The sequence below is a fragment of the Apteryx mantelli genome, chromosome 3, assembly GCF_036417845.1.
Source record: "Apteryx mantelli isolate bAptMan1 chromosome 3, bAptMan1.hap1, whole genome shotgun sequence".
Classification (NCBI taxonomy): Eukaryota; Metazoa; Chordata; class Aves; order Apterygiformes; family Apterygidae; genus Apteryx; species Apteryx mantelli.
In genome coordinates, this window is record NC_089980.1 from 42,453,736 (window position 1) to 42,978,288 (window position 524,553).

Genomic DNA, 524,553 nt, shown 5'->3' on the forward strand with positions numbered 1-524,553 from the left:
TGTTTTCTGTGTGTATTTTTAAGTGGTATCCAGATAAAATATATCTTCTGGCTGCTCTAGTATTTACAGGAGGAGATTACACACCAACATTGAAAGCTGATTACAGAGCCATGATTTGCTGCTCTGGGTTTTGGGGCTGCTAAGTGTTTCATGACATTATGGTGAACAATGCCTCATCTATGTCTAGATCAAGTTCCAAAGAGCCGATGCTCTGAGTGAGACAGGTACTGACTATGAGGGTCTGAAGAGAAACTGTTACCTAGAAACAGCCACTGTGCCTGTATGGTCAGCGTATGCTTTTTGCCAACAGCAGTATGTTGCACAGAGTACTGTAAAAGGACTGGGGGGACGGCGGGAAAGCCCTAGAATACCCAAATTGATGGTTTTCCCTAAAAAGTGATGCATATCCTCAGACTGTGTGGTCTACAGCATACAGTACATGAGTGTGTGGTGCCTGTGCATGTCATGCCAATTGCTACCAACTTTATTGTACTGCTTTATCCAGCTTGCCAATTGTAAGTTCTTCCCTATTTTCACAGCAAGAGGCCATGTCTGCATCAAGACTCTTTACTGTTCATGATTAAGAAAATTTTAAGTACTGAAATATATTTAGGGAAGATTTCCTAGAGCTCTAACTGATCAACACCCTCTTCTTCCCGAAGGATGGGCCATTTGCTTACATGCATGATCTGATATCCAAAGAAAACTGCAGAGAAGCTGCACACAGTGGATATTTGTACAGTCATCTCTGGGCTCCTAAGTACCTACAACAAGTCAGTAGCCTGCCCAAATACATGGCAAGTTCTTTCAGCTTCTGAGCCCAAGCTACTTGCATCTTTTTGACAAAGAAAGTACAGTCCAAAGAAAACCAGATTGCAGGAAAAAATTCCCATAGCACCACAGCTGCACACTAGAAGAAAAACCACAGCTTCTAAACAGCCAACTTGACTTGGGTACGCAGTCCTTAGATGTTATTTGAAAAGAAGGCCCATTGTATACAACTAGAAGAGAACTCTACCTCACTTAGAGAAGGAGCATCTTCTTTATCCTCTTTAGGGCTGCAAACATTTTACTATATCCAGTAACACATGACTTTGCAGTGCACGTACCAGTATCACTGCTTGTTGCCTCTAGTTCTGTACAGCACTGTATTATTTCATATTTATCCAACTCATCACCTGCTTCAGTTTGTTCCATCTCACCCTTTAGGATTTTTTTTTTTAAGTACTTACCTCATTCAGTAGCTTTTCTTGCATCTTAAATATTACATTTATGGATGGAATACATACAAGCAAAGACAACACATTACAATATGTTCAGGTCTTGGCTTCTCTGCTGACATGGCCAGGTAGGTACCGTAAGGAAGACTGAAATTGCTGTTATTTCCAATTTCTATTTGCTGTAGGGAAGACACAACCAATCTGTATCACAATCTTTCCACTGACAAAAAGTTGCAGCATCATTTGATTCCCCCTCTGCCTAGAAACCCTTCTGAAGAACAAAGCAGTCTTGATTTTTCACATGGCACTTTGCACCTATCTCCCAGCAAAATCAGTAGAAACTGCAAGATGTCAGGAGCACTGAAAAAATCAAAACTTACTATGTATTTAGACTGGATGGCAAATCCAAACAGAAATACATTATATGCAACCCAATAAATTGCATGCAAGCTGCCAGTCTACCACTAAATCATAACTTTTGGTTGCAGGACCAATAAATGAGATGGAAAGACCGTACCAAATCCTCATGTTTCACTTTTCTCATAGTCATGTATACTACAAGCAAAGGGTCCACTACATCACAGGAGTGCCTGGCAATACTTACAACAACAAAAACAGTATGGAGAAGTGGCTCTATCTCCATATCCCTGAAAAGAAGATAAAACAGCAGATGGATAATGCAAACACTGAGCTCACACCACTGAGATGCTCTTGAGAGCAACCTCTTCCCTAGTGCTTGTTCTTTCCATACCCCATCATCAGTCAAATGCAGTCTGTAAGAAGTGTGGCTACTGCCCAGGAAATGTTGAGTGCTAGGTTTACGCTGCTATTGGCTATTAATAACACAAAGCTCCAATGGAATAACCTCCACAGAATTAAACAGTTCAGATCAAGCAATACAAGTCTAGAGAGGGGAGTCAATGCAGGGAAGTAGTTTTAAGGAATGTTCTTTTGTTTCCAAGAGGAAAAGGTTCTTTAGACAGGAACGAGTCTGTTGGCTCTTAGAATATTCTCTTCATGTTGGGATTCCACATATAGGCAAAGATTTTCTACATTTTTAAGAGGTCATGCATGATAAGGAAACAATTCATCTCCTGTAGGGCCTACGAATAACAGCACTAACTCTCCTTAATCCCCAGGGCATATTTCATAACCATATCAACATCACAGGATACATTTTCAGCATGTACTAGAATACTCCTACAGTAACAGTTTCTCCCTGTTTGAACTGTAACAGTACAACTACATGACCAACAGATCTCAATCATCAAATCCCAGCATGATTACCACAAGGTCACCTGCTTCCCAAAAAGCTGCTCATAGTAAAAGCGTGAAGGAAGGTATTTTCACAGCAGCCCAGAAACCTCTGTGTAACAGAGGGTGAAACATAACATTGCCCAGGTGAAACAAAAATAATAAGCTCTAGTACTGGGACTGGATCCACCTTAAGAAGTAGTTTTGACACTTTCATTTAATAGCAGAGAAACCAATACTGACAATATCTTAGAAATGAGATCTCTCTGCCTCTCCTAACCAATCACTCCTGACCAAAGAAAGCATTTCTCTAAGTTGGAAGGAGTGTCTCTAAGGACCAAAGTTTGAGCTTGAGTTACTAAATAACTGAATAGAGGGAAACCATTTATCACAAGAAATGGAACAAAGGGCAAGAGGAAAGATCAGTTTTCTGGCCGGAAGGGAGTATTCTGGCTGTGGAAGTATTGTAGCAAGTCTTGTGCTGTGGAAGGACCCTGGTGCGGACGTAATGCCGGTGGGTCAACCAGTTCAGTCAAGAAAATGAGCTCATGCCCTTGTATTCAGTTCTTCAAATATTTAGGCTGAGGACTCCAGTGGAAATGTCTGTCTTTCTTATCAGAAACTAAGTGTCTTATAGGATGCAAAAGGAATGATTTCAGGCCTTGGCTAGAGAATACCATTTTATCCTTCTTTTCAGAAAGATACTGGAGGTGATGCTCAAAAATCTGTTCCCCTTATCAAGGCAGTAATTTCAGCATGAACACACTAATGGAATTAGGTTACAGAGACTCTGAAAAAGCCTTTCATTCCTCAGATGAGTAAACAAAATACATTTCCTATGTAGTTTCCTCTCCACGGGTATAAGACTCCTATTAATTCTGGTGGAAACACACATGTGGTAGAACAAGACATTTACTCTTCCAAACAAGAACTTCTACATAGTTCATTCTCATGAAATTTCCCCTCTATAGAATTGTGCCAGGTGGGCATCTGAGATAAATTTTTTAATCCCACAAAATATTTCATTTTCTGCAGAGGCCTCTCCAGTATTTTTGAGCTGACTTTGGGACAGTCAAAGTAGAGGACTCAAACCATCATTTACTGACTGCTGGGGAATACCTTCCCAGGCATCCACAAATTTCAGTATGAGCTGGTATAACAGCTTCTTTTTAACTGCATTCACTCGCATTGTTTCCACATTTAAAGAGGAAAAGGAAATCTGATGGTGCTAAGAGTAGAGTTGATAAAGGATCTTCCTTCAATAGCTGACATTTAAAAGAATTGGTTAGACTGAAGAAAAATCACCTTATAATTTGGGTTGTAGAATTTTTCCTGACTTCACTTCAAGAGAGTCCAGAATGTAGTGAAGGAGAAACCCAAATCCAAATTGGAGATAGTCCCTCACACTGGAACAAGGAGGTGTACATGTGCTTGGTGAGGGCTGCACAGACCTCTTGCCAGGCTGGATGTACTCAAAAAATGTTTAGTCCCTGACTACCAAAGTTAGAAAAGCAAAATATGCCATACCTGGGTGTTAATTATATATTTCAGCTGTCCTTAGACCCTTCTCCTTAAACCATCCTTGTCCAAGGATACTCTCCATGCTGCTTGTAGGAACTCAACAAATTTGCCTTAAATCAGAAAAAGAGCCCAGAGAGTCATTGTTGCTTCGACACCATTCAGCAGAGGTTGCTCTCAAGCTGCACACAGGGTCAAAGCCTCCCCTTCTCTCTGAACCATGAGGAGAACTTCTGCACTTTTGCCAGTCACCATCTGAACATCCAGTGCCAGAGCACAGAGTTGTATATCACAGACTGCACTGCAACAACCTTCACCTCTTTCCATCCTGCATCCCTGGAAAAGAGCTAGATGTAGTTTGCTTACTGTTCTCCTTCACCCATAGATTTTCAGTGTTTTACAATACAGCAGTAGGCAAGCAGCACTCACACTGGAGAGGATACTAATGCCAAACACACAGGGAAAGGTGGCTGCAGATGCAGACTTTTTCCTTCCCTACCTGAAGAGCTTATTGGAACACACCAAGGTTCTGCATGTGTCTTACCTGGTTTTAAAGGAACATTTTATGTTCTTTTCTTACCTCTATTTGTGGATCTCTTCATCAGCAATAGCTTTGGAGCCCATCAAATTAAACACCTCTCTCCTGACTACCACTTCCTAGACAGCCCTGTGAAAATAAGCTAATGCCAACAGTGTGGCTTTCAGGAACTGCTCAACAACCACCACATACGCTTTTCAGTATCAGCCATCCACCCATAATACACCTGCATTCACAACCCACAGCACTGTCAGGCAGACAGTCAATAACAAAACAACGTCCTCCTGTTCTGCTGGTCAGTAAAGCTCCCACAAAACATTCATGAGTAAACACTTTTAAAAATAGACAATGGTTTTGGCTGGTAGAACACATACCTTAAGCTCAAATATGGAAATACCAGTCAAAATTATAAGCTTCTTTTACTGCTTTGGTCACATATCCCCTGGCTTTCAGTGCAAGGTGTTTCCACACAGTAAATGTTGGCAGGCCCCAAAAACAAACAAACAAAAAGAACAAAAAGAACAACAACAAAAAAACCCACCCAGACTGCAGTTCTAAAAGAGAAAGACAAACAAAAACAACTTTCATGCAATTCTTCCTTCCCTCCCATCTAAAAATAATAAAACAGCCTCAGTCCAATTGACTGCCTCTCTTTCTTTCAAACTCCACTGCCTGCCAGAGGAGCACTGTAGCAAATACTCCACTTTGGTTCAAGCTACCTGTCCCCTCTAGATGAAGCAAAAGTAAAAAGATTTGCAAGCCATCTCAGAAATAATCTGGCTAAAAGGAATCCCCTTCCACATGCTTTATTAGAATATTCAAAGCATGCATTTTTGCAACACCTATCTCCTTCCAACCAAAGAATTACTCTAGTAAGGAGATTTAAAAGCAGAAGGCCTAAAAAAAAAACTTTACTATGGTTCCCATACATATCATTCCCTTGTCCTCATTACTACAATCAGACCCAAAATATTTTGACAAACACACCAAAAGTAGCTAGGCAGATATGTATGAAAACATACATAGCAATGCTAGCTTACTTTATGGCTCACCTCCAACTGTTTGGATGTACAGCCCCATTAAGGTGACAGTGCCAAAAATTTTCCTTAAGCAAGCCCCACTCAAAGATCCAGACCTCTGCTTCACCATCTGTACCACCTGTATTACAACACTCCTGAGAGAAATGGAATTTCTTCAGTGCAGAAAAGAATAATGATGTGTATGTATCTCCCACTGCAGTGGGTCCTCCCCTGGCCTGGTCTGCACTATGCCACACCTTTCTTACTCGATGCAGTTTCCCCAAATACTGTGTGGGGAGGCGTGATGGTGTGCTCCTTCCCCCGCACTGATGTGCTCTCTCCCCCTCAACCCGACCTCCCTGTAAACAGCACGTATGTAGGGGCTGGTTGAGCATGCACCAACTAAGGCCCGTCTAGCATGCAAATATGACTATGAGTCAATCATCTCCCCCCCATAAACAGGGGGCAGCCCAGAGCCCACTGAGCTCTCCTGCACGGCAGCAGGCTGCACTGCAGAACCTCCCCTTGAGCAGGGACGCCTCTCAAGGTTACTCCTCGAGGTTGAGAGATTCCTTACCCGCGACAGATCCTCGGTAAGTGATTAATAGCATGCTGAACTTTTGCGAACTTCACAAAACTTTGCTGAGTTATATCTCTGACTAACTGCGCACATAATCCCTTAGACACAAACCATTGACCAAGCCTGAGACTAGGATCGGATCCAGACGCACCAAGGCTCCTGTCCGAAGGAGTTTAGAAATCAAGGGGGTCCAGTCTGAACCTCGTGACTCAACGGGAGGGTCCCCGTTGCACATGCATCTGACCCTGTCCTTCATGCAGTAAATAACTGAGTGAACCTTGCCAATCGAACCTTGTTAAATCGTTCTTATTTATGACTGAACTTTGTTAAGTTGCTGTCTTACTGAAATAAATGCAGTGCTGCTTCCCTCTTACGAGTGAAGTGCATTACTCCTTTCATGACAGGAGGGGATCTGTACAAAGCTGAAAAGGTGACTAATTGCTTTGGCTCATCAAATCCAAAGGCTTGTGAGGATGAAACTTGGGAGTTCTGAAACAAACTCAGATGAATAGCTAGAGCATCTTGGTCCCCTCAAAACCTGAGCGAGACAAGACAAAGGCCAAGGTCCCTCAAGTATTACATTCTACAACAGATTTACACACAACAAAACCCCATTTCACAAGGCTCTGATGCCCCATCTTATGCTTCGCAGAATCACAGAATTGCTGAGGTTGGAAGGGACCTCTGGAGATCATCTAGTCCAACCCCCCTGCTCAAGCAGGGTCACCTAGAGCACATTGCACAGAACTGCATCCAGGCGTGTTCTGAATATCTCCAGAGAAGGAGACTCCACAATCTCCTGGGCAACCTGTTCCAGTGCTCTGTCACCCTCACAGTGAAAAAGTTTTTCCTCATGTTCAGATGGAATTGTCTGTGTTTCAGTTTGTGCCTGTTGCCTTGCGTCCTGTCACTGGGCACCACTGAAAAGAGTCTGGTCCCATCCTCTCAACACCCTCCCTTCAGATACTTGTACACATTGATAAGATCTCCTCTCAGCCTTCTCTTCTCCAGGCTAAACAGGCCAAGCTCTCTCAGCCTTTCCTCATAAGAGAGATGCTCCAGTCCCCTAAGCATCTTTGTGGCCCTTCGCTGCACTTGCTCCAGTAGTGCCACATCCCTCTTGTACTGGGGAGCCCAGAACTGGACGCAGTACTCCAGATGGGGCCTCACCAGGGCTGAGTAGAGGGGGAGAATCACCTCCCTCGACCTGCTGGCAACACTCTTCCTGATGCACCCCAGGATACCATTGGCCTTCTTGGCCACAAGGGCACATTGCTGCCTCATGCTTAACTTGGTGTCCACCAGCACTCCCAGGTCCTTCTCCGCAGAGCTGCTTTCCAGCAGGTCAGCCCCCAACCTGTACTGGTGCATGGGGTTATTCCTCCCCAGGTGCAGGACCCTGCACTTGCCTTTGTTGAACTTCATGAGGTTCCTCTCCACCCACCTCTCCAGCCTGTCCAAGTCTCTCTGAATGGCAGCACAGCCCTCTGGTGTATCAGCCACTCCTCACAGTTTTGTATCGTCAGCAAACTTGCTGGGGGTGCGCTCTGTCCCTTCATCCAGGTCATTGACAAAGAAGTTGAACAAGACTGGACCCAGGACTGACCCCTGGGGGACACCGCTAGCTACAGGCCTCCAACTAGACTCTGCGCCGCTGATCACAACCCTCTGAGCTCTGCCATTCAGCCACTTCTCAATCCACCTCACTGTCCACTCATCTAGCCCACACTTCCTGAGCTTCTCTATGAGGATGTTATGGGAGACAGTGTCAAAAGCCTTGCTGAAGTCAAGGTAGACAACAGCCACTGCTCTCCCCTCATCTACCCAGCCAGTCATTCCATCATAGAAGGCTATCAGATTGGTTAAGCATGATTTCCCCTTGGTGAAGCCATGCTGACTACTCCTGATCACCTTCTTGTCCTCCACATGCTTGGAGATGGCCTTCAGGATGAGCTGCTCCATCACCTTTCCAGGGATGGAGGTGAGGCTGACTGGCCTGTAGTTCCCTGGGTCCTCCTTCTTGCCCTTTTTGAAGACTGGGGTGACATTGGCTTTCTTCCAGTCCTCAGGCACCTCTCCTGTTCTCCATGTCCTTTCAAAGATGATGGAGAGTGGCTTAGCAATAACATCTGCCAGCTCCCTCAGCACTCGTGAGCGCATCCCATTGGGGCCCATGGATTTGTGGGTGTCAAGTTTGCTTAAATGATCTCTAACCCGATCCTCCTCCACCAAGGGAAAGTCTTCCTCTCTCCAGACTTTCTCTCTTGCCTCCAGGGTCTGGGGCTCCTGAGGGCTGGCCTGAGCAGTAAAGACTGAAGCAGAGGCGGCATTCAGTAACTCTGCCTTCTCTGCATCCTTCGTCACCAGGGCTCCCACCCCATTCAGCAAAGGGCCCACATTTTCCCTAGTCTTCCTCTTGCTGCTGATGTATTTGAAGAAGCCCTTCTTGCTGTCCTTGACATCTCTAGCCAGATTTAATTCCAAATGGGCCTTAGCCTTCCTCGTCACATCCCTGCATACTCTGACAATGTTCCTATATTCCTCCCAAGTGGCCTGTCCCCCTTTCCACTTTCTGTATACTTCCTTCTTCTGTTTGAGTTTTGCCAGGAGCTCCTTGCTCATCCATGCAGGTCTCCTACCTCCTTTGCTTGACTTCCTACTCATAGGGATGCACCGCTCTTGAGCCTGGAGGAGGTGATGTTTGAATATTAACCAGCTCTCTTGAACACCCCTTCCTTCTAGGGCCCTAACCCATGGGATTCCTCCAAGTAGGTCCCTGAAGAGGCCAAAGTTTGCTCTCCTGAAGTCCAGGGTTGCGATCCTACTTAGTGCCCTGCTGCCTCCTCGCAGGATCCTGAACTCCACCATCTCATGGTCACTGCAGCCAAGGCTGCCCCTGACCTTCACATCTTCCACCAGTCCTTCTCTGTTTGTTAGTACGAGGTCCAGCAGCACACCTCTCCTTGTTGGCTCCTCCACCACCTGTGTCAAGAAGTTGTCACCAATGCTCTGCAGGAAGCTCTGGGACTCTTTGCGCCTAGCTGTGTTGTCTTTCCAGCAGATATCAGGGTGGTTGAAGTCCCCCATGAGAACCAGGGCCTGGGATCGTGAGGCTACTTCCAGCTGTCTGTAGAAGGCCTCATCGACTTCCTCTTCCTCATCAGGTGGCCTGTAGTAAACACCCACAACAGTGTCACCCATGCTAGCCTGCCCTTTAATCCTTACCCATAAGCTCTCGACTCGCTCTTCATCCACCCCTAGGCACAGCTCCATACATTCCAGTTGCTCTCTCACATAAAGAGCAACTCCACCACCTCGCTTGCCTGGCCTGTCTTTCCTAAAAAGTACATAACCATCCATGACAGCAGTCCAGTCATGCGAGCTATCCCACCATGTCTCTGAAATGGCAATGAGATCATGGCCCTGCGACTGCACAGATCTCTAGTTCTTCCTGTTTGTTCCCCATGCTGCGTGCACTGGTGTACAGGCATTTCAGAGAGGTGATCGAGCATGCAGGTTTCCCAGGAGGGGTACAAGAGGATCCTCCATAGCCACATCCCATGCGCACTTCCCTGGCTGCATTCACTTGCTGGAGGCGTCCTGACTTGAGCTGTCTTTTGCCAGCTACCCTGGCACTATAACTCTCCCCTTCCCCCGTCTTTCCCAGTTTAAAGCCCTCCTTACCAGGCTGGCCAACCTGTTGGCAAAGACACGTGTGCCCCGCTTAGTGAGGCGGATCCCATCTCTCGCCATCAGTTGTCGATCTTCAAACAGGGTCCCATGGTCGTAGAAACCAAAACCCTGTTGCCAACACCAGTGGCGCAGCCAGTCGTCAACTTGGAAAGTCCGTCTCCTCCTCCTCTCATCCACCCCTCTCACTAGCAGGATTGAGGAGAAGATGACCTGGGCTCCCAGACCCTTGACCACCATACCCAGAGCTCTGAAATCCTGCTTGACGATCTCCAGTTTGCCCTTGGTGTCATTAGCACCCACATGGAAGAGCAGCAGTGGGTAATAGTCCGAAGGGTGGACAAGCCTTGGCAGTCTTTCCATCACATCTCATACGCGAGCCCCTGGCAGGCAACAAACCTCTCTAGACACGAGGTCAGGTCGGCAGATAATACATTCAATACAGTCTTGTCTATTGAGAGGACACTAGAATTCCAAATCACACATGCCAGTGTTGCACATTTTATTAGGCCCGTATTTGCAAGCCAGAAACAGTCACAAGTCTACATTATGTTGCCAGACAGCAGAGGCTAACATATATGAAATATACAAAGAACAAAACGGTTGGAGGGAAGAATATTGCCTTTAGCCTCACTGAAAAAAATATGTATTTCTCAGGGAGCAGTGCCTCTTTCACACACTCATAAAGAGATTTTTCTTTCTTGGTAAACACTGCAGTGTAAAACTAAAAGCAAACAATCCCCAGATTAATATAAAAGAGCTGACAGGTTTTCTTTAAGAGGCAGAGCGAACAGGTTTTGGAGCGGCTGGCAGAAGGTTGAGCCACGACCCACCTTTCATTCAGAAGCTGATAAACAAGTTCTGAGCAGCTGGTAGACGAAGAGAAAAGAGAGAAGGAAAAGTGTGAAAATAACAGCTCTCTCTAACTACATCCTTGAGCAAAACTGGAACACAGTTTTGGTCTGAAAGGGAGATTAAAAAAGGAGATTCAGAGGCAATGTTTGCTATCAGTCATCTATTCCAGAGATGGCCCAACTTCCTGGCCCCAGAAGCCACGTGCCCAAATCTTTCACATGGTCAAGAGCCAAAGATACGCACCACACACATTGCAGAGCCAAGGAAATGGAAAGCTCCAGAAAGCAGTTCACAGGCTGGGCTTAAAAATGAATCTTTGTGACTCCCGCTGCTGCATTTGAGACGAGGCTGGGCCAGACAGATACCTGGTTCTTAAGGAAACCCTGCAATACTGATCTCAGCACTCCCTGAACAACTCACATCTTCCTCAAGCAAGGACTCAAATTCTTCAAAAGTCCTCGGGCCAGCAGGCCCTGTTCTATGTAAGTGCTTAGGGAACTTACTTCTGGGTACAGATCTAGATTGGCTGTGTGATGAATGAATACTGCACAAAGTTTCTCTTGAGCTTACCTCTGCTAATGGCAGAGAAGAGCAAGCTGCAGAACTAAGATCCATCTTGGTATTGATGACATAAGTTAGAAATAAAAAGAGGTTTGTTAGAAATAAGAGGTATTGAAGAGGTATTTTAGAAATAAGAAAAGCCAGCACATTTTCCCACAAATCAAACTCATTATACGCTTTTGGGTCACAAGAATTCATAGATAGGTTGTCCATTAGCCAAAAAAAGACTCTTCATATATGTAAAAGGTCAGTGTTCGCAGACTGTTACTCCACTGCATCAGGCGTCTGCCCCATCCTTTCTCAAAGCCTTATTACAAAACTGTCATTAACATTAAAAGCTGTGATTCCCCAGAGGATTTAACAGACACAGAAGTAGTCTTAAAGGAAAAGCTCTTGACTGGCAATGCTTACTGAATGAACATTTCCAGTTCTAGTACCATCCACACATTGTCCCTAAATTAACACAGGCCCACACTGACACAGTGGGCTTGTACAGCTGCTAGTTCCCATATGAGGAAAGGTGGGACTGTTGCAAATGCATTGGCTTGCTCCAAGACCTTCCCTACACATGCCAGTCTCCAGTCATTTCTTCACTTTTTGGGAAGAGGTCTTTGTCACTGGAGATGGTTTTTGACTGGAATTCTCCAGAAGTACAGGGTTTTTCAGAATTGGTCCCTTCATATGCTTCAGCTGCTTCAGCTGATTTTGCTGGGAACAGGACGGGATTTTAGCCACAGCAGGACATCTAACCACTATCATCTAGTATTTGTCCTTAGGAAACTTTTCAGGCCAAATGCTTAGAAAGTAGTTGAATTTGTATGCAAAACCCAGCAAAACCCTTTCCCAGAGGTCAAGCCCTGTTCCCTAAGGCCTGGGAGCAAGTTTTCTGGCTGGACTGTTCCTGAGCCTGTTGTGTGGAAGATAAGGAATGTGAATGATTTCCTGCTCAGCAGCATGTAGCTCCCCAAACATCTGACAGTTTATGTACTGGAGACTGTCTCCACAGAAACATGGCTAGAGAAACCACGATGCTAAAAAATGACAACTTTCCAGCAGCAAGAAGCTGATCTTCACTCCCTCACACTCTCCATCCTCTTCTACTTTCTAACTTTATTCTCTGGTGGCTTTTTGACACACCCAAACATGTGATTCCTCCTCCCAGCCAGGTCTGAAAGAAATGGTATTAACTCCCACACCAATGCTGCAGATAATGCTGCTCCCTATGGGATGCTGGAATCGAAGATACTCTCCTGTTCACCAAAACAGCATGTGCCAACTGCATGTACACTTGGCCCTGGCTTGCCACCCTCCCGCACTACATACATTATCTTTCAGATAAGCCTTAGATAGAGCCCTTGGGCAATGTCTTTTTTTGTAACTGTTTCAGAATCAGAAGTATTTCCCCTCCAGGCAGCTTGATTTTTATCTCCTAAGACTTAAAAGACAGAGAAAAACAAAAGCAAACCCTGACATTTCAAGTTATCCCTAAAATGGGGATGCATGCAGCCTTAAGCCAGAAAAATAAAGTAGGCCCCCAAGGACTGAAAGTCATGGGTGTGATCTCTTTAAGCAATCCTTCACCATGCTGCTGCTTGGTCTCTTCAGGGTACTTACCTACCAGACTATACTCAGGGGATGCTGTGAGTAAGATTCCTTCCAATGAAGTCTCCCAAGATCCCTTGTGGACATGGTCTATCATATACAGTAACTGGGCTTACACAGCCACTTCTGAGTTGTTCTAGCCTAATGGAATTAGTCCCTGACAAATAAGAAGGATTGGGCACAACACAGTTCTAAAGGCTTACCTAAAATGATGCCTGCAACGATGTAACAACTAACCAGTTGTCTCCAAGTTACACTTTGGCCTTCAGGGCATTTGTTCAAAATGAGGATTAATTGAAGGGAACATCTCAATTAGTGGATGCTTTTTCTGTTCAACTGTATTCCATAAAAGGAACATTTTACTATTTAGAGAAACTGCAGGAAATCCTTTCTCTAAATGCACTGATCTTATCAGACAGTTCTGCAGCCTTTCCTTCTTCTCCACTGTCACTTATACAAACAGGCTTCCACATATAATTTGCAACCTTCACATGACATGCTTGTACGAGGCATACCTGAAATTCAATAATTAGAATAAAACTTTAAAGCGCGCCGGCCCTCACCAGCTAGGGTAGGTCTTCACAAAATTGTCCAGCTTCCATTCCGGCACAAAACAGGAGGCAGATTTCCAAGAAGAGTGCAGCTGATTGAACAGAGCTGGTCAAAAGTAGAAAGAACTGTCTAGATTTTTTTTTTTTTTTTTGGGGGGGGGAGGAATCTACTTTAATCTTGGGAATTCTTTAAATGTTTTTGGCGACTTTTTCTAAAAAAAAAAAAAAATCCCCTTTCTTTTCCCCTTCTACTGAACTCAACAGAGATAAATAAAGAATTTAGAAAAAGCTATCAATATTCATTTTATTGCATTCAGCAGTGTAAAAAAAAATGGAAGAAGGAAATAGTTACAAGTACACTTCTCTGGTGTGATTTAACACAAATTTTGAAATATCCAGCCTTCATAAGAATGTGGAAACATTTGGGAAACTCAATGCTCTCTTCAAAATTTGCCAATTTTCTGAGAACAGACTTTCACATGGGAAAATCTCAAAGGAAAATTTTGAGCGAGACATACTGAGCTCTTTCAAAAGTCTAACCACCAGTGTCAGTAAGGGAGATGAATATTTATGAAGATCTTGTCCATCTTAGAATAATTACTCAAACAGCAGAGTGATTATTCTCTCCAACCTGCATGGCAATTGCAACACCTGTCACCTATCACCAGCTGCAGTCTTTTGGCAACAGCAATCATTTAACTGCTAGTTTAGCCAGGAATACGGAGTTCTACCTTACCCCTGAGCTGCCTCATCCTCTCTGAGCAGGCAGCGTAGTGCAACAGTGGGGCCAGAATAACCAGGGCTGGTTACCTTGTGCCACAGTCTGAAGGGGGAAAGGTAACAGAGACTCTCCATCTGACTTGCTGGACATGTGTGTGAAGCATGAATAGTAACTCAGCAATAAGGGATCCCTTCTTTTGCCAAGTAATTCTGAATGGGATAGTATTTGGGGGGGGGAGGGGAAGACAAAACATAAACACAAATACACATACACACCCTGTATCAATCATTGCCAGAGGGACAATGGAGCAGCAAAGTCCAGCTGTCTCTACAATCTGATATGCTTCCTTTTAGATCTCTTCAAACTCTCTCCCCTTTCAATTCACAGTACGCAAAAAAATTCAAAACAAAACAAAAAAATCCCACAATTTACAGGCACATGTGGTAAGCAATGCAGACAGGAACAAATCAAGCTGAGTGACACCATGCAGTGATAAGAAGATAAAAGAAATGCAGTAGAACATTCCACATGTTATTTGGGTAACAACTTGGGTAACAGGCTGGAAGCATAAAGGATGTGAAAGAAGGCAGTATAAAATCTTCACTTCAAGTTTATTTGACTCCCATTGGCCTCAGTGAGACTTACCCTCACAAATCTGAGGATGATCTTATGACCTTTAAAGCTGAAAGGGTTGTAGCAACCAGCTAGTTTGATGTCACACATAGCACAGGCCACCAGATCACCATGAAGTAATTCCTGCCTAAAGTAGAATGTAACTTTGCAATAGACATCCCATTTGATTTAAAGATTTTCAGCAGTAGAAAATCTACCACAACCCTTAGTAAACTGTCCCTCACTATAAAAACTTGTGCTTCATCTGCCAAATTTCAATTTCCAGAGCCCAGTTCCTGAATACCTTTTCTGGATCAAAGAATGCTAGCACCAAATATTCTCTGTATAGGTAATTATAAATGGTGATCAACAAGTCACCTCTTAAGCACCTCTTTAAATAATTAAAGGATAAGCTTTGAGTCTGATCCATCAACACCAGAGATTAATCAATGTTAAATTCTGTAACCTTCCGCTTACTAACCTCTGCAACAGTCTGTCACATGGACAATTGTTTGAAAATAGCTAGCTCTTGGATGGAAAATGTTACTCAAATCCTAAAACAAATGAAATTATGTCTCATGGCAATCTGGCAAGGCACAAGAATATTACAACACAGGTATGAAGAGAATGATGGTCTGCTCAAGATCATACACCAAGTCAGCCCAGGGTAATACCAATTACTTCTGATTTTAAATTCTAGTCCTTGTGCACAATGCCATCTTCCTGCCCTATACAAGACAGAAGAACAAAACAAAAGAACACATCCTGCAATCCCTCCGGCTTTTATAAGCCATTTGCCTGCAACTGAAAGTAATACAGAAAAAAAATGTACATCTGCATATGTAGTAACCTTCCTGATTATTTTGAGGCATAAAAGATATACCAAACAAATGAAATCCTTAGGTCAGCACCAACAACAGGCCCACTCACAGATTCTTGTTCTTCCGCAACTTCAGAGGGGCCTAACAATGCCAGACTCAGCAGACTACTGAGGCTTTACTATCTATTTGATTTCTAAAAACTAAGTCAACAAATAAATTCTATTAATTGCGGTTTCTAAGTCTGCCCCACAAATTCCAGTTTTCCTTAAAAAAAAATTAAAAACCAAAATATTTGAAAGTCAGTTTCCCTTTTTTATTAGCTGCCAAGAGCAGAGTTCAGGGCTTTGTGTTTCTTGAGTTGATGAAACCATTAACTCCTACAGCAGTGTGAGGAACGTAACGCATCCCTCAGGGCTTGGTAAGTAATCAGAAACCTGTGTCAGTTTCACCTTAAGAAAATAGTTTCAAGTAATAAATTTCCTATTTCAGGTCCGGATGGAAACCCAGCCCAAACAGCACAGAAGAGTCACAATTCAGAGGACATTGTTCAAAAGGTATCAACACTGGCAACTATGCTAGCAAGACCCTTGTAAAAAACAAGCAGAAGGTGCCTACCATAGTACTGTGGCTTGCTGCATGCCACACATCCATCAGTGTGTGGGGGAGTTACTACAACAAACAGTGCACAACCCTCGCTACACAGAAAACTTAATTCATTTTCTCTTTAGCCAGTATAGTCCACACTGCTTTCCTTGCTACAGACGTCAGATCAGGACTTAGGGAGACCTTGTGTGGCAACATTAGGCAGCAGCCAGCCAGTCTGGAAGCTAGAGAGCCCGTGTGAATTACAGGGTCTGTATGCACTTAGCAACCTCAATAAAGGACTTCCTTTATATTCATTACAACACAGTCCTGTCTTTGCTACTACAAGGGGTGCTACAGAGCAGGGATTAGCAGCTGTTGCTTGGAAGAGCTGGGGTCTTCTAATCAGACTGAAGTGGGGTGCCACCCTGCTTCCAGCAACATGGGCCTCAAGTGCCCCACACCATGTGGTGGTCTCTTCACCCTGGCTCATCTCCTTCTTCCACAAACACAGCACAGACGACACCATCCTATGCACGTTATACAAGCCCCTTTCCTTTCCAGGGGGGAGGGAGCCAAGACTGGAAGTCCAATACTATCTTTACACCATTAAACCAACACTTCCCGACTGTGCTGCTTCTAACTACCCACGTCTTCTGGGTTTTTAGGGCTGGAGCAAGAGCTCTGTCCCTCTCTCTGCTGCTTTCATGTTCCTCAGCTGAATTCACTCCTCTGCATTGTAAAGCATATGGGAAGATAAATGCCACAGTGATACGCTGTCATTTATTCTGTACACATTTCAAGCTAAAGGTAAGATCTCCCTTCATCTCCCATCCTGTAAACAGTGCTCAGAGCACCCTAACATGCTGAATACCCTGCAAGTTGCTATGTATATTGATAACTTCATCTGACGTGGCGCTATGGATTCCTCCTCACAAGTACACGTCAGATACCCTTCTTGAAAACAGCCGTGGTCTGCCACAACACGTGCTCCAACCTGCTGTTGGTACTGTATGCCAATCCTCCTGTGAAATTCACTTCCTGTGTCTTACCAATGGCCCAAGAGTTCAGCATTCTCAGTCGTTTCCTGCTCCTTGCATTAGCATCCCACGATGTCCTGTTTACATTTCAGAGCTGTGGTGGAAATAAACACCATCATGTCAGGACATTCCAGCAGCAGGATTCCAACACAGCCATGCTGTGGTGAGAGCAGGATGCTGAACAAAGTATGGTCTTCATTTTTATTTTATCTTCTTTCCTCTTCCTTATATTTCCATTACCTAACTGAAATACCAAAGGGTGACCTCTAACAAGTCAGTCCATGCAAGGAATTAACACAGTGGAAGGATCTTTACAATTGCGAAATTACTAAATCAAAGGAATTAGCAAGTAAGCAAATAAACACAACAAACAAGGAAAGGATACTGCGTCACAGAATAGATTTAATTTCTTTAGTAAACATAATTTCAAAGGAATATCATAATCTCCCACTGGGCAGATGATGAAGCTGAGGCATAGACAAGGCAAAGCCATTTCCTGGCTTAAGATGCTAGTTGGTAAGGACTAATTCTGCTGTCAACTACCGTAATGGTAAGACCAAAGATAGGTCAAAAATTAGTTTAAATTATTCTCAGTGATACACCTACTTCATTAAATAGCAATACCTGAATAATCAGAGGAGACATCACAACTGCATCTGCTATTAAATCTCTGCCAAGAGGGATTTATTTTTTTAAGTAGGTTATAAAATTTTCAGACTAGTAAAGAGCCTATTAGCAAAGCTGTCCTGTGATACAATTAAAAATTCTCTATTTCTCATCTCAGCAATGTACAAACAAATGCTGGCTTCTCCATTCCAGTCAGAATATTAAATATAAATATTATGAAGAAGGCTCTCTTAAGACACACAAACTGGATGGCTACCAAGGACAGAATGCTCAGAAAGTGAAATTTTGTGATGCACTGGTTCTCTCACAATCAGGGAAATCATAAAAGGGAGAGACATACAAAGCTTGTACGCTCTATCCAAATACAAAAATAGTGTTCCCTACAGTATTTTGTGTAGCGGTTTTTTCAAGTGTTCCCATATTAGGCATGGTAGAGCTATAGTACAGGTATTAATCCCTGATGGAATGTAACTGGAAACCAGAAGATTGTGCTGTTGGAATGAATTGCTCTTTGAGATTGGTGGCATGGAAATGGGTCCATGGCACTTGAATGAGATTCTCATCTCCAAGTTGCAACCCAGGCTAGAGCTAGGTTCAACCTAGTTTTGTAATATGCTTCAGATCCCACCAATGACTCGTAAAAGTCAAACTGTCTTAGAATAGCCCTGAAGACTAGCTGGAAACTCTAGTGAATGTGATGAGGACTGCATTCTACCCCATAAATGAAGCAAGGAAGATAAGATCTGTGCACCAGGCTTGCAGTGGTCTCCTTCCCCACTTCTACATGTCAGTTACCAGCCACAGTTCACCAAGTGGACTAGCCTTGCCAGAATACCTTGATGTGACAAGGGCAGCTTTGGGAGTCTGCCTCAAGTGCCACAGTGCCATACAGACCATTTGCTGTTCTGTGAAATTTGTTCCATCAGAAACATATGCAAGCCTAAACCTCACCACATTTAGACCATGATGTAAGACTCACCTCTTTGTCTAAAACTTAGCACTAACTGCAGGCTCAGAACCCCCGGCATTCTTCCAAGAGCTGTATTTTTCTTTCTCCCTGTCCCTGAAGTTTACAAGCATATTGTTAGAGGTAGGTAGGGAGTACGGTGCTTTTGCTCCCTCTATTTGGGAAACCGTTGATTTAAACCATGTGCACACAGTGAAGTCTCAACAAGGACATTGTAAATGCATATAATGATGTGATGGCTGCTGGTGATCAGTGAGGAAAAAAGAAAAGAAAAATAAGGAGTTTACAGCGTCTTGGGCCAGTTCCTAATGGACAAGCTTCCACAACACAAAACCAAACACTACAGCTGTCACTAATCACATCAGCCAGTCAGCTCCCTAGAACAGCCAAAAACCAAAAGGACAGACACTGAGCAAGCTGCTCTCTCTCAGCAATGTGTTTCCATAGGACTCCGGAGTACACTGGTAAGGCAGAGCGTGAGGAAATTTGATGTATATTGCCTGCACTTTGCCTGCCACTCTAGCATCTTCAGCAAATACTACACTAATTTTAAAAATAATCAGTGGGCTCAAGTTAAAAATAAAATGCAAGTTGTCTTCCATGAGAAAGCAACAGAGCCAATGCCATTTATAGTAATTCGACGTGTCGCTGAATAGCATCATTTTTAAAAATACACTGAAAGCCGGACATGAAATAACTGGTTAACAGCTCCCTAATCACAAGGGCTTCCTCTGCTACACATTTTTCCTATTTATCCAGTGGCTTCTGTTTTATATCTAGTTTGCTAATGGAAAGAGGGGAAGGGGGAGGGGGAGAAATTGGCTTAAACTGATCCAGCAGATGCACAGAGCTGGGGCCTCAAACACTGGCTTCTTTTCTGCAGCCACCAAAGGAGGGGGGGGGGGGAGAAACATTTCAGCAAAATTCTTTCTCTACAGCAACTACCACAGAAACACATTTCCCTCTGTTTGGAGCCACTCAAAATAACTGCAGCTCAAATGCCAGAAGAATATTTTGTGCTTCCTGCATTCAGAAAGGGAAAGAGATAGGAAAATACTGAAGAAAGTTCCTAGTATGGTGGTCCCAAAACAGCAGTAGCAGACTTCAAAAAAAAATAAAAAATAAATAAAATAACCTGCACTCTCATAAAGAAAGTAAAACAAAACTAGCCTGAAAATATTTGTCCTTTAATGATCCCAAAGTGTTTTGCAAGCATGTGGAGGAAATGCATGATTTTATGAGACAGCCCATCAGACCACGGCCATGCAGACCATTCAGATTTTTAGAATAATTCTTTAGACCCAATTTCTCACAGTTGTCATGAATCCATATTGCAAGTACGACTGCCTGCACTATAAGTGGCTATCATCATTGCTATGTGCACTAAAATAAGTAAACAGAACTTCCTCAAGTATGTTGACTTCTGTGTCTGCACTGCTTAGCAGGTAGGATGCCAAAACACACTAGGGATAGGGAGAAAAAGATATTGCGAAAGCCCCCTCCCCCCCCCCCACCATTAGGCTGTATCCCCATCCATCCTGCCTTCCTGCACTTCTCACAGTCCCAGTGCGTTGCTTCAGCTTCTCCCTGATCCCCCAGAGTCAGGAAGCTGGCTACCAGCCAGAGAGCCATGCCGCTGCACAGGAATATGGGCACTTCCATGGTTGACATCCTGCCCCGAATCGCCCAACAGAAGGAGGCAGAGGATGGAAGGAGGCTTCACTCTGTCACAAGACCACACATCAGGGAAAAGGTGAGGGGATTCGGCACCTACTCAGGGCTGCATCCACCTTGGCTCTGTTTCTCACTTCAAGCTGCTCAATAAATACTCAATGTTTTTAATCTACTGAGGTGGGGTGGCACAGTACATGCAAGCAGAATGTGATTAAGAGAGTTGTCCAAACTCAAGTCAATAGTAGAGGCAAGAAGCAAACACCCTGTCTTGTCTTCTTTGGTCCACCAGGCCTTTAGTACACATGAATAAGATTTTGCTGTCACCCATGTTTCTGTACTGCAATAGAGAGGCATGTAAATCTACTATGCTAACCAAGCTGTAAGCATCTGCACATCAAAACTGTGCCTACGTTACTAAGCCCTCACAGTCCACCATCTGTGTGTAGGGCAACAGAGTCTTCTGTGTTGCAATGACTTTTATTAATTTCTCAGTTGATTGTGGAAAATCCTGTCTATCCAGAAGGGAAGAAAAGAATTGTGACAAACATGGGAGTGCTAGTGGCACTGAAACAATTTTACCTCTGTAATCACTGCAATGTGGGCAGGTTCTAGCCTCTAACCTATACCTCTAGCTGCTTAGGGTAATCCAGGCTTAAAGCACCTTCAAACCTGGGTCAAAGGGATCTCTTTTCATGTACGGTATGAGCAGATTTGGCAAAAACTTGGATATGTGTCTAGACTAACTGGGCTCTGAATATCACTTCAGACTTAAACCAAGAAAAAAAAGTGTATTCACCTAATAGCTTTGCCCTGCTTTATGAAAGAGACTAGGTTCTGCATCTCCCCCATAAGGAAGCATGACCCATCATGAGACAGTTAAACTCATCACAGATTCAGGGATGAGTCACTACAGTGCCTTTGCTGCCAATGAGTAGACTAAGGATTAAAGAAAAAAAAAAAAGCCAATTTCACTGGAACTACACACACATGCAAGCCAGGGATACCATAAGATCTGTTGCTTCCCCTCTTCCCCATCTGTCTCTCCAACTCCTTTCATGACTTGCAGTGAGGGAAAAAAAGTTAGAATATAGTGTTCACAGAAACAACACAACATTTTTTTTTTTTGTATAATAAATAATGCAATACTTCATAGAGCAGTTTCTCTCTTCTTGCTAAACAATGAGAAAAAAACACTACCCAAAGGGGTTAGTATAGCTAGTCCAAATGCACATGCTTTGCGTTATGCTGCAGGAAGTCAGAGAAGCAAGATGATGGCTCAGCAAGAAATGCCTTGGTGTGCTGAGTGGGGTTATAAACCAGGGCCTGTACTTTGTATGGAAAAGCAGGAAGCAGACAGCCGAGACCCTTTTCTAAATACATTTCAAAGTGGGTTATTGTGAGGAGTGTGAGCACTATGATCTCAGCTGCCAACAAGTAGTTCTGTGGGAAGCAGTCTGCGAGGGGGAACTCATTCTCCCAACAATCCAGGCTTTGACCCATATTCGTGCTGTGCAGTTAATCTAAGTGGAATTAGTGCTGGTGAAACAGGCCATATGGGCAGTCCTTGAGATAGAAACCTTACTGACCCATAGAAAGTCCTCTGGGGCCAGCAGAATTATAAGATACAAACTATATGCATGTGCCAAAGATTGCAAGGACAGATTTTGTGATTCCTAAATTCATGCAAAGTAATTAGCACAATGATTCAAAGGCATTTTTACACAGAACACCTATCAGCCTTTTTGATCAGTGCCAAATTTGTCTGAGTATGAAAACAGGAGATCTGAGAACATGTCTTGTGGTGTTCTGGTCAAATCACAAAATAAACACATTTTATTATAACCAAAATGCCTGCTGCCATACCTGCTGAATACTAGTTTCCTTTCTCTCTTCTCAGGCTATTAAATGGCTCCTGTAGATCCACCCCAGAAATGCTTATTAATTACACATCAAAATTTCTATTTAACATCCCCTTTACATACCACAAGGATGAAAGCCACAAGAATGTAAAGCAAACAAGGCAGAAGTTAACCCTGGACTTAGATCCTACTCTTCCTGGAAAGTGGGGCTTATAACATAATTCACCTGTGTCTTCACAGAGCACATGGACTGTGTCTACTCAAACTTTGGAGGACTCCAGGCATATTCCTCACATGCAAGACAGCAGCATATCACACAGCTGTCAGGGAAGCATCCCTTGTTAACATTCTTTAGTTTGTTTTATGGACTAAGATTTTGCAGAGAAAATAATAGCTAATAGAACGTGCTGTCCAAAACCAGTGCTAGCTTCATGGTATATGAGTAGAGACGAGGGCAAAGATACGTGTACCAGAGGTCCGTGCACTGACTGAGTAAAACAGAACATTTTTTTTCCTCAGTTAGACTTTGACTCAGTTAGACAGTTTGAATCACTACAGTTGCCCAGGGCCCATTCATTTCTGTAAATGCAATGGCAGCCAGCATTATGTAAACTGCATTTGGTTTCACTGTTGTTCAGCAAGTACCAACAGAAGCAACATTTGGCTCCCTTGTTTGTATTTAAGTTTTCAAATTGAGATATTGCCTTATTTAATAATTTTCTAACCACTGTACACAAGCCATCCCATATACATTCCTCTGGCAGATTTTACTACAGGAGTGCAGACTGAAGCATTACAGTCATTCATCACCTTTTGATATCATAAAGTCACTGTCAGAATTCTACATGACTAACATGGTCTGCTTCCTGTTCCTCCATTCTCAACTTAAATCCTCCATCCTTCCAGGCTAATCATGGAAATTCTGGACCACCCACCACTGATAGGTATTGAGACATGTCCAAAAGCTCATTGCTGCAGATACCCTAAAACTACCAGGCAAGCACGAAGCAAGTACACAAAGTCACTGGCAGAACAGCAATTGCTTCAACTAGAAGCAGAAAGCCTCACCACTCCCCTGTATCCTATCCTCCCTGACCATCATCTCCGCCTGATGAGAGGACGTTAGTCTTTCCAAAGAGTCTGAGGAGAGAACAGAGACAATATTATACCTTGGAGTCTGTCACTGGATGAAGATATGCTTATGTTTGCATGCTGCTCCCTGTTGCACATTCCAGAACCAGACTGTCCAGGTTTCATTTGGTCCGAGCCATATATTAGGGGAGGAAAGGAGGGTATTCACTTTTGGCAAGTCTGCCTCAGCCCTGGGAAGCAAGACTGGCACAATATTTACTTACACCTACCTACCTAGGGGCAAACTACAGTTCAGTGATGAACCAAAAATATTTTCCCCAGGAAACTGTAAGCCAACAAGTGGTTACCTCAGAGCTGAGCCCTCTGTTCCAGCAAAGCAGTGTGAGGAACTCACTATAATGCCTTATCCAGCCTGAAATTCCACTTGGCCAAGGCTCATGAAAAAATAATCCTTCCCCTCCCCTCCCAGCAGTAAAGTGGTGTTAAGATACCTTCTATAAAAGATGACCCCAGTACTGCTTTTAATTTTTGAGCTAGTACTGTTCCCACAAGTTCTCCTGTATCAGATCCCTAGCTTGTTTATACTGCAAGTGCCTTGGAGCAGTGGTAGCTTCTCCTTTTGCTTCTCATTGGACCTTAGTTCCAAAGAATAATAGTCAAATCTGCATTGGCAACATCTTCTATGGCTGGGCAACAAGCCCAGAGAAAGCGTCAGAAATTCTCTGACCTTGAATATATTCTCCTATGCTCATTCTGTGTTCTCAGTTACAGCTGTTATTGATCTCAGAGGGATGAGTTTGCCTTTGAACTCATTGATTATGATCCCACAGTCATAGCAATGCCTTCCCAAAACTCTATCAATACTGGACCACCCAGAATGGTATCACAGTGAACAAGCAGACAATCGGATGAACAAATTCAATTAATATGAAACACTAGGCACCAAGTTCACCAAATCAGACTACCACTGCAACTTATTGATTGCAATACCTGCACACATAAGGATTTATGCTGCGAAGCCCCTCTTCCCAAGAATCTAAACACCGGAATACACATGGCAGAGGAAAGCCAAGCACAGGGAAAGGGCTATGCCTCCTCCTCCTTGCAGAAGGCCATTCTCCCTACTCTAGTCTAGTTTAAAGAGCTACTGAAGTGCTGTTCTGATTAAAAGTTCAGGAGATGCTTTGTTTCATGTGTCAACTCAGTTCTAATACGAACTTCACACTTTATGGATACACTGTAAATGCACAGCCCATGTTCACCACCACATGATGGAAAGATCTTCTGAGATGAAGGTCAGAATGGACCACTCTTATCATCAAACCTGACCTACTGCAAAGCACAAACTGTAGGATCTCACCCAATAACTTCTGCATCAATCTTGTAACTTATGTTTCAACTTCACTATCTCTCATAGAGGTGGGAAAAGAAGTGTCACTTCACGGTACAATTTCAACTATTCTTTCTTTCTCCCATCTACAGGAGCCTAAGAGACATATCTTAACACCCAAAAGATACTCTTCATCAAACTATGTTTGATAAGCAGTCAAATTTGGGATCAAGTTTTCCACTTGACCCTCCTTACGCAGGGATCAATAAGTGCTTTACTAATATCAGTGAATTTGGCCTTGAATTTGGCCATGAATTTTGGTCATGGCTTAAAGGGATCCTCTTTACCCTATTTTACAGATAAACAAAAAGAATCAAAAAGCAGAAAACCACAAACATACAGAAGATTTCTAGAGCTACAAACAGAGCACAGATTTTCTGCTTTCAAGATCAGCCTGATTTTGAGACATCGGTTTCCTTTAAACTAACCAGATAACACAGAAAACAAATCATTATTTTTCACTGTTTTTCATAGGAAAGGTCAGAAGGGAAAATAATAATCCTACTATGACCTCCACTACACTACACACCAGCAATGCAATGCTGGGGACTAGATCCCACTCAGTTTCACCTTGCCCTTGGGAATGCTAATCAGTCTGCAAGCCAAAGTGAGGATACTGCTACTTGTGGATAGAGGGAGGTGCTGACTCGCATTAAGGTTTATTAGGTCAAGTATGATGCTGTGCAAATATCAGTATGTAAGTTGCCCTCCCACCCCCGCCAAATATCTGATAGGGAATTCAAATGCTTTCTTCTGCCTCTCCCCTCCCTTCTGAACCCAGAATTTGGCCATTCCTGAAACAGGTTGTAGAATTTCACCCAGTAATATATATAACATCATGGTAGGACCACTCAGTTATAGAGGAAAATAGCTAGTATTTTAGCATGAGGCACTACGGCCTCTAAATGTGAGAAGAGAAACAAAATCGAAGCAGTCAGTCAGGGCTTTTTTTTTTCCAGAGACAGGGGACTGGGGTGAGGCAGTGAGCTGAAAGCAATGAAACAAACTACAACAAATTTCACTGTACTGGTTCTAAAATATCTCCTGCCTTTGGGTAAATGTAACACAACCTTGAATCTGCAAGGATATGGGCTTCATCATAAGACTTCTTTTAACAGCTTAGCAAACATCCCCTCCCAGTTCACTGTTAGATTACTAAATTGCAGATGATCAAGTCTAGATAGCTGTGATTCTGCAATGCTGCAGGGGAAACATTTAAGGGTCCTGCTTAAGTACAATTTTCCTTCCAATCTATCAAGTATTTGTGACTGAAACAAATGGAAAACATCTACACTGCCACGAAGCTACAAAGCTAAGCAACAGCTACAAGTTTGAGGCCTCTGGCCAAATTCTTTGCTCGGTCACAGAACAAACAAGTCTGACTTCAGCAGGATTTTTTTAGTATTTCAAAGGTGCCTTTGGCCTCCAATGGGATGCAAAGCGTAAACGAGCCAATAATTTGATTCAAAAATCACCTACAGTCATTTAGACCCAACTACTAGGCACAATTCCCACCAATTTTAATGGTGCCATTATTTTGCTCCCATCAACGCTACTTGAACTCAGTGGCTTTCCTTTTGACCTGATAAGAGATACTTCTGGTTTTCCAGGCTGATCATAATCCCTATTTAATGTTCTTAGAATGACACAGTCTCTTCCTTCACTTCTCTTTTGAGCAAATCTCAGCACCCTGATGCAAAGCTTTCTGAATCCCATTAAGTTCCACTTGTTTTTGATTAATTTTCTTCTCTCAGAAACAGCTAATAGGCTCTTCCCGCGTGCCTGACAAACACGTCCATGCAATCTCCCTCACAGACAAATACTTCCACGGCCAAATAAACCTTGTACGCAAAAAAAAGTGCAAAAGAATACCTAGAGATATGAGATAGTAAGACACAGCAGCTAACATGAAAAACTGTATTTGTAATGTTCAGGATATAAGCCTATCTCTCACTGACAAGAGTCAGGAAGAATATCTCCCTTCAGCACCCTTCCTTCCTTGAAAAAAAAAAAAAAAAAAAAAGAGGTTTTCCTTGGACCATCCCCTGGAACTATCTTTAATGGCTCCAGGATACAAGACAAGAAACATTACTTCTGTGAATAAATACGGAGTATGGGAATCTTAAGCTGTGATTTGTACATAATAGAGAGGATGAAACACCACAAAGTTCAGCTCATCCTTTCTTCAGCACAATGCTTTTCTGTTTGCCTTGCCAAAATCATTATTCTTGAAGATGTAAGCTGATCAGAAGTTGAGAGTGGGGACAGTTTCCTTTGTAACTGGCAAGCTACTTGTGTGAGGAACGCAGAGGAGTATGCATTGGCTTCCATTAGAGACAAGATTCCAGCTGAAATGATTATTTGGTCCCTTTTGGCATGACAGTTGTTATACTGCTACATTTTGCTACTGTAGCAGGAGTTCCTAACCTTGATGTTTCTGTACCAATTTCACATTGATTCCTGTTGAAGTTGCTGCCAGTGCAATGTCCTGAAATGCCGAGCCCCACCACAGTCAGAAAGGAAAGAAGGTACAGTGGAACCAGGAAGGGGTTAAAGAAAACACAGTGAAGAACATTGTACTTGGCTGTACAAGTAACCTGTGAATATGTCTCAAGAAATATCCTGGATTATCAACTGTAATAAAAATCTCTCAATGAGGAAAACAGGGATGTCCTAGAAAACTTCGAGTTCTGGTTTTCTGTGTTCACTTTATGCACGATTTGAAAAGATCTCTTTATAAAAATTAAAAAAGAAAATGCAGACATAGAAAGCTTAATTTTCCAGGTAGCTAAACATAGATTTAAGCACTGCTCCACTCAGGAGCAAAACAGCAAAAGAGCATTTGGGGCAGGGAAGGGAGAACAAGAATACAGAAACAAAGAAGGTTTTTACTTAATTCTTACTGACAGTCAGCTTTATTGATAAGTTGGAGACTGAGAGCCCAGCTGTTAGTTCAAGGGGCAGCTGTTCCTCCATGGAGAATGTATTTGAAAGAAGAAGGGTAAAATGAGGCTGAAATAATGATCAAAGAACAAAACAGTCCCCAAATTACACATGCGTAGGTTTGAGGTGGGCAGCTGGTTGTCAGGCAAGACGACTTCAGAAGCAGTGGCAAAGATCTCCCAGATTTTATCCTCTCAAAATTCTTATGGCATGCCCCTCTCCATATCATCTCCTATGGAGTAGTCCTTTTTCCTAATCTTTAAATAACAGTTGGTGATATCTGTAAGACGTGGTCCAGAAAGAGCCTTTCACGCAATTTGAGCACTAATTACTTCCTCTGAGTTTGAGGAAAACTATCCAAGTTTCCACATAAGATTCCCATTTCCTATTGAAACATAATGGTTTAGCACGTGAACATTTCTCTCCTTCCAGCACCTGGATTCTTTTGGGTAGGAGCAAGTGACTAGCCAAGATACTACTTTATCTAAAGCAATAGAAGCCTGTAATTTTCATGTTGATATCCTGATGTTTCTGCATGCCAGAAACACAGGACAAGTATCTGCATGCACTTGGATAGGAGGCTACTTGTTTTTTTTATATTTGCTTTAGCCCCTTCTTGATACAGCTGAAAATTATTTCAGTCTCCAGCTCCCTACTTGTTGAGGTTAGGCTGGTATGTTTGCTATTAATTAATTTTTCCACAATAGCCAAGAGCGAAAAGCTTGTCTTCCTAAATGGGGACCCACCTCAAGCAATCTAGCATTCTGTTGCAAATGCTGGTTAAGGGGTTTAGCTCTGCTTTATCTCAGGCATGCCTTTGGGATGCCTTAGCTACGTGCAGGGACAAAACACCATAAAAGTTTTAAGTACGGAAAAAGAACAAGCAACAAGCTTTATCTTCCTATCTTCATCATAAAAATGCAAAGCTACCCATATGGCCCACTGCAAAAGAATGCATTTCCTGGAGGCACTGTGCTGTCTCGCTAATGCACATATACAAGATGTACTGTACAGATATCAGTTGGAGGTCACAAAATCCCACTGTTGCCCAGCAAGGAAAAAATCCTCATATTTCACTGCTAGGAGATTCTCACAGTGCCACATTTCACAAGGGAGCAGCACAGCTAAGTAAGGGCTTTTCAAAAAGGCAAAAATGTCAAAGTATGTTTAAGGTCTCAGATACACAATTTCTGCTTAAAATAAAAAAAGTCTGTTTCCGCTGCTCAGAAAAGAGAGTTGAATGTTGTTGTGGGTTTGTACAATGATGTGCATGCAGAGCATCATGCCAGAAAGCTTGCAGATCTCTGATGAAGAGCATGAACATGTGTTCATATATCCCAGGACAAAAGCATGTGACCACATGCCTATTTGCATACTCAAGTGTACACATGTTGATCAGTTGGCAGGATGAGGGCAGAAACACAAGCATGCACGCAACTCTTACCTCTTTGCTGTATACAAAACAGATTTAGAGCCTGAGAGCTGTAACTTGGCAGTCAGAAAAGAAATGCTGATGTTCCTCATGTAGCAAATACCACCCAAGCTGCAAAAGCCATCTTTCTTGTTACTCTTCCATTCCACGCGCATGTTGGCACCTCATGCCGACATGAAGTCATAGTATATTCCAGGAACAGCTCTAGCTCACAACAGCAGCAAGCTCACCAAAATTGACTTAAATCATAAAGACAGAGACCCTGAAAGACATGCACATGCTTTAATAGTGGGGCAAGCATCCTCCAAAAGAAATCTTGGGAATCTGTACTCCTGTGAACTCCAGCAGAGAGTCAAAACCACAGTGAGGTCATTTGATGACTGTGGAAGAAGACAGAGGCTTCCGTAGGCTCTTATCCAGTTTGCCTGCACTGTATTAATAATCTGGGACTTCTGACATTCATAATGCAATCCAGTCATTTCTGATAAAAACAGCGGAGGATTATGTACATTTCAGTATATATGACAGCATCAACTGAGGCTTTGAAGCAACGTTGTGGGTCTTGGATGGCTTTTCTATGTTTTTAAGCCACTGGCTGCTTCAGTTGGAACCCAAACAGCCCTCTTCTGTGATGAGTCTTCCTTCACAGACATTAATTATTTTCTAGAGCATTCTAGGCCATCTAATAAAAAAAAAGATTGGAAATGTGAACAATTACTCTGCCTGCCCAAGGCTGCTACCACTCCAAGTCTCTCAAGGACCCGGAAACCACAGAACCTATCTCCTCCGCTTTCCCAAAGCTGTACCACAGGATTCATATCCTGTCCCTCTGATTTCTAACCCACCAACAGAACAGTAGGAGCCTCAGGCATTAAAGCAATATTCAGCAGGCGCCACTGGAATTCCAGGGAGAGAGTTAAAAGTTGGTTTTGCTTTTCAGTGACAAGAAGTTTTTCCAGCTAATAAATGCTCTGCAGCATAAAGAGACAATGACTTTGTCATCTTTATCAATTCTGAACAGACAAGAAAAACATAGCAGAAATCTAATGTTAGAGAAACATACCACTGACAAGTACTGATACTGCAGTGGCAAGGAAAATTCTTAACAGCAAAGTTGATGACCCTAAACTGAGATGCTCAGAGGAAGCTGGAAAGGAAGGGTTCCCCTGAAACTATGACTCCTCATTGATAAACCAATTAAAGGAAGATAAATAGATACCCCTCAATCACCACTGTTTCCAGTTGCACAATATTTGGGGGGCGGGGGGGGGAAGAAGAGGAAGGTGGAGGAACAGAACTTAGACCAGAGGGGAAAAAGAAATGCTTTCCATTGCTTTAAACACTGAGAAACACAATGCACCAAAAGGTTATCTATGCTAACCTTGTAGGTCTGCCATTAGAAACTCCTGCTTCATTATGAGGATTAAAATGACACCAAAATCCTTAGATAAAAGTGCAACCTAATGGCAGATAGTCTCTCTTAAATACGCTTAGCCACATGTACAGCAAGGAAAAGAATACATTAGAAAGGGATTGAAAGCAACTCCAAATACAGGAACATTTTTTATCAGATTCCTTCAACTTGCTGCATTGATCTCAATCACAAAAGTAGCATTTTCATTTGCCTTGTCCTCTAAGCAAAGCTCAGTTAAAGAACACAACCCCCATTTATTCTGAAGCTTGTGGACTGCAAGGAATCCAGCCAATTTTTCAAACTCAGATGCCACAGGAGAAGAAGGGGGAATGATCCCCGGGTCATGCTATTTTTAATGTCTGTCTCCCTGTCATGTCATCACTTCTATGCCACTTCTACAGAGGATGGCAGCTTGGAACAGCTTCAGTGGAGAAGATATGAAAGCCATATAAGAAACAGTAATTAGTGGGTTCCTACTGTGAAAAGTGTAAAACCTCCCTTCCTTAAGAGCTTTGCTTTTAGAAGCCCAGTATAACGGTGAAGGTCAAAGTGTTCACCATTAGTGGTCAGTGCTGCAAAAATTATGGACTAACGACATAACAAACCATTCAAGAATTTAAAGTCCTGTATAAAGGCATCAAATTTCAGGTTCAAGGGAATGTCTGCAGACCAGTCAGTCCCAAATGTTCCATCCACTGTTTAGGGAAGACAGATGTGCACTACTGAAACTGTTCCACTTTCATTCAGTTCAGTTATTACTGTTCCTGATCTTTGCAACCATGGACTAGAGAGGCTGGGAGGAAAGAAGGGAGAGCGAGGGCAGGGGCGGGGGGCTGAGGGGGAGGGAAGCCAGCTTCTGACCATCCAGGAGTTTGGTAGAGCCTTAAGGAAGTTTTTGTCTTTTGAAGGGAAAAGCGGTGAGGAGAAAACGCTCAGGCATAAAGCTTTACTCTGTTCCTTGAGTTGCTGGACAAGATCTTAGCTCTGGGAGACGAAAGGACAAGAATCTACATAGGAATACAGATATTCAGAATAGGAAAAAAAAAAAATGTTTAGAGGCCCATTTGGAATCCTAAAAGTTAATGAGAATCTAAAGCTAAATAAAACTGAAGACCACTCAACTGTTCCCTTACCAATTTTAGGTTTACCCTCTTGCTGAATATAATCTAGTTTATTTTTTCTGAAGAGACACCTATATGGAATAATATTACCAAAAAAACCCAAAGTTGACTTTTAGCCATTATTAGGATTTCAGCATGATATTTGTTCAGTAAGAACACCAAAGTCATTTCACAGTGATCACCGGATTGGTTGGGTGTTTTGGCCTGTGCTCATGTCCATGCTGCTTCAGTTTTATCACTATTGGCTTTGAGTTCTCTATCTGCAGGGAAATAGTATCCATATTTTTATGATTTTTAATTGTACTAATGAAGTTGAATAAGGAAACTGGTTATTTCACCATTTGGTTTCCAGTGCCAGTCTTTAAGTCCAGACTCTTGAAGTTTATATAGAACATTCCCTTGTGCTGTCAAGCTCGTGCTTTTAACTGTTTAGCTAGTGACTTATGCCTAACACTCCTCCATGCACTTCCTGCCTTGTCAGTAGAGAAGCTCAGGCAGCTGGAGGCATTAGATGAAGGGGTCAGTGCTGGTGAATGTTAACGAGGCTAATGCAAAGTATTTATGCCACAGTTGACCATAGCCTTTGATGTCTCTGAAGCTTCAAGGTACAAAGAGGTGCTCAGAGAATATGGTTAAATATAGGAATTGGGGTACAGGAATAACCAGAGAATCTTCATGCAGAATAGAAGCAAGCCAAGATGAAGACAGGCCCCCAAAACGGACAACGAGGCATTTTTTAACCCACTTTCTTTATGAGGAACTATGGACCTTTCCAGCTTTAATCAAAAGTATGACAGTGGCACAGGAAGCTATGTCCTGGCTAACGTTAACCCAGCTTGCTTGGGTAAAACAGTACTGAGATATCACAGCAGAGCCTTCTGTAGTGGCTGCCTAAGCCTGCTTAGAAATCAGGTTACTTATACACGTGACTAACATGTTTTCAAGTCCATGGTGCCACAACTTCACTGCTGTCAGTGTCTAAGCTATCTAACCTAAAGTTAGCTCAGGTCTGTTTCCAAACATCATGCATTTCCCATCCTAACAATGGTGCAAAATCTTACACTGAAACTGCTATTGCTTTCCATAGCTTCATTTCAGTGTTAGCTGACATGCAGGCTCATGGTTAGAGATGGAAGGGAAGAAAAGGAGACTGTAAGGTATTCAGCACTGTATCTGTCACAGCACAGAACCAATTTGTGTCATCTCTGTACAGTGGCAGTAAGATCACTTTACTTCGCAGAGGAGAACTGTAGCACCAATTTGACTGGTTGTTTGTAAAGCACTTCAAAATGAAAACTTCATGGCTAAGAGTAAGATCATTGTGTACGTCACAAAGATGTTGGCTAGAACAAGTACCTTTCTTAATTATTAAGCCTTTTAAAGTCATCTAGTGAAGTGACACTTTCAGAAACCGTTATTCAAACTCATTCTTGGTGGGACATGAAAGGAGTGATGTTTCTTTACTATTGTATCCCAAACCACCTCAGAATTAAGCACTCACACAAAGAGAGAAGAAAGCCTTAAAATGTGATATGTGGAAGGTTATTTTCTTCCTATGGGAGAATGATCTGATGAAAACACTATACTATTCGCTACATGAAAGGATGGGGATAGTAGGCCTGAATGCACAAACATATAAGCCCAAGCTGGGACAAAGGTCAAGAGGGGAAATCCAAGTGAGGAAAAAAAGGAATAAAGGTGAGAACAGAAGACTAACCAGAGTCAAAAATTCCAGGAGGAGAAGTATTTCAAGAGGACCCAGTCGGAAGACTGAATGTGGATAAGCAAAATCAGGAGCTATTCAAGTTCAGATGAAAATGACAGCCCTAGGAGAAGAACAGACAGCTGAAAGTAGAGGATCAGAGCAAAGACAAAAGACAAACCATAAGGTCATGACAGGCAGAGTCCGTAAGGAGCAGACAAAAATGGAACTCAAGAGTTCCAGGATATTAAAAAAAAAAAAAAAAAAAAAAAAAAAAGACCATGAGATGAATACAACCATTAAGGCTGTAAAATTTAGATAAGTACAGTTATCTGAGAGGGCTGTGCTACTGATCAGAATTAGAGCTCTCAAAGAGCCTTCTCCCACTGTATAGGAGGGAATTTGATGTCTGTGAAACTTCAGCAGAGAATAGCTCAAAATAAAAATGACACAGAGGCAAGACAATCACTGTTAGGTGACAGCGTAAAATCTAGCTAAGATTTTTAGAAGCAACAGAGGGTGAGGACACCTTAAATGAAACTACAGTCCACAGAAATGGGTATACATGAAGTCAGTGGAGAAGGACCTTGGTCATTGCTACATACTCTGTGTATCAATTCTACCAACCTGGCAGCAGATAAAAAATAAAAAACAAAGCAGCAAAAAGTAACACCGAGACACAGGGGTTTTGGAAGCTCTTCTGGATTTATTTATTTTTTTTAAACAAAAACAAGAAGTATATTTTAGAGCACTCTGAAAGTTTCATTTTGGGCAATTCAGCAGCTTAGGTTATAGCTAAAGGGGTAGTGAAAAGTAGGAGAAACACATTCCTGTACAGTATAATTTGGAGTGGTTAGCTAATTGTATGTGAGCTGCAAGGGAGGGAGAGCTTATATATCTGTGTATGTATTTGCACATGCGCATGTGTGTATCCATCCACGGGAAGGGAGGAAGAGAGAGAATTTTCCGCAATATGACTTAAATCTCCTAACCTAAACACGCAAACTTACAGTCACATAAAAAAATGGCAGAGATGAATTTCATAATTTTTGATTAGGAAAGGAGCTTTCAAATTCATTTGCTGCTTCTTTGTTTGTCTTCTACTCCTTTCATGTTAGGGATTCTGCATAATTCAATGAATTAAGTCCCCAGTTTAAGTCTACCCACTCTTGCAAGGAGAGAAAGAGGAGATAGAGAAGCAAATGTTAACAGACTGTTAAGTTTTGTAAAATACCACATGCATTTGTGACATGTAGGGCCAAGATGACTTACTTCCTTTGATAAAAATCTAGCCCCAAAACAGATGATTGCATAGAAATCAATCCCATTGACTGAGAAAACTCCCTTAGAGGAGCCAAAATAAGGGTGTTGGCACCAACTCCAGTGAGGTCTGGATCCCACCCAGTCTGCAGAATCACACACCACTCTTCAATACCACACAGAGGTGCATATCCATATAGAGGTATATGGTGTATATATCCATACAGAGGATATACTTAACAACTCAGAAATCCAAGTCACCAGTTCTCTTCTCTAATTGGTAAACTATACTTTCTACCTTGCCCCACAGCCAGAAATACAGTCAATTATCTGCATTCCCAGGTCCCTCCGCTATCCTCTTGGCAAACAACTAGAGAGTGCAGTAAGACATACTTTCTTCTGCAAGTTGCCTCAGAAAGGTAACACAGGACTATCATCTGTTACTCATCATGATCTCTGTCTGCATAAGAGAATGTGTTCATAATTAAATTATGATTATGCATGAAGTTAAAACAAGAAGGGAAGGAAAAAAGAACTGCTTTGGGGCTGTTCAAAGGGATTGGGATAAGACAGATCTTTTTTTCAGATTGGGTCCAGAGAGGTTCCTAAGAGGGACATTTATTTATTTGTAGAAAGGGTAAAGTACTGTACACTTTCACTTCCCTGGTTACAGAACACACCCAGAACTGGACTATGTTCAGACAGGTTGGGCAGAGTATAGCTCGTGTTGATAAAGACCCAGTAAACATTGCCTAGAAAGAGGTACTGCAGCCTGCCTTGTGAAAGCAGAATTCCATTTAAAAGCATTTGAAAAAGGAAATTATCTACAAATTAAGACTCGATAATTAGCAAAAAAAAAGACTAGAAGCAGAAGTACATGCCAATTATGAGAGAATTTAATTAAGGAAACGGTACCCATCCACACAACGTTGAAATGGCAACATGTTCATTATCTAAAATTACTAATATTTCTACTTCACAAGAAAAATCAAAATAATGCCCAGGCTAGGACCAATTTAGGACTCCACCCTCTGATTAGCTACTCTAACATTAAATGTGCAGAGCACTGATATTTGCATCTTTCAAGCAAGGAGAACTTGCTATACTTATTTATATTACAGTGATCAGGACCTTAACATCTTGCAAAGTTAAAGAAATATAAATAACTGGCTATAGAGACTTTTCTTTCCTCCCACTATCCAATAGCAGGTCAACAGGTCAAGTCTTTTATTTCCTCTCTGGTCTTCCCTCAAATATTGGTTTTGAGACTTCATTTGCCTGATAACGGGAGACTTCATCTTATATTTAAAACCTCAGTTCTACTGCCTTCATAACCTATCAGTGCTGTGTATGTATATCATGGATCTTGGTCTTATCTATTGAGCTCATATAGCAAGTTCTGTGTTGAGATATTTTCAAGCAAAAGCAAGGCCTGAATGCCAGACTCGCACAACAAATTAAGAAGATAATCATCTTGAAACAGCTAAACTTAAATCTTGCATAATGAATAGTCAGAGCAAAGTGAGTGACAAAGCTCTAAAGCATATCAGCAGAACCAGATTTTGTCCAGCTTTGTTTGACTGACAGTTCTTTCCTCACCCACCATGAATAGATTCAGTCCATTTCCCATCTAACAGTGAAATTCAATTGCATTTCAGAGGAATAATCTCTATACAGCACATGTTAAAGAAGGTCTTTTATAAGATCCACCAAGAGTTTCCCTCCCTCCACACTTGATAACAGCTATGCCTGACTCCACCTGCCTCCAGACTTAGCATTAACAGCTGTACCAGAAAGGGCAATCTTGCCTCCTACATTACAGATGCATTAAATGTCTTTGTATTGTTACCAGGAAGCGCATCAGAATGGACCAAGCAGTCAGCTACGCACAAAACTCCCCTGAATGAATCTCAAGCACACAAAGGGGTGCCTGCTAATATCGCACAGCCAAATAAGCCAATCTAAGAACAGCACTGTTAGAAACATCATTGTAACTGAAAGCCTCTGTAACAATGAAACTTTCATAACACACAGTTCTGACTATTTAACTAGCCTTTTAATTTAAACCACTAAATCTTGATTTGGTGAATGGGGATGCTGCTCTTTTAAAAACAAACCACTAGGTTCTTGTTCAGGTTACATCACGGCAACACACAAAGAACTAGACAGTCCAAAGGAATTTCATTATACAGGGATCTCTTCAATTAAAACATCTTTGCCTTCTGCTCAGACCAGACTACCCTTCCTACACATGTCATTGCTTAAATCACCTACCACATTGCTTTGAGTCTCCCCTTTCCTCCAGCATTGGGGTTACCATATACCCAGGTGATTTCAGGCATGTCTTTTCTTCTTAAAGCGTTGATGTATTGGAAAATGACAACTTTGGTCATTTGCCTTGGCCTTCTGGACAAATGAAAAACATGATCCACGGACAAAGAACCGAACTGCATGCACCAGTCAGCCCTACAGTGCCATGTGCAGTGAGCTCAGTGTATCACAGATGTATGCAATCTACTGAGAAAGCAAACACAGGAGGAATACCCAGCAACAGGCCCTCAAAGCTTGACTCTCTTAAATGTGCTCAATATCGTATTTGCCTGGGGGGCGGAAGGTAATAGCAAAGCAAGGAATTTTCTGGTTCCAGGAAATTGGATCCAGCAATTTGTTTCCTTCTATGGACATCACATTGCCTTCTAAAAGTACATTTATTTCTGGCCCTGCCTGTCCTGCACGAACCCGCTTCCCAGGATTCTGGAGGGAGAAAGTACAACTAATCCTGACTCAGTAACTCCAACAATCTCAAGCAGGAATCAAAGAGCAATCTTTACTTGTCATGACCCTCTTTAGTTTCCATGCAACAAGTAAGGAGCCAAAAAGAGACAACAAAGCAAGGGACTGTTTATTGATGCTTGATTAGAGCCCCCAGGAAGCCACATTTGGGTGGGCAGTTTAACTCCAGCCTCCTAAGGTACTGCAAGTATTGCCCAAGCACCAACAGTATAGGGACCCTCCTCTTTTTTAATGTCCCTGAGAACTCCTTCAGCAACTATTGCCTGCACAAAGCATCCAAGAGTCCACACTATGCCTCCCAGACTGAATCACACACACAGATAAGACCATGGGAGCTGTACGAAACTTTCACTACCTCCAAGGGAGGAGTTTCTGGGCAACACAGGAAGCCCAGTCTAGCATCCTTTTCCTGATTCTGTCACACATTTCCGATGAAGGAACAGAGGTATGGGAATAGTACAATAGTACAACTAATGTCACTTCTCCTCCATCTTTGGAGACCATCATAAAATATAATCAGAGTATAAATACATCCTCTGAGTCAAAAAATTTGAAAGATTTCCAGCTGGCCTATTTCCATACATAGGTAGAGGCTAACCTTTACCATTCATATTTTATAAATAAACAAAGAACCAACAACTGACCACAAGGGCATGTAATCAGCCAACAGAAGAGTATGCTGGGTTCCAAAACATCCACTAGGCACAGGCACCTCCAACTAGCTCTACTCAGTCTAGGTTGGCACTGAGTAAAGACATACCTGTGAGCTTAGACTCTTCCTGCTTGAGATCCTTAGGATGGAAAAGAGACTGATTCTGCTTCTTCACATACATTCAAACAAAGCCAATTTAAAATGTACTTATTTAATGTCATCAAGGCATCAGCACCTCAAGCAATGAAGGATAAGACTGTTAAAGATGTCTATTGGAAAAGAGAAATGACAATTATTTTGAATTACTCATCAGTGAACAAGTCCCAAATATTCTTTTGCAACAGTCCTGGCCAACTCCATATCAGGAGGATTCCAGAGCTATTTTACTTGGTAAACTTCTGCCAGAGAGGGAATACAAGTAGCCCACAATGCAACAAGCTGCCATAGCTGTTGTGTGCATACCTCTTAACTGCAGAAGTAGCAGAGATAATAAAACAGGGCATAAAGGGAAATGTCTTGGGTAGAGCTACCCTAGTTACAGTTCTACTGAATTTTAAAAATATCATCACAACTCCTTTCTTCTGGAATGCGATTGCTCTACATAGAACTGGGCGAGAAATGTTTTTCCTGCCTTTGCATCAGGAAAAAAAAAGTGTTTTTAAAATTTCTTTGTTAATCAAAAATAACTCAGCACAGAAAGAAACACATCAAATTCAGAGGGGCTCATAACCAGCATATTCACCTGAATGTGACAGATCCAGCAAGATGTCCTACTATTCTCACACTTATCTAGCATGTGCCATAATCTGAGAGTCAGATATTTTGTTTTGTCTCTCACTCCTCTCCACCTTTTGTCTTGCTGCCCCAAAATTCCATCCTGGACCTCAGAAAGTTTGACTGAAACTGGCACAATCCTGAAAAAAATCCTGGTTTTGATATACATTCTTTTCCTTGTTAAATAAAAAGCAGTTTCATAAGAGACATCCAGCCCTAATCCTATGATTTTAAGATCAGTAATACAGAAGCATGCTGGATGAACCATATAAACTTTTTTCTATGGATTTTTAGGGAGTTTGAGGAATCTTGTAAAAGATGCCATGGATCAAGACTAACTGCCCAGTGCCCAGAGAGGGAAGCTGCACAGGAACATATCAAGGTCACAGCAAACCATACTCAGCTCTCTTTCCGCTCCACGCCTATCCCTCATCTGCAGCATAGAATGGGATCCTGACAGCAGGAGGTTCCCACTACGGGCCTTTGGCTTCAGCTCTCCATCAGCCCCAGCACTCCCTGCTCTTCTCAGAGACTCTCCATGTGCTCCAAAGGAGAAAGATTCCAGGCATTCATCTGGGGCTCTGGGAGTGACTTGCCTCGTTCCTTCTGAGGAAATGGCTGGAAGGTTGCCCTCAAAGTCTCATTTGCGATCTGCATTCCCTCCAAAAGTTTTATCAGCTGCTTCATTTCAGACAGATTTTTACAGCGGGATAGGAGAGCTGGAAAGGATGAAAGAACTGGATCAATGCCTTTGCCTATCCCAAACACAAGATCCTCAGATTCAAGTTTTTCTTCACAAAATCCCCAGTGAAAGCTCTTTTTAAAGAGGCAAAAGCATGTAGGTCACTCTCTTCTTCTCCCCATCTCATCTTCCTGACCCCAGAGTTACCAGAAGGTTAGACATATTCTCTATCTGGTAAAGTGTGAATGGTCATCTTTTCCTGCTTCTGTCTGTTTAAGAACTGGAAAGACCAAAAAGCTCCCACAACTAAAGAATTTAACAACTCAAGGCACAGTGACACTGATAATAAAGAACATTGCAAGGAGAAGCACTATTTTAATTACGTTCCCTTCTTAGGAAGAGCAGAGATGGAGAGAAAAGTCAAGGATGTTCTCTGATCACAGGAGGACTGTAAGAGAGGGGAAGAACTATTAAAGCTGGAGGCCAATACTGGCACAAAACCGAATGGGCATGAACGGGCCATGAACAAATTTAGTTTGGAAATTAGAAGCAGATTTCTAAACATCAGAGGAGTGAGGTTCTTGAATGGCTTCCCAATAGGAAACAACAGAAGCAAAAGCCATTTAATTTTGAGATGGAGATTGATAAATTTATGAAAGGAATCCTGCAACATAATTGCCTGCAATTACAGAGAGGCTGTGCTCAGTGACTCAGGGGTCTCTTCCAGTCTTGTATACCTCATCCTCAACTGAGCCAAAACAGAAAAAAAATCCAGAAATGAGGTGCAACAGAACCCAAATATTAGCAAGGCAGTTAGTACAAGGGTAAGTCTGCTTTCTTTATTAAAAGAAATCAGTGTTTTCTGGAGCAGAATTTATTAACCTCCAGGGAGTTCAGTATTTTCAGGTAAAAAAATCTGGATCATAAAGAAAGACTGAATCAGAAATAAAGTTCTATATATCTGTGACCACCTGCAAAGAACAGTGTAGAGGTGAGCCCCCCCGTCCCCCATCATGCAATTGTTAGACTAAACTGTGAAAGGTAATCTTCATAGACTTGCATCTAGGTTACAGCTATGAAAGGAACTGTAAAAGGGAGTAGATAAGTGAGAAACTTAAAACCACAAGTCATTTAGGAAGAATCTGAGTTAAACAAAGAAATCTTATAACTGTGAAATCTGCAGATGGGTATAGAAACAATCAACTGTCTTATTCCAGACTTGTCTGAAACTTTACTGGAAAGAAGTCTCTGAAACCATTAAGAAGAGTCAGCAGGGAGAAATCCTTTCACACTTTATTCTCTATATTGAAAAACCCAGCGTAATACCACCCTAGTCTACACACAGAAGAAAAAGCAAAACACACGAAGCTGAAAACGCATGAAAAATATAGCACTGTAACATAAGAAGTCATCTGTGAACTCTCCCGTAGCACATCAAACATGAGGTATTCATTCATTCCCACAAATGGAGTCAGTGTTGATCTATAAGCTGCAGCTCTGCATTACACATTTCAGTTTCATGCATTTAAGCCAGACAAACATTCCCAGGGGATTGAAAGAACCCGCTACAGTGAGTTGTGGTTCTATTTTGGATCATATCACAGCATAACAAATCACAGTTTCAGACACTGGGATAAGGAGCTCAATAAACCAAGTAGCATGATAACTTCACGTATATCCCTTCCACACGCACAGCCATGTGCATAATCAAATCCACATAAGGCCCTCCAAAACGATCAGCCTCATAGCTACATATATATATACACCATTATTTATCCAAATATAATCTTACATACGCAGTGTTTACCACATGTTGTTGTCTAGCTGAGTATGGCAGGCTATCTAACTCTGCCCCCAGACACCAAAACTGCTTATCAGATATGATGCCTTGCACTTGAGGAAGCAGAAAAGAACAGAAGTTTTTAAATGCAGAAAGTTCTTCTGGTGCTGCCTGTTTGTTTCAGTGTTTTTTCAGCTGGAGTCCATATGAAGTGGTCTTCAGAAACAGAGTCAACAGAATTATTTAGTAACTCAACAGTTCCATGTGACTGCTGTCCCGCAAAAAATTTTAAGTGCTGAGAATAATGCATTGGTCCACTGTTGGTCTAGCATATTTTTAGAATCATAGTGGTTTGCAAATTAAGTAAAAGAGGGAAAAGCAAGTAGAGAGGAAGAGTATTTCCAACAGATAAATAAGATATATGGAATAAATGCTGAGAATATATACACTTTAGAAAAAAAAATCAGTGACTTAAAGGTTGGATCAAAAAGCCAGCTATGTTGCAAGTAGCCTGTAATGGAACTCCAGCACTGCTGATTTTTGCTCTGGTTCCCCAAAAAATAAGGTGGCGACATGTAATGGCATAAAAATTGGTTTCTCTTAATAAAGCATTTCACAGCACCCTGTGCAGATTAAGCTAGTTATATCTCAGCACACCTTTCGGAATTATGGAAGGATTCCTTTTAACCACCAAGTAAGAAGAAAGACAAGACTTTCAAGAGAGTTCAGGTATTGCCTAGGTATGAGTAGCTACATTTTCATAAAGACTTTTGCACACTAGAAGCCTGATTATTCATGTCATTTGGACTTCTCTCACTATAAAGGCTGAGAACATGAAAATGTAACTCTGAGCTATTTTGACTGTCTGGGCCTTGGGATATGAAGAAGGTCAAAGTGGCAAGCAGCAGCGTAAGTCTCCAAATCCTGACAGTCACCTTCTGTACTCTCTACATATTGTTCTACTCCAAGTTAAAGCTCTGCAGTAGTTGTCTTCTTTCCAGGTAATTAAGGTGGCTTGAAAAGATAAACGAAACAGACAAAAAGTTCTTGGCTACAGTACATTCTGATTTTCCCATTTATTTTAATTTCACCTACCAGGAATACACAAAGCAACCACCTTAAGCATGACACCGGATAGCTGGCAAAAGAACGACACTATTGACTAAAACCTAGCATCACTAGAAATTATTTGTTTTGGGTATTTTCTTAAGTAAAAGAAAAAAAAAATAGTTCAATATAAATAAATCCCTGAGGAGCTTCCAACCCAAACACTGTACAGTATTAGACTTTGAAAGAACTGTTAGCGAAATGAACAAGAAACAGGAAGTTGGAACTACCTGGCCAAATTTCACTCCATAAACTGAGCAAAGTATAATTTAAAAATAACCAGGACAAAGAGTGAAAAACAGATTCCAGTACAAATATATATTTTTATTATCAAGTGCTCTATAGGCAGAAACCAAAGATTTTTTTCCAGCATAATGATTAAAGGACAATTATTGTTCAAAGCTCAGGAAAAAAAGGAACAAGACATACATACATATGAAAATGCAAAGTCTGCATAATGTTTAAAAATAGAATTTTTATTTAATACAACATCTTGACAAGAAGTTTAGTCTGTGCTAAAGCTATTACTCATCCTTCTAGGTTCTACCACAACTCCTACTGTCATACATAATCCCTCTATCCCACCTTCAAGCCTGAAAGAAAAAAGCTAAAGTTCATCATCTTTGACTTATAGATGAGCTTAATGCAAAAGCCCACATATGACTTTCTTGAGGGCATCTGGTTTCTTTTTTGGTCCAGGCAAAGAATGCAGACCCTAAGAACATAGGATCTACATAATGCAAAGGGAGTTCCAAGAAACCACATGAGGAAATTGAATGATTCAGAAGTCTGATAATGTGATACAGTGTCTCCTTCCAGCAGGTCACTAGGCTGAATCCATTCTGGGTAACAAATAAAAAACATGCCCATTTGATGGCTCCTCACATGAAATGAATTGATCAAGTCTGTCCTGATAACTAAGCGAATATGCCATACTATTATTTATCACCTGAAACAAAAAGACCACAAGGACCGCAGCTGGCACATCTTGATCTAAACAGGTTACTGAAGAAGCCATCCCAGTTCTGAGTAGTCAGCCCCTTGCTGACTATCTGACGATGCTGGCCAGAAAATGAAACTGAACAGAAAGAGGCTGAAGTTCATTTTTGATCATCTGACTGGATCAAAATACACAGCTAGTGAGCAACAATGAGGAAGCTGCCTCAACCACTGTCCAAAGCATCACTAGCTTTGTGGTTAAACAAAGAGACTGTGATCTCTTCCAGGGTTGTCAGTTTAGCACCTTTCACCAGAACTAAATTAATTGTGCCTTCTTAAAATGAAAGCAAAATCAATCCAGCTGACTGGTGAAGCTGTCTGCAATTACTGAAAGATAATAATCCTTCAGCTTACTGGGATCCGTGCTTAACAGATCAATGTGTGTGCCAAGAAAGGTAGTTCAGCCCCAGCTCCACTTCACCCTTTTATTCAAGCAAACTCAGCTTCCCGCCTTTTAGCACACACAAATTTGGCATGTTTAATCAAGTCACTGTTCATTTTATTAAAGTATCAAATTGCTAGAAAAATGTTTTGTTTGCCTACCAGTAGATAAAATTGAGCCTTTAGAATATTTTCTTCCTTTCTCCCCTCAAATCACCATTTTGATGCAAACACTGAGAGTTGTTACTCTATTTTGGGGCTGTTTTGGCTATAGTAAGATGCACTTCAAAAACCAGCCAACCAACGAAAAAATTCTCCAACATTTCTCTGCAGAGTCCTGTACCTGAAAGTGTATGATAATGCCCAGACTGCTGTCAAAGGAATAAGCAATCAATACAAAAGTGAAGTACTAGTGTATGCACACACGTGCATGCACACATACGGTATTTATAAAACTGCCTCTGTAAGGGATTTGGGGTTTATTTTTTTAATCAACTGAAAATGATAACACAAGAGCTTTTCATCTGGCATGAGCTTGGGTTTCATCAGCTGTTGGAAAAGATTCTCTTAGAGCACTGAAATTACAGTGTTTCTCCATGTACTTTCAGTGGATTTCAAAATAAACACAGCTACATGATCATGCCTGTTAATAGACAGAAGTAGGTGAAGTTACAGGTCCTGATACATCTAGAAAGAGGCTGCAGAACTAGACACACAATCTGATTTACCTATCATATTGGCTAAACCACAGAATGCCCAGTTAAAAGAAGTGAGAAGAACTGAGAAGGGCAGGGGCAAAGAGTGCTGTCCTTAGCCTACCTGCTGCACATGGATATTGCATTATACACCACACAGCACAAGGGACAAGTCATTATTTCATGGTCCTTCTGTCTCACCCTACCAAGAATCTCAAGGACAGCAATGCTTGAGAATTAAGTATCTCCATTTGAAACATCTTCTGCAGACTCTGCACCTCTATTTTCATCACTGTTTTGCTGTGGCTCTATGCTCCACTTCAAAAGTCACCAGTTCTGCTGCAAATCACTTAAAAACAACAAAAAAAAAGGACAATTTGACAAGATGGTAAGCTAAAGCGTGCAAGTATAAAACCCACCCTTCACAATGAAGACACTGGGAAGTGCAGCACATACTAAATAACAGTACTGCCAGATGCCACTTCATCTTTTCTTCTCAGGTGGAACCTTTATAATCCATGGTCTCTTGAAATTATCAGATTATGAAAAAGGAAGGGGGCTCTCAGCAGGGCCTTTTTTGGTCCTCAGGGGTCTAGGAATTCCTCCCTCACTCACCTATTTCATGCTCCAAAACACATCAACTTGATACATACTTCTGCTAAGTATGCAGAAGACTATTTGATTGCTTTCATGGAGCAGCAAAGAGGACAAAAGAAATTTCACCATGACTTTGATTTACTGGCTGGCAAGGTCACTGCAGTATTTAAATGTGATTATTTAATGATACATTAGGTCACTATCATGTTTTTGTGAGTATAATTAACTGGTAGAGAGCCTAAAATTTTTTGAAAGGCTTTGTTCATTATTTTTGACATTTAAGAAATAATATTCTCAATAAGGGACACACAGATTGAAGTTTTCCAAGGATTCTAAGGAATCATATTAAGAAGAAAAGAACTTTGGAACTACAGATAAAACAAAGGAACAGCTTAGTCATCAACTGCCTCAGCCACAAGGTAACAGCTATGCATATGTGAAGAGGGAAATAAATGAATTCCTTAGAGGATGCTCATGCACACAAGCATCGGCAGATCTGATGTAGTCTGTCTGGAAGAGTCAGGACTAGCTGCATACAGGTATCCACTCTACTGAAATTATCCTTTGGGGAACACATTCCTGCAATAATTCCTTTCCATCTCCATCATCAGACCCATTAAATCTTATTTCCTTCCCTTCACCTTCTCTGCAGGTCAACATTTTTTGATGCTGCACAGGACAAAGACTTGAGAGGTCTCCACTTATAGTCATAAAAATATCCCATGTGACTGAAAAGGCAGCATTCCAAACAAATATTAAAAGACAGCCAAATAAATCCCACAGAAAACTCCCTCTAGTACTGTTCAGTTTAAAAAACTGTTTATGAAATCTGCTGTCAAAGAATAAGGCAGGCTAGTATGCTATCAGCACAGTGAGTCTTCCAAATGAAATTGAGATTTTGAATGGGGAGCCTGCTTCTGGTATATAAAACAAAAAGAGATTTTACTAACAACAGAGAGCAAGACCCAATGCAACTCAGCTCCACGAGCATCACACCACCAACAACAACAACAACCACCTGTGGTAACATACTACACTACCTAAAGCTAGAAGAGTTCTTGGAGAAGGGATTTTACTATAAGCTTCATTAAGTAGGCTCTGATAAGATGCTTGATTCTGAGTTAAGAACAAGAACCTAAAGATCTGCAAAACAATGACCAAATCTAGTAATGTTAGGTACTGATCTGTCAGTAATTTGATGAGTAATCATGAGTCTTGCTCTGGTTAGACTCACCCAGCAGAGTTGCTGTCAACATAAGCATGTAGTAGCCAAGCATTCCAGCAGCAGGCACAGAACGCCTACCACTGCCAAAGTCGGAAGGATCTACTGAAGAGAAAAAAGAGCACCCTCTCTGTAATGAAAAATGCTACTCAAGGAATTGCTGTTTCTTTAATTGAGCATAGATACAGGTGAGAGATTTCTTCACATTTTAAATATCACACACATATGCCGTATTAAGCTAATGTGTTGGAGACTCTGCAGGAGTTAAACTGTATTACCCCAGCGTCAGCCACTGACAGACTCACAGTGTGGAGTCTCAGATGAAAAGTAACCCCAAAAAATGCGCAGGAGTAAAATAAAACACATCCTAAAGTGGATCTCCCAGGAGAACAGTAAAAAGAGGATCAGCCATATGAAACTGCATCTCTTCTGTGTATAACACAAATGTTTTAATTTAAAATATAGGCAAGTAGGAAAACTGTACTTCAGTTGAACTGAAACCGCTTTGGGTACCATATTAGACAAGTTATAGAATAGATGAGGAGATGCAACTGGTAACAGCTTAACTGAACATCAGTGACCATGGAAGAAATTCACTTTTAATGAAGAAATTATCCTCCTACCAAAAGAAGCATCTGCTAGGGGCAAATGTGTCTCAGGATGTCTGACACCTCTATCTGCATTCTCAATGAACTTGCTCCACTGCCTAGGAGTTTGGCATGTCCTACACAACACAAGAGGGACAGCTGAGTAAACCCATCAAGTAGCCTGCTTGAAGGAAAGTGAAGAAGAAAAAACTTCCTCAGTAAGGTACTGAAGCTACAATTAGACATCTGACTAATGCCTGCTCCACCCAAAGAAGTGGCAAATCAGTATAATCTATAATAGACTAAAACGACAGAGATGAACTGAAGAGGGAAATCCTGCCTTGATCCAGCACATCATTTCAAAGGGCCATTCACACCTGGATCTCTAATGAACCATAAGAGTACAAAGAACTTGCTTCTTTTCCTGAAAAATCTACTAATGTCTCAAGGACTGACTGCCTCACAATAACTTTTAACAGCCTCCTGCAGGTAAGAAAGTTTATTCCTGCTCATACACTCCACTGATTCAGCAGATGTAGTAGCAGTCTAAACTTTTCAATGAGGTGTAATAATTGGGAGTCTGAACAACTGGATTCCATATGGTCATTCAGTTCTAATCTGCTTTGCCCAGCACGCCTCACATTAAGGATGCAAAACCTGCAAATCTTTCCACTCCACTGCAAGTGATTTTTAAGTAACAGAAACAAGGCAGAAAGAAACATCTTGTTGAAGACACAACCAAAGCCATAGGTTGTAGTAGAAACATTTAATTCTAATAGTTGTTGTAGCAGACAGGAACTTAACAGCTCTGATTTTCTCTACTCATACTAATATTGTATTAGTTAAAATAACACCTTCATTCCTTTAACGTCTTTCACTCAAGGATCCCCAAATTCTTACTCCAAAAAGCAGCAGAATATTATTATATATACACCTGGGTATACGTACACACACATAGGTAAGAATAGTCTATTATTGTATTCTCCAATTCTTTTTTTTAATAAATGAGTAGAACACAGCACAATTACCAAGCCTCTTGTCCCAGCAGCAGAATAGGGATTTCTACCAAGAAATCTGTATCCCTGCATGAACGCATCCTTCTCCCTTCCCCCAACTGCTTGACAATAAGCAGTTCAACGATTAGGGTTTACAGGTCCCCTTATTATTCAGCTTATAGGTCTCCAACCTCTGCACCACATCTATGCTGGATACAAAGGATATATTTCCATATCAGATGTCTAATTCCAGCCTGCAAACTGATTAACATTGAGTGAGAGCTCTTCCTTATCTCCCACACCATTACTGAAGTAATGTTTCTGTCATGCGATTTTGCACTTTCCCTCCCCTCCTTTCTCCAGGCTGACCCACAACACATTCCAGAAAAGATAACAGGATCATAACTGAGCTCCGATTTCTAATTAGAGTCTGAGCCGATCAACAGAATTTATATTTTTCTTTATAATTCAGACCAATCTACTTTTTGTTCCCTTAAGTTAAAAAAAAAAAACAACACACACACAAAATATGCATCGGCTGCTCTGCCTGGATGCTATACACTGTATTTTTCTGCACATGTGAATAATTTCTGCTTTAATTGTTTAAAACAGCTTATCTCTACTTGATTTTTCACTTAAATGAATTTTACCAGCGTCCCTGGCTGTTTTAGCGTGGATTATGCCAGATGCAGCAACATCGCCCTCTGTCTAACGCAGAGAAAATTGCATTTCATGCCTTCCCTTTCCCAGATCTGCCAATGTGTTTTAGTTAAATTTAAACATACATACACTACTTGCTCACAAAGATTTAGGCATCTAGATTTCCATTGATAACACGGCTTTAAAAAGCTACCTAGTCCTACTGCACACATCTGACTGCATTTTAAAACTGTGCAACAAGGGAGTTGCTTTTGCTCTGCAAAAGTAAATGACAAGTCATTTCAAGCTTCATGAAAGTCTTTTTTTTTTAAATCTCCCTCTTGAATCATCTTCACTAGAAAAGCCAATTACAACTCTTACCAGCTTTCTTTCCCTCCACATGGAAAAACACTTGCTGGTTTCCCCTTCCCAACTATTGCAGCAAAACGTCAATGTGGAAAAAGGACTTTAAAATAGGAGCACGGACGCTGACAAACACTCGAGTTTTTTTTACACTTTTATTTTGCCTCCATGTTTTCCCAGCTGCTCTGCTTAGAAGACAATAAAAAACTGCCTGCAAAAAACATTACCAATTAAGAGACTGGAAAACTGCAGCCCAAAGGAGGAGGATGTGACTTTAGTTTGACTTACCAATTTTATCCAGCTGTGTATTTTCCTACTTGCTTTTCCGAGCAGCTGAGCTCAGCGCTCAGGAACGTCCATCCTGTGTCAGGGCGCCAGGCAGGAGCACTGCTCTCCACGCTGGATGCTGCCGAGCGAGCGGGACCGCGGCGGCTGCTGCGCGCGCTCCTAGAGACCCGGCTCGGGAGCTGTTTCCCATTCCCCAGCCCGGCTCCAGTGCTCCGGGCTTCAGGAGGCAGGGCCTGCCCCTGCTACCGGGCTACACTTTCTTAAAGGGGCCAGCTCCGGCCTGGCAGGCAGCGCCGCGGCCCCGGCGGCCAGCGCACGGCTGCGCGGCGGGCGGCAGAGGTGCGAGTGGGCCTGGGCCCCCGCCCTGCGGGGCAGGTGCCCGCACGCCGCCCGAGCCCGGCGCCGCACAGCCGCTCCCGCGGCGCCCCGCTCGCGTTTTCACCCTCCGCGCCGTAGCTACTCACCGCGACGCGGCCCCAGAGCGGTGCGAGCGCGGCGGCGGCGCCTCTCCGCGCCCCGGGGCCCCGGGTCACGGCTGCGGCGGGGCGCCCGCCGGCCTCCCCCGGCCCCCGGCACCGCGGCGTCCCCGATTCGGATCTGCTCACTCCCCAGCCAGTCGGATCATTCTGACATTAAGAGTTTGTATTCCTTGTAATAGAGAGGATGTGACTTAACCAAATAAAAAGCTGTAATTTCCCAGTTCTTCCTCCTCAGTCATTCTCCAGATAGCTTTAATCCTGCGTAAACCACTGTTTCTAGCATGTTTTCTACCTTCCGACTTCACTTTCAACTATATCTGATATTAATAGCTAGATTAGCATGGGGGAGTTGTCTGCCTCATGTGTGTTGCTGTCTACAGTGTAAGAAACCACATTCTCTGTTCGACAGTAATGCTGAAATTCAGAGATAGTAACACCATCTGCAAACTCTCTCTCGCACTCTTTTTTTTAACTCATAGAAATGTATGGTTTGCTCTTTGTATGTCTAAGCCATTTGTTCTCATTACAATAACTGAACTCTCATGATGACAGCACCAATCAACATATATCACAAAGCAAAGTCATATATATACAAATATGTGTATATATATAGTGGCACTGCCAGTGAAAGCAAGTTACATGGGAAAAATATCACCTTCAAACCAGTGGGCCAAACCAAACAAGATGAAGCCAAGTCACCACTGTCATGCTCTCTCTGCCTTCATTTATACCAGTGCACAATAAGCACAGAATGGGTACATGTTACTAGCAATCTAATGTGGTATCTTTCTATCTCTTTGGTCCTGTGGTAAAAGATTATATGGGTAAAAATCAAAAGGTGAATCCACCTCATTTAATGCTAATGGTCCTCCACAAACAAGCTCAATAGGTACCCACTAACTACCAACATATATATGGTCTACCCTGTAAGTAAAGAAGCCATTTAGACATGCTACTAAATTATAATTTTCAGCATTAATAGCTTTGTACTAAACCACGGGGACCCATCAACGTTCCTCTAGCATGAGCTGTACTATGCTCCTGTCTTTCTCAGCATAAAGCCTGGGAAAGTTTTATATGATTTACACATGCAAATTACATACATGATGCACAGTAGACAAGATCTTCTAATTCCATCAGTGCCCCATCAGTCCACATCTTTCCATTGGTCTATTAATCCTCACTTTCCACTCACATCTCTGCCCACTGCTTTTTTCAATTCCTTCTCCAGGTCTCTCTCCTTTTGCTCTCTGTTTCCCCCACCTGCATGCCAGATCCTTCTGCAGCTGGTCTCCTTTTCCCTTCCCTTGCTAGCTCTGCCAAACTAGCTTGGTTCCCCCTTCTCCCCTCTGTCCCCTCAGTTTCTCTTTGAAAGAGGAAAGAACAGCTGAGAGAGGAGGAAATGATTAACTGATCCCTCCTCCTGCTCTCCCCCTACCCTCTGCTTCCCCCAGCCAAGGTCCTGGAGCCACAGAGTTGTATGCAGCCCTGGAAATTAACCTGCAGCTCCAGGCCAAAGGTGAGGTAGGCTCACATGTTACCAGTGTGACCTCCCTTCTCACATTAGCACACTGAACCATTTATTATGATATAGTGTAACAAAGATACATGGCCTTTGTCTTGCTCATTAGTTAAAAGTTAACAAAACACTCATCTTAGAGCAAAGCTGGTCATCCAGTTGACCCCTCAGCTAAGGTTATGCTGATACGTTCAAAACAGGCAGAGTTTGCCTAGGACACCACAGTGGCCAGGTATTTGGATGGGAAGGACACTGAAGATGGAAGGAAACTGGGACTTGGGGGAAGTTAAAGTGGTACTCTATTTCTCTACACACACATAAAACAAGTACAGGCAAAACACCAGAAAGTGCCCAGCACGAAACAGGCTTGGGCCACTGGACTGGGATGATCAAACTGCCATAAATGTTAAGATAAAAAAAAGAGTATCTCTCGCTCCTTACATATGTTGTTTCTTACACTCCTTATAACCTCATGTGAGAGCTGCCACCCCTCCCACCGCAGCATCTGGATGTTCCATTGACAGCGCATTGTCTAATGGTTACAGCACAACTCCTGGTTTCTATTACTGGCTGCAGGAGAAACGAGTGGTTTATTAAATTTAGGATTTAAATAAGGATTTGTATTCTGCTGCCTGCTTCAGTATTGACTCAGTACATGAAACTGTATAAATCACTGATTCTTTTTGTGACTCTGTTTCCCCTAGATAGAAAAAAGTACGCTATGCTGGGGTGTTATATAATTCAGTACTTGTATTAATAACAACCGGTGCGAAGGCTGCCAGAGGAGCCAGCTTTTTATTATTATACACTAAGAGCTGCAGATACCTCAGTGAAAACTGTAAAGTACGGCAGTTTGCAAAAATAAGTTTGATTCTGCAGAGTAATCCCCTTGCACAAGAGGTGACAATAGGAACAATTTTGCTATCTTAGTTTATAGGGGACAACAAAACCAGGAGAAGTCATCCCAAAACTCCGGAGAAAGAAAAAAGGTATCTTTTTTCCTTTTGAACAGTGTATCACATAAGGTCTATGTCCCAAGATAGCACAGATGTCCTTATACATGGCAACCACTTTAGAATTTAGGAATAAGGCCATCAGAGAAATCTTCTGTCTACTTCTATAAGCATTTGTGGTGTATAATCATGCATTTTTAGGCTCTGGCTGCCAAGGATATAAATAAAAGCTATACCATTATATACGTATTTGTAGGGTGACAGACTCCATGGATGAAAATTTGGCCCCACTGACAACAACAAGCTCAAGACTTCCCCCCTATTTCTTTCTTTCTCACAATTTTTTGTTGCTCCCTCACGTGAAAGAAATCTCAATATCAAACTTCACACTTTACTATCATTCCCTCAACAAGTCGTATCTGATGGCCCTAAAAAAAGCAACTGGGTCAAATTTCTTTAAAAAAAAAAACAACAAAAAAAAAGATGATGTGCTGCTCAAAAAACAGATTCCTGATAGAATGCAAAAGCTTCTGTGAGATATTGCTCCACCTCTGGAGATCTAAACTGTTTGTTAGATCTGTTGTCAAAACAAAAGGAGATGGGTATATTAATCTAAGAACAAAAGTGCCCGCTGTGACTGGAGACCCAGTACCAGGCTGCCTGCTCCATCTGACAATGAGATTAAACACTGTGGCTCTTTGGACTCAGCTGCATGCCATGCCTGACACCACCACCCTGTGCAGCTATAGGGTTAGAGACTTCTCCTGCTCTGTCACCACAGGCTACAGAATTAGCAAGACCTAAAGCCCCTCCCTGCAGAGATGTTTCTGCTTGTCTCCCACTCTCTGAAATACCACACAATGTTTTCAGCATCTCTCGAGGGTGACATGTAGGGCAATACTGTACTATGTACTGACATCCGACGTCGCTTGGGTGATGGGACCACCATTGTCCTTATCACACAGCCACAGGAAATTCTGTCCCCTGTCTCTGAGGGGCTGAAATGAGGCATATATAGTTAATACAATACAGGCATGCATACACATTATTTTAGTTAATATATTCTTCTAAGATTATTTTTATCTTTGGGATCAAATCAGACCACCAAATCTGAGTGGCTGAGTTGGCTGGTGAACACGGGTAGAACTACGCTCCAATTCAGGAATACATAAGTTTCAGATTCAAGCTTTTCAACCCTGACTCGTATCTTTAACATGTTTATCCAGAAGTTTGAGGACTGGCCTGGAACTTAAAAAAAAGTAGGGATCTGGATTATGCTCATCTGAAATCATGCTCACTTCAGATACATCCTAAGAAGATGAAGAATTAAAAATACTAAGGCCATAAGATTGTCTTCCATTTCATGAATCATAATGTGTATACATACTTGTGTGTGTGTACATGTATGTGTGTGTTTATACAAGTACACACACGCAGATGTTTGAGTAAAACTGTGACAGATCACATTCCTATTAGGGTTAGCTTGCCTCTGACATGTATTGTTGGTTTAATTCTTTTTCTGCAGCATTCTCAACACAATGGAAAACTATTGTTAGGTACCACTGAAAACCCAGCAGAAACATTTAATTTTGGTGGGTTTATTTTCTCAATGGAAAACAAACAGAGGGATGAAAAGTAAATAAATTGGTTCCTAGAACCTGAGCTTCATCAAGATACGTAAAAGTTGTACAGTTAATGAAAGTTCTGGCCTTCAATATGTAGATAATGTTCCTTGACAATGGCTTAAATCAATGTACCAGATATTTAATTACTTCTAGCACTTGTTCTTATATATAAAGGCTTGTTTTCCATATTAAAAACTGGCCCACACCACAGAATTTAGATCCAGACTAAAATGTTCCCCAAAACTAAGGATGTTTAGATACAGTACTTTGGATTAGCCAGTTACAAAGATCTGAGCTAGCAACTACATTCACTATCCATCATACTAAAATATAAGATGCTGGCTTGGACCCTTCTGGGGATGGTTCATTTCAGTTCCACCCTATTTCCTGTCCTTTTCCTCTTCACAGATTTTTCTCTTTCATTTACTTCTCAAGCCCATTATAACCTTCTCTCCTGTATGTTTAGTTTTAGTGAGTGGTCTGCACGAATTGCATGTAGGCAAGGGAGACACCCAAGCCCAAAGGAAAAGCAGTCAGTATTTGTTGCAACTCAGCTAACAGATGTGGAAAGAGGGAAAAGACATTCATTTTTTTCTTTAGATAGGAAAAAATATTTACAGGATCTTAGAAAGTGAAAGTCAGGGATGACCCAATTGAAGGAAAAAAGAAAAAATGTGCTTAATTTTTACAAGAATTGTCTCACTAGTTTCTCTCCTTAGCTTTGCCTGGTATTTCTCAAACATTTTGAAAGCACAACTCTCTTTTCAGATAATAGCCCAATTCAGACTCAGATCCTTCAAGGCAAAGGAGACAGAATCATCTAGAGTGAGATTAAATTTCCTTCCACCAAAACATTGATCAGCTGCCAGCCATAAAGGTCGTTAGCAGGTCCCTGACTACTGTAAACATTTGTAGCCAGCAAGTCCACTCTCATTTCACTCCATTACCTTGAAGAAACTGGGGTTCTGTTCACATCTAACATCTCATGATCATTTTGAACCTGTCTGTGATGCTTTCATAGTGATCACAGACCAATTTTAGAAAAAACAATTCAGCTGAACTTCAGATACTTTCACTTTCTTTCTGCTTCTAAGTTAGCAAAATAGAGCCCACTGATCTGTAAAATGAAGTATTCCTTTGCTTACCTCATCATTTCTGAATGCTTCCTTCTGTTCTGTATTTATCTTCCCACCTCCCAAAGAAATAAAATGAAGAAAATCTATATGCTAGCAAATGGTCACCTCACAGAAAGGTGTAGTATGCAGACAGGTGAGCTGTATCACAATCATTAGTAACCACATGTTGTTGGCTAGATCTACTAAATATCTGAACTAAAGAGGGCTGGAGTGGACTCCCCTCCTTTTGTGTGCATGGATTTGTTTAGCTTTGGAGGTGGGAGGAAAAGGAGGGCTGTTTTAAATTTTGCAAGTGTTAATCAAACACCTTCTGATGTTGTACTGACCATCATTGAATCAGCAATAAACTAGATCAACATGTCTTGTTTTGACCAAGAACAGGAGATTAAATCAGTCAGAAACTAAGGCAGTCTCTAGCTATGAATACAAAAATCCCAGTGACTTCCACAAAAATCAAAGCAATGTCTATGCAAAGGAACAGGAAGCTAAAAATGTACAGAACATGACAAACCAATGAAGTGTCCAAGTGCACATTCCTGCCCCTCCCCCCCCCCAAAAAAAAACCAATCTAATTCCATTTCTCATTCTGATACAGGGTCTAGGCCAGATCTCTTACTGTGGTTCACTTTTGATTAGCACAGGACCAGAATAAAGAAGCAAAGTCTGTCTTTAGACTGCCTTAGTGACTCTGGTCTAAAAACTTTTGGGCTATTGTAAATGATATTTAGCTATTCATGTTCTTGAAACAGCTGCTTAGCAGGCAGAGAGCTTCAGATGGACATTCTCTTCTTTACAGTACTGGGGATGGAGCTATTACACTGCTCCCATTCCACCTAGGAAACCCACTTCTTTCAAGGCTGACTACCAGGTTACCATTCCGTAAGCTTCTGACTGCTTTGTAGCATCTCAGTGGAAAAAAGCAGCTGGAGCAGCAAGTCCTGGTTCCATCTGTGATGCTGGGCAGGGGACAACATTCGCTTACTGTGTATTCCTTGCAGAAGAGCTAGAAGAATTAGTTATGTTTGGTGTGGCTTGCTAAATTCTGATTATTCATGTCCTCTGAAGTTTACATGCAAACTAACTGGCAGCGCTGATCCTTTAGTAAGAAGCTGAAATCAATTAGGAAGGCAGCTGACCTTATTATAGCAATTAACTGCAAATGACATTTAGTCTCTGTACACTATTGCCAAGGTCTTTATTCTGGCTTTTTAGGGTTTGGGTGGTTTTTTTTTTCCCCCTATTGCACCACTGATTTTCCAGGACATAACATAACTTCCATCACATAGAATCTACCCTATTTTGTGACACACACTTTCCTGGAGAATACTTGGCTCTCCTCACAGGAATTCCTGTATAGTGAGGAGTCCTGGAAATCGGACAAAGTTCCTACAGAAAGGTGGCTCCTTGCTCTTAGGCAAAGGATGCCGAATTGCTCTCTTGGAAAGCTGCTTGATTGTGGGGGTGAGAATGAGACTGAGGGAAGGAGAGAAGAAGGGTATAAAGCATCTTTGCTGTACTTGGCAAGATGGTTCAGTTCACTAGGAATCTAGAGCACCCATACTGCAGTGGGGTGCTGAGTGGTACATATGTGATTAACAGTAAGACTGAGTTACTCTGCAGAAAAAAATACATCGGTGTCTATGTGAAATGGTTGACTGGGATATAAAGACAGACACACCCAGCTGCTGCAAGGCATAATTCCATCAGTGATAGTCTGAGCCAGAAGGAGACTTAGTGTATGCCAAGAGAGCAGTACATATTTAACAAGGCAGGGGCCCTGACTCTTTGCAAGAGGTACACACACAGAGACTGGGCACCTAGAATCATTGTTTGCTTATTAACTACTGCATGTGCCAGAGAAGAAACTGGTCATTTAAGGGATGTTGCTAATCAAGAATGAATCAGTCAGTCTTCTAGAAAACTTTAAAGATGTAAAATGCTAATGTTCTGAGGAGTAAACATGTTCCTCTTCAATACATAGTCATACGCAGCAAGGAAAGTGGAGCTGTAAGCAAAACATCATACTTTATTTCAGGAAACAGAATCTAAAGTTTGGGGTTTGTATTTTTTCTATCAGCTGTCTGTGAGGTTCTAAGCCATTTAGGATATTGACAGAACATAGGGGCAGGATCTTGCTTCTGAAGGCACCTGCAGAAACCTTAGTGCTCAATTCAGCAGAAGTAGGACTGAGCATGGGCTCTGACATCTAATTCACCATTGCCTTGTCACTTGGTTCACTCATTTACCTCAGTGCAAAGCATCCACCATCCTAATTCAATGACATTTTACAGTTATATTGTGCTCATGTAAATACTGCTGCAGAGTGTGTGGCCATAGAGAACTAAGTCACACGACCTCATAGCAGTTTGGATCCACACAGTGAGATACCATGGGAAGAAAAGGGTTCATGCTATTTTGTCTCTGTGATTACTGCAAGAAACATAATTACTACAGAAACAAAAAGGACACTACAAATGATGAGGCATTAACAGTAATTAGGCTTCATGCACAACTTGAATGCACAAGCTCTTCCTAAGAGACTAAAGCCCTGAAGGATTCTAAATTGCACTAAGGAAGAAGATGGTGGCACTAAGTTTTCTTCTAATTGGTGACCATTCTAGAAGAATAAAGGACAGAATAAGGAAGGAGGGAGCAAAAATACAGCATAAAATCAAGAAAATCACTAAGCTATCATTTCCAATAAGCTTATTTCCTAACTTACAAGAAATGCCTCCAGTTTGCACTGTAATTATAATCAAAACCAAGTTACTGTGCTGGCCCTCAGACTGAATGACAGCATGAGTAGCACTTGTAGCATAGCCTGGATACAAGTTCTGTTCCACTTTGTTTAAACCCTTATGGAGTAAAGAGAACAAAAGGGGTAGGAGCTTACATTTTTGATACCGTTAGCAGATACATTGCCTCTAAATATACCTAGTTAAGTTAATCTGAATGGGGGACTGTAAGGCCCTGATTACTGCAACCTTTTAAGGGCTCTAAGTTGAAAAGCACGGTGCAATGAGGTGGAAAACTCCTCTTGCCTCATGAAGGTAGGTAACATCATGCAAACTGAAGAGAACAAAAAGTGATACCCTCAGTCCTGTTCCCTGAGATTCCTTTCCTCCTCCAGTTCCCACACGCAAATCAAAACTAACCTGGATGATCTTTGTAGTTTCTAATTAGCTCTTCTCTCTCTCTGTTAGAGTCTTCTGCGTTAAATTCAGATCCTCACCACGCAGGAAGAGCCCACCTTCTGATGATTTAGTACAGCTGTTGTAGCAGTAGAGATGGTCTTCTGGAAAAACAATTGCAAATAAATAGTTGGTTTAGCTTTCCATCAATATAGAAGGCATCCTCAATGTTTCAGTTACTTTCAAAAGAAACTACAGAAGAAATCTGTACAGAGGCTGCTGTATAGCCTATTACTTCAACACGGGGTTGGTCTTCCAGTGTTTTGATGGAATCACTTTGTCTTGAATCACAATGATTCCAAATACATGCTTGACACTAAGCATGAGAGAAATCCCACTATTTGTAGTGGGTACTATTTTTGCATGTAAAGGCATGAAAACACTTAAATGCTTCTTTATTGAAACACTCAACAGTGTACTCAACACACTGTAGAATCAAACCCATTATGGTTATCTCACACATACCATTGTATCTTCAACATTCATTGCATCTGCATTGTAGACAAACTGTTGATCAGTTACTCTACTCATTAACTCTGAGTCCAGGGAAATGACCACAAGTGATCACTGATGGAGGAAAAGAAACAAATCTGCACAGAGTGTGATTAACATATACAAAAATGTTTTTCAGTTAATAGAGAACTATTGGCTCTGGCTTCTTTGTATGGACTGTTCTAGAGAGATGACTTCCAGGATTTAAGAGAGGAGATCTGTTATAAATTATTTACTTTTATCAGTCAGCTAATTTTCTTGTTGTTGGGTTTTTTTCCATTACTTTTTATTAAAGCCAAATGATTGTGCTCCAGGACATTCCACAAATGCTGCTGTACTGTCATTTTAGGAAATATCATTAAAGCAACCTTCTCTTTGTTTGCTTCTCATCTAATTTCACAAAACTGTTTTAAAAAAACCATCATTAAAATTGTAGGAGTCAGTTCCTCCTGGGTGCCTTAAGATTATTCATGGAAACTGTAATCTTTTGGGGACAACAGAAGCATAAAGCCTTGTTTTCACTTCATCACCTCCATTTTCCACTGGAGTAACAATATTGATTTTAACAGAGATCTATCAACATAAGGGAAATTCAGGCCTAACTTTTTTTTTCTATGAGAATTTGATATTAATGAAAGATGCCACATTACAAATGTTAGGGAGTGAACTCCTCTGCTCAACCTCAAATTATATATAGCACAGGAAGCAAGTCTACCCCCCCTAAACCTCCCACCACAATTCCTGACTTTTGACCTGGAACAACCTTTTTATAGAGGCTGTGGGACAGCACAACCCATTTACCACTTGGCACCTATGTTCTCTGTTTCCCCCTCTACTGCCAGCTGTTATTTCAATTCTTGAGATGTTTTGACTCAGTCATGAGAAAAAGCAGAATCACAGAATGGCTGAGGTCAGAAGGGACCTCTAGAGATGACCTAGTTCAGCCCCCATGCTCAAAGTAGGGGCAACTACAGCGGGTTGCTCAGGGTCGGGTCCAGTCAGGTTCTGAATATCTCCAAGGAAGGAGATCCCACAAACTTCTCCAGGCAACCTGTTCAAGTGTTTGACCACCCTCACAGTGAAAAAGTTTTTTTCTGATGTTTAAATGGGATTTCCTGGATTTCAGTTTGTGCCCATTGTCTCTCGTCCTTTCACCGGCCACCACTGAGAAGACTCTGCTTCTGGCTTCTTTACCCCCACCCCCATCAGGTATTTCTACACATTGATAAGATCCCCCTCAGCCTGCTCTTCTCCAGGCTCAACAGTCCCAGCTCTCGCAGCCTCTCCTCATGTGTCACACGCTCCAGTCCCTTAATCATCTTTGTGGCCCTTTGCTGCACTTGCTCCAGTATGGCCATGTCTCTCCTGTACTGGGGAGGCCAGAACTGGACACAGCACTTCAGAGGTGGTCTCACCAGTGCGGAGCAGAGGGGAAGGATCACCTCCCTCAACCTTCTGGCAACAGTCTGCCTAATGCAGTCTGGGATATCATTGGCCTTCTTTGCTATGAGAGCTCATTGCTGGCTCGTGTTCAACTTGTCCACTAGAACCTCCAAAGCAGCAAAGCTGGGCTGGTCAGCCCATCTGTACTGGTGCATAGGGTTATTCCTCCCCAGGGGCAGGACTCGGCACTTCCCTTTGTTGCACTTCAGATGTTTCTCTCTGCTCCTTTCTCCAGCTCGTCGAGTCCCTCTGAACGGCAGCACGACCACTATTTTGATACCGTGTGAAGTACCAGCCACTCCTCCCAGGTTTGTATCATCTGTAAACTTGCTGAGGGTGCACTCTTCCCCATCATCCAGGTCATTAATGAAGATGTTAAACAGTTTTGGACCCCAGTATTGTCTACGCTACCAGTGACTGGCCTCTACCTGGACTTCGTGCTGCTGTTCGTAACACTCTGAACTCGGCAGTTCAGCCATTTTTCAGTCCAACTCATTGTCCGCTTATCTAGCCCATATTGCATCAGTTTATCTATGAGGACTTGATGGGAGGCAGTGCCAAAAGCCCTACCAAAGTTGAGATGAACAACATCCACTGCTCTCCCTTTATCCACTAAGCCAGTCATCTCCTTGTAGAGGGCTATCAGGTCAGATAAGCGTGATTTCCCCTTCATAAATCCAACTCCCAATCACCTTCTTGTCCGTCACATACTTGGAAATCATTGCCAGGACTATTTGCCCCACCACCTTCCCAGGGATCGAGGTGAGGCTGACCAGCCTGTAGTTCCCTCAATCCTCCTTCTTGCCCTTCTGGAACAGAGGGGTGACATTTGCTTTCTTCCAGTCCTCAGCAACCTCCCCCAGTCACCGTGACCTTGCAGAGATAAGGGACTGTGGCCTCGCAATGACACTGGCCAGCTCCCTCAGCACTTGGCGGTGTATCCCACCAGCTCATGGGCACTTTCTTGAACAAACTGCTCCCATTTGCTTAAAGGTTCCCTAACCTCACCCGCCTCCACCAAGGGCTACTCTGCCTTGCTCTGGACTTTCCCACTGGTCTCAGAGGCCTGTGTCTCCCAAAGGAAAGTCTTACCTATAAAGACCACAGCAAAGAAGGCCTTTTCTGTGTCCTTTCTCACCAGGTCCCCTGCCCCATTCAGCTGTAGGCCCACATTTTCCTTTACCTTCCTTTTGCTGCTCATATCCCTTTAGAAGCCCTTCTTGTTGCCTGGCACATCCCTCACCAGATTCAACGCTAGGTGCGTTTTTGGCTTTCCTAACCCCATCCCAGCATGCTCGCAAAGGGCATTTCTATTCCTCCTGGGCCACCTGACCCTGCTTCCACCTCCTCGCTGCTTCCTTTTCATGTCTGAGTTTAGCCAGCAGCTCCTTGTTCATCCATGCAAGCCTCCTGACACCTTTGCTTGACTTCCTGCTCACCAGGATGGACCGTTCTTGAGCTCAAGGAGATGCTCTTTGAATATCAACCAGCTTTCCGGGACCCTTCTTCTCTCCAGGATCATATTCCATGAGATTATTCCAAACAGGTGTCTTAACCAGCAGTTAAGTCAGCTCTCCTGAAGTGCAGGGTTGTGATCCTACTTTTTGCCTTGTTCCCTCCTCTTAGGACCCTGAATTCCACCATCTCAACGATCACTGCAGCAAAGGCTGTCCCCAGCTGTCACATTCTTGATCAGTTCTTCCTCGTTTGCAAGAATGTGGCCCAGCACAGCATCACCCCTCATTGGCTCCTTATTCACATGTCAGGAAGTTATCATCAGCGCACTCCAGACACCTCCTGGATTGCTTGTGTCCTGCTCTGTTGCTCTTCCAGCAGATATCAGGGTCATTAAAGTTCCCTATAAGGACCAGGGCCTGAACATGAGGCTTCTTCCAGTTGTCAGAAGAAGGCCTCACCTACTTCTTCTGATCAAGCAGTCTTTCTCAAACACCCACCACAACATTGCCCATGTTGTTCTGCCTGGTAATCCTGACACCCAACCTCTCAACTGGATATCATCAATCCCTGTGATGATGTACACTCAGTACTGTCAGGCAGTTGCTAACACACACTGGAGAACCATTCCACACCAACATCAGGCTCCTCCTTTGCTGCAGTTTGTCCTTCCTGTGGGTTGCAGGGAACGTTCAAAAATTCAGTGATATCCCCTTTGGGGAGGGCTTATGTTCATCAAAACAACAGCACAGTTCAGGGTCAACTTAAATCAATCAGTTTTCCTGGAGGCTACTGTTCCTTCTGAATTTGCTGGTGTTGCTATTTCTTTCCCAGCTATTAGGCCACATTTTAAGACTTCTGACCTCTGTCTTCACAGAAAGTACTTTCAGCCAGACCTTTCCATCTGATTAACCCTTGCATGATTCTGTTTACCATAGGTCTCTCTGCTGAAGGTTACCTCCATTCATTCCCTACATTACCACTTCATGATTCAATCTGTCCTTATATTCCCTTGACCTATCCTTAGTCATGCAAATAACACAGCTTTACATCTTCTCATCCCTGAGTATGAACTTAGCTAGCATAACCTATGACACTTGCAACTGTAACAATTTTTCATTCTGATCAACTGAAATTGAATGTGAACAGCTGACCAAATCTCTGTTCTGCCACATGGAATAACCGTGAGTTCATTTATTAAGCAAGCCTGTTTATTTCTTTAGCACTGCTTGTACTATGGCGCACTGGCTGTTTGATTCTGCTTTCCCATTTGTATCTGTCAGTGTCGCAGAATCTCACCACCCAGCCATATGATCCTTCTACATTTTTCAACACCCCCACCCCCCACCCCATGCACATTTTAGCCATGTCACTATGTGGCCACAAACACTTCACATTTAGATATCCTATAACTAAACCTTGTCTTGAGTAGTGACCTTGTTTCCTAACAGCTGATGTCTTCCAAAAGAAGGAAAAGTAAGGCAGAAATTAATAAATACATGAATCAACAAAGTAAAGTAGGACAAATAAAAATCTTTGATGATATCAAATAGGCATACATCTTCTTTATTGGGAAGAACTGAGTAACTCACTCATGGCTTAAACACTTACAAGTAACGTGGTCATCTCAAATACACAGAAATAAAAACTTTACAGCACCTTACAGCTGTTTTCATTCATTCATTCACTCACTCTTCCTCTGTCTCACAGATCTATAAAATCCACTCCCCATTTTAACAGAGAGTCAAAATACTCTGTTTAGATTTTCAGCCAGTGAAACAGCCACTGGTATTTCTATTAATTAATCTGGATGACTGGAAAATACACTAACTTTCCTTTTTTATAAGCCATTCAATACATAATGAGACATTTCATTTGAGACCAAACTCTGTAGGAAGAGGCTAGATTTAATGCTAGGGAGAGAACACTTGATGCCTAAATTCTCTATCCACATGTCTCCTTGACTCCTTGATGCTGCTGAAAAAATTAAAATGTGATAATTTTTCAAAAATACAAGAAGAGTTTGCCTTGAAAAGTGTGTTAGCATTTGTCTGCCCCCAGCTGAATTGTGTAGTGAATTTGAGAAGTTTTGATTCTAGATGTTACACTGTGAGAGAAAACTGTGCACTAAAATAGAGCCATGAAAATAACTGCACTGCACTACACTGCACAGTGTCTTTTGTCAACAGCATGTGTATTCAAGTTGTCTCTGCTCCTCAAAAGTAAGGAAACCTAGTGCCCATCCTTTTCATATTGCAGCCCAGTTCTTTCTCTTGCCTTATTTCTCAGTTAGTTAAATGGGGCCAATAATTAATTCTCTTTGATGTCTTCAGGCAGGCCTTGTTGTGTAGATGGAAACAAACACCACTTTCTCTCTAGTTACACTCTTGTATTGGGCTGCACTTTCTGTGTTTCCCAGACTTGGCTTTCCTTTGTTACTGAAACACTTGCATGAAAACAATAATTTTGTTTTTTATTTTAATTTCACCAGCTTCTGTCTTTTTTGTTCTTGAAGTCAGAATCCTTTGCTGCTCTGCATCACTCCTTCTTCTTGATGCCAGAGGGAGAAGATACTGATACCATTCAGTTCAGTTCAGTTCAGGCAATAGGAACAGCAAGGTTTATTCATAAAAGAGAGTTGAAATAAAGCCTCGTATTTGACCTTTCCCAGTCACTCCCTGAATGTCCAGATCTAACACATCCCAGGAGTTCTGCAGAGCTGTTATCTGAATCTTGCATAAAAGCAGCACACGATGGAAGAAACAGTGGCAGCGGATAATCTTTTGAAGTTTCCAACTTTAACAATGGCCAAAATCTTGCAAGATAAACCTATTTCACAACATTTTTATCTTTTGTTATTAGAAAAAAAGAACAGTTTAGAAAAAGCTCTTGCTATGGGCACATTAAACCTAGCTCTTCATACAAGGGCTGCCTCTTTGGATTGTCTTCACTAACTTTAACTTTTTCCACATACCACACCAGTCATAGGAATATAAGAACCTTAAATTAAGATGTTTTTTGTTGCCACAACCAAATTGTTAAGCTGATCCTCCATCTTATCCTCCGCTTCAATGCCAGTAGAACCCTGTCGCTATTCCTTTCCCATTTGCTGCAGCAAAGAATTTGTCTTTGGATGGCCAGTCTGCTCTCAAAAACTGTTCCTGGAATACAAGTATATTGCAGAATGTTTCTTCTTTCAGCTTTTACTATTGGTATGGTTCCCAGAAAACAGATGTACTGTCAATCTAGATACTCTCTATTTCACCACTTAATGCAAGTCATGGGTTTCTTCTGGTTGGAGAGCCTCCTCCTTCAATGAAACTCCTCTCATTCCATCCCATATGTCTAAAACCTTATTTGGTCTTCCATTCAGCCTGTCCTTCAAGTTGTGTCTGATAAATGAATGTTCAAGGCTGGAGAAAAGGCATGAAGAGCATTCCCATTACTCCTGCATCTCTTCAAAGGAGCAAGTTACAGCCCTAATCCCAACTGAACGGGAAAGGGAAAAAACCCTGGCACCAGGTCGCCATCTTCCTAACACAGCAACATTTAACAGAGCCAGGATGTAACATCTGACAAGTAGAAACAAGAGGCATCTTCTGTGTAGTCCTCATTCATCTCAAAGATATTTGTACTTGCCTCAGTTGACACTGGGGCAGTGAGTCTCTGGGCCTTATGAAGCATTGCCTGGCACATTATCCATATGCAGTCCTAAGTGATTTTCTCAAAAGAGGTGGTGGAGAGGAAGAAGGGGAGGAGAGGTTTAATGCCAAATTTCTTCACTTGATGCAAATATCAACCCCCTTGAGTACTAATTTGACATTTCTTAGCACAGACACACTCTGCTTTTGAAATATTTACCTTTCCTTTATTTCTTATAACCTTACAAAAATTTCGGAGGAATGTGAACTGTTTTGTTTTCTGTCTTCCTATGACGGCAGAGATGTATTTATAGCCAGGAACTGGAGGACAGCTCTCACGTGGCTGCTGAAAATTAAAACAGCATGTAGGGTTTTGTTTTGTTTTGCTTTTATGCCTTTGCCGCTACAATCTCTCCCTGCGTTCCCTAAACCCTTGTTATTGTAACCAGAGCCACATTTTGCATTGCTACAATTGCAGGGTTATGTAAATTCCAAAGGCTTTAAAGAAAAGGGCCTGCAGATTCTGCTCTGAGCCTTGGGGAAGTTGACACAAACAGATATGCCCAGCATCTAGGAGAGGCAAAGGCATTCATAAACTATTAACAGACAGAAAACATAAGTCTCAACCTCAGCATCTATCTGAACTTTTCTAAATCTTGAGAACTTACTGGTTTCATTTAAATTGATTGTCCCCTCATTGTCAGTTTCTGCTTTGTTATAGCAAGAAAAAATTTCCCTCAGCCACTTCTGGAACTCTTCATAGTCCTCTCTTGCTTTCCACTGGTCTGTACTGGTTTTCACAGGAGATCTAATAGCAGAAAGCCATACAGATACACACTTTTTCACACTTAATGAGCCGTATATTTACAGTGATCATGAAACTGAACACACTGAACAGGATTACTTTACTCATGAAGATATTTAAATTAAAAAGAAAATTACACCCCAAGAGAACCACCTTATTCATGAAAGACAGCAAGAGAACACAAGAACACAGAATATGCATCTGATTACTTGTGAGAAGTCTTTATAGCAAGTGGGGACAGGAAGAAGTGCAATACATGTTGCACATCTGTGTGCTTCTGAGTAACCAAGTTGTAATGCTGACTCTAGCTGTGCATTTCTGTGCAGGCATGGGCAAGCCAATTCGTGTTTCTGACTACATATTCTCTAAAAGAGGCATAATAATGCCTGACACAGAGCCATGTTAAAAGGCTCTGTGTAAGCTCGTCTTAGTCCCCAGTGCTTAGACAATTCAGCTAAATAAGAAAAACGTTTAACCGACTTCTCAAGCCTTGCCTCTACTCCAGCTCTGAATCACCATTGGTCAAATTACGCTTAGACCTAAGACAAAAATCTAGACTACATTATTTCTGAAGCACACTGAGATTTTGCATAGCATGGTGCACCCCTATCACTGGAGTGTGCTAATGAGAGCTTGAGGGAATTACTAGATTTGTGAAAAGGTGCAGCCAGAACTCCCTAGCAATTTTAGCATACATTACACATAAGGAGGGATGAGGTTGTGGCTCCACTCCAACATGCTGTTTTCTACAGCTGTTGAGTTTTCCAGGCAACCTTAACCTTGGTGTAGCTGATATGAAGAAGTAAAGCTTCCTGCATTCTTTACCCATCTCTCATACCACTAGAACCAATTGTGGTAAGTCATCAGAGAAGTAAACCAAGAGGCACTGCCTTAAAGTCACTCTACAACCAAGTAGGTCAGTGCTGAGCCAAGGCATGAAGGGACATTCCAACCAATTCCCAAGCCGTGGTATTTTAAAAACAATCACTACAATGGAAGGGATGATCTCAATAGTGGACAATAGTTCCTACTCAGCTGGTAGTTACTGTTGCTACATAGATGGTGATAACTGTTATTATTATGAAAGTGTAGCAGTTTAAATTTTATTTGTTTAAGAAAAACATGACCCATTTCTAGAACTGCAGCTATACGGGATCCCTGCACAGTTCAGGAGATTCGATCAGTTTGTCATGTGTGTTTATTTACTCAGAACCAGGAACTGTTCCATGGAGTTCTGATTCTGACTGTCGTTGTGACCTTGCGCAAGTGACTGAACGCCTCTGCGCCACCCACAACTCCTTTTGAAGTCAACTGGTGATGTGGATGCTCAGTAATTCCAAAAAATTAAGCCCTAGAGGTCAAAGCCAACCTCTGCTAAAGTGGAGGTGTTCTGGGTCACATCATAAATTGTATAAATTATGAACATAAAAGCTGTAACATCCACAACTAACAAATATTTTTGAAAATATGGTCTTATAATTGTCCCCCTGTAACCTAATTCAGGCACACAGAGGGGTACAGTCCAAGAAACCATTTATGTTAACATTTCTGGAAGCGGATGGCTTGTTAAGGGTCTGTGGGAAATCAGAAACAAGCAGCCAGAAGACAAACAGAAACCAGAAATCATAGGCACCTATATTAGACTGTGTCCCATTCTTAGTGCACATACATAAATGTGGCTAATCATAAGTCTCAGAGAACCTACACATTTGAATTAACCAGGTAAAGTACTGACTGAAACTGCCAATTTATTCTACAAGTTATGTTTCCTAATAGTCTAAGCTCTTGAATACTGTCCTCAAAGATGACTGGTTTAGTGCTCAAAAGCATTGTGGAACACAGGAAAGAAACTTTGATATCCTCTAATATCAAATTCCTCAGATTTCAGTCTCGAACCTGACACAAAGTTCATATCTGCCTCTAAATCATCAATACTGCTTCCTATAGACTTTGGTCTCTTATTCAAGTATTGAGCAAGGTGAAGGTTGCTTAGCTTTTGGAATTTGAGAAGCCTGCAGCCTGTAATTGTTGGCCAAAGTATAGCTCCCATCTATAACTCACTTGTTTCCCTGAGTTGACAAAACCCTTCCATGCTTGCATATCCTGTGATAGATAATACTTGGCCCAGCTAGCAAAGCAGGCAGGACAAGGAGACACTTAGTCAGCTCTGTGACACAATTTGCCAGCAGGAGACCTCCAATAGCTGACACAGTTGAAGCAAGGCAAAAAATCATAAAATACTAATGAACATAACCACACAAACTTTTCTATACATCAGACAGGCCTGATGAAACAGGAGTATAATGAAATCCTCCTACTGATACCAGATGGCAATAAGAAAACAAAAGGCCTCCATTGGCCCAGTGGTTCATTGTGGCGAGGTCTGGTTAGACCCATATTAGATTCTCAGGACTATCATGTTCCACTGCTGGGTAAAGGAAGGAGGGTGAAAAGAACAAACAGCTATGACTGTATGGATGGGAGCTATATAGCAAAAAATACAATGCAAAACAAACAAACAACAGAGGCAGGAATGTTTCAATGCCCTCTAATGATGTATTAACTCAGGTGAGCTGCATATCATCCTCCAAAAGGCAGACTTCTGTTATCCTTTCTCCCTGCTGCAATCAGCTACGCCCAAAAATATCTGGAGGCAGAATGACATCTTCTGACACAGCCATGCTAAAAATGACCCAAACTAAGAAGCAACTCTGAGGGTGTGGGAAAGTCTGCAAACAAATAACTGGGTGTGTCAGATATGCAGACGCTAACATAATGCAGTGATTACTATATCTCTGCTCAGTGAATAAGTAAAAATGAGCTTGGTGTTTTAAAAAACATGCGTGGTGACCACTGAACAAACTCCTCAAGCCTGTGTGCTTTTGCCTAGGACTAGTGCAACATTCACTGTGACCCCAAAGCTTCACGAGACACTCAAACTAACACTACATAACTGAAATCCAGAGATGCTAAACAAATATGGCGTGCCATCTTATTTTACATGGTGACTTTTAAAATTGTTCCTAGGTATCACAGAAGTGGGAACTGCTTTCTGTGACACCTATCAGTGAATTTGTTGGGGAGAAGCCTCGCTGTGGCTACAGGACCTAATATTCCCTACCCTGTTAGCATCACAAGATGTAGCATGCATGATCCACAACAAACGGCTAAATCAGTCCCTAAAAACAAGCGTCCAAAATGTAGATGAAAACTTTGGCTTTAAAAGTCCGAGCACAACAGCTATAGGAACCTAGAGAGCTCACATCCCTGAGGTCACAGAGTGAAAGGGGAAACCTAGTAAAGAGGAAACCTAGAAAATACACCTTACATAGTCAAGAAGCCTGAGCTGTTCCATTACCATTGAATACATCAACAAACACACAAATCAAAAATATATTGGAAAGCATATACCCCAACTCACACAGACATTTGTAGTTAATGGCAGTAGCTAGCCAGCAGAAGCAAGCCCAAAATTAACAACAGGATGATTCTTAGCAGAAATCAAGGAGTATTTACCATTTCTCCAGAGGTGCTGCCCCCCAATTTGGCACCAAATTGCCAAACTCCCTCTAGCTTCTTTGCGAATTAAGTTTATTTTCCTGAAAGACTTAAAGAATCCCAAGAGAATATGACTAATGAGTGCTCAAAGGGAAAAATAAAGTTTACCTACCTCTCCCCATTACTGAGTATCCGCTTAGTATGGAGTACTCAGAATTGAACACAGCGTTCCTAATGCTGTTTCATCATAGCTTAGGGACATACTTCCTCAGCAGGCTATTCGGATCAAAGACTTAAGGCAATATCCATGAAAGAAAAGACAAGACAAAACATAGAGGGGACTTTCTCACCATCTGCTTCCATTTTGATTTGCTGCACTCACATGTCACTACAGCCTGTAGAATGCTTTCTGGTCAGTTGGATTTCGTATCATGTGTTTTCATGGGAATATAGGACTGCAAGGTCATCATGTCCTTGTTTACTACAATCAAAGAACACTGCATAACAGATATTTAGTCCAGCAGACTTCACAGAACATTTATTCCAATACTGTCACACTTTAACATAAGACTTCTCAAATGACCAGTGGGAGGTAGACTCAAATAAGCTTTCTGACCTGAAGTGATACAGCCATTTTCACTCTTAGTTTAAAGCAGCTGACAATGACAAATTAGGCATTTCATTGTACAGAGGCATAGTATCATCTCCCTGATCTCTGACATTGGATTCTAGAGATCATGATTTAGTCCATTCTTATTTGAATATTCATGCTCTGTGGTTAGAAAATATTTACAGCTAGAGATAGTATCATTTTTTGTCTAAAAGTGAGAAAACCCCAAATATAGATATGTATGTAACCTGAACTCTAAGTGCAGGCTCAAGGCCTGTTTCTTTGGTTATCTCTGTTGACATCTCTTGCAAAAATTGAGGCCAGTAATTGAAAAATTAACCCTCAAATCTGATAAAGCTGCACTCTTAAACTACTTCTTTATTAAAAGTACAGCGATATTGTATGAAAATGTTAACGTATAATGTCAGGTCACCTCCAGTTTTTATTTACAGTAACTATTTTCTTAGATAAGGCTCTCACTTCACAGTAGCTTAGCTACATTAACAGATGTGTAAATCAGGAAGAGTATGAGCCTCTGGAGATGTCCCATTAGATGTGAACATACTAAACATCACTATCATAAGTAAGCAGGAGATGAGGCAGTGAGGAGTTGCTTGCTAAATTCTGCCTCTGTTTAAACATAAAATATGTCATGAAGGGCACAGTTGGACATTTATAGCTTAACACATGTCCCCCAGTAGGTACATGAAGCTGTTCTAGATAAGCCCAGACACAGCTGGAAAACAATTCATGGGTCCCCCAAGGAAAATTTCACCTAGTCAGAAAATGCATCTGTTTTTTCTCCCTATAACTTAGTAATGGTGACTGCCAAAGACTTTGTAACATTTGCACAGACTAACTGCCTGAATCCTGCTGACGATGAAAGGCTAAGGTCAAGCTTTGTACTTCTGTCATTTGCAACAAATTTTGGGGCCTCTACAATAGAGCCAGAGAGATTCACTCATTGGGATGTCTGATCCTCAGGGCAGTAAAAGTATGAAACAAGCAATAAGGCCAAGTTCATATCTCAGTAGGGCACAGTTGGAAGACAGTCCATATTGGCAGGGTCCTAGCATGGTTATTACTCTATTCCTGCATAACAGTGCAGGAGGATGCTGACAGATCAGAACACAGGCGAGAACAAAACCCACCAACTGTCTCTCCGTGCATTCAGCTCTTAGAAACATAGTTTAATTGGTTCCCACTGTATACAAGGCTCTAAAAGTAGCAAAAGACTGAAGTCTCCCCGTGTTTGGTCCAGATCTTGCTTTCTGTCATCTGTTGTGCAGATGCTGATGGAGTCGCCTGCCTGGAGGGGGTCAGGACTCCACCAAATGGATTTAAACAGGGTACTCACAGTCCAGGCATCCCAGCTTAATGGTCAGAAGTGACTCAGTGAGAAACCAAGACCGCCTGCACTAACAGATGGCCCCATTCCTGGCAACATTTGTAAAGAAGAACAATATCCTGGCATACCCTCTCTACAGATGTATGCTGTTTAATCTAACAGATGATAAACCCATTGTACCTAGTTAGGGCAGATATCTTACAATCATTATCAGCAGTACCTAAGTTTCATGTTCTCAGTGTAGGTGAAAACCTACATAAAGGGTGGAGAGGATGAAGAAGAACTGGGGAATATAACTAGATGCTCTGGGTAGCTAGAACAGAGATATGGGGGAGGGGACAGGAAAGGAAAGAGGAGGAGAATACACTCTCTGCAGCAGGGTGATATGCTTGCATTCTGGGAGAAGTATAATTTTGGTGAATATGTGGTTTGTCTAAATATGTGGTTTGTCCACTGGGCAAGAGTAAACTACATCATGATAATGATGTTACAATATCTTTGATTGATTATTATGGCTTTGTCAAACTAACACTTCAGAGGATGTAAAGATAACTGAACAAAGTGCAATAAGTTTATTTAAATGCAAGTACAGACTCCCTGTCAGGCTGCAGGCAACTGAGTAAGCAGTGCCTCAGTTTCCCACAATTCTAAATCCATTAATATTTGTAAAGTGCTTGGAAATTTTCCAAAGGTAAGCACTGAATACAGAGAGTAAATTGCTTAATTTATAAAATCCCTTCCCCTTATCCTCACATATTTGTACTGCAGAAGACTGCAGACAAGAAAATATTCTCATGGTTTAACTTCTAATGGTTAAATGGGAACAGTCCACTAAGACTGCGATGGCTCCATCAGAGATAATCTGGCTAATGAGCATACAATATGCAAAGCATTCAGGACTTGATCTTAGATCACTGGAAAGAACAGAACCTACTGTATTTGTAGGCTGATGATTTATTGACTACACGTCCGGGACTGGATTGTCGTAACATTGTTGGGGAATAAAATAACTTCATGCTAGAGGGAAACCATGTTATATCTCTACAAGAGTCCAGGAAACTTCTACACACTAATCACAAGAGTCAAGGATGCTAACTTATACAGCTCCACAGTAGTTTCATTTCTTCTTGAGAAGGTTGTTCCCTTTGACCTGAGAAGAAAAGGAGCAGAACTGGCAGGGTGATGCAGTGCCACATGGAATTCTCACACATTTCTCTTACAGCCTTCTGGAAGATTTGAAGGAAAACAGATGACAGTGCAGGACCAACAGCATGCAAACAGATTAATGATTTTTCAAGACCAGCCTAAAAATAACCTTAATTTTTTTTAAAAGCACAGAGTTTTCTTGGAAAATGGAAGCACACAAAATATTTGTTATTCATGAAAATCTCAGCAACAATCTCACTATCTATGAGTAAGCCTGCTTGAAAACATTTAGAGAAATATTTAAATTCTCAAGAAAATGCAAAACATTTCTAAACATATCTGTGGAGTTTTTTAGCAAATGAAATCCTTTCTGCAAAAAAATTGTCAGTGTTTGTAATCTACTTTTGAACTGGGGAACAGGGAGAACTGCTGGTCGCTTAATTTCACTGACAAAAAGATACAGATGGTGCTAAAAATGAAGGTGTAGGTTCTTGTGCATATTCTTGACACTTAAAGGACTCTTTAAAATTTGAATAAATTTGTGGAGGCTTACAATGTATCTGGTCAGGCCCTGCAGTCTACATCTTAGGGATGTAACTGTTTCTCTCTTGTACAACAGCTGAAATATCAGAGGATTTTCACAGTGTTTTCTCTCTCAAAGACCACAGGAATATAAAACTACACAGTTTTATACACAGGTTCAGATCAGAAGTCCATCTAGTCCAGCATCCTATCTTCAATAATGGTCAGCTGCAGATGGTTAGGGAAAGCATATAAAAAATACCATATATAGTGTGATATTACCCCTGCTTGATCCTTTTAGCTGTTTAGGACTTGGCAATGGGAGCACAGCCAGATTATCATGTTTAATAGCTACCAGTGGACCCATCCTCCAAGATTTTTCATGTCTTCCCACAGCTTTGTCTCAGAAGAGAATCTTGCCATATGATGTTAAAGCCTTGAAATGAAGCCTTGCATGAATTTTTCACAATGAAACACAACCTTGATTGGGCTAGTTGGCAGAAATGTTCCTTCTTCCAGCAATGTATGTGTTTATGTTTGTGTATTTAATTTATGAAAATTTCCTGGAAACACATCTTCAGACCAGATTTTAAAAAGTGAAACTGGACCTGACCACTTGTTTCAAAGATAAACACTTTCCTACAAGGTACTGAGTCAATTTCAGTCTGTCAAGACATCATGGCTCATGAATTCAATTGTTTAAGCAGATAAAAAGCATTTCCCCTCTCAGCTGCAAACAAAATAAAAGGCTCCCAAATCAGGCTCGTTCACTGCCTTGAATAATAAAAAGAATCCGAGTAAAAATGAGTGCTTTTTGTCTCCTTAAAAAAAAATGTATGAAGGAGACAGAAGAGATGTAAGTTGTTGGTGTCAGGGCCCTGAGGGCATTAACAGGCCTTACTGGCCCCGCCCAGCCTCACCTGGGGCCTTCAGCCACACAATCTGCCCATGGGCCCAGGAGCCCATTTCAGCTCAGCCCTGGGCCTCCAGGCCCTGCCTGAGCTCCCTTGGAGGGGTACCAGTCTCCAGCTCAGCGACAGTCATGCCCATCCCTGGCCATGGACTCCTTTGATCTGGACCCTGACCCACAGGCTGACTTCCCAGCCTGACCGTGGACCTGCCTTGTCACTGTGGACTTGCCTGGCAATCACTGGACCGGATCCTGAGCCTGACCTGTGGATTGACCTTCCCAGCTTGACCTTGGCCCTGCCTCATCACCACAAACTTGCTTGGAGATCTAAATTCTCAGTTGAATCTGGCCAAAATCTCTGGGTCTGCCCTGATTGCCTTGACCAGCTACTGCGGGACTCAGCCCTGGCTGGCAAGGCCCCTGCCCTGCTGGCCATGTTATCCCCATGAGTTCTCAGCTCCACGTCCGTTAGGGAGTAGCCGGCCCTTGCTGTTCCCTGAAAGTTGGGTCCCACAGATCAGCTTTACACCCGATTCAGTGAAGAGCTGGGCTGGCATATGTGTTACCTGCATTTAAGTCGTCTTGCGACACTGTGAAGAGAAAGATACTCTGAACAAAAACAAATGTGAACTTCAAAGCTCTTGAGTAGAAATACCAACTTCAGTAATTGCTGCTTTGAAGCCAGCAAAACTGGGAAGTGAGCAAGTACTTGTTATTCAGGGAGAGAATCTATTCCTTCCTTGTTGCCAAAGTTTTTCCCAGTTCCTCAAGACTACCTCTCTTTCCATTTTCCTGTACTCTAAACACATCCTTCTGATATCCAGCACCCACTCCTTGAATTCCAGCAAGCCATCTGATCTCCTCCCTTTCTTATCTACTTTCCTCTTTCTACCTTAAGTTTCCTAATTCCTAACTCCAGAGAAACAAGATCTCTGGTATAAAAGTCTGCAATACACTCAGAATAACTTTTTGGCTAAATCCAAAGTCCACATGAGCTTCTCTTTGTAGGCTTGTTACTGCATACTGTCCCAACTCTAGGAAACTCCTAATATCGGAAGACATTATCTGACCCCATAGAGATCATCAGACAAGCCAAAATCTCAGTGTTGAAATACCATGTGAAAAACACTTTGAAAATCTAAGTCTACCATGGCACGTATAAACTGGACATAAAGCCTAATGGAAATACTCTGTAGGGAAAAGCCTGTTTGACCATTATCAGGCACAGATTTATTAACACACAGCACTAAGAAAGTTTGAGGCTACACTGCCAATAGCACTGCTCAGCGTGTTATATGTTCATGGTTATGTGGCTGCATGGTTCTCAGCAAATCAAAGCTGGACACATCCTGGACATTTCAAGAAAAACAGAATATGAGTACAGGACTGGAATTCCAAAGCTCATGGGAGCTTCTGGCAACATAGGACACAATTCCTCTGTGACTTCTACTGCTGTAAGTAAGGAGTAACTCCACTGACTTTCACAGAGTTACACTGCTGTAAAAAGCACGTGAGAAGAATCAAACCCATTGTGTAGATTTGTCCAAGTCAGTTGACCAACATTTCAAAAGCAGCTTATAATTTTGGCCATCTCAGTTTTCAAGTATCTTGGTACTTTAACAAGACACTAAAAATAAAGAGCCAAAATTACAGATCACTTTCCGCAGCTTGGGCCTCAGTTTCTCCGGACCAAATTCTGACATGACTTGAATTTACTTATAACTGAAGTCTGGAAAAAGTTTCTTGAACAAAAGACTTTTGCTACTATGAATGAGAGCAGACTTGGGCTGTCTGTGCCTCGGGTCACTCTTTACCAGTGTGAAGACCCTGGGCCAAATCTGAAGACACTGGGCCAAATCCTTAGCTGGAATACATTTGTTATAGCTACACGGGAAGCCTCACACCTATTTACACTGGCTGGGAATCCATCCTGATAAAGCCCATTTACCTAATTTACATAGCAGTATGAAACTTCATACCTACACAGAGCTTGGAAGATAACAAGTCCTCAGCCTGATAATGACTCAGAGTACTGCCAAACAGGAGTAACTCCACTGTTAAGTGGAACTGCAGAAAGACAAAAAATAAATCAGATCTATTGCATGTTAGTATACCTACTGAGTCCTACTACTATCAGGTTGCTGCACATGCATCAGTTCAAAGGAGTATGATATTAGGTAGTGGGATAGGTGAAAGGAAAAAGCTGCAAGCAACACCACTGTCCACCATAAACACAATGCAAAGCACAGGAACAGACATGCATACTGTTTCATCCAATCAAAAATAGAGCAGCCAATTTTCTTTTGGTTTAGGAACATGCTGTGCTTGCCTGGGGGCTGCAGGGGCAGAAAGTGGGAGAGGGTCAGATCTCCATAGGACTGACCCAGGTCTGAAAATTCACACTAATTAAAGAGCCGAGAGCCAAATCTCCCACACATCCTTTCCATAAATGTCAGGAAATGGTGTCCTCTGATTGCTCAAGAGCTAGGTCAGATGGCTGGCCTGGAACGACTAGATGTGTTTCTGGGATTATACTGGGCCTTGGCGGAATTTTATGGCAAGTAAGGCAGATGGAGAAAAAACAGAAGTATCTGGGAGATGCCTTTGAGAGGCTGTTCAACTCTAGCAGTACCACCCTGCCAGTAAAATACAGTCAGTGCACACCAGGTCCAGACTTGGTAAGAAGAAATTTTGCCACTGAGTTCAAGATGAACAGAATGATCTCCATTATACAAAAGCAGCATAGCTAAAATAAACAGCGGGTATAGCGGCCAACAAGTGATACGGTGTAGTAAAGCCACTAAGATATCCAGAGAATCTGCTTACTCAGCTCTGTGAAACCATGAGACTGCACTTCATAACATACAATACAGACTTTTAAAACCTCAAGGTTGCACTGTGACTGCCATAAGCTCTAATAGGGAATTGCCTTCTGTTTCACAGAGCAAAACTGAGAAGACATCTGCCCTGTCGTCATTGTGTCCGCTTTCCAAGTTCTCCCTTGGTCAGTGCCCACCTATGGAAGAACTAACAACTCTCTCACTGATATAACCTCCTCCAAGCTCAGGGATGCTGAGCGATAGTGATGCATTCTTGTGAGACACCATATTTATCTCCTGTCAGATCTGTAGCTCCTTTTCCCAGTTCTCCTCCCATCTTTCCCCCTAGTGTCTAACTTTCCCCCTGAACTGTGGCTAACAGCCCAAAAGCCCACAAGTATCTTCCAAACTTGCAAACCCCCGCAGGTAGTGTCACTCCTTAATAGGATGCTGAGGTGGGGGACAGAGAGAGGAATAGCAAGACAGAAGGGAAGGAGTCAGTTTAATACACCCCAAATCTGGAGTTATAGCCTCCTTAATCCCTCTCTCCCACTCCCCCAGTTTTCACTAGTCCCAGATAGTCCAATATTGGCTAATGCATTTCAGACAGCCTAACTGTCGAACCAGGTAAAAGTGCCTGTTGCTTCCACACAGTGGTCTTGGCTGCAACAGCTCTCAAGCTTTTATTGGGGCAAAGTTACTAAATTTTTTAAGTATTTTTTTCTTTCACATTGCCAGCCAATGTGATTAGGCAGTTCCTAAGAAACTGAACCAGGAGCTGCTAGGCTACTGGAAATACAACCTAATAATAAATAAATAAAGGACACAAAGTGGATTCTGATATGTCATGGCAGAGCAGCCCAAATCCCATCCCAACACCTTCCAAGACTGGAGACTTCACTTCCAGCATACACCCCTGCAACATCTGGTTCTGTGAACACATATTCCCTTACACACACAGTCAGTACGGCTGCATTTTCTCCAGCTCAATCTAGCTTGCTTTGCATGGCATCACATCGCTAAGCAGGGATTAGCGCTTGAACATCTGCCCAGTAAAGTCTACCCCATTACATTAGCCAGCACAGTACACTCAGGCATGGAAAGGGACATTCCCACATTTGCTCTCAGCACAGAAAACCAGATCTGCCCAATTTCATTTAGCAGGGGTCATCCCTGCAAAACTCCTCCCTCCCCATCCTCACCTTTCCTCCTTTACTCCCTGCTGCAGCAGTCCACTCTGCCACCCTCAAGAAGAAAAATATTTGCAGACTTATTTCATTACCAGAACAACTCAGCCCAGGGAGCACTGACTTGCAACAGCCTCTCTTGTGACTGCTTGTTGGCTGAAGCCAATTACTGACAACACAGCGCACTACATTGTGCAATTTGCATGGCTGCTGCTCCTCAGCCTGGCTTTTTGTTTATGTTCAAGGGCGTCATCTCTCCTTCCAGCACCTGCACTGCAAAGAGTTTTCTAAAGTTTTAAGTGCTAGCTAAGGAAGTCAGCGTTGCACAGCAGGCATGAAGCTCTTCTATCTGCCTGGGGAAAACAGCTGTTTCCATCATGGGTCTGATCAGAGAAGGTGCCACTGAGGAGTACAGTTGGCACCAGAGCTGTCCCCCAAAATGCTCCAGTCTCTGCTGGGGGAGTGAACAAGGAACATCCAGGTGGGAGAAGGCGGGGAGAAGTAGGGCTAATTACAGGAATGATAAGCAGCACTAAATTTTAATTGTAAATAAACACAGCCCCAGTGAAAACACCTCCTTCCTGTGAGGCAGGGTTGGTAATCTCTGGCCTGCTGAGGTCAAAAAGAAAAAAAAAAAGAAAAAAGTCACTAGATTCCCTTGAGGCTTGCACTGTGTGTCTGTAGCATTACCTCTGCAGGTTTTTCACAGGGAGACTCTCCTTTCTTTCCAGTAGCTGCCTCCTTCAGGAATGAACCTGTTACAGCTAGTTTCTGTATGTGAGAGACACCTCTGTTTCGTCTGCAGAAGCGGTAGGCTTTTTGGAGAGCCCCTAGTACCAGGCTAGCACAGGCTCAAGGCACCTCATGTGACAGAGAGGGACACCCCATACTCCTGTTAGGATCTGCTACCTTCAGTAACCTGGCAAATATGATGGGACAGCACTTCATTGTCAGGGAGTCAGGAAACTGCCCGTCCTCCCCAAGAAGAAAGAAGAATTGCTTGCAGCTCAACATGACAAAGGATTAAAGAGTTAAAAAAGAAATCTTGTATTGTGAAACGGCCTAAGGAAGTTATTTTTTTGCCTAAGGCTTATTTGGGATTTTGCTGTCCTGCTACTAGAACATGAAGGAGCTGGATTTTAGTTAATTTTTTAGCCTTCCAAAGATACATCCTTTCCTCTCTCTCCTTCCCCCTTGCACTCACACACATACAGACAACCCCATCCACATACAGAGCGGTGCAAAAGCCTGCACTGTTAGCCCCTCTGCGTACCTTTGGGAGAAGCAATCAAGACAAACCTGAATCCTGTGGGCTGCCAAGCTGGCTTCAGGTTGTTTCAGAGGAGAAGAAAAAGAAAAAGAAAAAGAAAAAGAAAAAGAAAAAGAAAAAGAAAAAGAAAAAGAAAAAGAAAAAGAAAAAGGAAAAGGAAAAGGAAAAGGAAAAGGAAAAGGCAAGCAGTGCTTGCAAGGATTTGTTCTTGAAAACAAGCAAAAAAAGAGAAGAGTTGCTGCAGCAGCTGCACTTACACTGTAGTGCCCATGTCTCTGCACAGTTCCCCCCCGTTCTGCAGTCCTATAATCCATACAGAGAAATGCTTGTGCTGCTCCTCTCGCTGGCTGTACTATACTGTAGTGGGACTGGAACTGCTGCTGTTTTCACTTTCAGACCAGCCTCTCTCTCCAAATCCTCTGACGTCAGACAGCCTCTAAGAGATATTTACGGCATGAACGGTCTAAAAGTTTCTCTAGGTAGAGCCTAGATTGCAGTTCTTTGTGCTTTATAATTTTTGCACTTGTGGATAGAAAAGCCCTCCAAAGGGTGTCAGAGAGGAAATGGGGGGTAACTACGGATGTGGCTGTGTAAGTCTGGTAAGGGACAATCCCTGTTCTTTTCTGCTCATTCTATATTATACCCACACCCAGGGTGTAACTGTCTGCCATGTGAGTCCCCATTTGCAAAATGGTATTTTCCAACCTCTCAGCTGCAAATGTGCAGTGCACAACTACTGTTCTCATCAAGCCTGGCAAAGAGGCCTCCCCCACACACACTCCTAGTCCACAGCCCTCTGCTGCATCTAGGCTTTGACTGAATTTAACTGAAAGAGGAGCAAGACATCCCTTCTTAAGCACCTTTTCCACATCCTCTTTCAGTTTTGTACTAGCCCCTTCGAGCTGTAACATTTTCCCAGGCATGTGGGTCAGCTTCCACCCTAACTTCAAAATACCTTCTAGAAGTATCTCACCTCAGATGAATCCCAGGTCAGAAAATTCATTTGAACTTTGATCTCTATTATGTTCTACATATTCACATTTCTATTTCTGTTATTTCTTTGGTACCTGCTCACTTATTGTACAGTATGACACACTTCACCTGCTGTGAAAGCCACTTACAGTGTTACATAGAAGAGATGCTAGAGCAAAAACTGAAGCAAAAGTTAATGTCAAGCAGCACTTGAAGAGCAAAATGCTCTCATGGCATAATCCTGCTGAGGCAAGTGATGATAAATTTGGACTGATAACACCTCTTTGTTCTGCGTTTAGGATCTGAGCTTAACTATAAACCTCTAAGTATCAGCAGTCCCACCTAAGATATGAGGAAACTGAGGCCTGAGAGTGGAGTGATAAATTTTGAAAGTCCTTGAGTGAGCCTTGTCTGATTTCAGAGCTCTTCAAGAAATTCAAAACTTGTTCAATATTTTCTAGAGTCTACAAATGCGCTTTTATACTAGCAGCTGTTTTTTGGGTGTTTTTTTTCATAGCCCTTTACTTCCGTTTGTAAACAGATAAAAGAAGTAAGTGTCTTGGTACCGCTTTTGGAGATGCAAATGTTATTTCAAAATGTAAAGCCAAAGTTTTTTTTCCTCTACAACTTACTGGCAGAGGAAATATACCATTTGGGGCTGTGTGGATTAGTTTTTTCATAAGCATATGTTTTCTCTCTTCTGCTCTACTATCATCACACTTGGAGCTAAGCCAGGGCTCTTTGAAATCAATAAGAATCATCTGATCAACTTCAAAAGGCTTCAAATCAATCTCGCTCTGATAATTATCTAATGCCAGCTAGCCCCATATCAGCATGTCAACACTATGACCAAAATCCTTCAGGTAAAATCCAGAAGAAAATGGTGTCTCTAAAAAAAATTTCCACCTTTGTACTTAAAAAATGAGCCTACGAATCTGTCATATTCAGCAACAAGAAACTGTTCCAAGCCAAGTTCTAAAGCACTATTCTGTCAAGCGAAGGAAATAAAATGTTTTCTTATTAATGAAAAGAACCCCGTTTGGACTATACAATTGAAGCACTGAACAAGCGGGGTTGTTCTCCCTTCTGGCTATCGGATTTGTCACTTGTCTTCTAAAGATCAATAAAGATAATTCAGGGCATGAGTGCCTTCCCCCCAGCCTCCAGCCACACTGGATACTACTCATCTGGAAGCTCCACCGTAGAGTTAAGTTGCTACCTGTTGGCAGCTTGTCCCATAGATATCTACAGGGAACTCTGAAGGCAGAGTGATTCAGGGCTTCTCTGGTACCCTATGGAGGTAGGATACCAGAGCTGCTTCTCGTAGGTAGTTCTACTTTGGAGCAGCTTTAACTGACTCAGCTCCTGCGGTTCACAAACCCTCTAAAGCCCAATAAAGGCTCCTGTTGTTCGTCAAAGATGAGACAGCTATTCATGACTCCTGCTTTCTCTCTGTTTAACTTACAAAATTATATTACATTCTACTCCCTAGAGAGCGGGAAAGGAGGCACAGTGGAAATCCTGACTATCTCACAGAAGTAATGCATTAATAAACATAGCCTGTCTTGGAGTGTGACCCAGTTACAAATAGGATTTATTTTAAAAGACTCAAATTATTCCAAAGGACTGAAATTCTCTGTTTACCACACATGATAAGGACAATGACAGGGAAAGTTGCTATTAACCTGTGTCCCAGTAGCACACTTCATTTCTGTCCCGAAGGGACATGACTCATAAAATGCAACTGGCTCACAAGAGTACCAGGCAGAACTTCCATCCCTGTCACAAGTGCTACAGCATTCCAGTTACTGCACATTTAAGACACCACCTCCACGAACTTGTTGCATTTCCTTTCTGGAAATGAATGGGAAGAATAGCCAGTTCTGTATGGTTGTATATTCATAACCTTTGCACTGAATCATGAGACTCTTTTCCACAAGACTCAACAGCAGCCCTTTGTAGAGGACACCACCACAGTATGAAGAGGATAAAGATCCCATCTGCAGACAATCTGTAGTCTTGTTTCCAATACGGGAGAACCAGCATCCTCTCTAGTGGACTGGGTGTATGCATGTGGGAGCACTATTTGCTTTATTTTAAGCATCCTTTATTTACAACAGTACTTCTCCCAAAAGATACTAGAGACAGGCGCTTTTGGAGGTGAAAATCAATCTCATGCACAGGACCAACCCAAGCATAGGCATTACTCAACCCTAAAAAACAGAAACCAGAGAGAGACCCTCTGCATTAAGGTGAACTTCATCACTAGTGTATGACTGAGAGCATGTGTCCCTCATATCAAAAACAGTCTCAATACATATTCACATGAGCAACTACAGCACTCTAGTTGTCAGCCCGTTGGTGCTGTGGAACAAAAAAATAAACCAAAGGAAATGAAACCACATTCAAATATCAGTCTTGCTGCCATACTGGAACAGACTATTTGAGCTCTCTAGTCCAGTATGCTGCCTCCAGCAGTGGTTAAATACCTGATGATTCAGAGCATGAAGAATGGAAAACACAATACACCTAGCCAGTTGTGGGATGGAATATTACATACGAGCTGGAGGGAGAATGGAGAAGAGAAGTTCTTTCTTGAACCCCACAGCTGATCAGTTTACACCCTGAAGCATGAGGTTCTTTCAGATGCTGTTTCTTACCCTTGCACTGGCATTGCTATGAATGTTATTTTTGCATGTATTTCAGTTTGGCAGTCAGCCAGGTTTTCTTTCAATCCACTGAAGTCAGGAAATGCAAAGTTATGGCATATGTTCAAAAGAATAGCACACTCCAAAGCCTGCAGAGTGCTCCGTGTTTGTCCACAGATGCAAACAGTCTTGGTGATAGTTTTTAAATCTATCAGGTGATTTTCCTTTTATTTTGTAAGACAGAATCCTTTCTTCTGCACACTTGTAGCCTCCAGATTTAATTCCCCACTGCTTTGACCAGAATGAAACTGTTTACAGATCTCCTAGATGTATTTTAATTTCCAGTGCATGAAACAGTATCATGGCCTATCAGATGCCAGTAAAGCAGATTATGTGATGGAGAGGAAAGCTGGTGCTGTGCTGCAGACAGGGACGCGCCAGCAAGAAGGACCATTCTCAGATGTCACCACAGCTTGCTATGTCCTGTACAAGGGACCATACCTTGCACATCAGGTAAGGGGGAAGCAGGCACGTTCTGGTGCTGTACTATACTGTACCTGAGATGTCCCTTTAGCCATAGAGGACCAGGCAGAGAAAGACAAGTGTTTGAGTATCATAATCAATGCATGATACTAGACAAGCTTGTACTTACAGTTAGGCAATGGACTGACAGAATTTTACACTCCGTTTCCTCCAGTATCAAAGTCAAAAAAAGGCAAGAACCAGGGGAGAATGAAGCTCACACATCTGAAGGACTGCTTCCAATTAAAAGTGGTGCAGTGGTAAAGTAAGAAAGATTTATAAAGTGAGCATCTCTGCAGCACACTGCAGAGGCTGAACTCAGAGACTGAGGGATAGATTGAGCTCCTCAAACTAAATTTAGCAACAGTCCTAGCCTTGATGGAGTGTACTTGTACACGGGGATAGACAGAGGGCAGCACATGCTGACCACACCCTGCCCTGGCCACTGGCAGCACAGGAGGCAGGAAAGAATGAGCTCTGTCCCACACAGGGAGTTGTGGCTAGGCTCTGACTCCTTTGCATCAGCCAACTGGACCAAAGAGAATTGAGTGGGCCAGACAATTTGGACAGTTGTAAACTAAAATTGTTCTGCAGATATATAATATCAGACTTAAACAACATTTTTGTAATACATCACAGCCCGACTAGCTCTTCTCAGAGCTAGCTAAGACTCATTTTATTTTCCACCAAAAACTATATAGTGAATTCAGGTTAACCAGGGTCCTTTGAGAGCTTTGTGGACAATACTTTTTTGGCTTCCGTCACACACATATTGGATTGAGCACTCTTAGAGCATATGTGCTTCAAAGAAGTCAGAGAAACAACTTGGGGAAAAAAAAACATACACACACAGAGGACAACCATGCAGACAGAAGTGCCACCAATGATATACCATATTAACAGCAATCATTATAGGTTACAAAACATCAGGGAAGTCTGTATTAGAAGTAGAATCAAATTATGTGGACTGTATCAAATTTAAGTGTCTTGACTGGCACTATTTTTTTACTTTCTTTCCTAGACGTTCTCTCTTTTTGCAAAGGATTTATTTTTAAAAGACTCCAGGAAGCCAAGAGAGCCTATTAGACTAGCAATTATCCTGAGTCACTTCCTACAATGGTTTAAAACAACTTTTCAGAAAATCTTTTCTGTGGGTGTGGATGCAAATACATCAGTGGTCCACAGAATCAAACCAGTAAACCTGAAGCAGTGACAATCTATACCTAACTACATTATATTTTTAATAACATTAAAAGAATGCTGAAGTTGGAAGATCACATATTGGTAAGCGACAGATACCAAAATTAAAGCAACTCCTGCAAACTTGTGTTAAACTCATAATGGATATATTTATCCATTATCCATGCAAAACAGCTGTGGTAGAACATGGGATGGGACCCAGCTCCCTGCATTTTAGCTCAAGACATTTAGCTCAGGACAATTCTTTTTTTCCTTCCAGCCTGTGCTATAGATGGTGTATGCCCAGTGCATGGAATGAAGCAAGTATCAATAAAATGTGAGCATGCAACCGGATCTCGTGTTCTAATTTTGTCACATCCACACTTCTAGGTGCTTTTGTTTACCAATGTTTAGGCCCTTTACCATTGTTCTTTGCAAATCATTTGTTAATTAAAGAAAAAAAAAGTACCAGTTCCAAAACTTCCACTCACGTCATCATACTGAACTTATGAGTTATCAGCATAATCGCTGAAGTCTTCTAAAAACAGGAGTTTTACTCTGCTGCTTCCCTGTTACCATATTGCTATCCTCTTGTGGAGTAGCCATTTCAAGATGTGTCACAGTTTGGCTGTGACTTCTATGACTGTGTCTTTTGGGGTGGGCATAAAAACACAAGGAAGTTCCTTAGTGTTTCTGAAGGAAAGTGTTTCTGAAGCACAGTACAGCCTTATGGTCACAGGCACAAAGACTTGATGCACACATTCTTGGAAAACATACAAACAGCAGAGACTCTGCTATGTTTGAGGCACAGGTGTTATCGCCAGACTAGCCAAAAGTGATTTTCTAGGGTCTTAGCTGCTTTTGACTTTGCCATGGTTCAGGATACTCAGTATCTCACAGGATCAGGTTCTTTGTGTCTGAAGTATAGCAGACAAAACAATGAAACACAAAACAGAAAGTTATGACTGTGCCTGGGAGAAGGGACAAGTTCTACTACCATATTATCTTCACAGAGACTACACAGAGACAGGACTCAAGTCCTCTGAGTACAAACACGGGCACAAATGAGTTTTGTAGCCTCCTGAAGACAAGGTAAGACAGCTGCTAAGAAATGTCTTGCAGGCAACTACAGATACTGGCTGTGAGCTTTGCTGAAGACACTGAGAGTGGGAGTGGGTTAACAAAATGGGTCCAGATCTGAATTTCAGCAAGCAGGAACAATGTTCTGGAAGGATTTAACCCATTTACACCAGCTCTGAGTCTGGATCCTTCTGTCTCATTGTCTTTAAACAGCAGCGGATGCAGAGACAAGAACCAAGCAGAGGAAATTTAAAAGAACTTGAACTGTACACAAGAAAGCAGGGGGCTTAAAATTGTCCATGCAACTTAAGAGGAACAAGACATATCCCACACGAATAAATGCAGGGTTATACTACCCAATGGGATGGCAATAGTGTTTTGCACAATGAAAGTCCATCTAAAACTTCACCAAACCCAATGAGCTGGAAATTCTCAAAAATAAACCAGAATAACAGTTCTCATGTGTCTAAGCCTGCTGATCTTTGAATCCTAGAGTGTATTCCTTAGGGTCCCAAGGCTGTTTGAAGTATGCGAAGTTGAGACACTCAGCATATCCTAAGACCAAGATACAACACATTTGCAAGTGTGCTATAAATTAGTACATTTTGTTCTGATATACCCACTTCTAGAAGAAGACAGGCCATTTATGAATATTAGTAGAGGTGAATCAGCCCAGATAAATCTTTGATCCTTCATTTCTTTTCATTATTTCCAGAATAGATGGAAAGGTGACATGCTCAAACATGTTATTTTATAACATATAGTGTCATTTTATGAAATTTTATATCATAAAAATTGTTATTAGAAGATTCTTGTCCTGACTAGGTACAGGAATTAACTGAAATCTAGAAGTTTTTCATGCATTTTTTTCAGATGAATTTTACATATATATGAAAGTGTAACAATTTAATCACATTTGGATCAACTTAGCCAAGGCATGAAAGTGACAGTTTGTGTAAAACATAAACATATGTTTCCGTCTCTTTGACAAAGTACTTCCTCTCTCTTGGTCTGTTTCTTCATCTGTGTATAATGGATATTATAGAATTGAGTGCTTGACATGGATACCATGAGGTTAATCTCATTCTTCTTTGTAAAAACCTGTGAGCTCCTCAGACTGGAAAAAATGAAAAATAACAAAATATTCTTATTAGGTGCTTGTGTCTCTGATACACAGATGCTGAGATGTTGAAGAACAAAGGTACATAAAGACTCTCCTCACTTCATCCTTTCTTGTTTTCAGGGTACCTGATTTGACAGGGTTTCAAATAATTTATTTCATATGGGCTAAAGACAACAACTGAGCAACTATTTTAGAAGGGTGTGTTCATCTTCCTCAATACCTTGATAGCGGAAAAATTCTTTCAATACAAGGAAACAGCAAACACTTTCCTGTGTGCACATCCTGTGTTAAACTAACATGTTATATGAAATTAGTTTACTGAAGAGAGAAGATTACTGGCATGAACGTAGTCACAAAAGTCTCTGTACACTTTTCTGATTCGGGATGCCAAATGTATTGTTCCTTCTGATAGGACAGATGCATGCTCAAGGATAGCGTCAGAAAGGCCGAAGTAGTCAAATGGATACACAAAAAGGAGATGCTGCTTTCCAGAAACCATACTTATTTAAACCATTCTCAAAGACACAAGTGGAGAAGGTAATAACAGTGAATCCTACTAATCTCTCTTAATGCAAATTCCAAAATGCACAGGAAGTCCATATTTTTGCTTTAAGGGGGAAAAGGCTGCCAGGTTATGAATAGGTTAGTCAAGCTCTCTACAGTTCTCTGCACACTCTACAGTAGTGTGCTCTCTACAGTAGTCAGCTCTACGAAGTTCTTCCTGCAGGATATCAATACAGTGGAATGAAATGCAGGTGCAGGGTCACAGAATATGGAAAGTCTCTGGACCTTCTGGTCCAGACTGACATGCAGATAGACAAGCTGAACCCCTGCAGCACAGGTACCCCATATTACTCCTCTCAGCAAAAGATGGCAGAAAAGATTGAATTTCATTTTACTTCTGAAAAAACACTGACATTCTCAAAAGTATTTTTATATCAAGACTGAGAATTTTATGACTAGGAGCTTTGTTTTCATAGCTGAATGAACACTTTCTGGCCCAGGCTTGGTTTCAACAGCAAGTAAGAAGATGGTTACCTAACGCTACCAGATATTACTAACAACAAGAAGCAAAAGTTTAATCACAAAACATTAATATTTTAGAATTGTCAAATTGTTTACATAGATACATCTGGTTTGATCAATATTTTATTGAAGAATTAAGAGGCTAAAATGGAAGGATGCCAGAGAATGAGACACAGGCAATTCAAACTAGTAATTTGGGCCAGGCTAGAGTAACGGATGGACAGAGATAGCACCGTAAGGGTACCACATTTGGGACTAAGAGGATTAAGGTTAGAAGATACGCCAGATTATGTCAGGAACTCCAAACTGCAAGTTGGAGGGGAGCAAAGAAAAGGCAGCGCTTGAAGCAGTTCAGGCCATGGGTATCGAGGGCCCTGGCTGAGTAGGCAGAAACACAATTCTGGGACACAGTTATGAAACAAAGAGGGACTGTTTGGATTTCCTTATATATTTAATTGGTGAGGCAATCCACAAATCAAGTTCATAGGGAAGTCTGCAGCAAGTCAGAATTAAAAAGCCTTCACTTTCAAAGGAATTGCTTATGGCCAGCTGTGGGACCAATCACCTAGACAATGCTTGGTAATAATCAAATGGTAAACTGATGCATGCTCAAGAGGAATTTTTTGGGGTGTATTTGCTCTCTGTTTTGTTCATGTTTTGTGAAAGCAGAAGCTGCTCACGAGAGAAATGCTCAAAGCATGTGAACATTCAGTGTTCTGTAGTTGATATGTATGTAATCATGCAATATAATTTTATAAGAAAAGGGAATCTATTACAGTTGGAGGCAAAAGTTATTTTTTATAAAGGCTTAAACATATAATTAGATAATACTAATATCAACTGAAAAGAGCTGAAGAATGCACTGAGGGCTGAAAGGTAGGATAAGGCCAGTGAGCTTGCAGGAAGAGACTGGGATTCATTGCACAGGGAATGATGAATGATGAATTCTAACTAAAGAATTGTTGACTGAGTACTTGCTCACAAATTTTCAGCAAAAAAAATTAGATCGGGTTAGACCAGAATGGATGCTTGGCTTATTTAAAAAGATAGGATGAAGACACTTTCACTTCCCCCACTCTAAAGCCTGATGAAAACTGTGCTATATTATACCCAGCCAGAGTAGCCCTCAGAAGCCATTCCAGAAGCACAGGACCACTGGAGCGCAGTTACACTCCAGAATGGTAGAGGGGATCACAAGAGAGAGTGACTTCTTTGATGCAGAATTAAGCTCTCTGAGGATAATTAGTTCACATGAGAGACTGGTCATGACCATTCTCAGAGACTAGAGAATGCAAAAACAACCCAAATGCTGGAGAAGAATAATCAGGAATTGGTGGATAAAGTATTTTGTGAAACTTTGTACTGGCAGAGCTGCAAAAAGCAGTTAACTGGGGCAAGAATACACTTTTGGCAACAAGTGGCTTGACCAGCTTCTTTTCCTCACAATGGTGTTGTAAGCCTGATTTTGTTCATATCTCTATATATCTTTGAGATCTTTCAATGGAAATTATTATTCAAGTTAGAAAAAATTATATAAAGCAAAAGTTACAATGCCAGAATATATACAATGAATCTATGGGATATCATCATTCTTCTGTGTTTCAAAAATTGTTTGACAAGTTTTTAAATTATTTCTCTGGGAACTGGTCTGGCTTAAAAGTGTTTATCCTTTGCCTTTTGTTAACTCATGTTTGCATTTACTGTCCATTAAAAATAGATGAACACAATGGCCTAAGGTACTTGATTCTTTTATGAACTGTAGATAATTCCACATTTCAGTCCTACATAACATCAACAGCATAGGGAAAAATGGAATGTGGCAAAAAGCCCAGGAAAAGGCAAGTTCAGTTGAATTGGGAATTAGCTGGAAGGATAATAAGCCTGCAAGGCAATATTCATTAAGTAATTTTATGTGAAGTAGAAGAAAATTGTGATACACACTTGGCATCTGGAGACCTTCAAATGCTAAGAAAAATACTTCAGTAAGTGTACAAATTAGTTAACAAGTGATATGAAACAATTATTTCTAAGGTGCTTCATGCCAACGTGATTCAGCTTTACTCAGCGTTATTCTAAAACTTCAGTAAGTAATCTAAACAATTGCTTATCAGATGGTCTAGTTGTTTTCTGAGATGTTATACAATCCTTCCTACCATTTTTCTTTTTGCTGCCATCATTTGGATTGCATCTTGATCACGTTCACTATAATAATGCGGGATTAAGCCTCTGGGGGTACTCTAGTTTACCCAAAGGACTAGGTAAGGCCTATGAGGGCATGCAAAAATGTCACAGCTGTAGGACAAGAGTAACTTCAGTGTTCAATAACTAATAATAAAAGCAGTAAAAAAAACAGTGCACTTAAATTGGATTAAATTCAGGCCTGTTCTTAAGTTACTTAAACTATGGCAAAATAAAAACATAACCTTTACCAAGGTAAGACAGTTAATTCTTCTTCTGACTGGTGATTTGCACCAACCTTTGTGTTTTACTGGTGCAGCTTTTCTGGTAGATAAAACTATTAAATGGATACTGTAAATAAGGAGAAGGTAAATGCGATATTCCTACTAATAATTTAGTTTGTTAAAATAGCCTTATAACTCATTTGAAAGGAGGGTTTCTTTCTCTTTAGAGCATTCAAAGAAATTATTCTTTCAGGTGAGGCTATTTGAGTATCTCATCTGACAGTGACTGATCCTAGTCTGTATATCTGGATTTCTATTCAACACTGAAAAAAAGTATAATTTACCTGAAGGTAGGCAATAGACAGGGATTTTGTTTGTTTTCATTTCTTTTTCAAGTAACATTTCTTGTTCATACCTATTGGTGGATCAGACTTCACCTCTGAAAATATAAAAACATTCATAAGGAGTCCTTACATGTCTTATTAGATTTATATAACTGGAAAAGTGGACAAGCTTTTGGACCACAGCCCCATCATCTTGTCTAATAAAAACTATTGCTCCTCTTATATGCCTAGACTACCACGGATACTTTTTCTTAGTTCACAAAAGAATATCCTCTTTGGTGACAGTAACTGTTAACAATGATATGTATTGTGTTAAAAAACAGTACCTAGGTGCTATCCATTTGTAGAAAAAGACTACATCCTGAAGAAAATCTTAAAATGAATTTATGTACTGCTGAAACTCCTGTTATTCACTGATACAATCCGATATGTATTGCCGATATTTTTAAATATCATTTCTAATATTTGATGTTTATTATGAATGAACTTTGCATAGCTTTGGAAAAATCTGGTTGGAGTGTATACAAACCACTGCCCTCTTCTGGAGACACAGAACAATGCAAAGTTGAACAACTGCAGAGCTCCTGATTTTGCCATAGTACCTCTAAGTTACAGAAGAGCTACAATTAGATTAATAATAACATACCATGAACGAATGCTGTTGGTTTATGAATGCACTCTTAACATTTGTGGTAAGTAATCACAAAAGGGCATATAAAGCTGACTGCAGAGGCGTTCCCATAGCTCCTTACAGCATAGCAGACATAGTACTCTGACATCAAAGAGCATCAAAGTATCCACATTACAAGTAAAATCAGTAGTCACTGGAGTGACAGACACCACAGAATGCCTATATCTGACAAATGACCTTTAGGGGCTTTAGGAAACTCACTTTCTGAAATTCAGACATACTGTATAGAGACTGTTGTTGAATTTATGCCTCACAGTCTTGGTTATAAACACCATGCAAAAGATCAAAAAAGTAGGAATCATGCTTGTAGTTTTCTTGACAATGATTACAGTAAGACTCTGATTCAGTGAAGAACTGTAAAAAAGAGATGAAATGCAACACAGTTGTTGGATGAGAAAAGGGGGACAACTCTTGGTTTATTCTATTTTCGACTTTGGACAATTTAATTAACTTTTGTGTTCTTCAGTCATACATGAAACAACAGGTAAAACACATATTGATAAACTTAGAGTCCTAGATTCAGCCTTAATTTGAAGGTGATTTAATTTCAAAGACAGGAGAATTAAAACTCACTCATTTGTTAAGTGCTTGGGGACTCGTAAGTACAAGATGCTAGATAAGTCTAAGCAACAACTAAACAGATGATCCATGGCCAATACAGATATGTAAGGTCAACACTGGGTAAATTAACTTGTTTTATTTTAATACGGTGACTCAGACAGGAAGTCTGTCTCTTCACACTGGCAAATAACTGATATCTGCAGTCCTTGGATACCAACCCTTCCCCATTTATAAAATTTCTGAACTGCAGAACTGGAAACACGACATCAGCATGTGACAAAATCACCTGGCCTTAAATGCATTTGGCATTTGAGACTGAATGAGCTATAGTAGTTGGCTTATTTCAAACCAAAAACTGGAAGTTGACAAAAAGAAAACCTCTTCTTTCCCTCATTACTTTAAAACACATAGTCTTGTAAAGAAAAAAAAAGATTGGAAATACTGTTGGAACTTGCTTAAATAACGGCTATTCTATTTGGTTTCAAACAGCTCAAGAGCGCTTCTTAATTTTTACATTTCTTTGATGTCAGTCTTCCCTAAGACTTTTTCTTCCAGTATGGAAAGTATTACTTTCAGTAAATATTAGGATGCTGTATGCTTCAGTAACAGCATGCAGGTATCCCACCTATTCACAGACTTGTGGACAGAAAACAGTATTTAAAACCAAACTTTTGGAAAACCAGCTACCTTGTAAAAAACAATACATGAACAGAGACATAGCAGCAAAGATCTGTGCATTGTCCTGTTTGTTCCCTGTTTACAATAGCATGGGAATAGCCAATACATGGGAAGTTTATTAGGAAGTTTGGTCTTGATCTTCTAAGGTACTTAGTAGCTTGGTACTGAAGAGACAATTTCTCTCTGGTTTCACTCCAGGCTGTGCTTGCGCTATTGGGCACATTGCTCAATTTCTCCATGTCTTAATTTTCTCCACTAAGAAAAAGAGCATGTAACCCACTCTGCAGCTAAATGTGTTAATGTCTGACATGCTTGGCTGAAGCATATTATTATATCCATGTCAAAGCACCCGTGAGCCTGTATAAATACTTCTCTGTGTTCATTATGGTAGTGTCTTGAGGTCAATGTAAGTAACTTTCCTTAGTTTTAGCTATTCTAGGCTACTTAAATTATGAGGCAAACCTTTGCTTCCTTATAGATAGCCTTCTCTTCTTCTGTAACTCCATCTTGTAGATAAAAAAGTTTCACATCTGCTTACCTACTCTTGTCCCTTAACATGTACTAGCTCCCCAGTCCTATTCCATCCTCTGATGAAACCAACTATTACCTTTCTCTGTTTCCCTTAATTACTCTCCTCTCTCTTCCCTCTCCCCACACTAAGAGTACACATCAACCTTTTCCATCCTAATAAAACGGCAGACCAAAAAGCCCTCAAGTGATCTGATACCTTTGCTTCCCTTTGCCTCCAAACTATTACTTCATTTTCCTGTCTCTTTTCCATTTCTATATAAGCTAAAAAATGCAGCTTACTTTTACTGGCTGGACACTTTACACTTACATTTGCCTTTACACATTCTAAAGCGCCCTTCAATATATCTCCTGTATCATGTCCTCTATTTTAATCTAACAATACTTTGTGAGCCTCAGAGCCAAGTCTTTATCCCTCCTCTTTTTGACTTAAAAACTTGACTCCATAGCTATAACCACCTTACATCATATTGTTGCAATTTGCTCCTATCTAGATCCAGTGAATGAAATCTTGCCCCTTCCTTATCCCCATACACATTCAGAATGCTGCTGCAAAAATCATCCTTTCAGTTGTTCACTTAGGTTATGTTGCCAGTAACTTTGCATCCTCGAGTAACGCTCCCTTATTTATTATATATACACTTCATCCATGATCAAGTGGCAGACAGGTTTCTGTCCATGATCAGTCAAGCCCATGTTACATTTTCAGTCAAATCATTCCCTGCTTCCTCCTATGCTAGCATTCATTCTTGGAAAAAGCTCTTCATAAAAACGTGTAAAATAACATAACTGTCTTTCTTTAAATCCTCTTTAATGTAATATCTGTACAACAGCTTAGTAAGAGAGTGACTCTCGGAGAGCCTGACTATCATGCTAATATTATCCACATCGTTTCCTTGTATTTCCCTCTTTTCCTGCACTGCCTCCTGTCCTAAGCTTGGATAACAAGAGCTGTTTTGTGCAGGGATTTTTTTTTTTAATTCTGAACTTATACAGTGCTTAACAAAATGGACTTCTAGTTCATGACTTTGATTTTGAAATATTATGATAAATCAATGATGACTAATAATTGTTTCATAATATTCTGTTGAAGCTGATGGGATTGTAATACTCTTCAAACAAGAACATATACAAACTAGTCTTATAATGACTATGAAAGGAATTATTTGTTGAACAGAACTGAACGCAAGAATATGCATTTCTCACTAGTTCTCAGACCAGAAAACCCCCAAACCCCACAGCCTTTTCTACTCATTGTCACCTAGCATTATATCTTTCCCTTGGTGAGAGATACATCAATAAAGGGGTTTGGAAAGTTTGATGACAAAATAATAAATAAGAAAAACTACAATACTAAAGAAAAATGTAGGAGGAAGGCAGAGAATTTGTGGCAAACAAATAATATAGATAACATCAGCATTGCATTAGAAGTATGCTAATGTGAGTCCCCTGCATTGTAGTTTGCAACAAAGGATGCAATTTATTGTTTAGAAATAAAAAAGAAAAAACAAAACCCTTGGACAAAAAGATTCATTGCCTGCTGAAGTCAGTCCTAAGTATCCCTTATTTTCTCCATAGTCTTTCATGGGATTTGTTTTACTCTAAAACAAACAAACAAACAAATACACACACACACATATGTATATTTATATATATACATACATATATGTATGTGTGTGTGTATGTATGTGTGTGTATATATATGCATATATATATAAAGCCCTTAGGAGGATATCTTAAGATTTTCTGTCTTGGCTGAGTCTACCAAAACATAAATTTTTAGGAAAAATACAATGCATTTAGTAAGAATGACAGAACAGCTGTGATATTTTAAGGTACTTTCCAAATGTAATTGTCACATGAATGACCATGTAGCACTATTTTCTAAGAAACAAATTGTAACAGTAGCCTAAAAGACAGACTCATCCCTATTCTTCTCAATGGGCCGAACTATTAAGAGGCGAACATGACAACTTAAATGGCATCATTAACTGTTTCAATTCTGAACGCACAAGCAGAAAAACAAAGGTTATATGATTTTGGTTGGATTTGGGGATGATAACTGACACATTAAAGAATATTGCCACAACTTTTTCTCATCCCACTCAAAATATACATGAATATCCTTCTATATTACCACAGCTTTTACAAATAAAGGTTGCACTATTCCCAGCAGAGCTCACGTAACATACTCAGCTGATATTACATTTCAACTTAGGCCAAGTTTCAGATCTTAAATTCTGGTCATTTAAGAGAAAAACAGAGGTTTTCTGGTAATGTAGAAAATACACATTTGGCATTAAAGTTTGCAGGAGCTGGATGATGTGACAAACTCAGACTTTGGTGGAAGAGTCTGGGCCCTTAATCCAGTCCATGTGATCTATGGAAAGACTTTAATATTCTAGCTTCTAATCAATATCTCAGCCAAAAGGCATCACGGTTGCCAAGAATAAGTCTATGAAAAGTAAAACTTTGAAAAAAAAGAAAAAAAGACAAGGCTTAAAGTTTGGCCTATTATAAAACTTACATGGCTGTTTATTTGGAAGCATATTAAGTTGCTAGGTGACATAATGGAATACAAGTCCTTGGACTGCCAGCTCCCAGTATATACTCTGACCTGTATTACTTTTTAATCAAAAGAAAACTAGAAGAGTAAAAGTGGATGATTTGTTATGATGTTCTAACTACTAATTCAGAATGCAACGACAGATCTTTTTAGAACATGTAATTGCCAGATCCTGGAGCTCTAGTCTTACATACAGTCACATAATCATGTTCTGTGGTGCACTGATCTTTCTCAAATACAGTAACTGAAGAAAGTTTAACACTTATTCCTGAGCTATATCAGGTTAGCATAAATGCAAATACTGAAAATTCTTCAAGCACAAGGTTGCTTACCAGTGACGACATAAAGACCTTAAACACAGTACATTTAAAGCAAACCAAGGCTTTTCAGGCCTACAGCATAAGATGCAACCTCTAGATCAGTACATTATCTGGAAAAGTTAGCTGTCATGTTCAAGTACCATTTCCCAAGACTCCTTTAAAACTTGGGGAAATACAAATGCTGAAAACAGTTCTTTTTGTCTGATAATAATAATAAAACGTCCTACAGTCCCTGCATCTTTTTTACCAGATCTTTACCGCTATCTCTAAAAACAGGCCTCTTTTCCAAATCTTAGGACAATTTAGAGAGCCAATTTGGTTCTTTAGCTAGGCCTACATACAAGATAACCGCTAATCAGCAACTCTGTAATTGTGGATGAAAAAAACAGTAAGTCTTCTGTTCATCATATTCCTCATTGTTCCTCTTACACCTTTCCATCTCATTTATTCTTAGAGTCTGGAAACCTACTGTTCCCATTCTACACACTTTTTTAAATTTTAAGTGTGAAGATTCTTGCTTCTAGCAAGAACTGGATATGGTGTGTAGACTCAGCACAGTGGGGAGAAGATCTAAATAAGTCCCTGTTAAGTTCAATCATGGAATAATGAAGAGATCAAGACAGATATCTTAATAATCTCTCTTGGATAATAAAGGTTTTGTGTTCCTTTACTTTTACAGTTTCAAACAAATGAATTAGTTTAACTAATAAATGCATTAACCTTTTAAAAGTACGAACCAGTTCTGTCCTCATCTATACCTGTGCGTATCACTTTGGCTATGTATATAACCCTTTTGGAAAATGTATGCTAGCTTAAGAGAAAATTCTTACTGTTTCATGGCTAATGCCTGTGAAAATGTGGCAGCTGTGTTAACACCTGTATTACTAAAGCAAACAAGATATTAGGAGATATCAGGTATTATTAGGAGATATTAGGATAATTAGGTATTTCAGTAGGTCTCCTTATGTCTTTATTCTTACATGCATATTTCTCAACAGTTACAAAAACAGGGGTCCTGCTAGGCTTCTATCTGCCACAAGGGTACAAATTTTCCGTTACTCAGACCTTTTAACTCCTATACAAAAATACACACATATAAGCTAGTTATAATTCAAGGATATAAAAAACTTGAGACTGTCAATTTTAAAACTGGAAGTATCCTTAAAGCTATGAAGTCTGACCCACACAGCATAAAACCTTGTCCAGTAATTCCTAAAATAATAATTTCACATTGAACTAGAATCTCTCTCAAAGACAGGATGAACTCTTTTTGAATCTCTATTTTGAATCTCATACAGTTCTTATCAGCACTTCTTGCTCCTAAGCACAAGAGAAGCTCCATTCAGCCTACTGAAATGATTGCAGACAACAGCTGACTTTGTTCTTAAGTCACTTGAATGATTGAACCAAGCTAGCAAAGGCCTCGTCATTTCTTTCCTTTCTTTTTTGACAATACTTGAGTGTAAGAGTTTCCCTTAAGAAGATGGCATGAAATGCTTTACTAAGTCCTAACCTTCACGAATCTCAGTCTTCTGGGGAGCAGTAGTGCTCCTGTTCTCTTTGGAGCAGCAAACAATTTGTCTTTGCTGCAGCTGCTACACTGTTTTGAACTTTGGACTTAAATACCTCATGAGCTCTGTATTAAAATAGAAACCATGGTGATGAGGTTTAGAAAGAACCGTATTCAGTTTTTTCCTCATCTTCCGTGTTGGACAAGCTGAAGTAGACAAAGGCCTTAGAAACTAGGAAAATATGAGCCAATAATTTGAGAAAGACTAATTTCCTACACACAAAATAAAGACATAAAGATGCAACGTAAGATAAATCATCAAGCTGTGGAAGTTCTTGGATCCACAAATTTTTTTTTTCCTAAAAATGCACAGCTGTTGACTGATCTAAACTAGGAGCTTTTCAGATCTGTATGAAGTTGACTGAAGGTTCCCTACAACCTAAAAATTATGTCTTGCAGGTAGAGCATGTTCTTTTTTTCAGGAACTCCACATTACCCCCTGACAGTGGCCCTATACAGAAGACAGATATACATTCCTTCTGGGCTTGGAGATATTAGCATGATTAAGATAACAAAATAAAGAAAAGCTTACTTCCATCAAGTGGCTTGGGGAAAGAGAATATACTCATACTGTCTTTATGTTCAAACTCTTAGTATGGCTCTAGAAAAACATTTGAATGATCTTAAAAAGGATTATTTGGAAAATAGGTCTTGAATACACCTCCTGGAACAAAAGATATCCTTTAGCCTAATAATTTTAGTAGCCCTTGTATTCAAAAGTTTGAAGAAATAAAAAGAAGTGACCATAAATGAATGCAGGAAGTATACTACAGGTCTCACTGGGACTCTGTACAATGGTGTGAATGCTTTCTTTCCTCTTCAGGAAATGTTCCCAATTCACTGAAGGATCACAGCTGCCTTTTTCATAGGCATGTTACATTGGCAGCTGTCATCCGGACTTGCTCTCCCAGAAAATCCTCTTTTGAGTCTTCCAGCTGAATGGATTCCAGCTAATAGTAGAATGTGTTGTCACTAGTCCCCAATACCTGCCTGCCTGATTTTGTAACTTACCCTATTCTTAATTCTATCCTATATCTATTTCTCTAGTCCTCAGCATCACCCATCTTTTCCTAGATATTTTGATCCTCTTCAGTACTGATGACTTTCAATTCCATATCATCAGTTTAAATAACAGGCACTCCCAGTTTTTGTGGCAAAGACATTAATTAAAATACTACATAAGATCTACTCCCTGACAGAAATCTACTAATAATTTCTTTATGGCCCATAAACACCTTTTTTTAAATAAACTGTAATAAATTTACCTTTTGCTAGTTTGTCACCTACCTTATAATTCTTCCAGTAATCTCTAATCTTCTACAGTTTCTATACCACTTTCCCACAAAGCACTGTATCAAATGATTTTCTGATGTCCAGATAGATGAAATCTACTGCATTACTCTCACCTAGAAATCACAGCATATGAAAGAAACATCACAAGTTAATCTGACATGACCTCTCTTTGGCAAATTCATGTTGCATTTTATCATAATTTCCATTTATCTTTGCATCTCCAAAAAAAAACAAAATAAATATATTTGTAACTTTTGTAACAGGGAGGTCAGCTGGTAGTTGATCTGATGGTCATCTTTTCCCTTCTTTCACTCTAGAAGTGCAACTATCTCTCCATTATTGACAGAAACAGGAACTGGTAGATACCCCCGAAAAGGGGAAGAAAACGTGAAAATTTTGATTCTCAAAAGAATGATGCAGCCTTTTGCATTAAGGAAAGACCAGTAAGCCTAGATAGTGCTAAATCTGAGCTAGGTGGCACTGAGCCCTTCTTAAATGCAATATTTTGGGGAGCACAATACAGAGGCACACTAGTATTTCTGAAGGAACAGCTGTGTAACAAAAGGGGTATCTTAAAAAAGAATTTTGAATCCCTTCTTTCGTGTTCCTTCTCTTGCCACACAAGTGACTGTTTTGCAGGCGATCTGGGATTCCTCCTCCCCTTTCAGAAATTCTGCTTGTGCTTTTATGCAAGAACTAGCTTGGGTCTGAGATAGCTCATTGACTTCTCTGTACAGGCCACACCATACACAGAGGAGTTCTATACAAAGCCTCTTGGGTGTCTCTGAACTACCTTATAGCTTAGACTTTGTGTTGAAGGAGGGCAGCTAAACCCTCTTCCAGGACTTTGTCTTGAAAGCATTATAGTCTCATTCACCTGAGTCCATACTTCAGTTAACAAACCCTACCAGACTCAAACTGGCTTTGCACACTGCCAACTGCAGTGTCTCTGTGTCTACTGCCCAGCTAATTAGCAATCAGTTAAGCTGCCAAAAAACAGTTTAATATTACATGTGCCATTTTCCAAGAATACTGTAGTCTCCTTTATCTGTTTCAATACAAATAAAAAAAAGTTCCTGGACCTTCAATTCAATGCCCATTCTTTCAAAATTTTGAGATTATCTGCTCTCTCTCCCAAATCACCATCTCCCAATATGAATTCACTAAACATTGTGGGCTCTGCTTCCCTCCCGGCTGCAGTAACTTCCCTCCCACAGCTCCTTCCTGTTAGGCACTTCTGCCTCTGCCACCACCCATAGCAGATCCCCATCCCTACTGACAAGAGGCAAAGAATTCTAATAGTTTGGGGACAATACCAAGAAGATACTCAGCATTTATTTCATTATCCCATTCCAAAGTGCCATTTTTCCTTTGCTCTCTATTTAATCACCAAATAATATTTTCCATTTGTTTTCATTTTTACCCTTTTGGCTTTTGCATTTGACTCTACTTGGTGATTAGTCCTTTTCCATTTCGTTCCCTGAAGGCTCACTACTTATTCCTCATATCCTTTTAGAGAGAGTTATTTGTTCAGTTGGGACAGAAAACCTTTCTCCTACTGTTTTTCTTCATATTTGGAATACAAGTTCAAGACACTTTTAACATCTCCGAGTTAAAAAAATTCCTATCCTCCTCCATAATCAAGTCCCTGATTTTCCACTTAATTAAAATTAACACACTTGTAAACACTGTAATCTGATCTTTACTGCTATGTCTTACCAAAACGAAGCCCAAAATGCCATTGCCTAGTGTTGTTTGCATTTTTTGATGGCCCTTTCACAGAATAATTGGGTTCTACTATTACCGCTCTAGAAATTAAACTCTCGCAACAAGAGAGTTTAACTCTACTTTGCCCTAACACTTTTTTTCAAAGCTTTAGCTTTAGTCTAACTCTCCTCATATTAGAATTAAAAATTCGAAGCCTTCCTTCCCTCTAAGCGTTTTTCCCCTGAATTCCTCTCCAGTTGCTTCAGCTGGTCAACAACAAACACTCCTCCCGAGCCAAGCAGCCTTAGAAACAAGGTGGCCTTCGTCGGAAGAGGAGCGTTTGGAAACACGGCTCAGGCGGGCGAGCTGACGTTTCTGGCTGGAAACGCCCGGCGGCCGTTTGCCAGCCCCGCGTCTCCCCAGTCACAACGGCGGCAGGGGAACTACCGTTAACCGCCCCGCGCTCACCCACCTGCAGCCGCGGCCCGGGAGGGCGGGGCGCGGGGCCCCCCGCCCCGCCCCGCCCCGCCCCTCGGCTCCCCTCTCCCCCACAGGCGCCGCCGGGCGCGAGGGCGCCCCGCAGCGGCCGGGCCGCCGCCGCCTCGGCACTGCCCGCCGCGGTGTACGCCGGGTAGCGTGCCCGGTTACCGTTGCTGCGGGGGCCTGCGCCTCCGCCCGCGGCCTCGGCGGGAGCGATGGTGAAGGAAACCGTCCGCGTCTACGCGCGGGTGAAGCCCTTGGGCAGGCGGCAGCAGGCCGGGGTAGGCGGGGAGCCGGCCGCGGTAGTGCTGGGGCAGGGGCCGGCCGCGGGAGGGCGGCTGGGGCGAGCCAAAAGCTGAGGGGCGGCCGGCGGGGGGGGGGGCGAGCTCTGCCCGCAGCCCGCGGGAGGCCTCCGCCCGGCGGGGCAGGGCAGGGCGGCTGGCAAGAGCCGAGGCGGTGCTGAGGGGTCGGGAGCGGGCCACAACGCCGCAGGGAGCCGTGATACTCTCCGAGGCCTTAAGAAGCCAGGAACATCTGGGAGTGCAAAAGCCGCGGCTGTAATCTTTGGCGGGGCAAGGAGCTACCTTCCCGCGCAGGGATTAGGGAAAGGTTCCCCAGGAAAAGCCGTTGGCGTGCCCTTGGCCTTAGGCAGTGAAACGGCGTTATGGATGTTGAAGGGGGATGCACAGCTTCTGGCATTTAGCTTCTGTTGAAAGGAATAATAAAAATACTGGAAGGAATAATAAAAATATTGAAAGAATTCCTCACAAATAGTGCATTTAGGTCTCTTTATTGTCTTTTTTTTTTTTTTTTAAAGCAAGCCCCATTCATTCTCTCCTAGCCTTTCTTTAATAGATTTCTCCGGGTCTTTTGGGAGGGCATTGCTTTGGGTGTTGCACTTTCTTTTTCAATAATAGCTCAGATATTGAAGCAGTTTATTAAGCAAATCATGTCAAAGAGGCTACATACATTCTGAAATCTTACTGTGGTGTTTACATGATAACAAACAAGCTAGTGTTTACATGTGCTTGTCTTCTTGTATAATAGTTGAAGGAAAATCTACCCAAATAGTAAGGGCTTTTAAAGTAAGCAGAACTATACTGGTCTGCTATGTTATTTTAAGATACTGATTAGCCATGGTATGCAATGAGATTCTGAAATTTATATGAAGCTTGTCTTTTGGCAGTTAAAGATGCCAAGCTTGCCATGCTAAGGTGTGTTATACATGCATTATATATGTATACATAATACTGTTCTATTGGTAATTTTGTTAATTTGTGTCCACATTTATTAGATTTATTCAGTTGATGACGATGAGGCATCTGTGTCAAGTCTGGAGATTATTGTGCCACGTGATTTAGCAGATGGGTTTGTCAATAATAAACGAGAAAGCTACAAGTTCAAGTAAGTAAAAACCTTATCTTTATCTTTTGTTTTCAGTGGTTGATACCACTATTCTTAGTGATACAGATCTATAGAATCAGGAAAAGCCTTTTCTTAAAATTAATTTTCATATAGTTAGCTTTATTTTTGTATAACTCCTTTAACAAGAGGAATACTGCAGCATATTTTGCTCTGCACCTAATAGAATTTGATAGTCAAGGCTATATATGTATATATCTCTATATATTATATGGATATATTCTTTTGTGTGTATCCATTGCATGTCATTATACATTTCTGAGTCCTGTCTCAAACATTGCATCTTCAGTTCTTACAGCTTGTTTTAAATTTGCTTGTGAAAATTGAATGCAGGACTGTGTATTCTCGTGTGACCTAATGAGTTGGCATAGGCTGGCTAAAGATGTCCTGATGTAAAACACACTGTTTAGAACTTGTTGATTTCGGGCATAACCAAAACACAATAAAGAAAACCAGAGATTGTTAAAAGAAACAGAACAATCACACTAGAAAGTAAATATTTTTTAGAAACTAAAAATAAGTACCAGCAATATCCATCAAAAATTTTCATCTTTTCAATAGAGAGTTGAAGGCAATATTTTAAAATTTCGATAATGCAGTTAAATATATAACCACATTTAAGCAATAAGCTGGTAATGTCTTTTTCCAACTTGAAAATTCTTTATTTTTTATTATATAAAATCTGTAGGTCTTCAAATTAATTATTTTATGCTACTAAAAAAGAGTGCATCTGACAAACATCTGCAGCTCAAACTGATGTTGTTGTAAATCAGCTGAGGAAATCTGTTCTCGGTTGGAATCGAGGATCTGTCCTCTTCAACTAGATGAGTATGGAAGACAAGCTTGGGTTGCAGATGACCAAGCCAGCTGTAAGGAATGCTGACATTTTTTATGTCTTTATCCATTATTAAAAAGCCTGTGAGATGAGAAATACTATGCCTTATAATCCTTAAGGCAATAAGTAATTGCTTATGTAATGCTATGGAGTAAATATTTCTTTTTTCCTCCTTAAAACCCCATTTTTCATGTATTCTTCGTATCCTGGTCACTTCAATCATTATTCGCCTTTGTTCTTATTTTCTTCTCCGGGTGTCAAACAAAATTGGTTGAATGACTTGGCAGATTAAAAGTTAGCAGGATAGAATGTATACCTCTACCTTTTGTATTATGCAGTAGTCTGAGATGTTGTACACACTGCATAATACCTTGGAGACCGTGGTGCCTTTCTAAATACACTGTGAAATGCTATGTGAATATACACTTTCATACAGGAGGGACAACATGACAGCATGGCAAGGCACAAGCAATCCAGGAGGTGTCTGGAGTGCGCTGATGATAACTTCCTGACATGTGAATAAGGAGCCAATGAGGGGTGATGCTGTGCTGGGCCACATTCTTGCAAACGAGGAAGAACTGATCAAGAATGTGACAGCTGGGGACAGCCTTTGCTGCAGTGATCGTTGAGATGGTGGAATTCAGGGTCCTAAGAGGAGGGAACAAGGCAAAAAGTAGGATCACAACCCTGCACTTCAGGAGAGCTGACTTAACTGCTGGTTAAGACACCTGTTTGGAATAATCTCATGGAATATGATCCTGGAGAGAAGAAGGGTCCCGGAAAGCTGGTTGATATTCAAAGAGCATCTCCTTGAGCTCAAGAACGGTCCATCCTGGTGAGCAGGAAGTCAAGCAAAGGTGTCAGGAGGCTTGCATGGATGAACAAGGAGCTGCTGGCTAAACTCAGACATGAAAAGGAAGCAGCGAGGAGGTGGAAGCAGGGTCAGGTGGCCCAGGAGGAATAGAAATGCCCTTTGCGAGCATGCTGGGATGGGGTTAGGAAAGCCAAAAACGCACCTAGCGTTGAATCTGGTGAGGGATGTGCCAGGCAACAAGAAGGGCTTCTAAAGGGATATGAGCAGCAAAAGGAAGGTAAAGGAAAATGTGGGCCTACAGCTGAATGGGGCAGGGGACCTGGTGAGAAAGGACACAGAAAAGGCCTTCTTTGCTGTGGTCTTTATAGGTAAGACTTTCCTTTGGGAGACACAGGCCTCTGAGACCAGTGGGAAAGTCCAGAGCAAGGCAGAGTAGCCCTTGGTGGAGGCGGGTGAGGTTAGGGAACCTTTAAGCAAATGGGAGCAGTTTGTTCAAGAAAGTGCCCATGAGCTGGTGGGATACACCGCCAAGTGCTGAGGGAGCTGGCCAGTGTCATTGCGAGGCCACAGTCCCTTATCTCTGCAAGGTCACGGTGACTGGGGGAGGTTGCTGAGGACTGGAAGAAAGCAAATGTCACCCCTCTGTTCCAGAAGGGCAAGAAGGAGGATTGAGGGAACTACAGGCTGGTCAGCCTCGCCTCGATCCCTGGGAAGGTGGTGGGGCAAATAGTCCTGGCAATGATTTCCAAGTATGTGACGGACAAGAAGGTGATTGGGAGTTGGATTTATGAAGGGGAAATCACGCTTATCTGACCTGATAGCCCTCTACAAGGAGATGACTGGCTTAGTGGATAAAGGGAGAGCAGTGGATGTTGTTCATCTCAACTTTGGTAGGGCTTTTGGCACTGCCTCCCATCAAGTCCTCATAGATAAACTGATGCAATATGGGCTAGATAAGCGGACAATGAGTTGGACTGAAAAATGGCTGAACTGCCGAGTTCAGAGTGTTACGAACAGCAGCACGAAGTCCAGGTAGAGGCCAGTCACTGGTAGCGTAGACAATACTGGGGTCCAAAACTGTTTAACATCTTCATTAATGACCTGGATGATGGGGAAGAGTGCACCCTCAGCAAGTTTACAGATGATACAAACCTGGGAGGAGTGGCTGGTACTTCACACGGTATCAAAATAGTGGTCGTGCTGCCGTTCAGAGGGACTCGACGAGCTGGAGAAAGGAGCAGAGAGAAACATCTGAAGTGCAACAAAGGGAAGTGCCGAGTCCTGCCCCTGGGGAGGAATAACCCTATGCACCAGTACAGATGGGCTGACCAGCCCAGCTTTGCTGCTTTGGAGGTTCTAGTGGACAAGTTGAACACGAGCCAGCAATGAGCTCTCATAGCAAAGAAGGCCAATGATATCCCAGACTGCATTAGGCAGACTGTTGCCAGAAGGTTGAGGGAGGTGATCCTTCCCCTCTGCTCCGCACTGGTGAGACCACCTCTGAAGTGCTGTGTCCAGTTCTGGCCTCCCCAGTACAGGAGAGACATGGCCATACTGGAGCAAGTGCAGCAAAGGGCCACAAAGATGATTAAGGGACTGGAGCGTGTGACACATGAGGAGAGGCTGCGAGAGCTGGGACTGTTGAGCCTGGAGAAGAGCAGGCTGAGGGGGATCTTATCAATGTGTAGAAATACCTGATGGGGGTGGGGGTAAAGAAGCCAGAAGCAGAGTCTTCTCAGTGGTGGCCGGTGAAAGGACGAGAGACAATGGGCACAAACTGAAATCCAGGAAATCCCATTTAAACATCAGAAAAAAACTTTTTCACTGTGAGGGTGGTCAAACACTTGAACAGGTTGCCTGGAGAAGTTTGTGGGATCTCCTTCCTTGGAGATATTCAGAACCTGACTGGACCCGACCCTGAGCAACCCGCTGTAGTTGCCCCTACTTTGAGCATGGGGGCTGAACTAGGTCATCTCTAGAGGTCCCTTCTGACCTCAGCCATTCTGTGTTTTTGTGATTCTGTAAGATAATTGCAGTTTTTTATATAGGAGGAGACAGATTTTAGTTTGGGATAAATATCTCCATCTTTCTTACATATGGTAAGTGTGCAACAGAATGAAGGAAATAGTTATGAAAAAATGTGAGCCTGGCGATACTGGTGGGATGCTGTATTTGGTTTTAGTGTAATCTATTTATCCAGGTTTTAGGCTGCTGCCAATTACAAACACTGGTTCTCTTGATAGATCTAAAATACGTGTTTTTTGTTTTTTGTTTTTCCAAGCCACATCATTTTATCAGAGGATTTTATTGTGCAGATCTTGTCAAAGCAGCACTGTGTATAGCCTATTTATATACAATGGCACAACAGCATGCTGTGGGTAAGATTACAGGGAAAACATTGTGCTAAGTTATGTAAGCCTAATGATGTAAACATTGACTATTACAAACAAAAACAAAAATGTATGAATCAAGTAGTGTTTTAAGATTCTGAACAATTATTATTTGCCTAATATTTTCAGATTTCAGAAAATTTTTGATCAAGAGGCTAAACAAGATGTGGTTTTTGACAGCATTGCCAAACCAGTGGCAGAATGGTACGTTGTTGTTCTTGTGGGTAATGAGGGGTAACACAGGGTCAAAAGTAGCTTTCATTGCATTATTTGGAGAAAAGCTGACAAGTGTTTGTCTCGTTGTTGTAAAAGTGGATTATGTTTTAATTTTCTAAATGCTGATAAGTCTGCATCTGGTAGATATGCACAGATCTCCTGGGATTTTTACATGTGGTAGGGTTCTGTTATTAACACCTAAATTAGCATTGCTGCTGTTGCCTCTTTTGTTGCAGAAGCATAGAAATCTGTATATATTAGGATCTTTGTTTATAATATAAGCTCGCTTCTCTGCATTAGAAAAGTATTCCCTATATAGTTCCGTGAAGGGTTAAACCTAAAGAAAATCTAATCTCCCCTATTTATTTTTCATTAAGTTGTGAATATTAAGGAGTTAATGTGAGATATTCTCAAATTTTGCCTTCATTATTTTTGTCTTAATGTGTATGACAGTGCTTTTAGAACTATGTGTATATATATATATTTTTTTTTCTCCTCAGTATAATAATTAAACACTGCTTATATTTTATGGCTCTCAAAGGTGAGAGTTTAAACTGATGTAGAAGCCCTACTCATTCATTGCATGATTTGAATGCCGCTGTGAACCAAGCAGGATTTCCTAATATGCCATTCTCTTTGTTCAATACCCCCATAGCTAAAGCTACTACTAGTCTTTGTCTTTCTACCCGCACTGGAGGAATCAAAATTTCTGCCTAATGTTTATTTGTTTACTGTTCAGAATCCACACTTTGTAGTAAACTGGGAAGTATTATTTCAGGTACCAACTTCTTTCTCACTCATTGTCAGATCCACCTATGGATTTAAGCTATGGTTCTGCAAGTTATTCTTCAGCATTCTCATGTGTTTTCCACCATGTGGGGCAGGGAGGGGAAAGACATCCTCAGTTTGACTCCTGGTCTTTCTCCAACTGTTAGTTGCACGTAGTGTGTTTAAAAAATATACTTAGCTCTTTTTCCTGTTGCTTCAAAAAGTTTTTTTTTCCCCCTCCATTTTCTGCATAAAAGGCCCATGTTAAACAGAAAGGGAACTGACTGAAAATGAACAGCCAGTGAAACTGAAACTTGACAAGCATAAATTAAATATGCTTGAAAAAATATTTTTCTGAATTCTTTAATCCAAAATGGGTTTCTTTGCATATCTGACTTTACAGTGTATAGCTTCAGGTTAACTCATTTACTTTACTTCGAATATTTCTGATTTTAATGTTGACTGCAGACAGATTTCTGCATCTTAAACAAGACTTGACTGTGCTTGGAAAACAAAGGGTCAAAACTCTTTGTTACATGCTATGGATTAAATTGTCCTCAACAAACTCATACTGTTGAAGCTAACTAGCAACAGACAGGCATATTTTTTTCCTTTGGAGTGGTTTGCCAGAATATGGAAGGGTTTTCTAGTTGCGTAATTCACCTATGCAGTGCTTCTAATAAAGGAAAAGTGGTATCACTTCCTGTTTATTTTAATGTTGGCTGACACAAAATTTTCCTACATTGATTTGATCCATTACATAAACTTTAGTTTTCATTTTTAAAGGTTTTTAAATGCTTAAATGCTGTTGAAATCAATGGGACTTAGGCACATAATCACCTTTGAGCAGCTGAGCCTTTATTTTTATTGCTAAAGTGAAATTATAAAATCACTCTTAAACAAGAATATTTTGAGTTTTCTGAGCATTATTAACATGTTAAACCTTGTATCCAAATTAATATTTTTGTTGTTATTGATAAAACTGAAGGATATGTTTTGTTGTGTTTTCATAATAGAATAGCCAATATCTGAAATGTGTTCCTGCTTCTCCTCCTTTTCCTTCATTTTTACTTCTCAGACCAAACCAAGTACTTTAAAATGTCTTTGTAGTTATGAAGTTCTTTGACTGATTGAGTCCTCAGCTACTGACTCAAATTTCCTTTCCTTTTGGGGACAATAAGAATTGCCCTGTTACTTCTGAAAGACCACAGTCCTTTATGGCAAAATTCTCTTCATTATTTCTTTCTGTTTGTTTGTAAGTTGACATTCTTGTTCAGGGACAAACAGTTAAAATGTGCTTATTTCTGATGTTGGAGTAATTTTACTAAGTGAACAGATTTTGCTTTTATATTGCTGGGGAAAAGAAATATGCAGAAAAGTGTCAATGAAATGGTTCAATAACATTTTGAGGCTCTTTGTCATGCATGCCTATAGTCATGAGAAAATTCAATTAAGAACTTGAATACTCAGGGAAGAAAAATCTTGGGCATTGTTTAAACTAAAACCAGGAATACAATGTTTGTGATTCTAAAAGCTTTCTAGTTGTTCTTGGATGGATGAAATTGGGTGCAACTTTTCCTTCTGGTGTCTAAATCTGCTTTGTTTGATGTTGCGCCACTACTTTTCTGTCTTTAAATCCGGTTACATTGTCATCTTGCCTGTGGTTTCAGAGGCACCAGACACTAGTTTGCTTAATTTGCATATTCAGTCAGAAGTACCAGTCTCTGAAAATCATTACAAGCATGAGATTTGCTTGATTTGTTTTATTACTTTTTGTTAAAGCTTGACTCATCTCTTCCTTGGTTTCTTTTGTATTCTTTCCTTTTCTTTCCTCTTCTCTCCTCTTTTCCTTCTTGATTTAAGTGTATATTATTGACTTTTTGTGCAGCCAGCTTGGTCTTTAAGATGCAGCACTAACACGATGACTGTTAAAAAAGAGAAAATCAATAACATCCTTCTTTTACAGTTCACTAACAAGCTTTGCTTTAGTTTAACAACAGAACAAGATTATGCTGATAATGCTTCAAATATCAGTGCTATGATGATGGTTACAATAAGAAATTAAGTATAGTTTTTGAATTAGTTTTGTTTTCAATTCTGATTTGGCCAGTGTTTTTGTGTTGACTTACTAAAGAATACCATTGAAAATATTTTTTTTCTTCAGATGTATCATGCAATTTAGAAAAAACTCAGCTGGTGATACACCTAATAGCAATCAGCTGTGGTTTTTGAAAGACCTGATAGCCTCCATGGTAATGCTCCTTTTTCTGCAGATTTCAGTTTCTTCTAATGTGCTGTGTTTACCTCAATAATCAGCATCTGTATTATATTCTCTATGCTCTATTTTTTCTGCTTCTTTGTACAAAGAATGTAGGCAAAATATTTTGCAGAATACCACCTAATGTTGACCATACTGTCTGAAGCAGAAATAATATCATTAACATCCCTTTTTGCAGTTTTAGAAAATATTTCGCTAGTAATTTAAAGTGTTTGGAAAAATATTTGCATCATTAGACTGTTTTGTAATACAAAGCTACAGGATGTAGACTAAACATCCTAATAGGACGTTTCTAGCTCTACTAAATATACCTACAGAAATCTAGTGACCTTCCTTTGCTCTTCTGCTTTCATATATTTTTTTTCTTCCTGTGTAAGTCCATGAATAAGGTATGTGAAAGTATTTAGACCTGCTGTGATTTTTTGTTTTAGCTCTCTGACAACTCAAGGATTTGTGTTTTGCTGTCTCATCAAGGAAAATAAAGTAGCTACAAGATTCTTCAAACTAATAGCAAATTCAGTAGTCAGTAAAAGGGATGCTAATTTTCTTTCAAGGTATGCTTTCATTATGGCCATCTAAGCTGGAATAATGCTGAATGTCCTTTACTTTTATCAACTTCAGTAGGATTATGGGTTAATAGTAGCTCTGAAATTTGGACCTTTAGATGAGATATTGTTTGAAAGAGGGAATCTAACTTAGGTTATAAGGCTTTGGTTCTAAATAAATTATGACCTCTATTTTTGAACATCATATGGTAAAAGAAGTGAAGAGAATCTTAAATTCTGTAGATTCTTATTTCTTAATTGTGAAGATTCTTCCTTGGTTTTGAAGCTACTAGGGACAGATCAAAGGGACAGACACAACAGTAGGAACATTTTTGTTTTATTGGAAGATAACTTCATACATATCTTAGTATAAATTTCTCCTAATAAAGCATGTGGAGTTAGTATTGATATTCCTTCAAATGTAGTTAAGCTGCAGATTATGTCATGCTCCTGGATTTGATGCAATCTGTACTTTTCTTGTAATTTAGACTTAGAGTTGTGATTTTATTTTTCCGCATCTCAGAAATCTTGCAATAGTTCTTTTGATTTTATATAGGGAACTATATTCTCTTTTAGGTTTGTTGTGGATCTTTCGGAACCTCCTTAATTTCAGTTCTTGTATGAAGTTATTCATGCAAACTTTAAATATTTGGCTAGCTGTCTTGAGGAGAATGTCATTATTGCGCAATCAGATTTGTTTTTGTTTCAGTAATTTTTACTGTTGTATAAATTGAAATAGAAGTTCTTGTTTCGAGTATTTAACAGTAAAATTACACATATACAACATGCCAGATATTTAAAATACTTTCAATAACATTAGTAGTAAGAGTACAAAGACAGAATCTTCAAGGAAGTTTTAAAATACAAAGGCAGGGAATTTATGTAGCAGGAGAACAGAAAAGTGAAAGGCAGTCACAATTATTCATGCATTCTGTAACATCCAGAAGCCATCATCACAATGAACATCTGATTTGTTGTATCTCAGATAAATTTATTAAGAGACATTTTCTGTTCTAAAGAGATTATATCTCAAAAGAGCATATAGGGCTCATCCTTTTGAGGGGACAAATAATGCTTTTTTTTTTTTTTTTGGAAGATACTTGAAACAGATACAGGTTCCTTAACTGTATCTCTCAGCTCTTCAATGAGGAAATAATCTGAATAAGTTCCTTAGAAGATTCGCTAGACTTTCATTCTTATTTGGATTCACTCTACCTGAGCAGGATGTAGGAGCATTCCAAGTCTTACTTATATCTATTAATACATCTATGTCTCTGTCCCATCAAGGTGTTTTGTGATGCGCAGCTTAAGTCGTCTTCTCTCACACATAAGAGGTTTCTTCTACCAAGTATGCTAATGCTTTCTTACAAGAAGGAGAAAGTATTTTATTTCCATTCCTAACTGCAGCAGCATGTGTTATAATGTAGGCGTAAATTAAGACTAGCCAACAATTGGTATAATGAAATAAGCAAGGAATGAGAGAAAGAAGGTTAGGTCATCTCAGAAAAGAACATGTTGTTATGTGGACTGTCTGTATATGTTGCAAATTGAGTCCTTTTAAATATACAAGCAAATAAGGTTATCACCATTAGTAATATATGCTGATTCTATCAAACATTTTTGTCATTTATTTCCTCTTCGCAGTACTATCTATTAGTTCATTTGCATATATTTGGAAAAGGAGATAAGTCTTGGGTTAGTAGGCGTTTTCAGAATGAACACAGTGAGACGCTTTCTAAAAGATGTTATGGATATAGGGTCAGCCATTTTTGAAAGACAATTGAGGAAATACAAGAAATTAACATAGTCTGTAGTCCTCTATTCTGAGCAATAGGAGCTTGAAAGAGGTAGTATTGTAGCTTGAGTAGAATAGTTGAAGGGCATATCAAATATCAAAATGAAATGAGCATAGATTGTGAGCTAACATTTGCTTCATTATGTGTGGCTTTTATGAAAACAAAAATGCAAGTTATGTATCACTTACAAACAATGTTAAATGGTTATAAGAGTGTCCAGATTTAACTCAGTAAGCTCAGGGGTCAAGGTAAGCATATTAGAAATGTTCTCCTTGTGATGTGAAGGGACCGTTTTTCTGAAAAGAAAGTACCTAAAGGCGAAAACTCCTCAAAAAAGTGGTGTCATTAATTGGTTACCATATTAAACATATGAGAACAAAATTTAACTACACTTCCTGTGGAAATAAAGTGAAAAATTTGCATTAGTGTTAGGAAGTGCCTGGTGAATTCCACCTAAACCACTTTTTTTTTTTTTTTAATAAAAAAGGATAAACACCACAAAATCATGATCTAAAAATGAGAAACGTCTCTTAAAACAAATGTCAAATATTTAAGGGCTCCTGTTAATTTCAGTGTTTTCATACAAATGAGAGAATTGCTGAAATTCTGAGTATTTTTCACAAGTCTATTGTCTTTTGGTTTTATCATGTATAGGAGACTGTTTCTCCACCCTTCTTACCACATTCCCTCTCCCCACCCCCAAATCATTTGCCCATTATTCATTGTTTATTATTGCCACCACTCAGCTGTAGTGAGTGATGGCAATACACATATTGCATTTTCCTTTCTCTTTAGGCTCGTTTTGTGCAGCAGCAATGCATGTTGGTTCTGCCTTTGTAGGTACTATTGGTTGGTACAGTAGGTTGCTGAGTGACCTAACTGGAAGAAAGAATTGTTTCCAACACGGTGAGCTCATGAAGAAAAAAATTCTTGTACATTTGGAGTACTGGGATAGCAATATAATACAACTGTCTTGTAATACAAAAGGATATAGTAATTAAAATGTTGTAAGGCTCTAGTATCAGAACAGTCACTTACTCATTTTTATAGTCCTAGCACAATAACTCCCTAACCAGGTTAAAATCTCTTGGTATGATCAGCATCATACAATACTTGCTACTATGATGAGTCTGTGGAACACTGGCCTTTATATAAATCTTCATGTTCCTGTGATTTAAGTGAAGAATGCCTAGTACAACAACTATGCTGTAATACAGTCTTTTCTTTTTGGAATTCTGGAAAGGTGTAAATATCAGACTTTATTTGTGTAGTTTGCAGAAGATTGTCATTATTTAGTTAATAAATTGTAGACTTGAGTAAGCCGTGATCCCTTCTGACCTGGATATATTTGTGATGCAGTATGGTAAGCAGTGGCATGGCTCAGCTGCAGGCAAACTTGCATCACAGCTTTGTTATTACTACTGTGGGTGGTTTGTGCACAAAAGAACTGTAGAATCTATATACAGTAAAAGGACACTTGGTTTTTGGATGTAGCATAAAGTTTGAGCTAAATTGAGAAATGGGAGCAGTAATGATTACGGTACTTCTTGAAAATGTTTACATGTGCGAGGCAGTAGAAAAGGAAAAGATTTATTATCAGTTAATCACTATTAATTGGGCATGTTTATTTTGACTTGCATTGTTTAGTTTAGAACTGTTAAAGAAATTTGCTTCTTATAGGTTACAATTTGTTAGCTTTGGTTCAGAGTACTTTTGTGTCACTTATATTCTTCAGTGCTTGTGGTGGAACTCTAAATATATTTAGATATTTAAGTTAAAAAGAAATTATATTACCTTTTTATTTACTTATTTTTAGGAAACTGTTTTGAAATTTCTAAAGAAACTTATTTGCAGCAAATTTTCAAGAACAGTTACATGCACATTTGGAAACTGGTGTTATTTTTGAAACATGAAGCATTACCAGATTAGATTTATTCCATAAATCTGGCAAAGGTATAAAGAAAAAATATCATATTGAGATACTTTGTTTATTTTGATTAGAAAGAACTTTAATCTGGGCTCCAACTGATAGAAGATACCTAAGTACTGAGTTTTTGTAAAGACATATCCTCACTTAGAACTGATTTTCCAGATCTTGCAAATAAAGTTCTTCACTCTTTTAATCATAAACATCATATCTGGGAGTTGTTTTTGCAGGATTGTGTTGAATATTTTTATAAAATGACTATGGATTCAGGTTTTCTGAGATAGGGTGAGGGAAAGCACATGGATATTGGTAAATATTTCAGGTGAGCAAGAACTGAGATGAGAAGAGTTGACAGGATCTAAAGATCAAAGATATTGGTGTTTTCTACTTTTTCATCAGTCTAATATTTTCCTAGTTGTTGAATGGCCACTTACATTTACATTACCAGTAATTTAAAATGAAGCTGTCAGAATCCGGTTAAAATAATATCATCTAAGTAATTCGTGTAATGTTTCTGAGTCCTAGGTGTTTCTCTTATCTACATATAAACACTCACAGAATTTAGTCCTTACTTAATAAGGCTTTCTTTTTTTCTTCATTAATGCATTTTGACACATTTTATTTATTCACTTTATAAACTTAGTATAAACCTTATATTTTGTACTTTTTAGTTTTAAAACGAAACAAAAATAAGAAATAAAAAAGGTCTTCATCTGCTTAAATGATTTTCTTTTTAATCCTTTTGAAACTGAAATGTATGTCTAGCAATAGAAATTAAGTGTCACAGCAAGCAAATCTTTTTGCTCAGGCTTCATATTCAGAGTTGCTGTGATCGTCGTCAGTGTTCTGGGTAGGCTTCATTTAGCAACTGTCGGGATGAGATTTCCCCATTTGTAATACCTGCTGATGTCAAAAGCTTGAAAATAAGTTCATCACTGTTTCTGTGGCTTTTTTACAATGAATTGAAGATTTGAGTAACATAAAAGGAACCAGAGTGCTCTGACTTCTCTGAGGAAGACTGTCATATTGACGGTTATAAAAATGATGCATAGGTGAACTAGAGCAAAGTTTGCAACGTGTTTGCAGGGATTGCTAGGGAATATTTGTTTGGGGGTTTTTTCCTTCCTTTGTAGATGAGTCTGTGTGAATTATGCCTACTGCTAACAAATTCTCTCTTAAAATCATAGAATATTTTAGGTTGGAAGAGGTCTTTGTAGCTCATCTGGTCCAACCTCCTGAGCAAAGCAGGAATAACTTTAAAGTTAGATCAGGTTACTCAAGCCCTTGCCTAGTGGATCTTTGAAAATGTCCATGGATGGGAATCCCACAGCCCATGTGGGCACCTGTTCCAGAGCTTATCTGCCCTCACTGTGAAGAGCTTTTTCCGTATATCCACTTGGGATTTCCCTTTGTGTAACTTGTGACCACTGCCTCTTGTCCTACCACCTTATGCTTCTGAGAAGAGTCTGGCTTCATCTTCTCTGGTATAGCCATAGCCGCCTTTTCTCCAGGCTGAAAAAAGCCCAGCCCTTGGCTTCCCCTTGTATGTCATGTGTTTCAGCGCTAGCCAGCTGGGTAGTCCTCCTTTGGACTCACCCCAGTTTCTTTACAGCATCCTTCTTGTACCAGGAAGTCCAAAATTGGACACAGTACTAGAGGTATGGAGTTCTGGTTTTTTGTTTTTTTTATACAGATCTTGTAGTTTTCATGGTAGCTTGTCTGTCTGACCTTATGGAAAGAGTGCAAGAGCAGAGCAAGGAGAGTACTTCATTATACTTAGGCACAGGCCTGTGTGCGGCCTCTTTAACAGTGAGCACAGAAAGAAATGAAAGTTGTCTCCATAAACTTTAAATAGAGCAAATAACAATCATTGCAAATTAAAACAAAATGTAGTCAGAAGAAACAACCACAATAAAACAGCCTCCGTCGGCTTTCAACCTCCGTCTGCTTTCAACCTCTGTCTGCTGTCACTGGATTTTAAACCTCTCTTTATATAGTCTTGGATTTTCAAGGACTAAACACTGAACGATATTTCAAACTGTAGTAACTACCCATAAATTGTCTAGCTCTCACTTTAGGAATTTTTCATGTGAGGAATGTTAAGCAGTTGTAAACATATTGGATCCATCAGTTTAAGTGGAATTACTTGTATGAGTTAAAGACTTCTGTATCAGGCCCTTTATTTAGGAATTATGCATCTTTAAGGGATGAGGTAAATCAGCTGAGTGACTGAAAATGCCAATACATTAGTCTGTAAAAGCCTTTTTTTTTTTTTAAAGTAGGGATCTAAACTGAAATTTTTAATGAAATGGTAATTTCTTACTGTGCATGTTTTAATTTGACACTAATCATGATTATGTTAGAAAGTGCAAGTTGATAACTGAATTAGAAAAGATGAAAAAAACGCATGGCTTTGCTCCTCTTTAACTGCGTTCTTAGATAAGCCTTTACTAGAAGGAATAGTCTGTCTCATAATTGATGCAAAGTTCTACTGACAGCTTTTACTTAGCAAGATTGTAGGGGGAGAGGCAGAATCTTCTTTAACATAACCAAAGAAGCAGTAAGTCAGTAAAGCCCTGAATCTAGTCCGCTACTCCCAATACGTTACCTAGTCTAATAAAAGATATTACCTTTCTCTAAACACCTGGTTTTCCTTAATCCTTAGACCATCATAGTTGCAACAACTTTATTACAGCATTTGTTTAATTTCTTCAGTGTTGCTGGCTAAGTCTTTATATGTAGTAAATGACTTTCTTATTTACAATTTTTTTTCTCTAGACTTTGGGAAGCCTTTTTTATGACTGTCTTACCACTGATAAGGTGGAGCTTTTAAGGTATTAAACCCTTGCTATCTAATTTTTTAATCAATAAATGATTTTTTTAACCAGTGTTTCAGAGCCCAAAAGACAAAAGGGAAAGCATGTTGTAATTCATTTTTCATAAAGCCAAAACTTTTTTTTCTTGAGCAACCATAGTTATATAAACTTGCATATAACAGTATTAGGTAATGGAACAGTGTTTAGGTTATACTGAAAATAAATTAAGGAGCATTTACTTCAGCTTGTTACTTTTTGTGTCTCTTCTCCAAAACAATTGAGTTGTTAAAATTCAGTGTATTCCAAATTAGTTGGGGAAAAAAAATGCTCAAAACCTTTCTAAAATGTGTGTTAGGAGTTCAGAAAGTATCAGAAGTACTTTTGATACGTGCAGATATATTTAAATACTGTACTGGGTTTAAGTATTTGTTCAAACAAAAAATCTAGATCAAATTGTATTAGTACCTTCCACACTTTGAACCTCACTTAAAGGTCAGTGAGATCGTTGGAAAAATGTTCTGTGACTTGAATGAGCTTCGGATCGTGGTCTTGCTTACTGATACTTTGCAGATGAAGAATTCTTTCTCCATGCATTATCTAAATCTTTACTGCTTATTTCAATATTCTGTTTAGGAAAATATTGAAAGTATTGCAATTTTTGACTTGAGCATTGTCAATGTGGAAAAATTGCAGAGTATCTGTGTCACAGCTTGGAGAGAAAACTTGAAAATTTCTAGCTTGCCTGACCACAAAATGCTAAATTATGTTGCTGTCATAATAAATGGTTAAGTGTGTATATATAGCAGTGTGATCAAATTAATCTCCTTATTCAGTTATGTGTGTGCACAATCTCTCATTTGCAAAAAGTGTGATTTCAGGTGTATGCAGTATAGAGGACATATTCAATACTTTCTTGTGTTTAAAATATTTGCTGGTTAAATTTGTAAAGTCAAACACAAGCTGTTTCAGTTCTAAAAGTCAGCAACAATTTTTAAGTGCTTAACCAGAAAAGAATATAGCTCTTTGAGAGAATGTAAGAAAAGATCTAGTCTTTCTTCTACATTAAAATCATTTTGAAGTGGGTGTATCGTTAGACTAGAAGTACTATTGCAGAATAATAGAATAAAATAGATTTGAGCTGTAATAAAACAATACTCATTCAAAGACTAGGGGCTGCTTAACTGCGCTTCATGTTATTAATTAATTTAAATTGATATTAGCTGTTGTTACTATTGCCCATTTTCATTAAAAGTTTATTTTTTCTTCTTACTCTGCCTTCCACTGAAGAAAACTTCTGGTGTATAAGTTTAGACTGTTGAATGGTATCAACTTTACGAGAGCTGCTTAGTTCATAAATACTTGTTGATGGCTTTAGAATACTTAGCAGATAACCAGGATGTTTCCTCACCAATATTTTGCTTTAAATTGACTTTTCTTGCAGTGGTTTAAAAAACAAAACCAAATAAACCCTAATATTTATCATACAAACACCTTGCTGTAGAGTACATGTATGTAAATATATTGTCGTGTAGGCCATATATGTTCCAATTTCAAGCAAGTATATCCAGCAAACATTACAGGTTTTTTTTCATTATATATGACTTTGTGATATGTGATTCTTCATGTGATGTGATCAGATGGATTTTTACTGAAACACAAAAACAGATAGTTTTTTAAAATGTTTTTACACAGTGCTAACAACATTATTAATTACTACAGAAATTGAGAAATCCTAATATTTTGACATCGTGAGTTAGATGAAAAAGTGTTAAGACTAAATTTTTTTTTTTTTTTTTTTTTCTGAGCCATTTGGATTTGCAGTGTGTTACATTTTCAGGCTTTTCTTGGCAGTCATGAAACCTAAAGCTTATATACCTTAATAACGAGATACAAAGACAACTCAGTATTTGAAATGAGATTGAATTGTGTTTGTTTGCAGAGCTATAGTATATCTGTCTACAATATGTTTTTGTTTTCCCAGAAATGCCATCTTTTTCTGGAAATCTTGTTTTCATAGAATTTGAGATCTTGGACAATTTCTTTGGGATTTCTTTATGTGTAGAAATCCAGGCCAACAGCACTTGTTCATATTTAGTGGATTCTGTTGTTCGTAAGTACTAAGTCCAATATGTGGGATTTACTGCTCAGGCAAATGACAAGCTAGGTGCATCCTTTGCACATTTAGCTTGCTCCATATTTTCCAGTTAGGAAGATGGCATAGCTGATTGTTAAGCAGTAGAAGCAAAGCTGAAACTACAAATTATTTGTTGGATAATTGTTAGAAATTCTTTTTTATGTCTTTTTTCTGTATTTTTTTGGTTTAAGTTTAGCCTTAAATATTTTTGTAGGCAATGCAATGCTGTCCTGAGATTGACAGGCATTTTGCTGTGTAAAGATTGCTGTATGCGGCTTGTGGTGAATAGCACTTTCTCTTCTTTTAGTAAAAATTAAATCTGTCACAAAGTGTTACAAATATATGCCTGCATGTTCTAGCCTGTAAATAAAATGACCTCTTCAAGTTTCCTAACACAGTGAAACAAATTCACAAATTTGGGCAAGTTTTAGTCATCCTATTTTAAATGCTTTTTCTTTTTTTTCTTTCTTTTTTTTTTTAATTAGGCTCTATAGTTCTGATCTCAGTACTTGTTATTAAAGAAAGTAGTCCCTCTAGGAACTCTAACAATCACAACAGGAGTAACTTTGCTAAGATATACTGGAGACAGATTTCTCCAGCAACATTTTAGCTAATCTGTCTGGAAGCAGTCCATGAACTTCTGAACAGGGAGCCATACAATATTGCATAAACTCATGAAAGATTTTTTCAGCAAAGCCTCTCCTTGGATTATGTGTCTTTGATGTGTTTTGTTTGAAGTAGCTAAGAGACAATTTATTGAACAAAGCATCCCCTTAACTATACCAAAACTCAGCTTCCTGGCAGGAAAAAAAAAAAACGAAATTCTGGGCATTCTGATAACCCTGAGGGAACATGACTGTGAAAACAGCCCTTTAGTGTGTGTTCTTCATGTATGAATATTTTAAAGTCTTCACAAGACTACCATCAATAAGCTTAACAAAAAGTTGGGATTTATATTCATAAAAACTGGTGTGTAAAGATGCAGACTTTGCCTGAATAAACCGACATTTTGCAGATGTAGATTTTTCAAAATAAATTATGCATGGTAGAGAAGAGCTGCTGTTTCCATGCTGTCTTTCCCAGTATAGAATCTGCTCCACCACTGTTAGGCACAGCTTTCATTTGTGGATGACAATCTTCAAGAATCCTTTTGGTGGAAGCTGTTCAGAGAATCCACCTTCTTCCTAGCCTCTCATAATTAGTATTGCAAACTTTTCAGATATCTGTTACCATTACATCTTGTGATGAATGGGAGACTGTGTGTATTTTCTGAAGATTATAACTAACTCTTAGCATCTGAGAGATCCTTCACTTTGTCAAGAGTAATTCTGCAGTGTTTTTATCTTTTAATAACGTTTTGTGTGTGACTAATGTGCATGAAGCCTTCTATATGGTTTTCACCAAACAGATTGTACATCTTAGGTTGAAAAACAATAGGCGCATATCTTAAACTTTGTGAGTATTTAGCATGTAGATATTAGTTTTTAAATCGATTGATTAACTATCGACCCACCTATATATATACACTTATGATTTCAGTATAAAACTCCGTGGAAGAAAGAATTAAAATTAGACTGATAAGGCAGTTTGGTATTCCATTTTGCCTTGAAATATTTCAAAGTAGAAAAAGAACAAAGTATATCTTTAACAAGTAAGTATACCAATTCCCGTTGATTCCAAGAGCAATTACTTAAAAGAAGTATGAATTAGTAAGGTCAGGCCTGGCTTTTATATGACTTAATTCACTGTAGACTTTATCACACACAGACTTTCAAAATTGGTATTGACTAGCATTCATAATATTAAACAGAGATTTGTAATTGCGTGTTGAGTTTTGAAATTTGTTCATTCGTAAACATATATGTCTACGCAAGTTGTAGTTCTGTTTAGTTCATAAGCTTAGTTCTTTGTGAACCAGCTGATCCAATAGAGAGTGTTCCTTTTCACTGAGTCTTCCAATCTTTTGGGGAGCTGAAATCACAGTCCTCAGCTTGATCCTAAGCAAAGGAGCCTTGTCAGTCCTGCACTGAGTTCCTAGTCTCTCGTCTCTTATAAAGTCAGTTTTATTCTCAGACTTCCTGAAGGAGCTGATCCTCCATCCTGCTTTCATGGCAGGTTGTGCTTCAGTTTTAGAAGGCTTATGGTTGCAGCTTCATTGATAGCATTGGTAGTCCTCTTTCCTCATCGGCGGTTCCCCAGAGCCCTGAGAATGTCCTCAGGTCCGTGTTGCCTTCAGGCTTTTTGAATTGACTTGATTGTTAATTTTAATGTATTCTGAATGAAAGAAATGAATCCTATAAATCTGGACAGGATTTTTTTTATATATAAATATAAAAGAATGATCAAATTTCTTCTTAGATATTAAAATGAAACTCATAACTAGCACTTTTACGGTGTTTCTATGCAATGCAGTATTAATATTGTTTATAATTACATTTGACTATGACCATACATTGGCTTTGATATGTTTACATTTTATGAATGTTCAGTGTTTTCTGGTAGGCTATTCAGACTTCATTGATGCAATGCGGTGTATATAATGGATTTATGAATCAAATATCACAAGAAAAACTCACTGACTTTTTTTTGTTCTGACAGTGTGAGGTATATGAAATTTTGTCTTACGTTTACATGTGTGATGATTTTAGCTGGTAGCTTTTTGTGATGAATAGGGACCTCAAGTTAATAGCATGCTGCCACACCTTTACCATTTTCTTTAGAACATATTGGAAAACTGTTCTGCAGGAGACACGACACAATAGTTGGAAATATATATCTTTAACAACTTGAGAAAAGAGGAAAGGAGTAAGAAGACTTAACAGCCCAAAATGCTAGATCTGGAAGAGCCGAAGAGCAGGGATGTAAAAATAGAAGAGCAACTGTACTTGGTCAGACCAAAGTTACATCTAGCCCAGTATATTGTCTCTGACGGTAACTAACGGTCAATGCCTAGGGAAACACAGGGTAAGCATGGTGAGCTGCTGTGCCCAAGTTTTTGTGTTTTTTTTGTTTTGTTTTGTTTTTTGTTTTTTGTTTTGTTTTTAGCCTCCAGCCATTTGTAGTTCAGGGGCTTTCTGATGCAAAAGTGGTTTTTCTTTCATGAACTAGTCCAGTCTCCACTGAAGCCCACGTGAACTTTTAGCATCCACAACATCCATTGCAAGGAGTTTCAAAGCTTAAACTTCATATTGTGTGAAGAATCATTTCCTCCTGCTTGTTTTGAACCTGCCATGTGCGAGCTTCATTTGATACCCCCCACCTTCTGACAGCTCATTATTGTCTTCAGCATTCAGATGCTATGGTGGTGGGCATCAGAAATTCCTAAAATAGATAAATGGGGTGTTTTCTAATAATGATTATGTCTTGATTTTTAACATCTGGAATCTAAAATCTATATGTACTGTCTTTGTTGGGTGTTCTGGTCTTTTGGAGCAGATGTTGAGTGTATTTCCTTTCAGCATGTTTCTGTTTCTTTCTTTGACATCATACTGTAATGGATTAAACTAAGCAATTTGGCAGCTACTCAGGCTTTTAAATAAACTTTAAGTTGGAGAAGCATTGCATCTCTTGTGGCGCCAGACCAGCAGCTATCTATACATTGTCCTTTTCCTCTTATGCAAGGATTGTTTTTTCTTTCTTTTTTTTATAATCTTGGCTTATTTATCACTTTCTCAATAAATAAAATGCAGAAGAATAATTTTAGCCTTTCTGTATACAAAATCTGCAAGTCCTTAAGCCTAGTAAATCAAATCCAAGGTAGGTTTTGCTTCTGGTAAGTTTTATCAAAGAATTAATTCCTTCTTGATTACTTTATCCTTTTTCAAATACTCCCTTCTTTTTTTTTTTTTTTTTTTTTTGTCAGGAGATGTTGGAATTCTGGAAAAACAGTTTTAGAAGCTGTATAAATCCAGGGCAAGTCTTTGTAAATGACAGCTGTTGAAAGGAAAGTGTAAAGCCTGACACTCTAATCTGGTATCTTTATTACATATCCTGTCAACTATAGACTCTCTTGAGTTCTAGTTTAATTGTCCATTTGACTATTACAGTCAATAATAGCTTTCATCACTTTTTAACTTGTAACTCTAATCAATTTTGATAATTTTATTGATTTTTTTTTTCCTGTTTTACAGACAGTTGAAAATGCAAGATAATGGTCCTCCATCATTTTACCTCATTGTTTATAGTCTGTCAGTCAGTGTGAAGTGTAGGATCTTAGAATACTTGCAATGTTTTTCAAGAATAGGGCAGTTTACAGTAATTAATAAGAAATTGAGTCAGAAATATGGAAAAAAGTTTTTAGTATTTTATCTCTTGAGATAGTCAACTAGTCATACATTTTCCTTGTACAGCTCTAAGAGTATCAATAGAATTTTTTTAAATGATATACATGATTAAAAAAAAAGTCTACTATAAATAGCAAAGAAGCACAGGCAGATAATGAAAAACAATTTATTTTTCAGATATCACCCCTTCAAAGGGGTCTTACTTGAGGAAAATATGACTGTCTTCACAAGTAGTACAAGAAAGTTTGCCACGTATAAATGAGGAAAAAAACATATGCTATATTCATGTGTACAAATAGTTTCTTCAAATTGTACCAACTTATCAGTAATGGAATCCAGATCATCATAGTCAAGGGGACTGCTTCTTGTTGACTGCATTAAAAACCCTCTCCTTTAAAACAAAATCAGGACCAGATATCTCCAAATATATTGTGTCATAACCTGTAAATTCTCTGCAGTCAGCCATGGCAGATGAGCTGTATGTCTGCTGCAGCCAAATCCCAATTTTCCTTCCAAGTATTCAGCTGTACTGCTGTCATTAAGCTTATCTACTGTCTGGGGAAAATCAAGTAGAAGTTAATGGTATGGTGTTTTACAGAGGAAAAAAAAATAGACTTTTATTAGGCACTTCTGCAAGTAGAAGTGAGAAATGTGAAAAAAGATGATCAAGTAAAGGTATAGCTAATACTGCTGTTCTATAAAAGCTTCTTGTATAGACACAGTTCTAACAGAAAAGATTGCTTTTACCAATGTGATTTAGATTGTTTTCATAGTGAGTGATGATTTTACTATGCTGATATAAGCACAAGTTCTCCTGTATACCCTTATTCAAGCTAGGGGTACTTTGCTGGTTTAGTATAGTAGTATTCCCAGAACAGTAAAATGCCCCTAGTATAACTGTATCCTTAAATGAGTTTCTAACCACAATATAATCTTCCCTGGTTGCAATTTATGAAGTCATATGTGAAATATTTTTGGATTCTTTAGCTGTAATGTATCAATGGCCACAATTCCTGAAATCTACAGTCTTTAAAGAGACTAACTCCTATCATTTCAAAAAATGATCCAGCCCTAGAAAAAGGTGCACAAAGGTAATGTAAGTAGTAATAAATGTTATCAGCTAATGATGGTACTTAATTATGGAATAAGTCAAGGCATGAAGCTTTTCAGTTCCAGAAAATCTAAATTCCATTGGATCTAGAATAAATGTCTTTAAGTGTGATCCTGTATTACTGAAGACAGCTGATGTGTAATTAAGAATTACTGTTAATTGTATTTCAGTTCTATACAAAGCTATGTAAATTGACCTTGGAAAATACATTATGCCTAATATATTAATTATCTCTACCTTTCTTTATTCCATAGTGCTTTGGCAGGATATAATGGTACTATCTTTGCATATGGTCAAACAGGCAGTGGTAAAACTTTCACCATCACAGGAGGAGCAGAACGTTACAGTGATCGAGGCATTATTCCCAGGACTCTATCTTATATTTTTCATCAATTGCAGAAGGTATGGAACTTTGTTTTCTATTTCTCTTACATGTCTAGTTTACAACTACTTGATTATATTGCGAAAGACTCCCTTTATAATAGGGTTACGGGTAAGCCCTGAAATTAGAGAAAATATTTAAGAAAGCATGTAACTTACTACAGGAGAAAATTACTAATACTATTGGGTGACCTGGTTTGTTTCAGTAGACTGAAAATAATGGATGTCATTGGAGGGGTTTTTGTAGTTTTCAAAAGCATGCTATTTCTAGTTGATGGGACTGGATCACATTTAGATCACATAATTGGTTCTAATTTTCTTAACTTGAACTATATTAGCTCCACTGTAATTTATGTATTGCATGCATTACATCACACACATTAAATACAAAAAATACTCTGATTTCTTTGCAACTGTAAACCAAAAAGATTGTATAAAAGATGTACCGTTGCTTTCACTTTTCATGTTACTTAATTTCTTTGTGTTTGACTGATGCTTGTAAAAAATACATATATAATAGCAAAATGAATAATAAGCATTTTAAAATAATGTTAGTTATTAGCTAGAGTATATTATAGAACTACAATGCTAAATGCATTTAAGTATTATGAAAAGCAATTTTTAAAGTCGATAGTGCAAATCTTTTCAAAAGAGGAGAGAGATGCATATTCATTTTCCTTTCATGTTCTTTTCTTTTTAACTCCAGTTATGCACTTGTATGGAATTTACGTGTTTGTAAGTGATATTAGTAATAAGTCTGATTCACTGAGTATAGTTGGATGGTAAGTGAAGATATGTTAGGCAAATTTCTTTACATAATTACACACATATAGCATATAGACAAGTAAGCTGTAAACAGTAAGAAATGTCATGAATGTTTATTTATTATTATTATTATTATTATTATTCCTAGTGTATTCTTTCCAAGATGCACTTGTCCATTTGTTTCTCATTGAATTTATTGAAAAAGAATTCCTTTGGCCTGTTTTTTTAAAAGGATATTGGTACTTTAAAGACTAGTTAATAGTGATTAGAAAAACACTTTCAAAGACTGTAAATTGTAGTCTGAAACCCAGTTTTGCAGATGCTTTACACATGAAACTTTCACTGGAGCCAGAGAAAGAGGTGTATTTGTATGGGTGAAGTGACAATGGATTTGGCTTCATCAAAAAAGTTAGGCAGTAGTAAAAAACAGCAGTAGTAAATACTTAAAATATTTGTTTTCTCTCTTCCCTTTTCCCTCTTGTTTTAGTATTTCTGAGTCTTACAGTTCTCAGTAGTTCATTTTTTTTTAGATATTCCACGGAAGAGTTTCCTGCCACCGACAGCTCAATGGCAACTGCTCTTTGATTACTGAACTTGACATAGCTGTTAGGGCAAAATATGACTCCAGTGTTGTAATTAACCTAAAACCAAGAGCTATAAAATTGCTTTTCAGCTAATCCAGTGATGTAAAAGTGAATGGTATTAAGATATTTAAACAACCCTAGCTGTGCCCTGCAGAAGTAGTAGAAGAAGCCTTACAAATTTTCAGAATAGTTTTGTGATTACAGAAAGAAAAGTACCTTGGAAAAATAGTAACTGTAATTGTTGCATTTACAAATTAATCAAGTTGATGTACACATCACTGTACACCACTGAATTTGAAATCTTGTACTTTTTCACTTTGAATCAAGAAAAATGCAGTGTTGCCTTGTGTGCCAAAAAAATATCATGCCTGGCAGAAAGAGAATTGGCTGAATTTGGCAGAAAGAGAATACTAATTTTAATTTAATTGTATGGTTCTTCTGGATTTACTATGCCCTAAAAAAGACAACTGAAACTGAATTTGGTGATTTCTTCTATTTTTTTATGTACAGAAAACATGGCAGCAATTCAGTTTTACAGAAGGTAATAATAGCATTTAAAATACTACACTACACAGTAATGTCTCAACATCTAAGAGCCTCTTTACAAATGATTATGAAAAAAACATGAAAAATCATAACTTGCCAGAAACATTCCTTAATATCTCTCTATGTTAATTTTCCTAATAATAGCCAACTGATATGCTTCAGGAATGTAAATAAAGTGACAGCAACAACATTTCTCCATTGAATAGTGAAGTTAATTTCAAGTCCTGCACTCTTAATCCAAAGTCTTTTCACTGACCTACAGCCCACAGGTTGGAAGGAAAGATTAAATAACACATACCATTTTTGCCACATGAGAGGACTGAGGAAAAAAAACAACAACAAGCTGATGATACTGTGATTGGCATTGAAGGTATAAGAACTTCAGGAAAAAAGTTCTTTTTTTGTGTTTGGTTATAACCAAAATATTGTAGAATGATTTTAATTTGACATTTGTATGCAATAAAATGCAATTATTCTAGTGCTCTTGCAACTATAGGAGGCAAAAGTGAAGAGAGGAAAAGGACGTTTGTTTTTCAGTCTGATGTAATAGAGGTTTTGTTTCCTCATTTAGTCCATCAGGCCTATGACTAATTTAAGATTAATCTTCACATTTTAACAAAGCTATTAAATTAAACAAATTTGTGCATTATTTGACCCTAACATCAATCTTTAACTCGTACTTTTATATGCTCTCATTCATCTAATATAGAGTTGGATCCTGCCAATTCTTCCTCATAAGGGTATGTATCTCAGTCACATGAACATACCCTGCCTTAGTAAGGATTAACAATATTGAATAGTTATCTTGATTCTTTAAAGGTATGACTTCGGCAGGTATGTCTACACAGCATATTATGAGTGCATGTAAATTTGTTCTTGTGTGAATAAGATGAAAAAAAGCTGTGTAATCACGTTCCTTGGACATTCTGCTGCACTCACGGGACTACAGGGAGGACTTTTGTTGTAAAAAGTAAATAGGGTGGTCTTGCATTTGCCAACAATGTGCGGTGTAAGCACATCAACATGCTTGTACAGTGCTAATTATGTAATAAAAACATGAAGAAAGATAACTAATGTATTTGCCTCGTTCTCAGCAAATATACTCTATAGAAACAAAAATGTTTGAGTTTCTATTTTTGTACTGATTTTTCTGATCCTAAGCTCTACCTAGCTGGCTTTTAGGGATATTTCTACCTGCCTGTTTCCAGATCATTGTTTAATACGTTTTCTTTCTCTGCCTCCTCTTGGTGCTTTATCCTTCCACGTGCCTTTCTTATTGTATCCTTCTCTTGTTTCATTTCTTTTTCTCTATATAACAGAGCTTTGGAAAGCACTGCCACAAGAGAAAACTGTCATCCGCCTCCTATCCATAGATATGATGGAACAGAGAAAAGTGATCTTAGGGGACAAAATAAAAGACTTTTGAAGCCCTCACATGGGCTGATGAGACCAAGCAGTTGAAAGCAAGGAAATAAATTTTTTTATTAAAAAAAGAGAGGCAAATCAAAACCTTTATTTTTAATAACATCTCCTTTTAATTTTATTGTTTAGAAATTCTCCTAGTTTCACAGCTTCCTGTTTGAACAGTTTCTTAATCCATTTTTTCCATCCATCTGTAGTGTATCTTTTGAAACAGTGTCCCTTGAAACAGTGGTCTGTCATGATCAATAAAAGGCTCCTATAGGAAATAGTTATTCAATGAAAATGAGAACTTCATATCTCAAGGTATTTTGAAAAAACTGTAGCAGATTGGATTACAGAACTGCTACTGTAAGTGTGATATGAGTGCTTTCACAGTGGTTTCATCTGCTGAAAAAGAAGTGACTAATTTTCTTTCATTTTGAAAATCATAGCCCATTATTTTGAGGTTTATGTTGTTTGGATTTGGCTTTGGGGGAGGAGAAAATTCTGTCTGTAAAACCCAGTTGTGTTAAGTTACGTTTTGGCAATGTGTAATACAGACAAAATGAGGATTACAGAAAATAGCTGACATTTTATAGTGTTTAAATATTATGATAAAGAGTGTGGAAAGCTGTATGTCACTGAAGTTTCTAAATGAAGTAAAGCTCTGATTTATTTTTTTGTTCTTTGGGTTTGGGGTTTTTTTTGGTTTTTTTCGTTTTTTTTTTTTTGATAGCCTTTTTATCCATAATATGAGGGTTTACCTCTTTATAGTAACATTCTTTTTTGTCATGGAAGTAAAAAAAAAAATGGCACGTTACACAATTCTGTAACCAATCTGCCACATTCTAAGTGTATGCAGACTTTTTTAGATATGTGGAACCAATAAAAAAAAAAGACAGGCTAAACTTGCTTCTAATCATGGGTATAGGGTTTTTTTGGTTTTTGTTTTTTTAAGTTTTTTCCTTTTTCATCTTGAGCTTTTATGCATATGGTAACAGAAAAACACAAAAGTATCACGAATTGAAAATGTAAACCATACCCAGGAAAAGAGTAAGAGACAGTGAGGAAGCAATGTAGAAGTTGTAGTGATAAATCTATCCTTTGGCCTAGCTCTGACTGCTATTTATAGCCCTTCCTTTTATTTCCTTTCTTATTTAGGATAGCAGCAAAGTGTATACAACTCATGTTTCCTACTTAGAAATCTACAATGAATGTGGTTATGATCTGTTGGACCCAAGACACGAAGCCTCCAGATTGGAAGATTTGCCGTGAGTAACAAAACTACAAAGAATCAGCATGAACAACAAAAGCAAAAGTCATTTTCAGATGCCCTGTTACATTGTTTGGGGATTTTTTTTTGAAACTGTACTACCGATCTCAGTCTTAATTAACTCAAAATATTTTTTCCATATTATCAACACTGTCTATAGTTTCCTTTTTCTGTACATATATATATACTAGGAAAACTAGATTGGGCTAATTGAAGGTGAAAGTTTAAAAGATTGATATTCTGCAGAAGAGATCTATTGCAGCTATTGGAAACAAAAGTGAAGTTATACTTTGGGGTTTTTTTGTTTGTTTTTGTTTGTTTTTAATGACAGTCTGTCCCTTTATATGGTATGCACATGCATTTGTGTGGTGGAGACATATGGAACAGGGAGTATTTCCTTGAAACTAATAGGAAGAAAAAAACTCTGCTTATACTGGGGTCTTTTCCTTCAAGGATAATTATTTTTCAAGTATAGGCAATTATGAAGTAAGCTAAATAATAGAAGGTACAAAAGCTCAAATGGAACTCCAAATCACAATATATTTACTTCAGAATGGATTGTCATAACAGTATTCCTTGATGAGACTCTAGCACCTACTAATATTTGGACAAGGGTAGTAAGTAAAGGCTTGTGTAGGTCCTGAACACATACATTTGCTAAAGTTAAGGATTTTACACAATTTATAGTAAATATGAACCTTAAGTTCTTAAGAGTCTTCTGAAAAAAATATTTTAGCCTGTGATATTTGTAAAATAACTCAGTGAACAGTAAATAGGTACAAAGAAATGAGTTGCTGACTTTTTGGATTTGTAAATGCCCTGAAATAATGCTGGGAACCATGAATCGTCTCACTTACCTTAATGGTGACTGGAACATGTAAATTTTATGTTAAAATCACTAATTATTTTGATAATTTATTAAAGCATTTTTTTAAATTAAGCTGCCATGAAAGTTTCTGAATTGTTAGAAGCTGTAATAAAATCTAGCTTTAGTTTTCTGCGGAATATGTGGTGTCTATCCAGGATCTATAGCTACAAAAAAACTTTCACAATTGACCTTTATAAGACAAGCTAGTCTAGAGATATTGGAAGAGCAGACAAACTCATACTATAAAATGGGACTAACGTCCATCTCTCTGACATTTTAATGCTAAAAGTACTGTGTGTATTTATTAATATCTTTTGTAGTAAAGTTCAGGAATCTCATGTAGTTCATTATCTACTTCCTGTGCTACACAGAAAAAAATTAAAAATAAGAGACTAATTTTTGAGATAACTTATTTTTGTGTCCATTTTCTGCAGGTACAAATTTCTGTTCTCAGTTGTGTATTAGTAACTAGTCTGTTACTTTAAGTAGATTTTATTCAGCTTATGAAAGTGAATTTATTCATTTTATTAAGTTATTCAAATTTATTAAATCATTAATTACATCTATTAAATTATATTTTATTTTAATTCATTCAGTTTGTTCATTTTATTAAATTGAATTTATTGAAATGAATTGAACTTGGTTTAGATGGAACTTTAATTCAAACATGGCTATTTGGGACCATGTGCCTAGGAAAATAGAAGTCACTTTTTAAAACTAGATTCTGAATATTTATTAATAATCATGAATTTTAGAATATCAAGATTGGTTGTATTTTGTACTTTAAGCTAGAATGGAGAATAATTCCATATATGTATTAGACTATTGTAAAAAAGTAAAAATTGACAGAATATTTGGTTGTGAATTGGGGACAAAGCATGCTGGGATAATCGTAATTACCCCTAAATTTATATACTATATTCTGTTGCAGAATGGTTATTAGTGAGACAATCAAATTTTGTTCTGCATGGTGACTAATTTTTATAAATACTTAAATTTTTTTACTACATGTGGTCATTATCATTTTCAGTACATCAGCTGTCAAAGTTCATACTGCAGACTACAACTATACCTTCACAACTTATATTTAGTATTGTATAAAAGTAATTAGTTGATAAAATATGTTTTGGGGATTTTTTTTTTTCAATGTAGGGAGCTAAAAAGGAGTACAGACTATGTAGAAGGGTTGTTACATGATTAATTATATTTTTAGTTACTTGGATAATTTATTGTAAATGGCAAATTAAATAGTAGTTACACAGATTTTAAAATTCTTCAGATGTTTATTATGTGAAAGATATTTCCTTTTTTTAAGAATTTTAAGACCTTAAGATTTTACTGGTAGTAAGCAGAGCACAGAATAATCTAACTTGCTCAGTTTCATTGAAAGCATGTTTTTAATTAGAATATTAAAAACTAAGAACTTACATTTATTGCACTTGAAAAGGATCGTGTTATTGATAATTTCCTGTTGAACTTCACAGGGGGGCATCAAGGTATTAAGCACCATGCAAAGCCAAATGCAGTTTACCTATGCTTGGGTATTAGCAGTCTGTGCTGATATTCCTCCAAGCATATAAGGTGGAGAAGAAAAGAGTTGAAGAAATTTGTCACTTTGAAAGATAAACAACCTAGTTAATCTAGTGAAGTATGCAGATTGTTGTGAAAGGAGTATTGTTATACATATTCTTGCAAGAGAGATGCATTTTGAATCAAAGATATGTACTTCTCTCTAACAAACTAATATACTAATAACATTAAGCTAATTAATTCAGTGGAAGTGATGACATTCAGCAAATAGAAGTACGTTATGAAAATCACACAATAGACCCATAGATAGTAGTTGAAAACCCAGGCGTGAAAATTGTCCTTGATGCCAAATAAATAATAACAGTTAGAAGAATTGCCCAATCCATCTAAACCTGATGAGTTTTGGAATCCCATCTCCTGAAGTCCATGTGCTGTACGGAGCCATCCTTTGTATTCTATAGTCTATTGAATTTTTCTTCCTGATACTGCTCAATTTAATTGGATTCTGCTGGATGCAGAGGAGAGAACCTTTCACATAAAACCAATAATTTTTTTGTAAATAAATTCCTGACAAATGTGCGAATGTAGTTCACATATGAGAGAGAGAAAAATGTAGCTCACATGTAAGAGAGAGAGGAAAAAAAAGTCTCTTCAGTGTAAGTATAATAAACAGAAGTCTGTGAAGCTGGAATCACTAAACTCTAGATTTTGTCTAATTTAAATATATACAGAATGTTTGTTATATATTACATGTTTACATAACTGGAAATAACTGAAAAGTCTGTAAAATAAACTGTTCATGTGGTTAACCATACTCTAGTTTTACAAAAGTAAGGTGGTTCACAGGTCAGGTTCATTAACAAATCTTAACATAATTATGTTTCTGATCGGTACTGGCATTTATACATCAGCAAAATTTGCTTTTGAAATCCCAGTGAACTTGTAGTTTCACAGAAAGAAAAAAAAGACAACTTTCATAGTGTTCAGTTGTTGATATTACATGTAGCCCATAGTAGATATTGTTTGAAGCATTTTAATGATTCTTATACAATATGTCTTATTTGACAGTTACACCTTGTCTTGTTTATACAAAGCTGACATTATAATTTTAAAACACTAGCTGAAACCCAGCTTGTTCAGATGAAGATTCATTTAAAGTCACTTACTTATTAGAATGCAAAATTTAATTTCCACATTGACGGTCCCATTACAGTTGTAACTGTGTTGAGTCCCATCCTTATACAAGGAAATCGAAATTATGATTGTCTTTGAAAATTTAACAAGTATAAAACTATTATTCTAAAATACAGATGATAAACTGTTAGATTCCATACTGCTATCTCTTGTTTTTATAAAAGATTTGCAGGATTGTTCAAATTAAAGAACTTTTTCCGAAGCTTTTCATTAGCTCTAAGGTTGTATGTTTCCCCATGACATACGCTCCTTCGAAATGAAGAGTATTCAATATAAATGTTACTATTGAATGCTAAAGTTAGGAGAATATTCAGGTTTGAAAATGTATGCTTTTGTGTTTGTTTACTGGAGAGACAACAGACAATTGTTCTGAATCATTTCTTCAAAGACTACATTTTGTTCTTTACAGTTCAAACAACTTTCACTTTAAATGTGTAAAGTAACTTCAGCGTACGTTATGAACAGTTACTCACATCCAAATTTTCTATTTATTTGTTTCCTCAAAACCAGTAGGGAGCAATCAGTGAAACTTTTCTGAGGTGACCACTTTAAGTCTTAACTTAGATAAGTCATCTAATGAGTGAAGTAATTCAGCTGAGATTATTGCTGTGGTGTGTCTTTACTTTTGAATATGGAAGTATTTCATTTAACAGACATTTTACTAAGAATGAGATTATTGCAGCTGCCTGCAAATTCTAGCAGATCCTGTATATTCTGTTCCTACATGATCCACCAATCCCATTCAACTGTAACTGTGTCCATAAAGTGTAGAACAATAAAACTGTATTTTTCTTGACTCAAATGTGGAATTTGTTGGAGAGGGTGGGAAGGATTTTTTTTATCATATATGTCAGAAAAGCAGCCTTCACCAATACTAGCTCATCTCATAGTTTTGTCATGTCTCACAAGCAAAGGAGATTATGCTTTGATTTGTGCTTAAATGAAATATCAAATCAGCGTGCTATTGGAAGTTTTGCTGGTGGTTGAATAGCTTGTAACTGTCCCTCTTGAATCAGTGTTGACTCTGTCCTCTGATGTGGTATAAAGGCAGCTGTGCTTCTGAAGGAGTTTTTTTTGGATGATACATAAAATGATGATCTTAGCCATTCTTTCTTAAAAGCTAAAGCTCCTTGGAACTTTTCACAAAGACTGGCTATCCTTTTTTTTTTTTTTTTTTCTCTCTGTTTTTCTGGACAAACCCCAAGATGCATGCTTACTGCTTTTCTTCCATCCTTTTCCTAAATTTATTATTGCATGTATTGTCTCCTTCTCATGCCAAAATAACATCACTATATTCTGTTAACGCATTATTATACGGGGTGTGTATCCTCATCAGATGATCCTTCTTACATCACTCTGATTAATTCTTAAATGTTTATAAATTTGTGAGATTATTATAGACTTCTTCAATTCTAAGCCCTGAAGACAGATATAATCATAGGAGACTTTATAAAAGAAAAAATTGTCGTTTGTTTTCCCAAAGCTCTGAGCTTTTTGTTTATATTACACAATTTAATCAGATGGTATTAATGAACCAAAAGAAGTTTTAACTTCATTGTTTCCCAGTAACAGGAGTTTCTTATTTAAGTGTTCACTGTATAAGGCTCTCTTGCATTAATGGCAGCTAAGCTGATGCAGGAATGGACCTGAATTAATAACAGTATAAAAAATGCTGATCCCATCCTACAAGTTTTCTAGTCGGCTACAAATTCCATCCATTAAACTAAATGGAAAAGATTCTTTGTTTATAAAGAAAACAAAACCTTGTCTCTGCCTTCTTTCAGTCATTATGGATAACTTAACTTTTCCACTCCAAGATCCAAGTCAGGACTAAGAAATTTAAACACATCACTAATATACAGCGTTCTATAGAAATCTATTGTCATATTATGCAGTAATTTTATAGCACTATGAAATAAATCATTTTGTTGTCATTTTGGGATATGTCTTTTTGGAGAGGTTTTAAGAGTCCTCTGTAGATGTGCAAATTTGGACTTCCATCTGGAAATCCTCCTAATAGCTGAAAGGGCACTGCGCAGGACAGAAGATTGTCACTGGTTTACAGTCTCTCTACTCTGCCCATTCTGACATAATCCTCCAAAACTTTTTGTCCAAACTAGTATCTTTATTGTCTGCAAGACTGGAAATTATTTATAATCATTGGTCAAAATGTAGTCTGAAAAAATCCTTAGAAGTTGAAGTGCAATGACAAGTGTTCATAGTAAAGCAGCATTGTTTTCCTAAATTATAAAAAGAGGTGGATGATTCTTATTAAGTCATTTTAAAATATTAAAATCAGTCAAAGCATCATATTTTAATCAGAATTACTCTGGCCTTGTGTGTGATACATGCACAACTGGAACTGAGGACAGAATATAATCTGACATTATCAAAACATTGTTATCTAAGAGCAGACATACTTTTGAGTTTAGACTCTTAATGGGGGAAGTAGAGGTTCTTGACTTTATTAGGGATTGAAGCCATCTTGCCTTAGAGCACAAAAATAAAGCTATAGCAGGAGGCAATCACACTTGGAAAAAAATTGTTATGACTACTAAAGCAGCATTGTGTCTACTTTTACATGTATTTTTTCTTGAAAATCATGTATTGCAATGCTTTCAAATGATTTCAGTATTTCTGTTCCAACATTTTGACCATCAGAAGGTAGACTGCTCCCTAATATTCAAGAGTAATATTCTGGAATGCTACTTAGCTGCTCAGTTTCTTTCTGCCTGTTTTGAAAAAAAAGCAAGGCAAAACAAAACCCAACCTTTGTGCTTTCGGAGCATCTTGGAGTCATTAACATGCAAGAACTATCTAGAGATAAAATCTCAAGATCAGCCCCATACTCCCTCTTGTGGTTGACCTCGATGAATATGAAATATATATATTTCTATATTTCAACACATTTATATACATGAAGCAAAAGTGTTGGCTTTTTTTCTTTTGATGTGTGGTTGATCTATTATCTATATTTGCGAAAAGATAACTCTAATTTCCTTCTTATAAATTGTCTCAAAACATATCACTCACCCTAGTCTTCCTCAGAATTAATGTGCTTCATTTTTAACACGGTCCTCATTCTGGAAGTTTTCCAAATCCAGTGAAACAACTACTTGGATTCCACATTGGATACTATAGAATGTCTTAGCTAAGGAGACCCTAACCGGCTACTCAATGCAACCAAAAAAGTTTAATGTTCTATTACCCAATCAGAAGAAAAATGTCTTATGTTAAGGGGCTGTTTAAAGAAGTGAAAAGGGGTTTCAGTGACAGTAACTCTCCCAGAATTTTGCCATGTCCTTGCTGCTTCCATCTAACTTCCTTTCTCTTAACTTTTAAGGCTTAAAGAAGTGCAGTTAACAGCATTTCTAACCTCAGTAAAAATAAATAAGAACATTCTGTTTGTATGCTTTTAATTACAGAAAGGGATCATTTTCATTTGTAGTTATTACCATTTGAAGAAGATTGAAAGAGAAATAATCTTGACAAATTCAGAGTTATTAGAAACATGTTGGCTACAGATGTGTTGGTTCTGAAGTATTCCGTGCCTATTTTTTCATCAAGATTGTGCTATACTTAGGTATCATGTGCTTAAATAAATGTTGCAATGGGAAACAAACCCCTACTTATTGTTTGTGATAATTCATCTAATGTCTTGCTCTTGAGATTTTACTTATCTCACCAAAAAGATCCTAAACCTTTCTCTAATTATTCTTCTTTTATGTGGAGTTTTATAATAGAAGGAGAAAAAGGAGGTGACATAGAAATATTTTATTTGGTACTTTCTTTAATGTGTATCTGTAACTCTTCATATTTTTAGTGCTTTTTTTATTGTGATAGGTTTTGTTTCTCAGGTGTCACCTATTTTAGGTGCAGTCTTAATGAAAGTACAGAACAGAGATCACCTTGCAGTGATTCTAATTTTCCTTTTTTTTTTTTTCTTGTAGAAAAGTGACGATAATGGAAGACCCTGATCAAAACATTCATCTGAAAAACTTGTCTCTTCAGCAAGCAACTAATGAAGAAGAAGCCCTAAACCTGCTGTTCTTGGGAGACACCAATAGAATGATTGCTGAGGTAAGAACTGCTGCCACAAATCTTACTTGACACCATCAGAATTAAAATGGTTATAAACCTCTCTACATAAGAATTAGCTAGGAAGCACACAGTGATAAATGAATAAGTTCCTTCTTGCTCAGTATATTTCCATAGTGAAATTAAATAAGCATTTCTATGACTATATCTTCGACTTTGCAGAAAGCTTTCTGTTTTTCCATAGTGAATCTGACTGGTGGTGGCTGATGTAATAACTTGCTGCAATTAAATAAGTAAAACAAAAATGTTTTTCTCATTAAAAAAAACAGAGACTGTCCTTTGAATATTATACACGTCAACATGAACGCATATTTAAAGATTAGAAAAAATATCCTTATGAAACATTGTCAGGCTTTCCTACAAACATACTGGCTTGCCTTTGAAGTAGTTACAGTAATGATTAGCAGTCCCCCCCCTTTTTTCTTCTAATTCTGTGGACATGTGATCTTATGTGTAAAGATGCAAATGGTGGTGCGTAGCACATTCAGAATAAATATTTTCTAGTATGCAAAGACAAGAGCGATTTTACTGATTCTGGAGAATTCAGGTGAATTCAAGCATATATTGTTTCCATATCCAATTAAGAAATCAGGGAGGGGGGTTTCTTATCTTCATGCTTGGAAGTGAAATGTAAATATAAAAAGTGTATTAGAGATGTAGGCATTGTCATCTCTGAATAGATGTATCTTTACCACTACAGCTAATCGTATTCTAGAAATTTGTGGATTTTTTTCCTCTGTTTGACCAAAAAGATGTGTAGTAAATCAATGAGGAGAAAGATCCATTCAAAGTAGCTCTCTGTGCTGGCTGACCATGCACGCTTGGGCACAGAAGAAGAAGCATTTGATTACAAAATATAGATATGCAAGAAGCTGATCTTTTTTCCCTTTCTCAAGGGAGACTATTTCAGCAGTGACATTTTGAGAGGCAGAAAGACTTTTAGCAAAGAGATAATGAAGCTGTGATTAAGGCTGTTAGTAAAAATGAATATAGAGGTGAGGGAGAGTTTGATATTGAAAAGGAAAAAGTGATACAATTTAGAAGAGAGGAATTTGAAAAAGTATAACTGAGGAGACCCAAAGATGACATTGTGTTCAAAAGCCTGAAAAACTGTGATTATAATTCTCATTGAAAACAGAAAAAGAAAGTTCATGAGATGGAGAAAGATCTTCAGGAAATGTCAATTCAGTTTTGATGAGCTGAGTAGGAGAATGAGATGGGATATTTAAAGAATGATGTGCTGCTGGTTGACAGTTTCATAAATCAGTAATTGTAAAGGATGGTCGTGTTACATACATGGAAAACGTCACCTAAAGAGAAAATATTTCCCAAACACTAAGTCATGAACAAGAAGAAGGACTAATGAATATGTTAAGTCTTTAGAGCTCCAAATAAAGTGTAGCACTCAATAAAGCTAGAAGAATATTCCTAATGAGTCAGATGAAATATGTCTGTGCCACTTATCCATTTCAAATAATGGCCAATAACAGGTATATAGAGAAGAGGTTTTTTAAAAAAAAAAAAGGCTTAACTATGTTGTGCAAGGAAAAATCTAGTCTGTTTTTGAACCTATAGCTTGGTAATTTTGTTTGAGGCATACTACTTCTTGCTAGAAAACACAAGAATAGACAGGGAGAATGTGTTGGAAAATGTAACTGAACCAGAAGAGTGGCAAGCAGTTACAGTGGGCCCCACTAATATAGAATTCACTGATCTGAATGGCTTGGATTAGCAAATGCTATGCTGTTGCCACTTCTGCTGCTTTTGCTGCAGTAAGGTTTTTTGTGTTATATAAATACTATAAAGTTACTGTTTCATTGGTGTCATTTAATGCAGGATACTTAAAAAAATTGTTAGCATATTCCAAGAAAACTTGCTTGGAATAGCAACTGCCCATTGCAGCAATACATACTTTAATTAACCTGAATGCTGACATGATCCTGAAAACTTAAAATGAGCAAGTTTTCAATCCAACAATTTTACTTGCACATTGTTCCTTTGCAATAGCAGCAGGCACGTTTCAGTCTCATGAGTTTACTGAGTGCTATGACCATGTGTTACAAAATTTATCACCCATGATCCTTTGGCCTTGTGGTTTTAGGTCACTGTGGTGCTATGTATGATGACTTAACAGGATGAGAAAATTGTGGTTGCAGAAATGAGGGATTAATGTAAAGGTCTGTGAAAGAGAGTTTGTGAAGTCAGCTGTAACTTCTTCTCCAGAGATCTGTGTTATTAACACTTAATTGAATTATGACAACATTTCCTGACCTCAAAAAAAGACCCTATTTAACTAAGCTTTAAAAGACACAAAATGAATAAACCTGAATAGAAAAGGAAGTAAAAGGAAAAACTAGACCTGATCCATCTTTTTTTTTTATTGATGAGGAGTTTAGGTATGGAAAAACTAGGGTGACTGCTGTGGCTCACATAGGAAATCTGTGGCAGAACTTCAGTCTCCAAAATTTGTCTAATGCTTTACCCCAAGACAATTCTTCTTTGAACAGTTGTAGGACCATTTTGAAAATAAGAATGACAATATAAAGTGTAAGATTTCTGAAATGCCTGAGAGCTGATGGAAGTCTAACTTGTGGTTTGAAGGCTGCATTTTGCCCTCCCCACTGATTGTGCTTTAAAAGAAAAAACAGTGATCATGATTTTAAATACGTTCCTTAGACTACATTTATTCATTAAATATCAGAACCTAATGAACCTTTATAAGAGAATGCTTCCCACACATAACAATAGAGCCCATGAGAAGGAAAGGGAGGAAGCTACTGTAACTTGCACAGTACTGCTTTATAGACAAGTATGGAAACAGTCCTTTACTTCACTTTTGACATGTGCCATGAGCTCTGGAAATGGAAGAAAAGAAAATGGGAGACATCTATGCGTAAATGCTTTATAATATAAAAATCCAAATAGGAAGTTTTTGTCTCTTGTATTTTGGCAGGGACAAGTGGACAGAGAACAAACCCAAAGAATTGATTGTTATGTTGGCAGCTCTTCCAGCCGTACTGGCTATTTTTTCTGTTTGCTTTTTATCCATAAAACACAGTTTCTTGTTACATTTGAATGCAAAAGAATCTCAGCAACAGGCTATAAAAAAATCTGAATTTTTTTTTTATACTTTGATTTTTAAGCCAACTTCATGATTTAGGTAGCTCAAAAAATTTGCACACAAGAGATTCCAAAATCCATTGAATATATGACACAGGTGGTAGCAGCAGCATCTAGAAAAGCCCATGCAAATGGAGAAGTGTTTGTCTGTTCAGGTAGCGTCCACAAATGCTTTATTCTGATAGATGTACTATTAATATGCCTGTGACCGAGGTTTCCTCATCTGAATTTTTGTGATTGGAAGCTCTTGTGATCACTGTCCTTTCAAATAATATGCCTGACCCTCTGTGATACTTTTTTTAGTATTTCCTTTAAAATAGCAGACCAACGTAAAGCCAGTAGCCTCCCAAGCGCATGCATCAATTTCAAAACTGTTAAATCTTGAAGCAAGATTGATTATGTCTGTACATTGCAGTCTCATGTAAATTCAGCATTTGTTTTTCCTCTAATGAAAAGTTACTTCATTTTAATGAGAAAGAAAATATTTTAGTGCATGGTTTTATAACTGTAACTCTCCATTGTTTGAATCTGGAAGACAGTGCATACACAATATTGTTCCAGCCTTTAAAATGCTTGAAGTATGGGGCAAGCAGCAGACTTCTGGCAATCTTTAAATACGTTTTTGTCAATAAAGAATGAAACTTTAAAACATTTAAAGATAGTTGTGGGGACTGACTTGTGATGTCTGAGTTGGACTCATTCCACTTGTAGTTAATTTTGTCAATTAGTATTCTCCTGAATATGTTTGGAGAGCCACTTGTAGTGCTTGAACACATTGCTTCTTGGATAAAATATGAAATATAGAATTTGACAACATGTGAATATACCAGATTAAAAGACACTTTTGTCAAGAGTTGACATGTTATCCATGTTCAGGCTGCATTCCAAACTGAATTATAACTTTCTGCTTCCCTAAATTCCTCATTGGTGTTAATTGTTAACACTCTCACAAAGCTGTGATGTATTATTATTAGCACCAAATAGCATCACGATTTCAGCACAGGTGCTTTCACTTTAGTGTGGTAAAAGAATCACTATCTCATACTTTGAATAGTCTTTAAAGTGCTTTGGGATTTTTATGGATAAAAGGCACTCTATATTGTAAAGTTTAATAATAGTCTCCCCATGGAATGGTAATTACTTGAAAAGTTACCTCAGTTACTATGGTCTAACTGCTAAATTGTATTTGTAGTGAATATGCAAAGGTGCTTTTAGAAATCAGGAAAGTGTCAGAGTACACTCATTCTCTTCCTTATATTTTCATAGCAGATAAGTTTGCAACTTCATCTGTGTCAAGTGTACCTAAATGCTCCACAGGAGCCATTTGTACCATATTAATCAGAAAGGGAATTAAAGATATATTAAGGTTTCTCTCTTCCATCAGATATAAAGGCAGGAACCTCCCATTCTTGCTGAACTCACATGCCCTTCCATATAGCATGGTCCTGTTGGAGCTCAGAGTTTATATCTGCTGCTTTTCAGCACAGGAATCTGCTCCTTCTGCCTTGAAGAAACTTAAGACATTCTGTGCTGTTATCCAGCAGTGTGGAAAATTTGGGAATGTTCTAACAAGGATGAATTTCAAACACAAAACCAGACTATGTTAAGTTGCTTTGTTATCATTCTTGTAGGATACACTGGCTATTTTCTTACCATCTGAACTGTAAAATGACTAAAACTGTCAAAACTACTTCTTTATACGGATATCCATCCGAAGATAGTTTGAGACTGGAGAAAATCAATGTGGTATCCAGCTTTGATGCTATCAATGCTTTCTTTTTGCCCTTTCCTCCTCTTCAAAAATTTCAAGAGCAAAAAAATGACAAAAATATCTTAAAACAACAACTTGTACTGAGACTTATTCTCAAGAAAATGGGAGCATTCAGAATCAGCCTTCCTTCATTTATGTCTTGGCTAGGCACTGATTCACTCATATAGGAAAATCATGTTCTTCTGATGTCTGAGTATTTTCATTCAAAGAAGAGAAGATTCCACTGCAACAGTGTAAGCTGCCAAGCAGAGACTTGCAGTTGAGCTGAATGACTGCATTTATCACCTGGTAATCTTTTGTCCCAGCTGTCCTGAACTCTTTTTCTGTTTTCTCTAGCTTGGGTATACTTGGCAGCCATAATCAACATATAATTTTTCCAGATAGTAGTGGCTTCTTTGGTCTAATGGTGGTTTTCATACAGCTTTCCATACATTTTCTACTATTTAAGAAGCTTTCTTCTTTTTAGGACATGACTTATTAAGAACTCTATTTAAGTCAGTAGCCTCTTGTTCCTTGCTATTCTTAGTGAAAATTGCTTTTTTAATAGCAAATACAACAACCAAAGGATTTGGGAAATACATAAATTCTTGTATAGGGTGGGACTTCCACTTTTTTTTTGTGGATTTAAGATAGCTAACGATTGAAATTTAAATTTTAGATCTTGGGCTCCAGCAACTTCTGCTGCTTAAAAAAGATATGATCCAACACCCAAACAATCAGTCTGCACTTCTATGAGGTCTTATTCCTTGACAGAAGCATCCAAATCAGATGCTTCTCGCAATACAGCTGGGCTGCAGGTTTTCTTTTAAGTAGAATCTTCCTCTCTTATTCTTATGTCACTGGTAATTGATAAGAATGGAATATATAAGAACTAACACTTGGAAAAAAAGAAACTGCTGCTTACTTCGTAGGAACTGTAATTTGTTGAGATGTATTGTCCATAAATATTTCAAGATGTTCTTTCTAGCTCCTATAGAGTCTTACAATATCTGGATATTATTTTGGTGAAGTATTTAATGTGGCTCCCAATTCCACCTATATTTTGACTTTTTGAAGCTGTTCATCAAATCCTTTGTGCCAAAATACTCTGATCTGAAGCACATGGGTGATTTCATAATTTCATGCACCAGGTATTATATACATATATATGAGCAAGACATTTCAAAGAACTACAGTTACTATAAAGTAGCAATTGCTTTTGTATTGCAATGAAAGAAATTGATCTTATAAGTAGAAGGAAGGGAAGTTGTGAGACTCATAAATATGCTGTGCACATGGTGTCAAACACCTATTAGTCATACCCTGAAGACATTTCTTTCCTGTGATTTGCACTGTGGGGAATGTCACATATATATAGCCTTAATTCTTTTTAAATGTATGTATTTTATGAAATTATGCAGTAATAATCCCCAAAACTTGGGTTAATTTAAGTAAAAGGTATAAAAGCACTTGCTACCTGAGGTAGAGGGATTATCAGAAGTGCAAATGAGAATGGCTTAGCCTGTAAACTGTGTGGTAGATTTTTTCAGAGAGCACAACTGGCTTCATTTTACTGAGAGTCTATTTCAAAAGTTCCAGAAATTCAACATACGTATACAGAATAAAATGTAAAATGCTGGGAATTTCTGCTGTTTACTAAAACTGTTTTGGTATTAATATAACATAATCAGTAATGTTAGTCTTTCATTTTTTATTGTTTCACATTTCTACAAGCTGTGTTTAAGCTTGCAGCCGTAGTGTGACATATATACTAGTTTAAGTCATAAAGCTTCTACACACTTCATTTAATTTCAGTAAACACAGATATGTCCTGATCATGTAGAAAAAGGAGGCTGGGCCATATGTCATTGAAATCTCTTGTGTATATTTTCCTACATCAGAGCTGATGCTTTACCAAGAAGTGGTCTTGAAAGATACACATTATTAGAGTCCTGTTTTACCATAGCACAAAGGGGCAGCATCAGTTGACCTGGAATTAATTCCTTTGTATTGTTCACATGGTATCACAGAGGATTTGAAGTCTGCTTCTGTGGTCAATGATGTCACAGAATTCCTGGAAGAAATTAGTTCTTTGTAAGTAACTGCAGCTCGTCTGTTTTTCTATATATAGCCTGCACAATGGCAACCATCTGCTGAGAGGCAGACCACTCCCCTCTTTTTTTTTTTTTTCCCCCCCTTCATCACATCAAATTAATGTGAGGATGATTTCATATATATATGAATGGAGTATTGCTAACAAAGCCAAAATGAGCTCTGAAAGCCGCTAATGGAACCCTTTAGTAGGCTCTGAGACCCTTTCCAAAAGATTTTGTTTGTTTTTGAACTTTATGAAGAGCCAAATGGTGATACCCCATGAAGTTTCATATGTAAGATAGCAGAAAAACAAAAAGCCTTCTTTCCTTCTTTTTAGGCTGAAGATGTTGACAAGTTCTCATTTCTGTTGCTTATGTGATACAAGTAGCAAAGTGTGGAGGATTATGGTTGCAATTAACATTTCATAATCACCTCCTATTTAACAGTTTACATTTTTATTGCTTTACACTTCCTGCAAGAGTTCTAATGGAGCTTTCTATGTGTGGGAATGCTTTAACTAAATATGTATGAATTACAAAGTAGAGATAGAATCATATTGCAAAAAGAGGTATTGATTAAATCATGGTTCTACTCTGAAGGACTTTGTAAAAATAGCAGTTTAGGATTCTAGCGAATGACTTCCAGATCACCTTTGTTCATTTTACATGTAAAGAAGTTGTGCAGAGAAAAGCAATGGAGTTTCTAATGACCAGCCCAGCAGAGTCTGCATGGGACATGGAAAATCAGGTTGTGGCTAGTGTATTGCTGTAGCCAATAAAGACCTTACAGGCCTAATATTGCCCTGAGCTAACTTTTGGTGCTCAGAGTCCTGAAATTATTTTCTTTCATGTCTTTGTAACTTTGTTGCCTTTTGGGAGTTAAACAGGTGTTATTAGAAGCACATTTTGAAAAACTTGAGGTTTTGCTCTGTAGTGAAACTTAAGAATGCTTAAGCATGATAATTTTTTCTGCGTCTTACATTGGTTTAGCAGCCTTTACTGAACTCTGCACTTCCATAGCTAGACTTGTGTTAATATTCAATCTGACTTGGACTTGTCTTCACTGCAGTGTGACCAGTGCCATGACTGTAGTGCAGAATGTCCTTAAATATTAATTCTGTTGAGGATTGTGAGCTGGAAAAATAAAATATCCAGTCCTCCTTCCCAGAGCTACAAGTAGTAAAATCATAGCTCTCCTAGTAAAATAAGTGGAGCTGGCTTTGATTATTCATGGAATCAGAATTGCTGAATAAAGTATATTTTAACAGCATATAACTTTTTCTTAGTATAACTGCATTTTAGATATGTTTGGGATGTGCATTTTCTTGCAGTTCATGCCACAACTCAAGTTACAAGCTGACCAGTTACTTGCCTGTATTATTCCAAAATTCCTCATCTTTATAATTCTAAATGATCAAAACTCTCTTCCCTCTCCCTCTGAGTTTGGCCTTGTTAGGAAAAGCAGCTCAAAATAAAATAGTGCTAAGGCTATAATTTCATTACAGAATTTTTACTGACACTCCAAGCTTAAGCTATTCCTGCACACCACCTACTTGTTCACACACTGTGTGCTATTTTCAATTATTCTAGGAGAACCGCTTTATATAGCTGCACTGTGACTGAATCAGAAGACTGATCCAGGTTAAATATCTACGATTTGGAGACTCTTTTTGGGATGGATCAGTTCCCAAAAACAGTTCAGTTGTGCTTGTGTTATTGAGGAGCAGGCTGCTGCAGCAAGACTGGAAACAAATATTGGGAAATTGAAGAGGAGACAGTTTAACCAAAAAGTATAGCTGTTCATAATATTACTGTTAAAGGAATATTCAGCTTGCAGTCTCTTTGTTGAGAGCCAGATTTACTGGATTGACAAGCCAACAACTTCAACACTTGCAACACACAGCCTCTTTTAACATCTAGAATGTGTGATACCAAAGACTACAGAAAAAAGCAATGTTTTGATATATCTATTATGAATCCCAGGGTAAGCCCAGATAAATATTTACTCCAGTATAGCAGAGGAATAAGGTATAGACAAGAAGTTAATATATGTTTAGCCAGGATTTTTTAATCTTTTTTTAAAGTAGCCATAAATAAGTATAGATTTAGCTACTAACTCAAAATAAAACTTATTTTTTAATTTATTTCACTACCCTATTTTTTTGCACATGAAGTACTTATGTACTGACATCAATGTACTCATACTTGTAATAATTTATATACGAAAAAAGCAGTTCCTTTAAAAATATATATATATATTTGTATGGTAAACCTTTAATCTCAATACATGTACTAAAACTTTTATCCATTTATAAAATGAGGATAATAAGTACTTCCTTTTAGTTTATTGTTTGCAACAATAGCATGATATAAGCAGCTTTTAGAACTATAGCATCTTTTAGATGCTAAAAGATATCTTTATACATTTTTTTTTAAGAAAAGGTGCACATTTGGTATGGTATCCAATCACTGGAAAGCTAAAGCTAAGTATCTGAGTGCTATTCAAAATGCTATGTCCTGTGTTTCAAAAATTGGGAATCCCACTAATGTCATAATAAAGCAAGAAGTTAGCATCTCTAAAAATTGACCAAGAATTCCTATGTGTCAGTCTGTCAGAAGCTAAGGAAGTGTCACACTAGCTATTCCAAATAAATATATTTAAAGCCAAACCTTTTGTGAAAATTGAGTCATACCACATAAAATGCTGAGTTTGCCAAATTAGAAATGTTTTGTAAGTATGAGTAATGAAAATGTGAAATCTAAAGCCTTACAGAAATTTTTATTCTTAGTTACACTGGTAGATATCTGGCCAAAAAAATTAAAAATGAGGTAGTTCTGGTGATTTTACTGAGAAACAGACACTAGTTTCTGTGTAGAGTCATATCTAGATTCATGATGTCAAACTGATGTGCAACAAATGCAGGTCTGTGTAGTAATTAAGTTATTCCGTAGTGCTTTTGCAGCTTTCTACAAATGCTAATTTTATGTTCTGCCCATATGATTTGATAGGTTATCAGATCAGGTAGTTAAAATAAAACTTTCTTATCCTTTCTTTGCTGCACTTCAAAGTAATAGTATATAGATCTTGATCTACCTTTTCACATCGTGCTTTTAGAATTAGTGTTAGAATACAGTACATAATACAGTGCATTCCATAAATAAGCATTATTTATAAAATAAATAAAAAAAAGTTATCAAGCCAGGCTATAAAAAATAGTATGTCATTATACAGTAGAGAGAGTGTATTCCAAGTTTCTAGTCAAATTGGCCATGTGGCTTGATATTTATTAAAATTCTTTCCAGTAAAATGGTTTCTGAAATACTGTTGTTCTTTGAAATTTGTGTTGTTCGTTTTCATCAATTTTGCATGAACTGGATATACACAAATTAGCCAAAGATCTGGTTTTGCACAGATTGCCAAGATCATTTGTAGGAGGTCTTCTGTTGCTAATGTTGAAACTCATGTGCCTTCTCCAAAGCCTGATGAGGACTAACAATGCATTTTATGCTTCTGCTAGAATCCTTAAGATTTATATCCTTTTTTTCAATTAGTATCTTTATTTAGTCTCAACAACAGAAAAATAAATCTACTACAACAAACAAGGATAACGTATGAAACTTTAGAGAAGTTTTACGTTCCTGAAATTTTTATGGAAGGGAATGTTCAACAAGTAAGCTCAACTGTGTTTTCTGTTTCCTTCCAGATGTGTTCATTATGCATTTTAGCTTTCAAAGTAGTTTTAACTTACATTTTCCCTTCTTTCTTACTTGTAGAATATTTCTAGACTTCTAATGAAATGTGCTGGTAGACCGGATTACTATTTCTGGGTCCACAGAGGTGATTGTCACAGCTGCTTATCTTAAGAGTCTCCCAGACTGGCTTTACTGTAAGGAAATTAAGCAAAAGGGGAAGGAGAGGGAAGGGAGATTGATAATATGAAATCACAGAAAACAATAACCTCTTGGAAATCAGGAATTAATAAATTTCCCTTTGATCAAGTTCCCCTTTTCTTGCGCTGTTCCTCAGTGTAGTGAGGCCAGCTGCTTTCCTGATGTCCTAAAAGAGTTCGGACACTGTTAGAGTACCTTGGAACAAAGTCATAGATGTGCTTGCAATAAAATTTGACCAGATGAAAGCTATCCAGTTATTTGGTCAGAGTGTGAATGCCAGGTAAATCCTGCTAGGTTCTTCTTGCATATTTGTCACAGCTTTAATGGCTCACAATTGGATAGGTGATTTCAGTTACCTCATTTTTGAGCTATACCAAACTAAATTTATTTATTAAATCAACATTTAGGAATCTTTCTTTCTTTTTGTCATAGACACCAATGAATCAAGCCTCAACCCGATCTCACTGCATTTTCACTATTCACATCTCCAGCAAGGAACCTGGATCTGCAACCATCCGACGCTCCAAGTTACACTTAGTAGATCTTGCTGGATCAGAGCGTGTTGCAAAGACTGGAGTTGGAGGTCATTTGTTGACAGAAGCCAAATATATCAACTTATCATTACATTATTTGGAACAGGTAAAATTAAAATAGTGTGAAACATTTGTCCCTTCCCTATAGTCCGGTTGAACAATGTGCATTGCTTTGGAAATCTTGCTTCCAAAGTTCAGTTAGTCTTAGGACTGTGTATTTATCACAGTTTTTTTAAATGTTTGAGTTGATAGCTCCTCATTTGAAATAAAATATTTTTGAAACCTTCATATTTAAAAATAGTTTAACAATTAAAACAATAAGGTTACATTAGGTATACATGCTTGTGTTTCAGGAATGGGTTTCTTGTTTTGTTCGGAATACTAAAGATATTAACAAGTTTGCAACTCCATTTCTGCTTAAAATTTTCTTTGTAATATTCACCCCCTGTCCACACCTGCGGTTAGGTTGTATCCCTCAAGAGTCATTGAACTGAAGTTGGTTCAAGTAAGCAATGTAATATGGTAAAGTATTAGGCTCTTCTCTCATCTGCTCTTTCATTCGTCTACCAAAGAGAATGTGTGATCTCTTTGAGACAAGAATTACCTTCGCTAATGTATTTATTGAGCAACTGCCACAATTGTTGTTATTACAGTTGCATCTGTGAGTTCTATTGGTGTAAAAACAACCTCCACAACTCTGAGGAATGAAACTCCTCGTTCTAACAGTTCCTGTGTATTCTTTTTTTCTTTAGAGCCGTCTGGAGTTTCCAAAGGGAAAAAACTCCTGCCTGACACTTTCTTAGATCATCTTAAAAAACATTTTGGGAAAGCTGGAAATTCTTACTTGTGGGTTATATTTATTGAGTTGACAAAGTTCAGTATCTTGTTCTTGTTTTAACTTAAAAAAGAAGTAAAGGAAAGTGGTAAAATTAGCAGAACTAAGGAAGTGGGAAGATGCAGTCTCTCTGTGTTCGCTGGCCACACAGCTGTTGGAAAATAGACTCCCTGGTGAACTTCTTACCAGATTTTTCAATGTTGCTTTTTATTTTTCCTATTCGGCAAAAGCAAATGTTGAAAGGGCAGGTTCATCCTGACTAATCTCACTAAATATTTGCTAAACAGAAACTTTTAAAAAGAGTTAAGGTAGTGGTAAGATGTAAGCGTTGATGGAAACTACAAAAACATAACATTGCAGTAGAAATGTTTGGTTCACTTCTTTACATTGCTCAGGCTTCAACTGATACAAGTGAAGAGATTTTTTTTTTTTCCTTCGCTGATCTGATATAATCATTATCCTTTCAGGACTAGAAAAATACAGTGTTTCATCTTAGAATCTTAGTAATTTATGTGAATAGTGACAGCAGTGACAAGCATGATGGTGAAGGTTGTTCACACTCACTAGTATCTTCTTTTCTAGCATCTCTTCTTTTCTTGTCTTTCCACCAGGTTTATAGATAATGTCTATGTTCTGTAGCATTTCTTCCTTTCAGATGTTTCTTTTTGTCTTTTGGGGTTTTTTGGTATTGCTAAAAGAAATAATATGACCTTGCAGGAATCTCAAAATCTTGGAGTTGCAGGATTCTATGGTTTAAATTCAACCAGGTTGCACAATGTTTCCAACTTCAATTTATGTTTATTTATAAACACTTACTTCACATTATATTTACATCTCTCTGGCCTTCTGTAACCTTTTTGCTATAATGCTATAAAACTCCAAGCAAGAGTAAAAAAACACTTGGCAATTCAGTGAAATATATTTGTTGCTGCTGTACTAAGTTGGAATCATTGGAGTTTTTCAAGTGTGGTTTTCAGACCTCACACCTGTTAGAGAAATGAAGTTCTCTCTAAGTTTGAATATATAGTATTACTTTCATAGTCCAGTAAATGCAGTTCCTGTTGCCAGACGTTTGTTGATTTTGGAGTTCTGCTAGAGAATACAGTATTTTTTCCAAAAGCTTTATTAAAAACTTTTATATACTACAATAGTAAGGTACATATTGATCTATGAGGCTATCATTTGGTGGGAGAAATAGAAAAAAAATATGAAGAAAAATGCTTAATTGTGAAATTCAGATTTGTTCCTTTTAATTTTTACTCTACTGTATGTGTTATTTAGTAAAATTTACAGTTGAGGAAATCCTTCAAAATAGGAAATTTTGTGTTTGTATGTGTAAATTCTTTAAAATTATGATTAGAAAATAGAAACTGATTTTTCCACTTACTGGGAAGCATATTTTTCATTTTTTATGTGTTTTTTGTTAACAATAACAAATGTCTTTGTTTTCATTTAATATACAGTCAGAGGTAGTTAATCTGACCAAAGGGGAGACTTAAGGCACAGCAGATGGCAGTCAGTGATTTACTATTACACTGGATTCTTTCATAGCCCTATTTGTTTAAATTTGGCCTTGAAGTAAATGTTTGTATTTTAGTTATGGCCATGGTAAGTGATAAGGATAAGTGATTCAAAAATGGGCCTCTTCTGAGTCATAAATTGCTTATTATGTGTGCTCACGATCCTTCTTATTTACTGTATATATTTACCTATTTACAATACAGCATCACATGACCTTTTGTGAGGTCAAATTTAATAATCTCTGGAATGCATTTTAGGATACTCAGATTTGAAGTGGTGTAGAAGAAAAAAATAGTAGCATTTTGTCATGCAACTTTTAACTCCTGTTATAGAATAAATACAGTTGGGGGTAAGCATGTTGGATTCTGTTTGGGATTGTGTATCCTTAATAAAAAATATTTACTAAATAAAAGAGCAATGAAGACAGTAAGAAATATCTTGTGTTCAGAAGGAACTGGGCCATTCAATCCTGATTCTGCTGTGACTAATATTAAAGTGCAAGCATTCCCCAAAATAATTTATTTACATGTTCAACTGTTTAGTTATGATCCATTGATATTTTACTGCATGTATGAGAAAAAGCCCAGATTTGCTTTCATAGATGCTTGAGACCAGCATTAGCAGAATATGTTGTCCAAAAAATAAGAATGTTTGCAACTAATTACAAGATGCCAGCAGAAGAGGTGGAATATAGTGCTGTGAGGAGCAGAGCTTAAGCTGATAAACATTACTAGAGGTGGGATGGGAGAATGGATTGGCAGAAATTAGAAGAGCAGGGAGGTATGGGCAGGAATGTGAAAGGTGTGGGACACGGATCAAGGTCATTGACAGAGATCTTCTAACTGTGGATGGACAGGAGAAACAAAGGAAACCTCTGGCGTAGGAAGATGGCTTCAGAGCATGTGATGCACATAACTGCAGGGTGTGGATGTAGCCCTTAACTCTGTACCTACTAGAGACGCATCCCAAAATCCTTGTCTCTTATGCATGCCCTGACCACATTTCCTGGCTGCCTATTGGTGTGAGGTACTGGTGCAAATCTTTTCCTTGTACAACGGTTACTGCTTGCATAATGGATGTGGGCAGGGACTGGGCCACTTGGGCATGCTGCAGAGGGTATCATAACAACTTGCGACTCTCAGATCTTATTTTATTCTTAAAAACATTTCTGAATGTTTCAGTAAAGCTATTTGTGAATGATTGTACCTCTAGTACTTATTACCTGCTCTTTGCTGCTGTTATGTTTCATATAGGATACGGTTTTAAACTCCACAGGTGAAAATATCTCTGACTGCTTTCACGTTTAAAAGATTAAAGAGGTCTTAAAGTGGTTTCTTTCACCTGCTCCTCCTCCAGTAAAACTTTGTGGCTTAAATGATGGTGATTCAAACTGACATATTGCAGTCCTGGTTCAGCAATATTGTTAAGGCCTGTCAAAGTGAGACCTACCAGCACTAAAAAGGAAAACCTCTTACTTTTGATATCAAAAGAGTAGAAACACCCTCTTTTTTACGGTGTCAAAATGAGACAGTTTTTTTGTTACATTTGGCTGGACACTAGAAAATCCAGGTTCAAATCTTGCCCGTTCTGCAGGTGGTCCCTGTCACTCATTGAAAGAACATAATTGCCCTGTCCTTCAGATTTGCCCTCTTTCTATTCCAGATTCCTTAACTAGATTCTAAAGATTGATTTTGTGGTTTAGGTGAGGTTTTACCAAAGGGACTAAAGGGACTTTAGCCATCGTATCCTGTGTTACATGACTCACATGACAGTAGAGCCGCTCCTGCATTGTGAGAGTGGGTCACATAGCTTTTCACCACTAGTGTGGGTGGCTTCAAATTCTATCTGGGCTATAGACTTCCTGTGTGAACTTCTCTGTAACACAGTTCCCATTTTTAATGGAAATAACATTTCTTTCCTCTCATTCTTTTTCTATGTTGTCTATTCAGACTGTAGTCTCTGTATGGCAGACTGTGAGTGTACATACCAAGGTATAACCTATATTACGTAAGGTTTCTAGGCAATATGATAAATATATATATATATGTATATATTTAAAAAAATTTAACATACTTCCTTCTAACAAGTCGTAGAGATGTGAGATGTTAAAACCTTGCTCCAGAAATGTATTTTCAGATTGCTTTACAAGATAGTAATTTTCATGTTATGCATTTGTCCCTCTGAGGGCTGTTACTATAAAATTTATAATAAAAAGAAATTTTAACTTCCTGAAGACTATTAAGAAAAACTAACGCCAACAAAAATATTAACACTAGATTTTCTAAAATAACAATTTTCTTAAATGCAGCATAAACAAAATTTGCGTTGGTATGTAACACTTTTCAAGGAAAAAAACTTTTAACCATTTGGGATAGCTTACATAATTCATTTGGCTACAGTTTTTCAGTACAATACTTGGCCAGATAGCAGTTCAAATCTTTTGTATCACAACAGTTCATGAGGTAATCTAGCTTTTTATTTAATAATAATTAGGTCCCATGATGTAAACAGCTGAGAAGGGAAACTGAGAATGGTAGCTGTATCATTTCCTTTTTGGCCAAGGTGTATATATCTACACTGAATTAGCCTATTTCTTTCCAGCAGTACATGGTAACAGTGCACCATTTTATTTGTATATGTTCTTTTTAAGACATTATTTCTAGGAAATAGATGGATTGACCCCTCTAAGAACTGTGTGTTTTAAGAATGTGTCATTTTAAAAGCACACTTTAGCAAATGTTAAGGAAGTTTTTAGTTGAATACTATTCATATTTTACTTTCTTGTTATGCTAGAAAACATTCTAGGAAGATTTTCAATAACTTACTGTGTCTCAGGAAACTCTGTGGTTTTAAGTTTATCATGTGCTCACTTTTCATTTTGCTGAGAAGTTGTAAAGTTAGGGTATAATGAAATTAAATTTAGTCTTTCAGGCCTAGCTCCTACAAAGACATACAAGCATGCTCTAATTTAAGTGATAATCTCTTCAATAAAATCAGTGGGTTTGCAGGTAACTGTGTTTAGTTTTTGTTGTATCAGAAGTTTAGGTTGCTGAGCAGATCTTTTTTGTTCTCTCGCTGTGTTAACTGTTAACATATATGTAAATTTAAAAGCCTTTTTCCATTTTTATTATTATTTCAGGTAATAATTGCCCTGGCTGAGAAAAATCGGTCGCACATTCCCTACCGAAACTCTATGATGACCTCAGTGCTAAGAGACAGCCTGGGAGGAAACTGTATGACTACCATGATAGCAACGCTCTCTTTAGACAAAAGAAACATAGGTGTATGTTATTTCCATCTACTTTCAAGGAAAAATTTTCACAGAGTCTGCTCTTTTGACTTTTATTACAGTTTGCAGTTCAAATGTGTATGCTTTCATTCTTATCCTCACAAAAAACATTTTACCATTGTCTTCAGAAGATAAATCTGTCATGGTAACCACAGTAAGACGGAGACAAATTCTTCCTAATATTCTATACAAGAGATCTGTGTGTCACTGATTTCATATTTCAGATCCAACTTCTGCCAATTGATACAAGCATATATCATGTCTGACGATAATATCACAGTATTTTTGGCAGATTTTTCAGGATAGATATCAATATTCAACAAAGCAGAGTTTATTCAGGCTATAAATATCTTTTAGGAAATGTGCTGTTCTCTAAGTAATCTCAAGTGAGGGAGAAGTTGGGAAGGAACTTGCACCTAGTAGTGAACCAAGAAAATTTTAAAATTGAACCCTTTTCCTGATGAATAAAACTTTGAGTTATGGAAAAAACATTTCCAAGGAATTTTCCAAAGGACACGTTAGTAAGATCTATCAGTGTAATTCTGATCACACTGAAAGTCTTGAAAGAACTGTAAACCTCTGTGGAGCCAAGATTTCATCATTTGAGTATGGTAGAAAGTTTGAGAATTTGTGGTAGCGCGAGGGAGTTGGGTGGAATGATTAGGGTTTTTTGGACACTTTCCAGATATTTTTAACTCCCTTCACCAGGCTCCTGCCCTGGAATTCTACATATTGATGTTTTCTTCTCTTTGTTTACCAAAATATATGTTGCAATGTGCATATATAGAGCATTGCTCAAAGCAGTTTATAATCTAGTTATTTCCTGATTTTCTGTAACATCAAAATATTCTAGCATGAACAAACAAAAAAAACTATTTCAAAACCCAATGATTATTTTCTGAAATACAGTGGAAAGCACTGTACGTAAACTGTACTTCGTCTAATTGAAGACAATTTCCTCTTTAGAAGAGGACTTTGCTGTTAAATGACAGCAGATTGTTCAGACTTGTAAACACGTAGTTATGCAAGCAGGATGTCTGTTTACAACTGGGTAAGTCTGTTAATGCATTTTTTAGGCTGTGTGGGATAGTCACCCTTTTGTAAATCAATTCACCAGGTACATCTATCTTGCATTGCAGTCCAGGTTTCTATTTCTGAAATATTTAATCCTGGCAATTATCCAGAATAGGATTCTGACAGCTTTCATGTTCTTGCTTTAACATATACCATCTGCAGAACAGATCCGGTTCCTCAGTCCTCCCAAAAATAAACAGAAGTCCCTACACTGCCCCCCAAAATCCAGTATGCCTAAGTAATATTAGGACAGAAGTTAAACCAATTACTAAATATTGGGAAATGTTAGAATTGGGATCACCGTTTAATTTTAATTTTGAGCCCTGGGAGACATTATGTCATTGTTGTGGGTTTTTTTTCTTCATTGGATATGTGTTTCATTCACGAAGGACAAGACAGACTTGCCCTGGTTTGAATAGAAATTGTATAATAAAAGCAATGTCCTTAAGGACCAAGCTTTGTCTCTTGACAAAAATGAAAACAATAAAGCAGCGAATTCAGAATAAGAAAGGGCATTCTTATAATAGGACAAATAGACTGTTGTCCTAGATAATTACATTATATTGCAACTTCTGTCAAAGAGTTTGTATAAAGCTTATATCACTTATTTCGTGCTAGTTTGTGCTTGAAAGAAAATCTTGACTCTGAATTGAAGATATTGTAATTATTATAGCTGTAACTACAGTTGAATGGACTCCATTATCAGCAGAAGATATATAATGATAATCTGAAAAATTAGGTTTTTTATCATTCTACTGTGTAATTAAAATTCATTGATACTGTTGACTTTGGTTTCCCTTCTGTAATGTGTGGTCTTTCCACCTCCTTACAGCAAAGCAGTACTTAGAGGATTAATTCATTAATTTTTGTGAAGTCCTCAGGTACTGTTGCAATAAGCATGGTAGAAAGAATGATTAGGAAATTAGTAGTTGTCAGCTTTGATTAACATTGTAGTAGCATAGGGTAAATAGATCATAAACTCACACATTGAACATTGGTTAGCTATCCATTAAATTAATATATGCTTCACACTGAATAGTGCAAAGAGGTCTGATGGAAATATATATATGTATAATGTACATATAATTGTACTTAGTGAAAATATAGAACAACTAAGATTACATTAATTATAATTGCACAGGAACTGTACAGCAAATGTAAACAGAATCCAGCTAAGACTGTGTGCAGCTCTCTTAATCATAAGGCCTTCCTTTCCTTTCCTTGAGAACTCTTGTTTGGTTCACTGTATATCTTTTGCAATAAACAGCAACATATGCAACAGCATCATATAACTCTAATTCAGATCCCACCCTTCCAAGCACTGAGAGAGACAGTGGTCCTTTAGATAAAAGAGTATATGATCATTTATTTAAATTAGTATTCATGTGTTTGGGAAACTGAATGAAACTCCTTTAATTCGGAAACAGGATTCTGTAACAGTAATAATATTCTATGAATGTGGGGGGTTATGTGTAAATTTTTACATTTTAATAAAAGAGAAACTGGCACATCAGAGAAAACTTTACTGCATAGTTTATCAAACATTATTGGAACTTCTAAAACTACCATGTGATATTTTATTGTTTGAGCAATTGGTTTCTTTTATCCGTTAGGTAGGTAAGTTTTTCGGTGGAGTCTGGCATTTAAGCATTTGCTGACCTCAAAGGAGAGAATAGGACTTAGAGATCTTCCATTTCATTCCATGTCCTAGACGGATGTAGTAGTTGTACTAGGTGTATCTAGATGAACTGGTTGTCACAGACTGTCTTGCAGTCTTCTGGTTTTCTGGCTTCTTGATAGGACCCCCCCACACACTTCCTTCTTAGTTCAGCTCTCTGACAGTTTCTTATCTTATAATTCTCCTGTATGCTTCTAGCTCCAGGTCTCCCAACTTGTTTCTCTCACTTGTGACCTAGTCTCCCACTGTCCTTTCCTTCACTTCTTTGCCCGTCTTCTCTTACATGTGCTTCTCCATTTCCAGTTTCACCAAAAAACTGTTTTTAGTTGATTTCCTTTTTTCTCATCAGTCAAGCTTTTTTCCCTTCTGAGTAGTATGCCTTTCTTATCCTTTAGTGTTAGCTGGGAAATCATTCAAAGCATAGTAGATCAAGGGGCTGACTGGGTCAGTAAAGTAAGTGTTTTGATTTGAGAGTTTTATATGTCAGTTTCTTTAATATGCTAATCTATTATTCTTGAATATTGCTGCTTTGAAATATGAAATCTCGGATTGGTTCTGTAAAATACACAAAAAAGGAAACTTGTTTTGGTGACTTCATCAGAGCTCTGTTCCAGTTACCTGGTGCCAAGCTAACCGAAATTTTTTCTTTTTTTTTCTTTTTTTTTTCCTTCTAGGAATCTATATCAACCTGCAGATTTGCACAGCGAGTTGCTCTTATTAAGAATGAAGCAGTTCTTAATGAAGAGATTGACCCCAGACTGGTGAGAATTGTTTGGGGACTAAGGGAAAGGAAATGCTCGTTTTTTAGTTTTAGTAATCCAAAGCAGTCAAATCGATGTTAAAGATTTTATAATGAATCATCCTATTAAATGGATTTTAGATGCAAATTCCAGTCTTCTCAATAAAATAGCTTCTACTTTTATTTTATCTTCTGGGGATAATTACAGTTAAACTGATCTTTATAAAAACCCCTAAAGGCTTTCTCAGCCCCTAAGGCAGCTGAGACATTATGGTCTTTGTGTTGACAACATTATTGTCTCTATGTTGCTTCTTTAGGGTAGTAGTTTCTAAGTCATGGTCACAGATAATCGGATGTTCCTAAAGCTCTTAAAAATCTACCAATAGCACTAATCAACTGATGATGCTTTTTTATTATTCCTCTCCTTTATTTTGATATCATACATGTTACCTTGGATTAAAGACATTAATGAATGCATTAATTATTTTCCTGGTAGTGCTTTTCCATGTAATCAAATGCTAAAATTGTCATGGAAGTATTATGTGATAGGGAGAGGTGATCTGCTCTTGATCAATCGATGTCAAAGGGAATGGGTCAAGCTTTGAAGGAAAATGTATGTATTAAACGAGAATTACTGAGCTACAGTTCATAACATGTAATTTCTAGTGAATTTCAGCTTGAAGCTACTGGTAAGTCACTGCTATCATTTTGTCTCTTGTAGGTGTAATCCAGTTAGCTTTGATCATTACCTTGGACAATGCTAGCAATGTAGCTCCTGAGCATGGAGGGCTGTACAGTTTAGCCATCCCAGTATTTTCTCATTTCAGGATTCTGACAGTCAGTTGCAAGCTTTTGGCTGCTGTGGTGCACTGTTAGGGGTTAGTCTGTCACAGTGTTTTGCTGTCAACTATAGCTTCTGAGCCAGTTTTGTCCTTAGCATTGCAGAAAATGAGTGGAAGCAGCTTATTAACAGTATCTTGTTTCTAGGTGAGACAGCACCTGAGTTTCTACAGGATACCAGTCAGATTGTTTTGCTGCCCGTGCTTCTCTAAATAAATGCCTTATGTTACTCTAAAACAGACATTATTTAAAACTGATAGTACTTTATCAACATAATTATAAATTTGAAGTTTACCTTTGCAATTCTAAAGAATATAAAATCTGAATGAACTATTCTAATTTCAGTGAACCTATGTGCTTTTATTATATACTAATCTCATCATTACTCTTTTTAATGGGCAAAATTTTTACTCTATTTCTAGTTTTCTCATGACTAATTTGTCATCATAAGTTTTATGTATTTTGTTCTGATATGACTTTCTGAACTGGCTAGGAAATGTATTCCCCTTAAATGCTGGACCTCAGAAAGGAAAAATTAGATTAAAAGCATAAGAAGCATTTGATTTCTTAAAATTGGCAGATTAGATGATTGATTGTTTCCTTTATTGTTATTTAATACTAATTAACACATTTCAGCAACTGTTAATGATTATGCCTTTATTTTCTCTTGTTCTGAAAGTTCAGAGGGAATAAGAGAGTCTCGTCAGGTTTTTTGCTGTTTTTTCACTTTGCTTTCCAAACAATTTCTGACAGTAACAGAGTCACAAATAAAAAAAAAAAAAAAAAAGAGAAGACTGCACAACTTCTGTCTTTCTATCTTTCTGTGCTTCTTTTCCTTCCTTTGTAGACTCTGTAGTAGTAAATCATGCAAAACATTCCTTCTGTGGCCACAGAAGCCTTTGATTGAGGTGGAACACATGCAGGCTCCTGAACATTTACTACATCCTGTGGAGCACGGATCTGGTATGTCTCGCTCTGCAGGATCATTTAGCAAGTAAAACAGAAGTGGGCTAGGGAGGGTTAGAAATCCATTCCCACTTTTGGAGAAGTGACGGGGAGCACAGTTACCTGGGCTTTATATGGCTCGGTGGTCATTGTGGAATTTGTTGCCCATCTTTCCTACCTAAAATACATTCCCAGGGTGCAATTATTCAGTTAACTGCTGGACTTATGATTTTTTTCTTAAAATCAAATACCATTTATTTGCACAATTCACCATCTGCAAGTTGAATACATGCTTTATAAAGGGAGTGTGCAATACCTTTTGACAGATCTGAGATGACTTTGACTGCTCTATGAACTTTATTCTTCATAATGGAGACTTCTTCACTGTGTATCTTCACTAAAAAGATGAACATGTATTCATTCTACTTTTTAAGCAACTCAGCTTTGAACCTCTCTCACTCATGACCAGAAGGATTTGATTTAAACTGAAAACCAAGCTGTTGACCCTGAATTAAATTGAATCTCTTCTGGCATTCATTTAAAAATATATATTACAACATTATGTTTCTGCAGATCTTTGTTTGCCTTTATATTACTTGAAAATTAGCACTTTATCCTTATGAAAATGGCGTTTCCATTGTTGTCAGATTAAGGTTAATTATTCTAATAAATTTGAACTTTGAACAAAGGTGATATATCGGTCCTGCTTTTTTATATTCCAGCCCCAATTTGTATTTTATTGACTCAGGATGTGGAAAAGACTACATCAGAGTTTAGCACCAGAGTAAGGCATCCTAAAATCAGGTTAAAATGCTTACCCTGCAATATTCTTGAAGCACTCTTGCAATGTCTGTAATTAGCATCTAATAGATTCTTAGATAAAACATTTTTGAACTACTGTAATTTTTCATGCTTTATGGTAGCAAATATATTACCAGTAAGTTTAGAGTAAAAAAAAAAAAAAAATCTTGAAGTATGTTTAGAATGTTTTTACTTTTTAAAGTAAAAATAGCCATTCAAAGTTTAGGAATTCATTGTTAAAATTAACAATTAAAAGAAATCCAAATGTTTGAAGGAATTTTAATGTCCAGTGAAGATGCATCAACAGACTCAACGATCGTAATTCTAGAAGGTGCATACAATCAAGTAGGATTCATTTTTCCCTGAAAACATGCTTCTCTTGGAGTGGTCATTTGCACATGGATTCAGTGTATTCACACTCATCTAAAAATAACATTGGACTTTCGATGTGTTTGAGCTATCATAAGGTGATACATCATTAAAATAATCAGTCTTGAAGTAACTAAGTACTTGCTCGTTCATGTTTTAGACTTAGGGACTTGCATATTGTCCTTGCTTCAGAGAATTTGACCATAGGAGCGTAATAAATTGTAAAATATATTTTTATATAAACTTTTTTCAGAAAGTACAAGCTCCAGTAATGAGCAATTAAAATTAAGAAATCCAGTATAGTTCTCCAAGTCACTTTCTCAATCATTACTAATTGTTAATGTCATTTAATTCTCTTTATTTTTGTTTATAGCATTCATTTGTTAGCAAATGATACATCTAATAATTATAGTATGCTGTAATTCTATACGGAGGTAGGTTGTTAGATGTAAAAAAAAAGTTAAGATTAAAATAATAAGATACTGTTTTGGAATTTATCTTTCTAAAGGAAAAAAGAATAATTCACTTCTGGGCTGTAGTTGTTTTTCTTCTTCTGTCAAAGACATCAGTTCTGTTTTAAATGTGTTTTCATCACTATTAAGCAAAACTAATGAGTCTCAAAGCTCTTTTACTCACATGGCAAATTACTTTTCTCTTTTGCAAATAATCTTTTGAACTCTTTCTGTATAGCGATGTCTTCTAACACACAGAGTTTACTGAATTTGGAAGACTTTTTTTGTAAATGGAAAAGGGGAAAAATGCTTTGTGTATTTAAGGCGTTAGGACAGTTTTAAAAAATGAGATACTGTTTAAAAAAAGAAAAAAAGAAAAACATAAAGTGTACTATTTTCCTGAACTCAGCCTTCTAATGCAAAAATTGTAACCTAGCTATTGCATATGATGCTTGCTTTATTGCTATGCTGTTTTTAGATGATTGCTCAACTGAAGAAGGAGATCCAGGAGTTGAAGGATGAGCTGGCACTAGTGACTGGTGAGCAAAGAACAGCAGAGCTCTCACAAGAAGAGCTACTTCGGTAATGCCTTAATTGCTTTCGTTTTCTTCTTTCATAATGAACATTTTCTCAGCTTCTTTGGTGGCATAAACATTTAAATTCATCTCAGAGTTTTAAAATTCTCAGAGATAATAAAGTGAAGTTAGGTGCCAGGTTAGAATGGCAGTTTTCCATGAAAAGCTGTATGAGGCTGCTGGCTGTGTTTTTGTAGCCTCAGCTTTGAGGAAGTGAAATGAAGTAAGTGTTAAGGATGGGAATGCCTGTCAGATGCCATGCAAGAAGTGTTATATAATAGCGTAGAATAAAAAATCAAAATTTCTCAATAGTGGATATAAGATCTGAGAAAAACTAATAAATATTCTTTGTGCTGAGAAGTTTCTTGCTGCAGTGCTAGTTTGATATAAGCCAAAAAAAAAAAAAAGCTTGTATTTCTAATACACAAAAAATCAATGTCTTAAAAGCCAAATCTTCAAAATTTTAACAGAGCATACTAGTGAAAATGAGTGATTAGTTCATACAAGTGTTTTAAGAGCTTACAGTTTTTCAGTAACAGATCAGTACAGCATATAAGAACATGCTGTGTATAATGTAGAAATATTTACTAAGTCTAAAAGTTCACCATAACTAAATTCAATTCCCAATTTTGAAAAATTATTGATTCTGTAGGATGGACCTATTTAATGTCTTTGCCTCATCCATATAAAAAAGTATGAACTTACTTGAGGTTTTGGTTGGTTGGTAAATTAATGGTTACTAATTTGAAGCTGTTTACTGTCTGATCTTAATTTCCCCTAGAAATGATTCAGAAGAATACTACTAGTGCTAAGCATCTCCCCTGCCATGTAGGCGATCCTGGAGAAATGGGACATGCTGCTACCTTTAATCTTGAGTTTCTTATGTAGAGAGTGGTTGTTCTTCAGTCTTATTTCTTGTTGTTTTGTTTGTTTTTTAAATTCAGAAACTAAACGATGTCTACATCAAGGATGAGGAACTAGATAGCCTTATGTAAATGTTTATTTTACAATGTTAATCTGAGTCATTTTCAATAGAGGCAGCTGCCAGTATAACCTGCCAACTGGAAATGTCCACCCAGTTCCTACTGGATATACTATCATTCTGCCCCAAAGTATGTGAGTTTTCCTTCCCTACATCAAATGCGCCAAGAACTTTACAGGGCAACACTGGATGTGAGAAAATAAAGGCATAGAAAGAAAATGTAAAAAACAATAAAAATAACTTTCTTTTTCTTTATAAGAGAAATTAAATGCCCTTATTGGCTAATTTCTGTTTGCCATGACAAAACTAGTCCTTCAGAAGAAGAGAGTGACTCTCACTGACTTTATTATGATGTACTTAAATAGTCTGTACATTAATTTAAACATTTTCTTTCCTAACTCCATTATAAACATCTATCACATAAATTTTCCCCTTTAGTCTTGCTTGCTGTTTGGTTCTGTAGGGAAATCAAGTTTTGGGAAATCATTAGGATATTTTTAGGCCATGGCCATAACTCTCACTTCCTGAGATTTTCTACTGGCTTTTTGCCACAAAACTGGCAGTCTTATAGGTGGAAATGGATTTACAGTAGATGAAAGTTTTTAATATAAGTGTGCAAAGGAAACTAAGAATGTAAAGTACTGGATACAGTTGCACTATAGCATACATACATCTGGGAAGCCTTGTTTTAGAAATATGTAAATAAAAAGTTCATCAGTTGTGTATTTTTTTTAATCTGTATAGCACAATAAATAGTCCATTATTTTATCAGAAAAAGGTTGGTTCTGAAATCATAGCAAGGAATTTTGCTTCCTAGTCCTCCAGAAAGAAGCAGGGAGGAGACTTTCTGCCTTTAATAAGTTTCTACCTGTAGTAAAACACAGAAGGAAAAACTGCTTACAGAGACCTCAGTTATATTAGGACAACATAATATTTTTACTTTTTTTAATTTATTTTTTACTTATGTGTCCTCAGGCTCTTGTAGCATGCATGTTCATTGTTTTAAAGATATGTTTTTGCTTGGAACAAATACTCTAATTAAGATATGGAGCCAAACTTAAATACTAGTGATTGAGATACAAGGCATTTCCTGAGGACCAATAGTCAACAAGAAGGACCTGAAACATTTACCCTCAGCAGTCATATAGTATAGCATTTCAAATAGTGACTTTGTTCAAAGATCCTTATTTTTATTGTAGACTTAAAATGGAAAACATAATTGGTTATACAGAATTTTTTATGGATGGCATAGTCTCAAACAGTGCACAAAATATTGTAAGAGAATTTCTGTCATATTCGTGAGCCAGTCAGATCCACTTATTAACATTATATGCTGAATGGAATGTTGAAAGATGAGTCAGTCTTTTCTTTAAACGATTCCAGTGGGGGGAAATATCAAATGTCAGGCTCTCTTTATTATCACAGAATCGCTGAGGTTGGAAGGGACCTCTGGAGATCATCTAGTCCAACCCCCCTGCTCAAGCAGGGTCACCTAGAGCACATTGCACAGGATTGCATCCAGGCTTGTTTTGAATATCTCCAGAGAAGGAGACTCCACCACCTCTCTGGGCAACCTGTTCCAGTGCTCTGTCACCCTCACAGTGAAAAAGTATTTCCTCATGTTCAGATGGAATTGTCTGTGTTTCAGTTTGTGCCCGTTGCCTCGCGTCCTGTCGCTCGGCACCGCTGAAAAGAGTCTGGCTCCATCCTCTTGACACCCTCCCTTCAGATACTTGCACACATTGATAAGATCTCCTCTCAGCCTTCTCTTCTCCAGGCTAAACAGGCCAAGCTCTCTCAGCCTTTCCTCATAAGAGAGATGCTCCAGTCCCCTAATCATCTTTGTGGCCCTTCGCTGCACTTGCTCCGGTAGTGCCACATCCCTCTTGTACTGGGGAGCCCAGAACTGGACGCAGTACTCCAGATGGGGCCTCACCAGGGCTGAGTAGAGGGGGAGAATCACCTCCCTCGACCTGCTGGCAACACTCTTCCTGATGCACCCCAGGACACCATTGGCCTTCTTGGCCACAAGGGCACATTGCTGCCTCATACTTAACTTGGTGTCCACCAGCACTCCCAGGTCCTTCTCCGCAGAGCTGCTTTCCAGCAGGTCAGCCCCCAACCTGTACTGGTGCATGGGGTTATTCCTCCCCAGGTGCAGGACCCTGCACTTGCCTTTGTTGAACTTCAGGAGGTTCCTCTCCACCCACCTCTCCAGCCTGTCCAGGTCTCTCTGAATGGCAGCACAGCCATTATAAGTTTTACATTTGTGTGTTTTTGCACACAGAAGGTTAACAGCTCAACCACTATGAATATAAAAAGCCACTACTTTAAAGAAAATATCTTTCTGTGCTTTTGAAAATGTACACATTTTGAACTTGATTTCATATGTAGACAATATTTATATGAGCATATTGGTTTTGGTAGGTTTGAACCTCCTGTCGTGATCATTTTTGAGCTTTTAAGTATATGAACATCAGCAGATAGCATCTAAATGCTCTGTCTCCATTTAGAAACTACCAATGCATAACATAGCAAATCTTTATGATAGTTCTGTTTATTGAGACTGACTGTCTGAGTTTGGGGCTCCCTGTTATCTGGAGAGTTTGCACAAATTAAAAAATAAATATACAAGTGAGCAGTCCAAACATAAGCATTGACTTGGATGAGGGCTGATAAAAGCAAGATTTACTCTTACTGAAACATGTCTGTGTTGTGGTTTGCATCTAGTTATTATATAATGAAACCTAAATAATATTACTTGTTAGGAAACATATGGAGCAGATTGTTATGACACAGAGTGGAAGAAAAGAGGCATGGTACATGTGATAATGCAGCATAGTGTGTTGCCATTTATTTGGAGGCACCACACAATAATGGCTTTTAGGAGAATAATAAGTACTGTAGGGGATTCCTGACAGAATAATACTTTTTTTTGATTGATGTTTTTTAATATATGTAGAGAGGAAATTATAACTAGGATCATTATAGATTTCAAATACTATGCTCTGCTCACTTGCAGAGTATTCCAAAGGAAGTCAGTGGGCTACTCACTGAAGTTAACATTGTTAGATTTTTAAAGCTAGTATGTGAATATACTGTAGCTGGTTCTTCATTTGTCTTTTTTTCCTCACTTGAAGAAGGTTTTTTTTTTTTTTTTAGTTAACAGAAGAAAAAACATCTGTCAAATAGGCTTTCCTAATAACCACTATGCTGCCACACTGTCGTTCAGTAAATTTACAACAAAATGAAAAACAAATGCTCCTGACTTTGCTTCTGAATACTAAATTACAATGCAACACAGTCTGTCCTGAGAATAAAGCTACAGCTGTCTCTGGAATTCTTAATTCAAAATTCTATTTTAAATAGTTAGCATTTACATTACTATATAATATTTTTAGTTTTATTATTTTATTCTCATAAATGTTAAACATCTATGAATTCTGCTGCTCTCATTTTGTTTATTTAAAAGCACACGTAAAATGTTCAGCTAGACTACATAAGTGGTTCAGAATGGAGTTCATAAAATGCTTCCAAAATCTGAATTGCTTGCTTTGGATCTCCGCATCTACTTTCTCAATAGTAATGGGCTGTTCTCTAAATATTTCTTTGAGCTAGAGAATTAGTTCCTTGTTTAGGGAAAAAAAAAAATTGGAACACTTTGCCCTTTTGAAAAAAATACATAAAATGGCATCATGCATCCCAAATAGAAGGAAACTGTAAACTCACAGACTTCTGTATTATACTTTTAGAATAGGATTAAATTGCATTCAAATGTATTTTTTTTTTCTTTGGTGAGAAGCATGCCAAAAATAAATGGGAGAGGCCTTTTTGTTTGAATCATTTGGGATTTTTTGTTGCTGTTGTTGTTGTTGTAAATGAGCTCAATAGCAATTTACAATATGTGCCCAGAAAGTCAGGACTTCAAATCAAAATCTTGTGTTCCAGAGCACCCACGCTTCCAGAACCTTTGCCAGTTGGAATTCTCTAATAACAGGACCGGAAGTACTGGCTTAGCACTTTAATTTATTAATAACTTTACCTTATTTCTTTCAGATACATATGTTATTACAGCTCCTCTGTTTTTTACTTCAACAATCATATATTGTTCATCTTATCCTAGTGCTGGATTTCTCATTACTTCTTTCTGTCTTTCATTTTTCTGTTTCAACATTGTGACATCTGTATGCTATCATGGTATTAACAATATTGCACTGTTGTACAATATAGAGCTTTAACAGTTACTCATACTTAAGCTGTTTAACAAATGGTTCATTTACAAAGCGGAGCAAATGTTCCTATTTGTTTATGTCAATGTTCAATTTCAGTTGCAAGGTGGAAGAAGTAGAAGCGTATTACCTTGCCTTATGTCAACACAGCTACACAGAGGATTTGTGCAGAAGTTAGGAGACTAAATGAGACTGAGAACCAATACTGGGTAGCATGATATTGAAGGAGAGAAGCTATATTAACCGTAGAGTAGTTTTAAAACATCTCACATTAACACTTAGCTTAGGTGCCTGAATTAGAAGCATATTAAATCAATGTATTTCTCCAAAGGGCATTTTTTCCCTTAAGTGATAGAAAATCTTTAGCAACTGCACAGGAAGTTCAGATTCCTAATTCAGGTACCTAAATTGGATGTTTAAAGTAAGAAAGTGTAAATATCTTTTCTTTGATCTTAGGTCGTTGACCTAAGTAGAAAAATTTTCTTTTATTATTTTCACTGGCTACCTTTTACATTGAAACTATTGAGAAAAAATTTAAAGTTCTTTCAAAGATTTGCAACTTTATTTTACCAGGAAAAAGAGAAAACATGCTATGTCCTGTGTTCTAATGTTCAAAAGTGTACCAGTCATCTAATGCCGCATTGTTTAATGAGAGATAATGGAATATACCATAGCTCATATTAGTGAGGTGTATGGAAAAAAGATATAATAGAATAACAGAATTTGGTTTTGGAGTGAATTTCCAATGTTCAGAAGTGTCTGGTCAGAGCAGATTTTTGGATTCTCACTGAAATCCATTGGAGGCCTGGTAGGCTGACATGCTTCTGAAAGTGCCACTGAGTGCCTATTTGCATCTTTTGGCACTTTGAATACCTTTTGAACAACTTTTTCTTCCAAGTTTACATCCAATTAAAAACCTGTGAGAGATACTTACAGAAATTTTTCAAAACAACCTCTCTCTTCTGTATATCTCAGTTTTCATCTGCATTAGTCCTTTTGACTTTCTTAAGTAATTTTTATTCTTGTCCTATGTTCGTTCTTTTTATCTGAGGTTCCTGCTACTTTCTACTCAGAGGTAGTTATTTTTCAAATTTTGATAAACTAAAGCTTAGTTTTCCCTTGCTTAGTTCTCTCTTCCTACTTACAGATGCACTCTAGTGATTAGGTTATGACCACCATTATGGCCACAAATATTTGTTGACAGTGAGTAACATTTCTTTATGTATGCGTTTTAGGTTTGTTATTATAAAGTACTGTTAAAGAAGCAAATTGTGTGCCCTGCAAGCTACTTGACATGTTTCTTCTGTGCCAAAATTCTGCCCTTTTAGTATTACTGAGGCTTTTTTTTTTTTTCTCCATATAAGCCAGTCTTGGTCTTATTACAGTCCATGTCACACCTCCCCTTGACTTACTGGTGCAGAGATTTAGATGTGTGTGCATTTCATCATTGATATAAATAATTTTCAACTGCATAGAAAGACTTTACATCTGTTTGCCGTATTGTAGCCATCTAATTCAGAAGAATTTCCTTACATAAGGAGGTAGTAAAAATAGCTTTGCCCATATGTCTAATAAAAAAGAAAAGAGACTGATAGCTATAATAGGAGATGTATGCTTCTCTACTGTGAAGTGCAAACATTTAATGTTAATTATTCATCTGTAGGTATGATACTGTTTGTCTGCTTTACAAAATTATAAGCTTTATTTGCAAAATTTTTACTCTGAAGTAACTAAGCTCCATACAATTGAAAAAAAATTGAAATAATTAAATTCCACGCCAGCCTGAATTCAGGTAATCTCTTTGGATACCAATCTATTGACTATATAAAGATGCTGTATATAAATCCTAATTGTTGCTTATAGTATGAACAAAATGCATATGATATTAACAGATCTATTTGTTTCTACTCATTTTCAGTAGAGAAGGAATATACTTTTGCTTTATCAATTTTTTCATAAGCACTTGTCTCCTGTTGAAAATATTAAATAATTAGGAATAAAGGATTAGGAAACGACCATCTGGTCTAATAAACGTGTTCTTACTAGACCTGGAAACACCAGACAACATTCAATATTTGTGAAAAACACTTGAACTCCTTAAATGTAATTCTTGGCCGTATCGCTGTGTTCTCCAATTTCCTCTTTTTACAGTTCTACATATGTAATATATATGTTTTAGAACTTCAAATTTTGACCATGTCTGTGCCTCTTTTTCCTTTTTTGTACAAGATACCATGGCTTTCTTTAGGAAGGTTAATATATTGATAACCATATTTAAATCTTATTCACAAGCTCAATTTCCACCATTTTAGGGAATTGCTATCTGTGCAGGTATAAGAATAGGATTCACTTCATTATACAGACTTAAAGACTGGAAGTTACCCAAAATTCAGTATATAAGAAAAAGTTCCAAAATCATCTTTAGGAACTTCAAATTCCAATATGTAGTAAAATTTTGAAGATCTGCAGCATTCATTTTCATGAATAATTTAGGTTTTTATTAATGCAGTTTCGGCTGATTTCCAAAGGCAATCATTGTCTGAGACTTTTAACCAATTTAGGTTAACACCTTGCACAATCATTCCCAATATGCATATAATATCATTGAATTAAAATTCTGGACTTTTACGTGGTTTCTAGACCATCTACATAGTTCACCTAAGCTAATATTCTGTGAATTGCCTGCCTATATAACTTGGTATAATTGCCTATTTCATAGATTTACAAATTGAGGCAAAAACAAAGGAAGTATAATGCCTGTGAATTTAAAAAATCAGTGTTAAAGTTTGTATTTCCTTATTCCAAATTCAGTATTCTGATCATCCCTGGACTAATCTTTGTCTTTTAATAATCTACTATGACAACAATAAATCTAAAATACCAGAAAATTAAAAAAAAAAATGGAATACAGAAGGCACCGATGAAATAGTGATGTGCATATTTTATAAAAGTTCATGCATACCTATTTTTGTTTGTTTACCTCATCAACAGTATCAGTTTTTTTTCTCACAGGTGTGGGTAGCTGGAATAATGAAGCTGACTATGTCAGTTCAGCTTTCATCTGTCTGACCCACTATGTCATTGAAAATGGTTCCTGATTACTGTGTGGCACCTCAGAATCTAGCTCTTAGTTTAAAAAGTTATCCTAAAAATAAACAAGAGTTTTGCCATTTGCAGCAATGAATTCATTATCACCCATAATTCTGTTTCTTAAAATGTAGTTGCTAGTGATTTTTTACATTTTCATGATTATTTACAAACTAGCCTGGAATGCTTTTTCAGTTTGCAGGGTGAAAATGAACCTCACAGAGAATTCATAATATGTAATTTTACCTTTCTAGATTTCCTCTTACATAAAGTATATGCTTCAATATGAAGTACATTATGTTCAGGCATTTTCATGAAAGACATTGCAATCAGAGCCAGAAAAGGGGATCTTTGTCTTTTTTATCCTGTAGTAGTTTTTTTCAGTTGTTAGAGCAGTGTATAGATATTTAAAGTGACAAAATGTATAAAAATCTTCCGAAGTATAGAAACAAAAGAGACTCAAGAACTCAGTTACTCTATTTCCCTGCTCCAAGATGGTATGAAACTTATTTACAGCAGTCCTAGACTATGTTTAAAAAACTGTCCTTAAAAGCATCTAATGAGGAAATTATTTTAGGCTTAGGTAAATAGTTCCAGTATTTAGTTACCTTTATTATTATTCTACCCAAGAGTTAACCTATTTTTATTAGAAGTTAAACAGTTATTTCTGGATATGCAATACGTTACCTCATTATATGTCACTTACTTGTTAGGTAATTACAGTCGTATCCACTATCATGCACATTTCTATCCATTGCTTTTTTTCTAGACCAATTACCAACTGAAGCGGAATGAGAGGGAGGAGATCTATTCCACTAAGGTCTGAAAATGCCCATTTCCTTTTCCCAAAAGCATGCATCTCCCAGTCATGCTGTCACTGTTTTTTGCTGACTGGCACTTTGCGATAGCTCAGGTTTCTCAAACTACGTGACATGGTGAGCTATTCTTTCTAGGTACCTCCCAGTGTAGATTCGATAAATTACTGAATTTTATCAATAATGCCATAGTTTGGAGCCATAAAGTAGGCAAATTATCTATTGGGCCAGTCTGACCTCTCCTTTCTGAGTTCAGGTTACCCCACAGCATGATTTTATGCCATTGCATTTGATCCAGTCAGTGGTGGTGAAATTCTTGTTTACTGTCTGGATCTAGGCTAAAACATAAGAGCCTTCTTGCCTAATGAAAACTCTACTTGAGAGTGGAAATAGTTGTAACTCCTCTTTTAAAAAAAAAAAAAAAAAAAAAAAGACAAATATCATGCCTTTTCTGGCCTCAGTTACTTCCTGCCACTGGACATAAGGTTAGGGCATGTCTGCCACTGATAGAGTAGAAATTAAGCTAGCTGTAAGCAGGAAGACTTTCCAAAAAGTATTAAATGTCAATAAAGTCATTTGAAACGAGAGTCAAGAAAATTGTGAATGACAAAATAAATTATTTTTTGAATACACATAGGCTGACCCAAATCCCATTCATCTCAATGGAAAGACTCTCTTTCTGTTAAATAAGAGTTAAATAAGATTTATCATTTATTAATCTCTATTGTGTTACTTAATATTAAAAATAGGTTACATTTGTCTATAATGATATGTGTAAGCAGTAATACATAACTCTATATGCAGTCTCCTTTCAACAGCCTACTTAGCCTCCTTCCCCTTACTTTTTTTATGTTTTCCTGCATGGCATGCTTTGGTTTGATGAATGATATTTTATAGCTCTTCTCAGTACAAGCTCTGATGCATTGTGTACTTTATCATCTTTGTCATGCCATTAACAGCAATACCTGGAAATACTTTCCATGTTCTCTCTTGCCCTTCATAGCACCATTGATAAAAATTAGCTACTGAGAATCCCCAGCGTTTTCTCTTATTGATGCACAGAAAACTTATGTGGTAGCTCGTATTAAATATAATGGCAACTTCGCTTCAGCTCTCATGCATTTTTAGTTAAGTAGATCTATAATGTTTATTGAAGATGTGAATTTAGGAATTGTTTACGTGAACATCATTATCGTACTTAAAGAGAATTTTCGGAATGAATATATAATGAAATTGGCATGGAGTATGTTACTAATAGCAGGCTAGGAAAGTTGCTGAAAAAGTTAAGGTAAGCAAACTTCTCTAACTGAAGCAGCCTCTCTGGTGATCTCAGATGTTTCAGTAGCTTCTTTGCAGCTTATTTTTCGTAATCTTGGATTTCCTTTTTGCATGTCATGGAGTTCACAGTTGACACACAAAATTAATTATTCTTTAAGTGAACTTAATTTTGGTACATGATATACAGTGTCAGTGATCAGAGGTTAAAAGGCAAGCTCTCCCAAAAATGAATCATGGCACATAAAGCAAGGTCAAAATGAGTCCTTCCAAAATCTGTATTTTGAGACCCTACAACATCTTGCATCTTAATGAGAGCTCTAAATTTTAAAAACATACTCTCAGTTGACTAGGAGTGCTTTTCTGATGCATTTCAGCTGTGTGATTTGTATCCTCCTTCATGCAAACATAAGACTGATTCAGAAGTAGGAATGTGTGTTGAATGTTTTTTAACAAGATGAAAGTCTGTTATTTGGTGAATGAATAAAACTGTAGTAGCGCAGCACTCATCTAATCATCATGGAGTCAGGCTAACAAAAATGCATGTAATCTAAAATAATGTGGATAAGCAGCTTTGTGGTTTAGGTGTGGTCTAAATGGTAAGCAGGCTTCATTAAAAAGAGTTCCTGCAAGAATGGACAGTAATGGAAGAGAGGTGAAGCTGATGATAATGTAAAAGCTGTCTGTGAGCTGCAGTACAGTATGTGTTTACATTATTAGTGAGAATGCTGTAAAGAGAGAAATAATAGACCAAAGCTTTGTGATTGTTTCACATTCACTAAACAGAGTAACTAGTAACTAGTAGTTTAACACATTTCCATCCCAAGTTCTTGTTATTGCTCTTCTGTGAGGAGTTTTTGTCCTAGCATCCGAGTAAGAACAGACTTGTGCTTGATGCAGTTATGTTTTCTTTCATAGTCTGATATTCATGATTCAAACTCATCTGGATTGACAGTATAATACCTTTTTTGGGGTACTATGATATTATGTATAAGCCCACTATCAAAATTAGTTTTAAATTAATTTCATAAATGCTGGGGTATGGTTTCTTTGAAATTGCCATAGAAAATAATTTTTTTGATGGGAATTTTCTATTCATGCTTTCTATTTTTTCTGATGAGCATTGAGAATGAAAACCTTGTTCTTGTTTACTGGTGTTTTTCACAGAGAATGGGTCTTTGATACTTTTACGTTCTTCCTCCTTCAGGGAATTTCTATCGGGAAAACTATTCTTCCTGATACAGCAGGGTTCTGGCAATAGACTTCAGCACACCCTTGCTCCCATTAGTGTAAGTTATGCCTGCTGTTCTTAGGGCAGAACCTAGCAGTCCTAAAAGGAAGAATAGAGAGATAAATGAAAAATCCCCTTTGAAAAATCCTCTTTTTTGCATCTGGCTCCAGCTACTGTAATAATATTAAATAATAAATCTTTAGTAGTTCATAACTTCCTTTACCTAGCAACATACAGGATAAAAAGAAAAAAGGAGTGGTTTTGGATCTCCAGAAGCTAGAAGAGACATCTTCATTTAACACTGTTTTTAAATAATTTTTTCTTTCATGTGAGCTTGGCTTTGGTTATCCATGTTCCTGATTTGATTAGTATAAATTCTGCATGGAATCACTATTGAGAGCGCTCTAGTAGGCTAAAACAAATGAAAAATTCAGCAGTCTGCTTGCTAATGGTATCAATTACAATAAATACGTTGTATGTATGATCTTAAGACTGTACTTAGTTCCATATTTGTTTCTAAGTGCAATTTGTGGTGTTGATACTGACTTGTCTATGCAAAAGTGGGGATTTTAGTGTTTCTAAAGCAAACTTTTAATTTTTTTGATATTAGTTTAGTACTTTTAGTGCAATTACCTTGTGGTTAGATACTTTTATTTCAGAGTAACCTTTTCTGACATCTCACCAGTGTAACGCTCCCCTGCCACACACAATTTAAAAAAAAAGTTTGTCTCATTTTAAAATAGAGCATCAAATTCTGCAACAAAGGTACACACTGCATATTTCTGCTGAAGCTGTTAAGTGTGACTTGTAAGCAATTTAGTTATTTTCATTTCTCTCTTTGTAGCTAACCTCATTCCATTGAATTTCACTTAATTAAACACTGTCTCCATCATTGCTTTTTTCCCATCAAGATAAGTGCACTTCAGCTTTCTAAACTGATCAGTGAGGAGACTAGGGGCTACATTTTTTCTATAAGGGTCTTTCTAGTGTGGTTTAAACCTCTAGTGGTATGTGAATTCTTGGTGCTGATCTTCAGGCAATAGTATAGAGGCCGTGTCTGTATGCAGGTTTCTGTCCCAGTAAGTGAGAGGTATCTGCAACTGTTTGTTTGTTTTATTTTGTTTTTTAATTGTTTCATTACTAGGTCTTTGGGTTGATTGTCTTTAATCTTAGTTAATTTTAATTTTAGTTGAGAGATTATTGTTCTTGTCACTGATGGATATATTACTAAGCTAATTTTTCAAGATGATAATAAGGAAAGAGAATACAGAAAAAAGTACTTATTTATTCCACAGTCAGTCTCTCATAAGAACCTTAAAGTCCAGTATTGCTAATAGTACTGGTCTTTATAAATTAAGTCAAGCAACGAAGAAAAATCCCTTACCGCATGCAGCAGTGTTCATAAATACTAGAGTTGAAAGTTTGCTTGTTTGTTAGTTGGTTTTTTTTGCTAGGGCCTATCTCTTTTTCATCATAAGCTTAGAAACAGTCTTTTTTTCTGGTTTATGAATTACCTTGGAACCTTCAACTGTGTCATAGTACCTAAATATATGAACACCTTTGATTTTTCTAGATTATTTTCCATTTGCTTTTGGTAATGTGGTAGGGAGACTGCATACAGACAGGGATGTTTTTGGAGGAGAAAAGCTCAGTCACAAACTTAGAATTTTTTCAAATATGTAATGGATTGTGTGCCAGGCATGCTAATTGTTTTTGCAAATCCATCAAAACTCACTATTTTGAGCAGTTTTCATTCCTAATTTCTATATTGAGAGGGTATGCAAATATTAACCTATTCTTGGCATAGTGGTAGAAGATGATCCTTAGTGAATTTAAGGATTGATCATTCAAGTCTTTTTGAAAAGGAACTTTAAGTAGTAACTTTTCCAGGAAACAGAACTGACTATCCAAGAGAGGTCTAGGTATGTGAGCTCAGGGCTGAGCTAGAAGAACTGGCCAGAAATATTTTGTTTCCTGTGCTTTTTTAATTATTCTACTATGACTGCAGTCAAAATGCTCCTTAAGAAAAAGGACATTGTTATTTTAACTTGCGATTTCATATTAGCTCTGTTCTGCCACATATGCCTGCCTCTGAGTAGGCAGCTAAAGCAAGGTTTGCTGGGGTCTTCTCTGGATGTGTACTGGGGGCTTGTTCTTCCTGAACAAGTAGGTGCAATTTTGCTCAGGGCTGGGCTGTTTTATCCATTTTTCTAATTTGATACCTGAAGACATATATTCTTGCAACAGCCTTGGTTGTAGAAAAATGATTTGGTATTCATTTCTCTGGTAGAGAACTAAGGATCAGAGGTTAAGTCCAAGGACATCATTAGGTCTATAGTTCAGTCCCAATGCGATGTCGTTAAAACTGACACCTTTTTGTAAAGAAGGTCAAGTCACTTCTTTAGCCCTGGGGAATCTTCCTATTGCTAAGGAGAAAGATGTTATCCATCTCTTGAAAGTTGAACTGAATGAAAACTAAAAGCCATTTTGGCTGTCTTCTACTTATTACAAAAAGGGTTTTCTTGCTCTCTCTCTTGATAGGAAGATGAATGCAGCCTGTGGGTGATGTTTTGACTAGAGGTAATGTGTTTGAGTTGTAACTGTAGATGTCCTGTATGATTTTTTTAAACCCCTTCCAGTCCTATTTTCTATGATACTGTGTTCCCATTTTCATATGTTCTAGTATTTTCCATTTTATCTTTATGGATGTGCATAGTCTTTTAAGAGAGATAGATATAATAATCTGATTGAGTTGGGAGTTTAAGAAGGACAAGCATATTCATCTTATTTATATGGCACCGATAAACTGACCAGTAAACATGTATCAAGATCTGTGAGGAAGACCGTCCCTTGAGTAACTGGCTGTTTTGACTTAGAGCCTGCCAGCCGAAGGGTATCTCAAGGTTTTCCTTTGCTGTTTCAAAAGCTTCATTAATTCCCTTCTTTCTTGTATCTCTTTGCACATTTTTTGTTTATTAAATAAACTAAGACCTTTGTACCAAAAATTCTCTCTTCCATGTAAAGCACTTTTTTAAGATCCCCTGAGCAAGTTACATTGTCCTTTGTTTCCAAGCCACCTAACAAATACACATGCCTTGACTAAAATATAAGTTAAGGAGAAGAAAAGGTACAAAACAGGATTTTCTCTTACAGGTAGTATTCCTTCTTCCCTTATTTTCTGTTGTTTCTTCCCCTTTCTCCTCTCATTCTTTTTTGTCTCTTTAATTTATTCTGTGAACATCTTTGGAATTGGAAGTATCATTTTTGTTGTTCATTTGTAAAACTGCAAATCTTAACACTGTATAAATTTATAACAGAATGTTCACTTATTTTTACAATCTCTGAGTTGATGAATCATTTGGAAAAATTAGTTCAGTTAACTAGGATCTATTCAGTGAAAAGAGAAACTGCAAGTTGCATCTGTATCACATCATCAGTTTATTTTTTACCTTTGTTTAATACTTTAATATACTGGAAGAATTCCCAGAACATCCAGAGTGCAATCCCCGTAGTTGTCAGATTGTGTGTTTATTTTAAAAATGGATCTGGTAGTTTTTACATGGAAACCTAAAAATGTGAGGGGTGCAGTCATTTCTTATGCTTGTATTCAGGGGGATTTTTTTTTGTTGCATTTCTTTTCTTCTGTTTTTGTTTTTTAGTCTTCAGATTAGGTTGGTCTAGTTCTTAATTATGAAATTTTAAAAATGTATTTAATAATACACTGAAGATTCTACTGTTCCCCAGAACTGGCAAGAGACTGAATTGGTTAATAACTTCTGATTTACATTCTGCTGTTACAGTCTTGACTCAGTCTTCTGGTGCTAAAATCTCTTTTGGCTTCCATGTAGTCCTTGGGACACAAAAAGTGAATTGGGCTGTTGTGGTTTTTTTTAAGAATGCCCGACGTATTAAATGGATTACAGGTAATATAAGAGAGAGGAAATAGCAGCCCATATCCATAACTACAGCTTGTCTCATTTGTTACTCTTGACAAATTAACCTTCACTTTTGACTCATAGCCTTGCAGATAATGATACCTTTCAAAAATGAGAGAGCATTCTTTTGCAGAGATTATACATTCTTTTCTCTTGAAATATTTTAACTTTCTGCAGTGTTAAAGTGGTAATGGTAATGGTGCAGGCTAGTATAATTTTTTGATTGATTTCTATAGCCTAAATTCATGGTAATCTGAGTATGGGTAAGTCCCTGACAAACAGGTAATCAGAGTAAGGGTAAAATACCTCCTTTCTAATGTCTACTTCAAGATTAACAGCCCATTTTTATAGATGACTTCATATAGTCAGTCTAGACAGTCTAGTTATAAAAAATATTTTTTGCTTTTTTCCTCTTATTCCCTGAAATCAATATGGTGCTTAGGATAGTGACAAATAATGACTTTCTTTGTGTCTGTGTAATCACTATAGCATTCTCATTAATAGTATAAATGTCTCTCTTTTCCCAGTGCTTACACAAATGGCTGCCTCCATATATGAAGAGTTAGTTCTCCTGCTCATTGTGCTTTGTGTGGGCACAGAGAATGAATATCCTCTTGTACTACTGGCATGTTTTTTGGACTGTTCATGCAGAAGGATTCGTGTAGCAATAAGTAAAATTCTGGTCTCTCTCAACCAGTAATTTTTGTAGTCTCTTAACTTGAGAAGCAAGTCAATGCCACAAATGCTTTTGTAAATATTATTTCTCTTTAAATATCCTCTCTTTTAAGCCCTTCACATCTACAGCTCCCACTGACTTCGATAGGTGTTCCATAAATTCAGGAGTTGCGGATCTTACACATGCAATGAATGATATAGACAATATATTTGTCTCTTGCTCCTTTAATGGAAATGAGAAAGCATAGCTTGTATGAAACTAGCTGAGGGTTGCTGTCCTCTTTCTATCCTTTTTCTCCTTCCTCCAAAAATTCACACTTTACCATGAAAAACTGAGGAGATAGAGTTAAATAACTAAATATGTCCATTACGTTTGCCAGTTTTCATTCCAGTCACACAGCTCCAAATTTTTCAGGATTTATCTTCTGAAAATAATTACCATGTTTTTTCTTTGTTTTGCATCTCATTGTTTCACCCTTCAGCAAGGAATTGTTACTACAGTACAGCAATGCTGCATGGAGGAAGAGAAATCTTGTAGGAAAATATCCCAACTACCTACTTGAGGGTCAACTTAAGATACTGTGGTATTATAATGCCTCAGATTTTGGTATATGATCACAGCAAAGTGATTCAGCAAATGGCAACAAGATTTCCAATTCCATAATGACTATGAAGTGACATTCATAAGGCTTGCATATTAAGTGAGGAGCTGAATAGAAGTAGTCAAAAGGAAGTGCTAAGCAGAGATGGCTCTGAACTCCTCCCTTCTCTGGAACTTGGGCACTTGATGCTGAGGTACCTCAGCTCATTCAGATTCAGAGCCCAAGATCATCTTCTGATGCTTAAAATCATAGAATTACTCTTTAAAGGTATATGGCTGTCATTGTTGCCCACCATTTATCTATAAATTTAGTGGTTACAGCATTTTTCAGGAAATAGGAGACCTTTAAAACCAGCCGATGGAGTCTGAACTTGCCTTTGCTGTTTTCCAGAAACATACCTTATTAAGTGGGCTATGGGCTAGGTTTGGTTTAGAAATCTTCTGCCATTTCTCTTGAGGATGATCTGCCATGCACCCTGGAATGCAAGACCTGGGGACCTGGTAAAAGGGCGTGCAAGAGAAAATCTGACACTATCCATGTGCCTGGGACATTCGTCTCAGAGGAGTGGTAATCTCTACTTCCCTAAATTATTGCTGTTTATTATCTAGCAGATATGTATTGTGAAAGGCATACCCAGCCCAAAGAACAGGTTGAAGAAGCCTTGAGCCTATGTACCATACTTATTGGTGAGTGCTTTAACCAGTAGCATCTCATGCAAAAAGTGTCCTCTTACATCAACTCTGGTTAATGCAGATTAGGTGAGAACGAAGTTCTGGCAGTTCTGGCAGTTCTGGCAGTAGCACCTCTGGGCATATGCTTTCAAGGAGCTTTTGGAGCTGAGGGGGCAGGCTTTAGATCATTTTAATTATGAGATGGTAGGAGAACAGAAGGTTATAAAATAAATGAGAAACACAAAAGATTACTTCTTAAATGCTTTTAGTTCTAGAACTATTCATTAGCATGTGCAAGTATACTTTGTTATGGATTTGTGTATCTCCAGTATCAAATCCAGCAACAAAAGAATATTGCAATTGTGTGAACCTTGAAGAAAAACAGCCTTCTAAAAGCAATCAGCTTGGCAAATCAGCATTTGACACATTATAAACCAGAACCATTAGCTTACAGAATTGTCTGCTTGTTTGTGAAATTTTTAATTTTCCTTTGACATATTATGTATTTTCAGGTTGGAAGAGTTAATCGAAAGATTTCTGGAAGATAATGATCCTGAAAGCATTCTAGATGTTGGTCCTGACATGCGCAAGATCAAGTATTGCTTCATTCATGTGAAGGTATATTTTTTAAACACATGGAGATGCAGCTGGCGCTCAGAATATGAAGGAGGCATTCACAGTTGAAAAGTGTCAAAAGAAATGCAGTACAGTTGAGAGGCGTTGCAAAAGAGTAACACAATTTAGCAATGCTGTGAAGTGCTTGGAGGACTGATATAAATTTGAAGTCTAATTGGAAAAATGTGGCAGGATTGTGTAGAAACCCCAGCAAGGTCTCTGCATGCAGAAAATAATAAGAGAGCACTAGAAGTTACAGGAATCAACGCAGATATTTGTAAAGGGATAGGTGGATCCATCTGTATTCTCAGCGCTATGGAGGCTTTATTTTGGACAAGCTATGTTGGAAAAAAAATAAAAATACAAGAGTAAAGATACCACATCCTGAATCTTTTGCACTGACTATTTTGATGGTGTTGTAAGACTTTCTAGACCGTTGAGCAAGCAAGATACGTTTAAAGTAGGAAGAGCAAGTGAAATTTATAGCGTATACTTTTTCTATATTTTCTGTAGTTTTCCCATATAATAATGTGTATGTTCCTGACCTCAATTTATTGTCCTTAAATGTTAGTTTTATTTGTATTGTTAATAATCAAAGCACAGTGTTATCAGAGTACACTGCAGTTTATGTGTAGAAATGTTACAGTAAATTGTATGCTTGTTAGTGAAGATGAACAAATTCAGCTTGTTCCATGCTTAATGCAAAGCATATAACTTGGCAGTTAACTAGTGACATGATTTTCCTCTTTCAAGAGCCTAGAAAAACCTTAACTTTGCTACCATAGCTAGACAGTCAGAGTAATTACATAGCTGGAGATAAAGTTAAAGAGCATACTTTTTTTTTCTTTCTCTTAGCAACTGATGAATCATTCAAAGATTTCTGAAAAAAAACTGCTCTCACAACACATTTCGGAAGAAAAAGACACCAACATACAAGCAGGAAAAGAGGAGTTGAAGAAACTGAAAGAACTTTTGCAGCAAAGAGACAATGAAATCGGTATCCTTTGTGAGGAAAAGAAAATATTTGGGTTTGAGCTGATCTGGCTACAATATTTTTTGTGTGTATTAGATGGGAGTTAGCTGTATGAAAGGAATTACTTTCTACTGACTCCAGTGTGTTAAAGCAATTACTCAGTTCCCAACTTTTATGTGGCAGGACCCTGCTTTGCACCTGCTCCAATTTCAGTTGTGACCCAAACCAAAATCCTAGATCCAAGCACCACTTAGCTTTAGAGAGTTCCAGCCAAGATCCGAATACAAGATCCTGTGCATCAGGCCATGCCTAGAACGCTCTCCTCAACCAAACGAAGCCTTTTGTAGTATGGGAAACTGTGATGCTATATAAAGAACAATTTATTACCTTACAAAGAATAGAATTTCCTGTGTTATTTTTAGCCAAATGAAGTGCTACTTTGGGGACTGTTGAACTCTGTGCCTTTAGAATAAATATAAAACTTGTGCTCTTTACATGCAATTTTAAATTAAGGCTAAGGCTTTTTACGTATAAAAATATTAAGTTGTTCAGATGTGCTTTGTCCATTTTACTGCCTCACGGGAAACATACGAGTAGCTGCAGCATTGCAAAATGTAGGGAGTGAGTTATTTTTAGCTGCTCAACAGAACTGTGGGCAGACCACAGCGTCACCATGTCCCTAACTTTGTGGTTGCTTTGTGGGTAAAATTTGAATAATGTTAGAGAACTGAAAAAAGAAACTTAAGTTTATGGAGAGCAGAGATTCTTTTACGGTTATTAGTAAGAAAACACACTCAGTTGCATTCTTTGTGTTCACCAATTCCAGATCAATTTTTTATGCCAAATGAGAATAATTTTTTACTTCATCAGTGTATAGCATGCTAGCAGTCAGAAGTGAGGTGGTAGGAAAGCTTCTTAGTTTCTGCTGCATCTGTCACAGAAGATAAGGTGTTTATTTTCCAAAGGACCCTTTCAAATAAATTTAGCTATAACCTTGATTTATCATTCCTTTAAAAATTTGTTTAATTTTGGTTTGTTTTAAGATCCGGATTCCCCAAAACATTTTTTCCTGAAGTAAATCATTTAATTAATATGAGATTGATAATGAAACAATAGCAAAACAGCTATTAAATTGCCAAATGCACTTGTACCTGATAGCTATGGCTTTCTTTGCCAAAGTACAAGCAAGAAGCTTGTTGCTTAAATCCACATTATTTAGAGATATATAGGAGGAATGTAAGAATTAAGACTTTGAATATGAAACTATTATACAGATCTGCAGCTTCTAACAATCTTACAATATTGTTAGAAAATTAATATCATGACTAGTGTGATAAAGTGGTGAAAAGTGTGGAAGCTGTTTAGTCATTGAACTATGAAGTTGTTCTTGCCTATGGTAGCTAGGAGTGATCGTAATAACTAGTTTGTAAAGTGTTTTATTATTGCTACTTAGTCTTGTAAATAACATACCCCAATGATTGCCTAGTTTTTCTGCTGTGCATTTAGGATTAAAATGAACAGTGCATCAAAAAACATACCACAGGGAGTCATGTGGTTTTTGCAGCATGCACACAGGATTTTCATTGTAAGCCCCCTGTATGCTGTTGAACAAAACAAATTTGTACGAAAATGTACTTCAAGTAAATATGCAGTGTTACTGGTGGAAATTTCCTAAATACCTGTTCTCATTTTAGTAAACCTTCTCATTCTGAAAAGCTTACAGATGTGATACACTTGCCAATATACTTATAGAAGTTAAGGGTTTTTTCTTCTGTTGGGAAATTTTGTTCATTACAGAATTTAAAAAAGAAAAAAAAGGAGTGTCACACAGTGGCTATAAATTACTAGAATTTTCATTCCTGTTTGTCTGTAAACAACTAATATATTTGGCTGCTTTTATCAAAGAATTGATTGAATGAGATCAACAATTGTGACCAATGTGTGAATTTGTTAGTGCTCAGTAAAAATGAATCTGCTGTTTCAAAAAACTAAGGTGAGTTAATATAATTACAAAGAATATGCCCAACTCCAAATTCACATTCGCTTAAATAAGCTTCCTTATGTGAATCGTTCGGCTTGAATAAAAAAGACTTTATGTAACCTTCTGGTTTTACAAAGGTGATTGTTGCCTTATAGAAAAGAGATCCTTATTTAATTCCTTAATATATTTTTCAGATATTCTAGTAAATATGCTAAAAAAAGAAAAAAAGAAAACACAAGATGCCCTTTTCCAGCTTAATGCTGTCTCTGGTGGTTCTAAAGTCTTGGAGCAGTCTCTTTCTATAAACTTGGAAGAAAGTCAGAGCCCATCTAGTTGTGTTAATCTGAAAGAGGCAAGAGGTTTCAGCTGTTCAGTTCTCAGACTGCCTTTTCTTTCCAGACAAACAGGTTAGTATAATTAATTAAGGGAGCAGTTATTGGATTATTACAATATGAGCTTCAGCATTCAAATGTGTAATGGGATAGGAAATTTTTATTTTCAGTATCAGCGGTATTATGCTAATTCTATATCCACAAATGCCGTGACTTCAATTTATGGCCCTCTCAAGGTGCTGGTGGCTTTTACAGACTGATGTGAATCCTGTATTGAACAGTCCTCCAAAACCAGAATATAAGTTGAGTTGCAGACCTTCATATCTTCAAGTAAACCTATTCTCAGTAAAGGATTTTTTGAGCATAGTTTGTAAGACATACTAAGAAATAACATTTTTTCCCATGGAAGTTTGAATGTACTGACTTTTAACAGAAAAAAACACTAATCCAGAACCACATATATTGAAAAAAGTTTCATGCAGGCATTATTAATTGAACAATTTCCTTTAACACCAATATACACATTTTAATTTTTTTCTTTTTTTTAGTCTTCCAGCCTAGGAGAGAAATATTATCTTCAATAAAATTAAATTTTATTAATTATGCTTCCAGCTGTGAGATCACATGGTAAACACAAAAGATTGTAAGAATCTTTAAGAATATATTTTTTTATATTATGCAGTTTAGCTACCTGGCTTTTACTTAGCATTTTTAACAAACCATTGTGATTATTTATATTACTACAAAATAAATGTGATCAAATGGACTGAGGCCTCAATTCAGGAAATTAGTTAGACATTTTTGTGCATGCAAGCAGCTTTATTGAAATCCTAACATCTTTCTGGAGCAAGATCTTCGTAAGTGTGAACAAACCCAAAATTCTTCTGTTCATGTATTTTAGAAAAACTATTTAAGTTGTTTGACAAGTGGTCCAGTAATTCATATCCTTTACAAACAGATTAGAAACAGCTGAATTTTTAGATAGTGTATTCATTTAATATAGATAGCACACTCAGCACATCTTTACCATATGGTAACGCCCTCATCAACAAATGAGTACTATTGTCTGTAGGTGACTGATAAAAAATTTTAGTCTTTTGTAGTAAAACCAGTTCATTGTCATTCATACTTTATTCTAATAGAGCTGTTTTTCAAAATTTAATAGGCAAACATACCAAATGCTGTTCATTGAAAAAATAATTATTTGGGACAGATGGATGGCACAGGGAATCTGCCACCATGATGAAGTATTGTCTTTGGTTAATCAATGAGTAAAAGTAAATGTAATTGGTTCATGTGCTGTTAGCATAATGAGTCTTAGAAACAGTTACATGGGATGCCGCCTGGATGCAATCCTGTGCAATGTGCTGTAGGTGACCCTGCTTGAGCAGGGGGGTTGGACTAGATGATCTCCAGAGGTCCCTTCCAACCTCAGTGATTCTGTGTGATTCTGTGGATGAGAAGGTAATTGTTTTTTAGATGAGACTTTTTGTGTATGATTATGTATTACATGACTTTCTCATTCTGTGAGTAGCTGTAAACCTTACTTCTTTCCAGTTTTCTTTTCAGTAAAGACACAACAGTGTCTGTAAAGTGTGTTCTACACAACAAGGATTATTCTAGCAGTTACACTGTTACTATAGCAACTAGTACACTAGAATTTAATTTTGAATGCTCCATTAAGTTCACAGTGCTTCTTTTAACCAATTAAATGGTTTAAGTATTATTGTGTGTGCAATGAATTAGTTGGCGTGAGTTTAAAAAAGTTGTATCCTTTTTCCTTCTAGTGTATGTTGCTATAGTTGGCTTAAAAAAGGTACACTTCCATAGCACCATATTAATATTTCCTTTCTTTCAACTACAAAATCAGTCACAATACTAGCTGTGATTTAAAAATGCTTTCTTATTACTGATTAATGTGGCCAATGTCTCCTCTTTCAAACATTTTGTATAGAAGTAAAATTAGTCTCTAGTGAACTATGAATACTATCTATGTATGGTGTATGGAGTCTCAAAACATTCAGCAAAGACAGTGAAAGGTTATGAAATTCTGGTTTGTTTTATTCTTTGTTTTTATTTTATTGAAATAATGAGAAAGCCTGTATGTTCAGCGCCAGTGCTGAGAAAAGCCGTATTGTCTCATAGCAGTAGTCATAGTGTTTTTATATTTCTGTGTATGTTCTGTTATTCTTTGTGATCCTGTTATGTGTTAAGAAACAATGATTCTATTTGTATCCTGAAATTATGTTTGTTACTTTGCTGTTTTGGCTTTATCAGCTCTTACATTTTTAAGCCATTAGAGCTTCTTTTACATTTATGCTAGCAGTATTTATTTAAAAAAAAATGTTGGCGTAAAGAAACTGTGTGTTTGTGGTTGAGGGGCCAATGGCCATATACATAATAAATATTTTATTTTAATTATTATGCTATAATAATGAAAATGTAAGCACATGGCAAATCATAGTGTCTTAATATTATAAAATACATTCGTATAAAGTGCATTAACTGTAATTAAAAGGCTAGATTTTTTAAAGTAGATATGCATAAATTGCTAGTGATATTTATATTCATCCTGTTTATTCACCGTCCATGCAGAAAATTTTACTTGATGAATCAGCTTTTGTATACTGTAACACATGTATATTAGTTCCTTAAAAATGTTTGAGCACAGGTGCAACTGTTGGAGGTTGGAGAATCTGAATCTAAATACTGCTAATGAAAGCTGAAGATGTATTAATGTTTTAATAGTTTGAATTGGTGTTAGTGTAGCTGAATGTAGTGGCATTTTCATGACCATGAATTCTCTGATTGAATCATTTTCTTGTGATTCTTACTTAGTCTTTTTTGCTGCAGAAAGAGGGGTTCAGAGTCATTAGCTTTTTAGATCACATAACCAGTTGAATCTGTATAAACTTTTAATATGGGATTACAAAAGATGGATAGTGCTTGGGAATTTAGTTTTAATTCCTTATCTACTCTTTACAGTTGAGGAGAGCAGCTTCCATTATTTTAATAAAAACAAACTGCACTTGTTACTTTCTGTCAGTGAACTGGTTAATCGTTTTGGCGACTATTGTCTTCTCCTAGATGTTTTGAAAATAGCTAAATAGCGGATCTACGCTGATATCGGGATTTAAACTTAGATGATGAAAGCCAACTAGGGCATTTAACCACACAATTTGTGTCCTAATTCATCTCAGTAGTTTGGCTAGATGGGTATTTACTTTTAAAAACATAAACTGCTTGCTTTTGGAACAATCAGTTTTGGGTCAGGTTCTGGTATTCTGGAATGACATTCAATGTGGACATGAAAACAGTAAGGTCCTCAATAGCCAAAATGCTGAATGTGAACATGAAAGTCCTCATTCAGGCTCACTTGTTAATTAATTTTTTTAATTTTTTGTCATATTGCCCTGAGCACTATGGATAAATAAAAAGTTATTTTTGGCCAGTGTATGCACTCCTTTAGAGTAGCTTGACTTTCAGCTCCAAGTCTGATCCAGTCATGTTGGCAGCATACGGATTTCTGTTATGTATAGCTGTTATAATAATAATGTCTTATAAAATTTATTTCTTGAAAGGTTTCTGGTATTGTGATGGAAAATACTTTAGTTAGTTACAAAATTTAAAAATTAATAAGAACATTGTTGTTAATACAACCTGTACAGACTTGCCAGGATGCCTTAAATCCACCCTTGAGAGACCACTTGTCTTTGCTAGAATATAATGAGTTTCATTCCTTTGTATCTCTACTGAGAATGATAGTATTTTCTGCCTAGGGTATAAATGACTTTATTTTTCTCTTTGTTCAATTTCTAAAAGTTCCTAGATAACAAGCTTCAATATTTAGCTTTGTATTATAAATATCATTCATATTAAAAAGTACCTGAAAAATAGACTGCAAACTATATATTTTTCAAATCAGCATGTAGGAATTTTACAGTTTGAGTCTATGCAGTACCAAGAGACATGTTTGAGAAAAATTCACCATGTAACACTTGTAAATGTATGCAGACAGTTAAAAGAAAGTTCTGAGTAATAGTCAGCAAAGAGAAAACCCGTACCAGGACAAGCTGTCTATGCCTTAGTAAAGAATAATAATAGAACAACAAATTACAGTACTGCTGGATCAATATCACATAAACAGAAGCAGTGTGTCCATATGGAACATTCCACTTTTTTTGTAGGCAGGCTACTTTTTGATATCCTTAGCTGTGAAGTGCTATAAAATTTCAGATGTCTAATACTAGTTTTCTACTTTATTATAAAACTGTAACACTGGCATGGCAGCCAAAACTCAGCTCTGCTAATGGCTAGAATATAGCATTCTTTCCTATCGGACTCAGACCTGGACACATTTGTATACTTCAAACTTGGTTTATCTAATTTGTTCTATCTAATGATGAAGTAAAATATGCAATTAAATACTCCAATCATTAGATTCCAGAACAATCATTTTTTAAAGATGAGGAAAAAGCAGTACAACTTGTATATTGCTAATTACTGCAGTAATTATTAGCAGTAATATTAATATTAATATTTTGGAAAAACATATCCTTCTGCATAACAGATTTTCAGACTAGCTGAAGCCATTGTTAGAGCCTGATTTTACAACATTCTAAGGGTATGTTTAACTTTACCCATAAAAGTAATACCGTGGGATTTATCAAGTATGTGCTTAGATCTTTACAGAAACAGCAACGCAAACTGCAAATTATATTGACCAGTTAGCATGGATTGTGTATAAATAAAGGAGCTTTTATGGTGGTTAACTGAAAAGTGTTAACTGTTAAGCATTGCAGTTTCTTTTGTCATCTAGCTGATTAAATGACAATAAATAATAATACTCTTGCAAATTGTTAGTTTCAAAACCCACATAGGACAACTTTCAGTAATACTAGACAGTTATTTTGTTGCATAGCTGTTTGTTTTATCTATTTTCTAATTTAATTTTTCAAATAAAAACATTTGTTGGTGTCAGTAGCCTCCAAAACTGCTTGTGTTTTTGTTAGTAGAGAAAAACTTCTCATGAATAACTACTTTACATGTTCCTGACTTGTACTTCTGTACACAAGGATTTTTTTTGTGCATTTTGTCATGCAAAATGCATTTTGTGCGTTTTAACTGAAAGGAAGGAGAGAATCTTCAGCTCAAAATTAAGTCAGGTCAACTGGCAAGTAGAAAATGTAGATTTTGCCAGCCTCCTAATATGAATAGAGAATAGATCTCTTAAATATTGCTAATTATCCTCTAGAATTGTGTAGTAATTAAACTAACAGTCAATTGTCATACTTTTTGTTTTGTTTGGGAACTTTTGCAGGATCATAACCTTATTAATTTATTTTGGAAGAGATTGCATGCAGGAATGGAAAATAACTTCTCTCCTGCTTATCATCTGTGATAATTTAGAAGGAATAAATGGATTTACCAGAGTTGTGTATCACAAGCTGCGTACATATGAAAGAACCATAACTATCTGTAAGAACAGAATACTGGAAAAAATTAGAAATTGAAATCTTAGTAGTGCTGGTTATTCCCATTTCTGTGAAGGAAATTCACTTCTTATCGACTCTGTGATTTTTTTTTTTTTTAAACATGTCATTCATGTGGTCAGTTAAGAAGTGGTTAACATAATCAGACTATCAAAAGGCATAATGAAATCCTATACAAGAGGCTACTGATGAAACTAAGTAGTCAGGAGTTACAGTAAAATACTGCTATAAAAGAATACTAAAGATTATTGAAAGAAAGAATATTAAAACTTTTTCAGGTCTTAAACTGGTCTCCAGTGATAAGAAATCAGGATGAGTTCTACAGCAGATCATATCACCTTTTTTCGCAGTGGGTACTTGACATACTCTTTTGAATTATCCAGCCCTGCTGTACTGCCACTTATCATACAGGATGCAAGTTGACCTTGCTTGTATTCCTTTACAGCAATGCCTGTGTTTGTTTGTTATTTATCTCCTAAACAAGGGAGAGGTTGAGAATTTGTTTGGCAAGTCCTCTCTTACACCTCTTCCAGTTTCTGTATAGAATCCTCTTTCATATTGCTTCTTTTCATCCCAAGTTGCTCAGCAGCTGAGAACATCACTGGGCCTCCTACTTTTCCTGTTCATCATGCTCCTTGTTTCTTATTTGATAGGAAGAAGTTACTTGATTTGGTGTCATAATGATATTAACCAAACAGAATCATTTCCTCATAACACATAACTTCCGATAATCTCAGAAATGTGTAGGCAAAAAGTAGCTATATTTTATCAATAAATAACTAGTACAATTACATATTCTATGTAATGCTATTTTTTCTTTAGTGTTATCAAATTCCCTGCCTTGATATTATACTCTCACTTCTTGCAAACAATTGTGCGTGTATGTGAGTCTGTTCTTTGAACCTGGTTCTAAGAACCAGCATGTCAGCTCAAATGACTGGGTTTACTGAGCCTTGTCTCCTGCATTCTGCTTTGTCAAAGACTGATATTTCAGAAGATTAGATGGTGATTGTCTTTGAATTCTGTCCTGACATTTCATCAGACGGAGAGGGAAGAAGAGAAGTGGACATGAGGCATCATTCTTACATATTGCAAACCTGCAAATAATATTTGTAATTATAAAGCTATCTATTCCATACAAAGTCCATTTGAATGATATACACATGTGTCCTTGTCTGTAGTCATTAAGGATTTGCTAAAGATGTGTGAAAGAGCTTGGGTCTGAGCCAAGGCATAGAAATCCTAAGTAGAACCTTTAGTGTAATATTAAAGCTATTCTTCATCATTTAAACACTTTCCATACCTTACATCATTTATGAATATTTCAATTTACAGCATGTAGGATATCTCAAATGTTCTTTAACTATTTTAATAGCTTAGTTAGTTTGCAAGCTCTTTTTTTACTTCTGTTTCCTCAACTGTACAATCAGCCTGTTTTAATGCAACATTGTGATGATTCTAAAGCCTTACAGAGCTGTTTACTCAGTAATATTAATTTCAATAACGTTATTTAACGATATTATTCTAACTATAAATGACAGATGAATGTAGTGTTTTCCATTTTTCTATCTCAGTTCTTTATCCTGAAAACAATTAAACAAGGAAACAAGGAGAAAGTATATGAAGAAAAACCTTTAGTGAAATATTTACGGAAGAGTCGAGCTAGTATTTGGATTCATAAAGGTTATTAATTTTACTTAGAACCTTTTCTTTTATTTTACAGTTGATATGATCTGTAACTTTAACTTCTGTATGCACAGGTCTTTACTGTTCTGTCATTGAAAGAAGGATAATTTCATTCCATTATTTTCGTGCTAGGTTTGCTGTTAACTTTGCTTTGTAAATTCTCCAGAGTTACCTGTTAACCAGTCCCTGAGAAAAAGTCATTTCTGCTGCAAAATATATGAAAAATAGGGTAAGCACAATAACATAGGCAGCCTTGTGATCATACAAGCAAAGTTTGTATCTCTGTATGGTAAAATTTATAGTGCGTGATAGAACCGCTACCTCTGTGGTGAAACCTGTTTTTACTATTTTTTTCTTATCTGATCTAGGGATGTGCCTGCTTGTAAAGATGCAGGCATTCACGTTTCTGTTCTATCCCACTCGGGCACCGATTTAAGCAGAAGCAATGTAGCCATATTGTTCCAGTGCTGAGCCTGAGCTAATGATCTGTGTTAAGAGGAAAGTTTTTATCTTGAACTCAACACAGCAGGAAAACGGCTCTTGGGCCAAAGCTGTTTGATTGAGGACTGGCTTGGAAGGTGAATGAGTGGATAGATGACTGTCTGTCCTTATCTGTATAGACACACTTCTGACTCTCTTAGTCCATGCTGAATTCAATTCGTATGCTCTTTCAGACAGAAACTGAATTTCAATGCATAACATATTGTCTTTGAAAGCTTGATATATGAATCCTGATATTTATGTTCCTGTACACTGTATTTTTTCCTCACCTTCTGTCTGCCTGAAACTCTAAGTAGTAGCCTTTAAAGGTAGTAGAAACAAAGAGAAACAAAGCCTAACACCACCAGATTTCAATTCCAAATAGGTCCTTGGGCACTACTGTATCATACTGATTTATTACTAATAAATACCAAGTTGTAAAGAGTTGATTTCATATTAAATGGAATTTTTCTGAAGAGAAATGTCTTTAACTGTTTGTTTAAATGTTTCTGTTGGTCAGGGCTGATATTCAGTGTTTTTCAGTGTATGTTACAGGCTGTTTCAGGGTGTTCTCCTTGGTGATTAGAGCAGAGAATACACAACTGTGTCCTAGTAATGTCCTCGGTTTTGCTGATGGCAATGGGTTACAAATCCAGCTGAAAATTATACCAGTTTATATGCTCACAGTTTTGTTGTTCTTTGATCCCAAGAGACTTCTTTTAGGAGAGGAGTGGTAGGTATCATTCTGCTCTGATTCAGTAAGGCAGCAGTGCAGCACTGTCTGTTTAGACTGGAAGGTTTCCAGCAGCTGACATTTTGGCAGGCCAGCTCCTGTCACTGTAGAGCCTTCACAGGTTGCATAAGACAGTCAGTTTAGAGTGAACAGACCAGAACTTTTTTGATTAGTCCAACAGTTATGCCGTGAAAGAGGAGAACTTATCTTGTAATACCCATTTTAACCAGAGAACACTGTAAAACTTAAATACATAACTATATCAGGAAGAGCGAGCAAAACACTGAAACATAGTAGCTGGGCTGGGTGTCTGCTATTATTTATTGCAGCATGATATCTTTCATAAATCTTAAACAGACGTAACTCTTTGGCTATGAATTTAATTAATGTTTCAGATGAGCATTCCAGAAAATGCAAAGATAAATTACTGGTGCAATAAACTGAGTTTTACAAAGGCTTAAACATTTTTATATTAAATCACAATAATCTTGTTCATTTTAAAGTCTGTACTTCTGATTTTATTCATAATTTATGTCTATTAGAGTCCTTGTATGTGAAGTCCTAACTCCAACATAGAGCTACATATAATCTTTCTCATGATATGCTGCCATTATTATAAACTGGTAGTTTCAGGATAAATTGAAGTATGAATGAACCTGGCAAAATAAGAAAAAGACAGACTTCCTCATGCATGTCACTGGAGTGAGTAATACCGTGTTGAATTTGACTTTTAGTGTATAATAACATTTTTCCTGTATAGATAAGTCTTATTTTGAAATGGTCCTCAGACTCCTGCTTGCTTGTAGCAGAATTCTGTCAGTGAGAGAGACATATGATATCATTTTTCCTCCTGCTGGATTTGTTCTACTCCTGAAATATAAACAACTTGGTTACCAGAAAACAGTGTGAATATTGTGACTTCAAAGAACACAATAAATCTTAGTAATAGCTTCAAATAGTTGTATATGCTGATGAGCTTGAGAGGGATTATTTTGCTCTCACCAAAAGTTTTATTAGGATCATGTTTTGAGCATTTTTAGCAACTTCCTTTATATTTCACTGAGAAGGTTTTTGAGGTTTTTTGAGAGTTTTGTGGAGAACTTACCTGCTGTGCATCCCATTCAGGGTTTAAGATTATGTATTGCTAGGCACTGTGCAAGCATGTACAAAAAAGAGCGTTGCTGCTGAAGGGCTGACAAGCTGACTTTAGAATGAAAGGCAAAAGATGGATTCTGTAGACAGATGGTGATTATGAATAGCAGGATAATAGTGATGATAACACACCAACTGCTCAATTCTGAAAGCTAAATATTTTCATCTTGTATTAAGACTTTTCAAAATATTTATCTTGGCTATTTTATATATTTATGTAATAATTTGGGGAAAAAGCTTCCTTCTATTGTTGGAAAACCCACAGAAAGCTCTCTAATGGAAAGGATTGACTGAGGTTTTCCCATCATAATCTCTTCTGTGTCCTTCAATTCAGAAGAAACAGGTCTCAACCCACCAGAAAAATTAAGTGCTTAGCAGCCAAACCTATGTGTTTCTTGGCGTCTTTTGGGTGCCCTGTAGTGCTTTGGGATATCTGGGGCCAGTCTCTTGACACTGTGCTCATTACTGAGGTCATTTGCCTCCAGATGTACCCATTTTACTGCTATTTGGTTAGAAGAAAAGAGTTCAGTGATGCATTTAGGGCATTGTTCAGACTTATGGTTGATTTTTCTGAGGTTGAGTTCAGCATCACTCAGAAAAGAAAATATGTGAGACATTTTCTGTTACGGATAAAGGCAAAAGCATATATTCTATTCACTCTCCAGCTGAACTACCAGTAAGATGTAATGAATATTTCTTTACTACTGTTATACTTCTGTAACTAATACTAAAAATTAAACTCTTCATGTAGCTAACTTCTTAAATAATAAGTGTTACTATAACATAGGGTGATTATTTGCTACAAGAAAATTTTCATTATTGGCAAGTTTTAGGATTAAGCAGGAAGTATCGGAGTCCACTGCTTTAGATACAGCTATTTAAAAAACCCTTCATAACCAGCAAATATTAACAGTCAACATATGCTTTTGAACAATTATATAGGACTGTACTTTTGATAAATTTAACAGTTATTTTCTGGTATTTCAAGTCAAAAGGCAAAACATGTATTGCTAAGGCTCCAGTCTTGGTAATAAATATGAATGCATGTCTAACTTCAAGCGCATGTTTTGTAGCATGTATTCATAGGATTAATTGCCTTTTTAAATTTTTCTTGTGCTTGTGTCTCTGACTATCTTAAAGATCACTGTTTTACTTCCCTTTTAAATCTTGTGAAAGGAAGAACATTTAAAAGCCAAAATTATCAAAGAAACACTTTCTAGAGCAAAATGGATTTCTTTAAAAGTTGGTTGCAATAAATACAAAGAAGAATATCATACTGTTCACTGTTATAACTTGGTGTGTATATAGGAGACCCAGCTAACTTCTGTTTTGGGATTTTTTTTTCTAAAATCTATTATTCTAACTGTACTGCTTTCAAAAGGTTTGTTTTGTCAGAACTTCTAGTGAGTCTGTTGCAAGTTTTGCTTGAGTAAGGACTTTGATTTGAACTCACTGTGATGAGCGAACAGTAAAAAAATGAATGTGTTAAGTTTGAAACCGTATAGAAACATCTATGTAAGCAACAGTGGATGACTCTTCTTCGTTACAAAGAAATATAATACATGTTGTAATATTTAAAGTTAAGTGAGCTCTTGCAATTGGCTTTCTAAGATAAAGTCTTGTGTGTTAGGTTTTTTGTCATTTTAACTAAGTGTTTATAAATATGGACATAGCATTATTTTTAGGAGATGAAGCCCAGATTTTGCCTTCTGGAGCTAGATCTCCATTTGCAACATCAAAGGCTGATTTTGTAAGCTGGAAGGATTTACTGAGAGTGGGGAGTGGATCATTATAGTATTTTCATTAATTTTTCAGAGACGTTGAAACTTAATTATATGTTGAAAATGCTCTTATGCAAAACCACTTACTGCTTATATGGCCATCAACAGCTTTTTCTTTCCCCACATTTATTTGGTTTTACGAAAGATTTCTGGCTTGTCTGAGATGCCCATCATGTCTTTCTCTCCACTTCTCAGCTGGGAATCTCTTCTGATGTGAAACGTATGTTTGGAAGCTTGTTAAAGATGCTTTTGGCATTTTTTACTGCCTTCCTCTTGAGCCTGTTTAGATGGGAAAATTTTCCAGTATTTTTGTGCTAGTTTACTCTTTCCTTATCCAGATTAGTCTGCTGAAATGTAACCTAGTGTTCTCTTGAAGTTCCCTACTATTTCAAATCTTTTTGCCTTCTTGATTCGTTAGCATTTTTAGACAGCCAAAATATGGCTATTGATTTCTTCAGACTAACTTCTTAAAGATGTTTTTGCTTTTTGTGACAGAAAGAAGCTCTTCAACTCTTGGTATTTTAGCAATAAAATATACTTCTGAAAGTTTGTGTGTAATTGAAGGGTGATTGAATTCCTTTTTTTATTGGCTGTCAAATTTGGCAAGTGCATCTGTGAAACTTCTTCTATATTGTTATTAATATGAACATCAGTCCTAAGAGACTACAATGCCTTCTCATAGAGCCATTATGTGCACATTATCTGTGCATATGGGTAGTACAAAATATGAGGAGCTCTTCCCGTTAGCTTAATCTTTAGTTATTTCTGAGCAGATACTGCTAATTCTGCTAAATAATGAAATAGTCAAAAAAGTTTGGTTTCTCTTTTGGTTTTGGGTTTAATTTTGAAAATGGCTTTTCACATCCTTTTCCAAACAGAAGCAGATATTGCCTTGGGAGACTAGTCTCAGCATATTTCAGTATAAACACAAACTATAAATTATTGGAAATGTCCCAAAAAACCCTACTTTTTCCCAGTATTCACAGTATATTTAGCAGGTTAAGCTAAGCTTCAGACAAATACTTCAGGCTAACTTTTTGCTTCTTTAAGTGCGCAATTTTTCCTTTGAAATCATTGGAACTATTACTGTTTGCTTCAGTGAGAATACAGCTCTTTCAAGCTTTTGGATGCTTCTGCGGAATAAATCAAACACTGTACAGTTCACTCATCTCTGATATATCATCGTTTTGTATCCTACAGCTCTAACTCTGAAACATCTATTTTTTAACTGTGCCTTTTGTTTTGTTCCTTTTTAGCCACTTTGTTGTTTTACATTCAGAAACATACTTTTAAAAGAATGAGGCCATGTCAGCAGGGGTTTATGTAGTTTTTAGGTTCATTTGAGAAAGTTTGGAGTGCCATTGAGTTCGGTGTGGAAGAAGAGAATGAGCTGCGCAGTGAGAGCTAAGCTAATATTTGGTCCTATGTGATATTGTGCAGTGAGTTCTGTAGTTCTTACTCCTAGTTTAGGTAAAAGCTCTCGCTGATTTTCGTTGCAGGGCCAGCCTTGAGAATCTATGGCTGAGATGCTCAGATGTAGCAAGAGCTACACTGAAAACAGTCTTAGATCTTTTTGTTGCTAGATACAGGTAGGAGATGATCCAACACTTCTGTAATTTAAAGCAGATGAGAAAGTTGTTCTGATTATACAAAGAGATAAAATGTTTTTTGTGACCCTCTGTGCAACCAAAGATCACTGAGATGTAGGTGATTATGGCCGCTGTCTTGTAGCTGAAGTGGTGTTCTGTAAACACAAGCAAAACAAAATAGTGGAGATGCATCCAAGGCTGAAGAGGTGACCTCATGTTGGTGAGCACTTAACAGGAATTCTAGTTCTTCAAATCACATCTCTGGCTGATATAGTGAAAGATGGAAGCTAGTCATGACAAAGTTCAAAAATGTCCACTTCTATCTTACTCCATGCTTATGTTTCTTTTTCTCCCTGTCACTAGTTTTTCTGTTATACTGGTAACGTGACTTATATAAAAGTGAGTCATTTGGTGACTTGGGCAATGCATTTACAGAAGTATCTTTTTTATAGTATTATGTCAAATAATTGTACTCCTACTCCTAGTGTGAGCTCTCTTCTTGATTTTTTTTTAACATAATTTTACTAGACTAGTATTCAAATAAAGCCAAATTTCATCTTTTACTGTCCGTTATAGTATCCTACCATAGAGAGAAGTCAAGCATTGTCTACAATTGGTATTCTCACTGATTTTATGTAATCTTGTGTGTGATAATCTCCAACCTTTCCCATTTAGTCACTACCTGGCCACTGAGCTACTGCTCCCTCTGTGTGTTGCTGAACTTGCTTACTATCATAGTGTTTTTAATGTTTATTGTCATTCCATAATTCCTTCAGATAATGTTCAGCTCAAAAAGTGTATTCTAAAGTTCAGCTCTAGGCAAAGATAATACAGAAAAGTCATCTGAAAATCTTAATATGAATCTCAATATGCTGTTAATATGAAGTCTATTAACCTGGATGCCATGTTTGAAATCTTCTACACTTTCTTTTATTACATAATAGCTACTGCTTCCATTATAGGCTTTTTATCACCTGGAGATATAAGCCTTCAAGAACATCAGTTTATCATTGGGGAACTAATGATAAACTTTCAAAAAAAAAAAAAATCTAAAAAGCAGAGATTAACTTTCTTTTATGTTTATAATATATATTTACACACTATTTTAGGAAGAAACTGTCTGCCTTGTGCTTTTCCCACAATAGAAATCAAACCATGTTATGCGTATTTGTCTCAGTACAATTTTCAGCAACACAGAGTATGATTCATCACGGCAATAGTTGAAAATTGTGAACAGTCTTTGGCAATAATAACTTTCACTGAAAAATTGAGAACTGATTTCTTGACATTCTTTAGAGTATGTATATATCTGCTTTATGTTTTTCTTAGAGTTAAGCTCATGTGGGATTTTTCAGTAAAGAACTGGAGCATTTCAACTGCAATGATATCTTCTCTTTGCACTGGTTTATACTTTCTAACATTCTGTTTAGCTCCCACATTTTCAGACTCTTTTTTTCCTTTTGGATTTATGAGGATCCAGTGGTCACTTCAAAAAGAAAATACTTTCAAACCATATCATATGAAATGCATATAAAACTAGATGCATATAAAATATCTATGAAATGGATATAAAAATCTTGAAGTCATAACTTTAATTCTCTCTTAAAATCTCTGTCTGTAAAACAATGAAGTCAGTGTGCCACTAATCTTTTGTAATACAAGAGATGTTATCCAGTATGTCTCCAAGTGATGTTTTCTTTTTCAAAGTGTCTGTGTATCTGTTTTCCCCAAAAATAAAAGTAAATGTATTGTTTATTGTGTATTTGCTTCCTGAGAAGGGGCAGTGAGAGAATATATCCTAAAATGTTATTCGTGGCTTTGTTTTAACTGATTGAGGAACATTCTTTGACCATTTGTTGTTTTCATGTATTCTGCAAATTTGTATTTGGTTTTGGGAGATCTCATTATAGCCTTTTATACTTAAATTGTCTTAACAGTTTGTATAACTTTAATTTTTTTTCCCTTAGGAATTTCTAAAACTTCTCTTATTGTAGCAGATACTGCACAGAGAAAGCCACTGTGTTAGAGAATTTCTTTTCTTTTTCCATATAGAAAGTCCTTGTTACTTCTGACTGCTAAATTGCTGAAATCATTTATTTTTTCTTGTGTGGCTTGTGTTCCTCAAAGAAAAAAAAGCATAGCAGTACTTTGAAATACTTGAACTTGAATGTTCTAAGGGCATGTTCCTATGCCACTGCCAAAACAGATAGCAGCACCCCCTCCTGCAATAAAAATGCTGGAAGTACCTGCATCCGAACCAATGTCAGATACTTCACGGGAAGGTATAAAACCCCCCATATAGACTGATGTGGAATAACTTGTGCTTCAGCTTGTTTTCATGTCTATTAATTAGAATTTAAGCAAAGGGTTTTGTATTTCTTCCAACTTCTAGTTGCTATGATAATTCTAGGTATGTACATGGCCAATCCCCTTCTGGTTTCTCAAGGACCATGTACACATTTGAAATAATAGGTACTTTGACATTTATAGCTAAATATTTCACATGCACATTTCCTAGGCATAACTGCTTCTGCCAGGTCAGAGCCTAACGATTGAAACCTCCACAAGGCTTAGAAGGAGTATGGCACAAGATACCTTAAACTTTCACTCTCGTGGGGGTCTGCAAAAGGGGGTTTATCCTACAAAGCTAGGAGAGTTAGTCAGCAAGAAGATAAGCACTTAGAAAGAGAGACAGCCACAAGGTTCACTGGATCATTGCATGACCAAGCAGGATTTATTGTCAGGGCTTCTGTAAAGCACTAATGATATTTTAGTCTCTGAAGAAGTTCATATAGGCATTTTGTTATTTTGTTATAAAGTCAGTGGAAGCTAAACACATATTGAACATTAATTTAATGTTAAGGTTCTTTGTGAACAAGAGTCTTAATGTGTTTAATATTCTTATAAGAATACCTTACAGGAAAACCCTGCTGTTTAAAGAGGCATGGTTAAGTCAAAAGGATATCTTTCCTGTTCCTGACTTCCTTCATGAATCTTTGCAGGCTGCTTGGGTGTTGTCCTTAGGTGTGTCTGTGAGTGAATTTAAGATTAAATAAAGCTGGATATAAAAATTTAAGGTGTTTTCAGAGAAAAAAATGATATTAGTTTCTAAACTTTCTCAACACTTACAGAACAGATTTCAGTAGAACTGTATATTGGAATATGACCTGTTTGATTTTAATCAAAAATTTTGTCATCTGCTTTTTTGAGACTGGGGTTTAAATGAGTATTAACTACCAACTTCAATCCAGATAGTACTGGTGCAACGTTATGGGAGTAACTGGAAATACTACTCAGGGCTTACAGTACCAATCTTGATGAGGAAGTCTGCCTGTGGTTTGTACTACAGGTTTGTAGTTTTTTAGACTCCAAGCTCATTTGAGTACTTACTATAACAAAACATGTTTTCGTCTGTGACTTGCAAGCACTGTATGAGTATTTTTTTTCAAATTAATGATTTTGCTCCATTTCTCCATGCCTTTGTTGCTCTGGGTTTTATTGCTGGAATATATTCTGTATATATAGGGCTATAGCTTGAAATCATTTAGGAACAATATAATTTAAAAGTAGCTGCTTGTCTGTTAAATAGAAGTGGACTCTGTGTACATGTGATGGCACAGTTCTACAGTATTCCTTCGTTGCAGTTATTTCTGAGATGAAGCTCTTGGCCTATAAATTAATAGGTCCTTTGGGACCTGCCTCTTTAAAAAACACTGCTAGAAGTGGCGTTTCTTATAATAGGGAAGATCTGTGGTCAGGCCTTTGTTTGTGAAGTGTCTTCCTCTGTTTGCTTCCCCGTTTGGTGCCTCAGAGCTAGCTTTCCATGCTGTTACAAGTATGCTTTTCCCCAGATTTTAGAAGAAAGGAATAGATTGAAGCATGCCAACGATGAGAGGAGATTTTATATATATGTATGTATGTATATGTATGTATGTATAAAATATATACTTTTTTAAATACACGTCCTATTGGTGATGGTGTTAGTTGTAGCTATTAGTATTAGACCATTGAATTAATATTTAGGTGGAAGATGCAGAGTCTTTTCAGTAAATTAATACTGGCTTTTAAATTTCTATGATAATGTCTAAAGCAGGGGTGGAAGGACTTAAGAAAAAAGAGGAAATGATAGGCCTTTTAATTTCTCTCTGATACTCTGTTTCTGGGCTTTTTTTATTCAGACATTATGAATCTGTTTGATCTGGTTGAACATATTAAGACACCTTGTATTGAATACAAATAGCAAATGTGTTTCTGAAGCTGTGGCTGCCCAGAAACTTTACTAGTAGAAAGTGGCAGCAATTGATATTACAATAGTTTTGATGCCTCACACACAAATATCTAAACTGTAGGAGGAGAAAATGATTTGGCAAGGGTGAAAAGGGAAGGGGTGGGATGGATAGAAGGTATTTTTGATAAGCAGGATGGAAAAGGATGGAGAGGTGTGTGGCTTGGAGTGTATTCCTGGTGAAGCTAAGAATGAGACAAGGAGAAGACAGACTGAATTCCCAGGGGCAGGTTGGAGGAAAGCAAGATTTGGGTTAATGGAGAATGCAGTGTGGAACCAAGAGTGATTGTAATTGGAAGATAGCTAGAGAAAAAAGAGACTAGTACCTGTTTTCAAATGACATGAACAATAAAATAAAAACAGGAGTTGGAAAGTGACCACTTGTCGTTCTCAACCTATTTGTTACACCAGAAAAAGAACCTAAGGCTGAGAGACAGGGACCTGAACTGGGGCATGTTTTATGTTTAACTGCTCTTCATAAGGACTTAAGAGGCTGTAGGAAGACAATTTACAATTTTAAACTGCTGCATATCTAATTGTGATCCCTTAAACAAATGTTTTTTAGTCCTTAAGATAAAGAGGTTGGTCTGGAGTCAAAGCAATCAGAATAACTGCAGATTACTTTTTTCAGTCTCATTACTTTTAAACAGCTCATTTAGAACAATTATGTTTTTATGGTCAAAGAACTAACTTTGTCATTATAGAGACTATACAAAGTAAAGCCTAGTGAAACACTTATTAAAAAAAGTCCAAAGCAATAAGATTCATTCACTGGGAGCTTATTCAGTTCATCTGATTGGTATCATGTATTCAGGCCTTTTCTGTTATAGCGGTCCAGGTGTTTGTTATGGACCCTTTCTCATAAAATTTTTCTTCTCTGTCTACTACTGAATCAGGTATAAGTAGTGTCAATGCCAAATATAACAGTGACTATGTTACGCCATGTTCCAATCAATAGTCTCTTTGCAGGCTTTTTATAAGTTACTCTTTATAGTGCATTCAGGTGGTAGATAGTACAGAGAGAAGGAGGGGAAGCAAAATACCAAACTGAAATAATATCTGATAGAAGATGAAGGATGAAACAGTATTTGTGCTTGTTGTTTGGAACCTGTTTGATGCTATTTTTCCTGACACATGTGAAATTGAATTTATTATTACTGGACTGTAATACTTTGAGCAGTCAAATATATAACACTGGCATACAGTTCTGGGGCTAAATTGAGTTTTTGTGTGGCTGAATGGAATGCCCATCTTGGTTGGATTTAAAAATGTCATAAGGCTTTTTTTACCCAAGCATTTCTGCCAAGTGCATACAGGAAGTGGCTTTGGCAGTCATATCCAAACAAGTAACTTCATTTCCTGGAATTTGCTTTTTTGCAAAATGTGGACTGTAGGAAATAAAGTGTAAGGAGGGATGTTAAGGGATAGAGAAAGGATCACCTCCAAAAGCATCTAAAAATAAATTTGCCCAAACTGTCAAAATACATTATCTATTTTCCTAGGTTTAGTCACAGCAGCTTCATATAATTTAATTTTCAAATTGATAGTTTGTTAATATAATAATACTATAAAAAAGCTGTCGAGCATACCTATACATAATTATTGGAACTATTATCTTAACTAGGGTCTATTTTGCTGTGGTCCATTTAATGTCTGGAGAAAAGGAGGCAGCGTTTATTGGCAATGCAGCCATAACGTAGTTGAGATGCAAGAGAATGTGTTGTATGACCACACAGGTTATAGAGGCTGATTACCAACCTCAGCTTTATTTATGCTTATATTTACTGACATAAAGCGCAGAAAAATGGAAAGAGAACAGATATGGTCAGCTGTAATTTTGAGTCAAAAAGGAGACAGGAGTAGATGTAACTTTAAACGTATTTTTGTAAGAATATCAAAATTTTATCTGGCTTGTCAGGTGCTCGTTTTTGTTCTATTGCAAGTTCACCTTTTTCTAGTCGAACTTTCTGGTTTTGAATCACTTAGTATTTTTTGTCCTTCTCTTTTTACCTACCCTCTTAAGATTAATCCAGAATATTTCAATAACACTGCCTGCAACCTTCCTCAGAGTGTTGGAAAGCTGAGTAAAGTATAAGCACAGCCTTCATGTTCTTATGCTCTTAATCTTAGGGTCTAATCGTAGGTCTTTTTAAGATGCTTGAAAAGTAGTAGTTTAAAAGTTGGTTTGTATCAAATGGTTTTTAAAGGGTTATTGCAAATAAGGGGCTATGTAAGAAAGGCTAATAGGGAAAACTACATTTGAAAAAAAAGTAGAAGTGATGAGTCATAATGTGATCAGATAGAAATCTTAGAAAACATACCATTTTCTTGTAAATAATATTGCAAAATGCTAACGTTTAGAGAGAAAAATAAATACTTCTGATACAGGAGAAATCTTAATATCAGAAAAATAAATGCTATAAAGTTCACAGGTAATGGAGAAATCAGAAAATGGAATTTCTGTTATACCTTTTAATAATTGATTTCGTTGTTCCCTAATAGAAAGACAGGATACTAAACTGCTTAGTATGACTGTTGATTTCTGTAGAAATTATTTCAAGTCATTAAAAATTAGTTTTAATAGATATACTCTAGACACAAGAAAAAATATTTTGGAAGCAGTTCAGTGCAGTAATTAAGGTGAGGGTAAACATAGGCAATCATTGTGTGTAACTTTCCCAAACAGCAAAGGCTGTATGTAAAAAGTGATAAACAGCTGCTGCTGTAATTGTGTGATCAGGTCATTTTGGGGTGGAAGCTTGGCCTTTTTTCTTTTTGATATTCCTTTAAATATTTTATTCTTAATGTAATCAGCCATTATTTGGTTCTGTAGTTTTCATGACATCCTGCAGTTCACTTTTCATTACTTGCCTAGAGTTGCTATTTGGAACCTCAGACAGTTGGCTTGTTTGCAGTTGTGCCCACTGACTACTTATGCCAGTCTTGTTATTTCTAAACATACAGAACTTTTCAGTAAGAATATTTTCTGAAAAAAGTCTGAGCTTATGCTAACATCTGCCTCAGTATGGTTCTGATTTTTCACTGAATACTTGGAAAGTATATGGTCTGATGATGTTAGTTGACTTTTCAGAATTTTCTTTTTGTTGTTTGTCATATTTTTCCTTCATGTTCACTGTCATTTGTAGGCTTCCATTGCTGTGCTGATCTAAATTATAAATAAACAATTCAGCTTTTCGTTACATTATGGAAGCAATACATTGCATTGCATCTCAGTCTGGGATCATATTCAAGGCATATGTTTTTTATTTCAGTCTTTATTATTTACTAAGTTTGTGAACTTGTGCAAGTGACCTTATCTCTCTGAACTGGTTTCCTCAACTGTAAAATAAATTAGAGTGGCTTATCTTTCTTGATCACTTTGAGATTTCATGTTCAAAGGCCATCTGTAAGTGCAAATCCTTGTTTTTCTAACATTGAGGAGCAGGTCAAATGATTTGTGAAAGTAACACAGTGAACTGGAAGCAGAGCTCCATATAAAACCTTGGAAGTCTTGGTTCTTCATTTGCAGTCTGTGTAACTGTTACATCAGATATGGTCTTGAAATAATTTATCTTTATTGATAGCTAAATCTATTTTGGAATCTTTGATGAAAATCTAGGTTAGGTTGGCTGTTTATGCTATGCCACTGTGGGTGGACGTTTCTGGTTTTAATATGTCTGTTATTTATTGTAAATTCTAGGACTGAGCTGTGTACAAACATATTTCATGCAAAGCCATCTCCACTTGCTCAGTAAAAGAAGGAACAGTAAAGCAATCACAATGAGCTAGCAGTGTTCTGGATATTAGAAAGATTTGTCATTATCGAGCCTTTTCTCTGCAATAGCTGCCCACTTTGATCACCTCTCTTTGCTTTTCTTGTTTACATCCAGCTTTTGCTCTGGGAAAAAAACAGTTCTGAATATGGCATAAATTTATTTAATCTTTGACTGAAATCAGCTTAAAGTGATGGCCAGTGTTTGGAAACAGAAAGATAATGTCTCAATTCTGTATCAGGAGCATTAAAACAACTTTACATGAGGGAATACTAGAATAAAAAGTCAGAGTTTCAGGCAGATGTCCTTTTTATTTTAAGCATGTTTATTTAATTAGCTAAAGCCTAATACAAGAGTGCTCATAGCTCTAAGATGCAACACATTTAATATTGAAGTAAGCTTGTATGACAAGCAAGTTCCATAATATGTTTTTTCCAATTTTGATCTTAAGTAAAACAAACAGTTTATAACCATCAAGTAAACATAGTTTACATAGTTTGGAGTTTGGAAAGAATTGTCTTATTTTTTCTGCATGTGTGTATTTCAATACACATTTCCAAGGTGCAGGAATACTCTTAATTCTATGTTTTGACATAAGCAGATTTAGACAGAGATTACTAGTGTGAAAATTATCTTTTGAAGCTTTACTTAAATCCAATATGTAATTGGATTTTGTTCAAATAATTCACATGAAATGAGAAGATTTTTTTTTGAGTGAAGTTTCTGAATATAGCTGCTGAGACCGTTGACTTTTCAAGAACACAGAAGATTACTTGAGGGCATTTTTTTCTGAATTTTAATACAAAATCTGGTATCTGCTGAGCATCATAAGAATAATTCTATTTTTCCTTTTCTCTTTTTATATGCTGGGGAGGGGATAGTCAAAATAACTAAAGCTGAAAATAAATTAGAGCAGACGCTGTACAGGGCATCCTTTCAAGTGATGGTATGACATTTGCTGGATGTTATTGTGTGGCTGTATACATGTTTTATAAATGAAAAATAACTTTAATAATGAAGGTTGCCTTCTAATATTAATATTTTTTACTTCTTCGTTGTAAGGACAGAGAAAGACCATTTCCATCTCCATGCTTATGCATGAGTGTATGTACATGCGTTACCTGTCTCTCTAATTTATATGACAGTATTTGGGGGGGGGGGGGGAAAGTTTGCCAATGCTTGTTCATTTTCAGGATCAGAACTTGCTTCTAAATTAATTTACTTTCTATCAACAGTGTTGAGAATAGCAAAGAAAAAAAAAAAAGACTGCAAAACCTGTAATTGTGTAATGTACATATTCATCCAAAAACAAATGGTCTGTAACCACTATAAACTTTCAGGGCATCATGGAATTTAAAAGATAAAATACTTTTCTATCATTTAGTTCTCCTCTAATAAGACCAAAAAAAATGGTCAAGAAATTGTTAAAGCTGCACTGATAGTTTTCTGGAAGACAAACAGTCTGCAAATTATGATAAACAAATAGAAGTTGCCAAATCATAGGCCTTATTTTACCACATTGCAGTGTCAAATTGCTCTCTGACTTTTCTTTCATGGGGAATGGTTGCTGCACATAAAGCGGAGAAATGATTATTTTGCTGAACGTGAACGTATTTCTTATTATGGCAGCAGGACTTAGTGTTAATGGGATAGACTACACAAACCCATAACTACAGGGTAGAAGGCACTTCTGCCACTAGTGTCAATTTAAGCTGGCAACCTCATCAAAAAGTTGAATTAATTTTATCTTGCTGAGGTTTCAGGGATTAAACTTGGAGTTAATATGAATGCTTTTGTTTCCAAATGATATTTATGAACCCTAATGTGATTATTTCTGATGTTTTCTCTGAGGACATAAAATAACGTGGATACCATAGATCTCTTGGTCAACTTAGCAGTTGATTCTGCTTTTGGTAAGACAGAGAAATTGATTCTCTGCAGAGAACCTGCTCTCATAAAGGGATCTTAATCTTAATATCCATGGCTGGATTTCAGTTGCATTGCAAGACAATCTGAGAATTAATGGCCCAGTAATTTTACAGTGCTTGTAGGGTTTTTTAGCTTTAAGTTCAAAATATTTTTTTATCATTACATAGTGATTTTTTATTAAAACACACTAGAAATATTTAACAAAAAACTCTCGCTCCAACTTTTTAGAAGAAGCAATAACATAAGGTCATGACCGATGTCATGTTCATGGCCAGTGTCATGGCTGTGCTGCTCCCAAGGGTGTCGTATGCCTGAGGTATGTGGCTGGGTGTTGTGGAATATAAATTTGTAATTAATATTTTCCTGTTATGCTCAGTTCTGAGAGCAGTACTGTAATTAAACATGGAAAATATTCCTTATCCATCATCCCAGAGTGGATATACCATGCCCTAAAAATGGGTGTACAAAGAGGAAAAGGTCCAAGGGAAATCAAGAAACATTGAGATCTGGCTGAAAAGGGCTAGACATGCTGCATTAGCAAATAATCCATTTTTGGCTACTTGCAGATGACAAGATAGACGAGACTAGCAGTGGGGAACTGTCATTTGCAGTCTTACTGGTTTAAAACCTACAGAAATATATATATTCAACTGGATATTTTCACAATAATATTCGTAAATTAAAGATTGTATTTTAGTTTTTGTATTTTTAAAATCCACATTTCACTGGCGTTAAAATGTATTTCACCATCATCTTCAGAGTAGTCAAGATTTCATACCAAATCACTGGTTATAACTCAGAGAGCTGGATGTTACTAAATAAGTAAAAAAAAAAAAAAAAAAAAAAAAAAAAAGTGTGTGTATACATATATGTATGCATATATGTATATATATAAAAATTTACTCTTGTAATGCAAGTCTCTTTCTCTGTTTTTTATCATGATAAAAAATGCAAAGCAGTGAAATACATAACAGTGAAGTTCAGGAAAATAATAGAAATTGCACCAAGGCTGAATTAAGGTCATGTTTCCAAGCTCATCAAGTAGTAGCACTAGTTGGGGAAGATAACATTCCTGATTTAAATTAGGTCTTCAGTTTAAGCCTTAGAGAGTTTTGAATATTGCTTTTAAATCAGATGGGTTGTTAGAATCCTGTTGGCTGTTTTTTTCCAAATGTTTCTGGGTCTTCTGTGAAAAGTGCTTGTGCCAAAGGGGAATAAACAGGGATACTTACTTGAATTCCAGAAATATTTGTGGAATATTCATGGAATTTCACAGGCCTTTTTTCATTTCCTTCAAGCAATCTAAACCAGAGATGTTATAAATACATAGTTGTCATCATGTTACTTTTAGTCTTGAGATAAGCAAGAATTTTCTTGTGTCATTTTGCATGAATTAAATCTTGCAAACTACAATTTGTCCTTACACATAGGAAGTTCCAAAAATATCTCTCACAAATCTTCAGAGGCATTTAGCTGATGCATAGGATTGGGTGGGCCATCTGTACAATAGTAACTTTCATGGACACTAATAACACTTTAGCCCAACTTCCGTCCATCCTCCTTCCCTCAAACATGCACAAACCTTTAGTTCTTTGAAATTAACTCAGTTCTTGAACTACTCTGAAATGGGAAATTGCACATTTTGAATATTCAGTCTATTATCTATCAACATTGGGAAAATAATACCTCCACATAGTTAACTTTCAACTGCAGTTGTGCTATGGATTCACAATGACAGTTTTTAATCTTTATTTTGAACTTGCCAAGGTGAAAATACAGTCTTACCAAATAGAGATGCCTAAAGAGAGAGATCGGTGAATAATTTGTATAGTCAGATGATAGGAACTCTCTTGGCACATTAGTAATTTAGAAGCACGTAAATAGATATTAATTTCATATTTATAACCAGAAAAGAAAGACCACACCACAAAGGCCTAAGATGTTACAGACATTAAAAAACAAAGCAAAACAAAACATTCAAATCAAAACATCATCCTGCTAAACAGAAGAGGTATTAACTGGTAAAACAAAATCAAGCATGCAGAAACCAAATGCAACAACCTATTAGTCTTCCTATTCATACGACTTCCAGGCTCTACTTTATTCTTCTGTCCCCAAACCCATCATCATGTTCTGAAAATAACAAATTTTTATAATTTTAGCCCTGGATAAGAGTAAATTTCAAAGTCAAAATGTCCTAATCAAAACTATCCTTATATCAGATCTTTTTCTTTAATGTTCCCACTGAAACAACTCTGCTGCTTCCCCATGGAACTCCATTTCTTGGTGGATGGGATCTCTTTGTTAATGTTGGTCCTAGTCCTTTGGGGGCCATTGTTACATGGAAGTGCTTTGGACAGTATTTCAGTCTAAACCATTTTTCATTTTTATGTCTTTTTTTTTTTCTGATTGATTTCAATGTTTGATTGTATTGTTGATGATAAAAGCAGTATTTCCATTCGGCATACTTGATTGCTTCTCTACCCAGACTGATATATTAGTAGAGCCTGACTGAATGTTGTATTAAAATGTAAGTTTTCAAAGTTGTCTGTGAACGATTATGTAAAGAAAGCTGCAGGATTAGGAAGTCTTAGGATTTTTTGAGCCAAAGTCATATTGGAAGGATGGCAAAAGCAGCGTACAGCTGGAGTTCATTTCTCTCCCCTGCTGTCCCACTGGCATCCAACACATGGATTCATGTCGGACCACAGGCTCCTTACCCACTTTCTCTGTCCCATTCCTTGAGGTTATGGACACATCTCCTTCCAGCTGAGCTTACTGTCCCCGATTGTTGATAACTGCCAAACTTCCTTCTCCTGTCCATCTCTCTGGGGTTTACTAGATTAGCAAAGACTTGCTATTTAAGATAAATTGATTAATTTTAACTGAAAACAAGGAGCACTCACATGAACAGTTCTGCTAGCCAATATGGCAGAGGAGTGGAGATGAGTGGCTAGAAAGTTATATCAGAGCTGTTTCTTGTGTCAGATTACAAGAGCATAATTCTTCAGCAAACACAGAGCAAAAATGTGCTATACATCTGTGGTTGGAGTTACATGTGGCAAGGACATTTTTGTGTATTAAAATGTTATGACAAATAATGCAGTGATTTGGTGATTTGGGGGGGGGGGAATATTACAAACCATAAATATTTACAGCTGACCTACCAAAACCTTTCTTGGTCAAAACCAGTAATGCACTTTTCACTTACTGGAATAGTTTTCTATACATTCTGTTCCCAGTTGAGTGAGATTTGCAGAACTATGTTTTTTAAGCAACTCTGTGTATTTTATGTCTTCCATCATTGTAAAAGTTTGGTGCCTAACAACATACAACTGCCTTAAGAAAGGCTATCAGTAGAGGATTTTTATATTACATTTTTGATTTGGAGATGATTTACACAAAAAGTTTCTGATGGAACACAGATTTCAGTGTGAAAGTGTGGGGTTCCTTACTGGTGCATTACGCAGTGTACCTTTTATGTTTCTAGCCCTCCAGTATGGCAGCTATCTTTTGGAAACATGTTGTATTATAAAGCCATGGTCTTGCTTTAATATTAATGTGGTTGAATACCAGGTCTAACAAAGATTAAACAAAACCAAAGTGGAAAAAAATCATTTGTGAGACAGTTTTAATTTCAGTGACATGCATTTTTTCTGCATACACACATTTTTGCTTATCTTCTGTTTTCCAACTCAGCATCACAAATGTAAATAATTTACAGTAATCAAAAGGGGATAACAGCATATCCATTTCAGAATAAATTTTGTTCCATACAAAGAGACATTTGAGAAGCACAAGTCAAAGCCTTAAATTTACAGACAGGTTATACATGCTGTAATGTATCAGCAAATCTGAAGCAGATAGGAGATTACTTGGGATCACTTTTTCCAACTGATATTTCAGAGTTACAGGGGCACAAAAATCCCACTGTCATCACTCATATGATGCACAGCCAAAGTAAATCTATTTTAAATTCAAATAGTGATGGAGATTGTCTAGTAATGTCTGACAGACAGACTCTTAGGTATAAAAGAAATTTTGTTCTCCCATTACTGGTATATTAAAAAGTATTTCATGCTGTCTCTCCTCTAATGTGAATTTCGACTGTGACTTTGTGGTTTCAGGACCTTACTAGGACCAAGAGAAGTCTTTTGTTCTTGACTGCTTATATGTTACTTGCCAAGTAAGCACGATGATCAGAATAAACACAAAAGCTACCACTCCTTTTAAGAACAAAGAGAAGTGACTTGAATATTTCCCCAAAGGCTTCCTGTTAGATAGCCTGAATATTTTTGTATGTATATCATTTCTCTGATACAAAACCCCTGCAAGATAGTAATTATTTCCATTATTACATGTAAAACAGCTGAAGCAGACTTGAAGACCAAATGACATTCAGTGCATGCACTTATCTCACAACAAAAAGTGCTACTGACAGTCAGAACTTGCTACCAGTCAACCTTTCCTGGAACTGGAAGCATTTTAGCTGCATCATCATAGTACTGAGAGACAGGGTTTATTTAGGACAGTGGTATGTCTGAGATTAGGCATTATGCTTCATCAACTCCACTGCTTCAGGGTCTAAATTAATATTTCTGCACAGCACTATGCAGAGCATGAACATCCCAGTTTATGTCTGCACTAGTTCAGAGATCACTACTCTGTACTCTATGTTGAAAGGGAAGGGCAATCCATTGAGGGTCATGACTAGCTTCAGAAAATATCTGGTCTGATTTCTTGATTCATTCTTTTGAGAAATGCTGTCATCACATAGATTACAGTTTTGTAATCCTATGCAGATGTGTATAATCCCAGGAGTCTTTGGTAAGATAACTTGCAGGAATGTATCTTGGAAAAAAAATAGGCAAAAATAATGCTTCTCATGAGTATGAACTTCATCATCAATGGCATCTGAGTCAGCTCCATAGAGTGTATAAAAACAAAGTACGGGCCTAGATTTTAAATGGATCATCTGCCAAGGCTCTTGCCTATAAAAAGGCCCAAAGCAGATATAGTTGAAGGATCAGTTTCTAGATTGTGGAAAATTTTTTAATCCATACATTTTTTCTAATCCAAATTGAGAGTTATTTAATTTTACTTTTTGAAAGGTAATGATAGGCATTTATCCTTAAATGTGAAACTGTAAGTGAAACATAAGAACATGAGAAATGTTCTACTGTGGTCTGTCTAGTCCTATATTCTCTCTCTTTCAACAGTGGCCAAAGGAGATGCTAATTAGGGAAACCATACAAACCTGACCAGCTTCTGCAGTCAGTTCTCTTTGAACTCCCCAAGCATTCCCAATTAATGTGTTGAAGATGTTAGAGATTACATCTCAGCCTATTCCCTTTAGTGTCTGTTTATGGACCTGTCATCCATTTATTTATCCGATTCCTGTTTGAAACTGCTGTTATCTGCCTTCACAGTATCCTATGGCATCAAATTCCAGAAGTTCACTACTTGCTCTGTGAAGTGCTCTTTTTAAATGTTTTGAAACAATCTCCTGCTGGTGAATGAATAAATCCTAGTTTTGGGATTATTGAATATTTTGAATAACAATTCTGCCTTTGCCTTATTTATGGTCTTCATGATTTTCTAAAGCTCGATCATATTCCTCCATCAGCATTCTCCTTTCCTAACTGAAGAGTTCTGGGTCTTTTTCGTCTTTCTGTGAAAGGTAGAAGCTCCATCCCTGATGATATTAGTTGCCCTTTGCTGTATCATCTCTAATTGGTACAATGTCCTTTTGTAATATGGGGACCAGAACCGCAGACAGTATTCAGCATGTGGGTGCCCTGAGACACTGTTTAGCAGCAAAATGACTTCTGTTCCAAGTACCTTTCCCCATGATGCCCCATATTTTTGGCTTTTTTTTGCAGCTGCTATACATTCATCATATGATTTCAAAGAACTATTAACAATGTTTCCAGGATCTCTTTCCTGCATCATAACTGCCAGCTCTGATTTCAGCATCATGTAAGCGTAGCTTAGATTATTTTCCCCCAAATGCATTACTTTACATTTATCTCTGCTGAAGTTCATCTGCCTCACTTTTGCCCATTCATTCAGTTTTGTCTTTCTGGAGCTCCTCACCATCAGTGTGGCCTTTGACTACCTCAAGGAGCTTAGCATCATCTGCCAACTTTGAGATTTAATTGTGCACTTTCTTCTGCAAGTTGCTGATGAAGATAGATACTGAATGAAGCAGTCATTCATTGATCCCTGGGGCCAACCCCCCTACTGAAACTTCTCTGTCATGAAAACTGACTATTGAACCCTACCCAAATTTCAGTCCTCTGAAGAACTTTCTTCCAGTCACCCCGCATTTTACTTTCTTTATAACTAGAGATAGCTACATCTCGGACAGAAAGTGAAAAAACAAAAGAATAGTAAAGATGAGTGTAGTTGAACTGAAGCTTGCAAAGGAGTTTAAAACCAGTGAAGAAGTTTCTTCTAGTACCTGGTACTTACCTAGGAAAAGAATAAAGAGAAGTGAGGTGGTGCTACTGTCTACTAAGAATACATTGGAGTTTAAAGACAACATAGGTACTCTTTAAGTGCGAACAGGGTGTTTTGTCCCAGTTTTCAGCAAGGAAGAGGATGTACATAAAGATAATGAAAGGACACCTAACTGGAATTCAAACAAAGTGATGGAAATTGTTGTATTCAGTGGAGAGGTAAAACTTAGACTATCTGTTCTAACAGGTGGTCGCTAGTTTATAACACTGAAAGAAGTAGCATGTGACACCTCAGTGAATCTGTCAGTTGTATGGTAGTATCATGTGTTCAAAGAATGACAAATAATATTTTTTCCTTGTTCAAAAATAAAAAGATATTAAGTTGGGCAACTGTGCTCTAGCTTGGAAGTGAAACACTCGCTAGTGACCTCTAAAATAAAGATCTTGGGACAGATTATAACGGAAAGAGTAATGAAGAAAAAAAAATAGAAAGTGGAATAAAATATTTTTAAATGGTTTTATCAAAGGTAGAACATAGCATATTAACCTAAAAGTTTAGAAGAGAATACTGCAGTAGTCCGAATCTGTCTAGGTTTAAGCAAAGTGTTTCATATATTGCTGCATAGAAAACCGTAATTAAGCGTGGCCATGATGGGGTTAATAAAACAGTTTGGAACTGGATAAAGAGCTAGTTAAAAGGGATATTGCAGTGTATTTTTGAAAGGATAGTTATGTGGATGAGAAAAGCTTACTTCTGTTTCTTCAGAATTGCCCTGCAGAGCAATCATGTTTTTTGTTTTAATTACTGAGCTTAGTGCAAAAACAAGGTACGCACTTATTAAATTTGCAAGTGATTTAATATTGGAAGAATTGCAATTACTAAAGAGAACAGGATCATTATGCAGGAAGAAATACATGATTTTGTGGATTACAGTAGCCAAAATAAAGTGATGTCAAATAGTACTAACTGCAAAGTCAGGAATTCAGGAACTAATAAAAAAGCTGTTGCTTATTAGCTCAATTCAACAAGTCATGGGTAAGAGCTTATTTAGAATGTGGGGTTTACATCAAGGTGCCTGGGATTAAACAAAGAAATCAAACTAAATGAGTAGCTAGAAAGAGAGAATGGAAGGGCTGTTTTAGAACAGGAAATTAAACCTTTACCTTTCCCTTTCTAAATGAAAGTTGAGAGGAAATATAATTATGCTTTATGAAACTATTTCAGAGCCAATACCAAGCAGAGAGAAATTTTCTGTGATAAATGATAGTATTGATTTTAAAAAAAAATTGATGTAAAGTGGAAATGAATACATTGGGACAATAAGTTAAAAGATTTGTAACCATCACAGGTGAAAAATTCAGAAGCAACTTTCCAAGCAAGATATTGGGGAAGTGAGGAACTTGCATAGATTGTAAGAATTGTGTGATAGGAAAGAATTGATCTTGTAATTGGAAATTAAAGCCTATGGATATGAAAACTTCAGGGTTTAATTTGTTGTTGTCCCTGAGAGGATGTTAAAAGATTTGTTAAAGATTTGACTACCATTTCTTGATTGTGATTGTTGTGTTGATTTTAGGGATCCCATTGGTCACATTGGACCAGAAATCATTTTTTCCTCTCTAGATGCATCATTTCATTTCTGGGTAGTTTTATTTTCTTCTCTTTTTTTTACTTTTGCTTTACATCTTTTGCTTTTTATTTAAATAAAGATTAGTAATGACTATCGATGCAGTGCTTGGCAGGGTGCACTGTTTCTTCCAGTAACTTCTGAGCAGCAAGTCATATGCCTTTTTGGTGGCCCAAACTCATACTTTCAGAGATAAAAGCAATTGCTAGTTTGAGAATCAAGAAGGAATTTCCATGTTGGCTGGCAAAGCCCATTGCAAATTTTACTTTCCTATATAGCACAAAGTATGTTCCTATTCCTAGGAGTTTTCAGCTATCAAATTCCTTTGGCAGAAATTAAGATACTAGTGATATTTTTCTCCTCTTTTTGTGTGTATATTGTAACTTTTAGGAATTGATTCACCTTTACTAAGACTTTGAGGTGCTTGATAGAATGCTTGCTTGGAAATGCTCATTTGCTTCTGGAAAATACATCTACTAAATTATCATGTGTTATGGCTGCAGATTGGACTTAATGACCAAGGTCATTAAGCCATTTTTTCCATGTAACACTTTATGTAACCCCATACAAGAATGTAACAGTTAAACATTAACATAAGATTAGTAGATATATGTTTAATATATATCTTGTGTACAATCAACAAGAATATCCATTACCATCAAAGACAAGCAATGGCTTCAGTCTTGGCAGGAAAAAGATTTTAATAAAAATAAAGGAAAGATAGTTCATTCTTTGCTTCTCCACACAAAATAAAATTACTGTGGATGGAAATGATTTACTACTTTCTTTTTAACAGTTTTCAGCAGCATTACAAAGGTCTTGATATAGTTGCACTTTGTTATCCTAAAAATTTGATCAGCTGTTCATGTTTTGTTTGTCGCAACAATTATTACTACTTAAAATGCTTTCCAAGTTGATTAATTTAACATTATTTCCATGGAGTCAGGATTTCTCTTGCTGCAGAGAAGGGTTGCTAATGGCCATAATTCAAAACCACGTACCTTAAGTGAACTTTCTTTGGCATCTTAAGAATGTTCAAGTTAAAATTCATCTTTCTGCTAGAGAATTCAGTTTCTGAAGGTTTTATTTTTAGAGTATTAAAAGTACATATTATTAATGTGTTGTGTAATTTTGTTCTTAGAAATGTAATATACATGCTATTTTTTATTATTGTCAACAAAACTGGATTTGAGTCCTTATGTGTCTGTTCTGCTTAATCCTATTTTTAGTGAGTAGCAGGATTTTGATAAAACTATTTAAAAAATAGGTAGAGGCATTTACCAGAATACTTTGTTAAAAATACAAATTATAGCTTTATTTAAACATCCTCAAACTTCTCCTGGACTATGTGAACACTGATTCAGATGGCAAGTACACTTGCAGATTTGTTCATGAAGACTGAGTTTAAAAAAGATATGTATAGGATTCAGGATCTTTTTTCTTTTTAACAGTGTACCAAGGTTTAGTGTTTTCTTCGTCAAGGAGATAGATAGACTTTTTTTCCTTCAAAACAAAATAGATAGGGTTGAAAGAGTTTAAAAAAAAAGAAATGTAAAGCCTTTAACAGCTGAGGAATTCCATACCAACAGAAAAGCAGTCAAAAAGTTTTGTAAGAATAATTTGATAAAGATTTGAAAAAGCTGAAGTGAAAATTCAGGAAAGAAATTACCCAATTTGTTTTTATGTATAATTCAAGGTCCCATTGTTACCCCCTCCTCCTTTTTCATCTGGGCTCCCATTTCATAATCATTACAAATAAAAATGCAAAGTACATACATTTTTCATGTACTGATACTAACCACTCTTTTTCTATGTACTCTACCAACAATTAGGGCCAGAATCTGATTAGGTTACCTAAAATGCAGCTTTTATATAACAAAAAGGCATAATGTGCTTAATTCAATAGAGAATTTACCCAATTTCTCAGATGCCTGCATGCTCTTAAACAGCTATCTTTTGACAGCAAAGTTATGCAGGTCTCCTCTAAACATCTGCTGTCCTACATGCACAGGACTTCCATTTTGACTGTGCTGAACTTCCTGGAGCTAGAAGGCTTCACATGCCTGGAAGTCTTCAGTTTTGGGGAGATTAGCTAAATCTCCTGAAGGCCCAATCTTTTGTATATATTTAGAGTACAGTTAATATACATTGACCACATTGACCACTATTATTTAAAACTGTAGCAATGACATGCAAAAGCAGTGATGCTATCAGTAAGGTAATGGTTACAGTATTTGTTCAGGAAGGGAGCAGTGCTTCTCTAGGAGCTGAGTGCTTGAAATTCAATGTGGTCATTGCTGGGGAATGGCATGCTAACTACTTTTTAAAATCTGGCCTTTGGTAAGCAACAGATTATCATGTTCATTCGCAGAGGCAAACTCCCAAAAAGCTTCAACAAAACAAGAATCCAAGTTCATTCTTTTACAAAGAAGTTTCACTCATCCCTTAATTGTTAATTTTCATCTGCTAAAGGGAATAAGCAGTAGGATTGATAAAGTTGGTTCATCTTGAGTATAAATAGCTAGCAAATTTTAAACTTAGTTAATCTAGGATATTGAACGGAGAGAAGAGACGGCTTACCATGCTCTGTCATGGTTTCTTGTCACAGATCTCTGTCTCAGTGCACCTCTTCTTTTGGTACTAGAGTGTTCCTGCTGAAAAAAAAAAAAAAAAGGATCAGTTTCTCATGAAACAGCTCCTGTACTCCCATAGTTTGTAGCCTGAAATACTAAGAAAGCCCCAAACTGGTACTAATTGATTGTATGCCCACCACAGCCATTTTTTTTATTGTCTACCTAAGATTTAGGACATGCATTATTTCAGAAAACCTCAGTATCTTAATAAAGAATAAAGCTAAAATGTAATACGGAATTAAAAGTACAGTAGGTTTCCAAAACCAGATTCGTATTTGTGACAAGTCATTTTTCCTCTGTTGAAGTCCAAACTTCTCTGAAAATAAAATACGCCTCTTTTGTGGTTTATGGTGTTACCGGCAAGATTGGTGGTGGAGCTGGCTTTCCAAGCACCAAAAATACATACAGATCTCTACAGATGTTCCTGACGAAAACCTTCAGTTGCATTTGGTCCAAGCTGTCATGCCTTCATTGATGTAGGCTGTCATTTGGCACAGCTTTTAAAATATTCTTATCCCACCATTCAGAGTCATTTTTTGAAAATTGAGAAGGATACAGGGAAAAGCAGTATTTAAATGCAATATCTATCACTCAAAACATCCTAAAATATATCAAATTTTCTTGAGAGCATTCTATCTTTTGTAAATGTGTTGATCTAGCTGGAAAAGGCAGACAAGTTTTTGGACATCTAAGTCCTTTTTCAGGTCTAAAACAAGCAGCAAACTTTGTTACTACTGCAACATGGCAAATACATGAAGAATGCAAAAACATATTTAATTTGGTTTTCCAACTCAGTTTTACTGAAATCTTCATTTTAGGTGCAGTAATCCAATTTAAGTTGATAGGTAACTCAAGTGATTAAGAGATAGCATTCTTTCAAATGAGTGTTAATAACATTCCAATAAAATAGTTGTATAGTGTATTACTTGCCTAGTAGTTGCCTTCTGTGATCTTATGTGCCTTTATACTGTCTATGGGCTGCAATGTCTAGCATAAGATACATCCCAGCTGCAACTGTGCTGTTTAAATGCTATGTTAAGGTAGGCCACAGTGATGGTCTGCATCATACCTGATTTAGATCACAATTAATAGAGAAGAAACAAAGAAACACTTTGATAAGTTAACACCATGCATACATCTCTGATTTGCATTTTTGAAAATTAAACAAGAAAGTTCAGAATCAAGTAGACTTAGCATCATATTGAAGATGTTCCTTCTACTAGCTGAAGCATGGTGTTGGCTTTCATCAGTGTGAAATCTTGTCTGCCAGTTCAGTGTTCAGGAAACAAGCATCCAAGTATGAATTCATTTTATGCCTTCTTCTCTTGGGTTTTACAGATTGTTACTCCTCTTAGGTTCTATACTTCAGTCTTTTGCCAGAAGAGCGAACAGACAGTTACTTTTTTCAAACACCATGTCACTTAGCTGAATAGTAAAAGGTTATTCACTCTTAGGTAGGTGTTCGGTTCTATCCTGCACTGTATTAAGCTGCATTAAGCCAATGAAGTAGTAGAGGACAGTAGTCTCTTACAACAGTATCATGCTTCCAAAGACTGTTAATCATCAAAGAGTAGAAATTAGTGGTCTCCTCTTTTATTACAGCTTCCAGAAACCAACATCATGTAAACATCAAATGAATGTGGAAAAGAAGTGTACAGCAAGATACGAGTGTTGGTTTTCCGTGAGAATGTTTCAATATCTGAATGATAGCAAAGAAGGATTGATTGTATGCATAAATACAAATAGTACACTTCTAAGTGTACTATAGTACTCTAATTTTTGAGTTGGATTGTGATAATTTATGTGAAAGTGCAAGATAAAGTCCTTGAAAAAATGAATTTACCTTACTAAGACTTTGAAAACAATTTGAAGAGTAACTTGTGGGACTGTTTTAGCTAAAAAACTACCTGCAACCAAAAGCAAGATTTAGTTTCACAACATCGTGATACGCTGAACTAACATATTGACCCTCTCTTGTTCTACTTCAGTAAAATTTTTGCAACTTCATCAACTGTTGAAGGGGGCAGATTTAGACTCCTACAAAGAGAATGAAAAGCAGTCTGTTTCTAATGAGCAATGCAGTGTAAGATATATGTCCTGTTTTGTCAGAAGTTATGTGAAATCTGTGATTTCTGGCATAGGCATAAGTGAATCTTATTTATTTAGATGTGGCAGCACCATTGGGTGGGTCTCCTAAAGGTTTTGTGGGTTTGACTTCATAGTTTCCTTTGTATCCACCCCCTGAGCTTCTGCCAAGCCTGCCATACTTCAGATCAGGCTCTCCCTTCATACCTACTAATTAAGGACAATCTTTCAATGTATGTATATATTATACAAATATAATCTTGCAGGCAGGTTTAAACAAGTAAATTGTTGCAAATAGGAGCTCCAAGTTAAATTTGTCATTCATTTATCTTTTGAGACATACAAACCCTCATACATGAAATGTAAAATGTTTCTTTAATAATATTAGTATCAAAACAAGAAAACTTTGGTGTACCAATAGATACACAACTTCATTCTTCACTGCTGATGTCTGCAAACATTTAGTTCATGGTAAGTATTTTCTGATTCTTAGTATCTGTGCTGTCACAGCTGCTGTGCCCGCACTTTGAACTTGATAGTTCTGCTGTTCACTGGCTCCTTATATAAAATATAAAAAACTAGATAACATAAAAGTCACCACACTGTAAGTCCTTGATGTTAGTGCAGATTCTATAGCATCTTGAAGCCATACCATGTCAAGCTGAGAAATCATTAGAATCCATAAGTGAAATACAATCAGACTAACGTGGTCTTGATCTTGTTACCTGAATCTAATACAGCCCAGGAGAAAATGTGGAGTTCTATCATGTGAAGGTGATGATGGTTTATTAAGTTGTTATTAAGAGTTTTTCTTTATGTTGTAATTCTCATTAGCATTGTGCTTTGCAAGGTATGACAGGTAGATGAATGAATATGTTTATTTTCCAGAAGAGGAAAATGAGGAAAAGAGATTTCAAGAATTTCAGTCCTTTTGCACTCAGATCACTCTAAGGTTCAGTCTGGTATCAGACTTACCACATCTCAATAAGGGAGCTAAAATGGAATTTCTGACTGTTCCTAGTTGTTTAACTTGAAAAATCTTCTTCTTACCTGCATTTTTACCTGAAATTTCTAAAAATAAAAAAACTAAAGTCAACATGATTAAATTCAGCTATCATATTCCACTTTATTTGTTTATTTATTTATTTGTTGTTCTGTGATCTTGGACAATTTTAAAATAGCTTCATCTTGTTTTACATTAAGTTTATATCCATTTAACCTTTGCATTCTTAGAAAATGCAGTACAATAACATTTTCCTTACTATTTCTGTAGAGGAATGCTTATTACTGTAAAAACTTATTCTTGATGGAATTTCTGTAAGTCACATTTTTGGAAGCATTCCCGTTAAACTTTTTAAAAATTTGAGTTTTACAAAGTCTGCATTTTACATAATATTTCATTTATATTCTTTTGTTTTGGTAATCTTGAAAAAATCACGGTTCGAATGATTGCATATCCTCTGATAAAGTTCATCACAGTGGACATGGTATTTGTCCCTGATTTGTGTCCTGTATGGTACTGTGCAAGTTTGTTCCTTGCAGGTAAGTGTATGCAATGTTTTATTTAGTGGTGACTTCTATTTCAAAATGATTTCAATATATATGGAATAGTTTGTCTTGTACAATCAATTAACTTTTTCTGGCTATAAGTCATGCCTAGGTAAATGACCCATGCACAAATTAAATCCACGCAACACAGCTTGAGGGTTTGCACATTAGACATTTTCACTTATTGTGGAGTGCAGCGGGAGTTGTCTGCATCAGCCTGTAGTATTACAGTAAATATGCTCATAATTTCAAGAAAATGTTCATTTTGCCCTCTTTCTCCCTCATAAATTAACAAATGAAACTCCAAAGCTAGATAAATTAAATTATGCCAGGGTTTTATTTAGAACATTGAGTCTGAATATTCTGTTTTTTCTTTGAGGCTTTTAACTTTCCAAAAGACTGTGTTTTGCAGTTCAGCACTGCAGGGGTACCGCAAACAACCTTGTTTTATGTCTTTCCCATTTTTGAAGTGCAATCTAATGAAGGTAACCATATGTAGTACACATGCCCTTCATGAAGAAGTTAGCTGAGTTTTACAGCAGGGAAGTATTTGCTGTGTATTGGTTTTTGATTTTGTTTTCCTCTTTTAAAGTATTTATTGATTCATTATTCCCAAACTCTGTTACTTCTACTTTTTTCCATTCTGAACAAATGGTTATGATATCTGAGGGATCCTGCTGAAGATGTAACGAATTATGCTTACATGCAAACTTTTCTAATACTTTAGTTTTAATACAAAGAATTTTCAAGTAATTTGAGTTTGATTTGAAAGTGTGCAGAGTTCCTTTGTTTGTATTTGATAATAAATGGAAATATGTAATACTAAGAAGAGGTTGACCATTGGAATAAGAGTGAAGAGCCACAATTCACACTAGTTGCCTTCCTGAAGTTCTTCTGACAACTGTCTCACTCAGATGAGAGCTTTCCCTGAGTCAAGGGGACATTTTGGTCCTGTTGATTCAGTGAAAAAGCTGACAGTTATTGATAAATAGAGCATTTAGTAGAAATAAAAGACTGTCTTTTACTGTGAAAATATAGTTTCTGCAAAATAGATATATGAGCAGATGCCTATCTCATCAGAATACATGGTCTGTGAAAAGTCAAAACAGCTATTCCCAAGAGCTTGCTTTTGTTAACAGACAAAGTCTTAATGTTCTTCTCTCAGAACAGCTCAACTTGCATCCCTGATTCTTGTCTCCTGGAGGGTTGTTTCCAATTCTCTTTGCAGGCTGGATTGACAGCCTCCAGCATGAGGGCTAGTAGAACCCCCCTTGAAGATCTCATACCAGGATCAAAATCTGGTTACCAAGTGAGATCGTGAGGAAACACTGTGATTCTGCTTTCTGACATACCCAAGTTCTGCAGGACAGTTGCTTGAATACATAAAAGCAAGTTAATAGGTGAACCTTAATAGTTTATTCATATGGTGGTATTCCTGTGCTAATACAGACTTTGCTGGAACAAAAAATTATTTCATAGCTTACAGAAAATATCAATTTCATGCTATTGTTTGACAGATTTTTCCAGACTTAACTAAAGAGCACTGCAAATGTTTTCTGTGGGGTTCACACATTAAATTGTATGAAGGCTCCTGTGTTCTCCCTCTGAAAAGTAAACCTTTAAAAAAAAAAAAAAAAAAGTGGCCAGATTCAGCACTCTGGAAGTGCCATTTCTAGGTGGGTGCTCTGAAAATCTTTATGAGCATATACTAAAATAATGTTGTTGGTTTTTTTATTTGTCCAATATTTATAAACTGGTATCACTAAAACAGACTCCGATAGGATTTGTAGATGTTGGATAGCTTCAAAAATCAGCATGGTCATTTAAATGCCTACAAGCATGTTTGATCACTTTTGGCCACAAAATAAGGTTTAAGTTTATTCACTTTCCTGCTCTTACCTACTCAGAAATATTCCTTAAGTAATACTAGTGGATACTACCTAACACAGAAATAGCATTTATACCTAACATAGAAATAGCATTTAGCTCTATAATTTCTCTGCTGACATTTACGTATTCAGTGCCACCCTACACCCTATATCATGCTTTAGCTCAGTTTCCCTTTTAGAGTTTGTGAGCCACTATAAAGTAGTTGTTTAGGATTGTTGTGAATAACATTTGTATATATAACAGCATAGAATAAATGATCTTTTAATTAGTTACTTCAGTGATAGAGTAGGGTGCATAATATTTGCTAAGACTTTGCTGATATGTAGGATTCCAACTGTTGTAGGCAAATGACTGAGTCTTGGGATCCCTTTAATATTTTTATGTCACCTCAAAATGTAATTAGCCTCTTCCAAAAGTCTTATTACATTTTTTGCTCAGTATATTTTGAGACAGAATTATTACTCTTTTCAAGTCTTTATTCTGTTATGAATGGTACAATAAGCTTTTTCTTTACTTGATCATTTCAGATCTTGTTGCTCTTGTTTAGGGCTCGTGAGGGCTTCTTGTGGTTCTGCTTTTTGACCTACCCAAATTCAGCAGGACAGTTGTAATTTGCACATTTTAGGGAAGGAACCCCCGGGCTGAAACTTTTTTTTTAATAAGAAAGTGGGAGCAGTGCACTAGCTAGGAGTAGGGACTGAAACTAAACTTTTAAATTTCATTTCCAGCTTTGAAGAAAGACTTTTTTTTATAATAGTAAGCAGAACCAAACCTTCGATGAGAACATTCTCAACCATTTAAATTCAGTCTGTGGGTCAAATCTAAATTTTCCCAAAATTTGAGCTGTTGAATTTGCTGCTTATAAACATGAGTTTGCTGTAAATTTCACATTGTGAGTTGAGCACATTTCTGAGTGTTTTAACATCAAAGCCACCTTGCACAACCTAATAATAGAGGTATAATTAAAATTACCTTGATACAAAATGTATCACTTTTAAATACAACCCTGTCAACTGGAGTGTCAAGAGTATAATTACAGGAAAATTTGAGCCCTTTTCTGATGATCTGAATTATTTTTATGGTAATGATTATTCCAGTTCACATTGTAATGACTTGATGATGTGTTGCTGATTCACAGCCTGTACAATATGATGGTCCTTCCTTAGATAAGAATCCTCAAACATTTATTTTGTGACACTATGCTGCAGTATTAAAGAAGAAGAAAAATTGTTTGGCATATTACAGCAAAAGAAATTGTTTCCCACAACACTAATAGTTTTAACTGAATTATTTGATTACCATGTCAACAATGTGTTATCATGAATGGTTTCTTTCTACTCTCAGTTCTGGTTTGATTCATATTGTTATTGTATATAACAGTATAAACATATTTCAATTTACAACTGGAGAAAAATAGAGGAGTCAATAGCACCTTGTCTTAAAAGAACGTATAGCTTATTTGTTCAAATTAGGGCCAGCGCAGATGGCAATAATGTTAGTGCACCTTTGCGCATGGAGGCCATTTGAAAGAAGAAAGTGAGGCTACTTTATGAAATTATAGATCATTTCAGGAAACGCAAACAGCATGAATACAGATACAACACCAACTATTGAAGGGCAATAATCTTCATTATAGAGCAGAATGAAAACTCGAGCAGTTCATCAAGCTTCCAATGTTTTTTAGCAATCTTTTAATACGGTTAACGCTGCTGTACTCCGTATTGTCATCCTAAATGTCTCCATCATTCACCACAGGCTGCAGCATTATTCTGTAGCTGCTCTGTGCTCATATTTTGTCAAGATATGATCCTAATAGTTATTTTTAAGCTCCTTTCCTCCAATACCATTTTCAGAACGTGGTTGTTTATTAATCCATATATTTCTGTATTTTCTTTACATGGCTTGTATAAACCATAAAATTTCACCTTTCCAAGAGTTGTGGGGACCTATTTTTGTGTGGTTTATTTAGCTGTACAGTTCTGCTACTTCTTAATGTAACAGTGAAAAATGATTAACAGAGTGCCTTTAATTTTGGCTGATGCAAACCTGGCAGAAGCAATAATCACTATGATAGTTTTGTTTTCCAAACTTACTTCTTCTCTTTGAGATGTTGATTATTAACTTGAGTAGAAAACACAGATTCAAAAGCCTGCACATTTATATTTATTAATGTATTTATTTGTTTTAGTGGTATTGTATGGCATGGCATTGTTTCTGCTAATCAGCTCTTGTTAAATTGACCGTGACCATTCTTTACGGTAATACTTTTAACAGTGAACAAATAGATGCATATTTTGGAGCAAAGGCAGAGCTACTGGCAGAAAGGTTAAATTCTTTACATTGTGGCATTACATATAAGTAAGGGTGTTTCATTGTTTATGTTAGGCTCAGCCATGAATTTCATTAAGACTTTCTGCACATAATACAAACTTGTTCTACAAAAAAGCAATTCTAATACGGTCAGTTCAGGCTGAAGATTAAATTTAGTGCTACTAATAGGATGAATGTGTTATAAAATTCTTGTAAATCTGACCTTTTTTTTCAAGGCACGCATGAAACATGAGCATTAAATTCTCAGGTCATTGTCACAGAAAATATCTTTTCCTACACTCTCTTTCTTTTTTTGATCACACAGCAGTAAAGGCTACACTATGTCTTTCTTTCATTTTTTTTTATTCAGAAAGGGTAGAGCATTTCTGTGTGCTTTGCCATTCAAACATTCCTGGTGGTTCTATTTTCAACTCAAAATTTTTAAATTAGTAACAGATGTGCTGATTCTGTTGACTGAAACAGAGTATATTTTGACTTTTTAAGGCTTTTGCCGATTATTGAACCATGAGTGCTAGTTTTTGTTACCAGCCTTCATCATAAATAGTATCTTTTACTACAGAGATCTCACTGAAGCCAGTAGGGATTAATCTTGAAATGGTAAGTATGATGAGGGGCAGTAGAACATATTCCAGAGTGACTGCACAGTGCATCTTTCTACAGACTGAGCTAGATTCCAATAAGGTGTAGCATCCCAGTATGGCGTAGCCCAAATGTTTAGATATGTTTTGTTAATATATATTTATCATCCCCATTTACACCAAAATTGTAAAGCAGGTGAAGAAAATAAATTCCATACATTATATGTTATTGGTAATGCTGATCCATTAGCACAGAACATATATAAAATTCTTGTGCAGCAAAACTCCCAGGAAACTTTGTATCTCTGCTGCACAAAGGATCTGAGGGTCTTGATAGCTCTAAAGCAGGAAGGAAGGCTTGTGAGTAGGACAGGATAAAGACAGTAGAAGTAAAAAGATCAAGGAGAATCAAATCCCAATTTAAGGAGCATCATTCTGAGGTTTCAGTTGCAGCTAGGAGGCTGAATTAGTAGTGGAGCTATTTTGTGTCTTTCACACAGTTTGGGTGATAGATTCCTTCCCCTCTCTGCTCCTGAACTATCTTCACTGCTGTCATTTATTTACATACAGTCTCATCTTTTCTCCTTGCCTATTTATTGACACATATGCACACATGATAAAACAAAGATACTTGTATCATCTTTCATTCTCCTTAAGCCTTTGAATTTTTTGTTAATAATAATACCAACGAATGATTTATGTGGACCTTTAGATTATCTAGCAATGAGAACTAATAAATAATGCAGACTGTAATGCTTTTCTCTAGTGATTTTGGAAAAGATTTGAAGGCCAAATTGGTCTTGGCCTTGTGGTGCGCAAAAGGAAACACGACACTGAAAGCACAAAAGGCAGGAACCGGTCATTTTTGTAGGTACAATTCCTGATTTACAAGAGCATTCGCTAAGGGAGGTTACACTTATGCATAAATAAATGAAGCCCAAATTTTCTTCTTCCAAGCAAGCTGAAAATATTGAAAGCATGTTTTGTGGCAAATATGAAACAGGGATGAAAGAAATACAGAAGCAAAGTGCAGTTTGCTATTGTGAAAATACCTCCAGCTTTCACTTAAGAATACTTCACATATTTTAGATTTTCACATTTTGATTTTATTTATGAAAATTTTAAGTTGTCTTGAGAAATTACAAAATCCAAGTATTCAAGCTTTAGATAAGTGAAGTGAAACTAAATTAAGTTGTCAGAAAAAAAATCTTTTCTGCAAAGTGCTTTTCTGATGGTGCTTTTCTGATGGTGGAACATAGAGCATAGCCTGCTGTGTGCATCAAGACACCTGGGCTGATTTGCTATATATTTTTTCTAAATAGGAAGAAAATAAATGTAAAATGTCTTTCTCTTGATGACACTGAAGTAGTTCCCTCTTTTTCTTGGGACAGGAGGAGAGATGTCACCTGGGTGTCAGGAGGCTTTTGAAGTTTTCAAGCGGGACCATGCTGACAGTATAACCATTGAGGACAACAAACAGCTTCTAAAACAGAGGTGAGTGTCAGCCAGATGCAGTTGGAGACAGGCATCTGAGAGTTCATTATGTGTATGGGTACAAATGCATAACTTTACAGCAGACATCCCAGGCTTCTAGTGAAAACTTGGTACAGAAGCCTGGCCTTTTTTTAATGGGGACATTTCCTACTCAGAAGGCCCTGAGTGATGACAGAATAAAAGTCTGAATAGAATATGAAAGTGGCCTGAGTGATCTTAATGCATCTTTCCTCTGTTTTTACTGTTCTTATCTTCTTAGCCCTATAGAAGTAATGTGGTAAATGGCATTTGTGGCCATGAATTATGTAGAGGAAGTTAGATTCATGTGGCTAAATTTATTACTGTAATTTCCACTGTAGAAAACACTTTATCAGTTTCAACACTGAGCCGGACAGTAAACTAGGAGATGTTTAACATATGCTTTTGTCTATAGCTACTAACTTGTTTGCCAAGCAAAGCTTTTTTCCGCCAGTTTTGCACTCTAAAATAGAAGTAATACTTTCCTACTACACATTTATTGTTAATCCTGACAAAGAACTTCAGAAACTTCTGGTGAAGATGGTGAGAATAGCAAAATATTAAAAACATGAATATTCAGAAAGGCAGTCCTGAGCATCTCAGAAATTATGGCACCAATGCTTGTCCATATCACTTGGCTAACAGTACTGTTTCAGGATCAGTTTTGCAAGTGTCAGCCCTCCTTGTGCTGTGCAAGAAATAGGGCATTTTGAGATTGACAATGAGAGATGCCAAAAACAGATCTTGGGACATATACCCTTTTAACTTACATTTCCCCTAACTGGAACTGACTCCCTCTTCTGGTTTCAGATTATGTAGTGGAGATGGGCAGAAACCACGAAGTTTAAAACAAGATTTGCTTTCCCTAAAGGACAAAGAGATTCAGATTCATGTCTTGGATAACCCCTCTCTAATATGCAGCAGCTGATTGCTGAAATGAGTGCTATGTCAATGTTGATACCCTGGAGCAAGAAACTTTCCCCTGCCACTTGCAGTGGATTTTACTAAAGATGTCTCTAGCTCCAAGTTTACTGCATTCATGAAAATGGGTTTATATCAAGTTCACTCTGTAATTTGAAATGCAGCCTCTGAACTACCAGTTGCATAAAAACTTGGTTACCCAGCCAGTGTTCGAATTGCACAGTAAGAAGTGTGTAGACACCAGATGTTTAAAGGTTACCATAAATTCCCTTTATATGTAGGCCTCTCACGTTAATTTTTTTGTTTATAGTTCATGCGTAGCCTTCATTTGGAGAGGTCTCTATTCATGTAGGAGACACATGACCTCTTTACAGCTAACAATATAATTGCTGTGTCATCACTATTCATAACAATATCACCTTTATGCTAGATTTTTTTATTAGAGAAGTATCAGAAATAATCTTTTTTCTTTCAATAATAGAGTTAAGTCGTATGTCTTTGTCTTGTTTATTTTGTTTGACTGTGATTCATAGTCACGGATGGAATTTGTTGGGATAAATTACTACCAAATTTTAGTTTACATTATTATGCCAGTTTGTAAACTGTGCTGTTTGAGAAACAGATGTGTGGCCCATCCAACTATTCCTGTTTTGAAGGTGGCAGCCTATGAATAAGGGCTGGATAGACAGCTGACTTCAACTTGTCCAGCTAAATCTATCTGTAAACATGAATCAGAGTCAATAGTCAACAGGAGTTTTGCCCGAGTAATTACTAAGTAGTTGATGAGCTTAGTATTTGCCCATGGGAGCTAGGGGAAAGAAAGAGGGAGATACTTTGGGGTGTTTCCCTTAGATCTGTAAGCAATCTCCAAGAGACCTGCTTGGGTGCTGTAAATCAACACCAGTGGAAAAAACTTATTCAGAAAAGCATCACAGACTCTTCAAAGACTTGTGCCTTCCTTGTGTAGAAAGCAGTAAGTGCTGAGGAACCTTCCAGCTGGAGCCATTTACAGATGTTGAATCCATCCTGAAAACAAGTGTGCATGAGCATATATGCAGTGGCCTGAAATTCCAACTCCTTCTAGTTTTAAAGGGAAATGGACTAACTGAGAAGGAGCAGTTTTCCAAACCCCACCTCACCAGGGGAAAGCCACATTTCTTAACTCTGTTTTGACGTAATTTGAGTTAGACAGAAACACAATTTGTGGATTTCCTCATCTACTTTGGCTAGACCAAGACTAGTCCAGATCAATTGAAGGATTACTTAACAATTATGTTTTGCCTCTACACTCAACAAGGTTCAACTTGTACACATCTGAGTAACAATTCAAAATTTCATATCATGTCTAATGTCCTACCACAAGTCATGATGCAGCAAATCATCCTTCTAGTATTTATTTACATTTTAGACCATTACAATGGAAATTTCCTTAAAGAGACCTCAGTTCTCTCAGATACTTTTCAGACTTTGCCATTGTACATTGAGTTAATTTTCACTTATTACAACAGAATACATTTAGTATTTAAAAGTCTGTTATGTATTCCATTTGCCCTTAACAGCTTTATATAGTACTGAGTTAAATAGGTGTAGGACAGTAATTATGTCAGCAACTGATGCAGAAGATCAGAAAACTGATAGAAAATGCATGAAAGGAAAAGGGATCAAGTTCTAGCAGGCTATAGGGAATGTAGAGAATATAGTGCATTTTAAGGCTCTGAGGGCAGCTGTTTTTTGAGGAAGTACATAGATATTGCACACTTACTAAGGAACAAGATACAGAGGGAGCAGAATGCTAACAAATAACACTGAAGTGAGCATCACTGCAGCATCATGTTGCAACCTAAAAAAGTAACTTCTTAGCTTTAGAATATTTTGCATACCATGTGAAAAGTTGATGATTTTAATATAACGAGGAGCAGAATTAATTTAGAAACATGCCTGGTGGGAATTGGTAAGCATTGTAATCATGCTTTAAAAAATGACATTTTTGACTATGAAATTATTATTTATTATTTTCATTACTATCACCTGAAAGCATCCTAGTCATGGAATAGGATATAATTATACTCAGTTTTGTTCAACCATAATACAGAAACACAGTCTTTCCTCCCAAAGCGCTTGCAGTATCATCTGGCATGCAGACTGGCAAGATACTTCACATGTATGTACATGATTTACATTACCCCACTCTTAACAATTTGGGATAGATGAATGAGCTCAGAGCTAGAATATTCTGCATGGGAGTGCACTTTCTGACATTATTCAAGGTGCTTAATCTCACCATATCTCAGGTTCCCCTTTTTAAGATGGATATAACAATACTTTGCTCTCAAGTATGCTGTGAAGAATATTTGTTTAATTTATACAGTTCTTTGGAAATATTAAGCTGTTAAAGTGACTGTCATATTACTCTTATCAAAGAAAATCTCATATGAAGCATTCATCTTACTATGAATAATTTGCTACTTAAGTTCAGTCAACTTTGAGATAGAAAAAATTTACAGTGAAAAAGTGTATAGAAGCACTTTTCAGCAGCAGCTCTGGAATGAAGGCTAAAAAATGAATATTTGCAGGAGAAATGTAGTTACCAGTGCTAGACTCAACCAGGCCACCAGGATTAACATCACTACTTTTGTAGAAAGGGCCAAGCGATCTTTAACTACCGCAAGTGGTCAGAGCCTCGGTTTTCTTTTTCAAAACACTCAAGAAATATGTGAGTAAATTAGTTCAGCAGATATTCTGAGAGAAGAACCACCTACTGAATCACCAGCAACACTTCCTGTGGCATGCTGGGTTTCCTTTGGTATCTCCTCCAAAAACTGACCCAGCTCATTTTTGCTGTCAAAACACTATCCCAAGATGGTAAGGCCTCATTCTGTGCCAGAATGATACAAATGTGGCATATTAAGTAAAAGGAATGTTGCATATTACAAAAGACAATTTGTAATATTGTTGAAAGAAAACACACTTCACTTAGTCTGTATTTATCATTTATTTACTATTCTTCTACAATGAAATTTCCTATTTTTAAAACATCATTTTTAATTTTGATTTGATGTCCAGCTACTGGAATACTACAAAAAGAGGGTTTTTCCAAAGCCTGATTCATTGATTTGTTTCCACCCTGCTCAGGCTGCTTCTTGCTTGCTGTTTTTAAGTCTTCATGTGGATAGCTTTGGCTACATCAGTGTGTGGGAGGTAGTTGAATATCATTTGAATATCTGCATTCACACAAAGACTCTCTGTAAAAGAACAAAGTAATTTAGTTTTGTCATAATTTCTTATTTTTCTGTTTGAGAAGTTTCTCAGTAAGATGTAAAATGTGTTTGGAGTATAGATTTTCACATAGCACAAACCATGATACTTCTGAGCAATATGCAAATTACTCAAAGGCTGAAATTTGAAATTTCCTGATAAATAGAAGTTCTGATACTGTCAAACATTTTTTTTTACTTTGCTTGGATTTGTTCTTCTTTCAACTTTTAAATAGTAGTAAGTTAAAACATTGCATATAATTTAGCGCATTAAAATTAATATTGTAGTCTAATATGAGTATTTAAGAAATCCAGTCATTAGAATTGAAATAGCAGTATCAGAAGAATTTAGAGTTAAATACATTTCTTTTGTCTTTCCAGTTAACCTATGTGTTAAGTTCAGTATGGTTTGTTTTAGACCAGACTATCTTTTCTGCTGGAAAATTGTTACCAACCAATTCTACTTACAAATAATACATCTTTTGTAATTTCCTGAATCAGCTTGAAAGTAATTTGCAAGCAAAAAATAACCTGAATCATTCAGTATTTTACTGTGAATAAATAATTTAACTAGTTGTGCTTCTGAATAATTCTATATCGTGTGCTTCCATTACCAGGTTTGCTGAAGCTAAATGCCTCGGAGAAAAAGTAAATGAAGTGAGAAATAAAATAAGTGAGCACATTTCAACTTCATTTTATATCTGTAGTTAATATAAAATCACAGCATTCAGAGGATGTGGGAAGAGATTCTAGTTTCTAAAGAAATGAATCAATATATTACTAAAATTTCCAGTAAGATTGTAGTAGTAATTTTATTTACCAGTTTTGATTATTATGAACACCTTAATCTGAAAAACAAGAGTGTTCTTTACTTGACAGGATGTGTGAAATTTATTGAAGGGAGAAGTTACGGTATTGACCTTGGATTTTCTGAATTTTTTTCTGGGATAAAAGGATCTAATAATATCATATCAAATTGTGAAATCTTTGGATTAAGGATTGTACTTACCTGTATATTTATACAGCTTCTGAAGTTCTCACTGTTCACTGCCTTTGTATGGATTAATTGGAGGGATTCTGTGGAGTGCCCCAGCTGGTTAGGACTTTTTTCCAGTTTTTGTTTTAGGGCCACAGCAGCATATGCCTGGCTTCCCATTAGGCTTCTGGTTTCAGCATATCCAAAGCAAAAAGTCACTTACAGATACATTCAACCCCAAGCTAGGTCTTCCCCAGTACTTCTGCCAGCCTGTGGTGTGTTCCTTGGTGATTTCTGAGTTAGTTAATTCCAACCCGGTAGGTGCTTTCCTGACAATTGGCTATCCAGCCTCTCCATCAAATGTGAAGAAGCACAGTTTTGTGCTCTAGCCCCAGAGTCCTTGGGGATCAGGCCAGTGTCCTCCTGTATGCGCATATTCTGGTGAACCAAGTCTCTTCGAGCTTCCAGGTACAGGCACAGAGGACTGTTTTGACGTTTTAAAGGTAATCTAGCATCCACCTCCAGTGGTGTAGCACCTGCTCTAGGTTTCTGTTGCCTTCCATATCTCCCTTTTGCTATGAAATGCTGGCAGACAGTATGAGAATTAGTGAAGCAGTGTCCTTGATGTAGGTACAGCATGATGGGAACACAGTGTGTATCAACTGTGGGGTGTGTGCATTGTTTTTTTCCCCCCAATAAAGCTTTTCTTGTCTTCCCATACCTATATACCTTTGTAGGATAAGCCAAAGTGCAGTTCAGTTTTTCCACCCATCTTGCTTTGGTGTTGAATCAGCACTGGGCAAAATCTCCTTGCTAAGGAACTTGCCAGCTGCAGAGGTATATATCTGGTGAAGGAAGAGGAATTCAAAAGGGCTTTGAGGTGTCTGTGGGTGGTACCAGCACAGACATGGACAATGAAGTCATTGTCACCCCTTCTTGTTTCATAACAGCAGTTGACTGCTGGGAAAGGACAGAAGTCTTCTCATGGCAGTCCTGGTGATTGCTCTGTACTTTCATCATAGCCATGATTATATTCTCTGTGGTCATGAATCGTAGCTCCTGCCAGATTCCCCTCCCAATGACCTTTGGGTATGCCAGAAGTCCCTTGGAGATATTATGCGGTATATTTAGAATTATGTCATCTGTGAGGAAAGACTCAGCCATACACAGACACCTGCAGGCACTGTCAGTGGGAAAAGGTATGATCATGAACTGTCATATCATCTTGAAGTCCACATTGTCTTTATTTGCTTCCATCTCCCATATTTTCTCATCTGTAATAGAAAGCCCAAGTAATTTCTTGGCCTGAATGAGTCAGAGAGAGACTCAGCAGTGGATGCCAAATTTCTTTCTCTTGCTGAAGCTGAAACCCATTTTGGAGCAGGCATAGTGCCTGCAATACACCAGCAATAAGCAGTCAGAAACAAGCACATCTTTCTCTGTGCCAGGAACTGCAATAGTGCTGCTTGAGGACAGGAGCCCAGAACCAAGTACATGCACCTTATATTTGTTGCAAACATCTTAGGGGGAGAACAAGTGCCTGCAGGATGTGGGAGGTGGTACAAGAGATGGTGGGACAGTCCTGATGGATAGTACATCCAGATGGATGGGCAGTCCTGAAGGTACCACTTGTAGTATGATGTTGGAACATGACTTGGGTGGTCTGGAAGTCCCTTCAGATTTGCAGGGGTCTACTGTGGCAGCACTCAAAAATAAAGCAACAAATCAATGTAGACATAGCTTTGGAAGACTCTGTTTACGTGGATCCTAGCAGAATCTAAAATAAATCTTTGGTTTGGACTTTCTTTTTTTCCCAATAAGTTAGACACAACTTTTGAACACTACAATGCAATAGTGTATGGATTTTACTGCAGTTAAAAGCATCGGTTTTAAAATTTGTTTTTGGTGAAGTTCTTCGGTGTTAGACATGAAGCACTTAGTAGACTAGATTTGGGGGGCGTGGATGATACAAAAATCTGAGTGCATATTCATATATATATAAAAAAATAAAATAAATGATCACTGGAATGAAACATAACAGCTGTAGAGCAAATCAGTAGTGCTGTGCTGAACTTGACAATGTCTATATGCCTCCTATAGGAAACTAATACCTTGTAGACAGCATGAATATTGAAAAACTCCTTTAAAAATTGAACTAGAAATATCTCCATAATTCTAAAGAAAAGTTACACAAAATTACACATTCTGGTTTTGTTTTGCTGTTTAAAATGCAGTTACAAGTGAAGTGTTTTCAAGTTGAAAGATAGATTTCATTTGTCTCCATTTTTTTGTTTCAGTAGTAAAATAGAAAAATAGTCTTTTCATTTTGGCACCCAGACAAAATATTTTATTCATGTAGCCCTACTGTATGAACAAGAGATTCCATCCACATTGAGTCCTTTCATAGATGTTTGTCTGCTGATTTATGCAAATTATGCAGATGTATGCTACTCTGTGAATGGTTTTTAAACACCAGTGTCTGAGGCTTGAGAAGGATCATAGTCTGCACTCCCTCTTTGAATTCTTTCTGTGAAACTTTATGCCGCATATGAAAATTCACACTCTGGTTTTATAAATATTGTATTTTATTCAGTTATTCTTTTCTCCTGTCCAGGCTTCTGTTGATTGTAGTGGTTAATAAATCTGCCTATTAGCACTTCTCTAACAATAATTAAAACTTTGAGTCAAGAATGACACTTTCTGGCTTCTTTAGGTTAGCCAATGCAATAGCTCTACTTTACATAGTTTAGCAGCCTGAAACAATTTTTCAGTTAAGTGTGGTTCATCATAGGATGCGTACTCAGAAGACCATTAAAGATGCCACATAAGGTTGCTAACCCACCAAATTTATACTGAAAACCTGATAGGAGGAATAAGAGTCATCTGTGGCCTGCAACTAGATCTTTAATTTACTTTTTATTGTTGTTTTGGTTTTCTTAAGCATTCCTGGCTGCCTTGTGCACAATCAAGAACAGATTCCATCAATATCAGTTTCTGTTATTTCTAAGCTACACTTAATAGTATAAAACTATGCACCACAGAGGTCATAGGGGAAGCCACTTCATGCGATGTAGAGCCCATTTCATGAGGTCTGATTATATTCTGAGACATTGACAGCCATTGGTTGTAACTTGTATGTCATAAATATCCTTTCATTTTGACTTTGGAAATATTAGAGTGTTTTGCAGTAAAAAGTACACAGAATACTCCAACCACTTCTCAAATACACTAGAATTTCAAAAACATACTGGGAAGTTGGTTCTGAGCAAATAAATTTGCGATAAGATTTTCAATGTAGGTTCTGTTGGTATTATTGCTTCCATAAAAAGATAAAGGATAGAGGATCAGCACAGACACTTGAACATGCTCCTTTAATATATAGAAAGGCTCTTAGAGCAATCCTCAGTTTTAGAACTTACTGCCTAGTTAGTCTGCCAGAATTTAGTTTCATTAATTCTGGACATCCTACATAGCCTGTCAGTTTTCTTGAAGGCTGTTCAGGGGGCTGTGCTGAGATGACTCAATTTATTATCAGTCTTTTCTTGATTTTGTGATTATTTCTTTATGGCTGAGGTATTTGTGAAACAAGACTGGTGCTGTAGTTCTAGTTAAGAAATTGAAGGCCCTTGCTCAACGTAAACACAGCAGTATCCTCGAGAAGGGCTGGATCTGTCTTTAGGAAAGCCTGAAGGGAAGCTGGGCATTCACAGGTCTATCACATAAGGCATCTTAGCCTTGGGGACACAGTGCGGAGCATGGCAAGGCTGCAGAATCAAGCCGTCTCTAAACTCTTATTGTCTAAGCCTGCTTGCTGTCAACCACACTGCAGAGCCAGACAGACCCTTCATTTGCATTATCATATGCACATCAGTATAACACTGAACGTTGCTCACTGACCAGGAAAGGCTAGTCCTTGCTGGTTTGCTGTATGGAAGCGTTCTTAAATTGCTGGTACATCTAGTCAAATCTCTTTTGGCTCTGGATGTTCTTTTTCCCTGCTCTAATCACAGTCAAGGAAAAGCCTGGAAGAGCTTTTCAGCTTGCAGCTGTGCTATTTTTGAGAGATGTTGATGGAGGATCTGAGATAGTGTCATTTTTTTTCTTTGGAAAGTAATGGAAAGTAATTGTTTATTAAAGTAGTTATTACTATACTTTGGAAAGTAATTATTAAAGTGTATGCTTAATGCTGGTAGCAATGAAAGAATTGTAACACCTCATTTTTGTTAGTATGGTCACAGATTCAATACATACTATTTACTCTTCTACAACAAGATCACCCACACAGGAGAGTGGATTTACACTGTCATGATGATCACCATGACCAGCAATTTCTGCATGAGGAAACTGACCTTTATGGAGCTATATAAAGAGCTTGCAGTGACCAGCATCCACTGCATGGACAAGTCTGCAAGAGACTAGCTATTGCGATCTGGAAGCTGGCTACCCCAGACTTCAATAGTTGTCATTAATCCGGTTTGACAAGTTAGCTCTTGGTAGTGTGGTATCACAGATTTATAACGTGATTCGCTGAGGTGTGTGGAACATAGTTAATATGACTGATATAATAGATGGTTTTCAGAGAACAGGTTTTCTAAACTGTGCTAAGGATGTCAATATGCAAAGTGTGATGGCCAAAAACGTGTTTGTGTATTCCAACTGCAAAGAACTCAATCGTTATGCAGGCCCTGGCTGACCCACAGATGTAGGTTCATGACCAACATCAAGGAACACCCAGGGCAATACTTGACTACAGAGTGCTGCTGAGATAGGACATTGACCCGTCAGGGTTAACAGGAGCTTTACTTCTAGGGTATGGTTATAAGCGAAGTATTTTTACCCCTATTACCAAGAACATTCTGTGTGGAAGAATTCTGGCAGTGAGGAGAGAAAGTCTACATCTGAATAAATTGCAAAGCATTAAATGATTAAAAAGAACTGAGTGCTACTTCATTGGTAAATGAATAAATACTGTTCTCAGTAAGAATTAAGCCAACACATTTATTCAGAATTTAGTCACTAAAAGACTTGCTCATACACAAGAATGTGCTAGACACATGCATGTTAGATGCATCTAAGATTAGTAAAGATTTCCAGTTCATCCCTATAAATGTCTGTCTGTCTTGGGGTATTTGTATCGCTATTAGGGCTATTTTTTCCTAAGAAAAAAAATGTACTAAATGATATTTAATGCCCAAAGGGAAGCAGCTGTTGTTTTCAGTCTGTCCAGAAATCAGCTAACATTATGATTGAAGCTGGGAGAGGAAGGGCAAACTCATGTGGGAGTAATAACTGTGTGAGGAAACAGGCACTCTCAGAATGAAAAAGGGTAGGTGGGTGGATTATGTGTGCATGATGTTGATGATACAGCTATACCCACAGGAATGCTGAGATGTTGCACTGCTCTGCATCATTTCGCACTTTGATTTTAGTGCACAAGATCATAGGATATCAAAAGCAATGATAATCTTTAATGAGGGCATGTCCTAGTATTGCCAAGCAAGATTATTCAAGAGTCTTAATTTAAATTGCTTGCAAGTTATTCAAACAATTGTCATTACATATCACAGTTAGTGGAGTGCTACACTGAAATGATGAGGAGTGGAAGAGAGCGAGGACAAGAAATAACAGCAGTCAAAGAAAATATTGACCTTGATTCCCTGCCTTGTATCTTGCACTGTCATTTCCATGAGTGCAAAGTAGATGTAAAACCTAATCAGAACCTTAGTAAGATAAAACCTGCATCAGAATTCCTCATGCATGACAGTGATAGAGTTTTAGTCTATATGACTGTGGAACTTTATTTTGATATAAAATGAGCAGACAGATTTTAAGAGTGGAGAATTAAAATGATTGTACAAGAGCCTCATTCCATTGATGGCAAGTTTTAAATTCACAAAAGACATATCTGATTATGGCTGCCGCTTCTGCTTATTCATTTCTGTATTTATGCATTGTAGTATGTAGCCTTTCTGAATGGAAACCTCTGGGGAGCAGCAGTATCCTGAATTAGGGGTGGACAGCAGTAAACCTGAAATTTGTGTTGTTGCTTTATTAAGCATAGTGAGTTCCTCCTTATAGAGCCACAGTTTTCTTACTTTGGTCAGCCAACATTTTCTCTCTCTTTCTTTTTCCATAGCCTGTTTCTTACAGCCACTTTTCCACATATACATAGACACACTCTTGCACAGAGAGAAAAAAGTGATTATAAAGCAATGACACAAGACAATTACAAAAATATAAAAAGCAATGACAAAAACACAGTAATGAAAATATGCTTGCATATGTATATTGGTAGCTATTGCAAATTTTTTAGTATTTGATGGTATCAAATCATTTTCCTCTTGAAGTAAATAAATACCTCATTGATTAACTCCTCCACTCCCACATATCTGGCGCATTTTCATATTTGACTAACTTTTACTAAACATCATAGCACAAATGAAGGACATAAGGATATGAGGTTGCAGTTTTATCTTACTGCCTACAAGAAATTATTTTATGGGAGTGTCAGATTAAGAATTATTTTGGTATGGTCACTTTGCCTTTCTATGGAGATGGACTATTTTAAACACCAAAGTAAGAATATTTTGTGCAAGGTTTATAATTATACCTGTACAACTTTATCAAGGGAATTGATACAAACTTTTTTTGCATAGATAAGAACTGAAATGAGAAGAAATGATGTTTTCCAGGCAGAGATGATCTGAGAGCAGTGTATTAGCTCAGTTTTAAATCTACATTGTTTTAGCTTCACTTGCTGTCATGAATTACTTACTTTGAGAAGAATGAACCAATTACTTAAGAAATGGAATCCCAAAGATGATTGTAGGAATGTTATGTATATTTCAGGCCATGATTATATGGATTTAAAGAGTTGAGGGAAGTCATGCATGAGCCAGAACATTTTTAAAACTTTTACTGAAGAGGTATGTGTACTTAGAAAGGATATAATTTTTCTGTTGAAATGGAACCTAAATTAAATGCAAGTGTTGTGATGGTTTGCTATATAAAAAGAAAATTCATCCAGATCAACCCATTGCTTTCTTAAAGTTCAGTATTATTAGTAGTATTATCTGTTGATTCTATGTTACTATAAATGTTCTAAGTCAGAGACATTAGCTCAGTGGACATTGTTTCAGCCACATATGAAGTGAGACTTAATAAGGGAGAAATTATTGTGCTTTGAAATGTATTCCACACTTCAGTGTAACATTCTGAAATACATATTCTTTTATGCAAATAAACATTGAGACTTCAGAGTTGCTGATTAGGATAAATCACTGTTCTAGTTTGATTCCAGAAAGTCTCAAGTACTTATGCAGTCTTATATCTGATATATAAGCTCAGTGAGTTTTATTGGAAATGACTAGTGTAGAAGAAAAGTCTTAGAATTGTGTTTAAAAAGGCATTGAGAAACTCTAAGAAGAAAAAAAGGTTATATTCCAGAGAGAAATCTGTTTCAAATGAGATGCAAACAACTCATAAATAAATGATTTCAGTATGAAGATTTAATGAACAGATAACTCAGTAATATCATTCCACAGTGTTTCATTCTTCAGGTGACTTAGTATGAATTGCTATTCTCAGCAGAGACCTTTAAATTCCGTGGAACAAATCTTGAAATCTTCACTCAAGAGAAACTCCAGCTGAGGTCAGTTTGAGTTCTACTTGTATCAGGGTTAAAAAGAAATTATGAAAATATTTCCAGATTTGGCTTTATCATTGTTGTTTTAGTTGATAAAGAGCAACAAGTATTAGGTATAGTATCAATATAAATAGAGAAATAAAAGCCCTTATATTGTGAAATATATTGCAATATATTCTGTCTCTGAGCTCGCCAAAGCTGCCTTCATGAGCTGCATTCACAATTTCTCTAAGTGTTATGATACTGCTGAGGCTACTCAGCCTTCTGTTGATGTGGACAGCAATCCATCATTCTGCACTCAGCCAGTCACTTTGGGACTGTCCTCTACTTAAAAGGTAACATGAGGGCTACTACTGTGAACTACAAATACTATTCTTTGTGAACTGCAGTATGTCTATAAAAATTAGGAGGAAAAAAGTTGTTTTTCTGAAACTGTTCTCTGAGGCATGCTCATATGTACAGTCACAACCCATCCTTCTAATTTTTCCTGCCAAAGTTTCTGAAGAATTTGTAAATATGCGGAGATTGACAGGAGCTGGCAGATATTACATATAACTTCTACAGCATGTAGCAGGACAAATGTTATATGTCTGCTGAACAGGTTGGCTGAGGCGAAATGTGTAAGCATGTGTATATAGATGGTACCTCTCAAATAAAAAGTCACAGATAAGTAGCCATTTTTTTTCTGGTTCTGATTTTCTTTGTTTCTTTTGTTTATTCTTTTGTTCTGTTTCAAACCTGTCCTCTTGTTCTAGAAACAGGGATATTATAATCCAGCATCAGGGGGAAGAACAGGCCATTTCTATGGCATGTTTTTAATTGATGTATTTAGCTGACTTCTATAATGTTCATTAGAAGCATCTCTCATGCTGAACAATTTAAAACAATGGTTAAGTGAGGGTATACCCTCGGGATACTCAGCAATTAGGAGAAGTTAGTCTCAGAAGTCTGAGCTTCTCTGCTGATGGAAGAGGAATGTTGACTGTGATCGTATTTTTCAAGAAAAGAGAAGAAAAGAAAGATGCAGCTGTGGCATAGCTCTTAAAAATGTCACTATGGTTTGTAACAATCTTACAATACTGTAATTGCTGAAAAATTATAATGCAGAGTAGGTTCTCTAACCATGGATCTCATTACCAAATTTTCAACACCTGTCAATGGCTTAGCAAGTGCAGTGTCCAAACACAAGGAGATTTTGTGGACTGGAAGTTAATTCCTACTTGATAAAATGGGTGGCTCATTAGGTACAGGAATTAACATGTGTAAAGGATATAAGACAGAAGGTACTGTAGCAAAGCGAAGGACCAAATATTTTAAATAATAAAATCTGTAATTTCTGGACATCCCAGTCTTTCTGAATCAGCTCTGCAGGTATTCAGGAATGACATAACAGGTATGATGTGTGGTCTTTCAAGTGCTTTTTCTTATTGTACAAGCAAATGTTTCTTCTTACAGAGATATTGTATACTGCTCTTAAACATTACACAAAGTTTTGTGTCGTTAGAGAAGAACTTACATAAAAAGCAAGAGAATTTGCTATTTATCTTATTCTTCAATCAGAGTCCGTTCTTGATTTAGAGAAACTCCCTGGGAAGCAACCATTAGCATACCCAACAATGCTTGATATTTAAAAAGTAGGGGTCCCAGATTTCCTTCCCAAACAGAAGTCTGTGTGGTGCAGCAAATGTAACATGTTTAGGATGTGCTGGGCATGCTGCACAAATGTTCATTTGCACAAGTGCAACCCATCTAGCACATTCTCTAGGTGTCAAACTTACTGTATGTGCTCAGATGAATTCTACAAAGTGTGCTCAGTGTCATTCTGCATGCATGTATAATGATTATTGGGTTCAGGATTTCTGGCTGCCTGGCAGCTACTACCCCAGCTGGACTGCTGAATACCTGCGAAATTCCAGATGAGGAGCCAAATTAGTGATCTAGAACAAGTCAAAACAGTAGTTTACCATGAGAAGTAGCAGATTTGACAAGTATGTATTAGTGCAGAATGAAAGCTATTTGAAAAAAGAGATTGCCTGGGAGCTGCTTCACCACTTCTGTTCCAGCACTGGGCTATAAATGAAAATGAAGCCTTAATGCATTTCCACTGGTTTCTTCTCTCCTGGGAAGCTGCATGTTGCAGATATCCTCTGCTGCTTAACAGGGAGTCAGTCTTGGTCTCAGGACACAACAGTTGTGTCAGAGAAAGGAACACAAGTAGTGTTTCTACCATGCTTAATCTCAGGTATGCAACTATGCTGTTTACTCCTGAGGGATGTCATTTATGACTAACATAATGAAGCAGATTAGCTCTGCAAAACCTGCAGCCATCTGTGAGGAAAACAACAGAGAACAACAGGCCACAGGGACAAACAGTCCCCCAGATGTAATTTCCCAGCTGGGATGTTATTCAACGTGGCCCAGTGCCTAGAAGCCCCAGTCTGTTTCTGATCTCCTGGTCAGTTTCAAAGTAGTTTTGTAATAAACTAGGCATGTTTATGTGTCCACCAAAAATAGCAGTAGCTGTTAAAGCTGAAGCCATTCAGCATGGCTGACACAATCTTCAGATTCCTTCTCTTTAATTTCTTGGCCCAACTGTTTTGCAACATAGTACTGAAAAAGCATAGTTCCTGTGTGTATTTGTTTTGGATAGATATCTAATCATCATGCCATATGATTGCAGTTTTGGAATCTATTTTTTTTAAACATTACATTTTGATATTTGGAAATGGAATTAAAAACACAGAAAGACAGCTGAGTTTCTGCAGATTTTATTTCTTAACCAACTTTTCGCCATCTGCAGTTTATTCTTTGTTAGAAATGTGATTTACTTTACTTTGTAGGATTCTACCTCTTATTCTTCTGTTTGGTTACAGCCATTTAAGTTCATTTCCCTTCTTTCTATAATGGAATATCACCTTCACCCTGATTCTGCTAAGGTTCTTTTCCTACTCAGCTCATTTTAGCCATGATTTCTGAGGTTCAGTTTAGCCAGGGATCTATAGAGCACAATATATGTGAAGGTTGTGATCTCAAACAGTGTCTTTCATACAATCTTCTCTTTCAAGGTGCTGTAATGTGGAATAGATGTCATGCATTTCACCTAGGCTTGGCAGACAGCTGCTTACTGGTAACTGGTTGCTACCATCTTGGGACAGACTCAGAGCTGTGATGAGAGTCTCCATGATCTATTTGCTTGTTCCAGGAGGAGGCAGTTGGATCATAATAAAACTCAGTGAATGACAGGAGTATATATTTCTTTCTCACTGGCAGTTCAGTGAAAGGTTCATGTCAGTAAACTCTTTGTTCATTCACAGTGTTCACAGTGAATCGGAATAATCAGTTAATGCCTTGTTTGTAATCAACAAATCATATTTTCAATTTATGTGAGAATTTGTGCTTAGAATCTCAAGAGAAGTCATTGCAAAGTAGCACAGGAGCAGGATTCACGTTGTGGAACTGTTAGAATTGTGTGGTTACATTTACTTAGAAGTGCAATTTTTAAAACCCATGATTAAGCAATGAAAAATAAAGTATTATCTTTAGATCAATGACAGTCCACAGGAAACTGCTAGTAAGATGTGCAGACAAGTAGGAAAAACAGACAAAAATATAAATCTGTTACAATAACCTGTAAAGTATTACTCTACCTTTCTGAAATCAGGAGAGACATTCAGTCTTCATTATACTTACTCTATGCAAGGTAAATCTCGTAGGTCAGATTCTTGTCTCATTCAGGACATATACCTAGATTGATAGCAGCTGTAACAGAGCTGTCTGTTCTACTACTACTCCAGCATGGGGCCATGCTTGGCAATTGTCAGAAAAGACAGAAGGAACAATGTCGGTGCTATGTGTCTGTCAATCCTTAGCTGAAATAGGATTTGCCTTTCCTGCTCTCAGTTAGAGCTGAGACTGAAAAGAGAATCGGGGAGTCCTAGCAGTTTTATGACAGCCTTTCTCCTTTTTCTGCTTCTCCCTGTAAGAACAGGATGGAAGATACCACCTTCAGTAATGTAAAATTGTCTTTGCAGCAACAGTAAGCAAATTTAAAAATGAACTTATTTCGGCAGATTTTTAGGCTTCAGGGGCAATGCATATGTTTATGCCAATGCTAAGTATTGCCCATTGTTTCAGAGTAGCTTACATCTGTTTGTTTTTACTTTCAAAGAATAGGCAATGCCTTTGGGTGACAGTGCATAGGCTGAATGCATCCTTGGAATGAGAAAACATGATTTGTCAAATGATTTATTCAGAAAATACTAAACTGAATCAATTAATTTGAGCAGCTCTATTATGCTCCCCTAATGTGCTATTCTTTAAACAGAGGAACCTTATTAGTGTAACAGTCACTCCACATCCTAAGATGTTAATGTTTTCTTTGGATCTGAGTTGGAATCTAAATATGTAGGAAGCATTTTTGTTTTCTAATTATTACAAATGATGTTCTGTTCTTTAGAAACAGAAGTATTTTCAGGGGCAAAAATTATGCTCAGGCAGAATAAAAGTAAACACTTCTTGCTTAGGCGTTTCACTAGAGCAACTATAAGCAAATGGACCAAGCTCATTGGATTTAGTCAAGCTATGAACTGCCATGTCTGTAAATTTAGAAAGTTTATAGTACCAGAGATTTTCTGCTCATAGGCTGGCTGCACACTGAAAACAGGAAGTCATTGCTGAATTGCTTCACTACATTTTGCTGCTTCATTAGGCTAATAGGTTTTGATGTAGTCAGTCTATTCAGTTTGTTCTTTGGGAGAAAAGAGGCTAGGTGATAGTTATTGGTATTGTTTTTAAAAATTTGCAACAGTCTTTTTTTACACAAAGTTTTCCTTTGTTGAATCTTTGTTGAGTACTGGATGGCCTATATTGACCACATTTGTCTTTAAATCAAAAGAAGCAATCCTGCATTTTGTTCCACTACCTTTAAACTAAGATAATTCATTACAGCACTGAGATTTCAAGAGTGAGGAGTCAAGCCCTCAAACTCTAGAGATGGTAACCGAGCTTATTCAGAGTAGTGCTGTCAGTGAACAATTCCCCTTCATGAGCACAGAAATTGAAAATTCTCTTTATAGGTTCTTATGATCTGTTTACACATCTGGCCAGCATTCATGCAGATTTGCAGTATGTGCATACATACGTACATGTGGTAAAATGCAATAGCTATTTTTTCTAATTTATCTAATTTTTAAATCATGTAGAACTAGTGGTATCACTAGACAGCTGCTTGTGAATGTTACAGAAGGAGTGCAATCTACTACAGTGAATTACTATATTATGAAGATGACCTTATGCACTTTAGTTAAGGCTGAGTGAAGACTTTATTCGGAGCTGATGATATCATTCTGCCTAATACATAGAATCAGGTTGGGTTTAAAATTGCTGTGTGATTCAAAAAGTAGAGTTAGACTTATCCAAAACAGTAAATATACAGTGTATCCTTACAAGAAACTATTTCAGATTTTACTGGAATGTTAGTATGTACTTAACACTTCAAAAGCCGTTTCATAAAGGCTTGGCACATATATTACAAGTAAATGAACATTAATAAAATAAGTCATGCACCCATTCTTATTCTGACCTTGTCTCTGTCACCTCAAAGCCTTGACATGCCCTCAAAACATGTTAGCAGCTAAGCAGCTCCAGGACCTTAATTTTTTTTTAAACTTACTTAATTGTGAATTTTGTGGCATATCTGTCAGGTTCTTAACATCAGTTTGTGTGTGTCTCATCTGACCAGAGATCACACAGCAGTATAAGCTTAATTCCAGGACAAATATTTGCTGGATAAGCCAGCAAAATTTTAAAGTGGTATGAAACTGAAGTATACAGTGAGGCCTGGAAGTCTATAGTTAATTTTGTTTAGGGCAGTCCTGGCCAGCAAGAACATCACAGAATGTAACTAGACATGAAATTGGTGCATAGATAGTACAAAGCTGCAAAGGCAGTGTTTTAACAAAAAAAAAAAGTCTGTGTCTATGTCATACTTGGATATGTTCACTCTCTGTTCAAATTATTAATTGAGACCAACGTATTATTATCAGAAAATTTGTTGGGGGAAAAATTCCTTGTCTTTAAATTTGCCTCTTCGTGCTCTAGTACCCTACCATTTGTTTTCTATGCTTCTTAAATTTTGTCATTTTTTAAAAAAATAGGAACTGCATACAGAGCTGTTCCTCTGACTTTATTTTCCTTATTCTTTCTCTTGACCTTAAATACTCAGAAGTAATCAAGAGATAAGCTGCATTTAGTCATATGTAGAAGCATCCAGAGCAGTAAAAACTACTCTGCAATACCAGTCTTAAAACTAGAATGAATTCACAGATTATGATTCCTTATCCATATGGCATTGCTTTTCAGCCCTGCTTTTTGGGCCATCTTAATATTTAATTCATAGACAAATAGATGTGGTAAACAACTGAGCAACAGTTTCCAGATGTGCATCATTTCTGTCTTCTTTCCAGCATATGAAAAGAAGATAGGTACACAGAATTTTCGTTAACTTTGGGCAACACCTAGAATAACATTTTGGAATCTGAAGTATAACTTAAATGAAATTTAGGCACCAAAATTCAGGAGAGCTATCTGGGGGGGGGGGGGTGGAATTTAGCCCACTTTAGTTCCTGAAATACATCTAACTTCTTTTTCTGATGCGCAGAGAATCACTACTATCTTGAGCTAACTATCCAGCTGCCTGTCATACCCATTGAGAATCCAGAAATTAGGTGTCCTTGTGCTGGAGTTCCCTGGAGAGTACTAGCTGCTAAACCTCTATGCTTGTCTAATGCTTTCTGGCAGCACTGAGTTCAACTTCAAAAAAATCAATTGGGTAGTGACAGCCAGCATTTAGGTGATAGTATAAAAGTCTGAACATTTGTTTCTGAATTCAGAAAGCATCCAGGTTCTGAATCCCAGTCTGGACTGTTCTGAACCACAGTCCAGAGCCTTTAGTTCTTTTTGTTGGTTAGCTTGGATATCCCAGTAGTCTGTATGTGTGTGGTTATGAATTTGTGTGCACTAGCCACTTCCCGCACTCTGCTTTTTATAGAAAGGAATCCTGTGCCTTTGGGTGAATGGGATCTGTGGTGCATTCTAACATTTTCCTGATCTGGATGAACGTCCTGTTGAGGACCACCTCAAGAATTAATGCCTGCAGAGCTGATGACAGTCTGTACTTAGAGAAAGAGGGAGGTCCAGAATGATATGATCAGAAAAATAAATTCAGTTTCTGTACAGCTTTGCCATGTATCTTATCAAAGCAGTTTTTCTGTACCAGCCAGCTGTCAAAAAACAACTGGGTAAAGGATAGAGGGAGCTATGGGAATACAGGCCAAATAGTGAACAGTTACAAGAATGCACATCATTTGGAAGGTTCAAGTAATCATCTCAGTGAGAAAAAAATAAGTATGATGTTATCTGGCTGGAACTAAGGAGAACGTGTAATAAATGGGCAAGAGAGTTAATACGGAGGGTTAGAAATGAATGCATAGAAATGGGGACGGAGTTTAGAGAACTATATACTGAGTAGCTCAAGAAAATCAGCGAAGTTCAAGTGCAGTATCATGCTACAAGTGACAGAGACTACTGTGTCATAATAAGTTTTCTGTTTGTGAATTTGATCACACCTCCAGGTATTAAATGTATTGATAAAAACAGTTGTTATCTGCTGAGTATTGCAAGAAAGGGAGCATGTTCCAGTCAGATACTTTAAATAGTGATCTCAAGATGTTCAGTATCCTACACCACAGTAAAATGTATGCCTTTAAATCGGCAATATTTAAACTTCAAAGAATGTAAGTATGTTAGGAAAACTGTTCATTTCCGAATGTATTTGCTTATGTGCTGAGTGTAGTATATGGTTTACAACCATGGATTTGGTGTGGAAGAGTTGTGCTTCCAATTCTGAACCTGCTGTCTTTCCTGGGGACTCTGGCAGATGAGTTCTACTAACTGTCAGAAACTACCTTGCCCCCAGTGGTCTGCCCCATCTGTTTGCTGGGAGTTACTGTCTCCACCGCTTTCCTCCCAGCACAGCTGGCAAAAGGGAGTGTTTACTAGTATTTCAGACATTCCAGTTAACTGGATAGTGTCACAGCTCAAGTCGCTGATGAAGATATGTTTGTGCTGAGATGCCAAACTGTGTACTGAAGTAGTCAGAATACAGGCAAACACTCACTTCTACCTTCTCTGCTGTGGGGGCAGTAACCTTTGACAGCAAACCTTGGAAGACTAAGGAAAGGGAGGAAGGGAGAGGGAGAAGAGGAAAGGATAGCCAGTAAAAACTTAAACTGCTGCAGTTGTTTCTTCAGTGAACAAAAGGCAGAAATCTCCTGCAGCAGGTTATACTTTACAGTATGTTACCTCAAGTATTGTCATTAATATATTTTTAACGCTGATGAGGACTGTATTTCATACCTTGAAAAATGTGTTGGACCTAGTCAGGAGCCCTGAGGGCTGCATGCATGAACTACTTAGAGATTTGTGGGTCTGTGCAAGCTATCAAAGACAACCATTAGAAGGGTTAAGAAAAACACACAAACAGTCTGATTACACTAGAGAAGCGTGCAGAAGTTCTCAGACTGTCCCTGTCTCTCAGCATGGTTTTGTCATGAGAAGTGTTGTGTTGATGTTTCAGCTAGCTGATCAGCTATAACTCAGATATCTCTGCACAGCGCTGCATTGTGCCTTGAAGATATAACCTAAATTGGATTAAACAATTGTTATGACAATCTGAGACTCTAAAGATGGATCTAACACTTAAGCTACATAGCATTAATAGGAACCCAAAATACTTAACCTGGAGGGTGAGTTCCAGAAATGGGAGGTTCTCTGAATGCAAAAGAGGATGTTCTGCTAGATATTTTATGTAACACAAAAAAGAGATTTAAAGATGAAGAAAGAGATACACTACAGTAGCTGAGGTGTGAAGATTTCAGAATCTTCTGGATGGAATGACTTTGTAAGCTAAACACAGGTTTGGAAAATGTTGCAAAGCAATACCACAGTATTGAGAAATAAGAGATGGGAAATGATTGATTAAGGCCCCAGTTTTCAAACATTAAGTCAGAAAATACCCTGCATCAAGTTAAGGACACATCCACATTAATAACAACAAATATTCTCGAAGAGATGGAGTTAAAGTTGTATGTGCACTCTTAACTTGTGCAGTAGTTTTATCCTTTAAGTTAGCAGTCTTTGAATTCTCATAGCAGTATTTTATGGAATGTCTGATTAACATAAGAGAAGATTTAAAATATGTAATGTGGATTCAAACAAAGCCAAAACTGTTATTTTTTAATCAATATTTTTAAATTGTAACACACTCCTTTTTTTATTGGCCTGAAGTGTACACTGTATGTCCAAGCATTCATTATGTATGATAAATTGAAAGACAACTTCAGTTCCTTGAAAGAGTCTGGAGGAACAGAACTAAAGACAAAAAGTTACAGGAGAGCCTTAATATTTAAGTTACTGATTCCGATATTTGGTTAGCCTATAAGATACTTTCTTCTGCTTTACATTATTATTCCTAATTAGACTTCTCTATTCCATTTTGTCTCCTCCATTTCCCTTGTTACTTTTTTCTCCTGTCACAAAGCTAAAGTTCTCTGTTACTAGTTCATCTCTTTTCCATACCTCGGGATGGTACATGTGTCCAGAAACACAGGCCAAAACCAACAGATTTATCACAACCTTAATGACAGCTGGCTGCATGCTGAGTGAATTCTTAAATTCCCCAAAACTACTTTTTTGCCAAAACATGTGGAGCTGCAGCATTCAACATTTTATTGGGACTGTTATCTCCAAGTGAAGAATGACTCCACTGGAAAAAATTATTTGATATCAGCTACAGGCTTATTTTTAGCTTCTTGTTTGGTGAGACTTCAGAAAACATAATTAGCCATATGTTGAGAGATGTTCGCCAAGTCTTGAATTCAATTTTTGCAAACCACATTTAAGCGCTACCTTGTCCACAACTTTACACTGTTGGAATCAAAAGACATGTTTTTGTATGAGAATGTGATTCTTCATATTTCTTTGGGTAAATATTTGTGTTTGTGAAGGTTGTAGAACTGGCAGTACTAAAGACTGAAATCTTCCATTTGTTTATATGGGAAGGTCTGTACAGGCAACAGTACTGGAACCATCCCCTAATTCTGTCACTTATGACAAACCTTGCATTGGGGTAACTGCTTTCTAGGAGAGAGAAAAGTAGAACAGGTCAGAAACACTCATTCTCCCACAAATATATTAGTAGTGAAAACAGAACTAGATTATTTTAATCAAAAGCATACACAGAAAATGTTAACTTTTTGTCAAAAGTCAAGAATTTATACATGAAAACCAGAGTTTTTTCCAAGGAAATCTAAATAAATTGTCAAATTTCAAATTGGATTAAAACAAAATGAACGATTAACTCATATCTGGCTAAGCTTTGGTAGGGAATTGGAGTCAGGTGCCTAATGATATCATTATATCCTCTGAACCAGAATGCCTCTTTGGCCACATTTCCCATAGTACATTTACAGTTTCTCCTCAGAAAAGTTTCTGCTAAATGATGAGAAGTTAAATTTTTGCAGCCCTGGAAAGACAGTTTGGACTATTTGAATCAGATAAATGTCTCCTTTCTCCTTCAATTCACAGATGAAAAAGAAAAGTTCTCTGTCTGCTATAGGAGTAAGACCGGGTTTTACTTTTCTAGCAGATGGAGACGTTTTCTTTCGTTCAACTCTGATTACAGAACTCTGGTTCCTGTTCCACGTTCTCACTCTTTCATAAAGCTGCCATAAAGAAGAAGGAAGAGATTTCTTACAACATTACGGGACGTGTTGAATGGAGCAGAAGTGTACAAAGGCTAGAAGGAAGGGGAGGTGGAGCATTTGGGTCTGTTCCACATCCCTGGCTGGCCTTACTCACAATAAAAGTAGGGCTTCTGCAGCCTCTGTGCTCCTTACCCCAGCTGTACTGAGAATGAAGTCTAGGTAATTGAAAGTTGAGCCTCTTTGCTATAATCATTTAAAAATCAGTCCCTGAATTCTTCTGTTTCCATTTATTTGTATTGACTGCAGACTGTTGTCTATCAGTTCGATCTCATTTTCATTGACTTGTTTGGCTTGCTTTTATCAGTTGATCTCATTACCACTTGATAGAAATTTATGCAAAACATTTGAATTGCTGCTGATCTGTTTCTAGAAAAGTTAAAGACAGAAAAATAAGTATTAAAACCATGTAATGACAGGATAGAGAATTTCACATATAAGTAACCTTCATTTTTAGTTGACTTTTGATGAGCAGCATATTGTAGCAACTTAGAACAATTTTTTGTGATGACAGTGGCATTGCCTTTCACAATTCACAACGCTTAAGAAAGGGAGTTTTTGAGCCCTTATATGAAGAGACATTTATAGGTGGCTTTCGGAGGCACCTAAATTAAGGGTAATCCATTGAACTGAGTCACAAGATTACTACAAATTGTTACATATCTCATGGCTCAGTATAGAGTGAATAACATCACCCTATGTGATGCAATACAATAGAATACAAGGATCTAAATATCCAGAATAACAAAAAAGCAATTCACATTTCACTGAGTATTTACTGAGTAAATAACTGAGTAAGCAGTTATTTAACTGAGTTTTTTTCTGTAAAAATGATTAATCAAGCTTTTCTGTCTATAGTTACAGAAATTGGAAACTTACTTAACTAAATTTTTTTTTTGGTTGGGTGTTGGTAGATCTGAGACAGAGGGTTTATTTGTTTGGCTGGGGTAGAGAAGATTAGTTCTTAGCCTATGTCTCAGTAGATGAAGGCTTTTCTTGATTTTACAGATAATTTTAAGTACAGATGAACCCACTGGTTATGATAGAAATAATTAAAATAATAAAACTTTTACTGTGCAGCAAAATAGGAATCTGCAATATCTCTTTTACAGCTAAGGAGTAGGTAGGGTTTCTTTTCAAAAACATGCAAAATTATTGGGCTGTTATACTGTAGTGTATTGCATACAATACCTATTCTAGAATGCTACTAAATAGTTAAAAAATATTCTCTTAACTCTCTATGAAGTTTAATTTTCAGGTTTTTTTGATACTCACAGAGCTGTCTGATTCTCATGACCTGTGAATGTGAATGTTTTCCCCTTTCTCTGTTTAAACATTTGGCAGCTTTTAATGACTTAATTTGTTCTGATTAGCTTACTCTACAAGTCTTCATTTGTAAGCAGATATTTTTAGTTCTAAATAGATGCTGATAGAGCATAAGTAATCATCAGTCTGGAAAAAAGTGAATCAGCACTGAATTTTGCATTTTTTTTCCCTGGTATACAGATGTGTAGCTTTGTAAGGATTATGTGCATGTCTCTGCTTAGAAGTAGTTTTAATCTGAAAACTTGGAAAGACAGATAATCCCATCCTCCTTCAAAACGCATATACTGCTGAAGCTGCATATTTAGGGTTATGTTTTCCTTTATTGGTGCCATCAGTATCAATGAATAATGGCTTCCCATGTGGTAATCTAATTATGGTTTGAAATAATTAGTGAACTGGACCAGTGTCCCAGGATCAAGGAGGAACTTAATAAAAGAAGGGTAAAGGTGAATTATATGGGGCATGGGAGCCTAACTAGGAATAATAAGATAATGAAATTAAGTAAAGAAAAATTCTGACTGAATACCAGTGGCATCTTCACAGTGAGTTCTGTTAAGTAATGAAACTTGCAGAAGCTCCAGTACATGGGATATTTAAAACTGAGCAGGTCAAACATGAAAAAATCTACTGTATGGAAACAATTTTTCACTGATAAAGAGGGGGACTGGGTGACCTAATATCTCTTTTCCACTGCTAGTGTCTAGAAGTATTTTGAATGAATACTTGGAATTCTGTATGTCTTTTAGCCTCACTTGGACTTCTTTTGTATCTAGCAGCAGGAGATTGTTATCCTGTGAAAGTGCTTGAGAGTAAATAGCTTCATTTTCAGTCTTATTGGACAGAGTTATATTTGAGGATATATAGAGCCAAATTATGCCTACCTGTTTAGTTGTGAGAGTGAGAAGGACAGAAATCAGGAAACCACCTGTCCTGTGGATCAGAAAAAAATCCTTAAGTTGGCTGACTGCATGGGGAATTTCAAATGGTGGGAAGTAAGCAAAGGCTTCCTTAATTTTTGACATTTTAAAACTCTTCAACTATTTGCATTCTTGTGTCTTTTACAGACCATCTGAAAGGAGAGATAACCCAGCGGCACATTCAAAGGTCAGCTTTAGGTAAGAACATTTCAGATACAATAGGAACAACAGGATATCACCCAGGGCTTTATCTTGCTCATTGGGTAGGCTGTATTTTCTGCAACAGTTTATGCCACAATATTTCTGCAATAGTCAACACCATAAACTCTTGAACTCTATGAACTTTGCCAGAGATTTGGTTCAAAAGGCATCTGATTTTATGTGGTGAGAAAAATGATGCAAAAGCCATATAAATAGTTTCTTCTAAAGTTGTAAAAGCATTCTTTTTATGGTGACCAAAACAAGAACAGAGAGGTCTAAGCTCTCCAGTTTTTAGACTGTTTGCTTTCTGGTGACTCTAATTTGAATTCCCATTAACTATACATTGATTTGTCCTGAGACTGAGCTTCTAGTTAGCCATGCTGCCACAGTCAGTCTGACATCCTTTCAAATTTTCCTCATTCCAAGAGGGGCATATACAGGTTATTTCTTTCAGATCTAGTTATAGAAGTTGAAAAGTTATTCCCTACAACTTTTGTTGATGCAGGTGTGAAGCTGAAAGCATCTAAGTTTTCTTGTTCATATAAGTGTGGAGTCATCCAAATTTGGTTTAAAATGCTTTAAGCCAGCTCTGTTGACTTTGCACTGAAACAGACTAAGAGTGTTCATATGAGAATTCCACTTTTGGGTTAGTAACCTGTAGCTACGATGTGACAGAAGACAGCTGGGAGCAATAACAGTTTACGACCCTCTCACTTAGATCCACAGAAGACTGCTAAACTGAGCCTTCATGGACCTTCTTTATGTAAAGAATGGAGCTAGCTCAGACTGGGCTGCAGTTTGTGGTTTTGTTTCAATGAATACACAACCAATGTTCGGCTCTTCATAAAGGGGAGAAAATTTTTAATCTTGTGTTTCTCCTGGAAGTCATGAAAATAAGCTACTGCAAAGTAACAAAAGAGTTCTCCCTTTCTCTTTTTATTTTAGCCATGTGCATCTCAAGCTATATTGATGATGTTAGTGCTTTATACCCTTATCCTTTTTTATCTTTATTTAAAAATCAGCACTGAAAATTAATACTATCCATGTCAATAAAGCCCAGGAGTCAAACTCCATTTATTTAGATCAATATTTGAAGCACAATCTAAAGGTGATATCTTCAGTATATCATGGAGTTCTTTCTTTAGTGCACTCCGGGTTATAATATTATTTATTGATTGTATGTCACATTAAGAAGTTGCACCAATAGCAATGTTGTTTATGAGAATTTCTTATTCAGTGTTCCAAAAAATAAAGAAACAGTGTACTCTGACTGTATATTTCAATCTGCATGATAACAGCTAGGCCAGCCTTGTATACTGATTTTTTATTATATATAGAAAATTGTGTTGAAAATGCTGTTTTTCAATAACTATCAAAGCTGCTTTTTATAAAATAGGTATGCATAATTTTTTTCGTGTCCTGAGGAAATGACATAGTAGTGGCTTTACCAGCCGTACATTCACGCTGTAAATATTCGATTAGTATTCCACACCGCAGCAGGCAACCCATATGTTTTTGACTTGTATTTTGAGCATTGCTATCTGCTTATCATCACTAACTCTGGACCACACAAAATATTTTCCAAACTTTTTTCCCCCTTCATTATTCATTCTGCAAATACTCTCAGTATTTTGACTTAATATTTATTCTATGAGTTGGAGAGTATTAGTATTATATGCCTGCCTGCTTATTTGGATGAACGTTCTTCCAAGGAGTAACAGGTGTCAAGTCTCCCAGGATCTTTCTTGATGACCAGAATGTCATCAAGATAGTCTTAAATGAAAACTGCATGGTGAAAAGGCTAATTAAGAGTCTGCTGAAATCCCAACATGAAATAAAACACATCATTATTTCAATTAGAAACCAAGTTAACGTCTTCCAGCTGCCATTTTTTTTCTTAACTTAAAACATTTTTATGGTCAAAACTCTTTAAGAAGCTATTTTAGTTGGATTTTGAACAGTGATGATCTGTTTCCCTCATGGCTATGCTTAAGATGTGGATTTCTCATCGAAGGAAAACTCCACCACTTAGCCCATTGTTCTTTCCTGTGTCTTTTAAAACACATATGCTGGGAGTTAACAAAGGACACAAATAGTTGGGAGGTTTCACTGATGGCAGAGGAGTGTTGCATGTTTTCCAGTATAGACCAGAAGCATTGAATACTTTGTGTAAAATTCCCCGGGTTCACTCTCGTTGTCGCTTTCATCTTTATTGATACACAAAAGACCTTATTATGCACGTAACTCCCTTTTTTCAGTAAGATCAGAGTAGCATACACTATGAAGTGGCATGAATTGGCATCACTGCATCCAAAGTTGCCTTTTTTTCTCTCTTTTCATGTTCTTTCTGCCTTTCTTTATTTCCCTTTCCACCTTCCTTGTTGATCTCCTTTTTAACTTTACCTGTTTCTTCCTGCCTTCATGTTTTTCCATTCTTGGATTCTTCCCATTTTCTGTTTTTTCTCAACCTTTTCTTTCCCCAGCATCTTTTAGGGTTCCCCTGAAAACATCTGGAGATGGCAACACCTTTCAGTGAATGCAAAGAGAACCTGCTTCTAGGAAGGTTCGTTAGGGCCAAATTCACCTCTGTTTTTCTGTGCAGCTCCATTGTTCTCAGTAGGGCTGTTTGTGAAAACAAGGGTAAAATCTAACATGGATAAAGATGTCAAATATGGGCTGTTGTAAGGAATCTTTTCTCCAATTTCAGCATCAAGGTCCTGTTTTATCGATATTTTTATTTAAAAACTCTGTTTTCCCAGGACTTATAACTTGGCTTTTAAAAATATTTTATATTTATGTTGTTATTCAAAGCACAAATTTATGTTCGTGTTGCTCTTTTTTGAGTAAGCTTCCTTTGAAAAAGCCTATCCATCATGAAATATAAAATGACTAGGTGAGTCATAAACACCAGATACATTTGGATCCTAGAAAATGCTTCTCAGCATTTAATTTAGAGTGGAAAATGCCTGAGAGCAAAGATTTTGACATCTGCTACTTTTACATTTGTATTTGTATCACACATTAGTTTTAGACAAGAATAGGGAGCTTTCTCCATATCTTTCTTCCCTCTATAGCCTTGTCTGTATCATCTCTTCCTACATTTTATACGTTGCATACCTGTTTTAAAGAAATTACTATCAGTTATGCCCTTGTTCCTGCCCTGCTCTGTGTTTCTTTATATGTGCTTCATTCTGCTCCCTCACCTTTCTTTGATGAGAAGAACAGCACTATCAGAACCTCAATAAAGCTGGGACATACAGTGCTGCATAATTCACCAGGATACTACCACAGAAATAATCCAAACAGTGTTGGGTAACAATTTCAAAGAAAATATTGCACCAATGCACTTGTTTGTGGTGCTCTGAGAAGCTGCCACTACCATATGGGATGGTGGAATGCAGATGTGTTTTCTGACACATCTGTGCGAGTCTGGATAGGTGGACTTGGGAACTGCTGCTCCTGCTTCTCCAAAGGGCGATATAGCCCATGCCACTAGAAGGACTGGACCACTGTGATTTATGCTTGGTAAGTCTATAAGGGGTGCTTAAGAAGTATATGAAAGTTTTCTCTGCAACCCTAGCAGCATTCTACAGACATATATAATATTGACTAGGCTAATAGTTAATAACTATGTCTTCTAGCTCATCTTCTGTGATCTGTGTGAACGGAAAGCGCACAGCATTTCCAAACTGCTGGTTTGCATCATATTTAATCTCCTATTTAAATAAATCCATATTTAAATAAAATGAGCTCTGTTTCTTTCACTGCTTTACATCTTGTAACTGAGAAGCCATTTAACTTTGTTCATTTGAAGCAGTAGATTCTTGATCTACATTAATGCCTTGAAACGAGGAGACACAAGTGTTTTCAATCACAAAATGGCAGAAGCAGAGAAAAGTGGCAGTCTGTGTTTTCCCACACAAATCCAGGGCAGTCCATGGAGAATAATAGTTTTAATCAGAAATAAATTTTAAAAGAAATGATTTAAGGCCATCATTCCTGGCACTGAACATTGGTATCTTAGACATAGGCTAAATAGAGACCTTTGGATAAATAATGTTTGTCTGAAGTCCAGAATTTTATGTTTGTTTTTTGTTTTGGTTTTTGTTTTTTTTTGTGGCAAGAGATAAAGCAGCATCTTCTCAGGGCTGCTAGGTATCCAAAGGCAATTCCTCTATAACCATGTGGGTCAGTTCATGTATTTTACACATCCCTGAGTTTTCAGTTTGTAAAATACACTATTTTCAGCAACACTGAGGAGTGTACTCAGTTAACATGGAATGCATTCAGGTATAAGGGAAAGATTAATTTTACTAATTAACATTTTTGATATGCACAGTGGTTCAGAATGACCTGTTTGTCTTGGTATTTGTGCTTGAAATCTCAAGCAATAACGGACTGATTTTTGTAAAAGTTTACAGCTCCTGTAAGCAGCATGCCGGGCACTGATTTTATTCCTAGAGTGACCTCTAGTGGCATCGAGGCCACTCTTTACTGATGGGTTTCATTTTGCCAGTGCGTCCATTATTTCAAAGGAAAACAATCAGAAATACTTTGCATTGTGGTTTATTTTTGGAATTCTGAGATTGACAGAAGGTGGATAAGCCTGTGCTTGTTAAAAAGGATGATTTTTCACTCAGGCAAAGATATCAGTAGTAAAACTGGCTGAAGATTTTGAAAAGCATAACATCCTCATATACAAGCTCAGGAAGTGTGGGCTAGATGAGTGGACAGTGAGGTGGATTGAGAACTGGCTGAATGGCAGAGCTCAGAGAGTTGTGATCAGCGGTGCAGAGTCTAGTTGGAGGCCTGTAGCTAGCGGTGTCCCCCAGGGGTCAGTCCTGGGTCCAGTCTTGTTCAACTTCTTCATCAATGACCTGGATGAAGGGACAGAGCGCACCCTCAGCAAGTTTGCTGACGATACAAAACTGGGAGGAGTGGTGGATACGCCAGAGGGCTGTGCTGCCATTCAGAGACCTGGACAGGCTGGAGAGGTGGGCAGAGAGGAACCTCATGAAGTTCAACAAAGGCAAGTGCAGGGTCCTGCACCTGGGGAGGAATAACCCCATGCACCAGTACAGGTTGGGGGCTGACCTGCTGGAAAGCAGCTCTGCCGAGAAGGACCTGGGCGTGCTGGTGGACACCAAGCTAAGCATGAGGCAGCAATGTACCCTTGTGGCCAAGAAGGCCGATGGTATCCTGGGGTGCATCAGGAAGAGTGTTGCCAGCAGGTCGAGGGAGGTGATTCTCCCCCTCTACTCAGCCCTGGTGAGGCCCCATCTGGAGTACTGCGTCCAGTTCTGGGCTCCCCAGTACAAGAGGGATGTGGCACTACTGGAGCAAGTGCAGCGAAGGGCCACAAAGATGATTAGGGGACTGGAGCATCTCTCTTATGAGGAAAGGCTGAGAGAGCTTGGCCTGTTTAGCCTGGAGAAGAGAAGGCTGAGAGGAGATCTTATCAATGTGTACAAGTATCTGAAGGGAGGGGGCTCTCCGTTGGTGACGGTCACAGTTCAGAGGACATTCTGAGCAAAAGCAACTTGAATCCAGATGCCAAGGAGTTTGTGCCTGGTGTGAAGTACTGACCTTCAAGGCTGGCTTTGGAAAGACTGTGTCCCTGGCTCCGATGGGGGGGAAGATGGCAAGAAGGAGCAGGGAGGGAAGGGAGGGGATCTGCCCACCAGCTGGACTCTGCGCCGTAGCAGAGTTGCTGCAACATGGCGAAATCTTGCTATACTTCTTGCACCAGCTCATAGCCCCGCATAGTGACCTTAGCTGTTGTGTTGCTGCAGCTGATGGGTATGTGCATGGGGGCTAGCAGAAGTGTGACAACTGCCCAAGTTTTGTGGCTCTGAACTTGGCTTGTACAAGAACACAGAACAAGATCAACAGGAATCTTCTTAAAGACCTACATGTCTGCTGACATAAAGTCCTATGATTGTGGATTCAGAAATTTTCCAGAAAACTTGTACATCATATCAACATTTAGAAAAGTATTAGGAATGCTCTTTTTGAGGGCTATAAGGGACTAGCTAGGTAGGAGAGTGGAAACAAAAATTCTGTAGTACTTCGATCTTTACTGCACTTTTAGCCAAGGCTGTTGCTCAGGTCTTTGCACATATTCCCTGCTATCTTCACACACACACACACAAACACAAAAAAAACAATTCTAAGATAGAGGTGCTTCATACTCAACACCTTTTGTCTCCTTTGGGGCATTAAACTGAACACTGCTGCCCCTTGCTCATGATTTACTGATTTCACCAACAAGGCTGTACCTGTGTCCATAGTACTTCTGTCAGTCTTTCACACCTCCATTCTTCCTCTTTTCCATCTCCTCCACTTCTCTTGCAGATGAAGGTTTGTTTACTATTACTTGTAGCAAACAGATAAAACCTGAAGTTCAGGCTGATGCTACATTGACCTGATTCTATATACACTTGTTTGGTTAGTATTTGAAAGTATCCACCTCTTGAATCAACTTCCTTCTTGTCTGAATTGAACTGACATGTCAGTTGCATGACCTATATATATGCATGGACAGCTAAAACAGAAGCAGCTAAGTGTAGAGCATGTGTGTTTATTTTCCTTAATATTCTTTCAAATGATATTGCTATAAACTCACTGTACAGTCCAATATCAATGATTTTGTGCATTTTCATAAGTATTTGTGCTGGCATTGCTCCTTAACCATTAACGTTTGAGTTTATTTACATATCTATATCATTTTCAAATAAGTGATTGGGCCAGTGTTTCATGTATAATGCATGTAGATCATCTAATATTTTTTGAAAACATTAGACATTAGATTATTGAACCAATACCACAGTTGCTGTGTGCATTGCATTCCTAACTGTGACCTGCAAGCACAGGATTTACTGAGCATACATATGTATATTGCTCATGCACAGTAAGTCTGAGGCTTCCCAGAACTGAGAATTGAGTATAAGCTTATCTGAGAATTCCCAGCAAAAAATACAGCAGCGCTAAGCTTCGGTATCTCTGCTATGCACTGTGACACTCATCATGAATGCATCTTTAGCACCTTCAGATATGTCTCATTCTCACTAAAGCTGTACCATATCATTCTCAAACAAGTTCTTATCTTGGCACTACATTACAAAAGTTCTGCTACCATCTTACTACACATGCCATGCACACACTGGTGGCAGTGTAGTCCAGATGTCTCCGTTTTATGATAGGCAGCCAGCTTCAGAAGTATTTTCCATCCTTTTGCTCTTTCAAGAAAAGCATTCCAAACTTGGCAGAGACGTTTTTTCAATGAAAGCTCTTGGATGTTATAGAAGTGAACACTAAGGAAGCCTCAAAATTGACAGATGACAAATCACCCCCTGTTTTGGGAGGTGGAAAAAGACAATTCAAATGACAGGTATGGCTTTCTCTAATATTATGAGCAAGATAAAATATTATGAGCAAGATAAATTATGCAACAATAACCTTATGTAATCTAATGATAAAGTGCATTTAGTAAATGCAGGCAAAAATCTTGATCACTGAGGGTTTCCTGACTATGACCTGCTATGTTGTTATTCCACTAGATCAACTGGCATGTATGGAACACATGAAACTTGAAGCTTCATTTTTTCCAGTAAATTGTACTTGTGTATTTGGAAACCATCCATGAAGTTTTAGCCACAGTGGTTTCAGAAACTTTCATGGCTTGAGTACAGATAAAGTGAAGGCAACGCCTTTTGTTTCATGTGCATGTATTTTCAGGAGCAAATATATAGATGACTAGTTTCAAAGAAGAGACTTAAAAGAATTGAAGTGTGAGCCTGTGTTTAACCAAAATGGCTCGCAGAGACTGAAAAAATAGCTCTGCTTTCCAGGTGTGCATTGGAAGTCAGTTAGCTCGAGGCAATATTAAGCCAATAAAACAATAAGAAGTACAATGATACAAAGAAAAACAGCATACCAATGGACTTTTTTACTAAAATCAGTGATTAAAAAGAATCAGTAAATTATACATGTCTTTATTCCTTCCCCCCTGCCCCCAAATATGTAAAGCGCTGAAAACAAGGCAGTTTATTTCAATGTATGCTCCTGATCACCTGGCTGAAATTTAAAAAATCTATTACAACAAGATGGTGGTAAACTTGCTCTAAAACCCACAATGCAAATTCTTCCAGTCTTCGTCTGGATCTGAGTTTCATTATGCATACCCATCTTTGCTTTTGTACAAAGTACGCACGTAATGCCCAGTGACAAAGACAGGTAGACATGGCCTAGGGGAGGAATAGAGAGAAGAACAAGGGAATTCCCTGTAAATCATCCCCAAATAATGAAGGAAGACTAGCTCTTTTTTGAAAGCCCAAATGACAGCATATGTTCCAGTTTGAAAGCACTAAAGTGAGAAAGCTTGCCAAAAGTTGTGGAGCTGATTAATAAAGCAGTAAAAATATTAACTGGGTGCTGAAATCAATTTGAAATGTAAGTAAGTCCTTCAAATGACTTAAGCTGATAAATATAAGATTAATGAAAAAATGAAAAACTTTGACTGCAAATGTACAGCTGAAGGGCAGGGCACAATGTTAGTTGAGGCACAAGGACAATAAATCCCTAGGAATTTGACTTTAGGATATCTTCAGTTCTAGAAATATATGAGCGACCCAGAGTATGAAGTTCAGGGTCACAGAGAAATTCTTGCAAAATTGTGTGACTGTAGACAAGAATCTGTCAGAGTATTTTAAGTTGTTGCCTGCTTGCAGTGAACTATGGTGATAACACTTGGTATCTCCTGTTCGAAATAGTGTTTTTCATCCATACTTGCCATAATGCTTTGAAAAGGTGAGCTAGTTAGCAGGTGCTCTGATTTCTTTCTGATACTGTGTGATTTGATGGTGTGGAATTTATTCTAAAATTCACTACTTGCTTTGCTCTAAAATTGGTCTTTTCATTAAAATTAAGGCATTATAACTTACAATGTGTCTTGCAATTTTGTCTGTGAAAAAAAGGAACCCTTAGTGATATGAACTGAGTGTCAGCTCATGAAAGGTTCTCCTTCCTCTGTGAGCAGGCAGCCTGTATCAGTTGTTTCATATGCCCCATATAGCCAAATGGGTTGTTATATCTGAAAATAAAAGAAAAACAGTTAACTTAATGATAAATATAAATGTTGCTGGCTATTTTGCTGTCCAATATAGTGCTGTCAAAACACCCTCTATGGCATGGCTCAGTACTGTTAATAAAGGACTTAAAAATCTAAGGTTCATGAGTATTGTCTCTCTGCTGTATGTGCAGTTATGCTAATATAAAGAAATTTATACTCCATATGAGTACACTGCTGACTTCTCCTAAAATAGCTCTGTTGTATAGAACAGGGTAGAGATTGCCAACATAAGCCCCTGGCATATGCATAAACACATAGACAATGTTTTCCCAAACATGTACATCATACCTCCCCTGTGCCCCAAGACCTGGATCTGCATTTGCCAGGATCAAATTGCACCAACTGCATTTGTTTCCCAGGAGGAGAAGTCACTGGGGGCACTAAAAAAGCATGTGATATTGCACATCAGCTGAATGGCTGCTCATCTTAACTGATGTATTAAAGGGTACAGCTGGACTATGCACTCAAGCTTTATAGGACAAAGTGCCAATCGATGAATTAAAGTCAGCCCTGAGTGAGCCAACAAAGCAGATACTGCTTTGTTTTCTCCCATATGGTTGCAGAAATCCTATCTGATATTTAATATTTCAGCAGTAGCACCTCTGCACTTTTTAATGTATTACACATTTATCACGTATATGGACCAAAGCTGATCTTGTGAATTTTCAGTTTGTCCTGACTTATGCATTCTTTTGTATACATGTGGTTAATATAGAGATAAAGTGACTTGATGTTTTAATATACTTTTTCTGTTTGTTTGTGGGCAAGGGGATATATATAGCAATAAAAGATAACTCTTTAGAGGAAGAAAAACCTGTAACAAAAATTTAGTGTTTCTTCTTAGGTATCTACCTTAACTTTGCGAGTAAATATTATGCCTTGTATGTTGTAATGCCTATTCACTCAGTTGTCCCTCTCATGTTATTTTAGATCACTGAGTCTGCCTACTGAAGAAAGTTAGCATTGGACATGAGATATAGAGCACAGCCTGAGCTAGTAAACTCTGCCTAGCCTCCTAGCCTGAGCTGTAGCTGAAACTGCCTGAGCTGGTGGGAGGAGAGGGGTGTGAGGAGTCAGGAGCGCAGGGGCACCCAGAGGCCACAGCAGGTATTCAGGAAAGGTAAAGAGGAGAGGGGAGAAAAGAAGTAGCAGGCAATGAGCAGAAAGTAGAAGAAACAGCCTACAAAAAGGTTAGAAAATACTGTGCCAAACCACAGATCTCCTTTGCTTTGAACATCAGGGAAGATCCATGTGTTTATCTGTATATGTTAAGGTAGGGAGATTCAAAGAGATCTACAGTTTTTAGCATATTGTTCAGCTGACAAGCATATTGTTGCAGTAAGTAGGCATGATAAAAAGCTGAAATGGAGACTGCAATGACATAGGAAAAGATATCAGAGAACATACAAAGTGGCACCCAAGTAGGTGTGTCCTGGGACTTTACTTACCATGGGACTTCACCTGACATTGTGATCAGATATCTTCTGCTTTGGTGACTGGATCATGCTGAGGTATATATAAGTTTTCATCATTTACTAGGTTAGATTTGTTTTGCTGCCATGGCCACATCAACTTGCACTGTATACATCTCTTTCTATTGTGTAGGTATACAAATCTCTGGGCTGCTCATCTTGCCCACAAACATGATCCTTGCTTTCATCACCAGTGGATTCCTAGAGAAATGTGCAGCCGTTTCCTAGAGAGAGCTGCATTCAGAGTTGAGGATGGTGAGGGCTTTGTGTCATAGATGTATTTGTCTTACATAAAAGACTGTTATTACTTCTGAAGGTAATTTGCAATCACGTCGTCCTTTCCACAGAGTGTAATCATCATCAACAAAATATTTTTCTTGTTGTTTTTATATATAAATGACCAGATTCTGCCTAACTTTGGCTGCCCTTTGAGGGCTAGAGTAAAAATGTTTTTCGAAGTACTAAATGTGCAAATAAATCAGGGAAGGAAAGTTGCAATATTACGGCCCTGCATGACTCTCTAATGACTAGCAGAATTTCCTGATGTTTGTGTGTAGGGAAGCATTTACTTCAGGAACAGCATTAACATTTTAAGATCATACTTTACTGCATTCTACATTATTTCCCTTCAGCTAGAGCTACCACCTCCTGAGCTCAGACACTGTAACAGATGGTGTGAATAGGCCAAATGCACTTCAATGTGCTCAGGAGAGTCCTCTTGAACCACTGCTGAAGATGGTTCAAGCTAAGTCTGGCTGACTGCACTGCAACATACTAAGAATGCTCATGTGGTCTGTGAACGTGACTCACTTGGGAAGCAGTAACTCCTTAAATCATTTCAGTTTGTTCCACAAAGGCATGTTTCTCTCTACCCTTATGAATATGGATGCTGCATATTTGTAAGGGTAGAACAAATGCAGAGCCTCAGGGCTCTGCAGTGATCCTCTCCCCTGGAGTTCCCTATGTAGCTCTGCACTTTTTCATGTATGCCCTCTTTCTGAGGATACAATCTGACACATTAGAAAATCCTGATCCCCTGAAATCAATGGAAGTTTTACTGCTTTCCTCAAAGGTTCTGACATGACCACTAAGGCCTTCTCATTATCTATTGCATTCAGTTATAATTTATTATATAATGCCACTGTTCTAGCATCTCCTCTGTCATGAGGTTTGCACCTCCTGACTTGCGTGTTTACTTTAACATCCCAATTTATTTTTTGATCTTTTGAGGGCACCCTGTCCACCACACTTATGTCTTCACTCTATCCTTTTATAATGTGCATGTCCAACAAAACCTGGAGATGTATGGAATGAGAATTGTGCATGGGTTTTGTCCACCTTGGCTTTTAGTCTGTGTTAGCATGCTTGACCTAAGTACTCTAAATGAAATAAAATGCTTTTCAGTTTCATTTTTATTAAACTACAGGGTGCTACAATAAAAGATTAATGGTTTTAGCTGGCGTGCTGACAGGCAGAGAGGGGTCATTACTGCCCTCTTGTTCCAGACAGAATTCCATTCCTTAAAGCTAGGGTACACTCCTTAGGCCTAATGACAAGTTGACGTATAATTTGTTTTCTTGGCAGCAGTAATAGTCGAGATGGAAACTTACTTGTATTGTACAGCAGATCTTTTGTTTCTTTCATTTTTATGTAGTTAAAAAGTTTAAACATGTTTTCTTGGGAATCTTAAACTACTCATTCATTCTAGAAATAGAAACTGTTGTAATACTAGTAGGTAACTTTACATTTCCTTTCACTGCTGAATAGAACCCAGTTCATATAACCCGCGGTGGAAAGACTGTTTTGCATTTCTCGGTATAAGAACTAGCCATGTTATAGGATAGGGAAATCCTGTGTTGTTTTCTTAGGCTGAATTAGGGTGAATTCTCTTGAAGTTCTCCTTCACCCTGAAAAAATTCTCAAAGACAGTTTCAGGCTATTTCCTTTATTTATACTAATTGTCTGAATTTACTGCTTATCAAAGTTAATTTCTTCTTCAGAATATGTCTTTTACTCTCCTTTCTGTTATTCTATTTCCGTCCACCAGCACAGCTACTGTTTTATCTTCTTCTTGCAACAACTTTGCTATTCTAGTCTTACTTGTCTTTGTAGCCCAAAAGGGCAGGTTTAATGCATTTAGTTTTATGCCAAAGGTAAACATTTAAAATGGACTGGCAAAATCATTTTTATTCATATTTAAAATAAATATTCCAGTCTTTACTGTAAAATTCAACTCAATTCAAGTCACTAAAGTTATTTTGATCTCTCTTATACTAAATAAAGCCTAAAAGGAATTTGAATCCACATTTCCAGAGGAAAAAAACACTAGTACAGGGCCCCATTTCACTACTTACCTCTTCAAAAATAGCTTTTATTCTAATTAAAAGTTGCTTCTTTTGACCTCATGATCATTGCTTATATGTGGTCATTTCTCTTCTAGCTGTTGCCAGTCCTTCTGAAGAGCTAAATAAGTTTGATCCAGTAGAAGAGAAGCTTCGAGCACAAATTGAAGAAGAGAAAAAAAGGTATTACTTCTGATTCAACCCACCCTTCAGAAGATAAATTACACCAATAGTGTATTCTGATTAGAATTTTGCACACACAGCTATCCTCAGGGTTTTCTTTGACATTTCAAAAGATGTCAGCTTTGTGGTTCACTAATATATTTTTTGTATTTGTATATGCTGTTGGTTTATTTGTCTGTAAGATACCACAGTACATAAGCAGGGAAATTATATGTTTGGGCTAATGGTCAAAAATAAATAAAAATAGGTTAATGTCCCCCTTGAGGATTAGCGTTAGAAACTTGTTCTTTAGTTCTAAATGTATTGTGAGCCCAGTCAGTTGTTTCAGATGTAATGTCCTGCTTTCCTTGACCTAAAGAAAACCTTTAGGCTCTACAGGGCAGACTAAGTATAAATAATATGCAGAGTCTGCATTGCATAACCAATCGTTCTGTTTGCTCTAATGCAACAGTAGCCAGGATGATAAAAGAAAATACATGCAATGATATCAAGTAATTTGCTAGCATTTATTTTAGCTCTAATCTGTGAGGAAACTTCTGGCTGCTTCATGCTATTGGTAAATCTCCAACCGTACATTAGACAAGAGGCCTGGTTAATGAAGCTTTGACTGAAAGGGGAATAAATACATAGCTTCTAACTGAATCCAGGCTCTGGATACCAGCTGTTTATTAACAGTATCATACTGAGAAATCAAAAGAAATAATAGACATATTTGACTGAGCCTGTACTTTAATTGTTAGTCAGTATCAGTCCCACTTGAACTTCACTAATTCTTCAGTGAAATGAAAGTTTTTCAGGATGAATTTCTTGTACCTGCAGCCCCATGAAAGCTCTAATAAAATATGGGATGTCTCTTCTTCCCACCACCCTTCCCCCACAAACTCTGTTTATTACATATTGTTTTGCAGTTTAAATTTGTAACTATTCTAGGGAGAATAAGGCTTTGTTCAGAGATATGCTGGAAGACCTGTAATATACTTTCTTCTTCTCATATTAGTTATAAAACAATGTTCAATCGCTTGAAAGGGTTGAAGGTAGAGATTGAGCACCTGCAGCTTCTCATGGAAAAAGCCAAGGTGAAGCTGCAAAAGGACTTTGAACTCTGGTGGTCTGAAGAGGCAACAAAACTACAGGTATAAAATTGCTTTGTATTTTTTCCTTTTCATGCAAATGTTAACAACTTCAATTGTTGCTTAAAGAAGCAGATAATTGGTTAGACAGAAAGGAAGCTAAAAGGTGGGATCTGGGGCCTGATTCTTCTTTATTCATTCAAGTGTAAATCAGACACAGCTAATGTGAATTACGCTTGTATGAAGCTAATACAAGTGAAACAAAACTTTTGTTTTCTACTCTGTTTTTGGTTTTGACTTCCTCCCAGACAACTTGAACAAAAGTCAAGAATTTTCCTAAAAATGCCGCAGAGTCTGAAAGAACATAAAATGAATAGGGGAGACTTGGGGAAGAGCGTCTTTCTTACTGCTAGCAAAATTCCAATTTCATCAGGTTTATGCTGTGTTTGAGTATATTAGAAGATGGCAGTCATGGCTGTAGTATGGGCAAAACCCGACAAGCATAATTGGCTTTTAGTTTTCTGTGGTTGCAATGACTTCTGTAACCTTTTATAATTCCTAAGCTCCCAGAGGGCCACTGACTCTCAGGACAGTGTGCATCCCCTAGCGCTCTAGCTGAGTCTGACAGCTAGCATCATTGGCTATTTAGGAACCCAGCAGAAACAGAGTATTCTAATTTAATGACTTGTATAAAAACAAACTAAAGAGATATTTTAAACAGTGTATATGAAGTTCATAACACAGTGAGACAGGCTGAAAGATGTGCAGTTTCATAAACACAGGCAACAGTACTAGAGGTTCTAGAGGGGAAACAACTGAAACAAGTCAGCTTTCTTATGAGCTCCCCTTCTGATACATTTGTATGATGTCGAGGCAGTGACACGGCATGTCACTGCACAGCACTACAATGAAAGGCACATCAGCCTAAATGAAAAAGTGTTGAGTGCAGTCCATCCATATCATATATTATTAACTGGAACAGAAGATTTCCTTCTCTGGGAAAAATTACTGTAAACAAAAACAGAAGTGTGCAGCTGATTTTTTGTCTAATGAGTATAAATTTTAACTGTAGTTTTAATAAAATGGTCTAAAATAGATACCAAACTTAACATGAGGAGCTTAGTTATCCGTAAAACACCATCTAACTAGCTTAACTTCAAGTTATCATTGCAAAATACTTTCATATTAAAATCCTTAACCATATAGGTGGCAAAGAGGATATGTTTTAGTGACCTTGCTGTCTACAAATTTAGAATTTTCAAAACTCTGCAAGTAATATCCTTGGATCCACGGGAGCATATTTTTCTCTGTCCCTTGGCAGGAGGGGTCCAGGATTCAGCTTCTCATGATTCATCAGCAGAAGATAAAAAATCTTGAAAAAATAATTGGGATTGATTTCTTGGATCATGACCTATCTATACATCTGAGCTCCCTAAGAAACTCAAATCAGCCAACACGTGTTGTTACATATTAAAAACATGAAACCTGAGCTTAGAAATACTTAAACCAATCCTAAACACTTTTCTCTTTGTTCAGAAGTGTGTGTCCAAGTGAAGAAAATACTGTATGATACAGACTCTGTGTTTTTTGAGTGAGTCATTGACTACCTTGTTATTGCTGAGATCTGTAGGCCAGTATTAAATGCTCTAAAAAAGTTCTATGCTATATAATTTGTTTTTCAATCTAAACCCAGCAGGAAAAGCCAGAGTTGGTTAATACATCAAATACTGCAGCAGTTTATCCCCAGTTTATCAAATCCTTGCAACATCTATCTACTAACAGGTAAAATACTCATTTTTTTCTTCCTTACTTACTTGTAAGTAGGCGCAGTTTTATTAAATCTGCAGTACACCAGAATGCTTTTGCAAGCTTCACACTCAAATACTGCATTTTCAGTTACAAGAAAAATGATTGTGTAGAAAATGAATTTTTATCATTCACTTATTGTGCAGCTGTATTGAAGGTAGCTTATTGTAACTCGGTCTTTTTGACATGTCATATTGGGGCCCTAGGGACTCCATGACAGATAACTAATAAAAGCAAGCTTGTTATCTGTGGATTTTGCTATACGAGGAGACTGTACCTCCACTGGAATATATTTAGGGGGCTGCAAATCAAAAAAAGATTTAAAACTGATGTAATGTATAGCCTAGATTTGCTGTTGAAAAATGTCCCGGTGCTACATTTATACAGCATATTATGCCACAATGACGTTATGTTTGATATTGTAAAACACTGGTGCACCCCCTATAGTAGAAAAATGTAAAGCACGTCTTGTTCATTTCATCATCAGTCACTTCTGATTTCAAAACCTCTAATTTAAATTTGCACTAATAGGTCTTTCATAGCCCTGTAAAGTGCAGCAAAATAATACCAAAATATGCAGGTTTCCATGTTCAGTGACAATAAATGGAAATGGTCCCTCTCCCTCTCTCTCTCCCCACTTTCTGTTTCTCTCTCTTCCTCCCTCCCTCTCTCTTTCTCTCATCCCTACTTCTCTCTCTCCCTCTCAATATTCAGTTAACCCTTTCCTGATGAGTGGCTTTACCTACTATTTTATAACAATACTATGCTTAAAAGTTTGGGGGGGTTTCTGCAGCAAGCAAAATATATCCAACATGCCATTAAATGATGAATATTATGATTTGCTTAAAACTGTAAAATACATTCTAGTTTTTACCACAGCCTTTCAGGTAGCTATGATAAATGCTCTACAATCGGTGCAGAGAGAGAATGAAAAACATAATCCTCTAATGATATCTAAGAAGACACTTCCAGATGTCTAGAACTGATGAATCCCAACTTTAGTCTTCTCTGCTTTGATTCTTATTCTGTGTGTTCTCTAAAGACTTAGGCACACATTCACTGCAAAAGGCTGACATGGTTTAAGACCTAATTTCAGCTGTTTGTTTCTAGTTTTATGCTGAACATAACTACTATCACAGGAAAGCTGATGAAACAGAACATGAGAAGATTTTAATGTACTTCAGTGCAATCAATTAGTTCAAACAACCCATGACTGTCACTTGAGCTACCCTCCTTAACTTCATACAGAATTAAACAAGGGAGCAATTACACAACCTCTTTGCCCCGTTGTTCTTGGGAACAGTAATTTCTAGTTGGTGTGCTGATGAATAGCTTAGGACAGTGATATCTTCTGTAGTTTAAGCTAGAACCAAAAAGAACACATGATAATGCCCAAGGGCTTTTCAGAGCAATGGGAGACTGTCTTGCAACACTGGTGATTCCTTGCTTTTTTTTCCACAGCTCAGAAGCAAAAATGCATAATCGGTTCCTGTAGGCTTTTCTTTTAAACTTTTCTTCAAATGTCTTTACCATTTGTGTTTATCAGAGGACAGGTCTCAGGAAAGTGTATCTAGTTTGAATAGAACATGGGAAGGTGTGTGGTTGCTTTAAGTTCCTGAGATTATTTCACAGCCCTGGACTGCCTCACATGATCTCTTGGAGAAACTCACGTGTTCATAATAAACAGTTCTATCACATCTGACTAATGGACATCTTGAATGAGGTTGACTGAATGATCCTTATATGCATATCATAGACCCAGAACATTCACCTTCCTGAACTGAAATTGTAGAGGGAGTCAGAATGAATACAGTTTTGCTCTCCCATATCTAATATCATCTCTATCAGTATTTGTGCAATGGTTTTTTGAAGTCAACTGTTCTTTCCATCTTATAGTTACAGAGAGTAGATCTTATTTTATGTAAAGCAGTTTAAACATATTTTACACAGGTACATTTCCAGAGTGATGTATATGGAATTAGAAACACTATTTCTACTCTTTGTGAGGGGCAACTGCAGGCTTAACATCCCACTGTGCATGAAAATTTATTCTTCCCCCTACTTGAGGCAATAGCATGTTAGAGTAAAAGTTTCCAATTTCACAGACTGTAAAAGTATAAAACAGTAGAATGTTCATTTCCCAAGGATTTTCTTGAACCAAGTGGACACAGGAATTTTACTTATTAATTCTCTTGATTGTGAAGGATGAGTCTTAGCTACAATTTCTCCTCACTGTTACGTAGTCCCAAGACACAAATGGCCCTTTGTTTCTAATTCACCTAGAAATCAACAGTCTCTTTCTGTAAACTGATATTGCCATCTTCACCCATCAGAATAAATGGTCACAAAAGCAGAAATGGACTTAAATTATATACCACATAATGTGGTGTAAATAAAATCTATTTCCAAGGAGGAATTCAGTTCACAGATGTGTTCAGGGGACATAAGATCTAAAACTTTGTGGGCTGCATGTCAGAAATCTAAGACTGCTGCTGACAGAATAAGTATGCAGTAAAACCATTCAGACAAATTCCTTAGTGTGAATGGATATAAATACAGACTTCACAATGGATATAAATACAGACTCAATAAATTGAGTAATAAATCTCAGCACATCAACGATGCAGATATATTCCATAATATTTATTGAGATTTATATATTTGTTTGAACAAAATCTTTTGACCACCTTGTAATGCACAATTTATGTGCATTATTATTGTTTGACACACCTTAGTCACATTACTAGAGATAATTAAGTCTTGGGAGGGGAATGCGATAGCCTTATATTATATTTTATATTAAGTCAATTTATAACTAAAATAACAGGGAAGGGAAGCTTGGTAATCCTTGTGAGGCTTAAGAAGGATACGCACACATAAAAGGTGCTCGATTTATGGCCAAACATGTCTGTTTTTCAATTGAAAAAAAATTGGCTGAATTGTTAAGTGCCAAAATGAGTCTGTGTTATAAGGGAGTGAAAAAGAGTGCATTTCTGCCTTTGCTAATAAGGTTTGAAAGCTATAGGCTTGTTCCTACTACCATTGAAGTAAGCAGCAAAACTTGATTGATTTCAGTGAACACAGTGCTGAAGGAAAGGGCAACCAAAGGGTTATCAGTGAGTTCAGCATGAGGTCTTCCTCTGCATAAGAAAGGTATTTGTTGAACAGGCTAATCACATTATCAAATCTGATATACTAAAATAGCTGAAACCGGTAGTTTGTGTAATGTAGATGCTTACAGACTCATGTTCATTAACCTATTGAACAGATTCAATGGTTTCCCGATTATATATAATCTTTGCATATGTCTTTCATCTGAAGGTTGTAGAAATAGTAAATCTCATCTGTTCAGAACACATTAATTGCAATGAAGAAGAACTGTACAAAGCTGAGAAAGAATGACCCATCTCTGTATTTCAGACTGAAAAGGGTCTTATCGGGGTAATCCCAGAGGCACAGTACAAAGAGAAAGGAAGAGGAATGTAAAATAATCAACAAGAAATTATTTTATTCAAAAAGAACACCTGATAAAATTCCTCAAGTGTGAAAAAGAATGCACTGCTTGTCCATATTTTGTCTACCATAAAGGTGCGGTGTTAACTGCAACATATTTCCATCTCTTGGTGGTATTCTGTCAAGTCTGCAAAAAGTCTTAAAATGTATGTCAGGCTCAGCATTCCATGTCTGTTCCACTCCAAAATTCAAGTACGGTGTTTTGTTCATCCTCATACATTCTTCTCGTGCATTGACAAGAAGTTTATCAGATCCTTGTCTGTTCAGGTTACTTCTCTAACTAAATGTCTAGCTTCACTAGTGTTGAACTGTTCTTGTATTCTCCTTGAATCAAGAAATTGTTGGATACTTATTCAAACCTTCTTCAAAATTTTTGATTTCTTTCTTTCTCTCAGAAGGAATCCATTCATTTTTAATTCAATCAGATCTTTGTCTGTTAACCTTACTCATTCCCTTTTACTGAATCTCATTTGTCCTATTCCAGCAAGCCCTACAGCATGTTTGATCTCAGACTTCTTGGCTGTCCAGCTTCTTTTTCAAAATCCTCCTTGGAGATTCCCTTGGAGATAATCTCAGATAACTCTTCGTGCTCTCTGATGACTTTTGGCATCAGTTGTTTTAACATTTATTGTCCTGAAGTATAAAATTCACACGCTATATTAGTGCTATGTGAAACAAAGGAAACATTTACTTTTTTTTTGCAGCATTTTCCATCTTGATCATTTTTCATTCATGCCAGTTTTCTGAAGTGTTCTGTGATGATGAAATATAACCTGGGAATAACATGTTTGATTAATGGCATTTCAAAGGTTTTCACATTAGTGTCTGTTGGCAACAATTTAGCTTGAACAATTCATCTAAAAATTTGCAAATGAGGCCAAATTTGATTTTGTAACCAAATACAAAAATGTCAGATTTTAAGCAGCTTGAATCTTGCTAAATATATTTTGTCTGCCTTTACACAGAACATCTGTTCCCTTCACTTCCAAGGCACAGATGACTGGAGAACTGCAGCTGAGGGTTTTTTTGTAGTTTTTTTAACAATGCAGAGTTTGCATATCTTCAGATTTTACACTTTCCATTCTTTTCCCATTCTTCTTTTTCATTGCTGCACTGGCAAATCAAGTGTTCCTACTGCAACACCCACCTTCTTTCCAGCTCCTAAGACCATGTGCTAGAAGGAACTGAGCAGCCCATGGGCTTGCCAAATCCAGCTATTGGATCTCCACAGCAAGGGAGGCACTGCAGCAATGACATGTAGGTCCCTCTTGCTGTCGCCCCATGCCTGAACCAGGAAATATACCCCCAACAGGTGACCCAAAACAAAGCAAGTCACTCAGTGGGTGAAAATTCAGGTACTAAGTTAAAAAAGAATTGAGAATTCTGAGGTTGACTAACTATCTGTAACCTTAAGAAAAAGCAGAAACTACAGAGAAGATATCAGAAAGCAGGAGTTTGAGACTGCTTGAAGAACTCAACCCAAGAAAAATTCAGATATATTCAAAATGAAAAATGGTCTTTATACATTGTCAAAAGAACCTGAGCAATTTTAGAGCTTAGGAGATAGATAGAGAAAAGGCGATAGAACTTTTATACCTATGTCTGTCCAAGTCCAAAAGTATGATCTGAAAGTGCCCATTTACACCTTACAGAAGTGTTGGTTGGAAGGCACCTTTAGAGATCTCTAGGCCAACCTCCTGCTTGAAGCAGGATTATCATCACACTAAATCAGGTCAGTTATGGTTTTGTCTGGCTTCGTCTAGCATCTTAAATCAAGAAGCACTGACTGTGCGTTTACAAATCAAGGCACTAAACACCTGACTTCTTACTTTCAGGTTTCCTAAGCACCTACAGTTTTGCCTTGTTGCCAGTGCAGAATATTCGCAGATTGAGCATCTAGAAAAGTTTTCATGCAGGGACATCAATGCCTGAGTCTCCTGAGATGCCCAGTCCTTCAGGCTTGTCACAGATAGAGGGGTATCATTTCCCCTGCTCCATGCTGTCATAATGGCTTTCCATTAAATTTAGAGCAGTGCTGGCAAAAATTCTCGTGTTTTCTCATCACTGGAAAAGCATCTAACACTGAGGTGAAGAAGGGGAATCCTGGGTTCTGAGAGCAGGCTAGCAGTCAGTTGAGCACCCTAAATATTATAAGCCTGAGCATACAAACCAATGCACAGCAGAACTAGACTCTTTACTCCCTTTCTGATTCTGTGCATTGCAATGCTGTAGATAGTGTTCCAGCTCCAATTCTAAGGAGGTAAAATCCTTCCTCATCCTCATACAGACTCTCCCCCTAACCTAGGGATTACAGCAATCTCTGGGGTGTGTAAAACATCGTTTTGAGTTCTGTCAAGCTGAAGAGAACCCCATTCGTTAGATTAGCACTCTAATCATTAACCTATTATATGGAAGCAGCACCCTGAGTCTGTACAGAGAATAGTTGTAAGCTTCCACTTGCAGGGGAAGAGTTTGGATCCCACGGACAAGCATGTCTGATTGTAACTCCACAGTCAGAGAGTTGGAGTTTAAGGCCTATCTGTGAGCATTGTGCTGTTAATTTCCTGGTTCTAGGCATCACCTCACTCAGTCTAAGGTTTTTTTAACATCAACTTCCTCAGATGCCCAGTTGTCCCTGAGCACTCTAAGGTGAGTTTAGGCATCTTGTCCTGGGTGCAGGAGGACTCACTTGAAAATGAGGCCTGTAGAAATCAAACCCTGCTGCACCTGCAGTATCTAGTTTTTTAACAGAATCTGGATCTAAGTCCCCTTTAAAAAAAGGGATTTGATAATTCTGGAGACTAGTTTTCGATGAAATTCAATGGGAAACATGAGTTCAAGTATATAAGCTACTGCAGCTTGGAAGTTATTTACATCAGCTCACCCACAGTAAATAAACTTCTACATTCTGTTCACAGCAAATACAAACCAAGAAGCTTATTTCAATGAGGAAAGGCAATGAAAAAGGATCACATTACATCACGTCAGCTTACATTTGTTGCAGGCTAAGAGCACAGTCATGGGTGGTTGCTGTGGCTCAGCTGATGCATCACAATTTGATAAACTGTGGTAACACAACTTGGATACCTTGGTATCTCAGGGATCAGACAGAGTTCTTTTTCAAAATGGAATTTAAGCCCCTAAATCACTTAGTTCTTAAAAACTGGCAAATCAATGGGAAAAAAATTCACGAAATCCTAAAGCAGAACTATGATCACAGATATTGTTAAATCACACAGTAGGTAGTAACATCACACATTCTTTCTAGCTCCTGTAATATGTAGCCATAATAAAGTATGGAATACTATTAACATTAAATACACTATTGCTTTAGTAGAGTGAGGCTGAGTCTCGATGTTATTTTAATCCATTTAGGCACGTGCAAATGGTATGAAACTTGAGGAGTTAAAGAAAAACTTTCTGTAAACCTGGAGCTGTTCATTTGAAAATGACTTATACTCTCGGGCATAATATCTGCTACAAAATTGAACCTGGCACAGTGTAATACAGTAAAATTTTAGTAATAAATTTCTTTCCTTTTTCAAGTTCTCTGCCAGAAATATCAATTCATCAGCCAACAATGAACATACTACTGCAGTTAGAAAAGCAAGAGTGTGCCAATCCTGCCATCTGCTGGAAAAATCCTACTACTGAATAATTCCATACTTTCATTTTCTAAAAGATTGACACAGGAAATGTGCAAATCCCCAGAGAAAGGAGAGAGTCCCTAGACATTTCATGACAGAAATCTGCTTTCCTAATTGAGAGATTCCTTGATAATGATATCTGTAGGGATAGGAATTCACAACAGCCATTTGCAATATATTTGGCTATCATCAACAAGCCACAACCCAAAGTCCTCGCTCAGTTTTTATCCAGTCTCCTACTGATTATAGTAATAATTTTGCCTGACTAAAGAAAGAATGGAAAATAAGCTAAGGCCTCACTTGGCTAATAGTTATTTGGGGAACTAAATATGCCTCCAGAATCAGATACATTTGAATGCTTTACAAGTCCAGCTTAGAAGGCATAGTCTAGAAGCATAATCTTTACGATCTTATTCTTTATTTGCCACATTCTGTACATAAACCGAGTCATCACATGGCTTCAACTAAAATCCTCTTTCTTCTAGTAAACAACAACTGCTTTACATAGATTAAAAAAAAAAAGTTTTGAAAAACAGCTTCTTTGTAGTCCTTTAGCATATATTAACATTCCCACTGCAAGGGCTATATTCTTTCCTTCATTTCCCCTTCCATTCCAGTTCTTCAGAGACCAGGAGAATCAGCCCTAATGAAGATTCAACTGGGAATAAAAGTTCAATTACTTTTAGTTATCCAACTTCAAAATCAAGGTAAGAAGTGTACCTGGGCTATTCAGAGGAAAATGTAAACCAGTAATATATCCCCTAGGTAACACTCACAGTCTCTTTAAAAATGGAAAAGAAAACTGAAATTGCAGGTTTTCCTCCAAATTCCATAACAACACCGCAAGCTGTCCCATAGCTTTACACCAAACATCTGCGTTATCGATGGGAAAGAGGTGACTTCTTGTTTGGCCTGAGGCTTTTTCCCCCCGATGAGCTTGTTATGATGACTGTATCTTCTCAGCAAGAAAAAAGGGACTCCTTAAAAAAATAAATAAAACCATTTGAAATAAAGACAGATCAGTGTTTGTAAGTACTGCAGAATTCAGGGACTGTACAGAGATTTTTCATTCTCATGATTTTGTCCTCATTGTGACATTAATATAAAATTTTAGGTAAGATTTCTTGTGAGTGTTTCCTTAAAATATTTAGCGACACCCTCACACAAACTATTCTAGTAAAGTAAAATGACAGCAGCAGCCTGGGTGTGTCCGGCTTGGCAAAGGTTATGTTTTCCCAAAAGAGGTACTGTTTTGTTAAAATTAACTTAGCAGGTTAGCAGAAACTACCAATTTTTTTGACTGCTCCTCATTTTTTTCATTTGTGTTCATTTCCTTGACCTTTTCCTCCACCAAAATATCATGCCAAGTTAGTATACTTCCAGAAGTTACAGTCTTATTGTGCTTTAACAGTTCTGGCTATTACCACCCTTAGGAAAATATGGTTTCTATTTTTCCTATTACAGAAGAAAGAACAAATGGGAAAGTTGTTTTTTTTCTTTCATTTTCCAAAATAATCCACCTCTGGAAGAGGAAAAAATCATGGAAAATTTCAGCTGCCAAAATTAGTGTTTTAAAATTACCTTTGTGTTTAAGAAGAACAGAAGAAAAAGAGAAGTTATAGGGGAATTTAGACAGCACCTTCTGAAATATATTCTGCATTTTTCATTCTTTATATTATCAGATGAACATTGATAAGAGAGTAGTTCTTGAGTGGTGCTGACATCTCCTTGTTGAATTACATAAGAAGAGATATTTCACTGAGTTCATAGTCATTTCCTTAGTATTTCCATTTTGGTTCACTAATCTAGCAACTGAAGACTTAATTAGTAGCACAAAGACAAAGATATCAGAATTCTGTTTTATATCAGGCAGAATTATGTTCTACTGTGATAGTCAGTAAAGAATAATGGAAATAACTATAATTACAAAGGCTGGATACATAAAAGTAAAATTTCTCCCCATAGCTCCTGTTGTGCTTTGATGTTACAATTTTTATCATTATATTTCCCAATTCACCAGTCATGCACTAATTATTCTTTAAACAAGGCTAAATCTTTAGCTCATATAGAATAGCATCGTTATACTTACACCATCTTATATCAGTTGAGAGGCTATCAAAGAACAGAGGTAAGTCAATGATTTAGCTGCATAGACAAGATCTCACTCAGTATTGGAGAGTAAAGACCACAAAGTAGTTGTCTCTGTCAGCAAATGTCATGTGATTGTTTACTTCTATATGTATATAAAAATTTCCTTACAGTAGGCAAAAATACTACTGCTCTGTTCAAATAAATAGCAGCACTTTTTTATTGAAGCAAACATAAACATGACATACCCACATCCTTCTTTATTAAACTCACTATACTAGGCTTTTCTACTTGATGGGAAATCTTTGGCTCAGCAGTAATTTTGTTTCGCTCTTTGTGAGAGCTTTTATAACTGCTAAGCTTACAGCCCTACCAAACCAGAAAGCTACTGGCCAGTCTTAAGAGTCTACATAAGAGCATTAAGATGTCCTGAGCTTGAGTCTCCTCTAAACTATGCCATCTCTGCCAATATATCTGCAGAACAAAGCTCTCCACGTTGAAAAAGCAAGATACAGGAACAGGAAAATAACCTTTTTACTCTTTTGAGTCTGCAAATATACTTGCTTGTTTCAGGACTCTACCAAGTTCAAGCTCATCTATTCCCCTGACTGGAGACAGCCAGATTGATGCTGACATCCTCGCTTTCATTAAAGCAAGAGAGAACATCCTGCAAAAGAAAGGTAAATCCTTCCAAAAAATAAGAGGCCAAATCAAAACTTCCAGTACAGCATTTCAAAGCCAAAATAGCTTTATTCCACATTTATACTGACACAAATGGAAACTGATTCTGGTAGTTAAATTACACTATGTCCTCAGCAGTTCAAAACACTTCAGGTTCTTCACATGTATTTATTTTAGTAGCTCAGTGCTACAATGTAAAACTATGAAGGCTATCTGTTTTTCCCCACCACCCTCAATTAACTTTCTGCATCATGTACGCCTGTGCAGCCCACATGGTATATTTATTTGTACTGAAATAAATACTGTTAAGTATTGTTGACTGATAATTAAAATACTTCTAAAATATTCAATATACATTTTCTTTAAAGCTCTCTGGCCTGATTTTCAGCTGCTGTGATTCAGCATAGTGTACTAATTTAGCTGTAACAATTGACACCAAATAAAGATTATGCAAATGATTACATTGCACCCTACCTTATTAGGCAGACTGGTTTGCTGTGTCTAATAGAGTCTTCCATTAACAAATATTTCATTATATCAAAAGCTAGTAAAATTTTCTATGGATGTTTGACACCAAATCAGGTACTGAAAGCAATCATAGATAGGCAATAAAGTTCATTCTACAGTGTAAATAATTAAAATTGGCAGGAGGCAGAAGCCACTACATGCACAACAGTGGCACTGCAAGGTAGCCTGGAAGTAATTAATCGTGATAAAGAAAAACTGCCCGAGATTTTCTTTCTTTTTATTTAATTTTTTAAATAAGAGTTTTTAGTGGCAGCAACCAATTAGAGAGAAGATGAAAGCAGCAGTGGTTACTGAAGCAATAACTTTCCATCAGCACTTGAGTGCTGATGACAGCAGTACTCAGCAAGCTATCAGCACCTGGCAGATGGTGTTAGCACTGTCACAAAGTGGGTCTTCAGTATCACTCCGCTTATCAGGGAACTGTCAGGTAAACACACAGTGGCTGAAAAACCATCCTCACTGCACCCACCCAAAGCAAACATTTAACACACTTAGGCTTTGGGTTCCCTTTTGGTTTATTTTAGAAAAGCTGTTGTAAAGTTTTTTCTGCAAATGGAATTAAATTGAATTTGTAGGTGGCTCACCAGAAGCAGGTTAGAGGTAAGTGTCTTTAGAAGGTCCAAATCTGATCCATTTTGCGAAGTACAGTTATCTAACAAACAGGAGCATAATTTGTCATGTGGTCATCTCCTAAATCATACCCTATCAGGAATGTACCTCTCAAATGCCTTTTCCATGTTGCGCTTTTTTTTTTCAGCCACAGGCTATTTCCTAGCATCATACATCAGTTTCAGAAGGGACTAGGCATTATCAACATTGACAGCTATAAAGTTATAAAGGTATAAAGTTATAAAAGGTATTCTTGCAGAACAGACCCCGTCAATGCTTTTAGAATTGTGTTGAAGTTCAATTAGGCAAGATGGGCTACATCCTGCCCTAAGTAGCTGAAAATGATTGGAGTAGCATTTGCATAGTGCTTACTCTGGTCATCCTGGCAGTGCAGGGCTAAATAGCTCAACCAGTCACTAAATACAGGCAGGGCAGAAAAAAGAGAAGAGAGAAGAGAGAAGAGAGAAGAGAGAAGAGAGAAGAGAAGAGAAGAGAAGAGAAGAGAAGAGAAGAGAAGAGAAGAGAAGAGAAGAGAAGAGAAGAGAAGAGAAGAGAAGAGAAGAGAAGAGAAGAGAAGAGAAGAGAAGAGAAGAGAAGAGATCTTCCTACACATGACCCACGTATTACAAGCTCATAGGGACTTCATGTGTCATAGATAAAAGACAGCTGAGCAGCAAGTTCTGAGAAGGATTTGGAGTCAACCTGGCAGATAAAAGAAGGGTTTTCTTCCTGATGATTTGCGAGGAAAAGGAAAGCCTCCCAGATTTGAAGGGTCAGGCCGCTGATAGTAGGAACCATTGATCAAGCCTCTTTGTTAGTTCTCATTTAGTAAGATGAAGAAAAGTAAAATCTTCATGCCTCAGCACCTGAGATGGCTTCTCTAACTGGGAGGAGCAAACGGGCTGAGAGAGTGCCTCTGCTATTCCTGTATATGTGATAGTGGTATATGTTCCCTTTTCTGTGAGCACTGCATGATGCAAGATATGCCCTAAAGGACAGAACTGGGTAGAATCCCCTATGATTCACACTGCCCACCAATCCCTCCTTCAATCTCCCTTGGAAATCAAGGGACTAAAGGTCTGGCCTAAAGGTGTGTTTCACCACACCTGTTCTCACTTCTTCTCAAGGGGGGCATGTGAGCTTCTCTCAAACATCTCTCAATTGGCTTTTCTCAGCTACTTTTCCTGTCTTTCATCACTCCTACCTGGCATGTTTCCAGAGTGCATGGAGAAGAGAGGCATAGCGATTGTTGTAGTGTTTGTACGTCACTGGCTATAAGGAGTTCCCCAGAGCAGTTGCATCCAAAGCAAAGGTGAACTGGAGGATTGGTTTTGGGGGAGGGTGGAAGGGAGGGGATTGCCCTTAAAGAAAAGATACCAGAGGTAAGGAAAAGTTAAGCAGACAGGAAAAGCAGCAGCAGAAGGAATGTATACAGAATGCATACTTTGAGAAAAAATGTTACATGTTATCAGTCTCTCATAGAACTTTTCCTCAATAAATCTCAAACAGCTCCAAACTAAAGCAGAGAGAAATGTTAAGTGGCCCAGAGTCACTGTCAAGTGGCTTCATTTAAAAGCCATGAAGTCATATAGAAGCTAAGTCTGCTGAGTCCTTGCCCCATGCTGTGTTCTTTCCTTGCCAAACCCTCTTTGGCCAAGATATTCAGTAAGCATTTCAGCATTTATGTGCAAATGTGTGCTTTCCGTGTACAATTATTTCCACAGAGCTTCACTCTCTTTCTAAGAGTGCCCTGCAGGAAACAACATGAGAAAGCATTGGTCCAACCAAACCAAAGTCTGCTAGGTCTAAAAAATGTCAACATATTTCCTGCTCTTTCCTTTATTGATCCTGACTCTTTCAAACTGTTCTATTATATCAATAGCTTAGAAGCACACTGAAGGTCCCATTTTGCATTAGCTGAAAAGAGAGGATAAAATGTGTGCAGAAACCAATGGAGTGGAAAATAAGTTTCATAAATAGAAAGCATGGGAATGCTCAATATCCCTAGTGACGGTAATACCGGGGAGGGAATGAGAGGTCTCAGAGGACATTAGCTCAGTCTGTAGGTCGTTGCCATTTACTTTCTAAACAGAGATGAATTAAAGCAGGTACATTCATAGTGGCTTGCTGGGGTTGCTAATACAATGCAACATTGGAAAGCTTTTTACAAAAGGCTGCTCTGTAAACGTGCACTTTTGTTACCTCTTTCAGTCTTGAGGTAGAAAAACAAAAACTGCAGAGAAGTAGATGAATGATATTTTTGTCTTTAAAGCTTTAAATTAAGATGTCCTATTTTTTCCCCTTTCTACTGCTTTGTGTTTGTTTGCAAATTTCTTTTAAAACTGATGACATGTCCTGAAATATAGTCTAACAGATTCTTTATCTCCTTTCAGGCTTGGGGAACAAGTGAATTTCTTGTTGCAGTCCACTATTTACTTTTAGAAGTAGTTAAAGACTTCTCTTCTTCACCTTCCTCTTCTGTTTAGAAAGCAGGTACAAATAACTACTCTGGATGTACAACTTTAATTGATAAAGATAAAAAAGTGACTTGTATGTGACAGAAAAATACATTTCTCTAGAGAATATTTGAAGTTTTGCACTCAGCGTGTTTAGCTTGTTAGCAAAACTAAACTAAACAGGAACTTGCCAACTATGTTTGTTTATTGAGAACTTGTTGAGTGTTTTCTAAATGTCAAAATTATCTAATATTTTAATGCTCTTCTGCATATTCAGTCTGAGGAGAACTTACTGTTACTGATGGGGTTTTTTTCTTCTTTGGTATTTGTATACTGGAAGCTTGCAAACAAATTCAGTCCAGCAGTTTTACCTGCAAAAATTTGCATAAAGCTTTATTGATTATGGTTCAGGTGGCTTTCAGAGATGTTTGTGCAAAATAATAGTTACATGGGTTATAAAATCCTGCAAAATTTAATTTGAGACCTTTTGCTGATGACAATGAATGAGTTCCACTTTTTTCCCTTCCCCAAAAGTAGTTTTCCTACTAGATGATAAAGATACTGAGATTGTGTTGTAATACAAAAATTAATTTTCATTTGGAAAGAAATTCTATGTTTTAAAATTAGAACGTTTCAAAATATATACCCTCCCAGAATATCCAGATTTCAGAAGAAACAATTACATTTGATAGGTTTAAAGCGAAACAGGACGATTAATTGTGAAACACAAATGGAATGTGAAAACTTAAGTGCAGTTATATATTATATACAGCATAACTTTACTTTTGACACAGTCCTACTTTACTACATAACATGCAGTCTTACTTTACACTTCAGATTAAAACAAATCCAAAAATTCAACACAAGAAGTCTGTTTCTGAGAAATGCATATTTCAGATTGAAACCACCATTTTTCATGCTAGTGCTAAGCTTACAGTCATATAATTGGAAGGGTTTGGGTTGTTCACTTAAAAATACAGCAATATATTGGCAGGAGTCACATATCATTCTGAAGGATGTATATTCCCTTAAGTTGCTGTTACGGAATTCTGTGGCAAATTCAGAATTATTCGGAAGCACATGATGAATTGATACATGTTCAAACCTATAGAAGACATATGTTTATCAAACTAACAACTAAGATGCAGCCAATAAAGAAATATTTAAAGTTATTCCTTTTTCTGCATTTCAGTTTCTGTAAAATTCAGCACAGCTGGCACAGAATTAGGAGGTACAAGGTAAAATGACCGTCAAATATCTAGTTCCTTTAAGAAAGGAAAACAGAGTTTGAGACGACTTGGTGCAAGGTGGAAAAAGCCACGGGTCTTCCCTTTTTTGTTTGCCAGCTTTGTTAGAGATTTTGTTAAACTGTCCCTTTTTTCTGCCTGAGTCTTTACCTGCTTGTCTTTATCTTTCTTCTTCTCACAGAGGTTACTCTATTATACATACACACATATATTTTGGCTGCTCAGAGCATGTGGGGTTTCCGTTTCTTTCTGCTTTTTCCAAGAGAATGGGGATTGGGGTGGAGGCAACTGTTTAGTTCACTTTAGCAGGAGACATGGAAGAGAGCCAGCATCCTGTGATCAGCCAGCTCTCTCTGCACCACAGTTTAGGAATCACTCTGCTAGGCAGTCGATTCCTCAAGTTGGTTTTCTGCTGGTGCTCTCTTTCTGCCAGTCATGCTGAATTAATGTTTATACAACCCCACTGAGGTGAGCAGGGCCACCAACATGTCTCCATCTAATTCAGCTAGCTGGAGAAGAACCAGAGGCTCCAAACCATTGCTGAGTGAAGTAGCTGTCTTTTCCTGTTTTCAGTAAAATCCCCATCACAGTGAACTTACTTGGTTATTGCCAAAAGAGAATTATTGGTAAAATAGCTCATTTCTTTTGACCTCTAAATGTTTCCAAAAGCTCTGAGTAACTGATTAAGAGAGGGATCTCAGCACTATCCTCATACAATGTATATACCACTGCTACATGATGTTTACATATCCAGTGTTTTACTCTCAGTTTACTAAACCTCTAAATCCCAGACAGAGAAGATTGCTTATTTTTCTGTTTCAAAATCCTCCAGTCTGTTTTTATAATGATGTAAAATCAGTGTGATATTTGATCATCAGTATCAGCAAAGTCATGCCTGATTTGCAGAATGGTCTCGGATTAAGATTGTACCAATGCACACAAAAAGAGCTTGACCAAGAGGGCATCTGGTAATACAAAACCATATAAATAAACATAAATGCAGAAAATTGGCCTTTCTTCCTTCTTTTGGATGTTTCCATAGCATTTTTAGCCAGCAAAGGTTGCTCATTCAATGCACAATAATCTTAAGAAAAAAGCATGCTTTTTTTTTTATAAACTGCCTGTACTCCTCAGTGGTTTTCTCTTGGGCTTATAGGAAAATTCAGGCTGGAAGGGACCTCAGAAGATCTTTAATCCAACCTCTTGCTCAAAGTCTCATCAGCTATGAGATCAAACCAAGTTGCTCAGGGCTTTGTTCAGTCTGGTCCTGAAAACCTCCAAGGATGGAGACTACACAACCTCTCCGGGCAACCTGTTCCACTGCTTGACTGTCCTCATCAGGAAAAAGCTTTTCCTTATATCCAGCCTGAGCCTCCCCTTGTTACAACTTATGCCTGTTGTCTCTGATCTTTCCACCATGCCCCACTGTGAAAAGCCTGGCTCCATCTTCTTGATGGCCTTCTCCTAGGTGTCTGAAGGCTACTGAATTTCCCTCTAAGCCTTCTTGTCTTCATGAAAGCGTTTATTGCTTCAGGAAATTTTGGTTGGCCACAAGTGAACACTGTTACTTGTTTTAGTGATTTATCTTCAAATAATTTCTAGATTAATTGGAAAGGACCCTAGTGTTTACCACATTGCAGAATCAATCAGTGGCCCACATTTGTAATGCTCTTGAGCCTGCCTAGTCGCCTGTGAAACAATATTGCTAAGTACAGAGGTTCTCGTGCATGACTGACTCCTGTCTGTTCACCGTGATATCTAGCTGCTGGTTGTTTAAATGTGTATATGATAAATACAATTTATTATCTCCAACCAGAGTAAATCCAAAGATCTTGTTTGTGGAGATTTCTTGGGGCAGTAGCTCTAGCGCTAGATGTCATACAGATATTTCCAGGATTATTCTGTGACAACCATTATGGGTCATCTCATCTCTCATTTCAGGGTATTTCTAATCCTCCCATATAGTTTATTGCAGGAGAAGATAGCTATCCACTGAAGTTTCTTACAGCAGCATAGCTTCTGGGAGGGCCAGGGTATGATCCAGATTTCTAATGAGGACCAAAAGGCCTGTTCTCATCCTGGCTGAATCCACCAGGGATCTCTGCACAGCTTGGAACCATGCTAGTAAAACCAGCCTTAGGCTTGGACATTTGTTTCCATTTGCACCACTTCCTGGCCACCACAGCCTTCCAGGGAGCTCCAAGGAGAAAATGGCACAACCTTATGTTGAGTTTCTCTTGCTTGGAAGACGGATGCTCTACCAGTTCAATGTCCCATTTTCCCTCTTGTGCTTTTTATGAAACAGGTTTAAAGTGGAATAATGAGGTTCACACATGTAACAGTCTAAGCATATTTTGTAATATCTTCCCAACTAAGAGATTTTATTGTTCTTGCCTGGTTTACTCAATCATAGGATGCAAGTGTTCTGTATCAATAGTATAAACTGAGGGCATGTCAACAGAAGATGTTAAGCTCTTGTAAGTGCCAGCTGTACCAGCTATTCAACTGGTGAATACAGATGGCAACAAAAAGAAAATCTGAGAATGACTTGATAGCTGTAGCATGCTTGGTAGCTCTATATATAATTTATTTGTCTTTTCAAAGTTCACTTTTAATAACCACAACAATTGAATTTCTATTTTTAGATGATTTCATATTAATCACTTTTATTGTGGTTTAAATCAATGTTAAATGAACTTTTTCCAATGTTTTTTCTGTTTCACTTCCTGTAATGTTTGCTCTGAAATTTCACCAATAAGGCAAGCAATGTAAACTAGAAAATTGTAACAGTTGTTATTGGTGCCTTGAGTTGACACCAGCACAATAAAATTGAAAAATTTAAACTGGAATTTTGTTTTCCCTTGCTCTCAGGGGCCACAACCTGAGATTTTCTAAAGATTGTCTTCTCTTCATGTTTTTCGGCAGCTTAAGTGCTTCATTTGACACAAACAGTGAACTAAGTAAATACTTATGTTTTGGGTCATGGGTGGTTTACACAAATGTATTTATATTGATAAAAAACGGAAACAACAAGGTACACCTCCAATACAATAACTATAGAATTAAAGGAAACAGCAGCTTTTTCATGGAAACTAAGAAAAATACCATTAAAATCTTGAGACTCTTTATAACCTATATCTGAAAGGGCTCCATCCTTTCACCTATGTGAGTGTACATCAGTAAGTCAAAATGGTTGGTTTAAGTTTGGAGTGAGAACAAAATCAACAGTAGAAAATTGCCAGATGGCAGTGTCAAGCTTGAATAAATACAATAAGTTACTGTTATTTACGTTTTGCATACTTCTAAGCAATTTCCTTAACTCTCTCTGAAATGCAGAGTTTAAAAGTCATGTGTGGTGCAAGGCAAATTCAAAACAATTCAGTGCTTCCATGTACAAGTTGTTCAGGCTGGATTCATACCCTGTGGAGGAACAGGTCCCTGGATCCTTGCATTCAGGTTGTCATCTAGTTCTGTTCAAAGAAATTTGTTCCAGAAAACTAGCCCTAGAATTTGTCTTTCATCAGAAATTTGAGTAAGACAGGATCAGCCAAGGTATCTTTCAACCATTTCATTGCTTATTTTAGAAATAGCTTCTTTGTGTCTGTAAATAATTCTGCTACTGATTATAGTGGTATTTTTTCTGGCTTTTGAAATACAGAGTAGGAAACCATGTCAGTTATTTTAGGCTTATCTTTTATTTAGTATCTGTTCATGTTTAAGAATTGTCAGGAACTGTAAAGACAACAGGTTGAGCAATTGGAGAACACTGAATCCTTTGATTTGCTCCAGGTAATATGGTAGACCAGGGTGTCCTATCGATATCTGTCCTTTCCAGAATGGCTCAGATTTTCTGTGGGATAGGCTAGGCCCCAATGGGTCAATCACATAATATGTCAGCCTGGGGGGAGGACGAAATGATAACTGAAGCAATAATCAAGGAGACCCTGGTCAGATCTGGATTCAAAATACATTTTGTGAGAACTACTTCCTAGATTTGAGACTAAGTGCAACCTTGCATTCAAGGTTGGCAAGAAGCACTGGAACTGTAAGATCTTTGTGTTAACTTCCAAATTCAGCTATTCTCAAGAGTGGTTTTGCTTTCAACATTTTTTATTCATAATGTTTTCCCACTTAGGTTTTGTTTATTTTTTTAATCAGAAGATGGTTAGAGGAACACCAAAAGAATTTAGATTAGACATTGTGCTTTGTCATCCCATCATCAAAAGTGATCTGCTAATATTGTTATTTTGGCATATTATATTTATGCCTTTTTACATGGAAGCCAAATTTCATTTCCCATGTGGTAAGGCCTGCTGAGCTCACTCTGCCAGATTCAGAACTCACTCGGAAATCATGAGTCTTCAGTTTAATTCCAGATATATAGATTTGAGGAGTTTTTTATCTGTGAAAAGACATAAATTCTGGTCTACTGTAAAGAATCTTGCTTTGTTTATTTCCTATATTGTAATCTAAAGCTAGGGCAAGAAAAACTTTGCAAACAGAATATTGATGATTTGTATAATTTGAAATCTATTGCTATATATTTCTGTAGCTTTTCCATGGAAGTAAAGAAGACAGTATCAGCCACTTACTTACAGACTGTTATGTTTAACGTTTTGGAGCACACTGTTCTATTTAGCTGTATGGAACCATGCACATTTGTGAAAATACTTTCTTAAATGTGCACTTCATAATTTTGCCCTTACATTTACCTGTAAGGTCATTCAGCTGGAAAGTGGTTCGTCCTGAACTGCACACCTGCTCTGCATTTTCTCTTGCACATACAATTGACTATTTTATTTTATTTTTTTGCTTCTTTCTGCAGAAAACACTGCTTACTAAGTCAGCCACAGGACACATCTTATCTCGTATTCTACATATCCCTTACAGTTCCCTCCAGCTGTCTGTTATGTTTTATTTCCCATTAATTGATTTTTGTTGCCTGTTTTTTTGAAATGCTTTTCAAATAATAGTAGTGGTAAAGATGATAACACCTCCTCTGACAGGTGATTAGAAAACATTTCCCTTGGCCAACCAAATAGGATACACCTCTAATGTGACATACTTTAAGTAAGAATGTCTAAAGTACAGCAGTAAACACGTCTTGACAAGTTCAGTCACTCAGTTTGCAAAACCCTCAGAAAATTAGGATCCTACAATTAAGCCTAAGCATATTTTTTTTAAGGAATGATAATTTAGACTTCCAAGTTTGGCAGGTGGAATGCTTTGTTGAACAAAGCAGAGGGGGACCTAAAAACATTCACTGATGTATTTGTTCATTAATAATTTAGTTAATAGTTTATTACGTTTAATCATGATACCTACTTCAACTGGGGGAATCTGTCTCAGCCCATCAAATGCTATGTGAATGTGTCTGCATCCATTCCAGAAAATCAGTAGGCTAGCACTCTCCTGAACTGGTAGAAGTAGGTCCCATAAACTATAACACAAGAAATGTCTAGATGTCTCACCTGTGACAGGCAGTGTGACAGGCAGTTGTGCAAACAGCCCAGGCCCATCTACCCATCACATTTTTCAGGGTACGGAACAACAGGTTGTACCTTTCAGTTATGGAAGTCAGAAGCAAGACAGAGTCTCTTGCTAGAATCTCTGAAAGTGATTGTTGCCCTTAACACAGGCCACCAGAAGGTCTGCCATCAGTGTTGAGTAAATTTGGCATCTCAGTTGCTTCAGAGCAGTTTGCTTCATAATGCTATGGCAGGTCAATATTATCAATTCCACTATAGCTTCTAGCTCCCATATGTTTTACTACAGCTAAAAGAATCAACAGAGCACCAAAGTTCTAACCTGAATCTTTGCACGTTGCACTTCTCTACTAATCACTTTCTCTCCCCCAGCTGCAGCAACAGAGCAATCCCAAACAAAGTCCAAGATGATCTGTTGGGAGCTTTCCACAAAATGTGTCACTTTTCAGTGACAACTGGCCTTCTGCTGCCAGTCTTCTTCTGGGTGGGGATGTCTGGCCCTAGGTGAGGATGGCAGGTACAGAGTTTTCCCAGAAATGAATATGAATAAAAACAGTTTTTCATTTGAAAGTAAGTGAAAAACAATCCTGAATATTAAGCAAAGGAAGGATATCTGTATCCAGAACTATTTAATAGGAAGGGAGTTTGGTAACAAAATCGCAGCCCTAGCCACCCAGTTTTCTTGCTGCATGTGTATGTTTTCTTTCAGAAGCAGTCCAACAGAGATGCCACTAAGGAAGAAGCCATAAGGCTCTTCCTAAAGAAAGATATGCAACCACAGCTCATTTTCAGTGCATGAAAATCATTAAGGCGCCCATGATTGAGTCTGTGGTACGTTTTTAGCTAACGATTAACCTTTAGCCCTCCTTCCCCCTATGCGTTTGGATTAAAAGGGCAATATGAAGAGCGAAAGCAGCAAACATGAGTGGTTCATTCCCTAACTCAATGGACTAAGGGTTTTTCCAAGTGTGGAATCATCTGACAAAGAATTCAGGACCAGTGGGCCAGGTAGTGAGGGGACTGAACTTATTAGGTTTAGAAAAGAAAGAGAAGCTGTCTTGTGACCAGGCTGAATTCAGGATGTTTATGAACTTCATCATGCTGTGTTCACTGGTACCACCAATGTTTGTGTGGTACAGACAGCAGCTATTGACTTTTCCATTTATTCAGCTCCATACTTTTCTTTGTTCTGGGGAGTCTACTATAATTAGAGAGTTTATAGTGTTTTCTTATACAGAAGTCTAGTGTTTAGAGTAAGGCTTTACTAGTCAAGACTTAGAGAGTCTGTTCCTGGCTCTACATTTGTGTCACCCTGGGTAAGTCATTAAACCACACATTTACCTCAGCTTCCCAGCCTGGAAAATGATACCTACCTCAAAGGGCTTGTGTCAAGCTTCATTCATTTGATTGAGATCTCTGGATAAAACGTGTTTTAATAAGAGCAAAATATTATGATTCACATTCTTATTAAGCCATAAATGCTCTCCATTTATTTTGGATAAAGAACAGATGTGGAGGGGTAAAATTTGTCTGTGTTTGTCTCATTTTATACAGGCCTGATGCCTGTATGTTCTGTTAAAAAAATCCCTGTGGCAGTAGCTGGGGGTGTGATTGCTGGGTGCCCTGGCTAGAGCGTGCCTTGGAAAGTAACCTAGTAAGGACTGAGCAGGGACCTCAGAGCAGCAGCAGCAGCATGCCCCTCCTCATGGTGCACAGCCAGCAGATCAGCTGGACTCTGCTGCTGGTACTAGGATATCTCTTTTACCTCCTCCTGGGCGCTATGGTGTTCCAGCTGCTGGAGAAGCAGGCAGAGGCCCACTCTCGGGATGAGTTCCAGCTGGAGAAGCTCAAATTCCTGCAGAACTACACATGCTTGGACAGGCAAGCCCTGGAGCAGTTTTTGCAGGTAAGAGGAACAGGCCCCCTAATTTTGGCTCGCGATTATTTTGGCTGGAAGCAATGATACTGTTTTGTCCAAATGTGTCATTAATTGATCTATTATCTGTGATAATAAAGGACTAACTGTGCTAGAGAAAGGCAGAGGTTTCTCAAGCTCCATTCACACACCTCTGCAACTTTACCTTGACCTATTGCACTTCTATCTTTTTCCAGTCATGAACTTCCAAAATACACAACTCTGCTGATGCACTTCTATGCTACTTTGTAGTAATTTCAACTTTGCTATTCTTGTCTCCCTTTTTAATTATTGCCTGGAAATTATGCATGGGGGGGAAAAAAAACTTACAAGGAGCAGGTTGCCCTGCCAAGGTACTTCAGCCCAAGCCTGTGCAATTTCTGCGCATCTTCACTAATAGGGATTGGCTGCTGCCCTTGATAGTGGTCCTGCACTTCCAGACCTCTCAGGAAAAGATAGAAGTCAGCCATCATGAGCTGTGTCTTTTTCTTCATCATTTATAATGAGTGATAAAGAGTTCTTGTTCAATACGGTTTGAGAATGAATGACTCTTCAATTGCATTTTAATCTGTCCCTCAAAACAGGCTGGAGATGAATTATAAACCCCTCCTTGGTATTATTATAGAAATAGTCTATCATTCTAGGATTGCAAGAATTGGAGAGAAATCCTTGAATTATCACTTTCTTCATGCTCAAAATTTCTCCAGCCACAGAGCTGGGTGCGTAAATGGTTCTGTTCCTATCAGGTCATTAAACCACCCCACTCAGGATGCAAGTCTGCACTGTCTCAGTCAGAGGGCTTCTGCCAAGGTATATGCTTTTGATCAGCAAAGAGCCTAGATTCTGTAAATGGATTTAAGCAAACAATAAAATCCAAATCATAAAGAGAACAGAAAGCACCTGAACCACTTTCTACAAGGACAATGTTCTGATGTCTAATCCTGTGATATATGACTTGTGGAACATTTGTTGTTATCCAGAAAACAACTAGAGTTTTCAAGAACTTAAGTGCCCAAAAATGTGCCTGTGTTTCTCAAATACAACAGCTGGAGATATTACCTGTCTTTTCCTTGTCTCTGCGGTAATGATGGTAGAGAAGAGAATCCTGATTCTCATTCTCAACCAAATTGGGATACTTCATAGGATTAAAAGGTTTAGTTCAATCTCTGGTACACTAGAAACCTAAGGGGAGGAAGGTCAGATATATCCAAATTCTCCTTCCTCTTGCTCCAGTGGATCTTCGTTAGTGCAGTGGAGCTACTCAGAGAATCACATTTTGCTGAGTCTCAGCTGAATTAGATACATTTCACTTTTAGCTGTTCCAAACAAAACCAGCTGAGGGCACCAAACAATCAGCTACAATGCACCAAACTTCAACGTAATCACACTTAATCCTCAAGGGAGCAGTGAATGTAAACACAGGTGCCCTCTAACTCCCCTGTCATTTATAACCCCTCTTAAGAAATTTGTCCAGCTCTTACTAGTAACAACGAATAGAATTCTTTTCGGATTAAATCTCTAACTCTAAGACCAGTGCAGTGAAGCAATTATCTCTGTAGATTTTTACTGTATGGTCAAAGAGGCTTGTTCACCATGTCAGAAATTCTAGACTGAAAAATGACAGTATTTGTGCTATGGTGAGATACCACCACCAGATTCAGTTTGCTCAGCTGACAAGAATACAGTGTCTTTTCTTACTGCTAGTTCTTTAAACCTGAATCCTAGAATCTGAGAATCGACTTGTGGCTTATTTTTGCATATCCATTATCATTAGTAATAGACTTTACATATATAATTCATTAACTTTTGACTTGATTTTGCATGAAGCAAATTCTCTTTCTTATGTCCATGATCTGCATTGGCTCTGACTGTCTAGCTGAGAGGTGGCCCTGGGCTGGAGCTGAACAGCCTGGAGCTTTACAAAAGTGCAAATCCAAAACCCATGATCTATTGTATCTTGGGTAAACATACTTTTGTCATAAAATTATGGCATACTGACAGTATAAGCAAGAAGCAGATTAGCTGAGTAAGAAGGTGTCTTTTTAAATTCCCTTTTTTGATCATGCCCATACTTTTTCAGACCTAAGGCAAATGATATAAATACTGACTGAGAGGGCCAAATCTTTGTCTATTACCACAGGAGATTTCAGTGCATATTGGGAAAGGGACAGATGCAGGAAAGGCAGGCAGCTGGTACTCTCTCCACTTCCTACTATAGCTTTATGCAGACCTCATACTTTTACTGTAGGTCATAGCAGATTGCTTTTTCTTACTGGTTACTTCTGGTCCCAAAGGCAACTGCAAATGTTCAGCAACCATTCACCAAGTGTTCTGTTCTCACTTCAGCCATAACCCCAACCTGAGCTGTAGACAGAAAGGAGCTAGGAGCCGCTATCCTGGTCTTTGTCTGAAGCAGGAGCTTGTTCAGGAATGATCCTCCTGCGCCCCAGCCATCTCTCTCATGATGTTGTGCTTAAAAGAAACTCTGTCATACCAAGAAATCTGAGCTTGTCAGAATGTTTGAAGTGTTCAACATTTAACACTGCCTTCCTCTTTCCTTCTGGCTTTCATGATGTGGATGTAGCACCTCTGAACTTGTGTTCATTGAAATGGAGAGAACTGAGAAGTGTTCCTTACAGGGATGAATTGAACCTGAGATTGTTTCAGACATTTCAAGTGACTCACACCTCAGTAGCTTCTGAGTATTGCTTCTAACCAGCAAATAAAATAGTCACCTTTAGATAATCTGATGTGTCAAATTCTTCCCATTCTGAGGACAGGCTTTTAACAAATAGTGTAAGGCTCTTTGTGCTATTAAAAAGAAAATCTGCTGGCGCTTCTATCATGAGATCACAAGTGACAAGATGCCCAGCACCAGAGACTTGTCTGATGGACTTAACCAATGCTGTAGGATTTGTTAATGAAGGAATAACATTAGCTATTAAACTTAGGATACTCATTCCACCAGCACAGAGCAGCTACTATTGCAGAACCTCTGCAAAATTAGAAGCTCTATAATGGATATGTTTATTAGATAAGCAGTCTTCTGGCAGCAGTCACGATTTGAATTAAGAAAGAATATCTTGCTTGGTATCATACTCCTGGAACCAGTTAAAGCTGAGATTGCTGTTGAGTCCTGCTCATGTCTTGCATCATACAAGAGTACCTGGAAGACTACAACTGTGAATTCACAAGTAACTCATTCAGTCATTTGATAAATGTGACCTGGACCTCAAAATAGATATGTAACAAACAAGGAGATTCTCCAAACCCCACCCAGTCCATTAGCAGAAGGCACCCAGTCTCCTTCAGAACAATCCTCAGAGAGGGCAGGGAACACAGTCATCACTAAGGTGGCTGGCAAGATATTTAATATATAAATAGGAGCTGCAACTCTTCTGCACGCTATAGCTCTGGTCCTCCAGTAAGAGCTCTCTGGAACAGCAGAAAATATTTCATTAGCTAATCTTTGAGACTAGAAGCCTGGTATTGATTGAAAATGCTGAGAAGCCATAGACAAAAAACAGTAACTCATCCTCACTTGTGCTTACATGGAGGGACTAGAAGTAAGCATGTTCTCAGTACCCTTCCCCCAAGCAGAAACATACACTTACACATGCCCAAATTTAAAATTGGAATGGGATGGTTGGGGTAGGGAAGGAGAGAAGAGGAACTGCCTTTGTTTTTTATGGCATCACCACTTCATTTTCCCAGTTTGATCACTTTGGGCACTCCCTCTACTCCCTTCCCTTCAGCCTTCAACTAATTATGGAACCGATCCTACCTCAGTGGTCAGTTCTCCAATTAAGAGAGTTGAATTTCCCAGCCAGCTCTATTTCACAGAACTTTGCCATGCCAGCACAACACCTCTCTCAAGTCCTTCTAGAAAAAGTCTAACCTGTCATCTTCACTGCTTATTGCACTGCTTGCTCAAGATCAAAAACAATATTTACTTCTCTGTCTTTTCTGACATTCTTCCTGACTTGGTCTAATGAGTTGCTCATCTTTGCTCCTCTGGCTTCTTCTGCTTCAGGTGCTCATGGAAGCATGGGAAAAAGGGGTCAACCCAGAAGGAAACTCTACCAATCCCAGTAACTGGGATTTTGGCAACTCCTTCTTCTTTGCAGGAACTGTTGTTACCACTATAGGTAAGGTACGCTTTTTTTTCTCATGAATCAGGGGTTCCTCCAGCTGCCCTGTGAAGCACCCAAAATGTACCATTGTTGGACAGAATACTCCAGCAAGAGGATCTTGACTACTCTGCATTACATTTTGCCATCAGTTTCCAATTATACCTGTTACTGTTATTTTGTACTGTATTGCACCTACAAAACTGGCCAAGTGCCTACTTGGTACATGTAATATGATTTTGTACATGCACAGCACAACTTCAGGTTGTTTTGAAGAACTCAGTTGCATTCCCCACAAAATCAGAGACTCGTGGAAGATCAGCATACTCTTTAAGATTAATATTTTTCATATTAAATATTCTATTAAATGTAACAAATGTACATGGTACTATCAGAAACTATGGCAATTTGTAGACAGAATTCAGTGTGGAAAATAATACACACAGGCCTCCAGGTTGCTGAAGCTTAATGGAAGCCTTGGAAGCCTTGGACGTTCCCATGATAGTTTGAAAACTGACTGTAAAGCCTTTTCAGGTAGCCTTTTCCTTCTTTTATTCCAGGCTATGGCAACCTGGCCCCCAGCACAGTGGCAGGGCAGGTGTTCTGTGTGTTTTATGCCTTGTTTGGAGTGCCGCTCAACCTGGCCTTCCTTAACCAGTTGGGAAAAGGACTCAATGCTCATCTGATTACTCTGGAAAGATGGGTGCACAAGCCAGGCCGTGCCCAGGTACAATGTCAATTTATCATTAATTTCCATTGTTTTAAAGCTGAATAAAGCTGTTTTCTCAGATAGGTAGTGCTGCTGCTAGACTGAGTGTCAGAATGTGTGCCCACATTCTCCAAATCACAGCAATCACATGACCCTCTGTATCAAAAGAATGATATATTTATACATGGTGGCTTTAAAGCAATTAGCTTTTGCCTGAGGAACTCCAGATTTGCCTTTTTAGACCCTGATTCAATAAAATTATTAAGCAAGCACAGTCTCAATTTTGAGCAGGGTCTTTGAGCTCTGCTGACCTAGCAGAACACATGCACATACACGCTTTGCTGAATCAAGCTCGTATTATCTAGCCTACACTAGTATCTAGCTCAGAAGTCAGCTCTACACTGTGCAAAGACAACTTATTTTTATTGGCCCTGTTAACCTGGCTTGAATTATTTTCCCTGATTGTGCCAGCAATTTACCACTTCCTTCCTTTTCCCATATTGAATTGTAAATAAATATGCCTCTCCTTAGTTATAGTTTATTGCTGAGTCACTGAGATATTCCAAATGTATTGGAATAAGGAAAACAGTGATCATATAAAGTACTTGAAGGTCATTTATAAATTTAGTGCACATTTCTGAGTAAAGGTTCCATGACCTGACCCGTTGAGTTAAGGAAAGGGAAGATCCGATACGTTTGTTGCAGCTATCCTGAATGTCACGTCAAAACATCCAAAAACACCTCAGAGTTCTGGCACATGCCTTTTTCTCTTTCACATTTGTGAAATCTCTGAATTGCTGTATTCTTTATCTACACTGGTAAAGATTTGCTGGCAAAGCTATATGGGTACTATCAAATGCAGACTCAGTTCATATGAATAACAAGTTCTTTTGCTGCATAACCTATGTCTCTTCCCCAGATACAGGCAGCTCTACACTAAAAAGATTTCCATGCTAGTATAGCTGCAACTTTCTTGAGATTTGTAATGGCACTTCAGGGATGTGATTGTTTTTTCACACCTAAATTAACACCTCATTTCTGGCAGAACTTCCACGATCAGATGGAACTCTGGAACTTTAAATGCTTGCTCACTCTGAAAAGCCTCTCCCAGGAAACGGGGTCATCTCCTTTCAAACACAATTTAATAACACTTTTGGTAATTAATTACAACTGATTCTTCCTGACTTACACTTTCCTCTACCTTATGGGTTTGTACCAGAAAGTTCTTAAATGCCAGCTGAAAAAGTAATATTGAGCATTTCAATATAAAGTTTTATGCAAACTTTACTATCTAATTAAATGTTATCACACTTCTGAAATGAACTAAATGAGAACAGAAATCAACTATAGCACATCCATCAGTAATTCTCAAAGTGTTTTGCAAATGAAGTCCATATTATTATACAATTGGAGAGACAAGGTACATAGTATAGAAGTGATTTGTCAAAGTCACCCAGTAGGCTCACGTCAAATTTCCCAAATTTTAACTCAGTGAACCATTTTATGTATGAGATAATGCAGAGAGAGACAGAAAAGAAAATATTACCTGGACTTTCCATTTCATAAACCAAGTGGTTTGATTTTTCATCAAGTCACAATAAGCACATGCATAGCACATATACTTTGGTTCAAATGCCCATGAGGACATTTTTAAATGATTGCAATGAGCTTGCATCAGACCACATATCACTAGTCAAAAGTTAGCCAGTCATGAGTGAGTTCCTTGGGAACCCAGGAGTTCCTGATCCTCAATCCTCAGATCAAACCATGAGGCCATTCCTCTGTCATGACCCATCGACTGCTCTGTGTACCTAACTAATGCAGCCACGTGTGCTGTAACTTAGCTGCCCTAAACGTCTCCCAGAAGGCAGACGTTTGTACTGAGAGATACAGATCTACCCTGTGCTGACAGAAAAAAGTTCTGCTCTGAATGCTTCTAAGTTTAAAATAAAAGCAGGCAAACTGATTTCACTTAAATTTCATCCAAACATTTTTGGCTGAGCCCTTGCAAGCCACTTTATAAATCTTTGGAAGCAGCAGTGGTGAAGAGAACCCTAATTTGTTCTTGCCAATCTTTGTATCACGAGTTATGCAATATTTGGTGCTTTTCCTAAAAGACTCTCTTCTTGGAGCCAAGTGATTATGAGAGCACCTCAGTTTGAACTGAAAATGTAAAGTAAGCATTTAATTCCTGTGGTTGCCATAGTAATTTTGGAACTATGGCTTGAACGTACTTAAAAACTCATAGCTTAAAGCATTAAAAAAATCCTTTTTTTCACTAATTTTGAGATTTTTTTGGACTCATGATTAGCTCCAGTATCTATGTGCAGCCTAAACAGAGAGGTCAGCCTGCAGTGCATGGAAGTATCAGTTTATTTTTCCTTTCTTGTACATTGCTCCCAGCAGTAGTAGGTTTGTGATCCAAGAGCAAAACAAAACCAGCAGTTTCCACTGGACACATGCTCAGTGCTGCTGAGCTGCCATCTTCCTTTTCTCTTGCAGATATTTCAAACGCTGGCAATGGCCATCTTCCTGACCACTGGGACCTTGCTTTTTCTAGTGTTCCCACCACTGGTCTTCAGTTATGTAGAAGGCTGGAGCTATGGAGAAGGCTTTTATTTCACCTTCATCACCCTCAGCACCATTGGATTTGGGGACTATGTAGTAGGTAATAAAAAGGGTGGACATGGATGAATTTTACATGTCTGTCTGCATCCTGACCCCACTGGGACGAACTCTGTTGAAATTAGTTACTCCAGTATAAACCTAAGTATAGAGAGCATGGATACCTATTCCACTATAAATCTGGTACAAAGAGAGAGCTGAACCAGATTACTAATAATGAGATAATTTTATTGTATTTTTTGATACAGACATGTTTCTCTTGGCAGCTTAGCTGAGATTCACTAAACTCATTTCACATATGACATTGAACACTTGTTCAATAGTAACTATGGCCAAGCTGGTATGAAGGTGATCCGTGGGTGACAGGTGGAATATAAGTGAAATCTCTTTCTTGGTATTAAGCCTAAGAGCCATCCTCTCCTAACAGTGATTTGTTTCAACTACTGCCTCCGACTCCCAACAAGAAAGAGTCAAACTTTTATGAAATTATGTCAAATATGAAATATTCAGTAGTTACAGTAGGGATAATATTAGTCACAACCCTGGGAGGTCTGTGAAAGAAAATGAACCCAGTGACAGTATACTGTCTTCAGGGATCTGAGCTGAGACATAGCAATAGAGACATGTGAGGGGCTATCTTTCCATCAGCTTATTTAAATTAATGCTTTTAATACAGGACATATAGTGTGCTTACTCATTAAGAACACTAGGATCTGTTACTTCACGAGAGGTAGCTCTCCTCTCCTAGAAGCAGTAACTATGTCCTGAAAGGAGAGAACAAGCCCATACCATCCTGAATCCAGGTACCATGAAGTTTCATGATGATCTGGACGACAGAGACTAAATGGATGGCTGCAGTGCTGACTGTATTGCCTCTGTACCAGCTGCGCCAAGTGCCCATTCTGTGAAAATATCAACCTGGGGGTTAAGACTCCCATATCCACATACTTAAAAATGGCTGCATTTACCAAATAACATTCTCCAGGTGATTTTGGACCTTGTGTACTCAGGTATATCACACTACAGAAATAATCATTACCTCACTGAGATGATTTTTTTCTTTGTCAGTGCCAGAAGCCTGGGCTTCACAGATTTGGTGCCAGCTGTTCTAGGCTTAACTTGAAATATTAGAACAAAAGAAAACCAAAAAAACAAAGGATACCCATAGATCATATAAGCCTGTTAAACACACACCTTTGCCGGTGTGTGTGTGTGTGTGTGTGTGTGTGTGTGTGTGTGTTTGGAATCTTTTGGTGTGTTGTCTGGCTGTCCAAAGCAGTCAAGATTAATATTCAGATTTTCCTGGATTTTTCAGGCACAGATCCCAACAAACACTATATCCCAGTATACAGGAGCCTAACTGCAATTTGGATTGTTTTTGGTTTGGCCTGGCTGGCTCTGGTCTTCAATGTGGGAGCTGACATGATGGAAAAATTCCTTCAGCTAAAGTGGCACAAGCCTGACTTAGGCTTGGCAGAAGGAGCTGCCACCAAATTGGAAGAGGAACCTGATGGGCCTAGAATCCACACACCTAGCTGAGCAAGGTACACAGAAAGCAGTGTTGAAAGAGCAACATTTCCCATCTCTACATCTCACACTAAGCAAGCCTGATGGACAAAGGACTAAACCACAGGTTGTGGACTATTTCCTGAGGAAATATTTCAGATGCTTGGAAATTTCCATGCATTGTAAAGGCATCTGCCAATCCAAAGAAGTGCCACTCATGGTAAAAAAAACTGTCCCAGAATTCATTTAGCATTTCTCACTCAACAATGCCCTTGGGCAACTTCCCCTGAAGTAATTAATTACTACCCTTTTACTGTTGGAATTCAGTTCTGATGGTCAGCAGTCTTTAAAAAATCCATGGTGGCTGCCTCCCAGCTCAGATGAGAAGACCTGTCACCAAGAGTCTTAAGTTGAAAAAGCAAGTACAAAAGTCTTTCTTCACTTCCAAGCAGAAAACAAACAAAAATCCAGAGAAATAACAACAGTAGTGGCAGGCACTTAATGACATCCATCCAATGAATCACAATCACAGAATGGCTGAGGTTGGAAGGAACCTCTGGAGATCATCTAGTCCAACCCCCCCTGCTCTAGCAGGGTCACATAGAGCATGTTGCCCTGGAATCTGTCCAGATGGCTTCTGGATATCTCCAAGGATGGAGACTCCACAACCTCTCTAGGCAACCTGTTCCAGTGCTCTGTCACCCTCACAGTGAAGAAGTTTTTCCTCATGTTCAGATGGAATTGTCTGTGTTTCAGTTTGTGCCCGTTGCCTCGCGTCCTGTCACTGGGCACCACTGAAAAGAGTCTGGTCCCATCCTCTCAACACCCTCCCTTCAGATACTTGTACACATTGATAAGATCTCCTCTCAGCCTTCTCTTCTCCAGGCCAAACAGGCCCAGACTCTCTCAGCCTTTCCTCATAAGAGAGATGTTCCAGTCCCCTAATCATCTTTGTAGCCCTTCGCTGCACTTGCTCCAGTAGTGCCACATCCCTCTTGTACTGGGGAGCCCAGAACTGGACGCAGTACTCCAGATGGGGCCTCACCAGGGCTGAGTAGAGGGGGAGAATCACCTCCCTCGACCTGCTGGCAACACTCTTCCTGATGCACCCCAGGACACCATTGGCCTTCTTGGCCACAAGGGCACATTGCTGCCTCATGCTTAACTTGGTGTCCACCAGCACTCCCAGGTCCTTCTCCGCAGAGCTGCTTTCCAGCAGGTCAGCCCCCAACCTGTACTGCTGCATGGGGTTATTCCTCCCCAGGTGCAGGACCCTGCACTTGCCTTTGTTGAACTTCATGAGGTTCCTCTCCGCCCACCTCTCCAGCCTGTCCAGGTCTCTCTGAATGGCAGCACAGCCCTCTGGTGTATCAGCCACTCCTCCCAGTTTTGTATCATCAGCAAACTTGCTGGGGGTGCGCTCTGTCCCTTCATCCAGGTCATTGACAAAGAAGTTGAACAAGACTGGACCCAGTACTGACCCCTGGGGGACACCGCTAGCTACAGGCCTCCAACTAGACTCTGTGCCACTGATCACAACTCTCTGAGCTCTGCCATTCAGCCAGTTCTCAATCCACCTCACTGTCCACTCATCTAGCCCACACTTCCTGAGCTTGTCTATGAGGATGTTATGGGAGACAGTGTGGAAAGCCTTGCTGAAGTCAAGGTAGACAACAGCCACTGCTCTCCCCTCATCTACCCAGCCAGTCATTCCATCATAGAAGGCTATCAGATTGGTTAGGCATGATTTCCCCTTGGTGAAGCCATGCTGACTACTCCTGATCACCTTCTTTTCCTCCACATGCTTGGAGATGGCCTCCAGGATGAGCTGCTCCATCACCTTTCCAGGGATGCAGGTGAGGCTGACTGGCCTGTAGTTCCCTGGGTCCTCCTTCTTGCCCTTTTTGAAGACTGGGGTGACATTGGCTTTCTTCCAGTCCTCAGGCACCTCTCCTGTTCTCCATGTCCTTTCAAAGATGATGGAGAGTGACCTAGCAATGACATCTGCCAGCTCCCTCAGCACTCGAGGATGCATCCCATCAGGGCCCAAGGATGTGAAGTTTGCCTAAATGATCTTACCCAATCCTCCTCAACCAAGGGAAAGTCTTCCTTTCTCCAGACTTTCCCCCTGGTCTCCAGGGTCTGGAATTCCTGAGGGCTGGCCTGAGCAGTAAAGACTGAAGCAAAGAAGGCATTCAGTAACTCTGCCTTCTCTGCATCCTTCATCACCAGCGCCCCTGAAGCTTCATCTGATAATTGTCTGAAATTAACAGCCTTCAACCTACATATGAAATGATAACACTTATTTAGTCCCTTGACTAAACACTTAATACTCTTTAATTGTGCAGAAATTATGTGTCTATCCAGCACTGCCTGACCTGTTATAATTCCATTCAGAACAAACTGACAGCTGAGAGCAAGTTGTTATCTCAATTCATTTCACAACCACTTGAAAACAGCAGCACTTCAAACCAAATCTTAATGCAAGCAGACTTCCTTATTTCCAACTAGTTCACAAATATGTTACACTCTGGTATTTGCTTTGGGCCAGTTAACTGAAGAACTGTCACGCACTATACAGAACTGATGCGGTCCATTTACCTCTAAACAGGGCTGACAGACTCTCTGTTAGATCTGGTCTTTGGTCATGTGCATAGCAATACCAGTGAGAATAAGGAGTTTGATTTTATCACAGTCATTTCAAGTCAAAAGTAGCAGCAGTCATCTCCAAAGGGGCAGAAAAGCTAAAGAAGGACATACAAGCACCTTGTAACATGCTTGTTACTAAAATATAAAACTGGAGTTACACTCTGTATTGAAGTAAACTATGGAAAGTTGATAAAACAATCATTATCAGTTCTGTCAGATAACCATCAGTAATACATTCCATGGATATGCTTGTAATTACTTACATACTGCTATTCATTCTGTATGTTTATAACTTGTATTAACCATTAATTAATCTTTTTAAAACTCATTTATAAGTGGAACTTTAATATAAGGTATGACTGAAATATGACTGGACATGAAGACTAGCCCCAAGCTAGCCTATGGCTGATGGAATACAGTAACATCAAATGTCAGCCCTTCAGCAACTAGTTTGATATTTCATTTTGGGGAAGTGTCCAAAAAACATGTGGAGACTTGTGGGGGGGTTACAAATCTCTTCCCACGTCTTCTGAGCTGGATTTCGACTTCTGAGGAGAGTCACAACAGATGCTTGTTCTTGTGTCTTCCTTGGTGCTTGTTTTGTTTGCCAATTGTTGACTGCTGCATATTACAGCCTGGCTGCTCAAATCTGAATGCTGGCATGTAAGAATGCCAACTCACAGATTTGACTTATTTGAAAACTGTGACATGCTTATTCCATCTAAGATTTTGCTCATGTCTTACCACTACCTACCTCACAGATTTTATCTCCTCAGTCTTTGCACTGATCTTCCTCTATGCCATCAGCTATTCCCATTAGTTTGCGCAAAAACTTTCTTTGTAGCCTCTTTGCCTGAGAGCAGCCAAGTCTGTCCTGTCTGGCTTTTTGTATCTTTGCAAATCTCATGAGAAACATTCTCTCTGTCTTCTCTTTCCTTCGGACATAATGCTTGTATATTCACTCGGTATCATCATTACAATCGCTGTATTCTGTAACTGTCTTGTGTCAACACTATAAAACATTTTACGCCTGTTTGTGTGAAAGACAAAGTTCTAACGACTTTTATATCTAATCAGTTCTATTTACCTTTCCTTTTTTCCATGCCTTCCTTACTTTATCTAGTCACAGCAAGCCATAAAACATGCAACAGTCTAAAGGTGATCGTATAACATATTTTACACTGTTTTGCATGCCATAAAAAGTGATAATAAGATTTATCACATATACCAAGGAAGCACCACTTACTGGCATAGTATTTGCTACAATCTTTCTTCCTTGATATCTGACAGCTGTGAGTTGGAACTGCTGTTACCTCAGTCTGGTAAATTGTTCCTGTACCTGATACTGATTTTGCAAAGAAGCAGCACAGTGAGATTAGGTTCTGAATTTTTTTCTGCTACTGTTGCTTTTAGTAAGGCTAAGAGTAGCTGCAGCAACTCTCAAGCTGCCTGCCAGAAGATGCAGAAAGATACCTTAAGTCAAGCATATAGCCATGTCAGAAAAGAAAAAAGATACTGACGACCTCTCCTGTGTCACACAAGTGATAGAAATCTTCTGTTCACAACCTGCTGCAAGATGCTCAGCCAGGATGCATGGAAAACAGCGCTTCTGAAGACTGTGAATTTAGCTCTGCAGCCTGTGGCAGAAGTGCTGTCCCAGGCAGGGTTCACCTGTGGTGTGGAAAAGAAGCACCTTGTCTTTAACAGCCACCACTGCATCCCAGTGCAGGACAAGAAACAACACTGCTCCTCAACCAGCAGTCCTTCCAGTCTTAGCTTATCCTTTAGCCCTGCTCTGCAAGCCTTCCTCAGCCTTGGACCTATCAGAACCTTCCAGAAAACACCAATATATCATCTGCAAATATTTGAGCCAGTCACTCAATTTTTAGATCTGGGAATGCAAATAGGAGGCTGACACACATGTATCCCCCTCAAACTTAAAACATTTTTGTGACTGCAAAGTGACATTTTGGAGAATTTTCAAGTAAAACAGCCAAACAGTTCATGAAAATACTAAACGGTTCTTCAAAGAGTTGCTGTGAATCTTAATCTCTTCTCCCCCAAATTCCTTCTAGCAAGCATGTGCTTGATGCCCTAGATTTGAAAACATTCTTGCTTGTAGTTACAAACCCTATGCCTCACCTGTATTTTTTTACATAATTTATCTTTTTAATTACACATTAAATGCTCTATGTTTAGTCAGTAACATTTCAGCATGGTTATATTTAGAAGTGTGCTTTGTATAAACTATCTGATTTTAATGTGGTTATAATTTAAAAATGTCATTCAAATGTGTCTATTTCCACATCTTAAATGAAAGAAGAAACTGAGAGTATGTATATGTTTTAGTATCTTTGTGTCCTTTCTTTCTCTGGTATGTTATTTATGGAAGGTGTCTTTTTCATTTTAAACATCATTCAATAATCAATACATTGGAAAGGCTGAGTTAAAGCTGAGCAATAAGCAGAATAACTTTGTTTTAGAAGTATGTGTTGAGATTGGTATCTTTAAACTGGAAAGTGGTCTGTCCTACAAAGTGTTACTAGTAAAACTTGTTTTGTGGAGGCATAACTTTGCATGTTCAGTTTTGAGTCTTGTTGGTAAAACCATGGGTTTATGCTAGTCAGGCTAAAGCACTTCCCAGAAAAACATCAATTAAGCACATTACAGAGCCGTTCCACTGGTACCATGCCTGTTTGAACACTGCCTTATTTGCAGTAGCACAAATACTCTTCTGGCAATAAACTCACAGGACAGTGTGAGAAGACATTACCATCTGGCAGTGCATAAAGTCATCCTGCTCAGAAATGTGAGTGTTTTTATTCCTTTCTATCTCACATTCTGCAACAAAACAGGTAAATTACCCAATTTTTAATGTCCTAAGAGTGGCTTGTTTTTTTCTACCGGTGAGAGAGAACAGAGTGGGACGTGCGGGGCAGACCCGCACAGCAAACCCTCACACAGCTCTCAGGAACGAGCTGTCTCAGGAAGGTGCTCCCATGTTTCCCAGGTGAACCACAACCACGATGGGGAGACTCACGTGAACTCCTTCCTCTCCCATTCACCTCCACATCTGCGCCATTGACGGCAACTTCCCCAATTGCTTATACAGGAGAGCCGTTATCAAAGGCAGATGCTGGCTGCCGCCCAAGCAGGCTCAGCACCCGAGCTGCGGGGGACTAGCTCTACGCAAGCCGGTGACCTGCCACCGCGGGGCGGGCGGGCTCGGTGGCAGAGGGGCCGGGCAGCGCCTCTCCGCCGCTCGGCCTCCCGCCGGCTCCCGGGAGGCCGCGGCCGAGGCGGGGCAGGGGCAGGGGCAGGGGCGGGGAGGCGGTGGCGGTGGCGGTGGCGGGGCCGCCCGGCGCCCGCCCCCGGCGCGGCCCCTTCTTCAGCGCCGCGGGCGGCGGCGGCGGCGGCGGCGCGGGATGGCGGCGCGGCGGCGGCGGCGGCGCTGCTGGCGGACGCCGGCGCTGCTGCTGGCCTACCTGGGCTACGTGGGGCTGGGCGCCGGCGTGCTCTGGGCGCTGGAGGGCCCGGCCGAGCGGCGGGCGGCCCAGCGCCTGCTGCAGCAGCGCTGGGAGCTGCTGGCCAACCACACCTGCCTGCGGGGGCCGGCGCTGCAGCGGCTCGTCCAGGTGAGCCGGGGCTCCCGGCCCCCGCGGGGGGAGGCAGCCTCGCCTTGTGCGTGACCGTACCAACAAAGCACCTTTTTTTTTTTCTTCGTTTACTTATTTTTCCTGGCGCTAGCGGTGCCCGCACACGGCCCCGCGGCGCTGGGGCAGGTCGCCGTGAGCAAGCTCGTCCCCGGCTCCTTCGCGCCGCGGCTCCTCGCTGCCGCCTTTCTGGTTCTCGCCCCCCTTCTCCCGGCTTTGCCGTCCTCGCGTGGCTTTTCAGCGACGTGTCGTGACAGGAGGAACATCGTGGCAGCGTTTCCCACTATAGGACGGTTACCGGGGCAATTTTCCAAGGGTTAACTGCAGGTAGTTTTGCTTCGCTCTTGACCTTATTAAGGATGAATTATAGCCCGTGGCGTCTTACAGGTGATAAACTCCGGTATTGAATGGAAAGGCTTCCTCGGGGTACGTCTAATTGGTTTTGACATTAGTGTCAAACTCTTTTTTTCCCCAGTTTTCGCCTTGCCGTTTGAAAGGGAAATGGAAAAATCCTGATAACAGCTCAGAAATATCCTTAAAAATGTCTCTGAGGATATTTGCAGGATGGTTGTGAAATGCGAAGCTGGACCAAATACAATCTCAATAAAGTACAAGTGGCCATATCTTATGATATGAACCAGAAATGAGCAAAATGAAATGAAAGGGTTTTGCAGCCTTCTGCTCACTTAGTTTTTGTCTGGAAAAAAAAAAAAAAACTCACCAATATTGAAGTGATTTTAATATTTACCCACCCGTTCTAGTTCAATAGGTGCCAGTGGTTGAAAATATACTGCTTTTGGCTTCTCTCTACTTCAAATAGAGATTTTAAAAGAAAAAAAATGAATTTCTTACTTGTAAATGCAGTGTTTGGGGGCCAGAACCCTGATAGCTGACTGCTAGAGCTCAAAGTAAAGGAACTAAAGGGACTTGGAGAAATCTTACAATTTTTTTGCAGCAGATAAAAAAACAAAATCCCAATCATCAAATAGATAATCTTATTAGGAGTTTCAGCATGGCCCTGGCAGACAGACCCACGCTGACGACCCTTCCAGCTCTCATCCCTTCCCTTGCTGGGTTGTAAGTTCTCTGGGTCAGTCAGCAGTACGGTGAAGACAATAGTACTTATTTGGGCCCTGGAAGACTACCATGGTACCTACCTCTTATTATTCATGTTGTGTGCTGTGTACAGTGGAGTGTAAAAAGTCTTCTTAAATAACTAATCCGCTGGAAGGGAGAAATAAAGCAGAGAAGACTAGTTTGGCATTTTGTAAAGGCAGCTCTAAACTGAGTTTCATTCAGCACTGGTTCATTGCACAGCGAGCTCGTGCCCTGAGGTTAGAAGGATTTTACTTGGTGAATGAGAGAAATGAGGCGATAGAAATGGAGAGAAGGACCTGTAAGATAAGATAGTCACAGTTAAGTAGCTACAAAGATTTTTCTGATGTCTTTCTGATGGTTTACTTTACTCCAGGGTGACCTCAATTAATTCTTAATACTGCCTGGTATTTAAGAGAAGAGGACAGCCACCTAAATCCCTTTAGACCACATAGATACTGGTATAATGTTTTGTGTCTACTTGTGTGAGTACTTGTGACCTGCACAAGCCCTAGATGAGGAAGCTAAACTAAGTTTTGTTTCGTTTTTATAGATTGTCTGTGCATGCCTTCATGCTTTGTGAAGCGATAGTCTGAGTCTGAATGACTTTGTGTGTTCTTTTTAATAACTTTCACATCAAGAAATTATTCTTAAACAGATAATCCAGAGGATTGCTTCTTTCCTACATTCTTTTCTAATATTTCCTTCGTGGCATTGCTTGAATATTGTATATGTGATCAAAAAAGGGATGTTTTCCTGTACAGTCAACTGCTTAGCACACAGTTTTTCAGGTGATGTCATCTCTGACCCTCTTCAGATAACAAGTTTGTGTTCTAGATATACAGCTGATTATTTGCTAATTATGAAAAAGATATAAAGAGTATCTGAAAACATAAAACAGTAGGTGAATTTTAATTGCTTTGACGTTACTGGCAATTCTTCATTGTTTTCTTATATACATAGTTTTTTCATCCCAGATAATTCTAAACTCTCTGTTTATTTTAAAGTGCTTAGGGGCCAATATAGAAGAAGATCCCAGTTTGCTAAGCAGTGTACAAACATCACTTTATAACCTGCTTATCGCATAGCTCCTAGTTACCAGACAAGACTGGAGCTCCACTGTTCCAGCCTTGCACAGATAGAGAGCATAGAAAGTTCCTGCTTTGAAGAGTTAGCAGCAGAATCATGGTGAGAAGACAGGCAGAAAAGAAAGGAAAAGGCAAAGAGAATACATTGATGTCAAGGACAGCAAGAAGGGCTTCTTCAAATACATCAGTAGCAAGAGGAAGACTAGGGAAAATGTGGGCCCTTTGCTGAACGGGGTGGGTGCCCTGGTGACGAAGGATGCAGAGAAAGCAGAGTTACTGAATGCCGCCTCTGCTTCAATCTTTACTGCTCAGGCCAGCCCTCAGGAACCCCAGACCCTGGAGGCAAGAGAGAAAGTCTGGAGGAAGGAAGACTTTCCCTTGGTGGAGGAGGAGTGGGTTAGAGATCATTTAAGCAAACTTGATACCCACAAATCCATGGGCCCTGATGGGATGCACCCACGAGTGCTGAGGGAGCTGGCAGATGTTATTGCTAGGTCACTCTCCATCATCTTTGAAAGGACATGGAGAACAGGAGAGGTGCCTGAGGACTGGAAGAAAGCCAATGTCACCCCAGTCTTCAAAAAGGGCAAGAAGGAGGACCCAGGGAACTACAGGCCAGTCAGCCTCACCTGCATCCCTGGAAAGGTGATGGAGCAGCTCATCCTGGAGGCCATCTCCAAGCATGTGGAGGACAAGAAGGTGATCAGGAGTAGTCAGCATGGCTTCACCAAGGGGAAATCATGCCTAACTAATCTGATAGCCTTCTATGATGGAATGACTGGCTGGGTAGATGAGGGGAGAGCAGTGGATGTCGTCTGCCTTGACTTCAGCAAGGCTTTCCACACTGTCTCCCATAACATCCTCATAGACAAGCTCAGGAAGTGTGGGCTAGATGAGTGGACAGTGAGGTGGATTGAGAACTGGCTGAATGGCAGAGCTCAGAGAGTTGTGATCAGTGGCACAGAGTCTAGTTGGAGGCCTGTAGCTAGCGGTGTCCCCCAGGGGTCAGTACTGGGTCCAGTCTTGTTCAGCTTCTTTGTCAATGACCTGGATGAAGGGACAGAGCGCACCCCCAGCAAGTTTGCTGACGATACAAAACTGTGAGGAGTGGCTGATACGCCAGAGGGCTGTGCTGCCATTCAGAGAGACCTGGACAGGCTGGAGAGGTGGGTGGAGAGGAACCTCATGAAGTTCAACAGAGGGAAATGCAGGGTCCTGCACCTGGGGAGGAATAACCCCATGCACCAGTACAGGTTGGGGGCTGACCTGCTGGAAAGCAGCTCTGCGGAGAAGGACCTGGGAGTGCTGGTGGACACCAAGTTAAGCATGAGGCAGCAATGTGCCCTTGTGGCCAAGAAGGCCAATGGTGTCCTGGGGTGCATCAGGAAGAGTATTGCCAGCAGGTCGAGGGAGGTGATTCTCCCCCTCTACTCAGCCCTGGTGAGGCCCCATCTGGAGTACTGCGTCCAGTTCTGGGCTCCCCAGTACAAGAGGGATGTGGCACTACTGGAGCAAGTGCAGCGAAGGGCCACAAAGATGATTAGGGGACTGGAACATCTCTCTTATGAGGAAAGGCTGAGAGAGCTGGGCCTGTTTAGCCTGGAGAAGAGAAGGCTGAGAGGAGATCTTATCAATGTGTACAAGTATCTGAAGGGAGGGTGTTGAGAGGATGGGACCAGACTCTTCTCAGTGGTGCCCAGTGACAGGACATGAGGCAACGGGCACAAACTGAAACACAGACGCTTCCATCTGAACATGAGGAAATACTTTTTCACTGTGAGGGTGACAGAGCACTGGAACAGGTTGCCCAGAGAGGTTGTGGAGTCTCCTTCTCTGGAGATATTCAAAACACGCCTGGATGCAATCCTGTGCAATGTGCTCTATGTGACCCTGCTAGAGCAGGGGAGTTGGACTAGATGATCTCCAGAGGTCCCTTCCAACCTCAGCGATTCTGTGATTCTGTGAAAGCAAGTTGTGCAGTGGTAAACTAGTAGCTAGACCAGTGAGTTCTCCTTCAGTGATTTCTATGGCTCAGATCTATGGCAAAGAAATAATCTTCTAGATGGCAAAAGAAAAGAAAGAAGGAGCTGGAAATAGCAGACCAACAATAAAAACCTAAAGGCAGAGGAGGAAGTGTTAGAACAGGCTGTGACATCTGTATTGGTGGGTCTCAGCTTCCTGCAGCTGTTCTTCTGTCTTGAGAGACTGGCTGCCTCTTCTGTAGCATGACTTTTCTAAACATTTCCACACTTTCTAAATAATTAAGGGTAACACGTGCAAATTTTTTATATTTATATGTTTACATTATGTGTGTATGTATATGTATGTATATATAAGCAAACAAAAAGCGCATGCAGGCATGCATGCTTGTAAAAATATATACGGATGGAACTGGTTTGCATGTTACTTAGGTTTCATTACTTAAGTTCAGAACAAGCACAAGGGGATGACAGAGGGGTTCCAGCCACAAATCCCCGTACTATACACCCAGGAATATCTGCTCAGGGAAGACCTAAGTTTGGTTTTGTTGGCCTAACAGGCCCTAGGCCATTTTTCTGAGACCTTAAGCAAGGTTTGTGACATGACCACTTGCTCACCAGGAACAAAATCAAGAGCAAACAGTTCCTTGAGAGCCATTGGGCAGCATACAAAGTGAGAAATATCTGGCTCGTGGAAGATGAAGCAGATACAATGACAAGGCAGGCTTCAGACTACGGATCCTCAAGACCGTGAAGAACAGGAATTGGACCCAACTGGGGAAAAAACTACCCAAGAGATGCCTTCCAGAGAAAAATGACATTCCAGTTTTGAGAACACCTCTGGAGGTGCCAAGGCTGTGAGGCTACAAGCAAAGAGGGCACTTTCTGTATATCTCCTACAGCTGAGACCCTTCCTTACCTTACAGAAGGGGAAGGCCCTGGATGCACTATCCAGCTTGATGCACTTCTACTGCATAAGTCTCTTGGCCATACTGCCTAGGCTGAGTGTATATAGCTCAGCTCCAGCTGAGCTGTCCTCCAAACTCTCCTTTTCCTGCAGTGCTTTCAATGATTACAGACACCAGTGTAGCTATAATTGCTCAGCATCTCTTTAATCAGAAGATTGTCCGTGTGGCCAGACTCAGAACAGTACATTTTCTGTGTTGGACAGTTACCACAATGTCATTTTCTCACCTTCCTTTCTTTTCTCTATAACCTTTTTTAATTTTTATATAATATTTCCCTAATACTTTATACAGTTGTTTCCTGTATTTATTGTATTGTTCTACTGCTCTCTATTATTGCAGCTGCAGAATGCTATTTGATCCACCTTAATTACATAAACCAGGAAGGAGAAAATCAAAGCTGAGCTAAACAAAATAAATACATTTTTGTCTAGCAAGATTGAAGGCATAGTGGAAAGTGAAAAGAACCTGTTTGTAAAGGCCTGGCCATAAATGAAAAGCCAGCAGGCAGGTCTAGATATTGTTATCTCCAGAGTCAACAGCCAGAGCTACAAAGAGAATTTTAACTCTTACAATTACAAGAGCAGCTAGATCCCACATGACTGAAAGACCCTGAGCACCTTGGCTTGCACTGAAGCCAAACTGGCAGAGATCTGCTCCAGCTGTCAGGAAATACAGCCCTGCAAATACAGTTTACTAAAGTCATCTTGCCTCCAGCTGATGTGGCAGTGAATGGCTATTAAGGGGTGAGCTTCCGAGAGCTGATACTGGTGATAAGGAACTTTATGGAACAGCATTGGCTATCAGCTGAGTACTCTGGAGCAGTGATATCTGTATAGGACCCAATTTAGTCAAAATATGTGTTTTTTTGTCACAGATGAAATGGGATCAGTCCCCTGTAATTGCTTTAATTTCCTGCTTACTGAAATGAACTACTGCTTTGGTTAAATTGTAGCCAGTTCACTTTCCTCCAGAACTGTCCTGAGAGACACAAACTGTTAATTAACAAGAAGTGTAGCTGTGTTACCGAGACTACCTGCAGTGTTCATCCTGGGCTTGCATCGTCCTGCTTATCTTTGACAGAGTTAAAGAGAAAAATCTGTGCAAAATTCTAAGGCGGGACAGGCAGTTAGTTGGCTAGCAGTCCCTTATTGGACTGTTTGGAAGGCAAGGAGGAGACCTATTGATGAACCATTGTTTCTGGTTAGTTGATTCCCTGTTAGGTCTTCTGGTCAATTATGTAGCATCTAGTACCTGCATTTAAAAAGAAATGAATAAAAAAACACAGGAACCTATTATATTTATATGCCTCTGCCTAAATGGAGAAGTTCTCTGATATTACCGAATTCTCCATTACAACTGGTCAGACTTGGTAGGAAGTAACAAGTACATGAGTGTATCAAGCTGGAATTAACCGCTAACTACCTCAATAACCTGTCCAACAGAAGGCAGGTTTGAGACACCATGGTAGCAGTGGATATTCAATACCTGGGAGTTCCTTCTAAAAAGAGATGTTAATTCTTGTCAATTATTTGAAGGTGTGGGCTACTCTTACAGATACTTTTTGTTCATGATACTCCATGCCCAGCCTTTCTAAATGTAACTGTAAGAAAAATTACTACTAGAGAAGAACTTCTCAGTGTTACAGGACAATGAAATGCAACGTGCTCTGATCCATTCTGAAGATTAAATTGGCAGGTCCTTTCAACAGGCCATATTTGTTTCTGTTACTGCCCTGTTCTTGAGTTCCTTGTTTTGTTGCAGTTTTAGAAGAGATCTGAATTTAGCAAAGCTATGACCTATGAATCATGGGCCTTCCTTGATAGGAAAGTTTCATTTTCAGAAGAAGCACTAATGGTTTAGGTTAGCATTGATTGTAGCACTGTTGTATCTCTTGCTCCTTCCATATTAAAGAGCAAGCCTAGATGAGTTCCAGAAACCTTCTGTAATAGCAAGAACTTTAGCGCTGACCCAGCCTTAGCCGTAAAAGTGCTTTTACCAGTAGAGTTTTAGTTCAGAAGAACTAGTACCAATTATATTAGCAGAAGTGTGTTTTTTTGTTTTTTGTTTTTGTCTTTAATGGAACAGGCTGCCCCTGTATCAGACAGATTTACTCATATAGCTACAGTATGTGAAGTATCTTTTCTAATATAAAATGGTGCTGGGAGAAAACTGATGGGAAAGTTATTTGATCAGGTCCTAGGTAATTCAAGTGATATGAATTAAGAAACAGTGGGATTCTACTGAATTCATAGTTCATCTTTTACCTGCTCTTGTTTTGGTCAGAATTCAGATAAGTTTCCATTCCAGGCAAGGGGAGGAGTTCAGAGCTCACTTCTGGGAGTTGTGATTCATAATCCTTCTTTTGGGTTATTTTGAAGTTAATTGACCCTTGTCCTCCCAATCTGAAACCAAAGATAATGTTACTATTTTCTTCTCATTGCAGTTGATATCCTGTGAAATGTAAATGGATGTTTTTATTAATCTTGCATGGAATTTCTGGGGCACAGAACTTATGTGAGTTTATTTTCTAATTAATCCAGTAGTTTGGTGCCTTGGATATACCTCCCTTCCCTCACTGATGGACTGCGAAGGTGTGGAAGTGTCTGAGATGAGGCAAACAATCTTTAGGAGACTGTTTGGTCCCTGAAAAAGTTAATTTCGTATGAGTGTGTAAACTTGGGAATGAAATTTCTTACTCCAGTCCCTTCTCATACTTTTGGCCTTTCTTGAGAGCTACTCTCAAATACAGTTAGGAAGTACTGCTACAAAGCTATCTCAGGATTAGTGTGAACTCTGGCCAAATATCATAGTTCAGAAGCAAAGGGTATCAGCAGTAACTGGTGTTGTGGTTTATAAGGGTCATTTGCATGATACTTTCCTCCACTAAAAAATGGTTTGTTTCTCTTTTGCCCAGAAATATGAAAGAAAGAATCTTAAACGCAGTCCAGAAAGGGACAAAGATCCTTTGTATGGTCATAATCTCCAATGGCTTCACTTTTCCCCCATATAATTTTATATTTTACTTTTATGATGGAGAACAGATAGATTAGAATCAGTTCAATTAATCATTTATATAAAGTTCATTTTTTGCTGTGAAGGCTAAAGAAGGAAAAAGTATAGTGTTCTGGAGGAGGTAAAGACTACAAGGAAAGTAGTATCCTGGTTTACATATGCACACACTCCTTATTCCTGATTTTTGCATGCTTTTTTTTTTTTTTTTTTTTTTTTTGAAAGCTGTACCCTTGTCATGTGCAGTTATGACTCAATGCAGAGGTGAGGGGTGACATTTTTGGTCAGTGTTAAGGAGGTCAGAGTAGATGATGTAATGATCCCTCCTAGCCCAAGAACTTTGAATCAAGAAAAAAAGAGAGATTTCCCTTTATTTCCTTTTGAAACATCCCTAGATAAAAAAATTGAGGGAGAACTAAGTGCCTCTGACTTGGAAAGTGAGTGTAGGGATGTAGGAAAAAAGAAGGCAGAACCCACAGGCAGAGCAAAGAGGTTTCTCCCTTTTGAGGTGCATGGTGACCAGGGGCTGTGCTGGTGCTGCAAGATGGTGGTGGAGAGGCACATATGCAATTAAGAGTGTTTTAGGAGAGAGGAAGTGTGTGAGCTGAGAAAGCCAGGAGTTGCCATGTGCTCCGAAATGATAACATAGCACACTGTAAATGAGACAGACTTAGGCATATGGCTGAAGGAGAGAGCAACTCCACAGCAGAATGGAAAACAATGAACTTACGTTTGCCAGGGAAGAAAAAGAAAGATGCAATTCAGAAATGTCAAAAGGGAAATGAACTCATTAGACCAAGTCTTCATTAAGTTTCTGAAAATACTTAACTAGGTGTGCTGGTAAAACCAGAACCTCATTACTAATAAACACCTAGGTCATATGAGCAAAAGAGCTCTTTTGTGAGTAATTCAAATGGGTAGCTTCATTTTTGCTGGTATGACTGTATCTATGTTGGATCTGTTGGGGCAAGCTGTGTAGATTGAGAGTTTTAGTGGATGAGTGCACTCATCATCCTTCATCTGTGGAAGGACAGCCCTAGAGCTGTGAAGAGCTAAAAAGCAATCAGTCTGAAGCAGTGGCTTTTAATTTTTTTTTAATTTTTTTTTTTAAGCTGGAATAGGGGAATTGGAAGATTGTTGTGTTTGGATGCTCATGAAAGAAAAACTAGGAATGCTAATTGATAATGGAAGACATGAAAAGAAGGGATTTTGCCATCCTGAAATAGTCTGAGATTCCTTAGGTAGGGAGTCAGCAGAAATCCACACTCCTCACAGAGTTACCAGTGGACTTGAATTAACGGAGGGAGTTCTCTGCAAAATGATGCACAAAAACAGGCTTTGATTTGTACTGGGAAATAAAGATCTAAATTAAAGGTGGTATTTGCAAACCAGTGGCAGGAAGCCTCAGTTCATAATGTTCTTAAGTTAGAAAGCTTCGGGGTTTATGGGTGAGCAAAATGGGAGTTGGGGGCCCAATTTATGTATTCTGAGGTGTGTTTTATCACAAAGGTAACAGGACAGACACCTGCATTTAAATACACTACTTTGGGTGGAAGCCATGCTGTTTTTCTTAATTATCTACGACAATATTTGACCATGCAAGCAGGCTTTGCATGGTACTATCACAAACCAGAACAGCCTAGTTGATGAGAGAGTGGGAGCTTCTAAATAAAGTTTCGTTGATGCATTGAGGGCCTAAGAATTTAATGGATCCTAATTTAAAAATCCAAAAGTAATTGCAGTAGTTTCCATAGAAACGTCTATCTGAGGACTAAACAGTGCTTGCAAACATTGTTAACAAATACTTGCAATGGTCCCTGTGAACTATAAATTGCTATAATCATTTCAGACAGAAAAATAAATGCAGAGAAGTTGAATTACTTTCTTATGTTGCATAGCTTGTCTGTCAGTAGAAACCAAGCAGAACCAAGTTCTCTTTTTCTGACAATTTTTAACCAAACAGACTGTTTTCTTCCTGAACTTCTTGAGTTATACATTTGACCTTTCGAGTTCCTCAGATATCAAGCTCAAGCTCAGTAATTTCAAGAGTCATTATGTTTGAGCAGTTGGTGGTATTGATTACCATCTTAGATCAGACATCTACTCCTGAAAACTGGATTTGAGACCCTACCTCTACTAGGTGCCTTCTGATTCTTCAGGTTTTGCAGAAGATGCCTTATAAATGACTAATCCAGGAAAATGGGAAAATCCTTATGATTTCTCCCTAAAATCAATGTAAAGCAAAACAAAAAATGCCTTTGGTTGTCAAGAAGACAGGCTAAGGGAGCAAAGCATAAATGACCCAAAGCATGTGAGTCAGCGCCTCTCAAGCGAATTTTTAACCCATGGCCAGTAGATAATAAAGTTCCTTCAAGTTTCTTGAAAATCAGCAGCAGAGACAAATTGGTGCCTCTTCTATGGAAAAAGCAGGGAAGACTAAGTTGTTCTATTTGAGTGTTTATTAGCTAGGTTTCTCCTATGTGATCAAAAAACAGAAATGATAAACTTTTTTAATAAAAAGGTGCACTAGCAGAAAGCAGGTGCCTAGAGAAACATATTAAATCAGGGCAAGTATACACTGTTACTTTCATGAATATGCTCTCAGTCTGCAACAGTCCAATGACTTCCTATGCCAGAAGTAATTTCTGTGTCTTAATAGCTATGTATTTCACGAAGCTGCCTATACAGGCACATCTGTAGGAAATCAGGCTTCATTAGTTCTACTGCTCACAGAAGAATCTGTCATTAATTTTCTATTCTTGTTTTAGCTGTGCTTCAAAGGCTGATTTGGGGTATTATAGTAAAACATTCTTTAAAAAAAAGGGCAAGAAATAAATCTGTATCCTTTTCTCCACCCTCTAAAAATCCTCCATTTTAGGAATCTCATCAGTAGCTCTTTCTTCCTAATAATAATAATAAACTTGTTGTTTCTTTAGGAGTGTTTGTTTATTCACAGGGGTTTGATTTGCATGAGTATTCAGTGATCCCCATATCAGGCTGTGACAGACACAAGGGTTTTAATGGTTAATCATGCTATCTGGGTCTTTGATAACAAGATTTAACAAGGAAATGCTTAGCCAGAGCCTTACTGCTGAAGGCTCTTGAAAACCTCCTATAAATCTTAAATCCCCAGAAACAGAGCAGCTGCCATGCTGCAGGCTCATTGCTTGCTCTTTTCTGGTGGCTTATAGTTGCATGTTACCTTCTCATTGAGATGAGTGGAGGATCATCGTGCCATGTAGTGCAAATGCTTTAGCCTGTCTGCAGACTCTGCAGAGACGCTCTATTTCCTGGCAGTAGCACCACCCTGAGGGAAAGTTAAGACAATGACTCTCATACATTGCACTGTTACAAACCACTGCAAAACTAACATGGGCATTTACAGCTGCTTTGTCTCGTGGTCCTGTTAAATCATGCAGAACTGAAGTGATGAGATGATGTGAAATTAAACATTTCATGACTTGGTTCCTGCTGCTTGCAGCTTACATGATGTCCCACACAGGCTGCCTGTTTCCCCTTTTTCTGTGAAGAACTTCCCGTTTCTTTGGGTCAATTCAGCCACAGTTGGTTACAATTCTCTCTGGCTGTTAAGTGCTTCTGGCTTTAAAAACTTGCTGTCATGTGTAATGTTGTCAACTGCTGAGCTTGCCCCAACAGAATATCAGACAGGTGGAAAAAAAAAAGAAAGGAAAAAAAACCTGAAAAACTGTGTGCAGAGTTTTCTTTTAGTCTAATTGACTGAATTAGTAATAACTACACCTGAGAGCTGGACTACTGGCCTTCCAACAGATATATATGGCTTTAAGACTAACTACTTGGAACTGCAGAGGTCACATACTGCAGAAAGTTTGAGAGACTACCATGCCTTTTATTTTTAAATTTAACCACTAGTTTCTGGGGAAAACAAATGCATATTTGTCATTTGTATAGGTTTCCAGTCTCCCTCCTGCCATATGGTTTAGTTTGAGAGTTAACTTATATTTTTTGATGACCATGGCATTGTCTGCAGAATTTCTTGAGCTGCACTTCTTAAACCTGAGGTCAAGCAGCATCAGAAATCAAGCAGTATCAAAAGAAGAGAAAAAGGTCAGAGCCTACATCCCATGCAGCCTGACAAACCCCAACACTCATACTGACATGGAAGAAGAGTAGGAAAATTACACATAAACTATTCAAAACAAATCCCGCTGGAGCCTTCCTGATATAACCTTTCTTTTCTTTTTTTCTTTCTTTTTTTTTTTTCCTGGGGCTGGATTCTTCCATCATCACTTAAGCCAAATAATAATTCTTGCTGTGAGTTGCCCCACTCAAGGCAACAATTCACAGAATGAAGTGCCATGTAATATAGCACCTGGTCCTCAGCCCTCTTCACAGCAAGGGCTCTCTCCCGTATCTTGTGCAGCAAATAGCATGTTGTCAGAGTTTAATAGATTATAATGTGACCTCAAATGCTTTAAATTGCCTTGATTTATGAGTAAATGAAGATATTCCTGAGATTGCAACTATCAGTGTTTCTTACTTGGAAAAATATGTGTTGATCTTGGAGCTGCTCTTTGCTCTTAGTGTAAGAAGTTTGGAGAAAGGAGATAATGGCCCTTGTGGTTAAAGTGCTGAGTGGGACTCTGGAGACCTTGATTAATTCACAGCCCTGTACACTATTATATAAATCACATACTGCATTTCTTCATCAGTAAAATAGGACAAAGTTTCCATGCTTTAGAGGCTTGAGTTGCTGGTTTGCTTGGTGGATGTAAAACCTACAACTGATGCAAATCTGACTTGAAAGTGATTTATTTTATTATCAATGATGAAAGCTTTATCAGAAACCTTATGATTAGGAGAGGGACAAGGGATAGCGTTACTGGGTATCTGCTTGTGTTTCTCAGAGGCGATGGGTTTTATGTCTTCTTGACTAAATTTGCATTTGAGGATAATCAGCTCCCAAGGATTTCTGGTCAACGGGTGTGAAATGTTTAACGCACATGCTATGACTAATGCTGTTTTGTCCATAGCTCAGTTTTTCTACTTCATTAACTTTATTGGCATGAGAAGGTATGGTCAGATATGGACATTATTAACACATCCAAAATCTTATTTTGGCGTAATTCTGCAGACTTCAACATAGTGGCTTCTGATTCTTCCCCAGGTACATTGAACACAGTCAGGCCTCATGCTAATCTAGTCCATTTATTGATCTTAATAGTCCTGATGTGGGGACATACTGTCCCGTACTAGTAGGTTGGTCATTCTGTATAGTTTCCATCTCATAGTTATGCCTTTCATACATTCCACCATATACCTTCCTCCCCAGTATAGGCAAGGTATCTAGTATGTATCATTTATGTGTGCATGTTTATTCACTACTCTGCAAATTCTTCTGTCAGAAGATCCCATCTGGAAACTTTATTTTCCTAATGAATATGCCATGGGGTATAATAACTATGGCTGGGCTTTCTCTGGATGGTTCTTATCCTCCAGTCTCTTCCACATTCACCTGTGAGTATGGTTCATCTGCAGCTTTCCTTTATTATGTAGATGTTCTTTGCTTGGAATAAATATATTGGCTTTTGGCTTCTCTGAGTTCTCTGCTGCTGGGCCTCTAAGGCACAGGATATCCTCTATTGAAAAAGAGACGACTGAGTCAGAGCTAGTCATAATTTAAGACCTTACCAGCCAGCACTGGGAATAGCAGGCACACAAACTTGCTGCAAGGTGTTTTTTGGATCTCATGTTATTGTCTCTCTGCAGGGTATCATCCAAGCCTACAAGAGCGGCATAACCCTCGAGGGAAACTCCACTAGTCTGGGCAGGTGGGACTTCAGTGGATCTTTCTTCTTCTCCATCTCTACAATAACAACCATTGGTAAGAATATTCTGCTGCTCATGGGGCGGCCTCACAGGCATCCAGGGAGTGGAAATGAGGACCTGTATGATCAGACCAGTCCTATGAAGCTTCAGTTAGCTTCTCTATTCCGCACAATGGATAAGTAGCCAAGAAGCTAGCTCTAGGAATTAGAAATGATTTGTCAGTACCAGTACAGTAATGATTGTAAATAATTGGAGACAGGGATAATTAGCTTGGTACATATCCCCACTAGCAGTTACACAGCTTGCAGAGCCTGAACTATTATCCCTTCATGCTGCCACAGTACTCTATACTTTTCTATATCTTTCCCAAGCCCAGTTCTTTCTTACAGGTCTGAGGTGAATTGTGTGTTGAATTTCTTGTCACAAGGAGAGGGAAGGATTTTGAAAAAACTCTTAATATTGGCTGTTGATTCTTTGGAAGTTATATTTATGAATTATTCTTTTTTATTACTACTGCTTATGTTGGATGAGGACCTGGAAGCATGTTTGGGTGAAGGTCCCATATCTGGATAGATTAAACGGTTCAGTTGAGTCAAGTTTCAGCAAGTATCTAATGAAAAGCAAGGAAGGAAGAATGTAAATAGAAAAAAGTGGATGGAAACAATAAAAAGGATTTAGACATAGCACTAGTTATGGCAGATACTATTAATAATTTTGATTTTTTGATTTATATTGAATCTATCAACTCTCTTCCATTTCAAGTACCTTTTAGATCCAGAATTTTTTGTGCCCCCAGGTGGGGCATTGTTTTGATTTCTCTGATTGTTATTGAAGATGCATTAACCTTAGAAATATTAAGCTCCCAAATAAGAGCTGCAATAAAGAGGTTTTTTGCATTTAAAAATGATACTCCTGTGACTCAGTACATCTTTCTGCCCTGCTGTCTTTTCCACATATTTTACTTCTGTTTGGGAACTATGTTGTCTGTGTTGTGCTGCCAGGTTCAGCTTGTACCAGATGATGGCAGTGGAGCCCTGTTAGACAGGGCTGTACAGGCACTCTGGCTTTCCAGCACAAAGCCCTGGCACTTCCTTCCAGCCTTCAGTACAAAGCAGTGCCTGCGCAGAGCTGCTGTGCTTGCCTCCGCACTGAATCCTGATTAGTTTCTAAGCTGTCAGAATGACTCTGTTTTACCACAACCAATTTAACATTCAGGGATCAAATTTATCACATTAAAATACAAAGGTTTTTTATAATGTCAGAAGAGTTCTAGACTAAAAATTTCTGGCTGTACTCCATGAAAACCATAGCTACTCTTTTTCCTTTTTTTCTTCATGTAAACTTCTTGCCCTGATGGCTGTGGAAAAAAAATATGACTTGATACCAGGAGGCAAATAAAAAGAAGCAAATATTTCTACTGTTCATATCTCATTATTTTAAAGCTGACAGTAATTCTAGGGACCTTGTTCATGATTTCTGTAGTGCTGGAGTTGTGAATGCTATACAAGTCACCTATACAAATAAAACTTTGAACAATCTGGCCCTTGATTTTACTACTCCAAATTAAGTTGTTAATTATGCACTTTAGGGTATTAGCACTCTGTAGATGATAGTACATTTTTGAAGAGGAAAATATAGATGGCCTCACAGAGCCTCACCTTGGGTCTGAATGAACCATCCTCACTGTTTATGCAAGTTTTTGAGACAGTGGATGTTACAACTTCATTGACCCAGACATCACTGTAGGGCTAAGAATAATTAATGATGATTTCACTGTAAGTAAAGGGACAAGGTTCTTTCCAAAGAACTTGGTGAAGCTCAGAGGAATGATTCACAGTAGGAACCTTCATGTGCAAGGCAGGGCCATGGGGGAAATGACACAGATGAGAAGTTTTTTGAGAAGGGTGTAGTGAGGTTTACATGCCTTATGTGGCAAGGAAGAATTTAAAATGGAGTTAAAATGGAGAAGGGAAATTCTCAGGAATTTAGGGGGACAGAAAAGAGATTGTAATGGAGGAACTGGAAGGACCCTCCTCCATGTGTTCAGGCTGCTGCAAGTCTCCCTTTTTGTCGTGTTTGTTTCTTCTATGTTCTTTCTCTGCAATTAATGCTATTGCCCATGCCTTGCTGGCCTCTTATGTGATGTGAAGTTGTCTTTGTGGCTTTTGGATCAGCTATTTACTTCTTCTCTAGTCTGCTCAAACAGCACTTCCAAAGCCATTATCTCCATCCCTTTCTTTTATGAGATGCTCTTTTGAGTCTGTCAGCTTGTTTCTGCTTGAACTGCTTTACCCCCCTTCAAAAGGCTTGGTGTGTTTCTCCAAGTCCTCACCAGAACTTCGTCTCATTGGGATACAGCAACAGACAGGGACAGGACATTAGCTTCTTTTCCTGTTAATAACTGGTGACAAACTATGTATTCCCATGTCTTATGATGCAGCCTCTTATATGTTATCTTCTTCCCTTTAAATCAGAGCTTCATCTGTTTCCAAAGAACTAGTGATTAAAAAAATGAATGCAAATTTTGCTTAAAAAACAAAAAAGCAAGGTTCTAACCTGCAGGCTAGACAGACTTGGTACCCTAAGCTGAAAGGCTCAAAGAACAGAAGGTGTATATGAACCCAAAGCTGTTGTTTAAAGAAATGCCCCAAAGTCCACATAGTTTTTGGGCAGTCATGTAAATTGAGTGGAACTGTACTTGTACTTTTGATCATGTGGCATCTGCTGTCCTAGCCTTCTGTGAGTTCCTTCTTTCCACTACTATGTTTCTGTGCTTTCTTCATTGCTATCTTTTACTTCTCATATCGTCTTGTATGCTACCTCATTGTCTGCAGATTCTTCTACAGAAATCCTCTCCTTCCTTAATGCCTTGAAGAATAATCTTTAGAATTCCTTTAGAGCTCTAGTATTAAATGTGTTCAGAAGAAAGAATCTAATGTGCTATCAGCTTTATCCCTCAAACATCTTTATTCCCTGCTGACATAAAGTCTGTCCTTTCTGTGTTTACTCTCCTCCTACTTAGTTTAGGTTAACGGGGCAGAGGTCAAAACAAGTTTGAAGTGGGACAGATGATTAAAGTATGAGATAGAGTGATTTAATATCAGAGGAGAAGGCAGGGAAAGGATTTGAGATGAGATTGAGCTCATCTGTGCTAGCCTTCTAAGAGTAAAAGGAAGAGTATTGTCCTCTTATAGCCAAAATGTCCTCCTTTATTCTGGGTGGGTGGATGCCTTCACCTAGCACTGCCTTCCCATTTTCTGGTAGCAAAGCAAAGTACTCATTTGTATGATTTTTAAACATCGTTTTTAAACATAAAATAGAAGCAGTAAAAGCAAGTAAACCATCTCATGGTGAAGAAAGGAAGGGGAAGAGTAAACCTTCCTTCTGTCTTTCCCTTCTCCGGTTAACACAGTGTGATAGCTCCTAACAACAATCCCCCAAAGGAGCCAACGAAGTGCCAAGAAGCAGGGGGTTGATGAGTGAGGGGTGGTATTTAGTATGTTGCCATAGATAGTTCCCTTAAGAAAAGCAAAGGCCAGTTCAGGACTGTGAAGTCCTGGAGCTGCTGGCAGCGTAGGGCTATGGGCCAGCATGAGTTTGTCTCCAAGACTTTGACTCTCCCTAGTGCTGACCAGCATGTAATGGAGCTCCCAAGGAATGGGCCAGCTTCTGCCAGACAGCAGGCTCTCAGGTTCATTGGGAAATCCTCTTACAGCACCGTGATGCCTGGAGGTAGTTAAACTATGGAATTACAAACTAGGGCCATTTTCACCTTTGAATCCTCCATTTGTGCTGGGGAGTTCTCCACTGAGGAATCCTGCACCTTTGACTTTTGATCTTTCCCCTGCCCCATGGCACCTAGCAGAGCTGCTCTGCAGGGGCCAAGTGGGACATGGCAGAATGGCCCACAGAGGTCACCAAGGTGGGTGGGGATAGCACTCACATCAACCTTCTCTGTGCTGTCTCCTGAGTGCTGGCAAACTCTTGTCTTTTCTGACTGTGTGGCATCTTGTCCTGTTGGGACTAAGCCCACTATACAGCATCCAGTATGCTCACAATACAAATAGATACAGAGGATAAGAAGGCAATACTCGTCCCAAGCCTTTTCCTGGTCTTTCGCACAGGATTTTGAGTCACAGACTCAAGCAGTGTGCAACCAAATTTTGCTATTGCCTGAAACTTCGCAGGGACAAAACAGATAAATAACATGGTTCAAACGTTTTCAGCCCCTCACCCTTAATTATTATCAGTCTCTACTGTAGTAACTCTCCACAGCCCCAGGTAAAATGAATAATGCTGGACACCCCCCTGCACGCATGCACATCTGTACACACATGCACAGACACACAGAGCTTCAGCTAAAGAGCTGCAATAAAGCTTACTGTAGCATCAACAGATTGTGCATTAGTTGTGAGAGTATAGGTTGATAGACTTTTCTTTTGGCATTAGATAATTCATATACTTTTGATGCATGCTAATTTTGATGTTTGATCATTCATATTTGTCAAAGACAATTCTGACTACTATTCATTTTTTTCTGCGTACTTTAGATTAATTGGGTTGGATCTCCGGAATAGAAAGCAAGTCAAGAACAGTTCTAGCATTGTTTGTTTTTATGGTCCCACATTGGCTAGCCTGGTATTGTAATATTGTGATAGAGTATTGTGATAAAGTCATATTAGCAGGATCTCTAATGCTTATACCTTAAGACAACCACCCACAAACATGGTCAATGCATCATCTATGCTATTCACTCCACATGTTTTTTACTACTGTCCACTTTCTTTCCCTTTCAACCTGCCAGAGTCCAAATGAGGTTCCCCATATGAGACATGGTTCCTGAGGTCCTGCCACCACTACCTTTTAAAAATCCATTCTCATAATTTTTGGGGTTGTTCTATTAATAAAGCTGACATGCCAGTGCAAGTACTAGGACTGCTGAGCCCTCTTTGCGTCTCTGCCACCATTGGGTGGATTGTACCTATGAAACAGAAATAACTATGACTTCCAATATCAGTTGTCTTGAGCTCAGGGACCATGTCTCACTGTTAAGCATTCTTCCTCTTAGAGTATGTGGGTATATCAAAAATCTCATGGGAAGCTTGAGAAGGCAAGCACATTTATTTCTTTTGAGTAGCTAAGTGCTGGCAGAGATTTTCAAATGTATGAGAAAGGATAGGAACTGCAGTCTCACTGATGTTTAGTTGAGTATAGGTGGTACCTAATTGCCTTTGAAAATCTTACTGCTTGCAAGGATCATAGAATAATTCAGGTTAGGAGGGACCTTGGAAGGTCTCTAGTCCCAACTCTTGCTTGAAGCAACATCAGTTATGAGGTCAGACCAGGTTTCTCATGGTTTTATCAAGGGCATATGCCAGCTAAGCTGGGCATATGGTCACTTTTTCAGGAACCAAACAAATACAGCTTAGGGCTGTGTGAGTAGTCAATATCTAGTTTTTTCACTTTGGCTGCTGAATTATAATAAATCTTCTCCCTCTAAACTGAATTTAAGTATTTTGTTTTTTTTTTCTCAATGTAACATTTAAATTCATCATGAACAAAAGCTTTCATTTAGCCCATATTAAAACACTCGGGTTATTTTTAAGAAATACAAGGGAAATAAAAAGTTAGATCTTCTGAAAAGTGTTAGACAAGAAGCCAGCAGTGTACTTCTTGCCAGAAGCTCGGTGGTTTGAGCACTCCCTCAGGGTGTAGGAGAGTGGTGTGCAATTTCCACCTGTGTCTGGGAGAAAAGGATTGTGGCTCACTGGAGATTGCCCCAACTGCCAAGTGGAGCATCCTTCTTTGAGTGTTTAAATGTGTAATACAAAGTACAATAATTCCAGTGCCAGCTCCCCACACTCAAATGCCCAATGGCTCCATGGTTTGGGCACTCATGTGGAAGGCGAGACACCCAGCTCCCAGGCTTCAGTGAGCGTTTGAGCGTTCAAAGCAAAATATTGTCAACAGGCGAGGCTGAGAACCCTTCCCTGCTCCTACACAAGAACATCCTGTAACTTTGTGATTAGGTCATTCCTATGGGAACTGTTGGCTTGTACCTACTCAGGTGGGAGAAAGAATTAACCCAAAATCTCCCCAAAACTGTGTGCAAATGCTCAAACCACTGATAAAGATACTGGATAAAGAAGGGACTTTTCCTCTGGCTTTTTCTGTGAAAATCTAACTCTGTTTTTTCCCCCCAGCTGAAATTATTTGGTGAACTTGTAAATATTTTTCAACCGACCAGAGCTGCATTTTTTTTTCATCCAAAGCGCTCTTTGCTTAAAAAAAGTCTTTTACGACTAGACAGTGAGAATTGGAGCCAAACATATCTCCCATTGTCAGTAGCAGGAAGTAGCAGTTGCTATGGCTGAGCTGGGGGCACTGTGAGTGGGATAAAGTTTTGCGAATGAAGAGATCTTTTATTAATACTCCATTAATCATATATTTGTCTCCTCTTCTTAGCAAGTCCTCAGAGCCCATGAATCCCTTATGTACAGGCATGTAATGGGCATGCAGGAAAACTAAACTGAATTTGCTGAAGCTGTGTAACTGAAGCATATGAGTTAAAGCATGTGAATATGATCATTTAGAGATAAAAATGCCCTTATTTTGCTTCTTCTAAGGAAGATTAAGCTATGCTGGACTCTTTTTTTCCAAATGAGAACAGCTATGCAGGAATTTAATCCAGCTACTTAGACCTCTACATAGTTTTTGTGAGCGTCCCTGAGTGTCCCTATACAGACAAGCACCAAGTGAGATCCCAGTAGCAGGCTTGTGTGGGGACACAGCCGACAGTGCAGCTTGTTTTGTTTGGAGCTGGTTCAGATCTTTTAATATATAGCCTGCAGTGGTATAACATGCCACTCTAGTTCCTTTCACTGAACAGGGTAAGTCCCATTTGTCCATTCCTGCTTGGGGTTTATAACAGGAAAATAGAGTGATAAGGTTATACTGGCATCTATTTGTCTAGTCCAAAGGCAAGGGTAGATCATCAGCCAGAGGTAGGTTGTTAGACTTTTTTGCACAATCTAAGATCTGCTGTGCTGTTTGATCCAGTCTTGTATCCTGTATAAAAAGATGATGGGATATGGCTTTTGTGCATATCCACAGCAACTGCTCACCAAATCTTTGGGAAATTATCCTGAGTTACTGAGCCCAAAGGAAAAGGGAGCAAGATCAATCATGTACAGAAGGCAGATATGGTGTTCAATATGCTGAACACCATACACAGTGGACCTTCAGGCAGATCATTCAGGCAGTGAATTTGCTATTCTAAATTAAATGAAATGTATGACTTAACCTACTAAGGACCTTAGAGGCTTCCTAGTCAGCACTATGTGAGGTCCCCAGAATCCTGAAGGTAACTGTGCTTCACACTGTGCGTGACCTGAGATCATGGACCTTTCTTCTCTCTCTTGAGTGTCTTCTCCAGAGGCTGGATAGCGTGGGAAGCTGTGGTGGCAGAAGAGCTGCCCGAGCCAACACACGGCCTTTGTTAACTTTATATAGAAGGGAAAGAAAAAAAACCCTCACGAATGGCTGGCTCTAAATGTCCCCTGCCAGATCAATGTGACTCATGTTCAGGCTCCAGCCTTAAACTAAATGTCTCCTAGCTCTGTCCCCTGGGTCCAGACCAACCTGCAAAACACCCTAAATGCTGTTACACAGAAAGACTGGAATCAGTCTGCTGAAGTGTGGCACAGTCAGTGTGACACAGACCGTATCAGTCACATATCCATCAAATTCACTTGAATGGGGTCATCTGCCAGATTTACTTGCCTGTATGTCTCTCATTTTTCACACCTTTCAGTCTAGAAATGGTCAAAAACAGTAGAAGTGACTGTCAGCAATTACATGTGGGGGGGGGGGAAAAGTGTATAAAGATCACAGAGTAACTCAAAAGTGAAGAATATGGCATTGGAATTAAGGCTGCTGAACAGTCTTGATTTAGCCTCTTTGTTTGAATGTATTTCAAAACAACCTTTAGTTACATAACAGCATCCCATTCTTTTCCAGTGGCACTCTGCCCCTTTCCCAGGCCAGAATTTTGGAGCCATTGCTTTGGAGATGTGTTATGTATTACTGTGTGTGTTAAAAGTAAGGGGCTTACAAAGCATTTAAACCTGAAATTACTGGAGGGGAAGTCCTCTAGACACTAAAATTTTGAATTTATGGGAGTAGGTAGGAGGTGAAAAGACAGCCTACATTCGTGCTATAAGAGTGTTTTTTGCCAGACCTTTAGTTGAGTAGTTTACCTGTGTATGTGCAGAGGTATATAGGTGTGTTTGTGGAGTTGTCCACAGCAAGAGATTTTGTCAGCATGAAGCTTGGTGCAGAATGCGTAGAAATCCCAAGTTCATAGTTGCAGAGCTTATTACATCGTTGGTCAGTGGCTTCCAGCAGCTGGCGTGAGATGAACATTAGTTAAGAAGCGGGGCCCTGCTTTGCCAGCTGTGGGTGCTCGTGCCGACTTTTACAGAGCCTGGCACTTGGGCTCTGCCTCCTGAGGTGCTACTCGCTCGCCCCAGGGCCATGCTGCCTGCAAGCAAGGGAACAACGCTGCCATGGCAGGAGCGCCTCCGGGGTGCAGTGAGCCAGCAGCTGTGTGTTGCTGGGGAGGGTTAGCGATCTTCATGGAGAAAAGAAGCCTTTTGCCAGCTTACATCAGTTTTGTATATGGACACACGCAAATCCTGTTATTGAGGGAAAGTGATTTTGAAATCTAGTCAAGGCCACAGGGCTGTAAGTGGCTAAGTCACTGCTGAAATGCTTAACAGGTACTAATCTTTCCCTTGTCTTAAAAACATCCTCTGAAATAAATCAAAGTTAGATCTGACTTTCCTCGTGGCGTTAACCTCATGAAAGTACCAAAGTCCAAGTCTATTAATTTACAGGCTCTCTTAAGATGACAAATGTGGGGACTAAAGGCAAGTATTGCAGCAGTGTTGCTGAAGCCATGATGGTCTAAGGATACAAGCCAGGCTATGTTTGCAGAGCAGTATGTTTTATCAGACCAACTGATACAATTAGAAAAAAATGACAAACTTTCAAACACACAAGTTTTTCTTTGGGTCTGAAATTGAAGCATTTTACTCAGGTTAAATACAGTTGCTCTCAGTTTATTGACTTACGGTAAACAATCCGACAATTTGAGAATAAGGGGTGGTTGGTACCTGCAGCACAAAGGAGAATATAAGCAAGAAGGCAGTGCTAAGTTCACTAGTCCTGTAGGACAAAGGTAGAAAAAGGTTATTATTATTAAAACCCTATTGTTATGATTCAGAGACCTTCTGACAGCCATACAGGATCGTTTACCAGCAAACCCTATGCCAATAATACTTACAAAAAGTGAAATAAACGGAAGCTTTGTATTTACGTCAAATCCCAGCCAGGACAGTGGGTAGGGGAGAGGAAATTCACTGGTAAATAGAAGAGGAACTAAACAAAACTGGCAGGGAAAGAAATGTTATTTTTCAGCCTATAATAGGATATGACAAACAATGGATGTAAGTTATAGTTATTTATAAAAAGGTCCTTTTGGAGCAGTGACCTTCTTCTCTTTCTTTTGTAGACGATGGAGGTCCACCTCTCCAGGGAAGGAGGGTAAGCATAAACTGCTTTAGATTTAACACCTTATTCCTCTCCTTCTAGGCTATGGGAACCTAAGCCCCAGCACTGCAGCTGGTCGAATCTTCTGCATCTTCTTTGCACTTTTTGGGATCCCCTTGAACCTTGTTCTCTTGAATTCGATCGGGCAGCTGATGCTGTCGGGACTTCAGCATTGCGCCCATCGCCTAGAGGAGAAGTTTCACTGGCAGGTAAGCAATGTGGCCAGGTATGTCTTGCCCACAAGTTCAGGAGAGAAAGGGCATTGCCTGGTATTTGGGATCCTTTGACTAACAAGAACAGACTGCCTAACTACTTAGCCGAAAATGGAATAATACTCAGGAATAACTGGAAGTGAATAAATTTAGCTTATGACAGCCCTTTGAGGTGTCAGATAAGGTTGTTTGTTAATTGATGGAACTTGCTCTGATGAATGGCTTCCCCTACAGCAATAGAAGTGCCTTAGAACTGTTCGCAGCCCTGGGATATCTGATCTGCTTATCATCAATCATAGTTAAAATTACACATGAGAGTTACGTGGAGCATTTGTGGAATAGCCTTTAAAATGGCATGCATTTAGGACTCATGAAAGCGATACCCAGTTTGTGCTGATTGGAAGAGCCATACCATTTATTCTAGTGGAATGTCATGAAAGTTTGCATGTTTTTATGGAGTGCAGCATCATCTTCAATCAGAAATTGAGCTGGACTCTTCGTTCCACCTTTCTTGTGACGGTGTCGTCTTTCTCCTGTTTTACTAGAAAAAAGCTACCCTCCTGATTAGGATCTGCGCACTGCTAACTTGCTTGTTACTGTTCCTCCTGTTACCTCCTGTGTTGTTCTCTGCCAAAGAAGGATGGAGTTATGAAGAAGGCTTCTACTATTCCTTCATTACCCTAAGCACTATAGGGTTTGGAGATTATGTGATTGGTAAGTAGTTCAAATTCCATTGCTTTCACCTACTAAATGTCAAAGCCAAATGTGCAGCATATCAAGCTCCCAACCTGGCAGTTTTACACCACTAGCAATCCTCAAACCGGATAACAAATCCAATGTGATAGGCATTTGACAGGCTGAAGAGGGCATGATTTCTGAGATAGCAAAGTCACATGCAGAAGAAAAAAACGGTTATTTCAAGGTCAATGAGTGACTTTCCAGCATCCAAGTGAAGTGTTCCTTGAATGACTATGAGACCAGGTCGGAATGCTACTTTTTTAATCACCACATCCTCTCACTGCACACTTGGTGGAAGTAGTTGACACTGGGAACATTTAGTTTTAAGCTGAGGCTACTCTGCATTGACTTTAACAGACAGTGACCATTTCCTCTGTCAGAACCCCAGATGACTGCGTTCTAAAGGGCAGCCTAAGTCACCTAGGCGGAGACTGTCAGGCACCAGGCACAGCTTGTTCTTCATTGCCAAAACCTTTTGCTAGAGGAAATGGTATTGGGCCCATGCCTGATGCATTCACTGAAACACAAAACACACCTTTTGATAAAAGCTTTCTCATTAAAAAGAAATTGATTGTAGAAATACATGCATGCTTGAATCCCTGGGAGACAGAAAGACTGAAACACTTATTTTCATTTTTTCAAAGTGTTTGTTTGATGCTTAGAAAACTTAGTGATGGATACCTTAGGACTTGTTTATAGTGTATCAAAGCTCTGACTATACCTTGTGCAGATGCCCTTAAACTAGTTTGAATCAAGTTGGCTTGGGTAATTGGCTTGGGTAGCCAGATAGAGCTTAGCAAAAGCTAGTCACTTCAACATTTTCCTATGTTGGTTTTATAGATGTTGTTGGACTTTGTGCTGTAGCAGCTTTACTTCTATCATTTCCTGCTAATTTTGAAGCACTTCTGTAGTATAACTCCATATTTCCAGGCATGCTTTCACCTGTGTGTTACTTGGCATGCTGCCGCAGATAAATTAGGTTCGGTATGGGAGTAACTGTATACATGTTACTGACCTATGGCATGTAGAGACCAGACCATTTTGGCCTTACAATCCTGTGTTTCCAGTTTATGTCTTTGCTTTTAAACAGGGCCAGGGCCAGGGCATAGGTTCAAGCACTGTATTGTGACTATCATGCTGTTTCCCCATGTTTTCCCCATTTCCCCACTGCTCATCCCTGGCCCTGTTCTGGCCCAGGCAAATTCTAGGGGATATCACATGCCAAGAGCGATGCTCAATGTTCACTTTGGACAGAGCTGCTCTTTGAGGGGAATATAAGCCAGGCTATGGCACTTGCCTTTGGAGTCCTAGAATGGTCCCTCATCTCTTTTATTTAGTAGTATTGACATAGCTTCTCTTACTGGCTTTGAAATCTATTAATTTACACACTCAGTAAGCCCTTCTATTAGGAGCGTGGTGCCATGTGGGTCCTAAACTGCTTCTGACCTTCTCATATCCAAAACTGCACCTGTCAGATGATCTCTGAAATGAAATGAAATGAAACTGTGCAATTGTAGTCACATCCATAATTGTGTGAACAATTTCACTTTCACATAGATCTAATTTTGGATTTATTTTTCTTTTTTATGAGTAATCTTTACAATTCCTAGTGAGTTCTGGACTGTTGCTGACGTGTCTATGAAACACACTTGCTTTACAGTACCTGTTTATATGCTAAGGAGGTGGCATACTCATGTTTTATATGGAAATCATTAATATTAGGTAATATTTCCTCTAGGTCTTTTGCTAAGTGCTATAGCTAGTCTGTATTTCTGCTTACCCTATGATTTATATGCTGTCTCAATTATCATGGTTGTCTGAACTCCACTTTCACCATGCACGGTGACTGTAATGGGTCCATGGGTTACTCTTTATGTTAATAATATTTTACTAATGAGTCATGACCATTAGTCCTTCCTTAACTGAGGAACTTCCTTGACTGATTCTGTGAACTGCATCTTTGCTTTGTATGTAATGCTTCCCTTTGAGGCACTGTCAGTCCAATCTAGAAATGTGTTGGGTGATTCTATTGTAGGGATGAACCCAGACCGCGCCTATCCAGGCTGGTACAAGAATGTTATCTCTCTGTGGATCCTCTTTGGGATGGCCTGGCTAGCACTGGTTATCAAATTTTGCATCAACTTACTAGAGAGCTCCAGTGACTTCTGCCAGTGCAACAAGAAGAGCAAAGAATTGGTGGAAGACTTAATGGATGGCAACAAAAATAGTATGACGGGACTCGATGATGTGGAGAGCTGCAGTGGCAAGGACACAAAACAAAAGGACCAGACTGAATGGCACACCCACAGAGCTCCTACAGAAGCACCTTAGAAAAGAAACAGCCCCTTAGTGTCTCTTAGGTGTTAGTCCACCAGAGGTTACTGTTTAGAAATGTGGAAATGGAGGTGCCCTGACATTCACATGGGAATGAAAACTTGTTTATTGACTCTGAAATGCTTCTATTCTGAATTGAGCAATGACAACAATATGTTTCATTTGTGGCACCACCAAGAAATAATCAGCAGGACGCTTAATCAAAAGTCGATTTACAGAGCTAGTACCTACCCTCCAACCCTAATATATAAGGTACACTTTGACATCTGTACCCAACACTGGCCAGTGTCCTTTTCTTTGCATGGAAAGTTCTTGGAGCCTCTCATTGCATGTGTGGCATTTTGCAAATGCCACAACTAGAATACCGTGTGCCATTTAATACAGAAAAACAAATTTCATGTTGCTAAAAGACTTAATGAAAAACACTATTTTAAAATGGCCTGGCAGCCACTGCAGATGTGCTCCATGACCGATATGCTTGTACTTGCCAAAGGTGATAACATTCTTTGGTTATCTGATTACTAGTTCATAGATGGCAATGAGGCAGAGCATGTATAGGTGCCTAGTAGAGATGGAATATTCAATTTTGTGAAGGATATTTCTGCACCAAAGGTTGATCAATATTAAAAAGAGACCAATAGTGTAGATAGGTAGGTCATTCCTTACCCCAGAACTTATGCAAGATCATCCTCTGTAAAGTATTAGGTAGACCAAATGTCATCAGCTCAATGTGACAGTTCATTTAGGTAGAACTTTTTTTTTTTACTTGGAAGCTAAAATAGGAGGACTAGAGGCAGTTTTAAGTGCCAGTGGTTCCAGGATTGTCACAGGCTCGATGTTAGCAAGGGCTACTTTAATCTAGAAACAGATTGAAATATGTTTGACTGTGATCAATGGGAAAACCTGAGAGATGCTATTCTGATGAGCCGATGGCATAAATGAGTGGTGTGTCTGTTATTGTTAATGTCTTTATATAAGCACAACTATCTTTTATCTGTGGAATTAGAGACCTGCTCATGTTGCCCTTCTGTCAATCATGAAACTGAACTGTTCTTTTTTTTTATTTCAATAAATCCTCAGAAATCTTTTGATAAATTATGCCATTTTAAAAGGTCTAATAGAGTCTAACTCCTGCTGCCATTTGTATATCCATTTCTAATCTTCTCATTTCTTATTCCTATTGTGCTACTTGCATCCTAGAGCATTAACTTTGAAAACTTGACCATAGCAGTAAACCGGAACGAAGCATTTGAGTGAGCCATTAGCTTCTGCATTGGACCGAGATTCCACATGGACACTGGAGAAAAGAGAAGGCAGGCTTTTGGAGTATGAGGCTGAGTAATTAGAAATACAGGTTGCTGGATTCCTGGAAATGCAGTGAGTGAAATGTTTACAATGTCCAGTAATGCAGGTTCTGGAACGCGTGTCATGAAAAAGATATTTCCAAATAGTCCAGTCGGAGTGTTGGTATGTAGTGGAACTGACTACAAAAGAAACTGCAAGAAAGGAACCTACTACATCAAATTTAGTCTGTCTGCACATCAGCCTTTGCTTACTATAGAAATAAGTATTCTCTCAAATGCTATTTCAATGGGCAGCAGAGATAGGAAAGCGGGGTAGTGGAAATCTCAGGCTATAGTTGGGAAAATGATGCAAAGTAAATACACTTACATTTTTTGAACACTGGGCTATTCTCTAGCAACATTTAACACAAACTTTTCTGTTTCTCCTGTGTCTTGTCTTGTTTATTTTCACTAATGGATGCACAATGAAGTTTTTACTAATGTTCATAATGGACTGACCTACAATAAAACCAAAGTGTGTTTTCTAATCCTAAGCAAGTGAATCAGAATTCCACAGCATAAAAGGTGGTACCCTTTTATGCGTATCCTTGTACCTTCTTTCAGGTTTGAAACTCACCAATATAGCTGCATCATAAAACCCATATGCCCAAAGAATACTAGGAGTCTCTGTTGTCAAAGGACAGGAATGAATATGCTCAATCTATTTCAAGATTAACTTAAAATGTCACAGGCTCAGGTTTCTACCAGCTCTGTTCTTCCATAACAAAACTTAGCCTAAGAACAGTTTCTTCTATTCCGTTTAAATGTCTATTTTATGGATCTCATCTGCTCCTTCATGACTCCTAAATATTTGTAGTTTGTGGGTGAGGTTTTCACAAGTGCTTTAGAGATTTGGACACCCTCTCCCACTGAAGTGCAATCAGAGTTGCATGCATTAAGACAGATATTACAGACTTCCGAGAGCTGAAAGGAAGAGGAACTCCAGGAGTAGTCCTGAAAAAGGAAAAAACAGTAATTCTTCATAAATCTCAGCACTTCCAACGTATGTCAGGGTTCAGCCACAAACCCGAGCATGCAGCCGGGTCTCAAGGTGACTCGGTATCTGCCCCAGCGAACCTTGCTGATTCACTTCCTTCTGCAGCTGTGGTGTATTACCCAGCAGCTCACCACCAGCGTAGTCCTGCCACTAACTCCTGTCCAACAGCGGCATATCTGAATAGCTTGCAAGCCACATGTAACTCCAGAGCTGCAATTTTGCCTGCTTGTGTCCTAGATCACCTATGTAAATATGAACTGACAGTGGACCAAATACCATCTCTGTCTGGTTCTCTGACACCAAAGTAGCATATTGTCATTTATGAATACCCTTTTATTGACAGTTCATCAGCTAACTTTTGATAAAGACAATAGATATTTTTGTATCTGAGTCCCTACAAAGTGTTGTGCCTTTAGCCTTTGTGTTCTTCATAAAGCTGTGCTGTGGTTAAAAGACGTGGATGAATTTATTCCCTGAGGGATGAGAAGAAAAGGGAGTTTTGCAACATCACAGAAACATTATCACTAATGTGCCTCCTCTACCAAAATATGAAAGGTTATCTGCTCAAGGGTAAAATAAAGAAAACAAAAGCATGGTACTGTTATCATTCTTGTCACAGCTGACTTGCAGTCTTCCTTAATCTGCATTGGAAAATTACAGATGCTCCTTGATTTTTTTTTTTTTTGGGGGGGGGGAGGGCGGGTAATGCCTCTTCCTGTTCAGATAAGTGTGCCATTTCCATTAGTGATTTCAGGCTAGTCTTTCACTGTTGTTATTCTTCACTAGTCAATTCTTTCCTATTATTGTGTTTTTTCCTTGGGAGGAGTAGGGGCTGGAAACAGGTTTGGTTAGTAATAGTGGTTGTAAATATTTATGTAACATCAGTGTCCACATGTCTTTTCACAATCACAGAGAGCATAATGTGTTTCTGACCTTTATACAGTTTTCCAGGAAATGAATCCCTTTTGAAGCAAGAAAATAGGCCTCTCTAGCGCCTCTACTCCAAGAGCAAGCCCTGGCTTCAGCCTCAGTGTTTCTCATGCTGGCTCTTTCAGACAGTCTGAAAAAGATGTTTACCCCTTGGGGAGAAATATGTCCAGAAATACGTAATATGATGTTACGGCAACATAGTACAGACTGCTCAGAACTAGGCAGTTTTTAATACTCCAATTGATTACAGTATTTTAAGATCCCTAGTGTAGAGTGCAAAAGTAAAAACTTTTTCCATACCCATGCTGGTCTCCGAGTCAAAAGAATCCAAGATGTCATTTTTCTTACAGCAGTGGGCTGATGAGGTCTTTTCTGAGCTGATACCTTGGTTCTGTGTTTCAGGTTCAAGCCATTCTGTTCCTCATTTTCCGTAGTTCAGGGTCTGCCACTATCTCCAAGCTGTCTCCATGGACATACAGAGTACAGTCACAGCACACCTGAGAGGCCTGATTCTTCCCAAAGAAGAAATGTATTTTTCCAGTCTGAGTGAGCTTAATAGGGTCACCTCTTTATGTATATTTTTCCTAAAAACATGCAGAGTTTTCCCATATCTCTGCAGAGTTCAATCAAGATTTCAGTTTCTGTTACCCTGAGCAATTTGTAGACGCTAATTCTTTTTCAGAGATCTCACAGTTAGAGAACAGTTTTATATGAAGTGTGATACAAAGCATACACAATTAGTTTAGGGTGGTTTCTCCTTCTCCAGATATCTAAAGTGCATTGTGCTGTTCCAAAAATGTGCAATAATGTTCACTTTGTTTCTGACACACTTCAGATAAGGCAAATTGTAGCTCAGTCTGGTTTACCCTTTCTAAATTTGAGGTTTGTATTGGTCCGGATGGCTGCTTACCCATTGGATCAGGACAAAAGCTTAATGTATTAGGGCCTCAATTTTCTAATATGATCTTGGTACCTATCATCTATATAAATAAATGTGAAAGGCTTCAAACAGCCATTGAAAGTGAAAGGGAATGCAATGAAAAATAACAGTCTTTTTGAATACTGTTATGCTATGGCTTAGACAACCATGTCCTTGGTAGTGTTTCCCGTTGCAGTAATGCTGGTTATGTGTGAGGCAGCATCAGAACAAATAACTTTTGTGATTGCTACTGAGTGCTTTTTGAAGAGCTTTTTTTAGGTTTGTTTTTTTTTTTATCTTGTATAAATATTTGGAAACTTACAGCCAAAAGGGAGTTGATTTTGAACATCTAGGTAACCATCCCCATCATGCTGCACAGCAAAAATACAAAGCCCTCTCAGCAAGATTAGTGATTACTATGGAACAATATCTGTAGCCCTGAGGGTTTGTGGGTTTTTTTTTCATTTTTTAGGACTGAGATTCAAATGGCTGGATTTTTTTTAGAGATAAACTGAGATACATGTTTTAAGCTAGAAATAAAGAGTAAAGAGGATCTCTGGTCCCTCTGAGATCAAAGCGTGTTGCAGTAAGAGCCACTGAAAAGCTGTCACTGTGGTTGAAGGAGGCAGCAGCTATGTGGCAACCAGAAACTGTGCATACTGGGATAGGACAAAATGAACTTTAGGAAAACACATGAAAACTATTTTAAGGTCTTCAACACTGGACAAGGTTTCAAAGGATTCTTGTATTCTAAAACTATCGATGTTAATATATGTGCAGACATGATTTCCAAAATTTTTTATTCCTTTTCAAATTTTGAACTAAGGTACTTTAATTTTTAAGGGAAATTGGATAGGGAAACATTCCCAGTAAAAAAAGTGATAGATCCACCATGCTTGATCCTAGGTGCTGGAGCTCCCCTTGGGCCAGGAGCAATGGAGAGGCTTTGAAACTGTTTTAATTTTGTGATAATATGTAGCCTGTTTCTCCAGTGTTCCCTGCTACTGACTCAGACTCACTCCAACATAAGTTTTAGTTCTTAAGTAATACAAGTTTCCAAAATCTGTAAATTAGAATGAGAGCATGCTAACAAAGGCAGACAACAGCAGATAGAAAATGGAAAGGGAGGGAAAATAATAGAAAAGAAAATGTCTGTGGAGAAGGAGAGAAGCCTGTGGAGTTTGTTATTCATTCCTAAGGAACCTGCTCATCAAACTTGATTCGTTTCACATATTTCCTTTTGGTAATGGCTTTAAAAACTGTCTCTTAAATAAATAAATCAATCTATATTTAGTCAGTGGTCATGGAAAGGCTTCAAACAGGCATGTAACTGAATGAGTAAAAAGGACCAATGCATAAAATCAGGGAAGTGCAAGTCTGCCAGCAGAGGCAAAACTGAAGAAGAGACAGATGTGGAAACTGAGCAGGGAGGCACACAGAAAGGATAGGGTGAAAGAGAAAGGATGTGCTGGGGCAAGTGGAAGTGAAGCAGTGAGGTAGCATTTTCTCAGCTGGCTGTGATAAATGAAGAATGGATAACTGAACAAGCTTTCAGTATAATTAAGAATTAGGATTGACCTAATCTGGATAACTAAACTACTGATCGAAAAGGCAAGGTTGTACCATCATTGCCATTACTCTATATGTAATTCTATTACAGGTTGTAAGGCAGTATTTTTAAAGCATTTCAGTTCACCTCCAGATTACTGCTGTGGTTAATTCCTCTTCCCAGTACTCTTTCTGATCCTCACAGTTAGAACATTATCCCAGTATTGAAGGGTCCGTGCACCTAGAATGGATAAGACAAGTTTAAATCAATAGGCTTTGGGCTAAAAGGTTAAAACACTAGCTAATTCTGTGAGCTATAGCTCAGTAAAAAAATAGTAGTAGAAGGCCAATAAGGTGGATGACTGCTTGATGTACTGGGACTGTATAATAGACAGTGCACGGCAACTTGGTTTTACAGAATTTTTCTGTCAACAAACCACAGTGAGGAGTTTGGTTAGCTGTGGGCTTCAAAATAAGGGAGAATTGCGCCAAGGTAAGCAGTGAATGTAAGTCAGGATCTTAATGGAATACAACTGGTTTGGGTGCATCCAAAATAATGCCCCATCTCAGACATTACTTAATTAGGAGATTCAAGCATCATCATCATTTGAATGAGAGGACTTCTGAAGTCTTCAGCACTGTCATGCCCAAAGGTTCAAAAATCCTGAGCCAGACCCACAAACCATAAGACTTTTCTGTGTCTGCCCTTTGAATTTTGAACTTTTTTGTTATGCACAGCAATACATTGTATCTGTATGTGTTTTTGTGAAAGTGACAGAAAAAGAAATGGCAGTGCCAGAGTTCCCAAGTATGTTAAGGTCACATTAATTCCTACAGCACATTCCCCCCATGGCTGCAGGCCCTTGCCCAGCGAATAAAATAATCTTTCATTATTTCTTCATGGTAAAGCATTTATTCCTCAGCTTCTCTTCCATCAGTTTGGGTCTTGCTTCTGCCCAATCAGTTTTGCTCTCATGTGAGTTCTCTTCCAGGCCAAATTCAGCTCTGCTCCACTTGCTTTTGCTCTGCTCACGCACTTCTCCCATGCCGGAAAGAAATATGTGCAGCAGAGTCCTCCTCTCTGCTATGCCAGAGCCAGCACTGTATAAAAAGCAAAGAGAAGGGGGAGGAGCAGAGGATTCACAGGAACTACCTTTCCTGCCCCACTCTCTTAATAATGTTAAGTTTAGGGTGCTAACTCCGGAGAGGAGTGAGCTCTCTGTCTATCTGCCCCAGTTTCGAGCCACTGGTCTTCTCCATGAGGGGAGAAAGAGGATCCAGACAGTCTCATATGGCTTTATTGCAGGTTGATTGAAATTCACTGGAAAGCTGAAGCTTCTGGTGTTGGCTCCAGACATGCTCCAACCTCATTTGGCTTGTGGAGAAACTGAAAGTATTGGTAACACTTAAGTTCTTCAGGAAAAGCCTGAAGGAAGGTGGCAGTAGTATAGGAAGTGGTGATGGTGTATTTAACACAAGTTTTTCTTCCTTTTGAGCCAGTATTAGCTGCAGAAATGCAGGAAGTTGCAAAGAGCAATCTAGGGAACTCAGCAGGGAATAATCTTCCCGAGGGATCTCTCCTGAATCTGGCAACCCTGGCTGGCATTGCTATTTGTTCCCTGATACTGTAGCCTTTTGAGCTCAGAACTGAATGTTTCAGCTGAGCAATGAGATGAAGGATGAGGGCTGAATATGAAGATGTCCTTTGACGTGACATAAAATATAATACTGACAACTAGTAGCCACCAAACAGTGTACTGAATGGTGCTTTCTGTATGACACTGGACTAAGACTTTGGAAATCTGGGTTTAGTTTGGGGATCTATCACAGAATTTCTGCATGATTTCACAGATATGGATACTTACCATTTTAGCTGCATCACCCCCTATAAGACCTCTCATGCTCAAGGTAACAGTACAATATTCCCTGCTGGGCATGGAGTAGCTAACGCCGGGATTCACTGACGTCAGAAAATAATGAAAACAGCTAACCAAGCCAGTCGAAAGAAAATACCAAAGAGCTGGGCAGGACCCCAGCCTTACTCAAGCATAGTGAGGTGCCTTTGTCTGAGCCATCTCCAGAAGTTAGATGCAAAGTCAGTGTTTTCTCTTGAAAGAATAAGAGAAACTGCTTGGGTTTCACATCTGGGAAGGTGAGGCCCGTTTTCAAGTTTCCGTGCTGCCTCGGCTGGGGCAGGCCAGCAGTGTGACAGCAATGCCACCTGGCTAAAGATTTTGTGGGCAGGCCTTCTCAGCCATGCTTGAAGCTGTTTCACAGCTCTTAAATTATCTTTATGGTGAGGCAGGGAATTATTTCCTAGCCCCATTACTCTCTCCATTGCATAATGAATCACTATGTGCCTAAATCCTTTTGTGGATTTAGCCCTTAGGGAACAATCAGAATAAGTAGAGAAAAAATAGTCCAGTGCTTGGATAGCAGTAGCCAGCAGTGTGAAGAGTGTTGATCATAGCTGGCAGTGTAAAGAGTTTCTATCATAGAGGTCCCTGAGTAGGTCTCTTGGGAGCAGATCCTTGTTTGGTTCTCAGGCACTGTAACACCTCAGTATTTGGTAGGCTTGTCACACAGAGAAGCCCTTAACCCTGAGAAAGGTAAGCATGCTCCCTGTATAATGCACAGGAATGCTTAGACACATAAAGGAGAGACTCCCTTGCTTTTTTAGCAAGAGATTATCCATGCTGGCTAGCAAGAAAACACAGGTGAAAAGAGCAGAAAATACACGCAGAACCAGCTGACTTGCTCAGAGACAAGCCTCTGTTTTCACACAGCACTCAGCCGTGAGTCCTTCACCAAAGAGATACCTGTATGTGACTTTTCTGTCTGTGAAAACCAAACAGAGCCACCTCAAAATAGTCAGCAGTCTAATGTTTAGGGAAGGCACCTAGGTTTGAGGGATGCAGGTTCATATCTCGGTGTGATTAAAAACAAGGGATTTAAATCTGTGTCATAGGTAAGGCCCCAGGCTAAACAGGGGTGCGTCTTTCTCAGTTTCCTGAGCTAAATATTCATTGCAGGCATAGATGGGAGAGCGGCAGTGGTTGAATCTATAGCTCACATGTGAAGGTATGGGAATGTGAGCATGTGATGTTTAGGATCCCTTCCAGCAAGTGCTAGATAGTTATACCAAGAGGGACAAGTGTACCAGGAGAGCATGAGAAAGACACACCTGAGGACAGCCAGCAGCTGTGGAGAGGAGCCACATCTGCTCCAGTTCAGCATGGACAGAGGCTTGAAGCCCTGGCCCCAAATCCCAGGTGAGTACTTGCCGTGTAGCTAGTGGCAGCTGAGTAGCAATTTTGAGAAGGTCACTAGCCCCTAAACAGGGGGTGGCTGAGGCCTCTGCAGAGCAGTTGCCTCTGGAGTACCCTGAGGCTTCAGCGAGGCTGCAGGAGTGTGACTGCAGGCGGCTAAACTCGGCTGAGCTCAGTTAAGCTACATCAGACCTGAATGAACTGTTTCCCAGGATGGAGCTCTAGCGTACAGCTAGGACAACTGTGCTGTGCTATTACGTATCACAAATCAATGACATGCGGAAAAAAGTCAAAATATGCAGTCTCTGGGTGGGTGAGTCTAACATGACTATAGGTATCTCACCTATAATCTTCCATACCATTTGCTTCGCAGTGTGAGGGAGCATCCAGAGGCCACCAGTAGGAGCTGCATCTCCTAGCCTTACCCCCTCTTACCGTATTTCTGACCAAAGCCAGATGATTAAGCAGGGTCCGGTATGACTGACCTCACATCTGGTTTGAGATCTGTTCAGCATTGGATCATCTGTTGAGTCACTCTCACTAATAAACACAGATAATAACTTTCAAGTGTGTAACCCTAGATCCCTTCACTCTCAGACAGGAACTGGATGGTTAATTTAGGTCTCCATTTAGAAGTCTGTTAACTGACTGTACAGTTCTGCACGTTCGTGTGGGTCGGGGCACTTCTAACCTGACAAATGAGGGATGTTGCTGAAATTCTGCATGTACATAGACACACACACACACACACACACACGGATACACAATGAGTTAGAAACAGGATTTTAAATGCAATACATGATGTGTATGAGAAATGGTGAAGTCCAGTGGCAGGAACACGTGTTTCTGCACTGATTAAAATTTCATCTGCACAAGGAAGTATTTGCCAGTTAACTTAAATTGGTATTGCTATACCGGGAAATCCTCCCAATGAGTATAAAGCTCATGTTACTTTCCCAAGGAAATAAAGGTGGAGTAAATAAAGGTGCTGTATTCACCCTCCGGACTGACACAGTTAGGTTGGCAAAACTTAGAAGGAGGGATAATGCCTCTGTTTAGGCTTTCTCTTCTCTATGATTCAACTTTGCCAATCATAAAATGGAATTAACATTCCTTATTCTGTAGCTCCCAGAAACACTGAGAGCAGTCATTACTTAATATTTATATGACATTTTGAAAAACAAGATTTCTAATGTGCTCCCCGAATGGGGCTGAGCATTGTTAGCATTCTGGGAACACCCACACAGTCAGTTAAAGTAGGTGTTGTCTCTAGCTGGTTACAGCATCCGAGCAGCTGTTGAGGAAAGTGAGACGTTGTTTGCATGGCTGCCAGTTTCTCAGAGGTAATCTAGTTCCCATCTATTTTATTTCTGTGGGAAAGACATCTGGGCGCACCTGAATCTTCATCAGGCATTTCATGTTAAGCTATAGCTTAACATATATGCGGATATAGGTATGGAGTCCTAAAGACAAGTGAAACATAACTTCAGTAAAATCTGTAGCATAGCAGAAACCTGGGAAACTGCCATCACTGCACAGATATCACAAGACAGGTCCAGTCTTCCCTTATCTTGTCCGTCTCTAAAATCTTACTCTTGTTTCTGGTTCTACTTTTATTTAAAATGCCTAGTTTAACGGAAAAGGGCACTATGATGTTGCAGATTGATTTATGTTAAAGATTAGGCAAAGAACTCATCTTATCTAACCATAGGCATTTATATATAATGTAATCATAGACATTCAAGGGTGTGACTCATCTGATCCACTTTTAGGATGAGATACACCTTAGCAGTGCGTATATCTTTTTGTTGCTTATATAGGATGCCTGGGCATTGTGCACATTACCATGTCAGATGAATCATGTCCTAGAGGTCTTTAACCACCTTATGTCTAGGCCTCTGATTATTATTCTTCTGTGTTGATGGAAATAAAGCAATCACTTCTGCTTTTATTTTAGGTCAGTTTCACATTTTGGTTTTCAGGCGCTTGGCAGCTGTGTAATGTTTAGTTTGCAAACACTCCTAAGAAAGGGCTCAATCCAAGCCAATTATTTTCTTTATGAAGTGATAAAAACTCAATCATTTTTCTTTACTGCTATGTCTTGCAAAACATTTTCTGTCTTACTACTCTAAAATGTAAGCTCCAGGCTCAAACTACTTATTCCTGTACCTTTCATCTTTTTAAAATCTCCTCTTTCCAAATTTAACTCAGGATTTTTGTGTGGTTCTGTGTGGTGGAGGTGGTTTTGGTGGAGGTGGATTTTTTTTCAACTGTTTTCTAGCAACCTAGTCATTTTGGGGAGCTGGAAAAGGCGTGGACATGTCTGCACCATGCAGCACAGACATATGGACACATGACCTATTCCTGCCTAAGCTGGTTTGTCTAAGATTCCCAGCAGCTGTCTTTGGAGAAACTAGCTTTGGTTTAAAAGCGATAGCGGTTCTTGGAAAGGCCCTCCCTCCCAGACGCCATGCAACACGGTGGCTATCATGCTGTGCTAGTAGTTGCAATATTGCTAGATTAGGTGCCTCTGTACCCATGTGTCCCTGTATGATGCAGACATGCCAGTAGGCATCACTTGATACTGCTGTTGCCCCTCTTCATTGCTGTGCCATGGAGAGTGCTGTTCTTCTTTGTGCCTGCCATTCTTGAAAAGGTACCATAAGGAGGTGTTTAAAGCCAGCACTGCCTATAAATAATTCTTTGTTAAAAAAAAAAAAAAAAGTCAGATGTCACTTTAACCATTTTTCCATTTAAAAGTTCTCGGTTAAACTGATATCTGGGAGGCTGTTCACAGATTCAGTCTGCATGCTTTCTCCCTCCTCATAATGTCTAGAGATTAAGATAATGGAAAGGCATTAAATATATGCCAGATTCCTAATGGGCTAAATCAGTATATTGAGATTAAATGCAGTGGATCATAACTGCAAATGATGTAGATTTTTACTGACTTATCTTGGCCAACAATGTAGGCCCACAATCACATTTTCATCTGAATTAAAGGTCAAGTCATAAGCAAAAGAGATATAGATAGCATGGTAGTTAGGGTTGTCTGGCCTTTCTTGTACTGGAGGCCAGGTACCAGCTCTGGGCTCCTTCCCAGTAAGCCCTGAGTCAGGAATAATGGGGGCCCATGGCAGGATGCTCTGGTGTGGGAGGGACACCTCTGATTTCCACTCCAGTTTTCCTTCTCCTTTGTGGATGCAGCAGCTGCAGCATCCTTGAAACAAAGGAGGCTCCCTGTGGCGCAAGGCAGGCGCTGGACCTGGACAAGACCACTTGCCTGTTTGAAATAGTTCAATAGCTCTATGCTGTTGTGCTTCAAGAAATGTGTCATGTGGGATGTGGCAGTCTCATTGGCATGGTATAACCTAAATTATAGGGGTTCTTGTAGGCACCTCGAGAACCAGTTCCAACCCATGTATGAGTCCATCTGAACCCTGAACAGTTTCTTTTTTTTCAGTCAGAAGGTCTTAAAATATGCATTTATCTGACGATATAATCCAGTGCCCAACTGTTAAGAAGCTGGACAAACATGATTTGTAACGTTGGTTTCTCCAGTCTTTTTGAAGGCTGACATATGAGTTGCAGGAATAAAACTGGTTCTTTCTTGGGTTTCTATGTTCCATATGGAGACGGCTGAAAGGTTTTGCTACCTGGCATCTTTTGAACATGGGCTTCTCCTGCACAGGATAATCAAAAGTGGGGAAAATAGGGCTCTTCAGATGTCTCTCTATGGATCATAAAGAAAGATGTAGCAATTTTAACTCCTCCAAAGAAGAAAAAAAGCAGGTGAGAAAGAATAAATTCAAAGAAAACATCAGATGCCAAAAGCATCTGCAGGGACTGACATATTTTTATAATAGATGCATTAAATGGTTTAGCCTCTTCTCTTTCTTCAGCTAAAATGTTTTCAATCCTTTTTAAAAAAATCATTTTCTTCATAACAATAGTGTTGAAGAATGCAGAAATCAATGTGTTGGGCTTGTTTAATTGCTGCTGCACTAAACTGTTAGTAATAACACCAGAACTATGGTATTAATGGAAAGTTTTGATTTAATTGGAAGAATCTAATTTTCCATTTCCTGGATCTGTGAAATGTGATATTAAATATTAATGAGAGTCAGACCTATGGGGATGATCCAGATTGATTAATTTAAATTAACATCAATGTCTGAGTGAACGCTCTTATTTCAGTTTCTGGGTGATTTTTGAGGTGGATAGATCAGGAGGCCGACAGATCGATAAATGGGCAGGTTAACAGGTGGGACTTTAGCATAGCGGAGAAGTGATGGTTACCTGAACAGCACAGGGCACAAATGAGAGAGCTGCTGGAATGAGCGTACCCTGGTTGCACTGCATTTAGTGAAGGTATTATTGAAGGGCTTATGTCATTGTGCTGGGGACACTGAAAATCTGTAGCAAAATGCAGGGATATAAATTAAACTAGGATGAGCTTAGATCCATCCCTCTTCTCTTGATGAACCTACCAAAAGATAAAAGATTCCCTGGGGCCTGTTCTCTCCTAAGTCTTTGGCTATTAGAACTGCTAAAAGCTCTTGGGCCTGACACGTGGTTCACTCTACCAGGGCAGGCCTTTCCCTCTGGGTAGTCCAGACACTGCAGAGCCTATAGGGCAGATGGCATCCTGAAAGCTATGCCCCACCGCGTCCATTGCTCCCAGGGGCCGAGGATGCTTTGCTTAATGAGAGGCTGCTAATGGCACAGCAACTAGTCAGAGGCAAGGTGATGTAATGCGTGTGGCAGAGCACACCGGAGTGGATGAGGCAGTGATGAAATCTAATTCGCTCTGACTTCTTGTAGAGTTTATGAAGTGAGGATGAAAGGAGAGTGGGTGGCAGCATTATCCAGCTTCAAATGATGTAAATTACCCAGGCAGTAAAATTCTTAGATTTCCTTTGAATGTCTTCCATACAATAACCATAAACATATCTCTCCTTATTCACTGCTCCATTTACTGCTGTCAGGCTCAGGCCTGCTCTTATCCCAATGCTTTTTGTGATTGGTCTCAGAGGTTCTGAAACACGAGGAATGAAAGGACAAAACACACTGTTCACTGGAGCAGGCATATGGGAAGGGATTTTCCATTACTTTCAGTATCACTTTCTTTCCCTTCCCTTTATAAATAATCTTTTGCAACCTTGTAACCAAAATGTTACTTTATCCTGTCTTTGGTGGGAATTTCTTGATGCTCTGGGATGACAGGGATGCTTTTGAGTCAGGAGCTGCACAAGCTGTCTTGCTCTTGTTAGAAAAAACATATATACTGGGTATCCAGGTGATATCTTAAGGTGATTTGTGAATGGTGGGTGATGCCTGTCCTTTCGTTACCACAGGGTTGCCCTCAAGAACTGGCCTGCACAAAATTTCTTCTTGTAGAGTTGCTCACAAACATCAAATTACCCACAGGTTGTTTTATTATTCCTGGGTCACTCATGAGGGCGAGGACTGCTCACACACATGCACACACAAATCAGGTATGAATTTGGATCATATGCTCTATTGAAAAAGCATGCACGTCTGTGTGTAAACCTAAGCCAAAAAGATGTGCATCTAGAAACCAAATCCCAGCTTTTTCTTTTCCTGCAGTACTTGAGGTAGAACTTGTCTCCTGTTAACCTCAGATGCAAGTTGTAGGAGGATGAGTGCAAAGCAGTGAACTGACTGCTTAGCTGGTAGTTTAGTGATCTGGATCCTGTTCTCTCTTTTTCTTTTGACCTGCTACTTGACCCTGGGACCTCTCTTTGTTCACCTTGTCTATTCAGATTGATGGGTTTCATCCACAGTCTCTCTGTAAGTATGCAAGTCAATGGAATCACAGTTTCAGGGTATGTCTACATTGCAGTCTTAAGCTGTGCCTGTACATTTGCCTAAATCCCCTACTGTGTGTGCATAAAAATCTTGCTTGCATGGCTTGGATTAGGTGATAAAGTTCAAACTCTTCTTTAGATTGGGTGGATTCCTGAAAATGCCTTTTGTTATGCATTCTTAGGTTGACAAGAACTGTTGACTTAAATTATTTGTATCCTGGAGGGGTAAACAATAGCTGCTGGTTGCATACAAACAGGGGCTGAGTAAGCACAGCAGGCACCAAAACGATTTATAAGATAAGTAACAGACAATCTCCCATCTCCCTGCAAGCCATACAACCTTGGTCATCCAATTACTGGCCAGTGTACATCACTTGTGTACCAGTGATGAACCTTGGTGAGATTTATTCCAGAGATTTCCAAGCTCCCTTTCCTCCTCCCTTCTCCCACCCTGACACTTGCAGGAACACTGGAGGTGCTGCCTTAGGGCTGGAAATATGTAAAAGAGAGTTGTTTGGGGACCCTTCCATCAAAACGGGACACACTCTATAGTGCATCTTTCCTAGTTGGCAGCCCACTTACGTTATCTAATATGAATTGCTTCAACCATTAGCAAAAGATTTTTGAGGTTTCGATACACTTTGTGTTTTTCCATTGCATCACTAGATCAATGCTTTCTGTTATACTTTTCACATTGCGCTTAGCTATGTTTTGGAGGGCTTGGGCACATATAATGGCTTCTTAGTTCTCAGCCTTTGGGAGGTATTGCTGAGTGCTGCAAAAGTTATGTCTTTCACACCCTGTCTAATCCAAGATTGGTGCTGGTTTGAGCCTCTTCTAGAAAAGACAGGACAGGAACATGTTTTGCTGTTTCCATTAATTTCTTAACACTCTAATAATATTTTAAGGGAATAAGATTCATCACTCACTATTATGCCATTTTTGTCAATAAACAATTATTGCTGGCAAATACTAAGCATTTCATGTCTGCAAATTGACATTTTTGTTGCCCCTAACTTCTCAGCTGCAAGAGGTCACTTACCTTGTCTGCCTCAAAGGTGGTTCTGTCACTGCCAGTTTTGCTGATGAGTCAAGAAGTAGGAACACCCACCTGAACCCCTTTATCTGTAACCAAACCTTGTTATTTCCTAGCACCATCAAGCAGGGGCCTCATAATTCAAGATACAAATCTGACCAATGATGTGTTCTGTCCATGAAGCAAACATCTATTATTCGACATAGTAAATGAATCACTCTTTTCAAAGTCATTTGTCCCTGGATTATAATTTAACCCTTATCTGGAAAGTGAACCAGGAACCTGAACGATGACCAGAGAGTTAAGGAAAGTAAGCGTTTCCTCATTCCTCCTGAGTCGTTGTGCAGAAAATTGGTAATGTAGCTTTTGTTCAGCTTGTATTCTTTTATGCTTCCCCTTTCTCTCTTTCCTGCTCCCCACGTGTTTAGCGCCAAATTTTGTGTGGTTCCACTGACACCATCAAAAATTACAGAAGCCAAGAAGGACTGCTCCTACAGAAAGAGTTGGAGAGCCCAAAATCCTGTAATTTACCAATAGCTGATTCTTGAATGGTGCATTCTCAGATCATGGCAGGTTGCACACAGATTGGGCTGCTAAGTTCTTCCAAGGAAGGCATATGTCTATCCAACTGTGCAGAAGGTGCCTTGCATATTTTGGATGCTTGGAAAAAATAATGATTAAAAACAAAGTCTGCAGACTAAAATCAGATTAGCTGTAATTCTGTTGACATCAGTGAGATTATGACTGAGGTTGCTATTTCTTGTCTTAGTCTAGGTCACAGAACCCTTTATGGTTGTAGTAATTAAGCCTTAGATCAGTTCTCTGAATTGGTTTTCATCACAATTATGCACTGAGCCTGAGACTTTTGTTAAACTAATTTTCAAGGTGCTGAGAATTAATTTTATTTCATTATTGGCTTTGCTGCAAGTGCACATTATCTCCTGAGAGACTAGCGATAAGTTACCTGAAAAAGACCACAAAGTTAATGCCCCAAGTAGGAGTAAGACTCAGAAGTCCTGGCCTTCAGTTCTTCTAGTCTTAAAATATTTTGCTGTATGATTCCTTCCATGTTGTAGTTCAGCCATGTAAGTTGCACCTTCATTTTTTGTGCTGTAGTGAAAAAGTAAGGCAAATGTTTTCAAACATGTGATCCACATTTCTTTAAAGAGACCCATTATGGTATCTTTAAAGAATGTTATTCCTTGTGCCTAGTCTCATGCCTTGAGAACCCTTTCCATTTTGCTTTGCAAGCCAGATCATTTCCAATACCCAGACAAGCTGGTCATGGGAAGGAAAGCCTTCATTAACCTCAAACTAGATCTAGCCGATGAGATTCTTACTTATGATTATGTCAATGAAAACTAAATTACAATCAGGTGATGTTACAAACATCTGGCTGAGGAAGTCATATGCAGTGGGATTCATCTGACTAAATGTAGAGACTCACATTTGAATAAGATACTAAGCTCTCCTGATAATTAACGGAGAGAAAAGAAGACATGGCTAAGGCATGATTCATTTCATTCTTAAGTTGATGATGAACAGACAGCAGATAAGTCTCACTATAAAAGTACCTGTTTCCATAAGCTATAAAAAGAGCTTAGCATGACTACCTCAGATAGAGATTTGCATCATAAACATGTAGAGTTGAATGAGATAAGCTCCCCCTCAGAATGAGATCCTACACAAAAGATGAGTACAAACGTGGAGGTCGCCCTGTGAAGTGAACTCTGTAGTGCAGAACTGTCAGCTCTCACAAGCCCGCGATCCAGAAGAAATGCTGCTTGCAAGATGCTGGAGAAGCCACTACTTGTATGACCCACAGTCAGAAGCTGTGGTATCTGTGGGAAGCTTGCACTCAAAATGCTGATAATAAGATTTGCAAGATACCTACCATAAAAGCAAAGTATGGCATAGGCTGAGGAGGCTCTAGTTATCCACTGAATCAGTTAATTGAAAAGAGCAAAGGTCAGCAGGACAAGGCCGTGCAGGAGCCCAGCAAACAAAGCCCTTCAGTCAGGCTGGGGCATGTTTATGAGACTGACTGGCTGTCCTTGATACACCTAATCTGTCAATGCCTCCGTATTGGAGGTATGGGAAAAGCACAGTGAGTGCCCACACGTGGAAGGATGCCATGTTCCCCGTAGCACTGGAAGGTTTATCCCTGTCCACACAACGAGTTAGTCTTATTCCAAGGGTGTGGGGATGGCCTGGAGGGTATTGGAGGTTCCCTTCGGTTCTTTCCCTCCAGAATGCCATTTCCATCTCTCCATCTCCTCTGTACTCCAGGTGTCAAATCTCTGCGCCGTACAGTGGTTTCTGTGTTCCCAAAGGCACCGATGGGTAGCAAATGTTTTATCTAAGAGGAAGCTCCAGCACTGGGGAACAGAATAACCCCCATGTGTACTCACAGTAGTCCTGCAGACAGCAATGGTTGTAACACTTATTGTGAAGCTGGATAATGGCTAGTAGCTGCCAGTACCCATCCTAGCAAGTCTGAAGTTAGTTCAAGCATTGCTACATGAGCTTCAGCAGCTATAGCCCAGATGTATGCTGAGGACACTGCCAGGAGGTAAGCAGATATTCTAAGTGCAGACATGGTCTTGATATGGCTATAGCTATACCAACAAGAAAAGAGCTGGGGAAATCACAGGGACAAGCTGAGCTCTGCTGGTGAAGCACAGCTCTTCTGCTAAAGCTGCACCTCACAAGAGATTTCTGCTGGCATGGCCATTTTGTTCGGAGATTGCTGCTCTTCAGACCATATCTGCCACACTAGGCAGAGGTCTAGGGTCCAGATTTGGTTGTCAGTGGTACAATGATGTAAATAATTTTGCCCAATGTCTTCATTTCCCATGGGTTGGCCTTGTGGGCCACACCATAGAAATGAGGCCTCTTGCAAGGTCTGCCATGTAACCAGAAAAGTGTCTGCTGCAGCAAGTCTCACAGTGAGAGGTGCTGAGCACACAGAGCGACTTGTGAGCCAGCTGCAAGCCATTTACCGTGGTCCACATCAGCAGTTTGGGATGTCAGTTTGGGACACCTACATAACAGTATCCTGGAGTTCTGATCCCTCACTCTGATTTTAGCTCTGTTCTATAAATCATAATTAAGCAAAAAAAGCAGTAAATCAAAACCTGTGTGTACTCCATAGGAACCATTACTTTGCTTAGAGACTGTTATTGCTATGAGAGATTTCCTGAGCATTAGAGAGATTTGTCTGTTAACAAGAACTTTATGAAATGTTCATTATCACCACCTACCTACCAGGAGAGCTAACAATTTCACACCCTTTTTATTCCTAGCTACATATTATACCCTCTTAACAACATTTTAAAAATAACTACAGGAAGAACTGAATCACACATAATTTGAACAATTAGAAGTGACAAGCTGTTTTCTCATCTAGTAAAATATGCCCATTTGGCATAGTTTGCTGTCTAGCAGAGCTCTTTTATTCGCACCACTTCAGTTTCTAAGGAAGACTAGCTATTATTATTACTCCATCGAAGAAAAGGACATCTGCGCTTTCAGCAGGATTAATATATTGAACGCACAAGAGTATTTTATAGACCCTGAATTTGTTATTATAAACCAGACCAAGCAAACTGAAGACATAAGGCCAAGCCAAGCAAGTCCTTGTGAAAACCCTACCTAGTCCACAGAGGTAGCCAGACAAAAGCCTTCCTGCCTGTAGCGTCTCCTAAGCTGGGTTTTGTAACATGTGGTCCTCTTATACTGCACTTGATAAGTCTTTATGCAGTTTAGTAAGGTGGAGCACTCCATGGCATGGGTGGCACAGCTGTTCTCTAGACAAAAAGGGGTCCTGGGCACTGTAGTTGGGGAGGTTAGGTGATCATCTTTTATACCAGTCAGACACGTTTTCTTTCCGAATATGAACAGCTGAGTACAAGTTTCTTGTTGAGCACCTAGCTTGACCTACCAGGCAAGCTGAAAGCAAGTGGAGATCCATGAAGGCTTTGCAAACACCCACATACCTAGGGATACTTAAAGCCTAACTCCCATGACCTTTCTCCCTAGAGACCTACAATGAGGCATAGCTTTAGGTTTCTATGTCAGTTTTAAAAATGGGTCACCTAGGTCTCATTCTTAAAGGTATGTAGGTGCCTAAAAATGCAGGTAAGGGTTAGGTTAGGTTAGTGAGTATTCAAGTGCTTTCACATCTAACTTCTATTGAATCAAATAAGAGTCAGATGGTTAAGTGCTTGGAAAAACTGTAGAAAGTAGATTTCTGTAACTAAATACATTTACATTCTGGGCTTCTGTTACTCTGTAAGTGAAATAAAAGTTATCAAAACTGCCTATTTCCTTGGGCACTGTGGCACGATTTCACTAGAATAGAAAGAGGTCCAGAGAATTAGCATTGCTAAAGAAGGTTAAGTAGAGCTGAGAACATCCTAGTTTCTGATTTTGTGTCTCTTGCCATAGGGAAAAGAGGAGGCAGTGAGTAGAAGCATTTCATTTTACCAGATCCTAACATCTTGTTTTTTCATACTAGTTCATTTCTTTCCTTCACACAGCTCTGATCCTCTTTGGTCTGCAGTGCACCTCCCACTTGCCACATATACAGCTTATCTCATCCCACCCTCTTGGATGGTAATGGCAGGTTAATTATCCAGTGAGAGACAGTATGGTTCCTTTCTTCTATCTCTCTGGGCACTGACACAGTGCTCATAATTATTATATCTTCTTCAAATAGCATGTTAGGTATTTCAGGAGGTAAAAAATACTGTCTATTTGCTACCAGCAAATCCCATTCTTTTCTGCTTCATCCAAAGTTTTTTTTCTTCACATTTCTAAATTCTTGAATCTTTTTTCTAGAAGTAAATCAAACATGTTTTCATTGCACCCTCTGTTAGCAGAACAGTCATGTCCAATTCCTAAACATGTTGTGTTGTTTTCCTTTTTCCTGTCCCCTTCTGTCCCTCGAAAGTAACCCCCTGTGAAAAATCTAACCCTATTATGACGGAACTGTAAGCTCAGAAGAAATCAATAAGTATCCACTTGCTGGTGTGCTAAACAAATCTGGATAAAGCACATCAAAAAGATAAGACCGATCCATTTCCGTGATCCCAAAGGGAGAAAGCTTAGTGCATCGCTGTGCTTCCTTGAGTAAATTGTAGTGACTACAGAATGGGGGATCTGGCTGGTACCCAGAATTTCTCCATTTCTACAAATAATTAATCTTATTTGTCTTAATTCTTCACAGAGGAAATCTTTGTTCAATAGTCCAACAAGTGATCTTGTTAGTACTTTGGTTCTATAATGTAGTATATTTGACTCCATGAGACACTGCTGATCCTTCATTCTCACTGGGGACAATGTGAATTGATAATCTTGATAACTTTGAAGGACCAGACTGAAGACAATTCACCCTAACAGTTTAATTTGTTTCCCCTCAACAGCAAGGGTTTTTTTTTAATATTTTTTAAATTGACCATAGAATTCTAGTCTTTTTTACCTGCCACAAAGTGTATTTAAATGCAGGTAAAGTGAGGTGTTTCCTTCCATATGTGGATGGGGAGCGGTGGGAAGAGGTCTGCAGGTTTTGCATCCAGAAGGAACTGGCTGCAGGAACAGGGGAAATGAATGAGGTTACATGAAGTTACACGTGGTTGTAGAATGGCAGGGATTTGGAAGCTAATGCTCTGTACAGCAGTGATTTTTCTCAGTTACTAGTCATTGAATTCCTGCATGTAGCAGCCTTAGGTTGAGCAGGGACACTGTGACTAAGTACACCTGCCTCCAGCAAGGAGTATATGCTAACAGCGGTGCCCCATAAGGAGCTCTCAAGGCAATTTGTCTCAGGAATAGAATAATAGTCCCCTTCCTGCCCTCTCTTTACTTCAAACAGGTCATAATTTACAGCTATACCAACAACAGTCACTGCAGCCTGCAGACAACTGGTTTAGGACTGCAACCAATGCACAAAGAACTGTTCTGCAGACAGATTAAATTTGTGAAAAGCCCTACATCTGTAGTCCCCCGTGTCAGATTTCTAATCTGGGTAGCCTGCTGGGCTGTGAAGTGAATATCTATCACCTCTGTAGGCACAAATGACTTATGATTTTATGGGATAACTTAAAAATTGAAACCAGGGGACAAATTATCTCTGGTCCCATCCCCATTGAATCCTAAGTACTTGTGCTGGTGGGTGTCATCCCCACATCCCGATCCCCAGGGTGTTGTGCTGGCACTGCCAGGGCTGTGCTGGGAACCTTCCTGCCACACCCAAAGGGGGCCACCCGCCCTGAGCCATTACTTTGGGTCCCAAAGGGGCAGGAGGGTGCCACGTTCATTCAAAAGCTCGCTTGACAGTGGTGCTGTGAAACATCTGTGTTTTCCTTATGTGTTGAGCTACAGTCTGGGGAATGAGTTAAGAGGGTTTTTTTCTGTACAATGAATTTTTTTTTTTATGATGAACTGCATTTCAAAAGCATTTGCTGTTATGTGAGGAAAAATCTGACCAATATCGGTCCAGCAAGAGGTGTCTGTTTGGGTCCATAGCTCTCTTTTTCCATAAATGTTCATATTCATAGCATTCTGCTTTCTTTTTTGCTCACAAAACTTTTTTATTGAAATTATGCCAGAACCAGGCCTCCCACTGTGTTGCCTTCCTCTAGGATTTGCATTATGGGGAAGCCTATACAATTTTGACCTTACGATTATTATTATTAATAAGTTCTAAGATACATGCTTCCCCCAATAAGTCTTAGTTATTCAAGAGTAAATCTCAATGCTCTTTACAAAGGAGGCCAAAATCATACAAATGAATACACTCAGGTTAAATAGGGAGCGAGGGCTCAGTGAGGAGATTGTGATTTATGATATGTGGAATGCAATATCATCTGACACATCTGTGTGCTGGCCTTCTGCAGGGATCTTCTTTTCCTGCAATACTAGCATTACATTGCATCATCAAAGCTGTTCTCTTTTAACTTTCGAATTTAACAAGTGTCTAAAGCTTCCAAATCCACATAAAAAGATGCTAACCTCCAAAGATTTTTCTGACATTTTCTTTTGATGCTGGAGCTCACTCATCTTACAGTCTTTCCACTATGAAAGGAAATATATTGGGAGAATAAAATCAACATGATAGACAGACAAACACTTATTGATTAAAAACACTGCTCCTTAATGCATCATCAGTTCAGTATGGACATTTGCCAGCAAACATAATCCTACTAATACAATGAGGCCAATATCAGTGTACAGCAAAAACTTATGTAAAAATCATCTGGTTGCATGACATTTCTGTTATTTTCATGCAGCACTCAGTAATTTCACCACTTTCAATTCCACTTTCAAATTTCCATTCTACAAGAATCTGTAGAAACATCTTTTTTGCACCCACCACCCACACAAACACACGCATACACATACACAGTGTAAAATGGTCCATTAATGGTTGTTATTCATGTGATATTAGGTGTCATCTTTACAGTCAGCGGTTTTCCAGCTGAGATGGCCAGCCTAGCTAACACAGTGACAGCACAAAGTGCATCCACACAGGGGTTCTCCACTCTGATTCTCAGCCACACAGACATTTTGCATCATGCAAAAGTGAGAAGTTACCTCTGTAGAAACAGCCTGAGCATCTGGAGGTAAAGCTAATTATCTGTTGTCTCCTGAATGTGAAAAGGGGCCAGACTCCTTCATGTGTCTAGGTAAGTTTTGCCTGTGTTTGGGCTTATGTTCCAGACGAGGAGGAAATGGAGAAATGAAGGGGAACAGGCATATCCCCAGTGACAGGGATGCCCTGAGTCACTCTTAGCTAGCACTTTGCAAAGCACACTAATGGCCTTAGGCTCTCCCCTTTAGAAAGGGGCAAATCTGCATGCTGTCTTCTGCTCCTGCGAAGGTGTGCCACACAGAGGCCTTACAGCAGCCACCTTGCCCGAGTTCCTCAGTGGTGTTCAAACACCTCCCTGCTTGCAAGGCTGATTTTTCCCAACTCCACGCTTCTTCCTGTTGGCCAAGTCCACATTCAGTCCTCCCTGAGCAGCTTCAGTTCCCACCCCTTCCCATGAAAAAAGGGCTTCTGAAATGTTGTCAGTCTTTTCAATCACATAAAGGGCCATTCCCATGCACCTCCATGAGAACCTTGTCTTATGCACACCCCAACTCATCCTTAGGTTCATCCTGCTTAGGCAGAGTGCCTGATGCTATGACACCATTTACTCCGCTTTATATAATATGCAGGCTTTGAGTCCAGAGAAGCCCCTTCAGCAGCCTCATGGATTAGTAATGATTCATCTCTCTAATAAAAGGTTAATTCCATTTTCTCTAGTTCATTTTATCTTTTGGACCAGAAACAAGCTACAAACATTTTTTGCATATAAAACTGCTGAAACCCAGACGTCTTACACAAGAGCAGCTGCTTGGGACTTTGTCCTTAGCTGGCTGGCAGTGCAATGCTAGAGCAGATCCCAGTTTCCTCCCCTCCTGGCTGTGATACAGTTTTGATTACACAAACCCTCAAACCTGCAAGTTCCCACACCACAGCGAACTCTCTGCTTTGGCTCCAGTTGTGTCATCAAACTTTTGGTAATGTCATTGCCATGCACCTGATCTGGGGCTTCCCTGCAGCCCTGACAAGATAACCATTCAAGGGGCAAACCTTGCATATGGTACATCTGCAGGCGGTTTCCCCAATGTTAGGGTAGAGGATGCCTTCTGTAATCAACTTTGCACTACAAACAAGAGCTATCAGTTCACTTGTCATGTCCTCAGCATCTTGGATGGTTGCCTTGATATATGTTGGAGAATACATGACCGTTGGTTTACAAGATCCCATTCTTTGCAAGCTTTTTTTTTTTCTTCTGGCCCCTGATGTATAGAAAATATACTGTCTGTTTCTTCTTTCCTCTCCTCTCCCACATATCTTTAATGCTCCAGACTACCTTTTGGCATTTTCTAACCAGCCTGTAATATCAAAACTTCATCAATCTGTGCCTTACTAGACAACAGCTTCATTATTTGGGAGGATGAATGCAAGGCCTGCTCCTGTTATTGTGCCTTGGAATTTCAGCTGACAGCCTGCCATGCATTGCACACAGGCAGCCTCTCCTGCCTTCCCTTCTCTCTCAGTCAAAAGACTGGATGATTCTGTGTTCTAAGTTGCCTTACAGAATTTAATTAAAAAAAAAAAAAGTAGGACATCAGCCTACATAGCTGAGAACACAGATGTAGAGAGCAATGTTAAAGCCAAACATCGTATGTGTTAAGCACAAGCTACAGTCAGTAATATATGCAGTAGTTTCTTGTGTTCAATGGAATTTGCACTCTGGGGTTCTTTACAGATTGACCATTTGTTATTCGTTTATTGTAGGAGTTGTCTACATGCAAAAATTTACTGCTATTGTTTTTATCAACATAATTTTGCAACTGCAGTCACACTGCTAATGTTCTGTGTGGACATTCTTGTGCTGTAACAAGACCATAAGTGAAGAGTGCTGTGTTAGACAGTATGTCCTTGTATTCTCTTTATACATGTGTGAGCTCAAGAGCTCACAGTGAGCTTTTGTTTCTTGAAAGTATCTATCTTCAGACTATTTTCAAAGAAGGGAAAGCTGTTCAATGTACTTGATCTTATGAATCTTCCCTCTAAACCCTCTCCTATTTTCTTATTATCTGTAGTCCTTGGTACCACTTCAGGCAGGCTTTGTAATTCTCAAGCACTGATTCTGTGCTCTAATGGTGGCAGCAAGCCCATTCATCAAGCAGAGCTCCACAGGCTTAGATGGATTCAAAAACTTAGATGGATCTGGGACCTGACAGGATGGACCCACAAGCGTGGAGAGAGCTGGCCAATATCACTATGAGGCCACTCTTGATTATCTTTGAAAGGTCGTGGTGACTGGGAGAGGTTGCTGAGCACTGGAAGAAGGCAAATGTCACTCCTATCTTCAAGAAGGGCAAGAAAGCCCTACTACAGTTGGCCTCACCTTGATCTCTGGGAAGGTGATGGAGCAAATAATCCTGGAAACCATTTCCAGACACATGAGGGACAAGAAGGTGATTGAAAGTAGTCAGCATGAATTTATGAAGGGGAAGTCATGTTTAACAAGCCCAATAGCCTTCTACAAGGAGATGACTGTGTTGGTGGAGGAGGGGAGAGCAATGGATGTTTTTTTTCTCAAATTTACTAAAGTGTTTGACACTGTCTTCCATCACATCCTCATAGACAAGCTGATGAAGTATAGGCTAAATAAGTGGTCAGTGAGGTGGACTGAAATCTGGCTGAGCTGCTGGGCTTAGAGGATTGTGATCAAAGGCACGAAGTCCAGCTGGAAGTGAGGCACTGGTGGTGTCCCCCAGGGTTCGATGCTGGAGCTAATACTGTTTAATATCTTCATTAATGGCCTGCATGATGGGGCAGAGTGCACCCTTAGCAAGTCTGCAGGTGATACAAAACCTGAAGAAGGGACTGATACACCAGATGGTTGTGCTGCCATTCAGAGGGACCTTGACAGACTGGAGAAATGGGCAGAGAGGTACCTCATGAAGTTCAACACAGGGGAATGCCAAGCCCTGCCCCTGGGAAGGAATAAGCCCATGCAGCAGTAGAGGCTGGGGTCGACTGGCTGGAAAGCAGCTATGCAGAAAAGGACCTGTGAGTCCTGGTGGATAAGGTGAACATGAGCCAGCAATGAGCCCTCACAGCAAAGGAGGCCAGCGGTATCCCAGGCTGTATTAGGCAGAGTGCACCCAGCAGGTCGAGGGAGTTGACCTCACTAGAAATTACTTTTAGAGAAAAGGAGGAAGGAAAAGTGGTAGTCATCAAGGTGTGAGATGACAATAGCCTAGTGGAGAACTTCAGCTGTGTAGGTGGAGATATTTATGAGAAGGTGTAAGATACAGATTCAACCTGCCTATGGAGATAAACAATCACATTGAGTATGACTTCCAGATTGCAGGTCTGTGTGAAAGAGAGAATGGTCTTGTAAGAAAGTAAGGCAAAAGATCCAAGATATTAGTTAAAATTAAATAAGGTTAAAATGACAACTGGACATCACAAGCAGTTCAGTTTGAAAAGGAGAAGAGAAATCAACAGGGATGCAATAGTTTTTCCAGTCCTCTGCACTCTGGTGGCTCACTTCCTGATGGGTTATGCAAGTCTGCAAGAGCGCTGCACAGTGGCAATGACTTGTCTCCCTGGGGTAAATCAGATGTATTTCAGAACTAAGTAAAAAGAGGTGATCGCTGGTGGTTGTTTCAGCATTGATGCTTGTGTGACTAGATCTGTCTTCCACTTTCCACTTCTATGTAAAAGAATGCCAACCAATGCTGGGGGACAATTTTACATTGCTACAGAAATTATTCCCAAGGAGTGTGAATGGCTTCTTGTGAGTCTAAATCAATGTTCCTTGACAATCTGTTCTCTGCCAATTTGTCTGCAATGCCAGTGATGCTGGATGCATTGGCACTTGCTCACCCTTTAGCTTGAGGAAATAGAAATCCAGCTATTGAACAGAGACCACTCACTTCAGGAGGTTTGCTCTTCTTTTATATCTGTTGGTGGAGGGGAGTTGTTCAGCTATAGCAGGGTGAAAGTGCATACTCTTTCCAGCATAGTCCAGTCTGGTGTGCAAGTTCCTGGTCAAGTGAGACAGAAGCACCAAGGTAGCTTGTGCAGCCAGCTTTCCTTCCGCTCTCCACGTGCATCTGACCACATCTCTGGATAAAGCTGTCTTGAGAACTGGCACTGCTACATGCCTCTTTATCCTGTGGCTGTCTTAAGCAACAGAGAAGATACACATGATAGTATCATTTTTGAAGGTCTGTTGCCACAGGATGGTTTTCCTACCATCATATAACTTTATACCCATATTTGCTGGCTATGGAATTGCAGACTGATTTCAAGGCAAGGGACTTTGTTGTTGTTCAAAACTTTGCCTCTGAATACTGTTTGTGCTCCTTCCCATTCAGGGAATTAAGCATCCCAGTGTAAATTGTTGCTTTTGTTACAATACACTTTGGGACTACCAGCAATCTCAGGCCATCTTTCCCCTTCTTTTCCTGAAAGCCCCTACCAACACTGTCTAGCAATATCTCAGAATATGACTGCATAGTTGGGTGTTTTGCCTCCTGCTACTCTGATTGGCATTTCAGTGCCTTGCTTGTTTGCAGTTAAGAGTGTGATTTTGACTTTCATTGCCTCATGTGCCCATGTGCAAGACTGAAGGGACCTTTTCATAATTGTAACAACTCTCACCAAAATGAATGGTACTTTTATTACTTGTATGAAGCATCCATTTTCTTTTGCCCCCAAGCAACAGATGCCTTATTGCAGAATGATGTTACAAAGTAGGCTGACAATCAGCAGTTACACAGCAAAGCCACATCACAGGGAAGTTCTGTCATGAGGCTGCCTTTGATAGGCAGCCAGGAGAATCTGGCTCCCGCTTACACTGAATTCTATTATCAACAAATTTGTCATTGAAGAGACTACAGTCTTCTGGATTTTCTGAGTTTGTCTGAACTTCATCATTGAGCTGGTGGCCTTTGTCCTCATAGCCACTCTTTGAGCTGGAAAAGTGCTATTGCTCCCATTTCATGCAAGAAGAGGAAGTTCTGAGGCAAATGACTGCGCAAAGCTACACATCAGTGCAAGGACTGAAATTGGTCACCTAAATTTTTAGGCACTTAACTTAGCTCACAACTGATACTTTCTGGCCTGTGCTTCTGGGTTTCTTTCCCAATGAACACAGGGAAAAAGGGAAGAGAGAGAGAAGAGGGGCTGATGCACACTCAAGCTTTACCCTGTTGAGGGGCTCAGACACCACTAGGACATGCCCCAGCCCCAAGCATACAGATATTTTTTCCAGGAGCATAGAGGCAGATTAAGGCTGTGTGTGACCTTATGACTACTCTAAACCAGTACTGTTCCTCCTTCCCTCTGCTGCTTTTCCCCATCCCTGACAAGGGTACATCCATTGTGCTGACAGAGCTGCTTGTATGGCCACTCTGTGAACCAGATTGGAAGACTCCATCTAAAAGATAATTTTCATATTGTTATTTTCACATAGGATCAGTTCCCTGAGGGTATTTACAACATGACTGCACAACTGAAGGATTAGCATGCCACTGGATGGGTTGTAAATGAGAGAAGGGATCTGTGGGGAGTGGTCTGTAGGGAGAGGAAGATGATACTTTAAACCAGAATAGCTGTGAAACTCTTTGTTATGTAAGATTACAGCCTAAGTCAGTTAGCTCATCTTCTTGGTCTTCCTCTGTGGTCACTAGGGAGAGATAAGCTCCTTCAGAGTGACAGAGAGCAGGAGTGTTTATCTCACTTCATTGATTACAGAGGGACTCCAGCCAGCAACGTGCGTGATTTTACTTGATACAAATACCCCCAAAGCAAGTAGTGACTTGAAACCAGACCTCCACCATCTCAGGCATTTGTCCTCATGCTGTCCTCATATTAAGGAAATAACTTTCATTCTTGTGCCAAGAGCCTGCCAAAATAGCAGAACCACACTCCTGAATGTACAACATTTTTGTAGTTCTGAACCAACAGGAATGTGAATACTAACTACAACTGTCAGCCTTGACAGTCCTCATCTCCAGGTTTTCTTAGTTTCAGAAATTATACAGTATTTAAGATAGGGGCTATCCCCATACCTAACTACTGCAGACAATCCTTTAAAGTCTGTCTTGACAGATTTCTTCCTTGACTTTTTTTCACGCCCTTTTATTTTGGTAAGCTTTTCTTAGTCTATGAGGCATATTTCACCTCCAAGGTGTTTCAAGCAATGGATTGCTTACCCAGCTCCTGCCTCGCCCTGAGCACTGCTGCAAAATGGTCCTTCATTAATTTAAATGGAGTGTGGGCTAAAAAGGAGGGGAAGCGCCACACTATACGTCTTCTAGATCAGCTGGAACAATGAGGCTGCTGTTCCATGTGCATCAATACCAGTTTCTCTGCTCTGCAGGAGCATGTAGTAGTGCACATTTGATATGGACAAGTCATGAGGACAGGATCCCATTTCTGGCAAATTAGCTGCAGGGGAACAGATGATAGCTGCTGAGCTACTTCTTCAAAACATTTTGAACACCTTTGAGCCAGCAAAGTAGATACTAGTTCAGAGCATTGCAGCCTGAGACCACAATGGTTTTGATCCATTACTATGTAACCTGAAAGTGGAATTACCATCTCAGTGTATCCTGGCCTGAGAAATGTCTGCAAGCAAAGCAAGCATCCTGTATTTCCTCTTATAAGAACGGGATCCGTACTCACAGACACTCTGGTCCACCTGTATCAGAACACATGGTGTTTATTCATATAAGCTGAAAAAGGGACACCCAGCTATTGTGACTGCAGATCTGTCAGCAGCCTTCAACCAAGCAAAATGAGTCTGCTTGTTAACTGACCACTAAATAATTTGCTATGACTTTCCTTCTTTGTTTTGCTCATCTACATTTTCCTTGTGTTTAGTTACAGGCCATAGAAATCTGCAGTACTGTAGGATCCTTTTTTAGCACTTTTAAGCTGACTGACTTGCGATTCAGCTCATGCTGCACCAAACATGATTATAAGACCATTCAGATTTCAGATTTATTTTAATTATGTTCCCAAACAGTGCTATAGATGCAGATTTTACCATGGCTGCACCAAGACATAAGTAAGTACATGGCTAAAATGTACTTCAGAAGTGTATTTCATGCAAGATCAAGCTATGGCCTAGCTATATCAAGAACTAATCAGTTCCTACAAGAAGATATAGTTTTGTGATGTACATGAGAATTAAAATGTATCTTTCAAATGGTTTGTTCTATTTAAATTGAAGTTATGGTGTTGGTGTGGCTAAGACCATTCCAACCTCCTGTGCTGGCGCACACAGTTTTAGTTTATACAGTATCTGACTTCGTGGAATACATCCAGTGTAAGCAAGACATATGCCAACGTCAGAATGTCCTCATGCAGAATTGTGATTTAACTAAATCTGTGCAACATCATTCTATTTGCTAAACTGATACACCTTCATATTTTGAGCTGGCTATTCCCTTCCCACTCTCACACCCAGATATGCTTAAATTAATTTTTCTTGCTTTCTACTTCAGCCCCATGTTTAATGAAACCCTCCACATAACAAAACTATGAGCAAAGAAATTCCTCTTATAATGAAGTGTGAGATTATTCACAACTTGGTAATGGGAGTTCAGGCTATTCATAGTTGCATAAAAAGAAGTAGTTAACAGTACGTAACATTTCCATGATAACTCTTTGTCTCTTTCTTACAATTTTGCACATGCTGACGGGATGGCCATAAGCAGTTTACTTCCTCTTCTTCCTCTTGTATTTGGAAGAAGCAGGAGCACAAACAGAGGCTGTTATTCAGCAGGGTAAGAGCTCTGGCAAGTGCCAGGCGAAGGAGGCCCTGCCCTGCTGTGGTTTGCTGAGCCCCATCCCCAAACCTCTGCAAACTGTTCCTTCATTCCTGCTGACACACCTGCTTGTGGGGCTATGCCATGATCTAGAGCACTGAATCAAGATGAACTGAAAATAGATGCTTCTCCACATTCCCCTTCCCCAAAAAAGCCATTTTTAATGAGGTTCATTTCAATGTTGTGGTTCACCTCACAGCCCCATGAACAGTTGTGTTGATGCAGCTGAGGGGCTGGTATGGATGAGCATCTGGAGATGGATGGGATGGGGACAGGAGCTCCCAAAATGGGTTCATTGCTGAAATCCCCATATTGTGGCAGTGCATCCTCGGCAGATAGTGTGATGAACCAACACCCTGTCCCAGCTGAAGTCGAGATTTGGGGGGTCAGTGCTGAATTACTTGCTGGCCATGCTGACTCAGGAGAGATAAGGAAAAGATGTGGGCTATTCTTGTGATAGCAAGACAGTCTATAAGGCAAAGGTCATGAGTGGCGAAAAAACTTGTGCTTCAAGGCTGTGCTGTGCTATAGAGTTGGGCTACAGTAGCACTAACAGCAGAATGTCATTTTGCCAAGCAGCTATAAACACAGGGTATGATAAGCTCCGTTTCAAATGCGTCAAAGGTTGGCAGGAGATGAAGGGAAATACTGTGTTTTCCCTTAGTTCTCCTCGTAGACCAGAGGGGTGAACCAACTCCTGAAGGAAGAAACATAATAGCTCAGCTTTCTCATTTCAAAAATTTTCCCATTTCTCTCACTTGGCGGATGGAGATGTTTGCTTTCTGCCGAAAACTCAGAGATTGGCCAGATGGCCAGTGGCAAGAACTGTTAGTCCCAGTGGTGCTGGTGCTAGAAAACCCAAGTGCCATCAGTATGTGAGCAAGGTCTATCAGTTACCAAATGTGGGGTCTGGAAGAAACTTTCCCTTAGTTTAACCTGCCAAGAACAGTTCTCCAGTTTTATTTATTTATTTTGTCTTCTCTTGCAAAATAGAACCACATTCCTAAATCATATGAATATTTTCACCTAATATATTCCTTTCTAGGTCAATAATGCAGATCACTAATAACACTTTTGATATCCTGATGTCTTCCTATGGCACAGTTTGTGTTATGGTGTTCCATACAGAAGTTTGCTACAGAGTCTGACAGAAAGATTTGTGTTCTGTGGTAGAGCGCGGAGCAGATGGCGTGTGTAGCCTTTTGGAGTAGGGGTGTCTTACAGGGTTACCTGCAGTTGCAGAGGTACTGAACTAAGGCTGGCCATCATGAATTTTTCTGCATATTAAAGGGAATGGCAGAGTACCTCAACATTTCCACTTGCAGTTTCTCTCTTCCATTCTTACCCTGTTACAAACATAGCTATAAGGAGTATCTCGGGTTCCTGAAGCTTTACTGCTGTTTCATCTTTCTGAGTGACAAAGAACCTTTCATGATTAATACTATTTCCTGTCTACAATGATCCTTTTCTTCAGGGACTGCATTAAAATCCCTTCGGAAATTCCATGGGCACTTATGTAACTCACCGTTAGACTCGCCCTTCCACACCTCAGTCTTCTGATAGTGCTACCCACATGACTAGCTCACGGGTTGCCCAGAAACAAAATATCACTGTCCATCTTTCCAGGACTCTCTGAAACTGAACCCCTTAGCATTAATGATGAAACTGAAGCACAGCTTCAGTTCGGTGCAAGCATCCACACATCTGCTATCCCCATGGTCTCTGTTGGCTGCCAGATCCAAACCAGAAACCATGCAGTCATGTTAGCGTGGTCCTGCGCCTGAGCACATAAGCCTTGCTGCAAGGCAGGAGATGTGAGCTCAGACGCAGTGCCATGCTAAGGCCATTACTTCTGTATCAGCACTGGCTCCCGTCCAGGCTGCTGGGAGAGGGAGCAGAACAGCCCCGGGACAGCCTGCACCCATCTGTGTGGAGACACCCTTGTCAGTGCTAACACGGAAGGGCTAAATCTACAAAGCAGAATGCATCTTCGCACTGCAGTCTCTCCTGTCCAGCTGTCCTGGCACCAAGGGCAACTCCCAGCCCCAAGGGAGATGCTGCTTAGGACCTTGAATACAATGCAAAGGGACAGCTGAGTAAAGAACATAAAACATTATTTCCAGAAGCCACATCCAGAAGAGAAGAAACATGAGGTTTACACCTAAATGGTGTGAAGAAGAATATAGTCTAAGCCAGCGAAGAAAAATCATCTGGCAATGGATCCTCTCCTAAAGGTAAATACCTAAATTACATTAGCCCTGTCAAAAAGAAAAAAATTAAAAAGCAATTGAATGTTCCTACGCTCAGTATCATCAAATGAATGTTTTTACCACTACAGTGCAGTTAGGTGGACAAGTTTCTCTGTGGATTTGGGAACACTATAAAAGCTTCATCCATCACCTGTGCAACTTGGCAGCAGCAGAGAAGCCAGTTGGAGCATCAGTGGTGAAATGCTTGCTTACTTAGGTGGAAAATTATTAGCATAGTTTTCTTGTTACCTAACAGCAGTCTGGATTCCTGAAAGGGATAAAGGAAGAAGATCATCTTCATTCTTTCCAGCTGCACCAAATAAACAGCATTCCTCTTCCATGTTTGTTACTGCTTAGAGAGCAGGCAAAGAGACCCATTTCTTTCTCCAACACTGATGCTTCTGAAAACTGGAAATCATAGCGAAATTCTCTGCAGTTGCCTTCAACCAACGAAGGGTTAATTGCAATTGACCCTCCACTTGGCACTCAGGAGAAGGATGATAAAACCTTATCTACACTGGAGAAAAAAGTCACAGCAGCATAACAAGCATTGCGTTGAGGAAAAGTAGGTTCAATGAGCAAAGACTTCTTCACACTAGGAAGTTTTGCTGCTCTTACTGTATTTGCATAGTCAAAGCAAGCAACCTTTCTCCACACTTTATCACAAATGTAATAATATTCATCGAAAGTGCTCACTGACCTGTTGTACAGTTCATTCTGGTCTGAGAAGCAGTATAAGTTATATTAGTGTCAGGCTTCTGTGTCTAGGGGTTTTACTGGTATAAGTATTTGTCTGTGGAAAACAAAAGCAAAGATCTTGCACCTCTGAGCAACATATTTATAACCTCTCTAGGGTAGACCAGAATTTGTAAATCTGAATCTAGTACATTGCTAGCATGATCCACACTGGTGTAGCTCCTTCTTTACATTTGTGCAGTGCATCTGTAATGATAACATGTAAACTGCCTTAAGGATGTATTGAATTCTTGAGACTTTTGTGGGACAAAGTCCTTAGGAGGCTGAGCTCTAGGACTGGGTTAAACCTCAAGCTGTGCAAACAGGTCTTCTTGCTTTGAATATTTAGTCTTTACCTTCTATAAATGGCAAATTTATGGAAATAGCCACTGGAAACAAACACGGAACTGGAAGGAAAGGGGATGGGTACTTAGAGCTTTGAAATAAATGCTTCCTTATAAATGTGATAATCTGAAGTGAATCTGAATCATCTCTGCCTTTGCTCACCCATATGAGTGCAGATTCACCCCATTATCTCATGTCAGTTCAGCTCAGCACAGTTTTGAGCCGCTGACCTCTTTGAAGTGGTAATACTTCTGTGGGGCCTGTGCCTCCAGAAGTCAAAGTACTATCCAAACATCAATAACTTAACTCATAACATTCCTGATAGCAAGGCAGAGATAATCAGAGCCTGTATCATAGGCTGTAACTCCACAGGATGGCCTGGGATAAGATGGGTGTTGAGTTGAAGAGAAGAGGTACAGTGAACTTTCATCTCCTACTGAAGTTTTATCTGGCAAATTAAGCTGTTCTCAGATTTTCCACTGAATAGCTCACTTTTTCCTTTAGTTCCAAAAGAACTGCTTTCTTCTGTTTGTAGTCATATAGCAGTCCCATAGTGTAACTTTGAGGGCTAACATAAGGAAAGTATTTAATGTATTTTAGCTAACACAAGTATCAAGGCTATTTGAATACTTATATGATGTAAGAGGTGACAGAAACAGATTTTCTATCACACGATGTAAATTGAACAAAGTTAGATTCCTTTGGCTGCTCTTATGCTGCAAAAAGCAGATCTGGAATAGTAGAGAAAAAATGTTCTTTGGGTATTCATTTCAAATTTTAAATTCATTTTGCCCATGACCTTTTTTAGAATATAATTATACCAGGAGAGTTGTGCTGAAAGTCTTCCTAATGGAGACATACCTTATGGGTCCTTATTTCATTGAATTACCAATTAATTGAATTAACCAATTAATTGAATTATATAAAATAGACCTCCCGAAGGACGTATTTTCCTTGTTCTTTTCTCCTTTTTCTTATTCTAGTTACATTTTTATCAATAGGGATGTGGTTTTATCTTTCATTCTTTCTTCCGCACTTGCATCTCTTCTTGTTTTGCTTTCCATGAAGATTCTCACCAGCACATCCAAGTGGGTTAATAGAAACAATTCAATTTGCAGCAAATATCAGACAGAGAAAAAAATGCATATAGAACTTGAAAATGTAACCTTCCATTCCCAGAATGATGACTGCCCATGGAGCCTAAAAAAGAAATCAAATAATTTGCCAGAATCAGGCAAAAGCTAAAGGTGAAGTTCATCTAAGTCCACACTGCTACTTCAAGCAGAGGGCATCCCTACCTCTGTTCCATGTCCCTTATGCCATGGCAATGCTCACTAGGCATACATGGGAACAGCCCCTGCTCAGAATGAGTTCTACCAAAAAAAGAGGTTTATTTCCTTTTAGATCAGCTCCCTAGTGCAGCTGGCTGTATGGGTACACAAGGACTTGTGGCAGCACATAGGAAGGGACAGACATGCATGAAGTACAGCGTTAAATCAAATTAAGGCAATTGGGGAAGCATACCTTAAGTCAATAAATAATGTTGATCAATGAATGAATGTGAGCAAATTCCTTTCTGATCATGGAGAATGCCCAAGCAGAAAGACAAAAATGTGTCAGATATGTTATTTATAACAAGATATGGGTCCAATTCTAGCTAAGAAGTTGCTCGTATACAACGTAAGATAGGAGTGATAAGACACTGATTAACCCTTGAAATAATGAACAGAATGTTTCAATTTTGGTTTGGTTGGAGGAGAAACAGAAACACTGAAGCTGCCATTTTTTTGACTGCAGCCCAAGATGTGGGCGGGAACAAAGCATCAAAAAAGTTGCAATTGATTTGGAGCATATGGCAAAACCCTTTGTCAAGGAAAAGGAGGGAAAAAATTGTTTTGTTTGCTGGAAGAAAAATAAATGAGAAGACCAAAGCAATTCAGTCTGTTGAGTGTGAAATGCATTAGGAGAATGGGAGTGTTGCACAGCTGAATGCTGAGCTGTTGCTGCCAGACACTTCTTTGCTGGCTCCGTGTCCTGGAACTGCAAAGCAGGTCTGGCAGCTCCAGCACTATCTCCAGCACGGCCACAGCTCTGTGCTGTGGGGATGGGAGCGTACTGCTCCAGCCCAGCATAAGTACAGAGGAGTCGAGAAAGGTTTTATGTGTACTTTGAAACAGAAAAGAAAAAAAAAAAAAAGCTTTATAGGTGTTTTGAAACTGAAATGCAGGAATTACGCGGATATCCAGATACTGATGGTATTCTTATTTGGCAACTGCACATCTTTAGTAAAAAGATCAAAGTTACTCCAAAGTTTCTGCTGGGTCCCCAGACTCCTACCTCAGAAACACTGCCTCAGCCACTGCAGACTTCTTAGCAGTCCTCTTCTCCATATACCACCATCACTTTGGCTTATCAGGTTAGCCTTGGTAGGGAACAAGGACCTGCCTTTCTCAACTTTTTCTATCCACCAGAGAGCGCCTAGTTTAATCACAGGATCTATCTTGCATCTAGTGAAAGAAGAAGATAAAATTGCTCTCTTTTCTCTGCTTTGGAAGAGGAGGAGGCTTGCCCCTCTACACAGAAAGTTATCTAAAGTGAAACCTGCTCTGTAAAGCTTTCTGAAACAGCCATATGACATTTAGACTGCAATTAACAAACCACTGTGCTTTGTGAGATAGTTAAAATGTATTAACAAGTGAAGCCACAGTCAGATAGAGAATCCACTGCAGAACCTAAGGCAAACCTGAAAAATTGTATTGCTTTTGATGGACTGCTTTTGATTGCTTTTGAACTTTAACTCACTAGGAATGAACAGAGACCAAACTTAGTTTATCATGTAGGCTCTGTGATCTTTGACCAAGCATGTACTATTATTGGAGAAGGCATGGTCTTTTTTTTTTTTTTTTTTAAGGTACACCCCTTTCTTGAGCACACAAAATAAATGTAATTAATTTCTGTATCATTTAAGTTATAACTGACAAACCATAGAGAAAGTGTTGATCAAAGTGTCATACTTGATACCTGATACTTGATAGATCATGTCTTGGAAATCAGCATTTGGCATAATGAAATGGTGCTACAGGAGAAGACCTGAGGGCAGAGGGACACGTCAGCCACAACAGAGTTTGTGAGCAGATACCACTGTGAGATGTTAAGAAACCTAAATTTATTCCATTTTGACCCATTCATGAAGTTTCTGTGCTCCAACTAGTAGGCTGGAAAGTTATTTCTGTGGACTTTTTGCTGCCTGAATCTCACTTTGCCCATTTTGCCCGTAAAAGGGCTCTTCTTCCCTTGGATTGAAATCTTTGCTGCTGGGAGGTGTTAGACAACATGTTTTAAGGAATCCTTGTTTATAAATTAATAGATAATGATGGCAGAACAGACTGTAATTTAGTGAAATTTAGTGAAAGAATTTCATCTTAACTGAATGAATTTATCTCCTGTTTAAGCCCATGCAGTTCTTCCTATGCTGTAATAATCGAAGATACCGGCGCGTACCTTCTGGAAAGACAGGTTTAAATCTTATCCAGGGTAGATCCAAACAGTTAGTGTATTATCTCTGCAGGACATTTCCTTTGTAGTTTAACTCAGGAGCAAAGAGTAAACTAGGCTTTATAATTCATAGACTCCCAAAACTCAACTGCAGAAGAATAGGTATCCTCAAGGTTAGAACAAATCACAGAGTATCTCCCCCAAACAAAGAAATTGTGGCATATTTTCAATTCACCAGTTAATAAAGATACTGTAAAGAGAAAGGCCTATTCAAAGATGAATGGTCACATGGGTCATTCCTGGAAGGTTATATGAGGGTTTAGGCTGTGAATAATATTTTTCTGTGTGGTAACATCTGAAAACTAAAGATGTAAACAACATATGTGTTGTGGTGGGAAAAGAGAACCACTTCAAAAAAACATACATGCAAGCATGACTCTCTTTTAGAAATTTCTAATTAGTTGATAGACTTATGTCTCTGATAAACACAAGGAAAAAAACTAGGAAATACGCATTATTTCTTTGTGCCATGATGTTAAGGGTACTATTTTAATGTGTATAGATATAGAAACAGCCAAACTGACAGATTTTATTTCACTTAGATTTTTTTTTTTGTCTGACTGAATAAAACTTGGACCAGTCTAGTTTTGAAAAAACTAAGAACTCCTACATCTCTTTCTGGCATCCAGATATACACCAAAATCTCAGATAAAAAACAGGCTCTTATTATGTTCTAGTTACCATGAAGAGTGCCTGGAAAACAACCATACATTCTGTTCTGGTACTAGCTGGAGAGTCAGTAAAATCAAGTCCATAATCAGCTTTCATGATATTAAAATGTATATTTTGAATAATCAATATGCAATTAGAACTTAATCATCTAAAGTACCTTCAGCTGATTACTAACTCCATGGAGTTCCTTAAAATGTGATTCTACTCTAAAACATGATAAACAGGAAAGAAATCGTCAGGCCAATAATCCTGTATGTATTCAGTCTTGCCTCAGATGACTTTAGCATCGGTTCTGTTGTGTTTGTTATTTCTTTAATGTGATTAAGGGGGAGTGAGCAAAGAAGCTTCACATTTAGCCATGGGCCCACCTCAGCTAAAAGGTCCTCTAGGAAATGCACCCTTGATAGCTGATGAGAAGATGATATAAATGCCAGGCCCTGCTTTCAGGATCTCACCCTAGGAACTTGGCAAGGTGGTTTATCCAGGATTATCTTAGAAGCAGATCACAGAACAAAGCCCAGGAGCCCTGGCTCTTGGCCTTTTGCTTTGACCTCAAGCCTATATATTTATGGAAAAGACATTTATATTACTGCATTAGCAATTCCCATTTGATCATCTTTCCTCTTGCTTTTCCTTATGTGCCCACAAACCTGGAAAACAAATTGCAGCTCCTAAATGTTCTCTTACTCACTGATGAAAAATTGAAATGACAGAAGGACAGCTCAGGATGGGTATTGCTCTCATATAACAGACTTAGCTTTGAAAAGCCAATGCTCATTAATGGCCTTTACTGGTAGATGCTTCCCAATATTATTCGCATACCTGGCAGATATAAATAAATGCAAGCCTTCTCTAAGCTTAGCTGATATCTTAATTGTTCAAGAGACTGACACCTACTACAGTAAATAACCAATGTGACCACAAGGAAAACATCATGGTTGTTTGCTTTTATGTATTTATAGAGCACACACCTCAGTGGTATGCAAATATTTGATTGCATCACATTGCCTATAATATCACTTACAACACACTGCTCATCAAACAGTCTGAGCTATGGTAGATAGTTCAGCCGAGCAAACTGTTGTGATCACAGTGACTCATAAAAAGGAGGCCTACAGCAAGCAGCCAGGTGACAGAAACACAACAGAGTAAAAGGTTATTTTTATTGTTATTTTTATCGATTTCTTTAGCCCACAGAGCTTCCATACTACAGAGGAAACCCAAACTACCATTCATATGGTTCAAAAGCAATTACTTCTAAAACAGAGTGAAGTCTAAATTAGTGAATGACTGTTGTAAGGAGGGGTCATTTCATCCTCTTTTGTATTTATCAGATTTATACATCATGAAACATGTCAAAAATGTATTTTTATATTAAAAATGCTGCATTCTTTTAAGAAACAAATGCTTAAACACTCCTTTTCAGACAACAGTGCTAAGAAATGGCTTGGCATAGACTCATTGGGTATTAGATCTTCTAATTTAAAAAATTTTGGCAGAAAAAGAATCTTTCCCCAAACCATGTTAATATGAATTAATGTATACATCTAATTCAAAAGGCGTTACATTGGCTGAGTTCTCCTGATGCTCTAATCCTTACACACAAGGAGGAAGCTTTGCTGATCTAGCAGCTCATAGCTCAGCTTTCTGCTTCATTTTTGTACTTGCAGAGTGGGAGGCATGATCCTTGGCCAACTCTCACATTTGGGAAGTTCATAAATTTAGTGACAGATCTTATATTCAGTGACAGGAGACATTGCTAATGCAGATTTAAAGCTGTCCAATGGTATTTCATGCCTTTCTATATCTCTGAATAATGGGAAATAAAGGATTAAAGGATATATCCGTAAAACCTTGACACTCACCCTTCCCTGTCAATAGCAGTGGAATTATGTGCAAATCTTCTAACTACCTTCACTGTTTGAGGTGTGATTAGCCAGAAGGATTCGTCGTAGCAGTTCAGCAGAGCTATTATTTATGTTAAAAGGTGATCTGAATGGACCAGAGCCATCTGCAGGTGGGCTAGTAAATTCCTTGACAGGACCCTCATCTGATCAAAGGAGGGCTTCATGTATCTTTGAGAAATCCTAAAGGTCTCAACAAAGCACTGCACTGAATAGGTTGCATAAATAAGGAGGGAAAAGGATGTCAACAGTTAGCTGGTAGCTGTCTGTGCGTGACAAATTTAATGACAAGTGAGTGTAGAGTTAGACTGCATCAAGTGCATAAAGACAGAGAGACTATAAAAAGAGGCAAAGGGCTTATCAAATTTAAGACATCTGGTCTGTGAAGTGCACCAGGTATTTGGCTGCAGGGCAAGTATAGCCACCTCCCATTCTGTGCAGTTCAAAGACAGCCTGAGAGTATGTGAGCTATTCAAGTAGTGGGGGTTGCACAAGTCGGGCAGAGTGAAGGTTGCCTCAACATGTACTTTAATTCTTCATTCCCCGTTTTCATAAGCTGGAATTTTTCTGACTTAGACTTTCTAAAGAGGCACAAGACATCGTCAGATGGTCTCTATGCTTCCAGAAAATTCTTTGAAACTTAATTTCCTAACTTTTTTTTTTCCTAAGCAGAAAGAGAAACACAGTTTATAGAAGTTAGTGATACACTGGGTAGCTGCAGCTATCACATAATTTGATAGTAGAGACGCTATGGCAACTAGTTAAATATAAAGGAAGCTACATGATATCCAAGTAATCCTTCTGTTATTTGTAAGAGGGAGGAGTGAAATACTTGGGGCTGCTGATATTGCTTCCCTTAAAGGGCCAGTGATATGCATTAGCTGGGATAACTGTTGCGTGACTTGGAAACTTTGAGCTACATTCTGCAACTGAGCTCACACAAGTGTGCCCCTAATTCAGGTAGGGTTATGCTGAAGACTGTGGGTCTCTCAGACCTGCTCGGGGTGTGGGGGGGAGGTTCATAACAAGGTCAGGCTCTTGTCAGGGATGGGCAGAACTAATCGGGGTTTCCGTTTGGATACGTATCAGTATTCAGGTCTGAACATTTTTAAGAACAGGCTAACCCATGATATTCTCGTACACCTAATCCTAGTTCTCCCTTTCTTCATGCACTTCTTGTGTGCCTGTCCTGTTTTGGTATTTCAGTTTCTTCCCAGTAATCTACTAATCATATGCTTCATCCCTTCTCTTCTAGTCTGTGCTTATATCTTACATTTCTTTCAAGTGACCTATAATCCTCTATTACCTTATACACATACATATTTTAAAGCCATAGACTATTCTCATGCAATTCCATCTCTCTGTTCCAGCTGCAGAGTGAGATTGCATGTGAAATTACCATTGCACATCAGAGCACACTGCTTTGGGGGATGTTGCACTCTCCACAAGGGAAGGAACTTTCTCTTAGACACTTTCTGTTAGGCAGCCAGCATGCTGCTGCCACTCTACTACTGCTGCAATGTTATTGTGATTTCCAATACTAACATTAATGAACACCATATTCCTCCATGATTGCAATGCTAAATGTTCCAACTTTATGGCGGCAGAAAGAGAGAATATCTTTAAGATTTATCTTTAAGACTAAGATGGATACTATGGTGAAAATGGTGCTGCAAAGGTGCTTAAATGTTACAGGGCACTAGAATGGACAGGATATTAGATAAATGTTACCTATCTGAAGTTCACTTAAGTTCAACTTTAAAATGAGAGGTGATGCAGCATCTTATTAGATCAAGCAGTTAGTTTTTCAGAATCGGTGACCTTTAGCCAGCAGAATCTTGGGAAAGAGGACTTGACTGTGCCAAGATTCCTTAGAGTTGGTTAATTATCTTCTAGTACATTTGTAGCGTGTGATAAGCACATGAATTTAAGGCACCCCCTATTAAACTGGATGACAGTTATGAAAGAAAAGTTCTATGATTTCCTCTAAATGAACAGCAAGGGCCAGCCTGTAGTTTACATGCTGTGACTATAGTCTTTGTGGTGAAAAGTCACTGCTGATCTCACCTTTGTGTTTTCTTTTTCACCCCTTCCATGAAACATATCTCCTTCTCCCTGCTTACTAAGACTGTAGTCTCTCCTTTCAGACCTCTCTCAGAATCTTGCTTCTGCAACATTGCCTACCAAATACAAGCTTTTAAAATAGAAGAAGATGACTTAAATACTCACATTATCTGACATTCCAGTCACGAGCTGAAAATTTTCAACTTTGTTCTGCCTTTCCTCTCTCTTCATTTACTTTGCTGCTTTCACTGGTTTCTTGACATCTAACATTTAGGCTATAGCCTTTCAGGACACACAGACACACTTGATTTGTCCTGAGAAACATCAACACATCTGCTGAATGATGAGGCATTATTTCTAGCAATGAACAAACAATGAAATTACTCTTACACCTTGATTATAAGAGGTTTGGAATCATATGCTTGATAAGGCTGTACAAGAAAATAAATGTTCATGCAGATCCTAATGTTCTGCTGATCCACAATTTCATATCACCTGTGAAATGGCTATAATGGCTGAGAAAGCCTGGATCTCTCTGCTCTAGACACACCTGGCATGGAGGTAACCTGAGGGTGATGCAGGTCAGAACTATGTGGTTTACATATAAAGACATTACTGGGACACAAATAGCCACAGGCTTTCTTGACTTTCAGGAAGGAAAGGTTCAGGCACAGCTCGAGAAGGGGGATTCTTATTCCCTATGAAGCTCAAAGAAGTTAGTCATGTTTTTGCTAAATATGTCCCCAGAATGATAAAGCAGATAAAGTGCTGCAATCCCAGACAAATTAAGAAGCCTCATGCAAGATAGGGCTTGTTCACAATAATTTCTCCCTATGCATGTGAGCAGTTCTTGTAACATGAATTATAATCACTTAGACTATTACTACTGTCTTTGACCCCTGTTGCCATCCTGTCTCCATGCTTCACAACTTGTCCTTACAGCACCCCTGTAAGATAAACCAGTACTCTTCTTCCTTTTGGAGAGGAAGAACCAAGACACTGAGACATGATTTGCCCAAGCTTTACTTTACAAGTAGTAACATGACTCAAGGTCTTCTGAGTCCCTAATCGCTGGTCCAACCATTTTTTTCACAGCTACTACTTCCTGCTTCCCCAGATGATTAGAGTGCTGCATCTTCTCTGCACAATAAAAGCCCTTTACAAATAGCCCATATCAAAGCAGGATTGTTTGCACCTGAAATACAGTGCCTAATTACTGAGGAATCTCAGAAGGCTCTCTCTAGAAGGGGTTGGGAGGTGTGATGCTCAGTACTGATGTATACAAATATGTATATATATGTGTGCTCACTTCCAGGAAGGGAACCCCTGGCACCGAGTTAGGTGTCCCACACAGCAAACAAGCAGAGCGAGATGGTTAAGGTTGAGGTTAAGGTTAAGGTTGAGGTTAAGGTTGAGGTTGAGGTTGAGGTTGAGGTTGAGGTTGAGGTTGACAGCAGGCGTGCTGGTGTTGAGAATATTAAGCCAGGCAAAAGGAAATGCTGAAGAAAGGGATGTGTTTAAAGTTGTGTGTCTTGCCTAAATTTAGTAGTTTAACTTTGCTGTGGAGTCAGTGCTTTTGTGAGCTAGGCACAACATGAAACTGGTTCTTGAACTTAGACAGCTAAGTCATGCACTTGAATGCAGACAAATGAGGTGGAAGGACAGACAATTCCAGTGGCTACTTCTTGCACAGTCACTTTCTGGCACTCCTCAGCCTCAGGGGCATTGAAGCCAGAGCTCCCTCTCTGCAGAGGAGCCAGCCACCAGGCACTGGTGATTCCTGGTGACACCTTCTACCCTCCTGCTGACAATAAGCAGCCACAACTACAAGGCTTATGTGGCCAGGAGGCACAGGGCAAGAGGGACCCTTGGTATGTACCGTAGTGCTTGGATGCTCAGGAAGCAGGGGAGGATCAGTGTCTCCTAGGCTGTGGTTGTATACATGTATATATACAGTGTATTACTAATATCTTCCATTGATAGAAGAGTGAAACTCAGGGCTTCTCATGCAAGCTGAATGTCTTAATCCCTAGGCAGTCTAGATGAGCTTTGAGTTGTTTGTCTCCAAGTAGGTGGAAAATTGTCTTAAATTGCTCTTTATGTGGTTAAATGCTGTCATGGAGTGCACTATACCAGTTGCTGTAATTCAGAAATCATAATTTAGTGAGAGTTAGATTTGATTTCTTTTTTTGCTTTGCCACAAATTTCCAGAATGACCTTGGAAATCAAATAAATTCAGGCCAGAGAACAGAGAATTCAGTGCTGTAGTCACTGGCTATCACAAGAAATAGGAATACATCTGCACCTAACTTGTACAATCCAGCATTTACTCATTTCTCGTATACATCAAGCAGACAAATTTACCCACTTTCTTATTAATCGTGACACTGCTGACCAAACTTGCTAGTTTACCCTGATATTAAACTGATATAACATTTTTGCACATCATAGGCAGCCAAATGCTGTTTGCAAAGCACTTTTGAGATTCTGAGATGCATCAAATTTTGTATTTTGTGCAATACAAATTTTGTTTGCGCATGAGCTGATACGCATACCTTAGCTAATAATTAGTATTTTTACTTCACAAAATCTACCAATCATCTGTGATATGGATGCTATCTTAGGTAACTAAAGTTCATGATGCAAAGTCTGCCTCTGTTTATGATCTGTTTCATGAAGATCTGGGGCAACCATGACTTCAGACAAATCTTTTGATAATGGAAATGTCTTGACCCCATCTCTGTGAGGAGCCAAAGAGTAATAGCTGGTGTCACTGCTTAGGACATAGCAAGGTATCAACAATATAATTAATGATTAATGTATTATTTGTATTATGGTAATGTTTACAAACCACAGTCATACAGTAAGACTTGAATATGCTGTACAAACAAACACAAACACAATTCCTGCCCCAAAGAGTTTAAAATCTAAATCAGAAAATAAGAGCAGTTTTCAGGGCCTGGAAAAGTGTTGAACCAGTGACGATAAAAAGACTGTGCAAAGCATTTCATCTGCATTGCAACATAAAACTCATGGTTTGTCTGCAAGGGAAAGCTGCTCTCAGTGTAACTTGAAGACATTGAAGACACTTTAAGTCAACATAAAAGGTTATGTAGCTACCCCTGTTTCACAATATTAGTGAAGATAAAGATTTGCCTGAGTGTTTGCCTACCTGGTATATATTTTTCACATTATCTTCATATAATTAACTAATAAAAAACTTGATACAGTTTCTTTGTGTAAGTACCCAGAGAGAATACTGTCTGGCTGCAGGTATGTAACTAGACACCTATGTAGCTGATGCAGAGAAGTAATATCGGTATACTAAATTATGCTCTGAAAGCCCCCCAAGAACATTTGCATATGCACCTGAGTTAGATATCTAAGTTTAGGAGTACCATTCTTCTATGTTTTCCCAGATGTGTCCTCTCTTTCTGCTCAGAAATTGTGTCCAGATGTCCAGTAGTCCAGATGCTGCAATAGTACTGCTCTGCCTGGACTGTCTGACAAGAAGATATCTCAAAAGAAATTGCTAAGATCAAGTCTACAGTGTACACATAGTGAGTCCTGTGAGTCTTACTGCATTGGATGCGCACATGCATGGCGTTGCATCCATGCAATTGGTGCTGCAGTGCATTGGATGCTCATTGACTTCATGGTACACACAAACATTAGGGAATTCCCATAAAGAAAAAAGGAAGCCCTCCCTAAACTAGAATATATACCCCCATGCACCTTATTTTATAGAATAAAAGCATTTCTTCTCAGTTTACATTAAGTTGAATTATTCAAAGCACACAAAGCTAAACTGGAGGAAACAATTACACATCCAAATAAGAGTGTCTGAAGGGGGATTTTATGTGTGTAACTATATTGATTTGTGCTTTCCTTCTACTCAAAGCAGCCAAAGGCAAAGGGAATGGCTTGGAGTAGTACCACCTTGAACTACCGTGGTGATTTTTGGCAGAGCTCATCTGTCAAAACTGTGATGGCAGTGTCCATATCATTTTCCCTATACTGATATAAATTCACTTCTCCAGTTAAACTAGTATGACTTTCTCAGGCTAACTTTATTCTGTTACATAAAAATTATTACTATTTGGTGGATGAAACTAAGAAAATCATAGAGTGCATAGGATACATGCAATTCTTCTTATACAGACACAGAATGAGGTGTCCTCAGCTCACCCCAGAGTTAATATTACGCACTCAGATGCATCAAGAGGATGTGAAGACCAGAGCACTGTCAACCATGAAGGCAGGATATCACATGAGAGCCGGGGGCAGTTCCAGCATGGCAGTAATTACCCTGTTGCTGGCATGCCACTAAATACTTTGGATTCCTTCTAGGTAAACAGCATGTACCCAGCAAATATCCAGCTGAATGCAGAAGGGCTGCAGACAAATGAAAAATATGTGCCTTAAGGCTGGTGAATTGGACACACAGGATCAAATTTTGTGTCAGATGTCTGCAGTATGTCCATTGGTTTTCATGCAGTTATCTCAGTATCATGTTTGTGGCACATGATGGAGAGCTGTGAAAGGAACCTGATCTGTCATTGCTCGAGGCTGCTCTGGAGCTGGAGTCAAGCCAGGAACTTGCAGGGTTGATATTCTGGACACACAGGCACACAGGAATTATCCCACTTTACACCAGGTCTTCCTCAAACCTCAGTCCTTATCTACAACAACCTCTTCCACTGTGTCACTGTGTCTCTGTGACGCTCAGCTTCCACAGTCAAACTCCAGCTCCTCCACTTCCCTACCTTCAGCTCCACAGCCTCTGTCCCTGCCTCTCAGCCCTGCTCCCGTGACTCCTGTGGAGGAGGCAGTGGAGCAATCCTGGGAGTGGCTGCCTGGCTGTGCATTGCTTAGCAGTGTGGGACAGCTGATTTGTGGCATCTTGCTCCATCCCAGGCCAGGGCCCAGTTCCCAGGGATGTTATTTACCAACATATCATTGTTCAGAATCAATCTCTAATGCACTCGAGGCAGGACTATTAAAATTCAGACAGTCTTGAGAGTTCATAATAAGCCCTGTGGACTGGCAAGGCTTATTAGTTTGTGTATCATGCATCTGTATTACTTCTGGATCTGAGCAAGTATCTCTGAGCATTTGTCCTCCACACAGCGCCATCTGGATATGCTAAATTAGGAATTGCTGCACCGCTTTCTATTGTTTAGTACAGATTTGCTCTTGGATAAGTGAAATTAGGATGTGTCTTGCAGAACCTAAAGCCTAAGCAATCATTCTGATGAGACAAGTGTGTTTACAGATAACTATATCAGAATGTCTTTGCTCAGTATTACTGCATGTTTTGGCTAGAAAGAAACTCAATCTATATGAAGTACATTTCCTGACAAATTCTGTCTATACTGCTTAAGTCCCTGTGAGGCTCCACAACCTTCCCTTGGAATACAGAAACCTTATATTTTGTGTCACTACTGACTTCTACTCTTTGATTTGCAACAGCTACGGATCTTGACGCAAATTAATCGCTGGCACATTCTAGTCAAAGTATTAGAGATCTTCCACAAAAAGAACTTAAACATCAAGCCTCAAACCCTCTGTATGAGGTAAGAAAATACCTTTACTACATACATAATTTAGGTTTATGATTAGCTAACTCAGTTAACTAATGGGATGATAAATTTCTACTTGCCCCTTTGGACATTAGGAATAGTGAAGTTGGAATTATATTAACTAATTATGCACCCGGGGTGCCCAGCTGTGCTGAATGGCCTGGAGTACACCTTCTAAAATTCTCACATATTTTTCTGGGCTTCTAAAGGCAACTGCACTTCGGAGTGTCAGCACAGAAGGAAAATTGCTGCACTGTAACAAAGTTAAATTCAGGCGTATATACTGTCACTATCAGTGTCTGGAGACATTTCTGTGTTTTGACTATGAACCTTAAACTTACCATCAGGGGAGATAGATACTTCAGGTTTTAAAATCAAGAGCACCTGAAATTATTGATTAATAAGAATGAGTTGAATAGTAATTATTTTGGAAAGATTTTTCTGAAAGCTAAACAGTGAGACCTGAAAGAGAGAACGGAGATGAGGAAAGATGAAAAAACAAATTCTTGGCTAAAGTGCTCCATAAAGTCAAGTATCCAAAGAAAAATATGTGCTTATTCTCCCTGTTGCCTTCTTCTGCCCAGGAACTGTATCATTAGCATGTGTGGTGCTTTGCAAGCCAAAAAGAGATACCACAGCCCCTGCTGTAGGTTTCATTACCTAAAGCTGATCTCCCTTACTGACCTCACTATCCCAAAGATGGACTATTTTTTACTGCCTGAGCTTTGCTACATACACAGGTACTCTCTGTAGAAAGATGTTTCTGCAGGGAGACTTGCCTTCGGAAAGCTCCCCATGGCAAAGAGTAGCTGAGGCATCCTTGGCTTGGTCTTAACTAAAAACACTGAATTGGACTTGTTTTTAATCCAGGTTTGCCTCATTTTCACGTTTCCTTGAGACTGAGCGACAGTGTGAATGGGAGAAGAGCAGAGGTCAGTGGCAGGTTAGGAAAGCAAAAGACTGGAAAAACGTCTTTGACTGAAGGAAGGGCTTTGAGTCACCTAGTCTCAATTCCTATTATAATAGAGGTTCTTTATGTGGTGTAATATGGTAGCCAGCCTGAGTCTGGGTCTCTGTGGAATAATTATAACCTGACTGCTAGTTATTGCCTTGCTCCGGAGAGGTGTGCTGTGAGGCTGTAACTCTGCCATGTCTGCAGGGGTGGTTTCAGGGTTGGTTGTTGCAAAGGCTGGTAAGTGGCAAGAATATCTGTGGAAAAGGACCCAAGTACAAACTGGAGGTAATGGGTGATGTCTGTTGCATGAGGAATGGTTGTAGCTTGAAAAGCTCAAATCTTTTTTGCAGTGTGAACTGAGGGGTCCAGGGTGGGCTAAAACAGACATCTGGCTTGGAAAAGGACTGTAATGAATAGAGTGACCATCGGGGTAATTTGCTAACAAATATATGGTGTAGTACTGTTCTTATTAATGAAAACATAATGAACAATGCAGGAATAGCCAGGAGAGAGCACATGTTAAGATTAGAGTGATTTCAGAAAAGACCAGGCATCATTGGCCACATGCAATTTCATGCCCACTCTTTTCAACTGATAAATACTAGGACTTATACAAATCAAGTAGTTGCGCATCAAAGTCAAACATCTGAATGCAGACAATTTGCTTTCTTGGCCCTGGGAGCTCTAAACTTTTGAATTTGATGTAGATACCTGAATGTCTTTCAGATCAGACTGTGCATGTATGCATGTACAGCATAGCAATGATCCCACTAGCTGTAATAGCTGATGCCTGGATCTCACAGTAGAGTTTCACTAGGGACAGTAATCTATCAGTATATTTATTGACAACCATTTTTCTGTCATAAATAACATTACAGAAACTGAATCTTGGAGAAACTGGGTTTTTAGTAGAAATGTAATGTAATACTAATGACAAAAAGTCCATCCAGACAGGAACACAAGGGAACTGTTAATGTAAAAAAGCAGATTCTATAAAACAAGGACAAAATCCTCAAGCTAGAGTGAATTGTCTTCATAGTGTGTTTCAATACTGGTAGGATTTTTTTCCTCCCTCAGATCTCAGTAAACAGTTATAGTTAATATAGGGATGGATTCATTCTGCAGGTAGCCTCCAGGTGGCCTGAAAGTAATGGCAGAACAGATGAGACAAACACAGCTTTAAAGTCCTGGCTAGTAGCATTCAGGCTTTTTATTTAGTGTTATCATGGGGAAAACCATGATGACCTCTCAAAAGATGTCTGCAAGAGCAAAAGAAAGCTTCCTGTGTTGCAAGATGGTGTATTATTCCCAATTATCTTGTTTTTTAAGCTAGAAAGCTTTACATCATTGCCACTTTCCTTTGTTTTAACTATAGTCAGTCATGGCTCTGGATGAAACAAGATGGAGTTTTGAGAACTCTTCTCCAAGTGAGATATTAGGAAAAAACAGGAGGTGAAAAGCAACAACTTTCTGCCCCAAAGTGGTTCACATTACAGGTATGAACTGAAGCGAAACCCCCTCAATTCAGCAGACTCACGCAGGCTACATGTCTCCCTTGTGTGTGAGGAGGAACAAGAATAGGCAGACGCAAGGTGGAACCACTCTCGGACCTGTTATGAGGGAAAAGAAAGTACTCAGGAGCCCAGAACTAATTGGAGGGACAGGCATGGGGATGCATCCAAAGTTATACCTGCTTTTATTTATTTCTACTGCATTCAGGGAATTGTGTTTTGGTGTGTTCCTTGCATCAAGAAATATACCCAGTCCAGGATCCAACAAAGTCATTCTTCCACATAGGATTAGAGTGTTACACAATGCTTAATGGTTTTCTATCTCTTTTTTTAATATTGCTAGTTCACCTCATTGACATAGACATGAGAGGTGAATATAAGTTGGTGTAAGTGGTAAATGAGGTAGTGTCACTGGGCAAGAGGAAAGAGGTAAACATATGATACACGATGCTCTGTTGATATGTAGTCAACCTATGAAAAGCCTGGGGTTCTGTATTCAAAATAAGATACTGTCAGGTCTAGTCCAAGCAAATATTTCCTGGAAACTTTGCCAAATGTGTACTAATAAAATCAACCTTGGTTATAATGACATCTCAGACAGACATACTGACACCAGCGAAACAAAAAAGCAATTCCTTTTTCTTTTCACAATACCTTTTTCTTTTCTATAACACCTTCACACTCAACATGGCTACTTAGCAGTGCCTACTAAAAAAAATAAAAATAAAAAGGGAAAGATTTTTTAAAAATGCATGGGTACAGTTAGGGTTTTAATCTTATTTAGTCACTGCTTTTCAGAACCAGTGAAATCTTGTGCCTGCAGTTGTCCTGGACATTTAGCACACTTGGTGTCCAGTTATGAACCCACGAGTTTAGGCATCTGTTTTTAAAAGCAAGTGAAGCTTTTTCTTATATTTATGTCCAGCTTGAATACCTATTGCATAGCATGCAGGTGAAAGGACAATGGCAGCGAGGTTAGGGCAGTGGCTAAGGTACCAGCAGATCTGGAGTCTGTCCCTGGCTCTGCCAAGCCTTCTTTAAATGTGTTGCACAATCTTTGTGCTTCATTCTTGCCCATCTATAGAACAAGGAAAACAAATCCCAGTTTACATTGGCATTGTGAGTGTTAATTCATTACTGTCAGTACAGGAGATCAATCCTCTGATAAAAGGTGCTAGAGGAATGCAAAGTATTTCTATTATACAAATAGGAATATGGGCATTACTGTCAAGATCTGCCTTGGCTAAATAAACCAAGACTCCAATACCAACTGCAGTCCCTGTGTGACCTGGAAACCGGGCTGGGCTTTGGATACCTGGCCAAATTTGTGAATTCTGAATATGACAGGAGTAATATTTAGCAATTGTGAAGGTTTTCTTTAAATGTAAAGCTTTATTTCTCAGCAGCACTGAGCACTTTGCTATCCAGCTTGTCACAGTCGTGTGATCTGTACTGCAAAGCGTGTCTCCTCTCTGCTATATATTCCTACTGGCTTCTGTCAGTGGAAAGTACACCAAGGTACTTCAGGGCCCAAAAGTCTTCTCTCACAGTTCAATGGCCCCTTTTATTTCTGACTATCAAGTCCCATAAAGTTCTATTGAGAACCATTAAATCTTTATGACATGTTATGAAAGTCGTCATAAAAGGAACATTTAGGAAGAGGCTGAGTGAAGCAAATGAGAAGAGGTGCTTTATATTCAATAGTCACCACTAGCATGGGTCAACCTAGGACATACAAGAGCACAAGCCAAGTATAAGTAATAATAAAGGTTTTCTTTTACAGAAATAAAATGTCCAGCTTTTGGACTGTGGCTGGAGTCAGATATACCTCAGACATTCATGATTCTTGGCGGACTTCTGGTATATAGGAAATGTACACTGCAGGAAGTTTGTAAATATTAGCAAAACTTCACTCTTTTTTTGTATATTTTCAAGAATGCAAATTTAGAGGCAAATTTTTCCAAGCTCTACAGTCCCATGGGTAAAACAGTAACTAGTAATGAGAATATGGAGGACACTATTTTCTTATCAGTGGAGTGCCATAAGCAGGGTAGGCTTAACAGTGTCTGTACATTATTTTTGTCTAGTGTTTTGAGTTCTAGTGTCATCTACCTCACCAGCTACTCCTTCAACATCATGCACCCCATTTCCAGTTGTACCTCCCTGTTGGCGTAAGCAACAATCCATAGAGATCCCAGGCCTCAGGCAATTTAAGGAGGACAGTTAAGCACCACAGATAGAATTGCCTCCTGACATGGTCACAATTTTGCCACCAGCACTCGTTTTCCAGAAAATAATTCTTTTTTCACTGGAAATTTTTTAACTTTTTTTTTTTTTTTCTGGAGACACATTGGTACTTTGAAAGTATTTGGCAGAAGTCAGGCAAGTTGGCGGACTGGCCGAAGGTGTAACTGCCTGATGGGTTCACAGCCTGGTTAGCTTATTAGGGAACTGGCCAAATGCCTGGCTTCCCTGCTTGTAGCTGAGCCAGTATTTTGGCTGGCCAATGGACTGGATTGTTTCCATTTGCTGGAAATTGTGGGTGCTTGTGTTTTGTTCTCAGTACAATGTTAACAACCTAGAATTTTGCACAAAGCAGAAATCGGTTTGGTTTGGTTACTTTTGTTTTTTTTCTCCCTGCCTCCACTAGTCACCTGGAATAGACAGCACTGAATTGTGCCCTGGATCTAAAGCTGTTGCAGTAGAAAAGTCCTGATATCACTTTTGCCCACAGTTTGTTTCAACCTCTGTCCAAGTACGGTGACAGTAAGACTGCAGTCATTTTTGGTATGGTCTAAAATATGATTTATTTTTACTGATTGATTGACTTTTGCAATAGTAAAAAAGATGGTCAAAGCATCTCTGCGTCCCCATTTTTTCTTTGTGTTCTATCCACATGCTTTAAAAAGTCTCCTTGCTTAGATTCTTGACACTAAGAAAGTGCTAGGATTTTTCCTCATTCCCACTACATGTGAATGCATGTGATGGTCTTGTCTATTTTTGTCTATTTAATGAAATATCAGTGCCCCAAAGGCACTGGTCATTCATCTACTTATGCCAGCAGTCTTGATAATGTCTTGATTTCTTCCAGGCAGTGTTCTTGTGCATCAGTAGCAACACACAAGACAGCATGCCTTCTTAGACATTTTTCAAGTGACCCCTCAGACAGTTCCTCCGTTTGTCTTCTGTACATAGTTGCTTGAATTTAAACTTAGCTAACTGACAACTAGTTTGGCAAGCAGTACAGAGATGTCAGATTTTAGAGGCTAGGATCAGTATATTCCCACTGAAATTGCCAGAACAGTTTTTTCAGGAGATAGCATTCTATGTTATGACCCAGTATATCTAAAGTGTAAATATGTTTAATGGCACTCAGTTTAATACCACATTTTAAGTTCAACCTGTCTTTCCCAGCCTTGCCCAGTAATATATTTTATATCTAATTCATGGAACTGTCATGTATTCATATAGTCTCAAGAACAAAAAAAGATTTTTCTCTGTAGGCATCCCCATATATCACTATAAGCTTGATTATAATTTCAAGAAGTCCAGTTTATACCACCACTTTCACAATATAAAAGGATCTTAAAGTAGTTGTAAGCACAGCTATAAAATGATATCAGCATAACTGAAAACCTCTCATTTTTCCATGTAAAAAGAAGAAAGTGTGGTTTTGGTCTAAAAAGCTATCTGTGCTGGAGAACAGTGTCATGTCTCCCTCATAAGCAGTTGCAGCAAATCTGAAACTACAACATATCTGCTGTCCTTCTGGCAGAGGACCGGACTGCAAGCTAGATTCCCTATTTCAATTGCCAGTGTAAGAAGCAGCAGTGCCCAGCTTTAAACTATAGCTCCCGAAAAGTCAGATAATAATTATTTGGAGCACCATGTAACTTAATGTGTGGATGGATGGGAGTTAGTTTAGTGGCAGTGCTTGTGAAATGCTAAGAGCTGCAGTTAAGATTCAGCTCAGACGACATAGCTTAGAGGGAGATGGGCTTAAGCCATCATTGCAGCTGCCTCATTTCATGCAGCTCTGGGGACTGCAGTGTTCCCTGACCACATTCAAGGGACCTGGTTGCAGTAAGCAAAGTTAATCCAAAGGAAATCTGAAGTGCAGTATGTTATCCTCTTATGTGTACCGTAGCTCCTAGTACTTTTGCAGGACCTTGCAAAGGGGTCTTTGCTGACGCTATCAATCCTTGAACTGGGGGCGCTCCTCCTGACTGTATTCAAGGCATAGGAGCTTCTCCACCTCACTCTGCCCTTTCACCTGGCAGAAGAGGGAACGATGAGGGTGAAGAGCTCCCCTTTAGGCTTCAGAGTGGGCCTTATCATACTCTATCAGAGCACTCTGTACCTGGGAGTTTCCGCCGCAACTTTTAGTACTTCAAATAAGCAATAGGTCACAATGAAACTTTTTCACTGTAGAAGTCCACCTCTTTGGATCCTTCTGAGCTTTTCTGTGTCAGACAATGTATCTAACCTCCACTCTTTCCCCAAGAATTTGCAAAGAAATTACTGGAGCTAGACAAACTTTCAGCAAAGTGTAATTGAATTATCCCAAAGGTATTTAGAAATTCAGTTTGAAATTATTAGATACCATTGTCTGGAACTGGTCTCCTCCTCTTTTACCACAGAGGCAAAGGAGGATGTGATAGCTTTCACATTTATCTAACAGCCTGGAAGCACAGTGCTTTCCTGGGCTGTGGGAAACCCAGGTTCCCATTCCTGCCTGAGAGGAGCAAACTCCACATCTTCTTGAGGGGTGCCTTGAGTGGGCTGAGGTTGGTAAGTTCAGTCTGCCTTAGCACAGCTCCACTTTGCATAAAACATTTAAATGTTACGAAAGAAAGACCACAGAAAAGAGTTCAGGAATGACCCTCCACCTGCTGTGTGATAAACTCCCTGGAAGCCTGGATTTCCAATCTTTGCTCCTGTAAATGTTTAGCCAAAGTGAAAGTGTATCAGCAGATAACTGGAGAGCTGCTCTTTAACCACACATGGTGATTGTGGCACTTTTCTGGGCAGTGAGCAACGGACACAGAGGACAGAGCTGAATCTGGATAGTTCAGGTCCTGTGTAAATTCTACAGCCCTTGAGATATTGGATAAAGGGGCAACTGTCTCCCAGCAGCAGATCTGAGAACAGCGCGCTCTGTATTTTTTTTTTTGTGCTTCTGTGCAAATCCTTCAAATGAAATATTTTGTGTCAGCTGGAACATGACATGTCAAATCAATTTTTAGTTTTTTTGTTTGGCAAGAAGATTCAAATTCTGTTTGATCGCAGCTGAATTTTTCCCCAAATTTTTATTTGACTGCCAAGCCACAAAATCAATTATTTGGACAGCCATCTAGTAGATGTGTCTGATGAAACTGCTCAGAACAAATTTTTCCTGAAAATCACTCTGCTTCTCTGTGTTTCTGTAAATAGAAAGACTCATGCCAAATGAATACTTTTTAACTATTTACCTTCCCTTTGGCTTTCAAAGTCCTGTAAGGTTTTAAGGACAATCAAAATATCCAAACATATCTTGTCATATTCTGCTGGGATTTCCATGCTTGAATCTCAGCGCCCTTTACCATTATGCTGACAAGACTTGCAGAACAATTTATGTCTCTTTGGATGTTTTAAAAAAGCAGGTGTATTTAATCACTGTGTTTCACGCACCACTTATGAAATCATAACATGAAATCTGTGAGCCAGATATGTGCTATCACTTTCTTTTATGAATGCAGAAAATGAGACATAGGTAAGTAGATTGCTGGCTTAAGTCTACCCAGGTCAGAGCCTGCAGAAGAAACAAGTATATAGGCAGATGTTCTGTTATCCTCAAGAAATTTAAGGAGTTAGCAGCCTTCAGAGGCTAGTTTCACTCCACTTCAGCTAAGACAGTAACTGACCACAGGCATATTAACAGCCCTATCAATGCAAACTAAGCGGACAAGTTTAAATGCCCTTTAGAATTGGTCAAGAGCTGTCTACACTCAAGTAGCAGTGATTTTTCAGCTGAAGTGGCAGCAAGTAGTAGTTGTGGGGTGGTAGCTGGAAGCTTAGTGGTGAAACGATTCCACAAACACATGTATCCAGATTTCTGATGTCAGATGCTAGACTTTTCTCACAGTGTGAGTTAATACAGTTGTGTTAGCAAAAGCACTGGCTAGGAACTGATACAATCATTCTAACAATCCAATAACTGCAAGGAAAGTGGGTAATTCAAGCTTATATTGGGATTACATCTGCTTTCTGAAACCTGTAGTGCTCCACCTGCATTATAAAGCTGACCATCTGTCCAATCCCTTTGTTTAAAAGACTGACCTCAGGAGTTGTTTCAGATAGTTACACAGATTAACTGAGCAGATGGTTTTAAATAAACATCCACCCAGGTGATTAGCATGTGCTAATCAAACCAGTGGAATTAACAATCATGTGCCTGCATCTTTTCCCATCCAGAGTGGCCAAAGGACTGTTTTTAAGAATGATGCAAATTCTGCAGTGGCCAAAACAGGTTCCAACATCAGCTCTTGCTTAGCAAAACATGTAAATGAATGCTTTAATATCACTGCAGGCAAGAAGATTTGAACCTTGAATGAAGAGTCTTGTTCAATTAGAAGAATATAGGAATTTCTGTGAGAGATCAGATCAAACATTCACCTAGTCAGAGCCCACCCAAGAAAGTGGTCATACCAGAGGTCTAAGAGGCAGGCAGAAAAGGCCTGCAGTAGACAGATATAAACCCACCTGCCCCAGAGTGGTTTAAGTACTGGAATATAAAATTAAAGATATTCTCCTGTTCTTTTAGTAATTAATCATATTATCTCTCAATATTCTTGATATCCATATAATATACAGGCCCATTTGAAAGCTTTTCATGTTCTGAATCTCAGTGTATCCTCTGGGAATGAGTTCTTCGATTGAGTTACATATCTAGTGAAGTATTCCGTTTGCATCAGTTTATTTCCTGACAATTTATTGAATGCCTTTTTGCTCATAAGTGCTAGGAGAACAGAAGTTCCTAGTCTCCCTTTTCCAGACCACTTGCTGTATTACATACTGTTCTTATGAGCCTTTTACTTGCCTCCCATCTATGAAAATTATAATCTTTCCAATCTCTCTTCATGTGAGAGGTTTCGATCATTTCTATCATGCTTCTCTGTTCTCCCTTCTGGATTTGCAGCAGCCTTTGCAAAGGGGTTTGCTGCAGGCTTAGGGCTGCTCCAGGACAACCTGTTTAGCACTCAGCACAGCAGAGCACCTCACCACTTGTGATTCCTGCTGGTAAGCAGAGGGGTCAGAGAGCAATGGACTTCCCTAGCACCTTTTGTCACGACATGTCACCTTATTGCTCCAAGCCTTGATCCTAAAAACATACTTTAGCTAAACTGGCAGGGGGTTTCTGAGTAAAGCATGCATTAAGGATGGATGTAATTCAGATTGTACTGAGACCCTCAGAAATGGATGAGGTTTGGCTTCTCGGACATGATTATTACAACTGCAGATAGACCAGAACAACAAGCACATTCAGTTTCAGTCCATTTTGCATTGGTCTCAAATCAAACACATGCAAGGCCTCAAAATGCAAGTGCTGAATCTCTGACTGGGCTTCTGGGTACCTTGAGCTGATTTAAGTCTGAGCTGCCTTAGTCTTAACTCTTCCTGTCACTCCTTCCCAGCTTCATATTCCCACCTCTTTCCTTGCGCCAGAACTAATATTTTTATGTCTGCAATGTGAGCTGGTTTGGGAGATGATCTGGCTTAAAAATAATCATTTTTGAAATTATTTTTTGGAAAGGCTAGTCTTAAGACAGATCAGCTTCTGAATCAATTCCCAAATAGTTGCATATGTGGCAGTCCTGGAACAGGGGAGAAGACAGGAATACATGATCAAGTCAGGAGGGCTGAATATAGCTATATCAGTCTAGACTTAGATCAGCTTAAACTGCCATGAAACTGCACTTCCCTTTCCTGTAGTTGGCCACTTCCAGGCCTATGGACCATTTACATTCTTTTTCAATTTTAAATGGGATGTAAAATCTGCATAAGCCCTGAAGTCACCATCTACAGAAGGATATGTGACTCCCATCTTTTCTACTCAGCTGTGAAAAGATTTTGCCTTCTAAAATTCTCTGTTATACTTAATGGTATGTCTAATTAATTTTCTCTTAGATGGTGTTTGGAGCTATGCTGCATATAGTATGTATCTGCAGAGCAAACTCTTAAAGCCAGAATCAGACCATGCTTTTGGCGAGAGGCCACTAGAGTGAGAAAAGCAACAAACCTGTTTATAATAGGCATTTTGTCCATCAGAAGAATGCGAACAGACAAATTACTGTAACCTGCCTGAACCAGCTCAGCCCTCCTGCAAATCAAAGCCCAGATTGTATCGGGAGTGTTTGTTTTGTCATTTTTTAAATAAATGAAGAAATCAATGGTATATTCACAGCAGTCAGCAGAGCAAGTAGTCAGTTTAGATGGACAGCCCCAGAGCCATTACTGTTCGCACTAAGTGACTGCAGCTCTGGTTGGTATCAGCATTAATCCTACCTGGGTAAACACAGATTTGCCTTAGTCACAAACTTAAGCTGTATCAGCTGCCATCCTTTCATCTGCTGATTTCAGGAATGTGGTTTCTGTACTGGATCCATCTGGAAATTACCCCCAAGACAGATTGCTTGTCAGTATCTCCTTAGGGCTTGTCTTCAGTGCTAAAAGCTGCTTTTTCTCTTTTTTTTTTCTTTTTTAAATCTTGTTGCAACTGATGTACGTCAACTATCCTAAGATAAAAGGAAAGGTAAAAAATACCTGCAACCATGAGAACAGTTGCAGTGGGACAGAGAGAGATGCTGGCTGTGGGGTAGAACGGTGGGACTGCTCTAGTGAGGCTTTGTAGTCTTAGGGAAACCAGGGAGCTATCTACCAGCTCGTCTCATTCATGCAGGCACACATGCGGGGTTATGAGGTTGGGTATAAAAACTCAAAATGTGCAAAAGAAACACACAAACTTTTTTAGCTTGATTATGGAGGCCTGACTCTTCCATTCTGAACAGTAAAAAATTTCTGTTCTGTACTTTCACACTGTTTCACACACAGGTTAGTCTTTGCTTTTAACTAAGTTAAAGCTCTTCCATATCTTCAGTTTGGTCATTTTGTTGTGTGATAGCCCTGTTATTGACAGAAAAGTAGCTTGTCGCTGTTAATATTTTCAAGGTAGCCTATAGGAGAGGAAAATGGACTGGGATAGCATTGCCCAGCTGTCCTATGGCTTCAGAGCAGAACCCCGAAACTTCACAGCACAATATAAACAGCCAGTGTGGTTAGGCTACCAGGTCCATCACCAAACCCTGATGCGTTTGGCCATGCTCCACTAGCAGGAGGCAAAAAATGGGATAGCCTATTAGTCTGTTCTGTAGATATTTTTCTATTCAAATCATCTTCATTCTTGGTGGAAAATGCTTGCTTTTCAGAAAGCTATGATTAGTGCTGAAATTGTTGTCACTCATATTACAAGGCGAGGTCTTTAAGTTAACCCAAGAACAAACGATGTTGATGTACCTTTGTGTCTCGGATTTTGGACTGATACCATCAGATCCAAATGAGGAGGAAGATGAAGGTATTAAATCCCTGTGTTTATACTAGATTAATCTAATTAATGTGTAAGGCAGGGAAGGAAACTTTATGCTCATTAAACTCTCTTAAGACATGTTAACATTGTTCTTTCTCAGTGTATTGACACTGTCAGAAGATAACTCCCTGTTTCTAATTTTTCCTGAGTCTCTGTATTAAAGGGTAGATTAGCAGCTGGCCTTTTAGCCTGCATGTTTGCAAATCTCTCTTTGACTTCAGTTTCACTTTGCATGCCATCTTTCCCTCCTCCACACCCTGCTCGTTCCCCTCAACAAGAGATGCAAATACCAGATAACCGACAGTTTAAGAACTTGTGATCACCACTGGTTTTCATGGTTGGAGGCTGTTATTAAAAGAAACATTAGAAATCCCCAGGAATGGAAAACGTATGGCAAGCATGGAGTTCAGGGCTTTCCACAGATCTTATGCCTGGAGAACTGAGACTGCTTAAATGTTAACATTTCTGTCGCTCCTGGCTGTGAAGACAAACTCAAAGTAGTCGTTGTTGCAAACCTGCAGCCAGGCAGGTTTGAACAATCATAGTCAGAAGTGCAAGTTCTCTCTTTGATCTCTCTGAACTATTAGTTGCTTATCCTGATTTAAATATGTACTTTGGACTTGTTTTCTAATCTAGGGCTTTACTCTGAACAATGCGGGTGCAGACTCTTGCCATTTTAAGATGGATAACATCCTCAAAATAAGCTTTAGCAAATAGACTGAGACTCCTAGACATGCAAGTCATTTTTAAAAGACATCTTAGGGTCCTGAATCACTAAGGTACATATGAAGACTTTGTCTGTTTACATAAAAGAAAACCACAGAGATTAAACAGAATACACCCTGATACGTAGAAAGTTAAGAATGGCGTTAAGTATTTAGCTTAAGTCAGTGGGCAATTAGCTGAGGCTAAATCAAGATAGAGAATGCTATGTCCACTCAGATTACATCAGTTTAACATCAGTTTCTAAATCAGTATAAGACTGACTTACCTATGGAAACTGAATGTAGACTCTAGTAGCCTAACACCTCTATAACTGCGCTAGTGTAACTTTGCATATGGAACCTGTCTGGGAAATGGGAACACCTTTTTCAATGACACCTTAGATCATCCTTGCTATAGTGTCACACTGCACCCTAAATTAAATCAGTATAACTGTTCTTTTTAGGCAAAAATAAAACACTGGAGAAACTATTAGCCATTGGATGATGGAGCACAGATAAGCAGTTTTTTTGATTATTAGTTGCCAAATTATTATTACTCTTTTTAAAGAATAAAATGTCTTCTGAAAGTAGATGACTAAATGCCTGTTGAAATGAGAAGGCTCAGTCTTAAGTGTTTGTTTTTTCTGCCAGATCTCAGCTCTTCTTCACATGGTATTTTTGAGAGTTTGGTTATGTCCAGATAATTGCAAATCTCAGTGTACGCAATCAGACTGTCCACAAACATGAAACATTTCCCATTTGAAACAGAATAAAAGTGGTATCTACACCTACCTCTACAGCTAAGTGGTCTTAGATGGTTTCTTTTGCTAGAGTTCTTTCTGTCTTAGCTTGGCTGAGAAATGTCAGCAACAGTTCTCTCTGACAACCACATGCTGCGTTCTCACTGGCACTCTTTCTGTGTTGGAGATGAAGTGGCTGCATTTTAACTTCGATTGAGGTGGGTTTTATGTATCTAAGATTAAATCCTCAGCCCTTAACATAGATAAATCCCCATTATCTTCTATATAATTCCTGTTCTTCCCAGCAGAGAGACCTCATTGTAAGCAGACTCCCCCATTCCCTGCAGTGGCCCTCAGAGCTAGTCCCCAAATTGTCTGTCTGGGCTTTACCTGGAAGATGAGGAGCAAGAAAATCTTTAGACCGCCAGTTTTGAAGCAATCCACATGTCAGGGCAGGGCTGATGGCAGGGGACCTGGAAGCCTTGGGGTCCAAATTCAAGCAGCCGAGGCAGCATTGCAGTGCTGACACAGAGCTACGGACCAGAAGGCTCACGTTCTTCAGTTACTTTCCAGACCAGTTGGCTGGACCCTAAGCAAGCTGCATGTGTCCAGTACATCCAGCCTGTATTTCATCAGAAGCTCATCAAAACGATTTTGGTGAAACAATTTGTTTTTTATGGATACATGTTTTCCAATAAAATCCTTTAACACTGTAAAGTTCTCACTGCTCTCAACAGTTAGATTTTCCGTTACTTTTTGTCATATCCACACAGTTTGTCCTAACATATTTGACTCCCTTTGACACTTCTACTGCTTTCAGATCACCAAAAAATTCATTTGCAAGGAAGAAGGACTCTCCAGAATTAAGGGTCACAAAGTTTCTCATCTTTCTCTGCCTTTGAAGTCTGGGTAAATAAAATGATCTTTTATGTATTAAAGTCATTCTTTGCTTCAGTATCAGGTCCCCTCTGAGAGATTTTATGGGTAATCCGTATATACTATTTCCCTCCCCATAATTTCTGTTAAGTTATGCATCTGTCTTCAGACCATTACCTTCCCAAGAAAGAGTATTCCTTTTTTGAATGTCTGTCCACTTAGCATATAGTATAGGATACTATAATAATAGCATAATTAATATAATAAAACTTTTAAAACAGCTAATATTTTTATACATGTGGTATCATTTCATGCATTTCCTGGTAAAAAAATTACTATAATGATCATTGGGCTGAATCATCAGTAGTTCCTGAGCCAGAGAATAACTAGTCTAAAAGAAGAACAACTTACAAAAGCAGGTAAGTATTCATTAACTCACTGGTTCCTGAATCAGCAAAACTCTTAAGCACTTACCTAAATCCCTGTGCAGCAAAGCAGTTAATCTTAAATTAACTCAGGGTTTTAAATACTTTCCTTTTCAAAAACCACTTAAACTAAATGATATCGTAATTGATCTGCTTTGCAATTCTACAAGATAGCCATACAGTTTTAGAAGGAATCATGAAAAAGTCATATGGGCCATGTTTTTATTCAGAAATTGTACTGCTCCAACTAGCATGTACAATTATCTGAAGTATGGATGAAGTTATATTGATAGTGAAGTGTTATATCGGAGTAGTTTAATACCTTATGAAAAGCAGAACATCCTATATCAGCATATGGCTTTTTTCAGCTGCATTCTTCCTATAAGTTGTAGATGTGTAGTTGTGTTGGTAAAAGTCGCGCCTCTGACCAAAATATTACACCAATACTAAACAGTCCACACCGGAAATGACAGAGAAATGAATAACCTGATCTGTCAAAAACATCATGAAAGCATGGAAGTAGTGCTGGATCAAAAAAACACTTGCCCTGCCTGTAAGAAACATTCGTATTGCCTTAGTTAACCAAATGGTTCCCAAATAAATAGGCGTTTGGGGGGTAAACACAGATATAGTATATTGTTGTAAGAAAATAAAATAAATATGAGGATAGTAAAAAGAGGACATGGGCACTAAAAGAAGATACACATCTATAGCTTTACTGAGATAGTCAATGTCTCTCAGATCCCAGTTTCTGTCTCCATTCACATACTGCAAATTGCATAAACATTAGACAGTGAGGGAAGAAATGAAACAAGAGCCCACCAGTAGGAAGCAGCACTATAACACAGCAAGCTCATATAATAAAGCTATATTTCAGCAGTAGGTAAAAACAAGGGCAGCTGGCAACAGCCAAAAGGACAGAGAGTACCCATAACAGCACGTCTTCTGCAGTAATCAGGGGACAGGATTAATATTCTTTTGACACTTTCATTTCTAGGGTTGAAACTTTCAATTAAAGTAACATACCCTGACCTTAAAGTGATCTACGAAGGGAAAAAAATAGTTTTTCTGTTGTTTTTCCTTCTTGTGAGGTTCTGGAACAAAGTGGAATTGTTAACATAATTTTTTTTAAGACTGGTTTACCTACAGTACTCCTTGGTGACCTCAGATGTTTTATGGTGAACCTTTTATTTTTGTTTATTTCAATTACTGGCATCAGTCTTTGATTAGATAATGTGAAAGAATAGGAAGGAAGGGAATGTAAAGTCTTTGGCAAAGACTTTTTTGCCTGCTAACTCTTTCTCGGGCATTAGAATTGGAAATTTGCAAACCTGAAACAGATTTAAAGAGGAAAAAAGAGTCACCATCACCTCAGTTAATAAGGTTTTGTTTTTCTAGTTGGTTAATGTCCTATACCATGTCTCTGCTCATTGGTATAATAATTTTTCTAAAATTTTATTATTTCTAAATTCCTATTATTATTTTTTCCTAAAAAATAAACCAGCAAGGTAAGCAAGCCATGAACGTTAATTTGGGGTTTCTTTTAGTTCTTTTTCCTAAAAGGATAAAGTACTAAAACCTTTTTTGGGGTTGTGATTGAAGAAGAATATTGTAGGTCTTTTTTGGTTTCCCCAACTTTGCTGGGAATCTTTGTGATTAAGATTTTAAAGGTCATGTGGTAACAGAATTTGAGGTAAATATATTCCAGTTAATCCAAACCAGATAAAGACTGGGGAGATGCCCATGGAGAATTAGTCAAGTGGTTTGATCAGTTCCTAACATCTTACATTCACTAGTATTTTTTTTTTTATCTTATGGGGAGTTTTCAGATCTAAAAAGCTATAAGCTTATGCCTATAGGCAAATGGACAAAGCCACATTTATGGCTGCTAGTAGGAGCTTTGTGGTTCCTAAGAAGAATTTGAAAAGCTTAAATGTACCATTACCATTACCCAAACTTTAATTTGATCACTAAACATGAAATGGAGGATGACTTCTCGAAAGACCTTTCTTGGAATGCTCAGCCATAAAGAAACTGAAAATCATGGTGGAAAACTGTTTTGTAAATGAGGGAGTGAGAGGTACTGTAATTCCAACACCTGAGTCAGGAAGATGTTTCTGTTTCCATGTTACTGAGAAATTGATGGGAGCTGAATTCTCTCTGACTAGGTGAAGTGTTGGTCATAGTAACCACTCAGGTTTTCTCCCGGCCTGATCATGCAGAAATACTTTCATTTGAGACTATACTAAAGAAATGGATAGTACTGACAGAGTGTTGATAAATTCAGACCTTAAGCCACCTTATTTTCTTATATTTCATTGAAAAGCTCAGAACTGTGCATTTGTTTTATTAAAAAAAAAAAAAAAATTGGTGCCAGAAACCCAGCACTCACATAGCCCTTTGCTAACAACCCAGTGCCAACAAGTGGCCAATGGGACTGGTGACACGCTTTCTTTCTAAGCAATGACAATACAGAATTTGAATAGTGCATTGCACAACCTGAAAATGTGTATTCAAGAAAACAGAGTAAAAGTTGCAATGATGGGCAAACTGAAATACAGACACCCAGAGTAGGAAATCAGCCGTTCTTACTGGCTGATAGAATCTGAACAAATTGCCAATGTTGCTGTCCCATTCACTTTCTCGAAGTGTGTGACAAGTAAAGACTATCTTGTGCAGAGCTCCACTGCCCCATTCTCAGTTGGTCAAGTACTGTTACAGTTCCAGAAGTAAACTCAATGCAGCCAATTAAGTTCTGTGCATCTTTAAATATACATAAGCATATAGAGTTCTACTTTAATGTGATAAAAGTCCCGTTATGTTAAATGAATGTTATAGAACAGTTTTCAGATTCCCCTCTGAACTATCCATAATACATATCTGCTTCCATCTGTGAATGCAGAATTCATTTACACATGCAAATTGCATAACTGATTGAACAGGTACTAGACTTGTGTGCTCAGGTGTGGGATTATTTTAACATCTACCTCAAATAGTGTCGATGCGGTGTAGGCGTCCTGCTGAATATATGACTAATACACCTCAGGGGAGAGCTATGAAAGGGAGAAAATAATCTGTCAAGAATGTGCTTAACTTGATTAGTTTGAGCCTAAACATTTGAGCAGCCTTTGAACCTGAGCCAAGGTGGTTCCGGGAACCTTCTCTAAGAAAAGCGCCCTGAGCTCTGACTGCAGGTTCAGGATTGGCACCTCTTCCCTCTTAAAAGAACACATTGTACAAGTAAAAGGATATTATGCTGTATCTGGAAAATATTTTAGAAGTATGCAGTAAGTGTGTGTTTAGATACTTAAATACTATGTGCACTACTTTCAGACAGTATTGTGCATTTAGGGCATGACCCTGACTGAGGAGGCTGTATATGGTATGGTTTGTTTGTTTTTCACTTCCATTACTTTTTATGTTGCTACTCCTCGCCACTAACGTGCCTAATCGTTCCTCTTGCTTCACACATCCATTGACTGCACGCTTCTTTGAAGAGACTGTACAGAGTCCATCCCTGCAAGGAGAGGGGATGAATTGGTTTGTTTTTAAATAAGAGCGTTGTTTCTTCTCATATGCTGGTCCTTGAGAGGGGAATGTACCTTCAGAAGTGACCAGCGCCCTTCAAATTCTTATCTAAAGGAATCCCACAGGAAACCTTGGAGCTCTTACAAAAATTTGGACTGTTTGTTATTTATCAGTTTTACAAGGACACTAGTCTTTGGCTATCAAGCCCCCTTGGAGCCACCAACTGTCCTCTCCCCTTCTTCTCGCTTTTAACAGTAGAAGTAAACACTGACTTAAGTTTGCTTCCTGCTATCAATCTGTAGTACAACATGTTAACTCTAAATGCTGGCAAGATTGTAGCTCAATATTAGCCACAGAGCCCTGACATCAGCGCCTGATTATGTCAAGTTACAGGCTCTCTAGCAACTAACAACAAACATTTGTCCCAGCCTTTACTGGGTGGGGAAACTATAAGAGCATCTTTCTCATAGGAACCAGTGGTCTGCTAGCATATCCCTGATTCATTGGTCAGAGCCTTTAACAGTTGCACACCTCTTATCATCCTCTTAGTTACAAAGTTCCCTGTATTTATTTTTCTCCCATATGAAAAAAAAAAAAAAATTCCTATATGGCCAGTTCTTGTGACAAGCCATGAACAGAAGTAACCTCTCTTGAGTAACAATGCAGAGGTTTATTTTATAATTAAGCTTATTTTATAATAAATTTTATAGATAAAACTACCTTTTTTAAGCATATGTCAATGCGGGACTGTAATTATATGCATGTAAAATACTGCACAAACATCCAGCACTTGGGAAAGTTAAAAAGGAATGGCTTGACATATATAGCTTATTCTAATATCTCAGCAGCAACTGGAACTGAGTTAAGAAACTATTCCTAGATTCTGATAATACAGTCTGGGCCTCTCTGAGTGGAGACATTAATATCCCCCTGAGCGAACCTGGTAAGTATTCAAAAAGAAGGCAAATAATAATCTCAAAACTAACATATATCATGTAGAGCCATGACAATATTTAATCTGACATCATGCTGGTGAGGTAAGTTAGTGAGAATGATGGAGACAAAGAAGATTGTCCAGCAGGAATAGGAGGCAAAACTCTGCTGTTCCAGTCCTGACTGATTCCCTGGCCCTTTTCTTGCTCCCTTTTTCCAGCCTGCTTTTGTTTTACTGGTCTTTCTTTTTCCTACCTTTTTTTTTTTTAGTTTTGTGACCTAGGATAACTCACACAACCATCTCAGATCTGCCTATGAAAATACATTTCCACTGCGCAAAGCTGCAGTTAGTGACAAATAATGCTTATAAAATAATTTGAGACCATTAGTTAGAAGGTATAAAAACAATGTATTTCTATTATAATGTTCATTCAAAGAGCTTCTGACAGTATATTTTTGGGCCAAATCCTGCTCTGTTTGCAACTTAGAGCAGGATAAAAGCTTTTTCAAACCACGATTACTTTGTACGCCTTTTCACTAGCTGAAATATGTTCTGTCCGCAACTAAAGAGTTCCTAACGAATCCAGCCTGTTTTAACCTCTTTAACCTAAGAGTGCTTGAGTTTATGACATGGTTATCTGTACAAAGGTGCAGACCTATGTGGCTAAAGTTCACTGCTTTAAACTGCTTATCTTCACAGGCACTTGTCTGCAGCCTTCATAACCAATTATTTAAAGCATTTTAAACAATGAAAATGTTATGGCCACTGCATTCACAACTCATTTTTCTGCATTTTTACCTTGAGTGATATCTTGCTTATGCTACTCTTTAATAAACAATCCATGACAACAGAGGTTAAGTAAGTTGAAAACAGAGATGGGTCTGCTCCACAACTCCAGCTCTGAACACACCTGAACTTAAGCAAGTTCAAAGCAAAGTGTCAGGCTATGACGCTTAGCCTGTTTTCAAGTCTTTCTTTTCCTGACTTCAGTTATCTAGGGAGCTCTTGTTCCCATCATTTTCTGTGGCACAAATTAGCCTTCACCTTGGGCATTTGCATCTACTTCTCTAAAATGCAAGTTTAAATTGAAGCTGGGGCTGGGAGGAGCATCCTGCTAGCAGAGAAAACAGAGATGGTGGTTCCTCTTTTTCTTGCTGGTTTAAAGAGGCACTGTTCATCTCATAGCCTCCCCTGCCCTCAGCTGGTGCCATAAGATTTACTCTCTTCTGGGACACTTCTGCAATTACTGACACCCTCCACAGTGCACAGAGAGCGACAGTGTGTGTGTTCAAAGCTGAACAGTTCTTTTCAGCATTTTGGCTCTGAAACACAGGAACCCAAATAACCCCTGTATTCTCTGACCTGCTCACTATGTTTTTTTTTCTTTTTTAATGTACACTGATCCCTTGACAATTGCAATGTTTTTTCTAGGGAAAAGGGAACAATATTTGCTCTGTGAGAAAGCTACAAGGAACTCAGCAACCTGCATGATAACAGATCCTCACGAAAAGAGCGTCTCTAGCCTGGCATGAACAAAGTAATCTTTCAGCAATAAGATACAAGACATAGCATTTCTTGGGGATTACAGAAGGCCTTGAGCTGATCTTGTAAAAAGAAACTGAATGCTGAGAGGTTACAACTACTTGGGAACCAAAATAACATCCAAGAAAAATGTGGTTCAGCACCTTGTCATGAAATGAAACTTCTGCATTTTTTTTAAAAGAAAAGTCAGTCTTGGTCATTATTTCTGTGGTTGTAAAGGCAGTGGCATGATCCACTGGAAGATGCCAAAAGGAGCCCTGCAGAGCCTGAGGCATTTTGGGTAAGATTCAGTCTGAAAGCCTCCACCACACTCATCCCCCTCCCCATGGCACCCCCGTAAGTAAGACCCATCACCAGCGCTGCATCTGCAGAGCAGAGGTGCTGCAGCCAGGAGCTGGGGCAGGTGGAGAGACCCGCAGGGGCCGGCATTCAAAGCAACCCCGTCAGGCAGCACACGTCTGCCAGCAGTGGCGTGCCCTCTGCACCTCCTCAGTGCATGATCTGACACGTCCAGTGTCAAATCACATATGCGAGCTGACATGCGGGCATGCATTCTCAAATGATGATTCCCTTCAACCTCCACCCCTCTCACGGGATGCAATTATCTGGGCGTCTTGCACTTCCAGACTTTTGACAGTTCAGAGGTCTGCAAAGGGCTGAGCCAAATTTGTTTTGCAGTAAGGATGAAATGTGCATGTGGGAAGTCAGTTATTGTAGGACCTGTCTATCTGTAAGTCTCAGAGGATTTTAGAGGTGGGGAAGGCTTGTGTCCATCCTCTGTGTAAACGTTATTTATCCCAATGGATTAAACAGGTTCTCATGTAAATCAACAGGAGAGGAGAAGCCTGAAACAATTATGTGTTGCTTGTTTTTTCAATGAGATACTTCTTGTTTTTTGCTTGTCCTCCTATTCTGGGGCACTCTTTTGGGAGAAATAGATCTGCTTCAGCAAGTGCACTTGGGAGCCTTGACCTGTGTCATCACAGCCACTGTCCTCAGCTGAGCCTTAGCAGCAGGTAGGAAATGCAGAACAATATACTGTGCCAGGCACTGATTTGACACAATGTTCGGTTAATTATCACCGAATGTAGCACACACTCAAGCAGGCACATTTCTGAACAGAAACTGCCCTGCCCAATCATGAACAATGTATGGAGGTGAGCCACTCAGACAGGACAGAGGGGTGATGTTACAACCTTTCCCCTGCTATACTATTTGCAGATTTCATTCTTTGTCATTAAATAGCTCAATAAGGGGCTTTCCAGACTGAGAAAAAGAGGAAAAAACAAAGCCCCTACTTCCCCAAAATAATCTTTAGTTCTCTTGAATCAAAATTCCCCCCATGCAGAAGTGTAACACAAGAGGTGTGTGTTACTCACAGCCACCCTGAGGTTAAGTGGAACTCAAGTGCCGTATAAACCATATCCTAGCCCTGCACCCAGAAATGAAATTCACTCAGTGCGCACTATGCATAATCCATATATGAGATGTCATTACAAAGAATAAGGAATAAGCTTTCCATTGGCGTAGCGTTACCATTTTTATCCTACTTATGTATCTGGTTCCATCATCGTCTCTGTCAACCCAACAAATGTTGGTATTACTACAGAGGCAGCATATCAGGCTAGAAGACCAGCTGGCTGCAGGGTTGGCCATAGAGAAGCTGCAGTGAGAAAAAATCAAATATGTGAAACTTTTATAGCTCAATGGGAATAAGCCGTGTGCCTGAAACTCACCCCAAGAGAACAACAAACCTGAAGACCTTATAATTCAGCCTCATGAATGTGATTCTGAGCTGATTGCTTTGCACTTCGCAGGTTGCCTGTATTGGTTTCAGTGGTTTTTCACAGGTGCCTAAAAGACTATTTGTGAGTTCTGATATATTGCCTGGAAGTGGCCTTCCATATGTGAGATAATACTCAGTGTTGCAGAACGATGTGACCTTTTGTGTCCTGCATTCCATTTTTACCTACTTTACCAACGCATCATTTGAATGGTCTTAAGAAATACAACTGTGCTGGGTGCAGGGGAAGTTCTATTACTTTTCCTCTAAGACTGTGTAATGTCTGCCTTTTTTGTGGAGCTCAGTTTAAAAATTGGATCAGGTGTGCTGGAATCTCTCATTCTATCCAGTCTGTTTAAAAACAGGCATAAATAGTGTGAAGAGACTGACCAAAAAAGGCAGAGAACTGGATATGCAGCTTTAAAGTTAGTTCAGCAGACTATTACAGTCATTCTTTCCATTGTTATTTGAGCACTCTCATTAGCTGCCTGGTACGGTGTATTCTTTGGAAAAGGAGTGCATATGGGGGAACAGATCAGATAGTGTTATAGTCTAAAGTTATTTGCTATTCACTCCACAAGGTACAACTGAAAACATAATTCATTGCAGTGACTAACTGAAGGGAGCGTATTGCTTCTGTATGCATTGGAAAATTATCAAGCTTGTAGTGTGAGCTCTTCCTTATCCCTGCACAATGGTTCTGATGTGGTGAACTCAACTATTGTGAAAAGATTGTGTGGAAATGTGGAAGTCATACATGGAAAAGACTAAGAGGTTATTTGATCCATCTTCTTAGCAGTGCCAGATTGCACCCCTCCTATTATTCAAGGGATTGTTATTCTCTCTTCCCCTTTCTCTCTGCCACTGTCTGAAGGTATTCAGTCCTGCTGTCTACACAGGAATGAATTCAGGCTTTATCTCTAAATCATGATCAGCCTAACAGTAGTTTTCTGATATGAAAAACTCCTGGACTCTGAGGCATTCCCCATGAAGTAGAGAACAGAAGGAAAGAGAAGGTTCAGATTTGAACAGGATCCTAGAACTTGGGATTTCTGTTCAGAACCAGATATGAGTTTGAATCTAGATTAAATAGAGGAAAGGCAATTTAGTTTAGTCACTCTGGATATAAAAGCCAACTTTTGGGGGGAAAATAAAAGTGGTAGCTATAGTACCTATTTATCCTTGGTCTCCGTTACCTACGTGTGTTCAGCAAATGCCCCGCATTTGCAGCCAGCCTGCACAACCCTTCCGCAGGCTCCAGCACCATCCTTTCTTACAGTGTCTGACTGTTCACTGCAAGAGCAGTCTCCCCACAGTGTCCTGCTAATGCATGACAGTACCAGTTTTTCCCACTCTTCTAAATTAGTGAGGTTAGGTATCAAAATCTCCTCTCTGTTTTAACAATGAGCCCCAGTAATATCCTTCCCACACCGCTCTGTTGATGGGTGCCAGATTTCCACACACTATCATGATAATGGATATTCCAATTTTAAGCTTTCCACATTGCCCTCCAAGCAGATTTAGGTGCTAGCATTGCAGCATGCCCAGCAAGCAGTCCAACTATAAAGGAGGGCAAAAGAATTTAATCTCTCTAGATTTCATACAAGGCATCTGAACGTTCTAACAGAAAACTGCAAAATAACTCACTTCCCACTGCTGAGAATAATTATTTGTTAGTTAATGTGTAATTGTGTAACTAGGGCCTTTCCCAGCATTAGAAGGTAATTTGAGAGGCAGGTCTTCAGCTGATATATGCAGGTTTAATGATCTTGTCCCAAGTGCCTATAAAAGACTAGTGTTGAGACAAGCCCAAAACTAAATGAGGCCTTGTTTATTAAGCAAGGCTGCTGTATTTGCACTAGACAGAACAGCAGAAGAAAGACATTTCTGACAGTTCTTTTATTCAGCTGGCATAGACATTGCTTATTTGTTATGTTTTAATAGCTCTGTGTCAGTTATCAGTTCCTTTTGTCAAAATGAAAGTTGCGTTGTCATCTGTTTATAATAGGAACAAACTGAAATAACATACAACAGAGTTAACATCAACTGTCAAGTTCTGGCCACTTCTGTTTAGTGAAAGCAGTGCAGTTCTTTCAACCCAGCTAAGGAAAATGATGTTTTCGGAAGGGCAGAGGCAGCTGTTGGGTGGTCTGTTGTACATGTAGTACAATAACCTCAGCCAGCAGCCCAAGCCTGTCCATGTGCTTGCAACACAGTGGCAGTAATGCAAGAGCATAAGCTCCAGACTCCATTTAGACTTATGTTGGAAGCGGGAGTGCGGGGGCTATAGTTTCTGCAGGACACATTTCTGTACTCAGATACGGGCTGCTGTAATCAGATCTCTCTTGTGAAAATTAAGTGCTTCAGGCTTCTTGGTATATTGCCAGTGCAACCTTAACTTGGGCAAAATGTTGCTGCTCCTCCTTCCCCGGTGAAAATTTCATCACAAAAGACGATGATGCAAATTGCTGTATAGGATCGCAGACACACCTTTTATTAACTCTGATTGTCACTGAATTGCAAAAGATTGGGGGTGAGGGCAGGGAGTGAAGCAAAGGCAGAAGATGAGGCAGACATAAGGGCCAGGCTCTCCAGCCTAGGGAATCTTTATTGTTGTGAGTATCCCCCATCAGCGAGAGTTCCTGACTAGAGGCTGCTAACCTGGGTGTTTGCAGATTGATCCCATTATTTACATAGGCTTCCTTGTTTCAATTTTAAACATGTGCAAGGAAATCACTGAATTTTCTGTCCTGACCGAAGTAATGCTATCTTCAGTGCTCACCCATCTCTTTACTGACTCAACCTTTCACATAGATGAACTACCCTGTGTAGTTTTTATTTCCTCCTCCTCCCTCTCCTTCTCTCTCTCCTTCTCTCTTTGGCAAAAGAAATAGCTAATATTTAGAGGAAATGAGTTGTGAAACCTCTAACAGCCTGCTAACCATTAGCTTCTATAACCCGTGCTGGTAATGCAATATACACTGGGGACCGCTGGCTGGCTCAGATGGTCTTCTTGAGTGAAAGAAGATGCGAAGGGAGTTCATCTCTGTTAGGATGCCCTTACAGAGCACCACCTTACCCTTATTGATGGAGTCAGCATGCCCTTCCTCATCCGTCTTCTCTCCCTCCCCCCAACTGCTCCAGAGATTTTTGCAAATTATCCCCAAGCACAGTTAGGGGCTGTCTATTCATATGCCCTCTGCCTTCCCTCAGCTCTGAATCCAGTCAGGCACCTCCCAAATCTCATTGCTGGCGCCACCACTTCTTTGATCTGAGTGACCAGGGATTCTCTGTGAGCTCCCGAAGGGAACGCCACTGTCACACAGCAGCAACATGGTCAATGTGAAGTTGCTCCCATTCACTCACTGCTTCTGCAGTTTTCCCAGACTTTGTCCCACCCCTGAGGCAGAGAGGCCACTGGGCAGTGTGAATAACAGAGTGGTGCTAAGGTACTACACAAAATGAGGAAAACCTCCAGCATCTGAGTTGCCCTTCCACCTCAATCATGGGTTATCTTGTAATTGACTATGACATCCCCACCCACACAAAAATCCCTGCAAAGTCATTGAGAGCCAAGAGCATGGTGCTCACCGTGATGCCGGGCCCAGCGTAAGTTACAACTTACAGGCAGCTTTGCTTCTTACAGCAGTGACAACAGCCCAGCTGTTGACTGAAGCACTAGATCAGGTGGATTTTTTCCTTGTGTTCTGTTAATGTTGTGCCAAGTTGCCTCCCTAGAGCCCTATCTGCTAGTGACCGGGATTTGCTTACTACTTCTGCCCTGGATCTTGGCTTGTGGGAGGAACCATTGGAAGGCAATGAACACTGAAATCTAAGTTCCCTCCAAACCCTCTTAATTTCCCATTTTGTTATGGTCCAGGAGGGTACAAACCATAAGTCAAGAGCCACAAAGAGCTTGTAAGCATCTCATGTGCAGCACAGCTGCGGGTGTTACATCTCAGCCTTTGCTGTCTTCTTTCCTGATACAACAGATGATGTAGGAGGAACGACAAAAGATCACGTGGCTGGTGAAGGGGCTGTGGAAGTAGGCTGTGTCAGGAACTCTTGTATTCTTACAAAATTTCTTTAAAGAGGAAGAAGCTCATGCCTGACAACAGCATGGGCCATGAGCCATCTTTCATTCCAGGACACCATGCAGAGACGCAACTGATGTCCATACAAAAAAAATTCTTAAAAACTCATACCCCATTAGCTGTATGTAGCCAACTCTCCCTTTTTTTTTTTTTTTTTTAATGCCCTGCTAAGACCCAAGATAACATCACAAGCCATTGCTGCAGGATTTGGGATGAGAGAAGAGATGATGAGAACGTGATCCTTTTTGATGTTTTTAGGGTGTATAGCTATCCTCATTTGTTACTCACAAGAATGTATTCACCCAAAAGGGAAAAAAAGAAAAGCCATAAACCTTCTCTCTGCCCTTCCTCTGACAGAATCAGTGTGGTAACTTTGCTTCTATAAAGGGAAGAGGTAGGTGGGAACACCTCCTGTGGCAGGTGATAAAGCTGACTAACAAAACGTGAGCACTGCACTTCAGGCCTGGAGCCCGACAGGGATGTGGGAGCTGCCTGGCACAACCAGGCCCTCTGGTGCACAGCCTGGCACACTGGCATCCAACTGCGCAGCCCAGCTGGGAGAGGGGCAGGCCTACCTCTCCCTGCCTCTGGCACATTCAGGCAGATGCCATAACACTGGAGATGCTTTTTGCACTGGGACAAAAGAATAATACATGTTAATGTAAACTGGTTTGGGAAACAAGTCTCAGAGGAATGTGCAGACACTCATGCATATCATTATAAACAAACAGAATATCACTCCTTCTTAATTACACAAAAATAAGACTTGGCAATGATGTTTCACATAACAAAATAACAGATTTTTTTTTATTATTTGCTGATTCTGTTTCCATGGTGCTCAGATAGCCTTGATCATCCTATCTAGAATAGTAACATGCTCCAGGTATCATGATGGTGAAATTCACTCCAGGACTGACACTGCCCAAGCTGGGGGACGTTGTGTGGCTCTACTCTGGGCTGCCCAGGTGACTGATGTGAATGTCAATATCAAGGACCATGATAAATATTTGGTACCAACAGTGTTCGCCTGCAAGATTCAGGCCATGGTGAAGTAGAAAAAGAAGGCCAGAGTCTTTCTTTGTGAATTATTTTGAAGGAAACAGGACTTCACCATCCTGTTCTGAAGATCCAATGACTGCTGTGGATGGCTGATGAACGAGGAAGTCAAGGAAATACACACACAAAAACATTGACATATCTGGACTCTCTGATGGAGACATTTCTCTTGAACATTGCAAGTATCCCAGTGAAAAACAGATGGTCCAAATGCATATTTCTCCTTGAACAAATTGCAGCCATTCCATACAGGTATTGTACTCATCACCAGTTATTCATTAAGCAGCATGACTAACATCTGTCATGTGGTGTTTGTTCACTCATTATCTGCCCATAGGTGAAGAAGTGTGTTGCAGTGGTGTGTGGGTTGATTTGGTAGGAGTTTTACTCTTGTTGGGCTTTTTTTTCTTTCTACATATGTTATTGTAGATTGATGGCAGAACACACAAGGGTACGCAATGTGCCATGTGTAAATACTTAGGCCAAGAGGTGTGAACGATCATATGGAAAATTCTTGAACTTTCAACAAACGGCTCAGAGAAAATTCTGTACCCTGTGCAGACCAGCCTTTTCCTTGCTATATACACTGGACTATACTAAAGAAGGAAAAATGCTAGTCACGCTAACACACCCATCAGTTTACTCAAAACTATGGCTAGATATATGATAACGTTTGAAAGCAATGTTGGAGAGGCCAGAATTTGGATACATAAAGAAAAGTGGAAGATGCAGAGTTGACAGGCATCCTCTAGATCACAGCCATCAACCAGCCAAAAATAAAGACTTCCAAGTGGAAAACGGCACAGGCTTGAAGAGATCTAATTGTTTCTCATAGCTCACACTCAGCACAATATGCACCCTTTGCCACTACATGACAGGTTTCCTTTGGACAAATAATGTCTTCTATTTGCTCCATCTAAAACATTTTCTGATATTTATTCATTCATTTCAGACTGTTCTAGGAAACATCTGTACAGCAAATGTGTCTTAGGCATACGGCTTGGCTGAAAGAGATTTCCTTTTGGACTGGACAGCCTGAAATAATGACCTATGCAAATAATACAAATGATTGATACTTGTGGTATTGCTCATCACAGTGCTATCTGCTGTTTCTCTTCTGAGTTTTTAATGGGATTTTAAAGCCTTTGAGTGAATAACTCCAGCCTTTTCATTAATTCAGCTAGCATGAAAAGCTGAGGGGCCTATGTGGCAGGTGCTGTGGGTTAACAATAGGGGTACTGTTTAATCCAAGGGAAACAGAGGGTAGAAAAGGGCCATGAAAAAAAGGATATGGGAACTTTTATGAGGTTAGGAGAGGCACTTTAAATCAGGAGGTCCAAAGACAGGCCAGCTATAGAAAACAAATTCTTTCTTGCCACACTCACTTGGGCAGCAGCATGAAAATATGCCTTGTAATTTGTTCTGCAAGAGACAAAAGAAATCAAAGTAAAATACCTAAACACCAGAAGTTTGTCGATATTCAGAGGATCACTTCTATTTCTAGGAGCAGTTACCTACAGTTCACGGGGGAATTAACTGTTCTCCTACATGCTATTCCTTACCAGGCTTATCTCTCTGAAACTCAGAGAAACACAGGGAGACAATCTAACAAGTGCAATAGCATTTCAACACAGGAAAAATGGTATATTATTTACAGATTAGTTTGTTTTTAAACATGGACTGACTCAGTTACTGAAAGCAGTAATTAAGCAATCAGTGGTTGAGACTTTAGAATGGAAAGTAGAAATGTTCCATCAAAATTGCAAACAAACTTTCTATAAAATGCCTGAAAGTGTATTTGCTCTTATCCGCAACTACATAATTGCAGTAGGTTATGATCATTCGTGTCATTCCTTGTTCCTTTAAGATAGTGTTTCACTGGTATAAATGGGCCTTTAGAGAGTCAGAGACAGATGGAAGAAGAGTACAGTTTCAAAGATGCAATCAAATACCTTCCAGTTAAGAAGCACAGATGTTTGGGGTCAGGAACACACAAATATAATACTGCTGTAACATGTTGGACTACTGATCCCGCTATTGGAATATCCTAACCAATTGCAGGTGACTCAGAAGAAGGTGCAAGAAGAGAGCACCAAAAGGAGAATTATAGCAGAGTTCACCGATGGGAGAGTTCTTCCTCAAGTGTCTCTCAGTCATTTGTCATTTGTATTTATATACCTTCCAATTTTTAACTTTATTTTTAAATCCTTAAGTAAGGCAATGATGGATGTTAACATTATTTGCTTGTATGGCTGATGGCTTTTTGGGTTCTACTAAGGTCTTGGGGCAGGTGATAACATCTGAGAATAAATTCCATGTGGTAATTACGCATCATGAAATTCTTCTTTTCCTTTTAATTAATTTTAAATGTTCTTACGGCTTCATGAAACATCCCCCATTTTTGCTTAAAAACAACAAACAAACAGCGGTTACTGTAGTTTCTCTATGTCATCTATTATTTTTTAATGTTTATGCCCCCTCCTACTTGATCTCTTCTCTAGCATATATAAATGCCATTTTCCAACTCCTGCAGTTTGGCAATCCTTTCCTTTTTTTAATGGTGTCTTTACATAACTGGGGATTCCCACGTGAAGACAGTGATGCTGATCACGTAACATGCTTGTAGATTTTGTGGTTTCTCCAGTCCTGCTTTTAAGCTTCCAGGAACCTCTCGCAGATGTATTTTCAGTGAGTGCTGTGTAAGCTAGTAGGAAGGACTGCTTAAGGGCCATGTAATTTTCTGTGGGCAATCTCACAAAAGCACCCATTTGGCATGGTTCAAAGTTTTACAGAAAGGTGTCTCCGGGTATCTCCTAACCAAAGCAGTTCCCTTGCCTTCTATATAGTCTCCTTTCTTTCTTCTCTTACTCTCCTGCATATTTGCTACTTGCTTCCTTCTTCTTCCTCCTTCTCCTTTTCTCCATTCTCCCTCCTCCCTTTTCAACTAGGTCTGCCCAAGAAAGTTTAGCTGGCTTTCCTCGGCCCTTTGGTGTGTCAGCTCTACCTGCACACCCCAGACCCCTAGTGTCGATGCAGGTGATGAGAACCTCTGTATTTTTGTCAATTTTTTGCTGGGGGAGGGGGTGGAGGAGGCAGGGAACAAATTATTTCCACGACATGGGTGCTCCTAACATGAACCGCGTGCACGCCGAGAGCCCTTTGCCACGCAGCCTAGCACACAGCTATATCCTGTCACTGCCTTACTCTTGCCCTGACCCGTTTAACCCTGTTTCCAGCCCCGTTCATTCAAAACAGTCGTGTTGCCTTCCTTCTGCCTTGAAGTATGAAGACGGAGGAGTGTGCACTCGTGTGCAGCTGCAAGCCGTGCCTGGTTAGGGCTTCGTGAGTAGGACAAGCTGGACGGCTTCAGCCTGGAGGGTTTTGAGCATCTCATGGAAAATCACTGGCAGGGGTCTCTGTGCCTGTAGTTCCCGCACACACAAGCACACACGCACACACATAGAAACGTATCATTTATTGAATGTACACAGCGCATGAGGGAAGGGAGATAGAGTTCCTGCTTTAACGGGTCTGTAACGCAAACAGGCGGCATATCAAGGAAGGGGTGAAACTTGCCTGTAGCCCCCCCACCCGCCTTTGAACCTCCCAGCTCACCTTCCCTCCAGCACTTTGCCGGGGGCGGGAAGAAGGCCGGGTCCCGCTCCGCAACCCCCTCGGGGCACAGGCACGGCCCGCACCCCCCATCCCCCCCCGGGCGCGGGCCGCGGGCCGCGGGCGGACTCGCCTCGCCTCGCCTCACCTCAGCGCCCGCGCGCCCACCCGCCCTCAACGGCCGCGCGGCGCGAGGGGGAGGGGGCGGCCGAGGTCGCGCCCCCGCCCCCCTCCCCCACGCACCGGCCGGGGCCGGGGCCGGGGCCGGGGCCGCGGCGCCCCCCGGCGGGGCCCGCGGCGCCTCGGGGCGCCCCGCCGCCCTTGCCCTCCCCAATCCCCCCCCCGGCGGCCGCCCCGCATGCGCGCGCCGGGGCGGGACGCGGAGGAAGCGGGAGGGCACCAAATTCAAATCGCTGCTGCGAAGGGAGGGGAGGAAAAAAAGAAGGGGGGAAGGAGGCAAGCAGGGGGAGCGGAGCGGAGGAGGAGAGAGGGGAAAAGGAGGGAGGAGGCGAGTGGGAGGGGAGTGTGGAGGACTCTAAGGGAGAGCGCGGCGGCCGGGAGAGCGGCGAGGCGAGGCGAGGCGAGGCGGACGGCGGGGGAAGGCAGAGGTGTCAGGGGAAGGACAGGGCGGCTCCAGGCACCCTCCGACCGCAGCGCGGGGCTCCCTCTGGCCCGGCCCCCGCCGCCGCCGCTGCCGCGCCCTGCGCCGCTGCCGGGCCCGCCCGCTCGCCCGCCGGCACCATGGTGGACAGGGGCCCCTTGCTGACCTCGGCCATCATCTTCTACCTGTCCATCGGCGCGGCGATCTTCGAGGTGCTGGAGGAGCCGCACTGGCGCTCGGCTACCGACGACTACAAGCGGCAGAAGACGGAGCTGCTCAAGCAGTTCCCCTGCCTGGGCCAAGAGGGGCTGGACAAGATCCTGCAGGTAGAGCGCGGCGGCGGCGGCGGCAGGTGCTGCCCGCCGCCGCCGAGCGGAGGACGAGGCGCCGTGGGGCGGCAGGGCGCGCTGCCGGCGCGGCGCGGCGGCTCCGCGGAAAAGCTCCCCGCACAACCCCGTCCTGAGCGCGGCCCCTGGGGCGGGCGCGGGGGGAAGCTTGCCATCACACCTAGGTGGGCAACGGCGCAGCGGGCGGGTGGGCCCCCTTCCCTCGCCGTGGCGATAGGAGGGCGTGGGGTGTATTTTGTTTTGGGGTTTTTTTGTTGTTGTTGTCTGCTTCTTGGGACTTCGGGAGTTCATTGAGCTCCTCCAAGCCTGCCTGAAGCTCCGCTAACTAAATGCATTAGCGTTGAATTCAGCTTCTGTTTTAGCATTCAGGGTGGTTTCTCCTGCCTCAGTGGATGTTGTGTATGAGAAAGAGAAGGTGAAGCCAGGCTTCTTGGTCCTCTTCTGTCTGACTTTTTTTTTTTTTGTCCTGAATACTCTTGTTATGAGGAAAAGGTGGCTGCGGGCTGTGCGGAGGTCTGAGAGGTCAGTCAGGATAACTGAAGGAAGGGCTGGGGAAATTGGTCAAAAATGAATGCCTTGCACAGAGGGATGATTACAGCTCTTGCGCTGTCTGTATTTTTATTTTAGGAGACTTATTTCTTTCCAAGCCATAAGGAGATGATAATCATCCTATCTCTCTTATCTGGTAGAACGCCTCTTCAAAACTAATTATTAATCAATAGCATGTAGTAAATCCTGGAGCAATGCAAACTTGCTTAGTGCCTTTTTACAGATGTGGTATCCGTTAAAATATGGTGGCAAGCAATGGTGAACTATGAAAATAGGCTGCCCAGATATGTGGGACTCCAGTGGCAAAAATGAGTCATTTGGGAGTTTTTTCTTTATTTCAGACATGCTTATATTGACTAGATCTTCTGGTCTTTGTTTGTTTTTTAATTCACTAAAAGTCTAGTAAAATGCTAAAATACAGAAGACCGGGATAGTGACTCATTAGTTCTATTGATGTAATCAATACTTAGAAGAGAATGCAGTTCTTGCTTCTAAAAGTTTGTGGTTTAAATTCTCTTTCTTCAGTTGGTGACTGCTTTCTGTCTGCTTCAGATAGCAGAGTTTTCTGTTGCTATGTGGTAATGTCCTTATTGTTACCATCTTAGTACCCTATTAAATATGACTCTGGTGTACAGTAGGAAGGGTGGGTGGAGGCTTGAAACTATAGAGGGATGTGGGGAAATGAAAGACAAGCCATGCTGTGCTGTCCTTTGCTGTGCTGGAAACTTACTGAAATCTTACTCGAGTTTATCCCGAACATCTCTAACATCCTCAAGGAAAACCATTACCTGGGTTGGGGTATGCATTTAAGCCTAGCATGCTGCAAATATAATTCAGAGTTTGGATTCTGGCTCAATTTAGGATGAAATCCATATTGGTGTGAGGGGGATCATTTAACTAGTGTTTTTTCCACAAGGAAAACCACAGTCCTGAAGGGACAGAAAGATTTCCCTAAAACGGATAAAACAACTAGGAAAAAATTCTAGGGCAGTTCATTAGAATGGACGGTATGGTGTAGCTCAATATACTGTGGGGATGGGTGCAGAAGCAGTGAGAAGAAAAAAGTAATATAGCTCAAACTACAGACAGACCAGAATATCTGGTTTGGGTATCTCTGCACACCACAATGTGGAAGGACTTCTCAGTTATGTGATGTGTTAGTTCCTGATGGCATCCTCGTAATTCTGTGACTTTCAGTTTTGCCTCTGTGCTCCTTCCAATCATACCTTACTTTCCATATCTGATCTTGGTGGAGTGATGATTCCTCATGGATATTCTTTTGTCAGCTCAAGCTCAAGCTTGGCTAAATATAAGGCTTCACTTGCTATTCTTTCACTCTTACTGGTGACTGGAAACTTTACTGCTTGCTTTCTTCCAGACTTGTGCTTTTGTTGCTCCTCTTAACCTTTTATGTGAGAAGTGATGGGAGGGAGGGGGTGGCATTTCCTACAGAGGAGGAAGGCAGGGTGAAATCCAGCCCAGTTGAATTTAATAGGAAAAAAAAAATCATGTAAGGACATCAGGGTTTCATCTTGAGTAAACTGTAGAGGATGTAGGAAACAATCTTCATAGTTGTCCTTTCTCAACCACAGTCCATGCTTTTTTTTCTGTTGTGTTCTGCTGATTCTTTAAAATATTACCAATATTTGTTCTCTTTTGGCAAATCCCAGTCATCCTGCTTTCACATTAAAACTACAAATTTATTCTCTTGCAGTACATCTAGAATGTTATGATTTAAAAAGTGTATTTTTTTCCTAGTTCTCACCTTTGTTTTGTTCCTATTTTGAGCCTCTTCCATGGAATCCCTGAACTTGTTCTTGGGATTCTGCATGACTTGTCTCATTTTTCAGCTCTTGTCTCTTCTTGCCGGGCCTTCAGTTCATCTCGGAGCTTTTTCTCTGCCTGCCTGCTGTCATTGTCATTGACACTCACATGACTCTAACAGAGCCACTTTGAGATTTTCAGTCCGTTCACTGATATCCTCTTTAACATCCCCATTTAAAACATACACTGAGTGAAGTTATTCAAAAATCATCACCATGTGTGAATCTAAAATAGTTGTTAATAAAATGCAAGGATGCAAAGAAATGTTCAAATTGAACTAATAATATCAATTTTGTTTCCAGAAGCAGGTTGAAAGGTGACAAGGATTGACTTATTCAGACACAGATCTCTCTGCTGCCCTTTTTGCCACCCAGTGTAGCTCTGAGCTCAACTGAGCCTAATGTTAGCTGTAAGTGCAATGGAAATTTTTTGTGTGAAGTGGCTACAAAGGTAGAGCTGTAGTGTGATCTTAACCACTTAAAAAGACAAGTAGCTCATCAGCACAGACTCTCAAGTCACATACAGGCTGCTATGTCTGTACTGACAGTTTAACTGATTATTTATTAAGGGGGCTGCATTAGGTCAAATATAATCTAAAGTTTATATTCTGTAGTAGAAGATTTCGTAACATCTGATTACAGTAGAAATACACTGCAATAAATGCTTATTGCAGTGTGTTTAACAGACACTTTCACAAAACTCACAAGCTGAGTATTGTAGGATATGCTAGAAAGAAAGCCTATTTTCCCCCAATCCTAACTGAGAGAAATGCTTTAAAAAAAAAAAAAAAAGCTAGTTTAAAAACAACATTTAGAAGTCTTTTATGTGAAGAATCCATTTTCTTCTCATTACTATAAGTACCACATTAGTTATCAGAACAATAAGGCTTAAAGAAAGAAGTACTTAAATTCTTATTGGAATAATGCTACTTCGACCTGGATGTTAAAGGTGACTGACTCTGGACTGCGTATAGGCTGGTTGCTGCCTATATGTTCGCTGCCATGTTCCTCTGCATAAAGCAGATTGCTCAAATGAAAACATGGCTAAGATGCTTCACATGGGAATTTATCTAGACCTCCAGAGACTCTGCCACAACTATGTATATGGAGAGAAGAGGCTGCACAATTCCTGGTGTCGATACAATTATCTTGGGATAGAAATGTCTCATAACACTGTGGAACAGCTGTAAAAATAAGATTTTTTAATATTGGTTTAACTGTGCCATATTTATTGATATTGTAGAATCTTAACTGTAACAGTACAAAGTAGCATAAACACTTGTGTGTGTTGATTAAAAGTCTGATTTGCCCTTGCAACTTGCTGCTGTGGCCCAAAGCCCCGGGGACTCTTGAAGAGGAGGAGGAGGGAGAAGGCTGTGAAATCCACAGTGATCCCACCTTTGCTTACCCTGTTGTAGAACTGAGTTTTGGAGCCAGAAGCAAGTGTAAGGCAATGCAGTCATTTCCCTCTTCTCCAGTTCCTTACTTTTACTCTTTATTGCTCCATCCTGATTGTGAAATATCAGCTTAATGATAAAGGAGCTATTCATGCAAGGAGGAGCCCTCTTGACCCTCGTGTCACTATTCGCGTGAGCAAAGATTTGCAACACTGGGCCCACATCTTGTTTACTGGGAAATCTTTTTTACTGGCCCACCACAGTCGTTAAGAAATTAAATGCTTCCCATTGATAAACCTCAAGGCTGGTGAAAAGAAAGGAAAGAATTGGAAGATAAGTGAAAATGATTACTTTCAAAACAGAATAATAAAATGAAAAGAGAAACTGCCGGCTCCGTTTAGGGGAACCAGACAAACATACTAAGTATGAGAACAAATAATTGAGGTCTTTATTTGAAAAGCATACAAGACTCTCTAGGCCTGAGAGATAGCTTTAGAAACTTGTTTAGACTTGGAGCCCAGTGCTGTGAACAAACATTTAGAAAAATTTTAAGGAGAGCTTCTACTAGGATATACATGTCACATGAGGAGATTATGCTAAAGGAAATAACTATAAGTGGCTTGATAGTAGTTTTCCTCCTTTATTATTATTATATATTTTCTAAAACAAGGCTGTCTTCCCCACCCCCAAATACTGACAGGTGCATTTGCAGGGTTTTCTTTTGTGTTTGGGGGTGGGGGGAAGGTGAGGGCAATGGAGTTTCATTCTAGACTTGTTTCTTGGAGTTTTTCAGTTTTAGTATGAAACTTTATAAATATACTCTGATTCTGAGCACTGTATTTCCCTTACTTCCAAGCTGATACATCAAGGTTCTAATCTACATAAGATACCTTTTAGAAAACTATTATCTGCAAACTTTCTCAAAACTGGAGTTAAGTTTAAATGTCTTTTGTTAGCTCAACAGTCAATAAACAGAACATGGCTTTTCCTTATGGTTTGCAGAGTGACCCTAAAACTTGATATGTTCACTGATGTAAAGTCAATATGGACATATTTTCATAATCCTTCCCTTCCCCTATGCCCTTCAGGAGGTGCATAAATAAGGTATGAAAGTTCCCTAGGCTACTCGGGTGGGTTTGTTTGTTTATTTATTTTAACTCCCTGATCCCTTCCATCTAAGGTATTGGCGTTGGGGAGTGGGGGGAAGAGACTAATTGGAGACTGAATTCCTTAGTTTGAACTGCCAGATGAGCTGTCCTTTTCAAGACAAAGACTTTTGCATAGTCTGAACTAGCTAAAGCTCAGCAGCTATGAGAGAGACAAGTGGTTGCCAATGCAAAACCTTTAACTGCAAAGTTGTTGACAAAAGCATCTAATACTGCTCACCTAAAAACTTTACAGTGTCATTTAAGGCTTATGCCTAAGAAATAGCTATTGCTCAGTGTTTTCAAGTATGTCTCTTCAGTTCTGCACCTTCAAAGTTCAGCAGGGATGAACTGTCAGCCTATCAGTTATAATGGTGCAGTGGCAATATCTGTAAGAGGAAAATTTAGGATGGGGAGTAGTACCCTACTTCATAGCTTTTCTCTGTGTGTGCCTACATGCAAAAGCATATGTAAGCAGGAATGCTTTTCTGTTTTCTTCTGTTTAACCATTATATTGTTTAAACTTTCTTGGAACATAGTTAAACAAAACTGATAGTGCATACACTGCAATTCTCTCTGCTGATGGAGCAATAGCAATCGATCAGAGGTTCTAATTTTTCTGCTATGGACTTGTCCTTGAGTGCTTGTAGTATGTTGCCCTTATTTTAGGGCAGAATGTTAGTATTACCTGACATGTTACCTTCCTCTCTTAGGTGTGTTTCTGACAAGCTCTGCTCTGGAGATGATGCCACGCAAGAAACTTTGCAGGTTATCAACTGCCTGTTGTCCTAAAAGGTCTTGGAACCACTGTTTAGCTTCATGCTGTATATATAGTTATTGCAAGATACCTGCAGTAGCCAGTGAAAATACAGTGTAATGATGACTGTGTATAGATTTCCTTCTTGAAATAAACTGTTGCTTTTGCTCTTAATCTGATTAAACAAAAAGAATTATTGTTTTGTTTTTCTCCCAATGCTGTTGACCTTCAGAGTAATCACATTACGCACTGATACTGCAAGTAGATGTCAACATAGTAACATACAACCAGAAGCAAGCTGGATTGCAAATGACACTCAGTAGCTTGATTAGCAGGGAAGCAAGTGAGAATGCTTTTGAGAAAACTACTGCTTATAAGTATATATGTATAATCCAAATGGACCAGCCATATTTACAAGGGTGAAAATTCATGGTTTGTTTTTATCTTAACTCTGTGCTGTGCTTAAATCCCATGGTAGTTATCTTGAAAGAAAAAGTTAATATTGTAATACAGTTTTCCAAAGGGAGCATGCCTTTTTACTTTTTCAGGATCCCTTACTAATATTAACCTGAACAGAAAAAAATGATTTCTGAGGCAAGTTTGTCATAACTTTCATCTGTATATTTTTCTAGTATTAAACTGGGTTACAATCTTATGGGGACTCTTGAAAGGTTAAAATCTATATCCTTCTTATGCCGCTGGGATAATCCTTTTGTTCTCATCATGACCTATGTGTTTAATGCTTTGTCAAAACTGGAAGCCAAGTGCTCTAAAACTATGTCTATATTAGCAGTTAGTGCAGCCCATTGGGAGTAGACATGTAGAGCAAAACAATTGGCGCTAAGGACCTGAAGCCCCCAGTGTGTGCATTTGCAGGGATTGCTTTTTTCTGACTGTACTATGATCTTATGGATTGAATGCCCATGAGCAGTTCACGTGCATTCGATTTCTTCCTGGAATACATCTTGTAGTTTGGTTTAGTCCGAAAGGAGTTCAGCTCATATGCTCTGAGTCTGCTCTGCAGTGTCAATCAAAGCAGGATAATTGGGGGCAGTAAGGAGAGTAACTTCAGCGGTGCACTCCTGATCTGAACTAAAATACAACTGCAGTCGCATGCAAAGCTGTTTATGCCATTACAGTCCTCCTCAGAACTGTATTTCTAGGCCGAGCAAACCCCTAAAACATGGCATGCAGTAAGCACGCCTCATTTTTACTGCCCTCTTTGTTGAAGGGATGGTATAGGTTTGAAGGCATAACTTTGTACTGCTTTATCTCCTGTTGTCTTTCTGATTCATATTCCTCAAGCAAGAACAGCAGGATCTAGTGTTTAGGCTTTGCACTAAAACACTAAGTTCTTCTTTAACAGATAACTCTAGACATGCATTTTTTTTCCTGTTTCCCTGCATGTTATTTTTGTCTTGTCTGTATATTAGAAGCCTCAGATATCACTGTATTAATTATGTGCTTATCAACATTTTAATTATAGGCAGGAGAGATTCCTTCTAGGCCTGCCTTACCCTAGCAGGTCTATTTACAGTCAAATTGGAACAGAAGTTAACTTTTCTTTTTTTGCATTGTGCTGTGTGAATTCCAGGGGTTCAAAGGCACTGCTGGGTGCTAAGTAGCTTTAGAAGTGCTTTAAGTTCAAACTTCTTGCACTGTTTTCTGAAGAGGAAGAAACATGCCTGATGTAAAGGAAGTAGGAAGCTAACATCAATAGGTTGTATATCATAGCTTCTGCTGAAAGTCTGAAATCATTGCATCATGAAACATTCCTTTTCTACCAACATGTGCATCTCTAGCATTTCTCCTGATTTTGACCCTTGACATGACCTGATTTTTAACCCTTGTTGCAGGACTGGTTAGTGCTGCGCCCATCTGTAGGACTGTATTTCTGCCTCAGAGAAAAGGTGGAAGCTGGACATGATTGAGCAAACTGGCAAATACTAAATTGACTTTGTTCTATACTGACATCTTTCAGATATTGCATAAGCAGCTTCCAGCTGCTGAGAAATGAAACTTAGACCTGTGTGCCTCCGGGCTTGCAGCAGGTGCAAAAGAAAGTCTCAGGACTAGTCTCTAGACCTATCACAGGTCTCTGAACTCTGTTCCTTTTTAACAACAAAGATATCAGTTATTTAACATAGATTTGGACTCTAAAGTAAGGCATGAGATTGTTGGATGATGGCAGCTAACGAGTGATAGCTAATGGAGCCTGAAAATAATCCTGCAAATGATTTTGAAGGTCCTGAGGTGGAAAGTATAGTCATCTATGATAAAGTATTTTTGTGGCTTGTGCTGAAAAATGCGTATGTGACCTCTAAGAGCTCATACTGCTGCTCCTTTTATACTCCCAACCCCCTGTAGGGGAGTAAAAAAAAAGCTGTGGAGGGAAAGTTGCTTAAGAATCATGTGTGGTTCTTTGGCAGAGAAACTGCAGCTGCAAGTATGTTTGCTCTGGCCTTTGAGGGAAGCAAGGCTGATGAGTCTCTTCCAAGCACCAAGGGAACAGGGGAGGTGACTGGAGCCAAGCAGCTGCATAGAGGGAAGGGGTCTAACCAACCTCGCTCGCGGTACTGACTTCTTCCACAGGTTTCTATTGAATCAGTCTGGCTGGAGCCCTCCCTCTACTACACACACAGCTGTAATAGTTGCTGCTAACTAGCTCCGCAGACTGTTATGAAAATATGTTAAAATCAAATTAAATAGTTGGACCATGATAACTTGCCAATTGAATCAGAATTTCAACCTTCAAGCCAGTGTAAGTCATGATAACTTGTCAATTAAGTTAGAATTTCAACCTTCAAGCTTGTGTAAATGGTGCGTACGTGACTGCAGAATGATAGAGGGCAGTTCTGTAATCGTTTGCCTTGTTGGCACAAGGATTTTTAAGTGGCATTGAAGTTCATGCTTAGAAAATCACTCTTTCATATTGGTATCAGTGTACACTGAAAGCTTTATGCTTGTGTCAAGTGATCACTATCAATTTGCCCTTCTAAAATAAGATTTGCATGTTTCCACTTTCATTCGTTTAGGGCTTTGGGGGTGGAGGGCAAGAGAAGAGAAAGGAAGAATGTAAAACTTCAGAGTTGCTTCCCTTAGAGTAGCAAAACCAGTAGCAAAGTTTGTTCTGTCCCTATGTAATTTGTTGCAGTAGCACTGGATTTTCAAGGTAGACTCTCGGACCAGACTGCATGGCTTGACAGTTCCTTCTGGGACAGTAGAGTAACTGCAGTATTTAATGAAGTTGCTACATAGCCTCTGCAAGGTCCTAAACCTGCCAGCCTACTTAGTGAAATGAAAGTAGATGTGTTTCTTTTGCTTGAATGTGAGATATAGTTCACACTTTGGGAGAGCCTTGGCTTTATTTGCATGTGTTTTAAGAATGCATGCCCAGCTCTGCTACAATATAGACAGCTGGTCATTTGGACAGATGTCCCAACAGCTGTTTTTTCTTTTCCTGACAGAGAAATACTGACATAAAGTAGTTTCACTGGGTGTTGTCTAGGTGCTTACAGCTGAATTTTGTTCATCTTTCTGAAGAAAATTCTTACTCATTTGAAGTAACTGCAGCTTTTCTGTGAATTTGACTTTCTGTGCATCTCTGACGCCAAGCAGGTTTTAAGCTGGGTGGAGGTGTCTCTACCTAGTGAAGTGCAAGTGCTTCCTCTGCCTCCAGCTTCTAAGGAGAAGGAAATAGATGCTTGCTGAACAGTTAGAGGTGACAGTTGCAGGAAATCAAGGGTAGGAAGGAAAGAGTGTAATAAACAGGAGGCAGCAATGATAGTGCTGCTGCCAGTTGACCCCTCTTCCCATAATACAGTGGCAAGAAGATAGCAAGATGTTTTGGCTTTTTTATATGCTCAGGGATGCAGCAATTGAGAGAGGTGGCAGAGCACAGACTCTACCTACCTGCCCCATACCAATGCTCCATGTTACTTTTTGCCTTCAACTCAACTCATGTTAGATGTTTAGGAGTGAACTGGAAATGTACGTGAAACTTTACCAATCTGGAAGTGTGCACAATCTGGTAGTCTCATAATTGGGGGGGGGTGCACAAGGAGGAGTTGGATTTGTGCCACATAGCTGAACTTTTCTGTGCAATAATTCTGTTGAAACTGAGTAATTAATGAATATGGCTTGCGATGATGTGAAATGCAGTAGCTAAAGTAGTTGTCCTCATTCATTCCAAAGTCACTGGTTAAATGTGTTTGCCTTGTGTAACTACAGTGGATTGAAACTGGGATTTTTTGGCTATCATAACTTCTTGATTCTTCTGCATCTTATGAAATCATTTTTCTCCTCTCTTCTCAATGTTGTCTGTGGGGAGACTATCCCACTTTAGTAGTCATTGGAATATTTCCCTTCTTCCTCTTGATTTCAGTAGTAAGATGCAAAACGCCATCATAAAGACACCAGGCATGGCAACATCCTTATCTCAGTTATGAACTAGTTTGTGTGATGCTGCCATTCTGAAGTCTGAACAAAGCTATTTTGACATTCAGGTGGGTGGGAGTGAAAAACATAGTAAAACCACCTTGAAAAATTTTGAACTGATAAAGCTGAACTTGAAGACTGTAATCTAATTAACAACTGAGATCTGCTAGTTTAATATTGCAGCAAAAACAATTCCAGAACAAACTTTAAAGCTAAACTCAAGCTGTGAAACAAGTTTGTTTAAAGGTTTTTCAGTTGAATAAAATTGCTTTTTGTTTGTTTGTTCAAAACATTTTTTACAGGATATATCCCAGTTAAATGTGATGACTTGTTTACCATGGGTTTCTGCCTAGGAACTACATGGGATACAGAATTGAAAAGATACTTCAATAATTTTTTTCAATGTAATATCAGCTCTGTTATTGGGAGGGTATTTTGTTTTTGTCTAAGTTATTTATTGGAAGCCCCCGGGAAAGAAAACACTGTGTGTATACTTAGTAATATAGTGCTGAACATACTAAAATAGCAGAAGATTGTGTTCCAGTGTGTGTTGTAGCAGGGGAATGGGTTTTAAGGTTATACTAGTCCAGCAAAAATGGATTTTGTGCATACACTGATTATGCTGCTCTAACTGATTCAGAGATCATCTAATGCATATGTAGCTCTTAGTAGCAGTGATGTTATTACCAGTCAATTCACTCCTGCACCACAAGAAACAAGGCAGACTAGCCAAGTTATGCTATTACAGGTCTGACAGTGTCTAGATCAGACCGTTTCCCAGCACACTTATCTTAGTCACTGATTGCACTCCTTCATATCCTGCCTTAACTGTGCTGGCAGATCTCTGCATCTGTATGTGAATGTATTTGTCCCAAGCAGCCTCCCCTCCTTTCCCCCTTCCCCCACCCCAAGATCAGTCTTGAACGGATTTAATGTTGAAGGGATTTGTAGTACATCAGAGGATCAAGGTGAATGATAGCATAATTTTGTTTTAAGTTAAGCTGTGGATAAAGCTAAATGCACAGTAACAAAAGTCTCAAAGTAAGCAGTGTTTCTGCAGTGGTGGGTTTTTTCCTTGAGGCTCCTGTTAACATAAAACTATCACCTTGCTGTTCTTGCAAAGCATCCTGTCCTTGTTGACATTGGAAGCCTGCCTTGCCTTGCCACCTCCTCCTCCTCCTCTCTAATGGAACGCTACAGGGCAGGAGACTAGAGTGGTCAAGGTTACGTAAAGTTTTCAGTTGATTTAAACTACACTGGAAATTTTTTGTTTGTTTGTTTGGCTTAACAAGGTGAGTTCGTAGTTTCTACCCCTGGAGAGTTAATAGCCTACAGTGTAGTCCTTGTTCCTGTTTTGTGGTTCAAAAGTCTGCTCGATCAAAAATGCTGCCATTGTTGTCAGCACTGTTCTCCACTCAAGTCTGTCTGATTGAAGCTTTGTTTCATTGCTTCGATGCAGTTGAAAGACAGGATTTTTATTCTATCATGCGCAAGCTCACTAAATTCTCAAGCAAGTAACAAGTGTCCAGGAGCTGTTTTGTTTTGTTTTGTTTTTCCTTAAGATATTGTTATCAGAGATGTAAATCCCTTTCAGCCTATCTTCAGTTTCCAAATACTTGAAAAAATTTTCTTGATCATCCTGACTCAGTTTTTGTTTAGCCAGCTGCTAGGAAGAAAATGTCATCTTGAGATTAAGTTTAATGCAGGCTGCTGCACTACTGCCTCCTACCTTTGCTGTATTTCTAGGATGTTAAGTAGGAGATGAGGTGTGATGCTACCTTGGGCAGCATCTTCTAGTCTGTCTTCAGAGAAGCAAAACCTTTAACGTTGCGTTGAAATTTGGGGGTGAAATCCAAAAACACTTTTGAAAACAGAAGCCTATGGAATTTTTAGTCCTAGCTACTACAAACATCCATAAAAACTTTTTGGAGTTTATTGTTTGTTTGTTTTTTAACTCTTCAGGTGACTTTCTGTAACTCTTTTAATCTGAAATGTATCTTTTTATGCATGGCTATGTATGGGAGGGAGCATAATAAACTTCTCAATGCAATAATACTTCAGGCTGCAATTCACTCAATGACTTGAGAGGCTTCTTTAGGCCTCTGTAAGCAAAGCTGTCAAACTTGGATCTCCTGTGTTTTGACTTGTCCTAATGAACTATTTTTATACACTGAAAGCTTGGGGTGGGGGGCATTAATTTTATATTCAACTGACCCTTTTACTTCTCTTGTGTAGTATCAACACTCTTCTATATATATTCCAGTTGCATTTTATTGGTGAGTGAAAGTCTACTAAGATGAACTAGATTGCTGGGTTGCTGCTCCAGGTCTTGAGGCCTTGTTTGTGGAAAGAAAAAAAAAAATTACAGTGCTTCAAAGATATGATCCAACCCATCCCCATCTAGTAAATTTATCTCAGTAAACTGTTTTTATTGACTGTAAGATTGTTTTGGTTTAATTTAAATCTACTCGAAATCAACTTCAGCTAAACTAAACTATTATTCTGAAAACTTGGGCTGTTGTGTGGTCTTAGCATCTGCTTATGCAGTCGGTACCAACTCTACAGTAAACTGTTGTATAGTCTCATGTAAACATGGTCTGGTTCTAACCCTACCTAACATAGGTCACCAACTGGTGTCAGGGCTTGATTAAACTACTTGACCCTTCTGCTTCCACTTTCTTATCTGTAAAATGGGGGCAACAGCATTTACCAAAGCTATTTGAAAGGGGAGTTGACTATGTTAGTCACCATGTATGTATTCAGATAGGAAGGAAACCTAATCAGCTATTACTGCTTTCCATCTTCTTAATTCAGCTGATGCAACATAAGAGTTGTTAAAATACTTCCCTTTTCAACCAAAAGCTGTATCATAAGCATATCTGCACAGGAGCTCTCAAAATTAATCTGTATTAATGAAGCTATGAAATCCTCTGATATGTTTTATTTCTGAATAACAGTAATCTTTCTTCTGAGGAAGAAAAGTTGGGGCACTTAGCATCTGCAGAACAGCTGCAGTTCTCATGCAGCAGTAACCTTTAGTTAATTTGTCTTCAAAACATGTCTATGTGGAACTTGGGAAAGTGAAGAGGAAACAGTTCTGTAATTGTATTAATCACAAAAGCAAGGCAATGCTGATAAAGCAGTGAAAATGCTTTTCATCAAAATAGTTTATTAACTAGTTCATTAAACTGGAATCTAGTCCTGAAATTAATAGGGGGGGAAAAAAACTATATCAACTGTTAAATTTTGTAGTCTTCATCTAATAAAGAACCGAGCTGCCTTTTCCAAACCGTTAGTATTTAAGTCCATTGCACATAAATGGAAAGGAGAAATAAAATTAAGCAGCATTTGGTTCACTCAACCATGGAATCTGCAAGTATCACAAATGGGTAAGCTTCAGGTCTCTACTCTGCAATGACAAAATAGTTCCAGTTAACTAATTTGCTGAATTATGAGTTTCACTTATTATTTAACTCTGCAGAAAGCTTCAAAAGGAAATAACCTTGTTGATCTCTTTCCATTAATATCTCTCACATTGTTTGTCCTATGAATTATGACTTATAGGAAAATTTACTATTCATGCTATACATCATACATAAGCAGGTCTTAAAGAGCACATGCTGTAAAAATATTGACATGCCTCCGAGAGGTTAATATCCATACAGATTAGAAGTTTTTTCCAGAGGAAACAGTAACACCTATTTGTACTGCAGAATGGAAGCAGAACTCAATTTGTTCACATCGTTTTTTTGCTTTGATGGACTCACCACCTAAGTATCAAAATGACTTGACTTCATGTTTCATCTTACTAATAGAAAATATTCCAGAACTCAAGGGTTTATTGCAGGGGAACTCGTTACTTCTTCTGTCACAATAGTTTGCCCTTTGTCTTTTTTTTTACACATCTGGGCTGGGAGGTTGCTAGGGAAGCATGCTGCTATCTAGTTATTGTGGCAAGGAAAATATTAGGAGCAGGACTTCAATGTTAGAGCACAAAGATCTGTCGGCTGACTTTTAGATGTGAAGGCTGGCCTCTCTACCAATTTGACTGGACTGACAAATGAAGACGTTTGGATCATTTAAATCTTTAAAAAGTCATGTGACTCTGTCTTGCGTTTCTACTATGCTGGGGCAGGAGGCAGTCGGTAGTGAGGAGAAACTTAGAAAAACTGTTCAACTGTAATGGTAAATTTTTTTAAAAAAAACCTCAGAATTCACCTTGTAGCGGATTAAGACTGCCTGATTTCTGATTGCACAGTAGCTTTCAGTTCTTCTGTGCTTTTTCTTAGGGGCTTGAATGCATGGTGTAAAGTAAGAATGAAAACTGCAGCAGTAGCCACAAGAAGAGTTCACTATTCCACACTAAGGTGCAGAAATAGCAACAAATACTTCCAAAGACCTGACTATTCACAACCTGTATCTTCTTTGAGTTGTAAGTCTGTAAAAAGATTATTAAAAAACTGAACAAAGCAGTAACGATCGCTAATTCCTTGTTAAACCATTATCTTTTCCCTAAGGGCATATGAGCAATGCTGGTTTGTCCTTCCTTGCCTTGGAAAGAGAGAAGAGAGATGTGCTTAGTCCCATTCTTGTTTGGGTTGAATGTCATTTTGTGGAATCATTTTTGAATTTACAGTGTGAGAACTAAAGTCTCAGACTTGGGGCATTCCTTTCAATTCAGGGAGTCTGGGAATATGACAAGGGTTTCCATGAGGATGGGAAACATGGAAGCTAGAAAACTTATTGCAGACAATGAAATCAAGAAGCACTGTTTGCGGAACAGGTTTCCCCAAACACTAATGTATGCAATGTGAAGACTTCTTAGAAAATGCCTATGTTTTGATTGAATTTCTCACACTGTGAATTTTGAAATTATTTTTACAAAATAGTGGTTTATGACTGGAAGCAGCAAAGGTGGATGAAACTCTTGCTTTGCTTTTCACCAAAGCAAATAGTCAAAGATCCTGCCTTCATCTCTCTCTCTCTCTCTCTCTCTCTCTCTCTCTCTCTCTCTCTCTCGTGTGGTGTTCTCACTGCAATCCTTGATTAGGGTTCTGTTTCCATTATCAGCTGGAATATTTTCAGGCAAACTTTGCTTAATCTGAAGAGGACAGCTCTTGTGTTATGTCTGATAGCTGTAGACATAACAGCTGTCTGTAAGCCTTCGGTAAAGCAGCACTTCATGCAAATAATGAGTGTGGAAATTATTAGTACAGAATCAGTAATCTTGACTTTTACTTCTCACTAAATATGGTCTTAAGATGAGACTTTAGAAAATCAGTAAACAGTGTGTCCATTTTGTAGAACCACTGGTATGCCCAACAAAGGAAATAACATGTATTTTGTGATGTGCAAGCCTTATTGAAAGAACTTTTAAAACTCTTGTTAGAAGCCTCCTGGAAAAAAATATAATTCAGGCTGGTGCTGCTAAAGTGCTATTGTTGTCTATTTATTAGTATAGTTGTTTCTTTCCAGGTAATTCATTTTACTCTTCAGCCTTTATTTTCTCCCTGACTACTCTGCATCACGTCAATCCTTGAGGAAGAATTCCTGCATGTCTTTGGTGCCACAGAAAAGGGTGAAATTTTTTGATGTTTCTCTGTCTGAAGAACTCCCTCTGTCTGTTATTGGGAGGATGTTACTTGAGGACAATAATATGCTTTCCAAAGCATATTTATTGTAAGGATTTCAGATCTGAAATCTTATCTGTAACACCACATCATAGAAATATTTTCATTAAACTTGACTAATCGTTAAGATAGAGCTTGACTTAGATGGGGAGGTTCATGTACGCTACCATGCTGAATGGATTGTTAAAAATTATTGCTTAGGTTGAGAACCTGTTCTAATTTATAGCCTAATTTGACTCATGATTGATTTATATTTGTTTTCTTCTTATACCAACACTGGTCTTTAGTTTAAATGGCTTTTGTAATTGTGATCTTACATTCCTGTTTCTGACTTTATTACAAAAAAAGCAATCCTAACTGCTCTCAGCCTTTATTTTAGGAGTCCAGACTGCATTGGCGTACCCATAAGAGTGTCCCCTCATTCTGATAGCCCTTGTCTGCTTCTGTTTTCACTTTTTTTTTTTTGAATGGAGATTACTAGAAAAAGCATTGGTGAAACTCAGCTGTCATAATCTGTACAATTCTAGTAATGTCCATTCAAAAAAATAAAAGTGAAAACAGTAATACATCAGGAAAGGGATTTCAAGCATCCTAGGTGTTGTTCCTTGAAATTCTTCCCCTTTGTTTTTATTGATGTGCTTCTGTTGTTGAGATGCCTAAAATGTATGACTGGACTCATGAAATGTAATGAAAAAATGTATTCCCCTTCCATTTACTGCGGCTGTTTATGACAGCACTTTACCTGTTGCAGGAAAGGAGAGGCCGAATAAGTCGTCATGGGTGACTAGAACATCTCAAAGCTGGCTTTGAAAATATCCCCTTTTCAGTAATACTATTCACATGCATACAGTTAGTCATGACTCTTGTTTGTAGGCCTATCATATCAACTGAGCAATAAATGTTTGAAAAAGGTGCTTGTATGTTGGAGTTATGTCAAAGTCTATAATGTCACCTGATTTATAGGATGCCCGAATGTATGGGTAATATGAATGACAAGTCCAGTGCCATCCTTGCTAATGACTGAAATGATGCCTGTAAACAACCCTGAAAGATGTAGTCAGTGTGTCAGCTGACCTCTCTGTCATTTACTTTTATGCTTTCAGGACTGCTGGGGCTTATAGCAACCCATGTGTGCTACCTGTTTAAGACCTTTATCTTCAAATAAAATTGACAGCAAAATGTCTATTGCTTTCAAGGGCAATAAGGTTTGATTTCAAGATACAGAAGTTTTGGAACTCTTTCTCTCACTTCAGGCTGCTCAAAGGAGAGACTCAGTTCGTAGCAGAGACCTGAAAAGGAAATTGCACAAAGTAGATTAACTTTAAGCTGTATTTTGCCAATCTGCTACCAATCTGTCTCTTGTGGGAGGATATAATTCAATCAAGTCAGATGGGTTTCCAGTGGTTTCTTCTACAGGCAAATGAGCATACCACACGTGTCTGTTAAATCAGTATCTTTTCCTGGAATTACTGTTTTTCTATTAATTTTCAGATACTGCAGCAGCTGGGAAGAGAGTACTAGCAGGGTTAAGTAGTAGAGTGAGATGCATTCACTCCCCGCCCACTTGTTTGTCCCACAAGAAAGAATTCTCTTGTCATGTCAATGGTGATTATTTCCCAGGATATTTTCCATTTCCTTTAAAACTCTCAGCCCTCATTCTTCATGCCAAGGGGACAAAAATTAAAACAAAGAGAAGAGTGCACTTGCATCTTGGGAAGTATCATGTCCTCAGGCAGGCTGTCTCTTTTGATTAGGTTGATTTTTTCAGCTGTAACTTTCCATACAAAAGTCAGAAATATCAATAAATTCTGGGAAGCTTGTGTTCAACATAGTGGGAACAAAGAGGTGATACATTGCTAGTTACAGGGGTGGGAGTGAAAGGAGTTGTTTGACCAGTGAATAAAGCTTGTTGAGCAAGTAGTCTTGGAATACATTATAGCAATACTAAGACTCTGTTCCTCCAAATGGAAGCCTCCCTAAGGACATGTTGTAGCCAGTGCAGACCTTATTGAGATGATCATCAATTACACATCTATATGAACTACTAAAATGGTCAGCATGTGAATATCTGGCTTTAATTGGGGGGATGGGGGAGAGAATATTCAGTGTACCTAATGCTGGCACTATAAAATGCTGAAGATATTAATCCTCACTTCTTATGTATCCTGTGTGTTTCATCCTGCTCATGCTTTGAGTTTAATTTTGATCGTCTTTCAGGGCATAGAATAGCTAGCATGGTTATTTACCTTCTGTATTCCCAAGCAATAGTATGGAATTAAATTGGCTATAGGCTCACAAATTGTTTCCACTGGACTGTGTCCTGAGGCCTCTGGACTCATAAATAGTAGCCATAATTAATTTTTATGAGTCTTTCAAGTTCAAACCTATATGGAGATGGTTCTTTACATCTCTGAATTCTTGATTTATTCCATGGCCTTCAGACAACAAGCTAAAAGCGAGGCAAAGCATGCATCTTCTAATTCTGCATGACTGTATTTGGTGAAAACCTTGCCCCCTTTTTGTCTCTGAATGATTAGAGATATTTCTGGTTAATAAGTTGAGGTTGTGCTTGAAGAGCATGACTTGTTCTGCCTGATATGAGTTGATTAACAGATCACCTTTTTAAGGATCGCTTGATGTGGTTAAATTGTAAACTAAGAACAATGAAACAAATGAACAGTTGAAAGAATGAAATAATAAGTGTTCCTATTTGTTACAAATGCACGTTCTCTACCCTGGTTCTTCCTGCCAATTAGGTAGGGCATAGAGTAAAAGAACAGTAGTTTAAGATGCTGGGCCTGTAGTAATGTCTTCAGCAAGAATACCCTTTGCAGGTTAAACAAATTACTCTTACCTGGGTTGCCAGCAGTTAAAGATTAAGCAAGCTTGATGCTTGGTCCCTGTTACAAACTTCAGCTTTTTAAGTATGCCCCCCCCTTTTTTTTTACAAAAAGGTAAAATAAAACCCCAGGCGGGGGGGGGAGAAACAGAAGTGCTCAGACCTGTTTAAGTCTCCATTCTGTTCCCTTTGAGACTCAATTCACCTGAGAACTTCTTGCATTGTTTAACATGCATAATCTGGGGTGTACTAGAATAACGATGCCAGAGGGAAAAAACTCGGTCATCAGTGCTTGGAAGGAGGTATTCCACTTACAGAATAATTAGAAAGAAGGTATCTTCTGCAAGATCAGGATGGATTTTTAGGCCCTTAGCCTAATAAAGATGGGACCTCTAACAGTATCATCTTTAATGCTTTCTTTATGGTGGCATGGCATTCAAACAGTAAGTGCTTTTGAAAACTTCTCTCCCAATACTCTTGAAAGTCCTGGAGACTGTATGCAGAAGTGCACTAACCCATTGGAAGGATGCTCTTGTTTAAATCCCCTCTGTACCTAAGGGTTATTCTGGGATCAGATAGTGTGAATTTTAAACAGAACACCTAACCTGATACAACTTCAAATGCAAATAGGTATAAATTGGCTTATCTGATGAACCTGTCTCTTTCTCAGAGACATCTAGGAGAGCTCATTGTTCAGCCGGTCCAGTTTGTTTTGCAATATTTCTGTGTTCTTCCTCAGTTCTGTGCACCTAAATAAACCTCAGATGAAGCTTCCTCAGAACCACACTAAAAAAAGTGAACATTTTCCACCATAAAAGTATGTATGTAGGGTTTAGATTTGGGGGGTTTCTAGTCCCTCTTCTAGCTCAGTCTTGTTTTTTGGAAGACATACGCAGGCTATCTTTACAGCAGGATGATGCAGTCACTGAGTCAAGAGTATTTTTCCTCTGCTACAGACAATTTCTGTGTGTTGTAGTATCTTTTATGCCTGTATTTAGCACCCTGATCTTCAGGTGTTCTTACTAGACAACCTGTTCTACTTTCTTGACTAATCAGTAAATTTTAAGGAATCTGCAGCTCTATCTCTGGCCTTCATGGCATGTGCTTAATTACTTTTCTTGGAATCTGTCTGGTTTCAAAGTCCTGTGCAGGACAACCTAGCCCACTCTGTGCTTTCTCCATCTAATAAAACTAGTGAGTCTGCTAAAAACATTGGTGAAATTTAGGAACAAAAGTCCCCCAGTGTTTTTTTTCCCTAAAAAACACAGAATTGTGGCAAAACTGAACAATTAGTTAATCAAGATCAAGGTACACCAAAAAAAATCAAAAAAACAAACTCTGAGCATGCTAAATTGTTAAATGCTAAATTAACAGACAAACAATATCTGATTGATGTCCTGTTATAACAAAAATATGCAAAGTGAAAACCAGACATGTATTTACATGCATTCTTTAAATATTAGGCTTGGATGTAGGGACAGCTTTCTATGAAGTGGCTTGCAGTGGGGGCTCTATTAGGTGTTTAAAAAAAAAAAAAAAAAGGCATGCTTAGATGGAAGTCCAAGTTGCTGACAGACCAACATTAAGTGTAATGAAGGGAAAGCAGTAAGAACTGTAAAATGGCTTGGATCTGCAATACAGTTGTGCATTGAGCAGCACTATTGAATAGCATGAAACACAGAAACTGTTGGGGTGAATGAAAGAGTAAGTTCAATCTTGTTTTATCCTCTTTTCAGACAAAATCTGCTGTCTGCAGTGTGTTTGACCTATATATGTGCATTTAACCTTTCTGTTTTGTATGCTAACATATTGGTGGGTCATTTACAATCCCTTTTTGCAACTTTTTAATTTGCCTTGTTTAAAAAAAAAAAAATTTCACTGGTGTGTTGACTTGTTTTAAAGAAGTTCTCCTTTCTCTGAAGACCTTGGAAAACTGCGAAGATAACATTCTATCTGATGTGTCAGTAGGAATGTGAAAATCTCTCTCATTTGGGATTAAATCTTGCAGTTGCTGGAAAGAAAAGCCTCTCTTAAAGTACACAAACCTGTATGTTGCCAGGAATATATATTTTTTTTTCCTCCAAGTTGGAACTTTCAAAATTCTGCCCTTTGATAGGAACTTTATTTTAAGATAAAACTATTGATTAAAAAATGCAAAAATATGTTTTTATTTGCAGTAACACTTAATCAACCCTTTTATAAATGCAGTGTATGACAGCAAGGGGAAAAACTGTGTCCCCTGCTATTTGTAGATGGTCTATATAGGAATGTAAACAATGGGATTAACACTTGCTCTTTGTGGTTTCATTTTATTTTTGTTTTAGCTCTATTCATGAGCAAGAGGCAAGGAATCCTGTATGATAGTATTGATCTCTTTAGCTTTTCACACAATGTTAATATATGCTTGTGGTTAGGTTTACCATTTACTTCTGTCAATGCTGAATGTAAGGGGGTTTTATTATTATTTTAAAAGTTAACATTATTCCCTCAATGACTGCTTCCTATTTTCTTGAGACTGAATTTCTGCTTTTGGCTTGTGATAGGTGGCTACTGTTCTTAATCCCATTGTGCTACTAGAAACATACGCTATTTCTGCCTGGGATCCTACTGACATTCATTTATTAAATGGCCTGTACAAGTTCTAGAAGTTGCAAGAGTCTTGGAGAACCTAGCAACTTTTAGTAGACAGCTGGGAAGAATTGCCTTGCACAACACTTGACTTAACTTATCCATTTGTATATATTTAGTTGATCAGGAATCAGACTTGCACAGTCATGTGGTGTCCTCTTTAATAAATGTGGAATTTTTTTTTGTTTGATTCATCCCCACCATCCTTTTCTAATGCAGGTGCTGCTGACTCATATCCTGCATGTCTTGCCCCAACCACCTTCTAACTCTACTCTCTACATAGGTCAGTAAAGGACAGTAAAACTTTCACAGGTTAGCAAGACACAAGGGTGTTGCCCGTTAGACTGAGACAATGTGGTTCACTTGTCTTATTTTTCTTTCTACAAAAAAGGTCGCAAACCATTCCCCACAAAAGTGAAGTAGGAAATCCAGGACTCAGCCAAAAGACTTCTTTTTTTATATCTGGCATGGTTCTTGTCCTGACGAACATCAAATTCGTATTCCAAACTCGGATAATGCTGAGAGAGAGAGAGAGAGGGAAATGAAAGGTCAACCATCCTAAGTCCTGTTGATTAGCATAGTCCCGCAGAGACTGTCAAGTGCCTGAGGCAACCTGAAAGGCTTGTTCACTTGGCCCTGCTTGCTGGTCCTGGTCATGTGCCAGCGTGTTTCAGTCAGCTGAGAACTAGGAGTCCAAGTAAGCAATCAGGATAAGCTGTCATTACACTGGAGATTGGGGGGGGGGGGGGGGGGAGTATGGGCAGGAACCACAAGTCTGTGCTTTTCTGGGGAGTTAGAGCTGTTGGGGGATGGCGGGGGGGATAGTTACTGCCCTAGTTTCCTGAGCACTCTTGGTCTGAGCAGATTGCTTACAGAATTTGCCAGATGCCAAAAGGCTGGCGAAAATAAGCATGTCCAAAACGGGTGCTGCCATTTGTATTCTAGGCCGTGTGTTTTGGTTTCCTTGAAGGATTTTTCTGTATCCCAGAAGCAATGAGCTTTGATCTCCCTGCACACAGACACATGTACAGCAGCACTCCTAAAGATGACTTTAGGATAGCTGTCATTTGTCCTACTTAGATCAAATAATTTAACCTTGTGTGTACTGACTTGTCTTTCTGCAGTTCTGCCACCTTTAGTCTTTGGCTACCAAAGTAAGCATCATGGCATAGGAAGATTTTCTTAGCAGTAGTGCAGCTGTCTTTGGAAGTGAAGGTTGGGGAGAAGCAAACTATTTTAGTCTCAAGCATATATAGGTTAATATGAAATTTTCAGAGAACTGAAACAGAAATTTTTCATGAATCATACACATATACATGTCTTCTATCCAGACAGAAAAAGTGATTGGGGGAGAAAAGTTTCTCTGAGTTTTACTCATTGGTAAGATCATTAGTGCATAGTTGGCTTCTCTTTCCTCCTCCTTACTCAAACCCCATGCTGCCAAGATACTCTAGTGAGGAAAATATTTTCTGTGATGTGCAGTATCCTCTATTCAGTCAGGTCAAAGAAGGGAAAAAAGGCAGTTGGCTTTAAACTTTATTTTGTAACTACTACAACTCAAAACAATAGATTATGGGATTTTATTATAAAAATATCTTTGCTTAAACACTAGAGCCACAAACTTCTACTATAGACAATTAATGTCAACTTTCAGCCAGGACTAATATATTCCTAGCTTGTCCATGAAACTACCACTTTTGATCTAGCTATAAAGGACGCACAAATTCAGGCTGCGTCTGTGGAACAGTTTCTGCTGCCGTCAATATGCCAGCAGATGTCCAAGTGCCATATGCCAACGGGGCAGGAAATTTCTGGCCATGGTGACTGTGTTGCTTGCCTGCATGATAAGTCTGAGGAACTTCTTTTGTCAGTCTAGCTGTGACCACACAAGGATTATTTTTGCTTGAGAAGGGATACTGACTGAGAGGGTGTCTTTTCTCTTTACGTGCATGTAATCCTGTGTCGGTGTTATCTAGGTCAGCAGAACTCTGTAATGCAGGTCTGACCTGGGAGCCTTGACATATCTGAGTCCATTTCTTTTCTTTTTGTCAGGATAAACATTAACAATTGAATATGTTCTAATTGCATTTAAAATCAGATTATTGTAAACATTCAATTGCTGCTATAACTGTAATGTTGTAGCCAGATAAGCTGAGTAACTGCAAAAACCAAGGGGGACAAGTAGAGGATATGCAGTTGCATTTTCTTTGAAGTAGCTGAGGTAGTACAAAGGCTACCTAAACTGCCTTTAGACTACCTTTTTCGTTTCTATAAGCCATGAAAAATGTCCATGCAAGTTCTTGCACCATTTGACCTATTTGTCTCCAGGTGACTGGAGGTGATCTCAACATATGTTGCATTCTTCTTTGTGCATGCTGAGAATGAGTCACCTGTATTTTTGAGAATGCAAACATCTATGTTGTATAGCAACTATGCTTTCTGGAGGATGGTGGCTGATGTCCTTCCAAATTCTGGTTTGTTTGTTGGAAATAGCTTTGCCATGCCTATCCTCTCCTCTGCATTTGTACATTTCATGTTTTCTGGGCTTTTTCTCTGGAGACTTCACCAGCACAGAAGTACGAAAAGCAGAGCGATGGTAAGGATTCTGTTTTGGGAGCCACAGGTAGAGGCTTCTCTATCCCTGGGGGGAGCTCTGTGTATGAGCAAATGTAACTGTATCTCTGGCTCTGGATCTCCTTCCATGTCTGTTGACTTGGCCTCTCTTCTCCTAAAATGCCTTATGGTGAAATTAAAGACAAGACTGCAGTGCTGATTGCTTGTGGACCTCTTGTCTCCTGCTGTTTTATTCTGTTGCTGCTGGATTCAGTTAAAGTAAAAACTGCTGAAAGATGAACAACAGTGTAAAGTTTCGTCTGATATTTATAAATGCAAACCCTATGACCCTGGACAGTTTTATTATGATTGGCTAAATTGTCAGTATTGTATGTACTCGTGATTAGATAACTACTCCACAGTTTTCTAGTTTCTTCAAATTATATAAAAGATTTGGATGTCAATGTGAAAAATGATCTCAGTTGAATAAAACCTTCAGTAATGCAATCAATGGAGAAAAGTATAAGTAGGCTATTGGGAGAAGAAAAAAATCTTTCTTGGGTAATGTGGGTTTGTAAGTGTCATCCATCAGCACAAAAAAGACAGATTCTTGGTATGTGTGAAATGGAAGGTGGAACAGCAATGGACTATTTTGAAAGGGAATTTGAGGATTCTGTAAAAATTTTTAGATTCTTAGCTTGAGTCTTGGTGTTTCAGAGAATTCAGAGAAAGGGGAAAAAAAAAAAACCCACAGCTAGTTTAAGGAGGATTAGAATGCAGTCCCAAGATGCAATTGCTTACTCAAAACAGCACTGCATTGGTTTCCATTTACGAAGTATGATGGATTAAATGAAGATTTATGCCTTGTGGGAAGGTCTCTAAAGTATTGGGTAGATTTGTAATTTTAAATGCTCCTCCGCACATTAAATGTTTTACAAGTGTAGACATAAGATCTTGAGAAAGAAGTAAAGCCATTTCATGTTCCTTTGAAGTCAGAAGTGGGGACAAAGCTCAGGAGTCCTGAAAGGTTGCATCAGTTATTGCTTTAACCAACAGACTCTGCTTTTGGATGCATCAGCCCCTTGCAGCTGCACTTTATATAGGGGATACATGGTAATACCGTGAGGAGTGTAGAATTAAAACCAGTGGGTCTGGTTTCAAGCTTAAAAGTTCAATTCTCCTTTCTGATCAAAGAGAAACACTTGCATTTGCAAAAGAGAATTGTTCATACCAGTGGGAGAACTTTAAAACTACCATTAGACTTGTATGTCAAATCTCCAGGGAATGCTTTGAATAACATGGCTTTAGCCTCTTCAAACGGAGACCTAAGATTGGGTGGTATCTGGTTGTTCTTTTTGTAGGTAATAGGGTGCCTGTGGGGAAGGATCTGTTGCTCTGGTTACATAACTTGTTTATTGTCCTGTGTCTTTAGTTCATTTGGCCATCAATACCTTGGCAGGGCTCCTTCTTCCTAATGCTTATTGTTATCGGACACAGCCAATCCTTACTAAAGTGTCTCAGATTTCATTCCAAATATGAAATTATTTCTACTTGATATACAAAACCTGGATCACAACTTTCTTGCAGCCCTTAACTTCTAGAATAATCTTACTGTCCGTGTGCATATTCTTGCACTGGAACACAGTCGCTTGTGTGCCAGAGTATGGCAATAACTGCCATTACTCAGGGAAGTCTGTTTCTGCTGTAACAAAGGTAGTCTTATTGTCCATCATATTCTTCTGTCTTATCAAGGCAAATAAGTCAAATGCATTCAAACTTCTTATCTTCAGATAATTCTGTGCTAGCTATAGCTGTAACAACTTGATTACAGCTATTATGAAACATACCAGGGTTTGGATAATGATGAATTAGTTCAAAAATCAGTGCAGGTGTCTAAATAAGGTAATAGTGTGTACAGTACCTTGTTTCAAACCTCACTTCTACGTGTATCACTGTAAAGAGATTTCAAATTCACTTTTCCTAATGTGAATTTGCTTGCAATTAATATTTTGCAATGAAGTTGTAAAACCAGCTCTTTAACAAAGGTGCACCTTTTTATTAGGTACTTTTTAGTGAACAGAAGCTACTTTCTAAACATTTCCTAGAAAGAAGAAAATGAAGCCATGACTTTCACTTGTTCATGCTTGCAGAGATATAAGGTGGTTGTCCTGTATATTTTTTTTTTTCTTCTGAAGGCTAAAAATCCAAAGTAAAATGGCATATTATACATACTTAGTTTTGGTAATTCTCACTCCTGGTCATATAGACAGAATCCCATTTGCTTGTTCCCTTAGTTTTATACCCTCACATTACTTTTACAGGGTTTAAATGTAATTCTGTTGTGTCCCATTTTACCCTGTACTGGTATTTGTCAGACTTAGCCATTCCTCCTGCTAGTCTGAAGACAAGAACAGCTGAGATGGATCTGCTGACTCTTGCAAGCTTTTAAGCCACCTGAGCAAACCTTGACAGGCCAATATGTTTTGTAATTCATAGCAATTTGAAGGAAGTACACTAGTATGTGGCTTCCCAGTTTGGGAGGACCTGGCCCTTGTTTTGGGACTTCTTTTCCTTCTTGGGTGGGGGGGGGAGAAGATGAGTAAATAGAGGTAGGAAAATATCCATAATATCAATGTGGCTTAAGGCCATTTACCTTTTTTTAAGGCAGATTTACCTTTTTTTTTTTTGATTGGTGAATTCTTCAGTCATATCCTTACTTGTGTAGAGGATGCAAGTGTCATGTTCCCAAAAGCATCTCAAATCCTGTCTAAGATAAACTCTCCTTTGCCCAAGACAATACATAATGGAGATTAAGACCTAGTTCTTCTGATCTCTGGTAAATCATAAATCTGATCATTAGATAGTTAAGGGAAAATGTCACTGAAACCAGAAAACAGGGCTGTATTGGAGCAGTGCTGCAGCTGGTTTGTCTGTGGGGAAGTACCTGCAAGTGGAACAAATGCTATGCTTGATTATGTTCAAACAGCTTCTTTACCTCAAAGTTTCTATTTCTGTTAATGTCGTCAAAAGGTGTATTTATTTTATGTGTGTCTTAAATTTCCTTCTGCAATTGCAATATCTGTTTACTTTCAGCAGTAACTCCAGGATCTAGAGATTTTATTTTCCTTGTTTCACTTGCCAAAGTGCTGAGTTGGTGGGGCAGGGGAGGGAGGAGAGGTTTCATTGCTGTGAGGCAGAAATCATTTGACCTAAAATAAAGTTTTCACTTTATCAATACAGACAGTCATGAGATGGAGTACACGCATTGCTTTAGATTCTAAGTTAACTATTTTCAACTTGTTAATTTGGGCATACTTTAAAAGACACTTTTGAAACAGCTTCTTTCAGGATATTAAGAGCAGATACAAAATTTTACCTCTTCTTCCTCTTCCTCCTCACCCCCAGTAATCCCAGCCAAGACCTTTTTAGAGCAAATTTTCTGTAGTTTGAGAAAGCTGACACAGGCGAACTGGGGCATTCTGTATCCTAGCATATGAAAATAAAGGCATCTTTGACATTGTCTAACGGATTTACCAAGCAAAAAAACATTTGCTGTTCAGTTGTATAGTGTCCATTTGTTTGTTGCAGCCAAAAGATTTAATTACTTCAGTATGGTCAAAACTTACTCTGCTTGGAAAGCAGCTATGCATTTCCCACCGCACCAAAGCTAACTGAGCTTGTTTTGTGACTGTCTTTGTTCCAGCAGCTGGGATGTATATGTTGGGTGCAGTAATGTGCATTCAGGCCTATTACAGGCATAAAGTAACTTAAAGGTTAGGCTGTAGCTTGTAGATAATTATGCGCTAATAGCAGATAACTGTGTGCTAATAGGGACAAGAAAAGGGTGGCGCAGCTTTGGCTGGAGAGTAGCTGTGATTTTGAATTTCAAGTGTTTACACAACTCTGGAAGAACTGGCCATCCCTCTCCCAAAATGTTAACCGACTGGGTGTGAAGGGCAGCTGCTACTCATTCCAGCTGCTTCTCTCCCCGTTGAGTCAGGGCCCCCTTCACACCTCAGACCTAAAACACCGGCGGGTCTTAAAGTAATTGCCTCTGCATGCTGGGAAACTGAGCTCCTTAGCTCGGGCGGAAGGTGGAGTCGGGCAATGAGATAAAGGCCAGTGACAATGGAAACAGATACTTCAGTGCCTCTTGTATGAGTTCAGTTGCTCTGTGAGGAAAGGAAGAAAATCCAAGTCAGCTTAAAGCATGGAAAATAACTGGAGAGCTGGTGTTTGATATAACATTTTGTGCGGTTTTGCTAGGCAGCAGAAGAAGTCTAGGTATCTTCTCACAGTGCATAGGTCACAGATTGTATCTATCGGGTGCTTTGGATGTTCTTTGAGACTTTAGGAAATTCATTTGCGGATCATAGCAGAACTGAATGAAGTTACTTTGATTGGTCTTTGCTCAGATTAATTTTTGTCATCCAGTATAGCTATCTTAAATATTAACCGGCTCCTTTTTTGAAGGGGGTGGCATTGTGTGGGTTTACCTGCCTGCTGTCTGCCTGCCTGTTTTAGGGCTACTTCTGATTTCAACACTGCTTTCTTATGACAAATGACTGCCTTGGTGAGAGCATTCTCTACATCTTTTTCTATCTAGAGCCTTTAGGCTATGGAAAGACACTGCACGCCGCTTTGCACACATGCCAAACTTCCCAGGAAAAAGGTCTAATTCTGTACCTTCGTTCACTCTCCATGCTACTACTTTTATCTTCTGTAATAGCTTCTGCATTGAAAGTGCATTTTTAATTAAATTGTTTGCATCTTGTATATGCACAATATACTCACTTTGAGGGCAATTTATTACAGTGGGACGGTGGTGATATGTAATAAGTCTCAAGAATAATTAAAACCTGTGTTAACATGTGAACCTTTTGAATGGTGATTGAACTTTATGTTGAGACTCTGTTGGGTCCAAGATCAGATCTTAATCAAGTAGGATAGAAGAAAGGAGGGAGAGGATGAGAGAAGGAAGAGTCAGTTGCAGGTTCCTGTATTAATTCTTACCAGTTTAAGATAAATCTTGCCTGTTGTGTTAAAAGGTAAAAAGTGTATCATCTGTAATTTTAGGCATTTAGCTCAACTAGCTGTTTGTGCTCAATGTTCACTGAGGAAGAGGCATAGAAGGTGGGATAATGGGATGAATCGCCTTTTGAAGATACCTGTCCCTCTCTGTATACGGATGTAGCTTTAGAGTTTTGTTTAGACCAGTATAGTTTACATTGAAGGGGAAAATGCAGATGCAGCTTGAGAAGGCTTTAACTGCAGCATGACATAGCAGAACAAAGGTTTAAATAACTAGGGATTTCTAGGACAGAATATTGTAAATTGCTTTTCTCTTTCACTTTAGGGAGGTAGAAATACATGTCAGAATCGTAAGATGCAAGATTTTGATTTGAAACTTTGAGTTTTGGCAAAATAGGCATTGGGTTTGTTATCACTGCAGTTTCTACAGTCTAGTTTTTGAAAGCCAGAGCAGGCTGGGTCCAAGTTCCTTCCTACAAAAGGTGAAGATGGTTAATAATTCTTCAGTTCCTGAAGAGCTGAACAGATGTCAAAAAAATTGACTTGCTGAATTTGTGGAAACACCAATAACTACGCTTTCCCCTCCTCCCCAACATTGTAACCAAAAGCTTTGCATTCATAATAGCTTACTAGATTCAAAGACAGGGGATGAGAAAGGGGCCTAATTCAAGGTCAGTGATTAGAGTCCTGTTGCATGGAAACAGCTTAGTTAGCTTGGAAAGTGTAATTTGTCTTTCTTTGCTTAAAAGTACAGTTTTATGCTGGCTTGTAAACAGTCTGACTTTGCCAGGGACAGCAAGTGAATTAACATTAATCACACTAGCTTTGTCAAGGATTCTATGATGTCCTGTTCATGCCCAAGTCAAGCTGAGGCTTGTAACAGTGTTTTGAAATGGGTGGTAATTCTGAAGATGTCCCTGTCTAATATTAAACCAAATTTAGGAACTATACTGGAGATTGAATGCCAGCTGGGTCTAAAAGAGAGTGTTGGGTCTCTGGAAGAGATCCATTTGGGTAAAACTGGTAAATCAAGTAAGAGCTCATCTAACTAAAAAAACCCTATTTAAATGTCAGAGCACCTGTGCTGCTACTTACTAGCTGAGGCAAATTTTTATTATTTCATAAAATTATTGTCAGTGAATATACAAGGCTAGCCTTCACAAAGAAACTTGTGTGATTATTTTGCAAGTATGAACACAATGGGGAAAACCTGAGGGGGACACACATTTATCTTTCAGGCTGCCAGTATTTTCCAAGAATGACTGTAACCTGTTTCCTTACAGATTGTGTCAAATGCTGCTGAACAAGGGGTTGCCATCACTGGGAACAACACTTTCAACAACTGGAATTGGCCTAACGCTGTGATCTTTGCTGCTACTGTAATAACTACAATCGGTAAGTATTTACTATATCAACTTTCCTAGCTGTAATTTTCCTTACACTCTGGTGGGTTTATACTCTTCCATTTCTGTGCCAAGATATCAGCTGAATAAAGTCCCCGTCACTGGAGCTGCATAGATTACCTGACCTTACAGGCAGGTTCATAGAGAAAAACAGTTCTTTGGCATTCTGTTAATGGGTGTACATGAGAGATATGCTGCCTTTTCTGATGAGTAACTGATTCAAGGTGCTCGTGTCTGGGATGACTGGTGTCATTCCAATTCAATGAATTGTGCACTTAAATTTCCAGATCATAAAATCCCAGAACAAAACTACTACAAAATATTTCATTAAGCTAATGCTTGAAGCATGTTTATATGAAGTTTTTATGTGGCTGTCCTACTACTCCCATCCATCCTCTTAAGCTACTGAATTAGCGGTGTTCTTGGCTTGCAGAACAGTCTAGACTTTTTTTTCTTCCGTCCTTAAGAAAGCAAAGAAGAACAGGTGTGCTCTTATAAATCTCACTGCTGATTGTGCTTATAATACCCTCTGCACTGAAAGACTTCTTCCTTTGAAATACAAAAGAGCTCAAAATCATCTGCATTCTGCTTTTACAGAAAAATCTTTGCTACAAGATTTTGTTACACCCTTGCTAATACCTATTATGTAAGAAACAGGAATGCAAACTAACTAGAGAAAGTTTGAGGTATGCAGAAATGGAAGTCTTACTATTAAACCATATACAGCATCATGTTTTTCATATATTATTTGAAACTCATAATACCCAGCTTATAATATAACTTATGACAAAAAGTTGAAGAAATTAGGAAATGACCTAAATAAGAAAACCGTGGCAGAGGGTTAGAAAGTAGACTGATTTTAGTCAGTGTTTGTAATGCCCTGTTGGGTTCTGTGGCCAGCAAAAAGCTAAATTCAGTCAAAATACCTTGTTGTGTCACAGCTCATCTTCCGCTTCACCCACAAGCTCTCTCCCTGGATAAGCACCAGGTCATGAGGTAAATGTGCATAATGGATCTTGCAAGTGGAAACTAACTTTGGGGGCAATTTTGAACTTTTACTGTGTAAACTTGGTTCACATTAAAACTCAGGCTTTTCACATTGCTGCTGCAGGAAGGGAAATCATGTCAGAGGCCTTGAGATGAGTTTTATCTTCTATTTATCTCATCTAATCAGGAAAAAGATGCACACAATCCAGGAAACATTCAAAATGCAGCACTCCTCTCAGTCTGCATTAATGGAATACACATTTGCTGGAGTAGGGTTGGAAGGCATCCAGATTCAGAAGATCAGCAGCTGGAGTAGACTAAAGCTCTTATGGTTGGTGAAGTAAGGAGCGTCTGATACAGCAGAAGCCCACGCAGTGTTGTTTTATGTATAGGTAGAATTGCCTTGAATTCTCTGTAACAAGAACAGACCATGTACATACTTACCTCTTTTAGGTTACGGAAATGTTTCTCCAAAGACACCCTCTGGGCGTCTCTTCTGCATATTTTATGGGCTCTTTGGAGTTCCTCTCTGTTTGACATGGATCAGTGCTCTGGGGAAGTTCTTTGGAGGACGTGCCAAGAGGCTGGGCCAGTTTCTGACGAAAAGAGGAGTAAGCCTGGTAAGGTCCTCTGCTTGTTTATCCTCCTGCTGTGTATTTTTGATGCATAAATTAAGCTTAGACTTCTTCACTTACCTGCTAATCTTGGTACTAAACAAACGCATACACAAGTATTAACTTCCCAAATGGTGTTGCATAGATATAACTGACAGCAGGACTAGGTCCTGTAGGTAAGTTCTGCCAGAAATCTTAGCAAATTGAGGTCTTGAAGAAACCTTTGAATGATACTAAATATAAATATTGTAGCTTCTATGGAGACATACATTTTTCCTAAAGTAGAAACTGTAGGTTGAATGTAGATGAGGCTCTAGTTTCACAAACATTTCCTTCAAGCGTCTCTGGCACTGAAATAAGCTGTTCTGCTTTGTTCGCAACCACTTTTATGCCAGCATGAGCATTTCCTGCAATGTAGTGAACCAGATGAGAAATGATGTTTTGATCTGTGTTACTGTGATTTTTTTCTTTCTTTCTTTTCTTCTTTTTTTCTTTCTTTTTTTTTTTCCCCTCCTTGCTGGGTGAGTTTATTTCAGTTCTAGCTCAGTGCACAGAAGTGGGAGGCAATGCAGGAGCAGAATGCCTGGATGAGGGTGGGGTTGGTTTGGGCTCTAATTTCACAAACAGAGCTGGCCTAAGTGTTAATGCAACAAAAACCTTCTTGGTTCAGCACCTGAGAAAATACAGAAAATGATGGTGAAATGCACATGTGCATGCAAACTGTGCAGAGGTTAGACAAGTGGTGTAGGGGAGGGAGGACAAATAGGAGAGAAGTGTCCTAACCTGGCTCCTGATTCTCTATACTCAAATGAATAAAGTGAAAATCAGAGATACTAACTGTGCTTTTTAGACCAGAGTGCTATGTCTGTATACCACACCTGTTTATAAAATATCAGGAACTCTTAAACTTTTAGAGTGTGTGAAAGAGAAATATGAGGAAATGACCTGAAAACAAATAATCGTTTTTGAGTAAATAGTTGTAAGAATAGTCTGTTCTGCATAAAGGAAAAACCTTTACTTCAGTGTTTACTTCAGTCAGTGACTTTTAGTTACAGCAAATTAAGAGTTCTTTCCCTGAATTTTTCTTCTTCTTTCTTTACAGAGGAAAGCACAAATTACATGCACAGCTATTTTCATTGTTTGGGGTGTCTTGGTCCATCTGGTTATTCCTCCCTTTGTCTTTATGGTGACTGAAGGCTGGAGTTACATTGAAGGTCTCTATTTCTCATTCATCACTATCACCACCATAGGATTTGGAGATTTTGTTGCTGGTCAGTAATCATATTTTTCATATTATTACACTATGTGGATAGTGCGGCAATTGTATTTTTAAACTCTAATTCTAAAAGGTGATTTCTACACTTTTCCAAAGCATTTTGCTTAATAAAAGATTTGACAAAAGCTGAATACTGCTCTGATGGATTGGGTCTGGCTTTTCTACCTTTGGTTTAGATACCTAAGCCCTTGGCCTTAGTCTGGAGCAAAGTTCTGGAGTTCATAACACTCTCAGGTGCATCAGGTCCCTATTTCAGGCAAGGAGCTTTCCTATCCACCCTAACAGTTAAGCACCTTGGAATGGAATCCCGTATGCTGAGCAGGGAGCGTCAGATGGAGCTGACAGGAAATGCTGAACATCGTGTTTCTCCCTTCTAAATCCTGTTTTTCTTTAAAATCTACTGCCTTGATCAGGGCTTTGGAGATAGCCCTTGCAAGTGGAATTATGAGGCTGAACCCTCTCTCAAGGGAAAGCAGGGGCAGGGAGAGTGCTTGTATTTTTCAAAGAGAACAAAGTTCGCTTTAGAGCTTACAAGGGGAGGACAAACATGCTGCCATTTTATGTTGTAGTCCAGTGGTTAGAACACATACAGGCAAGAAGTGGAAGACTGCTTCTGTCAGGAGGTTTCAGGTCCCCACTTACCCCTTCTCAGAGCAGTGTCCAAACGATAAGGCTCTGTTAGTGTGAGAGAGAGTACTTCTCTGGGTAATAACTTTGAAGGCTTTTCAGGTGTGAGTCCTCTTTCAATAATGTTCTTGTTTTGAATTCTTTGTAGGTGTAAATCCAGATGCAGACTATCATGCCCTTTACAGATACTTTGTGGAGTTATGGATCTATCTGGGCCTGGCTTGGCTTTCACTCTTTGTCAACTGGAAGGTCAGTATGTTTGTGGAAGTCCACAAAGCAATCAAGAAACGGAGGAAAAAAAGAAAAGAATCATTTGACAACCATCCTCGGTCTAAAAAACCCCTTCAAATGGGTACCTCAAAGGATGTGAACATTTTCAGCTTCCTTTCAAAGAAGGAAGAGACCTACAATGATCTTATTAAGCAGATTGGGAAGAAGGCCCTGAAGACGAATAACGACAAAATGATTAAAGTAGAAAATGCCAAGCAAAATATGCAGAATGCCAGTAAAGATGCTCAGGTGACTTACACAAAGACCAAGTCATTTGAGTATGATGAGACTTCCCTAGATATTCAGAATGGTCATGTGCTGAGACACCTGCATGATAAACGTGTTGGAGACAGCCCTCTAGAAGGAACAATGTTTGTAAACCAGTTAGACAGGATCAGTGAAGAAGAAGGGGAAGTGTGGGACTCAAGAGACTATCGACCCCTAATCTTTGAGAATGCCAACATAACATTTGTAAATGAAGATGATGATGAAGAGGAGGATCTCACAGATGATGAGGAAACTTCAAAATCCTCCATGGATGATAATCTTGTAGAGGAACCTGAAACTGCAAAAACACTAGTAAAATTCCCATCCTCTGATGAATCAACCTTTACCAACAATGAGCTGGAACTTTCTGTGCCTTATGAACAACTGATGAATGAATATAACGCAGTAAGCAATGTGAAGGCTGCAACGTGAAGCACGTTTGACAATGGTTTTCTGAAAGTGGTCGGTGCATATTGAACAAATTAATGGAGCAAGGAGAAGAGCATGTCTTTGCGGTTTCTTCTATCTCTCTGAAAACAAAAGCCAGCCCCAAACTAATAAACTCCGGTTTCTTTTTGCCATCCTAAATTGGTTTCTGAGCCCGTCAGCTTTGCTTTTCCGTTTTTTAAGAAAGCTTTTAAAATAACAGTTGAATTTGGAGTCCTTCTCCTTCTGGGGATTTTATAGTTCTTGAACAAACTAGAAAAGAAAAGACTGGTTATTACACTGGACCTGCTCTGCATTTGTGCATTTCATGGAGAAATTAGTTTGGGAGTGAAACTATACTGTTGCGGACAGACTGTTTTGGGCATCAAATATGTCCAGTTACTCCACTAGCCCTTCACCTCTGAAAACCTGGATTTGAATCCTGCTTTGATCAAGGATTGGAAAAAAAGGAGTGTGAGGGTTTTTAGCTGCCCGTTGTTAAGTTACTACCACAAAAAATGGTACAACTGCTAGTTGTTCTTAATGAGAAACTTGAGATGGAATACCAGGACACACAGATCTGAGCTGAGGTGCATTGACAGACTGGGGAGGAAGCTTCTAAAATATCTGCCTAGAATACATCAGTGCTGGTCATAAGATAGTGAATAATATTTTTGTGATAAAATATTAAAATTAAAAATTCCAAAGGAATGGATTGAGAAGGAGCCCTCTAACAAAGAACAACTCATCTGGGATGAAGCTCACCTATTGGGCTGCTAAACTGCACGTCAGCCCCAGAACTGTTAAAGATAAGGTGACTGGAAGAACTATTGATCAAAGCATCTACGAGCACAAGCAGGTTGCAACTTTTTAATGTTGAAAGTGTCCTTCCACTGTCCATTTCCTAGAGGAAATACTTGAATGAACCTTATACAGTATCTGTGTACAGGTGAAGTTTTAGTGATGCTGTTCTTCTGAGAAAAATCAGCTTTGGAGGAGCAGATACTCTCCAAATGCCCTGATGCCTGTCAGAAGGGACCTTTAGCACTGCTGCTCTGTGCAGTGTGTTTGTCAGTATTGTTGTTTGCTGTTCCTCCCTGCCTTGGTACTTCAGACTAGACTTGTATGAGATGATTTCTGAAACAGTTGGTTATACTTTGCTTTTTTTTTTTTTTTTTTTCCTCCAAAGTCTGACCTGTATGGGTACACAATGGTTATTCTATACCACTTTCAAGAAGGCTGGGTAATATCAGATCTTGTGTAAAACTGAGATGTGATTGCGTGACTTAAGACTGTAAGGCACTTTTTTTTTTTTTTTTTTAAGCGGACTTCAGCTCTGAGCTCTAGAAAGTATTATCACTTGACTTGCAGATGGGCTTCTCATTGATATAAGGAACTATATCATTTAATAACATTTAAGCCCAAATCATTTTGCCTACAAAAAAAATTATAGCATGGTTTTTATTTTTCTTCCTTTTTTCCATATCTATGCATTAATCCCGACAACTCTTTCAAATGAGGCTCTTGATCGCATGCTGGCAAAAGATACTGATTTCAGTTGTATCAAATATTCTTGGAACAGAAAATTGCCAAGACCTTTGAACGACAAGTTTTGTTGTTTTGTTTAGTTTCATAGTACTTAAGTCATTCCAGTATGCCCTAAAGTTTCCAAAGTTCAGTGAACAGTTAAAGTTGTCTCATGTTCAGTGTAATGCTGGCTGACTCATTAGCTTTGTAAGAAGGGTTTATGGAATCTTGCAATGCTAATCTTGAATTACTAAATTTTCTAATAACTGCAAATACTGACTGCTGCTTGAATTGCTGGCCTCTCCTTCCACATGGGAACCCAGCTCTCTGGCTGGATATCCTGTTGACAAGAAGTTTTGGAGTCACCTACTGTGAAACAAGGGAATGTCTTTATTAATTTCTTTTTAGAAGCTTCCACGTGTATGAGATTTTCAAATAGAAAGTTAACACAAGGCCAGGGCCAACCTGTAACACTGACAAAAATGTGGAATCAGCATTGTTGGATTCAGTAGTTAGTTCACATTTGATGATAATATTGCTGAAGGGAGATTCTAATTTGAAGTCCAGTTGCATTATATAACTGCTATTTGGCATGGGGGTGGCTGGATTGATTTGAGTTCCAGCTGACAGGAAAGAGGGAGAAGCCCTATTGAGAAGGTTCTGATTTAGTTCTAATAGACCTCTCCCCACCATTATTTTAAAAGGACTCCAAGCCCTTCAACTATTTTGTTGTGTATGAAGGGTTGTGGCTGACCACTGTACCATGTAGCCGTAAGAAATGGTAAGACAGACAACATACATACCTGATATAAAGGATGCTTGTGTAGCACGTCTAACCTTCTCTTTTTAAAAAAATGCATATTAGCTTACAAGAAAATGAAAAAGTACTCCATACAGCTTTTGTTGTCCTCCAACATGTCTTCCATTATTGATGCAAAGATCAAAGTTTTAGCAACAGTTAGTAAGCTACAGGACAGTGAGGACAGAAAAGGCTTGCCAGGTGGAAAAACATAGCCAAAGTGTGATCTTCATCTTTTTAAAAAAAAAAAAAAAAAAAAAAAAAAAAAGCATCCTCTTTAATACAGAAATAATACAACCCAGACACTTGGCTGGGCTTTTTGGTTGGAAGGGGATGTTGCACACTGGAACCCAGACTCTCCGTAGTGGAGTGCGCTTGTATGGTAGAGCCGAGGACAGATGGGATCTGTTTCGTATTATCAAGTTAGTTGTGGCTCTTTGGCCTTTCCCAGTGCAGTCAGCATAGACTATAAGTCTGCATAACAAGCATCATGGGATTTAAAGTAATGGTTTCAATTTATTAAAACAAAGTACAAAATTCCCACTTTTGGGGGGAGACATGATTACACCTCACAAATCTGTTCTCAAGATACCGCACCATGTGCCTTAATGCAATGTTAACACTGGGGGAAAAAATTCACCTCTTTACACAGGGGCCAGCACAAGTGGTATGTTCAAGTTAAGCCATACTTGTTCTCTGTGTTTTGGAGGAGTTTAGTTGGCACACAGCTTTCATACTGGCTCTCTACAAAAAGTTGAACCATTTCCCAGGGTTTTTAAAATTACAGTGCCATCTCAGAGCTGCTGAAGTGCTAAGCAAGACAGCTTTTTGCCTGCTTGTCTTCCACATCTTGAGAAAAGCAGCTGCCTGGGGAACCTAAATTAATATTGTCTTTCTGCCTTCAGATTTGCATGTAGTGAGTTAGAAGAGTGTCCAGGCTGGGTTTTGAGCTATTCATCCTTAGAAGTATCTGTGGTTAATTTTGGGGAATTCACCAATGCTATTTGGTAAGGTCTTATATTCATTTCAGTTATTTGGGCAATCTGGAAACATTTTCTTTGGATGCCATTTAAGATTTCATTTGACTAAACAGCAATGTTAATAACTTTTAATTCTATGTAATTAATTTTTATAGCTGAAACAGATCTGTTGCTGGGGAGAGAGAGAGAAGGGGAGGGTTGGGTGTTTTTTTTTTTTTTTTTTTTTTTGTTTGTTTGTTTGTTTTATTTTTATTTTTTTAAGCAAGCCTGTAAGGACATATGAAGAAGGGATGGAATAAAAGAATAAAAGTGAAAATTCTTTGTTCTGGCTATTGTCTGCAAATAAATTGATTTTCAGTCACTTCTAGGCCATTATGTTAAGCATAGGTCCACTTGCACAATATTAACTTAATTTTGCCAAGGTGAGCCAATAATTAAAAAAAATTTTTTTTTAATTTTTTTTTTAAGGAGAAGGGAAAAAAAAGGCTATTCCTACGAAGGCCCTTTTACAATTAAATAGTATAAATTAGGTGACCCTATCCTTCATGACATCATTGTGACACTTCTTGCTTTTGTGTCTTGTGCTATTGAAACCTGTTTTAGGGTAACCAGAAGGGCATCAGTAGCAGATACATATCTCATGGCAGGCAGTCTAACACATCTGATACACTGGTACGAAATCACTGAGGAAATACAAGAAGTGTTGTTTTACGTTTTTCTCCGCTAATGATTTGTGAATCTGTTGCTGGCAATGGATGTCACAAAACATGCAGAAATAAAACGATAGGCTGATAACAGGTCCAGGGTGACACAGTTGTATATGTTGAGATATTTTTTTTTTCTCCAGTTGATCTGGGAGAGTACAGGTAAAGACAGACAAGCCTTGCTGATAAGGAGAGCAAAAAGCAATATACAAGTCTGTTGACTTAAACAGAAACCTAAGAACTCTGTTGTAGATGTGTAATTTTTGTGCTGGGCTCTGTTCCACTTGTGATACATTTACCTTTTAAAAACTTTGCTTGTCTTTCATATGCCTTTTGAAGTTTGTACAGCCCTGGCTCTATCACTCCATAACGTGCCTGTCTGTTTGTTCTTTGTTGCTGATCGTCACTGGAATCACACTGTATGTAAATATTTGCTAAGTCTTTGTAAAATGTAATTTATTTTAATATTTTGCAATAAAAAAAATTACAATTTATCTTGTCTGTCACGAGGACGTTGGCAATCAAGAAATGAGATTTCTTTCTACAACTCTCTACACTTGTAATGCACCTCACAGATAAGACTGATTCTGTTCCAAAGAGCTTGAAGGTAAGAAGCTGAAAAAGCAAGTTGTTTTATGCAAGCAGATGCCTGCACTTATATGGAAGATTGGTGACTTCAATTCAGTAGCATCTGGTCTTCGGCTGGATGCAGCATAGTGAATTATACAACAAGGATTAGGGGCAGCTGTTGAAAAAGGAACAAAAATTTATTCTAGGGGTTGTGTTTTTTTGGGGAGGGGGATTAAAAGAATGCACTGAGACAGTGTTAGAATTGATTAGTACTACAATAAAATAAAATGTGCTCTTATGGTTGCTGTCTGAATGCCAGAGATACTTAAATATCTGTGTAGCTGTTAATGAATTTTTCACAAGACTTTTAGCAACAGTGTAACTATATCAGGTGGTCTAGCAGTATTTACAGTCTTTTTCGTCTCCAACAATTTCCTTAAAATACCTTGCAAAATAGGTAACTGCCTGTCTTAATGAGTAGCAAAACGTGATTCAGTGATATTTGTGATAGACATCTGTAGAAATGAGGACAGCCTCATCCTGAGGGAGAAGAGACTGAACCTTAGCTTTTTGGCAACCGGGGAAGTCATTGAGGTGTGAGCTAGGAAAGTGGAGAGTTGCACAGGCACAGGAGGGGGAGGGAATGTTATCATGATTTGAGTAAGGTTAATGTAGCCGATGCCTACATTAACCCTCACCCACAAGAATTCACCTGAACAGAGGAGAAGTAGTGGAGGAGGAAGAGGTGATTGGTGACCGATGCCAAAACCAGCCCAAGGAGAGGGAGGTGGGGCCTCTGATGGAGCCGAGCGCAAGACGTAATGCTGAGTCTGGTAAGCACCTGATAACATTTCTGTCAGCTCCCAACAGGTTAGAGCCGACAGACTACTGTTCACCTATTGCCCTCAGTATTTCAGTAGAGACTTAGTAATTTTGAGCGGTAGGGTAGCAAGAAGTAGAAAAACAGGATAAACCTGTATCTGCTAAGCATCTGTTCCTATGGTCCATGCCTGGCTGTGTTCCTCTCTGAACACAATAGCCTAACAGATAAAATCACAGACCAGCCAACACTTACAAAAACTGAAATCTTTTCACTGAACGCTTACTGTAGCTCTTTATAACATGTGGTGCAACATGATACTAGCAACCTGCAGCTCATGGAAATGTAGAACTCAAACTTTGAATTCTGGTAGATGAAAATGGTGAAATAGGAGGCTAAGGTGCTGTTCAGGGTGGTTTTAGAAGAAACGCTACCTGAGTCTCTTCAGTGCATTTTTCTGTAGTTCGATGTGTATCCTGAAGAAGCAGTAAAATATCTCAACTCTTATGCAAGGCTCTGCCAGTGGGGTGGAGGACTTTGCTCTATGGTTAGAACAGGAAGGGGGATTTTTTTGTTGTTTTTGTTTTAAATTCATGGCTTGTACATTGTGCCTTTCAGCACAGTTTGCCTCAACTTCCCACTCATAAGATAGCTAATATTGTAATACTGAGGAATAAAAGGTTGGGCTGAGTACAGTGTTCATTAGACTTTGGCCTCTTTTGGCTCCTTAAAACACACAGGGAGCTCCTGCACTGCATGCAGACTACGGGCTTCCTTATCTGAATACCGTGCCTGGCTTCATAATGCTATTGTGGGCTGTGGTTTTCTTCTGACTCCACACCTGAGGAACAGGAGGGAGCGGTGGGTGGAAGCAAACCCAGCCCTGCCCGTAGCGCACGCAGCCACAGCCTGCCCGGGGCCACACATCCCGCTCGTGCGCTCCTGGGCAGCCCCAGCTCTGGCAGACCACGTGGCCCCGTGGCCTCCCCAGCTCGCTCAGGGCTGTTTGCTGCCCCAAATCCCAGCCAGGAGGGCTGGGTGGGAAGGTAGCAGCAGCGCAAACTTTCCACTACACTCTTTCTCCCACCCTGGGAAGGGAGAACCCTGTTCCTTGTTCTCCCTTCCCAGGGTGGGAAAAAAGAAAGCAGAGCGGAGATAACTGGAGGAAAAGGGGCCGCTGCAGGCAAGGGGGCTCAGCCGCAGCTTCTGCTAGGTCCAGTGTCCCCACACCTCCCACCGCGCTGGCTCCGGAGCTGGCAGAGTGGGGGCTTGGCCTCAGCGCCAGGGCTGGGACCACACAGGTGGCCGGGAGGACTCGCAGCTCGCCGAGTCACGGTCAGCCAGCCCTCAGCCGTGCCTTTTCCTGGCAGGCCTTGGCGGTGTTTGCCTCTCTGCTCGGGCGTGTTTGGCACCTATAGGTCTTACGCAGCTCGGGTATTAAAAAGGCTTACTTAGCGATTACTTTTCACTTTCATGTTGGCAGGCACCTTCTTTTGTGAGGCGGCTCATGAGGTTTCTGCTGACTCACACGCAGGAATGGTCCCAGGAGAAAGGGCTGTGCTCCTGCACCACTGCACACCACCCTTTCCTTGAGTTCAGCCCTGGCTCCCGGGGAAATCAAACTGATGGGTTCCCTGAAGGAAGGATGGAGGGTGATTTTTTTTTTTTTTTTGGATGATGATGTTTTGTGGGAACACAGACAGGTGTCATAAGCAGGTGTTTTATGTCACGGAATGAAAACAAACTCATGCAGTGATTATCTCGGGTTATGCAGCCATTGTAATGTAGGGAGCAGTACTTGGACTGGTGTGAGCACAGAGGTTCAAAAATAAATGTATACAAAGACTGGGCTCACTGCCCAAAGAAATTTGCCTTTTCAAATGAGAGGGGATAATCTGAAAAAGGAGAGTTGTGGTGGCATGGGAGGCTACAGGCATTATCCTGCAAAAAGTGTCTTTGAAAGGCAGCTAACATATTCTGGTTAGAGGGCTTCTCTGATGTCCAAGTTTCCAGATAGAGACTGTGGCCAGAATTGCTGTTGGGAAAAACAGCCAGTTTTGATATATGAGAAATATTCTGATAGGAATATTTAAAGAATCACTTTGAATTTACAAGTTGAACTGAAACACCTGCAAATAAAACAATTTATGTTTCCTGGTTTTAGAATTTCTTTTTTTGTGGGGTACCAGAAGTTACCTCCCTACTGTCTCTCCTTGCTGCTCATAAGGAAGAAGAGAAAGATGGTGACAGCCCACTTGTCATATTTTGCTGATTGTACAGTTTTCTACATGGAGGAAGTTGTGGAAAATATGCTGTTTTCCCTCCTTTTCTCCTTGTTTGCATGGAACTATGAATGACAGAGAAAACAAAACAAAAAATCTGAAAATATGTATTCTGAATTGAGGGGGCACTAAAATAAAAGATATCTGAAGTTAAGGTTAACCTTTTTCTCATGGACATTTTTTTTTTAATTTTCAGCATTAAACTTTAAGATAATTCTTTTGGATACTTTCTCAAATATCCTAAACAGAAGAACTTGTGTTTTCAAGTTAGTTCTATGTATTCAAGAAAAAACAAGTATTTCTGCTCATTTGTCATCTTATCTAAACATGACAGTAGTGCTTGGCACCATGGTATGCTTTTTAATTGTAAGGAGAACTAATATATTCAGTATGAATGAACATAGTCCTACGCTGAGAAGAAAAGATCCTGCTCAAGGCCTGTCAACGGCTTTGTGCTTTCTGTGGACTTACAGCTTAGCACAGTTGTTGATCACATATTTGTTTATCTAGTTAAGTTTCTGGGTGTATAAGGAAGTATAATTAATTCCTAATGTCATTAAGATCAGAGACAAAATTCCTCTTGTGTGCTTATTTGTGGGTTGGGCCCTGCTTATACTGATCAACATAAACTGGGTGCAGAGAAGCAATCATTCCTCCACAGTCCTAGCTGCTGGGCACAGCTGAAAAATGTCTGTGTCCACAAATGCGAAATAAATCTATGTTCAGGTTGAAAAAGAAGTCACAAGCTAGAGGATAAGCATTTTTTCATAAAGCTGTGTTGTCCCTCTCTGGCAACCTTCATCTTTGCTGCGTATCTGTTGAACATTGATGGTTAGTGGAAAGTAAAGGAACAAATCAAGACTTGAGGCACAGGCAAACTCTTCTGATATTTTCTGTTCCTCTCAGCCTGGGACTTTTGCCAACTCCATCTCTGGCACAGCTGGAAAGGAAGGAAAAATAGTCAGCTAATTGGTCTGTTTCTTAATTGCTGATTAGAATGGGAAATGAATATAAAAGCAGGAGTAAGCAGTACGCCTCAGACATTTGAGGGTGGACACTGCCTTCTTTGACTGTCATTTTTTAATAAATGATAGAAAACTGGTGACTTAACTCAAAGTGAAGAAGGCTTATAAGGAGGACTTTTGTACAAGGAAGAAGATGCAAGTTGTAAGATTCTTTCTTCTCTGTGCTGTTTCTTCAGAAAGTGAGGCTCCTGTGTCTTTAATTTTAAAATATCAAACTAGACTTTGAGATGTACAACAGAAATCAGCTAAAGGCAAGAAGATAAAGTGAATACCTATATTTAAACTTTAAGCTCAAAGCTCTCTATAGTTTGGTGGTGAAAGTTCTTCATCCTTTACAACAGCTTCAACTGAGGAGAGAGCCTGACATCTAGTACCACTCTGATAACCCCACTACATGTCATCCAAGCAAAATTAAAGGAGGTGTGTGTGTGGGGGGGGGGGGTTCTTGCTGAATTGGGAACCATTTTTTTTTAGGGTGAGAGACATAATTTGTATCAAGTACAGGAAGAAATCAGAGACCCAAAGCTGTAGTAGTTGAGGGATCCATTATCTGTTGGGAAATTTAATCTAAAACACCAGGATGTAAGTTTTCTGATAGATAATTTATAGCAGTTTTCTGAAGATGTTGTCTGACCAAATGTCGTTGACTTTTCTGAGGGAGTTTAATCCTGCGATGTTTATTAGTAACTAAAAAGTATAAAGTTATGGGGGCATGAATAGTTGAAAGCTGCAAAAGCTGCGGGAAAGAATTGGCAGCCTGTTAAAATGTGTAGGCTTGAGAGAGACTTTTTCTTTCAGAGTATGTAATAAAAATAAAAATTAAGGTGGAAATGGATTGAAGCTCAAACTGGCTTTTATTTATAAGCTTATGACCCCATATGTTACTGTGTCTTCAAATGCAAATGGTTTTGGAAATGCTTGGGATAAACTTAGCTTCCTCTGGCACAGAGAGGGAGGAAAGGGCTTTGGGGTTATCACAGTTTATTTACTGTAAAATGACCACCATTCTTTAAAACAACAACAACAAGATTCAGGATGAGGAGAGCAGTGACTGATTTCAAACTCTAGTCTACTCGGACCTACGTAATAATCACCCAACTCATTTTTTACGGAAGAATCCAACTTCCACCCCTTTTGCCTGGCTCTTCTGGCTCCCGCCGCTTTTCTCCTTGCTTACATGTCTTATTTTTCCCTTTCCTCTGCTGTGTTGCATCTGTCCTGTAGCGATTCCTGTGGCCTCCTAGGAATGTCACAGCTGCCAGCAGGCAGGACACGACAGCCACTTGGCATTTCAGGCAGACAAACACAGGACAGAGTTCGCTTTCCCTGCTCTGCAGTGCCGGCCCAGCCCCTAGTGCCTCAGCTGAAGGAGGCGGTTAGCGACCGAGCAGCCACAGCACCTAGCTGAGTGCTCATGGCCTGGTTCAAGGTGAACGTTCACGCTTTTGCACATTTTCAGCCACGCGCTGTTTATATCCGCTGTGGATTTGATCTTGCAGTGACGTGGTTCAATACGAGCAAGGACAGAGCTTCACTACGGGGCCCCCAACAGGCCATGGAGTGAACTAGGGAAGCTTGTCTGAAGCCTTGTAGAGACTTGCAATGATGCTGGGATTCAAAACAGTCTTTGAAAAAGGTTGTGCCTACCGTGAGTTGTTGTAGTTGCACCCTCTTCAGGTCCATATCCACCCTTCTTCCCACCCCAGCTCCCTTTTACCACTACGCCTAAACTCCCCAGCCCCTCTTTGAGACAGCAGCTGTCCCAACCACTCCAGCCCCCAGACCAGGAGGCTGCACACGGCTCAAACATAGCTTTCTGTTCTCTAGAGCTCTCCAGAACTCCCCCAAAGCCTTAGAAACACTATATTTTGTTGCTGTGCGTTCAGATTGCTTGACATGACTGCATTTGTCGTGGAGATGTGACCTAAAACTATGTTCCAGTAGCACCAAGCAAGCAGCAAAGTTCTCACCTGTTTAAATAAACCTTTGGCTCCTAATCAACAATTCATCAGAAGAAAAGAAATTGAATAGAACAAAATATGTTTGATTATTTACTAAAGACATAATGGCCTAGAGACTGAAAACAAAGAGCAGGACTAAGAGCCAGATGGCAACCAATATAATCCAGACAGCCTACACATCAAGTCTTTAGGCTACAGAAAACTCCCACGGTAGAATTTTTTTAAACACCAGAGAAATCCATATGTGCTACTTTTCCAATTACATTTATTCCCGAATAAATGTCAAAGTGATTGCAGCTGCAGAAATATCATAGATCGATGTCAGGAACTGCTTGTGTAATTCATAGCACATAAATGCAGCTGACAGAGGACCCTGGCAGGGAGAGCAGGAGCGGGAGCCTGCCCTCGCACCACCATCCACGCAGGACCCTTCCTCACTAGATTTGTCATCTGTGTTACTGAGGAGTCTACAGAAACCTAGTAACATGAGAAAGCATGGGCTTATAGCATGGCTGTAGCTGATATCTTGTACCATAGTTTAATTTGAGTGTACTGTGGTGCCAGGGAGCATGAGGGGCACGTTCCAAATGGGGCTGATTGATTGATAGACTGACTACAAACACAGAATAGCTGGGGCATCGGGCTCCAGGAAGAGGTATCGATGGCATTTGCACAGTTTGCATACTTCCTGGCTGGCTAGCCACAAACTGAGGAAGAGGCATCATCTTTTAGTATTGGGGACATCTAGCATCATCAGTCATTTGTATTTGTACACAAAACCTAATCCTGGGACCTAGAAGCAGGGCTAGGTGCTCACGTAGACCTTTGGGAGGGAGGGGGATCTTGGGGGATCTTGGGCTGCCTATGGGCATCTGCACCCTGTAGGTACTCTACACAAGGGGTACTTAAGAAGCCTTGTTAACTACAGATGAAGAAGGTTGTTTTTCATCTTCGCTTTTTACATGCCTACCAGACCTAGCCAGTTGTCCTGCTAAATAAACCTTTTCTTTGACTTATGTTTAGGCCTGGTCGGTGCTCGAAGGGAGAAAGGGAAGAACATGAGTTAGGGTGAATATAACAGCTCTAGGAAGCTTTGTCTCTTTGGAAGCAGTGGAGCTGAGGGCCATCTCTTCAGATATCCCTGTGCACTGGGGCTCTAGGATGTGGCATGTTCCCTAAAAACTGCTCCATAAGGGAGGAGGGCAGAGCTCATGCTGCCATATGCTAGCTGGTGGGGAAGGATTTTGCGGAAGCAAAAATCAGCATCCACCCATAAGGAGCAGACAGTAGGGAAAGGCGTTTACTCTCTCCCACTGAATCAGCACTGTGTTCTTCAAGGGTAAAATGGAGCTAAACCTACACCTTTGTACTGAAGGTCTTCACTGCACAAGCTTTAAATAAAAGCTGACTTGTGTATTCTTCGTAAAAGTGAGCAATCCTCTGTTGTGGAGAAGACTCTCCCCAGGAGGGCAGCTGAGAATTACCACAGCCATAAACTTGTTCCCCATTGCTCCCCACACCAAACTATCAGGACTCTCATGGCTTGATGCTGCTTCTTCATTAACCCACCTTCTCACAGGGGAGGTAGGGGTACAGGTTCCCCTGGGATCAGACCAGAACCCAGGCAGGTCTCCTCAGCAGGGTCCCTACCTCATGCTGAGTTTTCTCTCACCCATTCGAGATCGCTTGTAGCTCCAGAGGGCCAGAGCACATGGGCTTTTCTCCCTAATTTATTAATCCTTTCAGGATGTGGTCCTGTACAACCGTGTGCCAACAATGAGTCGCGAGCCAGCCTTAGCCTTGAAGAGATCTACTGATGTTTCCATTACCTCCCTTGGCAGATCTTTTTCAGATAGCTTAATTATTCTCATGTGTAATATGCAACTCTCTGAAGTGTAATTTCATGATAATTTTCTATTCTCATTAGCAAGTAGAAATAATTAGTTTCTGTTCTCATCGTAATTTTTATTTTTGACTATCTTGGGTGCAGAGGCCTCTGGGCAGCATAATAGGAAGAAACTAAAAACAGAATTCATTAGAAAAAAAACAGCATGAGTCATTATAGAACCCAGATCAGGAATCCTTAAAATCCCATCCTTCCACTTCAGACAAGTCATCTCAAAGTCTTTAAAGATAATTAAAATCAAATAAAATAATAACTGTGTAGGAAGTACTACTGCAGGAAAGATCTGGGGGTGTATGAGCTCCCACACTAGCCAAGTGTGATAGCTTGCAATAAGTATGAGGATTATCCTGGAATGCATGAGCAAAAGTGGCACATGAATGGATTGGGAGGTAACTGTTCCACTTTCTAGGACAAGGAGGACCTGCTATGGGCTCAGGTCACCACATTTTAAGGGAGGTGTAGATGAACTGAGAGAAGTCCATGTGAAAACAAGAACAGTGTTTTAAGAAAGTACATCCTTTGAGAAAACTATTAAATTAACCCTGTTTTTCAACATTTTTCAGACTAGCAAAGAGAAATACTGTCAGTATACATAAGTTTTCTGACAAACAAAAGGCTGCTGGAGAGTGCTAAGGGGAAGCTAAATTGTTTCTTGTAGACCCTAGGGAAGAACAAAAAGGAAATCAGTTCACATTGCAATAAAGAGAGGCTGGGTACTATGAAATGCTCTCTAAGAGTAATAAACTTTTCTAGATGTAGTATTCAAATTATTGGAGGATTCATGAGCAACTCAGGCAAACATCTATCAGGGTTGGTCTTGCTATATTTACTGAGCCCCAATACAGCAGGACAGATTCAGTAATCTCTTGAGGTCCCTTTCAGCTTTACATTTCCATCATTTCTGTGTTTCGTGTCCATTTCTAAAAGGGCTGATATACTTTTATCTCTCTGTAATATTAATTACTATATTGCATAATTGGGGTTACACGGTATACTGAGTGTTTGCTAGAAATCAGACACAGTATTTCATATGCAAGTAAAATATTCTCTTCTACTTACTAGGACTAACTGGCTGCCCTAACGTGGTTCAAATGTGCTAACTTTAAAAAAAAATAATGAAATCTCACAAATAATAAAAAGATGAGGAAACTTCATATCATTACAGGTCTTCTTCCTGTTTCCTTTGTTGCTGAGGCCATCGGAAAATGATGGTGTATGGGATTTTTTTAGTTCTTGTCTGACCCCCCTTGCCATTGCTGGGTGTTTGGATATGATGGTGTTGAGGCAAAAGTTTGTGCTATGCTGAAGCCAGTGTATTCCAGCTGCTTTTCTTCTTGGAGAGAAACAGCAATTTTTCTCTTTTTAAGCAGCTTCTTCTTGAGCAATGTCTTCCCTGTCTAGCTTTTCCTCCCACTCCTTGGTCACCTTCCATTGTTTCTCAGCCTATGTATTTTAGCCACTTGAAGTGGCTGTACTATACATTGGCTTTTATGTATCGGTTATGAAATTCATCTCTAGATTATAGTCTTCTGAATTCTGAATTTGGTAGCCTTTGGCTGCCATGTAGCAGGTCCCTGCTCATTTACCCCCCTGTTTAATAAAAGGGGCTGAAAGAGAGAAAAGAAACCTTGCAAAAGATTCTGCCTTCTAGAGGAACACAGACACTTTGTACAGCCACAGCTAAAACTCAGCCACTGGCTTCTCAAACGAATGTCATTCTCTTTGTGGGTGAGAGAATTGGCAAAACCTCCAACTGTTGGGAAGTTTTATAAAAATAGTTTTCTCAGGAAATGGAACACGAAGCTTATTTCCAATTCACATCCAATTTTACCCCTGAATTTTTGTGTGAAAGGTTTTACATCAGCTCCTGAGAGAGCCTCCTACAATTTTACAAAATGTTAAGATATTTCTGTTTCTGGAGTAGAAGAATAAACAGAGATCTCAGGTCTCAGAGACCTAAGTTTTGCTTGTATATAAGAAAAGCTTTTCTGCATCTTATAAAGAACTGATAAAGCAACTGGACATGTAAGTTCAAATTGCGGTGAAAAGAGAAAAAAGTTTACTTTAATAAGGTATATTAGAGACAACCTGAAATATTTACTGACTTAAATTATCTTTTATTCAGCTCAGGGAAAAGAATTAAATTTAAGATCAGCAGTAAACTAGCTTCTACATTCCTGAGTCTTAATTTCTTGGGTTACTTGGATTACAATGCCTTTAAAGATTATTTATATTACAGCAAATTACATTTGCCCAGACTAGAGCCAAAAATCTTTTTTACTCTTGCCTTTAAGTCTTCCCATTAAAAAAATAAAAAATAAATAAAGGAGGGGGTATTGTATTCAGCTGCCACAAACTACCACTTAAAAGTGATGGAAGAGCCCTGCTTGTAGCCCATTTTAAGCAGCCAGTTCAGGAGAGATGGACAGAAAGCTGATGAAGTAGTGAGGCTTGGGCTGGTGCACGGGACTGCCGCTGCCCTCAGCAGAGGCAGCAGCCTGGCGGGTGCCCTTCGCAGGCAGCCCCTGCCTGAGGTGCCCTCAGGCAGGCAAGGCCTGTGTCCGCCCGGGCCTGCTGAGCATCGACGAGGCTCAGACCCCCCCGCCTTGGGTCCTTAAATCCTTGCAGGTTTCTTGTGATGCCGCAATGACCCACAATGATCCACAGGCGAGGCTTGAGCCCAGGTGCTGGGGCACCTCCTGGCGACATGTGGAAACTCGTGGGTAAAGGCAGGAGAAAGCATTAAGGAAGTGGTCCTGGGATAGCTCTTTTTCCCGAACTCCCCCTCATTGCATTTTTCCCCTCTTTCGTGAAATGTTTCTGCTCTGCAGGGCAACTTGCCTGGTCCCAGGCCACAGTCATCTTTGCCCTCTACCGGCACCCTGTAGAAATACAGGAGCACTTCAGGCAGTGGCTCCATCGCTTCAGCTGTCAAACCTCCAGCAGGAAGAAGGGACACAGCCGGACTGCGTGCGCACAGTGGCCGGACACGCTTTCGGGTGGCAACGGCAACCTCGCACAAAAGCCTCTGCCAGCTCCACAAGCCAAAGCGGCCTGGTCTGACCCAAGGCACGGCACCCCCTTGCCCTGCTCCATCCGGATGTTTGCAAGGAAAAAAAATCTGTCATTCTTTTGGACTAGCCTGATTTCAGGCTATTTGTGACCACACCAATGTACCAAGTGTGAAGTAGCTCTGCCAATTATTGTTCATGCTGTTTCTTTCTTTCATCTCTATGTGCACTGCACCCCTCCTTGTTTGCCAGCTGGGTGAATGTAAGCAAGAGTGATCTGGGAAAATGACCTGAGTGGTTATCATGGATGTGAGAGCAGACTGATAATCTGCTGATCTACTGATAATTAGATGGCACATTTCATCCTGAAGGACCGCACGGTGCTTGGACAGAGTATGGGCTTGCATTGAAATGTTGCATCGAAGCATTGCATTGAAACTGAATGGAAAGCTCGCTTTAGGCTGGGATGCAGCAGCTGCTTAATGGTATGTAGACATTTGGGTCAAAGTGGAAAGAGCATCTTACTTACTTGAAAATATGTGGACACTTTAGCTTGGCAACAGACTACTGGATAAAAGGAGTCAGCACACTGACACTTCTGAAAATCTAGATCACAGTTTTGATGTTTGGACTGATCTATTCCTGCCCTGCAAGGTCTGGAAGGATCTTTTATATCAGCTCTATCTATGAAAAGACTCACAGGAGAGTTTGTTAATATAAAGTAATTTGCAGCAGTTAGGCAGCTAATTCTAAGTAAGCCACTGTTAGTGACTTTTTTTTTTTTGAATGTTTAAAATATCATGTCAGAATTAAATACAAAATTACATATGAGTAATAATTTTTAGAAAATGTTTATCATGGTTCTTGTCCTTCTGTCTGCATGTCAATAATAACTAGGGAAGGACATCTCCAGTAATGGCACAGCTTGCTTAAACAGAGAACAGCAATTGTTTTCTCTGAAAATAAATGCTCAAATGGCAGCTGTAAATCAAAATTTTTGAGGCCAGTGATGATACTCTTTTGCTATACATGTTTAAATCAAAGCTATGATAACAACTGATTTCAATCATGACTTAAAGTAGCAAGTCAAAAACCTGGATGTCTTTGAGACATAGTCAATGTGCACATTATTGTAGATGCATAGGTATACCATATGCCAAGCTCTGATTTTTGTCTTAGCAGTACCTGTATGGCAGCACCATTGGTGCTATATCCTCTTATGCCCTGAAGACAAAAAGGGTAGTGCAAACTCTCCAGTCCTCAGTTTTGCTCAGGCAGCTACTAGTGTGTTTTCCTGCAACCCATTTGGACCATTCTTCACACTTAGGATGGACTTCCCCTCCCACTCTTTTCTGCTACTTCTGTTTTTTCGCAACCACAAGCCGATCTCCAAAGCTCAAAAACATCTTCAAACCTCTCAACATCACAAAGGTAGCAGGATCTGTACAAGGAGCTTTCAGCTTTGGCCTTTGCGAGCAGAAGCCACTATTCTGGCCTATACCATCCTGAGTCAGAGAGAGAGAGAGACTCAAAGTCACCATTTGATCCTGTCCCAGCGCTAAATCAACTTCTTGTTTCTCTTCTTGGCTTGGGAGGATGTCTTTGTCCTACTTACAGCTACTATTGCTTTTAACTGCAATACAAGCACTTATATGGAAACTATCTGATCCATTAGCCTCTGATGGTACAGTAACACTGGACTCACCAGCCCTTCCCATCTTTCAGACTGCCACCCAAATTCATGGCTGAGAGAGGTGGCCAGAACTTCACCTCGTCTTACTGGCACTTAGTGCAAATCTGCTGTATTCCCTCACCTTCCTCTGAAACTCCAGAAATCCTTACAGTGACAGATATTGGTCTTTCAGACATGCTTTGCCAGAGCCATAATGTTTAACTTTGCATCCCAGACACCATTCCTATGTGGCTTTGCCCCTGAACTCTGTAATGCCCTGCTGGCTCAAAGGAAGACCATATACCTCAAGAGCTCAGACCTTGGCATCAGCTTCAAAAGCTGTTTCTTTTCTGTCATTGGTTTTCCATCTCCAGATCATAAGGAATTTATGGAACTGAATAAGTATCAAAATCGACCCATTACAGTCCTTGTGCCCTGTAGAAGTGATTGTCCCTCTGAACTAAAAATATAAGTATCTGACACTCTAGCCAGTTACTCAGAAGGCCATGTCTTCCTCTTCTTTACGCAGATCTTCAGAAACGAAAGGGACACACACGCCATACCACCATAAGCCAATGGATCTCAGTGATCAGCTACTTCAAACAACTTCTTCACCTTGATCACTATCTCCAGCTTGTAGTCTCCAACCCTTTTCAAAGATGTGTCTCTCAAGACCCTATTGCATCAGGCTATTTCTTTGCTACTAGTTCCTCTGCAGCACTGACAAAGCAGTGGAGAAACTCTCCTTTTGGGATGTGGATGTTCACGTTACCATGATGTTTCACTGCAGAAAAGATCTAAGGCTTTTGGTGAGCTTGCATTAATTGCCAAAGCCTTAAGGGGAGAGGCAGCCTGCTGGCCAAAGATTTACGTAGTGAGGTAGTCCACTAGACATATAAATCAAATATTATCGCATTTATCAAAGAAACATCTCCAGGATTGCTAGATTGCTTGTCTGTCATAGGATCTGAATGTACCCTGCCTCCATAGGATCTAACAAATGATGTCTTAGGTAATTGAATTTAATTTTAATAATGGCTGGGAAAACTGCAAAGTTCTTTTTTTATGTTTTTGCATAGAGTAACAATTTCTTTCAAATGTCTTAAATCTAACCCTTTAGTCACCACTTTCTTCAATTAACAAAGGAAGAGAATTATTTTTTGTTTATAATTCGTAAACTAGGCTTTTATTCACCAGTAGCAAGAGTCACCAAGATGAAAGCAAGAGAGGCATCTGGTCTATTGAAGTCACTAGCAGAACTCCCACTGCCTGCAGCATTGTCAGAATTTCATGCTAAGAATTAGGCATAGCCTAACCTATTCTGTTCTTTTAGGCAAAAGTCTGGCAAACCAGCATTTAAAGTTTTATCAGATTAGACACACATGTATTTAACAAATCTCAGGCCTTTCAGAGAGAATGAGGCCTGACTCATGATTTCTGAATGTTTGGAGACTGTGACTTAATTCTGCTGAGAGGGATACCTTTGCTCAGGCTGGTGATCTAACCGGAGGTGATGCCTGAGAAATCATGGTGGTAGCTGAAAAACACAAGAGGGATTTTTCCTCAACAGTCGGATGTAGCAAACGTTTGGCAGGCCTGATTCCCAGTTGACTCTTTTGCCCTTCAGATTCACCACCTCCCATTAAATTATGTATTTTGTTTCCTCTCTCTTGTTGCTGCCCAGCATGCTAGGGAGGATAGCTTCTGCTGCTATAAACATGTATTAGCAACTTAATCTTTCCAATTGATAGGTGTAAAACAAAGCTGTTGGAGGAACTCAGCAAGGTCGTTTTTCAAAGTGATAAAGGTTCATCCCTTTATCCTTCCTACTGTGGGAGTGCATTCCTGATTCCTCTCTTTTGGGACAAAATATAGCATGGAGGGAAACAAGTAACTTTTCACTTCCTGGAGATTTGGTTTTGCTTAGTTTGAATGAGAGCATCCAGAAAGGAAAGGCTGTCAATGCCACATCTGAACTAATGCTCAGTGCACTGAAAATGCAGAAGAATGGCTTCAGCCCTCTGAGCTTGACTAAGGCCATGCTTAAAGAACACAGACAGATGTGCAAGTGGTGTGTGCATCCGGCCCTGTGGTGGGGGTGACGACAGCCGAAGGTGTATTTCTGACCTATGCACCTTCTGAGATTTTTTCATTCTGCATCCAAAAGGAGGGGCTGAAAATAAAAATGTGAGAGCAGAGACTACCTCTTGGGTGATCAGGCACATTGCCTGGGTATCTCAGGTACCCTTTCCACAAACAGATCCAGTTGCCTTTTGAAATTAGTTAGAGATTTTGACCTATTACCCCTATAGGAACACTGTTCCAGATTCTCATTTCTCTAGGGTTTGGAAACCTTCTTATTCCAGCATAAATTTATTCTTGACCAGTTCTTACCTATTTTTACTCTGTTAACATTGTCCTTTAGCTTAAGTATTCTCTTCCTTTGCTGGTGTATTTACTGGCAGTAGTTGTATCCTCTCTTCACTAATTATTTTTGTCCTTGTTTTGCTAGACTAAACAAACTGAGGTCCTTTATCTTCTCCTAAACTGGCCTATTTGGCTTTCTCTGTCTCAATCCTGTGTGAATATGAGTAGCTAGAATTACAGATATTTTTACAGATTAAATCTTGCCATAGCCTTATCAAATAAAAATTCCCTTTTCTCTATAAGAAATTCACCAAGGAAAAACATATTGTATCACTGGTTCCTGTTCATACTGTAATCAACTAATGCATTTATTTCTTTCTTCACCTCTTCCCTTTCAATGTATCCTGAAAATGTATCAAGGTCTTAGCAGGATTTCAAGGCCTTAGTTAACGCTTATTTTTCCAGCTACCGAAATCCAAATCTAGAACCCTAGCCCCTCTGCTACTTGATGATTCACACAGTATTTAACACACTTTAATATATGAGAGATGATGTCGCATTGTTACATCAGTTGTAACTTAGAATCTAGTTGAATTTTCCTGAGCTTCCGTAGGGGATAAAACCAAACTCCAGCTATTCCAGGGAACAGCCCCACAGGATACAGAAGAAAACAGATTAAGAGCAAGGCTTGATTTACTCTGTAAAAATTTTGTTTCATATTGCAACTAAAAATGGAGATGGAAAAACACATGCCTTTGCACAACTATACCTGGCAGACACAGCTTTAACAGCAGACAAGTGTCTTTTTCTGGTATAGCTCATATTGCAGGGGGGAACTGATTGAAGCTTTATCAGCAAAGAAGTGTACTGCTATGTCTTCTTTAGCAGGGAAAACCCTAAGTCTCGAGGAAACCCCTTAAACAGAGTAACAGTACTTGCGACTCCAGCGGGAGCTGGGGATGCAGGCTGAACACCAAAGGCAGTTCGATCCTGCACATCTAAAATGTCTTTCCTAAGAGGCTCTGAAAACACTCTATAAACAGGGATGGTGTCACTGGAGCAGAGAAAAAAAATGATTTTCCCTGCAGTCCCCTGTCCCACTGATGGCAAAACTCCCCACTGTGGTTTGCTGCACCAAGACCAGTCCCCCCTCCTGGACATGGAGCTCACCTGCCCTGGCAGGGAAGGTTGTAATCCCAAAAAGCTTGGAGGGGAATTAGCCAGACTGCTTGTGTCAGAGCTGTGTATACTGCATGATTTCTGTAGCCCTGAAACATGATGTGGCATTTGCCCTTGATACAAATTATGTTCCAGAAATTAGCTTTCATTTATTACAAAGTTAGCTTTCCAACCACTGTGACTACAAAGAAACTTGAACACAAGCTGATGCAGTGGTATTTGCTCTCTGAAACATAGTGTGTAAAACTGCACCACTCACCTTAGCAGGATATGAGTGTCAGTGCCTTGTGATGACAATGAAATATTTGCGGTTTTTAGGAGAAAAAAAACTTGTTTATCATCCCCATCTGACACTGCCTCCCATTCCTTCACAGCTGCTTAAAGAAGCAGCTGTCCTCATTCCAGCTGTATCTCCTTTTGATAATTCTGCAATACTGTTTCATGTTTTCAACCCACAGTTTTGCAGCACACTGGGATTTCAAAAGCCTAGAGGACTTGTAAACCAAATTGCATGCATGCATGAGGAATATTGTTTTACCAGCTTTTTCATTTTATGCATATCCCAGTAAATGCATACATTTATTTAACTAATCAGCAGATGAATTTTTTCTCTTTCAACTTCATATGCTCCAAAATCTAAGCACCATGCTGTCAAAAGTGGATCTAATTTGCTAAAGAATATCTGATCTAAGTAAGTATCCAGCACGATTGTGCTGCCAGTGTCTTTGGGATGGAGGTGTTTGGTTATGGAACATCATTTGCCAGCCATGAAGAGCTGTACGCATGAGCTGCGCACATCCTGAAGAGACACAATGACTACAACTCTCTCAGGCCTCAGCAAGAGATACAAAGACTGAATTTCAGTGGCAAAGAGATGAAATACATAGTGATATTCTTTGGATGACTTTTTCAACCTTACCCAGTGCACATACCATTAGGCTCCACAGTGAAAAGTTTTAAAAACACCAGAAAACAAAAAAGTACACTCCAACTAACCTCTATAAAGACAAAAAAAAAGAATTTAAAGATATGTCTGGCTACGTTATTGTGCAACAGCTGCTTTGGCCCTAAAACCAATACTTGAAAGTGCTTTGGGGAGCAGGGGGAAGAGGGAGGAGGGAAGAAAAACATCCCAGGCGACCTGCTGTTCTTCCAAGGTGGCACTTCAGAGGCTTTCTCTGCTTCTGAAAGAGCTGGTTCATTGAAATACCTAGGACAAAGGCAGTCTGAGTGCTGATGTTAGCCCACATTGCATCAACCTGGCATACCTTTTTTTCTCTGCTGGGGATAGATGTCTTTGATGACGAGTGACAAGTCTTATCCCTACACAGAATTTCAGGAGTGAAACAGACTTTTTAGAAGCAAGGGTTCAGCTATGAGTCTCTTTAAAGAACTGTTGAGTATCCATCATTAAGACATTGGCAAGGCACTTTTGAATATATGTTTCAAAATATTTAGCAAATGTCACAGGCAGAAGCATTGGGAAAGTCTAATGGAGCTTGAAAGGAGATGCCAGCTCATGCAAAGTTCTTGTTAGTACACTGTTATTGCACATGTGACCCTTGCAGAGACTACTTTTGCTTCCTTGTACGTATCTCAGCCTGCATTACCCAACCTACATTATTTTAATTAATTAAAAAAAAAAAAGTGCTATTGGGAGTGTCTGGTGCATTGAATCCAGGCTCAGAATTCCTAAATGTCTTTCTGGGTAACTCTGAATGTGTTCTAGTGCTTTTCAGTGCCCCAGTTGTCCCAGCTAAAAAAGGAGTAAAACACTCTGACTTTGTCCTGTTGTGAAGTGCTTTGAAATCCATAAGATTAAAAGAGCTTCAAATCAAAGAATATTATCACTCTACTACGAAGACAAACCCCTTATATATATTGCTGATTTCTGATTGCTTTTCACCCCCTTCACCCCAGAGTGGGAGCTACAGAAAAGGCAAGTCAGGTATTACCTGTCTTATCAGTGGTTTCAGATGAAGACAGAAAGAAATAGAAAGGAGAGAGCCAAAAGGGGGAAGAACTCTCCATCAGTTTGCATCCCCACTTCAGATGAGACTAGTCTCCTCTGGCCCCTGGCAAGTGTCTAATCTGGACATAAACTGGAGTTGAATTTTACACTGATGAGAGTACTGTAGTCCATTCTGCCAAAGCTGAGATTTCCACATTGTTGCCAATGTAGCTGAGAGAGACAGTAAATTAAAATACCCTCATTCATCCTGAACTTGCTGGTTCTCGCCATCTGCAGGAATATGTTCTGAACATGAAATGATTTAGAACAATGTTCTGAATAATCAAAGGAATAGCGTGTACAGCAAGTGTTATATTATAATGACGAGTAGCATGAATGAATTGTAGTTGACCTGTAATTTCCCACAGCATTAACTAAAGCAAATATTTCCTTTCTTAGATTATATTTATGGAAATCTAACTGTAGCAGGTCAGAGTGACTTGATACATGGTTGAGGCAACTGAAGATCTTTTTAAAGTCAGACCAGCTGGGAAGAAACTTTCCTCCCATCAGGCTCAAACATATGATCCTGTCACTTGTCTCCTGCAAATATGAGAAATCCAGGTAAGTGGTTGCTATCAGTCACACCGCAGTAGTGCAAAGATAGTCACAGTTAAACTATTTACAGCATACAAGAGGTGTCTACTCAGAAATGCCTTTGGGATGATCACTCCAGGTCAGCAAAGGTAAAGCACCGGCACCAGTGCCCACTTAAGCACAGGTAGAGATTTGGACAAGCTGTAAGATCCAATGGTTTTTAAAATAAATTTGATACCATCCATCAGAAGAATTTACTGTCATTGCTCTAAGTAATGATTTGTTTGTCATACAGAGTACTGAAGTGTGGTTGTGTATAAGGAGATGTATATTTTCATTCATTTGAGAAATGAGGGCCAAAATCCACCTAACAAAAAATAACATGCTAAATGCGAACATCAGCTACCAGCTACTACCTCCATGTGGCTAAAATAACTTTAGTTCATAATCTTTCTGATTACAGCCTACTGCCAGCCAGGCTTTCAAGAAAAACTGGGCACTCAGTATCACTTTTTCTGATTCATAACAAAGCCTACTTGAAATCCCCAAGAGACTTACAGAGTACAAACTAAAGCTTTCAGGCACTCTCCTTTCCCACCTTTGCTTCCCACTGAGACCCAGCCAGGTGCCTGCCCTGGACAGTCTCTAGGAAGCAGGTAACCAGAATGAGCAGTACCTGGGCACACTTCAGTGCAGTTATCTTTACTTAAACAAAGTTTACCATAGTGACAATATTTTTTTCCCATTTTCCTATTTGCCTTGCAAGCATGGGTTGGGGAAAACATTCCCCACCCTCAGAAACAAGCCATTTTTTGAGTGTGAGTTGTACATATTTCGAAACTTTGTGTCATGACTAACTCCCCGGAGCCCATTCACGTTCCAGTCCAACTGACCAGTTTCAGCAAATTTCCAGTGTGCCACCCTGTGTCCCCTGTGCTCTCCTTCAGTTGCTCCTCTCTTCCCTCCTCCCCCTGCCCAGACTGCTGAGGGCATTATGATAGCTAATGGGTGAGAGATGGGGAGCTAAGGGGGGGCAGTTTGTGCCAAAACCCTGGATCTGAACCCTGCCATCCCTCCCCTCCCCTCCTTCCTCCTGCTTCTCATCTTGGGGCATGAGGAACTGACACCCAGCTGCAACGTCTTTGGCTCAACCTTCTCTACAACAGGATATATCAGTGCTCATCACACTCAAATCCTGGTCCCCAGTACAGGATGAGCAGTTGCAGCTCCATCGCTCTCCCCCTGCCACCCGTCCTCCCCTGCTACTGTGGACCGGTGTCCACTGTAGGCGAGCAGTCACCACCAGGGAAATTATCCTGATATTGCTGTATCTTCCTAACTTTAGAAAAGTAAAAACCAGTGGTTGCACAGCAGAATGTCTCTGTTAGAAAGTGAGGCAGCACACAGGCAGCGTGTCTGGAAAAGATTGAGAGATTCCTTTGCTAAAGCCAGAATCACCAGAAACTTTTGCAAAGTAAGCAGCACTACCTATATTTGTATTCCTTCCCTCTCTCCCCATCTGTAACTGCTCTGGAAAAAAGTAAGTGACACTGTAACTGCTGCCCTCATCTTAGTAGCGCAATGACAAAAGCTTACCAGCGTGTATGCAGTAAACCTCCTTTTCTCTATCTCCTCAATATAAAATAGGCTGCTTCAGCTTACTAAATATTATCAAGAAATTTGGGACAGAGAACACCACTCCCTTAGTAAGGAATATATGCTCTCCACCCAAATGGAAAGAAAGGGTGATTGCTCTGTGGGGAGGGTGACTCAGAGTTTGGTGGCAATACAATGTGCCTTTTGATCACTGCGTTGAACAAACAAAGAAGTCTACAACTGAGAATGCCAATAGCTCTTACTGCATGAGAGGACCATTAACACAGCATTGCCAAACACTTGCACAACATTTTCAACTGATAGATGCCCAAATGCTGCGTAAGAAAGAGGCTGAAAAAATACACACATTTGCTAGCAAATGTTTGCAACATGCCTGTATTATTAATCTCGTTTTACAGAGTGTTGGATATAGGTACAGGAAGTCAAGGATTTGCCCCTGCTGTGGACAGCCACATATAAACACCAGGGACAACCCGGTCCACTGATGTACAACTTAGACACCTAAAGTGATGGAAAATTGATCTGTGATATAGCTCTATTGACTTTTGTTGTGCTGAGCAAATGGAGCTGAAGGAAAGTTCAGTGGGTTAATGTTGCTGGACAGAAATATTATATTAACCTATCATCACAGATAGGTATATATCTTGTTAGCAAGAAAAAATGATTTAAACCCGAAATAAGCCAAGTTACTATATTGTTATGAAGAAGCTCAGATTTGCAGTTAGCTGGGAAATAGTTTTCATGGTCTATTAACTTAGCCCCCCCCCCCCCAAATTCAAAGTCTCATATTTTTACAAAATGAAGACAACATAAAAATGTACACACAGTGGCATATACTTTCAAAAATCTTCTGACAAAGGCACCACACTTCACTTCAGACATCAAAAATTGGAAAGATCAAGAAGAATGATAAGAGATATTTAGAAAATGAAGAAAGTTTAAAGGAATATCTCAGTGAAAGAAGTCAGGTTATATGATAACAGATTTTGAACATGTAAAAATGCTGTTGCAAAGAGGGCAGTGATCACTTGCTCTCCATGTCCTGTATGGGCAGGACATTGAGGTGAAGAGATCAGCATTCATCTGCAGAATTGAAAATAACTGTCTAAGGGTAGCCCAGTGATGGAATAAGCTAAGTAGGATGTTTTGGAGACTCTGATATTGAAGGTTTTGAAAAACAGCTGAGACAAACATATACCAGGGAATGTCTAGGTGCAGTTGACCTTATCTGGATCAAACAAAGCTGGTCCTTTTAGCCCTAAATTTCTATGATTCCAAGATACATTCCTGAAATTTCAGTTTTGAACATTTGCCATTTTCTGACAATTTTTTTTCCAAAAATCAAATAGTTAAAAAAAGCTATTTGAAAAGGTCTCCTATTATCTTAATGTTGTCATGGCATGAGAGAAGCCTAGAAAATATTGCTGTGAGGTCTTTCCATAATTGGGAAGTTAGTTTAGGTTGCTAGTGGCTTCTGGCCACCTGGTCCGAAGGCTATTGAGGCCTTCAACAAGTGCAGCTGGACATCTGCTCAATAGTAGCAGCTACTTCAGCTGCTCTTTTTCCTGGACTCTATTCGTAGCTCCTGCTAGTTAGTGTACAACCTAATATTTAGTCTAATAATCCCAGCCAGAAGAAATAACACATCCAAAATATACTGCAAGCAAATGACCTAAGCACAAGTAGGTTTTAAAAATAATGAAGAACATCACTGCAAGAAATTCTTTCTCAATCCCAAAAGCTGAGACTGCTCTCCAAGCGATTTTCAAACCCAAAGCACTGGGGCCAGGGGATGAGAAGGTGTTAAATTTACAGAAGACAAGGTGTAGCAATATGAAAATGTTGGTGTAATCTGAAAGGAGAGTGCTGTGGCCATTCTTTCAATAATCACCTTCTTTGTTAGATTAGTTCCAGTCGTACGAAAAAGAATGGGCAGCTCTTCCCAAAACACTTAGGAAGTGAGGTCTGATTCCCTCAGCCATCAGTGACCCCCCAGGACTGACTGTTCATCTTCATAGTCATGTCACATATACTTGAAGCTTCTTCTCAAAACACTTATTTGTGGAGGAGACTCAGTGATCCAGGTGATAGCTTTGAAGAAACAGGCTTATATGGTGCATGGACCTGATCCAAGAAGCTGACTGTGGGGGAAATCTTGGAATAGAAAATGTCAAATTGTATGTTTCAACCTTGAAATAAAACCCAGAGATCCAGGAGTGAATTTAATCTGCTGTTCTCAACTTTGGGACACCCAAGTCAGCTTCTTCTATTGACCATGAAGCTAGTGTGAGTGCCGAACCACAAATGCGCTGTCCTTCCAGGCCAGGTCTCTGAACAGTCCTCACCATGCAGCGAGTGGGAGCAGAGGGAGGAGCAGAGCCAGCAGATGAGCATCATAGGCCAGGAAAGAGGCTAGTAATACCGGGACCCAGCTCAGGAGAAGTAATACTTGCTCAAGGGATTAGCTTGGGAGTCAGAATCAAACCCTGCAAGGGGATGGGTGGGGGTGCATCACAGCCTGAACTTAGATCACTCCCGCTCTGGGAGCCTTCATACAAAGGTTGGGAGAGAAACACTTCTGTCACCTCTCTCCTTATAGCTCACAGAACTGGTGACATAGCCCTAACTCACAGCTAGTTTTTGACATTAGGAACGAATATATAGATTTGTCAAGGGTATTCTAGCTCTCCTCTAGCATCTGTCCCTGATTAATACCTCTGGTGGGCCCCTTCTGCAGGCCTTAATGAGAAATCAGGGCCAAATGGTTAGCAGAATGGTTCCTGTAAGTGGGTGGTACTTGATGCAAGAATGACCAAAGATTTGGCTTTTGGATCTATGTACAGTGACAGGGTCTGAGTTATTTCATTGCTGTCTTTTCCCCATGTTGCACTACATGCATCAATGAGAGAGACCACAAAGAAACTGGAAAACAAGCTAATAATTATTCACTTCTGAGTCATGATATTGAAACAGCGAGGATGTAAGTGAAATATTAAGCATGCAATAAAGTGGTTATATAATATGTTCATGATGAATGCAGTACTTACTTAAATAATATACATTAGTTGCATTTATGTAGCTATGATTGGCCACCATAATGTGGTAGTGTTTTGGTTGTTTTCCTTCAGGTTTAGAGTTGTGCTCCACAAAAGTTGAAGCCCAAGGAAAGAGGAACAAGATTGCATTCTACTACCTGTATCCTTGGCTCCCTGGGGATGCATGTGGCCTTCCACTCGCCCACTCATTCCTGTGAAAATTACAGGAAGCCTGAGTGGGTTGTTTTAATTTCCATATGGCTTGTCAGCTCAAAATGTTGGTAACACAAGTGTTGCACATGCTCTGGGCCTGCTTCTCTCTAACCCCTCCATACCAGGGGTTAGAGAGACAACACTGAGGGGTGCATGTGGAAACTGCTCTGCCTCTGGGCAGAGGAAACTCTCTACCTTTGCTGCAACCTTTGCAGTCTGAATCATCAGAGCTGGGTTTGGATGGAGAGGAAGAACCCTGAATTAGTGCCTTAAATGAGCACTCGAGCAATTCCAAATGAGGTTACATAAAAAAGAGGCCATTTGAATTATGCACGTGCCTGCTTCACAAGCACAGAAACGGATAAACTCCCGAAAGAAATGTCCTTGGTGCAGTCTGAAACAGTAAAGATAATAGTGTAGCACAAATGTTTCTCATCATTTCAGATGTTTCCTCCTGCCTTTCAGTTAAGGTCTGAAATGTATCAATTTTTCTTTCCCAAGAGGGTTTAGATGAGATCCAGCTTCTTGCAAGGACTGCTTCATTATTTTCAATGTACACTGTATACGATCCACAACCTTCTTGGGACCTAGGAAATAATTTATTTGAGATATTGGTAAGCTTTCAGATTGGGAGATAATCTGTAGCTTATTTTCTAGTTGGCTTAAGTGACAAGCACAGTGGGTAGCAAATGCTTTTCTCAAATTTTGGTTTGCAACTTTGGCTTGCCTTTAGCTTTGGGGACCACCTACCAAAAGGCATGTGCACACATGTACTCTTCAGAGAAGAAAATAAGATGATTACTTTAGTAGGGCCCCTTGCAAAAAGCACAAAAATAAATGGCAATTTGTATTTTTCATTTAATAATTTAACTTTTTAGTAAACACTGCCTCCTCCTCCCCAAGTATTGTCAGTCTGAAACTAGACTGTTTGTCAACAGTTATTTTTTCTACACATATCAGGCACTTATAGTAAAAAGTTGCATATTTCAGAACTGATTTTCCACAGAAAAACAGCCTTTGCTGTTTTTCTAAATTTTTGCACAGGACATATCTGGATGGAGAATGCATAGATATTTCAGTGCTCAGAACAATCCTCATGTAAAACAGCTTTAAATTTCCTTTGGTGCCTACTCCTACTTCCACGCCAACTTGAAACACTACTCCAAGTGCCTCAAGTTTCCTGCTTCTAAAGAAAAGTGGAAGGGAAAAGCACAGGGACTATATCTTATGAATTTTTTTCCACAGAGACTTTAATGTCCTTTGCCCAGGTATTGTGTTTTCTTTTTTGTCTCGTCAATTATGTTAGCATAATTTTCTGATTCTCCTTTAACAGGAATATAAAGCAATTATTTCTGCCAAGTAGTTGTGACTTTCTGCATACTAATTAGAACGGAAAACTAAAATGTCCTCAAAGAGGAGAGGAAATGTGTCATACATTGGCAGATCACTGTAGAATATTTATTAGAAGCCTGTGGTTAGTGATTTCTCATCAAATCATAAGTAGTTAATATTTAAGCAAACGACATGAAATCTTTCTTTGTTGCACATAATAACAACATTGCTAAGGAAGGAAGAAAAAGCCCCAAGCCACCAAGACAGACTGAGGGGGTTTATGACTAAACCTAGCTCCTTGTGTTGACTTCGGCCTCAGCTCTTGACTGGACCAGACAAAAAGAACATTTCTTCCCATTAGTGTTTACCTGCCCTTCTCATCCACTTTTCAGTGCAATTTGCAGGACTTGAAAAAGAGCATGTAAAGCCACCAAGCATCCCCAGTCCACTGAGATTCCTGCCCTCTTCTCTTTTTGACCTGGACAGTGTTTGCAGCAGCTGTTCTTGTTTGCAGAGGACATTCCTGTTTGCCGATTTCATTACATCCCGGTACAAGTTCTCACACGGTCATGCTGGTCAGTTCTTCATATACAACCTTTTGGTAAAAGCAGTGTCCCTCAGGACAAAATGGCTTACAATCTGCTAGCAGATCAACCTTTGAGAATTCAATTGCCTGACTATTATTTTCTGATTGCGTACATTCCCATGTTTCTGCAGGGGCTTTTCCCTCTGTGGAAATAATGATAGCATCATTTCAGAAGCAAACTGTTCCTCTATTTTTCTTCTGCAGAAGAACAAGGCAAGAAATACAGCATATTTTGGAATCTGGACACTAACATGCCATTGCAAGTCCCACATATAGCAAGCTTGAAACTGTTGGTATGCTCAGTCTCTTTGAAGCACAACATATTCATGAAACAACTTTAGTTTTAACGAGGTTTAAGTTCAAACTTTTATCATGAAGACTTTGAACAGAGGAAGTCAGCATTAGTTTACATTTCCAAAGTAGTGTGCTGCTTTAAGCCACTCAGCCTTAGCCCCTCTCTCATCCAAGTTCCCAGCAAATGGATCCAAGCTGCATGGGTAAGAGAGGAATACTAGAGCTTCATGGTTTTCCTATTGGTCTCTCCAGTGAGTCACAAGAAATGACACTTTTGTTGGCAGCCTTGTGGTTGGGGTACTGTGTGTCTCAGATTGCTCAGATAGCTAGTTTTTATCCACTACTGACTAAGTTATCACTGAACTTGCTTATTCCTTTAGAAGTTGCTTTTTGGGGTCATTTGTCAGTGCTGAGTCAAGAAGTGGAATAATCTCTCAAGCTAAGACAGCATCAGTGCACCATTGTGTTACAAAAAAGTCATGTCACTTTTACACCACAAAACCTCAAATGGTTTTGCTGAGCAATTATGAGCTATGGATTTGACCTTTATCCTTGCCCAGCTTGGTGCTTTGCCTCTTCTCCAAAGGGAATTTTTGCGCATGTAGGTGGTTTATGGGGAATCTTTTTTTCCCAATGCAGCAGTATTATTAGGAATGTTGGTAAAAAGCCAGGTCAGCTTACAACTTTGGAAATGGCACCATCCAACCACAGGACAGTAAATAATAATTAAAAAAATTTAAAATTATGCTTTTTGTAAATATGTGGTTATGGTGGAAGTAAGAGGAAAAAGAGGCAAGAACTCCTCTTCTTAAAGTCCCTGTGGACCATTTCTTTTGTATATGGGGGCACAGGTAACTGTTGCAAAAGGATAGTGTGCATTTTGTTGCACTGTACTGAAAAAAAAACCCTAATCTAATTTTTGAAATCTGATGGTTTAAAACAAAGCAAGACAAAAAAGGTAAACTGAGAAAAATATTACCTTTTTTTTTTTTAAATGTCATTTAATATCATGAGAGGAAGCAGTCCATTCCTATAAAACCTTAAATACATGATGATAAGATGGGAAAAAGAATGTGCATTCTTTGTTGTACCATCATGCCATAAAACTTCCAGTAACATATTTCAGTGCTCTATACTTTTACTTCATAAGGACATGCCAAAATAGCATATAACCCTGTGCCTACTGCTTCTGCATTCTACCAGAGGCCTTCTGCATCCAAGGTGATCAATCCAACATCTCTGATCAAAATATAGTTTCTTAAAAATTGTTGTGAAGAGGCTTAAGAAATAAATATAAGCTTAAATACAGCTTGAATCAGAAGTTCCAACTTCATGGTGTAGACAGAAGAGGATCATTAGCTTAAAAACCTGTGGGTGTCTATTTTTTTCTGGATGTGTGGTTGTGGGATTTGGGGAAGGTTTTGGGGTAAATCGTGACGTGCTTTGTAAGTTCTGTGGGCTGGGAAGAGTAAATGGCTAGTATGAAAGCTTTAGATGTCATTAGTGGAGATTGTTTAAACACCCACACCATATACAGCTTTAGCATTGGAGGGCAGAGACAGGAGGAGCTGTCAAAAGCAAGATAATGAAAAGACTATTGGAACCAAAAATTGTATCAGTAGGTATATTGGCATCTTAAATATTTTTGGTGCCTTTATATTCCCTTATATAAACTCAGCATGTCGTCCTCTAGTCCAGACTTTTCTGATAGCTCTAAGAATTTTTAAGCCTTCCAGTTTCACCAAATCCATGCCCAGCTATCCATGTGTTTCCCTTGGCAGGAGGCCTTTCCCAGCAGTGTAACTCTCCTTAGCACCTCTCTATCTGAGACTGTGGCGCAGGGGAAAGCTCTGTATCTAACCTAAGCCCATGTCCTGCCTTGAAAATATTGTCTAAAGCCTTTAGGGCAATTACTTGGAAATCATGGGACTATGAAGTAGACACCCAATAAATTATGTTTAAATCCAAGAAACTACATAGAGGATTTTTTTTCTGGGATTGGTTATTTTGACAGGGACAAGACCTGAAGTTTGGTGCTGAAGTTTGGTGGAGGCTTTGCCAAGGGCCTCCTCTCCTTGCTGCCCTGCTGTGACTTTGCCCAGCTGAGGCTGAAGGAACATGAAGTGTAGAGTTGTTTTACTTCAATCTGACAAAAGCTGACTTTGGAAAGAAAATGGACAACTAGGATTATAAATAGATGAGCATGGAAACTGGTCAATGGGAAGGATGACTTGAGGATTAAAGTTGTTTTGTGGTGTTGGGACACTCACAAACAAAACTGACTGGATGCATTGCAAAATTAGACCTTCCTGTCCTTTTATACAGCCACCAAGATCAAAGATGGAAGAGAAAATATTTTCCCAGCCCTAGAGCAGCTCAAGCTTCAGCTGGTTAAAATGCTTCCCCCAACTTCAGACCATCTATAAAATTTTACAGTTTAAATAAACAAGTTCTTCCCTCTCTGCCTCTCATATGGGAGAGAAAGACCCTCTGGCTGTTTGCTTAAAAATGTAAGCAGAGCTGCAAATAGGCCTTTCCTCTGAGAGAGACAAAACCATTCTTTTATATTCTTTAGCTCATGACCCAGATATATCCACTTGTGGCCCTTCTCGGCCATATTCATCCTGCGAGTAGCACAGAGGTATATGCATCTCACCATACAGTGCTCCTGTGGAGGGGGCACATCCACTTGCCCTGCGAGTTATATACTGTCCCTGCTGGTAGCAATAGCCCTAACGGGTGCAGGTGTAACTCCTGCCAGGCTCCTCTGCTGAGTGGTGCTAACCCTTTCTGGGGTCCCTTTTGCAGACAGACTGTCACTGCTGGCTTGGTCTGCCTCCAGAGGGATGGGACACGGGGTGCTGGGGCTCACAGGGACATTTCCTGCCTGCCTGAAGCTGCACATCTGCTACCTGTGACTAGGAGGCCTGGCTTGATGGGCCCAGCTGTGCTGTGTGCTGTGATGCCTGCTCACTGTGCACCTGCTTACTTGCTCCTTCTTGCACCTGGGCCTCGAACTGGTATTTTAACAATGACCCATAAAAACAAGCTGTTCAGTCTACAGATTGTCATGCTTTCTGGCAAATGATGATGTGCCTGTTTCCTTCTCAGCTGGATTGACTTTTTTTAGTACTGGATGCACAGAGGTAGGTCTGTTTTCTTGCCCCCCCCCCTTTTTTTTAAATACATCTGCTGTGTGGCAAGCTGTAGAAACAATGATTTGTCAAAGAGAGATCAAGGGAAGAGCAGGCAAGTTTCAGTTATGTCTCGCTTGAATTGCACTGAGAACTAGAAGATCCCCATGGCTGATAAGGCTGTGCTGAAAGATGTTATTTCCCTTTCCTCTTCCCATTCAGCCCTCCTAGATGCCTGCAGCTTGAGAGTAGAGGAAGAAGCTTGCACTCTCCTTTAGAAACACTGTCTTTGGTAGTCCCTTCAAACATGGCAGGAATTCCCTCTGTCTCATACTGCTGCTCTCCTTTGCTCCCTGTCGGGACCTCAGAGGAATAGAAAACAGCAATATTTCCTTAGAAGTATTGCTGGTCTCCATAAAACCAATGCTTTTCTACAAAGCACTGCATGGACTAGGTGGAATTCATCCTGGCTGAGTCTCTGCTTTGACAAACTAGCTCCTCTGGTGTAAAAACGGAGTGGAGAAACAAGCCCTTCAGGTCCTGCTTGTTGGTGCAGGTTGGAGGAGGAAGGGTTGCGCAGAGGCAGTTTCAGCCCAAGCTGGTCCCAACGTGGAGCTATCCTGGTATGGGGGTGCTGCCAGGGTGGGAGCGCTCATGCCACCGGTGCTTCTGAGGCATACCCCAGTGAGGATGGGGGAGCAAGGGAGTTACTCCATTTGAGGGTTGCAGAGAAAATTGCCCTTCTGGTGAACCTACTCATTTTAGGGGTATTGGGCACAAATGCAGTGGGGCTGAGAACTAAGGACAGCTGGGGGGGTTGTTCAGGTTTGGGGGCTCTTGTTTTGTTCTGGGATTGTTGAGTTGGTCATTGAGTTGCCGAGTTCATCTGCTCCTGCTCTGAGACACAGGGTTGTGCAACCAAAAAGTGTGTGGGAGTCTGTACGGGCAGAAGCTACGCTGCAGTGGTTTGAGGTGAGGGAAACTTAAATGAGAACAGCAGATCAGTGCCCGGATCGTTCCTTATATGGCTGTCAAATGTCTGTAGTGTGTTGCTTGGTATATTACTTACAGTAAGAAGCTTCAGGTGCCACATTCTTGCACTGCTGTATATCAAAAGCTATTGCTGAGGTTGCACTGAACTGTGCTGCCTGGGCCAAAATGATGGAGGTATCTGGGAGTCATTCAAATACTGATGCTTTTGAATAGCCAGCCCTCATATGGTCTGAAAAACTGCTGACAAAAATCCCTCCTGTATCAGCGGCTGCCAAAGGCGGTACGTAGTCACAAGGAAGCCCTGTCCCGCCACTGGCCGCGTGCCCCCTTGCAGGTGGCAGGTCCTGCCGTTCCCCTCCGCAGCTGGTGGGAGCAAGCAGGGCAGGGCGCTCTCAGGACATGGTCCCCAAAAGAGATTAAACTTAGCCAAGGTCAAATCATTTTTTATATCAGGCCTTGATTTGTTTTTGCTGCTTTGGCTGAGAACATCTAGCGGGAGTGCTCCTGCTTGCCAGGAGAAAACATGGTCTCTATCTTAACTGTGGTGAAACACTGACTGCCAGATTGTGAACATCACTTGTTTTAAACAGCACCTATTTATGTTTTCAGGGCTTGTTTTTAAGCTTTCTAGAATATGCTGCTACTGGCAATCATCCACTAGCTCTGCTTCTCTGGGGGCTTAGCTACCGCGAATCATACTGAGAGAGCAGGCCATGTTCTTAATTGCTGAAATCCTGCTCTTCTGTAATATGGGATCTTAAAGTGCAGACATCTGCAGCTTTCCCAGCCCCACAAAAATGATGTCTAACAGTGCTGCGAAGATCAATTTTAAACCAAGAAATTCAGTGCAATCAGGAGGATGTTTTGACTTACTAGTAATATATTTTAAAGGCAAACAAATATTTTATATATATATATTTAGAGAAAGTGAGAGAGAGACTGAGAGATAGAGCTGTAGATGTGTCTGGCAACTTTGGTACTCTAAAGTCATGTCCTAAAACACATATTTCACATCTGTGATAGTATGAGTTTTTCTTTGAATGTAATTATTAGTTGACATTTTTATAAATAATGTTTGAAGCCTCAAATTAAAGTTTTCTGTTTGGGTTTTTTTTTTCTCCTCTCTAAAGTGTCTGTCAAATACTTCTGACCCTTGGGAGCCTAAAAAAGTGATAGGATTTCTCTAGCCCTTCAGTTATTCTGCTGCCAGATTACGCTTGGATTTGCTGTTCTTCATTTCTCACTCTTTTCTGAAACACTGCTTTTTCTTTTATATCCTCTGTTCTTAAGCATTGCCTATGCCTTGAATGCTAGGCATTTTTACATCTTTGTTACTATTGTAAGAGCTGCTGTAAATAATCCCCTGAAAAGATCAAAGATGTAACAACACTGGTTTTGAAACAATTGGGTTTTTACTTCATAGTACAGCCTGAGCTGCCTTTGTTTTTCTTGGAGCTCCCAGGATCTCATGATGAGGATAGCACAGTCTCTGGTCTTTTCATGCTGTTGAATTCTACATATCTCTGTGTTATGGGACCATCTTAGGGAAGAAAAAGAGGCCATTGCACAATACGTCCAGAAATGAATCTATCTAGGGAGACCTAACAAACATCCAGGCTCCTATACCCATGACCAGTCACTTTGACTTTGAAGTTATGGTAATAAAGCAGTGAAGGCATGTTTAAATTAATTGCTAAATGACTAAGATAAAAGAAAGTTAATTGAGACATTATAAGCTATATTTCATGGAAAGGAAATGGAGAATGCACAGACTTCTTGTTTTTATGGCAAATGTAGTATAGTGGGTTTGTGTTGAAGGCTTCCTGACCACAGCAAATTCCCAGAGGGAAGAGTCTTCAAACACAACAAAATGACAGAAAGAGGGCTTCTCTAGTTTGCGTTTTAAAGTAGCCTCTAGGAGTTAATGGTCACATTTAAATCGGGTGTTAGTGAAACCAGGTAAATATTATATGCATGAGCTTGGAGGAATGTATAGGCTTGTCTGGAAGACGTTCAAGAGGAACATGGAAGCTCTGTGGTGTGATGTTAGATACATCCTGTTATATATAGACATACTTCTGTTATTAACCTATTTTATATATATATATATTTTTTACTTTTACTGGAATTTAATGCTGCTCTAGCAAGGGGTACATGCACCCCTCCAAGCTCTTCTAAAAAACATTTTGGGATGTTCACAGAATGGAGGTGGACTGAACTGCTGTGAGAAGAAGGCAGCATCTATAAGTAGCAGTCTAAAATCTTTCTCTTTTATTTGTTATGCTGGTCTCTCCTATTCTGCAGAGTGAAAGCAATTTTATGCAACTTCTCCATTTTTAAGTTACCTTATGGAAGATTCTGTCTCAGGTAAATTACATGTAGGACTTGTGCTTCATTAACAGCAATTTTAAAAGTACTTTGCCCACTGTGATAAATCATGCATCTCTGTAAAGGCATGGCTCAGAGAAGTAGAGTAGAAACAGTTGTATAAAGAGTCACCGCAGCAATTCTGACCACCTTTTCTGTGTTACAACAATTATATGATACTCGTGACAATGAAATGCAGGAAGTGTATAAAATGGAGAACAGAAGGATAAGTGAAATCTGCATCTATCACAAAACTAGGCATAGTTGAAACAAAGCTGTATTTCCCACAGGCTGCACATGCAATTTATTAGGCTCAGCTGTGAACAGTCACTTTTTTGCCTTGTGTTTTTTTTTTTTCTTTTAAGAGGTTTTTTTTGCTCTTTTTTCTTTCTTTCTCCATAACAGGTCTCCTCCCTTAGTAAAAGCACGCTGTTACTGGTTTACACAAGACCATTTACTGAATGCGCTCTGTTCTCTTCCATGCCAGCTCTTGTTATTGTTTTAAACCACTCGGCACTTTCCCAACCGTATCAGACAAAATATAAATAATTGTAGGGTAGCAGCCTTGTGCTTTTCCCAGTGAGAAGAACTAGATAGGACTGAGGTATTTCATGATGCCTGATAAAGAAGGTGTGCATATATCTATTGCATCCCAACAGGGGATAAAGGAACAAAAAAGCAGGTGAAGGCTGCTTCAGAAGAAGGCTATTTGTGTGGCTTTTAAAGAAAAAAAAAAAATAGACTTCTGTTCTGGCAGAAAGATCAGCAACTGCATTTATTTTCATCTCTTGCTCTCAACCTTTCATCCGTATTTTGAATCCTTCCACTGTTGCCTCCTTGCACATGGCACCTATTTCACATTTCTTGTCCCTGCTTGCTCTTGGGGCTCTGTGCCAGGCCAGTCAGCTTTTACCTCAGGCCATGTGTCTGAGAGCATCTTTCAGAAGGGATCATGAGAAATGGACCTGATGCAGAGTGCAGGGGGTAAAGATTTAAGTCACTAATACTTGTAGAGCGTAGGGGGAGCTCTGGATAATAGATGGTATGAAAACACCTAGTTTTCTGCTTAAAAGCAAATTTTATTCTTAGCAGATTTTTCAGAATATGAATAGCTTTTTAAAAATAAACTTGCAGCTAAGCACGCATGTGCCTACTATAACAGGGCAGAGTGAGATAAGCTTGCATTAAGTTTCTATGTCACCCTGCTCCTACGCTGTAAATTCTCTTTTTGCAATCAGGTTTTCCTCAAGGGCCTCATTTGCTAACAACATTCACTAGCAAGTATTATTTGTGCGTGTTACCATGGACTGAGACTAAGTAACCTCATTCTCTTTAAATCTCTAACCTGCTCCTGGTGTGAGATTAACAATTTCAAGGGACATTCAAAGTTTATAGAACAGCTCTTGGCTTTACAGGAACAAAATGTCATGGAGACGCTGCCTCTCAGCTCCCTCCCGGCAGTGGCAGTAAACATTTGATGCATGTACTTTCCATTGAGCTCAGTATCCTTGGGTTGGTTTGGCACATCTGCTCTCCTGGAGAAGCCTTACATTTGTGATAATGAGATCACAGAACTGTAAAGCAGATCTTCCCTAATCACTTCAGTGAGGTTGTTGTGGAAAACAAAACAAGGAGAAAACATGGAAAGACTTTAAGGTGATGCACGTAAACATGAGGCCTTTGGTCCTCTTGACTCCACATGTCCTTAAGGTGGATAACAAAGTGGGGCAAGTTATCCTGGCTTTCTGTGATTTCCCCTGGATTTGCTCTGGACTTTTTATATAAAAATCCCATGTCCTGATTCTTACTATTCTTTATGCACTATGGCTTGGGAGCAGCCAAACCCATAACTCTTAAGAGATGTCAATGTGCCATGCTGGTGCTATGGCATCTGGCCAGCAAAGGTATATCAGCGGGCAGGACCTCCACTGCGTGGCATGGTACAGCAAGAACCGCCAAAATTAGCATTGTTTGTTTGCTCTCAAATGCAGCCGCCTGCCCATCCCACCACGCAGTATCCCTGAACCACAGCAAGCCATGTCACCTTCTGCCCACGAGCGACCCTGAGCTCCCTGAGGCACAGGGCCAGTGTCTAGCGGCTCTCTGCTAAACTCTTATTTGACTTGCAACTGTTCTCGCTGGGAAGTTTGGCCGCACCTCTGAGAGCTGTAATATTGCATGCTCCTGCCCTAACACTGGGCAAAAGGGAGAAAGGGAGGGAAAAAATACTGTAGAACCTCTATGCCAATGCAGTGCTATTGAGGGAGGCCTTCTGCAGGTTCTCCCTGCTGGACGGCCTAAAGGAACCAAAGCATAATTGAGAATCAAGCCAGTTATCGTTCACTCCAAATATGGGCAAAAATTATACAGAAGCAGCTACATAACATGCTATTGCCTCAAAGGAATAGAAAAATGACTTATTCTTTCAAATCTGTGCAGAGATACTAAATTCCAGAGAAAAAAAGCACTGATAGCAATCCACTATAAAAACAAGATTAGAGCCCAGACAAGGTAGACTTGTTCTTGTTCTCTAAACAAGAAATTTATTAGCCCACACAAACCATTCAAAAGAGCCTAACCAGGTAATTAAAGTCCAAAATTCTGCTTTCAAGGTTTTGTCATATATTACTCCCTGTTTGTTTTTTATTGTGCAAGCTCAGACACTCCAGTGATAAACTATTTGCTCTGTGGCCTTGCTGTGGTACATGAAAACTTTCCATGACTGTATTGCTGTAGAACAGAAATAGCTAGGCATGTCCCAAACAGCTTTCGAAACTCAATTTGGATCCTGATGAGAAGAGGAATTGTTCAAGGCTCATCAGTGTCCCATACAGCTTGCTTGTTTCTTTAAATGTGTTATATGAAAGACCATGAAATGCTGGAAAGAGATTTTATTTTATTTCTCTTGATAGCTTTTAGAAGGGTACAATGCTGTGCAACCCTAAGAAATTTTCTTTCAGAATGATGAAGGGAGAGAGAGTGTTCCCCACGTGTCCCAAATGTTGTACTATATTGAAGCATAAAGGGATCTTCCCTATTTTTCAGGAAGGAAAATTATCTTTTTATGTTAATTTTGCCCTCATGTATTGGAAAATGGAGTGTTAAACTATTTTTCCTTCTGGAGTTTTCTATAGGCAAAATTTTTGTCAAAATTCTTTCCTGGTGCATAAGGAGTTTCAGATATGGAGAGATGAGAAGAAAGTGATAACTATTTTCTGGCTCAGTCACTGAGCTTGAAATCAGAAAATCTGACTTCATTCCTTCTTCCTGCCCAAAGCTCCTTGGGTGACTTCAGGTGAGTCACCTAATCGCTTCATGTTTGCTGTCCTTCCTTGAAGGACACCTTCAATTCCCACCATCTCCTCCTCCTTTTGATTTCACTGGGACATAACCTTTAGAGCTAAAAAAGGTAAAAAGTGGCTGTAGTGTATGGATATCAAACCATATCAGACTAACTTGGGATTGTATCAGATTACTCCTTGTTTTCCAGGCAGCTGGAACTGGTACTAAAATAATTGTATCTTTAAGAAATAATCCTTTATAATTTATATGTGAGATCAAGAATATTCATTACTTAACTTTTCTTCCTCTGGTTCATGCTGGAAGTTTTCAGGTAGTTTTAATGGTTTATTAGTATTAATAATCTTTTTGGTTTGGCTGATTGATTGCTAGCTGGGCCATTAAGCCACGTAGAAAATACTCTTCTGTTTATCTTTGGAAGCTTTTTCTAATTTTTTTTTTTTCTTTTTCCCCCCTACAGATATAGCCAAAGTGACTTCCAAGAAAATATCAAACTCAGAAATTGAATTGTAGTCAGTAAAGAGCTTGGGAAAAAAACATTCAGTGGTTGGTAGAGGGTTGTGGAATTTCACACCTTCAAGGAGAAGGCATAAAACTATTGGTGGATTCAGGTTTTTGTATTAGCTAGATGCCAGTTCTGTAAATCTATTACCAGAAACACTGTCCCTGTTAGCAGTCTCAATAGCAAAGAGAATATTTAGACAACTGATGCTAGACAGATTAAGCTTCCTTCCCTACAAGTGACCTCATCCACAAGCATTGCAGAAAGCAGTATTTCTGAAGCGTATGCACTGTTGCTGAAGTCTATCCATTCTCTGGAATACCTGAAGGCTTACACCTCTAGGTCTATCCAAATCACTTGTCACTCATCTACCACCCTCATCATCTGAAACCCCACAAAGTTGCCGGACCGTTGCCATCCATTGGCCAAGCAGGAAAAAGCTGAACCTAAGATATTTCTGTATACGGGGCCTTTTCTATGCACTCATCTGCGTGGCGGCATTCTCTGCCTCAATGAACTCCCTTTTAGCATAGTTTGTATTTTAGAAGTTCCTTTTCTCAGCTGTCCCTCTGGATCTCTCATTTGACCCTATATCCATAACTTCTGCTCCTTGGTTCTGCCACAGGCAATCCACATCCATGTCATCTGTCTCCTCCCTCACCTGAGGCCATGACTATCTCTCTCATCAGACTTGCCCAGTTTACCTGCATTTCATACACTTCCAAAGACCATAAAGAGCATGGGACATGGCAGCATAACCCTGCCTCCTGGGCCAGATGGGACTGCACCGTAGCTTCTGGTACTGCGTTTCTCCATAACCAGTAAACTAGAGTTCCCAGAATCCTATTCCCAATGAACACATGGAGAGCAAAACCCTGAGCTAAGCACCGTTTGGAGGAAAAATACTTTACCACTTCAGAGCTTCTGAACTGGAAACTTGGAGATCTTGTTATGATTGATTCAAGGTTTCCAGCTGTGACACTGTGACCCGCTGTTTCATTTCAGTGATGTTACTTCATAATATATAAGCAACTTAAAGTTTCCCAGGAAATCATAATGCTGTTTAATAAACAAATAAACTATGTCTCAGATTGTGGATCTGAACTCAACAGTCCAAACCTTTTTGAATTTGTACATCTCCTGGTCAGTTCAGGTTCTGTGAGCCTCTCAGTCAAATCTGGCAGAGCATCAGCACCCTAAGCAGGTAACTTCCTCATTAGCTCCTGGGGTCCAAATTAGAGGATTAGAAAAGGCAGCATCTGGTTTTTCAAACACACCGTTGAAGTTTAAGGCAGATTTGGGGAAGTTAAAGAAAGAGAATTAGAGGAGGATACAAATTGCTTCGAGAAAGGATGAGGAAAAAATTTGCTGAACCGACCGCTTTTCGCAAACTCTTTCCCTGCATAGGAGCTTGCACCAGAAAGCCTCCCTTTGAATGCCTGGGTGCCTGATAAAGAAAAATAACAAAGTAAGGCATAAAATCAGATTCTGATGTTTAGTTGATGTAAGGTGTAAATAAGCATCGTATATACCTGTTACCCATTTCCAGAGAAGGAAATGTCATGTGTTGCATTTTGGAAGGTAGAGAGATTCCTTGGAAATCCAAGTTATTACCTCTCTGTACAGTGTTCAATTTGTGGCATTAGAGCACTGCACAAGTAGCCTCTTAGGAGCCTTGGCAGCTGTATTGCAGGCACTTGGAATTAATGTAAACAGTACAGGTAAAGGGCAATGATAACCACAGTCATCTGCGTACCTGAGAGTCGCACTGTTAGGACAATGTTTACTTTGGGGACCTGACACTTGGCTTTGAGCTAATTTCTTCCATCTTCATCTGTGATGAGAAAGAGGGCTGGAAGGAGTGTGGATGGGATTAGTGTTTCATGGTGGAGCAGGGTAGCCATGCTGGACGAGAGAGTGGAGTGTGGCTGGGAAAGACAGGATGGGATGGAATCAGAAAGGAAGAGCTGAAATGGGGCTTTTATGGTTTGTTTTCTTAAAAACAGGTTGAATTTCTGGAGGCTGCTAAAGGCCAGTGTGGGTAAAGAAGTTTGGCAAACATGAGGGAAGAGGGGAGCAGATAGGGAGAGGCACTGTTCAATGAAAAAATAGTGCTTTCTTTTCTTTCTTTCTTTGAAGAGGACAGTCCCAAATTTGTCACACAGTGCATAACCTTGCCTTTCCCACAGTACCTCATCACTGAGCCAATCTCCATAGCCCTCACTTTTTTTAAAAGTATCCTAGAAAATATTTTCGTCTTGCCCCCTATATGTAACCTAAACCAAAGAGTATTTATTTTGAGAAGACTTCAGATGAATGTGGAAGAATTTGTCTATAAGAAGCAGTACTAGTGAGGAAGGGGGAGGTGATTTGAATAATTAATTTCTTGGGGCAAACTGAACAAACATGTAGGATTTAATTTCAAAAGGGAATTGAGAACCTGCAGCTTTCTCTGAAGATGGACAGAGTTTTAAGTGTGGTGCAGCATGAAGAAATGGATTTTCTGGTTAGAAAATCTTGCACCATGTATCTGAGACACCTGAGGAATGTCAGAAGCTGCACATATCATATAGAGCATGGAAAAACAGAAGCATGTTCCAGAGCAACACTGCAGCTCCCAAGCAAGTGCAGGGTTTGGTGGGGAGGAGGGCACTGGAGGATGCAAGTTAGCCTTGCAAGAAATTATAACTGGCTGTGTTGGAGACTTTCTGCAACAGAAACCGATTGTATCTTTTATCCATATAAAAGTGGATGGAAACATTACTCTGCTGGTCAAGTTTGGCCTGGAGCTGTAATTTACTGCAAATCAGGGGAATAATTCTTTTTTTTCCTCCAAAGATCAGACTGTTACAAGAAATATAGAGACATTTTTATAGTAGGATGAGTTTTCGGGGCTGTAACCATGGAGGCATACACTCCAATCCTGTTACAATTAACCTCTTCACTGCTGTTAGAATGCAAATATACTCTGGCAACAAATCTTTCCTGATAATATTCCCTCTTCTAGGCATCATTGCATTGCCTCTTGGTCATTCATATGCGGAAAACCATCTGGAGCATACTACAGGGAAATGCTCCACACAAGGGGCTTCTTAACACCTGCTGTGGCCCATGGAATATTTGTATGCTTGATTCCTTTACAGTCCACAGTGTGGGAATATACCAACTCAAGGCCACTGAAAAGAAAAGAATACCAGAGAAGAGGCATAATAATTAATACTAACAAAAGTTAGGGAGGATGTTAGACTTCATGCTCCAGGACTTACTCCAATTGCTAGTAGGTAGAATTTGGATCAAGACTTTAATGTGTGGGGGATAGGGAGGATGCTATTCTCTCACACTTAACTACTGGAAGCTTCATTTTTTTTTTGTTAATTTGTCTGTTAATCCATTCAGTGAAGCGCTAAAGGAGGAAGACTTTCTTTTCAGACACTTCTAAGTGCTTTTCAGTTCTCCTCACGGGATTTGGAGAGACTCAAATACTGCTTTTGTTGACCCAGTTTAAAGTTTAATTCTGTTTTTAAATTCAGTGAAATTATGGATGTGACCTGGATACAGACCTGTCTAAATGTGAGCAAAACCTGGCCCATAGTTTGCCAGATCGGCCCATAGACTGCCAAATCTGCTGAACTTACTTTCAGATGAGTGTATCCTGAGGTACTGTCTATGTATGGGTGTGTGTGTGTATATATATATATATATATATATATCAGTAAGCAAACGTGCCCTTTTGAGATTGTCTCTCTGTAAGCTATATTACATTCTTTCTTATGAAGCTCTCTCACCGGAGTTGCTGTGAAAGGGTCACTGAACTAAAAAAAAAAGAACTACCTTGACTTTTATTTGCTGATTGTCAGCTGATACAATGCAGTTCATTCAATCCCAGGCTAATAAAGCACTGAAGAAACATTGCTATGAAGAAGTTCTGACCTAAGTGTTTTCTCATTTTGTTTAAGCTTTTATAAAATCCTGTTCAAAGGACGTTCTAATGGAAATAAAGCATTAAGACCTAATCCCTAGTGGGAGGTACCCAAACAAAACATTTGGTAGAAGCAGACATTTCAAACTGCTTTCACTAATGGGCCAAGATCAGAGGAACTTTTCAGGATTTCAATTTCACTTCACCCTGGGAATGACATTTCTGATATGTAAAACAAACTGCACCATAATAAAAAGACAAAAGCTAGAAGCACTCTGAAAAGAGGAGGAAATCTTTTTTCCTCTCTAATGCTCCCTCAGGGCAAATTCACCTGTGTTTTCCTGCCTTTCATACATATTGAAAGGACTTCTTCCTATCACCATGTTCTACAGTAGCTAAATATGCAGCAATAAGAGTTACGCTGGTAGGGGCGCACAAAGTGGAACAGAATCCCTTTTGGACTTTCTCAAACATTTTGTAAAACAAGGTTGGTAAATCAAATTAAACATGTGGTCCTGAAATTGCAGAAACATCCAGTTACTGAAATGATTATAATGTCTCCTGACTAAAGATCAAGTTTTTTGCTTATAAGCAAATTTTATTGTGGTGATCTGTTCAGACAAACAGTTGGTTTTATATTTTCATGTAACGTTTCTGCTTTTTTTCCAAAGGTTATATGACTTCTTTCTGTAACTGTGGGCCTGGAAGGACCTGGCTTTTTCTCCTGGGCATAGATACTACTGCCAACACTTACTTCTTAGTCTCATTACTTATACCTCACTTTGGGTGAAGACAGGTGATATCTGAATTTAATTTGGAAGCTTAGACTTGGGTGTCACCCACCTGATGTGCCCTCCCTTTCACAATGTACCAGCTTTGAGTGACAAAACTTGTTATATTTAGGATTGAATTATACTGGAGAATGCCTCTTTGCCATTCCTTTCTGACCTAGGTGCAGTTGGTAAAAAGCTTTCAGTTGGTTCAGCCTTGGTTTAAAAGGGGAAGATCTGGGAGTCTGCAGTTCATTCACCCAGCCTTCTCTGGAAGGGTCCTAATCTGCTGCCATTCAACTTGTGCTGAAAAACTGTTTTCTCTCCCTTCTCCTCCCTCCCGCCCCCAGTGTTTAGTGGTAATGAAAGCAAGAAAAGGAGATTCTGAGATAGTTTAGGATTTTATTTGTATATGTTTAGGATTTCTTGAATATATATATATATTTTTAATGCTACCCTAAAAAAACTGTTTTTGTTGGCCCTGGAACCCACAGAACAGCCTGAAGTCACATTTCTTATTCAAACTTGTACATAAAATTAGTTTATAAATAAAAAAAGTCTCCCAATATTGCTAGAAGTTGACCCTCATGCTGTGTGCCCACCAGGAATTCCATTCCAAAGACTAATGCCTTTTTCTTTGAACTCAAGTTCTGGGTGGCTGTTTTTTCCTGACCCTTGAATCTGACACTTGGAGCACAACATACCATCATCTTGCAGTATAGCACACTGCGAAAAGCTTGGGATGGAGTTAAATGTTATGTTGGTTACTGAATAAACCAACCTTTTCCCAACAATTTTTTTCCCCTCTGATAATCACTAGTGACTGTTTAAAAAAAACAAACAGCATTTGTTTGTTAGATTCAAAAGACCAGCTCTCAGAGGAGTTAATGTAATGGTCTTGTTGTAGATGGCTAAGTGTTCTTTCCTAGTTTAGTCCTTGCTTAACTGCTTTCTTCAAAGCTGAATATGCATGGATGTATTCTTCGGTATTTGAATGTTAGGAAATGGAAAATTAAAAATAATAATGTAGGAAATTCCCATCTGGGAAATCTGTTGTGTATTCAAAGCACCTTAAATTGCAACCTTGCACGTTGTGGCCCTGATACATATTGTACCAAAATATCGAGCCTGGATTTGAGCTTTCCCAAGGAAAGTGAGGGGGTTGGGGGCCTGGAGGGGTATTAATTCAGCCCTGCCTAACTATTGCTCTCCGTAGATCTGGTATCTGGTCCATGTGCAGATGCCCCATCAAACGAAAGGGAACAGAGGGCTTGCCTCGACTCAGGGCCAAGATCCAGGACTGTCCCTTTGACTTCTGTGTAGAAAATAATCATATCAATGAGCAAAAGTGAAAGAGGGACATAGCCCTCTGCCTTGTCTTTTGGCTGATCATTGGAAATGGTCTGTTACTTGGGGGAAGGTATGAACAGAGCCTGTGGAAAAGGAGTGGTGGGAGACTTTGGTGAAACTTTCACAATAAATGTAAAAAAGGGTACTAAGCTCCTTTCTGGAACAGATGAAATAATAAGCAGCACTGCCCAAGGTATAGACCTCATAGAAAGCTCAGTGACATTGTGAGTTATGAGGGCAGAGTCTGTGAGCAGATGAATGAAAGCAAAACCAGCTGAACTTTCTAGGGGAGCATGGATCTGGGCGAGCAGCAGCCAAGGAAAGCCTACAGAAACACCACACATTTATTTGAAGTGCAGAGCTGGTGAGAGAAAGAGCTCTCAGGGTTCAGCTGCTAGCTATAAGGAGACTTGGCAACAGGCGCGAAGAAAGTGCTTCCTGGAGTGCTCAAGGAAGCAGAGCTTTGCTTGCGTGCATTGTAAATAAATGTGATTGTTAGAAAGAAAAGAAATTAGTAGTGGTATTAAGTTTGTGCAGAGGTAGGGTAGCACAAAAGCCCACAGGCCCCTCTCACTGGCTAATTAACAGGAAAGGTAAGAGGGTGCAACAGCAGTACAACCCTCTCATGAGCCAGCTGTCCATGAAGGCATTCAGCTTTTCAAGTTTCCTACATGAGTAGTGTTATGGTCTATACTATAACCAAACAGCCCTGTGACAAAAATTATTGCAGATCACTTCTCATAGTCACCTATCCGCAGATCATGAAGAGCTAGTTGTCTAAGTTTGTGTGAAAGCAATCCTTTTATGTAATAGTTTACTTTTTTCCCTTGTGATGCCGTGCAGTCCAGAAGCAGGTAATATTTCAGATTTAAGAAGAAGCTAAAACCTTAGCTCCAGCTATTCTCAACTTTCAGCTCATTTTCTTTAATAATTCTTTGATATGTCCTTGAACTGTTGAAGGGTAGAAAACTTATGCTTTTTCCTGAGATCATTGTGAGTAACTGTGTATGTCTGAAGTTAATGGAATTGTATTACAGGAAACCTTGTTACTTTGATTTTACATATCTGTATGCTTAGCAAATAAAGAAAATCTAAAAATAAATTATGCAATTAATTGTGTTTTTATTTCTTTACTGGTACTGATGGCTGCGATGTTTCTGGTGGTACTGGCAGCCATAGAGTGTGTGGGCAGTGCAGCTGGTAGGCCAATTTTCAGTACAGTGAACGCTTTTCTGTTTCTCTGTCATTCACATGTGTTGCGTTTGGCAGTTTTAAAATTCTTTTCCAAAGATGTCACTAAAGTTCTGCCTCCACATTTCCGTAAATTCCTATGACTTTCAGTTTTTCGGTTTCCCCTGTTCTTCAGATCTTTTCACTTGTCAAGCACTTATTTACTTCATTTGTGGCTTTACATCCCTGTGGCTCTCATTAAGGCTTATAAGATCTCTGAGGCCAGACACTTTGCGTTTCACTTCCCTCACCACTGTTGAAAATTGACTTGACCTTTCTCCTTAAAGCTTTGAAGTCATGGACCATATCCTGCTTTAGAATGAACTGGAACAGCTTCATCAAAATAAATGCTGCATCTGATGTGAAGTGGAGCTAATCTAATTTTACCTGCTCCTGAAATTATCTTGGAGAGCTTCTCTTTGGGTTCTTGGGCTTTGGGGAGGGACCTGTTGGGTTTTTTTGTTTGCTGTTGATTTTCAATTGTGGAGCTCCAATGGCTCTGTTCCCTCCTTCTATCCCTTGATCACCACAAGCTGTTTACCAAATCTTATCAGGGGACATCAAGCATCAGTCAAGATGCCACTGCAGAAAGCTGTTTGTTAGTCATTGAGTTTTGGGGGTTTCTTTCTCTCTCTCTTTCTCTCTCTTTTTTTTTTTTTTTTTTGAGGGCCTATGTTTTTGAAGCAGGAGTAAATGTGATCCATTCCAAACTGCTGCTGTTTTGCCGTGATCAATGAATGTCTTTCCTTGCCAACTTGGAATCCTGCATTTGCAAAGGATGAAAATCATATTTGACTGACCAGTTTGGTCATTAAAAAATAATCATATAAACATGCCTTTGTTTGTTGGGGCTTGTCACCTTCTGAACACATTGTATTAAACAGAATGAATTCTGCTGAGGACAACCCAGAAAATGTGTTTGTCTATTTCTCTGATTTACAAAAATCCTACTTCTGCTACCTGATCTAGAGTTTCTGGGTGTGCTCTCTACCACTGTTGCCTGCTGATTGCCAAAGCATTTAGCAATATCCTGATTGTGTTTTTTATCTAGAATCAAGTAGTTACTTCCTTCTTCTATAGTGGAATAAGTCAGTTATCTGTATGCAAAATTGGTTACCTGTTGGCATTTCGTATACTTTTGCTGCTTTCCCTCTCAATTTACATGCAGCCACAAGTATCTGTCGATGGAGAAATACTAAGAAATTTAATACCTTACTGTGGAGGAGCATTGTACTTCTGCAATGCCTAAATCTTGTGAAACAATCCCTCCACCTAGTGTGCTAATCCCACCACTTGATTTAAGAAAGGGACACAGAGTATAACATGTATCTCACGGGGTCTTCAGCATGGTAGAAGCAGCGCCACATCCATCCTCTGCAGTGAACTTTCTTGCTTCTGTTTGCTGCCATGCCTTTGAAAAAAGTAAGAATGTAGGAGAAAAGAGAGAAGACTGTGATGGTAAATCAAAGTTTTGGATGCCTACGAGCAGCCAGTATGAAATAGGAGTGAAAATGCACTTTTAAGATGTACTAAGCAAGGTGTTTCTAGTGGAGGAAGTGAAGTATTCATGCCATTGTATGTGGCAATGATAATGTTTCAGATGTACAATTCAGATCGCCTAGCTTTAAAAAAGGTTAATATGAATTCAAACAGGTGCTAGGACTAGTAGGACCATTAGAGAGATGGAATGGCTTAAAAGTTTTCCTGTTATTCCTTGCAAAGAGAGACAAAAGAGCTGTGGTTTATCTAGCCAGGCTGGGAGAAGCTTAGGAGGGGATAGGACAACGACTTGTAAATGGATCTGAGAGTTATGCATCAATCAGGGGAAAATACTGTATAAGAGGATAATATTAGCCCCAGATGAAGTGGTTATTGTCTGGTCATCAATACATTTAGGCTGGGAACTGAGAGGTTGCTAAACATTTAAGGAGTGAAGTTCCCAAGAGGAGTAGTGGGAGCAAGGAATTTAGATTGTTGGAAGATTGCGCGTGATAAGCCTATAGAAGGGGTTGTGTAACTATTTTGGAGAATTCCTGGAGATAAGAATCCCTGGATATCTGCTAGGTTCAAAAGGAAGCGGGATCATTGTTTGCACTGTATTTATACTTTGGTAATCCTGTGCTAGGACTTCTGCCCCTTTCTTGAAGGAATCAGCAGATATATGTCCCGTTTCCCCTTCCCTCTCAAACTATTTAACAAACTTGGTTTAACTGTCTTTCTGTGTGTTGGAGGGATCTAGCACAGCAATGGTGCCTTTGGTCTCTCTTTTGCTGCCTGTTTTTGGCAAACTACAGCTGCTTTCTCCATGCTGTTGTTTAGGCGCTGGTTTGGTTCTGAATATTGGGGGTGCTTGGTAGCTGGTGCCTGGTTTGGAGCAGGTATTGTGTGGAAGCTACCACCTGGATGCAGGTCTCTTGCTGCTTTCTGGGGATTGCAGGGCCCCTCACTGCAGTATGTCCCCACCCGCTCCCCGTTCCTCCTGAAAGGGAGACACGCTCATTTCTTTTTGCTCAAAAGGTGCTGGTAATCCAGTAGTGTTTCCCTACCCTCTGTTTATACAGACAGCTTGTGTCTTTAAAGGCTATTTATTTTGTTGTTTTTGAACATTTCACAAGACACATCACTGTTTACTCAAGAGAAGGCCTGGAGTACAACTTAGCTCTTGTCATGCTGTACTGACTGAATCCCAAGTTATTTCGTCTCAGTTATTCCTCCTTTCCGGTGCATAAAAATGTTATCATGGGAGAGAAGCACTCTCTGGATTCCTTAAATATTCGTTGTGCCCCAGTGTAATGGCAGAATTCAGCATGTCGCCATGTAATGACAGCAGGAGTGACTCTCCTTCCCTAGGATATGCAGGGCAGGAGCAGAGATATTTACTTTTCTTCTCTGATGGCTTCTGTACTTTGACTTTTGCATGGGGAAACAGCTATGAAATTTCAGACAGTACCAGTCATCCCTTTATCTACCAGTTTACATTGCTCAATAGTGCATAGTTAATTCCTTTTTTCTATAGAGATTATTGTTTTAAAGCACTAGCTGTGTAACCAGCTACTGTGTATGCCTTAAGCTGAGGAACAAAAACACCTTGCTCACTGCGAGGTCTTGCTGCTGTAATTTTCCTTGAGCTCTCTCATACATTTGAGCTGTTGCCACTGTGCACGGAATCCGGCAAGGCTATAATCACCATGGAAGATGGTGGTTGGTTTGTGTTTGCTTTGGGTTTCACTGCTTTAGGACAGGCAGGAAAAGTATTTATGCAAATATTTTTAGGACAGGAACCATCCTTTCTGTTTACATTTGTGGGGCAAGCACAGTCAGGTCCTAGCAACGACTGGGACTCCTTGCCGTTACCACAGTACACCCCTATCTGCATTCTTATTTTTCCTCAGCCTCCATCACATTGATCAGTGGATAAGCAGGTTATCATCTGAATGAGAGAGATGTCTTAACAGTTGGGAATCATTGCAGCAGAAACCTAGTTTCCTCAAGTCTTGTGTCCTGCATCCCAACTTGCTGCCAGTAAAAATGAATAAACAAAAGAATTTTTAAAAAAACCTCCAGATTTACCTGTTGTCTCTTCTGAGTCCTCCACCAATATATCTGTTCCCCTTCCAACACTGGCTGCTTTTCTGCTCCCCACATGCATATTCCCACCTTCCTCCAAAGTACCACTTGGGCAAAAGGCAGAGTGTGGTGTGCCTGTGTGTCCTTAATGGTCTGACACAGCAGAGAGCTGTTGAACTCCTACTGCAGCCTTTCCCTCGAGGGGGGCATTTGCTGGTATCTTCTACCAGAAGAAATTTAGGATCTCCTCAACTTTCATCCATCTGTCAAATATGGCTAAAAACTACCTGTTATGTTTGGAAATCATTAGGGAATGCAAAACTGGACAGATATTCAGCACTATTTTATACACCCCACTTCCTCAGCAAAACAGCCTAAGAAGTAGTATAATATTTGCAAGTATAATATTTTCATTTATGGGTATAGGTATATATAAATTCACAAACACGCGCACACACACATATACATGTATATATATTCCTACCCAGACACATAACATTAGCTCTGGAGATGTGCTGTGTTGCATGCATTCTGCAGACAGACATTTGGAGGGGCACAAGGAGGAAGGAGAAGTATGTTTGTGCCACCTCACAGCAGGTGGCAATGTCATCCTACACCTGGGTGCTGCTGATTTTGTTTCTCATGTGAGGGCTAATGAAATATTTTTGTGTAAAACCATGCTTGGAAACCCAGTATCCAAAGGGTTTCAAAACTTTATTGTACGAGCCAAATATTTCCAGCTGTTGCTGCCTTCCACTTATTTCCCACAGCATCTTGGCCTGGGTCTGCTAGTGATCTTTCTTCGTTGATGGCATGTGATATTAGCCAAGCCAATGTTTATGCTGCATAGAAGGATATTCCTCAAGCCTTACTTCATTAATGATTTTTAAAGCTTGTTAACCTGTTTATCTTCAAAGGATGGAAACTTCTAACGCTAAATAATTTGGACAGAATTTATATAGATCTTGATAATGAGTACAATTGGATATCAGACTCCAGTCTGTGTTATAAACTGGGAGACATCATACATAGTTCAGTTGCTTCTCACTGAGATGAGCAAAATTAGTCTATGTACACATGAGTGTTTTAAGCAGCATTACATCTGCTAACTCCAACCTTTGAGTGTTTCTAATGTTCAGTGTCTTCAGTAGAAAACAATTGCTAAGATACTCAGCAGTGGGAAATTTGGTTTACTATATTTTGGTTTACAGTGGGTTTACTATAGCCTCTATGATCACCCATTGATTGCACTGTGGCCTAGCACAATCTAGTGATTGGTTTAATTTAATTAAATTCAAAGCAATGGGGGTTATCTTGGACATTGTGGGATCTGCTGCTATCATGAGACTTTATAAAGTTGTATATGTGAAACAGTTGGAAAGTTTAACTGTTTTAAGTTTCTTATGTATCAGTCTACAGTGCTTTCTTAAAGAGATGATGTCAGGTTACTTCTCAAAACCGCAGACTGGTTGACTGATTGCTTTTTGTAGTTGTTCTGGCTTTCAAATAAGTCTTTAGAGATCATTAAAAGGGAAGGGGGGGAGTTGATTTAATTTTATTTTCCACCATTCACGTAGTCTGCTTGCAGCTCACATTTCTTTTTGTTTTGGTGATGAAAACATCCTACTTGATTGTTAATTGTTGTAAACATTTGCTTAGCACTTTGCAGTCACTAATGAATTAATCTCCCTAATGCTCGGTAAGTGGTAAGTATTATGTGTGTTTTAGAGCTCAGGAGTGCTGATGAGATGTACCTAAGGCCATAAAGTGTGTCAGTAGTGTAGATGAGGATTTAATTTGAGAACCTTCTGTGACTGACTCACTGCAGTTAATGTGCTAGTGTCAGTCTGTGGGTTTTGTGTAGGAGCCAGGATTTGCAGTATTATAGAGATTACATCTTTTGTATTGTTCTAAAACAGCTCTTTCAGGTTGCGTTCATTTTCCTTTGAGAACAGGGTATTTTTGAAAGCTTGTTTCTGTATGACTGAAATGTCAGCCCAACTTTACTTGAAAGGAAGTCTGACACACAGCTAGTGCAAGACATTAACTATTTCAATATCAGTCTTGGAAGTTAAACTGCAAAAGGTGAAAATCCCCTCTTTGCCTCCCACTGAGCAGACGTAGGGACAGCCAGTGCTCATTGCCACTCGCAGGGTGGACAGGCCTCCCGTAAGCAACTCGTGTGGCCAAACCCAGCACCCTCACTAGCCCCATAAGGCAGACTGAAGGGTGGCACAGCCCAGAGGTATCTATCTGCCATCCCGTCAACGCGTGCATGGCCACAGCCTCAGACCTGACACACTATTTTAATGAGCTCCTGAGGGAGCTGATGGGGCCAAGGAGCCTCTTGGAGCCAGTGCAGGAAGATTTTTTGCCCAAAAGGCCTGTCTGCACTCAAATTCACAAGCGTAGTGCCCCATTCTGTCCGGGAAGATGAGGAACAAATCCTTCCCTTTGCTCTAAAAATGACAGAAACTCCACAAAGAGATGATGTCACTTGCTTTGTTATGAGTAGTTCATAGCTGAAAATCAGAACAGGATATAAGTCTCCATTGTAGTGCTGGATAATAAGAGTTGTGATAGAAGTAGCAGCTCACCAGGATATAACATACTTTGATTTCATGTTTGCAGTCAACAGTTGTGTTTCTGCTAGTTAAGCTTCCTGACTTGGGAATAGCACTGGGTCTAGGTTCCCAGCTTTGACTTTTCCTCTTAAGTACACTTGACTGTGACTATGGGGGTTTTTTTGGACAAATATGCTTAAGATTTCTTCAGCATCTCCTTCAACGTTCCATGTAGAATTAAATATTTGCTGATTGGTATGGAAGGGGAGGGAAAAATAGTTTTCCAGTCATGTGTTACTTCCTTCTCTGTTTTTCCCTCATCACCTTTCCCAGATATTGTTAAATGACCTCTACACTTTTGAGCTTTAGGTTTCAGTTTTTGCAGTTGTACATCTTGTTTAAAGGCTATTTATTTGAGTGAAGTAATAATGCCAACTAGCGGTCAGATTTGTCATAGAGAAGAGACTTAGTATTCTAGCAAACAAAAAAAACCCTTTTAATAAAAACATAGGGAGATCATAGTGGCTTTGAGATCTTACCCGCCACCTTTTTGATAGGGAGAAGATTATATTTATTGATATTGTGAAATAAGGCATTTCAATTAGTGGAATGACAAGTATATAGTTAGAGTAATAATGTTATGCTTTGACCATACACTAATGCACTGTTACTGTCTTCCTTTTTGCCAAATTAATTCATCCCAGCCATAACCTGATCACATGTGCTAATGGTTCCAAAATTAAATCAAAGAAAAGGATACATATTATCTTTGTCTTGTTTCACAATAGTATCTGAGTTTTCCTTTCCTATGCTATAAATGTGCTGCAGGGCTTGAACAGACCACTCTAATTCCTGTTTGAAAGTGCTCAGTTATTCTAATAGCAAGATATTTTCTTCCAATAGCACCAAAAGCTCCCTCCTCAACCTTAGTTTTGAATGTAAATCACCTTACTAGTGTTCATGAAGTGCTGTGCCACATGATGACATTTTCTGGTGTCACTTAAGGACTCTCTTTCTTTTAGAAAGCTAGCTAGGTTTTGGGACATCCATGTAAATATTCTTGTTTATAATCTGGATACCAGTATCTCAGTTTAAATATTATGTTTATGTATGAAAGAGGTAAGACTGTAAAACAGTTATTGGATATCTTTTTTTAGCATCAAACCATATCCTTCCTATAGACAACGTTCATCAAGCATTCAGTTGTTTCAGAAAACTCAAGCATGCTGATTAACAAGGTAATTTCATTAGACAATACACAAAGAGGCTCAGATCAGGAAGATGACTCTGAGTTCTACAAACAGGTTAAAACTGGGGTATCTTTTTTTTTCTCTGTCAGCTGGAGCATTTTCAAAGTCTGCAGTCTGTAGATAGTGTCTTCGGTACTTACAGTTCTCTTCACGTGCAGTATTTCCAGCAGGAAAGCTAGGAATCTGATATTTGGGTACCTTATTCTTTTAGTGCTAAACTCTGGCAGATATTCCTTCGAGCATCTAGAAATTGGCCTGACTACCTACCTGCCTGACTTTCAAAAAGCAAGTGCTCTGGGTGTTATCAGCACTTAAAATGATTAATTTTACATTCTTAATAATTTTGAGCATAACTATATTATTCATCATGTTTTATGGCTTGTGCAAATAGTAATGACCTTAATATGTTCCATGAAGTCAGCTTGTTTGTATATGCCTAATATTCCTTATAACTACAACACAGTAATCTGTATTTTATTGTATCCAAAGGCTAGCCCAATGACCTTCTCTGACCCTTAGTGAACTTTGGATCAACATTTTGATCTCCTGCATTTAGCTGTGATGCTGAGATTAGGAGCTCTGGTTCTCTTTGGGCTGTAGAAAAATGTGGATTGAACTTAAAGAAAATATTTTGGAGGCTAGTTTTGATTTACACTAATGCTCAAAATCCTTCCTCTTCCCTTATCTGCAGTGTAGCTTCTGGCAAGCTTCTGTAAACTGTCCTCGCCAACCATGTAATAATCCTGATAGAGAGCTTCCCTCTCCCTCCTGCAGCATCAAGGATCAGAGCCGGGTCCCTGTGAGTGTCAAGCTGCACAGTGACCACTTATGGCACTGCAGCGTGTCAGCTGTGTACTAGCATTCGCACCCACTGTGCTCTTTCAGCTTTGCTTTCATCTCCCCCGACAGAAAAATGCAAAGCTTGAACACTCTGTGTTTCAAAGTACTGTATACTTCCAGTCAATCCTAAAGTTTCCCTTGTGTTTTAGAAGGGTGCAGGGGTACACCAGTTTCTCTGGCTGTTCTTCCTCCTTGCAGGGTTTCTAGGTTTCCCTGTCACTCTTCTGACTTAAGATCCTCTGGTCTTGATCTTCTTCCTCCTTGATTGTTCAGGGCTGGCAAACCCAGAGGCCACATTCGTAGAGGCCACAGCTCATTCATTTATTTGTTCACCTTTGCGACAACTTCGAAGAACATTTACTAACAGCCTTCACAGAAACAGCTTTCCAGCACTACTGCTGAGTTAGGAAGTCCTCTGTGTTGCTTGTTTCCCAGCTATCTCTAGACCTAGTTTCTGGGTTTTCTTTTTGTTTGTTTTTTCTCCCCTTGACTCCAAGCTCCTTGGCTTGCTTATTGGTTTTATTCTCCATTCTAATTCTTTTACTTTTAGCCCAGAGACATCAAACACTGACTGCATTTCTGGATAGATGTATCCCCTGCTTTCTTGCCCTTTGTAGCCTGAAGGCAGCCTAGAGTTCATAATTAAACTATGGGCAAGATGGGAAAAGAAAACTGTTTGCTCCATTAGCTCAGAAATATTAACCATTAACTATGCCTCTGTCTTTTTAATGAGGGAAGAAGGGGAAAAAAGGAATAATATCTGTCCCTCACCTGTCTTGATACTTTGCATGGGGTCTATGGAGATGGAAAGCTAGGGAGGAGAGAGAGAAAGATACAGCCATTGCTTCCTGTGATCTTTTCTACCTCTAGTCCTGGAGAGATTCCCACATATATTTCCCCAAACACACACAGTTCTTTTTCTCTTTCTCCTCTTTCGCCCCATTTTGCATTCCCAGCAGGTTTAAAGAGAAGGAGGAGGGAGTAGGAAGAGGGAGCAGTTCCAATCTACTGTTCTTCTGCCCATTGTAGCCTTCCTGCTTCACCTCCTGGCAGAAGAATTCTGCTTTCTTGCTTTGGGGTTTCTCAGTTGCTAGGAATTCAAAATATTTGTGGCTTTTTTTTTAAATAATTTTGTAAATTGTGTCAGTGCTGAGGCCCTGGGGCTGGAAATGCCAAGTGTTACCTAAGTGGAATACTTGGCAGCCAAACATGGCACTGCGCAATGGGAGACAAACCTGGGGCAAGAGGAGCCAAGCGTCAAGAGTAGAAGGGTCCCCCAGCAATTTCTGAGTTGGAGTCAGATTATCCAGGCAGAGGAGCAGTGGTCTGACTGCAGAAGGTTGCTTCACTGCTAGAGCTGCATATTTGTCCTTTTTGAGAGGCAGCCCACACACAGATCTCAGTGACAGAAGGAAACCAGAGCCTACGTGGATAGCAGAAGAGGAGTAGAAACATTTGCCTGGTAGGAGGAAAAGGAATTTTTGAAGGAGGACCAAAACTGTGGGAGACCCAACTAGCCTTAACCTGTCACTTTTCCTCCCTTCAAGCTGGTTGTTTAACATGGGACTTCAAGCAGAAGCAATTACTTGATTTCTGTACAAAACTGCCCTATCTAGCAACTTCAGAAATGAATGATGAGCACAGCCTGGAAGCAAGGAGAGGTGTGATAGGAGTCTGTGGTCAAATAGTTCCTCACTGGGAAATAAGTGGAAAAAAACAAGGGAGTCTTCCTTCCTCACGTGGGCATAACATGCGCTCCGAGAGTGACACGCAAACCAAGGGAATCCTGCCATCTCCAGGGAAGGCTCAAGATGTTAAAATTCCTGTTTTCTTTGGCATGTAAAGGAAATGTTGTTTGTTGTTTTAAGACTGGTATTTCAGTAATGCCAGTAGCAGAGTTTACAAATCACGTGTTTAATAATGAGTAGAGTAGTGTCTGTGCATGTGACATCTATGAGAAAGAATCTGAAGTGGTCGAGTATGTCCTAGCCATTTACAGTAAATAATTAACAGAGAGATTTTTAGTTCCAGCAGTATTGGGTTGCATTTTGAGTATATATTTTTGAGAGATTTTGATTTGTGATACTCTTGCTCAGACTAAGTCTATCTCGTTTGCAATTCCCTGTAGGCATGCTGTGCAGCAGGTTTGCAGCCCAAATGGTATATACTATATGTGAGATTGTTACCACTTCTTAGAAATGTGTTTACCATGGGTCCTGTTCAACATTTTGCTTTTTCTGTAGTTGGAGGAGCTATATAACTGTATAAAGTAGGTAATCCCAGCTCTCTGATTTATTCTAAAATAGTATACATAATAGCACATATGTGTGCACTGTAAACAGTATCTTTAAGAAAGATGAATTACAATGCTGATTGGTTATCTTTATTGCTGCTGTTCATTGCAAGTTCTTCATTGCAAGACTGAAAGAGCTTTCCGAGAAGGGTTAGCAATATGTGGATTTGAATAGGGGCTTACAATTTTCTAAAGGGTTACAGTATTCAGATCTTGAAATTTTTGGTTGCCTCCTACTTTTGCTTTCTTCAGCTGAAGAGGCAGGCAAGTAACCAGGAGGTTACTTGCAGGATTCAGAGGTTGAAGAATAATAGGGGAAAAAGACTCTTTTTTAAAGACTAGCATCATGGCAGAATCAGTTCTTTAAATTACCTTTGCCAACAAAGCAGGCTTTTCTGCCTGTTGGAACTACAGATACCCACATCATATACTAATCAAATACTGCTATACTGGTGTAACTTCAGGGTACATTACACTACACTTAACAGCTACACTTGAAGAGCATCACATTACAGGAGCTGAGACCAGTGCAGCCAAAACTAAGCAATGCTGTGATGTCCAAATAATCAATGTTTGCAGCACATAAATTGGCATGAGTTCATTAAAGTAGTGTTCTTTACAATATATTGAGAAAGAGGTTGTTTTGTTTTCCCCCAGAAATTGGATGCCTGTTGTCAGCATAAATGGCACTGCTTTAGCCATCCTGAAGAGCCTCTGCATTCTCTAAGGAAAGAATTTTACATTGTCAAGAAATTCTACTCGAGCAGAAAGGATGCTGGTTTTTCCTCTGCTGTGCCAACTGTCCTTCCTAGCAGCTACATAGCAGTTCATAGAACAGTCTGCCTGTTTTGTTCCTCTGTACTGACTGGTATCCTGAGAAAGTCTGGCTAACCGGCACTGCATTAGTCATCTCCAGTGGTGGAAAAATGTTCAAGGATACACTCATAAATATTGCTCAGTACCATTTTGCAACAATATACATTAAATGATTTTCCTGTTACTATCATAATGTCCTACAAATAACACTGGACTGCTGCAGTGCAGTCGTTCATATGTAGCTTTGGGGAAAACTTTACTGCCTGTTTTGCAAGCTTCTCAAAATCCAAAACAGAAATTTCCCCTGTTAAGTTCAGATTTCTGGTGGATTGCTTTACTCTGTTCCCAAGAACCTAGGGGTCTGGTGCCCCATTTCTTTCTGGCCAGAGGTAGAGCTCAGTCACGACGCAGTTGGGACAGCTGGGCTGTGCTCCTCTGAATGCCTCGGAGGACACAACTGCACTGCAGCTTTGTGGGAAGAGGGTATGTCCTGCTCTGACCCCCTCCCACCCTGCCAGGGTGCAAGCAGTCCTGACCAAAGCTTTCTGTCATGCTACTTCCTCTAGGCAAATTCCCTTCTCCATCAGTCATTTCTGTGATGAACTAGGGGCAGCAGGGACAGCAGGTATCTTTATTGATAAATGTGACTACCCAACACCCTTTCCTTCACCTCAATGTTTTCTTTGGAATATTCTTCTGTTCCTATTGACATCCGATAAGCGCAGAGTAGAACTAGGCTTTTGAAATCATGGCTAAAGGAGGATCACTGACTCCTTCCTTTCAAGGCGAGACAAGAGAGGGGAAGGCTTTAGCTGACCATCTAGCTGCTGGGGAAGGGGATGGCAGGAGAGGAACATCAGCAGGGCTGAGCAGGAAGCGCTGAAAAGCTGCAGTGGATTTGGTTGTCTGAGGCAGGGAAGTAGGTGGAAAAGGAGTTGCAGCTAAGGGGTAGTAGTGTTTGGGGCAGAGACAAGAAAGAAAACATGCTGGGACAGAACTTGGGAGCAGGATAGAGGTGGCCAGAGGCTCCAGAGTGTGTTGCAGAATCAGGTCTAAGAGTCTGAAACAGGAAGGGGCTTAACAGGGAGAGGCTCTTGGGTGGGAGAGGTTGTAAATGTTGTGGTTAACTTATGGGACCCATGAGAGGAGGAACTGGAGTATTTGGAATAGGAGTGGTGAGAAGAGATTTGGGACAGAAGGAAAGCTGGAAGGAAAGGAATTAATGAGGGCAAGGGAAGAAGTAGTAGAGCAAACACAGGTAATTTGAGCTCTTGGAGGGTCCCTACAATGGAGGGAGCTGAGGAGTTTGAGATCTGGCACATAGGAGGGAAAGGAGCAGGGACCTGAGTGTGGATCAGAGGCAGGATAAGTTAGGAAGATGCCCACAGGGGCAGAGAGCTCTGGCTTGGGAGGGACTGTGATTACCAAGGGGCAATTCTTGTCCCTCCTCATCCTCCCTTACCACTCAGACACCTCTCAGCAGGACTCAGGAACAAGACACACCCATGCACCCAGACCTGCTCCCTGCCACCACCCTTGGCCCCTTTTGCTTGCTCAGGACAGCAGGAACCACCTGCCAAACCCTGTGGCCAGCCTCTCCTGCCCTGCTGGAGCAACGGCACACTGGCCCTGTGCTGCCAAAGTGCATAGGGTGCTCCTCAGCAGAAACTCAGGCTTGTGGGAGTCCAAAATTCTCTGTGATTCCCATTCTCTGTGAGGGGGATGTTTGATCTTGGGTTGACTAACTTCTTTTAAGTAAACTAGGGCTTTGAACACGTGTTCAAGCATGGAGAGCACAGTTCAGAATTATGACAGTAGTCTTGATCACGATTGCTTGTTTCTTAATATAAACTCTGGTAGCAGGAGATAAGAACAACTTCGTCCAGGTTTCTGTACATTCCCATATTGTTTGTCATTACTGGAAGTGCAAAACTACATCAAAAAATACATTTCTGGTTTTAGAGGAAGTGTCTCCTATTAACTATGTTTTTAAGGAGCCTGTAAAACAAATGTCATAGAAATTACTAAACTGTGCATGAAATGCAGTAACCGCAAATACATGGCCTACTAACTTGTTACCGGGTCAAGTGAGAGAGTATCATCATGACCTTGCAAAACCTAGCAATATGTGATATCCCTTTTTAAAAATTATGTACATGTTCCAAACAGAAACAAGTGTTGTGCATTGTTTTAAAAAAATCTGCACTCTTCTTCAGGTTTGAAACTCAATGGTCACAAATATGGGGTGATCCACTGGAAACATTTACCAAGAATTTAATTGGAAGGAATCTGTCTATATACATGCTCTGGAAAGTACAAACTCATCTTGAGAAACAATGTATTTCCCTTGTCAGGGGACTAGATAGTCTCCATGTAGGCTGCAGATATACATCTGCACCCACAGATATTGCAGTGACTATAGGAGGAGGCCACCTTCTTTGTCGTTGGACCAGTTTTTATATTTATGTTTGTTTCTGTTGCATTACATGTGTCAGTGCTGACATTTTTAAATAGGTCATTTGTAAAAGCAGAACAAGAAAGTGAACAAAACAGGAAATCTTTTATTTGAGAAGCCTAGCCTGTGGATGTACCCAGTAGATGAAGCAGTTCTGGGGTTGCATGTGTTGTATAAAGAGCAGTACAAACTCCCATGCAGGATGTTGATGAAAAATTACTGAGATGTGTGTACATGACCTCAATAAAGCACATCTGCAGGTAAAGTAATATAATGGCATCCAGTATTCAAGAAATTGAATATTGTATTGTATTCATACCCCTGACATATGATTTAACCTCTTAAACAATTGTCTTTCTTTAATGAGTTTTAATTAGTTTAGGTTAGAGCAAAAATATGGATGTTATGTTGCTTAGAACAGAGAATTTAACTAGTCAACGCAGTGCAAATTAAAAATAAGAAAATCAAACAATTTCACCTGTAGATGAATTTCAAGATTAATTTGTCCCTTTTCAGTGAATGTCCTCCTGTCCACTGAGGACATCTTGTTCTATCCAGGGAGTAATTTCCTTCAGCAGATTTCTGTGTTTTATGCATAGATTGTCACACTAATATTTGTTTGCATGGTGAGGAAGCATTTCATCCTGTATGTCTTGTGTATGACCAGGCAATGGAAGCTCTCACTGTTTTTATGTGCTCAAAACTGATGTTACAGTTCTCTCTCATTTAAAGATTAAACTTTGCAGGAGCAGACTAGGTTGCTTTAAGAGACAAAGCATCTGATCTTGTTCAAAGGTGAAATTTTCTAGAACAAATTACCATCTAGCTTAAAATACTGTAGATACTGCATTTCTGTGGGGACAGGGAGGAAAGGTTGGATTGAATGGCTGACTGAGCAGCTCTGAACTTTGTCATGTTTGAAATTACATTCAGGCTCATGTTTTGGACCAAATCCATTCCCTGCATTAAGTCCAGTATCATGTAGGATAACATGGTACTAATTAATCATCTGTTGCCTTTTTATAGCATCTTGCATTTGAAGATCTTAGATTGCTTAAAGTCTGTAAAGCAATCTTCCATATTTCCAGAGTTTCTAATGTTCCACTGCGAGGTGTTGCTAGAATCCAAAATGAGATTGAACTCTTGATTCAACTCTGTTATATGGTAAAATTACTGAATGTTTGCATGTAGGTATCTGCCTGAGCATGTATTGTTCCATTTATCTTTAGAATATTCCTAAGATGACCAAGCACAGCTTTTCAGTAGCCAAATCCTCAAAGCCAGTGGCCTGAGAGTCCTGGGAAAACACTCATTGACTTCTCATGATACCCAGTCCTATTCTTGTGAGAAACACCTATCTGGCACTTTCAAGATTGAGAATACAGGTGCAAATGTGCATCAGTAAAGTAATAAACATCCTTGATCTAGTTAGAAATGTGGATTGGGGAAAGTCATCAGTTCTCTTTATATTTCTATTTTTAAGTTTCCGCAAATTAAAATATGGAAAAACTTAAGCTTTTGTTGCCAAGTGCTTTCTTAATATCCACAAACATGACTTCCATTGACTTTTTGAGGAAGGGCTAAGAACTTCACTGAGCACAGCATAGCATAGACTTGGAGTGGGAAAGTTAAAAATAGAGATGTCAAGAAATTTATTACTAAGTCAGAAGTATTCGATGAGCACAAAAGGGACAGTTACCTCAGCCTTGGGGTGTGGAACACATAAAGACACAGTAAGACATATAAATCAGCAGGATCAGCACAACATCACGAAGCCAAAAAAATGGGGAAAATGGTGGAAAAAAGGTCAACAAAAACAGAAATGACAGGAAGGCAACAGAAGATGTGAAGATCAACAATGGCTTTTATAATTATGTCAGGAACAAAAGGTCTGTGAGAGACTGTTTAAGCCAAGGGGAAGTTGTTCACAGAAGACATAGTGCTGGGACAAAAAGCAGTTTCTCTGCCTCAGCATTCACCAGGAGGAACAGGGGGAATCCTGCCAGAACCAAAAAGACATTTTTGTAGAGGGAAAAATCAAAAATGACTGAAAACCAAGTTTGCCCACTGCAGCTGACAGGACAGTATAATGGCTCAGTAGAGTAGTGCCACAGCAGCTGGCATCATCCCTTAATCCAAAGAAAAAGAGATTGCAAGCTGCTCTGGAAGGACTGGCAAGAGCCAACAACTGCACCTGTATTCCCCCAGCACAGTACATGCCATACACAAAGAGCAGCTCCCTCTTTCCTGCCTCCATGCATGGTGAGTGTGGGGTTTCCTTTTGTTGTTGGGTTTTTTTTTGGTGCCAAAGCCATTAATTAGTTAAATCCATAGATTTAACTTTAATTGAAGTCTTCCTTCCACTTCCTTTTCTCACGGTCTCCTTTTTGTTTAGGATGCTTTCTTGCCCTTACTTAGGCAGCACAGCGTGCTCAGCAGATGTTGGACTCTACACTCGGGGCCAGCATCCCCATTTATCCAGACTCTGGGCTTACCCGAAAGCTCTGGGGCCTGAGAAAAACACAGTTGTACTATATCTATAAAGAAAAATTGTGCAATGACAAACTTGTGTATCTGCTACTGTTAGGGAGAAAATAGAGAGACACTTGAAGATGCAAAGCTCACAGCTGAAGACTGAACCAGGTCAATGAAATGTGGTGTAAGATTTTATTACTGCTGTTGCTCTTGAGCCATCAGCCATGAAAAATGGGATAACAGCATACTCTTCTCAGCCATGGGACAGGTATGGTTTGGGCATGCAAAAAGGGAATGTTTTTTCTGCTTTGTTTGTCAACTCAATTTGGTTAAAGCCCTGCATGGGCTGATGCTTTTGAAAACATCAGTGCAGAGGCTAGAAATTTTTAAATTTCAATGGGGGTGCTGCAGTCACTCGCCCCATCGTGCTGGGAGGAGCAGAAGGGAAGGTCACGGTGCTCCTCTGAGCATGGCCTGTGCACTGCATGTGTCTGCTGTCCAGTTACAGGCCCCTGTCCCATACTGAATCCATGGCCTTGCCCAGGAATTTCCACATTGATCCCGTGGCTCGTTTTCCAGAAGAACAGCTGTTATCTTAACTCTCTATAAAGTCTTAAAAGTTAAGAAAGGTTCCGCTAAATCTGTAAGCTGCTTCACTGCTTGACTTACTGAAAACGTGCACTTTATTCCTTAACTGAATTTTTTTATCTGGGCTAGCTTTTTTTTTTTTTGGGGGGGGTGTGGTTAACTCTTTGTTAGCAAGGCCAATCTCAAAAGAAAGGGGAATTAATTCCTTCTATGCTTTTCCCTTGAAATTAAATCAAAATCCTTCAGGTTTTGAAATCTAAATTGCTGCTCTTTGACACTTGTTTGGCAACTGAGAAAGGCCAAATTCAAAACAGCATCTTAGAGGTGAAAGGCTACATATCCTGTTAGTGAGAAAACTTTCATCTACAAAAGCAATGGTGTTTGTCAAGAGACAAGAGAAGATCTGACATGAGGAAAAGCCTTTGTGAAGCCCACTCCAGTAACAGAAATGTATTCACCTTGATTTAAAGCATTCTTTTTTTAAAGGCGAAATCTAAAAATGGAGCAGGACTGAGTTATAACTTAAGTGTGGGAACTGTGACAAATAACAATTTATATGAGGAAATGGAAGTGCTACAGGGATGGGGTTCCAAGGCAAACTTGTCTGGTGAAGAGAATATGAAGCCATGTAATGGTCAGACAAACCAGGATTTTTTTTTAATATGATCCACTAAAAAAATAAAAAATAAAATAAATAGCAGAAGTACAGGAGTACCTGATGCTTGCTTGTGTTTAATATACTGGAGAAATTGTCAAACAGTTTATCCTTGAAAAATTACTATCTCTAGGATGTTGCAAAGATCAGGAAAAATATGTACTATTGATTACTTTGCCTGTGAACCAACCCCCTAAGCAGCCTGCAGGAATAAATATCTAATATATTTGGTCCTGTTTGATGATTTAGTACATTTTCCAAATATTTGCTCTTGAAACAATTTACTTTATTAAGAGTTACTAGTTTTGTCTTGTTTGTTTTTCTCCTTGCTCTGTTTTTCTCTTTTCAAACAGTAAGAACTAAACTACACTGCAGTCTAGTGAAGGTCTCTCTGAAGAAGCCTGAGCTGGGTGTAGCTTAAACACTGAGGAGCTGAAGAAGGAAAACAAATTGCAGGCTTCTGGGTGCTACTTGGCTGGCACTAAGTGACTGCACAGTCATTCTGCCGCTGTTTCTACTAGGCTTCAGCAGTAGCTGGGACACCGTACATGTACAAGAGGAAGTCAGGCGTGGATCTCCAGGCTGCTGCACTGTATTCTCCAGATCACCACTTCTCTGTGCGCAGTTTCCCATCACTTTTGGGGTACTTGCTTATTTTTTTACTCTGGACACGTGGCCTTCCTGCTCCAGCTCCAGACATGGCCAGGAGTTCCTGGAGCAATTTTCCAATGAAAAGACACTTCTTTGTAATCCAAATTTCTTGCAGGAATGTTTCAACAGAAGAGGTTTCCCATAGCCTGGTGACTAAGATCACTAGGCTGAAAAAGACCTAGAAATAATCAGATGCTGGATAGAGATAGACTGCATGACCATGTCCCATGAGGTGACCAAACAGCATTAATGTGGGGGTCACAGCTTCTGATAAATGAGCCCTTGATTTCAAGCACCTGCCCTGAATCAATCAGGGTAGGTATTTAAACCAGAGGACTTTTTTATTTTTACATTTTTCCCCCCCATATGACTACCCTATTTACCTGGAGGCAATTCTCTTACTCTGTTGTGTTTTTCATCACAAAATATCTTCCATTCCAAGAATACTGAGTTTTCCTTTTCCCAGAGTGGGTCAAACTTCCACGGGATCAGAACTTACATATTTTTTCACCCAGCTCTAGTGCTGGCAGTATTACAAATGTAGAGCAGAAGGACATCAATACCTGGATCTTTAAGGTTTTGCCTGAATCTTCATCCCAACAGATAGTTCAGTTAATTTATTAATTTTTGCACTTCTAAAAGGAAGTAGTAGTGCCTTGAGGACACAATGAATTCCTTTACTTTGTTATCCTCTTTGGCCTTCTCTAGGACATCTCCTAGGGATGGCCCTACCACATGTGAAATCCCTAAGGAAACAAGCTGAACATGGAAACATCCATGCATTTGACAGCTTGTGTCGGACAGCACTGCTGGAAGAGCACAGCACCACAGTGGTCCTCTGCAGGTTTTAGGGATGCTTTCAGTGAGAGTCTCCAAGCACTACCTTTTATCTACTTTGAAGTTCTGAAACAGCAAAATGTTTGCGCAACTTGCCTTCCTCTCGTCTTTCTGAGGTTTGAGAAGCATTCACCCCTTAGGAAGACCTTGGACCAGGAGCTATACAACAGAAGCTCCTTAAGGTCTTTCCCCAGCACCTCCAGCCCCACCAGCTGGACTCCAGGCCTGCCCCGCGGAGAGCCGGGATGCACTGAGAGGGAAGAGGAGACTCGCCAGGGTGGCGAGAGGAGCTCCGGAAACCCTTCCTTTCCCAATAACGCATTTTTGCTACCACCTAGTGGTCATAAGCAGGTGTGATAAAATAGACGTTTGTAGAGAGGTGGATGATGATAGTCACAGGGAGAGAAAGCTTCGTGTACAGAAAATTCCTCTGAATTTCTTTGCTGCAAGATTTTGCTTTCCTGTTCCCGGGCCCTGATCCTACTGCTGTCACATGGCACAGCACCAGCAGGCAGCCCATGGCCGGCTCTAAGTGGCACCCTCTGGGGAGCCCACCTGCCCTGGTGCCAAAGCACTTCCAGCTGCTGCTCGGGGTTGCCTGATGCCTGCCTGTGCTTCATTGCTTTGGGGTGGTGCCTGCCCTAAAACTGCCCGAGAGCCTGGAAGGCCCAGATACTGTTTATATTGAAGGAAAGACCACAGTTGTCTTCTGAGCCTGCACTGGGTTTCAGGGAGAGATGAGAGGAACGTTTACTGAATGATCTGGACCATGAAACAATTGCCACTTTGCCAGAGATGTCGCTCAGCAATAACAAAATACAGTCGTAACTTGTCCACAGGGCGCAGGGGTGTAGGTTGAACCAAGAACCTTGTCTTACATGTTGTGAAAGGCCCCTGGGCCCTATCTCCCCCTGGGGAGATATTTTTGCTTTAGACTGGATGTGTATGCCAAAACTGTAAGTGTAATAAAGCATTAAGAGAAAGGGTTCTAATGAAGAACCTAAGCGTTGCTGGACAGAAGTGGCCTTGAAGGCCTTCTGGCCCTGCTAAGCCAGAGGAGGGGAGGACTGAGGCGGTGACCTGCAAACCTGGATCTTTTTCTTTTGCCATCAGCCAGGACTAGAGAGCAGAAAAAGGTGGAACAACAGGAGAGGGAAAGATTTCATTTGTGAAGTGAGGTTGAGGTGGTAATATGGGAACTAAAGAGAGGTAAGACAGGGCTAAATTATAATGAATCTGGAGATATGGTACAAATTCATCTGGCTATATAACCCTCAGGTAGAGGCATAGTAAATATAACTATAGCAGATGCCACTTTGTTCAACCTGAGGTTTCTTTCAGAGATAAGTATAGACACTGAACTGAGCAACATGTCTGATTTTTAGCTTTAGGCCTGTACCTTGCATAAGTGGTATTGAGCCCAGTATTTGCTGATGCCTGTCTCTGCAACTCTACCAATTTTTGCATTCACCAGTTCATGCCCACTGAGAACATCGTCAGTCCTGTCCTGTTGATTCCCATTGGTTTTGTTGTTTTACTGCGTACTAACAAATCTAGGCAATGACAACACAACACAAAAGCAATGCTGGGATAACTATGTTTGCTTTCTTAGTAAAATTCTGTTTCATATATATCATTAGTATTTACTTTGCACTTAACTATGTAAAATCACTTTTGCTCAAGTATGTGAGTGAGTACTAATATCCAGAGTTTTAAAACCACTACCAACAAAGCAGCTTGTTTTAATGAATAGACAAGAATATTTCCCAGAGCTTCCATTTAAAATCTTCATACCGAATATTTTAAGAAAAAAGGACAGAATACAAAATTTCCTCTGAAAAGGAAAAACAGTAGTTGGAAAACCTAAAACTGAACTCTGAAATCCCTTTAATGAAAGAGACATTAAATGTACAGGAAGACTTTATCCATTTTTGGCTCAATACACCACATAATGTTCCTAAATAACAGGATTTTCTTGGTATTGGTCCAGAGCTCCCTTTTCAGTGTCCCACGGTCAGGAGATCCAGATGCTCTTGAATAGACTACAGTAACATAAGTCCAGTATATTTCACTTTATTTGTGTGAGGGGGTGAAAAAAGGGAAAAACAATCTGAGATTTATCAGATCAGTTGTACAGCAAATAAGTACTCCTCAGTATATGCATCGGAAAGAATCTCTGTATATGTGAATTTACTTTTGTTTTATAACCTACTCACCCCAGAACCACAAACATATGCTCTTCCCAGAAGGGGGACTGGAATGAGGGGGAGAGAGTGTGTGTGCGTACATTCATTTAATTTAATGTAAGTTGTGCTTTAGACCCTAATCCTGGAATTAAATCCTTTCAGGCTTCTGTAGTCAACCCACAAATGTCTTCAGCAGATTGGAGTCAGAATTGTATACATTTGCAACAGGAGAAAGGGAGATGTAATCCAAACTTGTATTCTGCAGATTTCCAATGTTAATTATACGAATGAAAGAAGTGAAGACTAAAGCTGTCTAGCACTTGGGCTCATCATTCAGAGGGTGGGTTTTACAAAAAGAATATTAAAATTCAGTGTGTATGTGATGAAAACCAGTTATTGGAAGAATAGATATATTTTGAAAGGTGAATCTTATAGCACATAAGCAGGTGGCATCAATTCAAAATTTCAGTTCTATTTAGATCCTAAAAGTTAGACTAGTCTGAATTTTGAAATACTTCACTCATTTACCAAAAAAAAAAAAAAAAAAAAAAACAGAAAAGAGAAAGAAATCACAGACAGTGATAGTTTTTCTATTTTTCTAACATACATTAAAAATTATGAACCAAATATTCTGGCATCTTTTTTTCCAGTAACTGAGCTTTATACAGAAAGCTTTAAGGTAGTCATATAAAATGACGGAAGAGGGTGCTATCATTTCTCCTTCAGTTTACTCTATTGCATTATAACTGAATCCATGGCTCTCTTACCCCTTGTATTGCGGGATCCAGAATCTTGAAAAAACAGATTCTGAAATTCCATGGCGCTCAGCTGGAAGGGAGTTAGAGCACACTGATGGAGGAGGAAAATATACACTAATACTCATTTAAGGTCAGAACTCCTACACACAAAGACTCTGCAACAAGCACTTTGATTTTACAAAACTAAAACATGGAGAATTCTGCTGTTGTCTGATTAAATTTCTGTTTTCTCTAGAAACATAAATGACAGGCCTGCTAATACTAGTCTTTGAATATTTCTACCTCATGATTTCACAGCCTATCATCTGCTTCATTTCATTGTCGTTACCGAACAGCTCAAACAGAAATGACAAGATAATACATGCTAAATGTTTGCAATGTCCTGTCTGTGAAACCCACTTATTCATCCATCAGAATACCTGACAAAAGAGCATATTGCATCCTTTACTGCCCTGTGAGTGAAATAAATGAACTAGAAAAAGTCCTCAATCTTTTTCCATCTGAAATCTCAACTTAACCACTATATAAGAAACATCAGTGTTTCGGAGGGATTTTTTTTGCCTTCCTCTTGAAGACTGGTTATTCAAAGCATGGCCTACATGGCCCCCATCAAATGAAGTACTTAGAATCTGGTCTAGTTTCACTGAAGTCCATAGGCAGATCAGGCATGAAGTCACACGCTGAACTGGTTGCTCCTGGGGGTGCAGTGCTGAGTGTCTTTCAGGATCTGCCCAAAAATGTCAAAACACCATCCAGAGTTTACAAAGCCACGAAAGGCAGAATGTGTACTCCATGCTCTTGTTGCACTAGAGCTAGCTAGACTCAGTTCTGAGCCCTAAATTTAGGCACTTGGCCACATTCCAGTTAATTTTCATAATGTATGTAAAAGAAGCTAATGTTATGCAGGTTCTAATTGTTCTCTTTGTGTCATTTATCTTATTTTAAAACCTTACATGCATAAGGTACAAAGTTTGTGGGGAATACATACAATGTAATAAATACTAGCTGGGCCCGTCTCGGTTAAAAAAAAAAAAAAAAAAAAAGTTGACAAGCTGCTTGTTGTTGTTGCTGTTGTTGTTGTTGTTGTTGTTGTTGTGTTGCTTTGTTTTTAAAGGCAAAGTTCCTGTTGACCTCAGTGGGGTGGGGATTTCACTTTGCAGGGCCTCATCAGTTCAGGAGAGCTGAGGGTCTGGTTTGGTGTCACTATTTCTCTCTCACCCACTTGGCTTTATTGCTGAGATTTTTGTCTTGATCTCTAAGGAGACAAATACCAAGTCTGCTTGATGTGCTGCTTCTTGTGGTGCTGGAGAGAACTGTGGTGGTTCCTGCTGCACAGCTGGGCTGGTAAACCTGTATCAAATCAGTCCCAACCCAAACCATGGGAAAAAAAAATGAAGAAAATGGTAACTGGTGTAAGACTGAAGATTTTGCATAAAAGTGGAAAGTTGAAGGTAGGCTCCTGCATTACATGCTGGATTTTGGAGTACTGAGTAGGGGTTTTTTGCAAGTCAGGATTGGCAACTTTGTTTCATTCAAAGAGTTATTAATCTGAAGCTATAGGCAAAGCTGCCTTTTTCTAGCTTTCAGCAGTTAGTAATGATCCTGTTTCTGTCTCTTATAGATTTAAGACTTATTTACATCTTGTTTCTCTTTTCCCAGTTTGTCTCATGTACATTTTGCTTCTTGGCCTTTATTCCATTTATTAGAACAAATGTTGGCAAGAAAACTACTCTGTCTCCGAGAATAACACCCTATTGAGTTTAACCTACAAATCAAGAGTTCACATTCCTGAGAGCTCTGTACCATTATTGCACTTTTCATTCTGGTCACATCCACTTCAGTTCCAATGTTTCCTTTGCAATTGTGAGGATAAATTTGTTTGGGATTTTTTTATTGAAGCAAAAAAATGAGTATTTGGGGGTAAGATCCAAAATAGCATGTAATCATCTAGAGCGGAGCTTCTCCGACTTCAGTTTCCAGTAGACCCTTACGCTTGGTTAGAAGAATTGCACACTGGAATTTAACTTGAGCCACTATGACTGTTTTGAGACCCTAGATGAATAGTTCAGGTGCAGTCACCTAAACATGACTCGGACAGAATTTAGGTGCTGCAATCCAAGAGAGCAACTCCCAAAACCTTTGCCTGGGTGATTAGCCAGGCTTTGGCCAGAAAGCTTTCCTGGGTGCTCCTATATGTTTGCAGAAGTGCTGTCATCTTAACTGAGCAGAGCAACTTGCTGTAGCATGTTGCTACAAACTTCATTTGGGATTCACAAATTGGTCATCCCTAGGGGTATGACCTGGTGTCTGTCTGGTACATGGCTGAGATAGACAGCTGACAACTCTGGATTCAGCACAGAGCATGAAAGTAATGGTCACTTCCACTAGAAAATCAGTAACTACTTGGGGAACTTTGTGCTGATGGTGGTGTACACGTTTTGTATGATGATATAACAGCTGGAGTATTGCCCCCCACCAAATACTAAGTTTTCCACAGCTGATTCTATTGGCACAGCAGCCTTGCCCCTGCATTGAAGGGATATAAAGCTTCCTGCTTCTGCCTTCCTCCCAGGGCTCACAATCCTATAAAAAATCCCTGCTGTAACTGGCAGATGAATTTAAGGATTACTCCCATTTTGGTGTAGCTGTCTTTTACCTGTGTATGTCACCTGCTAAATTTTACCAGTGAACCCCAACAAAACCTTCATGCATTACTGGGCAGTTTAGGGCCAAAGCTTCTGCTGCAATCAGCAGCAGTCATTTGGACTAATCCCCAGCATAGCTTGGAAAGAAGTAGTTGGTACATCAAGTGTTTGAATAGCAACTTGTCTGTGTGTTTTTCTAGGTCATGCTGAAAGGTTAAAGATTTCTTGGCAAATTGGCTAGTTTTTTCCTGTTTTTGAAAAGAATTGGGAAGGCCTTGCCCTTTAACCTTTCATGATCTGCTCTGGCAGCGTAGATTTGGTTTTGGCAGTAAGCATCATAAATATTCCAAAATCTAGTGTAGGTCCTTGTGGCTAAGAGATGAAGATGAGTAGAAATTGGCAAAAGCCGTAAACTCATGGTATTGCATTACAATCTGACAGTCTGTCAGAAGTAAAGGTTTTGATTTTTGTCCTGTATATTATGTGGATAGGTATGTAAATATTTTGTGTAAAATAAGTTCATTTCTTTCACTTAGAGCTAAAGAGGAATAGGACTGCCATGGTGTCTCACTCCTTGCATTCTGCTGAATAACTTGTGGGAAATAAGAAATAGCATTAAGCCCTAATGCCTGGTGTACCTATCTCAGGGGTGTAGATGCAGTGTCCCACAGTTCGGTTGTTTGTAGGCAAATTACATCTATGAGCAAGAGCTTGATGTTGACACCAGTTGGTTGCAATATACATTGTCAAATAAACGTGAGTACAGTACCGTGCTTTTGGGTGAGGATGATTTGCGTCATCAGAGAGGGCAGAGATGTGAAAGCATGAAAAAAGGTTGTCGCAGGGCCCTTTGGGGCATTCCTCTCCTCTGAAAATCAAATCTGTCAATGCACTGCTGCCCTTTGTGTTTTTTGGAACCGACTGTAGAAAACTAATTGACTGTTAGTCAACATGAACACTAAAGTTTGTGGTGTCCTTTTAGCCAATGACTTCTGAAGAGTGACAGTGAGGGGGAAGGGTTAATTTATTACATTTTTTCATCCTTGCCCTTTATTTGTCTTATGGGGTATAGCATTTTCTTTTAAAGTCTGATAGATTTGAGGAAAGTAGGTTGAACCAGAATTTAGAACTAGAATTGGATTTTAGGATGTTTTCTGACACTCTCTTTACTTTATTTTCCCTGTCTGTAATATGGAAACGATGGTACTAGTTAACTGTATTGCTACAGTATCTGGAACTGGACTATTCTGGTTAGGTTCTATGCAAACACAGAATAAAAAAAAATTCATCCTAAGCCCAAAGAATATCATGCATAGCCAACCTCACAAAAGTGCTTTGATAGTTAATTTACAAAGTACTTTTTAAACAAAGCTTTGAGAAGAGTACACTGTTTAAACACAACATACCAATGTTGACAGACAGGAGAAGCAAATTAGCCTTCCTTTCACTTAAGTGAATTATAGGAAATTTCAGGTGTCAGATGTGTTTTTTCCCACTCTCTCTGCTATTTGATGAAAATCAAAAGGCAGTATTCTGACCTTTTTAAGTTTAATAACAATTTTCAAAACTTTGACTTTTTAATCATATCAAAGTTATAAATATAACGACAATCCTAGCTAGACTGTTTATAGGGTGTTATCTTCCAAAAGTAATAAAATAGTTTATCTCCCTCTTCTGTTACAATCATTTCACTAAATATCTGACATCTACAGATGACATTGTACTAGTAAAGGGATATTTACTGCATTCCTTTCCTCAGATGGAAGGTTCCTATGAAATTATAAGGAACTTTTCAGATGGCTGTGATGGAAACATTAATAATTCTGTTTTGCCTTGCTTCTAATGTGTTTAAACAGAGAGTATTTCAGCATACAAAGCAGTAATGTAAGTGCTAATATCTAAAAGCCTTTTAGCATGCACTGTTGAATTCACAAATGCACACATTTTGAAACCATGCAGACATGTGAAATTTTGTAATTCAGACCCTAAGCTAAAGTAATAAAAAGAAAGGAAAAAAAAAAAAAAACCCTTCCTTTATCTCTAAATGCAAAAAGTACCCTAAGGCTCTTATTTTAGGACCAAAAATTAATGACCATTTTTTACAAAGGAAGTGTCTCTTCTTCGCATTTTAGAACTGATTAGTAAATGGGTATGCAAAAAGGTCTGTATGGAATTAGACAAGTAGGAGTCTGTGCAGTCCAATCTATTTTGTGCATGTTCTCCAAGACCTCAACAACTAAAGCTAATGCTCCCTCAATTCCATTGAACTAATTAAGCTAGGTCATTATATTAATAATGGCTTGCCTTTCCATCTGCATTTATGGCACTTAGCAAGTCAGTGTGTGTGGATGCCTGTGTCATGAAGGAGAAAGCTGTCAATGAATTAGATTAATCCATCAAGAGAATTAATGTGATTTGATTACTGTTGATACATCTGAAAAATCTGTCATGCACAAACTTGACTTGAATAGATATCTAAAGCTGTAGGAGGTAGCAGCACTCCAAAACATTTGGCAAAAGCTCTGCGGTTTTACTGTTGAATAAATAGGTGGCTGATGCTAAGGTGTATTCATGACAGTGACAAATACAAAGGGTGCCACCATATGTAGATGTTGCTATCAATCAACAATGCTGCTTAGCTCAGTTGGGTTCGTATTTTGCCAGAAATAGTTCATATGCTTTCTGTCATGTAAAAAGAATTCCCCAAATTAGTTCTCAGTTCTCTGGCTCCCAAAAGGAGCTGGAAGCAGCAGAGATGCTTGAAAATTAGTTCAGAAAAAATTCTTTAATCACCAAAAAAAAAAGAAAAAACCCTGCACTTTGGACATGATTAAGGTAGATCTCTTATTTTTTTCAGTTCTTTTTTGAGTCATTGCATGTCCTTTGGTTCTCTTGCTGAGTGCCATGTTCAAAGTTACAAATGGTTTGGAAGTTTCCAACTGCTGAAAAAGTAGTCCCTTAAGCCTGTGATAATTGGCTGAAAGTAGGATGCTGAACTGGCAAAGATTCTTTTGCATTATAAGTACAAAAATATAATGAAAGGTTGATAATTGGGATGAAGGAAAAGGTTTCCAAAGTGCTGAAGTAGATATATATAAAGAATATTAAGTTTTCTTCTTGGAAAAGACAAATATGCATGTGGGCTTCCCTGTGTTATAGGACGCAACAATTATGATTTACCATAAAACATAGTTAAAAAAAAATTACAAGTTTTTAAACTGTTAATGCTGTCTCCTGAAAATTAATGAGTAGTTCTAGACTTTCAGTTACCAAGAATGAAACATCAGAGATCTATCAAAAACACCCAGCAATTTTGATTAATTATTGCTTACTTAGCTGCAGCAAAGGAGTGAGAGACTCTTCTCATAGCCTCACACCTGAAAAAGACTGTATTAGATTTGTCTTTCACATAGTGAGAAAAGCATTAAGCAACTCAAGAGTTGCAGAGGAGTTGTTATACCCTTCAAAAAAAATTTTCCGCTCTAAACACTCACTTCCAAAGATAGGGCTTGGTGAACTATCCAGGACCTTTATAAATATTGGATTAGGGAACAAATTGTCCAGACGTTTTATTAAACAAACAAACTCAACTAAGTATTTATTCAATATAACTGTTTAAAAACAGGATATATTGAAGTTATTTAAGACTTCATGGATACAAATTTATTTAGGTGTTAGTCTGCTTTGTAACACTCATTTATGGATGAGGTTACTGTAGTGCACTGAGATTTCAAAGGTATGATTCATGGCAATTCCTATGTGTTTCCTAACAGTACATTGATAGCTCAACACAGCTATAAAATAGCTATTTGGCCGTCCAATAGCACATATGTACTAAACCCAGTAAATTTTGAATTTCTGAT

At 39.2% G+C, this 524,553-nt stretch overlaps 4 protein-coding genes and 1 long non-coding RNA gene across 6 annotated transcripts; 4 read left to right on the plus strand and 1 right to left on the minus strand.

The window, feature by feature from the left end:
- Positions 1-86,451: 86,451 nt before the first annotated feature.
- LOC106485530 (uncharacterized) lies at positions 86,452-101,185 on the minus strand. The gene is made up of 4 exons (XR_010883698.1): positions 101,107-101,185; positions 98,746-98,864; positions 90,545-90,639; positions 86,452-86,766 (listed from the first exon to the last, which is right to left on the minus strand). It is a non-coding gene; the product is annotated as an uncharacterized lncRNA (long non-coding RNA).
- On the plus strand, positions 101,154-283,498 carry KIF6 (kinesin family member 6). The gene is made up of 22 exons (XM_067293186.1): positions 101,154-101,219; positions 102,233-102,342; positions 106,529-106,603; positions 124,528-124,675; positions 129,112-129,221; positions 136,766-136,895; positions 148,200-148,406; positions 153,796-153,939; positions 157,372-157,458; positions 161,322-161,425; positions 179,433-179,538; positions 180,391-180,532; positions 182,684-182,896; positions 226,267-226,369; positions 231,180-231,235; positions 252,394-252,444; positions 265,490-265,574; positions 266,572-266,707; positions 268,338-268,426; positions 276,228-276,317; positions 278,272-278,378; positions 281,910-283,498. Exons 1-22 carry the CDS (start codon positions 101,154-101,156, stop codon positions 281,924-281,926), a joined length of 2,376 nt encoding a protein of 791 aa, XP_067149287.1. The 3' UTR covers positions 281,927-283,498.
- Positions 283,499-290,398: 6,900 nt separating this feature from the next.
- Positions 290,399-299,623, plus strand: KCNK16 (potassium two pore domain channel subfamily K member 16). The gene is made up of 5 exons (XM_013943817.1): positions 290,399-290,611; positions 294,654-294,768; positions 295,311-295,477; positions 297,962-298,127; positions 299,400-299,623. The coding sequence occupies exons 1-5, from the start codon at positions 290,399-290,401 to the stop codon at positions 299,621-299,623; spliced, it is 885 nt and encodes a 294-aa protein (XP_013799271.1).
- A 6,041-nt stretch (positions 299,624-305,664) lies between these two features.
- KCNK17 (potassium two pore domain channel subfamily K member 17) lies at positions 305,665-332,833 on the plus strand. The gene is made up of 5 exons (XM_067294709.1): positions 305,665-305,874; positions 319,780-319,894; positions 329,494-329,660; positions 330,209-330,377; positions 332,437-332,833. The coding sequence occupies exons 1-5, from the start codon at positions 305,665-305,667 to the stop codon at positions 332,730-332,732; spliced, it is 957 nt and encodes a 318-aa protein (XP_067150810.1). The 3' UTR covers positions 332,733-332,833.
- Positions 332,834-413,103: 80,270 nt separating this feature from the next.
- Positions 413,104-448,123, plus strand: KCNK5 (potassium two pore domain channel subfamily K member 5). Of its 2 annotated transcripts, XM_067294710.1 has the most exons (5): positions 413,104-413,437; positions 443,531-443,642; positions 445,091-445,257; positions 446,354-446,522; positions 447,303-448,123. In XM_067294710.1, the coding sequence occupies exons 1-5, from the start codon at positions 413,252-413,254 to the stop codon at positions 448,121-448,123; spliced, it is 1,455 nt and encodes a 484-aa protein (XP_067150811.1). In that variant the 5' UTR covers positions 413,104-413,251. The 2 variants fall into 2 exon arrangements, 1 of the variants encoding a protein (XP_067150811.1); XR_010883875.1 differs by lacking the exons at positions 443,531-443,642; positions 445,091-445,257; positions 446,354-446,522; positions 447,303-448,123 and adding an exon at positions 419,086-419,356 and having other exon boundaries at positions 413,355-413,437.
- Positions 448,124-524,553: the final 76,430 nt, after the last annotated feature.

Excerpts from the sequence above, each read along its gene's own strand:
- KIF6 (XM_067293186.1), top strand. The coding sequence starts at position 101,154 with ATGGTGAAGGAAACCGTCCGCGTCTACGCGCGGGTGAAGCCCTTGGGC. Across the intron at positions 231,236-252,393 it reads TGAAGTGAGAAATAAAATAA|ACCATCTGAAAGGAGAGATA; the intron begins GTGAGCACATTT and ends TGTCTTTTACAG. Across the intron at positions 266,708-268,337 it reads AAGAGGCAACAAAACTACAG|CAGGAAAAGCCAGAGTTGGT; the intron begins GTATAAAATTGC and ends ATCTAAACCCAG.
- KCNK16 (XM_013943817.1), top strand. The coding sequence starts at position 290,399 with ATGCCCCTCCTCATGGTGCACAGCCAGCAGATCAGCTGGACTCTGCTG. Across the intron at positions 290,612-294,653 it reads CCCTGGAGCAGTTTTTGCAG|GTGCTCATGGAAGCATGGGA; the intron begins GTAAGAGGAACA and ends CTTCTGCTTCAG. Across the intron at positions 294,769-295,310 it reads AACTGTTGTTACCACTATAG|GCTATGGCAACCTGGCCCCC; the intron begins GTAAGGTACGCT and ends CTTTTATTCCAG.
- KCNK17 (XM_067294709.1), top strand. The coding sequence starts at position 305,665 with ATGGCGGCGCGGCGGCGGCGGCGGCGCTGCTGGCGGACGCCGGCGCTG. Across the intron at positions 305,875-319,779 it reads CGCTGCAGCGGCTCGTCCAG|GGTATCATCCAAGCCTACAA; the intron begins GTGAGCCGGGGC and ends GTCTCTCTGCAG. Across the intron at positions 329,661-330,208 it reads AGGAGAAGTTTCACTGGCAG|AAAAAAGCTACCCTCCTGAT; the intron begins GTAAGCAATGTG and ends CTGTTTTACTAG.
- KCNK5 (XM_067294710.1), top strand. The coding sequence starts at position 413,252 with ATGGTGGACAGGGGCCCCTTGCTGACCTCGGCCATCATCTTCTACCTG. Across the intron at positions 413,438-443,530 it reads GGCTGGACAAGATCCTGCAG|ATTGTGTCAAATGCTGCTGA; the intron begins GTAGAGCGCGGC and ends GTTTCCTTACAG. Across the intron at positions 446,523-447,302 it reads ATTTGGAGATTTTGTTGCTG|GTGTAAATCCAGATGCAGAC; the intron begins GTCAGTAATCAT and ends AATTCTTTGTAG.